At 40.4% G+C, this 576,716-nt stretch overlaps 4 protein-coding genes across 7 annotated transcripts; 2 read left to right on the top strand and 2 right to left on the bottom strand.

Annotated features, from left to right (window-relative positions):
* Window positions 1-153,486: 153,486 nt before the first annotated feature.
* Window positions 153,487-316,586, top strand: SNTB1 (syntrophin beta 1). Its single transcript, XM_087825375.1, has 7 exons — window positions 153,487-154,045; window positions 234,726-234,954; window positions 266,664-266,871; window positions 294,746-294,885; window positions 305,382-305,578; window positions 310,364-310,554; window positions 313,409-316,586. The coding sequence occupies exons 1-7, from the start codon at window positions 153,487-153,489 to the stop codon at window positions 313,499-313,501; spliced, it is 1,617 nt and encodes a 538-aa protein (XP_087681501.1). The 3' UTR covers window positions 313,502-316,586.
* Window positions 316,587-320,971: 4,385 nt separating this feature from the next.
* Window positions 320,972-361,647, bottom strand: MTBP (MDM2 binding protein). Its single transcript, XM_016207709.2, has 22 exons — window positions 361,530-361,647; window positions 360,644-360,724; window positions 358,940-359,013; window positions 358,692-358,843; window positions 357,071-357,129; window positions 355,202-355,346; window positions 353,883-354,000; window positions 351,943-352,077; window positions 350,074-350,168; window positions 348,968-349,040; window positions 347,187-347,304; window positions 342,389-342,562; window positions 340,890-340,997; window positions 336,217-336,378; window positions 334,487-334,604; window positions 332,054-332,209; window positions 329,185-329,280; window positions 324,883-325,149; window positions 323,777-324,026; window positions 323,095-323,208; window positions 321,882-321,947; window positions 320,972-321,312 (listed from the first exon to the last, which is right to left on the bottom strand). The coding sequence occupies exons 1-22, from the start codon at window positions 361,645-361,647 to the stop codon at window positions 321,274-321,276; spliced, it is 2,718 nt and encodes a 905-aa protein (XP_016063195.2). The 3' UTR covers window positions 320,972-321,273.
* Window positions 361,648-361,975: 328 nt separating this feature from the next.
* MRPL13 (mitochondrial ribosomal protein L13) lies at window positions 361,976-380,470 on the top strand. Of its 2 annotated transcripts, none has more exons than XM_016207751.2 (7): window positions 361,976-362,047; window positions 362,722-362,845; window positions 366,583-366,676; window positions 369,139-369,199; window positions 371,975-372,061; window positions 375,103-375,224; window positions 380,195-380,470. In XM_016207751.2, the coding sequence occupies exons 1-7, from the start codon at window positions 362,021-362,023 to the stop codon at window positions 380,214-380,216; spliced, it is 537 nt and encodes a 178-aa protein (XP_016063237.2). In that variant the 5' UTR covers window positions 361,976-362,020; the 3' UTR covers window positions 380,217-380,470. The 2 variants fall into 2 exon arrangements, with proteins under 2 accessions (XP_016063237.2, XP_016063238.2); XM_016207752.2 differs by lacking the exon at window positions 361,976-362,047 and adding an exon at window positions 362,068-362,265.
* Window positions 380,471-393,505: 13,035 nt separating this feature from the next.
* COL14A1 (collagen type XIV alpha 1 chain) lies at window positions 393,506-552,329 on the bottom strand. 3 transcript variants are annotated; one of them, XM_016207753.2, is made up of 48 exons: window positions 552,232-552,329; window positions 543,865-543,990; window positions 537,942-538,058; window positions 535,054-535,197; window positions 531,440-531,523; window positions 520,495-520,650; window positions 519,504-519,623; window positions 518,300-518,464; window positions 515,597-515,758; window positions 513,076-513,227; window positions 511,864-511,993; window positions 510,166-510,311; window positions 507,548-507,677; window positions 504,451-504,590; window positions 498,168-498,294; window positions 495,985-496,124; window positions 495,373-495,505; window positions 493,973-494,032; window positions 491,996-492,147; window positions 486,825-486,954; window positions 483,251-483,373; window positions 482,509-482,658; window positions 479,412-479,528; window positions 473,163-473,309; window positions 469,497-469,553; window positions 466,420-466,559; window positions 464,060-464,183; window positions 463,060-463,203; window positions 462,065-462,229; window positions 461,415-461,453; window positions 461,111-461,249; window positions 459,969-460,111; window positions 458,313-458,422; window positions 456,616-456,774; window positions 448,037-448,114; window positions 445,480-445,566; window positions 438,861-438,914; window positions 435,226-435,321; window positions 434,034-434,087; window positions 433,620-433,673; window positions 425,137-425,190; window positions 424,578-424,649; window positions 418,605-418,640; window positions 417,544-417,610; window positions 414,572-414,760; window positions 398,942-399,019; window positions 397,202-397,357; window positions 393,506-395,587 (listed from the first exon to the last, which is right to left on the bottom strand). In XM_016207753.2, the coding sequence occupies exons 2-48, from the start codon at window positions 543,950-543,952 to the stop codon at window positions 395,508-395,510; spliced, it is 5,388 nt and encodes a 1,795-aa protein (XP_016063239.1). In that variant the 5' UTR covers window positions 543,953-543,990; window positions 552,232-552,329; the 3' UTR covers window positions 393,506-395,507. The 3 variants fall into 3 exon arrangements, with proteins under 3 accessions (XP_016063239.1, XP_016063241.1, XP_016063242.1); XM_016207755.2 differs by having other exon boundaries at window positions 492,005-492,147; XM_016207756.2 differs by lacking the exon at window positions 393,506-395,587 and adding an exon at window positions 395,844-396,418.
* Between the last annotated feature and the right edge of the window lie 24,387 nt (window positions 552,330-576,716).

Raw genomic sequence — 576,716 nt, 5'->3', positions numbered from 1 at the left:
AGCTGAATCAGAAAGCATCACAGGCTCTCAGGGAAAATAAATGGAACAGATACATAGGTTATAGCTATCATGACTAAGCATGAAGTCTGGGCTCTGAGCTTCTTGGAACCCAAGGAAAAAGGTTTTCAGAGTCTGAATAATGAAAGATGTTAGTTCATTAAAAGAGAAAAACAATTTCCTGGGAAGGAATTTATCATATTTTCATTTAAAAGAGAATAAAATAAAGAATAATCTCCAAATGGAAGCATTCTATATATAAAAATATTTTCCTGTAACCTATACGTTAAACAATCAGAATCTAACAAGGCTGCATTTATATAAGGCATCTCTTAGAAGAGTAAGATATTGTTTTCATGTGTGTATCTCCTTGGACTATAATGTTATATTCACCTCCTACACATAGCTAACTTCCACTCATCCATTTACATTGATTGTGATAGTCATTATCTCCAAGAAGCTCATCATCTTGGAAGAAAGACATACTGTAAATATTACTACAACCCCTTTGTATTAAGAACTACGATAGAGGTAAGCATGAGGTGCAAAGAAGGCACAGATGGGTGCGAGCGACCCAAACCAACAGTCCGTCAACCAGAGAAAGGATCCCAGGATGCTGACATCCAATGTTCATGATTCTCTCTACTTCAGTGTTAAGCTTTAACCAAAAACACACACACACATATAAAAAAACTTTGACCTAACAACAGCCTAAAGCATTAGACCCATAGCACTAACTAATTTTAGAGTTAGTGGACTTCCAAGTAATTTTTTACTCTTAAAAATTGTATATATTTTAAACAGTCCAGATGTCCAGGTATAATTTTTCTGTCACTTCAGTTTTCCAAAAGGAACTGTTTACTTGAATCAGGAAAGGCTTCTGAATTCTCTAAACACAGGAGTAAAGGCAACAGGTATTAATACCTCCCCAATCTTTGTATAGACCATCAGGCCCTAACACAAATTTGTCGGAAACTCTCTTCTAAGTCTAAGAAGTTTTGTAATGTCCAGTTAGGGGCATGAAGTAGCTGGATTCCCTTATGCAGGGATGTTTGGGGTAACTGAATCATTGCTGTCACTGCTCCAAGAAGCCTTACCCAACATTAAACTGCTGATGGCCCTACCAGGATTATCACACCAGCAGCAGATCTACAGTTTCAGCACCAAAGTGAAATGTTATTGGTTTTAGAGATTGAAACCTTCTTGGAGATTGTGGACAATGAGCCACTCTCCTTCCAATATATCTAATCTGGGAATTTTTAAGTGTTCCAAAAAGATTTACCTCTTTTAATTTTTTGCATGTGTATGTTTTATCAGTATAAAATGGGAAGCATCTTTCCAGAAACATTGTGAAGTCCAAAGGTAGGTGGAGTACTACTGTCACCAAATAAGTCAATTTCTGTCTTTCGTTATCATGAGGTCTATTTTAAATGTCTTGACTAGGTTTAAGCTTCAGGGTTGCCATTGAACTAGTTACCTAAACTTTAAAAATCTTGTTAAATTATTTGAATCTGTTCTCCTATCTTTTAAATTGGAATCATAACCTCTGCCTTATAAGATTTTTGTAAAGATTAAATGACATATATTGAATGAATGAATGAATGAATGAATGAAAATATTTTTTAAGAGTCTGGAAATGGTATTTCATAAACTAGAGAACACAATGTAAATATAATGTATTATTTTCATTAATATCATCATTAGTGCTAATAAGTGGTAATTGTTTACATATCAATTCATAAAAATGTTTCATACAGTTATAAATTAAACTAGGATGTTGATATAAAACTCAGAAAAATTAAAAGATTGGCAGCCTTTACATTATAAAAATTTTAAGTAAAATTTTTAAAAAATCATAAATGGAGCCAAGAGATAAATAACTGCAATATATAAAAAACCAGGATATGTAGTATGCAGTATACACAGAAAAAAAATAATTTTACATATAGACATATAGTTCAATATATAATATATAGAAATAAAAATTGTTAATATGCAAAAATATTCAAGTTCGTTCATAAGCATAGAAATGATGCGACAGTGAAATATGGAGTTTAAAAATCATTTTGGCAAAGGTTTAAAAACTGATAATACACTAGGCAGCAGGTGTGGGGAAGAAAGATACTCTCAAAGCCTATTCATAGGAGCAAATTAGTACAGCTTTTCTCGAGGGGAATTTGGTAAAATGTATAGCAAAATGTAAATGTGCATATACTAGGACACATTATAGTACTTGTGACATCACAAAATCAGTACTATCCTGAGTTAAGGTCATAAAGACCCCAACAGGGCAATCCCTAGATATAAAGTACTTTCTTCTAAACCAGTTTATGGCAGAAGACAAAAAGAAAGTGGAGGGAAAGATGGATAATTAAAGGGAAAAAAACGTAAAGCTGTTTGTACGAAAACTGATGTTATGCTATCTCATCTCATGGATCAAAATGGCCTGTAGTGTGGGTGGACTTGTCAACACATTCATGTGCCCCCATGTAATATATACTTGTATCTTAAAGAAAAGCTCATTTGGAAAACAAAACAATTTTCCAGAAATGAGAGCATCCTATCAGTCACCAGTTTGGGGCTCCCCTGCAGAAAGTTTTTGCTTTAGGAGCACACGTAGGATTGATACATAACAGGTAACTTAAGTGGTCCATTAAGATAGAAGAGAGGCGAATGTTTTCATTCACACACTAAGCAGAGAAAGAACGTGGTGGAAGGGAAGGTGTGAGCTCATTCTAGATGCTCTCGTTGATGCGTTCTAGAAACCCACTTTCAGCCTTCTTTTCTCCACTATACCCTCTCCCCTGAGTATTTCACTTTCTCTTGTTGCTTCAGTTCTCATCTCAGTTCTTGGCAATAACAAAATGAACCCACTTCAATGACTGTAACAAGAACAAAGGAGTGCAAAGGAGAAAGGTTGCGTCTGATGGTGGAACCCAAGAAGGAGCATTGCTGCTGAGCACTTAGAAATGGGAAGGATTTCCTAGACCTGGTCAGAAATGGGGAGGAAATTACAAATGTGTGAGGGGCAGAGCATATGGAGAGATAAGAAAACAAAACCAAAAAAAATTGAAAAAAACAAAATCCAATAAATTAGTTTCAAGTTAAAAACCATATGTTATGAAATAGAAGGAGATGATGCCAGAAAGACAAACGCAGGCTGGATTAATGAGAGCACTGAATGCCAAATTAGAATCTGAGACAATATAAACATAAATCATTAGAATCACAATATCATGTTGGTATTTTTCTGCCTGTTCTCTGATTGCATTTTTCCTTGATTTAATCATGCAATTGTTTCTGCTATCGTTCTAGTATAAGATGGTGGTTATTATATTTTTTGAAAAGTGAAAAATTAAAACCCATAATTAATTCAACAAGAAAGGTGCTGTCACTTTTAATCTCCTTAATTACACAGGTTGAAAGGCATTACTAGTAGATTTGGCAACATTTGGAAAAATGGCCATTCAGAGTTAGAGAAATTAGTCCAAAGGATACACAAATTTCAGGGGAATTTCTCAAATCTTTCCAATAAGAATGGACATGGCCCATTCTTCATCCAGGCATGTTGACTATTAATGTCACAATCCATTTGCAAAGGGAGTAAACTTTCAGGGCTAGAACAGATTGCTAGTGAAGGCTTAATGACCAAAAGCCTCAGAAAACTTGGCAACAAAATGCTGAGTACTCTTATTTAGTCTAGAGAAGAAAAGCTTTAATTAGTGGCTATCAAAGCACAAAGGAAAAGGCTGAGCTTACGAACTAAGCCAATGTCTCTTTGAAGTAAAACTATTATTGGACTCCTGATCCCCACACATCCCTGCAGACAGGTGACTATGCTTCCAATGCTGCTCTGCATGGCTTTTCCCCTTCTGTGTGGGATGAACGTTCTGCCAAATGGAAAGAGACCTGCCAGGATCCTGAAATGGATCGTGGACACACGGCCCTCACAACTTACCTGGCTTAAAGCACCCACCACAACAGTATGCTGATCCTAAGCCAATCTGACTCTGTGTTGAAATGGACCAAAACTGTTCCTACACCCTTCTATATTGTTGCCATTCTTTTGAGGCTCAAATAATTTTTTTTCACTTAATCTGACTTCTGGCCCAAGCAGACTTGACTGTTCTCCCTCCAGATAAGTTATTCCTTGCCAGACGGGTAACCCTGGAGGGTCATTGGAATGGAAGAGCAAAAGTGTACCTAGGGAGAACGGATTGTCTACACGCTAAACCAGTAGGGTTGGCTAATTCTCCTTGTTCCAAACATTCTTCTTCAACTTTAAATCTCATCATTAGAAATTAATTTACTAGAGCCAAAGTCTTTCATTCTTTGGGACACTTCTTCTATGATGCAAATACTTCTGAAAACACTAGCATCTCAGGCTTGATCACCTGGCCTCGTCAGGGGGTGGGTAACCCTCTGGATAACTGGTTTGGAACAGGGAGAAAAGAGTAGAAAAGACAGAGCTATTAAAAGGAGTAGTGAAATAACAAAGGCACTACTTTCCTCCTCACAATTTTGCCTGAGAATGTGAGGAATATACTATTGTTTCTAATTTAATCTTCTTAATAATGTAGACTCTGAGCATTCCTTGAAGTCTAACCATCCAGCCTCACCTGAAGAGAACCCTACTAAAAGCAACAAAAACACCCCTTGATGGGAAGAAAATCAGGACATATTTGAAGCACATTTAGTTTAGAATCAAATAATTTCAAACTTTTTTGTAACTTTCTTGGTGTTAAGTTGGGGCAGGGAGGCAAGAGATGCCATGTGCAATCACAATGTGCCTTAGTTTTTCTGGAGACAAAGGTTTTTGTTTTTCTTGAATAAATGCCCAGGATTTCAATTAAGGAGTCCTATGGTAAGAGTATAGGATTCTTTTATTTTTAAGAAACCACATTATTTTCTTGGATGCTTCTACCACTTGAAGTTCCCACTAGAAACATAAGAGAGAGCCAGTTTCTCCATGTCCTACGCTGAACTTGGTATTGTCACTATTTTAATTTTAGCTGCTCTACCTGGTACTTAATGACTTTACAGCATCATGATATTAAATCCCATTTCCCTAATGGCTAGTGATGATGAATGTCTTTCATGTGCTTATTGCCGACTCTATATCCACTTTAGTGAAATGTCTCTCTATATCTCTTGTCCATTCTCCAATTAGGTTTTGGTTATTTTTTTAATGTTGAGTTTCGAGAGTTCTTTATATATTCTAGAGATGTCCTTTGTCAGATATGTAGTTTGCAAATATTTTCTTTAGGCCTATTGCTTGTCTTTGCATCCTGTTAATAAGGTCTTTCTCAGAGCAGAAATAATAATAATTTTGATAAAGCCAATTTATTCTTTTTTTATTTATAGATCAAAATTTAGATGTTTAATAATTCTTCACACCAAACTGTAGATCACAAATATTTTCCTAGATTATCCTCTAAAAATTTCTATCTTTCCATTTAAATTTAATCCATTTCAAATACTTTAGGCTGCAAAGCATAAATATAATATTTAATTTTTAAACCACATGTTGAAGCTGACACTTCTGACAGGCAAGCAGTCCTAACATGTTCATCTGCCTCACAACAGGAGCAGGAATCCCCTTCCCTGAATCTCTCTCTGAGCCTTTCCTGGGTAGGGGTATCTCTTCTGCAGGTCTTCCAACTTGCCTTAGACTTTGAGCTAAGTATATCCCCTAGGGCTTATCATCTAAGACTAACCCCAGCAAACATAGCATCATGAAGACTTCCTCAGATCCTGGCAATGTTTTAGCCATATTTTTCTCACTACTAATGCTGAATCATCTTCTCCATCATGAAAATCAAGAAAGAAAATAAAATCACAGCTATGATGGAAATATTAGAAAAAAATCCAACATTTAGATGGCTAACCCTAGTGAAAAAAAAAATTCATCCCTGATCCACTGACTAGAAAAATTATTGGGAACCCATTTTGTATCCTTCTTTTGAATTACATAATCACAGAGGCTGGCATATAAAAGAAGCTGAAAAATACTCATTTCCTTCAAAGTATTTTTCCAAATATAGCTTTTGGAACCTGTAATTTTTCATCTCAACATATCCTGGAATATCTTCTATACCTTAATTTTACTGTGAACCAACTATATTTTAAAAGAACGAAAACAAAATTCTCAAAGGCAATGTTAAGAATTCATGCAGCAATCACTTTAAAAAGTTATGTGAGAGAGAAATATTTTCCTATAAAAATATGAATTTGAAAATGGTCTTATTACTGCATAGAGTCTTTTCAAACAAACGAATGTTGAGTTATTGAACCAATTTCTGGACAGTCTTATAGACATATGATTTCCTTCTCAGCAAATTTGAGCTCTGAACATAAAATAGAAATCAAATTTTCAGAATTTCACAAAGGAACAATGCCAAGTTTATGTCCTTCTGATGTGAAAGAGAAATCTCTCATTTTCGAGATCTAAAACGAGGGCAAGCCCTAAAAAACAAGTGAATATAAAGTAAAAACATAGGTCCCTCTGTCTCCCACCCCATATCACATGCAAAACATGCCACTGCTAGACAGGGCCCTGCGACAGGATGGGACTGAGAGACGCCAAGGAGGATAACACCCTCCTACCAGCAGAGAGCATGAGCCATGAGAGAAGAGGAAGGGCTGAATGGCAATACTATCAACAACTACTACCAAATATTAGACATATATTTGCCAGCTAAGGCAAAATGGTAATACAGAAAACAATTTTTTATGTCATGTAATTAACTTACCTTTCCTATGTCTTCCACTGGATGTCCATAATTTGATTTACCCCCAGGGAATTTACAGTTGTCAATCAATTCCTAGAAATTATTGAGGGTAATATGTGGCATATAAGCCAACACTCATCCCTCTAGAGACCACGTTTGTCATCACAGGTTTTTTTCCACAGAGCCCAGCCACAGCCTCAGAATCTTGCACAACAATACTCAAGATACAATCTATTGGTTGCTCTGGGTTGACACAAGCACCCTATTTTCCATATCTGCTCTAAGGTATGAATTTAACTGTATCGAAGTATTTGTACTTCTAGCCTATGTCTCCTTAGCTACTCATAATCAAATGCTCCATTACTATCTCTCACTCCCCTCGCCCCCTTATCTCAAGATGTTTTTTTTTTTATCAGCTTCTTCTGACCAACTGCAGTTGAAAACCTATTATCCATACAGAGACTTCCTAGATATTCTATTCAAAGAAATCCAGTATCCTGGATTTGTTATAACTGAAGCCCAAGTTTGTGAAAATTGGCCTTTTAATGTTATACTCAAACGTGTGCATCCGCATCAACCAAATGGAGATGACAGCATGGATCCAATGGATAAGTGCATATAAATGTATGAAAAACATGAGTATCTAACACATGCTTTCAAAAACAGATGGGCCAAACATTGAATCACAATGTTGCATTTATGAAACTACTGTAATGTTGCATGCCAACATGGAGCATTCTGTGCAAGTACAGTGAAGTCTTTGGATTATTTGACTGCTTACCTGTACAGTCCCAGCGCCGGTGCAATGGTAGACTGTTGAAGTAACATACACGAAAATAATAAGCATGATAGATCCTAAAAAAAAAGGAACAAAGACAGCACTTATGTGAATCAAAACTTAAAATACTTACAAAAATAGTAATAAAATATGTGGAGCCCATAATAAGCATGTCTTTCAAATTTTATTGAGGCCATAAAAGAACAAAAGAAATGGAAAGACATTCCATGTTTGTTGATACAAATATTGTCCTAAAGATGTTATCTCTTCTAATATTAGTTTGTGATCTTAATGTAATTCTGAACAAACTACCAAAGGACTTTTTCTTCAGTGAGGGTAAGTAATTTGTCGAAATATTTCTCAAGTTAAGCTGGAAGAATAAATTGATGTGACTAAGAAAAATTTGAAAAGAGTAATTAATATAACATTTAATTATAAAAAAGAAATTGCTTCTGTTATTATTTAGTAACCTTTAAAAATAGATTACTTCTCTCTGTTAGGTTACTATTACTAAGTGATCTATAGGTTACTTCTTTTTATTACATTGAAGTAATAACAATGGTTACTGAGGGACAATTATTTGACATGTTTTGGAATAAACATTTTACATGTTTAAGTCCCACACAATCCTATATTAAAGACAATACTATGCTTGTTTTACAAATGGCCAGGTTAACTTATTGGCCAGAGTTTACATGTGGAGGTAGACCAGCCTATTGGATAGATGCATAGGTTCTGGAGTCAAGGAGCTCTGTGTTCCAATCCCAAATGCATCCCTTGCTAGTTTTGGGACTTTGAGCTTGTGATTTAAGTTGTTGAAGATTCAATTTCTTATCTGCAATCTGAGAATAATAGCTATCTTATGAGCCCAACATACTCGCAAAACAGTGTAAATATGCTTAACAGAGTCCCCATCACATATTGATGCTCAAAAAATGCAAACTTAAAAATGCTAAAAAACTATACCATGACGGACAAATATTAAAAGGTGATAACAATAGCTAACATATGTAATTAGCATTCATGATGTTCTGGGTACTGTTTATAGTGTTTCCCATGTATAAATTCATGTCAATTATCCTAACAACATTAGAGGTGGTCACTGCTATTGCCCAGTTTTACACATTATGAAACAGAGGCACAGAGAGATTGAGTAATTTGCTAAGATCATTCAACTGAACTGAGGCAGAGCTGGTATTAAGCACAACCTACAGCACTTTCTCACATACAGTCACACTGATAGGAAACATAGAAGGACAGGGATGGAGTGGGAAAACCTGAATACAGGCTATGGTTAGGATACCATTAAATAGCTTACACTTGAGCAATGCAGACTTAGGCAAGAACAAAAACAAAGGAGTTAAAGGGAGGAAACTAGTATGGCACTGGTACTTCAGAGAGAAAAAAATAATAACAAGATTTAAAAAGCAACCAGATGGAGATGAAAGAAGAGTCCAATTTCCAAGTCTGAGAAATGGAAGAGAGATGATGATGTACTTGGTCAAGATAGGGAAGTAAAAGAAACAAACAGCCTTAAAAGAGCCTTTCCCAGGTTGGCCAAACTGGACTCTCTACAAAAAGTCACAGCAATGTTTTCCTTAACATTTACTATGGGCCATGGACAGTTTAACAGCAATAAATCCCTTCAATTAACATTTGACAAAAAAGGGAAATTTCACATAAAGACAAGTTGATAAATATGGACAATAAAACAATATATTATGGGGAATTCTTGGTTTGGCTTATTCAAGCCAAAGTCTTATTTTGCAATAATCTCCATGCAGACAAGTTTTTAAGTCTTTGGGGAAATTAGGGAAAATCCAAATATGATTGCTTAAAATTTTGAAGTACCAATTCTCAAGAAATAACTCTCAGAGTTTTGTCAAACCTAGGCTATTTAAGAGACTTTAAAATTCTCAAAAATCCAGAATTCTTTTATTAATTAACACACCCTATAAAAAGTCTGGGAATATTATAGGATGACAGCATTCCCAGGTATGTTATATTAACTAGGAAGTATAGGCATTGTTATCAAAGTCAACCTTAAAAGCCCAAATCACCTATTTTCCAATCCTTCTCACCTCAGCTCCTACTTCTAGGTGAACACATGGGTACACATTGACTAATTCTCCACAAGATAGGGGAATAAGTTATCTAAAATGTGTCATTGGCATATGCTTTTTTATTCTGATGGGGAAAATGATTTCTCCTTCCTTCTCATGGAATCTTTCCTCAGCATTAGCATGGTGGCCTTAGAGTCCCAACTCTAAGTTCTCCAAGAAGAGATCATGATTTATAAAGACATTCCAATATTCCAGGAGGAAGAGGCAGTGTTGATTACCAACTACCAGCTGGTGCTTAAGGGAAGAAAAAAAAAAAAATCACAACACAATAAAACTCAAAATCAAGTGTATTCCCTTCACTACCACCATCATCAAGTCACTGCCCCACAGAGCCATCAGGCTATCTCGAGAATTCTCTAGCTCTTTTCACCTGCAAAATTGTCTTTAAGAGACAACACTGGGGAAAAATCTCATAGTATGAGAACAAATGACCTATCGTACTCAATTTCTGAGCTCTGGTTTATCCAACCAAGTCAACTAAACTCTTCAAGCTTCAGTTACTTCATCTATAAAACAGAGGGCCAAGTGGAGAGGCCCTAAAAACTAAGCACAACGGTAATGTGGTTATTTGACTGCTGTTCCACCTCAGTGTAGATTAAAATGTTCTCAGTGGGAGGAGAACCCAGAAGGAAAGCTCTGTCTGGTCCCTCTGAAGTGGACCCCAGACCTCATGATCTTTTCTCTTGGAGTGATTCACCCTCAGCCTAAGTTGTAATAAAAACTGTAGTCACTGTAGCTCATCTCTACGTTGCTGCTGTAACATTTCTGAAAGACTTTAAGATTCTGAATTTTTTCTTTCCTCTCCTCTCCTCTCCTCTCCTCTCCTCTCCTCTCCTCTCCTCTCCTCTCCTCTCCTCTCCTCTCCTCTCCTCTCCTCTCCTCTCCTCTCCTCTCCTCTCCTCTCCTCTCCTCTCCTCTCCTCTCCTCTCCTCTCCTCTCCTCTCTTTTCCTCTCCTCTTCTTCCTTTCCTTTCCTTACCCTTCCCTTCCCCTTCTCTCTCTTTCTTTCTAACCCCTCCTTCATTCCCTCTCTCTCTCTTTCTTGAACATCCTGTATGAACAGTGTCAAATAGTAGCCACTAATGACACCGTAATACATAAACTGGACATGGAAGTAGCATACATGGAAACAGGGTCTATGACTGGTTAGCTCCTCCAAGCACAGTGTAAAGTCATCCTACCATAACAGAGCTGATGTTCAAGTATGCAGATTTGAAGGGGACTCTCACTAAAATGTATGCATTCACAGATGCGTAGAGACTGGGAGGGATTCCTACACTTTAATTATTCTAACCTCATATGAAAACATTGGAATCCCTGAGAGATGCTTACTCAGCCTCTCTTTGAGCACTTCCAGTGATATGGCACTTATTCCCTCACCAAACAGTACATTCCGCATCTTCAGCACCATATAATACATAACATATGACACCTCTTTTCTTCAAGGGATACAGGAAAATCCCTTTGAAAAGATCCAACATGCCCTTGGCAGGACATTGTGTAATGCCTCCCCAAGCGATTAATTTGGGAGGTCATTTAATAATCCTGATAATTAAAGACACATAGTTTAAAATGATAAATATCTTATATTGGCACAATAAATATTTCAAGTATAACAAGCATTTTAAGAGATAATTTCCTTTGAGGTTATGCATCAGTTCAGGTTTGAAGTTTGTTGTATGAAGAGAGAGAAGGCAGATGGGATTAAAATGTTTTGTTTAAATTGTACTGATTGAAAAAGAGTGCATTTAAAATACGTACATATGGTGAGCTCCTAGGAAAAGAAGAAAATTAAATATACTTATCTACTCTTGCTCTCTTCCAAAACCCCATAAAATGACAGTAAAAGGTTTTTAACATACAGATCCACAGCAATGAGGAGAAGTAGAAGAGAAATGATAAAATACCGGAAGCTGGAAAATAGATGGATTAGCAGCAAATGCCTTAGTGAATCCAAGAAAACGAAATATTAATATAGAACTGAGAGAAGCCGCAGGACAGCTTGAATTGGCCTGAATTCCATAAAGACTAGGAACTAACAGTTCTGAAAGTGGGGCTGCAGAGGTAGGTATAACAAGAAGGTTGATAGAAAGTCAGTTGAAGAACAGATATCCAAATTTCAGTCCTAATTGCCAACAGCTAGGACTGGCCAGACACTGGAGGTTTATTCTCAGGAAAAGAGAGAGTCTTTCCTTGAGGAGCATGGGGTACATTTGTGAGCAGAGATATCATTCCCCAAGGTAGGAGATTAAATTAAGTGACACCCACCAAACAAGTCTCAGGGGAATCCAGAGATCCACCCGATAAACAATAGCTTTTCTAACCTTGGAGTCAACCCTATGAGCCTGAGATTTGGGTCAGAGACACCTCCCTGGAGTGATCAGTTTAGGGATAAAGAATTACTCAGGGACAAAGACCACTACAGTCAAAGCAGGCCCAACATAGGAAGGAGATGAGGGACAGTGCAGGTGCGGAGAGCTGTAACTCGGACTGGGCGACAACCAGTTCCGACTGAGGCAGGGAGGATACTCCAGGAGAAATTGCACCAGGGGTGGAAATTGGCGGAACACCCAGAGTTTCATCTGAGTTTGCTTTGTGCTGAGTACATAGAAAAGAAACACAAAAACAAACGAAGAACTTCAGGAAAATAAAACTGTGATCAAGGAGGAGAAAACATTGCCGTGGAATATAATGCACAAAATTATGCCTAATTTCTCACTTCCTAAATTTGTGTACATATGATGGAACACACAGAGGATATGAAACCTAAACCCAGTGTGAATATTATTTTCATGTCCAAACATGGAAACATTAACTATTGAATTGACTAAAATAAAACATAAGTATATTGAGAGGCAGGTAGATGAAAAGGCAGAAAAAGTGCATGTATAAGAAACACAGAGAAAGGAAATAAAGCTAAATTCTCATTTTCCATGGTAAGAAAGCAGTTGATCATTTCTAAAACTAAAATATAAAAAAGTAACATAAGCAAATTAATTAGAGATACAAAGGTAAATACAAAAGAAACAGTCAAATTACTTGAAGTGGGGAGAGGGGCAGAAAGGGGATATCAATGTCCTTTTCTATGGGTACCCTTTTTCAGGACCAATTTGACTTTTTAAACTGTACATATAAATGAGATATTAAAACAATAAAAGTTAATGGGTTCCACAAAGCTTCAGGGCATCTGTGAACAGCCAAAAAACCAAAAAGGAAAGTGCTTCCCCCAGACCAAAACTTGGAACCAATTCAATCAATTGCATTCTAGCTCGGCTGGCAGAGCTCATTCTCACCAAGCTGTCAACGGACAACCAGACATCTGGGTCCCAAACATTGAATCCATGTTTCACCTCCTTCCTACCTGCTCTGTCAAATATTTAGAGGCTATAAATGCACTTTGCTGTGGGTTGAATTTGATTGCCTGTTTTTATTTCTAGCACATGTAGGCAGAAACCAGGATTTAACCCAAAGAAGAAATGTGTCTCAATATTTTGCTTTGGAAATCCCTAAAATACTCTAGAGGCTATGGTTATGTCAGAGTCAAGCCAAATGCTGACAGAGGGAATTAAATTAAGGCTACTGATGTCCATCCAAATAAACTAAGTAGCCCCAGAGACCAGCTATCAATCTATGTCTTCAAAATGTCATGGAATTCTGTCTCTCAAACATACACACACACAAACACACACACAGGTAGCTGAGATTGACTACAGATTTTTTTTCTTAATAAAATTTAGCTAGCTTTTGTCTGATCTCACTGACTCTATGGCTCCTAATCAAAAGGAAACAGTATGAAGTTTCCTCAAAAATATAAAAATAGAACTACCATATGAACCAGCAACCCCACTTCTGGACATGTATTCAAAGGAAAAAAATCACTATCTTGAAGAGATACCTGCAGTCCCCCATTCCATTGATAGATGAGGGAATTCTAAAAATGTAAAATATACACATATTATTCAGACTTAAAAAAGAAGGAAATTCTGCCAGTAGCAACAATATGGAAGAAACTGGTAGACAATATGCTAAGTAAAATAAGCTAGACAAAGACAAGTACTATATGGCATTGCTTACATGTGAAATTAAAAAAAAAAAAAAAAAGTCAAACTCACAGAAACAGAGTAGAAAGGTGGTTGCTGGGGGTTGGGTGGTAGTGGAAATGAGGAGAGGGTGGTCAAAGGATACAAACTTCTAGTTATAAGGTGAATGCGTTCTGAGAATTCAATGTACAATTTAGTGACTATAGGTGATAACACTACATTGTATTACTTGAAAGTTGCTAAGAGAGTAAATTTTAAACATCCCCATCAACTCCCTCAAAAAAAGGTAACTATTTGCATTGATAGATGTGTTAACTGGATTGTGGGAATCATTTCACAATGTGCATATATCAAATCATCACTTTGTATACTTTAAAAATACACAATTTTGTTGTCCAGTTATATCTCAATACAGTTGGGTGGCAGGGGGGAATCGTCACCAATTCCTTCCCTCCCAGGCTCACACAGAGTTCCAGGTCCATATGCCTGGATTTACAGGCAAATAATATCAATCATAACCGAGCTTATAAGGAAATGTGACTGACTTCAGCAGAGTAGCCAACTAAGAAATAATAACGAAGGCTGACAAAGCTTGTTCGTAGGCCTCTCTAAGATTGCTTCCTGTCTCTTGAATTCTCCTATTTTGGGTCTCAGGATCAGGTAACTTAGAGGAAGCTAAGTCCTTCCTGGAGGCATTTCTCCTTGGCTTTGAACAGATATTAAATAGAGTCCCTAGGATCCCATCTTCTACTGAATCACCATAATAAGCCTGAGTGTTATAGATACAAATGATTCTACAAAAGCATCTGTATGCAAAATGATTCACTCATCTTCTGCCAATACTGGCTCACTAAGTTTCAATTTGAGCAAAGCAGGAGTCCCAGACCACTGCCAAATGTTCCCTGTGCGTTTCTCCACAGCAGAGAGCATTTGGTGTGAGAGTGTAGCTATGGTTCTGAGACCATCCTATTTTCAACCTGCAGTGCCTCCCAGGACTAGGCAGAATTTTCATGTTTGGTTCTATGTATGGATGATCTTTCTTTTTTCTTTTTTAAAATATATCTAAATTGTTTCAGAGAGAGGAAGGGAGAGGGAGAGAGAGAGATGGAAACATCAATGATGAGTCATTGATCGGCTGCCTCCTGCACGCCCCCGACTGGGGATCCAGCCTGCAACCCGGGCATGTGCCCTGACCGGGAATTGAACCACAATCTCCTGGATCCTAAGTTGATGCTCAACCTCTAAGCCACACCCAGCTGGGCTGGATGATCATTTTAAAGTAAGGCCTGAAGACTTATTTTAATGTTTGCCTCTCTACTTTCAGTCCCTGGCTTACCGGGAATATAGGAGTTTCAGCTATTAGCATGGGTCCAGAAGTTCCCCATCAGATGAGTTACACCCTAACCAAGCAGAACCCATCATTAACCACTTAATTTCATATCATTTTTAAATTTAGATTTAAAATGTATTATAAAATAAGGACACATATATACAACGTGTATATCCAAATTCAATGATTAGAAAATGGTCTCTTAAGCCAATAGAACTGAGTTCATATCTTTGTTCTTCACCTCCTAGCTGTATAACATTGGTTAAACTTTAGTTTCCTCATTTAAAATAAAGTTGAGATGAAATTAAAGGCAGTATCTAGAACCATAAACACTCAAGAGATACGAGCTATTATAATTACATTATTTTTACTATTAATAAATGTCTATGTAGTTTCCACTTGGAGTAACTCATTTTTCAAATGACACTGTATGTCTTAAAAATGTTTGACATTGCTTGTTGATCAATCCCTTCTGAATGATTTTTATAAGGCTTGTGAAAATCACACTGAATAGGCAATTGCTATAGAAGCATGACTCCTATATTTTCCCCTTCCCTAATGGAACTGCCCTGTCTGTCTTTACATGTAGCCCACAAAAATGGGACAAAAATATTTTTGTTCATGGGTCTCAAAGAGATTCACATCAAAAACCCAAGGTACAGATTATCACAATATACAGATTAGGCCAGGTGATTGGATACAAACTTGGGTATTCCTTACAGACAAGGTCAGTGTTTTTTAAGTAAGGCTTGGAACAACGATTTGAGATGATGAAGGAAGATTGAAATAGTATATTATTACTGCCAATTATTTACTGTCCTTTCTATAAGAACACTATATTTTCCTACCCAGATGGTATAAGGCTTAATAAGTACACTATATATATATTTTTTTGACCAATGAAATTAGCAGTGATGTGTGCCAAATCCAAGCAAAAGCTTCTAGAGAGACTATATAATTCTGTTTTTATTCTCTCTCTCTCCCTCTCCTCTCTTCCATGGAAACAGGGTGTCCAAAGTACTAGCAGCCCTTTAGTCTGGACTAAACAATGGAGAAAACGTGTCAAGTATAATCAGTCATCTCAAAGTGAACAGTAATAGAATTACAGATGACCCACAAAGATTATGTAACATGAGTAAGAAAGAAAACTTGGTCATTTTAAGACCCTGAAATTTGAGGGGGTCATTTTTTATCACAGCCTAACCTAACAAAATTTGACTAGTACTATATAGGAGAGATGTTGCATTTAATAAGATATGCATAAAGAAGCCACTTAGATTTTTCCAAAAGTAAAAGAGAGCATTGCCTAGCAATGATAAATTCTGGTGTGTGTAATATGTATATTTCACTTGTGAATTACAGATATATAACAATATTGTGCTTATGGACCACTAATAGGTAATAGTATTATGTATTTTGAATGGCCTCCCCATGTTTTAATCATTTCCTACATTCTACCTCTTCTGGGGTAGAATTCAGAAAAACATCCTTCCAATCAGATACAACCGTATGAGACTTGAATGAAATGAAGCAATTATCTACAGAAGAGTCATTCAGGGAAACTGCTCTTTAGCAAACTTGGAGCAGAAATACTGAGTTCTTCAGAAAAGGCAGCTGGTGGGATGTCTTGCATTCTGCCTTGGGTGAAAGGGGCTGGGTAGCAGGGACCTTGAGAAGACCCAGCCACAGGGCTCTGCGCTATGCCTGGTTTCATCGTTTCAGAGCCCACATCTCTGTAACCTTCTCAAAAATTACTTACTTAAAAAATTACTTCTTAAAAAATTAAACTAGCCAGAGATAACTTTGTTATTTGCAAGTACATATCCCAACCAACACATATGTGAGCAGAAAAATACTGTGTCATGCTATAATTTGTACATGAGGAGAGAATGATCCATATTCCAGTGTAAACCAAGGTCTCCTGGAACATGACACCCTCCACACCATCACAGGTGGAGATTTAAGGAAAGGAGCTCCTTCTCAGAACTGGATAGCCTAAACTTTTTACTATTTCTGGAAAACATGGCTTTACATCACATATTTATACTCCATTGGTTCACAGACTTCTCTTCTCACTTTCATTTACCCTCCATAATTAAAACCCTCATCACCTCTTCCAAGGACTAACACCACGGTTTTCTTGCCTCTAGTTCACACAATCTAATTTAACTTGCAGGTTGCTGCCAGGGCAAATGCTTTTTCTTCAGTGCTCGGGAACCATCCATGGACTACAAGAAAAACCCATCACAGTGTGGCCCCAATCTGCCTTGCTAGCCTCAGCCCCAACTAAGCCCTCTCCTGCTTCCTGCACTTCAGCCACCTGTGACTTCTGAAAAATGTCCTCAGGAACTTCTTGCATCTGAAAACTTTAGTTCAACCCACCACCGGAAATGTTTTCCACCTGGTCAATGTCTTCCACACCTGTGTATACACAAAACTGGAGAGAATAAAAAAGAAACTCTACCATCCTTCAAAAGAAATTCAAATACTACCCTGTTATCCCTTTGGGGAAATTCATCACTCTCAGATCACTGTGTACTTTCCGTTCTAGTGTATTGTTTTATTGTTTGCAGATCTCCAACACACATTACATTGTGAAGTCTTATAGAGTAGCAGTCATGATTGAATCATCTCTGTAAATCCAGAGCAGGGTTAATATCTCTGTCTCTAATTAGTATACGAAGAGGGTGTACAGATAGAAAAAGAGAAACAGCTCTGTATAGAGTAGAACAGAAGACAGAAAACAGGGTTTGCATTTCTTCAAAGTTTAAATTTCTCTGCCTGGGCCACAACCTCAGCAACAAATTTTGTTCCCACATGGCAGGGAACTCTATAGAAAATGATGAATGAAAAAAGTTCTCAGGAAAGATCAGATTACCAAGATGCCTGGAGGGGAGAAAGACTCAATTTTGATGTGCATGTTTAGACTGCAGACCATTAAATGGCCTTGGATGTTTGGAAACAGGAAAGGAGTGAAATCCAGCTTCCTTTTTAAATGTGGCTCCATCGATGTTTGATTATGTATTTAACTATTGGCATCATTTTAAAATAATAAATTATTCTACACAATGTCACCTCACAGGGGCTATCCAGCAAGAATGTGCTGGATAGAGGTGATGTAAGGAAGAGTTGATGTAATGAGCGCTAGTTGCTCGGGGAATAGGGGTCATGTGAGGACAGTCATGAGTCCAGATGGAATCAAGTGGATGTTAGGGTGACTCCATACTTGACGTCTTTGTCCCAGGTGATAGAATTCCCTGCTCTCTTAAAAAAAAATCAATTTGTTTGAAACTTAAAATTCAATCATAAATCATATATTTGATTTAAACATTATTTAACTCCAGTGATGAGCAAAGGGTGTAGAACACAATGGGGGCTTAATAAAAAATTTGTTGAATTGTATTGAATTGCAAATATCTCTTCTTCCTCCCATTGAACCACAAAAGAAAAAAATATATATATATCTATACACACACACACACACACACACACATACCTGGGGCTGCTCTGGTTATTCTATGAATATAATCATCTTGAACTCTCTCCATATATCCCACATTAAACTTTACATTTTTATGATGCCAAAAATATTTATTTTAGTTAATCAGTCAATCATCTGGCTTGACTCAAAGTATTGATAAAATTGACAGTATTTTATTGACATATAGACATGGTCCGTGTTCCCTTTTGTTAACCTTATCACTTTTTAAAATTTCTTCAACTTTGGGCTTCCTAGTCAAGGACAAATATATATCCTTAATATGTCTTAAACTCTGTCCTTTCCAAGTCAATCAGCTTACAAGTTCTTGATTTCTGTAGTGATGAAACATAAGGATTAGACCACTCATAATTTAAACTGAAAAGCCAACTATCTAGAACCAAGAACAAGTTGAAGAAACCTTCAGAGTCTTATAATGCAAGCCATTATTCCTTATATTAAAATTAAATGCAATGGAGAAGAAGCAATGAGTTCTTAGACTCCCACAAGGGGAAATGGAATATTAATTGGTGTGTCTCAATCTGAAATAAAGTAATATTCACCCGGGGCAATACAATTTTTGTGAACTTCATTTGTAATTCATTAACTTAGCCAAATAAAATGTAGCATAAGGGAACATTCAAATAAGAAGGTTATATGCTTTTGGAACATAAAAGGAGATATTGAAAGAGTCATGATTAATATAGTAAATCATTGAAAAGAAAGTAATTTAATGAAACAGCTGTTCCATCTTTTTTGCCTATTTGGATATAAATATTAAAATGTATCCTCCTGCAAAACAGAATAATTCTTGCTTTCCTTAGAGTAAAACAGAATCTTTCTATGTTTGTAGCTATACAAACATAACAAGTAGCAATTCATGTGTCCCACTCTGCATTTTTAGATCTTGAGATCATCATGGAAAGTTTCTTCCCTTAGCAGTGCTATAAAAAATAGGCCCAGATATAACGGAAATGGAAAAAACCCTCTAACTACCTTTCATAAATATTTATAAATATTAATTTTTCCAGTCTGCATAAATTAGGATTCTACATTAGTGAGTAGTGTTGTGACTATCCATGTGACCCAAAAAAAAAAAAAAGTGATTTGATGGAAACAACCACCAACAAGTTGAAAAAAACTAGGCTTGTTGTCCTCCAATCCTCACCTGTTTGCTAAAAACCTTCATTGAATTTTGTTGATAATTACTAAGCAACATAGTGTTTAGGAAAGGTATCCATCACTGTGCTTGATACTATATACCTTCACATTGAATAATTTTAAAAAGATGAATCTGTTGGAAAGACCTGAATCACTGAATCTTGAGTCAAAGGCTAATTCTGATGATTTTTATAAATTAACTTAGACACCAAATCTCTCTTCAGTATAACAAATTACAATGCCTTTTTATTTAAGAGGTGGTGGTCAGAGGAATGGGAGAAAGGAAATTAACTTTTGTGCTAGATACTGTGCTTGGTGCTTCTCATATATTATCTGTCTATTCCTTACAAGGTTGACATTAGTAGCCCAAAATTATAGATGAGGAATCCGAGAAAAGATTACTAACATATAAAATACTTCATAGGTAACATAACAATAATATCATCAAGGTTTCAATGGAGACAAAATAAACAGACACAGAATTCCAAAGTGCTAGACCAAAATGGAGTTTCAGGATAAGTGTTCTGGACTCGTTTCTTAAACTGCAGCCCCAGCCAATAACAGCTGTTCCAAATTGAGTATACAAAAGGTCAAGAGAGTGGAGAGAAAGAAGATTTAAATAGAGTTGCTGCCATCTCTGAATCACATGGGGCCACCATTTCCCCTTTGGCCTAGCAAGAGAACCCTTGCCAGGTCTCCTTTTAGAGCTTCAGATGAGTTTGATAGGCAGGATTGGTGAGCGGGTAGGATCCACAGCCAGCTAACCTTTGTTCAGGTGCATCTGGAAAGAAATCGTACTTCCATTTGAGAGGCAGAACAAAAAGTTGTGAATGCTTCCCATGGACCAGTTTTGTGGCCTTGAAGGAGAGAAAACTAGCCTAGAGCCTTTTCTAAGTTCAGCCTGAAAGGATCTTTTAGAAGGAATATTGGATTTGCAAACATGAAGTACCTGTGCAGATGTTCTCGGGAGAACCGAGAACTGAAAAGAAGCAGCACCAAGAAAAGGGCATTGCCCTCAGGATGGAGGAGCTGCAGCCAGGAGCCTTCGTAAGGAGTGACACTTGATGAGCCCACAAAGGCAGAAAGAGAGAGAGAGAGAGAGAGAGAGAGAGAGAGAACGTCATACATCTATAAGGCCATAGAGGGCAAAGTCATATCCTGACTGTGTCGATTCAAAAATTAATTTTGTTCCCTTTCCCCCCTCTTATCTCCATATATTTCTCATATATTCCTTAGTTAGATGGGCAGGAGTAGGAGCTAATTAGTGGATGAAGGTAGAAAAGAGCACGTGACAACACCCTAAGACCCAATTCAAGCGACCAGACACAGTGGGCTCCAGGTGGGAGGAGGAGGAAAATTAACATCAAGTCAAGCTTCATATTTTAATTATTTTCTAGGTTTAAAATAGCATCTTTATAAATTGAACTGTGTTTACAATTTCAAGTCACAGGAGGATATGCAGGTGACTTGTAAGATGTGAATTTTGTCTTTCCCTCACTCTAGATTCTAGATTCTGGATTCTGATGTCTTTCTTCTCTGTTTCCCACAATGCTAATAACACATGGACTGATAGAAACCCTAGCCACAAATACCAAGATGTCCTGGAGAACCTGGGGCCACCTAAACAAACCTTAATACATCCTGGCCCCCATCAACTGCCAATGACTTGATGTAGTGTGGAGAGATGTGGAGGGGCTGAAGAATAAAGCCCTTAGTGCCTAAGGGAAGCAGGGGGGCAATGCAAGATAAAGGAGCATGAGGAGGAAAAACGTTTCCCAAGAACCAGGAAAGGGAATAAAATAACATGTCATCACCAGCCAAGCACAAAAATGCCCCATGCTGGAGCCAGCCCAAGATGCCTCTCTGCTGAGAGGAAAGAAGAAACCGTGAGATGCCCAAGTGCATGGAAAACGTTTTCGTAGCTAAATTGCTTAGGTATTGACATATATTTGAAAATATATATCCTCATATACGTTCTCTTACCTCACTGAAGTCTATTACTTTGATATTTCTCCAAACCAGCAGGCTACAGGGACACCTGGAGTAACTTGAGAGCCCTCGTGTGTGTGTGTGTGTGTGTGTGTACTATGTGCATCATGCAGGGTAGAAATTTGATATTTGTTGAATGAACGAATGAACTTAAATCTGTCAATGACCGTAATAACATCACCTTTCATTACAATATAAAGATAACCTCCGGATTTATGTTTGAGTGTTTGCTGTTGTTTTGTTGTTGCTTTATTGTGCTTGTTCTTGTTTTTCATAGCTTAAAAGACAAAAGCACAAACTTAACCTGGCCTTAAAATCCTCAGGCTTGAAACGAAAGAAGCCAATACAATGCCATCAATCGCCTGGGAAATAAGGAAAGAGTTGCACTTGGGAAAATAAACTGCCAGAATCCCAATCAAACTTTCCCTACAAACAGTAGGTAGTGGGAAGACGAGAGTAACTGAAGGTATGGGGGCTATGAGAATACCCCTCTCAGACCCCTGACAGAGGGGAGCTAAGCTCAGAAACCCCTCAGAGGCCTCTCACAGCTTTTCCCAGCCTTGGCTGACTGCAGGGAAACCAAAGAAGACCCTTTACGGGAAGTAGTGGAACTTGGGGGCAGGCAAATTTCTAAGACTTCCCATCAGCATCGCTGAGCTTTCTTACAGTGACATTTTGTCTTAGGCTCTTCCTAGTCTAACCAACCTTCCTTCCTTCCCTCCTTCCTTCAAAGTGTCAGATCGGTGTTGTGATCACTTTCTCAACTTCCCGAAGCTCCCCTTCCCTTTCCTCTCACTGGGCTCTCGCTAATCCAACTTGAATTAACAACTGCAGCTCTGAGGAGCCAAAGCAATATGTGGGAGTGTGTGTCCAGGCTACCGTCCAGTGGTCCAGCGGAAGCTCACGATCTCCCTGCAAGACCCAGTTTTGCTAAATATTTCCGGAGGAACTGAAAATCCATGTCTTTTATGTCAAATTTAAGATTTCTAAATATTGATTCAAAACTTTCTTTAAAAAATCACATTCAAGCAAAATAATACATCTACCATCTAGATTGACCCACAGTCGGCCAGTTTATAGCCTCCCCTTCATAGTATTAATTATTTGTGAATATAATTTTGAACCACTTCTACTAGGACTTGCTTTCTTTTCCTTTTTGCTATTCCATTTTCCACATCAAAGATAGAGGACAACTGCAGTTCTTACGAAGCCTGGAGCTGAGGATGGATAGAGGCTTCTGGGTGCTTAGAGAACATTTGAGACGTGGAGATGGTTGGAGGGACCAGTTGCCTTGAAAGCAACAAAAACAGAGTCAACACCCATTTCTTTCCCTGAGTTCAAAGACAATGCTTAATGCTTCCACAGCCCTGCCTCCATCAGGGGCTGCTTCGGACCTGCCACTGAAATGTGCTTTCAATTGGCGTTTGAAATTTGAGAAGGCTGTGTAGTGCCCTGGCTATAAAGTCTCTCTTAGCCTGGAAAGCATGTCTTTAATGGCAGCCTAATATCCTTGGGACTGCTACTGTAAGCCCTCTCAGTAAATCACTACTGTGTATGGGTGTAAATTCTATCACAGTCCAGTTAGGCTTCATCAGTATGAGGAAGTCTGATTTATTTGGTTTTCAAACTCAAAGTTCCTGTCTTGTTAGAAACCAAATCTATATTTCATTTGCCCTCTGCACAATGTCAGTAATTGGAGGTCTCCAAATACACATTCATTTTCATTGTGCAGAGACAGTTACGGAATATAATTAAAAGGGATTCATTGACCACATTTGTGGTGAGATTTCTACGACAGACCTGAGTTAAGGAAATTTCCTTTAGCTCTCCAGGCTCTGAGACATCCTGGGGCTTCCCTTGTGTGCTACTCAGAAAGGATCGAGCCTTAGGGAATATGAACACAGGCCAGGTTATTTTAATCAGCAAGTGAGCCTCCCATTACCTGGCTCTCTCCTGCTTTATTTGCAGTGCTGTTGGACGTCATTTGAATTTGCAACTCTAAATTTCAGGAGGCCTAAAGTTTAAGTTTCGGTATCTTCATGGCAAATCCATTTCTGTCTAAGACCTTCCTAATTCCAACAATGATTCTGAGAAATTAAAGTAGCTCAAACTCAACCCAATACGTCTGGCTTAGCAAAGAAAATGAGGAAGACCAAAAAGAAGTGAAGGACAGGAGTAGTAAATGCACAGGCTTATGGTACAAGTTATTTTGAGATTATACATTGATTTCAACTGCTTTTAGCCTGTTTTACTACAAACAAACAAGAGTTGGCTGTTAAGTCTTTTTGTTGATTAAAGTAGGTAAGTGTATGATGAATCTTCAATTACTTAAGAACGAAGTTGACCCTGTTCTGAATATAGGGTGGACATAGTTCACATTTAGGAATTTAGTGTTATTCACTAAAATTACTGCCTTCAAGTCAGATACAAGATTCCATTTAAAAACAGGCATCAGTCTGGCAAAAAGGGGTCAGGGATTTTTCCTTATTATTTGTTTGTTTGAGTTTTTTCATTATTATTGAAACTTACAATACCACAAGCTTTGTTGTAATCTCTGAATTGATCCTATGTCCAAAAAACACAATCAGAAGGTGAAACACCTATCTTCAAGGATATTTTATCAGTTAATGGGGAAAGCCCTGGACTCTTTGTTTATCAATTCATTCAACAAACTTTTCTGAATTCTAAGTCATATGTGGCAGGCACTGTGCTTGGAAGAAACATGCATATAATTTGTAACTCTGGCCATCTTTCCCCCATTCTCTGGGCATGTCACTTTCAGTCTTGCCTCTCTGCAAGTTCTGTGTATATTGGTGACAATAAATAAATATCTAAAACAAAGATGTTTCCTACTGCCATGTGATCATCCTTCCATTGAATTATTGCAGATACAAAATTCTGCAACCAGGAGTCAAATCTATCTTCAAGTGCCTACATTGCTCCCTACTACTTCTGAATTATGCTGGTGGTATTTGAAATGTTTTATTTACATTGTCCCTAAAATGCAGAAAGTTTAGGTGGGTATCTCAATATTTTGAAACCAAGAATTTAAACAGGTACAATGTCTGTGATTTTTGGTATATTGCAAGTATTGAGGTTTTAAAATAATATGGTTATATCACACTTTCAAATGTATTCACTAAATAAAATAATATAGGCATTTGCTTTCATAATCAAAAAAATAGATGAACAAATGTACCTTAACAGTTAGGAAATTTATTGCATTTCTTTCTCCTTGAACCTTTTTTCTATTCCAATTCTCTTTCTCTCTCTCCCTCTCTCCCTCTCCCCTTTCCTCTCTCATACACACACACACACACAGAATCCTAGCATAATATATGTTTATATTTAAAAGATCACCTTGTCACATTTACCACACTCTACAACAAAAATGTTTATATAAACTTCAAAAGAAGATTTTAGCCTCTAAGTATTAAGACATTTCATAAGGATTCTGTCATAATTATAATTATTATTACTCCACAATTAAACAGAAGAACAAATATATTAAAATATTGAACCTCATCAAATAAAACATTAATTTTGGGGTGTTTATCTCATAAACAGATTATTTCCTTTTTGGAATTAACTCATGTGTCCATAGATGAGTATAACTTGTCACTAGAATGACACAGTTTTCAGGATCATGTCTATTTCAATTTTTCATTTTTACAGATGCAAACTGAGGAAAACTGTCTTACAATTTCTCTATTACAATAGCACCCATTTCTTTGAACTTTCTCCGAGTTATATGCCAACTTTCATACAGTGATCTATCATCTAAAATTATTTTTAATAGTCTCTCAACTGACAACTTAGTTATTTCCTCCTTCGGTTTTGTTGAAAGCCAAGAACTGAAACTACCTGACCTGTTAAGTGGTGTGTTATCCAGTAATGAAAGTCATTCACTTTCTCAGATTCTGGGAAATAGACCAAGAGGTTTACCAAGGCTTCTTAAATGACACTTGGTCTTTTACACAGCGGCACCATGTTTAAACCAATATCCTCAGAAAAGTTTGAGAAAATAAAATATTGCTATTTTCAATATACTTTGGACAATACTAATTTTTAACAAAATAATTTTGTCTTATCATGTGGCTTAAATATATTTTTCTCAAGACCTTGGCACTACAATTGAACCCATTCAGTTTATGGAAACTATCTACTACATAACCTAACTGGCAAAGTCAGCCTAACCAATTTATTAATCCCAGACTTACTTTCTGTAAAAAGAAAAAAGTTCACTTTAGTTATCAATTCAAATAAATTTATTACTTTGCAGCCATATGACCATCAGCTAACTTCTAAATTATATTTCTAAGATAAATACATACATAAACCATGGCACTTTGCCATGCTTTTCCTTTTTAATAACATTTTGCTTTATGGTCATGAAACTCTCCCTAAAGAACAATGAATTTTTGACAATAGCCAGACATAGAGTAGACTAACAGAAATTAGAAACTAACTAATGCCAAGGCATGGTGGGGCTATAACGTCCTTGAGTCCTGCTGATGTAAGTGAAAGACTAGTACAGCCATCCTGGATGAAAGCTGGCTCAACTTAGTCAAAGCACACAGACACTTACCCTGTGACTTGCAATTTTCACTATCAAATCTAAATCCCAAAGACTTTGTCACCTAAATGGGCACACATATGAGGATGATTATTGTAGAAGTAGGGAGTTAGAGGCTATCAGATTATCTGTCATTGGGCAAATAGATAAATATAATGTGGGAAAGGGTCACCATTCAATGCATACATCTTTTTAAAATATATATATTTTTATTGATTTCAGAGAGGAAAGGAGAGGGAGAGAGAGAGAAACATCAATGAGGAGTCATTAATGGGCCCCCTCCTGTACACCCCCTGCTGGGGATCGAGCCCAAAACTTGGGTATGTGCGCTGACCAGGAATCGAACCACTATCTCCTGGATCATAGGTCAATACTCAACTGCTGAGCCACTCTAGCCAAGCAATGCATACATCTTAATAATACTGTGCTGGTAAAAAATTTTAATTATAAAAATAACGATAAGACAACAAAAATTCCAGTATTTAGTTTTTTTAAATAGCCTGTGATACAAGTAGACTGAAACACATAGAGCTAGCATTTCAATATTATAGTTCTTAGTGACTTAAAGTATATATGCTTCAATAAATTGTATAAGACCAGGGTGACGTGTGTGTGTGTGTGTGTGTGTGTGTGTGTGTGTTTGCTTAATTGCTTTCCCTTCATTCATCCAGCCCCCCTTACTCTCCTTCGACAGCTGTCAGTCTGTTCTGTGCATCCATGCCTCTGTTCCTATTTTGTTCATCACTTTATTTAGTGAGATCATATGGAATTTGTCTTTCTATGACTGGCTTATTTCACCGATAGCCAGAGGGAAAGGGGGGTGGAGGTGGAGGTGGGCCAAGGGTCAGGGATGGGATGGAGGGGACATTGCTTTGGGCAGTGGTCACACAATGCAGTGTGCAGATGACATTTCGTTGAGTTGTATATTTGAAATCTGTTTGTTTTTGTGGACCAATGTCACCTCAATAAATTCAATTAAAAATAAATAATTTTTTTTAAAAAACAAAATGGGAAAAGTATAAATATAACAATTTTTGAGTGAACTAGACTTTTATTCCCAATTATTCACTTCCTCCTTCACTGTCAAAGGATTACATCATTGCCCTTTATCATGTGACTTCATCTGGCCAATGGCATGACCTATGCCCTGGGGAAAACTATAAAAGTGTTGTGGGATAATTGTTCCCCTAAAAATTTATATGTGGAAGCCCTAACCCCTAGTACCTCAGAATGTGACTATATTAGGAGATTAGAACTTTAAAGAGGTGATTAAGTTAAAATGAGGCTGTTAAGACAGGCTCTAATTCAATCTGACTGATGTCTTTATAAGAAGAGGACATTTGAAGGCACAAAGAGAAACTCTTTGTGGATATGTGCTCACAGAGAGGAGACAGTGTGAAAACACAGTGAGAAGGTGGTTGTCTGCAAGAAAAGGAAAGAGACCTCAGAAGATACCAACCCACCAACACCTTGATCTTGAACTGTAGTGTTCAGGATTATAAGGACAAGACCAAGAAGCTACACATCCCACATCACAGCTACTCCTTCAGCCTGGCTCCCAGAACTGAAAGTTAGGTGAAGCCAAAGCTACATCCCTTGAACTTATCATTGCCAGCATGTACCATGAGATAAATGCTCATTGTTGCAAACCACACACACACACACACACACACACACACACACAGCAGAAGTGTGTGGAATATACTTTTTGGCTGAGTATCAAAGGCCAAAGAGTTAAAATCAATATTGGACTTCAGCCTAATAGAGCTGAATCACCATTGTGGGCAGGAAACTCTGGAACCCAGAAATTAATCTGAAATTTTATTTAAATTAATCATTGTCATTATTATTATTATTTGATCATTTAAAATCGTAGGGGTGGCCAAATTTTATGGATGTGACACAGTACAGGAACAATGATTTCTCAGCCTTGTCATCTGCCTGGTTGCACACATGGTTACTGAATTGCACTTTGACAAAACAAAATAGAAGTTTACTTTCAGTTGGTAGGGGAGCAATTTGGCTGCCTTTGGCTGCCTTTGGCTGACTGCAATACAGAGTACTGCTAATGGTAAGTCACCACAAAGTTATTAAGCTTTTTTTCCTCTCCCTCATAACCAAAATAAAGCCTCCATAGACTCAAACAATAAGAATTTTCTTCTAAAAGCATTCTTGTAAAGCCTGTTGTTTTGAGTTGAATGAACAAAACACATTTAATATGTGTTTTTTTCTAACCCTTTTGCTCTAACTCTTCTAGGTTTTACCTTTACAATAATGAATATACATTTATATTTCAACGGACTTTTAGAATTTTAAGAAATAAAGAACTTTTTCTTCCTGTCCTTGAAGTTTTTATTATGTCTGGAATAAAGATATCTATGTAGATATCTATATATTCTGGATGTCTTAGAATTAAGTTTGAGATCTTTCCAACTCTTGAAATTTTGAGATAGCTAAGTTGATATTCTATTGTTATTTGTGAATAATTTCCAAATATTTTTTCATTAAAAAAATCCATACATGAAGTGAAATAACTAAAAATTAAATGTTCTCAGCAGTTATGTGTTTAACATTAAGGACACTAATATATTTGGTAATTTTTTAAAGTTTGGATTAAGTTATATTACTTAGATTTGCATTATTTAAATTTTACATATATCTTTGACTCAAAAATATGTTTTTTTAAAAGTTATCCAGCCAAAATACTCTCAATGTTCATATTAAATGCCAATTTTTCTATTTTAAAAAAATTACTTTAAAGTTCTTAAAATTACTTTTTAACATAAGATTAACATATTTCAAAATTATTATGGTTTATTCACAGCATTCTAGTTTTAATAATGAATATATATTTATATTTCAGTAGACTTAAATTTTCAACACATAGAGCACTTAAGATTTTTTTCACTACAAGTTATATCTAGCTTGACTAATTCTTATTTGACATTGAAACATTATATACTTAGATATTAATATTCAGGATATTCAGATATTGACAATAAGTTCAGACATCAGTGTTGGTACCACACCCAATACCATAAACACTCACACTCCAGGGAAAGCCAACTGGAAATTTTCCAAACAGGAGCCCTGGGATCTTCCTCTGAAGGCTTTCTGTAATCCCAGAAACCCACTTAGCCCGTGCAAAATGTAGACCAGAAGTACTGAGGAGGTAGGCTACCCTCCCACCCAAGAAGCCCTCTATTAATAATGGATGGAATTTGGTGAATAAATACCTACCTGAGCTACCATCTCTCAGCTTTGATTACACTGAGGTATGGTCTACTCTATCCACCAGGGTTCTGCAGTAGAACTGAGACCTAGTTGTGCAGTAAGAACAGGCTCAATAATATACTATTATTCATTGCCTTCCCTTCCCTGTAATTTCTCACTCACCTACTAATGTGTGGTGGACTCACCTTCCAAATAAACAGCTCACAAGCACATTCTTTTCTCAAGGTTGAGCTCTGGGGGAAACCAACCGAACACATACACAATCACATGGCTGAACCCACGTCAGGAATTCTGGGAATAACACTGAAATGGGTGTTTGGCTCTTTAGCCTTCAAATTCTGAGGAAAAGACAATTTCAATATCATATTTTTTTTACTGAATTATCAAGACAAAAGTTTAAAGAAAAAATAACATGCTCATATGCTACTCACAAGAGAATTCCAAATATGGCTTGGCCCAGAAATATTGAAAGTAAATGTATTGAAAAGATTTTCTAATAAAATTTGATGAGAAAGAAAATAGGCATATTAATAGTAAATTAAAAACCTTCAAATTAGGCAAAAAGGATATGTTTAAATGTATGAAAGCTACAATCCCTAAAGATGATAAAGATATTGTATGACATGAAGTTATATGTACTTTGTCCTAGAGTATCTAGATATATTTAAAGTAATGTTAAAATGTAAGTTTAAGATGTTTCAAATCTATATTCAAACAAAGAAACTTTAACATTACCCTTACAGGAATCAATAAACAAAGAATAAAAAATAATGATACATTAATAAGCATAATTTAATGGATATATAATTTTGTTTTTTTTTTTAACTCAACTAAGTATAGATTTGTTTTAACCCTGACTTGGTCACAAAAAATTAAATGTGAACTAGGTCACAAAAGGTTTTCACCAAATTTCAAAAGGCATAAGTCTTGCAAGTTATATTGTCTGATTATAGTATAATAAAATTAGAAATTCAAAATAAAAGAGAAATAAAAAGAATTTACTCAAATTTTAAAACACCTGTCTAAATTATTCTTCATTAAAGAGAAAATAAACTGTGAAATCAAAAACTGTTCAGATACAACCAAAATTCAGGTAGCTCTTAAATTAAAAGTGTTGTTACACATGAAAGTTTATAGCCTTTAATTATTTCATTAGAAAACAATAAATTTTGAAATGAATTATTTCAATTCATGAAGCCATAAAAAATATTTTTTTTGAATCTAAAAATGTAGCAGAAAATATAACAAATAGTAATAAAACAAGTAGAAAATAATGGGCATAAAAGGAAAAAATATTTTTAAACGGAATCTATTCCAGCATAGCAAAGATTGAAATGTCTTCCCGGGCCAAGAAATGCTATCTTCATTATTCAAGTTTTTCTAATTCATACTTCTGAATTGTAAGCCAGGAACAATTTGTGAATTTGGTGAATTGCTATTTGGAATTCCTTATTTCCCTTGTTAACACCATATCACCATCATCACCACCACCATTCCTCCTCCAGGATTCCAGCCAATGCCACATTCCCATTAAGCCTTGCTCAGCTTAGCAGTAGGATTTTAAAAGCCCTGACAAACTCACCCCTTTATAAGCCACTAGCTATAGGTTTACAAAGGTAGACTCTTCCATTTCAGTGTGAAAATTTTCAAACCTGTATCAGTTACCTATTTCTGCATAACAATCACCCCAAACTCAATGTCTTGAAATGACAAGAATTTATGACTTATCACAATTCTATTCACTGGCTGTGCAATTCTTCTCTTCCTTTCACCTGACTCACTCATGCAGCTGCCTTCATGAGGAGAGTGTTTTGGGCGCCAGGTCCAAGTAGGCCTCACTCATGTATAATGACTGATGCTTGTTGGAGTGACTTAATTTTGGCCAGAGTGACTTAATTTTCCTACTTGTAGCCTCTCATCCAGGAGATTAGAACTAGCTTCCTTACATGGAAGTTCCAAGACAGCATTCCAAGAAGACAAAGACAAGTTTTAAAGCCTCTAGAAAGTGAGGTTTTGCAACTGGCAAATGCCACTTCAACCACATTGTATCAGTGAAAGCAATATATCAAGGCTAGCCTGAGGGTAGCATTATAACCTTCCTCTCTTAATGAAAGAGCTGGAAAATATAATGACCATCTTCTCAATCTACAGTAAACTCGACTGTCTTTGTGGTAGAAACCAACCAGATGCTAACCAATCATACTTCCAATATCTGGACACGAAACAGGACTCCCTGTAGGTAGGTTGAATCCAAGTGCTTGGATTCATGGCACGTCCAGGTGCAGCATGGACTCTAGTCTGTCTCCCTTGCCCCAGCAATAGCATGTGCTGAAGATGGCAATGTCACAAGACGGAAGAATCATGAACCCCTTAGACGGTTTTTGAAGGAGAACCACCTGATTTTCATTGAATGTTGACATGAATGAGAAATAAACTTGTATTACATTAAGTCACTGACACTCAAACACACTAGAATGAATCTAGCATACCCTAACTAAGGAAGCTTTGAGGACAAAAATTAATCTCAAATAATGGAATGTAGGATAGGGCATGGGTCTGGTGATAGAGATTTTTGTTGTTATTGCATTTGTTAGGGATTGAGGAGAAAATTCCTCCTCATATTATCTCACTTGGCCATCTTCTGTCTACTTACCGGACATTTCCCCCAGTGATATCTATTAGTCTCTTGAGCTCTGTTAGTTCCCGGGAAAATACAGATGAAGAGACTTCCTATTGTGACAGACACTCACTTGTACTGTATATATTTCTTACACTTCAATCTCACAATTAAATTACTGTTCTTTATAGAGGAGAGATGGCTGCTAGGAGCTTGTGCAAACATCTGGGGAGGTGAGCTCATGACTAGCTTAGAAAGACACTATCTTTGATGATAGTTAAAAAAAATTTTTTTTGAATTCTTGCCCTCTCGCTGTCTCTCATCTCACCCCTTAGATATAGTCCTTTCTACTGGAACAGCATTTATAGAATTTCACTCTGAAAGACCTTGGCAGCTCCCTAAGAGGCTAGTTATTCCTTTGGTTCGTAGCTGAGGCAACTCATTCAAATGATAAAGAATCAAATGGGTCACTGAGAAATTTTTATCCACTTTTGGGAGTAAAAACTCATTCAAGTGTTTTAAAGATGTAAACCTGTGCCTTTTTTATGTCTGGCAATGATGCTGATGATGAGAAAAACCGTTCCCAGACCAGGATGATCTATCCAAGATCTATTTATTTTTCCATAATCCCTCTGTTTATGTGTTCTCAAATGACTAATGAGGCCAATCTGGAACTGGCAGATTTTGCCACAATTTAGACAGATGGTTTCAGTGCGTGTGCATAAAGAAAGCAATGTTGGAAATGGGAAAATAAGGATATGTTTCGTACCATTCTGAGTTTTTCTAAGAGAACAAAGATAAAATGACATGGAGGCATGGAAAGGTTTCAGTGTTACTAAACCATACAATGTGATCCTCTTACCTTCGAAGCCTCTGGAATCACTACTGGGAATCACTGTACTAACATATAGATGGTTTCTTTAGCCCAAACACTTGGGAAAGTCTAAACATATGCTCTAGTCATTTCTTTAGAAAGCTTGTATAAGCAATATTAAGTGAACTGTTGCTGATAAAACTGTGACCTCACTCCAAACCTGAGCCCTTCCTAGAAGTGAAGCAAACCCAAATATTTCTGGGCAATTTGAAAGATAAACAGGACTGACCATTTTTCAGGTCTTTGCGCAGATGACACATTTCTGAACCTTTTACTCTAATCCAGTTATCCAAACTTTAGTGTGGTGTCTCTTAGATGAAAACCCTAGAAGTCTTGGAACATTTCCATTTTATGGTATAGAGCTTAGCAATATGAAGACACATTCATTCATGCATGCATTTATTTATTCATTTGGGTATTGTCAGTTAATACTCACCGAACACTTACTCTGTGCATTATGGGATAACTGATAGTGCAAAATTTTCACATGAATATGCCCATCAGCGCTGTCCTTAAGAAACTCATAGATTTTACAGATGTGTGAATGAATTGTCATGCTCTAGTATGATGAATGTATACAGCTCCTTGAAGAACGAATGTCCTTTTTTTTTGGCTGATGATGGTTGTAATGGTTAACATCAACACGGAAGAGTAGAGTGGAGGAGGGAAGGAGAAAAAACTCAAGTAAAATAGGTGGCTCTGGACATTACCCAGAAATCTGTGCCACACTGGTACCATTAATGTTAATTTTCTGAGCATTTAAGCTGTTGGTGGTGGTGGAAGAGACAAGGGTTGTGGGTGGATCATGCCTATAAGCAGAATACCTACATGTGTTTACAAGGTTCTTTGATGCAGGATAGAAATAAGACTGGGAAGAGAAAGGAGATGTGTAGTGGGCCATGGATTGGCTATCCACGTTCTGTTGCAGGAAAATGCCAAGTGAGTTTCAGGATTCTAAATACTAACTTGGTCATTATGAAGATCTGTTTTTCAAGGTAGAAGGTCAGAAAAAATGTTATTTAATATTTTGTTAACTAGAGTAATACTTTTAAATGGCACGCATTATAAGGACTTTTATTCCTTCACTAGACCCAATTCAACCCACAGATCACATATGTTTGGGAGCCTTGTTATCAAAGAGTTACAGGGTTTTGGAGACAGTCTTCTGGTTTCTTTGGTAGTAATATTCTCCATAATCTTTTTAGGCATTTCACCTATTTGCTTTGTATACAGTAACCTCAGCCAAAATTTCCTTCCCATTCTTCTTTCTCTCAATTTAATTGCATCTACCTTGAGATAATTTGAAACAGTGGGTTTAGGTGGGTAGATAACACTGTTTATCTGATCTCTGGCATTAAGCTGTCTCCCAGTTTCTGAATAACATGTAATGGGAGGGCTCAGGCCCCACCCCTGTAAAAATGGTTTCAACACAATTCCTAATAACAAGCCTGACTTCAACTCTCTAGTGCAGAATTTTGCTAAATGGAGCAAAAATAATCCATCACACATCAACAATCTGACTTTTTTCCAAGTTTGGTTAGATACAGACTCTATTGTCATATAATCTGTTTTCCAAGGTATTGTGGTGAAAGGTTTTAATTTTTTTTAAATATGTTTTTATTGAGTTTAGAGAGAGAGGAAGGGAGAGGGGCAGAGAGAAACATTGATGAGAGAGAGAAACATCGATCAGCTGCTTCCTGCAAGCCCCCAACTGGGGATTGAGCCCTCAACCTGGGCATATGTCCTACAGGGAATCACACCAGCAACCTCTTGGTGCATGGGACGACCCTCAGCCACCAGAGCCAGGGCTCAGATGAGAGTTTTATCAGAGGTTTTACTAAGGCATGACATGATCATTAGCTTTCCAGCCTATCATATATGTGCCCCTTTAGATCAAGAGTTAAGATAATGGTATATATTTTCCATATCTATTAGGACAGTGGCCCAATTCTAAGTATGAATTTCTGTATTAATTGTAGAAAATAGACTCAATTGAATGAAGCCCAAAATATGGTGCTTAAGCAAGAGTCAAGTTCGTATCTCTCTTAATAGCCATCCAGGGGACTGAAAGGCAGCATTGACATTTTCAATGTGGACTTTCTACTCCAGGTCTGAAAGTGGTGGTTCCACTTCTAACCGCCTCCTAAGTGATAGAAGGAAGGAAAGGGGCAAAAGCCTCATAGACTCATTCATATTTAAAGATAAAACACAAAGACAGCACATATGCCTTCTGTTTCCATCCAACTGAACAGGACTTATCCACATGGCTACACCAGGCTGCAAGGATAACTAGAAAATGTAGTCCCCAGGTGTGTAGCCATGTGTTTAGTTAAAACTGGGACTCTCTTTTACTAACAAGGAAGAGGGAATGTGTAGCGATAGAGAATCCACAGTGTCTACTCCAGTCACCCCTCAAGTCAGAAGAGGAGCCAGGAGAGAAAGAGGGAAAAAGGACTCAGAGGCAATCGGTGTAAGTCTTCGGGTAGATGCCTTATCCTGAGCTGATTTTAACTCAGAAGCTGTCAGTTCGGGAAATAAATAATTAACATAATCTGGAACTGTTTTACAGAAGAGGCAGGACTTGAGGTGAGTACAAAAGGTCTAAAGAAGGGCAGGTAAATGGAGTCGGGCTCCTGTGAGGATGGATCCGAAGGGCTGTCACTGACACTCAGACTTTGCAGGTCTGCACAACCTCAGAGAGTGTGACTCAGAGCCAGTTGGATTAGGACTGGTGTCCACCATAAAGAAAAAACAAACAGGTTGAACTTGAACTAGTAACTTAACCTCTCTGTTCTATAAAACGTGGATATCATTTACCTCTTGAGGTTATTTTGAGGATTTCAATGAGAAGGTATACATAAACTGCTACATGACCTGTATAATGTCCACACTGTGCCTGGCACATGGTGAACATTTAATCAATATTACCTAACGCATGTATCTTGGTGCTCTTATTTAAATCATAGTAAAGGACAGAAAATACATTTCTATTCACAGTAATATTTTTCACTGCTTCTAACACTGTGCCTGGAACACAACAGTTATTTAATAAATAAATGAATGGATAAATGAAAACATTTTGAAACCTATTAAAGTAACCCACCTACATAAGGTTTCCCTGGCTTCTCAAGTTTCTTACTGGTTCTTAAATAGTGGCTCAAAAATGAAGAATTTATGTTAGAAATGTGAGCCAATGTACATAATTCTATCTGAACAAAGAAAGTCAAAACTGCTTATTAATTTATGGTGAAGTCATAATGTCAGTCTGGGAAAACCAAACATACAGCAGCACAGAATTTTTCCAGAACACACACAAAAGAATCCTTGAAGTTCTTTAGGAAGATAGAGCCACCTACAGGCCAAATCAATTATCAAACAAAACTCATTCCTTGAACTGCAGTCATCATAGGACAGGAAAGTTTTTTCCTTAATTTGTTATTATTCTTATTTTTCATTTCTTGTCACTCTCATTCCTCTTCTTCCAACTACAAAGCTCTAGTTCCAAACACATTCAGAACAATCAGTCCTGACGGCTTCCACCACTGGCCTGTGCCACCATTTTTCCTGCACCTCACTGAAATTATGGAACTTGTCCCCTGCTTCTGTATTTGACCCATGACGGTTCATGCACAATAGAGTCAGAAGCATCCTTTCAAAGTAAATCACTTACATGTATGTCCACTAAATTAAATAATTAATGAGTGCTCACCATAAGTCATACACAATCCCAAGTATTGTTGATAAAGTGATAACAAAGCCCTTGTGTTTGTGTTTGTGAAGAGAATAGAAAAGCTAATGGAAAAATCATTATATCCAGAATAATAAAGGTGATACATCTAACTCTGTTAAAAATGAGAGAGTATTTCAGCTGGGTCTTGAAGGATAAATAGATATCTTATCTTTGGTCTTACCAGCCGAATAAGAATACTCTGATGAACACAATAGCTGCCGTTCATGCAGGATTGACTGCCTACCAGACACAAGGCCAAGTGCTTAAATGCATGATCTCACTTAACCCTTACAGCCACTCAAATAGGTAGACATGTTATCCATTTTGCAGAGGCAGAAACTGAAAGTTCCAGAGCTTAGATAATTGCCTAGGGATATGCACCTAATCCTCAGTGGATCTGAGAACCAAATCCAGCCTATTAAGGGAGCCTGTGCTCTTAAGGACTAGGCAATACTCTCTCTATGACAAGCAAAGGCAATGATCCTGTTGAGAAAGCTGCTGCAATGTCAAGGGGATTCTCAGTATCTGTTCTGCTGTCTTTTCACTACCCAGCATCCTGGAGCTTTAAAGTGACTGATTATTCAAGTGAATCTTGCAAATCCCTGCCTCAACATAAACATTTGACTTTGCAAACACACGTATACACACACAGATATACAGATGCTGCATGAGACTATGAAATGAAGAGCCCCATATGGGCAGGCACTAGGTCTTGTCACCACTGTGTCCCCTGTGCACCACACTTGGCATACAATGGATGCTGAATAAATGAACAGATTAACTGAGACTCTGGCTGCATTTTAACTATCCAGTTACAAACTGAAAGGTAACAAAGTGCCATTGGAGGAAAACATTGCACAACAGATTGTGTGATGCCCAACAATTGACTGCTTTTATTTTTAAGGATTTGAGCCTGAAACAGGCAACTGAGCAAAGATTTGGAATTGGCTATAGTAAGTTATAATTTGGGTAAGTCTTGTTTATTGTAAATCTAAATTTATAACCATCTCTATCACCAACTTCAGTCAGACATGCATAATAAATGCATGTTTTGGTGATAATCACTCAGGCAGAGCTTTTTCACCCATGGAGCCAGTGACAACCACTCCAGGGGGCACAAGAGAATGACACCAGCAGTCATGGAGTTCCTACAGGTTATGGTCAAGAGAACAAGGGACCTGATATAAAAGGAAATAGAAAGTCACAGTGTTCATGAAGATCAGCTCACTGGATCAGAGTCCCAAGAACTCAGTTAGTTTCAAGTAACAGAAATCTTTCTCAAACTGAATGAAACAATGATCACTTCCCGTAACTGATACGTTCAAGAGATTGCCCAACTTTAGGACCCCATGCCACAAAATTGTCATCAAGACATTGCGTGTCTCTCTCCAGCTCTTGCTTCAGCATCCCTCTGCATTTGGCCACACACTCAGATAGGGTCTCATTTGGAACCAGCAAAGTAGTTTCTGGCAGCTTCAAACTTAATTTTATTTGCTTAGCAAGCCTGGTGGGAAATGGGGCCTCTTTTCCAATCATTCTAAACTAACAAATCCTTGGATTCCTTCTGATTGGCTCCACCTGTGTCACTTATCCATCCCTGAACCAATCACTGTAGCCCAGATCATGCAACCAGCTCTCTGATTGGTCAGGATTGAGGCATATACCTGTGGCTAGAGTCCAAGGTATCATGGAGCTCAGGATGTCATCTCTACCCAAATGATATAGACTGAGAGAGTCAACAGAAACATTTTCTAAAGAAAACTTGAGGTTTCTTTTATCATAACAACAGATTATCTGTTGTTGTTGTTGTCCTTTTAAAGCAATAATAGAAAAATAGATATGAACAGTAGAAGCTGAAAATATGGGAAAGTATGTTGAATGTGACCTGACTATGCTGACTCCTGACTGAACTGGTTTGGGGGTGGGGAATGGAGGGACATTTAAACCTGTTAAGCCACAAAGCTATCACTAAGCATCGCATTAAGGAGGAAGTATGACCAACTTGTAGCTGGATGGTAATGCTGTAAAGGGAATCATTCATTCATTTGTTTGTTCATTCATTCATTCATTGAAGGTGATTGAATGAATGCATATGTGCGTGACAGAAGGACTAAAAGAATAAACAAATACAGAGCACCTTTTCAAGGTAGACATTATTTATCCCATTTACAAAGAAAAATGAGATATTACTTCATCTCTCTTAGCCTCCTGTTTCCCCGTCTGTAAAATACTGATAATTACACAGCCTTTACTATGGCAATTAAATGAAATAACCTATGTGAAAGCATCTAGACAGAATATATAAATTTAAATAAATAAAATTTTAACACTAATTAAATATATGTGAGGTTATTTTTTAAAATAAAATAGAAACCATGGCCCAAGCTTTAAAATAAAACAAATAAGACACACACACACACACACACACACACACACACACACACTTATTTTTGCTTTCACCCAATCACAATTCTAAATCATCCCCCTACTGTTACCAAAGTTAATATAATTATATACAAGGAAATAAAGAGGCATTTACTAAGCATATAATGCATAAAAACACGGCCTCAGCTAACTCATTGGATCCTGAAAGCAATTTAGGTTTGGTTTTACACCATCTGCAACCTCTCAGACCTCAGAAGCTATACATTAACACTGTACCACCTTGCCATAGATTGGGCACAAGTATAAAAAACAGAGAGAGAAATCAAACTGGAACTCTGGACTCCATCCAGGGTCCTGCCTTCTAGTTAAAGTCTCATAAAATGCATCTCCTCTGCAAAATAAAGGAGTAATCATACCCTTGCCCACGTCATACCTCTACAGTCTTTGCAATGATTTCTCATTCTAATGTAAACTCCCAGACCCCAAGTCATGACCCCTTTGGTCTTTGTGAGGTTCTTCCTCTATGGCTTAAAAAATGTGTCCTCACTTTTCCCCATTTAATCAAACCCTTTCATCACCCATCAGCAGCCATAGCTGTTTTGCAAGTGTCTACCGTTCGACATACAATACAGGACAACTGAACTCTATCATAAAAGGAAATATTGGTGAGTTGAAGTTTAGTAAAATCGAGAAATTTTGTTGTTCAAAACTCAGCACTACATGAGTGAAAAAGCTGCCAGAAAGTATTTGCAATACATAAATACTTAAATCTTATGAAGAACTTGTATTCAGAACTTTTTTTAAAGCTAATTTACGCTAAAAAGAAAGGACAACCAAGTTTTTTAAAAGACTTCCATCAATAGTTCACAAAAGAGGAAATCTAAATGGTACCGAGCACATGAAACAATGCTCAACATCATGAGGCCTTAGAGATTTCAACCACACTGAAAAAATTCTACCAATTCATAAAAATGCCTAAAATTTAAAAAATAATAACCAGGTAGATCAGTGTTCAAGAATATGTGGAACTGGAACTCTTATATCTTGCTGGTGGGAGTAAAAATTGGTACCACTACTTTAGAAACAATCTGATGATATCTACTAAACCTGAATGGATACATGTCCTATGACATAGCAATTCCTCTCCTGGGTATATTCCTAACAGAAATGAACATGTGTCCGAATGAGAGAAAAGGTTATATTTAAGAATGTTCAAAGCAACATTATTGCAGTAGTCCAAAATGGAAAACAATGCAGAAGTCCATAAGCACTGGAAAATAAAATCATGGTGGTAGATTCGCATAACAGAATATCAGACAACAATAAAAAGGAATGAACTACTGCTTTACACAATGGTACGAATGAATTTCAGAAGCATAACCCTGAGCAAAAATACATGTTCAATGATTCCTTTCATATAAAGTTCAAGGAAGGGGAAAGCTAATCTAGGGTAACAGAAGCCAGCCTGTGGCTACCTTCAGTGAAGGAAGGGGTGACTGAGAGTATCAAGAGGGGAGTGTGTAGTCCTGGCTTTGTTCTCTATGTTGATCTGGAGCATCATCTGGGTGTTACACAAGTGTGTGCACTTAGGTTCATCAAGTTGTAACTTAAGATATGTTCAGTTTACCAAATGTAGAATATACATCCATTAAAAAGTACACAGAGAAATCCACATCTGTCTTCATACCTCCAATTAAGACTCCACACAACCAATCGTGTGACTTGGGAATAAACTTATAAAGATGATTGGAATTCACATATCCACGAGAACATTTTCATACTCCATACCCACAAGACCAGCTTTCCTCCCCCCCTCCCCCCCCCCACCAAAAAAGCCTTGTATTTTATTCTCTGCAATTCTGCTATCTCTGGGCAATGGTTTGTGGAAATTAACACGTACAAAAATGGGAAGCAAGAGGTCAAGAGTTTCTGAAACAGCACAAGAGTAGCAAATATGTATGGATTACTTACTACACATTAAGCAATGTGATAAGTACTTTATGGGTATTGCTTTATTTAATCCTCACAATAAACATTTGAAATAAGTACCATTAGTATTCCCATTTTAGATGTTAAGGGAACTAAGAGCCAGAAATATTAAGTCTAGGTCCACACAGCTGTCAAGAAGCGAGAATCAGGATTTAAACCCAAATCTGTCAACTTACCATGTCACCTCCCTGGATATATTAGCCTATCCTGCCCTCCTCTATGGGCGGCAAAGAGACAGAGTAAGTGAGACATATATTATTTCCATCTTCTCAACCCTGCTCTTCACCATTAGGGGTTAGGTAGAAAACAGTGTAGACGTTTTATTTTTTGGCCAGGAGAGTGTGGTCTGTGACTGGGGGTGTCCTCCATCCTGCTTGACGGAATGAATGGAGAGAGAACATGCAGGCTGTGGAGTCAGAGATCCCACAGCTCTCGCTCTCCTATGCCCTTGAGCTAGCATGTCTTAAACCATTGCAGTTTGGGGAGCTGCTTGCTTGTTTGCTTGCTTGCTTGTTTTACTAGCGGAGAACATTTCTAATCCTCACAACAGTCCTGGGATGTACTCAGAAAGGCGATTAACTTACAGATCACATGGTTTTTAAGTTAAGGTCCCTTGGACCTTTATCCACTATACAAACTGCTCCACATTCCTATTCTCACCCTTTCTTATGTGATCTCGTCTGGACAGTCTGCAGGAACACTCGAATATCTTTATTTTTCTCCTTCTAAACTTGGGACCAATGCTAAGATGCTAAATTTCTGCTTCATTCCTTCTAGATCTTATCCTGACACTTCACAGCAATTGAAAATCAAGCCATTATAGCTACCACTTCACCAGCACCTTCTTTGTGCCCTGTCTCAACCTTGAATCATTTTTGCCCAAAACCTGGTTCCCTTTTCCATTCTGTTTCCATAGATCATTGCCATTATCTACCCCATTTCCCCAAATTAGTATCTTCAGAGTAAGTTTTGGCTCTCTTCTCCCCTTTAATCGACAAGCTCATTGTTTCACGGTAGAGTTTCCAGACAGAGTGAGTTTATCTCACTTTATTACCATTAGTAGCTTGGGACAGCCGGGTCTTTTCACCTTTTAATTGTATCTAACGTCTCCCCTCTGCTTCCACCTCTCCTGTCCTTGTTTAGTGATGTCTCGTCTGCACTCCCTGAAGAATAAACGTCGAACTCCTTAAATGACAGACAGGCCTGGCACCCTTTAGACCTTCCTTCCCACGCATCTAGCTCACTTCTCCTACCATATCCTGTACTTCTGCTTTCCTGACACCATCAGCCTTCTGCTCGTGACCCTTTGTGCAGAATGCTCTTTTGTCCTGCCCTCAACCCACCCCTCTGGCAACCTCTTACCTCCTTCAAAGTGATGCTAAGTGTCACTTCCTCTGAGAGCTGTTTTCCCACTACCCCCAGCAGCCTAATTGATTCAGTTCTACTCTGATCTCAATAACACTTAAAATATTGAATTGTGGTGTCTGTTTTCTAATTCCTGCTGTTTCCCAGGAGTAAAGTTGTGTCGTTCTTATCTTTGTAGCCCCACTGCTTAGCACTATACCTGGCACATACAGCTGTCCTGACGATTAGAAAACCCATCAGAAAGTATATACAGCATAAATGAATTAACAAATGAATAGCACTTTTACAAATCCAAGCCAAAATATCCATTTGAAGAGATAAATTACAATATTCTCATTCTGCAGAGGAGAATAAGAATCTGATTTGGAGGAAGAGCACTAGACAAACAATCCATACGCCTGCGATATTATCCCATCTACACTAATCACTACACATGTGGCTATAAATGTGTAATTTCACCACTCAGCACTCTAAGCCTCAGTGATGTCTGACATCCCTTCCTACTCTAAAATACCAAAGGCTTGAAAAGGTCAAGCTATCCAATGACCTAAGATTTGTTCTTCAAGTCGCAAGAGTTAATTCACATGCTAATGAAGTTCTGTCCTACAGAAGTCCCTTTCCTAACTGAGGCCAAGAGGAAAAAGCCACAGCATTTCTAATCAACAGTTTTAAAGAGCCCAGAAAAGGGAATGTTGCCTCAGAAGCAGAATATAAAGGACATTCTGGATGTGGGACAAACCACATGAAGTAAGAGGAAATGCTCTTTTTATGAGAAGATTTGGGCCAACCCCTCAAAACAAAACAAAACAAAACAAAACACCCAGACAAAGTAAAAGTCCCTTCCAATGCAACGCAGTTTCTTTTAGGGGAAGTCACCAAATGGTGCAAAGGACTTGCTGAGTTGAACCCAGAAGCTCCACACTCAAAATAGACAGGAATTTTAACTTTGTATGCATGGCTTTGCTATTACCAAATACCAGTATTCTTAATTAGCCTTCATTGTTCTTTTTGGCCTGGTTTAGAAGTATTTTTTGTTTCAAAAATAGGGATTCACTCATTTTAAATTTTGGAATGGGGAGGGGTGTCATTGAAAGAATTCATAAAAGACTGATGAGGATCTTATCTGCACTACTACCACTGGGGAGAACAAGGGGCAGTGAATGGCCTTGCACAAAAGTTGCTTAGCCCTACTTTTATTTTTACCCATATATCTACCCCAAAAGTACATTTAAAAATGTATGTGCTTATTAAAGAAAATAATAAATATCTTTATGGTTAGCAGGCCAGCTTAAGAAATAGAACTGAGCAGTATTCCCCAAGTTTCCAGAACTTCCCCCATACTTACCCTCCCTCCCTCCCCAGTGGTAACTCCAAGCCTCTCTTAACCACCCCTTTTCTTTTGTCTATAATCTCCCACCTGTATATGCACCTCTAAATATGTTTATATTCTGCTTCCCTGTTCTGAACTTGAGAATTGTTACATGTGTGTCTTCTGTACCTTATTCCAATTATTCCACATGTCTGGGTCAATTCATACTGAAGAATGTGTCCAGAGATCATTTATCTTCACTACTATACTGCAAGACACTGATTGCCCATAAAATAATAAATGCACCCATTCGACTTTGATGGCCACTTGAGATACTTGGTATTATAAGAAATAGTAAAAGACGCCATTTCTGTAAAATTCCCCCTGGTGTATCATTGGCAGCTTTTCTAGAGCAGGAGTCAGCAAGCTATAGCCCAAGGGCGAAATCCAGGCTGCCATCAGTTTTTGCAAATAAAGTTTTATTGGGAAATAGCCACATCCACCTGTTTACATATTGCCTATGGCAGCTTTCCAGCTACCACAACACAAGATCCGATTTCCTTTCCTGAATGGCTCCTCCTTCCCGCAGGGCTCAGCACAAAAACTATCCCTCCATTGAAAAAGGCCTTGTTTTCTCTTTCTCTGCTTTTAAATATATATACCTTTATAGTCATTTAAAGAAACAGCCTAAAGATTAGCAACTGCTTTTGAAAAATAATTTCCTTTCCTTGAAGGCAAGAATGTTTCATTTCAAACATACTGAACGGCCAAGAGAAATCACTGTGCTCATCTGGGGATAGTAGTTTAGGCGGGACTGACAGGAACATGACTAAAGAATGCTGTTTGGAAATAAAAGAGTCGTTCTTTTTACAGCTTTCTACCTCCAGCTTCCTATACTTGTTCTCACTTAAAGGCAACCCTTCCTGGCAGCGATCTCTTCCTTCTCTCTAGGGCAACTTGCTTCCAGGTTTCTAGATGATTCCTAAAGAAACCAAATGTGTGGGCTAGTCTGGCCAAATGTGTGGCCACCACAAGAAGAATGCCAAGAATCTCACATCCTGGGAGCTTTTGGAAGGGAACTCGCTGCCTGCCACACATCTTTACCAGATTCCAACCCCATGCCTCAGAGCTCCCCTGGGCAGTCCCCGGAGGCAGCTTCATCCTGAAGTCTGTTATTTGCTTCTGGTAGAAATATGTCATTTCCCAATAAGTAGTAAGTGTGGTTTGTGGAAAATCCTTGGAACTTCATACCATAGAGACTAGACCTTGGGAAATCTTGTATCCATTGATACCCAGGTTCTCTGATAGCTTCCAATCCTGTTTTCTGCCGTGACATGTTTTAATTCAGCAAGTCGCTTGGCTATGAATTTCCATTCTTTCCCAGCAAGCATTTTTAAACAGCCAGCCACTATGTAACAAGCACAGTGCTGCTGTAGGTAAAGATGCACCTGAAATAGCCCCTGTGCTAAAGGAGAGCACCATCTATAATGTCCGTAGGACTCATGCAGAATGAAAATTCAGGGCTACTTGTTTGAAAGTTCTTAAGGTTTTCTAGATGGTGACGGGTGAAAGCATAACATTCCAGCCAGCGTGAGGTCCTCCTAAGCATGGGGTACCTTGCAACTCACGTCTGTGAGGCCAGCCCTCATATCTAGCAGATGAGGTAGACATGAAAGTAGGTATCTTATAAAGCAAGAAATAAAAACAATTATGTTCAATGTCCTAAAGTGTTATAGGCATGCAATTCTAAAGGAGAAGCAGAGTAGGCAACCCACAGCAGGAGGTATTTATAGTGGACCCTAAGTGAGTGGACCCTATAGATAGAGATTGTGACCAAATGCTTTCGTGGCTGGGAAACAGCACAAGAAAAATTTTGTGCTGTGGCAATGTTGGCTTTATAGAAAAGAGGCAGGTAGGCCACCCGGGTCAGAATGTAGAGTGCTGTGAGTGACGTAGCGAGGGACCGAGAAAGGTCTCTTGAGGTCAATCACTGAGTGTTTCCGGGACCTTGAGTTCTTTAAATTTGGACTTCCAATTTGGAATCTGAATGGGTATACTGAGCCTTCCAAGGTGTTTAAGTGGGAGGATGACATGATCAGTTCTAGAATTTCAGGAAAATAAAATAACTTCAGTTGTAACATAGCAAAAGGATCAGAGGAGAAAGAGACAGAGACCGGGACGATGAGGCCCAGGCTGTAGAGAGAAAGGAGGCAGACAGAAGACACACTGAAGTGAATTGCTAGGAATTTACATTTCTTTCGTTCTTTCTTAATGTTTTTTAAACCACTTTATTGGGTATGATTGACATATAAAGAGCTGTACGTGCTTAATGTATATAACTCCCTGAGATTGGGTCTAAGTATACACTTATGAAACCATCATCAACATCAAGGCCATAGACACACCCATCACCCTTCAAAGTTCCCTCCCACTCCCCTTTGTAAGTATTGTGTGTGTGTGTGTGTTAAGGACATCAACCATAAATTTACCCTGTTAGGAAATTTTAAGCATACAATAGAGTATTGTTAGCTCTGGGCACTATGCTGTGTAGTAGATGTCCAGGACTTACCTTGTATAAATAAAACTTTGTACCCTTTGACCATCGCCCCTCATTTCCCCCTCCCCCCAGCCCCTAGCAGTCATCATTTTACTCTCTGCTTCTATGAGTTTATTTTATATTCCACATAAAAGTGAGGAGTGGATGGGTTAAAATATTCATGTAGCCCTCCTGGAGAACTCAATGCCAAGCTTGGGAAGGTTGTTCTTGAACCTTGCCAAGCAATGGACAAGGACAACCCCCAGGAGTATGTTCTAGGCAGGGGAGCTACAGGCAAGGTAAACTCATAGATGTCATGTTCAAGAATGGAAAGACCTATCTGAGCTGCCCATAGTATTATATGTTTGCTCCAACCAAACTGCTGAGCTGTTGAGATGCAGATGGGTCAAAACATCTAACCCTACCAGAACTGGGCAGTCTCAGGTAAACTCACCCAGAAATATCCTTCCACATATTTACATAAAAGACTCAGAAAGCATCCATTTTAAATTGATAGATGGGTAGGAACCAGAAGAATAATTGTTTAAAGTGCCCTTGCATGATCTGTCTAAATACCCAAAGCATCACTTCATCTGGGAGAAATTTTTAACAAAATGCAAAATTTTGATACAAAAATAGATGATAAATATTAAAATATTGGCTTCCTGCTGTAACTCAAAGCAAGGTAGCTGCAGCATACTAGAGTTGGAACAGTTTATAGAAAGAGATGGTTCAACTAATGGTCGTGCAACTGACTACTGATCTGACCTAAGATAAGTACTTTAGCTTCTCTGAAACTCTGTGTCCTCCATCTTAATAAATAACATAACGTTATTTGCTTTGCAAACTTCCCAAGATTATTATATTGGGCAAAAGGTGAATAGGTGCCCAACAAGCCTTGCAGCTCCCCAAAGTGCTCTAGAAATTTAAGGTCTTATCAGAAGTACTACTGAACTTAGGGGTCTGTAATTTTTTATTCTACAGCTTTAATTTACTTTTTTAGTAAATCAGATATAGCCCAAGACATGTGGAAGAGAAACAACTTGAATTGTTGCGTGTGTATTTTTTTTATTATTTAGACAAACTTACAATAAATATTAGCAGAAACTCTAAGAGGCTGCACCATCTGAGGAGTGCATGGAAGCTCTGTCAGGCCCTTCAGTGTGTAGCCAAGGAGACACATTCCAGTTACGTTGTCTCTGAAGCACATGGGAAATGTTAAAACAAGTGAACCCAACAAATACTTGTAAATCACATTTCTCTCGCTTCCCTGCCCCCCAATGGAAAACACTCATAAATCATCCATTTTACTTATAAGCACAGTTGCTACCTCCTACTTGGCTGCTTCTGAGTGTGAAAACTGCCTGTGCTGACCCCCTGCATAAAGAATTCAGCTGGCTCTTGCTCTGGTATGTCCTAGGTCCACTAAGTTTACATGTCTCCCTCTCCCACTAGAAAGAAAAGGCCTTGAGGACAGGGACTGATTGCTTCTTTGTTGTATCCTGTCTCCTAGTTCAGTGCCTGGCACACAGTAGGTGCTCAGTCAATGGGGAAGAAATGAATGAGGATTACAGAGTTCCCCTAACAGCACGCACAGCTAGACTTTCTTTTCCATATGATTATCAAATTTTGTGGGTAGATTTTTTTTTCCTCCTGCTATGAGTATTTTTCTTAAGAGAACAAAGAGTAGCTAAAGCATCTTTTCGTGTTTTTAATAACACAATTTCACCAATATACAATTTCAATCTTTACACGGTTGTAGTATTAAATGGGTTCGTCCATGTAAAGAGTTCAGTGTTTACCTGATACACTTTCAATAAGCTAAAGTCTACATGATTCATTTATTCATGAAAGGCAGAATAGTGGCTCTGAAGCCAGATTACCTTGAATCATATCCCAATTCTGCTACTATTGCTATGTGACCCCATAAATACCTGTGTATCTTTAGCCTTCTCCAGACAAAAAAGTAAGTGTCAAAGTCAAGATTCCAACCCAGGTCTGTCTCCAAAGTCCATGTTCTAAACACTGGTAATTAGAAGGGCCACCTATGGGCCCCATATTGCCCCTAAATGTTATACATGTTACAAATAATTTCATCATCAAAACAACACTATGAAGTGAGTTTGTAACACAGTTCTTTTGTGACAATTAGGCAATAGAGTATGTGTTTGATCAGGGCCTGTACCGCCCCAAACCCTGACCTTGACAACTTCCCAGTAATATTTCAGCTCTGTGTGCAGCCCTAAAGCCACTTGCTGAGCTCAACCTTGAAGACTATCTCCTACCCATTACCCCAAGAGCAGAACTGAGCTCTCTCCCCCAGGAGGCCACCAAAGGCCCCAAGGCATTCGATGGGCTGTTATTTTGGCCTGTATGATGCCATCACTAGATTATCCAGGAATTCCACAATAAAACACCCCACTGAGAGAAAAAGGTTTTGGCTTTTGACACAAAGATTAAATGTACTTATAACTTTTAGATCACAATATTTCTCCCAAAACGCTCACCATAAAATGGTGACATTTGTCAAGACTAAAAAGCTATAATTCTATTCATATACTACTTTGAAGTTGAAAACTAAAATTGCATTTACCGGACATAGATTTAAAAACCTCTATTTTCAAAGTAACCACAGAGCAATTTTTTACAGTGGAGTCTCATAGTGGCTGCTTCTTCTGAAAGGATTTCATGGGATTTAATAGTATTGTGCTTATGATCTCTGGCTGTGGAGCCAGGTTGCAAGTCTTTAAATCCCAGCTCTGTCACTTCTTCTAACTATGTGGCCAGTGCAAAGGTACATACTTGATTTCTCTAAACCAGTATTTCCCAGTCTGTAAACTGGAGGTAAATCCAGTGCCTACTGTAGTGTTTTTGTGAAGACTAAAGAACTTAAAGTTTCTGATGAATCACTTGTCATACGCTTGGTCCTTGGGAAGCATTCACCAGATTGTGGAAGGTAATAAGGCATTTGGTTCTCTCACTTATTTTTTTAGATTTAGATCCTCTCATAATGTATCAGGCAGAAATTCCTTTTTCTAATATCCCCAACCCATCAATTGATACAGTGATGATGTTTAACCCACGAGGGGTAGGGGGGCATCTGCATTCTGTGTGGCCTTGGGCAAGTCACTTCTTTCCACCCCACAGCATTCTTTATCTTTAAATGGGCTTTCTTATAATACTATTTGCATAGGTTTCCTAGGGAGATTAAGTCTGATGTGACTGCCACTGTACTGAACACTTCGTAAAGACATACTAGGTCTTAGATGAGTCCAGAAATCCTTGAAACCTTGCAGTGCATGCTCATTTTTTTCTTTAAATAAAGACATTGTAAATGTAAAGGTAAAATGGTTCCATCACTATGGAAAACAGTTTGGCGGTTCCTCAAAAAGTTAAATATAGGATTATTATGTGATCCAGCCATTCACCTCTTTGGTATATACTTTAAAAAACTGAAAACATATGTTCATGCAAAAACGTGAACACAAATGTTTATAGCAGCTTGAGTCATAATATCTAAATGTGAAAGCCACCCAAACACCCATCAACTGACGAATGGATAAACACTCTCAAATAGTATTCAGCAATTAAAAGAAACAAAGTACTAGTACATCCTATAGCATGGGTGGACCTCAAAAACTTTATGCTAAGTGAAAGAAGCCAGACACAGAAGACCACGTGTTGTAAGACTGCGTTTGCGTGGAATATTCAGAGACTGAAAGTAGGTTACTGGTTGCCAAGAGCTGGGGGCAGGAGGGGAAAAGATGCTAACTGGCATGGGATTTCTTTTGGACGTGATGAAAATATTTTAAATTCAAGTGTGATGATGAAAAACAGGTGAAATTTATAGTGTGTAAATTATATCTCAATAAAGCTGTTTTCAAAGAATATGTGTAATGGTAACTATACCTACTATAGGTTCTTAGCTGGAATGTCCAACATATTGCTTTGTGTGATATAAACATCCAAAATGTAGCTATCAAATGAAGAGCAAAAGGGAGAAGCCTAACTTTCCCTCTGAGATTTCCTGCCATTGATAGAGACTCTTCCCTCTCCTCCAGGCACCGAGCTTATTCAAGTCTCAAAGCAAACCTCAAGGAGTTGACAGCGAGGGACTCTCTTCCTGCAGCTAAGTGTTGATGTAAAAACTAGACCCTGTGCTGCCTTGTTCTTTTGTCTAAAAGAGCAATAATTTCTCACCTGCAAATGCTTTCTCTTTCATATCCAACCAAACAATTTGAAGATAAGAACTTTTTTTTTAACAAGGTCACCAGATTAAAAGATTTAATTTTTTTTTCCTTTTTATTGAATTTATTGGGGTGACGCTGGTTAACAAAATTTTACAGGTTTCAGGTGCATAATTCTACAACAATCACCTGTACACAGTATTGTGTGTTCACTACCCCATCTCAAGTCTTCTTCCAACACCATTTATCCCCCTTATGCCCCCTCCACCTCCCTCCCCACTCCCCCCAGCAATCGCCACACTGTTGTCTGTGTCCATGAGTTTTTTTCCCTTTTTTGTTTCTCTTTTGCTCAATCCCTCCACCAGAGTTTGAATTTTTCCTCTGTGTTTATGGATTGTTGGAGGAAACTAACCTAACTCATTCATTTATTTAAGTAATATTTATAGCTCACCTACTCGGTGCCAAGAACTAGCCCAGGTGTTAGATATTCTCAAATTATTGGTCTATTTGGGTATTATCAAACAGAAGCACTTCATTTCCTTGAGATGACTTAGGCGTGTTCATAAAATTGTAAACTTAGCCCGGCTGGGCGTGGCTCAGCAGTTGAGCATTGACCTAGGATCCAGGAGATGGGGGTTCGATTCCTGCTCAGGGCACATGCCTGGGTTGGGGGCTTGATCCCCAGTTGGGGGCATGCAGGAGGCAGCCGATCAATGACTCTCTCACCATTGATGTTTCTGTCTCTCTCTCCCTCTCCCTTCTTCTCTCTGAAATCATTAAAGATACTTTTTTTTTAATATAAATTTAATTAACATCTGGTCAGCCATCCAGAAAAAGTAAAAAGGATACTTTAGTCAACTAAGATTTGATGACACTCTACTGTCCTTTGAGAAACCATTTCTAATTGCTCTGGTCCTATGCCTTCTATGTACACTAACGGCATTATTGATCCAAAGAGGTTGAAAGGAATGCATTTTCCAGTGAATAATCTGATTCTCCAAACACAAATTCCAACTACAGTTTCTAACGCAGTGAAAAAGGAGAGATGGCAGTGATGAAGAGAGCATGGCCCACCAAGGCACCAAACAAGCCCAGCAGCCTCCTCCGTGCTCCAGGCTTTACTTTGGCCATTTCCTTCGGCTTTCAACTGGCTTCAATTACCTCTAGATTTAACTTCAGCAAACAACACAGTATTGAAAACTCAATTTTCCATTCTTCAAAGTGCATTACTAGAAAAAGTGAAATGCAAGGCAACAAAAGAGCATTTAATCATTAGGATCTTGCCCCTTGCTGTGGTGAAACCACACAGCTTGGCCTACTTCCAAGGCTAGAATTAATGAATGAGCAAGATTCTCAGGGAAAGCCTTTAACTACAGCCTGCTCAGGCCACAGAGCCTGCCCCTTTATTGCTCTTGGCATGTCTGCCTCTGTTTCTAATGGATCACCTTCCCCCAGGAATAGGCACAGGGAGAGAGGTACAGCCTTATGAATTCATGTTTTCATTTCTTCTGGTCTCTTTAGAAACGGGCTTAAGGAGATTTAATTATGCTGAAGCAGAAAAGTCTTGAATCTTAAGACTCAGACAGGAATCAATTGTGTTTCTCAGCTCTGGGGAATGTGGTGTTTGCCTGTGGCTATGGTCCTGGACTATGGTGTCTCAATACCAAGTCTTCTCTAAGCTTGGATCTCAAGGGCCCCAACAGCATCAGCATCACGGATGCCTTTTCCCAACATCACTCTACTTTCTTGAATAGGTGGGTTGTTGTTGGGTTAGGATCAAGGGCAAAGCTGGTTATAACCCAGGGGCTGGACCTTTGTTAGACAACCAAAGTTAAGAGCCCTTTGTCTTTTTTCCTAGAAGTCCTCTTTGGACTGCTTCTCTCCATAAAGCTAGAGCAGGACAACAGGCCTGATGATGCTTTGTGACATTTGTTATATGTTGACCATCCAATAGTCATATCTTCTTCTTATACAAACGTCACCCAATTTCCTTTTGGAGAGTTTCCTCCCCTTTCCCTGGAAACAACCTCACAACTGTCAATGAATCACCCTCCTCATCTCTAACCAACAGGAGGGCACATCACACAAGCTGGGGCCACATATGTTCCCTCCCCCAAATTTTAATCTTCAGCAGAAGGACTAAAGAAAACACTGAATAAAGATTTTTTTCCTTGGGGAAGAGAAGTTAAAGATTTCTCTTTAGGGGGAAATATTTTATCAGTTGCTGCTATAAAGAATCCACGTGGAGTCTCCACCTTGCACTGCCCCCAACACACACAGACAGCTGCAGTAGCCCTGTGTTCCCCCCCTCCCTTCTGGTCCATGAGGAGCTCCATATCCTTCCAATAAATTCCCTCTTTGCATAAGTTAACTAGAGTCAGTTTCTGTTATTTGAAACCAAGCAGCTGCATAATAGGTTCAATTTTTCTCAGTTTAATAAAGCCAACTCAAGGATATAACTAAAGACCTGGTCCCTAAAGATGGTCTATGCTTCCAATCTTCAAGGAAATCTTAATGTGTGTACCTTATATTTGCATAGTGCTTTATAAGCCTTTAGAGTACTTTTTCTCTACATCTACACATACGTGTGTACCTATATATAAGTACACACTCACAGATACACAAGCACACATGTGGGGTGGAGGGAGAGATGGAGTGAGGGAGAATCATTCTCAGTTGAGACTAAAATAAAACCAGTAACTCTGCGACGTGAGTAGCTATTGAACACAGGAATAGGTGAAGTGAGTTGTTCAGAAAAAGGGTAGGGTTGTAAGAGTCCTCAGATGCTCTGTCTCCAATGCAGATATCTTTCAAGTAAATAATACACAGAAGCACAAAACTATATCTTTTAACACTTTCTAATGAGGTACTAGAGATGCCTTATCTCATTTAATTCTCTTCATAACCCTCTAGGATGCTATTAGTCTTATTTAAAACTATGAAATCAATGAGATTTTTAAGTCAATTGTCCTAGTACTCAGCCAGCAAACTAGAGGATGGGGTGACACATGCCCAGGTGGCTCTTACTGTAAAGTCTATGAACTGTCTATTCTCTCTGATGGGGGAAAAGAAATATGAATGGATTTAAATCAGGATCAATTTTTAATAAATGCTATTTGGTAATTGGTTTAACTATGGAGGAGAGGAGATTCCTACCACTGTACATAAAAATCAACACTAATTTAGGGTTAAGAGTCTAATGTTTAAAAATGAAACAAGAGACAAAGTAGAATAAAATATAAGCAAGATTTTTCTGATCTCAGGGTGAGGAAAGCCTTTCTAAGCAGAAAAACAAAGAAAGCATCTTAAATTATTGATATATTTGACTGTATACCAATTAAAAACATCTGTAGTGCAAAAATACTAGGAATTGAATTCAAAGGCAAGCAGAAAAAATAGTTCCAAAATACATTACAAAAGGCAAATAGTCTTAGTGTATGTATATATAAGTGTGTTTGTGTGTGTATCTTCTAAAACAAAAAAGAAATAAACATTTCCATTTTTAAAAAGATTCAACAGTCATAAAGAATCACATCACAGCCTAGCCAGTGTGGCTCAGTTGGCTGAACTTTGTCCCATACACCAAGAGGTCACCCGTTTGACTCCTGGTCAGGGCACAGCCTGGGTTGCGGGCTCTGTGGGTGGCCTGCAGGAGGCAGATCATCAATGTTTCTCTCTCTCTCTTCCCCTCCCTCTCTCCTTTTTCATTCCTCTCTCTCTAAAATCAATAAAAACATATTTCAAAAAATGAAAAGAATCAGATCACAGAAAAAGTAATATATATGGGAAGAACACATAATAAAAAATACAAATTCTCTCATAATAGAAGATACAAATTAAATAAATTATAAACTTCTATTTTTCACTTACCACATTGACAAAAGCTTTTGTAGGAGTATTAATACTATTGTAGCACTGAATGCAGTCAAGGGTACAGGAACGGTGTAAATTGGTACAACTTCCCTACGGAAACTTGAGTAATTTTTACCAAATGCCTTAAATGATTGATGTCTATACAATGTATCTCAATGAAGAAGAGTTTTAAATATATTTTCTGTGATAAAATGCAATGCAGTTATATATACACACACTGCTACATATACATGTATGTATATATACATACATATAAATAACATTATTAAAAATTATGCACACTTACATGTATATGTATTTAAGAACATGTATGTGTTTGTTGAGAAGTTTAAACTCAATGGGGTATAAACCAGAAGTCATTTCATTCTAACCCCACTCGGTGAAATCTCCCTGGTCCTTCCTATGTTGACACCCAGGCATACTCCTCAATGTCTAGAAACTTTCAGTTATTTGAAAACTCAGTTATTTCATTTTAAAACAGGACTTCTTCTCTGATTTGATGTTTTTCCCTGCTCCGGCACCATGTAGTGTCCTAGCTTGGGGTCCTAAGGTGGAGAGGGGGCCGTGGTCTGCACTTTCCCTATGTTGGGATGGGGACAGATCTTGGCCGGCTCCTGGAGCACCACCTGCTCTCTCTTCTGGATCATGTTCTCCCTCCTTAGGGGACAAAGATGATATGATGATAGATAGCCAGATAGGTAGATGATGATAGATAGACAGACAGATAGATGATAGACAGATGATGATGATGATAGATTAGATGATAGATAGATAGATGATAGATAGATGAGAGATGAGAGATAGATGATGATAGATGATAGATGATAGATAGATAGATAGATGATAGATAGATAGATAGATAGATAGATAGATAGATAGATAGATAGATAGATGATGATAGATAGATAGATAGATAGATAGATAGATAGATAGATAGATAGATAGATGATAGATGATAGATAGATGATAGATGATAGATAGATGATAGATAGATAGATAGATAGATAGATAGATAGATAGATAGATAGATGATAGAAAGAAAGAAAGAAAGAAAGAAAGAAAGAAAGAAAGAAAGAAAGAAAGAAAGAAAGAAAGAAAGAAAGGAAGGAAGGAAGGAAGGAAGGAAGAAAGAAAGAAAGAAAGAAAGAAAGAAAGAAAGAAAGAAAGAAAGAAAGAAAGAAAGAAAGAAAGAAAGAAAGAAAGAAAGAAAGAAAGAAAGAAAGAAAGAAAGAAAGAAAGAAAGAAAGAAAGAATGATATAAGTACTGGGACTAGCGGGTCCAAGTCTCACTTTGTTGGCTGACCCTGCTTTTTGGGGACACGAAGATCAGGGAGCACGTCCCGCACTAAGGCACGAAGGGGAAGGGGAGGGAGCCTCAGTCAGGACCTCCTCAGAGGCGGGCTGTGCAGAGGGTGCCTGAGCCGGGGCAAAGCAAACGGGAGCCTGCAGTTCAGGAGGGCGTCAGGGAGTAAGCACCCCACCGCCCTCTCCTGCCCACTCCTGCTGGTGTCCTCCATGGCCTGAGCCATCCAAAATCCCAGGGCAACGAGGCAGTCACACGGCCCATGGAGACCAGGCTTGGGAGGGCTGGAGAGTGGATTCGGAGGACACGCAGCGCAGGCAGAGGCAGGCCCCGGCTCTGCCCCTGTTCGCGCCCCCTCAGTGCCCGGCCATACACGGCGGGAAACGGGGCAGCTCAGCTGAACGGACTGAGACAGGGCGGAGCTGAAGCGCTTTGACTGAATGGAAGCAACCAGGCTGCTGAGCGGTTCCCAAGCCAGGAGCTGCCTCATCTTCACGTCAGAAGCATGGATACTGCACCCCGAGTCCCCACACCCCACCCGCAGCCTCCTGGCCTAGCAGAGCCCGGAATGCGAACAGCGCATGAGCCAGGCAAGGCCAACGAACCCTGCAGCTCACTGTTACACGACATTTTACAGGCCTCGATGTTTTATTTTTAATTACCGGGTCTCCCTCCCTGCTAAGTTTGTGAGGCATAATAATTTGGGCAAAGAAATATTGTTTCTATTTGGGGTTTTAATCCCTAAGAGGTAGTAAACTGTTAAAGGTTTATATACGCGTATTTTTTTAAATAATAAAAAAAGAAAAAGAAAGAAAGGAAAGTGCAGCTTTTACGCTGGGTTTCCAACGTTTTGCCGCCAGTCCATACGGGCCTCCAGGTGCTGATGTTGGCCTGGGCTCAGCAGCACCTTGTGAACCTGCAGCTGGTGGTTCACCCAGAGCAGCTCCTCGGAGCACAGGGCGGCTGCAACGGCCCTCACCCCGGGGGGGGGGGCAAGGGCAAGTCACTGGCTTCCCATTAGGAGGGCTTTTCACAGAGTCCTGCAGTCAGAAGGCTCAGGCCAAGTCAGGCTGACTCTGTAAGGGCCTATCCAAAAAAGCACTCACTTTAGTGGAAAGAATTGCCCAAGTTTTCATTTCAAGTAACAAACCAAATGATTGGATTGTCCCCGTGCTTAACCAGCCCTGTTATTTTAGCATAGGCCCGCTTTTAGGAAAAGCATCATTTAAACCCAGTAATTAAGCTTGAACGCAATGCAAACTGCTAGAGGGCATGACTCCAGTCTTGGAAACAGAACCCAAACTATCTGTTATAGGAGATCTACTCCTTGTCAGACTTTTGGTATAATACTGAAAATTACAATAAGGGTTTCACTCACAGTTAAAACAATCTGGATAATAGTGGCTATACAGAGGCTCAAAAAACACCTATCTTGAAGCCAAGGCTGTGCTGATAGGACAAAATACCCCACAAAACCCCCACAAAATTAGTGTTTTACACAGTCAACTATATAATAGCACAGTGATTGGATTAGTTGTGTAATATGAAAACTCAGAAAATTACACCGTTCACTAAAACCCACCTGGTGTGTTCATTCTGACAGAGAAGCAATTTTTAAATTAGGTTCAAATAGCACAAAGTGAGGTGGAGACCTGAAAATGATAGGGAGACCTTTCAAGCCAAAAAGCATAGATTGGCTATTGGGAAATCGAAGCTATTGGAAAATTATTGAGCCCTTGGGAAGTCCTGAAACAGATACTGGAACCAAAAGAACAAAGGCAAGAGGAGAGAACCAGTTATTAATCCACTGGAAAATCCTGACATAGGTGTTAGAACCGAAAGAACAGAGACAAGAGAGAAGCAGCAGCTTGAAAGGAGTCGGGCCATTCGTTGCTCACCTTAAGGGCGTCTCAGCGCCCGCCCGGGAAGGTCAGGCAAACACAGCACCAAACACCCCCGGCGCGTGCCTCAGTGGCCCAATTCACTTCCCGGTTCCTCCCAGAAGCTGTACAACTGGGGCAAATCACTTCATATCCCCAAGCCTTAAAACTCCTAAAAAAATCTTACAAAATTAACCTGACAGGGGTAAAAAGTAGTCAGCCAACAGCCGCAGGAGAGACTTCCACAACAATTTTGAAACTCCAACCCTCACAACTCTTAAACACCTTACAAAATTAACCTAACAAGGGGAAAAAACAATCAGTGGCCACCTGAGTGACCTCGAAAGTAACTCAATTAGGTATTCGGCTTTCTTTAGAGGTATAAAATCTACAGTCTAGATTACTGTGCATCCATTGGGTTTTAAAGGTAAACTCAAAAACGCAAACCTCACCTGACTTTGTTAAACAATAGAGATGCTCTGTCTAAGAAACTGCTCAGGTAAAGCTACAGATAGAAGGAAAAGAGAGAACGGTAGAGAGATGGAAACAGAAAACAGAAATCCCAAGAAAAAGGCAGAGGCAGAGGCAAGTACAATCTAAAAGGCAAACCAAGAAAAACAGGTCACAGAAACGAGCCGGGTTGCACAAGCAGCTAACTTCCATGGGCTCGGAGCGCCATCTAGCGGGATTAGGGGGCAATGCAGCGAGGACTTCTGGCGCCCCACTCCCTTTTCTCAACTACACAGCAATTGCAAACACTAGCATCTCTTTCTCGGTGCTTTTGCAAAGAACTGAGTGAAATTAAATAGAGGGAAAGGCCCAGCGTACGCAATGAGGTTTTTAATTCTTCTTAGGAGAATCAATGGCTCATAGGGCATTTCAAACATGAAATATTAAGATGAGATACACATAAAAAACATTCAGGACAAACCTTAAAATAATGAAACCTGTAGGAAAGTTGTCTTAAGTTTTCTATGGCTTACTTCTTTTTTATTTACCCCAGTTCATTAATTTAATCATGAATATTTATTGAGCACATAATATGTGCCTGTTATAAAGCAGAAGTCAACCAAGTAAGTTGGATGATCGGGCCCATTGGGTTTATTAAGCGATTTATGAATCTGAATTGGGCAGCATTGCATCTAGCAACCAGGAGGGCACTCTGAAGGGCTGTGCAAAATGGAAGGGTTTTATAGGGAGAAGGGGAGTAAGGGAGCTATTAACAGAAGTAAAGAAAGGGTTTTTTTTTAGGCCAAGCCATCTTATTTTGGGGGGAAAGGAACTGCAGGGTTTTGATTGTGTAGACTGCCTTTTCTTTCTATAGGACAGATTACTTTGCTGGTGGTGGACCACAAAATTCCAGACTGGTTGATTAAGATTATATATCTAGGAACAGTTGAAGCAACAATCAGGTCAGAGGTCAGACTTAGGTTTGGGATCACGAGCTTTGGCACAGGCCACACCCTTTGGGGCCTGTGTTTTCTCTGTAATGTGCCCAGATACCACTGTGGGTACTGGGGATACAGCAGTGGACACCAAAGCCCTGCCTTTGGAGCTTTTGTCCAGTGGGAAGTAGAGAATCAGGAAACGAGCAAGCAAATATAAAGTGTCCAAGAGTATTAGGTGCTATGATGCTAACTAAAGCAGGCTGTGGCAGACAAGAGGTGGGGGTGAGAGAGGGAACTGCTGTTTCACCTGTACTGGGTAAAGTGAAAACTGATCAGAGAAATGAAATAAGTGAGGGAGTGAGTCATGTGGCAATTGGGGAGAAATAGAGCCAACGGTGATTAACAAACAGAAATGCTCAGGCTCCAGAGTTACTAACTCTGTTACTTGAGCTCCCTTAGCTTCCATTTCTTCACCTGCAAAACAGGAATAATAATGCTTTCTTAATTACACTGTTGGAAGAGCAAGCAGGGATTAAATGTTGTAAAAGTTAAATGCATATAAAGTGCTTTGCACAGTGCCAGGTACATGGCAAGGATACAGTAAGCACCAGCTAATACCTGTCAGTTTTGACCATGTGAATTTAGAGACATGGGTATTTGAAAACACCTTCCTGATTCTGACATTTTTTATGGGACTTTTCTATAATAACAGCTAATTTTTATTGAGTGCTTACTCTATTCACCTTATATTAAACCTTCACAATATGTCAAAAAGGGGCATTATTAAAATAAAATTCCCATTTTTCAGATGAGAAAACTGAGACTCAAAGAAGTTAAGTAGGATGCCCATCCGCACAGCCAGCCAGAGCCAGAATTCAGACCCAAGCAGTCTTACTACAGAATCCGTTCCCTTAGCCATGATGGGTAAACTAGCCCTCAGCAAGCTGTGCATGCAAGGCAAGTGTCTGCAGCCAAAGCCCAAACGCAGGCTTCTCATTCCTTCCCACTCGGTGTGACTCTCAGTCAGCATCACCTGATGTAATCACACTGTGATTCCAACTTGGAGGTCACACCCAAACGGCACCTAATATGCCTCCAAAGCAACTGGTCAGTGGAAAAGATGCTCTCAAATCCCCTAGTCCAGTTGTTTCTCAATTAGGGAAAATAGATAGCAACCCATTAGGGAGTTGTAAAATTAACTGAGTCCCTTATCACCAGCTTCTTTTAAATAGGATAAATAAAATGTAGAATACCACACACAGTCACACAGGAAGGATGGGCGTTTTTAAATAAAGTTTTGTTTCAGGTGTGCGTGTGTGTACATACACAAGTACTTAGTACTCCCTGTATTGTGATGTTAAATGATTGGTTGCCCAATTACACTCTTTGCTTGCAGTTGAAGTCAGGTGTGTATATTACATCAGAAGAAAAATCACCCAGATGACTACATTTATTCTATGTTCAGACACATTGCCTTCCATGGACCAACCTGTAAAGTTAAGTCTTTACCTGTATGTTGTCAGGAAATCAGGAGCAAGAACAAATTGTTTATTCTTTTAATAGTTACTATTCCCCCCAAAGACCTGTCAGATTTTTTTTTTATTGGAGACAAGTCATTTTAGCATCAAACACATACTGCCTTATTTTGTTAATTATGAAATTTGTGTCGCACACTGGAAAAGACCCAAATTACAGACCTTAAAGAGACGGGCTGGGTTTTCAACATGCAGGTGAGTTTATAGACCATATGTTCACTGTCCTCGGGCATTTTTCAAAGCTGGAAATGTCAGGCATTTATATAGTTTATTTGTAAAGCACTAACAATAATTGGAACATTATGGTCTGATTATTTGCTAAAGTAATTTATTTAAGCAATTCAAGTAGTTGAAATTAAAGGGTGCAAAAAATATCATGTGACACCAAATAAAATTTTATTACTGTTTTTTCACTTACATAAGTTAGAAACACCTATTAAATATAAAAAAAAAATAGCTTCCTCCCTTATAACAAAAGTTTGATCTTAATTTATACTTTTAGAGACATGACAGAGAACCAATGATGCTTGGATCACTTTAGACTTTTCCGTTCTGGTTGTATGGACATCTGAGGCAACTAAACAAGCAAAAAATCCCTGAAAAGCTTAAATGTGTCTGATATTTTAGTCCCATGGTTGGCCTTCCTTGGTGTCCTTCAGTCAGTGTTAAAGAAATTTCTGGAACAAACGAACAAAGATGACCAGAGCTCCTCCGCCCACCCCTCCCACACTGCCATATTTAATTTTACCCCCTGCGGGCACCAACACACAGTCCGTGAGTAAAGCAGCGAGGCCTCTAGGGCCACCGGCAGCTCGTCAGCCTTATGTGGGCCTGGCATACACTCCCCTGCGCTCCTTGTGTCTCCACAATTGTACTCACGAAGCATGAAAAATTGATGTCCTAGGAAATACGTACCATTTCTATGACTCTGCTTTCCCTGGTCACCTCTGATTTCAGATTCTTTGCCCTCTCATCCTCAGAATCAGGGCTAAAGCTGCCACGCCACCACCAGGCGGCCCTGTGACACGGAACAGTCCGCAGTCTTTCCTGCTGATTCCAGGCACAGCTTCAGAAACCTCAACACCGCAGGCCCGGTGGCCGCTACTAGCTGGATGGAGTCAACACGAAGTGGAATGCATTTGCCCTTCTTGTCACTAACCATCATCGTGTCTAAAACCAGCATCTGGGTGTCTGAACTCTCGTCTCGGGCTGTCCCTGGCACTTGAATGAACGAGCGAATCAGCACATCCCAATTTGGTGAAAACGGCTTTGACTTTTTCTGCCTCCCAAAGAATTCAGATCTAACCACAAGTCCGTCCTGGGCCTCTCTGCTTACAACAGCTTACATATGGGGTGTCAGAGACGTCATAGTCGATGGTTCCGTAACTTTGGCTAAGTTTTGTATGATTTAGCAAAATGACCTGCTGAAATTCTCTGCCAACACCCACCGACTGCTCTCTGTATCCCGCTGCACTGCAGGATGTATGAGGACTTGTAGACCCTGCACAGCGGTCAAAAGAGAATAAATTCCAGGAGTAATCTGGGAGCTTCTTTCTTCTTAATGCCAACAAAAACATCACCCTTTGATTACTTCCTTTCTTGCAATAAAATATTAAATCCTTCCTGCCTTCCTCCACCCCTCCCACGCCACTTCCCCACAGCCTCAGGAGCCCAGATCTCATGAATCAGCCATTGAAGTGCATTAGATTCCTTTCCAGGTGTATAGCAAGGTGACTTATATTTCTAAACCGATGACCTGTATTTGCATTATTTCCTCTTATGTCATGACCTGTTCGCACACAGCTCTAACCATTGCACCATCCATCCTTAATGTTCCCTTGAGTCTTCTTTAATGCTCTTTTGCCCCATAACCATTTCTTGATGCAAAGAACCATAACTTAGTGCAAAGTACTCATGGCCCATTCACTTCCCCCAACACTATTCCATGGGAAAGAGGGCCCAGCAATTCTCTCTGGGCCAAAAAAGGACTGTCATTGTCCTAGTGGTAATTATGGTCTTTTAATATGAGATGAAACCACATTTCTGGAGGATATGACAAAGGAATTCCTGTGATGAGGCTTAAGCTAGTCATGCGGGGTTATAAAGCTAGCTCCACATATTCGAAGCCGCCTCAATATACATGCAGTAGTTTAGCTGAAATTGCCAAGAAAATGCCTCTATGCTTGTTACTGGCCAGATTCTGCAGTGACCGCCTGTGGTAATTCCTACTGACCCTAGTAAGAACTATGCATAGACAGCTAGTCTGGGTGCATTTACAGACACTGGGTTCTAATGGCGTACCTGGCCCAAGTCCACTCTGGGAAGAAAATAACGTGGCCTCAGCAACCAGAGGGTAGGTTTCAGAAATGCACCACTTAGACCTCAAGGAGATGGTTGGTAATTATGGTTCAATCCAAGACATGTGAGAATCACCCCCAGGTTCAGGAAATTACTCCAACACGAGAATCTGAAGAGCTTCTCGAGAGAAAAGTTTTAAAAGATGAAAGCAAACAGAAAAAAGAAGAGCCACAGTAATAAGAAAAAATAGAGGACACAGAGAGTTGTGGGAAAAGGAATTTGGGAAACAGCCGAGAACCAGCACAGGGCAAAGGGAAAGGACAGGGTCAAGGTTAATAATCATTTCTACTTCTCCTCTTGCTATCATTAAATAGAACCTTCATTGAGCATTAAACATCTATTATGCACTTTCCCATAGTCTCTACCCATATTGAATCCTTTACTGATCGAAGGAGAAATGTTAGTATGCCCATTATATAGATGAAAAGGAGGCAAAGAGAGGCTAATTTGCCCAAGGTTACCTAGGTTGTTCTGAAACAGTCAGGCCCAACGCTTTATCCTGATGAAGGGCAGAGATCTGACCATTTCTAAATCTTCTCCTATAAGGAGAAGGAAACCCACAGCTTTGGTTCAGAATCAGGCAGCTAGAATACCGGTGCTCTCTCTGACTTGTTAGCTACATGTCTTGGGCATCACAGTATCTTTTAGACCCAGTTTTGCTGTTTGTGAAATGGAAATAATCACTCCTGGTTTCCAGTTCCCCAGGTAAGGATCTTGAAAGTCGCTCTTTAGTCCTAACACAAGTAAAAAGCTAAACGGAATGAAAAATGGAAGAGAGAGGGGACACAAGACAAGCCCGCTGCCCCCAAGGCTAGAGAGACAGGCGAGCTGCACACAGGGAGCCCTGGCTTCAAGCAGAGGTTTACCAGTGGGAACCTCACTGGGACCAGTGCTGAGACAGGAGTGTCACTGATGAACAGCTGGAGGCTCAGGGCGACCACTCTGCGAGTTAAAATCTCCAGGGGCCCCGATCATAGAGGGCCCGCCATTCTGTAAGATTGACCTCCAGGAGCTCACAGTAAATATCAGAGAAAAGTCCTGTGGGGCATCTGGCAGGGGGAGGAAAAATAACCATTTTGAAATACACCAAACACTCTTTTCTTCTCAAAAAGAAGGCTTGCCCTCAGGGAATTTAAAGTCCAGCTGAGACCACATAAAGAATTAGTTTTGAGTGATAAACAAGAACATGTCTTAGCAAATTTTGTTAGCAAAATTTAGAGGAAGGGAATATGGAAGAATGCTTTAACTACTCTATTTAAGAGAGCAAATTTTTTCAGATAATTTAGAATCTATTTGAACATAAGATGTTTCTTATTTGCACATATGGAGTGAAAGTACTGATTAAAGAGTTCAGCAAAAGAACCCCCCCAAAATGGTTAATGGTTCTAATGTTTTCATAAATTCTTGGCAAACACCACATATAAATAATGAAATACGTAAGGGAAAGTGACTGTAAGATAGAACAGATTGACTATTGTATTTGCATATACATCCCAACATTTTAATCTTGGGCAATTTTTTTTCTTGTTAACCAGGACTTCTTACTCCTTTCTTCCTCCTAGAAAAGCCAAGGGGAGGCAAAATTATTTTTATAACAAGCCAAAGAAAATAATTAAGAAATGAAATAGTTCCCCTGTGCAAATCATATAATCTATTCCAAAAGCAATTATCAAAGATCTGGGTATTGTCTGTTATTTTCACTTAAATGCCGCATTACTTTCCACCACTGCCATGATTACCGAGGCTGGGTGGCTGCACACTAATCTAGAACTGTTCACGTCGCACAGTGCCCCAGCCAGCCATTGTCACTTGTGCTCTCAGGAATGCAACTCACTGACATTTTTACAGATGGGAACAACTTGCATGATTAATGATACTGCTGCTTGTAATCTTGCTCGAGATCCCCCGAAAAGGCACAGAATAACCTCCCAACAAAATATCTGCTTTGCCCCATCATCAGCATTATAGTGAGAACATGATGTGAGTTTCCTTTAGAAGAAGAAACAGGTTTAATTTAAGGAGTATATGTTGTGGTTATGGTTTTTTAAAGGGGTTGGGGTATGGAGGTAATTGGATTTCCCCCAATTAATGACACTAAATGCAGGAACCTGACAGTCCTCTAGCACAATAAACATACTTGAGTTAAATAACAGCTCTTCAACCTACACTCTCTGTTGCGTGTTCTTGAGCAATGTCTTTAACCTGAGTTTCAGTGTTTCCGTATTAAAATGGGATAGAAGTTGTTTTGAAGATTAGAGACGATGTCTGCAATATCCCTAGCACATAGTAGGTGCTCATAAAATGGTAGCTTAGCCAAACCATCATTGACTAATCATACAGGCTCTTCTATTCTTAGGTGAACATATGTGGGACAAGAGGGAAGAAACTTTCCTCCTCTACTGCACTTCTGGAGTTCCTCAGAATATCTTTGACACTCTGAGTTCCTAGAGATGAGTATTGGTGAATTGAAGCAGCTTATACTGCAAGGTCTTTTCCCAAACTTTTTCACACTGTAGGCACACAAACTCAGAATCGTGGAATTTGCTCCTCTAAACCTCAAGGATGGCACATCTACCCTGCCCTTTGCCCTAGCAAAAGACCTTGTAACCAGGGTGATATCCCTGGCTCAGCCTTAAATGTAGTGAGGAAAGGTCTCAGTAGAAGAGTTAAGGAACATGGATACATTATTCTTCAAGCCCCTTGGCCAATACCTGCAACCTTAGCTCTCTCTTGCCAACCAAGGCTGCAATATCAGTAGCTGACCCCAAACTTCTTGATGACCTCCAAAACCCCACCAGAAGCTGCTTGATGACTTCCTTTTTATTGCTGGTATTTTTGAGGAAATGACTGCAAGACTTTCCTTGCCCAATGAATAAAAAAAAAAAGACAAAGGTCATTTTAGTTGTTAATTCCTAATTCTACAACTGACCTACTCAAAGAAATGCATAATCCATATGTCCCCTCACCAGAAGAGCGCCCACAGCTGACGACTCTGCCACTGGCCAGTGCTTGGATGCCTTGGATAGCAACTGTGCGGAGGCCTCAGAGGAGGGCCTGCCCGGGGAGGCTCTGAGGCTGCTGATTAGCCACTGGCGACTTACCTGTCACAGGGAGCACACCAACTATCCCAAGTCTCCTTTAAGCTAAAAGCAATAACTCTCCCCATGATACTACCATTTTCAGCACATGCATGTGGCATCAAGGGAAAGAGAATGTGGAAAATACGAAATCTAGAATCTGATTACTCAGCACCTGGGTACGAGTTAAGACGACGGATGCCACGCTTTTGAATAGAAACCATTCTATGGATTCCCAAAGGAATAACCCATGTCAACCCACAGTTTCTCAGAGTAACCACAACTGTATCCCTGTTTATAATTTAAAGCCATCCAAAGTTCCTAGAATAGACCCAGTGGCATACTGGTGATTTCATAAGTATTTGCTATAGTTATTAAAATGGCAGGCAGAAGAAAGAAATTTAGTTCTGTTATTAAGATTGCTCCAAAAAAAAAGAGCTAAATCACGTATCTGAGTAAAGTTTCTAGAATGATTCAGCTATTTCAACATCATAGCTAAAATATTCTTCAAGTAAAATATGCCATGTGGATGTTCCACAATAAGCCACAAGGAAAGTATGCAAAATTCATAACTTCTTTTTGAAGCATAAAATTGGTTCTTTATTATAATTAACCATGGTGATAAACAGTCTTTAATCTAATTACTGTTTAATCTAATTTTTTTGTCTCTCACTCCTACCAGGAAATCCTTAACTAGACAAGATTTTTTCCCTTTACACCTGAGCTCAGAGCAGCCTCTACAACCGCCCCTCATATCCCATCTACCCCCTGTTGTCGTATCTAAGTTTCCCCCCCCATATAGCCTCCTACAAAGAGCAAGACAACGGTCATTATCCACTTTTAATCTCCCATAAGTCAAGTTGCCTCAAAGGGTGTCTTTAAAAATAGAAAGACGAGTGCACAAGAGAAGTCCTGAGTTCTGGTGGCTTTATTGTTACTAGCTGTAATAATAATCATAACTAAGCGCGTGTCTATCACTTTTAAGAATGAGAATGTGTGACTGGTTGCTCTGCTGGATAAATTCTGATGGTGGTGGGGACGGAGCAGAGAAGAAACAAAAGAAGAACAGTGTAGGACCATGGCAGCATTGATACCTGGGAAGGTGAGCACGGATTACCTAGGCCCAGGGCTCTGGGAACTGGGGAAAAAGTTGTCACTCAGAACAGAACAAAATATGGTATTTCCTGGAACAGCGGCCCATTAAAAAGTAAGTGTGAGAATCATCAAGGAATAACTTCCCTCCTAGCTCTATTTCCACAAGACATATTTCTCTAATTCCCTTTTTTTTATCAGTTCTTTTTTATTACAGTCCCCTTTTCTTATATGGGAACTATTCAGCTATTCCCCTTTCTTACTAACCCAAGTCTTTGTGTCTAGAACCAAGATCTGAAACTAGTCTTGACAATGTCTAGAAAGGTTCCAAGGACATAGCTCCCTGAGTAACACACACATGGTCCATAATTTCCAGCTGACCCTGTCACGTAAACTTTATCAAAGTTTAAGGAAGTGTCAACCACTTTGAATGGGTGTCGGTATTGTTTCTTTTTTTAAAATACATTTTTATTGATTTTAGAGAGAGAGGAAGTGAGATGGAGAGAGAGACATCAATAAGAGAGAAATATCCATCGGCTGCCTCCTGCACACCCCACACTGGGGATCAAGCCCGCAACCCGGGCATGTGCCCCGGTCAGGAACCACACCGGAGACCTCTTGGCGAATGGGACGTCGCTCAATCAACTGAGCCACACGGGCCAGGACCTCAGTATTTTTTAACAACAAAACCAATCAGCTCTGATAGCCATTTCAGGTAAAAGTATATTATATTTAAACCAATTTGTTTAGCCATAGATTCAGTCCAGGGTCTGTGGTTATTAGCAAGTAATAAATGCACACAAACACACAGAGAAACTACCTCCTATCTTACTCTGTGGGATCTCTTTAGTCAGTAAGGTATATGAATCCTGCCTCACTAATCACTCCCAAGGACGTAATAAAGGAGTAAATGGAATGTTTGCAGCAAATAAGGAAACAGAAAGGAAAAATATTTTGGTGACACAAGGGACTGCTCAAGTTGTTTCTTTGGGAATCGACAGGTATCGATTCCACCCCAGTGCCCACCACTAAAGAAACTTACTCCCTTCCCCTTTCTGAGCACCTAGTGGGTATCCTGGAAAAGCACTGACATGAGGGTTGTCCCTCCACAAGAGAATGGGCTCCAAATGCAGAGCTAAGGAATAAAAGCCCAATGCAGACCTTTCAATCACCAATAAGAGGGTACACGTGGCATTGGAGGGACCATCCATATCGCCTATCACCCTTAAAATCACATCACATGATCAATCACCTCCTTTTAAGGTAGGTCTAGTTAGTCTACCTGTAAAGGAAAGAAAGCCACCCAAGGTTTTCGCCCTGTCCCATCTTACCCCTGGACACCATTAGGTGGCAGCAACGGCAAATACCTGGGCCTCCAGCCTGGGATTTCTTTTAGGCCGGACAGGGGCAAGCGCCCCTGGAGAAGGGGGAGTCAGTAGAACCCTGAAATAGTCTTTCACCAGGCTTAGCTTTTCATTTTCCTCCATTGCTCCCCATCTCACAGCCTGCTTGGGAAAAAACACCTCTGGGTATTCAACGTGTGAGGGTCCCCAAGAAGAGAGCCATGTCCCCTGAAGAACTGAATGCTGTGAAAGCGTCCTTCCATTGCTCTATCCCAAGCTTTGGGCTAGCCAAAGAATAAGTGGAGGTACAAAAAATATATACCAAATGTGGTCTTGAAGCGGATTTGATTTAAAATGAGGCAAGTAATGGTTTTAGATAAACCACTGATGCGTCAGTAAAACTGGGGCGTCACTAGCTTCACAGACCAGGACTTAACTGTGCCCCTTGCATTGAGCCAAGGACGATCTCACAGTAGGAGAAGGGAGGTATTTTCAAAAGTAAAACTTGAACTAGATAAAATAAGGCCCCCTGGGAAAAGGAAAATGGCCAATGTTTAAAAAAAAAAAAAGATTTATCTGAAAGAGCATAATTGGTGACTGCTGCTTCCCTTCTGCTTCCCTTCTGCTGACCTGCGCTATTTCTCCAGCCAACATTCTGCTGGCACTTACCACAGCCGTCCCTCTGCGAGAGGAAGGAGCACATGAGGCCCCTTGGAAGCCACCCGCAACCCCGGCTTCTGCTCTGCCTGTGGCTGGCCTTGAGGAAAGCTCCTCCAGGCGTTTGATGTGCTCAGCACTTGCCTTACATCTTCTTACCTGGTACCTCCAAGAATCCTCCGTTACTGTCCCCATTCCATAGAAGAAGGAACTGAGGGTCAGAGAGATTAAATAACATGCCCAGGGCCCCACAAGTACTAAGGGGTGAAGCACTGCAGGTTCCAAAGCCAAGACTCTTTGCTCCTCTGCAGATACAGACAAAGTGAGAAGAGACTAAAAAGGCCACAGGCTGAGGGCTCTGAATTTAGCCCAGGCCCCTGCCCCTGCCCTTGATGGGTGACCCCCCACCCTATTCAGCTAATAGAAAGTATCATGAGAGTGAAGGGGGTGGGAAAATGTGGGTCTCGACAGAAGTCCACAGCTAGTCTGTCTCCACCCACAGCAAATAGTCAGGCTTCTGTTGGCGTTCACAGTGGAGACACTGCTGATAGCTGCCTAGATTCATTATTTCATTAGTTATCAGAATTGAGGTCCCCACATACAAAGCTTTACTGAGATACAACTGACTCATAATTTTGTAACTTTAAAGTGTACACTATATTGATTTGATACATTTATATGTTGCAAAATGATTATCACCAAAAATGGAGATATTTTTTATTTTTTTATTTTTTTAAAATATATCTTTATTGATTTCAGAGAGAGGAAAGGAGAGGGAGAGAGAGAGATAGAAACATCAATGTTGAGAGAGTCATTGATTGGCTGCCTCCTACACGCCCCCGACTAGGGATCGAGCCCGCAAACTGGGCATGTGCCCTGATTGGGAATCGAACCCCTATCGCCTGGATCCTAGGTTGACGATCAACAGCTGAGCCACGCCCGGCCAGGCTGGAGATTTTTTTTTTAAATGTTATCATTCACCTGCACTTTAGTCAATAAAGAATTTTCCATCATCAACTGTTCAATTACCTAAAACAAACAAACAAACAAAAGGCAGGATAAATGCTTGATTCTTTCCTTTTACTTACCTATTTTCAGAATAGTGAGCTGGTATCCCAGGAACTTCCAAATGAACTTGTGAATTTTATATATTTGATGTGTTTCAATATAATGTCCTCACTATTTACTTTCATATTCTTCCCAAATTTTGGCCAGTGGGAGCTGCTTCAAGTTGGTTCCTATATTCTTGCTTTGGGGCAGAACAGTGTGTCTCAGACTCATCTCAAAACTTCTTGCCCCACATCTAGACCTGGTTATCTATTCCTTTAGGGTGGAAATGGTAACTAGATATTGTATTCTGGCTACCCAGAGTGATCATTGCTACTGAGTTGGTCACACTTCTAGTGGACAGACTTAGGAAATTTGTAGGTTTGGGAAAGAGAAAATCATAAATGTATACTGATATTTCAAATTCAAGTAAAAGGTAGCAGCATTTTTACTTCAATTCCTGTATTTTCCTACTCGGAAAATCTTATCTTCTAAGGATATTAATTTAATTACTTGGTTGCTTTATTCTACTCTCTATATAATAGTATTTAAAACAAGGATGTAACTATCATCACTAATAATTATCCAAAAGAATTCAACTTAAGATTTCTTTGTCCTCAGGATATCTCTCCCCAGGGATGTGCAATCCAAATATGTGGCTTAAAGTCATTTGAAATAAGTTTTGAGATGGTTATGCCACGGAATTGACATAAAGTTACATTCACTTTTTTTTCCAGCTTGATTTAAAATTTTTAAGACTTATGTTTTGGTTTGTGTTTCTCTTTGATTGAACTTAGTTCTTAATTATGTAAAACATTTACGTGATTCCAAAGTGAAAAACTAAAATAAGGTGTACAGGGAAGTTTATGCCCCCCTCCCTGTCTCCCACCTCCATCCCATTTTTAATTCGTTTTTGGTTTATCCTGCTATTGATACTATAAACAAATGGGTATTTTCCATCTCTCCTCTTTTCTTAATTGTAGATATTATAAACACTACACCACATTTTGTTGTTTTTACATAACAGCAAACCCTGGTCATTCCCCGTTCCTGTCCCCAGCTACACAGCATGGCAATGTGGGAATATTCCCGAGTTTGCACAGCTAGTCTCCCTCGGACAGACATCGGAACTGTTCCTGGCCTTTTGCTCACGGGCGCACTCACTGCATGGGTCTTATTGAGCCCCCCCAGAGTCCGCTCGGTTGGGCTGATTCTCCAGATTTTATAGAGGAGGAAACTGCTGCGTAAGCATTAAGGACTCCACAAAAGTCAGAGTTGGGTAGGGAGGAGGGGCATACAGATTCCCCTGCTTCCGTATGTCTGCTCTTTGCCCAAGTCTATATAATGCATCCTGCGCTAAATATCTGTAAACACCTTTATTTTAGAGTTGGGGGAGGAAGAGGGAAGCACGTGCCTTGGGGTAGAAGCTGGAGGGAAATGCAGCCTTCAGTTCAAGGCTGGACTTTCAGGTCCCGGCCAGCCTGTAGGAAGAGCATCTGAGGGAACAGCTGGCCTTTCTGGCACGGTCCCCAGTCTGGGAAATGCCAGACATCCACAAGCAGGTGGGTCTATTTTTGGCAAAAAGACCTTCTCGGTGCCTGCTGAAATCATATCGTGTCCCCTCCTATCTCGGTGTACTTTGCTCCCTTGGTCAATCCACTGAGACTCCCTTGGAAGGATTTAGAACAATCCATTCTCCAGCCTCTGCCCACCAGGGACGACCGCTGCTTCCCTCTCGCCCCGCAGACCAGCGCAGTCACACGCACGAACCCAGACAGAGCAGGCACAGCTCTGATGAAGTAAAACCTACTTTACAGTCTGTTTTGGAGGAGAACATGACGCTCAGACTTGAAGGAAACCTTATGACTTTGACCTGATTCTTTCATTCATTTCCTCTTTTTCCATCACTGCGTTTTTAAGAGCAAATGAGGAAAAATAAGTCCATATCACTGTTATTTTTAAATAACAGAGGGCCTCGCCTCAGAATACTTTTAGCCCAGTCTCCTCCCACATTCTCTTCTCCAGAATAACCGTGTTGAGATTAAAGATCAAAATCACCGTGAGATATGAGGATCAGTAGCTTTTCAATTTCATGTCACTGCACAGGCCTTAACTGAGGCAAAAGAGATGGCCACCACATTTATAGAGATTTTCCAAAAGGGTTTAAACCAAAGAGCTTCATTTTCAGCCCAGTGGCTGGAATGCGCCACGCCCTGAGTAGCCCTGTTAATGAAAGTTTCCTGTGCCATTGCTGAGCTTCTGCAAGCGATCAGCACAAGCAAATCAGCCCAAAAGCATCGCCCCGTGAACTGGGAGGTAGTGGTTGAGCACGTGGGGATCTGAGCTCATCGTGAAGCTGACCCACTTCCCAAGAGGGCTGGCTGAGGTCACTCCAAGTTCAGCCGTGTGGACCTGCCCAAAGGAAGACTGTACACCAAAACTCCAACCTCCGTCTTATCAAGATACAAACTTTGACAGGTGAGTCAAAACTCAAAATTATTGTAGTCAGTGCCCAAAGGTTCACTCAGTCAGCCTAAAGAATTACTTTCTGCAACGTGTCAGGGGGGAGGCAGAAAGTTGTGAGCTAGACACGCACACTCCCCGTAGCCTGAGAGCAATAGAGAGAAAGAAGAATATAGAAAAACAATCCTATCAAGTTAAGTGTTGCATTATTACTTTGCGTATATGTTTAAGCTCTCTGTACCTCTGATCATTCACTTGTAAAGGATAACAAAAGTAACTAATCACAAGGCTGTTACAAAGAGTACAACACCTCGAATCCTTCTGGGACATGACACGTGCTCTAGAAATATTATATACAATTAATTATTAAATATCACTCCCCTGACCTTAAAGCTAGATCTTCTTATCCTTTCTAAAGTATGTCTATCTCTCCTCATGTTTCATCTAATTAACCCAACAAACCTGTAATATAGATGTTACCCACATTTAAAGAAGTTGAGGCCACAGAGTTGCACAGACTAACCCAAGTTTTACATTTCACATGAAGTAGAGGTGAGACTCACATCAACTCCTATCAATTCTGCCCTCAAATTTTTTATGCTTTTAACTTAAATCTTAAACTACCTTCCCTGTAAGAGTCAAAACCATCAGGCCACATATAAACCGAGGACAGAGAGATTAATTCCATCAGGAAGTATCTAGATGATGTCCTTGTCTCAATATTTTTAATTATACATCTACAAATACATTTTTTCTAAATAAGGTAACATTCACAGATTCTGGGGATTAGGACATGGATATACCTTCTTGGGGGGGGGCAGCATTCAAGCCCACTATGGGAAGCAAAGGAGAGGGATTGCTGTGATCATTTTTAAGAGAAGGGTTATTTATCCAAAGGTTAGAAGCTTTACGAATGGAGTGAATCAAAGATTTGTACCACCAATGAAAACAAACCACTCTTTTCCAAAGGTGGTCTTAAACTCATTCACAAATTTTGAAAAGATCCAAATGGTCCCTAGTACATTCTCTGAAAGGATGCCCTGCCATCATCAGCTCTGTCAGCTAGCTGTGGGTCATTGGTTAGAGGGTGAAAATGTACCCAACAAGTAGTGACTGGCTGGCATGCTTGGGCATATGCCCTGTTTATGTGATACCCTCTGCCAGAGTCAGCTTCCTGCCAAGAGGCAAACTTGAAAAGCCACTGTTGAAACAAGAGCTGCTGTTTATCTCTGACGAGCATAGCAAGTCCTCTGCATCACTCACTCTCTTAGACAGTCAGCCACTAAGCCAGCTGGGCTTCTCCCACCACCCATTAAATAAAAATTGTTATGCATCCATTTCCAGACCCAGAGCGATGTCTGTGATGCGTCACAACCCATACAACTCACATATAAGACACAGTCTTTCGAGACGAGTGACAGCTCCTATTCTTCCATGGAAGAGACACCCTTTTGCCCGTGCTATTGGAAAGGGGAAAGGGAGGTGGGAAACAGCATTTACTGAGCATCATGGATGTTCCATTGGCCCCCAGATCCACTCTCCACCCTTCTCCACCTCTGCTCCACTGCTCACCCTCTATGACCTTAATGGACCGTGTTACCAAATGGCTTCAAGTTGGGATTGGCCAACACAGGACCCTGGAGGAAAGAAGAGAGGGAAGGAGGCTGCATCGTTCATTTCCCAACCCCGTGGTAGTTGCCAAGGGCTGGCCACATCTCTTCACAGAAGGCCTCGGCCCCTCTCTAGGAGCTCTCTCTACACAGCCTTCTCTGTCTCCAGGTCCCAGGAAACACTCCCTCTCCTTGGATCTTCAGGCCTGAAGTTGGTAACCCCAGAGTACCGTACTATCTTTAGTGGTGTTTCTCCACAATACTTATACAGTTTTTTAAAAATATTCCTGTTGTTACGCTTTCTCAAATTTTCCTAATTTTAACTGGCCATCTGTTTCCAGGATCTTCTGCTAGATGGTCCTTTATTCTGTAATTACAACAGCCCTACAGGGTAGGTCCTCTTGATGCCACATTATAGATGAGGAGACTGATGCTTTTAGGGGTGACATGACCTGCCCTAGGAGACATAGCCAGCAAGTGAGGAGTTAGGGTTTGAAACCAGGTTTGTCTAACTTCAAAACTCTTGGATGTTCAGCTACGTCTTCCCAACACTGAAGAAATACTCAAAGGATGCCTAGATAAACAGAGAGTTTTAAGGAACAAAAATGCCATAATGGCTTAAATGCTTTATTCAAAGTTATATTTTATAAAGCCATTCTGAAGCCTGACCATTCCTTAGTACTGTGTGGGGGGAAAAACTGAGAAAGAAAAAAAAAAACCACCCAGAAGCAGCCACAATACTTGGAATGTAATTGACATTTTTACTGTATTCTCATACAAGAAGGGGCCAGGAGTAAATGCAGAGCCATACTTCTTAAAAAGCCTCTTTTTTTCCTTCATTTTTCTCTCTATGTATCTCAGATATGGCAGCTACCCACAAAATCTTTTTTCCTACCCTCCTCCAAACTCTTAAGATCTCTCCCAACAGGCTCTCTCTACCTCCTGGTTCCTTTACGTTTCTGGATTTTTGCACCCCCAGCCAATAACTCTGCCTTTACCAATGAAAACCCGTCTTGTCTCTTACAGACTTTTCCAGATTTCCTTTTGGCCCCTTATCCAAACAACTAAAGAGTTTGATCGATAGCTACCAGAGCAATGCAAGCATTGTCTGTAGAGTGTGAATTTTGTTAATATTTTAAAATATTTTTGCCAAATAATATAGATTTATTCAGTTTTCAAGGAGCCAAGATTTTGGTATCTCACACGAAGTCTATACTAAGGATGAAATATTAATTATAGTACCTGTAGCAAGGGAAGGGTAGTGAGAGAAGGTGAAGGAATGTTCAGTTCACATCATATCACTCTCAACTTCCAAATGAGCTGTATGTCATACATATATTTGTTTCAAACAAATTGTTTGGAACTCCAGACATACGTTATTTGAGAAACTTCATTATAGATTATATTTTTTATCCATCATAGTGTTTGCATATAAAATTGTAGTTATTAATAATGATATTTATTTCCCCATCAATAAATTCACCATCTCTTCTATATCCAATTCCCTAACAAGGCAACCACACAGTCATCCTAACAGAGCCCTAGAACAACTTCTATCACCTGGGAGGCAGTTATAAGAATCACCACTCTTGGCCCTGGCCGGGTAGTTTAGTTGGTTAGAGCATCATCACGATACACCAAGGTTGAGAGTTTGATCTCCAATCAGGGCATATACAGGATACAACCAATGAATGCATAAATAAGTGGAAAACAAATTGATGTTTTCCTCCTCTCTCTCTCTCAAAAAAACCAATTAAAAAAAAAAGAACCACCACTCTTCACTGCTTTTCTTTTAAATACCTTAATGAGTGGGAACTCAGTAAAAGGTAGACTACAACTACAGTCAAGAAAAACTCTTTGCAGTAGGCTTTAAAAAAAAAAAAATTATGGATTGAAAGTAGTTCATCGAGTAGTATCCTCTTTGGAAAGACAAAATGGAGAGAAAAAGAGGTTGTTTAGCTCTAGGACTTAAAAGGTAGACCCTGTCAGGAACATTAGACAACAAGCCAACTCATCCCGAATTTACCTACCATTCATAGGGATGACAAGGACCTCCACTTGTGTGGCCCAAAGAAAGGCATCAACTAAACCTGAGAAGAAACCAGGTTGTTCTTTTTCTAGGGTCTTCTAAGGAAGGCAAGAAAACTATCATTTGCTGAGTCTTGCTGTGTGGGATGCACTATTAAGCTAATAAGCTATTGGAGCACAAAAACAGAAAATACAGAGGCCAGGATTTGAAGAATAACCATATGTTTATTGTCTAGCCCTCTACCTCCGCAGTCCTACTCAGCTGTAATGACAGTGGGACCAAGCAGCTTGTCAGTCTGTTAATATATCCCCAGAGTCCTACCTAAAAAGAGCTCAATGAAAATATGCTGAATAAATGAGCAAATGAATAAGTTCTTTCTGACTTCAAAGCTAGGGGTTATTCTACTCCACCTTATTTGTGGCTAGAAAAATAAAACTTAAACAGCAATTGCTCTTAGATTTTGAGATACCTCCTCTGGAGTGTATTGACATCAGGATAGAATTTCTTCCCTTGCAAACCAAACCTTCTCTCTCCATATAAGTTACGCAAACTTCAAAGTGCCATCAAAATGGAAATGAAAACCACAATTTCTGTTAGCAAACAAACCCATTACTCTTAATGATGATGCGACCACTTAACTTTGACCCCCCACCGTTAACTTGGGAGCAAACTGGAAACCATAAAGAAGTTTAGCAGGCACAATTATATTACAATGAAAATTACCATGAACACATCAAGCTGTTTTAGGTTTGCTTTGGCAGTGTTTGCAGACAAAACCCAATCAATCCACCAATTGTTCACTCTACACCAAAAGAGTGGTTTGTCTGATTTTTTTTTTTTTTTTTTTTGTCATTGAATTGATGAATTGCTTTGGCATCAGGTAGTCAGCTTTTATCTTGGGAAATAATCATCTTCTACTGGGAGAGCTATTCAGCTGTGTGGTAGTGCTTTATCACCAGCCGTGCATAAATGGTGCTGTTTGCAATTTGATAAACGTGCACAGAGGCTCAGAGGTCCCCAAACACAAGTCTGATGTGTAAACAATCAAATCACGCTATTAACCAAGGGACAGAATTGCGATTGCTCATCCGTCTCTGTCATTTTCAACTCCTTGGTAAAAACTCCTCAGACCTCATCCCACACAGGCAAAGCGATGGGCACTTTTTTCAGTCTTGGGTGGCATGAGAATGAATGTCAAATATTATTCATCTGTGATAAACTGAATTTTTGATTGGGGAAAACCACATCAAACAAAGAATTTTTCAAAAAACTGAAGCACTTTCAAAGGCTTTAAGTCCATTTCAAAATAACTGAGGCATACCCAAGGAACAGAGAGGAATAGCTTATTCTTTCAACTTTTCTCTACCTAAGCCTTTGGAATCATAGAACTTCAGGTGAGGAGGAATCAGGAATCTCACACACGCGCACACACACATGCACACACACCCTCTCTAGACAATTAAGGACTGAAGTTAATTATTTAATTTAACCCTTGCTGACAGTTATACAGTGTACATCATTATCTCCATTTTAAAGATTATAAAAATGAAGCAGAAAAATGGAGCAGCTTACTATATTCCCTATATTTGGTAAGTGCTAAAATTAAAACACAATCCTATCTCTAAGTCTTAATTACTATACTGTACTGACTCGTCTCTATATTCCTGCCAACCTGTGCTCGAATTCCTTATTTGACCATGGACCCAGCCCATCCAATCTTCAGACAATTCAACTTGAGTTGTCTGCTCTATGCAGTGAATTAAATGTTGTCTTTCTCTGACTCCTACTTACTGATCCTAGGTCTAATCATCTGGCCTGAGGCCTCACTGAATTAAGTGCAATCCCTCTTCCAAGCAACAAGCTTTTGAATATTTAATATTCAACCATGTCACCTGAAACCTTCTTTCTTAGGGGTGAACATATACAGATCCTTCAGCTATTTCATATAACACTGTTTCACTTATTTTTTTCTTTGATTTCACTTATCTTGATTTCATTCTATTTGATATGCGTTCCTCTTAAAATGTGACCCGAAAGGTTTTAATTGTCCTCTGGCCTTACCAAGAGGACCAGAAATTTCACCATCTTCAATATACTAATGCAGCAAACATCAAATTGAAAATTTTCTGTTCTGCACCAATCTTATGTTTTTAAACCAACACCTTAAGGGCACTTAGCAGTGCTTCAAAGGGCCCCAACACACACACCAGTGCCAAATCTCGAACAATGCTCTCCAAAAATTGTTAAGCAAATTCTTTATGAAATTAACAAGAGCACCCAATGGGACTCTGTATTATGAAATTTTTTTTTTAATTTATTGACACAAGAGAGAGAGAGACATCAATTTGTTGTTCCACTCATTCATGCATTTACCGGCTGCTTCATTGTATGTTTTCTGACCAGAGACTGAACCCGCAACCTCGGCATACTGAGATGGTGCTCTAACCAACTGAGCTACCCGGCTAGGACTGTATTATGAAACTTAATCCACTTATATGTCCTGCCTCTTTCCCCAAAGCCTCATGCCCAAGGATACCCTATCTCTAAAGAGTCCATAAATCCTTAAGGGCCTGCCACAAACCCAGTCACTCCTCCAGGAAAGTGGTCCCAAGTGGCCTTCCTTGCCAGAGCTGTCATTAAGGTTAATAAGGTACAGTCACCCATCACCCTTGCCATGGCTGATGAGACCAGTCAGGGAGGAATGCGTGAGCTTAAGTGGTTGTACATGGTCTGGTTACCCCAGGAGTGGCTATTGTGAACTACAGCAGAAAAGACAGGTTCCTTATCAAATGGTGCCAAAACAACCCCATTACATATTCTCTTTAGAAAATATATGAGTCTCCAAATTTAGATGTATAACAAATACATGTGTTTTAATTTCTGAACTTTATATCTATTGCAAGTTCCCATATTACTAGAGGTTTAATCAGGCAAGTGAGGGGTCCCTCTCCTTTGGAAGGGATTACATCTAATTTGGGGGGGAAGTTATGGAGTGCTAAGTCATTGTTGGGGTGAAGGCATCTGATTTGGGTTATTTAACCTCACGTGCATCTATTGAGCTGTCTCCCTCCTTAGATCTCCCTCCTGGTCCTCAATCATTGATTCACTTGTATTTGGGGTATGTCATCTCTGTTCTTGAGCATAGGATTTCTCCTGGCTAATTTCCTAAGCACTTGAGAATCATTCTTTGTACTCATGCCACACAGAACTACAGGAAACTCAGTAGGGCTATTTATATCCATTTCTTTATTTGCATTCTCTCCAAAACCTGGTTGGTCTGTTCACACACACCCTCTCAGATTCCCTGTGAACCGGTAGACTTCTGAAATCAAGAAAAGACTCTTTTTTCTCCTTCTGATAGGCCATCATTTTCTTGAGATCATGATCTCAGCCCCTCCTTTCTGTTACCCACATAGCAGGAAGAAATACTAGGAATAAAAAATAAATTGATATTGCAAAAATCATTAGTCTTCTGCAAGTATAAATTGAGTGCACACAAAAAGATGGGAAGCTCACTCAAACTCAATGGCTGCACCAAGTGAGAATGAAGGAAGTATTTTGGTTAGTTACTATAATTATTTCATAGGTGACCACACTAACGCTGAGAGAGGTTAAGTAACAGGCTCAAAGACACATACCTAGTAAATAGTAGAACCAGGATTTGAACCCAAGAAATCTGACCCCAGAGAAATGCTTTGAACCACTTTTGTGCCAAGGAAAGGATGCAGAAAGAAAAACTGTAATGAAGGGTCATAGAGAACTAATTGTTATGAAGAAACAGGAAATATATCATGCCACAAGAGTGGCAGAGAGGGGAGATGGCGGGACTCTGATCTAATTTAAAGCATAATAATTAGTGTCTCTGAAGAAAGTAACATTTGAGCTGAGATCTGAACGATTGCATAGGAGCTAAAATAGTCACCAGGCAGTGGGAATAGCACTTGCCAAGGTCCTGAGGCAGTACTGATGATAGCCTCTTGTAGATCAGAAAGAAAGCAAGCCAGAATTCTCAGAGTAGAGAGAGTGTGGGAGAGAATGGTGAGTGATGAGGCTAGAAAAGGAACCAGAAGGCTCCTCTGGCTGGGCCTTGTAGCCTATGTTAATGAATTTTATGGTAAATGCCCATCCGATAGAAGAGCCTCAAGTCCTAGGCATACATCCCCTCTTCAAGAATTCATCATGGATGAACTCACATGGTTTCAAACTCACAAAGTAAAGAACCTGATAGGCTCAACTTAGCCAAAGTATCCCATACTTATCCAATCAGCAAGTAGGGCAGGGTCACATGGCCATGGGGAGCCCATCAATGTGATGAACAATGGGTGGTCTACTACCAAAAAAATGTATGTATCAGACCCAAATACCTACATCAACCAACATCTCTGGAATCACAAGATTCCCTGGCATACTCAGGTTTACCTTGGTCAATTGCAAAAATAAAATGGGATATCAAGAAATACCTGACATTCATTCAGAAAACATTAGCTCCAGCAAGCTACCATACACAGCGAAAGTGTGAGCTATTCAGTCACAAGCTTCTCAACAGCAGGCATCCAATTTGAATGCTCTGCCATCGAGGTTTCTTGAGTATGGGCCCTGCTTCTCCTATTGTTATGACTTAACTCTTTCTGTGTCTCTGTTCCAATTTCCCAAAGGTGAGAGCCTGACTGAGCTGAACAGTCACCTTCCGGTCTAGTCTTCCCTGTTGAAAAGGACACATCCAACAGTCACTTCATTTCCAGGGATAACCTAAAGAGGGCTTCCATCACTCCAGTGGCATTTCCTCTCCAACCAGCTGAAGACACACAGTGGGCCTGTGGATAAAGTCCTAAACCTTCATGTAAGGTGATAATGGCAACAAGGGGGCCAGAACCAGCCACAGCTATATGTTTGGTTTGATTTGCACAGTATTGGTTCACACAGTATTTTTTTTTTAATTTAACATCCAACCAATATTTTTAAATAGGAAGATTTCATGTGAAAATCCAGATTTTCAGTTTCCCTTGAAAAATTGGAATATGAGAAAATATTAGCCACAGTCAACAGATACTGAGTAGTGACTGACCACTTTAAGAGGCCCCTGAGCTCTCCAGTTCAACATAGTCCCTGAACCTCCCTGCTGTCAACAAGCACCACTCATTCACTTACATGCCTGACCCCTGTAGGCATTTGAGATGGCAAATGCTCAAGTAAGTAGTTATATGCAGTCACTTTTCTCAAAAGAAAGTTCATGGTGAGGCAGGTACTTAAAGAGTCACTGAGTACAGCACTGTCACAATTTCAAGTTCAGAAACTATACGTAGTTTTAATTCATTGCTGCAGGCACTCCTGAAACAGAGACTGAAACAGTTTCTGAACAGTTAGCCAGTGTCCTTTAGGCAAGTGATCCTTTACTCTACCATGACAGCCTAACTAGACTTGGTCTGAGTATTTTTTTAAAAGAATGGGATAGAGAAATAGCTCCTAGATATTGGACTAACCCCATTCCACAACTTAGGTCATCCCCTCTGCCCTAATCTGCCTGTTACAAAACACAGTAATAATAAGATCTCCTTGCCAAGCTACATGCTCCTTCTGGTTATCAGATTGCCCAGAGGGGTGGATACCTCATGCTGGTAAATTGGCCTCTCACACTCTTTTTAAACTAACATGTTCATGCTTTGGTCTTGAGAAGAGATTCTACAGATTGTGGTGAAAGCACATTTTACAGGCCAAACTGATGTCCACATATCTGCCAACCATATGGCCTTGGGCAAGTCACTTCAAGCCCAGCTATTTTAATATTTAAATTCAGTTAACCTCTTTAGCGCCTGCCCTCACCTTGTCATCATAAGAAGTTTCTTCTTGCCCTGGCTGGGTAGCTCATTTGGTTAGAGCATCATCCCAATAGGCCAACGTTGCAGCTTCGATCCCGGTCAGGGCACATTCAAGCAGCAACCAATGAATTCATAAATAAGTGGAACAACAGATTGATGTCTCTCTCTCCCTTTCTGTCTCTAATCAATAAATTAAAATAAATTTTTAAAAAAGAAGAAAAAGTTTCTTCTTGCCTCTTCCAGACTCCCACTCCTCTGTGGGGCTTTCCTCAATAGACATATTTAGCTCTGGTTTTACAGAAAGAAGAGCGGCTCAGTCCTACAGGTGGCTGGATAATTTAAATGTGGCTGCAGCTGTCACTGTTTCAGGGTGAATGCCATCTGGCCTTCTTGGCAAAATCACTACCAAAGCATCTCACTGTGCTGTCACATGCCGCTGATCACCAAACCCATGAGGTCAAAGAGGGGCCCAATTCAATGCAGCTGCTGTGGTCAGCAGGCATGTGTCATAGGTGCAGAAAGGACCTCTGCAAAGACGGGAGAAGCCTCACCCCCCAGCAGTTATATATGCTATGTAAGCTTCATCTGCCTATCCCACCACTTGAGTCAGTTCCCATATTTCAGATTTTTAGGTTACCCAACTGCTTTTGCTGACACAGTCTTAACCACATTCCCAAAGCACACCCGCAATCTAGCATGGCTGAGTTTGGAAGTGTTTCCAACTCAACACATGCTGTTACCGAGCTGTTTTCTCTCATTACATCTTTTTTTTTTTTTGAGAGTATGTTTATTAAAGCTGGGGACTGTGAAACAAGGAAGGGCTTAGGATGGGAGAAGCAACAGGAGAGAGACTAGCTAGGCAGAACTGCTCTGGCTCACTGGAAAGTCAGAAAAAAGGGGGCTTTGGAGACAGGATCGGGAGTTTAGCCCAGGATGAGCTGCTACTGCCCATTGCCCCCCTGGTTGCAAGTCTCATGGGGACCCTTAGAATTTAGGGAAGAAAGACATGGGCATGCTCCCAGAAGGGAGAGTGTGCCCTCATTATTTATTAAGCCCCCAGATCCCTGAAGGTAGAGAAAGACCCTCCCTCTCATACTCTCAACCCCATCCCCTTCTCCTACAACTGGATGAGTTTGTTTCATCCATGGAAAAACCACACAAACATGGAAAGGCCCTGACCAGCACCTTGTTCACCTTTCCTTGTGATCACAACCACCCCGAGCCCCTTTTAGTGCCACACACATTTTGAACCACCAAGTGACTTAGAGATGTACCAACATGAGGCTCTTTGACCACTTAAGTTCATATGTCATGGCAATGAGTTAGGAGAGGGGCTGCAATGGTATCCTGCTCTGAGAAGGATGGTGAAATAGGTGAGATGGGTTTAGCAGAGGAGAAGCAAAGAATGTAGTGGTCAAGAGCAAGGACACCAGTGACAGATCAACCAAGGCTACATCCCAGTTGTCCATTCCCTTGACTCTGTGGCCATGGGGGAGCCACTTAATCTCCTGATGCTTCCATTTCCTCCTCTGTAGAATGAGACTGTCATGAGGATCATATGAGTTAATACATGTAAGGCCCTTAGAACAGTCCCTGACACATAAAAATACTAAATATGTTAGGGTTTATTTTTTGTTGTTGTTGCTTTTTTGGAGGACTCTTGCCATACCAAGCCTTTGCTCCCATTTAAGTGTAGAAATTTCCATGGAGAAATACTACTATGGTACCTTTGGAAACTAGGAGGGCAACCAGCAGAGAAGACACGGCTTCCCAAATTATATTCATGTGGTCCTCATTTTTACTCTCCACCAAAGATATAAATTAGTTGTCCATTTTGAGATCTGTCCATATTTCAGAAATATGTTTTTTGTTGCTTTTGAATAGAAGGGAACGTTTTTTGACTATTGAAGTAGAAGAGGCCCCAATCGTATCACACTTCTTTCTCACCCAAGGTGATAATCTACTGAGTCAGAGGAGAGTCAGGTAAGTGAAGAAAAAAATGTTAGATTTAATACTGAAAAAGCTTACACAGAAATGCAGCTGAGAACGCAGCTACATTGGGTTACCTTTTACTAAACCCCAGAATTGGACAAACCCAGTCACAATTAGCTCCAGTACTAAGATAGGGCCTGACACATAGTACACATCCAAGAAAGAAAGAATGGAGGGAGGTGATTGACAGACTGGGTTCAGTAAAGAAGGGAAGGAGGGTGGGGGAAGGAAGGAAGGAAGGAAGGAAGGAAGGAAGGAAGGAAGGAAGGAAGGAAGGAAGGAAGGAAGGAAGGAAGGAAGGAGAGATTAAAAAAGGAACAAAAAATTTGAAAAGCATTGTCTTCACTGGTAATGAAATGAATATTTATGATAAACATGTAAGATATTTAGTTATGGTTCCAATATGTAATAGCTTTATGAACTTGAAACAGTTCCTTAAGCTTTCTGAACTTCTATTTTCTCATCTAGAAAAATGAGCTTATTCAATACATTATAATTTCAATGAATTGGTTTGAGAAGTAGCTTGAGCTAAAGTCTGTGAACATACCTAGTCCATGTAATAAACAGTCAATAAATGTTAGTTAAATGTAAGTGTAAGGTATGCATTTTAAAGCATCAATGTTCTGCCAACTGCTGAATTTTTTTAAAGGCTTCATTGGACTTCACCCCAGTCTTGAAAACCCTGAAATTAACTAAGGTACGTGGATTAGGGCCATAACAGCCACCATACAGAAGTATTTCACTTGGGGCTCTTCCTACTAAACCACATCAAATACAGGAGCGTGGGCAGGATTCAATCTCTCGTTACGTGGGTGGGGCACCCATACACTTATTGCTACAACCACAGGGTCAGTTGTGTAGTGGAGGTGTTCAGTGCTTATCTGAAATCTTGATAATTATAAAAGGAGACATACAGTCATAAATAGCTTCTGAAAATCCTGCGGCACTACAGAGAGCGGTAGAGTTTGCCTCAAAATAGCTACCAAAACAGTCTCCCTTTCATGATTGAAAAAAGAATGTAACATCCTGCCCTGAATTCTTCATTAAAATTCTCTGCAATTGAATGACTTCCAGAATCTCTCTCATTACTATGAGTCTTGGCTGTCAGGGCTGGAGTTTGGGTTGGAGAGAGGGAAGGAAACAACCAGGAATGGGGCACCCGGACTCCTGTGTTGGTTTCTTGATCTGGGAACTGGCTTGGTGGGGAGCAAGAGGCCCCAAGTATTGTGTAACCTCAGAGTGTAACCCCCAGCAACCTTCTTAGAGAAGATATTGTGTATTCCTACAGGACAAGATTTTCTTACTATCTTTGAATCCTCACTCAGTGTGTACTCATAGCTCCTGACACATCCTAGACATAGGTGGCTGCTGTCTGATAAAAGCATGAAAGATCAAGTAAAGGAAGATCTGAGGAAATAACTGAATGAACAGCTCACTGAATAAATGAATGATGAATAAATGAGACAATTTGAAAAACTGCTCAGTAGAGGTTTTCAAAATGCCTAAAGACTTAAAAAAGTTTCTGGGCCTTGGGTTTACAAATTCAGGAACTAGTAGGTTTTACCTGGAACAATGAGATGATGAGATTCTTAGGGTCTTCACGCATTTAACTTGCTTCATAAATCAATGATTAATCATTGTCAAATTGCTAATTTTCTATGAGAAATCTTCATTGTTAGCATATAAAAGTGCTTAGCCTGATTCCTGACTCACAGTAGGCATGCAATATTATTTATAAATAATTTACTATTTATAAATATTTACTATATACGTATTTCCTGCATATGATATTCAGCCAATTCATCAAACACTTAATGAGTACACACTGTGAGCCAGGCTCTGAACTTAGTGTGGGGGATACAGTGGTGAGCAAATCTATCATCCAGTGCCACCATTCAAGCCTGTCTAATGGGAAAGTCTATATGGGAAACTTCATTAAAACAGAAAAGGCTGTTTGTTTCATAGAGAATCAGAGAAAATACAATCTGATGATCTCCACAGATAATTTTCCCGAACTTGGATAGGTTGATATTTGCATCATGATCAAGGCCGTTGCTTTAAGAAGAGCTGGCATCAGGTACTTAGATCATGAATATAGTATTTCATCCTGGGTGTTCTCTTCTTGGGATTTCTTTGGATTCAAGCCGAGTGCTGCACATTATGTCCTTATTTTACTGATCTCTGCATTCCCCAAGTCATCGTGCAGTGCTCAGCACCTCCTGGCCATCAGCAGTTTATGAAAAACTACCAAATAGTTGCCATATACCCAGAGCCAGAGATTCATATGCTCCTAAGTGTGGAAGGATTTATAAGGATAACTATATTGTTGAAACCTCAACGTTCATTATACTGGGAGAAATATCAGGCATAGAGGTACTGAAACAAGAAAAATGCAAAGAGGGACCAGAATGAGTTGTGATTCACAAAGAAATGAAATGATAAATGAGGCAATATTATGTGTATGTATATATACACCTATAGCTACGTCGATCTCAATTTTCAAATATATTTGTTTGCTAGCGCTGAGAATATACTATAAACTGGTGACTTACCCACAGAAGTTTATGGTCTCACACTTCCAGAGACTACAAAACCAACCTCAAGGCATTGACAGTGTTGGTTCCTTCTGAAAAATATAAGGGAAAATCTGTTCCATGCCTCTCTCTTACCTTCTGGTGGTTAACTGGCAATCTTTGGCATTCCTTGGCTTGTGGGAGCATCACCCCAATCTCTGCCTTTGTCCTTACATGGTATTCTCCCTATGTGTGTCTATCTCTGGGTTCAGATTTCCCCCTTTTATAACACTAGTTATATTGGATTAGGGCCCAGGCTAATGACTTTAACTTGCTTATCTCTGTAAAAAAACAAAATAAGGCTACATCCTGAAATATTGGACTTTAGGGCTTCAAAATATATTTTCCAAGAGGGATACAATGCAACCCATTACAATGTGCTTGCTGTTCATAGATTTCTGTACAAGTATTCAAGGAAATGTTAACAGTGCTAGCGTCTAAGGAGCTGGACTATGAGATCAGCGGGTTTTTACTTTTTGTTTTCTACCTTTCAGTGCTATTTGAAAAACTTGAGCATATACTATTTTCTTCACTAAAAATTACTATCATTCCAAGAGGGAAGATGGCAGCACTGTGAGAAGCAGCAGAGAGCCCCCGCTCCCAGCCACGGACTCGATTTCCTCCTAAAATCCTACGTAACCAGCTTTAAAAAACCAGAGAAACATACCTGAGTGGACGGAGTGTGAGTGGGGAGCACTGAAGAGACATCACGGAGTCCGGTAAGAGACGGGGGCCGTAGGAAGGGGGATCCCCCCTGAAGCCTGTGCTGGGCTCCGAGGCTGGGGGCCTGGAGGCTGCAAAGCTCCCTCCCCTCGGGAGTGCTGGCGGCGTCCAAAAGCGGGGATCCCACACCCGGAGCGATGAGAGAGGAAAGAGCGCCCCGTGCACAGGGCAGAGGGGCCCAGGGAAGCGGAGTCCCGGAGGGAACGGCGCCTTCCTAGGAAACAAAGCCTCTAGTGGCGGCTGCGACCAGCGTCTAGAGCTCAGGGTGCCGACCATAGGGAAGGCTGTCCCAAAGTCTGTGGCACCCAAGTGATGAGGGACGAGAGGACTGTGCTTGGCAGCCGCACATGGGGACCCTCTGCCTCCCTGTGGGGCACTGTGTTGAGCCCCAGAAAGCGCTGAAGCTGCGTGGCGCGGGGGAGGGGAGGAGCCCTCCTGCCCTGAGCTCCCGGTGCCGAGGGGCTGGGATCGGTGACCAGCCCTGAGGGGCGCCGTGGTGGTGGGTGAAGCCGCCCCAGCTTTGCTGAGTCCGGTTGTGCGGGGAGCTACGGGGAGCTGACTTTGGGTCCCCTCCCGCAGGCTGGCTTGGTGCTCCGGCGGCAGGACCTTGCAGGGCGGACTCTCTGCCTGCGTGTTGCTTTGTGCGTTGGCGAGTTTGATCGCGGAACTGGCCCCCACCTTCCCGGCGTGCACTGGGGGACAGACCAGCAGAGGCTGGGATTGGCCTCTGCACAGTAGACGGTCTGAGGGGCGGTCCTGGAGCGACCAGCCAACCAGAGCTGAGCAGGGAGGGGCGGAGCCCACCGGCCTCTCCTGCAGCCGGGAGCCCAGCCCCCAACAGGAAAGGGGCGGGTCCCGCTCACTGAGCCCCAGACACCCCCGCAGGGCACAGTCCTGAGGGGAAGGGAGAGCAGCTCACAGGAGGACTTTACAAGAATAAGACTCTCAGGGACTGTTGTCTGGGAACTGGAGGAAACGCTGAAAACCCCTGCTGGGGGCGGGGCAGGCAAAAGGCCCACCAGAATGTGTTCTTAATTGAGCCCACTGAGCCCAAGCTGCTGAAAAGGCCCAAACAGAAAAAGCAACAGGCTGAAGCTGCAGCAGGCCAGAGCCTGAGGAACTAGAATCAGAGGACAGGGTAGGGACTAAGGAGCTGGCGGTGCAGCAGAGACTAACTCCCGCAGAGTGAGCGCCTGACAGTGACACCGCTAAGGGGAGTGACACCCTGGGCTACACTAGCCGCCCTGCACCCTAAAGACTCTACAGAAGACTGGAGTAAAACCAGGCAAAGACAAGGTTGCAAAATAGCTGACAAGAGGAGGTGGTCCACGGAGAGACTCAGATTAACCATCTACCTGAGGACACCAGAGCCAAACCTAGAAGGCTCCTCACATTCGCTGATACACAAGCACCTCCCAGGAGAATGGAAATCAGCCCACAAAACAGTGATCCTCAGACAATGTAAGTTGCCCAGAAGAAACTCACCTGATTGACTACCTTTTTTTCTTCCCCTTTTTTGTTTTGTTTGGTTTTGGGTTTTTTGGTTTTTGGGGGTTTTTTGTTTTTTGTTTGTGGGTTTGTTTATTTTTTCTCTTTTTTCCTTAGGAAGAAGAGAAAGGGGAGAAAATTTGTTTTTTCTTCTTTTTTAAATTTTATAATAATTTTTTTAAACATTTTTTAAACTAAATCCTCCCCCCTTTTTTATAAAAGAATTTTGTCTTGTTTAGCTTGTTTTTAGTTTTGTTTTGGTTATTTGCTTTGTTTTGTTTTATCCTTGCTTCTAATATCAAGACTTTCTTGATATCCCTGCTTAACGACTGGAACTTTATCGTTATAACCAAGTTTACTGCTTTCCTCTATAGTTCCCCCCAAATCTCTTACCAGACTCCCTCCCTGCCTGGGCTTTATCTCTCTCTCTCCTCTCGATCCATTGGCATAACTTTTTTTTCTTTTTTCTTTAACTACTTTTCTTTCATTCTTTCATTATCCTTCCTTCTGTCTTCCTGTCTTTTTGTTCTATTGTTAGTTTCTCTTATTCTCTTTATTGTATTTTTGTTTTCTCATTTTCAACTATTATCCTATTCCAATTCTCTCCCTTAATTTTTTGCTGGCCCTCCTTTCAGAACCTTTTTTCTGCTTCTGTTATCTCCCAGTAGCTTCTCTATTTTTTACATTTTAGTTTATTATTATTTTCTAAATTTTCACCAGTATTAACAACAATATACATCTCTCTAAGCGTTACTTTTCTTTCTCTCTTTCTTTTTTTTAAAGCATTTTTATGCGTGTGTGTGCTCCCTTCACTCTCCCAGTTCTATTTTCACTTGGGTTGTTTTCATTGTGACTGTCAAGATGTTTTGTAAGATACCTCTTGTTTCCTGGAAGTTGTGTATTGTCCTGCTTTGCCAGCACCCGTACAACAGCTTACACAATGAGGTTGGGGCTGAGACACAGTTAGCCAACCTGAGAGGAGGGTCCTCCCAAAGACTGATCAACAATAATCCAGACCCAACCACAACAGAACAAAAAGAAACCACAAAAAGGACACACACAAAAGGGACACACCTAGAGCAAAGAGCTCAGAAGTGTAAGGAAAACACACCTCTGGGCTCCACTGGTCCCACAAGACAAAAATCCCATCCCACAAGACTGGGAGACAGCAAATATAGCTAATATATAGAAACAAACACTAAGACCTACCAAAATGGGGAGACAAAGAAACAACCCCCAAATTAAAGAAAAGGAAACATCGCCAGAAAAATACTTTGATGAGATGAAGTTAAGCTAGTTATCAGAAATGGAGTTCAGAGTATGGATGATGAAGATGTTCAAGGAACTTAAGAATACACTAGATGATAAGATCGAGAACCTTAGTGAAAACATGAAAAAAGAGATACATACCATAAATAAAACTCAGGCAGGGATAAAGAATGCTGTATCTGATATCAAGAATGCACTGGAAGGAATTAAAAGCAGGCTCAATGAAGCAGAGGATAGAATAAGTGACTTAGAAGGCAAGGTAGAAAAAAATCACACAATCAGAGCAGCAAAAAGAAAAGCACTCAAAAAGCATGAGGACAGTCGGAGCTTTGGGACAACATGAAGCGAAACAACATTTGCATTATAGAAGTACCAGAGGGGGAGGAAAGAGAGCAAGGGATAGAGAACTTGGTGGAGGAAATAATGATAGAAAACTTCCCTAGGCTGGTGAAGGAGAAAGCCACACAAGTTCAGGAAGCACAGAGGGTTCCAAACAAGAGGGACCCAAGGAGACCCACTCCAAGACACATCATAATTAAAATGGCAAATGTCAAGGACAAAGAGAAAATATTAAGGGCTGCAAGAGAGAGACAAGCAGTTACCTACAAGGGAACCCCCATAAGGCTGACAGCTGATTTCTCAACAGAGACTCTTCAGGCCAGAAGGGAGTGGCATGAAGTTCTCCAAGTAATGAAAAGCAAGAACATGCAACCAAGATTGCTTTATCCAGCAAGGCTATTATTTAAATTTGAAGGTGAAATAAAAAGCTTCCCAGACAAAAAAAAAGGCTAAAGGAGTTGAGTACCATCAAACCAGCATTGCAAGAAATGCTAAAAGGACTGCTTTAAGAAAAAGAAGGAATAGTGAGAGAAAGGTACATCAGCATAAAGGGGAGAAATGGCATTAAATAAGTTGATATCAATAGTAACCTTAAATGTAAGTGGAATAAATGGTCCAATCAAAAGACAAAGGGTAGCTGAATGGATAAGAAAACAGGACCCAAATATATGCTGTCTACAAGAGACCCACCTGAGAGCAAAATACTCACACAGGCTAAAAGTGAAGGGATTGAGTAAAATATTCCATGCAAATCGAAAGGAAAAGAAAGCTGGAGTAGCAATTCTTATTTCTGACAAAACAGACTTCAAAATAAAGACCATAACAAGAGACAAAGATGGTCACTACATATTACTAAAGGGATCAATCCAACAGGAGGAAATAACCCTTATAAACATTTATGCACCCAATACAGGAGCACCTAAATATATAAAAAATTTCTTGGGGGACTTTAAAGGGGAGATTGACAGCAACACAATCATAGTGGGGGACTTTAACACCCCACTGTCAGCATTGGACAGATCATCAAGACAAAAAATCAACAGGGAAATGCAGACCTTAAATGAATCACTAGACCTAATGGATTTAATTGACATTTACAGAACATTTCACCCCAAAGCAGCAAAATACACATTCTTCTCAAGTGCACATGGAACATTCTCAAAAAGAGACCACATGTTAGGGCACAAGGCAAGTCTCTACAAATATAAGAAGATTGAAATCATATCAAGCATCTTCTCGGATCACAATGCCGTGAAACTAGAAATCAACCACTATAAAAAAACTCAAAAATATTCAAACACATGGAGGCTAAATAGCATGTTATTAAACAATGAATGGGTTACCAATGAGATCAAGGAAGAAATCAAACACTTCATAGAAAGTAACAAAAATGAACAGACAACAACCAAAAACCTATGGGACACAGCGAAAGCAGCCCTGAGAGGAAAATTCATAGCATTACAGGCCTATCTCAAGAAACAAGAAAAAGATCTAATGAACCATCTAACACAACAACTAAAAGAACTAGAACGAGAACAGCAAGAAAAGCCCCGAGGAAGTAGATGGAAGGAAATAATAAAAATCAGAGCAGAGATTAATGACATAGACACTAAAAAACCAATACAAAAAATTCAATGAATCCAAGAGCTGGTTCTTTGAAAAGGTAAATAAGATTTATGCACCTTTAGCCAGACTAAGAAACAAAGAGAGAGGACACAAATAAATAAAATCAGAAATGAAAGAGGCGATATAACAACTGACCCAACAGAAATACAAAGGATTGTAAGAAAGTATTATGAGCAAAACTATATGCCAACAAATTGGACAACATGGGAGAAATGGACAAATTCCTAGAAGCATACAACCTTCCAAAGCTGACTCAAGAAGAGGCAGAAAACCTGAATAGGCCAATAATGAAATTGAAGCAGTAATCAAAAAACTCCCAGCAAACAAAAGTCCTGGACCAGATGGATTTACAGGCAAGTTTTACCAAACATTCAAAAAAGAATTAACACCTATTCTATTCAAACTATTCCAGAAAATTCAAGAGGAGGGAAAACTCCCAAGCTCTTTTTATGAGGCCAGCATCATCCTAATCCCAAAACCAGATAAAGATACTGCAAAGAAAGAAAATCACAGGCCAATATCCCTGATGAACATAGATGCAAAAATCCTCACTAAAATACTAGCAAACTGGATCCAGCAATACATTAAAAAGATCCATACATCATGACCAAGTGGGATTTATTCCGGGGATGCAAGGCTGGTACAACATCCGCAAATCAATAAATGTGATACATCACATAAACAAAATGAAGGACAAAAATCATATGATCATATCAATAGACGCATAAAAAGCATTCAACAAAATCCAGCACCCATTTCTGATAAAAACTCTCAGCAAAGTGGGAATAAAGGGATCATACCTCAACATAATAAAGGCCATATATGACAGACCTACAGCCACCATCATACTCAATGGGCAAAAACTAAAACCATTTCCATTAAAAACCAGAACAAGACAGGGATGTCCACTTTCACCACTTTTATTCAACATAGTACTGGAAGTCCTCGCCATAGCCATCAGACAGGAAGAAAACATAAAAGGTATCCAAATTGGAAAGGAGGAAGTAAAACTCATTATTTGCAGATGACATGATACTGTACATTGAAAACCCTAAAGACTCCATCAAAGTACTACTAGATTTGATAAACAAATTTGGCAAGGTAGCTGGATACAAAATCAACATCCGGAAATCAATGGCATTCTTATACACCAACAATGAACTTTCAGAGAGAGAAACTAAAAAAGCAATACCATTGCAACTAAAAAAATAAGATACCTAGGAATAAACTTAACCAAGGATGTAAAAGACCTGTACTCAGAAAACTACGTGACACTGAAAAAAGAAATAGAGGAAGATTTAAACAAGTGGAAGAATATACCATGCTCATGGATTGGAAGAATTAATATCATTAAAATGTCCATACTACCCAAAGCAATTTATAAATTCAATGCAATTCCTATTAAAATACCAAGAGCATATTTCACAGACCTAGAACAAACATTTCGAAAATTTATGTGAAACCAAAAAAGACCCCAGATAGCTGCCATCTTGAGAAAAAAGAGCAGAGTGGGAGGGATCACATTACCAGACTTCAAACTATATTACAAAGCCACTGTAATCAAAACGGCCTGGTATTGGTACAACAACAGGCACGTAGATCAATGGAACAGAACAAAGACCCCAGAAATAGACCCACGCCATTATGGTCAGTTAATATTTGACAAAGGAGGCAAGAGTATCCAATGGAGTGAAGACAGCCTCTTCAATAAGTGGTGCTGGGAAAATTGGACAGATACATGCAAAAGAATGAAACTAGACCACCAACTTTCACCATACACAAAAATAAACTCAAAATGGATAAAAGACTTAAATGTAAGTCACAAAACCATAAAAATCCTGGAAGAAAACATAGGCAGTAAAGTCACAGACATCCCACGTACACTGATTTCACTGATACATCTCCTAGGGCAAGAGAAACAAAAGAAAAAATAAACAAATGGGACTACATCAAACTAAAAAGCTTCTGCACAGCAAAAGAAAACAGCCTCAAAATACAAAGGAACCCCACTGTCTGGGAAAACATATTTGCCAAGGATGTATCTGATAAGGGGCTAATTTCCAAAGTGTACAAAGAACTCATATTACTCAGCAAGAGGAAGACAAACAACCCAATTATGAAATGGGCAAAAGGCTTGAATAGACACTTCTCCAAAGAGGACATACGGATGGCCAAGAGACACATGAGAAAATGCTCAACGTCGCTAATCATCAGAAAGATGCAAATTAAAACCACAATGAGGTATCACTTCTCACCTGTCAGATGGCTCCATCAACAAATCAACAAAGACATGTGCTGGTGAGGGTGTGGAGAAAGGGGAACCCTAGTACACTGCTGGTGGGAATGCAGACTGGTGCAGCCACTATGGAAAACAGTATGGAGGTTCCTCAAAAAATTAGAAATGGAGCTGCCATTTGACCCAGTGATTCCACTCCTAGGAATGTGTCCTAAGAATCCTGAAACATTCATCAGAAAGAATATATGCACCCCGATGTTCATAGCAGCACAGTTTACAGTAGCCAAGATCTGGAAACAGCCCAAGTGCCCATCAGTAGATGAGTGGATAAAAAAGCTGTGGGACATTTACACCATGGAATGCTACGCAGCTGTAAAGAAGAAGAATCTCATACCCTTTGAGACAGTATGGATGGACCTGGAGAATATTATGCTAAGTAAGGTAAGCCAGGCAGCAAGAGAGAAACATCACATGATTTCGCTTATACGTGGAATCTAAAGAACTTAATAAACTGATGAACAGAATAGATTCAATGACATGGAAACATAGATGAGACTGATGAATGTCAGAGGAATGGAGGAGGGCGGGTGGGTGGAAGGGGAGAGAGTAACCAAAGAATTTATATGCATATATGCACAACCCAAGGACATAGACAATGGTGGGGAGAGGGACTGGGGAGAGGGAAGGGATGGGGTAGAATGGGTCATTGGGGGAGAAAAAGGGACATCTGTAATATTTTAAACAAAAATAAAATTTAAAAAAAATTACTATCATTAATGCATAGTTGAGGCTTTCTTTATAATGTGATTGGAAATACACAACAGAGCACTTAAGATGAAATATATAGCTCTCCCAAGCATTTGTGTCTGAGACAAACTCCTCAGGATTTGCATAAGTAGGAGAAAATCTAGACCCTATTTCCACTGAACACAGTGCTTTACTAAGCCAATGTAGCCAAGGTTGCAAGCTGTCTAGTGCTGGACTAGTTTAATCCCATTTTGGACACAATGCCCAGTATGCTTTTGGCCTTCTACCTAGGCAAAAGGCGATACCCGTGACCCATTTTTGAGTCACTACTGCTTATTGGCTAATATCACACAACATCTCTTCTGTTCATAAAGAGTGGATTAATGTGGAATTTGCTGTCTCTGCTATGATCCCTTAAAAGGGCTGCAATTACAGAGCCAAGCAAGGCCATCTGACACTGAGGCTCATTCTTGCTGCATGTCCCTGGGCAGTTTTCTCTGTGTGGCTCCCTCTAAGGCCACAAGTGTGCACCCCATGGGGCCCAGCCAAGGAACTTCAGTACATGCCTTTCATCAGCACATTCAAGGCCAACGCAGCACAAAATTTATTTCTGCTCTCTTTCAGCTCAGTTTTCACTTCTAGCGAGACGGATCAACTAATGGAAACCTTTGATTTCAGTGTCAGTGTGAGGTTGTGTTGAAAGAGGAGACTTAGTAAGGTAAAAATAGAGAAAACTTATTTATTCATCAGTCAATTAGCAACTTTTATTTTCTTTAAGGTTTTGCTACGTACCTGGCCCTGGGGCAGCATGTGAGTACAGTGAAACAGAAAGACTTGGGTTTGAGTACTGACTGTGAAATATCTAAGGTTGACCTACATGATATTTCCTGCATCGACATTTCTGAAATGTAACTCAAGGCAGTGAGCTGGCACAATCTCACTTAGCATAGCTAAACCAGGTGGTTTGTTTATAAGAAATGGGTTTGATGTTATGGTAATAGGAAGAAAACTAATTTCTCTTGTATGATGATACAAGTTCTGAATGAAAGTTTGTGCCTGCCCAGTATCTTTGAACATCTATTCCATTATACTGTTGGGAACCAGGCTTTTTGTATCCTCTTGTTCCACAGTCCTTATCACATGAGTTTCATACTCATGGTGGCAGGAAATCCGCTGTGGCTCCAGCCATCACATCTACTTCCCAAGCAGGAAGAAGGTACCAGAGCCAAAGGCCTTCTACCTAACAGAAGCTCTTTCTATCAGACTTAAACTTAAATGTCATTGGTCAGAACAGAGTCACATTACCATAGCTAGCTAGGTTGCAGCTAGAAAAATTGAATATGTAGTTCTCTAGTCTCTATGTGAAAGAAAAGCAAAGAAGAATCAGTGTTGAGTAAGCCAATTCTTTTTTAAAATATGTTTTTATTGACTTAGAGAGAGAGAGATCCATCAGCTGCCTCCTGCACGCCCCTTCTAGGGATGGAGCCTGCAACCCAGGCATGTGCCCTGACCAGGAATCAAACTGGTGACATTTTGGCGCATGGGACAATGCTCAACCAACTGAGCAACACTGGCCAGGGCAAGTAAGCCAATTCTTCACCAAGGCAGGGCCAGTGAGGGTTGGGGATGGAGGGTAGAAGATATCAGTTAGTTAATGAGCTATTTATTTATACATTATTTTTCTTTTTACATTAGGATAAGGAACTAGAGTTCAGGGAAGTTATAATAATTGTCCCAAATGTAGAGGTAAAATTCAAGCCCCAGTTATTTCAACTCCAAAGTTTTAGCTCTTAAAATGAACTTTGCTTACTTTGAACAAGAATCTAGACTTTCCCTTTAAACACCTTTGGCAGAGTAATGTTCTGTATTATGATGTTGAAATAGCAATCATGTCTGCAGTTGGTAAGATACCTCCTTTATTGGCTTTAGGACACAGTGGGGTTGACAATTTAGTTGACTACTGAAGGTAGATGCTTGTAAACCCTACCAGGCCATCACAGCTACTGACCTCTCAGTTCAGTAGGCAAAAAGACATCTATTTTATGGGCAAAGAGAAAGCCTCCAACTTGGTTTAAGTCCTAGTAATTGTCTCCATCTCTTGTAATGGTTTAAATTGACAAGCTAATATGCCTTTTACACTCATTTTCTTTTAAGCTACAAGCAGAAGGATGTTTAAATCATTTCCTCAAAAAGTAAGAAACAGAATAATACAGTTCTCAGAACCTCTACATCAAGGTGATCAACAAGGCACTTATAACCTGTGGCTGCTAAAGAGATGGGTGATGAGTGGGGTTAGAAGGACTGAGTTGTCCTCCTGATACTGTCAACTATGAATAAACTGGAACAAAAGAGTACGTGGAGCAGAATGTTAGATAAAAAATAAACCACAAGTGCAAGAGTCTGCATGTCATTCAAGAGACAAGGTCTTCTGCATCCTCCTATGCCTGGTTACTTAGATGGAAGGTTTGTCATCACAGTGTGTTGCCTAATGGTTAGGAGTGGGCCATGTAGAGACAAGTTGTTTTCACAAAATACCTACTTTCAGAAGTCTCTGTGTCATAACACAGAGTGAGCCATGGACAAAAAACAGAGCATTCATGTCCTTGAAAATGGAAACTAAACTGCGTGGCACCTAGAATACACTGCCGTGCAGGGAATGTAAGTGAGAGAATCAGAGAACCAGCTTTGGAAACTGGCTCATGTAAATGACTCATTCACTCATTCCACAAACCTTTATTGATCAATTGCTGAGCTAATCACTGTGACCCTACCTTGAATAACTTGATCACAGACTAAGGGAGATGGTGACGGCCCAGTTAAATCAGTCACCATCTCACTTATGGAGAGCTACCTTGAGGACAAATCTACCTTACTACCCTTCCCACGAACAAGGGAAAAATGAGACCACAAGGACTGAGAGCATGAAAAAATGAATTCTTACTATGATTTGAAAAGGTTTTGAAGTCTAACAGGCAAGGACCTCTTGTTAAATAATCAAACAATTAAGAGATTTCTGAGAATCACACAGGCTTATCCCAAAATAAGCAAAAAGCTATTAGTCATCTGCTGGGTTATCCAACTGTTTATTCAACATGGCCTCTAAAGTAACCTAATGTGTACAAGTTGAACTTTTAGAAATATTGATGGTCAAGGGACATGAACTGGTGACCAATTTTCTTTAGCACTTTTCTGAATTGAACAGTTGAACCAGGCACCAAATTCATGACTTCTTGTGCCCCAGCACTCATCTCACCTAATAGCAAATTTTGTATTGTATTTCAGTAGTCTCTGACACTATGTCATGTGTTTTCTAAGGACTGGGATGTTCCTTATTTATCTGGGTTTACTAAGCAGTTAACACAAAGCTTGCCCGGCTGATGTGGCTCGGTGGTTGAGCATCAACCTATGATCCAGGAGATGGTGGTACAATTCCTGGTCAGGGCACATGCCTGAGTTGAGGGCTCAATCCCCAGCAGGGGGCGTGCAGGGGGCAGTCGATCAATGACTCATTATTGATGTTTCTCTCCCTCTCCCTTCCTCTCTCTGAAATCAATAAAGACATATTTTAAAAAAACAAAAAATAAAACAAAAAAACACAAAGCTTGCCATATAGTAGATTCACAATTCACTTTTAAATATATGAATACATAAGTTCATTTTCCCCTCAAAAGTAAAATTTATAACTGGTTAGAAAAATCACTTATGTTAGAGGTATATAAATATTCTTAAATTACTTTAATAAAAAGGCAAAACTGGTGGGTAAATAATTTTATTTGAAGCCTTCTGCTATATATATTCTTCTCAGAAAGAAAGAACAACAAAATCCTCCCATGTATTTACATGAAGAGGAAAGAGTGTCTTACAGTCAGTTTGTGTCACTATGACAAAATACCATACTGGGTGCCTTAAACAACAGACATTTATTCCTCACAGTCCTGGAGGTTGGGAAATCCAAGATCAAGGCCCTGCAAATCCAGTGCCTTCTGTAGGCACTTCCTGGTTTGCAGACAGGCACCTTTTCATTGTATCTTCTCATGGCAGAGAGCAGAGAGAAGGGAGGCAAGCTCTCTCACGTCTCTTCTTATACGGGCACTAGATCCACTCATGAGGTCTTCATTCTCATGACCTAATTACCTCCCAATGTCTCCACCTCCTAATACCATCACATTGGGGGTTAGAATTTCAATCTATGAATTTTGGGTGGACACAGTCAGTGCATTGCAAACAGTTTTCTAAGGTGAAGTCTTTTTTTTTTTTTTTTTTTTAAATATATTTTTGTTGATTAAGAGAGAGGAAGGGAAAGGGAGAGAGAGATATAAACATCAATGATGAGAGAGTCATCATTGATCAGATGCCTCCTACATGCCCCTGACTGGGGACTGAGCCCACAACCCGGGCACGTTCCCTGACCAGGAACTGAACTGCGATCTCCTGGATCCTGGGTGAATGCTCAACTGCTGAGCCACGCTGGGCCGGGCTAAGGTGAATTCTTAAGTGATGTTTTGTTCCTAAGTACCTGGGGCATGATTTACAACTCACGCAATGTATAAGACCAACTCCTTGTTCTGTCATTTCACTGCCTCCCTGTTAGAAATTTATGCAGGCTCACACCAAGACAAGCAGGCACTCTCAGGAGCTAATAATGTGCTGTTATGTCAAACAAATGTTCCGTATTCATTTAGTTGGTCAGGAAGAAACAGGTTTTTGTCTAAATAAAATTTATCCTGAAATAGATTCATTTACTAATTCAAATTCACTTCCCAAGTACTAAAATAATTGGGCAGAATCATTTTCTTTTCTCTGCAATTCTTGTTTCTCTTTTATTGTCTTGTGGTACTTAATAAACAAGACACCTTCTTGGAAGGGATATCAATGTGCAAAATTTAGGTTATAAGGCAAACACTAAGACATAGCACTATATCTATGCATCATTCATTTCTAAAATTTCAACAGACTTTCAGCTATGCCTGGACATGTGAGTCACAACACTCAACAGAGATAGGTGGGTGATAAGAAGGAGGGCCCTTCTGTTTTCCACTTGAGGAAGCTCTCTATTTTGACAGGAGCAGGACTAACTAAACCTCATCAATTATATGTGGTAGAAACCTGAGATACCATCATTCTGATTTATTTTAAGGATGTTTTGCCCTTTCTGACCCCCAACCTTTGACTGGACTCCAAGGTGCTGATTTTGGAGTATGCTCCTTGAAATTCATTATGACCTCAGAAAGATCTAAGGCAACCCTATCAGGCAAAACAATAGGGATTCAAAGAAATTTAAGAGTATTTTCCCCCAGTGGTCTCTGCAGCAGCCTAAAGGAAAGAAGATGTTATTGCAAAAATAGCTGTAGAGACGGCTTTGGTCTAATGAAGTAAACCCCAGTAAGATTCCCAGGAGGTTCACAAAGTGTTTAAGGAAAATGAATTGGTAGAAATACCATCCACTTAGATTGAAAGGAAGAAATACAAACAAAAGGGAAAAAAATCTTTAGAAACTCCGAGAAAGCTACAAACCTGAAAACATGGCTTTATTTTATAATAAATAAATATAAATAACTCAGAGGATGGAAACAGCCCAGAAGGAGGAGTTAAGAGTCATTAGTAATTATTCCCAAGTCTAGTCCTACTCAAGGAACTACCAACCTGTGCCCTGTCAAATTTCAGAATTGCTATGGATTTATGACTTCCATCTATCTCTCATTTCTCCTTTTTTTGAACAGGATTATCTATAGCAACTATTCTATGTGGTCCCCATGATTGTTTGATGGGTGTGTGTGGAGAAGATAACCTGGCTTTTTACTTCATAGATCTCCAACTTGAGGGAAACTGTACTCAAAGAAATGTACTTAAGGAATACCCTAGAAGCACCATTCACACCTGGACCACTTAACTGAGAAGGAAATTTGGGACTTTCAGCTAATGCTGTAACAGAATGAGACTTTGGGGGCTTTGGATGGAGGTGATTGTATATTGCTTCTGTGAGGGCTGTGAATCACTAGGAACCAGAGCAAAGACTATGGTTGTCAGGCTTTAACAAATGATTGTAACCCCTGGCATTCATGTATTTATGCCATCCTTCTCATACTGAGCAAGGCTGGCTGCATAAACAATAGAATATTGCTAAAGTGATGAAACATAACTTTCGAGACTAGGTCACAAAAGACACTGTGACTTTCAACCTACTCTTTCTGAATTCACTCATTCTTCTTAAGTGCACATGGAACATTCACCAGGATACACTATTTGTTAGACAAAAAAACAAGTATCAATAAACTTTAAAAAGCTGAAATAGTATGAAATATTAGAAATAACAGATGGAAATTCATAAATATGTGGAAATGAAACCACATATTCTTAAGCAATCAAAGGGTCAAAGAAGAAATCAAATGTAAATTAGAAAACACTTTGAGATATAAGAAAATGAAAACACAACATACCAAAACTTATGGGATGGAGTGAAAGTAGTACTTAGAGGAAAATTTATAGCTATAAATGACTTTATTTTAAAAAAAGATCTAAAAATCGATAACCTAACCTTCTATCTTAGGAAATTAAAAAAGAATGGCAAAGTAAAGCCAAAGCAAACAGAGGAAGAAAATAATAGAGATTAGATATAAACAAAATAAAGAATTAATAAAACCAAAACCTGTTCCTGTCAAAAGTCAATAAAACTGACCAATCTTTACCTAGACTGACCAAGAAAAAAAAAGAGATAATACTCAAATTTCTAAAATCAAGAATGAATGTGGGACGTTATAACTGATCTTACAGAAATGAAAGAAAACAACACTTTAGATGACCTAAATAATATGGACAGACCTTAGAAACATACAAATGGCCAAAACAGACTCAAAGAGAATAGAAAACCTGAATAGATCTACAACAAATGAAAAGCTTGAGTCACCTTTTCACAAAGAAAATCCCAGAACCAGATGCCTTTACTGGTGGATTTTACCAAACATTTAAAAAATAATTGATATCATCCCTTCACAAACTCTTCCAAAAACTAGAAATGGAAGAAACACTTTCTCACTGATTAAATGAGGCTACTGCTAACCTGATACCAAAGCCAGACAAAAACACAAGGAAACTCCAGGCTAATACTATCTGTGACTATCCACTCAACATTTTACTGGAAGTTTGACCAAAGCAGTTAGGGGACAATAAAAAGAAAGGAACTTAAGGGAGAGAGGGAGAGGGGGGAGAAGAGACGGAGGGAGGGAGGGAGAATATCCATCACTGAGGCTGCTGAAAATAAAAGCTTTCTCATGGTCCTCATTTTTTTTCAGGTCACTAACTCATTGGAAGTCTGCAGAGAACGCATATGATCAGAGAAGACTAAGTTTATGCCCACTCACCTCTTAGCTGCAGAAAGGCTGGGGACATGATTCTGTAGTATCCATCTGAGTCTTGAGTGGGGAATTCACACAGAGGATGGCCTTCTAAAGCTGGGCAGATCAAAAGAACAATAGCAGGTATTCACTAGACATATCAAACCAAGGAATTTGAGGATTGTCTCTGAAAATGACTGTGAAGGACTTAGCAAGTTTTAGGCTATACTTGCTAAGCATCAACTAATTGCCTAGCAGGATGCCAAGTCATGTGTTGGGTTAAAAGAAGTCAGGGTTCCTGAGCTCCAAGAAATCACAATCAATCAACCTCCACAATGGTCAAGATTTGACCTTCCTATGAGGTCAATCCCTTCAGTGCTGTCCAGTGTTTCGGGAGAGCAAACTCTGCCTTTTGGTTTCAGAAGACCTCATCACTGTTATTGAAAAGAACATTTTGGTCAGAGATAAACAATGGAATGTTTCCACTTTCTTATTTGGAAAGCTATTTAGAGAAGAGGGAAGGGAGTGAGCGAGGGTTTAGGGCAATATGATGGATGACAAAAGGCTTCTCTCCATGCTGCAATGGCCCAGAAAAGGCAACAGTGACACACGTACTGCTCGTTACTGCTAATGCGAGTTGGGTCTGGCATCCAGAGAAGAGCCGCCCTTGGAGCTGTGCCTCCCTCTGTGGACAAATTGGCATTGAGAGGACCTTTGTCATAAATAATCCCTGCCATTCAAGAGAACATTTAGCCCATTGCGGCAGAGGGAAGACAAAAGGGGTCACCGAAGTTTCTCAGACTCTGGAGCTCTTTTCAGAAAGATTAACAAAGGCACAACAGGCTGCAGAACTGCAAAGATGGATAAAAGAAATAAAGACCGGAGTCCAAGTTGCTGGGACTTGTGATAGCTGTAGCATGTACATAATGCCAAATATCCAGGTACAAAATGAAAAATTCAGTGACTGTTCCCCGAAACTCTAGTCTACTCCTTCGTGTAGCATTTTTTTAATAGAAAAAAAATTTTTAAATAAAATATAAAACAAAACACTGTCACAGTTCATTCAACCAAGGATGCTGTCTCTGACGTGTATTTAAAGATATTTTGAAAGTATAGCACAGGAAATACAGTCAATAATATTGTAATAACTATGTATGGTGTCAGATGGGTACTAGACTTATTGAGGGGGTCACTTCATAAGGTATATAAATGTCTGATCACTATTTGTACACCTGAAACTAATTTAATATGTCAACTGTAATTGAAAAATAAATTTTAAAAATAAACTAAAAATAAAATTAAATAAAAATTTTAAAACTTTACACGGGCCCTGGTGAAGGGCCCGTGTAAATGAATAAATAAGTAAATGAAGGAAGGTAAACAAACAAACAATAGCCAGCTTCATTGAAAGTATTTGCCTGTCACCCATCTCCAACAATCTTTCAGGGAGTTCATTTTAAAGTCTTCTAAAGGATTTGAAGACCAATGACCTAAACTCTCTTCAAACCTAACTATTCAGTTTTGAGGATAAATCACTTGAAATTGCTAAGTACATACAGAGTTCTTTCACCTCTTAGCTGCAGAAAGGCTAGGGATATGATTATGTAGTATCCATCTGAGCCTTATGAGTGGGGAATTCACACATAGGATGGCCTTCTAAAGCTGGGCAGATCAAAAGAACAATAGCAGGTATTCACTAGACATATCAAACCAAGGAATTTGAGGATTGTCTCTGAAAATGACTGTGAAGGACTTAGCAAGTTTTAGGCTATACTTGCTAAGCATCAACTAATTGCCTAGCAGGATGCCAAGTCATGTGTTGGGTTAAAAGAAGTCAGGGTTCCTGAGCTCCAAGAAATCACAATCAATCAACCTCCACAATGGTCAAGATTTGACCTTCCTATGAGGTCAATCCCTTCAGTGCTGTCCAGTGTTTCGGGAGAGCAAACTCTGCCTTTTGGTTTCAGAAGACCTCATCACTGTTATTGAAAAATTTGTCTCTGGGACTACTTTTCTTCCTAATTCAAACATCTTTACTATTGGGAGTTTCCTTTACAAAAAGAGAAGCTGGAAAGGGGGAGGATTCTTACAGAGTTAATGTCCTCATTCAGGTGCTTGACAGTGGAATTAGAAAAAGTATTTAATTGTACCAATCAGGGTCCATTCGTAAAAACAGGAACCACTCCAAGTATTTTAAACAGAGGGAACTTAATGCAGAGAACTGGCTACATGTGATATAAGAGCTGAGAAGTATAACAGGGGACAGTGAGGCAAATCAGAAATTAACATCGGGAAGCTGTCACCACCCTCAGGGTTGGTGCAAAAGTGGGAAGAAGGGTATTACTGGATTTTAGGATCCGAGGCTACCCCTTAGGAGCTAGACACAAGAGAGCCTGCCCGGACATAGAGTCTGTTTATCAGAACCTGGAGCCGCACAACAGCTCTATCTGCTGCTGGAGAGAGAGCAAAAGGCAGAAAGCACCATGGCCTCGCCCTCCTCCAATCTCTTGCTAGTGGTTTGTTCCTTTGGCTGAACCTGAACAAGAGGCACCTGGCAAGGTATCTTGAAAAATATAGTTCCCTGCAAGTGAAAACAAAAAAAGAGGTTGGGGATGAATATGAGAATTAATAGGCAAAGGTCCAACAAATAAAGAAAAGAGAAGAGGAACTGCAACTCTATGACTAGTAGGCTACAAAGGGTAAAGAAATAAAAGTGCCCAGTTATATGCTTTAGTCCTGCCATTGAAAGAAAATAAAGACATCAGGAGAAAAGGTTTACAAGGGAGGGCATCTGTAATAGATTTCTCCAGAGAAAGGAAACCAAAAGGGTGTGTGTGTATGTGTGTGTCCAGAGAGAGATTATAAGAAATTGGCTCTTGTGATTATAGAGGATGGCAAGTCCCAAGATCTGCAGGATGAGCTGACAAGATAGAGACTGAGAAAATTTGATGGTGTAATTCTAGTAGGCCAGCAGGCTCAAACTCCAAGAAGAATCTGGTTTTGTTTCAGTTTGATGGCAGGAGAAAGGTGATGTCCCAGTTCAAAGGCAGTCTGGTGGGAGGAATTCACAAACAGAATTACTTGGGGGAGGGTCAATCCTTTTTTTCTATTTAGGTTTTCAACTGATTAAACAAGTACCACTCATGTTAGGGAGAGCAATCTGCTTCATTCACTCCACTGACTTAAATGTTTACCTCATCCAATAATACAAAAACACTCACAATTATGTTTTTCAGGATAATGCAGTCATTCATGGGCCCAGGCTCTTTCCATTTATTCGGATGGTCTACATCCAGTCAGTAGACAAAGGAAGAGAATGAATGTGGTTGACTGAGTAGAAAGTCTTAGAAGAAATTCTCCTCTCTTCGTTTTTTCTAACTCACAGTTCTGTCTTATCTGAACAAACTATGGCGACTGCTATGAACAGAGAGGTTCAAACTGTGTGCTGAATGCTGGCAAAAAGAATTACCAAGTGAAATCACAGTGACTTGCATCGTGAGGGATGCCTTTCCAACTTGGCCTCAGAATGTTTTCAAAAAAGTCTACCTCCTGCTGTGTCTTTATGCAATTATACACAGCATGATCAGATGGAAAAAAGATTCCCTAAATACCATAAAAAGCTAAAACAAAGTTCTAATCAATTCACTTGATTTTAAATTGTTTCAAAATAGACCCTGGGTATTGACACGATCATCCTCTGCTTTTCTTATTTTAGTAGAAATTAAGTTCTGTTTTTCTTGACCTATAAACTTCTGCTCAAGATAAAATGTTATGATCCTTAAAATCCTCATCAGAAAATGCAAACTAAAATGAGGTACTACCTTTTGCCTATCAGGTTGGTGATTAGTAAGAATGAAAGTATCTAGTTAGGCAAGAATGTGGGGAAAGGGGCAATCTTATATATTTCTAGGGCAAGTGGAATCACACCTCCAGGACAAGAGTAATCACTAGGCTTCTAAGGCAAGCGGAGGCACTACACTCCATCTATAGGCCGACTTGGCAATGTGTATTTAGAACCATTAAAAAATATTCTTGCCCTTTAATTCTGTAATTTCACTTTGAGTAATTTGCCCTAAGGAAACTACAAAATATGCACAAAATTGACTGCCCCAAAAATGCTCATTACAATATTATGTGTCATGGGGGGGAAAAAGAATACCACTAAACATAAAAAAAGAAGGCATAGTTAAATAAATCAGTAATGGCACATATAATAGAATATTTTGCAACCTAAATGACCAAGAATAAAAGATTGGCAAATAAACTTGAGCATATCGGTATGACAAAATACTAGGTTGCTATATTTTAAAGGCAGAAAAATGTTACAATAGTATAATCCAACTCTTGTAAACTTTGTATAACATGTGATTATATTAGCTGTACACACACACACACAAACACTCAGATAAATACAAATACTTTGCAAGTGTATGCACCAAAAATATCAGTAGAGGTTAGCTCTGCTTGGAGATAATATCTATTTCAAAATGTTGCTATTTGGATTTATATATATATTGTATATATAGTAAATATAATAAATAAATATAAATCAAATAAAGCCAAGCCTTTCATCTTCCAAATTCCAATAGCATTTGTAGTTTCTATTCCTCATTTTCATTCACTCAATAAGAATTCCTCTTGTGACAGTGACGAGTCCAAGCTAAATGCTGCTATATATCACAGGGCCTGGGGAATAGAAGGCCTTCAGAGAACCCTAGTTACCATCTTGCCTTTGCAATGTTTTCATATGTGACACCCACCCCACACTATTTTGCATCTATCGTGAACTGGCTCTAAGAACACCATCAGGTATGGAGAAATATCTGGGGAAGACGGCTAAGGCAGGCAAAACCCAATAAGCCTCCGGAACTTTGTGCAGTGTCTCTGGACATATCCTGTCAAAGCCGAAGCCTTAAGCCGACGTCGGCTTTCAAAGGGATGCAGGATGACAGGCCTTCATCTCCTGGTGCGTGATCTTAGTCCACCTTACCGGTGAACAGAGACTAAGGATAACCTACTTCCAGAAATCATTCTCTCATCACCTTTTAAAAGCATGAATCAGACCCTGAAAAGGCTTAGTTGCATTACTTTAAAATAACCATGTGAAGGTACCCAGGGCCACATGTCCAGGCCTAATGGATTCTGTCCCCTGGAAGAGGCATAATTTTATACTCTCCTTCCAGTTACCTGTTGGGTTTCCATGGGAACAAATGTCTGGGGGTGAACTCTACTCATCTTGGGGTGGGGGAGCCATATGAATGTGTAAAAAGAGATAAAGCCTGTCCCTTTTGGGAGTTGATTGGCTCTATCAAGGGGGATATATTTGGCCATAACTGAGAAGTGGAAGAGTCTGAGGTGACATGGGATTTTAATGCCAGAGCAGTAAAAACTTCACAGAGTATGAAACAATCTTTAGCCCCTCCAAATTGCTACCTGGCAAGCTGTTCCCTGACCACCTTTAGTTCACTTTCCCTTTTGTTCAAAGAAAGGATAGATGGTGTCTTTTCAGGCTACTGAACACAAAGGGAGAAAGGACTCTCAAACAGCAATCTGATTTCATGAAAATAAAAGTCAAACTGAATGGAATATCGAGGTGTTCCTTCACTGCGGAACAAATTAAACCTCAAAATACACAATGACCCCAAATACTGGTTAAACTCAACTGTTGCAAATGCATGCTCTATGATGACCTCCATTCTGCCTTCAAGCAACTGCATTAGAATATTAGAGGGGGTTTTACCACAATGAGTAGGGAATGAAGACTCCAAAGTAATTCTTTTGGTCAAAGTAGGAGAGGTCTTACCCATCCACTAAACTCAGGGAAGTGCCTAGAATATAATTGGAGATGCCAGATAAAGGTAAGAGAGAATTTCTAGATAGGCCAAGTTCTTCCTAGAACTTCCTGGTGAACATGCCAGTGAACAGTTTATCTGAATCAAGTTATACTAACTACTTACCGTTGCCATATGGCTGCTCTTGTTATACTGACCAGATCTTTATCAACTCTTATTATCACCATGACATATAACTAACTTCTTAGGAAGGAGGTGTTTGGAGAAGTACAGCTTTCCTCCTACAATTTAATCTATGAGAAGGGCTTTGGAGTCTATCGTCAATGTTCCTAATATCAACTTTAGCACTCACATATGTCCATCAGTAGTGATAAGTATATCAAGGTTATAAAGTCTCCAAAAATGAGGAAAGTCATCCTCAGTGGGCCACTTGCATTTTAGGGAAAAAAAGAGAGGAAGGGTTTGATAAGTTAAGCTGCACCCTTAAAGACATAAAAAAGTGATTGGGGAGATTGTCGCAGTCAATGTAGCCAAGCCTTTCATCTTCCAAATTCCGATGGCATTTATAGTTTCTGTTCCTCATTTTCATTCATTCAAAAAGAAGTCATTGTACAACTGTGATGGGTCAAAGTTTAACTGACTGGTGACATCTCTAGCCCTGTCATATAATTGTATATCTGGTATATCTTCTCTCTCAACAATGGTTTCTGTTTCTTGAGGGCTGGAATCCTGGCGTACTTTTGCCTAGAGAACAAAGATCTAACTCTTATCCCTTCCATGATGGGGCAACAACCCATCTTCACAATGCTATTGCCACCTTTCCTTTCATCTACCCTGTATGCCAAACAACCCAGGATATTTCCCAAATGAATTCTGTGTATCCCTGTAGGAATGTGCTCACTCAGGTTGATCTTTCCACATGAATGCCCTTCTCTTTTATTTTAAAAGGTATTTTTTACTGAATAGAGAATTCTAGGTTAATAGCTTTTGTTCCTTCAGCATTTTGAAGCTCTCATTCTATTGTCTTCTGGCCTTAATTGTTTCTGATTAGAAGTACACAGACTTACTTTCACTCTGCATAGAATGTGTACTCTGCTTTTAAGATTTACTGTTAATTACAGGTTTTCAAAAATTGTATTGTAGTATGTTAGGTTTTCTTTGCTTATCCTGCTTGGGGTGCCGTTGAGCACCCTGAATATGTAGATTCATAGTTTTCATCAAATTTGCAAAAAAATTTTGCCAGTGTTTCTTCAAGTAATTTTTTTGTTTTCTTCTCTCCCCTTTTGATAAAATTCTAATTGATATTGTCCCCTGGCCACTAAGACTCTGTTGATTTTGCCTTTTTGCCCTCTGTGCTTCAGTTTGATAGTTTCCATTGCTTTGCTTCCAAATTCAGTGATTTTTTTTCCTTCTTAGTGTCTAATCAGTAGTTAATCCCTTCCAATGAAATTTTTCATTTCAGGTATTGTTTCATTTCTAAAAATTTATTTTTTAAAAATCCTTCATTCCTTTCCTCATTAGATTTATGTTTCCCATTAAATCCTTGAAGGTATTTATATTAGCTGTTTTAATATCCTTGTGTTCTAATCCCATTACCTTTATCATTTTTTATTTTGTTTATAATGATTGATGCTTCTCTTTCTAGAAAGTTGTAATTTTTTCTACTTCTTCACACATCTAGTATTTTTATTAGGTCCTGGGTATTTTGCATTTTACAATGTTGAGTGTTAGATTTTCCTTTTTAAAATACATTCCTATAAAAGTTATTGGACTTTATTTGGGCAGACACTTCAATCACTTGTTATACAGCTTGAGCTTTCAAAGTTTTCTTATTAGCTTTTTAGGGCAGGTTTTGAGTATCCTTGATCTTAGGGCTAGTTTATTCTCTCTCATAAGGCATGACCCTCAAGTGTCTCTACTGAATACCTCAGGGCTTCAACAAGAACTCTTTACTACGGTTGATCAAAACTCAAACATCTCCCCGCCCTGTGTTTGTTCTAAGAACTCTTCAGTTTACAGTCCCTTGGTTGTTTTTGCCCAGCCTCATGGAGTCTCAACATAATACTCAAGGGGGCCTTATGCAGGTTTTGGAGCTCTTTCCTCCCTCCTCTCCAGTAGTCTGACCCTCAAATTGCAGACACTTCACTCTTCCAAAATTCCAAACTTTGTCTCCTTCTACGCTCTGCTGAAGATTCTCCTCCCTTCACTGTAGTCTGGAAAGTGCTTCTGGACAGAAAGCCCAGATGAACATGAAGTTCACATTGTTTACTTAGCTTTTCTCATGAATCACAGTCCTGCACTGCCTATTGTCTAATGTCCAGAAACAGTGACCCCATATCTTATCCAGTTTTCTCATTGTTTTCCATGAGGGGCTGTGTTCCATCACAGCCAGAGGCCAAAGTGAGCCTGTGCACCCTGGTCAGTTGGCTCAGTTGGTAAACATCATCCTGATGTGGGTTTGATCCTGGTCAGGGCATCTACAAGAAGCAACCAATGAATGCATAAGAAGTAAGTGAAATAACAAGTTGATGCTTCATTCTCTCTCTCTCTCTCTCTCAAATCAATTTTAAAAAATAAGCCTGTGTGAAAATCAGCAATTTATAAAAATAAAAATGTTGTCTTTTTAAAAAGTAAATGGATTCCAAGGGCATCCCATCATAAGGAACATCTAATCTAGTACAGTGACTTTCAACTTGGTTGCACATTAGAATAACCTGAAGTATCGCTCCCAGAGTTTCTGATTTAAGTGGTCTGGATGTCACTTGGACATCAGAAATTTTTAAGGACCTCTTGGTGATTCTACTATGCAGCCAAGCTTTTTCCAATAATGTTTGAGAACCACTGATTTGGTACACTGAAGTATTTAGTGATAGACATTACACTACAAAGGGGTGAATGCAGTGTGTCTGTGTGCTTGTAAGCTCACACAGCTGAGTATATATGTGTGTGTGTGTGTGTGTGTACATATATATATAGTATACCCTTCACCTAGATCAGTTGTTCTCAAACATTATTGGAAAAACACTGCTCAAGGGAAACTCCTAGCAAAAAAAAAATATTTTTGCAGCTCAGGTTGTGCCTAGTCAGCCATAAGAAAAGAGTGGAAAACGTGGTTCAAGTGGTTGAAGGAGCAGCTGTTTGTAAATGGGTAAAGGCCTATATTTCATGGATTAGCTATTTGATCACCTGCTCATTGATGTGAGTCAGAGTGGCTACACTGAATCCTAGCAGGGGAGGCATCTGTTTGGACACCAGGGCTCAGAGTAGAGCTTATAACCCTCTCCTCCACTCTCCAGTTGCTACAGTTTTTCATACCATGGCTACTTAAGGAATTATTGAAGGTTAATCTGTCTCTACTGAATCAGGGATTTAACTAAAAAAAATTTCACAGCCTAACTTGGATTTTCTTCTCTGGATATACTAAAAAAGAAAAAATACATTTATTTACAGTCAGGTATTTTATATGTGCAATCTCAATAATAGCACCAATTACCTTATGGGATAAGATAGCCTCAATTTAAAGAACCAAGGAAAACATTAAGATCATCTCTCTCGTGATTTTATCAATGAGCACAGAGGGGGGAAAAAGAAACAAATGATGATACTGATTAAAGTATATCAGCTTTCAATGAAGCAGATAAAGTGGTCTAAGGCTAGCCTGACTGATATCCCTTTTGCTCCTCATGGATGCCTCTGTGTGGAACTGTTGGAGTTCCACTGAGTACAGTGAGAACACTGGGAGAAAAGAAAAGAAAAACTTTCAAAATGTACCTTTATAATACATCAAGTTGCCCTGGCCAGTGTGGCTCAGTTGGTCGGGCATCATCCTATGCACTGAAAGGCTGCTGGTTCGATTCCCAGTCAGGGCACATGCCCGTGTTGTGGGGTCGATCCCCAGTAGGGGACGTGCAGGAGGCTGCTGATCGATGTTAAGCTCTCACATTGATGTTTCTTCTCCATTCCTCTCTTTCTAAAAATCAATAAACTGTTCTTAAAAAAAAAAAAATACACAAGTCAGCCCCACCAGACAGGGATTCATTTGAAAACCCAGTATTGGAAGACTGCTATTTTTACTAGGGCATTCCTAGCATTTTGAAAGGTTTCTGGCCCATATTAGTCACTCAATAAGTATTTGGGTACTGGAGATTCAAAGACAACTGTGATGGGTCCCTGCTATCTAAAGGTCTTTGGAAAGCTATGAGAAAGCCTTTGTTTGGATTTGCAGAGTCCTGAATATCTCCTCTCTCTCTGTGTGCAAGGCCACTAAGCATGGAGCCAAATGCACTAAGACCCTCATGTTGGGAAATTTTCCTGAGGGCACTGGGACCCACATCCAAAGGAGGACAGGGGCCAAGAGACTGAAGACAGAGGCTGACAACTCCAGAATTAAACAAAGAGTTTATTAAGAACTTATGAACAGAAGCAAAGTAGATCTCCACACCCAAAAGGGAATGGGGTTTTGATATATATATATACAGGGGTGGGTAAAAGTAGGTTTACAGCTGTGAGTACAGAAAATACAGTTTATTCTTGTATTATTGTTTATTAATTACTGTATTATTTATTTGTATTAAACTGTAAACCTCCTTGTGTCCACCCCTGAATATCCTGCAGGAACACCAGTGGTTTGTAGCCAAGTGGCTTGTGCTTGTTAAGAGCTGTATATTCCAAGGCCTACTGGGCCTACTTATCTATGGAAGAACATCCCTTGCAGGTGATATAGGTCCTGGGTGCATTAGCAGTCACTGAGTGTCACCTGCTTCTCAAAATGGCATCGGTTACATCAAACTCTAGAAACCATTTTGACTAATACCTAGTGAGAGGTCATTAGGAGGCTTGGTTGTTTATCAGGATAATCCCTGGGTTTATGTCTTCTCGTTGGTAAGCCTGGTTTATTCTAATAGTATGTGATAAGCACTTTCTATCAGCCACTTCCTATTATATAAGATGTATGATCATAGTCAAACCTCATGAAATAAATTATGCCCTAATATTATTCCTATTTTATAGATTCAGAAAACTAAGGCTCAGAAGGTTAAATAATTTTTCAGAAGAATCACATGACTAGAAATAATGGAACAAAGGTTCCAACCAAAACATCCACCTTTCAGATATTCTAATGTTCTTATCACAAGCACAACAGAACAAACCACCTTCCCAGAGAACCTTTGGGCTTGGGGTCCAGGCATGACCCTTAGGATTTAGACCAGGCCTCCAAGATCTCTTCAGCTTGTGCTTGTCTAGATGCCCACAAGGTGACTAAGACGGTTGTGGTCAGGGCAGAGCTTATGAGAATATTTGCAACCAATCAAATTCCAAGGGTGGAAGGCTGATGTCATGGAAACAACAGTCTGTGAAGTTCAGACATCTGGTTTTTAGACCCAACTGTATCAATTAATGTGAAATAATGGTACAACTACTATTATGATATTTGTTAGGAAGCTCACATGAGATAATGTAGGACGAATTACAATAACCACATAGTTAATTTCTTTATAAACAAAAGAAGAAAAGAGAGAGAAGTTTAAAGAAGGTGCTCTTTAGTCTTTTAGGGGAAGGTTTGATAGAAGAATTTCAGACCATTGATTACAATGAGAGTTTTCATCTATCTTCAGTTTTGATTTATTCTGGCCCTTCCCCCCCTCCCATCTCCATGAACGTGAATTGTTAAGGTCTAGTTCAAGGTCTTGCACGAACTTGTATATTCAGTATGATTAAAACTATGTTAAAAAAATAAATGATTCATTAAAGAGAAAGGAACTGTAAGGAAATACACTCAAATCTAGGGCTGATTATCACTGAGTGATGAAGATATAGCTGATTTGTTTTCATAAGAGCATTCTTTTTATAATGAGAACATATTATTTTCTGAGTGAAAAAAATAATACCTGCTCATGTTAAGTCCTGTTACACTCACCCAAATGTGTACCTTGAAATAAACAACAAAGTAATCAAACAAGTAAAGAGTGTCTCAAAAAGTTCTTATCCGTAAACATATGATCTACTTAAGGAAAAATTTAAAAATGAAGGGAACAAGACTATTATGCATAATGTAACAATAATTTTTATAACTGTGACTATATTTATGCAAGCAATATAATTGGGGGATGGTACTGACCCTTGAATGTGAAGGCAGAGACTTCTCCGTAAGACACTTCGACATTATAACAAACTACTGCCCACAGAGAACTGTGGCCACAGAACAGAATAACCCATAAACAGCACAAGTTATGAACTACTCGGCGGAAACCTGTGAACATCTAACCTAGCCTGGGTTTTCCTGTGGGTACTCACTGAGCTGGGCAATATCAAGTTGGAAGAGCACATGTTTGAGAGCTCCAAGTACATATTTCATTTTCCTGGAATACAGGGAAGTATGCAACATCCAATCATGTGGACTAAGTTCAAAGTGCCCGCCCCTGCACACACACACCATTGCTTTAAATACGTCCAATCTTGTTGAAGGCCAGCGGAGGTTCTTCATCTACTCACCACTCCTTTATCAACGTCAAATATTTATTCAGCTGCTACCTTTCAGCTTAAGCCATTTTTCCAGGAAAAAAAAAAAAAAAAAGTACTTGGATTTAAACCTAATTGTCAAATGTTCTGGACACTGTAGTGGCCTAAAGAAAATAAACCCCAAAGACAGGTAGTCACAGGCGACTGGGAATGTGCTTATTGATGCCACTGTATTTGTAGATTGTTTACTTTTCAGCTGGAAATTTAGTGTCAACTCATCATTACTTTATGAGACATAAAGGGGTGTCATAATCACTTGTCATTTTTGCCATTTAGCAGTTGGTTTATTACTGTCCCTCTGACTCTGTTGTGTTCTTCCTGATGGAGTATCTTTTCTGAGCAACTGTTTTGAACAAAGCACTGTCATCTGCTGTGGTAAAGAGAATGCATGCTAATCCGTTGGTGCTTCTTTCTTTGCTTCAGCCTCGTAAGAGAATGTGAAGTATGTATGATTCCTCTTTTAGAAGGTTTCTTTACTTGTTATTGCCACAGTCCACTCCTATCATTCCTTAATGATGGCAGTGATATAAAAGATTTTTAAATGCTTCCCATAATTTTCTCATGTAATACCCATAGGATTATTTAAGCTTATGTTTTATGATGTAGAGATTTAGATGCCCAGATCAGGCCTATATTTTTCATTCATTCTACAAACATATGAAATATTGGAGAGTCAGAGACCTAGAAGGTGAGCCTTGACCAATAAAAGGCAGCAAACGAGAAGGAACCTTGTCTAAATTTATTCCATGTGTGTAAAGTGAGCACCTAATACATTCCAGGCACTGTACCTGCTTCATGATATTAAATGGACCTTTGACATAGGCCATATAGTCTTGTTTCTTTTTATAGTAAAAAGAAAGTTATTTTTCTCCTTTAACCTGGAAGCTACTTGAAAACTGTAGTGAACAGGACCAAAATAAAAAGCCATGTATGTACAATGTCTTTCGAAAGTAGTCATTTCTCTTAATGGTAGCAAGTCTTGGAAATCTTGCTGAAAACTACATGACTTTTAAAGTAAACAAGATCTCATTTTCCCACAAAGACAATATCAGGTGAAAAAGAAATATTAGAGATTAAGTGGATTACAAGGGCTGGGGACATTTCCAAAAATTATGAATCAACATAAAGATGCCAAATTTCCAATTTTTTGTTTCTAATCAGAGCATTCAAAAGTAAACTCCAGCCACCATTTCCATAATTTCATAACAAAGAACATTTTGACCTCAGTAGGAAGGAATTGTTTTCAGAATATTCTAACAGTCTGTTATAAACTTGACTTTATGAAAAGTTCATTAAATATTCTTACTTTTCTCATTTCACTCCCACTCTAGCTGCCCTGACACTAGACTTTCCAGTAAGGCCTTAACATAAGAGCTTTGTCATAGACTGTTTTCTAAGAAACTTGTGCTTAGACAATGCTGTTCTTTTATCCTGACTTTAGAGACTAAGATAAATGAGACTTAAGCAAGCTTGTCTAAGCCAGTAAACTGCATAATTGGGATGCAACTCCAACTTCTCCAAAATGACTGATCATTACGCTATTTCTCAATGCCTCAATTTATTGGTTCTAATAATACAGAACTATGGCTTATACATATTTCTTTCTTTGTTGAGTAATTGTGAATTTTAAGAGAGAGCCCAGAAAGAGGGCCAAAATCCAATGTGTTAAAATAAAAAGGGAAATTATGGCAGACACCACTAGGTATCTAGCCAAATTTAGTTTCCCTTTCTTCTTCAGTAAAATTTCGATGATTTGGTTTAGAGTAGTGGGCAGTCTTCCGCTTCCTTTGTGGCTAGGGGCAGCTATGCGATGCAGCTGTGACTGAAGGGATGTAACTGAAAATCACTAGGAAGGGTTCTGGAAAAGCTCTTTAAAAGGAGTCTCATTCAGCTAAAATATGCTTTTTTGCCCTTTACCTTTCTCCTTCATTCCATTTAGATTGTTAACTTGAAGCTGGAAAAGGAGCATTCCTCTTGCAACCACACAACATTTCTGAAAATGAAAGCTACGTGCCACGTAAGTCTTTGTGGAAACACAGAAGAAATGGGTGTTGCTAATAGTATCACTTGGCTACCAAATTAGGTCTGGACTGCCCACATCAGGTCTTCTTGTTAGGTGAAAAAAAGAAATCCTCTCATTGTTAAAGAACCATTTTTTTCAGATTCTTATTACATCTAGCAAAACTTAATCTCTAACTAATCAATAATACAGACAAGCCTTTTTTAAAAAAAAAATAAAAAGATTGAAAATGTGGCTGTACATTAAGGAATTATAAAGCTATCAAGAATTCTGATGCTCCAGTGCAGGCACTGGAAATTATCAAGAGATGTTAGTAGAATGCCTTCCAAGGTAGAATCATGGAACAGGAGGGAGAAAATAAAAGAATGCATTTGAGTGGAAAAAAGGTCAAGAGGTGGACCAGATGGTAGATATTAAAAGCTGAAAACACAGAACCTCAGGCATCAATGCATAAGTTCAATGAACATGGGCTTCTGAGTTCAAGGGCAGATGGAGGCTACACACCCAAGCTAAACCTACAGTGAACTCAACTGATTGTACTCTTAACTGTGTATGGCATTCCCAACCTCTGCTCTCACAGATGTAAAGGTTAAGCCTGAACAAAACCTTCTGCACAGCTGGTGTGAAATGCAAAGACTGGGTCTGAAGTTAGCGATAAAGATGTTAGAGAGTGGGCGGGATTGAAAGCTGGCAGGACTCAGGGTTCCTTCAGCCTTCCTTGAGTAGTTAGTGCCTTCGTTTATTTTCCACACATTTATTCAACAAACCTATGGTGAGTGTCTAGTATGTCCTAGGGACTGCTAGCAAAAAATGGAGGTCTCAACAGTCAAAGTATGATTTTTCAAAAACTGAAGAACATGACTCACATGATCAATTTAACTAATTTAGTAGAGAATGATCATTAACTAATATAGAATGAACAACTTATTTACTAATTTAAGAGGGATCAGCAGAATCATAAAACACTACCAAAGAACATTTGAGGAGCTGATCATTTATAGGGGTTAAAGAAAGAATATGTGAGGAAGATTGCTAGGTTAGATATACAACGAAGAAACTGTCCTCTGCTGTTAAATTTTCTGCTAGGCAGAAATTATTTGCAACTCTGGACAGAAATCTGCAAGTTGAAATGTAACATCACAGAGTCAGGCTCTGGTCCTAGGCATTTTCTCCTTGACTATTAAGGAGTCCTTGGGTAGATCTACTAGACAACCCTCCAGAATGACACTGGAATGACATGCAGTCCTCTTTGCCTTGTTTCTCAGTACCAGATAATTCTGAAAATAAGGAGATTCTCTGGGCTGGTCTATGACAACTATACTTCCCCAAATTCAGGAAGGAAAAAAAAGTGGATTAAAGAGAATTCAGTCCTTTCTCTGGGTATATTCTAGATCTATAACCTGGAACATACAGGAACACTTCATTTCATTCTCACCCAACTGAGCAAAGTGGTTATTATTAAGCCACTTGAAAAAACTGAGGCTGAAAACACTGCCATCACACAGTAGGAGAAGCAGCAGGTCTGAAAGCCGCACGAGTCTGTTTCTAACCTTCCCTCTCTTTTCACTAGGCCATGTGGGCACTTGTGAAATTCACAGATTTGTTGAGCCATCCACTCACTCATTGCTTAATTTGATAATAACTATTGATCACGTCCTACACACTCAGCACTCTTTGAGGCCAGGGCCCTGCAGTAGTGAGCTAAATAGGTTCTATCTTCATTTAGTATCTGTTTCAAGTTGCTCTCATTCTAAGGAGCCCTACACCTTCATTTTAGCCAGTTGTCACCATAAGCATTTTCCTCTGACATATTAAAAAAAAAAATCCCCAGTAATTTGAAGTAGGTGCTTTTTCTTTTTAGAAGTGTGTTCCTGTTCTGCTCTCAGCCCTCAGATGCCGGCCCCTTTTTACCCAGAGGCCTGGACCATTTCTTGCTCCCGTTCATTTTTCCCTCCCAAAGCCATTGGTTCTGTGTTATAGCTGCAGAGCTTCCCTTGTAAGCCAGACAGACATCTCACACACCCCACTCAAAGCTTTCAGATGCCTCAGTGAGTAGCAGCTGTTCTTGGGAAACCTGACCTAGAAGACTTCTCAAGCCCTAGGCTCCATGAATGTCCCTCCCCTCTGCTGGGCCTGGGATGGACAGAAACTCAGCCCAGGCTAGAGCTCAACTTTCACTTGGGACATATGTCTGAAGAAGCTGTCCCTTATTTCAAAATGTCACAGCTCTCTGTGTGTCTGGTATGAGCGGCTCTCTTGGTAATCATTCACAGTGGATTAGGTCACTGGTAACACAGAGCCCAAAGCCCTCCCTCCCCGAGGGGTTCAGGCAACGAAGGGCCCATCTGACTGGCATTCAGCAAGAAAGCGACACAGCAAGAGAGTGCACTTACCTTTCCAGCTCCACGGACCCTCTCCTCGCTTCCTTGGGACCTGCGGTAAAGGAAGCCCCTTTCCTGACTTTGAGCTGTAGGAAAGAGGGGCAGAGGCCCCGACCTTCTCCCTCTGCTGACCATCCCGGTGTTGGAGGATACTCCACAGCCAAACACTTGTTTCCTGGCGCAGAAATGCCATCCCTCAAACTAGAGCTTAATAGTTTCTCCTTCCTCTTCTTCTGTATTTGGGGAGATGGCATGGGACTGGTCAGTACCCACTGATGCTTAACCCACTGCGACACTTAAACACAACCTTCTCGAAACGCTCTCCATCCCCAAATGCCTGGAGTTCCGTGGCTGTTGAAGAGCCAGAAGTGGAACTGAATGCAGTGCACCTGTGTCAGCGGGGCCCCTGCAGGGCTGAAGCAGGAGCCTCTAACTCACCTGCGGGAAAGGCATTTCCACGGGGCCAGGCCACTCCTGTTATTCCCAGACCAAAGGCTGGGAGACACCAGGAGGCCCACATAATATCTATCAATATATTTAGAAGATATAAACCAAACTAACAAACTGCTCGTTAAAATAGGTTCTCTCTTATTTCCTTGAAAAGTATCCCTTCCTAATGATAAAATTGAATAGTATTTCTAATACTGTTTATTTTAAGTAGTTTGAGTCAGCATAATATCAAAGATAATTTAATTCAAGTTGGGGTGTTCTTTTGGTAATCTGCCAATAGCAAAATGAGTTCTAAAGGCAAGACATGCAATTCATAAATTATTCTATTTTTTTCATAAAAAAATATTTTCTTGCCTTGATTTCAGCACATCACTAATTACATTGTTAAAGATTTTTCACATGCTTTTGGTTCTACTGACAGCAAATCTAAATTAGATAAATTTTCTTGAGTCATTGTAGTTCTTGGTTTTTTAAATTAATTTCAATTTAGACAATTGTTCCTCTTCTGAGGCAACAGCAGTTGGAATTGCCAGCAAATTCTTTAAGGAATATTTAGATTATGACAATAACCATAATTTTACATATCATGTGAAAACATTTTAATGTGGTCACATATATTATCATCACCAAAAATGTCATAAAATATTTTAATTTTATCACCTAATGCACACTTGCATTGTAATTTTATCATCTGTTTATGAAGTATTCATATTCATAAGATCTGTGATTCATTTACCTCTTCTTGTGATCTCATATATTATCTAAATTTAATTTAGTTGCTTCAACAGCATTTAGTCATTTTTCTCAGCATGTGTCTGAGAGTAGTTAGGACATCAGACTTGATAGGTGTTTTATCAAGATGTCCTTCTTGACTAGATCTAAAAAAACATTATATATAATCTCTGAATTGTTCCCAATGTGATTGCTATGATCATTGTTAAAACCATTCTCTTAGTAAGAAATTCAAAATATGTACTTTACATGGCACACAAAATGTTTCTCTATTCAGCAAACATTCTACCTTGTACACCCTTTTCCTTACCCACAAATCTTCTGTACCATTTTTCTAGGCCTTTCCTCAGTAACCTTTTAATTACTTAAATAAATTGAATAGTTTTGGAGAATTTGTTAAATTATGTTAAATATTTCTATAAAAGTAAAACTATTTGCAATCCTAGCTTTAGTACTGATCTAACTGCAACTATAAGGAATCAGTATCATGCTCCATGTCGGTGACATCTGGGCCAGTGCTATCCAACAGAATTTTCTGCAATGATGAAAATGTTCTATATCTGAACTGTCCAATATGGTTCCACATTCCATGTGTGGTTATTGAGCACTTGAAATGTGGTGAGTATGACCCAGGACCTGGATTTTTAATTGTGTTTAATTTCAGTTTATTTAAATTTAAATAGTCATATGAGACTGGTGACCACCATACAGAACAGCATAGATTTTTACCTACATATAAATAATTTTAGCCTGGCCAGTGTGGCTCAGTGGTTGAGTGTGAACCCATGAACCAAGAGGTCACTGGTTCGATTCTCAGTCAGGGCACATGCCTGGGTTTTGGGCTCCATCCCCAGTAGGGGGCGTGCAGGAGGCAGCCGAATGATCATTCTCTTTCATCATTGATGTTTCTATCTCTCCTTCTCCCTTCCTCTTTCTCTAAAAAAAAAAAATCAATAAAAGTACATCTTTTTTAAAAGTAATATGAATTTGTCACATTGCAAAATGTGTCTCAGTTGCCAATATCATGCTAATTATTGTCCCTCCTTGGAAACCATATTTTCAACAAGCAAAATCTATTGACTTCATGCTATCTGAAAGAAAGGATTTAAGTTAATTAACTTATCTCTTTTACTTCAGAGTTTTCTGCCACTCAGATTGTTCCCAAGCTCTGATGTAGTGGTCATCTCCACTACATTGTCCCACCCAGGACTGAGGTGTGGAGAAGAGTTTTGCTGGGGCCTGAACTGTTTTTTTGTTTTCGTGTGTGTGTGTGTTATGTGAGAACTTCTGAAACAGAGTCCTAGATCAAGGGCTCCTCTTGCCCAAATCTAGGGTGAGGCAAGTGGGTGAAAAGGAAGATCCTGAGTTGAAAAAGGTGAGGAGAAGAGGAAAAGGGGTAGGGCACAGAGGCTGGTTCATCCCGTCCCCCAGCCCTTGCTTTCTCCACCCGAAAGCCTAAATGTAGAGATAGGTGGTAGCTGGCAGCTTCTGACCACAACTTTCTTTCCATTAAGTTGTTCCTTATTTTGAGGGAGGAGGCCAGGACTTTGTAAATCAACATTCAATAAGTAATAGTTGATTAAATAAATGAACAAAGTCCGCTTATATCCAACATCCCCATCAACACTAGGACGGTCTTTGCCATCAGCCACTCTTTGGGGTACAATAATTGGACACATTTAGCTGTCGTCCCAAGAGGACCAGGGCAAACTATATCAGCTTCCTGGGATTTACTTTTCTATCTAAATCAAGACATTTGCATATTTGGAAAAACAACCCATTTCTTGATCTTCACCAAGATGCTGTCATGTTCATTGTCTGAACGTCTAACAGAATTGTTGGATCTGTTACATGAGATGATTGCAAAAAAAAAAAAATGGTACACCTAGGCATTCCTTGTTACAGGCATGCCATTTCCGGGGCATTGCTAGGGCTGCCTTGATAAAGTGTCATAAACTGAATGGCTTAAGCAAAAGAAATGTATTGTCTTACAGCTCCAGAAGCTGGAAATCCAAGACCGAAGTGTTGATAGGACTATGCTCCCTCTGAAGGCACTAGGGAAGGATCTGCTACAGGTCTCCCTCCTAGTTTCTGGTAGTTTCTTGGCTTGCGGCAACATAACTCCAATCCTCACTTGGTGGTGTGTGTGTGTGTGTGTGTGTGTGTGTGTGTGTGTGTGTTTACACTTGCAGTGACCCTATTTTCAAACAAGGTTATATTTTTAGGTTCTGAGGGTTAGGACTTCAACAGAGAAATTTGGGAGGGACACAATGAAACCCACAGCACACACATTCCAGATTCATCTATTTTTAGATACATTGGTATGTTGCATTCAACACAGTATGTTTTTCTTTTCTAAAAACTTCATATATTTTCCAAGCAGATTATGTATCACTCCCATTTTATAGAGATGAGGTAAGAGGAGAATAAAGAAGGTAGTTGACCTTCCTAAATTTACACAATTATTCCCCACACTAGTTTCCAAATATCCTGATTTCCACTCAAGTGATTTACTCTAAGATTAGATAACGTTGCCTCTTCTTACATAATTTATTTTTCTAAAGCCACCTTTATTGCTATTGCTCTAATTACCATCTGAACTGAATGTTTAAAGGCCACTTAATCTTGCCTGTTTTCTGCACCTATAAAAATTCTAACTTGATCCTTTGTTTTTGTGTTTGGTCTGAAGAACAAAATACACTTTTCATGGAGATTGGGTTCTGAGTCTTCCTGGAAGCATATCAGATGGCTCATGACCTGAACCTCAAGGCAAGCCTTGGTTCCTCGGAGTGAGAGGAGTGTGTCCCTGGGCATGTGGCTGATAGAATCCCTCTAGTCTCCCTGACGCAAACTATGGAGGTGGTGGAAAAAGCCAAAGATGAGAAATCAGGCACCATGACACACAACAGCTGTAAGTAACAGCCCAGACTTAATAATCTCAGTAATACAATGGGACTCTCTTTCTTAATGACTCACTCATTCATTTACAAAATATTTTTAGAGTGCTTTCTTGACAGGATACAAAAAAGCATTCCGCATTCAACATTCAGTCGTTCAAAGAACAGGTAGGGGGTATATACTGTGTATCAGGCACTGTTTTAGGCACTTGAGATCCAGACAAAATCCAGAAAGATCCTATCCTTCATGAGGTGCTGGGGGAAAGAAGGAGGTGGACTATGATGAAAAATAAATCAGGGGTGGGGAACAGCAAATGGAGTGGGCGGTAGGGTGCAAGTTTTGATAGGAACAGGCTCACTGAAGATACAAGAGCTATTGGGGAAAGCCCCAAAAGTCTAAATTCAGGATCATTTCCTAAGAACTGACCTGTAGCCTTTATTCAAATTCCTAAGAGCTTTAATAGAAGAAAGTTAACATACAGGGGCAAAGCAGCTGCTCTCAGTGGTGGCTGGACGGGAAGAATCCATACCCCACCCAGGACAGGATCCCTCTCTACAGGGGGTTCATAGTGGTGAGTAGTCACCTAGACCACCAGGAAGAACAAAGAATTCCTAAATGAACAGATAACAGCAGGCAGCTATCACACTGTATACATTCATTAACCTTCCCAGGGGCATGGCATTTGTCTTTGAGCTGCATTCAGGTTTTCCGTGTAGTTGACCAAGCCTGAGGCTACAGAGAGCTAAACAGTCACAGAGAATTAAATGGAGTCCGGCCTTGTTCCCAGATGCCTTTGCTGCTGGCGCAATACTGCATTTGAAGTGAGTTTCAGGAGAAAAGCCCTGAGGACGCCTAGGACAAGAACCTTGGGCATTTACTTAAAGAACTTTCCCAGCAAAGACAGCACAGCGGCAAGAGCTGATGGTCACATTTTCCCAATAAATCTAGAGAATTAACTATCCCCAGAACTTGAAGAATTAATGTATTCTACTTTGCCCTATTTCAAAATCATTTGGAAATGGAAGATTTGAGAATCTGTTTAACTGTAGTAAAGCCTGATTGTGGGGAATATGGCTTTGGGGAAGACTTGGTTCTATCAATAAAACCCTTCTTTACCCTTTTTAGCAATAAAGAGAGTTAGAGGAAACTTTTCAGGCAAATACTCCAAAAGCAAAAGTTGACTCATTGTGGGACTTCAGACTCCAAAGGGCAAACTTCTTGACAAGAAGCTCAAGGGAGAAACAGTGACCAGGCAGCAGAAGCTGATCAGCTCCATGCTGATTTTCTGCACTGTGATGTGATCCCCCTTTTATCATTTTTGGACCAGTCCCCTTTCCAATTAGGGATCACAGCTGCTAAGAATAAAGCGGTGTCTGTTTAACTGGCAGAAGGCACAATGGCCTACTCAGGCCATCAATAGGAGTCATTGTTCCGAAAATATTGCCATTGAGTTTTTAAAATGCTAATGGAATTAATTGCTCTTTCAATGCTGATTGTCACCCAGCCCCCCCCCCCTTTTTTTTTTAAATGCAGGAGGACTTTTTTCAGTTGTAATGTATTGAAAACATTTCTCATGAAAATACAAATACAAATAATTTAGAAATGTTGAGGAACCATTGATATTATTTATTTAATCAACTCATTTATAGAGCAGGATGCAGCCCAGAAAGGCTGCGTAACTTAGGTTGGTTAAAGCAACACTGCTCCTGAATGGCACACTTGGAACTAGGAACCAGTCTCCACTCCCCATCCAACATCATTTCACTCTGCGGGCTGTGCCATCAGAAATATTTTTATTCGAGATGTATAATTCACTGTCAAATTTTCTTTGCCGTGAATAAGTACCAAATAAGCATCTTCTCCTAGCATTTTTTACTTACTACTCAAATATTAAGTCCAGTCAAATTTCTCATGGCTTTCCTGGTGCATCAATGCTGTCTCGTCCACTCAAGAAAAAAAAGTCTTTGTACAATGTACCACCTGGGGAGCCAAAGGAATGTGTTACCTTCTGTGACTTGTGTGGACTTTAGATTTCAAGGGTTCGTCCCCTTTGGGTGACCTGATCAGCGGGTTGTTGTTGGTAAATCACTCTTTCCAGAGAGCTGAGTGCTTCAGCCATCTGCATGCAGTCCCCTGAAGACTGTGCACTCAATGAGCCTCCTTTAAAAAGGGGATCCCTCTAACATTCTGAAAAATACAAAGGTGACTCAGTTCACACTTATACTAAAAGAGCTCCACTTGTCATTAGCAAAAAACAGGACCTTGGTTAAAGGACTTTTGCTTCAGGTACTTCTTTCAATCATTTATTCAACAAAAATGTTATTAAGACCTACTAAAAGTCAAGCTATTTACTAAGTGTTGAATTATTCATGACCTTTGTTAAAGGTAGAAGGCTGACTTCATTCAAAGGGGGAGTAGGGAGACAGACATAGGGACCAGTGTAGTAGGGTCTTTTAGTGGGAGAGAGATTAGGCTCAACTTGGAATACAGCCTGAGCAAGTGGGAATTTAAAGGAGGGGGTGGTAGATGGTGTGGAGATTAATGGACAGAAACCTCATTTAAATCAAAGTTGGGAGGGGCCTATAAAGGGAGCTCTCACACCCTATGCTGATCCGGGAACCCAACAGGAAGAATTCTTTGTCTATAATCATTCTCCCAACTTCCTCTTCTCTATGAAAGAGCAGCCTCTCCTCTGTTTCCCAGAAAGTGTGTGTAGTTTACCACTAGACCACATGTCATGAATTGCAAGTTTCATTACTCCTTTATAAACCTATTTTTGCTGAAGGACTATCTGACTATTTGTTTAAGGTCAACAATGAAAAATTACTAAGAAGAAACACCACGGAAAGGGGAAATTCTTGCTCAACCACCCTGAAGGCAGGCCAGGGAGATAAGACATCTCTTGAGAGATGGTAGAAGATAATAAACCTGGGAAGATATGATGGATGACCAGATATTGAGGATGGAGGATTCTGGCTAAGCAGACCTAGTAGGAGTCTTGCTAAAACTGAATAATGCAGAAGTAAACATGGAAATGCAAAAGTTGAGGCCTAGCTGAAAAGGAGTTCAGGAGCTCCTGAGGAGAGTTCGGTGAAGGGGATCATTGTTAGAGGCAATAAGGTGTAACTCTGAAGTAAGGCAAGTTTCCTGATCTGCTATGATTTGCAGTGTGACCTTTGAAAAATCCATTTTACATCTCTCAGCCTCAGTTTTCTTATCTTTAAAATCGGAAGCTTCAATGCTTGCCTTGAGATCTTCCCACACAAAATATCAATTTAGTAAACTGTGAATCACGTTTCAAATGCAAATAAAGATTTTAAATACGGTCCTTCTGGGGGATGCTGCTTAATAACAATAATGTGCCAAGCACTGTACTAGTAACAATCATTGCAACATCTTTCCAGATACATAGCATTACTTCCTTACAACCAGTAGTAACAGGGGCACAGTGAGGTGAAGTGTCTGCCCACGTCCCCACGGCCGGGAGGGTCCAGGATTCAAACCCTGTCTGCAACTCGACAGGCTCTGAAGCGAAGGCCATGCATATGTGACTTCTACAAAACAGGCCTGACTTCAATTTAGCAAGAAAAAAACTTAAAGGCTGTAAAACTCTTAGAGTAAACTAACCAAACTGGTTTGCAAAATTTCATGCACTTATAATGACATATATCCCCTGCCCCGAGCAATAGAAATTACCTCCTAGAGCCAAACATCTTATCTCCCAATACAAATTCCAGAACCATCCGAGGCAATAATTGAAATCATATTTCCAGGACAATCAGTCTACAAATTTGACAGCTTAATCAAGAGATGTGTGGTCTCTCCACTGTCAAAAAAGGTGTTTTTTGTTTTGTTTTGTTTTGTTTTGTTTTGTTTGTTTTGTTTTGTTTTATCTAGACCTAGACAATTTCAATATGATAAACTCAGACAAATAAAGTTTACCTAGGGCTCATACAAAAAAACATTCAAGAACTGACCGTTGCAAGCCTGCACCCTTTCTTTTTAAAACCACAAGCAAAAACTCAAAAGTCCTAACCCGTGGCAACCTTGAAATGTTAGTTCCAGTACCTCTTCTATAGAAGAGGTGTGTTAAGGGAGAGAATTCAATTCATCAAACCATATTATCTGGCAACTGTTTTCCTCTGGGTGCTTGAAACATGTCTTAAATTTAGGAACACACCAAATGAAAAGAAAAAATAGCAAACAGAGACCAATGCTGAGGGCCAAGGCCTCAGAGCAATAGCTGAACTTGGTTCCAAATAACTGTCCCAAACCAATGCTAACATCACTTTCTCAACTCAGAAAGTGGCTTTTATTTACGTCACTAAAATAGTCCAGTTGCACTATTTTTTAAATTCTTATTTTTAGGATTTTTTTCTGTGCTTTGTGTAGTCCTGCCAAACTGCAGAGAGAGTGCTCACTTAGGCGCAAATCCTTACTTGGCACATACATATGCCTCATGTGTGTTAAATTTATCATACCACATAGTCCAAAGTTGGGTATAAATGCAATAATGGCTGTACTGTGAAATGTATAAAGACATATGTATTGCTTTCGCTTATAGCAAACCCCTGAAGTGTCTCATCTCTTTCTGTTCAGCCTTAAAACAATCCTGCAAAGTAACCCAAAAAGTTTCCGCCATCCCTATTTTACAAATAAAAAAACTAAGACTCCAACAGTTTAAGGAATTCACCTGATAAAGCCTATAGAGCCAGTGTCATGTTGTAGGAAGAACATGGACCTACAACCTGTGCTTACCACCTGCTTTTCCTTCCTCTCTTCATCCATCCCTCCCTTCTCTCCTTTCTCCCAGTTGTCAGTAACTATTCAATCCCTGAGTTCAGACAGACAGACAGACAGACACTGGGTTAAGGTATCGATTGGCAAATGTGTGGTCATATTCTCATTCCAATATTCCCAAAGGGTTAACCTCAAATCTAATCTATGCCAAACATGAAACATTAACTGTATCACATCTTCCAAACCCTACCCTTCCCTTATATCTTAGCTATTATAGGCATTTTGTAGGTTAATGTGGATAAACATACACACTGTCCAATGGGGCACATAATTTTCACAACCGTGTCTGTTGTGATCCCATAACTAGTCTTTTGTCTCCACATATCCTTGAGAACAATGACTTAAGGCAACAACGTTCGGGGTAATAAAAAACTAAGCAGGTTTCCATACATGAGAACGACTCGCTGGAGGCTTAAGGAAGGAAGAGAGTTTTTATGCCCTTGTCTTCATTCCTTTAAACACCCTCACAAGGCTGGTGCTATTTTTTTGTTTTCAGCAATACTGCAGAGTCATTATCTTTGTCCTTAATCACATGACCTCGGGCAAGCTTCTGACCCCTCCACCCTTTATTCATGAAGACACAAAGCAATTGCTTCATTGTTCGGTGTGAATGAGACTGTCTGAAGGCAATCAGCATTTTTATGATTAATGTCATTAGGAGAGGTCGCTGGGCTGTGGAAATGGTACAGGGAGAGGGAAAGGAAATAGGCGAAGGAGAAGAGTTCTCATGGGAAAACCACAAAAGTCTAGTTGGAAGTCAAATACCCATTTCCCCATTTTGTTCCTCCTTGAAGGGAGAAAAATTAGTCTTTCCCAGGGCATGTGTAAAGATATGATGTTAACAAGCTTCACTACACACACACACACACTCATGTGCACACGTGTGCACACACAAGGATGGGTGGGAGGTCTTACAGGCAATACCGGGATAACTAAAATTTGAAATTTTCTATATTTGTAACCTTTAGCATGGATGGGAATTGTGAGACAAGATAAGTACAGAATGTGTTGGATCTACCAAGTTTATGTAATTGTGGAAAGAGCCTCTCACTGTCTCTGTCACAGAATGTTCTATGGAACACACTGGTCAGTAGTACCTGTAAAAAATTGAAAGAGAGAAAGAGAGATAAAAACTCCAGATAAAATAGAGTTGAATTTCTCACATTCACATAGTAACTTACAGTTTATCAAACACTTAACTGACATAATATCAACATATGATGTTTCGATTTCATCACCCCCTTGAATTTTACCTAATTCCATATGGCCCCCAATTAAGGCAGCTAGTGACCCACATTAACAACTACAGAATTTTTTTCTCGGTCTCCCTCCAATGTCTTCCATCATTTTCATTCCTGCGTTCCCTCGTTTTTCTCTAAATACTAAATATTTAGAGAAATATTTAGAGAAAGTCACCTCCTTCCTCCTGGCCCCAGGTCCAGCCCTTTCTTCTCTGCCAGTAGGATCCTAACTAAAGGGGGGTGGGGTGCTAGGAGTGCACCTAGTTATTAGTTCAACCTTTGCTAAGTAGGTACCATGTTACCATGTTATTAGTGATTAGTTGGTGATTTCAAAGATGTACCATTCTCCCAGCACTTGGAAAAGCTGGGGGAAAATAAAAACAAATCAGGACTATGTATAAAGGTCAATTCAAATTAGATTAATATCTCAGCTTCACTGCTACTTTTGGACAAGAAAAGGCAAAAAAAGAGAAGTTGCTTTCTGTAACTTTATATTATATGCATCGCTTGTCCCTGGTTTCCCTGATTAAAGGTAAAGCAAGTAAAAATAATTATCTGGTAGCCTCTGCATTAGTTTTACTAACATGGCAACTGCAAGAACTAGTTGGTATGTTTTACTTATTTATTATTTATTTATTTTGCTTCTCACAGCGTCTCTTTCTTTTATAGAATCATGCCTTCTCCCAACTCTTGGTCCGCATGGATGAATAGAGGACGAATTCCATCCCTCTGATTCAGAGGAGACATATGGCCAGACACCCATGTCCTTTGCCAGAAGGATACACTGAGGGATGGGCACATGATGTCAGCAGGCCAATTAGTGTTAACCCTCAGGACTTTTGCTGAAACTCTCGGGAAAGAGAAGTCCTTTGTTCTCTATGATTGCTGGCCATGGGATGATGTAAGCCCGGAAATTCTGGTGGCCACGCTCCCCACCGCATGAGAAGAGCTTCATGAGAATGAGGCCCTTCTATGAGGAAGGCAGGGCCGAGAGGGCAAGAAAGAGGCAACTGACCGAGGGCGTCATTTCAGCTGCTGGATGCGGCCCCGGAAGCTAGAATGCTTCTGAAGTTCTAGTCCAAGGAGCCAAGAAATCCCTTTTTACCTAGAGAAGCTTGATTTGAGATTTCAACTAAATACAATCTCAAATTTAGATTCTCTATATAAGAAACTGGTAAATTGGTGTAGATAGATAGATGATGATAGATGATAGATGATAGATAGATAGATGATAGATAGATGATAGATAGATAGATAGATAGATAGATAGATAGATAGATAGATGATTGATAGATAGATAGATAGATAGATAGATAGATAGATAGATGATAGATAGATAGATAGATAGATGATAGATAGATAGATGATAGATATAGATAGATAGATAGATGATAGATATAGATAGATAGATGATAGATGATAGATAGATAGATGATAGATATAGATTGATAGATGATAGATAGATAGATGATAGATATAGATAGATAGATAGATGATAGATATAGATAGATAGATGATAGATGATAGATAGATAGATAGATGATAGATATAGATTGATAGATGATAGATAGATAGATGATAGATATAGATAGATAGATGATAGATGCTAGATAGATAGATAGATAGATAGCTGGATAGATAGATATAGATAGATAGATGATGATAGATAGATAGATAGATAGATAGATAGATAGATAGATAGATAGATAGATAGATAGATGATAGATATAGATTGATAGATGATAGATGATAGATAGATAGATAGATAGATAGATAGATAGATAGATAGATAGATGATAGATATAGATAGATAGATGATGATAGATAGATGATAGATATAGATTGATAGATGATAGATAGATAGATAGATGATAGATATAGATTGATAGATGATAGATGATGATAGATAGATAGATAGATAGATAGATAGATGATAGATATAGATTGATAGATGATGATAGATAGATAGATAGATAATTTTATCTTTTGTTTTTTCTTATTTATTGATAATCCAAGCTTTGCATTCAAAAGGGTGTTGTCTATATTTTAACTGACATTTTGAGGTGTTTTTGTTAGTTTTGGGTTATCTATTCCACCATATTTTCAGATATAAAAGTGTGACGATTATTTTAAAATGTTTCCCATAGTAAAATGTAGGCTGTCTTCATTCTGACATAAACAGTTGTAAAAAAAAAAAAAAAAAAAAAGAAGCTGTATTGCAACCAGCATTACAGCTGGCAAAGGAGAAATGTGATTTTCCTATTCATCATTCTTTCTTTCCCAAAGTGCTCCTGTTGAACTAAAAGCCTAAGAGCACAGAACGTATTTTTGTTTCAGTCTTCTGAGTTACATTAATTAGTCTATGTTTTCAAAGTGCTTTTTGAGATGAAACCACTATTCATCAGCAAACCCAAGTTTTTTGTTATAATGATGGCTCCTTTTAAAGATGCTAATTAGCCCACCTGCCATGAAAGAACTATTTCACCTTTGCATTAATGACTGGGAACAACATACCTAGACACCCTGTTCGTAAGTGAGGACTTCATAGGCAAATATATTATTATTTGTATTATTGTACTGTTACAATAGCAATGAAAATTCACTGCAATGGAAGTGAACATTTTGGCAATTCTCTGCTTCTCCTGAAAATAGAATGTTGCTTGTATTGGAGCCATAAGATAAAACCTATTATTCTTACTGTTTCCATATCACTGTTTCTATATATGAGAAATATTTCCATATTTCTTAGCAACTAGACCTTATTGAAGTAGTCCTTTCTCAACACCTGGCCTGTGAATATTATTTTATGTTATTTCTATCCTGTTTCTGTAGAGGGGGAAGAATTACTAAATGATATATTCAGTATTAAAATGAAAATAACAGTAATGAGTAACAGCAGTAACAAAAAGATATTTCTTTGGTTCTTTTCTAAAATGCAAAGAGAGAATATTATGCCCTTTGTAATATTGTCCAAGTATTCCTTGGCTTTTTTCCCCCAAAATTATATTTTTATCCACACTGTATTTTATTGGATGGCAAATGTTTGATATGGCATTTGAACTGACTTAATTTTTTCCCCAAAAGCTAAAATAATTTTTTATAAACCTTCCCTAGGGAATCAAAACTATTTGGAAAGCAACATAAATAGCCCTCTCATCTGAAAAAGTGAGAGGCCTATAAAAATCTAGCATAGAGAGCCAAGTACACTACAGCTCTTATAAACCTTACATCTAAAAATAAACCTTTTCATGACACTTGTTTGAAAAAAAGAGTTATTCTAAGAGAATATTCTAGAAATAAATTTAATCCAAATGTCTTCTTTTTTAAAAATTAGTTTTAAAGCTTTTGTTACATAATAAAAAAGCCTAACATATGAGCAATTTGCTAGTTGTAAAGTAGACATGTGGGGATGTTGGGTTAACTCTTTCATTGACCCAGTGCCTTCTAATGGACTGAAGTAGCCATTTATTAAAATGTTACTCCAGGGTCAGAAGAGCTAAGGGAGCAATGAAAAGCAGCAAAATTATTGTCAGTAACCAGATTCTATCCTGAGATCATCAGTCTGGTTCATATATAAAGTAAATACAATTAAAGTTTTTAAAAGTCTGATGATATGTAATGTTAAGAATCTGTTTTCTAAACAAAAGCCTTAATTTCAAAAATTGATCAGGTTGGTTTATGAATTTTCATACTAGAAAAGCTTCACTGTGTCTAAATAAGGAATTTAAAATAGCTGGGCAAAGAAACTACCATCAAGCAAGTTAATGAAATGAATTTTAGGGGGCTGCAGGTGTGACTGTAATTTAAAATTTGGAAGTGTACCTTTACATTTTGTACTAGGCGTTGGATACGGAAGAGATGAATCTAACACAGCCTTTGCTCTCGGTAGCCCTGAGTCCTGAGAGGAGACAGACACATAAATCTGCAGTTATAAAACAATGTAATAAGCACAATGACTGAACACACTTCTAAGGGCCTTGATGGCAGAAAGGAAGGAGTGATCGATTCCACCTGGGAAGCTCAGAGAAGACTTCTAGAGGCAGCATTTGCACTAAGATTGAAAGCTAAGGAGGCGTTCTCTAGGTAGGCTAGGGGAATAAGAGTCATCTCAGCAGAGGTGTGAAATATGATGACAGGTTTGGGGAACTGTATAAGTTCAGTGTGATTCATACATTAAGCACACCAGGAGAACAGTGGGAGCCGAGGTTCTGAGGACGCACACACAACATATATTTACACTTTAATATTTCAGCCATTTTTAAAAGGTGCCCAAAGATCAGGTTATGTTACGGAGGGTGTATTTTGTAACAAATTACTGAAAATTTAGTGGCTTAAAACAACACATTATTATATTATCTCACAGTTTGCCTGGGTCAGGAGTCTGGACATGGCTTAGCTGGGACCTCTGCTCAAGGTCTCAGAAGGATACCATCAAGATGTCTATTGGTTGTGTTTTCACCTGGAGGCTTATCTGGGGAAGAATCTACTTCCCAGCTCACTCAGGTTGTTGGAAGAATTAATTTCCTTTGGTTGTACAAGGAAAGGTGCCTACTCTTCGCTGGCTGGTAGCTAGAGGTCACCCTCATATTCTAGACGCTGACCACACTTCTCCACCATGTGGCCCTCTCCTGCAGCAGTTCACAATATGGCAGTTTGCTTCTTTAAGGTCAATAAGAAAGTCTCTCTCTGGCTTTATATAATGTAGCCTAATCAAGGGTGTGATATCTCATTACCATTACCATGTTCTATTGGTTATAAGGAAACCACTGGTTTTTCCTACAGTCAAGGGGAGGGAATTAAATGAGAGTATAACTCATTGAGGGGTCATCATAGGGTGTATACACCTCAGAGGGTTTGCTGGCATCTTTCATTGAAACCAAATAGAAACTGAGGATCTAAACTGTTTTGATTATCACTTTCAGTTCCTAATTTTTCAATAACTCCTGCTGCAAAATTGAAGGTCACTTCCTTGGGGAAATGATTGGCCCAGAGATACAACATGACACAGAAAAAGCACAGCAAACATTCTCAAATCAAAACAACAGAGAGAAGATAAGGACTGGATGAAATAATAATTGTGCCCAAAATGGCTCAGAAAAATCCACGCACTGCAAATAGTATTAATTCTGTGTTTGATAGAACAAACTAAATGCCTAAAGGAAAGCAAAAGTGACTGTGCCACATTAAATTCCTTCATCACAGCCCCGCCTCCCACGGTCCACAGCAGAGTACCAGGTGCTGAGAGCTATCCAGCACTTTTTGGAAACTATTTGGCTTGTGGGAATGGTCACAATTGAGTATGGAATGAAATAAAGCAAGAGAAGTGACAATTCCAAATGCAACAAGTAATTATACAGAGTCACCTATTTACTCAAATTAGAGGGAAGAGGAACTTGAAAATGCCATTTATTCATTCAACAAATATTGACACCTCTACATGTTGGACACTCTAAAAGGCACTGGGGACGTAATGACAATGGAGGCAGACTCAGCCTATGTCTGCAAGGATTTCTTGACCTTCTAATGTGCAAGTATAAAGTGAGCACCTCCCGACTTGCTCTGTCCACTGTGGCAGCCACTGACCACATGTGGCTGCTGAATGCTTAAAGTGTCACTAGTCAGAAGAAAGATGTGTTACAAGTATAAGATATACACTGGATGTCATACATTTACATAGATATAGATATACTATCTCAGTAATTTTATATCAATTACAAGTTGAAATAATATTTCTGATGCATTGAGTTAAATAAATATGTAAACTATATTATTAAAATTAATTTCATCTGTTTCTTCTCATGCGGCTCATATTTGTGGCTTGCATTATATTTTTATACATATTTTATTGGACAATGCTCTTGACTACAGGCTTCTCATTTCTGTATCCTTTGTGCCTAAGACAGTGCCTGTCACATGCTTTCTACCACACCCACCAGGAAGCAGTGTAAGGAAACAGGAGGACCACCTGGGACTATGGATACAGTAAAGGACAGTTGTTGTCAAACTATTTCTCTCTAAACACTGGTGTTATTAGAAGTACACAGCAGCGATCCACCACTTAAATATGTAATAATGGTTTCTTCAGTTTTCTGGGGTGGGGGTCAAATGAAAAAATTTCCCTAAACTAGTCTTTTTTGTTCATGAATTTTCTGAAATCTTTGTTACCAGTTGCTGTTTCAGTGCTGTAAAATAAATAAATAAGAAGTTAGTGTGCTCCACAGAAGAACTGGAAACAGCCCCCATCCACCACACACGGGAGCTTCCCTGGAAAACAGTATGCCAGGTCCTTCCTGTAACTTATTTCCAAACTTCCTCCATTTCAGTCCAATTTGCTCTTGGCCTGTGACCTTTGGTTTCATGTCTAGCTTGGGGTCCTCCTCTGCCCTTTGGACAGAGGTCAATATTTGGCTTTGCCAGCTTTAATGTTTGATGCTATGACAAATGTTGGTTTTGTCTTCCTCCCCTGGCCTTGGGCAGAGGGAATCATATCTTAGTTCTGGCCTCTTAGCTTTCTCGGCTAATTCTAGATTGTGCTCACAGAAACATGGGTGTTAGACCGAGAACACACTATTGCCTTGAGCCCTTTGCCCTTGGAAATTTGAATAATTCCTAACAGTAAGAACGTTAGCTCCCAACGTCCATTTGATACCACAGGTGACACTGTCAAACCCCCTATAAGAAGAGGGGAATGCTTCTGCCGGGAAATCCATGGTGGTTATGAGCTCTGGGAAGTTATTAAGGATCTAAAAAGTAATCTATTTTTGAGATTACTTGTAAGGAGAATGGGATGCTGAGGGGGGAAAAACTGCATGATGTGGAATGCATAAACCGAGAACTAGAAGAAATACCATTCCCCTTGTTTTCTTTAATTCAACTTAATTCCGATTCTCTGCTTCATCCTACCGGCTGACAGACTATTCAGTCTCAGTCATTACTATGGTCCCCCTCTGTCCAGGTTTGAATCACAATTTGGGATCTGTAAGTCATTTCTAAAAAAAATATAGGGAAAGTCTTCTAATCTCCAGTCTATATAAGGGCCACTGATATCTTAAAGTTCAAGGCCACAGTAGCCCCTGGCCTCTGATGTACCTCTCATAGCATCTGGGAACTCTTTATAAAGCAAAGAACCTTCCCAGTATAGGTCCCACCTCTCTAGGCATTCATCAAATCTTAACTTCTAAGTTCTTGTCTCCTCTTCTGGGGCAGCTACAGAGAAGCATATAAAATATAGACCCCTACTGGTCTGAGGACACACAAATCTCTCTCCTTTTCCCCATTCAGAACAACCTCTCTCCATCTCCTTGCCCTCAAACACCTTCACTCTCTCACCTCTTTCTCTGGGACACAATATTTTTAAATACCTCTAGGATTTTATAAGAGACAGAAAGAGCTATTGACTTCAAGTTGCTTTGACTAAGGCCCAGGCTTCTATGTGGTACAAGTGACAAGATGAAGTACAATTAGGAATAATGAAAAATACAAGAAGAAAAAGCCATAAATGATTGTTTTAACCAATTAACATGGGACAGACACATAGTGTGGAAAACATAGATTTAGACAATGGTTTCTTTGTGGGGTTTTTTGTAATCTGTCTCCAGTAACTAGGACAGCACTTGGCTCAATAAATACAGATTATGTGAAAGAATGAATGAATAAATGCATGCAGAGTATTCAGTAAGATTTATATTCGCCCCCACTTTGTTCGGGTCTCCCAAATGTAAGCTATCTCCATCACTTTCTCAGGCGGCCCACATAAATTGGTATATTGATATGGCAACTATCTCAAGAGCAAAGAAATAGATCTTGAAGTCATCATAGTCTAATTTTTCAATGGTGCATCCATCAGATAAGCAGAATGCAATCCAGGACATTTCCAACATCTTTTTATCAAGCAAAAAGTTCATGGGCCTATTTTCTTTCTCCTTCTGTATAAGGATCTTTGATGGCAAGACTGCTAAGACCTGACAATTCTGATGTGGAAAGAGTGTGAAAATTACAGCTAGGCCAACAAACCCTTCAAAGTCAGCATTCCATTTAGAAGACAATAAATTCAAAGATGAGACAGAGTGTGGATGAGACTATGGTGCTCTCAACATGTCTCCAAGTGGACAGAACTCTGTTTCACCCACTAAAAAAATGATCTGTATCCATTGCTGTATCCTCTACTGATGGTCTTCAGTATGAAACATGTTCCCTGCCTCTTTTTAAAAGCAAGTCTCCCTGACTATGCTTGGGATATGTATGAGTTGGCTTTGCTGTAATAACCAAGCCCAAGATCTCAGAGCCTTTCATCAAAGGTGTACTTCCCAGTCACATTATGTGTTATCAGTGGACCAACGATGGCTCGCTCTAGGTGACAGCTCTTATTCTACAAGTCTTCTAACTCCAGAATGCAGGCTGGGAGAGCAGAACTCATAGAATACCTCACTGTCATGGTCAAAGGGAGAATTAAGAGACTTAATGACATGTCAAGTCCACTCACATCCTACTGACCAAAGCGTGTCAGGTGTCCGAGCCCAGTCAGGAGCATAGGGATGTATAATTATCTTCCAGGGAAGGGGGACAACAATGCAAATTGAATCATGATACAATTTATCATAGGATCCCTCTGGCTTCCTCATTAAACTTCCCCCATCGATGATCCCCTTTCTCTCCCATATCTTCAAACTTTCTCTCCATTCACCCTTTTCTCTGTATGTAAGTAAACTTAAGTTTTTTCCATTAAAATAAACAGCAAATCATCCTACAAATCCAATTCCTTCTATCTACTACCTAATCACTCTTCCTTTCCCCAGGATTCTTATAGGAGGAATCCAACTCTGCTGTTCTTTTTACTGTTCAACCCACTGTGTGATGATATTTCCAACTTTACCCATAAAACATTGATGTGGCTGTTGCCAAGGTTACTGATACCCTCCTAGTTGCTAATATCAATGAGTACATTTCCAGTCTTTATCTTACTTGACCTCTTGGCCAAGATAGAGCACTGCTGACCACTGTTGAGGTTCTCACCCCACTTAAGTCATTCTGGTTTTCTTTCTATCCTCTGGCCATTAACTCTAAGTATCTTTTGAGAACTCCTCTTCTTGTAGGCCCAATAAATAGTTTTCCCTTTTCCTCCATCCTTTTGGAGTCAACTGGGAGATAGGCAGGGAAGTCAGGCAGGTAGAGATAAAAAGGAAAGCTACATTTATTGATAAAAGCTGTACTAGTGATGTGGTTTAGATGTACAGCAATAATGAGCTTCCTGAAACTGAAACTCAGGGGTAGACAGACTTACCCACTCAGTCCCAGACAGTGATGGACACTCAGAGGCCTACCCCCAGAGGCAGATTTTTTTTATTGCTTTTCAGAGGGCTGTCTGCAGGGAGGCAGATACCAAAGCAGAAGGAGAAGAAATTACTGAGACCTAGCCTCCCCTGCTCAGTTCTTCCTTTAAAGTTGGCAAGTGGATAAGTCACTCCTCTACCCTCTAATTGGCAGGGAAGTGAGGGGTCAAGCCAGTTACTCTAATTGAAGTCTCTCAATATAGAAACATGAGCCAAGAGCAAGGAGGTTCTCTCACTCTACCAGTTGTCCAATAGCATCCATCTCTTTAACATTAGTATTCCCCAATATGTTATCCACTGTTTTCTTCTTAATCAAGCTCTTGCTCTATCTACTCTACTCAACTGCTTTCAACTCTCACCCACACACTTGTAATTCTAACAACATAAAATGGTTCCCTTTGGGAGTCAGAGGTGTTTAAGAAAGAAGAATGTGAGAAGGTACTTATAGGGGGGGAAAAGGCAATAGAGGGAAGAGTGGATGGACCATCTTACATCCTATTAAACACCATGCACTTGGCCTGAGCCCTAAGAATTTGAATCCTGTTTTCAAGAACTTGTGCAGAGCACTGTGTTGTGAAACAAGTGTGTATAACACCTTCCAGAGGCCTCTTAAACTGGTCTTCATCACCCCTAGGAAAAGGCATGGTGCAACCCACTCTTCCTTAGTCCTGGGAGCCTCTTCCTCTTCTCTCATGGATGTTGCAAAATCTTGTTTTTCACCCACTCCAGGGAGTCCCTGAACTCGGGAAGCTAGGGCACTTGGCATAAGCAACAAATTGCCCTTCAGAACAAAGAGGCAGTTATAAATCCAGCTCCAAGAACGCGGCGTGCTAGCAGTAGCTCTCCAGCTAGGTAAACCATCTGAACTCTGAGAGTGACTTTGCATCATACGGCTCGAGCCAATCACCCATCCACTGCTCACGCTTTATCAGCCCCCCGGTGCCCTCCTCACCACCACCAGCTCTGCACCAATCCATGCTCACCATTTCTTTCAAGTTCTAACTCAGCACTCCCTTGTTTGGGTCTGCCCTTTTCTGAGCATGCCCACCTTTCACATTTCTCTGAACACTGAAGTTCAGTTCCCAACACAATGGGCTCCTGTGTGTGTCCAGGGAGTCAGACTAGGAAGGTGAAACTCTCCAGGACTTTGACATCTGGTAGAAGTGAGGAAGGATCCCAGCTCTGGCTTTAGCCAGCTATGACCTTGGTGCAAGTTACTTAATAGTTTCCTCCACTGTCAGATGGATAATCACAGTTGCCTTGGAGAGTTGTTTCAAGGATTAAATCAAATAATATGTGTAAAGTGCTTAGCTCTGTGGTTGACTCATGCTAGGAGACCTATTATTCTTAGTTTTATTTCTCTTTTCTGGTAGTTTTACATAATTCCTTTCTTTAAAATCCAACTTGTCCATCCCTTGAGATCAGAAACCAAGTCTTATGTTTTTTAATGCTATAAAAGTGTCTAGAATAGGCTGTCTATGGATTAGTCAATAATTGTTTCTGAATTTATTGGAATTCTTACATAATATTGAGGTGAAAGGTGAGAGGGACATGTGAATCAGACTTAAAAGTTGATGGCCTCAATGGAATTGGCACAGTAACGTATAGAGTAGTGGTTTTTCCAGATTCCAAAGAAAAAAAACACTCAAGTATGACTCAAAATGTGAGGCATGTTCACCTTGGTAAAGTAACACACATCGCTAAGTTTTTGTGTCCTTGTCAATAAATGATGCTTAATGATATCTGACCTGCCTACCTTTCTAGGACATTTTGAGGCTCAATATAAAACCATTTTCAAACAGTAATATAAAATAAAAATGAAGGACCTGAGGATGGTTGGGTAAAGTGAACTTCTTATGACTACCTGGGAAAGGAAGGAGGCAGGCTGTTTCTCCTGGAAGCCACCAGATCCCTGACCATGGTTAGAATTTGCAGCCTTGAAATGTGTACATCAGTTGACCCTCCTCTGGATGACAGAGGGGCAGGCTACACTTCCCAAGGCTGCTCAGAGCCAGATCTGCTAGCTCCTTAAACTCTGTCCCTGCCCCTGCGTTAAGCCTGTGGTAGCTAAAGCTAAATTCTAAAATAATTAGAGCATTTATGAAGAGCAAAGGCCAGGTACTTACCCCAAAACATTCCCTGGGCTACTGTTACAGAGAACACAAGGTGCAGAGAATTCTGAATCTCCTATAGATTCAAACAAACTCAGACTTCATTTCTATACAAGTCCTAATTTTAGCACTTTTTAGATAATCATTTGGGTTTCTTTTCATTTGTTTTTGCTGCAAGTTTGTGGAAGTATTTGCCTCTTGATAACTGGGAGTTTAGAAAGAGATGGCAAATCACTATCTGATAGCTATTCTATGCCCTTTTTTTTGCAAGAACCCAATATAAAAGCATCTAGTCTGGTGTAGAGCCATGCAGTGGAAAACAGAATGTCTAACCCTTATTTCTGTCCACTGCTTGGGCACTGGTATAGATGGACGGGATATACCACGATGTGGAAGAAAGGCCAGCAGGCTAGTTGCCAAAAACACCCTATCTTGTAACATTACACTGATTGCAAGAACAGGAATGGGTAGTCCTTGGAGCTCAGAGATCTGATTCTCTGAGAACACGACATTGCATCAGAGTACTAAGGACAGACTTGCCATAAGCAAACTTCCCAGAGACTCCTAAAGAGACCCACACGTCTCACTTCAGTTACTTGCATTGGGAAGCATAAAGTTATGACCTGAAAACCAAGTCCAGCCTGCATGAGTCTTTCATTTGCTCGTCTTTTATTCTATTGATGGAGCCAAATGATATTTTCTATGAACACGAGTCCATTGTTTTTCAGCTTCACTGAGATATAATTGACATATAACATTGTGTAAGTTTAAGATGTACAACAACATTGATATAGCTATATGTTGCAAAATGATTATCACATCCATCGCCCTACATAGCTATCTTTTGTTTATGCTGAGAATTTTAAGACCTACTCTCTTAGTAACTTTTGAAAAAAATATATAGCACAGCTAACTACTACAGTCACCATGCTACATATTAGATCCTCAGAACTTGTTCATCTTATATGTGAACGTTTGTACTCTTGGCCACCTTCACCCATTCCCCACTCCCAACACCGGCAATCACCAATCTACTCTGTTTCTATGAGTTTGGCTTGTTTTAGATTCTGTGTATGAGAGGGATCATGCAGTATTTGTCTCTTTCTGACTTGTTTCACTTAGCACAATGCCCTCATGGTGTCCCACGTGGCGGAATTTCTTTCTTTTTTACGACTGAATAGTATTACATTGTATTTTTATATACCACAATTTTTTAATCCTTTCATCCATCAACACTTGTTTTCATATCTTAGCTACTGTGAATAATGCAGTTGTGAAAATGGGAGTACAGGTATCTCAGACACCTCTTAAAAATCCTGATTTCGCCCTGCCAGTTTGGTTCAGTGGTTGAGCATCGATCTATGATCCAGGAAATTGCAGTTCCATTCCCTGTCAGGGCACATGCCCTGGGTTTTGGGCTCCATCCCCGGTAGGGGGCCTGCAGGAGGCAGCTGATCAATGACCACTCTCTCATTGTTGATGTTTCTATCTCTCTCTCTCCCTCTCCCTTCCTCTCTCTGAAATCAATAAAGATATATTTAAAAATATATATCCTGATTTCATTTTCTTTAGCTAAATACCCAGAATCAAGATTGCTGATTCGAATGGTAGTTCTACTGCTAATTATTTCGGGAACCCCTAAGCTATTCAGTAGCTGTAGCGAGTTTACATTCCCACCAACAGTGCACAAGGATTCCCTTTCTCCACATCTTCACCAGCATTTGCTAGCTCTTGTCTTCTTGATGATAGCAATTCTAATAGGCTAAGCCAAATTCTAAATGTCATTTGCAAGTATATTCCTTGATTATCTCTGAAAACAGGAAGATCTGGCCCGTATCCTTTCCTAAATGCCAACTAGCACTGGCCCTTTATAGGAAGTCTGTGTCCCCTAGGTTCCGGTGTTTCTCATCACTCATTGTTACCCAGCACTGGGGCCATTTATCATGGTATTTGTGTTCTTTTTTTGTAATTGAGAAAGATCTCTTCTATATTTATGTCTCTATCACAAGTTGGAAAACTGAATAGAATACTAGATGCCAGAGAATTTCAAGAAAATTGATATTTCATCATCACCTATATCATCATTCGCCTGTCAAAACTACTCTCTTCTCCAAAGGAGAAACACAATAACATTAGCTTTGAAAAAATTTCAGAACTCTCTGATTATAATGGACTTTTTATGACACAATCTAAGTTCACTCCAAGTAGATTCTATTGGGCAAAACAAAATGCTCTCTTAAAGAAAAAGGAAGGAAGGAAGGAAGGAAGGAAGGAAGGAAGGAAGGAAGGAAGGAAGGAAGGAAGGAAGGAAGGAAGGAAGGAAGGGAGAAATGCCAACAATCCCAAAAGAAATGTTTCAGCTGTTTGACTTTCTAGAAAGAAAATAAATGGCAATTAAGTGTTTTGCATTCGTGCAAAAATAGGCCACTCAGCCCCTCTGACTATAGTCTAAAGCCCCTTTTTACTTGAGGCCATTGGTATTGGTGACACTGAGAGGAACAACCACAGTTTTTTAACCTTTCAGAAAGCCTGTGGGACAGAGTTTAAAACATAGCAATGCTAGGGCTGCCAAAGATCACTTTTTGGAAGACAGCCTGATCCTCCTGGGGACTTCCCTTTACAAATAATTTTAAAAGCCTTCACTCAGAGGACCACAGATGCAATAAAATCTGAGTTTCAATCAACTGAAGCCTAAAACGTGGCAAAGGTGGCAGGGTGACCCAGAGCAAAGGGACATGGTGAGGAGTTTGTCAAACCTAAGTCTGAATTCCGATCCCTCCACCCCAAATCCCTGTGTCCTTGGGCGGGTTTCTTGATTTCTCTGTGTTCCAAGTTTCTGTTCATGAAACTTGGATGACCTGCTTCACACAGTGAGTATCGCATGAGGGAACATAAGCTGGCCCTTTGTAAGCACTTCTCAGGGTTGGCTCTGACTGTTTTCATTTGTTTCCTTTACCTATAATGATGAGAGCTTCCACGAACTGGAACGCTTACTACTTGCCAGGCCAGTGCCCCTTAACCTGACTCCAGTGTTCATGTTTTTAAGATCCAGCCAACACTTCTCCCAGCATTTTAATATACTAGACCAGGAATTATCCTTTTTCTGTAAAGGGCCAGGTTAGAAGCATTTTTACATTTTTGACCATCGCTATAATCAAAGGGCTCAAAGGTCAAAGGGTTCTACAGTCTCTGTCACGATTACTCAACTCTGCTTACCAATGTAGTATAAAAGCTGCCATAGGCAGTATGTAGCCAAATGTGTATGTGGTTGTGTTCCAATAAAACTTTATTTACAAAAACAAACAGCTGGACCAGGGGCCATAGTTTGCGAACCCTTGCACTTGACTATGAATCTTTGGCCTCCTATACATAGATCTGGTCATCCTAAGGCATAGTTAAAATTCCAATTTGTTTTAGGAATGAGGGAGAGAGGCAAAGAGGAAAGGAGGAAAGAAACAGCAAAAGAATGCAAAGTGAATTTATATGCTGTATCCTGTTATATTTAACTAAATACAGAGAAGGTTCTTTCTCTTCTTGTCTTAGGCTACACGTCTTAACTAGACTGTTTAGCACTTACTAGCTCCGTCATTGTCTGTCACGACTAGTTAATGTTTATCGATTACTTTTTTTACTCAATGTGGGCTTTATGTCAAGTGCCTTACATGCACTATTTTATTTAATCCTTGCAATAATGCTCTGAGATAAAATAATTTTTAAACATATTTTACAAGGGGTTAAACTGAAGCTTAAAAATGTTAAATACTTTCCCTGGTGTCACAGAGCCAGTCAATTAGCTGGGATTTAAATCTAGGCATTTTGACCTTATAATTGCTTACCCTATTAGCCTTAGTTTCTTTATACATAAAAATAAAAAAATAAAAAGGATTATCCATCTATCTACACTTTGCTTTCTTGGAAAGATTACAACAGTGAAAGTGTCTGGAAGTGCCTGGGTCAGAATCAGAGAGCACTAAATCAGTTCCCTTTTCTTTCTCTACCCTACCATTCGAGGTTACCCAGCAATTATTAAATATTTATTGAGTACCCACTATTTTCTCAGCTTGACTGGTCTAGAACCACCAGTTCCTAGGAAAAGGAACTTCTAGTCCTGGCTTTGCCCCCAAGGATATGAGACCTTAGGAAGTCTTTGGCCTTGGGTTTCCTCATCTATAAAATGTCAAGCCCCTGCTCAGTCTTTCTTAAAGTGGGCTTTATCTCTATCAGAACCCCTTCCATACAATGTATACTCCCAGAACTTTCCCAAGACCAAAAATTCTCAAAATCTTTTGGGGCAAGGCTTGGGTTTCTGTATTATTATCCCCAATTCTATTTTGGAAAAAAGGTATTAAACCTTTCAAAATGTTGAAATAATCATACAACAAATTGACCATCTACCATTCACTAGACTAACATGACTTTTTTCCATAATTGCTTCATAGGTCTCTCTCTCTCTCCTTTTCTCTCTATATTTTGAAAGTCACTTCATAGTTTACCACATTTTTTTTCATCATTCCTCTCTTTCTCCATTTGAAGGTCATTTACAGACATCATTTCATCCCTAAACACATCAGCATATATGTTCTAAGAACAAGGATATTCTACAGCCACATGCCGTTATCACACCCAAGAAATGTAATTGACACTGATGCAGTTATATTATCAAATATACAGTCTACACTTAAGTGTCTTTAATTGCCACCAAAAAATGTCCTTGTAGTTTTTTCTTGATGATCCAATCCAAGAGCTTGCATTTTATTTTGTTTTCATGCCTCTTTAGCTTTCTTTCCTTTAGAAAATTCCACCCTGTTTTTTGTTCTACATGACTTGATATTTTGAGGAGCACAGGCCACTTCCTTTGTAGAATGCCCCGCCATCTGGACCTGCCAGCTTTCCCACATCTAGATGTTTACATGGCAGATTGGATCAGGCATCTACACAGTACTCGGTGCACCTTAACTGGAACACAAACTAAGGACAAAACTAACTGCAAAGACATTTTTTGTTGTTATTAATCTTCACCTGAGGATATTTTTTCCATTGATTTTCAGAGAGAGTGGAAGGGACAGAGCAAGGGAGGAGAGGGAGAGGGAGAGAAATATTGATGTGAGAGAGACACATCAATTGGTTGCCTCCCACATGACCCTCATCAGGGCCGGGGATCGAACCTGCAAGCCAGGCACATGCCCTCCACCGGGAATCGAACTTGAGACTCAGCGGTGTGCAGGCCGACGCTCTAACCACTGAGCAACACTGACCAGGGCAGCATTTCGAACTTAGTAAGTAGGCTTGTTATTGGTATTGCTATTGCAATAGTAAAAGTAACTCTGAAACAATTTCTCTCTGTATTGTAGGACACAGCAAAATGAATAAATATATTGACATTTTTGAAAATGAGATTTCTCACATATTGAGAGACAAATATGGACTAAGGAAAAGAAATGAAGTGCTTTATGGTGTTGGATTTGAATTGGGGATATGAATATGAACTCCACCTTTTATAATAATAGAAATAAACACATTTAGTCTCCAGAACTTGGTTTTTAAATAACACTTCACACTAAAGAGAACCAGGGCCCCTTAAGGAATGCTTGATCCCAGGGCTAGGCAGCTAAAATACAAGTTGATCCTGGAATAACTTGTTACGCCAGGAAACAAGAGCAAAAAGAGAAATGTGCTTAAAGACAATAGGGACCTGCTGGAAGCAACAGACAAGCTTGAAGAGGCTCATGCTGTCCAAATTTGGTATATCTGAGCAGAACACAGAATAATGATACTAAGGGATTGTAGCATCTTAAGTAAGAATTTATATTATAGTGAAATTAAAAAGAACAGCAACAAAATAATTATATATAGGACAAAGTTTCTTTAGAAGGATTTCTGCTGATAAATGTAGAAGGAATTATTGAATTCAATACCTGTCTTTTTAACATGCTCCCTAGATGGTTCTAATTCCCTCCCTAGTTTGGGAACAACTTACTGTTAGATGTTACCTTGAAACTCTTTAAGTCTGTGTTAGCTACAAAATCTTAAACATAGTTTAGGAAAAACTAATACTGAGCAGAGATATATGAAAAATAAAATTCTAGCGAGCCTGTGACGATTTGTTTTCTCCTTTAAAATACTTCAGAAGGTATATCTCCTCACCATTTTCTGCACCAGCCACTCAGGCTACTCCAGAAACTTGCCGTTCTATTCCAGGGTGCTCCTGGGTGAGCTCCTTCCCCCTCGTCGCTGCCACCATGCCCTGCTCCTGCAGTGCGGAGCATGTACACCCCGGGAGATGGGCACAGGAGGCAGCTGCCTGGGATTGTTTCCAGGCTCTGCCTTTTGCTTGCTCTAGCTTCTTTGTTCCTTCACCAGGCAGCCCAGAGCTTTGAGGCATCAATTGTCTCCTTGGAGTTTAGTCCAGTGGACACTGTATGTAAACACAGTGTCTTGTGATGCCTCGGAGGGCTTGGTTTTTCATTTCAGAAGTAGGGCACTAGCCCTTTGACTTTAAATGTGTGTACTGCCTCTGGGCTTCCAAGTTTTGCAGTTAATTGGGGCTATTTTTATATAGTTCTAGTTTAATTATGCAAAGAAGCAATCCAAAAGTTAGCATGGTTATGAATTCCTCTCTCCATAATCAAGCTGGCCTTTGCTCCCCACATCCAAATCTATTGTTGGGCCTTGTCAATTCTACTTTCAACATTTTACAAGCATCGTTCTTTGACTTCTCACTTTCTTGCTTTCATTACCAAGGAGCCAAGACTGTTTTCTCCCTAGTTTCTCCTTTGATCACATTAGACTCTAAGCAAATGACACCAGAATGTCTTTATTCAGGCCCTAGATTTCAATGCTTTAGGGTGCTACCTGTTGCTTGCTCTATGATTCCCTTAAACTGAACAAATCTAAAAGGAGCCCATGCCACCTCAGGATGAGTTCTGTCACCTTCTTCCTGGCCACCTAGTTAATTGTAACAATTGAAAAACATGAGTTTCAGAGTCAAACAGAAGTAAGTTATTACCAGGCTTGAATTCCAACTCAAACACTTAACAGCAGTGAGACCTCATTGGACTCAACATTCTCATCTGTAATATGGGGATAATCCTACCCATGTCAAATGGCTGCACTATGTAACCAATTACATATGTTATGTACATACAGGGCCTAACATTGTGCAGATTTAATATAAGCTAATTATTAATTCATTGGCTTCTCCTCTTCTTCCTAGTTCTTGCTCCAGTAAATTATCACAATCTGTTCAATCTTTCTTTAAACCATCTCTTTTATTTCCACACAAATACAGATTTTTCATTATCCTTGCCTAGGCTATTGAACAATTTTTCTAAGTTATTTTCCTGTCTTCAGTACCCCCAAAGGCTTGTGTTCTTATGTATGCAATAAATCATGCTAAGGTACCTCAATCCTTCCCAACTAACCCATTCCTCATTCTGTCAAAAGACTTATCTTCCCCAAGATCTTTTTTTCATTATAGCTCTCCTTTGATTAGGAAGAATCCATGGCTTCCCAGTACCTTTAGGATAAATTCCACAGACAGAGTAGATAGGTTCCAACCTATCTATAGTGGAGAGCTATCACTTGGTCTGGCCCAGCCACCTTCCCTGCCTCCTTCTAGTAATTTTATTCCTTTATTTTGGTGAATTCTTAATCATCCCCATTCCAGCCACGGGGCTCTACTGGGGACTGTCAATTGTGGTATCTACCTGTGGCCACCAGGGTAGATATGTGACCTAAGCTGAGTGCTTTCTTCCTTTGGCTACTTTTCTAACTGAAATGAGGAGGAAAGAGCCCTTTCCTCCCTCGAAGCCGCGCTGCCAGTGGCCATGGTTTGACCTTGTGCAACGGACAGGATACGGTGAGCTAGAATCAATTCCAGCCTTTCTCTCGCCCTTGGTGGATTGGCAACGTGAGCCTGTGCATTCTCTCCTTAGTGCTTAATGTGGTTTGGGATTCTATCGTTTGGAGCCAAATACTCTAACAATACTACCTTTTCACCCGATCCGTGTCTTAATTCTTTCCCATACACATCTAAGCTGATCAACCCACTGATCAATAAAGATAATCGGTACCTTGCTTTCTTCCTGCTTTGACCAAGCTGTTTCTCCTGCTGGCAGCGTTTGTTCATTCTTACCTCATTACACAAAGTCTGCACTTCCTTAGAACTCAGCTTACAACCTTCCTCTTCCATGAAGCTCAGTCTGTCCACCACAAACAAGCCCCTTTGGTTTCACATTTAAACTCTAGATTCTAATACCCAAAGTCATCTGATATTTCTTTCCTAACTGGGTCATTAATCCTTGCTCTTTCCGACCAATCTACCAAAAACAGAATAAAAGTTTCAGGCTCAGCTGAGGTCTAGAAGTGAAGGGACTAGTTCCAAATCACACACCCAATTAGAAGCAGAATACATCCAAGTGTCCTTTAAAATACTCATGCCTGACTGATGATATCAGAGGAGTACATTGAAAATGGAAAACAAGAGTCAGGAGCTTAAATCACTCCAACATTTCTAGATTTCTAGAGGTTTGGAGGAAGATAGAACATAATTTGAAGAAAGTGCTAGAGTGTGCTAAATGATGAAAAATACAAGACCATACCCATTTCGTGATCTGGAAGTCTTACTAGGTATCAAAAATGTTGGTGTGACCTAACAAGACTTCCAGGGCTGTCAAAGAAGATACAGCTCTTGTCAGAGAAGGCAGTAGGGTGGGAGGTGCGGCATCTGGGAACAGGCGGAGTTAGGCATAGAAGGAATAGATGAGAATTCAGTTCAGGAGAAAAGATGATCTACATGTGGCCATATTGAGGGACTAAGGGTTTAGGACAAAGGGTTAATGGAGAGATTATCTGGGGGAATTCTGCAGCAGTGGGAGGGAATAGATTGGGTGATAAAAAATAATGGGCTCTTGGGTTGTGAGGCAGAATACAGGAAGTAGTTTCTCGTGGATCGAGGGGAGCACACAGGCAGGAGCCCATAAAGGAGGCGGAGGGGTGTGGGAAAGTTACACAGTTTCCCACATATAGGCCTCTGCGTGTGAAGGTTCCAAAAGTAAGTTAATAATCCACCTCCTTTGGCATCTGAAGGGTAACCTCGCAAGCTCCTGACTATGTATTGAAATTTCATTTCATATTTTTGTAAAGATGTGTATGGAAGAAATTCAATTTCCTATTCACCTTTGTCCCAGGACATCTTATATGCCTTTTTAGGCCAAGTTGCTAAAACGTTCCTAGAATGCATTCAATGTCTTCAATGTGGGACCTAACCTAGCATTCTACAGTTTTTAAAAAAATGATCGAATGTATAAACCCTTAGGAAAAGTGACTTAAATTTATATTACAGATATTAAAAGACTGGTAGGAGGATTGCTTCAAGAGCAGGTTGTTGTGAAGGGAAGTAAAGGGAATGGAACTCAACAAGCGAAGGTGGGAGGTAAACATCGAATTTGAAAACATTCAAATTCAGCCTTGGCCTAGTCTGAGGCTGGAGAAGTCCCCTCTGCAACATTCTAAACACAGTGAGCAATCAAATAACTCTCACCTGAATGACTGGCTGGGTGATAGTATGGGTGGTGGTCTATCTGGTTTACCAAGGATCCACCCAGGTAAATGACAGGTACGTGCAATATAGGGTGTTTGCCAACCTATTTAATATTGATGATGTACCTGTTAGCACACCAGAGAGGAAAGAACCTGCTCAGCTTTCTGTTCCTGGGCCACCCTCCCGGTCTCAATGCTTCATCTTTAAAATAAGAATCACTAACCTAGCATTATGATTTTACGAGAGTCGGTAGTCAACAAGCACTTATTCAACATGTATTTACATAGGTGGGACTCACTTAAAATTTTATATTTCTAGCACCCCTCTCTCATTCTGTTCTCCACTTACCCCTAGATATCCAGGAGTTCTCCACTTCTGTTTCACTATTTACCTTGTGTCCACTGTCCACCCTGTATATTGGATAATTGCCCTAAAGATGCTCAACCTACTATTTAGGAAACAGTACCAAAAATAAAATAATCACATTTTCCAAACCTAAATATTGGACCATGTGCTCTAACCAGTAGAAGTTTACTCAGTAGGTAATAGGAAGTAATATTTAAAATCAAAACTCTCCCAGACAATACAAAAAGTATGGTTGTTGAATGAAGACAAGAAGGCTGGTCTGTGTCACAATCCTTCGGGGCCTTACCTGGGATCTGGTCCAGCCTATCTCTCTGATCTCCACTTCTGCCTCCCTCTTCCTCCCATGGGCTGCCCGAGCCACCCTGACCTGCTTTTGGTCCCTTGATCCAGACAAGCTTGGTTCTGTCTCAGGTGCTTTGCTCTCCCTTCTTCCTGGGGCCCTCTTCCCTAGATCTCTGCAAGGTTCCCTCTTCTTATCATTCCTGTCTCAGCCTCAAAGTCACCTTCTCACAAGGGCTTTCCTTAACTGCCATCGCCCCAGGTGTCCCTTGCCCCTAGCCATTCTTGATTCTATTTCTCTGTTTTATTTTCTGGAGCAGCTAGAGCAGTGCTCCAGAAAATGGACACTGTAGCTAACAGGCTCTTAATATTTTCAAGAGTGTAGGACGATGGTTGAATCCAGACTCTTCATGGCGGGCCTCACATCCTGGCTATCATTTACTAGCTACCTGACCAGCATTATATAAGGCAAGTTCTTAAGCAAGTATGTCCACTTTCTTACTGTTTGATGGGAGTGATGATAATAGTATTGCCCAAAATTTCTGGAAGGATTAAGTGAATATGTGTAAAGCACTTAGAATAGGGGCTGTTATTTCAATTCCATTAGCAAAGCCATGTCTGGCTATCATGCACGCCTCAGGCCTAATGATATTAAATGTCTGTCTTCCCTCCTTCTGATGCCACTTTCAACAAACAACCTACTCCTTCCCATGTAGGTTTGCTTACACAGAAAAAAAGTGCTTATCACAGAAATTCTGAGAAATTTCCATTGCAGAACCTGCAATATCTTATGGCAGACGGATACATTAGCTTTAGTTATGCCTGGGCCTCCCAACTTGCCAGCAAGGCAAAAGGTACAGGTGTGATGCGAATGGAGGGTTTGGGTCCAGAGGCAGATCTGTTTTGATTTCTAAATCATCATTGGCATTCTGGTACCTAGCTCCACCTTAGTTTCTTGGGATTAGGATGCTGACACTCAGGCTCTGATTTCCCTGGAGAGTGATACACATGAGTCCTCAGTCCCTAAGGCAGACAGTAGCCTTAGCTGGTTTTCCCACCCAGCAGTGGTTTCACCTGTATCAGCTCCCTGTCTGATCCTGTGAACAGAAGCTGTGATCCCTGCCTTGGGAACCTTTGTATGAAAGAATAAAAAGGGTTTTGGGAAACCGGTGGGTGAAAAATATAGAAAAGGAGAAGCATTAATCCAAGCGTTCCCACTGACCTGTCTGCAGTGACTTTCCCTCCTCTCCAAAAAAAAAAGTCCCAATGTTTTCATTTCCTTCTGTGACCCCTCCTGGAATACCAGCCACCCTTTAGGGATTTGTCTGAGTTTTTAAGCATCCCCAATTAAAAGTGTGAGTCATTCTGGAAGGGTTCGAGAACTCTCAGTGATGATACACATCAGTGGAAATGTGTTCAATATTTCTTCCCTGCTGACATCTTGCTGGGTTGGGTTTACCTTTAGGAATTTGCAGATTTTTTAGTTTTGTTTATGGAGAGAGGGGAGAGAAAGGTGAGAAGGGGAGGTAAGTGAGGCGGTGAAATACTTGGAGAGGCCCAGGAGATGTGCTCAGTGTGGGGATAAGAATCGAGAGGCTCAAGGACCAGGAGAGCTCTGGGAGGTAGAGCTATGACATGAGTAATGCTGGCATTTCCGGATTGACCTGGGAAGGTAACCAATAATTATAATATGGTTCCCCTGGAAAATGCAGCTTGAGCTCTAAATAAGCAACTTCTAAAGGAACTTTTGAGATACAATCCACTGCAACTGAGTAAATAAATGGTGGGCTTCCCAGTGTAAACCTTGGGGAGAAAGTTCCAGGAAGCATATGGTGTGATGTTGGGGGGGAGAGTGTAAGTGAGAGGCACAGAGCGTGTAATGTGTTCGAGCTGGAAGAACATGTGTCCCTGGGGTCTGGGGCAGGCAGTGACCTGCTGAACAGCCCAGCCAGCGGAGACACGGCTCCAGAGACCCGGCCGAAAATGCCCTGCGTCTAAAGCGAGGAAGCTGGGGGAGCGGGGTTATGCTGACGTTTCATTCTGGGCTCTCGGGACAGCCTGCCCTCTCCACTCTCCGGGGACTCTGAGCCTCGGCCGAGTCCGCCTGGGAGTCCCTGCGAAAGGAGTGACAGGTAAGAGCCCAGCCTTGGCTCGAGGAGCCGGAGCGACCCGGCTTGGAGGGACAGACATTGCGGGCTAGGACTGAGGGACCCCTCGCGGCAGCGTGTGAAAGGGAGGGGGGCTCGGGAACACCCAGGGAGGGGACCACGGCCGGACACGCAGACCCCGCGAAAGCGCGGGGCGGGAGCCCGCGGGGAAGGGGGAGCCCAGCGGAGGGGCCGGGCGCGGCGCGGGGACGGCGCTCGGGCAGCTGTCCCCGCGGCCACGCGCGCCCGGAGCGGGGCGGGGGGCCTGAGCCCCGGGCGCGGGCGGCCGCCGAGGCTGCGGCGCCGGGAACAGGTGAGCGGTGGGTCCCCGCCCCCTTCCCCGAGCGTGCCTCCTGCCGGCCGCCCGCGGCGCTCCCTCCCCGCGCTGCCCCGGCTTTGGGGTTTTGCAACCGGCAGCTGGCTTTCTCTCCCCTCCCCTGTTTCTGTGTCTCCTGCTTTTAGGTTGCTCCACCCCGCCCAGGATCCGGCGCGGGGGGAACCGGCTGCCGCCGAGCGCCGAGCGCCGAGTCCCGCGTGCCGCCCGCTCCCCGCCGGGCGCCCTCTCCGCGCGCCCCGGGCCCCCGCGGCCCCCACGCGCAACCCTTCCCCACTCTCCCCGGTTTTGCAATCGCGTGGCATTTTAAGAATGCCGGAAAGATGGCGGTAGCGGCGGCGGCGGCGGGGCCGGCGGGCGGGGGCGGCGGCCGGGCGCAGCGGAGCGGGCTGCTGGAAGTTTTGGTGCGGGATCGCTGGCACAAAGTTCTGGTGAACTTGAGCGAGGACGCGCTGGTCCTGAGCTGCGAGGAGGGCGCTGCGGCGTACAACGGCGTGGGGACCGCCACCAATGGCTCGTTCTGCAGGGGCCCCGGGCACCCGGGCGCGGGCGGCGCGCAGCCCCCGGACTCGCCGGCCGGGGTGCGCACCGCCTTCACCGACCTGCCCGAGCAGGTGCCCGAGTCCATCTCCAACCAGAAGCGCGGCGTGAAGGTGCTGAAGCAGGAGCTGGGCGGGCTGGGCATCAGCATCAAGGGGGGCAAGGAGAACAAGATGCCCATCCTCATCAGCAAGATCTTCAAGGGGCTGGCGGCCGACCAGACCCAAGCCCTGTACGTGGGCGACGCCATCCTGTCGGTGAACGGAGCCGACCTGCGGGACGCCACCCACGACGAGGCGGTGCAGGCGCTGAAGCGAGCTGGCAAGGAGGTGCTGCTGGAAGGTAAGGGGTTAACGCCGCGCGGCCGCACCCCGCGCGCGCCCGCCCGCCGGCCCGCCTCCCGGGGCGCCCGCGCCCGCGCCACCTGCTGCTGTCACCCCAGGGGGCCGGGGTCTTGCGGGTCACCTGGAGTTTTCACAACTTTTACCCACCTGGGGGCAACTTGTCCCCGCCCTGGAACTGTTACGGGCTCTGCCCCAGCAGGGGTGCGCGAAATGCTAGCTAGGCCAGCAGTGTTTCGTGAGCCCCTACTATGTGCAAGCCCAGGGTCCGATGCGCAGTGCGCACTGTCTCAGCTTTTATTTGCGGATAAGCCACGTGGAGGGAGTGCAGGGACCGGGAAGTGGAGCTGGCGAGGGAGGGTGGGCGCCGAGAGGCCCGTCCACGGGGGAAGCCAGCTCGCCGAGAGTTTTCCTCGGTGCACGGTCGCCTCCTCAGAAGCCTGGACAACCCTGCGATAAGGGTTCACTCCTCAAGGGGCCGGAGGAGGGTGGCAGTGTCTGAATGCGAAGCTCCCCCTCCCTCCCCGCTCCCCTGCTCTCCAGGAGGAAACGGGGTGCTGGCCGGGACCCGGGCCCGGCGCCGGGAAGCGCTGCGCTTTCTGCAGAAGCCCGCCTCTGCCGCCAGGTGCCCGGCCGCCCGTCCGGGCTCGGGTTGCTCTGGGTGGGGGGCTGGGGAAGTGCTTTTTCTGCCTGCATTTTCCAGGGGCGTTTTCCAGAGGGGTGTGGAAACAACTTCGAATTTGTAAACAGTTTCCCCTGCCCCTGAGGCATCTTATAAACTACTCTCTTGAGATATGATGTCCCCAGTCCCCTCATCATTGAATGTGAATGGAATCGGTAGGTGTTTTGTGCCCATCTGTGGTCCGGGGTGGCTGGGGGGGAGAAGGGCAATAGGGTAGTAAGCAGATGATGTGCCTTCTTTCCCACCACAGCTGCATTTCTCCCGGATACCCGCCTCTGCCACTTAGCTGGCTTTGTCCAAATGCCTCTGTCAGCACTAGCACTGTGTAATTATTTTATGTTTTTACCCAGCTTCTCTCTAACTGTAGATTGGGTTGTCTGGGGTCTTTTCTTAGTCATGGACAAAATAAATACATTTAGTTATGGACTTAAGTAAATATTCTGTTCACCCACTGTGGCGCTGGTGTGTGAAACTGAGAAAGCTCCCAGTTGGGAAACCAACTTCCTTACGTGTGACAGCCGATGTCACTCCCGGCCCGTCTCCTGGCCTTGAATACAGAGGGTTTTTCCCCCGTCTTATTTGTCTAGAGGACTCGTGATGTCTTCATATTTAATTGCTGCCCTGGATCCAGAAAGTGGAAGGCTGTTTGTTTTGGCTTGATGATTAACATAAGTAAACAGAGAAAAGTTTTCTCCAGTGTGTGCTGGTTTGTGTGACAAGAGGCAGGTGGGACCCAGGGCAAGTGTAGTTTGGACTATAAACTGCTGGACACCTGCTCAGCTCACAACATTTTCGGTAAAATATCAGGGGGACAAAGACAGGTCATTTTTATTTCGCTGTCCTTGGTTGTGTCCCTTCTTTTCTTCTTCTTGGTTTCCATTTAATGAATAATGACTTAGCAAAGAGATAAAAACCTCTCTCTCACCCCAAAAGGGGAAGGAAAGGTGACTTCCTGAAGTTGAAAATCAAGTTAAACAAAGAAAAAAAATCAAGCAGTTATGTGACTTTACTGATGCAGCATCTGAAAAGTGAGTTTTGTAAAAACCTCTAATATGACACTTTTACAACAGTCATGTGTTGCAGGCAAGACCTCTGGGGAAGACCTCTGGGCCTTCTAGACAAGAACCACCTGGGCTCAGGGCAACGGTCCTATTTCCAGCCTGAGTTTTCAGAAATTGACTCCCATTAAGAGAACAAGTAGAGGCCCCACTCAAGAGTGTCTCTTATTCTGAGGCGAAGTGTTTGTCCTAGATGCCGTGGGAGTGATCACATACCATCAAGTCAGATAGCACACTTCCCCTCTTTTGTAGCTGGGCCTAGTACAGAAATTCCCAGCTGAAGGGCTTATCAGAACCCCTGGGAGGGCTTTTTAAGACATATCTACTTGCTATGTTGACTGCAGAACTTGAACATAGGAAAGGCTTTGCAGATGTAACCTCAATGGACGAGAGGGCTAAGGGAGATAATTTAAAGATATATTCATATGGCAAATACACTTTTTAATTAATTTTTTTTTTTTTTTTGCTTTGTTTGTTGGGGGAGCTGATGGAAATTAGGGTGGTAGTCCCTCAGTGCCTGCCAGTACTCTCCCCAGTGCATGACATGCGCCCCCTAGTGGAGAGTCACTGCCTCTAGTAGTGGAACACCCTGTGAAATGAAATGCCGAACGGCAAGTTTCAATGCCTGCCTTTCTAGTTGGAGATTCTGCCACAGAATCATCTTAACCCCCTTGAGCCTCAGTGTCTTTGGAAGAGTGGGAATAAAAATACCAGCTAGACATGCTTACTTTACAGGCCTGCTGTATGGAAGAGCACTAGAAAATAAAAAACATATCAAATGCCTGCTGTGATTAGTTATCTTAACAATTCAAATAAAATGAAGATGGAATAGAATAGCCTTTTCTAAGGGATAATCCTTCCTTTTTTCTTTACTAGAGTTTATATTTCTTATTTTTATTTTACTTTATTTGTATGAACTTATAGTGTGCAGAAGACCACTCTTCTAGGGAAGGAGTCGTTACAGTACTAATATTTTTAAGCACTTACTTTGTGTCAAGCTTTACTTGCATTTGTTCATGTCACCTTCTAGTAACTCCATGAGGCTCAGACTACTGTTCATTTTACTGATGAGGAAACTAAAGCTTACAGACAGGTTATTTGTTTAAAGTAACATAGCTAAGAGAGTTTCAGGTCTTGACTTAAAAGCTCATACTTGTAACCTCTAGGCGAAACTGATACTCAGAGCTTCTGGGTGGAGTATACTTGCGTACTTGGGTCAGTGGGAGCTTCATCAGTTTTTGGGTCAGGGAGTCTTCCCCACTTACCAAATATATTGAAGTGCTTGGAACAACCCTGAACAGGAAACTGCGGTTGTGTGGGCTACTCAGAAGGGAGGGACAGGAAAGAGAATTGAGCCTTAAAACCCTAATGCCCCAAGTCTCTCTAGCTCTGAAAATGAAGCTGTTTCTGTGTGACCCTGCTTTACAATGGGACAGGGCCTCCATCACTGAACACATGGCCAGCAAGGAGACTAAACTATGATTCAAACTTAAAATAGTGAATAAACTGTACCAGGTAAGTCAGTGTTTAACTGACTAGTCAACAAAGTTAGTATCAAAAATCTTCACACGATGGACTTGTTTCCCACTTTAGGGCGTGGGAGTGGGCACCCTGCCTAGAGCCATGCAGATATTGGACCCCTTAACTCCAGGGGGCACCATTCACACAGGCCACCATGGAAATGGCACCCTCTGGGTCGAGCAGGGCGCACCTACATAAACAGCCTTGGCAGCTCTGGGTAGGGAAGGTGGGAGGGTTTTTTGCCCTTAGATTATTAGTAAAATGGTAATTTGAAACATGTCAACCTTTTTGTAACTGAAGTTACAACAAAATTACTTTCTCCATAACTTTGTCAAGATGAGGAGTACAGAGTGTTCTGGAAGACTCATTGGGATGCGGAGGTTGGGGGTGGACAGAATCATCCCTGAGTCCAAAAGGTCTCCTTTGGAACTGAACCAGAAAAAGTGGAAAGTCAAAGGAGAAAGTCAGAGATAATCGTTGATGTTAACCCTGTCCATTAAAGCTTTTCCCTCAGACTATTCCCAGAAATGCTTGGCTGTTGAGATTATCCAACATGTGACTTTCACAATCATTTTCTCCAGTGGTGGACGTGGGGATAGTGGGGCAGGGACATGGGGTGCAAGGAAGGGGCAGTGGGTTTGCTGGCATAAAACCCCAGGATTGGATGAGAATTCGATTTTTAAAGAATCTTATTTTTATGGAATGTACAGATTCTTTTTTTTGTTTTTGTAGACTGTAACAGATTCTTAAAGAATACCCAAGAACTCTGGAATTAGAATCTTGAAACTTAGGTTATTTATCTTTTAACTAACAGTTACTCTTTTTACAAGATGCTTTATGTCTTTAGACCTTGATTTTCTTCATTGGAAAGCTAGGTGGCTGGGTTAAGTCACATCTAAACCTTATTTGACCTCAGATCCTATCAATTCAGACCCAGCATTTTTTTTTTTCCATTTTAGAATTTAATCTCAGTAACTTTTACATTCATACATTTGTGGCAAGTTTAAAAAATAATAATGCTCATATTATTTTCATCTTGTTAGAAATTCAGTATAAAAATGGAACATTAATGTTTTTATTATGAGTAAAATCACTGGAAAAATTTTCCTCATTTCATCTGTTTTTAGTGCCATGTGTGGTATTGCCTTCCATGTAAATATACCAATGAATAAATGTTTAGAAAACAATGTTCTCTGTATCTGTGAGTCTGTTTCTGTTCTGCTTGTTCATTTATTTATTTATTTTTTTAGGTTCAATTGTTGATAGATATGTATTTATTGCCATTTTATTGTTCACATTTTTATCTTTTTTTATCTTTTTCTTTTTAAGAAAGACCCTTTAACATTTCATGTAATACTGGTTTGGTGATAATGAACTCCTTTAGCTTTTTCTTGTCTGGAAAGCTCTTTGTATGTCCTTCGATTCTAAATGATAGCTTTGATGGGTAGAGTAATCTTGGTTGTAGGTCCTTGCTTCTCATCACTTTGAATATTTCTTGCCATTCCTTTCTGGCCTGCAAAGTTTCTGTTGAGAAATCAGCTGACAGTCTTATGGGATCTCCCTTGTGGACAACTAACTGATTTTCTCTTGCTGTTTTTAAGATTTTCTCTTTGTCTTTAACCTTTTCATTTTAATTATGATGTTTCTTGGTGTGGACCTGTATGCAGACCCAGCATTTTTCTAATGCCCCTTTTATTATCATAAAATGAATTTCATAAATCATAAACTAACTAATTTAAATTTAAAAATCAAAATAATGCCCTATTATAATAATATTTTTAACATTAACATGATGGAGAAATGAAGTAAATTATTTTTTGAAAAGCTTCAGTGAATAAATGCATGACACAACTACACCAGAGGTCATAATGACAGAGACAGATGCTAGTACTTGTTTGTAAAATCACCACCAATGCACAGCTACAGATGATGAGTAGGACTTTGTGCTGTCATTTGGGATTTAGTAAAAGCTTGTACTCTAAGTGACTGCCCCTGATGTTGCAAGATGTCTAGAATTCCTGGTTCCTATCACTAAATGCTAGTAGTATGCCACCTCCCCTCCCCTTGACCTCTAAAGTGCCTCCATAAATTTATGAACCGCTATTGGGGAGGGTTGTATTGACCCTCCACCTTCCTGAGAACCAGTGTTCTATAAGAATGCTAATACCACTTTACCAGTTTATAATGCCTAACTTTTTGCAAACTTTTTTACATACTTAATAATACCTATCACTTACTTACCTAATACTTATATTGTGCCAAATGCTGTTCCAAACACTTTACATGGACTAAATCATTGATTCTTACAGTGACCTAATACTATTAGTATGCCTATTTTACAGATGACAAAACCGAGGCACTGATTGGTTAAGTCACTTGCCAAAGAAACACAATGAAGAAGTGCTGAGGCTGAGTCAAGCAAAGCCCTTGTAGCTTTTGGTCCTCATAAACAGCCTTATAAGATAAGCAGATTAGGGATGCTTATCCTCAGCGTGTGGATTAGGAGAGTGAAGCTCCAAGAGGTGCAATGATTTGTCTCAATTAGGTGTTCTGCTTTCTTGTCTGGAATATTAGTTTGCGATTGCTGTTATAACGAATTACAGTAGTCCACCCTTATCTATAGTTTCACTTTCCATGGTTTCAGTTACCGATAGTCAACCATGGTTCGAAAGTATTAAATGGAAAATTCCAGAAATAACTATTCATGAGTTTTAAATTTCATGCCGTTCTGAGTAGCATAAATGACAACTACTAACAGCAGGATTGACAAGTCACTTTTGCAATTATGATCTCATTTGATGCCCTGGTAACCCTGTGAAGGTTATTATTGCCACCTTCATTATTATAATCATCACTTTTATCATCATCATCACTCCTATTTTATAAGGGATAAAGAAGCTCAGGGCTCATAGATATTAAGTGACCTATTTCTGGTCAGTGTATGTATGAGTCAGGACTTTTAGTTGTATTTTACAATAACCCAACTCAAAACGGGGAACATAGAAAAATTCAAGGATCCCCAGTGCCAGGGACAACTGGATTCAGATCTCTCACTACCTCTGCTTTCCTCCCCTCTTGATGGAAGATGGCCATCAACAGGTCCATGGTAATGTCTGACCCCTCAGTATAGATGATGGGAAACCAGTGGTTCACCTGATCTGCAGTTTCTCATTCCACAGTTTCAGTTACCCACAGTCAACCATGGTCCAAAAATATTAAATGGAAAACACCAGATATAAACAATTCATAAATTTTAAATTGTGCGTCATTCTAAGTGGTAGGATGAAATCTCTGCTCTGTCCATCCCAGGATGTGAATCATCCCTTGGTCCAGCGTCCCCACGCTATAGATGCTCCTGCCCATTAGTCACTTAGTAGCTGCCTTGGCTATCAGATTCACTGTCACAGTATCACAGTGCTTGTGTTCAAGTCACCCTTATTTTTATTAATGCCCCAAAGTGCAAGACTAGTGATGCAGGCCATTTGGATATGCCAACAAGAAGCCATAAAGTGCCTCCTTTAAGTGAAAAGGTGAAAGCATTGTTGACCTAATAGTGAAAGAAAAAAAATCGCATGCCAAGGTGAGTAAGAACGAATCTTCTGTCCATGAAATTGTGAAGGAAAAAGAAATCAATGCTAGTTTTGCTCTCACACCTCAAACTGCAAAGGTTACGGCCACAGTGTAAGATAAATGCTTAGTTAAGATGGAAAAGGCATTAAATTTGTGGGTGGAAGACATGTCATCAACAGGTCCATAGCTCTATAATCCTCCTTCTGACATCACAATGCCACTTAGGGTAGTACGCTTATCACGCACTGTGGCCGCAACTTAGAGTGGCGATGTGGGCACAATGTGACCTCAGACCTTGCTGAGGGGCAAGGCTGTTAGGAAATGACTCGGCTCCCTGTGCCCACCCAGCTGCCCTGGTACTCGGCCACTTAACCCCGAATTATACTTAGGAGCACCTTCCTGAGCAAGGCTTAGGCTTGTAAAGTGGCTTCACTCACACCATGACTTTTGACACCAGGTCCCCCCCCTGTGGATGGTTGGGCTGATGTTGAAATGAAAGTGTCAGAGGTTAGGGGATTTATCTGAGGTCACCTTGTGGATGAGGGAGCTGGACATCAGGTTATCTAACAGCCCATCAAGCTTTTCCCGCCACACTACACAAATTCAAGAATCATGCAGCGGACAGAAAGAAGTCTAGGAGGTATCAGGCTGGCCTCTGCTTTCGGGGAGTAAGTCACAAGGCATCTGAGGCTGATTGTGAATTACTTAAGGTTAGTAATACAAACAGTGTGATTTTTACCCCAGCATACGTAGCATAGTATCTGGGACATGTTAGGCTGTTAAAATATGTTAAAGGGCAGGGGGGAGGAAGGAAGGAAGGAAGGAAGGAAGGAAGGAAGGGAGGGAGGGAGGGAGGGAGGGAGGGAGGGAGGGAGGGAGGGAGGGAGGGAGGGAGGGAGGGAGGGAGGGAGGGAGGAAAGGAGGGAGGAAAGGAGGGAGGAAAGGAGGGAGGAAAGGAGGGAGGAAAGGAGGGAGGGAATTGTAGGATTTAATGACCCTTTTTTATGACTTCCACCCTCCACCACTCATGCTGTTGGCCAGTGGTGATAAACATTTGGCACTAATAATGAAAACGATACCTTGCTCCAGAGAGGAGAGGAGACTTTATAGACCTAGGAAGCACTTACTTGACATAGACCAGTCTTGAAAGACAATTGACAGAAGAGGAGCCAGACATGAATTTAAAAGTTATGGGAAAATGTAATTATCCCTTTAATGGCGTGTTTGTAACCACCTTTCCTCTGCCCCCCTGTGGCTCTGGGACCTACAAGTCAGAACATGTAAGAACACTTTCTACCCGAGGAGATGAAAACTGTCTGCTTAGATATTTTAATTGTTTCTTTTTCGAGCTTATGTATCGGCCTGAGAATTCAGACGATATTCCTTAAGTGAAGCTGATTGAACGGTTGGTCAATTCCGTTGCCGCTGTGGTGGGTAATAAGCTCCCCATTCAGTGGTGCATTTTAGCTGCCACCCCACGGAGTGCGCATTAAAAATAACTCGCTGCACGAGCTCCGCATTTATGAAAGGCGTCCAGCGACCAGTGGTCTGTTAGGGGAAGGGAAATTATTCTTTAGTAGCTAGTGGCCTACTAAGAATTCTATTTCAAGTGATGCATTTCCAAGCAGTTAATGTTAAAGAAAAGACAGAATTTCCTCTGCATTTATACCAAGTGTTTTATACACCAAACCTCATTACCTGCTTCACTGGCTTTGATCTATAATAAGGCTTGCCTTCAGCTCTGGCCTGCAGAGTAAGACTTAAGAGAAAATATGGAATGCACACCATGAAGTGCGTGTCCTAACAGACCCATGCAAATGAGCCCCGCTCCCAAAGTGGGACAGACAAGACAGAAAAGTTAACGATTCGTGGTGATTATAATGGAAATTAAAATGACACCCCCACTTTTGCTTGGGTACTGTTTAAAACTACCTCTCCCTGTGGTTTGAAGCGTCTTTCTTAGCATGTGGATAAATGTGCGAAGATCTGTCTCAGCTTTGACGGGTTGCTGAGCATTAATGCAGTGGACACATCTAGTTTGTTTGCACGGCTGCTAAAACTGCCATTGTTTCTTCCCATGGCAATTTTTTCCCTTCTCAAAGCAGTATCGTGCAGTGGTTTAGAGGGTGGGTCTTACAGTTACTCTGCCTGGGCTTAAATTCTTGTTCTAGCTCTTTCTAGCTGTGTGATCTGTGCAAGTTCCTTAAACTACAAGCCTCAATTTCTTAATCAGTAGGTTCATTGTGAGGAGTAGTGATTATGTATATAAAGTGGTTAGCTTATTGCCTGGAACATAGTAAGCACTCAATAATTACTATATAATATGTCACATCTCATGCTAAGTATTATTTTCCGAGACAGGGTTCAGTCATATGTGATAGGAAGTCTTTTGGGGGTACAAGGGATGGTTTGGGAATTGCCATATTAGGGAACCTAGTGATGATAACTGATGGCCTAGTTCGTCTGCCTTGTAAGGGTGAATTATGATCTTACAAGGGTGTATTTCATTGATGATTTTTAGGAGCATCAGATGTTTTCCATCCACCCAACCACAGTGTAGGCTGCTGTGGTTTTTGGTGGGCAAATGTGAACTGTGTCTTAAAATACTGATATGCAGGGACATACAGAAAAGTGTTTTGTAAAGGGAAAGCCAGTGAGTCAGGACTTAACCTACACAGGAAAATTCAAAATTCTCTGAAACACTTTGTAGTAATTATAGGAATGTGGATATCTTATTAGCCAAAAGAAGTCCAATGTTTCTTTTATTAAAAATATAAAATATTTACATAACTGTTACTAAGCCAGCATTATGTTTTAGTTTTTTATTCTATTATTTAGTATTGTATTTCATGGAATCCTAGAGGCCATCCAGTGGAAGATATTGTTTATGTATCCTTAAGAAAGAGAAAAATGTCTAAGATGGAGAGTCAAATAGGATACCTGCTTACATTCTGGAGACCAAGAGGCTGTCCCTTCTATGCAGGAATAAATGAAAAATAAACTTATAAACCTATCACACAGAGAGAGACAGCAAAGAAACTCACACCTTTCAAATTTGCTACTGGTAGAAGGAAGAAAAAATGATATTGCCTAAGATTTTGAATTGCAAGTCAGTTCTAATAAATATTTAGGTCTGAATTTCCAATGTCAGTGTGAGTTTAAAAAAATACTTAGGCAGGTAATTCAATCTAAAGTGGTCTCAGGTTGGGAGGGCCTGAAATGGAAAGGAATGCTCTACAGAAGAGGTGACTTTTATAGTAGCGTTACATAGGCAAAGTGGAATTTAAAATATAGGGAGTTATTTGGCTATTTCAGGGCCTTCATTTCAAATGCTTTCATCTGAAACATCCTTTCTTTGGCAATGAAAATCAAGGTTAATGGTTTCTCATTTTGCTTGTAATATTCATATATTGTCCTTTTTTCTACTTCTAAATAATGTCTACACTGTTATCTTGATATATCAATGTCAGCCATTATTGACTAAATCAGCCTATGTTGATAAAATTATGGCTAAGTCACTATCATTCCATTGTTCAGTGAAGTAATATTCTACATCAGGTTTCTTGCAGTTACTAACAGCTTCCCTTTGTTTTTATTTGCTTAATTTTCTTATACCTATCTCAAATTTGTTTTTTCAAAATGCAGCACCAGTATATCAAATATCCAGCAATATGTTTTTTTAAATGCTCATGTATCACAAATAATCTACTCATTCTGTTTATTTTTTCCCCGGAGCCCTGCCACTCTGGACAGGTTCTCGCATGGCCTGGTGCATGACCATCTTCCTCAGGTTGTCCTTGGCTTTCTCTTGGGTTTGTTTTCCTGGACTCACTGTCACCTTTACTTTTGGTTTACTCCCTAGTTTTGCTGGAGCATGTATATGTATATGTATATGATGTATATGTATATGTATATATATTTTATTTTATTTTTCTTAATCCTCACAAGAGGATATTTTTTCCCATTGCTTTTCAGAGAGAGTGGAAGGAAGAGAGAGAGAGAGAGAGAGAGAGAGAGAGAGAGAGAGAGAGAGAGAGAGAGAGAGAGAGAGAGAAACATCGACGTGAGAGAGACACATCGATTGGTTGCCTCCCACATCTCCCCAACTGGGGCCAAGCCTACAACCAAGGTACATGCCCTTGCCTGGAATCGAACCTGGGACCCTTCAGTCCCTAGCCCACACTAACCACTGAGCCAAACCGACAAGGGTGGAGCATGAGTTTCCTGAGAAAGAGTATTTGGGAGGTAAGTGTATGAAGCTACCTATTCTCTCACTGGGTTGATACTTTGGGTGTGATGGTCTAAGTTAGCTGTCATTTCCCCTCGGCAGTTTTCAGAGTCCCCGGGGCCATGGTGTACTGGAGTGATCAGAGATTATCTAAGGTGGGCAACTGAAGTTCTTGTTGCCATATGGAAGAGGTCTCTTTTCTGTTTTGCCTGGAGTCTCTGGGTCTTGTGGATTGATTTTCCTTCATTTGTGTTTTGGTGCACATAGAACACATTAATAGCACACCTCCCTTTTCACAACACCATTTCTGTTATGGCAACAAAGAAACTATTGAGTCACAAAGTGACAGTCCAGAGCTTGGACTGGGCATGAGCAAACTAGACAAACTAGCTTTGTGACCTTGGGCAAGAGCCTTACTGGTCTAGAATTCAGTTCTCTCACTGATAATATGAGGGTAACAATAGTCCTGCTTTTATAGGGTTGATGTGAGAATTAAAAGAGTTGATACAGAACCTAATACAGTGTCTAGCACAAGGAGTTTAAAGCATACTGGTTATTATTGATACACTTGTCTTCCTGCTCTAGACAAGGCGATCCTAAGAGGTGGACTCAGGTCTTGCTCATCTTAAAATCTTCAGTAAACTGAACAGAATTGACTCATTAGCAGTTGCTTATTGATTACTAGCCAGGGACCAAATGCAGAAACAGGGCACTTCAGTTGGTAAGATTTACTGGCTGTAAAATAATATACATGGCATGGGGTCAGCAAACACTTAAGAATGTCTCTAGACTATAGGCCTTTATTATTTCAATCCCTGGCTGGAACAGGGCCTAAATTAACAACACCAACTGTGCAATCCTGATCCTTCTAACCTTGGAAAACAGAATTTTGAAATGGATTTACTGGGTTTCAAATATTTTACACACTTTAAAATTTTTATATGGGTACATTCTATTTTAAATTATAACGTGTCCCAGAATCATTATTCTTCACTTTGCCAGAAAATATACTCTCCCAAAATTTCTCTTTGACTCAATAATTATAAAATGCCAGAAGACCATGCTCCCAGTATGGTAGGTTTATCATCTGTATTTACCAGGGGAAAAATGAGTATAACTTTATAACTCTTCCAAGTACTGAATAAGTTTTGTATTCTCTGAAAATGCCCATAAGGCCTGGGAGAATTATCTGATAGAAGAAACTTTTTTTTTAAAGAATGAATCTCAGACACTGATTTTTAAAATTCCATTCTCAGCTACTTAATTTTTAGGTGTGTTTATGTTTATATATTTGTGTTCACGTAATGTAAAACATGCACATAAAATATATTTTGGGAATATTGAAAGTTTACCTGATACAGTGGTAGAGACAGAACATACATGGAAAACACCTACATGGAAAATGCACATGACACTATCTGACAGCTTTGCTGAATGAATGTTACAGGTAGTTTGTGCTGCGCATAAAATGAGGGAGGAATCCTGAAAGCCGGGGACCGTGAGGAACGCTTTTGCAGAGCCAGGGCCTGAACTGTACCCAGAGTAACTTATCTGTGCCTCCCACTGCCTTCTTCCACACTGTGTAGAAACAGCCGGCTTTAGTCTGTCTCCTCATGAGCCCTTTCCCACCAGGGTGGAACAGTCAGATTCTTGGGGGCAGGTCCCAGGTCCTTGGAGCCTCCCACTTCACATGTTTTCCTGCCAGTTTTCATATTTAGAGCTGTTCTATTGATTTTTTTTCTTTTTGGCTGTCCTCTCCAGTCTTTTTAACAGATTTCACCCCTTGTTTTAAGTTGAATATGTCCCCTCCCAATTCACATGCTGAAGTTCTGACTTCCAATAGTTCAGAATGTGACATTTGGAAATAGGATTGTTGCAGATGTAGTTAGTTACGATGAGGTCGAACTAGAGTAGGGTGAGCCCCCTATCCCAGTATGACCTGAATCCTTAAGGGGAAATTTGCACACACACACACACACACACACACGCACACGGAGAACACCATTTGCACATGGAGGCAGAGATCTGGGTGATGCCTCAGCAAACCAAGAAACTCCAAAGATTGCCAGCAAACCACCAGAAGTTGGAGAGAGGCATGGAACAGATCGTCCCGCACAGTTCTCAGAAGGAGCCAACCCTGCTGACACCTTGATTTCAGGCTTCTGGCCTCCAGAACTGAGAGAGAATACCTTTTTGTTGTTTCAGCCGCCCAGCGTGTGGTGCTTTGTTCTGGCAGCCCTAGAAAATGAATATACCTTCCATAGGAGGTTTTAGAATAAACTTTGTTGAACTTGAGCAAGGAGTTTAAGGAGTGAGTGCATAGTAATAGAATTCTAGCACATTTTTCTCTCTTTGTCAAATGTCTAATGACACCATTTGACTTTTACTAAGTGTTAAAATAAATTCCTCATCACCTCTGGGTGTGTGAGTCAGCACCAAGAGGGCTGGGCCATGACCAAGGTTATTGCAGGTTGATCTGTGTACATGAAAAAGGTGGGGACAAGGTGTCTGTTATGTTACATAGAGCACTGCCAAATTTTGATTTCATGCATATTAGCCTTGCTATGAAGACTGTTGCTTGGGAGCAATTTCTCTACTTTCTGGATGAGTCAAAACCTAATATCCATGCTACGGAAATCATTGTAGTTCCCCCAAATTTTCATATGTAGTATTGTTGGATGAATTATAGTTTTTTTGATACTAATAATTTTTCTCAGTGGAAGTATGCCCCACATATTTCATGGGACATACTTATGCTAAAAAATAGCTGCTGCTAATCTGAAAGTCAAGTTTAACTGAGCACCCGGTGTTTTTATTGCCAAAACTGACAGGCTAATTTACGTGGCTTTCGAAATTGTAGCCCGAAGTCAGCCAGTGACAGAACCACCAGTCACTAGAGATAGACTAATCAGAGGGTGAATCATTGGAAAACGGTTTTGTAAAGGTAAAAATCAATCCAGAGGCGGCCCTGGCTGGGTAGCCCAGTTGGTTAGAGCAATGTCCCAATATACTAAGGTTGTAGGCTTGACCCCCAGTCAGAGCACACACAAGAATCAACCAATGATGCATAAATAAGTAGAACAACAAATCAGTGTCTCTCTTCCCCCCTTTCTCTCTCTTCCCCTCTTCCCCCCTTCCTCTCTCTCTAAAATCAACCAATAAATAAAAATTTAAAAATAAATAAATCCAGAAGCTGCTCAGAAGGGGTGGCTGTGGCTGTGGCCCTTCTCAGGAGAAGACAAGAGCAGCGGGTAGAAGGTGTGATTCCTTCTCTGAAACTTGTGCTCCTCACCCCCAGTTTTGGAGGGACCAGAGTTTGAAGCAGCAACTAAGAAATGGGGGTAAGGGGCATTGGATAAGATGACTGTCAGTCTAGAATCAGCACTGACTAAAGTACTAATAAAAACTAGTATTACCAACGTGGCCTGGAGTAGTTATCATCTGCAAATTGAAGAACTGGTATCTTGACACTGTAGCTGTAAAGCTGATAAACGAGATTGTTATTGATAACAGCTCCCCCTGTATATCTGTACCCTGCTTTCTAGCACATCATAATACATATTTATTATTTTCTCTCATATACTGGGTGGGCAAAAGGAGGTTTACAGTTGTTAGTACGTAAAACATAGAGTTTATTCTTGTATTATTACCTATTAACTTGTATTTTTCCATATGAACAACTGTAAACCTCCTTTTGCCCACCCCTGTATATATAGTGCATACACTATACATTATTTATTGGTTTCTTATGTTTCCCTGTGTTTGAAACTATATGCTCCATGCCTAGAGGATTACCTGCAATATAGTGGGTGCCTGGAATTTAATGGGCACTTGGTAAATGCTAGCTGAATGAATGAATGGCTAACTTTCTGTAAGTAACCTAAGGCTTTACAGATGACCTTCTAGTTAGTCAATTTGAAACTAAAGCCTTACCGTCTGAGCTTTCTATGTGAAGTTTTGGGAAATGTCTGCTGTTGTCCATTAACTTGGGCTGATGGGACTGAGTGCAGTGGTGGGAGAAGTTTAGAGAGGGGAAAAACCTTTTCTCGAAAACTTCCAGCATTCTAAGTGATTGGAGAAGGTCTAAAGAACTTCTCGAAGACTCTAGTTCCTTGCTTGCTGGTAGTGATGTTTGCTTTCTTCTTTTAAAAATTTAGCTTTATTGTTGAAAGTATTACAAATGTCCCCCTTTTTCCACCCATTGATCCCTACCACACTGCCTTCTTAATACTGAATTCACCAGCTGTTTGCTCATTTCTCCACTTTGATTCATGAAGAGGAATGAAGAACATGGGAAGAAAGCTTTGTGTCCTGGATATTACCCTACTATTGTCATAACTAAACTAGGTGCAGGATTTTTTCTCATCCGCAGCACCAAAAGAATTTATCATGCTTGACCTATATGAAAAATAAATTGAAGCCTGTATTTATCATTGCAAAAGACACTGTGAGCTAGTCACGCTTACAGAAGTTTTCATGTGCTTCAAACAACAAATATATGATGAAAAAAACCCTAATACATTTTTTGTTCTTCGGCAGCAGCATTAAAATTCAGATTAAATCTTTGTTAGTATGTTCTAGAATCTTGTAATTAGGATGTTTTTATTCACCTTAGAAAAATCTGTATTTGACTCGTTAAAACAATGCGGGGTTTGAAGTTAAATAGGCTGATTCTCAGTTGCACAACCCTTTGGACGTGAACTGCCCAAATCTTCATAATTCCGTTTCTCAGAAGCCCAGACTCCGGAAGGAAAATAGTTTTTGAACTGCAGTTGGTCCCTTGAGTGAAACACTTGCTAGATTGTACTCTGATAGATGACATTTGGGAGCAGCTTTTCTTCATGGGCAGCCTGCGTCCCCTTAGCAGCGGGACTGGAAGTGGTGGCTGCAGTAGCTGTGGAAAATTTACCAGGAGGTTATCATATTTAATGTGTTTCAGAAAACTTCCTTTGGAAGGTGATAACAGTATTTCTCAATCGCTGTGCCGTTGGGCAAGCACAGGTGTGTTGCATACCGTTAAATCACCCTGTCCTTAGGACATAATGTTGCTCTTTGAAAGTATTTGGCTCTCATTTCATCTCTTTTACCGCCCACCCCCTCTTTATGCCAAAGGAGGCACATTTCCCAGACTTACTCTCCACACCCAGCACGGTACTCTTTCACAAACCTTGAGTGAGTGTTTTTTTAACTCATTTCATCCCAGTTGCATCTCCAAGCTCATGACGTATGTTTCCCATTCGGTTCTGACCCACACATTTTGTACATTTCCTCTGTGCTGGGAGTTACAGCAGGATCCAGAGATAGAAGCACATTAGCAAAGCAGCAGTTCTCAAAGTGCTTACAATCCACTGGGGGAAAAGACCTACAGAGTGGCCTCTTCTCTTTTCTTCTGTTAGAGTTCGTTTTGCATTGAGTCAGGGAGAACCATGGTTTAATAGACCGTTCAATCCTAGTAATAAAAACAGTGGACTGGAATTGTATTTTAGTCAATTCTGGTTACAGTCAAAGTATGAGTCTTGGAACGCACATGAAGGAGAAGCAGAGGGCTTCTCGATGTGAATCAGTTAAGAAACATTTTATAAAACCAGCTGCCTTTTCATTTTATCTGTGGGATAGGACCTCAGATCATTGGCTGGCCATTCAAACCTGCTACAATTTTAGCCTCCACCTACTTTTCTTCTTCCCATGTGAACACTATGCTTCAGCTAAATTATTCTAATAGTTACCTCCTGAAAATACTGCACAGTATAGGACCTGCCATGTAGTTGGCTAGCAGAAGGCAATGAGGAAGTACTTGGTGAATGAATGAATGAATGAATGAATGAATGAGTGAATGAGTATGAATGTATTTCCTCTTCCATGCTATTTTAACACCATTTTTCACAGCCTTCTACATCAAGCATCTCAAATTCCAAAATCCCGAGAGAGAGGGAATCTGGCTGGTGTGACTTGGGTCAGGAGTGTCTCCCATGTTCAGACAGCCCTGTTTAGGAAATCAGACCAGATGGCCTGGTGCTCACTCAGCGGGGTCCTGAGCATACTCTCTGGGAAGGGTGTCATGAGTATGACCTGCCACATCTCTGAATAGCTTAAGGAACACAATTCTTTGAAAGATTGTAGGGGATCAAGTACCTGGAAGGGGCAGCAGGGAACAAGGAGTTTGCTGATTTTTCTTCTTTGCCCCTGAAGTTGGATAGAGGTTGAAGGAGTGGCCAGAATTGGAAAGAGTTACGAAGGAAGTGGTATTTTCAGGGGAAAGCCAGGTTCCGTCAGGGCAAGTAGGAGGAAGAAGGAGTGTTTGAGAAAAGATTAAAGATAAGAAGGAAGAATTTTTAAAAAGTAAACATAATTCATTGTATTTTATGCTTTAATTGGGGGTATTGAAATAATTTTTTTCTCATTATTAGATAAGCATGTATTGAACACACAGACCAAGTCTACATGGGTAACATTGCTTTTATTTTAAAGGGCGCATTCTAGTTCCAAACAGTGTTGTTATAAATTAAAGGAAAGCAACTCCCTTATAAGTTGGGATTTAACCGTGATTGTTGAATGACTCAGTGAAGAGTGAATGAGTGAGTTGGTGAAAACAGATAAACTGAGAATGAGAAGGTGGTGTATTTGGAAAACCATCAGCTTTATATAACTCACTTTCATGAGAAATATTTGCTACTCTCTATTAATTTGCTGCCAGAACTTGTTTGCAAAATTAAGCCAGGATAGTTGTCTCAAGTTAGAGAGACACATTTGCAAAATGTTTTAGGCAAATATACAATTGCATATTATTGGAGAACTTGGATTAGATAGACCTAATAAGAGGAAGTCCCCCTCCCGCCCCACACTTAAACTGCCTGTGAAGTGTCCTTGCTGTAAAAACCTGTGCAAGAAAGGTTGACTGGAAACCAAAGGGAAACCTGTTATCTTTGTTTTTCTTTTTAAGTTAAAAGCAAAAGGTAAATATTATGGTCCAGTGGAAAAGTAAATTGGATTTAAAATTTTTATGTGTGTTTTCCAGTTTGAGGTGCTCAGACTTCATCCAACTGTACAGTTGTAATGGACAAGACCCCTTAAAATGTGACATAGCCTCTTGAGGGTTGAACCTTTGAATGTAGCTATTGGGTGAATACTTTTACATTGCTGGATGATTACTTTGTTGTATAACATTTGCTCTGTTTATAACATTTTATGTGTGTGTGTGTAAATTGTTATTACTTTCTTTGATCCTGAAGCATCCTAGAGTACACATGCCTTTAGTGGAGATAATGTTATGGTTAGCATTTTGTATTTTATTTGGTAGAGAATTTAAAAATAGTTAAGTATAAAGTGAATTTCTAACCAACAAATATTGTTTTCCAAATGATTTAAACTTTTAATGGGATACATTCCCGGGGTGGTGGGGGCGAGGGGACTTCTATAAACACTGTAAATGTTTGCGGGAAGGATATAAGGCTCTGATCGCCTTCTGGTGGTATAGGTTGAATTGTACCCCCATCCCCAACTCATATGTTGAAGTCGTAACCCCAGTATTTCAGAAGGTGACCTTTTTTGGAAATTGTTGCTGATATGTAATTAAGATGAGATCATACTGGAGTCAGGTGAGCCTGTAATCCAGTATCACTGCTGTCCTTATAGAGAGGGGAAATCTGGCCATACATAGAAGGAAGACCTTGTGAGAGACACAGGGAGACAGTTATCTACCAGGGAGAGAGGTCCAGAATGGATCCTTCCCTTACAGCCTTCAAAGGGAACCAACCCTGCCAGCACCTTGATTTTGGACTTCTGGTTTCCAGAACTGAGAGACAATACATTTTTGTTGCTTAAGCTGCCCAGCTTATGATATTTTGTTATGGCAGCTCTCGCTAACTGATACACCTGGCTGTGAAATCACATCAACAGTGGTGGTTATACAGGATGCCGTGTCCCACCTTCCCTAGAGGCTGACTTTTGTTTTGGAAATTCCAATTCCATACCTCAGCTCCTGGTACTTTCCTGCTTTTCTTTAACATGAGATGTTTATAATGATTTATAATGTCTAATGAGGCTGAGCTGTGATATAATTTTCCAGGAGGGCCTATAGTGAAGTCTGAAAAGTCCTGAATAAGAATGAATCCATTCCCTGTATTGTGAAATTCATAAAACGAAAGAGCTTAGGAGTACATGGATAAAGTGAAGACCTACTAGAGAAGCCAATTTGGCTCTAAGTTCTGTGGTCTGGGGCAGCTCACTTAACTTATCTGAATTTCACTCTTATTTTGCAAAATAGAAGGTATTCTCTGTGTTTCTTTGACTTTGTGAATGTAAATTCAGAAATCTATATTACATAAGTCAAAGTGGCATTCATGTCATAATAACATTTAATTGCTTTTTTCCACTTTCATCTTATCCAAATAAAAATGCCATTGGTTAAGATAAATTGCAAAGCACAGAACTCGTTAATGAAAAGCACAATCTCCTGCCTCAGCCATCCCCCACCCTCCTCAATCCCCGGTTTACTTCTCGGAGGAAACCACGTTGAACAGTTTCCATATTTAGCTCTTTTAGTGGTTACCGCCCTAACTTTAATATGTTTATGCTACATTGCCTTGATGATCAACTCTAGACCTTATCTCTTCACTCCTCACCATTTAAACATTTAAAGTGAAGAATTACTGATTCAGCAGACATTCCTGATAGCCTGTAGGTCAACTGGCTTCTTTAGGCATCTCACTCTCTATGGATCTAATTTGAGAAAAGAGCTTTGGCTTCAGTCAAAAGGAGACGGAAATTAGATGATTTCCACGGGGCACAGCACAAGACAACGAGAAAAGTTTGGTTTAATTACTCAAACTGAAATTGGGCCAGAGTATTATGTTTTTACTCTTTTTTATTTTTCTGTCACTGTATATTTATTTTAAATAAAATAAAACAAAAACTGAACTTAAAATATTGTGTGCTCCTGTTTTAAAAAGGAAAAATATTATTCTGTTAGCTTATAACTTTTAAAAAAAGAGAGATGCTTAACAGGTAAGATGCTTTATTCTTTGATCTCAGATACTAACCCAACTGCTGTGAGAGTGTCAATGGATGCTCATTTCTGGCCTAGCTTGTCTTGGTTTTGCAGCTTTCTCCTTCTAGAAAATTAAAACTGGTTATCCAAAGAGTAAGAGACAGAGTTGAAGAAACCATTACTGTTTCTTGGAAACAGAATTTCTGCAATTCAGATTTTTCTGGAAATGCTATTAAGTAAATGACTTTGACTTATGATTTAGAAAACCTCTTTATCATCCATGATGGCAATAAAACATACTTGACAAAGATCTTCATGTTGACCACATAGGGTTCCTTTGAGCCCATTCCAATAACCTGACACACATCTGCTGCTCATTTTTGACTCTTGATCACATTGAATATCTCACCAAAGTGGAGACAGAAAACCCTGATGTTAATGGAGTTTTGGATTTAACTATTATATATACCATAGCCACAGATAGATATGAAGGCATGGCTTAAGAGGAGATATTAAAGGATGTGTCTGCTAATGGAACAAATTAATGGTGGCATGAAAAGAACTGCAGAAGGGGTTATGTTTCAGTGCTTTTTTGCTACTTACCAGCCCTCTTTCTGGAAACTCTCTCATGCCTTGTTGGCTTCATAGTAGCACCTTTTCCTATTCTTTTCTGCCTCATATCTTTTTTCACTAGATCATTAGCCCACCTATGTGTCTAGCAGGCATTGGTAAGGTCTTATCTGTAATCTACTTCTTTTCTACTTCCATTGTTTCAGCTGTCACTTATTTGCACAAAATTCAAATCCCTTTCTCTAGCCATTGCCTCTCTCCTGAATGTTAGGCATGCCCACTGCACATTTCTGCATGAATGACCCAGAAATTTCTCAAACTTGACATCCCTCAAACCAAAATCATCATCTTTCACTCTTCTGCTCCAACTTACCTCCTCCCAGTGCCCTTCAATTGGGTTGAAGACTCACGTTCTATCCACTTACCTGAGCCAGAAAACTGAGGCTTGGTTTCTGTACCTGCCCAGCTCTCAGAGTTCTATTCATTCTGCTCATACAGTTTGCAAATCCTTATGCTTCTCTCTGTGCCCGGGGCTCTTGTCCTAGTCAGGTCTTACCTTCCTGTTTCTAGACTGTAGCAGTGTCTTCATAGTTGAACTGTCAGTCATCAGCTTCTCTAATCCTCCAATTTTAAATTTCATTTTGGGCCAGAACTATTTTACTTAATAGAAGTTGTGATCTTGTCATTTGCCTGCTCAGAAATCCTTGGTGAGATCCCTAGTGACTAATCAGGATACAGCTGAAACTTCATATCCTGACATCTGCCACTTTTCATCTGTCCCCACTGAGCTTGCTCAGTATAATCTACCCAGGGTCCGTGTGGAGCCTGGCACATGGTAGAGCCTGATGAATAAATTAGTAATGAATAAAGGAATGATTGAATGAAAAAATGACTTGACGAATATTGAGCCTGCTAAACATATGCATGTCTCATGCTGCCAGGAAATTATTTTCCTCCTTCTAAAATGGGTGAAATTCCTATTTAATATGTCATTTTGGGAAGTTTTTCATAACTATCCAGTCTCAATCAGTTTACTCTCAATTTGTGATTTTGAGACATTTTGTTCACGCCATAGGGATAACAGTTAATATAACTCATGGTTATTGACATGTGTTCTAGCTGTTCACAGAGACTGGGACCCTTTATAACAATGAAGACTCGGCCCCTAACACAAATCTTAACACGAATAGGAAATCAGTTAGCTTCTGAATTCTCACCACCACTAATTTCTTTTGTTCTCATTGTATTTCTCCTGAAGTTCTGCAATAGCTTCATAAGTGCTTTCCCCACCTCCATTCTCTCATCCTAAAATCCACTCTTTACAGCCCTCTAGGTTGATCCTTTTGTCCTGAAAATGAAAAGTTTACAGAAATGCCAAAACATTGATGAGATTAGGGGTCAGGCCTCTTGATTTAGAAGTTGTTGCCTTCTTTAAATTCCGAACTTTTCCCTTTTTTGGTGCCTCTGATCATTTTAGAGTTTTAGGCACCCTAGGTTGCAAAATAAATACAGGTGGGGCAAAAGTAGGTTTACAGTTCATCTGGAAAATACTACAATCATTGATAAATAATAATACAAGAATAAACTGAGTTTTGTGTACTCACAACTGTAAACCTACATTTTCCCCACCCTGTAGAGAATATAATTCAGTGGGGTACAGGAGATTTTTCAGTAAATTTTAGCTTAACCATTGCGTGGTATTTGTTCTTTGAGAGTAAATATAGAGTCAGAAAGAAATGTTCAGGAGCAGGAAGGAGACATGTATAAGCCTAACATTAGCTTATAACTCTGTACTTTCCCTGCTAACAGGAGTCTTGGAAACTACCTGAGTTGTATCAAGCACGTACAGTTATTACGGTTTGGCTAGGATTTGTTCGTGTGCACATAAAGTCTGGATGTGGAGGAAGCCAAAGCCCAGACATTGTTAGCAGAGTTGTGGTTGCTAAACAGCTAAATAAGTTTGAGACTTGAGAAAAAGGAAGAGTGGAGAGAAACACCAGCCTAACCAAAGTGTTTCGGCTGCTGCTGCAAATGCCACTGCTAATTGGAATTGCTTATTACTTCCCTCGCTTTCAATAGTGCTTTGGGGGATACCGTTGCCTTCCTAGTTCCTAAATCTGTCCCTGCCACCGGCGACTGGACAGCACAGGGCATTCGAACAGGCAGCCTATTACCTGAGAGCAGGCATCTAGTTTCCTGTGTTAAAAGTAGACATTTCTCCTGGGATTTAACCTTCTGTTCCAAGCTTAGGCCACTTCGGGAGGACAAATGTGGTCCTTATACTGCGTGCCAGTCACCTGTGGCTTGCAAAGTACTTAATGCTTATTAATTCATTAATCCTCTCCATGAACCCAGTGAGGAAGGTAGACGTCAAGTCACCTGTTTTGTGTTGTTTTCCTTCCAAGGGCTGTGAATTTGAGGCGCAGATTTGCACAGGCTGCTAGGGCACATCCATGGCAAATCCTGGGAAGTGACCCAAAGATGATGTGGTGTACAGACCAACATTTAGCAGCCGATTCCTTTTTTTGGTCTGTAATTCCAGAATGGCTCTCCACTCTACAGCCACCTATCAGAAGCCCTCATTGGGTAGATTTAACAGGAAACAGTGGCTGAAAAGAAAACTTTCAGAGCAGCTAATATATGTGTGGTTGGATGGGGAATAGATGCTTGTAACATCAAGACATGACGCGTGATCTTGGGGTTTTTCCAAACTCAACATGTTTGTCCGTTTTTTGAGTCTCCTATTTATCCGTGGAATAAGGGTTTGCTTAACCAACTGTTTTCTCCTAATTCCTTCAAAAACACTTATGAATAAAACCATGGCAGGTGCTCTTTCAAGGGAGACAGTATCTGGCTTCTGGAAAGTTCTGTCCTTCCTCATTCTGAACCTGAGTGGTAGGAAGGTATCCTAGTTGAAGGTTGGTATTGGATGCTTATAGCTGAATTATAGTTTATAGCTGCTCTTATTAGTCCTACTTATAGTTAAGAGTCTCATTTTTGTCCCTTAGTTCTATAGATTAAGGGTGATTTCTGAGGAACTGCCCAGTCACAGGACCTGACTTTAACCGACGTGCCTCTCAGGAACCAAATTGCCACCTTATTTTCCTAATGAAGTGTGCGGGGTCCAAGGACGGGCAGACTGTTTACCCACCCATGTGTGCATTTATTCACTTAGCGGGTGCTTCTGTATCACCCACCACATGACAGCAGTGCTCTAAGCTCCTGGGAGTCTGAAATGGCCAGGCTGGGAGGGAAAGCCCTGGGTTTCATATCCTAAAAGGCCTCATCGAGACTGTTGACTTTGTTCCCCAAAGGAAGTTTCATTTTGGTTGTAAATACAAGCACTTTGTGAAATACATGCACTTAAAAATATACTAGAGTTCTGGTAATCCTGCTTTAGTAGTTCTTAATTTCATAACATAGTGGGAGTTTCAAATGTGGAGGTGACATGGGCCCCATATGCCTCTGAGAGTTTGTAGAAAGGGCTAAGATACCCTCCCCGAGTCTCCTTACCCCACAGGAGATCAGGCACCCTTCCCCCTAAGAAAGAAGGGGGCATGCCTGGATAAAAGGGCATCTCCATGGAATATAAATGTTGGAAAGGGCCAGAGACAGCCTCTACTTACCCCCTCATGTGTCAGTCAGGGCAACAGACCTGAAAAGGTGCAGCGCATCCTAAAGTTCTACAGGTGTTTAGTTTATGGCGCAATGGGACGAGGTTGGAGGTTTCTTAATCCAGTGTTCTATGTCCTTGCTTCCGTAGAGTGGACCCTCAACTGACTTGACTTGGCTCTAACCTTTCAGCAGCATCACTCCTTTGGACATAGGCTGACTTTAGCTTCTGTCCCTCCCTCCCTCCTTCCCTCCCTGCCCCACCCCCATCTCTTATATATATTTTTTTGATTGAGTACATCCTGGTTTATACTTACTGCCCCTGTCTTCTTCACACACTGCCGCATTGTTCCTACCAACAATAGAGGCTGACCCACATCAAAAGCAGAACATTTGGTTTTCATCAGAACAATATTTGTGCTGTGAGCTTTGATCTTGACTCTCCTGCCTGGGGCAGAGCAGGATTTCAGCGCAACAGTGAACTTAAGGCCGAGCGTTTGCTCCGGAGCTGGGATCACCAGGATGCAGTTAGCCTGTTGCAGGACGGGTATCACTTGGACTAAAATCTGCAACCAGTTTTTCTAAGTAAATCCCACTATATGAGGAAGAGAGAGAGGGGGAAAATCCAAACAAGCAAGCCCTTATCCCCCTGAAAACGGAAAAAGACAAACTAAGCTAGAGTGACTGTTTACCTGCCTCATCCTGTCCTTAGTGTTTCTTTTTCTTTGAGTTTTAGATAAATGCAATAAGACTAAAGTTAACTCCATGTTGTCCCCGGAGTTCCAGGATTATCTCTGAGCTGCCTCGTGGATGGCACCACTCAATGTGCCAAAGGCTTTTCAAACTCAACCTGCCAAGACTGAATGTACCATTTCTGCCTCACAACCAGCTCTTCCTCTTCAATTTTCATAATCAGCCACCCAGGCTCCTGAACTAGAAACCTTGGATTCATCCTACACGCCTATCACTCAGGTGTTCTGTCAATTCTACTGCGTAGATGTCTGTGAATCCAATTACTCCCTCCCCTCCCCTCCCCTCCCCTCCCCTCCCCTCCCCTCCCCTCCCCTCCCCTCCCCTCCCCTCCCCTCCCCTCCCGGCTCCACATGGCTGCCAGGGAGATCTGTCTAAAATGCAGACCTGATTGTGCCATTCTCCTTCCTCAAAAGCCCTGAGCACCCCCTGACTCAGGATTACACCCACACCCTTAAACATGGCCCTGCACATCCCGGCTGCAGCCCTGTGACAGCCCCCTACAGCCACACCGGCTGTCTGACCACACCTGCATGCTTGTCTGTCTTGGTTCCAGTGAGACCACCTCCTGGAATATCAGTTTACAACTGGTCACATCTTGCTCTTCTAGACTCAACACTGTCCCCTTCTATCGATTCTTCTGAGAACTCCGAATTAGTCGGTGGTTTCACCCTTTTACCTGGAGTATGGCCTACTAGAAAGGGAATGGGCGTTGGAGTCAGGTCAGACAGATCTCGAGGACCTGTTCCACTCTGACTCTCACGTGCCTCATCTATAACATCAACACAGGGCCAACTTTGTCCGTAGAATCATTGAGAGGATTAAACAAAATAGCACAGTTTCCAGGAAAGGTTACTTTCCTTCCTCCAGCAAATTGTAGAGATAAACATAGGGGTTAAAAGAGCATGGGCCTGGACCCAAAACATGCGTCTTTAAAGCCCAGCCCCACCACTTACTCATATCAGTGACCTTAAACACGGACATTTGCTTGAGCAAATCACTCTCCTTTCATTGTCCTCATTGGTATGATCATACCACCTACTTCATAGGGTTCCTTGGAATATTAAGTGAGATGAATGTAAAGTTAGCGTGTTTGGCACACAGTAGTCCTGCAGTGGATGTTGGCTGTAATCATCTCCCCATCCCTGCACTTGCCGTTCTCTAGCATAGATATTGGCCACATGGTTTTCCCCTATTACCCCGAGGATTGCTAAAGGACCAGACAGCTTTACTCACACTTGTGTCCTCAGCTACCATGGAACACAGAACAAGCAATCAGAAGTCATTTCTACAGATGCATAGAGCCAGGAGCATTTCCTCTGAAGCTTTAGGTCTGTACCACAGTTAACAACATGGTCTGGGCTTCTTCCAGGACACCGCCCTCTTCTCGTATCCATGCCAGTCACTTTTTAGGACCCATTCAAAACAGGCTCCTTTAAGACACTTCCACGCAGATTACCCCGTTTCCATTCAGATATCTCCTTTAGATCTCAGCTTCCTTAGATCTCAGTTCCTGTTGCCTGATTAGTTTTTAAAGAAATCATTATTATTTTGCATGAGTGTCCTCTGTGGGATTGTGGAGATGGGGGCCGCCCTCGTCCCTAGCCTAGGAGTGATGTTGCTACCAGAAAGAGTGGCACCCATGAGGCGCTTCTAATGAAAGCTGTTACTCTCAGGCTGCCTCTGGTGGCAGCATCTTTTATTCCAGTTCCCCTCCTCCTACTCTTCCCATTCCCTCCAAGGGCCCCTCCAGCCTTGAATGAATGCTGTTGGTAGCTGCTTTAGACCAGAGAACTTCCATTTCTGCTCTGGACCCAAGTCCACACGCTTAAGGCCTGTTCTCTCCTCTGTCCTGTCTGTGGCAGGCACACACAATTTTGGGTGCTCCTCACCCTTCCCATTTCCTTATTGTTGACCCCAGTGGTACTGGATGCCAGGAGACATTTATATGCCTTCTTTGTTGTGCTATACATTAAATTTAAAAAGTGTGCCCCTCGCTTCATATCTGAGAGGATTCTTGACAGAACAGGTACAGGACAGAGATAAAACATGTATTGTTACCCAAAAGAACTCATGAGAGCAGCATATTTTGAAAGATTTCTGCTCAAAGGGCGCAGTTCTGTTATAAACTTGTTTAGAGAGCTTGATGAAAGCTCTATGTTTGGGGTTAAGTTTCAAAGAAAAGGTGGTTTGGTTTTATTTTGTTTTAAGCATGTTTTCCCATTGTTTTCAACTGTGGAGTTGAAAATTATTCTTGACTAGGAAGAAAACAGAAACCAATTAAGGGCTTCTCCAGTCAAAACAGACCGACTACTAGAAAGAACTGTAGGCATATTCCACTGGCATTTACATGATTTTAATTGTATGCACTTTCTTAGCAACAAAATTTAAACACTTGTGAGCCAAGAGAAAAGAAATTACTTAGACATCTCCCCCTAAATCTGTCTATTTCTTATTTTCATACAGATGCAGAAAGTTTTCAGGTGCATTTTCCTGGAGAATAAGTTGTTCCTCCACCCTTCGGGTAACAGAAATAATAGAGACTAAAAGAGAACATCACCCAGGGTTTTCTTTAATTCCATGAATTCTGATCTTCTTTTATCTCGTTCTCTGGATTCTGAGATTCTAATTTTTGACTGGGTCCCTGGGCCTTTCTCTTTTCCCAAAACCTTGTTCACCTCCCTCTGGGACAGAGCAGTTTCCTTTCTTGGGGCTGCTAGGCTGCCGGCCCCATTCTATTCCAGACACAGATCCGACGTTGCTGAGCTGTCCAATCTGCCTGACCTCCTCACTTGACTTCTGCCACCCTTCCACCGAATGAACAACCTGAAAATAGTAGATCCAAAGTGACTCTTTCTGTTAACATTCTAAGATCATTACTCCATACCTCTGCCTGTCTTTCCCATTCCCCAGATAAACTTAAGTGTAGAAAAAGATTAGTGCCAGAAATAAACTACTTAAGAAAATAAATATGGTCCATTGAAGTTAGAGATTTCATAGTTAAGAGTCTGTATTTTAAGAGGTATTTCTTGCACGTAGGACTTATACTGTCCATTTTAATACTGAAGGCTAAACTGTTGCAAGGTCCAGTTTTTCAGTAAGCACCCAAAATAGGGCAAAAAAATACATTATTGTTATTATTATTATATGTTTTTATCAATTTTAGGAGAGAAAGGGAGAGAGAGAAAGAGAGACATTGATGTGAGAGAGTAGCATCGATTGGTTGCCTCCCATATGCACCCTTCCTTGGGATGGAACACACACCCTGGGTATGTGCCCTGACCAGGAATCAAACCCGAGACCAAACCCATGACCCTTTGGTGCACAGGACAACACTCCAACCAACTGAGCCACACTGGCCAGGGTGAAATATTTATTATTAAGCATGGCTCATATCATGAAGACAGGATGGATATAGGGAATGAGGTGAGGGAAATTAAGGAAAGGGTTCACACTGACCTCACTTTCTACAAAGTGAATGGTGGTTGTTTCTCTTGCCTCTTTGTGTCCCTCCCTCCACCAGCATCAATGTTTGTTGGGAGGAAAAGCTCCCTGCCAATGTGTGATTAATAGGAAGGGCATCATAAGAATGATTACTCTAGAGTTAGATGTTGAAATGATAGAAAGACAGCTAGGGTGCATAGAAGCGTTTCCCATAACATGCAGTGGCTCGTTATAACCAACTGCCCACTCACTAATGAGAACAGCTTTGTGTAGTAGAGAGAGCACCTGGCTAGGAGTGCAGACCTACCTTTATTCTAGGTCCTGTCCAGTAGCAAATTTCCTATGTGAGTTTGGGCAGATCACATAATAATAATAACATCAGATATTAGGAATATATTGAGCATTCTTTTAGGCATTTTATATGTGCTGGTTATCTGCTATGCTACAAACCATCCAAAGCTTAGTACTTTAAAAAAAAAAAAGTACTATTCTGTCTCACAATTGAGGGGTTGGTGTACTCAGCTGAGCAGTCATTGTTTAGAATCCTTCCATATAGTTGCAGTCCAATCATAAAGCATCTAAAGACTTTAATCACATGTCTGCAGCGAGGGCTGAGATGGCTGGATCAGATGAGCATTCTTTGAGCAGCTCTCTCTCTGCAGCCTCTCCTTGTGGCTAGCTTGGGCTTCCTCACAGCATGGCAGGCTCAGAGAGTCAGTCTTCTTACAGGGAGGCTGGTATCGCCCAGAGTGAGCTTTCCAAGAGGCAGGAAGCGGAAGCTGCTAGTTTCTTAGGCCTGAGCCCAGAAACTGGCACCGCACATCATTTCTGCCACATGCTGTATATGTCAGAATAGTCCCCGAGCCCATCCAGATTAAAGAGGAAGACAAATTGACCCTACCTCATCATGGGAGAGGGTCAAAGAATGTGGTGGGATGCCATGTGTCAATCACTGTTGGCTTCAGGGCACTGGCACATGGCCAAGGGGCTAGTGGTTGGTGCTGTTTTGCCCAAACTTGAGCAGCATGAGGACAGTGTGCTCCATGGGAGACTGTGCTGTGATATGAACAAGTATGGTTGTGTCAGTCCCAGGTTAATAGGTCCTGGCTTGGCTGTCCTTTGCTGTGCAAGTGTCACAGACAGGAACATCTGCCTTTCTTTCTAGCAGTGTACTTAGAACATCAAAACGATTGGTGCTTGGGAATGATCAACGAACTATCAGAATGCAGTTGCGGTTAAATAATTCAGGCCCCAGGAAAGGAGCTCTGCCTGGCTCGGTTGTGACCATCTTCCCTGAGTGATCCCAGCAGGACTTCTGGGGAAGGAAAAAAGTAGTATCTTTCCTTTCATTCATCTGAGTCCTCATTTATAATTTATCAAGAGTGAGAGAGGTTAGCGTTGGGAATTGCAAAAAGATAAAAACTGCAGTGACAAGTATATTAATAATAATGCCACTGTGCTTAAGAAACAGCAAAGCCTGAGAAAAGACTAGTAATAAAAGAGACTTTTTATTGAGGCACTCTTGTAAGGGCTTTTTATGTGTTTTGTCATGTTGAAGGCTCAGAATAAGCTTCTGAGGAACTATCATCCCCATTTCACAGACGAGCAGGCTGAGGCAGGATATGCTCAGTGTTTTGCCTGAGATCACCCAGTAACATGTCAGAGGCCAGATTTCACCCAAGATAATGTAGCTGCACAGCCTGTGTTCTAAACAACTGTACCACTTGATCTTTCTACTGCCTTTTAGTTTGTTGTTGTTGGCATTCCCAAGGTCTACAGAGTAGATAGGCAAGCCAAGTAATACACCTAACATGCAAGCCGTTTGTGTCATGGAAATATGTAAGCCCGATGTATGTATGAGCAGTTATAAACATGGTGTAGTTACAGAGTGCAACGGAGTGGGAAGGGACTTCAGAAGCACTTTCTTCCAACTTCCCACCCAATGCAGGGATCCCCAGAGAACCATCATCCCTCTTGGCTTGAACTCTGAGGTCAGGTGAATGAAAATACTAACGGCCAATGTAAGAGCTGATGCTAATGATTGCTGTAACTATGGAAACCAGCTAGAACACCAAGGACAAGATAGGTTCTTAAAAGAGAATTTTTTTAAGAAGTACAAGGTAGTAACTAGGGCTGAAAAGGCAGATGAACTAATAAAGTCTGGATACTGGAGGTGAGTGGAGGTGAGAGATGTACAAGCACTGAATTTCTGTTCATCTTTAAAACATTGTCAAGTGCTGCTTTGTTCAGATTAAATAAGATTTTTTGTGTTGGTGAAAAAACTCTGTGATAGCCATTTGCATAATTAAAAATAGGATGTCTGTCTTCTAAGTGACTGTAGGCTATAAAACACAGCCTGTGCAGAAAAAAAAATGTGGAAAAGAAAAAACAAGGAGAAAAGGAACAAAAGTAGACCACGAAGGGTATGCGTTATGGCAAATACCTAGGTTTAGGTTCTTCTACTAAAGCATGAAACATGTTAAAGTTGATGATGAAGCAATATGCAGTAATTTGCATTTATTACCCAGTGAATAAAAATTATCTAGTCAATTATTGCACTGTACAGTATTTTATCAGTTAATATCTTATATAATTAATTGCCTTGAAGACAAACTTTATGTCTTATTCACTTTGGTATTGACAGCGTAGAGTTGGTGCTCAAATATGTGTTAAATGATTTAATAATAAAAAGAAAAATAAGTGTATAACAATGTGAGGAAATAGTATTTAATCAAGAGACTGGGTGGTTTCACATTGGTAAATGTTATAATCAATGGTGAAGACATAATAGATTAGGAACTTTATGTGCCCGAGAGCATCACTATAAAACATAGGAAACAGCCCTGCCAGTGTGGCTCATCGGTTGAGCATCGGCCTAGGATCCAGGAGATCCAGGTTCAGTTCCCTTTCAGTGCACATGCCCGGGTTGCGGGCTCGATCCCCAGTGAGGGGTGAGCAGGAGGCAGCCGATCAATGACTCTCATCATGGATATTTCTCTCTCTCCCTTTCCCTTCCTCTTTCTGAAATCAATAAAAACATATTTTTTAAAAGCAAGCAAACAAACAAAAACACAGGAAACAAAAACTTAGAAATACAGAGATAAGTTGGTGTTGAGAGTATGAGCTTTGTAATCAGTCATACCTGGATTTAAATTGTGGCTTTGCTATTTATTAGCTTGGACCAATTATTTATCCTTCCGGAGCCTCAATTTCATCATGTACAAAAATGAGAATAATCTCATTGTTGTAAGGATTAAGCGAGGGAATGTAGGTAAAATACTAGCCCACTGCAATCAGCTTTCCTTCCCAAAAGGTCCTTTAACTTTCAAAAGAGGAAGGAAGAAAGAAAGGTGGGGGAGAGGAGCCCTGTTCTTGGTAATTTGGCACTTTGTTAATAAATATCCTGGGGTTAGCACCATGTCCTTGTCATTTTCACAGTCCCCCAGTGCTACTATAAAGCCTTATTAAAGTAGATATTAAGATTTCTGCTGAATACTGAATAATTTTTAAAAGGAGTATATCACTTAAGCTTAGTGATATACTAAGTGCCTGCTTAGTAACAGAGATCTGACTCAATAGCTTTAAAAATTAAGGGTTTCTTTTTTCACATAAAGTCCAGACCTAGGTGATCCAGGGATGGTAGCTCCATGAAGTTATCAAGGACTCAAGCTTCTTTTCTCCCTAAGCTCTACCAACCTTAGCATTTTCCTTTCATGCGCAAGGTCACAGAATGGCTGCTGAAGTTGTAGCCGTTATATCCACAACCCAAGTCACAGGGAGGGGAGGGACAGCAGTGAAAGACACCTCTTCCACTAAGTTCTCTCTCTTTAAAAGCTCTCTTAGAATCCCTGCCCATAAATTCTGCTCCTGTCTTATCGCACTCACCACTCCCTATATGGAAGGCAGGAAAATGTGGTTTTCTTTTATGGTGGCATTTAGCCACCCCAAGTCAAACAGAAGCTCCAATGTTCATGAAGAAAGGGAGAATTGATAACCAGGAGGCCACAGACTATCTGTCCAAATGACTGAGGGTTTTCTTGGATGGGTACTTCATGCTTCACATACGAAACTCTACACTTATATTTATTGGCGCGCCTTCAAGTAGCTTTACTCCAACTGGGCAGGGCCTGGACTGAGCCCCAAGTGACCACGGTGCTTTCTTTGGTGGGTTCTACCATATATATATATTCTCAGAGTGACTTGAGAAGTCACAGGGTAATTAAGGGTGGCTAGGGATTTCTGAAGGGTATTTTTGACCTTATAAATTATATGTGAAAAAATTCAACAGGTACAAAATAAGTACAAGTGAAAAGTAATTTCCCTCCTACTCTGGGCTCCCAGTCATTGAGCTCCTTTCCAAGAAGCAACCACTTTTGCCAACCACTCTTAGGATTTTGTATAGATTTCTGGATACAGTCTCTGCATTTACCTACATATGGGTTTGCATTCTAGTTTTTTGTTTGTTTGTTTTTAAATATATCTTCATTGATTTCAGAGAGAGGGAGAGAAACATCAATGATGAGAGTCATTGATCAGCTGCCTCCTACCCGCCCCCTACTGGAGATGGAGCCCGCAACCCGGGCATGTGCACTGACTGGAATTGAACCCCGATCTCCTGGATCCTAGGTCAGTGCTCAACCACTGAGCCACGCCTGGCTGGGCTAGTTTATTTTTAAAAAAACAAGTGAGACCATACCAGATACACTCCCCAGCACACTGATTATTTCACTTAACAATAAGTGAATCTTTCCAAGTCCTACTGAAGAAGCTGCCTCATTCCTTTTAACAGCTGCCTAATAAATCACCGCGTGGAAGTGCCATTAGTCATCCTCTTGATGAGTTCGTTTGTACCATAATTTATATAACCACACCTTTTTGGATAAACACTAGGTTGTTTCTAATATTTTACTATCATAAGCAAGACTGTAATGACTATTCTTAGAAATATGCCATTTTGTGTATGTGTAGAAGTACTCCAAGAATTAGAATTTCTCCTGACTCAAAAGGTATGTGTTTTCAGGACGTTGAGAACATCACAAGATTACTCTCTGGAAGTATTGTGACAGGCTACAATGCACTAGCAAAGCTCTGAGAATGTATTTTCCCTCCTACCTTTGCCCATTGTGTTATCAAATTTTTTGATCTTTGCTCGTCTAATCAATGACAAAAAAACATTGTAGCTTTGATTTGTATTTTACTTATTTTGAGTGAGTTTGAGTATCATTTTATAGACTGAAGAGCCTTTTGATGTCTTTTCCTATTTATATTCTTTGCCCATTTTTGTTAGGTTGATTAACTCTTGTAGGTGTTCTTTATAGTTTAAAGAAATTAGCCTCTCCTTAGTTGCAGATATATTTCCCATTTGTCTTTTGACTTTGTTTAATGGTATTTTTATGCAGAAGTTTAAAAAATGTTTACGTAGTCAAATTTATTAATCTTTTTTATAAATGAAATTCAGGTTTATGTCATATATAGAAAGGCCTACCTTACCTCACTATTATTTTTAAAGGTCATTTTTTCCTCTGATATTTTTGGTTCCATTATATAAGTTTACATCGTGATCTATCTGTGATTTATGTTGTTGAAGGTGCATTGTTTTAAAATGTCCTATACATTTATGTACTAAAAACAAGCTGTACTAATAATATGCTTTTTGGTGTCTAAAAAATAAATTTAGAAAGACCAGGAACTAGCTCCAGATATCAGCCTGATGGTTGTGGAAAAGAAGTATGTCATTTCTGATAGGACAAAAAAGCCAGCCAAACTACATGTTACAAGGAAGCCAATTTCCGCTCATCCAGGAAGAAAGAACATCTTAACAATTAGAGTCCAACAATGGAATAGGCTCCCTATTGCAGGGTTGTTGTATTTTTGTGGCTTACTAACCATTTTTCTGAGTATTCCAAGAAGCCTGCATTCCTTATTTCTGTAGTCTTCTGTTGCTTTTCAAGAAGAGCTTTGCACTTTACAATAGGGTCATTGCCAAGCAGTTCTGGAAAATTAGCACATAGAGTAATGGGATATGTAGGATGCTTACAGTCTAAATAGGAAAAGACTTCCATGGAAGTCATGTGCTTTGTGCTAGAGGTAGCAGTTTCTAAGATGGTTCAGTGTAGTGCTAAGAGTGTGAGCTTCAGAGTCAGTGGAGCTATTTCAGTCCCAGCTGTGTGCCTGGCTACATACCTCTGAGCCTCTGAGCTTCAGTTTCCTCATCTATAAAATGGGGATACTACCAATACTACCGACCACAAGGGATCATTGACGGGCACTCTTGAAAGTTGAATGCTCAGTCAATATTAGCTATTTTTAATATTATCCTGTTTAGGAAAAATTCCATTGCCAAGCATTTTTTTTTTCTAGCATTTATTGAGTGCCCACTGTGTACTAAACATTATACTGGACCCTGGGGCATAAACAAAGAAGATTAAACAGGTACCTGTTCCCAAAGACCACAGCCTTGGGTTGTACTTCTATATGGGGGCAAAGTAACAATAAGATCCACTATTAGATCAATAGGTCACAAGTACTGTACAAACTCAAGATTATAATCTAAACTAGAGAATGAATGGCACATATGGCAAAGTAATTTATGTTGGCAACAAGCCTGGGAATGAACAGCAGCTGGATTGGAAAATTGAGTAGAGGCTCCCCCCGACCCCCAAACCCAAACAATCGCCTTCTTTCATGCAGGTAACAAGAGATGACAGCAAGGGATCAGGTCCTAATGCACAGCCTTTCATGACCCAGCCCCCCTTTCCATCCTGATTAGGGGATAAAGGAAATGGGTTTCCTGGCTGGACTCATCCGGGTAAACATTTTGCCTGCTTTGCAGAACCGCCACCTTCGTAAAGTGCCATTTGCTGGACCCGTAGTTGACAGAAAACAGCAGGGCCTTTGTCAGTGACTAGAGCTGTAGTGACAGGAAGGACATTTATAAAAATGCTGGTGTGTCTCATGCCCGGTGCCAGCGGGTGCTAATAGCACCCTTTTATGTGACTCTTGAAATTCACTAAAATCAATCCTGAAAGTAAAGCCAGGCCATAATGAGGAATCAGATTCAGTTTTCAGGAATCCATTGTGGTGGTGGCTTCTCAATATGGGTGTTGTCCCACCGAAAGTGGAAAACTTTTGAGAAGTTGAGAAAAACAGGTTGTATTTGAAAACATATCACATTGTTGTAAAGAATTGTTCGGGCTCTTTTTCAATAGTTTTATTTTTTCATAAAGCAGCAGCTATCCATGAGTTGAAGGACATGTGTCTTAGTCTGTTCCAGTTACTATAATAAAATATCACAGACTGGATACCTTGTAAACAACAGAAATATATTTCTCCCAGGCCTGGAAGCTGGAAGTCCAAGATCAGGGTGGCAGCATGGTCAGGTGAGGGCCCTCTTCCAGGCTGAAAACTTCTCATTGTATCCTCACATAGTAGGAGGGGCAAGGAATTTCTCTGGGGAATCTTTTATAAGAGGGCTAATTTCATTCATGAGGGCTCTGCCCTCATTACCTAAAGACCTCCCAGAGGCCCCGCCGCCTCTTAATACATTATATTGGGCTTTATCATTTCAACAATATGAACCTAGGGGGACATATTCAGACCATAACAACATAGGTAGCTGGAGCCCAGCCTTTATGTGAATCCTGCATCATGGTCTTAGTTACCATTTTGATAAAAAGAAACACTTCCTTTTAAAGCCTCTGCTGCTTCACAAGGTGTCCTGTACCTATTCAAAATTATAATAATACGTATTGTACAGCAGCACGGAAGAATGTCTGGGACGTGATGACAAAAAACATCCACTCAAGCTGCTTCTACTTTATGAGCACATCTCTATGTTTGTGGACAACGTCTGGAAGAGATCTCTTCCATTAACAATATTATTATGTTTGGGTAATGGAATGCATCCAGAGTTTTCTCTTTTTCTTTCTAAATTTTATGTGCTATAGAAAATAATTTAAAATGACTAAAACTAAAAGAACTGTGGTTGGGTAAGTCTACAGGGCACCCATCATTTTCCCTTGTGGGCAAGGTCTTGGCCAGTTTTACCATATGGGCCTGAGCTTCCAACCGGTACTACTGAGAGAGGTGTTTAGCTGCTGGGGGGGGGGGGAGTGCAGCCAGTGTAAGGGTACTGAAACCAACTTAGAGTTAGGCATAGGGGTGGGTTAACTATGGCCCATGGGCCAGATCCGACCATCACCTTTCTTGGGGTTTATCTTTCTAGGTGCCAGGCTGTGTTTATTGTTTGCTATACTATACTGTCATTCTAAATTTCCTATGTCCTTGTTTTTGTCTTTCCTGTTGTCTTGGGTTTCCCTAGAGACTCCTTTATAAATAGGATCTGAGCCTTGCAGTTCTTTTCAGCTGTAATCCCCTGTTATTATATAGGAGCCCTGTTGATGTGGTTGGTGGCAAGGTGTGGGGGAAGGAGAAGCACTCTCTTATCCCATGAAAAAAGGTCAAGGGATTGAGAAGTACAGATTGTTAGTTACAAAGCAGTCATGGGGATGTAAAGTATAGCATAGGGAATGTAAAGTACAGCATAGGGACTATAGTCAATAATATTGCAATAACTATGTATGGTGCCAGGTAGGTACTGGAAATAGCAGTGGGAATACTTTGTAAAGTATATGATTGTCTAACCACTGTGCTGTACACCTGAAACTAATACAAAATAATATTGAATGTAAACTGTAAGTGAAAAAAAAAAGAATTAGGCCAAATTAATTAACTTATTCTTAATCTTTCTTAAAAAAAAAAAGAAAAAAAATCAATTCTTTCTTCTCTGTGACCTTTCAAATATTTAAACACAGTTTCTATGTCTGGTCACTTGGCCTATTATAGCAATCTTCTGGCCTGGGTCTCCTATCTCTGAGTTACCTTTCACTCCCATTGGAGCCTATTCCATCTGTCCTTAATCACCCTGCCATTCCACCCCACCCTGATCCAGTCCTCTGAGTTCCTCTTAATGGTTGCTCAGCTGGCCTTGGCAGCTGCAGGACCTATTACTCAGTATCATGTAGGAATGCAGTCCTTTCAGTAGAAAACAGGTTTGGGAACCTGATAGATCTGTTTTGATCCCATCTCTCCCACTGAGTAAAAGTGTGACATTGAGAAATTGACTGAGTCTTCGGCAGTGTTTTTGTAAGGATAACTGATTAATACCTAGCACCTAGACTCTAGCCAAGGGCGCATGGGTAGGTGCTCCATAAACGATAGCTATGGTTGTTGTCGTCATTACTATCTCAATTCCTGACATCCCCCAGCTGAGGGTTGTGGTTAGCAACCTATCGTGCCCATGGAGAAAAAGATGAGATTCCTCCTACCCTGGAAAAGATAACTTGAAGATGTGGCCTGACTGACTGGCCAGGCAATAATGAGGCCTTGGGACTACAGATTCTTTCTCCCTGAAGGCCTTAGGTTTCAATCTCAGCACCTTGGCTGCTGGGAAAGTAGCAGTTGATTTTCTCTTGTTTTCTACCTCAGGTCAATTGTCCTTTGGGAAATAAAAGCCCCATTATCCCAAGCTAGGAAATTGGACAGAATGTGAATAACATCTAGGTCAGCAACTAGAGACCCTAAAGGTACAGATGATTCTTCTCTGGGACTTGCCTGGGAGTGCCAGCTCAACTCGTTCAACCCAATTGGAGAAAGGTGGTTTTCATACTCTTAATCTGGCAAAATGTCTTGGCATTTGAGGCTGTCCAAATTTTGATTCTAGCCTACTTTTCCTGCCTTCATTTCTTTTACTCTCTTATACTACCTTTTACACATTCACATGAGATCAATATACTGTCTGAAAGCTCACCCTGTGAATAAGCACCTCTGAATTTTTTTAATATCATTATCCAAGTGGGTGTCCTACACCAAACTAAATCCATCCTTACTGCCTTATTCATCCATCCATCCATCCACCCACCCACCCACCCACCCATCCACATCCATCCATCCATCCATCCATCCATCCATCGAACAAATTAACATTTGTTCTATCCTATTATTATTCTTCTGTTGCAGGCACTAGGGACACAGATGTGAACACCCTGCTTCTGGGTTGGGGTTTCCTATGTAGCAGAGCAGCTCCCTCTCTGCCGTCTATTGATGTGAACTTACGCGAACACCACCAAGCTCCTGGTCTCATGGAGTTCACATTCCAGTGAAAGAAACAGAAAAAAACACCCACATAAATAAATACTTTTATGCAGGTGTGTTAAGTATTGTGTTAAAAATTAAAGCAAAGTAAAGAAATGGAAAATAATGCTGGGGGTGGTCAGTGTAGGGAGTGACAGTGTTAGATAAGCTCAAGATGGACCCTAAAATCTTAATGATTTGGAGGATCGGGTAATAGAAAGTCATCTAGTGCAGAGTACCACTTAATTTAGGAATCTCTTGGACAACATCTCTGCAAAATAACTAACCATAGAGACAGTACACCATTGTTTGCAAGAGCATGGGCCTTAGAGTTGGATTAACCTGGGTTTGAATTCCAGCTCAACCACCTTGTTACCACTTACTACCACTTCAGATCCACGATCTCTAAAATTATATATGTTTTATATTAATCAATCATATGTTTATTTTAAGTTATATATAATACATATATAGTTGACCCTTGAACTACGCCAGGGTTAGAGGTGCTGACCCTGTCTGAGTATAATTAAGCAGCCCTTCACATATGTGGGTTCCTAACTGTGGATCAAAAATATATACAGGGTGGGGCAAAAGTAGGTTTCCAGTTGTGAATATGCGAAACACAGAATTTATTCTTGTATTATTTATTAATTACAGTATTATTTTCTATATGAATAACTGTAAACCCACTGTTGCCCTCCCCTGGACATAATACATATTTTTTGTATATATTTTTATATATATATATTTTAAATGTTATTTTTATTTGTTTTTCGCTAACCCCAGTGTTTCTAGGAACTTGAACCTAGCCAAGTTGCCTAACCTGATGTCAAATTGGATTTTTCATCACCTTTTTGTCTAATGAACCAAGTAAACCTGCCCTTCTATTAGGCTTGGCTTTGCTAATTATCTCTTTCAATTTAACGTTCTTCTTTTCTCACTGTGTATATCATTTTTAAATGAGACAGATACATGAAGCAGTATCATGGGGAGGTTTGTACGCAAGAAAAAAACAAGACCATCACCAACAACGGGTAGCAGGTTATAATGCCAGGAATCCCTAAAACATTTTAAATGACGTGCTGTGCTGTGTGCTGAGTGGCACCATTCGTGGTGAACTGCTTTAAGCTAGAGCACGGTGACCAAATGAGAATGGGTTGGAACAGCTACCTGGCCATAATGCTGATATTTATTGGGCACCCACTGTGTGCAGACACTCTACTCAGCACTTACATGTTGGTCTTTTAATACTCATACTATTATTATCTCCATGTTACAGAAAATAAAATGGAAGCTTGTAGAGTTTAAGGAGGTAGCTCAAGATGATATAACTGATGGAGCTGCTGAGTCGAGAACTTTTTAAAAAAATAAAATTGTTCATTGGCCTACGAGGGAAGAAAGCTTTAATCATGAGCCAAACGCATCAGGGAAAAGAACCAGGCAGGCTGTGAGGCCAGACGTTTCCTTCCAGCGCCAATAACAATATTGCTACCTCTGCAGGTAGAGGCACGATCATGGGGACAGACTTCTTGCACATAAAATCTAGTTTTTAAGATTTAATTGGTATGGGGATAAGAAGGGGCTGTATTTTAAAAAGAAGTAGAAATAAACACATATAAGTAGAAATAAACACATACAAAACCTTCATCTTCTAAATTATCTCCTCTATCCAGTTTTCATGTCTCAGATTCCTTCATTAGTGACGAACATCCCTGCATAGTTTTTCTAGGAGTCATCTTTACGTGGGCAACACGTTTATAGCTTATCTGAGTTCATTGAAATTCAGAGTTTATCTTTTCACATTCATTCCCTCTATTTCCTGAGATAACTTAGTGTCCTCATTTGACCTTTTGCTTGTACACTAAGTCTCATTTCATTGTCTTGTTCCCATCAGAACTTCTCCATTCTGTGGCTCTGCCCCTCACTCCTTTGTTCTCTGAAGCTGACAGTGGGTGATCGTGGGCCAGTTATTAGATGGAATCCCTTAGCCATAGATAATATGATTTCTCTCCTTAGAAAACAGTGCCACAGTAGTTAGGCAGCAGCCTGATTCTGCGAGTTTTCAACATTTGGATTGTAGTCTATTAGGCTGGGAGAATGGTTGAAGGAAGGAAGCAGGCTTCTAAATTTGCCAGGAGACTTTCACATTCTTAAATTACAATTCCCTGTGCTCATGCATAAAGCTGGTTTTGCTTGTAAAACAGAAGCCAGCCCTTCATTTTCCACCTGGCACCTTATGGCAGATGAAAATGTCCCTTCTGTTTCTCAGCCTTATCTTCCAGTGTCCTTCTCTGGACAAATGAGCATTCGTGACCTTTAGTGAGTCAATTCCATTGACACAGAAGGCCAGGCACACCCCAGTGTATTCAGTTAGTGTATAACCAATTACCTTTTCTGGAGCATCTTTTTTCCCAAGGGTCAGAGAGCACTTTACAAACTCTATTGGCAACATTATCACAAGTTGGAGCACAGTGGCTGGCATCTTTGGATAGTGATTTAGGAGAGAGTGAATATGAAAAGATGGATTTGATTTTGATCAATGAATAATAAGCACTTTGTGTGTTACCTACATAAGGTGACATCTGAAGAAACAAGCTCAACAATTAAATCACTAATGAAGGAATTTCAGACAAGCCATTGATGGTGGGGGAGGTTAGGAGCTCGGCAAGTCATTTCACACTTAGGAAATCTCTGTTGGAATCATTAGGCATATAAATGCATTAATTCAAAATATTTGTTGAGCTCCTGCTATGTGTCAGACCCTGGGCCCAGCCTGGGGATGCTGCCATAGTATGTGGTAATGATTGAATGGACCACAGTGCTCGCCTTCAAGAAGGTTACATGAAGACACACAAGGCAAATGAACATGATACAAATGATTAGGGTGACACAAGAGAACAAATAAGCACAGTAAAGATGAAATCTATACATCAGAGGTTATTAACTGGCATATTTATAATGGTGTGCCCAGAGGTTAAAAAGTAAATGTTGTTTGGAGTCAATATTAGGAAACTGGGGGATTATGCACACTCATGCACACACAGACGCATGCATGCACGCATGTACTCACACACACATCTCTCTGATTTTGAGCTTCTTTTGAGGAGCTCGAATCTGGTAACATTAGCCCCTATTTGCATTGTACAAACTAGTTGAAGTGAGTAGCCTTTTTGATAGGGTTGTCTACCTTGGAACAGCCACAGCTTCCCCCTTCCCCCATGCCGTGCACAATACAGGCACATTCCCTTACACACAAGGGACCCTCCTTTACAGATATGCCTCCTTGCCACTTTAGGCATTGAAGTTTGAAAATGCTGCTGTAGGGTGCAGTGGGGAATGAAGAAAGGGGGTGTCAGTCCTATTTTGAGAGGTGTCAGAGAGAAAGTGACTCTTGAGTGTTGTTAAAAACTGAAAAGTTTAATTAGGTGGCAAATGGTGAATGGAGATTCCATGCAGAGGGGACAGAAAAGGGAAGACTATCAAACGCATGAACTGTTAGGGGAACTGCGAGCTTTTGCCTGAAGCATGGTGGTGGGGAAGGGATTAGAGAGAGGCAAAGGCCAGATCTTGGGCAACCTTGCTTGCCAAGCTAAGCAATTTATATACATTTACATGCCCCCTCTCTCTCTGCAGCACCCTCTACCTAATAAGACATTGAATTAAAATTCTAAAAATGAGCTAAACAGAAAGCCATTTAGTAACTAAGGCCAGAATCCTGAGCCCATCCTTGATTCTTTTGACTCTACCCTTTATCATCAAGCCCTGCCAGTTCCTCGTTCTAAATATTCATCAATTTTCTCTCCTTTGCATCTTGATCTTGCGCCACTCTTTCTCCTGTTCGCTGGGTTCCTTGCAAGCCCTTCTGCAGCCCCTCGGTGTGTTTCTTATCTCATGGCTTCCTGCATGCTGTCTCCCTGCCTAGACCTTCATTGCCCTATGGTTAGCTCTTCCGCCCTACAGGTCTCAGCTTAATTTTCACTGACTCGGGGTACCCTGCCCTACTCCCTGTTTCTTCCTGCACATTATTAGATTTCCCTATATATGTTCTCCAGTCTTTATTCTTCGTCACTCTAGAACATACGAGGATAATCTGATTGCTTGGGTAATTACCTGCTCAATGGGTCTCACCGTCACTCAACTGTAAGGTCCAAGGGAGCAGGGGTAGGTTTTTTCTGTCTTTCCTGTGCCATTACCTGCCCCAACTCCAAGCAGGTAGCACAGTGACTGCCACATTGTAGTAGTCGCCTTAATCACTGTGGAGTAATACTTATAAAAATAATTCTTTTTAAAAGTCAGTGCTTTACGTAGTAATGATACTGTGGAGTAAAAATTACTGCCACATTATTACTGAGGAGTAATAACAAAATGGCTGGCTATATGAGCAAAGGGACCTTATTTATTCATTCATTTCAACAGCGTATATTAGAGGCTCCTTATGTGTCTAGTATTATTTTAGGAGCTAGGAATAAAGCAGTCTTTGATTTTGTGGAGTGCAAGTGGATGAATGTGTAAATGAAGGAGGTGGAAAGGGTGGGAAGGAAGGGAGGGAGGCAGGAAGGGAGGCAGGGAAGGCAGGAAGATGGAAAGAAGGAAGAATTATTAGCCTAAGTAATGGAATAATTTGTCTCCAGTAGAGACGGCTGGCCTGGAAAGATCAAATGAGCTTTCTTAATACTTCTTACTGATGAAAATAATTATGTATACGATTGATTCAATTGAAAAACTGAAAGCAGAAATTTCTGTTCACATCCCACAATTGCTAGAGATTTATAAAGTGAAAACTTTAAAACTTGGAAAGAATCCGGTAATGACTTTGATACAAAGACTTGAACAGTCTGTTTATCCAAAGAAGAAACAGAATCCAGACTCATGAGGCCCAAGGTAAATTCACAAAAGAGCACTTGAGCAGACAGGGATTCCAAGACCAGCGCAGACCTTTCCATACTAGTGTTTCAATCCAGCCCAAGGGTTTCAGCTGCTGAGCCACACCCAGCTGGGCTTCCAGCGGAAATATGAAGTCTGTTTCAGTTTTCTTTTTCCGCAAACCCTTATCAACACTTTTTCTCACACTTTCATAATAAGCAAAGAACTCAACAGGCAACCACAAGAGAAGGCCTCTTCACAGCCTACAAGCAGCCACAGGATACTACTCGAGAAGTAGAATAAAAAGCACTGGGTAGATACATAGAGGGACTGCAGTGGTTTATGTAGAGTATATTGATCCATCTCCTACACATGGAAAAATCAATACATTCAAGTAGCCTTCAAAAAAGAAAAGAAAAAAAAGAGTTGGCTTCTCAGTAAGCTGTCTGATCAGCTGCCAGCACACAATGAAAGGAGTAATCGAAGACTTAGCCTCAGTCACAAGATTCTGCCAACATGTAGAGGAGAAAGAATGCCTTTTCTTTCTCTTTCACTTCCTTCTGCAACCAGACTGTTTGCACTAGCAGTTAATTTAAAACGTGGAGGAAAAGCAGGTTGTTGGAAGAACTACCTAAACGCAGGCTCGGCCCCAGGCCTCCCACTGAATCCCCGAAAGGCTGCCCTCTAAATTATTCTCAGACCTTCCTCTAATTCAGAGCTTGGGAAACCAGGCTAACTAGATTATTTTTAGTATCACCAGTGTTTGAAATAATGGTGTCTTTTTTTATTATTTATATTTATATCATTAGTAAAATAATTAGTCTTTATTATTTCCTTTCTAGTAGCCAGGCACTGTACCACCCATTACATATATATAATTAACAACAACAACAAAATTACTACATGGTTGGTAGTATGATTTCTGTTATTTTTAGAAAAGGAAATTGAGGCCCCAAGAAATGCAAATGACTTCGCCCAAGTCCCCGAAGCTGTGAAGCTACATGGCTGGAGGCTTAAATGCTTGAGTCCGTCCGGCTCCAAAGCTGGGCTGTTTCCGCCGCACATCAGGCTTAATGGAGCCAGAACACCGGCCCTCGCCGTGAAACAAGATGTCATTAACGCCACTCTCGTCTTTTGCTGGGCACTGAAGTACTAACGTAACCCCTGGAAGAACGTTTCAGAGTTTTATTTTCCTTTCACGTTCCATAGTATATTCAAGATCTTACTTGTTTCCCCTTCTCTAGGCAGCTCCAAAGTGGTCCTGTGGCCCCTTTGCAGGAATTTGACCTTCCCCGAGAGCAGGTCTTCACCAGCCCCCTGCTCTCTAGTCTGTGCAATTCTTGCATGTGCCAGATGCTTCAGAAAACAGATCCTTTGTATTGAATTTCCAGGCCACAGTTCCCAGACCACGGAAGGATGACGGCCAGATTTTTTGTATTCCGTCATCTCTATTTTTGTGGGTTGATATATTTTTAGAGTAAGTTAGAAGGGGGGGGGGGCCCACTCCCAAGCAAACAACTGCCTGGTCTAATACGGAGAATGTAAGAGCCCTCACAGTTCAAGAGGATGGACAGGATGTCAACTGTTGCTACAACAGAGCTTGTTTGAATCGAGTCAGAGTGTAATTTCTCTGAGAGGATGCCTGATTGCAGAGAAAGGGGAGCGAGAGGTTTGGGTTAATTAGAGAAGCCAACGGTTACTCTTCCGCAGGCATCCAACGGTGAAGCTCTGGCAAACAAGCCTGTTCAAAATCTCATCAAACAGAGAATGCCTAGTAACGTGTAAACTGCATTTCTCGTGGGGGAAAAATAGAAGAGGGGGGAAATCACTTTTTATCTCTCCACCCAGAGACAACCATGTTTAAAAATTAGTATCTTGTTCTGGATTATTTTGTTTGTATATGCACATATGTGTGCACACATGTACACATTATATACATAGATAATATATATACAAAAAGTATATATATACAAAAATAAGAACATAATCCGTATTATTTATTTTCTCCTGTTCTTTTTACTTAAAAATACACCATGGACACCTTTCTTTGGTTAAAACAAAAAAGAGAGAAAAAAGTTTTACATGATTATTTTTCATTCCTTAAATGAATATGCAACAGTTCTTGGCTATATATTTTGCTTTCTACTTATTATTACGAACCACCCATGTGAACATCCTTGTAGCTGAATCCTTATTACTACCTATTCATTCCTTTAGGATTAATTAGTAAGTGGCATTAATCAGCTAGAAGCTCTGCATATATTCAAGATTAAACTCCCCCAGAAAGGTGTACAGTCTGAATATAGGAAATACCACTTCTCTTAACTTTCATTAACACTGGGAATTCCTGATACTGAGTAATACAATGAAAATCATCACTTTAAAAAAACAGCTAACTATTCATTTCGGTTGGCATCCTGACAAATGGCAAAATGATGTATTATAAAGCTGTACAACTGAAATTTATATAATGCTATTAACCAATATTCCCCCAATAAATTTAATTTAAAAATTCATCTTAAGACTGTGACTTTTCTTTAGGAAAATACCTGCTTGACTTTTTTAGTTGAGAAAAGGTAGGCCAAGGGTTGGCAAACTTTTTCTGTAAAGTGCCAGATAGTAAATATTTTAGGCTTTGTGGTCTATGAGGTCTCTCAACTACTCACCTCTCTAGTAGCCCCTAAGAGGCCATAGGTGATGGGTGTGGCTGTTCCAGCAAAACTTGATTTATAAATACAGGAAGATTTGACCCACGGGCTGTGGTTTACCAACCCTTGGGCTAGACCCTTGCCATGTTCTGTAGGGATAAGACTGAAGCAAAGTTAGAGCAATAGTACCTTGCAGGATGCAGTAACCAGTACTTAGGAAACTCTTGGATATGAGGAAGAAAAGGTTTGGAAGAGCTAGGAGAGGACTCTAGGGCAGGAGGAAAAAGTCCAGTGTCATGGCAGCGAGCACGGTTTAAGAAGCCTGCCAGAGAGATTCCCTATGATGTGGGTGGCTGAATAAATTTGAATAAATTTGGCTGAGGAAATTCATCGTGTCTTAGATTAATTTTAACTTGTTTCCTGTTTTGCTCCAAATAGGAGTCCTCCTGCATCTATCTCAAGCCTTCAGTAAGATCTTATTACATTTGCTACATTGTGGTTGTGTGCATCTCAGGATCGAGGGAAATGGGAATAGTTCCACGGGTGGAGTAGGTGGAAAGAAGTGAGCGTGGAAGATGGCAGGGGACACCACAGTGGATGGAGTGTTTGAGAATTAATCTGGAAGGAGGAATAAGACCAGTTGTGGCAGGAGAATGTCATCTTGCTTCTGCAGTGGAATCTTCTGAAGTCCTGGAGGAATGTTGACTTCTCTCAGTGTTTGGTTTGGGGCTGTATCAGGAAGGGTCCTGGAAGAAAAGAGATGGAATGCCAGAGCAGAGGTGTGCGCTAGGTCAAGGGACCCCACTGAGATGGGGGTGGGTGCAGGGGCTACAACAGCGGGGAGCCATGAGCATTCCTAGGCTTGAGGAGGTGGGGAAGAGTCATGTCACCAAGGGTGATGAGATGTGGAGCCATGGAAGAGCCCCCGGCGTGCTAGCATTTGTAGATGTGTGCAGCCAAGATCAGAGTGGACATCTAGGTGGACACGGCTGTTAAAGTAAGCACTCTCAGGCCTCTTCCCATCTTTGTTCTTCTGCCTCTGCTCCCAGTAGCTGGACCAAGTGGAAGTCAGAGGGCAGCCAGACTGGGCACTGGAATCCACAGAGGGCCGTCTCCCAGGACACCAAAAAGGGCAGAGTGGACTTGGGGGCAAGGAGATGTAATGGAAAATAACCAGCCATTTTATTTGGATAACAAAAGAAAGGATATCATTGGAAAACTGGAGAGTTTGGGATGTCTGGGTTTTAAAAATATCTGCCAAATTATTTAACGAAAACATATATTATTTTTAATTCTAGGTTTGTTTGTTTTTTAAATATGGCAACAGAACTAGGTGCTTTGGGCAGTGAGAGAAAGGGGGGACAACATATACATATGTGACTTGCATTTTCTGCTTGCTCTTGTTTTGGTTTTAGGAAGCTGAAGTATGCCCCAAATTAATCTGTAGGTGGCACCTATTCACAGGTTCTTTTGTCCTGGAAAACTCTACCAACATTTAAAAACTAATAATAAAATATTGAAATTAAAAAAAAAAAAGTTATGCCCATTGACTCCTCTGCCATCATAGATAGCACTATGTTGTAGTTACCGGTAAAAAAATGAATTAATGCCACATCAAGCATATTAAGGGTAATTGGAAAGTTCAGTTTTGCATTCTGAGGGAGTGCGAATGCTCCATCTTCTCCAAAAGGGTCAGCCTCCAGGCCTGACAGAGGTGCCAAGACAAATGACAGTTCATAATCGTTGTCCTGTGCAGCCCAAGGAATCTGTACATCTTCCTGTAGCAGGGAATTGCGTTGTTAGCATTGATCTTCGCTTAAATAGATCCGTCAGCTTTTAGAGGGAAGTGAGAGGTACTAGTTAATTTTTAGTGTAAGAGATGTAGACACACCTTCTTTTAAGGGTTGGTTTAATTGGCTTCTCTTCTAATGAACCAGAAATAAATGGAGGCAAAGACATGAATTTGCCCAGCCCATCAGCGTCTTGTAGGAGGGATTCATTGGCAAAAAAAAAAGGGCACAGCATTTTCTTCTCTATACCCTGTGGTACAACAATAGTGTGCTCTCTACATTCGTCTGAGACACACAAGTTTAGCAACAGAGAGATGACTTCATCGCCACCTGTCAACATAATAAGGATGACAACCCACAAAAGCCGCACCCTTTACAAGCACCTCAGTCACTAGCTAGGCTACCTGCTGTTTATTTAATGGTTTAGTCATAGATTACAAGGGGGTCTTACTTTACCAGGAGATGGGGAACTACCTTAAAGCAAATCACACTCCATCGTTTTCCAGCTTCCTTCCTGATGCACAGCCTGAAACACAGCCTTTGCGGGCCCCTTCGCCCAGCCTGCTGTCCACAGGGTCTGAGTACTCTGCCTGCGTTACAGGCAGCAGTTAACAGAGTGATGCCCGCCAGGCATCAGGAACGTGGGTCAAGAAGCCAAGGAAAGGGTGCCGAGCGCATTTTTGTAATCACCTCGGTGTTATGTTCTATTTCCAGACTCCAAGTAAAAATGACACACAGACAGACACTTGGTGTCATTTTTTTAAAATATATTTTTATTGATTCAGAGAGAGAAGGGAGAAGGAGAGAGAGATAGAAACATCAATGATGAGAGAGTTTTCATTGATCCGCTGCCTCCTGCATGCCCCCAACTGGGGATCGAGCCTGCAACCCGGGCATGTGCCCCGACTGGGAATCGAACCAGGATCTCCTGGATCCTAGGTCGATGCTCAACTGCTGAGCCATGACCGGCCGGGCCACTCAGTGTCATTTTAAGATTAAGCTTCATGGGGATGGCCCTCACATACTTCAACCCTACTACTCAGAGGTTTCCCTGTAGTACAGTTGAGCAGAAAGACCTGTAAAAAAGAATTTCTGCTTCCTTAGTCCAGCCACTGACTTAGAACCCAAAGGTATCCAAGCAAGTTGCCAACCTCAGACCTTCTTTATTCTGCCCAAGAGAAAAGCCAGTCTATTCATCTGTATTAGGGCTCTATTCATGGGATGACCAGCATCCTGGCATATGATTATGTGAGGATCATGCCTCACCCAAAAGGAGATGGATCCACTGAACACCAAGAAGATACATCCTGCGTACAAACTCACTGCCTGATGTTAGGATGTGGACAGAAGGCTCATGTGATGTTATTGTGCCTAGTGATTAACAGCATGGGTGTGGGTTCAAATCCTTTTCTAGCTGTGATGTAACCAGTCTTGGACTCTCTGGGCCTCAATTTACACATCTGTAAAATGGCTGTTATCCTTGTAACTACTTCATAGTGCTGCTGTGAAGGTTAAACGAGTAATTAGATTTAAAGTGCTTTGTGTCACATGGCAAATGCTCTATGACTGTTACATATTATTATTGTGACCATGTTATTGTTTGACTGTAAAATCCCATGAAGGAAATGGATGATGCTTTCTTGAGAGATCACTCCCTAGAAGGATGTGCAGGTGATGGGGGACCTGAATTTGGTTGCTGAATTCTGTGTAAAATATAGCACATGCCAAGTTCTTGACCTTGACAGCTTCATAGCTGAGAAGGTAGAGAAAGTGATCAGCGCAGCAGCCACTGTGAACTTCATCTTGTCCTTGGCGCTATTTATAAATGGTGTATCACTTCCTGTTCTTCTCATGTCACTGCAATTAAAGAATCAAAAAAAAAGAGAAAAGAATCCAGAATCTTGCCTGTGGCAACCACAGATCACAGACTTTTTTTGTTTTTAATAGAAAAGAAGCAGACAATTGCTTTCTTGTAGAACTTCTTTTAGGACTGTTGACTGATTTCCCCTGGGTCTGGACTGGGTACTCCAGGAATATGGGCCCATGCATGACTGTATCATTTTCACTCATGCCGGCCCCAGCTCTTCCGTTAACTTAGCAATTTTGTGTAAGGCACTTCCTCACCAATAGAGCAGGAGTAATAGGAACACTTCCCCATCTGGACAGAAGGCAAAAACCTGAAGAAGAATTAGAAAGCACTCTCCAAGCCCAAATGCTTTGTAAATATTTAATACTTAGTAGTTGAGGTAAATGTCAGTAGAGTGCGGAACCAAACATTAATCTTTTTGTTATGACAGCTCTTTAGTTGTGTTTAATTCCTCAATCCAAACACTGGGGTCCCTGAACTTTCCTGACCCTTTCTCCTTTGCTTGTTTGTCTTCTCCCACTGTGCCCAAATATTTCCCACTCAGCATCAAACAACAGTCCGTGCGAGTTCCTCCGCAAAGGTAGTTGGAGCTCATTGAGAGTCCCCATGTGCTGCTCTTCATCTCGAGTTCCTAAATGTTGGTACAAAAAAGTATAGGCTTCATTGGGAAATTCTTTTTTTGACAGACGTACCCCTTTGTGTTAGAATCTGACTCTATACCTTTGTCCCCGAACAGCCCCCATGGTTGCAGTCCCTCTTTTCATTGGGCGACCTTATTTCCATGGGTAGGAAGGAAAGTAAATACCCTTAAATTTTACAACCCTCCTGGGTCCTGGAAACTAGGAAGGCCCTGCACCTGCCACTGTCAGCAAGTTCATTGATTAAGGACAGAAGGGGTTTATGTAAGTTGGAGAGGGGGAATATTATTTTTTTAAATACTTTTAATAATGCATGGAGCCCTCTCCAGATTAACTCTGTTCTTTCTCTTGAAATTATAAGAGCTTTTCAGTGAACGCTTGTCTGGACACAGTTTCACAAGGGAAATTTTTCACACTCTGAGAATAGCTTTTGCTTCTACTATTCATTGCCATGCCCATATCACACCCACCTCGGCTGCCAAAAAACAGAAGAACAGTTCTTATGAAGAATGATTTGCTTTGCAGTTTTAGTTTGTTCCTAAATTGCAGAAATAGTTGATGAGTGAAGTCTTCTGCTAACTTTATATTGGAACAAAATGGAGCAAAGATTTGGGAATTCTTAAGGCTGGCATGTGTTTGTTGAAAAACAACACAAAACACTCAAAACCTTGTCACTTTTTGCTTTAAAAAAACCCATACCTTAATGATGATGCATGAATTAACTGAGTCTAGATAGCTTACTTATGTTTGTATTGAGCTTTGCAATTTGCATGGAACTTTCATGGGCATCATCTTCTCAACCTTAAAATATTGTTTTTGAGGCTTTTGGTTGATGAGGTTTGGTGGCAGGTTTAGGACAGAGCTAGGCTGAATGTTTGGGAGTTGTAATGGGGAGTATTATTCCCAAGGATCTCAGCCTCTTCATCTATAAAGTGGTGTAACAAGACTGCCTACTTCTTAGCATTGCTGTCAGGAATCAAATAAGGTAGTAGAAAACCTGGTAGGTGCTGAACACTAAATAAATATTAGCTTTCATGATGATGCAAATAAAACTTAAACTTGAACTTAAATTATAAGCTTCCTTCCTCCTCTTTGTGCTCCTCTATTATTTTTATTCAACAAAATATTTATTGACTATCTGGTATATTCTAAGCACTGTGCTAAGGTCTTTACATTCCTTGATCTTATTTAATTCTTCATGATAAGTCTTAAGGTTGTTATTACTAACAGAACCGTAAAATCCTGAGGCTATAGCCTTGAACAAGGCAGATAGTGTACCTTTCTGCCAGAATTTACAGTAGAGTGGGAAAGTCAGATGTTAAACTAGTAATTACAATAAAATAATCACACCAGCCTACTCCTCCTTGAGGCAATGCCTGCTTCTCTGTTGTGATTACCGGATCCTGGAGTTTAAATAGAGTTTGCCTTGTGATTGCTAAGTGCTGCACAGTGTGAAATTGTATCACCAACTTCTTGAATCCCTTCCGAGTCTTATCAATAAAAATCTTGAAAGCTTAGACATGGAAGAGAATGGAAAGACTAGGGTTGTTTGTATCTGTTAGGTTGGAGCTGATTAGTTGACATTACCTAGGAAACAAGAGACACGGAGTACGGGTCTGTGCCTTCTTTTAGAAGGGACCAAAGAGTTTGGAATTCCTAGTCACCACCCTTGCAGAAAGCAGTTAATGAAAGAGAAACTTTACTTGGTTGGGTAACTGGAAATTTGGAACAGACCTATTGCTTTGAGATCCAGAGTCACTCATTGAGCTTGGGCCCTACAACTCCACGGAGCTATATACAGAACACATATTAATTTTTTAGTGAGAAATATGATAAAGACACCTATGCACACATTACCAACTTCAACCTTCTCTAGCCTTCAATTAAAAACCACAGCCAGATTTTTAACACATATAGGCATTCTTATCCATGCAAAATGATCCCTTAGGCACAATGACTCACTTCAGGAAGAGGAAGGACCAGGCCACCAAATGATTCTGAAATAAATCACCATTTCCCCCCCACGTTTTACTTTTCAAAGACAGTATTTGTCTATCTCAACCTCATTCTTTGCATACATATACTTTTACTCCCAATCAGGGCCTATTGGGCAAAGTTAGTTTTCTCTGTCACTCCTGTGATGTTTGTCACATGGACTAACATTCTTCATAATGCCTAATACCCGTAGTTTTTTACATTTTTGAGAGAGAGAGAGGAAGGAAGAAAGAGAGAGACATAAATTTGTTCCACTTATTTCTGCACTCATTGGTTGGTTCTTGTATGTGCCCTGACCAGGGATCAAACCCACAAACTTGGAGTATCAGGACAATACTCTAACCAACTGAGCTACCCGGACAGGACCATAGCTGTAGCTCTGATTGCAACCCTTGCAATGTGTTTTACCCCAAATATAAACTTCTGAAAACACAGACAGACAGAGTGGACTTATACCCGTTTTGAAAGCAGCTATACCCTATTTGTCAGCCTGCAAGTGTCTCAAAGAAATGTTGCATGTGCTCCCTATTTGGAGAATATTTCTTTGTTCCAAATAGAAATGATCAGCTCTGAACTGAAGCACATGGTGTAATGATCTGAAAGCAAAACAAAACTTTTCAGTCTGAAGAACACAGAACCCACATCCTCAGAGTGAAGTTTTTGCTTTTCTGGTTAAACTGGGGAGTAACAGGAAAAGTATAAAGTATGAGTTCCACAAGAGACAGCAAACATCACTTTGGGTGTCTTTGCCTTTTTTTTTTAATTCATCAGCTGCAATGCTCTCCTCCTCTCAGTGGTTCCAGGTTGCAGAAACGAGCAGTTAACATACAAGTTGTAGGAAAGAATTTGATAGCCCAAGGAGACTTAAAAAAAGTAGCTGTTTTACCAACATGTCGTTGTTTTACCATCAGCGCTTTGAAGAAAAGAACACAGCTGCCGTGTCCTAATAAAAGTCACAGTAATACAAACTCTTTACAAAGGTTTTGAGCTTTCCAACTTTTAATTTTCATACCCTCATGGAGAGATAAGCATCTTGAAAGGAGCCAAATTGCTTCATAGGGCTGTCAAAGGAAGCCCCAGTTTTGAAAGCCTGCTCACTGCTAACACAGTCTCCCCATTTTCATGAAATAAAATCGCCATAGTCGTCGCCTTTGCAGAAATTATACAGCATTTGGGGATGCTGAGTGTTTTCAGTTGGAGTTCGTTTTAGGGGTAGTGAAAAATTTAACAAGTCATAATCATTACCCAGAATTAAGCCCATGGTACCTAGTAACAGCTGGGGTGCCGAATGATAGACTGGAAAGTTCTGCTGGGGACATCTGCAGGTTTGGCTTTGGGTTCTGAGTTTGCTACTTGTTGCTGAGTGACTCAGGGCAAGTCTCCTCTCAGTGGGCCCCAGAGTCCTCCCTGGGGACACTGAGCCTGCTCATTGAGGTCCTTTCCTGCACCGATATTCTATGACTCCAGGAAGGGCAAGGGACCTCGCTTTTTCTAATGAAATATTAAGCAGTCTAAGCAGTCTGAGACGTCCTGTCTTCCAAACCTGCTTCATCCAGGGTTTCATAAACGCCCAGAGCGGTGCTATTGATTATATTGATTCACTTCTAATGCTCAGCCATTGACTATATTTCATTCTCTCTGGGTCTGAAAAGAAGGAACTGCTCCCTAGTTTTGTGGGACATGTGTGGTTCCCTGATATTGTGGTTGTGTAGTTTTTCTAACTGGTGAAAGGTAAAAAAGGGAGAGCTAAGCATTCTTTATTTATTTTCCTTGAGCAAACTAAAATTGACAGTATAATTTGACTTAGATTTATAAGACTGCGGTTCATTCATTTAATTGAAAACACCTGTACTTTGTCTTCTTCGCTGTTATTTATTAAACCACCCCATGGCTGGCACTGTGCTAAGCTCTATCTCTAGATATATTCTGTTTAACACCTTTAAATCACCATGAAAGATGGGTATCATTATGCCCATTTTACAGAAGATGACACTGAAGTGCAAAGATACTAACTTGACTCGGAGTCAACTCAACTTGCGATGGAACTGAGATTCCCATTCATCCCAGTGATGTTCCATATATATGGTATATGTATAAAGTATGTGTGCACGAAATATATTGAAGAGACATAAGTAGGAGTAATTTTTCCATTTGTAAAGAGTTTGTTGCGGAATGAAGCTCTCATTTTGAGGTCCCTTTTAAGCCCATCATTTGAATATTAACAATTCGTTACAACAGTCCCTGGCATATAGTAGCTTCTCAGTTTGGTTGAGCAGATACGTGGGTTTATAAAAACGGGCGCATGTATGGAACATCACTGTGAGGTTGGTGATAGAATTGGCCGTGCATTTGTTGTATGTTGAGTTGAGATGATTGCTTTTGCTCTCTCCGTGCTTGCACTTTGACCTGGTCATTAGCATAGTGGCTCCCAGAAGCTCTAGCCTCTTCCAGAATATTCTAGACATATACAAGTACTTACATATTTATGTATTTGTATTTCCCCCCACAAAAAGTAACACCTTTCACCCAATTCTGCATCTTGGAAAATAGAATGAAAAAAGCATTTTTTTAATTGTTGAGCCCATAGGGGTCAGTTAAAAAATATTTTGTTTAACCAATTCAGAAAAGCAACAGGCAAGAGGAAGGGGGTGGGAGAAAGAATATTTACATGGTCATGCCACCCCGTAGTAAAGCTCAGAAAGATTTGCCCAGTAAGCTGGCTTTTAATCTCCTCTCTGTCCTCTGTGCCACAGTAGGGCTGTGAGGCGAAGCGAAAAGACCACAGGGCGTGGAATCAGACTCACACAGTTTGCCACTTATTTATTCACCCAGTGATCAGCAAATGGAGACTCTCATGACACCACACAGGAATCCAGTAGATTTTACACAGGAACGCAGAAATGCCTGCTCTGCCATGACGCTCCTCTACAATATTTTGGTTCTACTTCCACCTGGGTCTTGTTGCAATATTCTGCATACTGTGAAAAAAACCCTGAAAGTTTCCTCATCTCTGAAAGCAGTGGCCAGCATTTGTTGAGCATTACTGTTCCAGGCCCTGTATGAAGCACTCTGCACACATGATCACATTCGAGGCTCAAGGCAACCCTACGAGGTTATTACCATTACTTTTCAGACTGGAAAGTGAGCCAAAAAATAAAATAATTTTTGCATGGTCACCCTTCAGATAGCTGGCCTCTACAGGACTTGAACCCTAGTCTGCCTGACACCAAGGCGCACGCTCCTAACACACACTCCTGCCTCTTGTCTGCATCAGGAGGCTCTGCAGACACAGCCCTTGGCCGTTGGGGAGAAGAAACGAGCTTATTAAGCACCGCAGCCCCGCTCTCCGCTCACACCCCTGCAGTCTCACACATGCTTTAATTTGTTGCAAACACAAGACGAGGCACCCTGACCCCACATGCCAGAGATCCCACATTCTTCCTCACCGCTGGGTCAGCAGGTAAGGGCCTGTAGACGGTGTTTTCTGCTCTACCCCCCCCAGGAGAACCTCCCTGCGCTTCAGCTGGTGATCGCAGCCGGTTCCGCGCGATCCCTGCAGCGCTGCAAAAAGAAAGGCAGGGACGCGTGGACTGCAAGGCCCGGCGAACGTTATTTAAGCCGGAGAGCGGCCGTTGGACTCTTAGTGCCCGTGCTGCAGGGCGTCTTCTTGCCCGTATGCCAACTTCAGATTTTTCTGCTGTTCACTTGCCACCGCTGTCCCTCATCGCCACGATGCGCATCTTCAAGACCATCGCCAGCGGCCACACGCGCTGAGGGCGGCAGGTCTCAGGGAGCTTTCTCCTTTCTGCAGCTCTCGCTGTCCCAAACGGTCCAGATAACGGCTCTCACTTTCCCTCTGTGAACTCGTAATTTTTTTCTTGCATGTCCCATGGAAAAAACACACACCTGTTTTCTTTCTTCTGAAGAGTGGTTTTCCTTGTAATGATTATTTCAACAGGACACTCTTTCAAAATGTCCACACTCGTCTCATGTGTTATCTGAAATCTGTTTAAAACTTGACTTCACCGTTTGAATACTTCTGGGAATTCTGTGTTTTATATCGGTGTTGAAAGAGGAGTTTAATCCACAGAAGGTGACTGTATCAAGAAAATAGCTTTGCTGCGGAAATATATGGTTCTTTTCTTTGACAGGGCAACAAACGAATCCTTATCAAATAAAATGTATGCTCACTGGCCAACAATGTCCCTGAGAATGTCTTAAGAAACTAGAGAAGTGATCATTTGAGGGCTAACATCATATTCAGGTTTTTAAGTGATAAAATCTAATGATTTTTAAAGAAATGTTAAGTGTTAGAAGCTAGACTTTCAAAACTGAATGAACACCGAGTGTTTAAAGGAGAGTAAACAAAACAGTTTGCTTATCCTGCACCAGTGAACTGGGAAAACTCGAGATCCTGTTAAACAGTGTATGTGCTAAAAACAAAAGCCCTTAAGGGTTGTGGGTTCGATTCCTGGCCAATGGCAGCACCTGGGTAGAAGGTTTGATCCCCAGCTCTATTTGGGGCACGTCAAGAGGCAACCAATCAATGTGTCTCTCTCACATTGATGTTTCTTTCTCTCTCTCTCGGTCTCCCCCTCCCTCCCTTTCTCCCATTCTCTCCAAAAAAATCCATGGAAAAAATACCTGTGGGAGAGTATTAACAATAACAACAAGCCCTTATTGAGGTGGGAAGGAAGCAAAGTAGTAGTTTTGGTAGAATGCGCAAATAGTTCAGACGCTGACCTTCCACATATCATTGATCAGATTGATCAGATTGGTTTATAACAAATCAACAGCAATATCCTATTTTAGGCTTTTGGTATAGAGGTCTAATTCATTGTCAGTGTTAATGATAATGATTAGCTTTATTGATTGTCTTAATGATACTGGGGAATTTTTACATAGCAGCTTCTAAGAGAGTCTCCCCTGCCCGGGATGATGAAGTAGCTGCTTTAAGGTGAGAAAGCAGACAACCTCACCCCGCCTCTGCCTCCTCTCCTTACCTCCCCTCTCCCTGACCCTCATTGACTCCTCTGCACTTGGCTGAGAAGATTCGGCAGCTTTGGAGAAAGTTCTGAGGCAGAGGAGCTGAGAAGCCTAAAGATGGGAGGTTTTCAGTGTCTGAAGGAACTGTCCGCAGCTGGCGCTGAAGTCAGATGTGGGTCAAGTCACAGGTGGCTGAAGGGCTGAGGCATGGAACCCCACTGGCAGCTGTGAACTCCTGCTCTAAGTCCTTTCAGTCGTCACCTCCCGGCCTGCTTCACCACCGTTCACTCGCTGCCTTGGACTCCATCCCACTGGCTTCACTGGTCGCCGTCTCCTGGCTTTTCGGCTCACCCCCACCTCTTTCTGCCTCCTGTATCATTAATTCAGCTGTGAGACCCTGCCGCCCCGGCTTTTCTCCCTCTCTAACAGACATCATCCTTGCTGGGGGGCCTTATGTTTCTTATATGCTTCCCATTTCATCAAAACAGTAAAGGACCAAAAAGGAAGAAAAAAAAAAAAGTGATCTCTAGAGCTCAATTCTTACTTTGGGTGGGAGATTATACAAGATCCTGGGAGGTAATTTGCATCTGTATCTTTAAAATCTAGTGCCTCCTCTCTATCATATTATTCAAACCGTATCCCTTCTCTCTGTTCCCTTGAAGGGAACAGCTACTGAAAATAGCTTTCAGAGTCTGAAAGCTGGAATGTGGTGTGGGCTGCGGAGTTCAGCTTGTTGGGGAGAGAACTTCATTCTGAGTTGCAGGAGACGCCCCCCCCCTGCTTAGCAAGTGACACGAAATGACGGAACGCCGTGTTCCATAGTGGCAGTGAAGGTGCACGCCAGCCAGAACTAACAAGGGCAGGCAGGCCTGGGCCAGTGGATGTCACTCCTGGGGTGCCCAAGAGCTCTGACCGGCCGTACTGCCCATGTGCATGTTCAGTGTCCCATGAATCAGGGCACTCAGGTGGAACCTGCAGCAGAGAGGCTGACGGATCTCCAAAGTTCTGCTCTCGGCTGTCTCCCGCGGGTTTCCTCTCCAGCCCAGGGATCCCAAATCTCTTGGCCAAGCCTGGAGTAATCTCTTTCCTTTGTGGTGAATGAGCAAGAGTTTCAGACTCCCTGGCTCTCACTGAATCAAACACATCTCCTTTAAGTCCTAAAACACATTGTCCGTGCTTCTGTGGCAGTGACGATTGGCTGTCGTAATTTATCTGTCCACGTGTCTGCTGCCCTCCTCACTAGACTGGACACACCTTGTGGGAGGAATCATGTCGTAGCAACAACAGCAGCCACTTTTGGACATTCAGTGTGAGTTAGGCATGGTACCAGGGCTCCAAGCATATTTAATTTTCTTTACCACGGTCCTACGGGCTGGGTATTATTATCTTCATTTTGTAGATGAGAAAACTTGAGGTTGAGAGGGGTCAAGTATGCTCAAGGTTATACAGCTTTTAAGGGACAGAACGGGAACTTGACCCAGTTGCCTATATGTCTAAGCCAGTGCACATGACCAGCAAGCTATATGACCACCTCACTGCTTTTGTATGTGTCTCTTCGCGAAGCAGCCAACTAGGAGTGAATGAAAAATATACACAGAGTGGACTCAGTAAACCCCAGGCTCATCCACACATTTATTTTTCTGCATTTGGAAGTAATGCCAATCACACCCATCCTTCTACACTGAGACATGTCATGCTTCACTGCTTTGCTCTATAAAAATAGTTTTAATTGGCTTTTTATATAGTTCGTAACATTGACGTATACATTTTAGTCTCTTCTAAGCATATGTAATATGTAGTGTGTGTGCAGTTAACCCTTGAGCAACATGGGTTTGAGTTGCGCTGGTCCACTTATATGTGGGTGGTTTTTTTCAATAAATACTGTAAATGTATTTTCTCTTTCTTATGGTTTTCTTAATAACATTTTATTTTCTCTAGCTTACTTTATTATAAGAAAACAGTATGTAATACTTATACAAAAGATGAGTTAATTTACTATTTATGTTATTGGTCAATAGTAGGTTATTAATAGTTAAGTTTTGGAGTAGTCAAAAGTTACATGTGGATTTTCAACTGTGCAGGGAGAGGGTTGGTGCCCTAACCCCCACATTGTCCAAGGGTCAACTGTCTATATATAAAATATTGTGTTGTGTATAGCTCATTTGAACCTGTTTTTGGTTTTTTTTTTCATTTAATAACATAATGCCATAAATATTCTTTCATATTAAACTACCATTTCTCTGATATAGTTGGAACCAGAATTGTGATAAAGTAATCAGATTGGACGTTTTGAAGTTACCACCTACCTTTATCTAAACCAGTGGTCTCCAACTTATTTTTAATCATAACTTCTCTTCCCCAAATAAATCCATATAGAACACCAACAAATAGCATAAATAAAATGGCATTAGAGTTACATTTGTTTGAATTTATTTCATAAGAGCAGCTTTATCACATTCACTTATTAAAAAGCCAGTCCATTAAAGTAATGAAGCTGTTTTGATGGGACAGCACTTTTAAATTGGAAATTAGGGATGACAGTTGCAAATTGACGTCTGCCTCAGCTTCTTGTTCAGATTGTGTGATGGGCTAATGATAGCCCGTGCAGGTAAGTCTTTGTAAGTGGTCATCATTATTTAATAGATACCACTGCAATAAGCTGGGTTTGTGTTGACAGAGAAGCTAGGTTTCAAGGTCTGTACAAAAATGAATTAACCTTGTAGCAGGACTCCAAACAAATAATCTAAAAATTTATATGGAACCACAAAAGACCCCAAATAGCCACAGAAATCTTGAGAAAAAATAACAAATTTGGAGGAATCATACTACCTGATATCAAACTATAGTACAAGGCCATAGTAATCAAAACGACATGGTACTGGCATAAAAACAGACATATAGGTCAATGGAATGGAACAGAGAGCCTAGAAATAAACCCATGCCTATTTGGTCAATTGATATTTTACAAAGGAGGCAAGAACATTCAATGGGGTAAAGACAGTTTATTCAATAAATGGTATGGGGAAAATTGAACAAATACATGCAAAAAATATGAAACTAGACAACCTTCTTACACCACATAGAAAAATAAAGTAAAAATAGATTAAAGACTTAAATGTAAGACTCAAAACCATGAAACTCCTAGAAGAAAACACAGGCAATAAAACCTCAGACATTTCTCTTGGTAATATTTTTTCTGATATATCTCTTTGGGCAAGGAAACAAAAGAAAAAATAAACAAGTGGGACTACATCAAACTAAAAAGCTTTTGCACAGCAAAGGAAATTATCAACAAAATGAAAAGACAACCTTGAGTGGGAGAACATATTCCCCAGTGATACATCTGATAAGGGGTTAATACCCAAAATTTATAAAGAACTCATACAACTCAACACCAAAAACACCCAAAGAATCCAATTAAAAAATGGACAAAGGAAGGACTGAATAGACACTTATCCAAAGAGGACATACAGATGGCCAATAGACATATGAAAAGATGCTCAACATCACTAATCATCAGAAAAATTCAAATTAAAGCCACAACGAGATATTACCTCATACCTGTTTAGTTATCATCAATAAATCAACAAACAACAAGTGTTGGTGAAGATGTGGAGAAAAGGGAACCCTCGTGCACTGTTGGTGCAGCACCTATGGAAAACAGTATGGAGTTTCCTCAAAAGACTAAAAATGGAACTGTCTTATTACCTAGCTATTCCACTTCTGGGAATATATCTGAAGAAACCCAAAATACTAATTCAAAAAGATATGCACCCCTATGTTCACTGCAGTATTATTTATAATGGTCAAGTTATGGAAGCAGCCCAAGTACCCACCAGTAGAGGACTGGATTAAAAAGTAATGGTAATACATACAATGGAATATTACTCAGCCATATAGAAGAAGGAAATCTTACCATTTGCGACAGCAGGGATGGATCTATAGGGTACTCTGCTCAGTGAAGTAAGTCAGAGAAAGACAAATACCACATGATTTCAATTATATGTGGAATCTAAAGAATAATATAAACTAACAAGCAAAACAGAAACAAACTCATAAATACAGAGAACAGACTGATGGTTGTCAGAGGGGAGGGGGTTGAGAGATTGGGTGAAAGAGGTGAAGGGATTAAGAAGTACAGATTGGTGGTTTCAAATAGTCATGAAGATCTAAAGTACAGCATAGGGATTAGAGTCCATAATATTGTAATAACTAAGTATGGTGCCAGGTGGGTACTGAAAATACCAGAGGAATCACTTTGTAAAGTATGTGATTGTCTGGCCACAATGCTTTACACCTGAAACTAATACAAAATAATATTGAATGTCAACTGTCATTGAAAATAAATAAGAAAATTTGCAGCTACCTTCTAATCTTGATAGTGAGTATAAAAGTTTGTTGAAATATGTGGATAGTTTGAAATTATTTTACAACAGGACAAGAAGAGCTTTTGGCTTTCTGAGCCTTGGCCACTACTCATGTAATTGAATTCTTGCATGAGAGAGAGAAAAAAGGTCAGACATCCCATGGCATAAGGAATGGTGTGAGCAAGGTGAAATCTGGGTGAATTAGTACATTGAGATACCAGTGCACCGTACTGGTTTTTTTCCCTTCCCTGTCTTTCCTCCCACATCCTTGTTTGTGCTTATAGAATCACTTCCCAAATAAGCCACCTGCATCCAAGTCTTGTCTGGGGCTCTTCTTTGGGCAAAAGCCAAACTAAGAGAGCAAGTTCAACAATGAGACCATATTTTTCCATTGGTTGTGCCACAGCTTCGGGAGAGCGTTACATGGGGTGATGACGGAAGGCACAGACTTCAGCCAGATCAGCCATCTCCTCCTGAGCAAACCAGAGAGAGACTTGGCCCAGCCAGTTATCTCTGTGTCCAAGAAAGTAGGGCTGTGCCTGGAGCAGGGAACTTATGCAGGGTGTAGAGAGGGAGGGCTGGGAATGTCACTTGGAACCTAATTGTGGAAAACTTGTATTACTAGGTTAATGAGTTGCTTCTCTATTCAAGTCCTCTGCTGTTGGACAAGGCTTTCTTTTACCCAATTGTTTTCTTCTGAGACAGTGAGAGAGATGGGGTTTGAAGCAAATCCTGATCCATACCCTTCATTGAACTTTGCTACTCATGGTATCAAAGGGGTTCTGGAATCACAAAAGCCAAGACAGAAGAGAGTATGCTTTCTTCTTTTCTTGTGAAAAATTGACACTTTTTTTTAAAATCTGAGTTCTTGTAATATTTTGAGTTTACAGGAAACCACAGGGGGAAAAAAGTGCTCTATTTTTATTTCTTCCTGGTGGTTTTAATTTTCTTTAACTTTTTAAATGGTTCTAGTGGCTCCAAAGTACCTCCTACCCAGTCCCCCAATACCTTCACTTCCCACCTCCCGAATAATGCTTAGTCTTTCTTTCCCTTTCATTCCTGGAAGCAGTTAGTGGGCAGGGTGTGTGTGTGTCAGAACCTGGCCTTCTCCTAATATTTTCAGAGCCCTGGGCATGAATACAAATGCAGGTTCACCTACTAAAGTTCTAATGATTTTAATGTTATCAATCAAACTTATCAACATTAAATAAAATCTATTCAGCCACCTTCTTTGCTGGGTTATGCCTAGAATTCTCAGATATCTTGGAGTGCCACTCCAGGAACTAGTAGAGGGAGAGCTGGTGAGAGAACGGGGGAGGTGTAGCCCTGGCCTAAGGCCTGCACCCTCTTCATTTTCCACTCCAAGTCCCACAGGTGCCACAACACAATTTTTGCTCACGAGTGAACACTCCAACCCACACAAGCTCTGTCCTCTCCCTGCCTCTGCAAACATGTGTCCCTGTTGTCCATCTTGAGCCTAAAACCTTAGAGCCTTGAGCATACTGTGGCTTAGTGATCCTTAAGAAGGAGATGCCCACATGCCCAGGAGCCAGACATGGGGTCATTTAGACAGGAAATTACAGGGACCTGAAGGGGTACACAGGCTCTAACTGGAATCACAGAAGCCAAGGCAGAGAAAATATTTTTTCCCTTTCTTGTGTAGAAATGTCATTCTTTTGCCGGAGCACTTGTAACATTCGGAGTTTCTAGGAACCATGGGGAGGTGTATAGCTGGAAGGAGAAGGGCCAGAGCAGAACCCTCTAAGAGTGGAGCTCTGGGCAACAGCCTCTCTTAGCTGGCTCAAAGAATAGTACCTCTTTTCCTCCACCTTGGGCCTGTCTGCTGGCACCACTCAAGTAGTCTCTTCTTTGAGCCACTTGAGGAAAGAGAGCTGTTTTCTATTTCATTTTTGTTTTCTCTAAAAACACCCTGAAGATCCTCTCTCTAAAAGTGTGGGGACTGAATAAGCAGCTTCTGACCCTGGCTCTGTTTCTGTATCTGGAGTACAATATATACTAGACAGTCCATCTTGACCCTCCCTGGCTCCCTTCCACCCTACACATTATTCTTGGCCTTTAGCATCTGCATAGGGGGATGGACCCATCAAATAATGCAAGCCAACTGTGTAGACTCCTGCCCAGTCTCTCCAGCAAAGCTAGAAACTTCTCCATGTTGGAGAAAGGCAAACGTCAGTGCTCTGGAGGCTTAGCTTATTTGCTAGCTGGAAATCTACACCAGTAAAACTGAAATCAGAGACAGACTGTGTTGTTGGAACAAAAAAATCAACTGATGAGCAGGAGTTTTAATCGCATTCCATGAGCCACTCGAGTCACCCAAGCATTCCTCTGGCTTGGCTGCCTTCCTGCAAGGGCTCAGTGTATTAGCTCTTGAGTCGTGCAGTGGGAGAACAGTCTTAATATAGAGCGGGCTGGTTTGAGTGGAGTTCAATAGGCTGCATCCCAGGCTCTGTGATAGCAGGTGATATTTCATATCATCTAGGCAGAACTAAAAGGAACATTAAACTGCATTTCCATTACCAGTGAGTCCTTAGTGGCCTGAGGATCAGAATCAAAGCATTCTAATCAGTCTGCCTAATGTTTTCCTGGGCAGCCAATGATTAGTTTGCATAGCAAGGTTGAACCACCTTTCCTAGGGGAAAAAATGATCTACAAGAATGCCTGAAGGGTGTTGAGCCAGGGGAAGATTCAATGACAAGTTAAAGGGCCTTGAACTATGAACAGATGGTCACTTCTGGGGAAACCTAAGGATTCCTGCAGAGAGGATCAGCTCCCTTGACTAGAATATTAAAATCCATGAAAACTACTGTAAAGGGATCAGGGATCAGGAAAGAAATTGCTGTTCAGAGAAACCAAGGCTCTGGTCCTCTTAGACTTTGCCCTCATGGGAATTATTTACCAATCCCCAAAACTACGTCATAGAATTTAGCAAAATTTTCTATTTCCAGAGCTGAATCATGAAATTTTTAGAATTCTGGGTGGAAGAGAAGGTCAGGGGCATCTAAAATCAAATGTGACGCTTGATTCCTCTCCAAGGTGCTGCCCGGCTAACTTCCAGCCTCCGAGAGAAACCTCCAGTGAGAAGGAACTCATTGCTTGTAGCTGTGGGCATTTCTGGTTGTTAAAAGTTCTTCTTATTGCCTATCAAAATCCTGAGCATCTACTGTCCAGAAATAGAGACCTATTTATCCTCTAGCATCCTCCCCAAAGGCGGGAGGACATATATCGGAAAAGTCAGCTGCTGGAATAGATGATTAACTACAAGTTCTGACCTTCACAGAATAGAATAATGTGCCTTGTATCTCAGCTAAAGATCAGTTTTGTGCTGTATGGATGTGTGAAGAAAGTAGCATAGTATAATGTAATAGCTTCAATAGGGCCCAAAATTTAAGGTTACTCATATGTGAAAACACTTTGAAGTATATTTTGAGTGAAAGTTGTCAGTAATAATAATGATGGAATTCTGCACAGATTATATTCTTTAACCTCATGTAGCCAGTCAGTCTGTGGCAGATGTGTTGAGGTAGGAAAATTTATTCCTTTATTATACATACATTCAAGAAACATTTATTGGGCACCAACTGTGAGCTCAGCCCTAAAACAACAGGGCTGAGGGACCTGAGTCTCTTCCCCTGAGAAGGAGGCCAGAGTCTAGTGGGATAGATGATGATTTAAACCATTCATGACGACTCACCCAGAAGAGGATTCCCAGGGTTCTACCAGGACGGAGAGACTGTACCTGGATTAAATCCGAAGGAACTTCCCAAGATAAATGGGACCATCACAGGCAGATATCAGCTGGTTCTTGCCATTGCTTTCTCCAGAAACTCTAGTGCCTTGAGACTTAGCTTTTTGATTAGTCCAGACTCTCATTAGTTTCTCAGAACATTTCTCCCAGTGCTGTGCAAGCCAGGGCAGTGTCCTGAACACAGGCAGGGCTTAATAAATATGAAGTGAGGAGGAAGAGAAAGCAGGGAGGGGAATGCCACCTCGCTGTCATTTCAGCTACCTCTGAGAACGGGGTCCTTCTGTCCATACCAAGTCATTCCCTTTCAGTACGTGATGTCGCATTGAAATCTTGCATAGAAATTTAATCAGATCCTACCCACCCTCTTTGGCGAACCTCCTGGGCATCGTCTGTTGCTTATCACTCCTTGAGAGGGAACATCTTTAAATTGTAAAATCCAAGTCTGTCTTTTTTAACTACTTTTCTCCCGCCGATGCACAACTCATGTGATGCAGGTGAAATTGCTGTTGTTTTCTGGGCGCTGTTGAGGAACTGCCAGCCTCACTGTTTTGATGAGAACCCAGAAACTTGAGTATTGGCTAAAAATAAAATATAAACACTTAAGTGTAAGCAATTTATCCTTCATTAACAGTTAGGATAATGAACTAAATTCCCTATTTCTGTCATGTGGATATTGTGAGCTTACGAGACCGTGCTTTGCCTTTCGTGCATTTAAGCAAAACTTGTTTTGGAGACATGAATGAGTTAAGTTGAGACTAACTGACCCTGAATGTACCTTAAGGACAGGATATGGAGCTAGGCATGTAGAGGAAAACGAAAAGAAGAGAGAGTTCTAAGGTAAAGATTGGATTTTTTTTTTTAACAACTTCTGTGTGGTTGTGTACTGAAAGAGAATTTGACTGCAATGGGGATTTGTGTCTTTTGGGTACATGAAATTTCTCCAATTTGTGCTATTATATAGCTCTTCTTTTCCTAGAAACCCAAGACTGCTGACAGATCAAGAGGTTTAACTGTTCAGATCCTTTCGGCGTTCAGAAAATGCAGTAAATATCAGAGGTGGCATGTGTTGAATGTAAGAACAGATGTTTCTACCTGAAGCAGCATAGAAACTCACACCCACAGGCTTGCAGTAACTTTGAGATTTTCTTCTATACCTTTCTTTTAATGTGACTTGGTATTTTAATCAACTCTGTATATATTGATCTTTCCTTGTAGGGCATCATTCTTGCCCAAGTTGCCACCTGAACAAGGGGTGATTTCCAAAGTTCATCGGTTAGTCCAGTTAACAGAGGTTTCTGAACTTTTTACTCGAGAGTTTGGAAGTCCTATTACTTCTACCTCTCTCTGTAAGACTGACCCTCGGGAAAAGTCTTTGGAAATGGTACTTGTTTCCCATTTCGATTTGAAGACTGTGCTTTTAGTGGAGAATGCCTCTGGGCAGAAGGAAAGAACTTAAGATAGGCATGTCAGTGATTCGGATTTCTTCTAAAGTATAGATTTACTTACTGTGGACAAATCTCCTTCTGCAAAATGCTATATTGCTGTTATATTTGTGAGGGCTTAGATCCAGTTTCCTTGGAAAAACTGAATTAGAATTGACAGCATAAGTTTTGCTCCAGCTGAAGGCTTGCGTTATGGATGGATCTTTATATGCAGGCCTCTCAAATGTAATCTCCTGACATAGGTGCGCTGCTATCTCTGTGGTGGGCAAGGGAATGTTTCAGAAATACCCTGGGAAGGCACTCTATCAAAATTGTCTCTGCACAGCAAAAAATTAATTTCTCGTTTGGAAGGCTAAGTTCAACACAGTTCCCAGCCACATGCCAGATATACATTTTTCTGGCATTGATGTCCTTAAGCATATAAAAAAATGTGATACTAGGGATACTAATAATGAACCCCTTTCTCCAAATATAGCCCAACCTGTGATAGATTTAGATATTCCTCCTCTTGACTCTAGCACTCTCCAGTTCTTGCGTCTTATCTTTTGAATAATAATAATAACACTTTTTGGTATAACTTCAATAGGTAATAACATAGATTATCTCTTTTAATGCTTATATCAAATTGTTATTGGGAATGAACTATTATTACACACTACCATGTAGGTGAATCTCAGAAATGATTATGCTGAGTAAAAGAAGCCAGAGACACACAAAAAACAATAGTGTATGATTTTCTATAATGGGATGGGATGGGGGTGGGAGTATTGACTGAAAAGGAGCATGGGGGAAATATCTAGGCCAATGGAAATGTTCTGTGTTCTCAATATTCATTCATCCAAACTGACTGAATGATACACTTAAATCCAAGCACTTCACTCTATTTGTAAATTATGCCCAAGTTTTTAAAAGTATGCTTTTATTAATATATAGATGAGGAGCCAGAACTTTAGGAAGATTAAATGAATTGTCCAGCCCTGGCCAGTGTGGCTCAGTTGGTTGGACTGTTGTATCCTGCACCAAAGGGTCCTGTGTTCGGTTGCCAATCAGGGCACATACCCAGGTTTCTGGTCGTTGGATCTCTGGTCGGGGCGCATACAGGAGGCAACTGATTGATGTTTCTTTCTCACATCGATGTTTCCCTCTTTCTCTCTCCCTCTCCCCTCCTCTTTCTAAAATCAATAAAAACATATCCTTGGGTGAGGATTAAAAAAAAAAAAAAAAGAATTGTCCATCATGATGCAGTTGAAGGAGAGAGCTGTGCCTCTAACCCAGATGATCCTAACTCTTTAAGTCCAGGTAGGGTCACTTTAAAACAATTTATATTACTCCATTAATAGCATTTATATTACTCCACCAGGGAGTTAGTGCATCTTAAGATGTTTTTATTCCTGGGAATAGAGATGGGTTTCTGAAAGCATATGATTGGGTACCAGGAAGAGCCTTTTCTCTTTAGCAGGGAGCAAGCACCACAGGTCTGCAGCATACAAATGGTTAATGGCTAGTGCTGACATCATCAAGGGGGCTCAGATTCCCACTCTGCAACTTACTATGCACGTGATGTTGGGCATGCCAACCTAGCTGAGCTTCAGTGTCTTCATATGTAAAATGGGTTGTTGGGAGGCATACAGGTCATTATTTGTACACTGTTCATAAGTGTCTATGAATTATTGATGGATGTTTCTTATTTACAGTTTTAGTTAAAGGAGGAATATATGCCCCTGGGGTATTAACATGTTTACTGTGTCATGATACGTCTCACAATGTGAAATCTTTGTCCATATTGTACCTTTCCAAGTAGCTACAGAATTAATTTATCATCATATGTGAGAAATGCGCATAAAGCTAAGATTCAGTTCCAGTACTTCTTTTTCTGACCTTGTTTTGGCAAGAGATATTGTGGAACAGTTTTCAGCTGTATGTATTTATTTCACTATATTAATGTTATGTATCTCTAAGTTCTGGTAGAAAATTCATTCCAAGTGTAATTTACTTATAAATCTATGATTCCATGAATTCTGGGTGTGATTCAGTGAAATATGTCTTAATGTTTGTAAATGATTGTAGAACTAGGAGGAATTATTTCTTGGAAGGAATTATTTCTTGGAAGGAATTAGTGCATAGTTTATTGTGGGTGGACTTACTTAAAGCAGAATATCCATTTAAATAGTGTTTGGGCATCAACCAAGGATGAAAAAGGAAGAAGAGTCTGATTATTAGTTTTGTTTTGTGGGAGGGGGGTTTTGTGTGCGCGGTGGTGGGTTTTTTTTGATACATGACAAACAGAATAAACTGCTTAAGATGGTAAAATTTTGTTTTTCAGGTTCTGCTTCTGTTATTGTAGCATATTATACTATAAATATTTTATTATTATATATCAGAGCCCTCCTGAGCCTGTTCAGGTCACAAATTCTGCATGACTTGTAGGTTTACCCTAAAAGGTAATATAGTGATTTTTCCATTCCATGAACCAGAATATCTTTCCATTTCTTTGTGTCTTTTTTTCAGTCTCTTTTAAGAATGCTTTATAGTTTTCAGTATACAGGCCCTTCACATCCTTTGTTAAGAATATTCCTAGGTATTTTGTTCTTTTTGTTGCACTTGCAAAAGGAATCGTTTTTTCCATTTCTTTTTCTGAAATTTCATTGTTAGTTTATAGGAATGCAATGGATTTTTGTACTTTGAATTTGTATCTTACAATGTTATTTGTTCATTGTTTCTAATAGTGTTTGGTGGAGTGTTTAGGGTTTTCTGCATAAAGAATCATGTCACCTGCAAAAAAAGTGACACTTTTACTTCTTCATTCCCAATTTGGATGCCTTTTATTTCTTTCTCTTGCCTTATTGCTCTGGCTAGGGCTTGCAGTACTATGCTGAATAAGAGTGATGAGAGTAGACATCCTTGTCTTGTTTCTGATCTTAGAGGAAAAGCTTTCAGTTTTTCACCATTAAGCATGATATTAGCTGAGGTTTTGTCATATATGGCCTTTATTATGTTGAGGCACTTTCCTTCTGTACCCATTTTATTGAGTGTTTTAAGCATAAATGGATGTTGTGTTTTTTCAAGTGTTTTTTCTGCATCTATTGTTATGATCCTATGATATTTATCCTTTATTTTGTCAATGTGATGTGCTACACTGGTCAGTTCATGTATGTTGAACCATCCTGTGCCCCTGGAATGAATAGTTAAAATGTTCATATTACCCACAGCAACACACATTTAATGCAATCCCCATCAAAATCCCAATGACTTTTTTTTAAAGAAATAGAACAAAAAAATCATCAGATTTGTATGGAATCACAAAAGTCCCAAAATAGCCAAAGCAGTCTTGAGGAAGGGGGGCAGGGAGGGTGACAAATATGAAGGTATTATACTCCCTGACTTCAAATTATATGACAAAGTGACAGTAATCAAAACAGCATGGCATTGGCAGAAAAACAGACATGATCCAATCAAACAGAATTGAAAGCCCAAAAATAAAGCCTCATGTATATGGGCAAATAATTTTTTTCCTTTTTATCCTCACCTGAAGATATGTTTATTGATTTTAGAGAGAGAGAGAGTAACATCCATGTGAGAGAGAAACATCGATCAATTGCCTCTCCTATGTGTGCTGACCAGGAATCGAACCCACAACCTAGGTATGTTCCCTGACCAGGGATCAAACCTGTAACCTTTTGGTGTACAGGATGACACTCCAACCAACTAAGCCACCTGACCAGGACTGAGCCAATAATTTTTGACAAAGAAGCCAGAAACATACCGTGGAGGAAAAAAAGCCTCTTTAATGGTGCTGGGGAAATTGGAGAGCCACATGCAAAAGAATGAAACTAGACTATTCTTTGTCCCCATATACAAAGCATAATTTAAAATGGATCAAAGACTTAAACATAAGACCTGAAACAATAAATTACATAGAAGAAATCATAGGTACTGAACATATGGAACTTGGTCTTAGAAAGGATTTTATGAATTTGACCCCAAAAATCAATGAATGGGACTATATCAGACTAAAAAGCTTCTGCACAGCAAAAGAAACCACCAACAAAACAAAAAAAGGCAACCAACCAAATGGAAGAAGATATTTGCAAATAACAGCTCTGAAAAGGGGTTAACACCCAAAATATATAAAGAACTCATACAAATCAACACCAAACAAACAAATAATCCAGTTTAAAAATGGGCAGAGGACCTGAATAGACACTTCTTCCAAGAAGACATATAAATGGCCAACAGATATATGAAAAGATTATCAACTTCACTATTAGGGAAATACAAATCAAAACTACAATGAGATACCACCTCATACCTGTTAGAATGGCTGTGATCAACAAGACAGGTAATAACAAGTGTTGGAGAAGTTGCTGGTGGGAATATAGACTGGTACAGCCACTATGGAAAACAGTATGGAGGTGCCTCAAAAAATTAAGAATAGAGTTACCGTACGACCCAGCAATCCCTCTTCTGGATATCTACTGAAAAATTTAAATATATTTATTTGTAAAGATATATGCACCACTATGTTCATTGCAGCATTATTCATGGTGGCCAAGACGTGGAAACAACCGAGTGTCCTTAGCTAGAGGACTGGATAAAGAAGATGTGGTACATACATACAATGGAATATCACTCAGCATAAGAAAAAAGATGAAACTGCCATTTGCAACAACATGGATGGAACTTGAGCGTATCATGCTAAGCGAAATATGGGATATAAAACTGAAAGCAACAAATTAACAAACAAGAAAAACAAAGAGTCATAGACACAGACAACAGTGTGTTACCAGAAGAAGGGGTGGTGAGGAGATAGTAAAGGGTAAAGGGGGTCAAATATATGGTGACGGAAGGAGATTTGACTTTGGGTTAGGCACACAATGCAATATACAGATGATGTATCATAGAATTGTACACCTAAAAACTACATAATTTTATTAACCAATGTCACCCCAATGAATTTAATTTTGAAAAGGTAATATATTTTAGATAAGCATTATCTGTTGAACAAAAAAGAAACAGGAGTGAATACTTGGAGTCTAATGGAAAGTAAACCACTTATACTTTTCCATTTAGAAATACCTTGAATTCTTGGGTTCTAGAGACCTGTCTACATCTGCAGCATCTGTTTCCATGGCACATTTGCATAGAAGGAAGCCTGGACATCCAGGACGATGGACAATGAGAGTGTTAAGTCTGTAATTCACAGCCGGGCTTTCCCATTTTTGTGATGCTAATCTCATGGGGTTGTTACGAGTATTAAATCAAATAATATATGTATAGTGTCTGGTATTAAAAAAAAAAGTGTACCAAAAATGGTAGCTCCCTCTGTCCTTTCCAACCAAAACAAACAGGCACAGAAGGACAGACGGAGCTGGAGGGGTGTCTAAAACCTTAGAACCATTTATTTAATGGCTTCCAACCTTGGTTATATTTTCTTATGTTCCAAGTTATTCATGTTTCCACCATGGCCCCACCTTCTTTGCAGCACGCCCAGGGCCAAGCAAAGGGCAAAAGGTAAAGATCAAAGCTCCAAAGGGAAGCAGCTGTTGAACAGAACAGATGACTTAACCTTCCTCCTGTTCTAAAGCGCTGTCTGTGTTCCCTGATCTAATCTGGGAGCAGGAAGAAGAGGGAGGTGGTGGGTGTTGTGAAGGGAAAGCTCAAACTAAACACGAAGCTCATTGGGTTATTCAAGAACCGATATAGTTAAACGTTTTCAAGTCAGGCCACTCTGGCTTTTATACTCCTTGTTTTTTGACAAATGCCTCCATGGAACTTCCTGACCCCCTAAGCCTCAGTATCTGCAACTGTTAATAGGGCTAATGACATGTAACTCACGTACAGCAGGCCCTCGAATATTGTCCTTTCGTTCAGTGTTGTTTCATTATAATGTTGATGAGGAAAACAAAATTGATTCTCAGCCTGGGCCCTGTCAGTGTGGAGTGGGCATGTTCTCCATGTCTATGTGTGTTTTATCGCAGGACTTCGGTTTCCTCCCACATCCCATAGATGTGTCCCTGAAGCGAATTGGCACATGTACATGGTCCCAGTTTGAGTGAGGGTGAGCCCTGGGATGGAAGGGCATCCTGCACAGGGTGGTGCCTGCCGTGTGCCCTGTGCCCTGAGCTGTCAGGATAGGCTGGGGCCACCCATGACCCTGAACTGGAATAAGTGGGTCGGAAAATCACTATTCTGCTTGTTTTTATTCATCTTTCTTAAATATATGTGTAGCTCACATTAATTTCAGTATTTAATATTAGAAGTGTTTGGGGGTCTTTATTTTTATTTATTATTTTTTTAAAGAATAGTTTCTTGATTTTTAGAGAGAGAGAGGAATGGAGAGGGAGAGAGAGAAACATCGATTCCTGAGCATAGCATCACCCCTCGTCCCCCACCGGGAATTGAGCCGCAACCCAATCAGGAATCCAACCGGCAACCTTTCGGTGCGCTGGACAGTGCTCAACCAACTGAGCCACACAGGCCAGGGCTGTTCTGGGTCTTTATTTAGAAGTTTGGTGATGTTTTCTGACCAGAAATAGGCTGTAGGAACTCAACTCTTGTTTATGTCAATTAGCCTACGATCAAATTGCTTTTGTTATACGTCATTTTGATTAAAGTCCAAGTTTCCAAGAGCCCACTGGCAAAGTCAAGTGAGGACTTACTGTAATTGCTATAAATATTCAATTGCATAATATTTAGCACACATTTAGAAATATTCTAAAAGGTAGTTTTTGCCTAGGTACCAATATGACTCTCAAAACGATCAACAGAAAATATTTTAAGGCATATCTGCCCGAAAGAATTTAACGAAAGAATCTAAATCAAAAATTTTGTTTGACTTGTGTGAAGGACAAACTATTGTTTGTGGTAGAACATTGGAACCCAGGTATTTATTGTCAGAGACTAAACCAGAGTTTTAACAAGCCTGGGACAAGCAGCCTGAAAAATATTTCCGATCAATTTTGTGATTCATGATGTTGTGTAGATAAGAGTGATATAGTTTACTAACTCTAGGTATAAAACAACATTTTTCTGTAGGCTGAAAGAGTTCTTGACATGTATCAAAGTAAATAACACTTTACATATTGCATGATTTTAAGAAATTACTTTAAAAATCTTTATATACTTTAAATTTTGTCACCGTAAGTCAGAGTCTACTCAAACCCCCTTAAGCAAGGTCCCCTAGGTCCCCCAGACCAAAGCTGCACTGTCTTCTCTATATATTATTGCATTTGCTTTGCTAGTATTTTGCTTAGAATTTTTACACTTATATTTATAAATAAAATGGGTTGGCAACTTTCCTGTCTGAAATTTTTCTTATCTGGTTTTGTTATTAATGTTATATTGGCTTCATAGAATAACTTGGGGAGGCCTTTTTTTGTCTATTTTTTAAAATAGTTTAAGATTTGAATGATCTATTCTTTGAAAATTTGGTAGTATTCAGTAATAGACTCTGGTTCTTGTCTTTTCTTTGTAGGAAGAATATTAACCAGTGTTTCCATTTCTTTGCAAGTTATAGGACTAGCCACGCTTCCCATTTCTACTTAGGTCAGTTTATTTTTTTCTAGGAATTTGTGCATTTCATCTAAGTCTTCAAATTTATTATCATAAATCCGTCATAATAAAGTATTGTTTTATTATCTTTTAAATCTCTTACGTGTCTGTTAATTCCTCTTCTATGTAGATTATTGATTTTCTGTTCCCTTATTTTATTTCATCAAACACTCCAGAGGTTGTCTATTTTTTTAAACAACCTATCCCTACCTTTAGATATTTCCCTTATGATAGATGTAGAATATTTTGAAAATTCAAATCCTGATATAATCATTACAGAGTATGTTTATTAATTTAATCCCTCCTAATATCTGTAGATTTTCCCAATATCAATAGCTGCTCATTACTCATTAGCCACAATAATCTAGCCTATGTCTCCATGTCACTTGAACCAGTTGTATAGTGACAGCTGTGATGATTAGATTTACTAGATTAGCTACTAGATTTAGAACATGAGAGATCAAATTCCAGGTCTGCTTCTTACTTAAGGTAAGATATTTAAACTCTCTGAACTTCAATTTGCCACCCTTTTTATTATTAAATTTTCTTATGGGTTTATTATAAGAAGTTGTATCTGCATCTGATGCTCACCAGCATCCCCTCCTTACCTCTTTAAAAAGCAAAACAGACAACAAAAACTAGCCCCTCTCTCAACTGTTCAGACTCAGCTGAAGCCTCTGGAGGTTTAGAGGAAAATCTTGTGAAGTGTTATTCTCCTGGCTCTGAGAGTCGGATCCAAAAAGTTCCTTGGGCTTCTCCTCTGTCATCCTGACCTCTTTCTCCTAGTTCTTGGCAGTGACTCTCCCCAAAGAGTTGTAGGCAAGGCCATGATAAGTTTGGCCTTTAGGAGAAAATCCAGTACATCTGGCGAGTCCAGTAGGCATAGTTCTGTCCAGCAAGATGTGGTTGTGTGTGCATGTGTGTGGAGGGAGGGAGGAGAATTTGAGGGGGGAAGTTGTTAGGCTGTTACCCTGGGTCATGGAAGTCACAGCAGATAAATGCGACACTCCTACAGAACTTTCAGCTCGTGGGTAGTTCAGAGGGGATGGCAATAAGCAGGAAATGAGATCGTGCACATGGAAGTGTTTCCAACTATAAAGCATTTTCAGAATAGCAGGTATTCATAACATTGTTGAGCTTGATGGTCTCTTGTGTTGCAAAGTTCCCTTTACCATCTCCTGTACCTTCAGATGCCTCTATGATAGCTTTGGGTCTGCAGCATATCTGGTCTGGGGTGGGGGTGGGGGGAATCAAGGTCTCAGACAGACCTGCCCTTGGTAATGATATTTTGTTGACTTAATGTGGTATCCTTTAAAGAAGCTTCATGTCTCAGGGCTTCTGCCACTGAAAAGTAACTGCAAATTTACGGAGCCCCAAGTTTGATTTGCAGGATGTTATTATCAAGCTACACCTGGAAGAACAGGTTTATTTTACAGAGATACCTGTGAGGAGGAAGTTGGAGCAGCACGTCCTGCCTTTGACCTGAAATCCTACTCACAATGGTCTTCTGTCTGGGAAGGAGGGTGTGAGAATTCAGACGTCCTTTCTGCCCGTTACTCACTTCCTGTCTTCAGATGTTAGGGTATAGCTGTTAAAATAGTTACTGTATTTTCCCAAGGAAGAGAAATTATGATTCTTTGTGCTGAGGAGGAGCCTGCTGGCAAATTGTTGAGGGATGGAGTCCGAAAACATCACCAGTCCATGCCCTCTCAGCACTTACTATTATCCGATGAATACTTTGGACTGTGTGTGTGTGTGTGTGTGTGTGTGTGTGTATGTATTGGATTATGTTCTATGGCAACTCCCTTTTTTCCCTGGCAGGTTAGAAAACCTGCAGAAGCAGGAAACTGAGTGTCCAATTGATTATTCCCCCTGTGACGTCCAGTTCCACAAAGTACACGGAGTGTGGCTTAATTTATGTGCAGTGAATGAATGAGTGGAGGGATACTTTTAAGCACGTATGATTTTGATAGAGTCAGAAAAGAGATCGGTATCATTGCAATCCATTTTCCTCATTTACATTTCATAACAATAACAGCAACAACATAACAGTAATGGTGAAATCTGAGCATCAAGTATATGCCAGGAACTGTTCTAAGGGGCTTTGTATTATTTTTAAAGATTGTTTAATCCTCATAACAATTCTATGAGATAGGACTTGCTTATCATCTGAGGAAACAGATACAGAGAGGTTCCACAGCTTGTAAGTGGAAGATTTGCCATTTGTTTATTTTTATTTTTTATTTTTCAATTACTGTTGGCATGCATTATTATATTAGTTTCCGGTGCACAACATAGTGTAAGTGGAAGAGTTGGGATTCAAACCCATATCCTCTGACTCTGGAGCTCATTTACTAAATGAATCCATTGTATTACCTCTCTCAAGAAGGCACTGTTTGCCTCATTTTATAGATGAGCATTCTAAGACTCAGCTTAACAAACTGCCCCATTGTCACCTAATAAGTAGCTAATAAACATATAGCAATAAAGAAATGTACAGCGTGCTTCGCTGTGGTATGCCACCGTGACCTGCTCACTGTGTTGGAGTCTGGGTTAGGCATCTTCAGCAACCATATTCCAGAGGGAACATAGAATTCAACAGCTTGGAGGGTATTTAAAAACAATCTGTTCTTTCACAGAGTAGAAGAGTCCTTTCTGCAGCATGGCTGGGAGATATCTCATCCAGTCTCTGCTTGAATGTCATAGCAATAGCGAACTCACTGCCTCACAGCGTTTTCTTTTATTGAACTCAAATATTCCCCAACAATTTGACAGCTCTTCCAAAGAAAGGACAAGTAACTTGAGTACATCTTCTCAACTGGTAGGCTTACTTTCATATTTGTCAGGTGTCTCTAGAGTTTGGGAAAAAGTCAGAAGACCCATCTGCCTAAGGCCTAAGAATTCAGCACACATTTTGACAGGGCTATTTGTTGGTGGTGACACAACCAGTAAGATGAGATAAGAAATATTCTTTTTTTAAAAAAATGTTGTCAGAAGAGGCGGCTTCCCAAAGAAGCACAGTGTTTGAAAGGTAGGGACCTTATTTCCCTCTCTTGACAGGTGAGGAAAGTGAGGTCTGGGTGGTGAAGTGACTTGCCCAGGGCTGGAGAGCTAGTTAGCAGCAGGCTGGAGCTGTGAGCCAGGTCCCCACCTCCCAGGGCCAACTCTCTTTCCACCTCCCCACTCAGCCTCCTGAAGGATTAGCTGTAGCTTCTGAGAAGCTGATATTACCACTTTCATCATTTCTTGGTCTTTTTGGAAATACCAATGATCTCCCTCTGCATCTTTCCTTTCCAAGATGACGTAGGAAATTTGGTCACCGAGCTGTCTCCCCAGCTTGAAAGTTTCACCAAAGGTCCAAATACTCAGGCGTCTTGCCTCCAGCTTTTCCCTTAATCACATTAGGAAATATACATTTTGTGTTCACATCCCGTACAGTAACGAAATATTTCTTTTCCTTCCTGTGATCTGGAAATCCCCTTTCTTGTTATTTTTAAGAAGAGACCTTGCATATATCAGAGGGACTTGCTGGCTCCTCAGAAACCAGACTGGTAGGAGGGTTGATTGGATTTGCCTAACGCATTTCCTCATTAGTAGCTTGTGTGTGCTTTTCCTTTCAAATGTCACCTGGCTGCCCCTACAAAGATCTGATTGCTGTCACGTGGGGGTCTCTGCAAACTTGGGCCTCACTGAATGTTCTTTTGAAGACTTCCCAACTGCCTGTCCTTGGGATGAGATACTGGAAACACACTGAAAGTGGCTTGGTGTATTATTGGTCTGAAGACCACTTCTTACTGCTCTCCTCCCCTTTCTTTTACAACTGAAGACTGGAATTTTAATTGCTCAACCACAGTTTTTAATTCATGATGCCCAGAAAGGGCATGGGTTATTAATTAGTTCGGATTATGAGGCGCCTTGAACTCGGGCCTGGCTGCTTCTTGATCGGTTTCAGCCACTCTTTGCCTGGCATGGCTGTGTATGCACATGGAGGTGTAATTATGCAGACACTAGTTGTTCAGTTCTGCCAGGTTAAGCCCTCTATTATGAATACATATTACAGTGTCTTAAAAGGAATTTATTGAAATGCCATAGTTTAATAGTTCAAGCTTACAAAATCAGGCTCTCTTATATGACTGGCAATAGCCTCTTAATTGGATGTTTCCTCCCAGTACATAAAACATAAAAACATTGGCTTAAATACACACAGACACACACAAATAATTTTTTTTAAGTGTGAGAAAGTTTTTCTTCATGGTTAAAAGTAGGACTCTGGAGCCAGGTTGACTGGATTTGACTCATGTGTCTGCTACTTTCTGGCTCTGTGACTTGGACCCTTTCTTATTGCAGTATTTTTGGTAAAATGCGGATGATTGCAGCGTCTCTATCCTGGGGTGGTTCCGAGGTTCAAGTGAGTAAACAAAGTTCATGGAACCCAGTCACTGTGCTTTTTACTGATTGCTCCAATGTATTTACTTGTATTCATGTGTTATAAAATCTACTGTGTTAAGCTGAAGGAATTAGGGATGTCTCCCTGTGGCAAAAACTGAGAGTTGTCCCCTAATATCTATTCTCTTCTTTTACAGTAATAATGTCCCTTCCCCACCAGTTTTAAACCAGTTTGGCAGAGGGTTGTCCAGAGTTTAGAGTAAACTTATTTTCCACCTAGAAGTAGCCATGTGACTACATTCTGGCCAGTGGGTTAGAAGCAGATACAGTGTACCAACTTCTGTAAAATGGGCTTACGGAAGAAGGATTGTATGTCCTTCATTTCTTCCTTCCGTCTACTGATGAGAGTTTGGTCGTGATGGCTGGAACTCAAGCAGCCCTGTTGGATCATCAGATGGCATGCTAGGGTGCAGAACATGAAGGGAGCAGAAATCTGAGGCCCTGACAACTTCAGAGAGTAGAGCAGCCCTTTTCTTTTACTGTAGGCTTTTGGTAAAAGAAACAAAAACCTCTAGATTATTTAATACAGTAATTCAGGGAACCTATTGCAATCAAATCTAGTCTTAGGTAACGCTTTACCCTCCTTGAATTAGATCACACTCTTAGTATTTTGATATTCTATTTGATTATTTTACCAATCTGTGAGGTAACTTTAAAAAACACTCTTGCCCAGCCGGGCATGGCTCAGAGGTTGAGTGTTGACCTAGGATCCAGGCGTTCGATTCCCGGTCAGGGCACATGCCTGGGCTGTGGGCTCGATCAATGACTCTCTCATCATTGATGTTTCTGTCTCTCTCTTCCTCTCTCTGAAATCAATAAAGATATAAAAAAAAAAAAAAAAAATCTCTAGGAGATTCTCTCAAGCTCCCATTTGTTTCTTCACACATAATAAATATATTTGTCACCCTGTAGTCTGTGTGGGACTGCCACTGCTCTCAGTTATTTTCACTAATTCTCATTCATGGAACCTTGTTTCCTTGTGTGCAATATTTTCTTCGATTTTATGCCGCTCATTGCCCTTGAAAATGATTCATAGGGACTCTTTGAAGCTAGGATGAAATTGCCTTCCCCCAGAAGGGGTTTGCATTTGATTCTGCTAGGCCCGTAGACTTGTCCATCATGGCACCTCCTAAGATCAAGTTCAAGATTTAATGCAAGAAGTCATATCAGCTCCTCTCTTCCCTTCCGCCTTGTCTAGGCTCAAGCTTCTTTTAATCTGAGACCATTTATTATCATGTCTCATGCTATTAGAGGATTTTTGCCATTACAAAATAAGTGTTCTGTGTATTTCTATGGATAAATGTTCTTAGCACTATTAACTTGAAAAGCCTGTTGTTGTTTCTCCACAGAAAAATGATAACATGGACGGTGACTGTAGCTACCAGAGTCCCTGTGCTATATTTAATAACTGTGTGTCTTGTAGCCTAAGTTATGTATGCTTTATAATTCTCTGCCCACTTGTTTTTCAGCCTCTTAACCAGAATGCAACCTGTAGTCAGAATAGATAGAAGTTGTTCTAGTTGAAAAAAGCTGAAAGTAATTCTCACGTTCAGGTCATCATACTAGCAAGTTCTAAACACCACGATGGTATATAATTTAAATAACAGGGTGACTACTATGAGAGGAACAGAAGTTCTGAATGTCGTTCAAAGTTTAAGAGGTTCAGTATTAAGAGCTTGTCTATTGCAAGTTTCAAAACTGCAATCATTTCCTAGACATTCAGCCCCGATGTACTTAAAAGAGCTTCTTGTCTTTTTTTTTTGCTTGCAGTGAAGTACATGAGAGAAGCCACACCCTATGTGAAGAAAGGTTCCCCAGTGTCCGAGATTGGGTGGGAAACGCCGCCGCCCGAGTCCCCTCGCTTGGGGAGTGGCTCCTCGGACCCCCTGGCCTCGGCTTCGCCCTCGCAGCCCTTCTCCTTCCACAGAGATCGGAAGAGCATCCCCCTGAGGATGTGCTACGTCACTCGGAGCATGGCCCTGGCTGACCCTGAGAACAGGTAAGGGGAACCGGAGCTCTCCGTCCCAGTGGCTTTTCGGCCTCTGAGTTTTCGTGGGGCTCTTGCCGGGGCTGCGCTCGTGTTCTGAAACCGCTCAGTGGGCTCCAAAGAGCACCCCAAAAAGGCAGTGCTGATGCCATGTGTGTGTCCAGCCAGGTCTCCCCCCCATCGTCCGCCCTTCCTCCTTCATTCTTTCATCCTCATGAAGACCTGGCCCCTGAGTTCTGGTTCTGGAAAGAGGTGGAGAGCTGGAGTCGGATTCCTAAGTGTCTTCCCTGGGTCTGCCACAGTCAGTTTATGGAACTGTGGGCAAGTTTCCCAAACCACTAAATCCCCATTTGTCACCTATAAAATGGGAATGACTGAGATGCACACCTCATGGGGCTGTGGGGATTAGAGGAGGGAATCTCCGGGAAGTGCTTAGCTCGGGAAAGCCTTCCATGAATATAAGCTATAATAATATTGGTTACTGATGCTAGGTGGTAAGAAGCAAACCAGCCTCCCTGGGCCTCCCTGCGTATTTGGAGACCCAGGCAGACAATACGTAAAGCTATTTTTTTACTCGAAACCTCTTTTTGTGCTCGAGAGAGAAAGGAGCGGCTCCCGTCCAAGCCCAGGGTGCTTTTTCCAAAGTCTGTACGTGACTTTTCAGGCCACAGGACAGATATGTCACCCAGTCCCTGGCAATTATAAGGAGTCCAGCCAAGATCAGCAAATATTTGGTGTCCCTGTTCCCTCAAAAGTCTTCTTTTAACTCATCTGAACGGAAAACATGTATCTTGGAGGAAAATAAGAGATACGTAGAAGAGAGAGAAGGGAAGTGAGCCAGCCAGTGGGGAAACTTGGTGACCTCTGCATCCACATTCAGATGCTAAAAATAGGGACAGCCAGTGGCCCTTCTTTCTAACATGTGCTGAACAGCTGTGGCCCACCCGAGCCGGGGGTATTCGGCGAGGCGCAGGGCTGGTGGGGAAGAGCCAAAGGAAACAGGGGCAGGGCTGAGGCTGCCTCCTTGGCTCCTGCCAGAGCTGGTTCTGTTCTCAGCTAATAAGCTGGCTCCAAGGAAGCTGCAAGCCTTTCTGACTGCAGCCAGCCGCAGGGCTCCCCGGCGGTCCCCACCAGTCCTATGTCAGTTACATCTCCGCAGGGGTCAGAGGTCAGCGCTTGTGTGAGAGCCAGCGGGTATCAGCAAAAGATGAGTCAGGCCCGCAGGCTGGGAAGGAGGCAGAGTTCTTAGATAACCCCCCTCTATCTGTCCTCTGGTCTGTATCCCCTCAGTTTCTGCCACTTTCCTGAGCAGAGGGGTCCTGTCCTGGTTCCTCTTGAGTTTCCTCCTCCCTGGCCTCTTACCCACCCGATCAAGCATGTCCTTTCCCCAAGAGCCTGATGTCTAAGGTTTCAGATCTGATGAATTCATAATTTATCGAGTGCCTATCTTGTGCTGGGCATTATGCTAATTACTTCAGATCAGAGACGGCAAAGTGGCAGCCTACAGGTGTACCCAGCCCACAGGTATGTTTTTTTAATGATCTATCTAGTGTTTTAAAGAAATTTGAATTAATGCCCACGTTGAATAGTTGATTAAGAAGCCAGGTTTCTGCTTTTCTAGAAAAATCAGAAAATCTGGTAGGATTACGCCCACGTGCCTGCAGGTAGGGCTGCAATCACACACGTCCCGTAAAGGCTTCTCCTTTGGCAAGGAAATGAACTCTCTTCTTCACTCCTATTGCCTTATCCTTAGGTGACTTGCCTGGTCCTGTACATTTCCTGCCTACTCCTTGAATTTGTAACCTTGCTTAGTCTTCTTAACAGCCCTCTGAGTTTCTATCATTGTCCCCATTCTATAGATAAAAAACTGAGACTCAGTGCTTATATACATTTCAAACATCCTGTAGCTAACATATGGGATAGCTGGGCTTCAAACTGCCTCTGGAATGGGTAACAGTATCAGTTTACCATTACCAGAAAAACGCAGAGACTAGAAAACTTGGGGTATTGTGGAAGTGATTAATGAATGCACTGGGCAGAGAGTTCAAGTAAATGATTTCTAGGGTTCCTTCCCGCTGCAGACTTATATAACATTTTCCCCAAGGCATTTAATTATATTTTAAAGAATATTTTGGGATCCATCATGTCATGTCTTAGTTCAAATACTGGAAACTTTATTCTGTCAAGCCAGTGGAGGGAATACATTTTTAAACTTTTCTATCGGTGCTCATCAAGTCCACCAGTAATGAGGGCACATAGGGCCTCCCGGGTGGTGAGGGGGAGCCTGTCCTGCTACGGGGTGAGAACCATCAGGGCAGGACTGAAATGACAATGCCACTAAGCTAGAGGGTCCAGGACGGGACTTCAGTCCAGACAGAGCCGAAAACTTCTGATAATAAAATTAACCTTTTCCAAAATATACGTATATCAAATTACCACGATGTACACTTTAAATATCTTACAGTTTTGTCAATTATACCTAATGAAACAGAAAAAAAAAAACATATTAGAGACTTAGGTGAGCCTTGACTCCAGTTGAGGGAGAGAAGAAAAACAGAAAACAAAAATTTTATGGAACTCCAGCTACACACTGGGCAGCGTATAACGGACCAGTCAGAAATGTGGATTCTGCTGCATACAAGACACACCTAACCCAAGGCGACTTTAAAAGGCAAAAAATATAGGGATGGACAAAGCATCCAAGGAAAATGCAAACAGCAACAACAGACAGCATCAGTTCTCACCTTGGTATATGACAGGGTAAAATGCAGATTGAAACGCATAAAACAAGACAGAGAAGGACTCACCTATGCTAAAGGCCAGAGTTCCAAGGAGCATTCAGCAGTTACGAATGCACATCAGATGACACAGCAGCGACCTTGAGGGCAGGACCTGCAGGTGATTCGAGAAGAAATAGAAACATACTAATATTAGGCAATTTCACATACCACCCTCAGTCCAAGGACAGGGCAAGTGGACAAAAGGTAAATAAAAATATAAAGGACCCACCCTGGCCAGGTGGCTCATTGGTTGGAGCATAGTCCTGTACACCAGGGGGTTGCAGGTTCACTTCCCCATCAGGGCACATGCTAGGTTGTGGGTGCAATCCCCAGTCGGGGTAATCCCCAGTCGGGGTGCATACAGGAGGCAGCTGATCGATGTTTCTGTCTCATATCAGTGTTTCTCTCTCCCTCTTTCTCTCTCTCTCCACCCTGCCCTCCTTCCTCTCTAAGATCAATAGAGGGCATATTCTCAAGTGAAGGTTTAAAAAAAAAAGATATAAAAGACCCAAACCACATAATTAATAAGGGAGATCTAGATACATTGCAAACTTTGTACCCTGATAATGAAGAATCAACTTTCTTTTCAAATTCACAAAGAACATTCACAAAATTAACCATTGATTAGGCCACAAAACATGCAGTAAATTCCATGAGGTGGAAAGAATACAAACAAGGTCCTCTGATGAGAGTGCAATAAAACTAGAAAATCCGTAACAAAACCAAAGCACAGAAGGCTTTTCTTCATGGTTTTGCAAAAGCTCTCTATGAAATAACTCTTGGGTCAAAGGGGAAATAGAAACTGAAATTGTAGCATTTCTAAATAAAATAATCATGAAAATAATGCACATATTAAATATAAAAGAGAAAGAAGGGGAAGGGAGAGTGTGGACTGTGGTGTCAGCTCGGTCCACGATGGAATCTTAGTTCTACCACTCGTGTGTGAGTTTAAGCAAGTATCTTGTTTATCCAAATAACAACCCCAGGAAGTCGGTACTCTAATCTCTATTTCATAGACAATGAAACTTAGTTCAGAAATGAGAGTTGAAGCAAACCGTAGACCTGGGATTCAAACCCACGCCTGGCTGACCCCAAGCCCAGTTCCTTGATCATGACACCCATTGCCTCCAACTTGAGCACCTGGCAGAACAGCTCACCTGAACTGTGCACACCATGGCCAGGACTTAATGGTCCCTTGGCTGCTAAAACCTGAGACCCCATGACAAATGCCACACCATTGTGGGACTAATCCCCTTGGTTGGTGACACACGGCTACTTACAGTTAACATTAAAATCTCTAATGTTCAGTCCCTTGAAGAGAAACAGCCATAGAACAGCAGGCAGGATTGCTGCTGTTTCCATGAAAAAGGCCACCCAGCAGGCACTGAATCCACAGGAAGATGTCACTGCTAGTGACTATCAATGGTTACAAGGTGTTTTTTCTTTATCCTACCTCTTAAATACCTCACTTTTCCTATTCAGCTCTTCGTCTTCACAGCCACTGCCTAGGCCAGGCTACACCCTCCCTCCACCAGGCCAGTTGGACATCTTTCCTGCCAGGTGCTTTGGTTTTAGTTGGCTTCTTCCCCAAACCTACCGTCTACCCTGCGCCCAGCTAGCCAAGGGAGTGTGAAACCCTCCAAACCCACCCATTTGGTCAAAATGACACCCCTCCCCTTTCAGTGATGTTGGAACGCCTTGGCATTGCCTACGAAGCTCGTGCGCTTCTGGGTTTTCCCCAAGTCTCCAGGCTCTCCCCGTCTGATCCTTCATGCTCCAGCGACCTTTAAACAATTCATGAACATCCTTCCCTTGCCATCCAGACATCTTTCTCATTACCCTTGACGCCTCAGCCCAGGTGGGGCCCAGGTCCCACTCTACCTCGTGGGTAGATCTGTCCATGATGGCACCTTTTATGTCTGGAAGAATTTTTTTTTCTTTTCCCCATGACTATCCAGTTCTTAGAGCCATAAGACCCTTGAGTTCTGGGGCATCCCATGTTTTCATTTTAATATCCCAGCTTTCTAGAATATTGCTTGGGCACATTATGCCCCCCACCCCACCCACACACCCCATATGTAGAGTTCTCAATTGTACTCTTTAAACTTGGAACACTATTGAAAAATTCCTTTTTAGTGCATTCAGAATGAAGATTCATGCAGTTCTTATATCCATCTTTCCTCAACAGCAAGCCGTCGTGAAAAGAGCTTCTTTTGTTAAGGGGCTCACAAAAAAATGTGCTTTCCTAGGTCTGTTGTCTTCACTCTTGGACACATTGTGGTGGCCTCATAACTGAAACTATTGCCTGCAGACCATGATTGATTGACATTTATGCTTCAGAAACAGAGAAAAATGTAAAATCAATGTATAACGGTGCTAGAGGAAGTGGACATAGTTTTTAAATATCTAAAATAGAGATCCAAATTAACTATATGCTAATATTACCCAGGAAAATTCTAGAGTTGAAGTTAGAAAATATGGCTTCATATCTCAATCCCGTCACTTATTGCCTTTAACTTTAGATAAGTTATCTAATCTCTCTGATTCCTTATCTATAAAATGTGCTTAATAATGCCATATATAATTGTTGTGGTGATTAGATGACTTAATATAGATATCCTCTAATTCCTGGCAACAAACCATGGCATAAATACAGCTTTCAATAAAAAATATCTTCATATCTGGGTGCAAGGGGAGGGGAAAGTTTTCATGAGTTTTTTCCCCCAGCAGAGAGAAGTTTCCAGGCCATCTCCCCAAGCTATTAGGCAGGGATTATTTTGTAAGACATTTCTTTCACAGAGGTTCATAGCCTTTGACATTTCTGGCGCTCTGCAGAAACCTTAGTTCCAGTTTCCCAACTCAGGGGGTTGCAAATACTGTCATCCACGTATCAAACTTCAAGTCCTCAGCCCACCCATCATTACCCAACCCACTACCTGCCATGATCCCACCCCCACCCAACTTTCCCAGGATGCCTTATGATCAGCTCAAATGCTCACCACCCTTGTTTTCATTGCCCTCCCACCCTTTTTTGAAACCTGAGAGTTTCCTTTCCTGCAAGCTCACTGTTACACTAAAATACAAGCAAGCAACCTTTTCTTATTATATCTTACCTAGCATATCCAGGAGTTCCTAGCAGAAGGGTTTCTGAATTTGGATAGAGCACCATTTTGCTGGAATTGGAAGCCACATCACATGGCCATGGAATTGCTTGTAATTGACCATGAACAAAAGTCAGTGGTTTTATTCTATCAACTGTAATTTTAAAAAATAAGTTAATCTTTTACTACCATGTTTAAGACTGAAAACAAACAAGCAACACAAAAACATGAGTATTATCTTTTGGACAATCTAGCACTTTCATTCGAAAGTGTGGACTTGGCTCTACCAACCACCAGGGGCACCATTTTGGTTATGCTTATTCATCTGTGTCTGTCTGTCTGTCTGTCTACCTATCATCTATCACCCCTACCTACCTACCTACTACCTGTTTATCCTTGCTTCTTCCTTAACCCCTAGTGGAATATTTGCTACTATAAAAAGGGTATGCATAAAAAGAAGGATGACCTTGGTGTTTGAGTCTACCGTGCTCACATTCTGCATTTGAGAAATATAGGATGTGAAATATATAACAGCATTTCGGCAAGTTGCTTAAAGGCGGTTGGGAAGGGGAGAAGCTCAGGGCTGAATTAGTCAGAAACCCAAAACAGAAAATAAAGTCCTAAACAGTTGGATTATTTTTCAATGTACATAGTGAGACGAAGCAAGGAGGTATGCCTTGCAGTATTCATAACAGACCTAAGAAAATAGGTAACATGCCCCCCTTTCAAAGTTATTTTAAATGAAGTTTAAATGTCAAAATAATGCAGGTGGGTTGTTTAAAAATCAAATGCATCTAAAAGATTTATATTTTTTTAAAAGCAATGGGTGTTTAGCTTTCATTTTGCAGCCCATCTGTAAACCAATCCACAGACTCATGTCTCAGGTCTGGAAAATTTTCTTTCATTTATTTGATAATGTCTTCCTCCGTTTTCTTTTCTCTCTCTTGTCATCCCCTTTTCGAAGGATGTCAGCAGACCTCCTGGATGGGTTTTCTAAGTCTGTTTCTTTCTCTATTACTTTCATCACATTTTGAAACATTTTTTTACCTTTCCTATGAATATAGTCTATTTAAATTTCAGTGATTATATTTAGCTTTTTATGTTCTCTGTTTCTTTTTAATAGAATTGTATTCTTGTTTTATGGATGCCATATTTTCTCTTAATTGTTGGAGACCATTAGTTTTGTTAATTTTTCTGTGTTTGTGCTCCTTGTTTCTGTTTGTTTGTTTGGATCTTCATCTCCCTGGGGGGACTCTGGAAAAGTTGGCCAATGAATGTCCTCCCACCCTCTCTCCACTTCCCACACTCAAGGAGAGAGACTAGATGGTTCTCCCCTAAGCAACTCAGCGGACCCAGAGAAAACTTCCAAACACTGACATTTGCAGATCAGAAGGGGTCTCTTAGTAAGGCTCCCTCGCCAAGCTATAACTGTACAGGAATTCTCACCAACTGATCAGCCTCCCTCTCTATACACAGGCTTCTTAGTCTCTCAGTGTAAACAGTGAGTTAGCAAAGGGTCGCCAAAACCTCCAGCAAGGAAGATGAAGATCCAAACAAACAAACAGAACAAAATTAACTGTAGAAACAGAGCAAAAACACAGAAAAATTAACAAATTAATCTCCAACAATGGCATCCATAAAACAAGAACACAATTCTATTAAAAATGGAGATGGGCAGGGACTTGACTTGGGGTGGTGAACATACAAGACAATATGCAGGTGATGTATTATGGAATTGCATACCTAAAACCTATACAGTTTTATTAACCAATGTCACCCCAATAAATTCAATTTTTAAAAAGACCTTTGTTTTCAGCCCTGCATCACCCCTAGCCCTGTCTCTGCAGGTTCCAAGCCCCTGCAGGTTGTACAGAGCCAAGGGGCTCTGCAGCCCTCTAGGTTGTAACTTCCTTGGCTCTCCCTCCACTCTGCACTCAGTTACCTGCCTCTACCTGACTCCATTGCTGTTTGTCCTTCAAACACGTATTGAACTCTTGCCTCTCTTATTTTCTTGTGGGTTTATACCTAATTTACTGATTTTTTTACTGTGATCTTTTAAGGGAGAGGAGATGAACTAGAATGACCAAGCCAATCTTGTTTTTCCCCAATAAGTAGCCTTGCATAATTTGCATCTTTGTATACAACAGAGTGCACAAAAGGTTCATTTTAATGAGCTTAAAAAGCATATTTAGAGCCTTGTTATTTTTAAGAAATGTTTTCTCCAAAGATAAACTTCAAGATTCATCCTAATTATCATACATTTTTAATCAGCGAGAGATAAATTAGTAAGGTTTCCCTGGCAATGGTAAGCTAGTTTTAAAAAAGGAATTTAACTATCTTTGGTTAGCCTTGGGAAAAAGAGGAGAGGAGAGAGCTTGTGAAGACTGGCCCCGTGATTTCATTAATGCATAATAAAATCAGTTCATTTTAGCCCATGCCCGTGCCTCTAAGGATCATTTCAGGAAAATCTCAGTTTCCCCTCTTCCAAGAGTACTTTCAGAGGTTGAACTCAGCCATCAGGGTGTTGAGAGATTTTTGCTAATGCTGACTCTCAGTATTTAGGTCTTGATCCTTTGCTCTTGATACATTAATTGAACTCTATTTGGTTTGCAAAAAGCTGTCCCAGGATTTTCCAGCTGAGATAATGAAGCTTCTGAAGATAACCCCAATGCTATCATGCAGGCATTCTCTATTCAAGCAGGTATCACCTACAATGGAATGGAGAGAATGGAGAGAGAGGGAGGTTCACAGAGAGGCCTCTGCCCTCCCTTTCACACGTGCGTGGAATTTTATTTTCCTTCGTGGAGGATGGGTTTGGGGCATAGAGAGCTGCACATACAGTTAATTGGACATATAAGGCCTGTGTCTGTTGACAGAAACTCCCTTTGTTCCTAAATAATACTAGAAGAGGAATTTTGACTTTGCTAGTCCATTAAACCTGGTTGAAATTTCTTTCCTTTTTTAAAAAAAAATTATTGTCAAAAGTATTACAATGTCTGCCCTTTTTCCCCCATTGACCCTCTCCACCTCGCTCCTGCCTCCTCCCCAGGCCTTCACCACACTATTGTCTGTGTCCATGGGTTATGCATATATGTATATAAGTTCCCTGGTTAATCACCACCCCCTCCTTCTGAAATATGTCAGTCTGTTGCATTTTTCAGTGTCTCTGGTTCTGTTTTGTTCGTCAGTTTATTTTGTTCATTTGATTCCAAGTATAAATGAGATCATGTGATACTTGTCTTTCTCTGACTGGCTTATTTCACTTAGCATAACACTCTCCAGATCCCTCCATTCTGTCCCAAAGGGTACGAGATTCTTCTTCTTTACAACTGCATAGTATTCCATGGTTTAAATGTCCCACAGCTTTTTTATCCACTCATCTACTGATGGGCACTTGGGCTGTCTCCAGATCTTGGCTATTGTTAAATAACACTGCTGTGAACATAGGGGTGCATATATTCTTTCTGACTGGTGTTTCAGGCTTCTTAGGATATATTTCTAGAAGAGGGATCACCCGGACAAATGGCAGTTCCATTTTTAATTTTTAGAGGAAACTCCAGTTTCCATAGTGGTTGTACCAGTCTGCATTCCCACCAACAGTGTACTAGGGTCCCTTTCTTAAATTTCAAGCTTTAAACAGTTTCGACCACTCAGGTTTTTTTACGAGGTCCTGAGGCTGCAGCAGTGAGAGCCCTTGCCCTGGCACGGCTTACTGTCCGTGGGGAACGTGTACTAGTAGCCTGGCAGTCACTGAACAGGACTGCGGGAAGGCGATGAGGGAAGTTAAGGGGGCTGTGGCAGCTCCCTCACAGGACAGCTACCTAATCCGAAGTCCTGGTTTTGGAGGGGGTGGGGGGGAGTGGAGGGGGAATGTCCGAGGAAGTGATATCTACGCTGATACTTGAGTAGTAAAATAGAAGTTAGCTAGGGCAAAGGTTGGGGGAAGACAAGGGCAAAGGAAATAGTATGAGTTTTGGCACCAAGGTAAGAAAAACACGTGGTTCTTAATAACTGGAGGAAACTCAGTCTCTTTGGAACAATCTGTACATATCAGAAAAGCGTCCAGCGTCTGGAGAGGTTGTCACGATCAGAGCTAAGCCAGCTCATGGCTGAGGGGCCTGAGCAGTGGGAATGAGGTGACACGGGTCCCTCCGGCTTCACGGTGAAGCACAGGCTGGCAGGAGGCCAGACTGGAGGCCGGGGGAGCTGTTAGCAGGTCACTGCAGGCACTGAGGTGGGAAACAGTCCTGGCTTCTACCGGACAGGACAGGAACGCTGGAGAGAAGCTGGGTGAATTTCCGAGATTTTAAGAGATGGAATGTGCAGAAGTTCCGGATAAAACGGGCCTGGGGGAAGATGGAAAGGGAGCCCAGAGCCAGTTTTGCTCTGTCAGCCATGGACGTAGAGCCATGGTCAGCCCCACACCTGGCCCTGAGCGGAGGGGACTGAGGACAGGTGTGTTTGGGCGGAGGGTCAGGGTAGGTAGAGCCCGAGGAAAGTCCAGGCCTTTGGAGATACTGCCTGGATTGGGAGTCAGAGTGTGACTTGCCTTTGAGCGTTTTATGTCCCTAGCTGAATTTTCAAGCGTGGGGAGGACAGCAGTGTGGCTTCTCCTTTGTGTTTGCCACAGTTCTTAGAAGAGCACACAGAAGTCACTCCCTAAATACAGTGATGTCCTTCGGGGTCCTGCCAGTTGGCCCTCGTGAAGGGGTGACTGAGGAGTGCTTGATGAAGGCCCTGTTTACAGAAGAGCGGGAGCCAGCAGAGGATGAAGAAGCACCCAGGGCTTCGCAGAGGCAGGACGCTGTTCCCAGCCCAGGGGCTGAGGAGCGACAGGAGCAATTCCCCCCAGCCTGGGAGGACTGGAGCCCCGGGAGGAGCAGTGGTCCCGCCTGGACCTCCTGCCTGTGCTGCTAACTGGCTGCACATGACCAGAAGCAAGAGACCCAGGAGCCCGAGGGATGCTGACTAGTACATAGAGTTTGACATCTTGGAGCACAAAGCAAGGCACAGAAGGCAGAGAACCAACCTGCAGGCAGAAATAGAAAACAAAAAAATCACAAAAGTATACTTATATTCTTCCTCTTTGAAAATAGGCCTGACATGTATATGACACCTGATAACTAGCTATAAGAAAAATGGGGTTAACCCAAACACTTTATTCCCTGATTTTGTTGGAGAGAAACATCTTGGACAGTCCCAAATCAATATGTATAGGTTTCTGCTTAATAAAAGGTGTCGTGACCCATCTAGAGTTTGGATCAAGAAGTCCCTTAGCCATGGTGATGCCAACTGGATAGAGAGGTGACCATTGAAAGGCTCAGAGAAAAAAAGTTTATTTCACTGAAGGGCAATGCATCAGGGAGTAGACAGGGTAACGTAGCTAAGAAATGGACTTGATGGATTTTTGTCTCCTCCAAAAGTGACAGAGGTCTAGAGGGAGTGTCTTCTTCCTTCATGACAAAGCATTTTGACAGAGAAATATTCATAAAGAGGCAACAGATAGCCCTGGCCGGTGTGGCTCAGTTGGGTCAGCATCGTTCCCTGCACAGAAAGGTTGCTGGTTTAATTCCTGGTCAGGGCACATGCCCAGGTTGCGGTTCGAGCTCTGGTCTGGGTGCATGCGGGATGCAATTGATGGATGTTTCTCTCTCCTCCTTTCCTCTCTTTCTAAAAAATTAATAAAAACTGGAAAAAAAAAAGGCAACAGATAGACAGGAAAGAGTACATTTGAGAAGTAACCCCTTGATCATGGGAATCAAAACTCTAGGCTGCACAGTCTTTTTAATGTCAATTTGCTCTCATCTGAAATGCCAGATCGCTTACCCTTGTAGACACACTTTCATTTGTGATGTGCTACTTTTTTCAGTAAAATCCTCTCCTCCACTTCTGTTATGAAACACACAGTGAAGGCCAAGTGCTGCAATTTGTTTTCATTTCCTGTATTATTAAATATTCAGGCAATCGGAAAATGTTTTCTCATGTTACCTGGAAACAAAACACTAGCTCCAGAAGTTAGAATTCTTGCAGCTATGTTCTCAAGCTCTCTGGCAGTATTATTTAATAGCTGTGTTGTGCCGTATTGAAAAGATGGTTGACTGTCAGGCCAAGTGAACCTGGGTTTTATTTCTAGCTTTTCTACTTATTATCTGGGTGACTTTATTTAATTTGCTTAACTTCTTTAAATTAAAAAAAAATTGTTAAATTTATTGGGGTGATATTGGTTAATAAGATTATATAAGTTTGAAGTGTACAGTATTATATCATTTTATATTGCATTGTATGTTCATCACCCAAAATTTAATCTCTTTCTCTCACCATATATTTTATCTAAATTTTAAAAATATATATTTTTATTGACTATTTTTTTTTTTTAGAGAGAGAGGAAGGGAGAGGGAGAGAAAGAAACATTGGTCGGCTGCCTCCTGCACACCCCCTACCTGGATTTGAGCCAGCAACCCCAGCGTATGCCCTGACCACGAACTGAACTGGCAGCCTTTCTGATGCAGGACAACACTCAACCAACTAAGCCACACCACCAGGGCTTACCTAAATTTTTTAAATACATAAAATGAGGCTGATAGTATCTCTATCTATGTACTGTTTTAAGAATTAAATAAGTTGAGATGTGCCTAATACCTGGGACATAGTAGGCATTTAGCAAATGTAATCTCTTTCCATTCATTCATTTTTTAGTAATGTCTATCTCTAATAAGATTATCAAAGGATTTTTTCAGTGTTGAAAATTTTTTAGATAGTTTTATTAACTGCTGGGAAAGCCTTGGGTAACATTTTAAGCTATTTGGATAGATGAAAACCACACCATGGCTTGACACATTTCAATACTGCATCAGTAGTAGCTGAGAGTTTGCAGAACTGGGTCAATTTGCAAATACTATCTTTAGATTAATTTCTCCAGGAAAGACAGACAGGACTTGAATCCCTAAGAAGTGGTAGCCTCCTACCAAAGTCATATACCACTGCATAGAAATATCCCAGTAAGTCTTGATGGCAGAATTCTCTAGCCGGCTGTCACTTATGTAGAGAAGGAGAGTGACAGATTAAAACTGTACGCATGAGCAAGAGTAGGAATTCGAACCACAATATTTCTGCTGATACCAGAGTAATCCCAGGATTCTACTGACATCAATTTGCATCAATTTCCAGGTTTCACAAATCTATATATCTGTATACAAAGTTATAATAGTGTTATTCATGTGCAACCAGCAGTATAGAACATGTGTTTCGGCCATTTATTTTTAGCCTGCAGATTTTTCAGTTGTGTTCCATTCATCTTTCCTTTCTAAATCCATCATAAGGTGAGAAGTACATCATATTGAGGCAGATGTTCATAGCTTTTTATGTCTGTGGAGGAGAGACAAACTAACTAGTACATATCTGCATTGAGCTAAATGAACTAACCAACCTTCATTGCAAACCAAAGTTCAGAGCAACTGAGAACTAATGAATTGTTCTTTTAGAAGTCTGCATGTGGTAGTGGAAAGAGTTTGTGGCTTTAAAAATGGAAGGACCTAAGTTTAAATCCTAGCTCTTTGTGGTCTTGGACATGTTATTTACCCAGTTAACCCATCTATAAAATGAGAATAATATGACCTACTTTTCAGAGTTGTTATGCAGATTTAATGCCTCTCAAAATGAAGTGTGTATAACATGAATTTTGCAGAGAAAATAATTTATTATAGAATTCATTTACATAAATTTTAAGAGAAAAGAAGAGATTTTTAAACAAATTTATGCTTGTAGTTATTTTATCTCAAACCTAGACTCAGTCATTTCAATAATTAAGAGTTTTCAGAGAGAAAGTTATTAGAAAAACTTAAATATATAACAGTATTTAACAAATGTTATTAGTCATGTTACAGTGAAAGAAACAGAAACCAGTCTAGGTAACTTAAACAGATAGGGATTCAATTCAGGCATACTTCAGAGATATTACGGGCTCAGTTCCAGACCATCTTACTAAAGTGGGTATTGCAATTAGCAAGTCATAATCTTTTTGCTGGTGGAGGGTATTGCCTTTAACTTGTAAACAAACAAAACAAAAAAAGGCACCATCTGTGGAGTGCAGTAAAGCCAAATGCAATGAAATGAGGTATGCCTATATAAGGAATTAGTTGCTTACAAAAAAAAATTGGAAGACTATAGATTGGGTCTCCATTAATAATCCTCAGAACCCTATAAAACTGATATAATCACAAAGTGGGGAACCAGGAAGTTGCCATTGGACCTCTTGAAATTATACAGCACCAGAGCCGTGAACCCAGGAAACTGGGATGAGGGTGCAGGTACCTTACATCTGCCTCTTGACACTTGGAAAGCTGGTGACTGGACACTGGTGCTCTGAGCCAGCTGCCATTGCCTCTTTTTATTTATTTTTTTACAGAAGAGCCTTGCTTGCCAGCAGTGGCAGTGAGAACATCAGGAGTGTGCCCTCTTCCCTCCACCTTCCAAATCATATGGGAAATTGATAGATGTACAGGGTGTCCCCAAAAATGCGCACACACTTTAATAGATGAGAACCCAATTTTGAAAATGAAATGTATTTTAATAAACACTGCCTTTATAATTATTCAAAGTGTGTGCATACATTTTTGGGACTATATATATGTATCTGTGTATATGTATGTGTGTGTGTGCATACACACACACATATATCTGGCAGAACCTAACATGTCTCAGAAACATAGCTGCAAGGGAATCTGGAAAGATGGATATATTTTTCCTTAGCATTCACATCACAGAGAGAGTGTAGTGAGGCTGAGTAAGTAAATTCACAATATCCATCATGCAGAGGGTTGCCTACATGGTAGGAGCTCAAGAAATGCTTGTTACCCTCCCTTCCCCTGTAAAGACTCAAAATAAGAGGACAAAGGAAACTCTGTGCCTTGGCGTGGTTGGACATTTGTGGCAACAATAGTACCTCTCCTACTAGATCAGTTTTGTAGAGTTCTGGAAATAGGTTTTAGTGGCAAAGGTGGTAGTGCTCACCAGTTCCCCTGATTTTCCAGGCCTTCTTTAGTAATGTTGAGTCTTATGACTAATTCTGGCCATTGAAATATGAGCAGGAATGATATGTGCACTTCTGGGCTCAGGCAGTAATGGACACACATGTTTTTGGAGGTAAACTACAAAATATAGAGTTTCCTTAGACCTGGCTCCCTGAGTGACCTAATGGAACAGATTCCACACCCCACCTACCTTAGATCCTTTTTGGACATATAGCATATGTCCACTTTATTTTTGTAAAGTTTAGTTATGTTAGATGAATGAGATTTCAGATTAATTTGATACCACAGTGTAAACCTATCTTTTGATTAATATGATCATTATGTAAATATACTGACCATTCAGTCAAGCTGATTAATATTTACTGGGAATTACCAGTAATTCTCATGAAGCTAGGAGTACTTAGTAAGTGAAATGTCTCCTCTCTCCTTCCCACTTTGTATAGTTTTTTAATAGAGAGCCTAAAAACATCCATATTGTTTCCTCTTTTCTTGAAGCCATTCAAGTAAATAAGCAAGGTCTGAAGATATCAGATGAAAGGACCATTAAGCCTTTTCACACTCAGAACATGTGAAAAGCATCCTCTGTCATTGCAATTACAGCTGTGGCTTTTGGAGACTGTTATTGGTGGCTAAGGCTCTTTCTCTGGGTCTAGAGGACACCTTTGTTCCAAAGATAGCTTTGCCTCTGTTTGCCTCAGCAAAACTAAATGTAGCTATAGTATAACCAAATCCCGCCACAGCTTAAGTGCTAGAATTTGTGTGTATTTTCATGGCATTACTTCTGCCTTTCCAGATTATAATCATATAAATGAAGAACACAGACTTGAAAACACTCTCTTATTTACAACCCTCACTGCTTTATCTTTTCTTTATATTTTCATCTGCAATAACTTCCATTAAAATAATTCTCAAGCTTTTTTTTTTAATCTTGTCATTGTAGCATTGGTGTGTAAATAAAATAAGGTAATGTATGTTAAAGGATTGCATAAGTTATGAAGCTCTCAGAATGTAAGAAAAAAATCATACCACATTGAGGATGTCTACACCTCATCGCCCCTTCACTGGGACCTACGAGAAACACAAAGCTTTTCCAGCTTGAGTCTCCATGTGTCAGCCCTTTGTAGCTTTTACCAGGTGGTGCTTTTATATTTGGTTGTGCCTTTATGTGACTAATATCTAACTATCTAGTTCCATGAATACAGTGACCTTGTTTGCTCTTGCTCTTCAAATCCCCATCATCTAGCCCAGTGACTGGCTCAGGGTAGGCATTGAATAAATGTTCATTGACTGAATATATGTATGGATGAATGGAGTGATAAGTGAATGAGGGAAAGAGACCAGTGGATACCTCAGAGATAGAGAAGAGCTTCTGGCTTTTCCATAGTTTGCATGTTACTATTGGCAGAGCCAAACAGATGTTTAGAATTTCTTCAGCTATGACCCTTGTGATGCCTCGGAAATTCCCCAAGATACTCCTGGTCCCCAGATAGAAAAATTCTTTACAATGATTGCCTCAGTCAGTATATTAGGTTTCAAAAGCTGTGAGGCACCATTTATGAGGAAAAAAATATTCCCTTTGCCTATGACCACATCGCAGCATATTCGTTTGTTTCAGGGGAACCAGAACTATGACCTCTGTTGGCCTATTTGTAAGAGCTGGAAAGTTTAATATTGTGATGAGTGCCAAGTACCTTCCCTGCTTCCACATGGCCAGTGTTACTGTTGTTACAGTCCCTCAGTTTAGAATTTCTAGTCCTAAAGAGCTGTGAACTCAAGTGCAGAGGGGCTGGTGGGGGGAGGGCTGACTTTGGGGTTGACCTTGGGAAGGTCAGTGGCTTTCCCCTTCCAGGAGGCCCTGGAGCTATAGTTATACTGGAGCTAGAGCATGCCAACTCCGGGCACTCCTGGGAATCTGACAGAGCCCATGCTACTCCAGATTGTCCAGCTGTCCCTGCACTACCCTGCATAGCCCAAGCAGAGAGGAAGATTTACAACCAAAGGACATTCAAATCCAGCCTGCAGAAGCACTTCCAGGGTTCAGCCAGGAAAACAGACTACTCTGACATTTTAGACAGAGGGAATTGAATATAGGGGATTGGTTAGAATGGTGAAGTGAGAGCTGAGAAGCCACCAGGGGATTTTCCTTTCTCCTGCCCTCCAGGCTGCTCCAGTACAGAAACCATATGACACAGGGGATTTCTCTTCCTCCGCCTTTCCTATGGGCAGAAACCATATGACACAGAGGTAGCAAGTAGTAACACCCTGTCATATTGAGCAAAGTCAGGGAAAGTATAAGGAATGGATTTGAGTGTCAACAGGCCGAGGGAGGCACACACCTCCTACCTGCCATCCAAAACACAGATTGTCAGACATCTGTGGACTCCTAACAACCATTGTTAAGCAGCTTTATAGCATGCATGATTTGTTATCATTGCCTGATATTTTCTCTGATTGATACCATACTGCAGGGGCTTGATCTAGTGCATACTTAATTAGCCAGTACTATTCAATGTCTGACCCATAATAGTAGCTAGTCAAAAAGTCTGCCAATAGAGTGCATTCACTAGTACAAGGAAGTTAGACCTATACCTTCAAGAATATGATGCATTTTTAAGAGCTGGAAGGAACATGAGAGAACATTTCATACTAGAGTTAAACTGAAGCCCAACTGAGAAGGTTCTCAGGTTACACCAGGGACTTAGTGGCAAAATGAGACATCAATGATGTCTTGACATCTTCCAGCTCCTTGCTACTCAGATTGGTGTGCTACAGGGACACCAAGAGCAGCACATCGCCTGCGGGTTTCTGAGAAATGTGGAATCTCAGGCCCCACTCCAGGTTTGTTGAACCAGAATCTGCATTTTAATATGATTCATTCCATTATAGTTGGAGAGGCATTTTCATTTTGACCAGATCACTGGGATTTCAACAAGCTAATCTCTCACCCTTTTGTTGATTTTCCTTTTTTTGTTGTTTTTTTTGGAGATGAAATTCAATTTCCTAGTGAATCCACATGTGTGAGGAATTTATTAAGGAGGGGATGGTGGTGGTGAAATTAATTAAATTCACTCAGTGCCTTGGAAATAAAAGCTTTAACAAATAATCAGGAAAAGTTCCTTCAGTGCAGATGGGATAACTGGTTTCTCATTTAGAATAGCACCAGTCCTGGCTCAGGTCCAGATAAAATGCCAGCTGCTCCACCTCATGAAAGGTCAACATATTGCTTCCAATAACTTTTATTAAATGCTCATATCAAGTGGGAAGTGCCATGGAGATGGTTATGTGTACATAACCCAACCCCCGGTGTCATCAACCTTGTACCCTTACTCCAGCCTGCTTCATTCCCTCAGGTTCTCAGGCAGAGCCATGTGAGGCTTCATTTTCTCCAAGTTGAAGTAGAGCCAACTTTCTATTATAGTTATGAGAGTAAAATAAGAGCAAGAATGAGAGAAGTCGACAGTTCATCAGCATACAGTATTTCCCTCTAGGGTTTCAACTTTGGCCCCTAAGTCTAAGCCTAAGGGCTGCTTACAATTAGTAAAATCATGGGACTTGCATTGCTTATTTCCTCCAGCTGTCCTTGATGCAAAATTAGTGACAGTGTTGGCAGGGACCTGAAAAAGGAGGGAATATTAAAGGCATGGATGAATATTCAAGCCCCATATTGGTTCCTTCCAAATTTGTGTGCCGTATGTGTAAACTGATGTCAGGAAGGCAGACACCTTTGGAGGTTGGTTCATTTTTGTAAACAGTGCTGTAAACAGGGCATATAACATAGTAGCTGCCCAATAAATGCCTTTGAATTGACTCGAAGTGAATACAATCTAATCTGATGTCACTTAATACATCAGTGATAGGAAAGACCATAATGCCTTCATATTAAAGACTACCATGTGACTAGCAAGGCACAAGACTTTCACTCTGACCGAGATGAGTAACAGGAACTAGATTTACACTCCCACCTGAAATAGCCAAAAACCAGGTAAAATATCTGCTCAAGACCTTGGTCATCAGGCAGCTATTCCTAAGAAGGGGGAAACAAACAAGGCAATCAATCCTTAAGATGCCTTGAGAGAATTTTCTGGCCATGGCACAAGGAGAGGGAACCCAAGTGGAGCCTTAAAGCCTCCCTGAATGGGGAAGACAGAGTCCAGAAAGACCAAAACAGCCAGCATCCAGAAGGCATATAGCAGAGGAGAATGCTATAGAGAGAGAATTCTGGAGCTTTGAAGAGAACCTCAAGTTCAGCCGAGTACTCATGAGCACGTGTGTGTGAGGACACTAAGAAAAGCCAAGGGGAAAATGACCTGAAGATTAGAGGTAACATTACTCAGCACTCACAGAAGTCTAGGAATAATGCCTATTCTGCCAGTGGGACCAAAAATGTCATAACTTACTGGATATTGGGTAGAGTACACTGAGGCCTGTCCTCGGCAGAGAGACAGAATTCACCCCAGATGCAGCACCACCCAGTCCTGACTAACAAACCTGCAAAGCAACACCTGGAAAGAGCAAATGTCTTTCAAGTAACTTAACTATGCTAAAAACAAGCAAACAAACAAACAAACAAACAAACATATTAAGGATATAAAACTATCCAATACTCAACAAGGTAAAATTCACAATGTCTGGAATCTACTAAGAAATTATCAGGCACGCAAAGAACTAGGAAAATTGAATCCCTCAACAAGAGGAAAACTTATCAATTGAAACCGACCCAGAACTGACACGATGTTAGAATTAGGCAACAAGAACATTAAAAAAATTAACTGTATTCCATATATTCAAAAGGTTAAACACAAGAAAGATATAAAAAGATCAAAATCAAACTCCCAGAGATGAAAACTACAATGTGCGAAATGAAAATCACACTGGATGGGGTTGATAGCAAATAAGATCTAGTAATAGGGGAAAGAGGACTGGATGGGAGAAGGTGAAGGGATTAGCCAGAGAACATATGTGCATAACCCACAGACACAGACAATGGTGTGGTAATGGCCAGAGGGAAGTGTGGAGGGTGGGCAAAGGGGGCAGGGGATATGGTGACATCTGTAATAGTGTCAACAATAAAAATAAAGTTTAAAAAATCAGTTACTATAATGCTGATTATATAACAGATAAGGGAAAAAAGACTACCCACAATGGAAACAGAGAGAAAAGATAATTTTTTAAAGAAATCAACATAGAATCAGTGAGCTGTGGTCCAAAGGCAATTCAATGGCGAAAAGCTAATCTTCTTAACACTTTGTACTATACAAATGGGATCGCCAATTGCAAAAAATGAACTTAAATCTATAACTTACACCATATTCAAAAATTAGTTCAAATGTATCATCAACTTCAATGTAAAACCTAAAAGTATAAAACTTCTAGAAGAAAATACAGGACAAAACTTTTGCGAATTTGTATTAGGCAGATGTCCTAGGTATGGCATCAAAAACACAATCCATGAAGAAAAAAATTGGTAAATTGGATTTCATTAAAATTGAAAACTTTTTTTTTTTTTTAATTAAAAACTTATTCTTAAGCGAATGAAAATACAAGCCACAGGCTGGGAGAAAATATTTGCAAACCATATATCTGATAAAGAACTTGTATTCAAAATACATATATTCAAAACTCTCTAAATTCAATAATACTATTTTTCAAAGGAGCAAAAATATATACAGACACTTAACCATAGAAGATAGATGGAGAGGAAATAAGCACATGAAAAAATGTTCTACATCATTAGTCATTAGAGACATGCAAAATAAAACCACAATGAGCTACCACGACATCTCTGCAGAAGTGCCCTGGTCTCCTTGCCGCCTGTCTATCACCCCGCCATTCCCATCTCCCCAGCATGAGCTCACTAAAGTACAAGCCTGATCATGTCCCTTGCTTTAACTGAATTGTCAGTGGGTCCCTTTCAGGCTCTCTCCGTCTGTGCCTTCACTTCCTGGCCTCCCTTTCTGGGGACTTCCTTTCAGCCATAAAAAAACCACATGCAGTTTCCATAGTGTGCCATGTGGTCGACCACGTCTGTCTTTTGTTCAGGCTGTTGCTCTCCTTGGGATCCTCTCCTCTCAGCTTCCACTCCTTTTTGATTTAGCCAGTTTAGCCTCTTGCTCCAAAGGTAAGTGTTTAGGTTCATCACTGTCTCAGGCATTGTATTTGTTATAACTCTGTCCACCCATTTGTAGATGAAGAAACTGAAATGCAGAGGTTGAGTTCCCTGTTCAAGGCTGCTCAGCTCATAGCCAGTGGTCGGACCAAGGCCGACTGACTGCATTAAGGACACACTAACCACTGAGCTGTGTGCCCTCTCCTGGATGACAGTGATCGGTTCTTTCTTTGCCATTGCTCCCCTTCAGCCCCGTGGACAATAAGCTCCTTGAAGGTCACGGCCATGTTCTTGGACTCTGTCCCTAGCACCGAGCAGACTGCCTGGCAGAGAGCAGGCATTCAGTAAATATTTTAGACAAACCATTCAAACTTGATTAAGGTTATCTGTACTTGCCCCACCCCGCCCCACCCCAAATCTGGCTACTTTTAGTTTCCTTTTTTGGAGAAGGTATATTGAAGTCTTAGTAAAACAGCATGGGCTAATCATGCAGATTGCCCGAGTATGCAAAGTAGGATATAAAGTTTAATCAGCGGGCTGGCACTTTTGGAGGGAACAAATGCTTGTAATGCTATGAGGCAGAGGCAGGCCTCTGACCAGCCCAGGAGCTCAGGGCTCCCTGGCAACAACCACAGGAGTCCCTCTCCCACCCCTCAGCCCCCTCCCCTCCTGCACCTCCCTGTCATGAGGTAGAAAGCTTTGAGTAAATTTCCTTCCTTTGTAGCAATTTTCCGGTTCCCCAATTTTAATGCATATTTTCTTTCTTTTTTATTTTTTTTTAAAGAGAGAACTAATGAAGTCAAGACAAAATTAAACACACCTCACCCACAGCTTTGCCACTTCCTGGAGAGATCGACTGTCCCCCCCGCGTTAGGCCCCTTGGCATTTACTATAAGAGTGAGGATTGAATTTCATGTAGCGTGACCTTTCCAAAGTTGGGGTGAACATTTGCATTAGTCTGATTTTCACCCTCTCTTGGAACCAGTACAGAATTGCATGACAATTTAAAACTTGTCTAGATCGTTCAGATACAGATTTTTTTTAAAAATAGCAATTTTGTGGGGAGCTGATTTGTTTGTGCTTGTTTAAATCCTTCAAGTAATGAAAATGATTATTGCTATCTACAAAAGAGGTGAGAGTGTCTTTGAGCAAAGGCTTCACAGAGAAAATAATTATGAAGCTGTCATTGCCATAATAACTTGACTGAAATATCTACCAAGTTCTACAGTTGAGTGTTTCAAATACAGAAGAGCTACTAGCCCCCCATTCAGGACCAGCCCTCTGAAAAGTTATAAAGTTAAGCTGGCTTCCAACATACCATAATTTTCCACTCTGTCCCCATTCTCTGAACTTGGATAAACATGGCTGTTAAGAAGCCTGGATTCTACAACCTTGGCTCAATCACTTCTCTCCAGAAGTTAGATTTTTCACCTTCGAAACAAGTGGTTGGAGGAAATGACCTCTAAACTCCTTCTAGATTGCTAATCCTTTGATGGTTCATTTGTTCATATATTTAACTAGGATAATTTTGGTTTCTGCTTTTCTTCTGTCTAGTTCTTCCATGCTGACTAAAGTGGACTGTGGTCTTTTCTATTTTCTGCACCCAAGTTCCCTGGCTACTCTGGGCCTTTCATGTGGTAGAGCCTCTTCAAATTTTTCTTGTCCCATCCAGTGCATGCCTCCTCTTCGGGGCCCTCTTCTCTACCGGATGGTGGCTATTAATAATCCTTGCTGAAGGATATTAGTGGCTTAATGTGCTGTCTCCCACAGGTAACACATCTAATTTATATAGGGGCCTCAGAGATTTAATGCTTTTGCCCTTATCTTCTCCCTGAAAAGAAAGACATAGTAGAAATTAAAACTGAATGAATGAGCGGTATTTTGGCACTGGTATAGCACTATTACTATGAGTAAGCAACTGCCAACTTCACATGGTAAATGATTACTTCAGTAACTTATTGAGAATTTAATTAAAGATTCTCTGCCCCTAAAACAGATACAAATTATTCTCTCCTGTTAGGAATTTCTCATGTGATTTGAATACTTAAGAAAGTCCAAAATTGCTAGACTATAGTCTCAGAGATGACAGGAACCACATCTGTGTTGCGTTTCCCTCCTCCTCATGTGCCTAATGCCACCGCTAGCAGGGACTAGGCCCTTGAAAAATATTTGATAACTTAACAAATGAGAAGGCATCTTTCAATTCTGGAAATGAGACAAATAAATCTTAGGATTTTACATGAAACTGATATAAAAGTTAGATGGAACCCACTACTATTCTTACCTCTCAGATATCAGTACTTCAAATTAATGTTCTCAGTTGCTTTAAATCTGTTATCTGTTTTACACATTGTCAAGGCTGCCTTTTTTTTTTTTTTTTTTTTTAATCCTCACCTAAGGATATTTTTTCCATTGCTTTTCAGAGAGAATGGAAGGGAGAGAGAGAGAGAGAAACACTGCCGTGAGGGAGACACATCAATTGATTGCCTCTCCCAGGTGCCCCAAGAGGGGCCGAGCCTGCCACCGAGGTACATGCCCTTGGCAGGAATTGAACCTGGGACCCTTCAGTCCAAGGGCTGATGCTCTAACTACTGAGCCAAACCGGTTAGGGCAAGGCTGCCTGCTTTTATGTCTAGTCTGGATAAAGCTTACAAGATCACAAATTAACTATTTTAGCCCAAGGAAATTGTGTAGCCCAAGTTATCTAAAATAAAATAAAATGAGCATTTCTGAGTTGACCACTATTGCACCTTAACCATGGAAACTAGCCTTCTCATAGGATATTAAAACATGTTTGACTTATTTAATATACCAAGCTTATCCTTTAGAACTGTTGTACTGTGTACCATAGAATTAAATGCATTATTCAAGGCTGAAAGGGTTAACCTCTTGTAAAGGAAAAACAAAAATGTAAAGGGAAGCAGTTATAGAACTTTGACTAGAAAGGGGCCACCGTAAAGACGGACCAAGACTTTAATAGTAGACAGAGCCATCCGTTTTCTAAGCCCAGCACATACATACAAGTACCTCCCTCCCTTCAGGTGTCAGGCAGTGAGAGTGAAACTAAGATAATTCTCGTATATATCACACACTCAAAGGAGTTCACAATATAGTGGGGGAGATAAACTATAAAAGGGTACGCCTTATAAGGGAAATTATCAGATGACCAAAAGCCAGGACTCTCTCCAAGTGTGGGACAATTAGGAGAGGTACAGGTGGCCTGTTCTCAGGAGAGCTATAAGTCAAAATGCTATCTAGAAAGGTCAAGAAGATATCATGAGTGCTACAGTCCCCACTTCCACACTCATGGCAGACATCAATACCTGATGATGACACTTTCCCTAGCTAAGCCTAGGATGAGACCTCAGCTCCTTTTCAAGACATCATTTCAGGCAACGACTGCCAATCAACGTTGGCCAACAAAATAAAAACTTATATTCCATCCTAGATAAGTGTCCCAGTTCCACTGAGAAAACTTGGTAATTTACAGTCTTGCTGGCTCTTCTGAATGGGAGATACTCCCAAGATAGTACTGGAAAAACTTGGAGGCTGAATGGGATCTGGGAGAAAAGGACAGGGACATCAAGGATGACTGAGTCATCCAACCCATATTAATAGGAGGCTATCAATGCCGTTAAGACGTAATAGCCATAGAACATAGAGGCCATTGAGGAGTAGCTGGCATATGTCTGCACTACAGGTTTGAGGCCATAACAAGACACCTAAATGAAGGTGGAGATATTTATCCAAACTCATAGTGTTTCCCGACAACTCTGAACCATTTTCAGTTTTTTGTCTTAGTAATCAGCACTGTCATTCATTCAGTTGTCTAAGCCGGGAACCTAGACAATATCCTTGACACATTTCTCTTCCCCACCCCTCAGCTAATCCACCCATCCTGAAGTCATATCAGTTTTATTTTCTATACATTTTTCTAATGCATGTACAGTACTTTATACCATTTCTACCACCAGATATTGCACGAGACATACTACACTAGAGACATTATTCATAATTTATCTAAAGTCATATTTTACTGGGCATCCTATGTTTTTATTTGCTAAATCTGGCAACCCTAGACCCAAATAATCTCATTCAAAAGAAGCCAAAATAGGGCTTCAGATTGGATTGCACTGTGGGTGGATTTTTTATTTTTTCAGTGTATGGTACCAGCGTCCTAGAGACAAATGTACATTTATTTCACCTGCATAGCACCTTGTATATTTAAATGACTTCAAAAAAAATTAATTGAGCTAGGTCAAACCACAGGATAGTTTGTGAGGTAGAGATAAAGTGTGCAGTGGAAAGACAAAATGTTTTCTCTAGTTTGACTATGCTGACTCTTCTTCTAAAAGTTTGATAACAATATTATTCCCCTAGGAAAGGCCGACGTGCTGAAATTCTTCACATATTTTGTAAATTTATGTGTTACTGAAAAACTGAAACCTAGCCAACATGAGAGATATTGTCAGGTTCCCTTGGAGCTTAGTGGAGTACTATATCATGCATGACCTGTTTTTGAAATGAGATTTTGAGAAAAACAGCAGAACACCTTCCCTGGCTTCTTTTCCACCAACTTCTCACACTTGATACATTCCTTAGATGACCCCATGAGCTCCCACCATGGCAACCGGATTCCCAAATCTGCATTCCTAGCTGGGGAGTGTAGTTTCAGGTAATTGAATAAACTGTGGCTAAGGACACTAGGGTGCTCACGTATTCTCCAAAGAGTTCAGAGAGCCAGGCTAAGAAGTTCAACTCCCAGCCATAGCTGCCACCATCTAACCATCCCAGAGCCCACACAGCTGCCTCAGTTTGCACCAGTGACAATTTAGGACCGGCCAAGCTCTGCCCCTGTGGCCGTTAAGAGCTGGATGCCTCCACCGCTATACTTAACGAGAGATGGAGTCCAGACAAACACTGATTTCCTCACATTGCCTCCAGCAGGACTGCTGCTTCCAGCGAGCGGCTCTGTGCCCTAGCAGCAAGGAGGCCAGGAACGTGGATTCTGGATTCTGCCTTGGGGAGGCTCAACTTGTAATTTGGAAAACTTTCCAAGTACACAGGAAGGGTGTTGAAAGACATTAAGCAGCAATTAACATGAACGACATTCCTAGTCTTGAACACACCACACCTTACAAACATCCTACCAAGTAGAACACGATTAAGACACAGGCTTTGGAGGCAGATGGACTTGGCTTTCAGTCCCAGCTTTGTCTCTTATTGACTAGAACACTGATTTTCCACCAGCATGCTGCTGCACACTGGTGTGAGGCAAGAATTTTTAAAATGTGCAATACCTGACTATTTAGTCAGGGTCACTGACCTCTATTCCCTTAGATTGTCAAATAAAAAAATGACAGCAGCCAACACAATTGCTGTCCTGGTGTGAATGCCGAGTCTCAAATCATAAAAACAGAGGTCATATAATAGTGTCGCATCTTATTGGTCACATTGCGTGATAAGGTTGCATCTGATTGGTTAATTTTCCAGAAATCCTTATATACAAGTAGAGGCGTCTGATTTTTTACAAAGTCATTTGGGAGCAAAAAGGGTACATAATTACTATTATTTTTTTTGTCAATCAATCAAAATTATATCTATTTTTCTGTCATATTGGCAAAAAAATATTACATTACAACTTGGGATGGGCCAAGCTCTGCCCCTGGCTGTCAGAAGTTTGGTGTGTCGCACCAAGTTTGGTAATTAGTTTGTGCAAGCCATGAGATGGAAAGGGGTTGAAAATCGCTGGACTGGAAGAGTGGACAAGCTAGACCCTCCTAGCGTCGTCTTCTCATCTGTGAAGTGGGCTCATTAATACCATTCACCTCATAGGATGGTTGTAAGAATATATTGAGAAAAGCGAACACGTTTGGGGGTGGCGTTGAGATCCACACAGGGCAAGAACTCATCCTCATGAATATTGTTACTCCCTTCTCTTTCTTTTAAAGTCTTTCAGTTGCAACCAATTTGGGCATTTTAAAAAAGAATCTATTTTTTTTTTTTTTTTTTAGTGTTGTCTTTTTCACATAAGAATCTTTTTTCTTAGTGAGTTGTTTCACTAATGACATTGTTACAAAAGGTGTACACACATTCATTTTCTTAAGGAAACTTTTTCTAATAGCTTTGATTACATTGCAAGAAAATTGGAAATTACAGAAACGTGGAAAGGTAGAAACAAAAATACCTCAAAATTCCATTATCTAGACATGGCCACTGCTAACGGCATGCCATATCTTTGTTGGGAGGGTTTTTTTGTTTTTTTTTTTCAATCAACCATTGGAGTCACAGGTTTATGGAAATGGAAGCAATCATCATGACCGTGGGGTCTCAATTCCTTTGACTCCCGGGGGTTACTGGAAGCCCACAGGCCGGGTCCTCCTGACTACCTTCCTCGGTGTTTTCTCTGCCTTCACCTCGGAGGGGAAAGGTCACTTGAAACCATTGCTGCCAGGTTACAAGTCTTGTTGTATTTATTAATTTGGGGGTAGGAGGCTCCCAGTTGTGTGTGTCAGCCCCGTGTATCTAAACAGGGGGAGCGGAGAAGGCTGGCAAATATTACTTGGCTCAGTGGGAGCCTTAGAGACAGTGAGGGGGGCAGAAAGTTACTTTCCTATTGTGAGGCTTGCCAAATGGTCTCTGAGAAGCTGTGATATCATTCCCGCGCTGTGCCAAGCTGCATGGAAACGGCTCATCTTGGCAGACATCTAGAGCGAGCGTGGCTAGGATGGGCCTTTATCAGAAATAGTTCCATAGGCAGAGTTTGCATAACCGTGGCGGAGTGTGAGAATAAACACAGCTGTGGCGTTGCCCTAAATATTTCTATTCAGCGGGGAATTAAAAGAGAACTTTATCGCTGAACTACAGATAAACACAATTCATCAAGCAGTGGTCAGTTCAACTGGGGAACAAAATAGGAGTTATAAAAGACTGGCCTGCTGAAAATAGCTCCAATCAGCCAGCCTGACTTTATTGCTCCGTTAGTCCCTCCTTCCCTCCCTCCTTTCTCTCTGTTCCAGAAATACAGGACTCATCAGCCATCAAGCAAGTTGTCTAGGGTTTTGGGGTTTTTTTATGCCATGAAGGTAGCAGAAGGCACTCTGATTACTGAGCATAGGCCTGCCGTGGGCCAGCGTGCTTCCAGGCGCTTTACGTATGTCCCTCGTTTCAGAAGGCTTCCCTTTTCTTTCTGGGTTATAAAATTGAATGTGGGTGACAGATTTTTTTTCTTTGCCAAGGAAAAGCCATTTTAACTACAATGTGTGTTGAAATGAAAGCACGATCACCACAGTTCTAAGTGATCCGCATCCTAGGAGTTACCTGTAGCATCCTGATATTTTAAATATTAGTGCATTCCCTCTCAGACGTGCACAGGAACAGCGATTTTCAACCGGTGAGAATTTCTAAAACACGCAATACCTGCCTCTTCAGCCAGGGGCGCTGACCTCTTTTCCCTTCGATGGTCAAAGAGAAAGTGACAATGGCCAATAAACCAATAGCCGTCTGGTGTAAATGAATCAAAATTATACCTTTCTTGTGTGTGTCAGATTCGCGAAAAGTATACTTTTTGGTGTCCCGCAGAATTTTAGTAATTGGTTGAGGGGTGGAAAAGGTTGAAGATTGCTGCACAAGAAGAGTTACATGGTGCAGTAATTTTCTAGGATTTCCATATCAAAGTGGGGCCAACTGGAAAGCTCAAAACCATGGGAATTTATTCTCTTTTAGTTCTGGAGGCCGGGAGTATGAGATCAAGGCGTTGGCTGGTTCTTTCTGGAGCCTGAGAGAGGAACCATCCCTCCCCTCCGTCCCGGCTGCTGGGGGTCGGCGCATCCTTGGCATTCGGGGGCCTAGGGAGGCGTCGCCCCAGTCTCTGCCTCCACCTTCACATCGCCTTCCATCGGATTTGGGGCCCACCCTAAGCCAGCGGGTAGATGAATGAGAAAGGGATCTCGCCACCGTCCTGGCTTTAATTACTTCTGTGCACATTCTGTGTCTGCATCGGGCGCGTCCTGAGGTTCTGGGTAGACTTGAATTGGGGGAGGAGTGGGGAGACTACTGAACCTGTTACACACGGGAGGCTCCTTGGGGACAGGGACCATGGAGCCTACTTGCCTCTGTGGCACCCAGCACACGCACAGCACCTGCGAGTGTCCCGGGATATTTGCAAATACAGCCTATCTTTGTGCGAATGTGCAAAGAAATTGCTGCATGTTTCCAACTTTAATCTGCGCCTTCTCTTCACTAGCCTGTACCTCTCTTTACAAGTTGGCTCTCCCCTGGGGCTACGCTGGCAACCCAACAAAGAAAATATTTTTTCTTTTTTGCTGACATGAGTTGTTTGTGTGTATGTGTGAGAGATACCTGGGGAGCGGCTGCTTCCCAAGCTGTCTTTTTTTTTTTTAATACCTCACTCAAGGACATACTTAGAAGAAGGGAGAGAGGGAGATGAGGGGAGAGAGAGAAAGGGAGAAACACCGATGTAAGAGAAACATCGATCAGTTGCCTTCGTACATGACCCAACCGGGGCTCAAATCCTCAGCCCAGGTATGTGTCCTGACCGGGAATCAAACCGGCAACCCTTTGGCGCACAGTACAACCCTCAGCCAACGGAGCCACTCCACCCAGGCCCAAGCTGTCATTTCTTTAAAAACAAATCTAGGCATTCAAAAGAAAATATTGTAAAAGAAATATTTGCCTGCCTTAAATTCCTAGAGTAATAAATATCGATCGAATACTTTGAAAAGCAAGTTGAACTCTCATTAATGCTTTTCAAAAATCCCAGTTAGTGTTTGGCCATGCAGCTTGACTGACAAGTAAGAACTTCAGGAGTGAAAGAAAACTCACCCCAGACTGATGGCCCATTTCTTTGAAAAGTACTGAAGAGGCATGACATTTTTTCTTCTGGATGAAGAGCAACGTCACCTAAAGAATTCCCTGTTTCATCACATTAAGCCTTTGGAGTCTCAGTGAGGAGATTGTTTTATAAATTTCTTACCAAAAAAAAAAAAGTTAATTATTGCTAAAACTCCTCCAGACACATTTCACTTTCTACATCTTTCCTTTCTTACAACTTAAGTTTATGAGTAAAAAGGCCTCCTCACTCTAAAAGGTTGTTTTCGACTGTAAATGAGGCCAGGTTACTTGGGACTCCTGATTTGCAGGTCATCTGCAAAATGGTTGTTTTGGAACTCAGGAGCTAAGTAGGACACTTTGGGGCATGCTTGCCGGTGATGACTTCACACAGCTGTGGGGGACAGTGGGGGCTACTGGAAGTTCTCTGGTCTAAAGGAGAGACACTGTGATACAGTATTCAGTCCAGGGGCTTTTGACCCTAACCAGTATCACCGACTTTGTGGCCTTGGGTACACAACTTCTTTCTCTCCCTCCAAATTTCAGTTTTTCCTTCTGTTAAATGGGACTAATAATATCAGTAGAGGGCTACCAGGAAAATTACATAAAATAAAAATATTTAAACTTTGCCTGGCATGTAGTAAATACTCAATGAAGGGTAGCCTGATTATTAGGGATGAAAAGAAATTAATGAGTGGATTATTTCATTCAGTGTTGAATTCCCTAATCCCTGTATCTTTCTAACGCAAACATGAATGAATGAATGGTATTTCTATATATACATGGATGAATAAAATGTGGGGTTTTTCTCTGCAATAAAAATTATCTAAAAATTATAGACATGGAGAACAGGTTCATGGTTGCCAGGGGTTTGGGATGGTGGGAGGGAGGAGAGCACTTGTTGCTGGGGGGAGAACTTTGTAGCGATGGACTTGTCTTGTACCTTGACCACAGTGATGGTTACAAGACTCTGCACATGACAGAATAGCATAGAACCAATCAAGGTCAGTTTCCTGGGTCTGTTATTGTATTATAGTTACATAAAATATAGCTATTATCCAGAGAAACTGGGTGAAAGGGTACACCCAGACCTGTGTACTGTTTTTGCAAGCCATGTTAATCTTTAAGTACTTCAAAATAACAAGTTACACACAAAAAGTATCTGTCTTTTGCAGCAATTACAGTGTTCAGGTCTTTCACTGTATCTCAGGTGATCCAGTTGGAGTTCTGGTTTAAACTTTGGTGTTTGACTTTAAACGTAACATTCTTAGTGCATATGTCTTCCCATTGTCACCAGGCCATTTCACTCATTCGTTATACAAATCTGAGGATTAAGTGGTAGGGGGATGTGCCCCAGGCAGGATTCCTAAAGAATACAGCTTAATCATCTTTGATTCAAAAATATTCACAATTAACACTGAGCAGTAGATTAACTATGTGGCTAGGTATTTCAATCTGTTTTCTGCCAGCAGCAACAAGGATATGAGTATCTGATTAAAATATGCTGTGGATTGAGAGGTAAGGCAAATTAATATCGGCTCACAGTTTAGAAGTCTTGATATGAAACTACGAATCAGCCAGTCAGCTCAATAACAGGAAAACCAGACAGCCTTAATTCAGGTGATATGGTGGTTGCATAGCTATGCCCTCGGTATCTGCACGAATGCCTGGGCCCTCAATAAACATTTGTGGATGAATGAGTGAGTAAATGAATGACAGGACCATTAAGATAAACCATGCAAAACTGACCAAGTCTAAAAGTAAGAGTAAAGAATTAGTTTGCCTTTGTGGCCCAGGACTGGAGGGAGATGATCTGCCAGAAAACCTTCTAACCCTTCTATTTTTGCTTCCCTAGGCAGCTTGAAATCCACTCGCCAGATGCTAAGCACACGGTGATCCTAAGGAGCAAGGACTCAGCCACTGCCCAGGCCTGGTTCAGTGCCATCCATTCCAACGTTAGTGACCTGCTGACCCGAGTCATTGCTGAGGTCAGAGAGCAGCTGGGGAAAACAGGCATTGCTGGGAGCCGAGAGATCAAGCATCTTGGCTGGCTTGCAGAAAAGGTAAGGAAAGTGTGTGTGTGTGTGTGTGTGTGTGTGTGTGTGTGTGTGTGTGTGTGGTGTGTGTGTGTGTGTGTGTGTGTGTGTCTCCTAAGGTTTGTCCAGCACTTATGGCAACCACTGAAGTCAGTTACCTCATTCCATAGGCTGATTCAATCACAGTCTCTTTAGATTTATTTTCCATATCCAACAGGTTAGCATTTGCGTTTTACGGGGGCTCTGGCTTAATCAACTTTGATTTCCCCACATATACTCCAGTATGTGGCAGTTGTTTGTTGAAGGGATGCATGAGTGAGCAAATGGAAGGAGGGTTTGATTCTCACATCTACACATGAAGGGGAGGGAAAGGAACTCAGACTCACAACAGAGTGGTTGCCTTGGGAGGAAAGGAAGTTGAAACTGTTGCTTAAAAGGGTTTGTGTGGGTTTGCTGAACCTGCTTGTCAGTAATGCAGGTACATTTACAAGTAATAGCAATGATAATGTCAGCAAGAATGACTTTGAGCAACCACTGCATGCTCACTTTTTTCATATATTATCTCATATTTGATCTGTATTCTTAAGCCAGCAGACCCTGCATGTCATCATTTATGAGCACCTGTTTTGTGCAAGGCATGGTGTTGGGCAGGAGCGGGGAGCGGATGTATAAACAAAGGCTTAGTCTCTGTTCTTGGGGAGTAAAGCTGCTGTGGAAAGGACCTGGTCATGTTAACACTCACTCTGATTTCTTTTCCCAAGCTATGTGATACGTTGAGGATAGTAAAACTCACTTTACAGTGATCTCCTGGGAGTTAACCCTTCTGTTCATTTCAAAGGATTGAGCCTTTGCCATTGTCCCTACACCTGATTGCTGTCCCTTGAACTTGACCTTGAGTGCTCAGGAACAACTGGGCTTTTGGGACAGCCTGACCTCCCAGTGACTCCCATTCTAATAGGCGGTAAATGGGAATAATGATTGTCACAATAACAGCTTTCCTGCCAGTGAACCCTGTCATCTGAGAAGGCCCAGTCAAATGGCACTTGAAAATAATACATGTACACAGCGTTCGGCTGTCTTCCACCATTGTTCTTTGTTTGTACCAACTCATGCGTGGGGCTCAGCCACAAAGCTCAACACTGAGAGAGCTGTTTGGTTTGGTATTGTCCCATCTCTCACAGATTTCAGAGGACTAAAGGGACAGCGCAGGTGGTGGTAGCTCCGAAATCATAATAAACAGAAACTACGGGTATCCTCTCGTGACCTTATATGTCAGGGTTCTTGACGAAGACAACACTGCCAATCTGGATGATGTCATTTTAGAAGCCACAGCCTATAACACTCTCCACTTTATAGTCTATCCAAATATATGCGTTTTCACTAGGAGAAGGCCTATTAGGGATCTTTTATTAGCAAATGACAGAAAGCTCGACCCAGCTTGAGCAAAAAAGGGGATGTAACACTTCTTATAATTACAGTGTTGATGGGCAAACTTCAGGCATGGCTGGATCCAGGGATTCAAATAACGATAGGCCTGCCTCTCCATCTTTTTGCAGCCTTTTCTGCTTTGTTGGTTTATACTCAGCATGCCCTCTTCCTTGGCCGGGCTGTTCTAGGCTTGTGTTTTTCCTTACAGTTGTCTACCTCAGGTAAATAGAGGCCTCTTTGCCCCCAAAGTTCCAACAGAAATCCTAATATTAAGCCTAAAAGGACTGCCTTAGATCATATGATCAGACCTGAGTTGGAGCTGAGATCAGCCTCATCCAAGCCATGTGCATGGAGAGATGAGGAGAGGTGATTCTCTGATGGAAAATTAGGCTGCTGTGCAAGGAAAGAACTGAAGGGATCCTGGGGAAGCAAAAGCAACATTCACTATAGAAGGAAAAGGCGAGGAGTTGATTGGGAAGAAAAATGTTCTCAGTTGGTTAGGGTCCTGAGTGGACTTGGAGATGTACCATATGTTGCAGGCTCTGGCAGAAGTTGGACGACAAACTCAAAAGGGATGCTTGGGAAGGACTTATTGCAGGAATACCTTATAAGGTGTGGCCAAGGTAAGGGGAACCAGTAAGAGATGGAGAAGTGCCCCAGAGCTAACAGTCGCAAGAGGCCACTACCATGCCTTAACCTGAAATGGCCAGGAAAAGGAGCAGTTGCCTGAAACCAGCAAGACTTGTAGCTGTAGGAAAGGACCACCCACTAAGAGCTGTGGTCTTTGGGAGAGAAACACTACCCCTGCCAGCCCCTGCCCACTGATCTTTTGCTGGGGTCTCCCATTGGCTGAAGCTGACTGGCAGCCAGAGGCAAGGGGGCCCCACGGATGCACTCTGTTAAGGTCAGATCCCAGGCCACAGAGCAGGATGGAAAGGGGTAGAGCCTGGATCCCGGGGCAAAGAAAGGCTGTCTAGAGCACACATTTCTCCACCTTCTAAGTAACTGAGATGGTTTCAACTCTCAAAGGTCCTTCTCTTTCATCTCTTTTAATATAAACTACATTTAAAGTCCTTATCATTGGGAAGTTTGAAAATTGTATTGGGTCAATATTAATGATATTAAAAATTTTCCCATAGGTTCCATCTTCTCACTTATAAATTGTCTACTTATGCCTTTGCTTATACCAGATTATCAGCAGACATATTATTAGGCATTTCCATGGAGCAGTAATAAAGATGCAGAAAATCCCCGGCTGGTATTGCTAAGTGGTTTAGAGCATTGGCTCAGCACTGAAGGGCTGTGGGTTCAATTCCCAGTCAAGGGCACATACCTAGGTTGCAGGTTCAATCCCCAGCCCCAGTTGGGGCACATGCTGGAGGCAGCCAGTTGATGTCTCTCTCACATCAATGCCTCTCTCTCTCTCTCTCTCTCCTCTCTCTATCCCACCCCTTCCTCCCCTCTATGCTTTCTTAAAAAAAAATGCATAAGAAGCTCTTCCTGTTTTTAGAATAATATTTTTGATATAATTTCAGATAATCATTACTAGATGTTTCTTTAAATTGTATTGTGCATTGTATCCATAAGAGAAATAATAACTTATCATGGACAGTTATCAGAGGCAAGATTCTTTTCTTGCCTTCATCTTTAAAACTTCTCAAACAGTTACCACAGATCTCGTCTATGGGAACCAATTCAAACCAGAATCTTTTTTGAATAAACATTTAATGATGAATCCTAGTGTGGAGACATACAAACGGTTTTTAGCAAAATGTTACAATGAATGGCAAATCCTTAATACTGTGGCTTTCTTATATTATCACAAATATCAGCAAATTTGCTTGGTATTTGGAAAGATAAGAGGTATAATCCTATATATATTCAACTGCAATTTACTTAAATTGATATCCTTTGTCTTTTCCTATACTGTTAATCTTTGATTTTGTAGATTAATAACAGTAGCTCTGGAACAAGATCTGTACATATTATATTTAATGTCAAGATTTTAGAACTGGCATTTACATGAACTAAAACAATATGAAACAACCACCTCTCCTTTGAAACCCCGTTCAGTACAAATCCTAAAACCTCCTCTGTACTACACAGGAGGACAACTTGATTTTAACATTCTTCCTCTCTATGAGACGGCCTCGGGGCTGGAAGAGTGGCTCCCGCAAAATGGCTAGTTCTTGAGTCAACAGAGAGAGAGTTCAGTGCACCCCAAGAGAGGCAAGTGAGCATGAGGAGGCAAACAGGAAAGTAATGGATTAGTACGGCTTGTGGGGAAGACAGGCCCGAGACTTGTCTGAAGGGGGATGATGGTTCCTTCTGGAGGAAGGTGATAAGCAGATCTGGTATCTTGGGTGACGTCCAGTTATGGAAGATTTTGGAAGCTGGACAGATGGCTTGATTTTGACTTGGTGGCCAGTAGGGAGCCTTCATATGCAAAATCAGAGAGAAGGAAACTTGGGGCTGATTGCTATGGACTGGATGTTCATGTCCCCCAAGATCCATATGTTGAAGCCCTAATCCTTAATCTGGTAGTATTTAGAGGTAGAGTCTTTGAGAGGTAATTAGGTTTAGATGAGGTCATGAGAGTAGAGCGCCCATAATGGAATTGGTGCCCTTCTAGGGGATGAAGAGACCAGAGCTCGCTCTCGCTCTCTCTCTCTCTCTCTCTCCAATATGTAAGGATACAGAAGATGGTAGCTTTCTACAAGCCAGGAAGGGGGCCCTCTAGAACCCATGATATTAGACTTCTAGCCTCCAAAGCTGTGAGAAATAAATGTTGTTTAAGCCACCCAATCTATGGTAATCTGTTACAACCTGAACTAAGACAGTGATGTAACCCAACCTCTTCTCTCTAAAAATGAGGAATCTCAGGCCCAGAGAATGGGGGTGTTTTATCTAAAGTTATACTCTAAATAAAAATACAGAAATAATTAGAGAGTGGGACAGTGCTCTGATACCATTATTCCTTTTATTTAACTTCTAAAAGAATTCACTGCAATGTTTTATTCTTTCCCTGAACTCTAGTAGCCGTTCTGTGCACTCCCCACAATATCAAGGTCAGCACTGGGCCGGTGGCCTTTGAACTGGGGCCATATGCCTGTTCCCTTGACCTCCTGGTTCTGTTGGTTACACATAGTGACAGGTCCTGTACTGCTTTCTCCTATGAGTGCCCTCACCTGTAGATGGGCCAGACGTGCAATGTGAAGTTGTTCCCACAAGCATCTTAGACTCAAAAATGTTAATTCCTTGCAGAAATTAAAACCCCCAATCTGTCCCAAAAGGGCCTGTAAGTGTGAATCCCTACCTGAATTACTAAATGCATCATGCCTGAAACACAATTTTTCAATCATTGTTCTTAAATTAATCTTTTTACAGTTACCATGAAGGTGCCTGGTTACAGAAAAGGGAAAGAGAAGCAAAGTCCTTACTCTCTTGCTACCTAGAAAAATAATAATAAACAGACATGGCAGAATTGCTGAACTGTGTTTTGCTCAGTTCATCTGGCGTTGCCTTTGCTTAACCCTGGTTATCTCAGTTTATCTCAATTTGCAAACTATTTCTTGTCAGAGTCGAAACACAAAAAACACAACATAACAAACAATAAGATCTAGTTGGAAGCTCTGAGGTGCAAGTTCAGTTCTCAGCTACCCTCACATCCACTTCAGATTCTTTCAAACAAGAGCACTTATATCACTGTGCCTCCCGGGGTGTTAACTGGAGGAAAGGCAGCTGGTAATTAGTATTTATGATGTGCCTAGTCTGTTTCAGGCCATGTGCTTTAAATCATCTCTATCCTATGAAGTAAGCTTGGAGAAATTGAGTAACTTTTCTAACATCACTCCTCTACTAAGGGCCAGAGCCAGAGGTTGAGCCCTTCTTACGAACTCCCAAGCCCAGAATGTTCACTAAGCTGAGGATCCCAGGGAATGTGTGTCCATAGGAGTGAGGCATCCCAGAATCCAGCATCAGAGCAGTATCACTTTCAGAGATAAGAGACATCAAAAACATTCAAAATCCTTTATTTCCCTTTATGGAAATAAGGGGTGTCTTCATCAGTTTGGGCTGCTATAACACCATTGCTTGGGTGGCTTCAATGGAAATTTATTTCTCACAGGTCTGGAGGCTGGATGTCTGAGATCAAGGTGCCAGCATGGTCAAGTTCTGGGGGAAGCCCTCTTCCTGATTTACAAAGAGCCTCTTCTCGCTGTGTCCTTCCATGGCCAGCTCTCTTCCACTTCCTATAGGGACACTAACCCCATTAGGGGAGCTCTACCTTTATGGCCTAATTACCTCCCAAAGGTCCCACTTCCAAATACCATCACATTGGGGCTTCAACATACGAATTTTGGAGGGGACACAAACATTTAGTCCACCGTGGGTGGAATTCACATACCAAGACTAAAATTGTCTAAAATCTTTTACTAAAATATTTCCTCTTCTAGCCACATCCATTACAATCTTCAACTGCTTTTCTTCATCCCATGACATAAATCAAGAAGAGATCCTCTCCTCTGCTCTCCCTGTCTATTATTGACTGTGTCAGTCAAATTGGCTAGATCCTTTTATATTCCACACAATAATCCTCCACATTTGTTTTGTATTGTGAAGGCCAAAGAACGGGTCCTACAAAGACTGCAGTCATCTTTGAAAACATTGGTTAGGGCAAGACTAGATTATAAAATACACACACACCCCTCACATACAGTTGGGGCTTAATTTTGTTTTACACATTCCCGTGGCTAAATTAGATAACACCAGTCTCTCAACAACGTGGTTCAAATTACATTTACTGTAATATATTAACTGTGACTAAATTTCATGAAGTAAAAACTTTGCTGTGAGCCCCTCAATCTACAAATCACTGTGTAAACAACAGATGTGCATTCTGACCAGTGACCAGTCATGTCACTTCTTTCCAAGCCTGTCCACGGTTGGTCACTGTGCATCTGTCAGTCAGTTTGCAGGCAGATAGCAGAGTGAGTGGTTGCATTTCCTCCTGTCTCCACTGGATCAACCTCTATGGCATTGTACAAGAATGGATAATAGGGATGGGGACTGTCCAAAGAAGATAAAATGCAACAAAGTGGAAAGTGATAGAACTCAAAGTGAAGCTCAAATCCAGTGTACCTGGAATTATAGAACAGCTGACTGTGGGGATGTAGACACTGATACTCTTTCAAGAGCCTCCTGATATACAGCCCGAAGAGCGTAGTGAAGGGAAACTTCTAAACATAGATAAAGAGAGAAGCATGGAGATGCCCCAGGAGCAGTGCCCATGGAAAATGTCACATGGGATGACCTCTTGGAGATATTTCACATCATTGAAAGTACAGGGCAGAAGCTGTCGCTTGCTGGTGCAGACTTAGAAAGGAGGAGAGCTTGCCCAGGCCTAGAAAAGATGTTCGCTCTGCATTGTAAGTTATTATGAAGATGAGGTGACAAGTGCTATTCAGACTACATTTGAGAAGTTTTTGACAAGGAAATAAGGCACTTTAATTCTCAATCTTTTTAATGTTTTAAATTATAGATTATAGTACTAAATAAGCATTAGTGTTACTTTTTCATGTTCCTATGCATTGATAACAGTAAAACAATTTTTAATGTTTTAATAAACATTTTCAAAGGCCATAGAACAATATTAATTTCTCCAACTGATTGTTAAGATTACTTAGTATGGTTTCAGCTTGCACCATCATTTTTATGGTCCAGCACTACTGTGCAAAGGCAAGACTGCTTCCCCCTACCTTTCTCTCTCTCATCTCTCTAGTCTCTCTCTCCCTCTTCCTCTCCCTCTCCCATGGATATATCTATGTATCCATCTCTTCCTATATCTATCTATCCATCCATCCATCTATGCATATCTATATTTATCTCTATTCGCCCATCTCTATCAACATATATATCTATCAACATATCTATATCCATGTATCTAGATTCTCAGATAATTCATTAGACCATCATTAATTTCAGACCCAGCAATAGCAATTTATTTATCAAAAAAATTTCCAGGTAAATATAACCAACCCAGTAATTCCATTCTCTAGCTACATTGCCCACCTGTATCAGAACAATCCTAAGTGTACAGGTAAAATAACACTGGTCTGAGTAAAACAGGCTGCTGGTAATCAAGACCTTGGCAGTGTAATTAATGGAATGATATTTCTGGAGCCTCTAAATATATCAGCTCCACCGTCTGCCTAGAAGTCACCTAAGTAGGAATTCCCCACCACTTCTTCCAGGGAGAAAATAGCCTCTGATCTGAGGGAACTCCCATCTGATAAATGGAAATAGAACCACTGTGCAGGCTGCCCTGACTTGAATCATCCCTAAATCAAGACTCTTTGTATTAACAGCCTGTTTCTCAGCATAGCAACTCAGTGCTAATAGGCCTGTTGTGTGGCTTTAAAAGGCAGGCATCTGGTTCCTGAGTGCATCCCTCTGAGATGGGGCAAGACCCAGGAAAACCTGGCAACAGTTCCCTTATCTTACTGCTAGTCTTTTACTACAAGTGTTTAAAGTAAATGTGCCAATGTGAATATAATTCAGATTTCCCATCTTCCAGTCTCTCCAATAAAAATAGGGATTTAAATTGTGATGGATGGGTGGGTAGGTGGCAGAGATAGCCATAATGAAAACACAAAACTATGCCCATTTTTCTACACAACTTCACAGTGCAATGTAGTTATGTGAGTCGTTCTCACAAAGGTGGAAACGTCGGAGCAGCCCATGGAGGAGGGATGGGGGCATGAACATTTTGTTCCCGGAGGCAGATTGCCACAAATACATATGGGCCTGATTCGATCTCTTTGGAGAAGACTATAGGACTTGAGATAAACAGCTCTCTGTGCCTGGTTATATGGCTAGCAGACTATGCTAAATTTTGTTTTATCTTATTGGTCATTATATTGTCCTTCCTTTGTTAAATAGATAACCTACTGATTAACGTCTTAGAATTCTTTAGAGGCCGATCTGAGATGGGGCTTCTCAGGGAGTGATTACTGAGGGAGGAATCTGTTAACAGATAAACTGAGGCATATTGAAAATCTTAAGAGTTTGGGCAAAAACTGATTCCAATTGGGCAGCACCAAACAGGAAGTTAGCACCGAAAGGAGCTCAAATACAGAAAGTGCAGAAGCAAAGTTAGGAAATTATTGATTGGCTATAGTTTAAAGCCTAGTCGGTTGTTTGTGGTGGGTTGCCCTTGGTTTTGATTTTGTAACCTTGAGGCATTTACAGGCTGCCATGGCCTCGTGGTTTAATTAATTCAACTACTCTTAGTAGAAACCTGTGAGAGAAGCAGCATAGACAGGGAGGATGCTGAGCACAGAGGTGATAATCAGCTAAAATCTAGCCTCACTCCAATCCCTCAGGGAGCTCAGGCTGGGAATGGCAATGCAGAGCTCTCCAACCTCAAGCCAAGGGCGTCAGGATTTGGTACCCCCATAAACCAGGCATTAGCTGTGGACCACTCCCGTCAGCCAAGGGCAATTCTTTAGAGAAGGTGAAGGGTTAATCTGTGAGCAGTCAATAGCCACATGAGGTGAGGGTTGGACGCACCCACCTAGTACAGGGAATTTTGGCAAAGGACCAACAATATCTACTAAAATCACTGGTGTGTTCACATGGGGGGGGGGGAATTCCAGCAGATGTACATGGGACCTTTAAGTGGCAGAGAGACAAAGATAGTCCTGTGACATGCTGATGGTGACAGCCACTACCTAGAAGTTTACTTTTATTTACAACTGTATTCAAATTTTAGTACCTCACCCTGGTACTTACACCATGTGGTACATTTGGTACTTACACCAAAGTATTTTTGAAGGCTTTAAAATTCTCTCTGCAGTCTTACATTTTTGGCTTGGGCTTTTTATTCTAACAGGACTAGGCTGTCATGTTACAAATGCCATGCAAATTGAAACATTTCATTTTCCACCTTGAAACTCCTTCGAGTTGGCATTTTCAGGCCTTGTAAGCTGAAGCTGAATCAGTACCCTGGTTCATCAAGTGAGTAAATCTGAAGTTCTTTATATTGACTTGTTAGAGAATTAGGGATAGAAATGTAAGTGTATCTAGAGTTCTAGAATCTGATTTAAGAACATCCATATTTATATATGGTCTGTGTCAAGATGAAAATGAGGGTCTTCACAGAGCCTTAGAGATCGAGCAGGACTCTCAGAATTACCCCTCTCACTTCCCTTTCATAATGAGTCAGGGAGAGGCCCCAAAATATTCCTTGAGCTGTTTTTGCCGTACAGGTTGTAACCTTTCAGAAAAAAGAGACGATTTCTTATTTAACTCTATAACTCCAGTGCCTAGGCAGAGTCTGGGAAATAGTAGTGGGCAATCTAAGTTTGTCAAATGAATGGCTCAGTGGGCCAGTGGTATTGGCCAGAACATGTATTACGTGTTGCCAGTAGACACTGCAACACATTTTCTGGGAGCAGATTACAGTTTTACATTGTGTTCAGAGTGGTCAGGTCCAGGCACCTGAGCCTTATTTCTATGGTCTAAGCAATCATCTTTTCACATAGGAACTCTCAGACCATGAACTTGGTGTAACTTAGGGATTTCCTTACTTGAAAATGTCAAGCATCTCGATCCTGAGTGAGATGCAGGTCTGATGGCCTTTGAGGGGCTGTTCTTTATTTTTTTTAAATTTATCATTCTTCTTAACGAAAAGAACAGTAGATTAGAAGTCAGAAAACATGGTCTCTATGCTCAGGTTGCTAGTTGCTCTGTTGCCCCAGTAACACAACTCAGATACATGCCTTACTTATTCCAGGAGCTTTCCATAGATTCTTATAAGAGCTTTAGAGCTAAAATATACAGAAAAAATAATAGAGTATAAATGGGCAATTTTATGTTTCTTGACCATAATCATGCAGCTAGTTTACATTAGGTATGAGACTAACACTCATGTGCCTGTGATTTTCAGCCCAGGGCATAATTCACTGTACCTAGGTGCACGTGACAGTGCATGCAAAGCACTGTAAGAACTATTCAGAGTGATGCATATGTGAGCCTTTCACTGCTGCTACACCACTGGGAAATGTGTTGGTCCTGGTCTAGAACTTTGGTGAGATCAACAGCAGGGATAGAGATTGAGGGTACTTTGTGGGGAGGGAGAGTCGAAGGGTGGAAGAGGTCTGTAGGAAAATGAGAAGAGAGAATTAAAGAGAGAAACCTTGGGGAGCATCAGGAGGGAGGAAGAAGTTGGGATCAGAGTCGTTTTCTGGTCATAATGATCCATTGGCTAAGGCCCCTGTTGCTCTCAGTAGTATTGACATTTTCCCCCTGTCCTGACAGACTTCTAAAATAGCACTGGCAATACTTATCAAAGCCCTTATTTCCCAAACAACTTAATTGTGGCTCCACAACGTGTGGCTGTATATTTCACCTTCCTGTCTTACCTCTCCCTCCCCACTCCTCACTGCTTGTTCTCTCATTCTCAGTTCTGCATACAGACAGACTAAATCTTATATAAACTATGATTTGTCTGATTCTTCTTAGATGGGTTTCGTAGACTCTTTACTGTATCTCCTTTCCCTAGTTAGTTGTCTACTGGTAGGACTGCTTTCTGCTCAATTGCACCTCCACTAATGGGTATGAAAGACGGAGGAATCTAAATCACCCAATTTAGATTCTTGTCAGAGACACTGGGAAAAACTGTGTCCGGGCACTCCGTAAGTGAAGATGGAGCGGGTAGGCATGTCTGCATTTCCCAGGAACTTCAGATGAACATTTACTTTTGTATACCCAGATCTCCCAACACAGGCACACACCACACACTAAGACGACCTGCAGTCAACAGTGTCAGTCAGCGATTTTCAACTGATACGCTGCAAGAGTTTTTAAAACATGCAATACCCAAGTGCTAGAAAGGAAATGAGCAATGCGAATGTAAGGGACTAGGGAAGTGATTTTAGAGAATTATTTAAAATGGGCAAGGCAGTGGCCTGGAAATACCAAGATGTCCTCAAGGAACTCACAAACAAGGAAGACAGACAGGGAAACTAAGAATTTCAAATAGAAATCCATCCATGCTATAATTTCTGTATTAAATCCTGTAAAGGCTCATAGGAAGGAATCAGCTAATTTGGCCAATGAGGAAAAGGAAGGAAAGGTATTAAGCTGAGTCTTAAAGATCAGGTAGAGAAAGACTTTTCCAGTATCAGGAATTCCATGTGCAAAGAAAGGCTTAAAGCCACCAAATGCGTGGCCTCATTTAAGAAAAGCCATTCATCTTGGGTGGCTGGAGCACAGAATATATATATTCAGGTGATGCTACCTTTCTTAGCAACCCCTTTAGGCAGCTGTACCTTCACTCAGATGCTGCTGTATTGCATTTTTAGAATTCTTTGGAATTGCCGTCCAAGACCACTTCTAAGCAATGTATGGAAATTAACTTTAGAGTCCCATGGGCATCCCCCTTGGTCCAAATGTATTCTATTTTTCACTTTCACCCTGATTCGCTCAGCTCAGCACCCTCCACCCCTGTAGACAGTAGTTCCAGCCTCTCAGACGTAGGTACCTGGACTGGAGGTGAGCTTTGAGCCTTGGAGTGTTGGGCATGCTGTTGTGCCAACTAAGCCTGACCACTAGGGGCACCACATCCAAACTGCAAAAGCTAAATGCCCTAAATTTTGTTTTAATACCCTAAATTCTTAATGGAAAATAATTCAACAACATTTTTGAGTGCTTAACACTGAGCAAGGCGCTCGATTTCGCTTTACTATTAGCTCTAGTGAGTTTTACATATTAATTCTACCTTCACCCAGTATTTATCACTCTGTGAGCTCAGGACTATCTTCTTTTAGTTAGAGAACTGAAGCATAATGCTTTTTATGAAATATAGTCTAGGACTTTATGTACTGCACCAAAATAGATTTAGAAGTGAACAATCTAATGTCTCTCCTACAAAAATGTTCTTCCTTGATATCCCAACTTGAAGAACTACACAAGTTATAATAAACAATTGTCTTGATCAGTTTGGGCTGCTATAACAAAATACCATAGATTTGTATTAAAAACAGAAATGTATTTCTCACCGTTCTGGAGGCTGGAGTCCAAGATCGGCGTGCCAGCATGTTCGGGCGAGGGCTGTCTTCCAGACCGCGGCCCTCTCGCTGTGTCCTCAGGCCGCGGAGGCGGAGAGGGGCCTGTACGGGATCTCCTTCCTAAGGGCACTGATTACCTTCATGTGGGTCCTGCCCTCACTTCTAATCACCTCCCAAAGGCTCTGCCTCCTAATATCATCACTTTGGGCATTAGATTTTCAACATATGAGTTGAGGGGGGATAACCATTCAGACCATACCAACAATTAAATACTTGCTTAGTGCTTTATAGAGTGCTTTCATATTCATTATGTCCTTGAACACTCCTGAGAACACTGATTCTGCACCAGCGAACTATCAGAGCACAGGTGGGTTCTGTTCTCTTGATGAGGGAGCACATGCCTGGGCACAAGGTTGTGTGCCCAATTTAGTGGTGAGGCCCACCTGTTCTGCAAGAGCCACATTCCCCTTCAGGGAGAACACAGGCACCATTAGAGGTGTCATGCCTGCCTCAGGGTTGTCATGGTGCAAAGTGCTCATTGGGATTTTGCCCAAAAAGTTCCCATCATTAAGAATAAAAGCTATTCTTTGAATTCTGCTGACAAGAAAGCCAATCCTCAGTGTTGGAATGATTAGTTTGACCTTTTATTTTTTAAGTGGTTTTATGAAAACGTGAACACTGCATGCTCTGTAATTTTAAACATGGAGGGTTTGGGGGTGATTTTTTTTCTTTTTCAAACCTGGCCTACAAAAATCAAGCAAATTTTAGGCGCCTGTGATGGGTCAGGTAATCATCTCTAAAATCACTGACAGCTGGTAGCCTCTTACCTCACTGTTCCACCCGTAAGTAAAAGAGAAACTGTTAGTCATAGCAAGGTAGTCCTACCCATAATGTCCTATTAAATAATTACGTTGAAACAGGACAGACCTGGAGATCTGAGGAAGCCTTTCTTTCCTAATACACTTTTCCCGCTCCCACTAGGGTTTGTTGTCCTCCAAGAAAAAGAGATAGGAGGTATGTGAGCAGTGCTTGTGTGCCAAATAACGCACTGCAGGGGAGGGCTGGAGAGCCTCTGCCCTGGGATGAACTGTTCCTTTTTAAGGGCTATTTATTCCTACATCCAGTTATGGAAGAAACTAGTAGGAAGAAGAAAGGAAGGAAGGAGGGAGTGAGGGAGGAGAGAGAAATATATACTATGATCTTTTTACCTTCATTAGATTTAAATCCACTCACAGTATTAGAGGGTAAAAAGAGCATTGGAATTTAACAGACACGCTTACGCTTTTGCTTGGCTCCCTGCTGCACGGTCCTGTTTGGTTCCTGGAAATATGATAATGTCACCTGAATATTCAGCCCTCTCTCATTTTGGTGATAAACCCAATACATTCCTTACGTGAGTAGAAAGGCAAGTCGATAACCACGAAGCCCTGGGGGTCCTGCCATGGGATTTCTCCTCCCCTCAATTTTTAATGAGGTCCCATATTTGTCATCTTCCCCAGGGGCCCCTTGGAGCGTGATGTGCTCCGCAAGTGCCGTAGAGCTGACTCCGGGCTGCTGACCTCTGCATCTGATGAGACTCAGCTGAGACTCTGCCCCAAGCTCCAGCATATTGTTGGATCCATCACGTTGACTCTTGGCTCTCATACTAATGTGCAGCTAATGAGTCGCATGGTGTACATATTAACCCGGGCTCTGGCAGTGCTAGTGCCAGACACACAGTGCGATGGAGTTAGAGCAGGGCCGTGAGACCCCCCGTGCACTGGCAGCTTAGCAGAACGGAGCAATTAGAAAAGCTGTGCTGGAGAATTACCACGCCATAGCTTAGGGGAGGCCATGAGCAATCGAGAGGTGGAAAAAACATGCTGTCTTATATCTGCTCTTAAATAAAAAATCCCTCCACATCAGAGAGGTGCTTTATGAACTGTGAAATAGGGAGGAAAGTCAAAATGTTTAAAGAGTCAGGTAATAGCTTTCATTACCAAAGAGAAGCTGAGCTCCGGCTCTGCTCATGAGTAACTGTAGACTTAAGGCCTTAAGATAGGGCCATGTGACACTGACCACGATGACCCTGGCGACTTTCAAGGCAGTGCTGTCCCGCCTTTGTTTTGCTGTTGTTGTTGTTTTCAGGAGACAGCACCCAGAGCCATGGTACAAAAGGGCACGCTGCTCTGGCCTTGGGAGCAGTTTTTCAAAAGATAGTTGTACACAAAAGTTCTACCAGCACATTCCCAGTGACACAGTGTGCCAGAGAAGGAACTGTACCTAACATTTCATGGCACCCAGACTGCCTAGCCCTGTGACTGGCTCCTAGTTCAAGGCAGATTGGCTGAACTGGTTAAGGAATTACGAAAAATGACTGTGAACTCACATGCGCTGCTAAAGATAGCTATTTCACATCCAGTGAGGTACCTCTCCTACATTGGTTGCAAATGCCTCATTTTAGAGATGAGCAAACTGAGACCAAGAAAGGATAAATGGCTTTGCACTATGTTGCACTGCTTTCTCCAAGCATTAAGCTTATCTGGGAAAGAAGAGTACCCTTGGAAAGTGTGGATAAACAGTGGACGCCAAGCCCAAAGGACTCCGTTCTGACCCTCACTCTGCTCTCCTGAGCTCTTTCTTCTGTGAACTCGAGAGTCTCTGAGCTCCTGCATCCACCCCTGGAGGTGATAATAATGATGCATGTGAAAGCACTTGGCAAACTATAGAGCCCCATATAAATGGAAGCTGCTATTATTAATTTATTTGGCAAGACACTGCTTTCCAGACTCTGTTACTGCAGTTTAAAAAGGGTTATATATAAGAGAAAAAGAAGGAATGGAACCCATGATCAAATGACTTTGAAAAGGCTCTAAGATATCTGGGTATAAAGAAGCCCATTTGAATTTGTTTAACATAGTGGTTCCTTAATCAATCTCACCATTGTAACTCTCTATCTTTACCCTTGTAGAGACAGGCACAAAGAATGTCGTGGGCTATTATACATTCATTCATTTCGTATAAATGTTAATAAATGTTATATCCAGTGATTCACCATCAATGAATGGGCATGTAGTCAGCAAGCAGCAGTATTGTAGGGTTTCACAAGAGTGTTGTATGGAACTCCATCAGAATTGCCTGGAGGTGGGTGGTACTAGTTAAAAATGCATATATTGGGGCCTTACCCCAAATCTACTGAATCAGAATCACGCCAGTGGCAGGGCCTGGACATTTTCAGCAGGCTCCCAGGAGATTCTGATGCGCACTCAAGTTTAATCACCACCACTGCACACTGTGGTAAAGAAGAGCATGACTATGGAGGTAGTCTGGTTTTATGAATTACTAGCAGTGTGACCTGAGCAAGCTACTCTAATTTAATTTCTCAGCTCATTTTCTTATCTATGAAAGGGGTATAGAGACTACTTTGCAAAGGTTTTATAAAGATTAACTGACAATGTATGCAGAGTGCTGATCACAACATCTGTCTTAGTCCACTCAGGCTGCTATAGCAGACACACTGGATGGCTTATAAACAATAGAAATGTATTTCTCACAGTTCTAGAAGCTGGAAGTCCAAGGTTAGGGTGCCAGGGTAGTCAGGTGAGGGCCGTCTTCCAGGAGGGAACTTCTCCTTGTACCCTCACATGGGAGAAAGAGCCACGGATCTTTGTGGGGTCTCTTTTATAAAAAGCATTAATCCTATTCATGAGGGGACGTGAACATTCAGACCACAGCAACATCTGACATAAGCTGATCTCATTACTAGTAACAATTGCTGCTATTATTATTGTTTTGATTCGAACCACTATGTACAGTGGGAACATAAAATAAACATGCTCACTTTTCTCAAGTGCTCACTGGAGTTAAATGTGAGCAGCTAACTGCAGGCACCATGACATGTGCTAAGGGGATAGATGAGTGAAATCAAATGGGAACTCAAGTGTTTCACTTTGTTTGGAGAGACTCATGGAAAGCTCCACAGATACTGGAATTAACCTTAAGGTAGACGTCTTCTAGGTAAGAACAGACCCGACTAATAAACAGAAAAAATAAAATCCCAATGATACCCTCAGCAAACCCAAAGGAAAGTTGCTGCCTATCTGGCACTCCCGTCTTAGTGGCTATGTGAGTTGGCTTCCTATCTATCACTTTGTGTCTCAGAGGTAATTATTCTTTCTTTGATTTAATTTTCTTAAGACTACTTATTATGGGGAACATGGAAAAACACTCTACACATATTAAAAAATAATTTGAAATAATAGTTCCAGTTTCTTTCTTGATCGCTCTTGTGTCCCTAGAGCCTCCAGCTGCTATTTGATAACTTGCTACTTTTCTCTTTTCGCGACCCCCTGGTGCCTGGCCAACAGGTGGCTGAAAGTGCTATGAACAAAGGCCTAATTCATCCCAAGCCTAGTGGCGGGTTAGATGAACAGCCACCACCATTCGTTTCATAAGTTGTGGACTGACTGGGTTTCCCTGGAAAGCACTTCTGCTCCATGTGCCAGCAGCTGGGGCTGCAGTCGCTGGAGGCTCCACTGGGCGCCCCCCAACCCCACCCACCTGCACACACATGTGGCTGGAGATGGGTCTGGGGGAGCTCAGCTGGGATTGCCAGCCTTGAGTCTCTGTGTGGGTTGGACTTCTTATAGCATGGCGGCTGATTCTCATGAGGTATCACACTATCATATAGCTTTTCTTTTTTTTTAACAAATTATTTACATAGAATTTTGATTAACTTTTAATGTGCATTTATATTTTGAAATGGGCAATGCTGAAGAACCACGGACTAAGGCTTGTTCCCTGGCCACCTTATTTAGAGGCTACACCCCTTCTTCCCCCCTTGTTTGCTATCTGTATAGCCCCTGTAGTGGCCTCAGTAATGACCCCCAAAGACATGTAGGTGTTAAGCCCTGGAACCTGTGAATGTTGTATGGAAAAAAGGCTCTTTGACTGTGTGATTAAGTTAATGATCTTGTGGTAAGGACATAATCCTGGATTATCCTGGTGGGCCCTACACGTAATCACAGGTCTCTTTATAAGAGGGAGTCAGAAGGGAACTTCACACAGAAGAGTAAAGGGCAGGCAGTGGACAGAAGGGAGCAGTCAGAGAGGGAGGATGGCTTTGAAGATGGAGGAAAGGGCCCTTGAGCCAAGAAATGCAAAGAACGCAGCTCCAGATGTTAGAAAGGCAAAGTGAAGGGTCTTCTCTAGAGCCTCTCGAGGGAGTGCGGATATGCAGATGCCTTGACGTTAGCCTAGTGTCCCTAGTTTTGGACTTCTAGCCTCCAGAAGCATAAGAGAATGAATTTCTATTGTTTTAAGCCACCGAATTTGTGGTCACTTGTTACCGTAGCTACAGGAAGCTAATGCTGTACCCATCACAACTTGGAGTGTTTGCTTACCTTTTTTTATTTTTTATGTTCCTCACTGGACACTCGGCTCCTGTGAGTGGGGATCTTGTTTGCCATCACTGCTGCATCCACTGTATCTGGTTGGATGCTTGGCACAGAGTAAATGTACATTAAGTGATTCTGCAGCTAATGCCACTTTGGAGCTTTTTGGAGGAAATTCATGGAAGAGAAAGGATGGCATAAAGTAGGGTAGAGCCTTTTAGAGAAGGGGTACTGTTATGAGCAAGCATGCTAAGGTGAAAATGAAGGATTAACATGGTGTTTGGGGCAACCAATGGGAAAAAAATGGCCAGATAAGCCCTGAGATCCCATTGAGAATCAGGGAGACTCTCCCTGGTGGGATGACATGAAGCCAGATTGGGGAGGACTTTGAAAACCATGAGGAGAGGCAGGTAGGAGTGGGAAGGGATGTAGTGAAAGTTGGATGGCATTAGAATGGTGTGCAGATGGGTCACCCATTGGGTAGTTATAAGCACCGGCAAAGTAACACCCCTTCAAAACGGAAAGGTTTAGCTTTGGGGAACTAATGAAGAATTTTGCAGTTGGAAACTTTTAATTTCAGCATACAGTGTATTTTCTGTTTGAAAGTTAAGTCTTGATTTTAGTTTGAATTATATAATAATAATTAATAATAATAAATAGAACCACAACTTTTTCACAACTTTTTAGGGTTCTGCTGGTCTTCAGTTTTGGGGTCCTGCCCGATGGGCACACAGATTCATTCCTGGTGGGGGCTTATGCCCTGCTGCCGTGGCTGTAGTTCAGCAAGAGACAGGCCTTTGCCAGACTGCAGAGATCAGCACATTAGCGGGCACTGCCTCCTCCGAGGTGCTGCTCCCAGGCTCTTGCTTTGTATAATTAGCTGATGACTTATGTCCTCATTAAGAGAGCTTACCAGTCAAAATGGTGATCAATCAGCAAGCTCATTATTTAGGATCCTTCTCTGTGGTTCTGTTGTGAAAGATGTTCATTTTTTCACTGGTTTGCCTGAAAATTGCCATCTAGTAAAAATGCTCATTTGGCAAGAACCCTGGCTATTAAACAAGCATGTGCACATCACACATGTTTATGAAAATCTGTCACACTACTTGTGAGAGGCAGATTAATGCTCCCCCGCCCAGGTTGTACTACTTTCCTATAGCTGCTATAACAAATTACCACAAACTTCAAATTCAAAGTTTGAAATCATTCAGAAATGTCAAAATCATTTAGGGTTGATACATTAAGACATGAACTCTTTAGAAGAGACCTGCCCCCACTTTGTAAGTGGCAAAATAGTAAAGGCTCATTAAAGGCTCAACAATAGAGCATTGGGTAAAATAAACAGTGAAAGTCCTCCCTCCCTCCCTGCTGGTCCCATCCTAAGAAGGAACCCCCTTGAACAGTTCGGTAGTTCCCCCTTCTAGACCAGGACTTTTTTATATTTGTGAATTTGGGCCAGCTTTAAAAATGCACTCTCCAGATGGCTCCCGAGATGGGATGATTTATGGGATTAGGGAAAAAACCCCGTCCAATGTGCCATCTCTCCAAATAATTTCCTCATTATGCCATTTTATGGCTGAAATTCCATCATTAACAATTCATTTCTTTGACTTAGTGGTTTGTCCCTTCTTAAGATGCAAATACCTCCTACAAGACTAACCCTGTAAGCCTTAATAATCCTTATAAGAATGAGTTTACTTAAATTGTCACCCCCTCCCCCTGCACCTTTATCTCATCACTTGCTCTGTTTATCATTATAATTTTGTAATCCTTTGTTTCCTTGCTGTTTTGGTCTGTCACCACTATAGACTCTAAGTTCCACGAGGACAGGGACTACTTGCACCCCTTTTCACTATCCAGTCCCTGGGATACAATGACAAAGAATATGCGCAATAAATATTAGATTGGATGGAAGATTTTGAAATGGAATCAGACGTAAGACCTAAAGGGGCTGGAACATAATTGAAGGCAAAAGAAATGTGGTGTGTGAGGCTGAGGCTGCCTCCCGGGCCTGCTCTTCAGCTGGTGCACGGGGCTTAGGATCTGGGGCTCGCGTCTTGATGGCTTCCACTCCGTGGGCAGCTGAGCTGGTTGTTAAATATTTTACGTATCACTCCTGGCTTCCACAGTGAAGTTTTACTGACCTCACAGTTATCTTAATTATCCTGCCTGTGAATCAAAACTCTGTAGAACTGATTTTGATTTTTAAAGTCTGAGAAGATAGAAAATCCAAGCAAGAGAGGAGGATCTATTTTGGACAGGGGTGTGTGTGTGTGTGTGTCCCAAAAGTTGTCCCCCCCCCCTTTTTTGTTTTAACAGCTGTATAAACATTTACCCAAAAAAAATCGTGGGAACAGGGTGTGGGCAAAGGATCCTATGCAAAGGAATCTGCTGTTTGCAGAAATATTTAGAGAAAGCCAGCAATATCCATGCACCTGTTATTCCAGGTGTGTGCATCAAATTCACTGACCATGTTAACACTTGCCTTTGATGGCATTTAGTGCAAAGGGAATTTCAGAGTCTAGAAGAGTGAAGTCTCCAGAGTAGGAGAAAACGGACTTGACTCGGTAGATTCCCGTGTAAGCCTCATGATGAATGGCAGAGGTTACCGCAGTTCATAATTGAATATTTAATTGTTTGTTGATGATTTATGTAACATCTGTCCCCTTTTCCAGCCTATAAGTTCCATCTGGTTCTGCTTCTCACAGCATGTCCAGCTCCTAGAGCAGTGCTTGGCATATAGCACATACTCAAAACGTATTTGTCACAGGAGTGAATACATATGACCTCATTTAGCTGGGATGGCCTGGTCTAGTGGTGTGAATTTTTTAAAATTGCTCAGCTTCTTAGTTTAACATACGTCTATTTGTATATATCTGAGTAGCTTTCTAGCAAAACTTTCAGCCTTAAAAAAATCTATGTTCATGGATAACTTAGCTTTTCTCATGAATGGGGTCAACTGTAGATAATCAGTGACTATTAGGAAAAGATTGTTTCTTAATATTCTCTTTATGAGAGGGCAGTAAAATTAAACTCAAGTAGTATGCTTTTTTTTACTTGTTTCACCATCATCTTCTTCAATTAAACAATCTCTTTTTCAATTTAATCTAATGAGAATGGATCTTTGCAGCCATCGAGACCAAAATGCTTGCATATTAAGGAAATCATTTCCTTTAACCTGAGTCACACCCCTTTGCACACAATGAGGACAGAAGAAGAGCTGAGTTTTTATGTGGGTGGGAAAGAAAACGGCGCAGACAGGACTGTGTAGGACACTCAGGGAGATGAGGCTGGAAAGGACCTCAAACTTTGTTGGAGGTGAGATTAGCCTGAGGCAGAAGAAGAGGCCGGAAGGAATGCCTTTATGGACTCCTAAAGCAGGGCAGTTTGACACCAGCCACAGTACCTCTGCACCCCCCTGTGCTGTCCTGGTTAATGTGTTTTCTATCCAAAACCTTCCCCTCCTCACATGGTGAGTCTAAAGCCAGAGTTATTCTTACACACTCCTTCCTGGCAGAGAGTGAGGACACCCCGGGATTGCCGTGCATCTCTGGCAAGTCTATCGAGAAGAGCACTTACGCCTTTGATCCTCAGGTCTTAAGATGGATTAGAAAGAAAGAAACTATAATGAAAAGGGTCAGCAGTTCTCTAAGGGTCAAAAGGCGGCAATGAAGTCAACTCAATCTAACGGAGTTTGGCAAATGAAAAGCAGGTAAGACGATGCTGTAGGAAGAAGCGAATTGTTGGAAGCACAGGGTGAAAAGACAGGAAGCCTGTTTTTGAGGAGTTTGGAATGGCTAATTTTCAGGGCTTACCAATGATCCAGGAGCGAGGAAAATCCACGGTGCTCAGTGTTGGGCAGGGTGTAGTGTGTGTTTGTGTGTTACCACTTCTGCAGGGGCTCCCTTTAGGGAGGTATAGTGCCCTGCAGACAGCCCAGCCATAGAATCAAAGGCGCTGTCGATATGTTCAGTTGAAACCGGTGACTAGCACAGGAGTAGCAGGGGTCAGACTTGGTTGAAGATGTGCTGATAGGACAGTGGATGTCATTTCATATCTGATGAGCTCTGCAAGGCAAGAGGCAGTGTGAGGATTTCATGAACCATGGCTAATACAGAACCTACCTTTACAACATGTGCTCCTATTAACATCCTGTACAAAGCTTCCTACTTTTCTTATGTTACCTCATTTGATTCTCAGTTACCCTGTGAATTAGATACTGTTATCTACCTAACTGAGGCCATTGTGAGGCACTGGTAGAAACTGGAGGACAGGAGCAGGGAGAAGCCAGGTATTTCCTCCCCATCTCTACAGTTAGATTCTTTTTTTTTTTTTTTGGTTAATCTTCATTCGAGAATATTTTTTCTATTGATTTTCAGAGAGCGAGGGAGGAAGGGAGTGGGGGAGAGAGAGAAACATGGATTGGTTGCCTCCTGCATGTGGCCCTACCAGGGCCGGGGATCAAACCTGCAACCCAGGTATGTGCCCTTGACCAGGAATCAAACCCATGGCCCTTCAGTGCACAGGCTGGTGGTCTAACCAGTGAGCAACACTGGCCAGGGCTGCAGTCAGATTCTTAATAGTTAGTGTACAACATTACCAGTTATATAAATCTGAAGTAAGATCTTCTTAATTAAAATGGGGGTAACTTTATATGAAACCTGTTATTAAAAGCCCTCGCTTAAGTCCAAGATCATCCAGAAAACACTCGTATTTGGAAAGACTCCAAGTCTGGTACCTCACTGGGAACAGCGCCTCCTAGGTCTCATTAAATTCTGCTGAGCTTTCATAGACTGTTCAAACGTCCTTGGAATTTTCCTCATGATTCTTTTAAGGATCATGAAAAGAGCTTGTTGGCTGCAAATATGTTCACTGCGTAAGGAAAATCTGAGGAAGAAACCATAAAGTTAAAGAGAGGAGAAAAAAAACACATCATCCTGTGTTTTCCCAGTTACTTTTCTATTTAGAAACAACATTTCGAGTGTTCCCTGCGTGCTTGCTATAAAGAGCGCCCCAGCAGACACGCAGGAGACCTCTGTTCAGCGTCAGAGGGGCCTGTGCATCTGATCCGACCAGTGAGTGTGAACGTGGATCTCTAAAGGGGCCTCATGGGGTGCAGGCGGGAGACACCTCTGTGTTGGAGTTGTGGGAGGAGGGTGGGTATGAAAGATAAGCTGGAGCTCAGAAATAGACTTTTTAACTGGACATATTGTCACTCCTAAGGATTTGGGAGTTCTTTTAGTAAAAAGGAGAGCTAGGTATTGGGTGGGCAGCTAGCAGTTATTCTCAAAATAGTACAAAGTGGATACAACAAAAATTATGAAAATAGTACATTAATGACTAGAGTTCGGAAAAACTACTATGCAGCAATCAAACTTCCATGGATATAACATTAGCAAGAAATGAGGGCAGGGAAATCTCCGAGGAAGCTTGTAGGTTTACTTGGGCAGATACACCTTTATTCAGCTCAGCTCATTCCACCAACAAATGTCTATCATAGTATTATAGACACTGAGTAAATGGTTAAAAAATAGAGGGCTATGATCCAGTGTCAGAATGAGTTATGTGGGCCAGGGGATCCCAAAGCAGGCTGTGCATCAGTCTCCAGAAGTCACAAAAATAGAGATGTGTATTCTCAATGCTTAGATGTCATAATTCAGTCCGTTTGGGATTCAAGAATCTGTGGGGGGTTTTGGGGTCTCACCCGAGGATATTTCATTGATTTTTAGAGAGAAGGGTAGCGGGAGAGAGGGAGAGAGACAGAGAGAGATAAATATGTATGGGAGATAGAAACATCGATCAGTTGCCTCCCACACGCACTCTGACTGGGGCTGGGGATTAAACCCGAATGTGCCCTGACCGGGAATCGAACCTGGGACCTTTCTTTATAGGGACAATGCTCCAAGCAACAGAGCCACACTGGCCAGGGCCAAGAATCTGTGTTTTTAATTAGTGCCTAGTGATACTGAGGCAGGAAATCCAAGGGGGCTCATCTTTGGGAATCACTGGTTGGAAATGAGGGCTATGTATGTTCTGATTGTGGTAATTAACACTTACTGCAGATATTCTCAGATAGTATGCACCAGACTTACCCAGGGCCCTTGCTATAAATGCAGATTCCTGGTGCCACCTCCAGCACTTTTGAATCCATGGGTTCTAGGAGAGAAAGACATCTGAATTTGTAACCAGCAGCCCAGCTGATTCTGAAGCAGACCAAATTGCAGAATCTGTGATGTGTCCATCAAACTTGGAGAAACACTGATTTTTGAGAACTTCCTCTCTGCCGGGCACTAGGCTATAATCCATTTATGTGCATTGTCTGACTCCATTCTCCTGATAGTCACAGGGGAGAGGGACTCTTATCACCCCGTTATACAGATGAGGGAAGCGAAGCCTGGAGGAGATAAGTAACTGGTTCAAGATCACATTGTCAGTAGCTGAGCTGACTTGCAGGCTACAACTGTCTGACAACAAGATTTATGTTCTTAATACCAGATTGCCTTCTTGCTTCCAGGAGGTCAGAGGGAAAAAAAAAAGAATCTTCCCAGTTGGGGCAGGTTTTAGGAAGGCATTCAAACTAAAGTAAGATAAGTGAACTTTGGAATTTGTCACTCGGTTTCTTGGACACACAAATGTTGAGATTTCTCTAAAATGAATTCTTGTTTTGCTTTTGTTTGTTTGGTTATAAAACTTGAATATCTCCAAATGAAAGCAAAGATGTTATTTCTTTCACATTGTAAATAGTGTTACGATGTCTGACATAATTGAATAGCTGGTAGACTTTAGAAAACAGTGATGTGGGGTTGAAGCCAGACACTCCAGCAACTTCATCCTTCAAAGAACTCTTGGCTTTCTCCTTTGGAAAGTAAACAAAATAAGGAAATCAACAAGGAAACCACAGACGCACCCAATGAAAACAAAAACAGGACACTGAAGCAGAGACTTTATTTAAAGAACTCGCTCCCTTTGGAGTTAGTGATAATGTCAATCTTTCAAAAGATAGCTGTTTACAAAATTATGAATTTCTGCTGCACATCAGCATCCTTTTAAAAGGCATGTTTCCTGGGCGTTAGAGAAGTAAAGCCTGTAAGTCAAAGATAACTTGTTTACCAAACTGGGACTGTAATTGAAATGACCCTTTGCAGTTAATGAAAAGTATATAAAATAGCTTTTTCCGCCAGACTGAGAGGCGCCTAATTTAATTATTTGTGGATGTAACAGATTAGAAGCAGCCTTTCATTTATTTCTAGAAGCTGAGTATGGACAACTCACACCTAGTGAAGGGGACAGGAAGTTGGAGCCATGGGTGGGTAAAGAGTGTCCACAAAGAGAGCACATAGATCATAGTCTCTGGGCTCTTTATTTTTTACAGCTTTCCTGGTAATGATAGGGTGATGATAAACTAATGCTGAAAAGAAGCTACCTCAGTGTGGAACTGTCTTATACCTGGTCCTCTGAATTTGTGAGCTTCTTATCTAGAAGATTCTGTGGTTAATATAGCCACTATAACACTGCTGAAAGTGTGCGTTTCAAATCTAGTGGTTTCAAGCCATGAGCTGAAATGGTCAGGAGCCACTTAACTGCCGAGTGACGCAAATATCTAGAAAAGTTTACTAGTTATAAACGCCCACACTTTCATACCTATATATGCCACCTGACATGGGGCGAGTTTGTGCTTCTACCATTAGAAAGGTCTGCATTGTACTATTGGTGTTGACTGTTGAGGTTTCTTTTGCAAACATAATATTGTTTTTGAAGAATGATGCTTATTTGTGTTGACATTGAAATGACTGGTTCTCGTCAAAGTTAATGGATCAGATCTGACTAGGTAAGTAAGATAGGCACTTTGGGAGGATCATTTGTAACTTATTTAATGAGCTGGAAAAGTAATTTACTAGGTTTTAATGTACAGCCTGGAAAAATGTACTCCAAACCTCGCCAACACTTTATGCCGTGAGACCATAGCTTAGTCACCTTGAAGGGTCTGGCACAGTGCCTCCTCTGACACTTCATTCGGATCTCTTGAAGATGCTGTTGTTTTGTTGGGAAGTGAAATAGGCTTAAATATTCATAAAATGCATAAAGGGAGAAATAAACCAGGCAGCCACTCACATTCTAGTATAAATAGCTTCACAGGAGATTTCTTCCTTCTAGAAAAGGCAGTTTTATTTGGACTTGTTGAAGGAGGGGCATTAAACAATAAAGGTGAGCACTGTGCAGCACATTCTTCTTGGGAGAACTTTGGAAAGGATCCAAAGAGAATGAATTGAGGTTCTCAGCAACAAAGATATTCTGGGCTTGCCTGAGAATTTTTCCTAAGGAAAATTGTTACTTTGTCATATTGTTGCCATTTCTAAAGAACACCTTATTTGACAAGTTTAGAAATTAGTGAGTCTGACACAGTTTTCCCACCCTATGTTTCACTGAGGACCTTACCATCTGCCAGGTACTATGCTAAGCACATTACACGCTCCGTCTCATTTCACCTCCACTGTAGCATTATGAGGCATGTGCTACTTAACCTGCTCTAAATGGTGCTTATTCTGCGCTGTGCTAAGCATTTTAGACATTTTAACTAAATCCTCACAACAACCCTCTGATCTAAGTGCTATTATTCCCCCATTTTACAGATACAGAAATTGAGATACAGAGATTGGCTGACTGGCCCCAGATCCCACAGCTAGCACATCGTGGAGCTATGATTTATGTCCAGGCATTCTAGCTCCAGAGTCAGCACCCCTAGCCACTGTTGTAGAAGATGTTATCCTTATCAGTGAGGAAATAGAAACACAGAGAAGAATAACTCGCCCAAAGCAACACAGGCAATAAACAATGGAGCAGGGACTCAGACCCAGGTGCCTATGAAGCTACATAACCTACAGAGCGCACCCCTTATATCACCCTGCACATCTCTGCTTTGATCACTCATTCCTGAAGCCACATATGCTTGCTTCTACCTCAATATAAGAGAAAGGGAAGGCGTTAGCGTTATTATTTATTTAGCTGTCTAGTTTCATTCTGAATAGATTTTGCATAGTGGTGTGTTGCCAGAGGGTTGGATTTTCACTGAATTAGTTGCCAATGTCAAAGACAATCTCAACCTCATCTAGAGCAGCGCTTCTTAAGCATTAATGAGAATATGAATAAGCTCAAGATCTTGTTAAAATGCAAATTCTGATTCACTAGGTCTGGGATGGGCCTGAGCCTCTGCAAGCTCCCAGGTCATGCTGATCCTCCTGGAACATGATCCTGCTTTGAGTTGCAAGGCTAGAGCGTTGAGTTTTCCCAAACTAAGCATCAAGATGTACCCCAGAGTTCATACTGGAAGCAGGGCACTTTGACAGATGGAAGAACATCTAGGGAGTTTGGGGGGATCAACACTGTGCAGAGATCTGAGCTACGCAGACTCCCAAGGTTGGAAGGGCCTTTCAGGATCATCTGGTCCAAACATCCAAGTGATGTTCGAATCCTCTCAAATTCCCTGCCAGGTTATCTCAGCCCTTAAATTAAAGAATTATCTGTGATGAATAGAACTAAACATTCCAGAACAAGAGAATTCCAAGAGGATGCCTGACTCACAAAAACAAGCTAAGAGTGAAAGACGGGGGAGGGGTCTGTGATGTCTCACACTGTTTCAGACAGACCTTTGCCTTTAGATATTTTTTCCAAAGCTTTCAAGCCTCACCATTTTATAAGAAAAGCAATGTGCTCTACCAGAGAACCAGCTGGGAGCGCTTAGTCTCCCAGGCATCTGTGCCCCACAATGAAATACAGTTTTCAGTGCTGGCTGGCAGGTGAGAAGCAGTGGGCTGCTTCTTGGTGGCATTGGCCATACGTCCCAGGGCCTTGAGAAAACCTATTTTCAAAGATTGAGATCATGAAACCATGAAATGGTTTCTTCTCATTTTAATTTTGCAGCCTGAGTGAAAGACGTTCCCATTGTGTGTCTTCTGATTCAGGGGATGCCAGCTTCTCCTTTCCAGCCACTCTTTCTGAGGCTGTTGTTGGCCAGCTCTCCGCTTTCTGTTTCAGGTGCCTGGAGAAAATGAGAAGCAGTGGAAGCCGGCGCTGGTTGTACTGACCGAGAAGGACCTTTTAATCTATGACAGCATGCCCCGGAGGAAGGAAGCCTGGTTCAGCCCGGTTCACACGTACCCTCTTCTTGCCACCAGGTAGCCACGGCTTTGCGGCTGGGTGTGATGTGTTTGCAGCTTCAAACTGTTTTAATCAAGTGCAGTTATTTCAATACCCAGTATTACTGCTTACTGTTGCAACAGGAGCTGAGAGCTCCTCCAGAATCTAGCCACCTGTTGTTAGTCAGATTAATGACCAGTGGTGGCCAAACATGAGCAACACAGAGACAAAGAACAAACTATTCACCCATCGTGAAGGAGCAGGTCCCGATCTAGTCCCCTTCCTGAATCTCCATCCCATCCCCTTTGACGTGAACTATGGACATGTATTTACAATCTTGAAATTCAGGTAGAAAGAATTACCAAGTCTCTTTCCTTGGTAACACAAAGAATGTCATGTGTGAATGTCCCACTGTGCTTTTAAAGCTCGCTTAGCGCAAGACTCTGTAAGGAGCCCTTCCTCAGTTGTGTGATGCTTCCTGTGGAAATGGGCCTTTTCATTCACGCACGCATGCACTCATTCAGCCAGGAATGCAAAACTTCAGGTCAGCCTGGCCGGGGTGGCTCAGTGGTTGAGCATCAACCAGGAGGTCACGGTTCGATTCCCAGTCAGGGCACACGCCCGGGTTTCAGGTTCAGTCCTCAGTTGGGGGCGCACAGGAGGGAGCAGGTCAATGACTCTCATCATTGATGTTTCTATCTCTCTCCCCATCTCCCTCCCTTCCTCTGAAGTCAATAAAAACACATTTTAAAAAACAAACAAAAAAAGCCTTCAGTTCATCTGTCAGAGCAGCCGCATTTCAGGTACTCGGCAGCTGTGGCTAGAGGCTGCCGTTGCGAACAGCACAGATCAGAACATTTCCGTCACCACAGAAAGTTCTCTTGGACAGCGCTGCCCCAGAGCAGAAACGAGGACCTTCGAATTTGTCCCAGTTCCTGCAAGGGGCTGGGCTGGGCCCGCACAGCAGGCCATCAAAGGCCAGGCTGCCTGGCGAGGTGTCATCTCGGAGGCTCACTGGGGTGTGGGCACAAGCAGGGCTCCAGTGGTGAAGGGCAGTCCTGAAGAAGGTCGCTGTCACCAATGGAACTCTTCAAAGCAAAGTTTCCTGAAAGGGGGGTGGGAGCAGACACAGTAAATGACATATGAGGAGGTTTGCCGGGGGTCGGGGGGCACGAAATGTCTCTCTTCCAGGCTCCGTGCTGCAGGGATGCCAGGTGTGGACTGTGAACAAAGCACATGAATAGCCTGGAACCGTAAATCTGCATCCGATGTGGAAATAGAAAATGGAAACCTCTTCTGTGCAAACTGTGCTCATTTAGAAAAATCGGTGCAGCATAAACAATCGGTTCCCCACTGTCCCAGGAGTGGGGAACCTTTTTTTTCTGCCAAGGCCCATTTGGATATTTATAACATCATTCGTGGGCCATACAGAATTATTAACTTAAAAATTAGCCTGCTATATTTGGTCAAAGATTTAATTAACTCACCCCTAATGTGACGGCTGGAACTGCAGCTGCCTTGGCAGATCCAGACCAAATGATTTCGAGGGCTGGATACTGCCCGCGGGCCGGACGTTCCCCATCCACGCGAGATACGAAGGTGACACTTCACCTTCCAACTTACTGCCCTTTCCCTAATGACCTGGCCTGACCTCTGACCTGCAAAAGAAGAAAGTGTTATTAGATGTATATAGTAGCCTTATGAGAGGGGATAAAATTAGGCCCGTGACCATGACCCTGATCTCCAGCTGTAGCCTGTGAGGCAGAGTCTGTCCGAGGTGTTAGGGCGGCTCTGGCTGTCCTCACTTCATCCCCTCAAGCTAGTAGGTCATTGCTGCCTGGTCCCGAGCAGTAGCCTGGAAAAGAAAGAGCTGGAGTTTCCATCTCAGTTTCTCTCCCACTAGGATGGTGCTTCACCCCAGGCTGACCACTGCACCTCCGTCTTCAGAGTGCCCATCGGTCAAATGCACTCTGCGGATGCCTCTGTCTCCCAAGCCCAGGGGGAGATATACTTCGTGGAAACAGGTTTATTGACCTTTTGGCTTATGCATCAGCCACCCTGGTTTACACATGCATTGGTCATGGTCCATTTTTTCCCACGGCTCTGGGGATGTGCCTAGGAAAAGACTTTGGAAAAGCAAACGAGCAGCAAGGACAAGAACCCCTTCCTTTCCCCAGTAGTCATGCAGGGAAGATGTGCCTTCTGGTAGCCTCGGGCTGGGCGTGTGAATGAGATGCCGGGGAGCAGGGCTCGCCCCATCTGAGTGAAACTATTCTATCCTTGCAGTAAGGCCAGCTCTATACGGTGGGAGGTTGGGCTGAAGCTGTTCATTTCTGCCAGAAGTGGTAGAAATTAAAGGAAAACTCTGGATTCTTCCATTACTGAGGTTACCCTAATCCTTCCATTGACTGCTTCCCTAGCCACATATTTAAGTTCATCAAGTGACCCCTTCCTTTACTTCCTGAGTTTTCTGTACAGTCCCACGTGAAACTGTGTCCTTTATATTTGAGCATTTGGGCTCACAGCCTATCTAGTAACATTATTTGTCTTCGAGTGCATCTTTCTAAAGAAGGGGAGTTCTGTCTTTTTAAAATTTCTTTGAAAAATCTTTTATTGAGGTATAATTTATAAATAGCAATATACACACATCTTAAATGTACAGCTTGATTTTTACTTATGGTTATAGAGTGATGTCTTCTAAAATTATATAGAGGGTGTCTACTAATTCATCATCCTGGTGACATTACTGTGCCATCTGCAAATATAGTTAAGTCCTCACTTAATGTAGTCGATAGGTTCTTAGAGACTGCGGCTTAAGCCAATTTTACTACAGGCTAATTGATTTAAACAAGAGTAAGTTACCGCAGCATATTTCTGTATGTCAATTAGGCTATGCTAAGACTGGTTTTCCTTATTACATCGTTTCCTAGAACCTGTTGACAATGTTAAGTGAGGACTTACTATAGACCAGGCGGTAATGAACCAGTGGCTGACCTTTGTAAAGGGAGACTGGGTCAAGGCCAAGTGCTTTACATGGATTCTATCTCAGTTTGCAAAACTTGTTCAGTTTAAGAATGATCTGGCTGTTTATTAGATTCCTGTCCTGGGGACCCGTCCTTGAAGATTCTGGCTCAGCAGGCCAGGCTGGGAGTCAGGAATACATGTTTTCAACAAGCACTGGACAAATGCAGTCCTCAGGGTTCCTACATCTAACCCTCACAACCCTATGAGTTTTAGGTTTTGTTCCTATTTCACAGACAAGCAAACCAAGGAACTAAGAGGGGAAGTAACTTCCCTACAGTTATACAGCTGGGAAGAGAGGCCTGAGATTCTGACTCTGAGCCCACCTTCTTAACCACTGCTGTCTGGGGCCTCCCAAGAGCATGGTCTCATTCCCTAGAGTTTTAGTGGCTCTCTGAATATCCTGAGTGTATCATATAAACATTTCCTTAGCTCTCCTGACTACTTAATCATCACATCTACTGCAGAGTGATCCTGAAAATTAAAATATGGGGACTGCATTAGCCAGCTCTGGCTGCCACAACAAAATACCCTAGATTGGGTGGCTTAAGCAACAGATAATTATTTTCTCACAATTCTGGAAGCTGGAAGGCGAAGGCCAGGTGCCTGCATGTTCAGTTTCTGGTGAGAGCTCTCATCTCAGTTTGTAAAGATGGTGGCCCATCGTGCTGTGTGTTCACATGACTTCTCTGTGCATATTGGGGGGGAGATCTCTCTGGTGTCTACTAATCCCATCAGAGCAGGGACCCTCTCCTATGATGTCATTATTGACCCTATCTCTAAATATAGTTTCATTGAAGGTTAAGGCTTCGACTTAGAATTGACAGGGTGGTGATAGGTAGAATTCAATCCATAGCAATGATAGTAAATGCAGCCTTATTTAGCATAATGCCTGGCACATAGCAGGACTGGGCAACTGGTCAGTCTCTGGCCTTCGGCTTCACAGTGCTGGGAAGCATTGTTCAGAATGTTAGAGACAGTTTTTTCCCTGCCCAAGAGGAACTGGCTGGACTACCGCCAGTAAGAAACAGGTTTCTTCTAAAATTGAGTTTCTCCCTCAGACAGTTCAGAATTGATTTGTATAATTGTTCAGGTTTGGGGTTTTTTAGGCCCAGGCACATCTAATTTATATTTTTCTGGAAAATGAAAATTTGATTGTGTTTCATAGCAGTGGCCCCAGGCATGCTCGCATGTTCTTGGTATTGACCATCACGCATAGACACTGACAAGCAGTTGCCTCTCCCCCAGGCAAACGTCGATGGTGCCTCTGTGCATTATTGGTGCGATTTATAGCAGTGCACTCAGGACGGTTGCAAAGATGTGGCAATTTTAGTCATTGTCATCCCTCAGCTTTTTATGAGTCCTTGGGAAAGCATTTTTTGCTTAGCCAAAGCTTATTTGATGTTGTTGAACATTAAAAAGTAAAACAAAAGGCTCTTGCCCATATGGAGTTAGTATGTTGGGTTTTTGTCACTGTTGTCATAATTGGCAAGTGAGATAGGCCCACGGAGAGTGAGGATTAAGGTTACGATGTTTCTGGAACTCTAGAGGAGGTCTAGCCCAGCAATTCTGCACATCTGATTCTTCGCCAAAAGGTTCAGATATACAGAGCTTGCAAAAAGAGTGATGTTGGTCTGAGCCCCGTTATCTGACCTGTGGGCCTGAGAGGGTTTGGAGTAGTTAAGGTGAACTGATGAATGTGTACTTCTCTCCTTTGATACCACTTGGGACCCAAAGACACTGAGTGTTTCTGCTAAACTTGTAGCACAGTGATTTTCAACCAGTGCACCGCAAGAATTTTTAAAACATGCAATACCTGATTATTGAGTCAGGGGCACTGACCTCTTTTCCTGTAGATTGTCAAATTAAAAAGTGACAACAGCCAACACAACAATAGCCATCGGTGTGTATGAATCAAAATTATACCTATGTTTTTTGTTGGGTTGGCAAAAAATATACTTTGGTGTGCTGCAGAATTTTAGTAATTAGTTCATGAGATGCAAAAGGTTGAAAATCGCTGTTGTAGCGTAATCGTTGGCGCCTACGAAACTAACCTGTTTCTAAGTACTAAAAGTAGTTGCTGCCTCAGGCCAGCCTCAGAAATTTCAGGAATGCTTTCCACAGGGAAAGTGTGGCCAATTGCATTTGCCAAACATAATCCGTCTGTGGCTTGCACACTAAGCCTGGGAGGCCTCCTCACTCTTAGGGAATGTGGGCATTTCCCATGGACATTCTCTAGGTTAGTGCAAAAGGATCTACACTCTGTCGAACTGAAAAGTGTGGGGTTTGTCTACACAACCCATCCATCCCATGTGTCCCCGTATACCTGGTGATCCCCCTTACGAATTTGGGAGCTCCTCAGAGTTGGTGGAAATTAGCAGAGTGGGGAGATCCATGGACTTTGGCATCAGACAAACCAGGAGTTGAATCCTTAGACTTCTACTTACAATGTGATGTTGCGCAAAATATCAGTCTCTCTAACTTCAAGCCTCATCACGAGGGGGCAGTGGTATCTTCTACTTCATACAGTTATTGATAGGATCAATTGAGACACTGAATGTAAATGTTTAGCACATGACTAAGACATAATATGTGATTGATAGATGTCAGCAATTGTTAAGGTTGGAGAAAATTGAAATTGGTATATGAATGACTGATAAGTAATTGGACATATTTGATCCTACGTGTAATACTGCATTTCTCAGAGACTCATAGTGCCTTAAAGACATTGAGATATAAGGACTGGGCTTATGGAGGGGTAGTTGGTTTGTTTGTTGTTGGAGAGAAGGGTGAGACAGAAATGGGGAGACTGGAACCCCTCAGTCACAAAGCTAGTTCTGAATCTACTTGTAACAACATTGCAGGCAGGTGACCTAATGATGGCTGTCTTCTTGGGGCAAGACTATTCTGTTTAAGAAACATTTAAAAGGCTGTTGTTAGGGGCCAACATTGTACTAGGGGCTGATGGTAAGGGAATTTAAAAAAAGGCAAAATGTAAGAGATAAAAGCCAAGTGTTATAAGAGCTAAGGTTATTCACTCATGGTTTCATTTTCCCAGTAAAATAGGACCAATTTTAATTGTCATTGTCTTACATAGAGAAGTTCTTGAAGACCTTCTTATAACCCATATTCTATATACAATGTGATCTATGTCAGATTCATTAAAGCATAGATGGGATAAGGGAGTATGTAAGAGATAACCTGAAAATTCAAAGAATACATTTAGAAATTAGAGCTCTAAGACTGCTAAGTAATAAAAAGACTATTAAAAGGGAAAATTTCCCAAGATGTTGGACTATTATGTGAGGATATCCATCAGATAGTGAGTCTTGTTGACCTTAGAGAAGGGAAGTGCATGGATTATTTAAACCCATGGATGACATGAAGTCTTCATTATATTGACTCACTTCTCTTTCCTTCCTACCTGTAGTTGACAAGCTGGAATGTGGCCCCTTTTCCTGGTATGATGGAAAGACTTTGTAATCATGTGGACCTGAGTTCAAATTCTGAACACTCACTATGTAATCCTGGGCAGCTTCTTAACCACACAGAACCATGGATTTCTTGTTTCTAAAGTGGAGCTCACGATACCCCTTTCAAAGAGTCAACGTAAATGATAGTGTATCTATGCAACCTTCCACCTGGTAGGCATCAACTTTCCTCCCTCTGCATTCCTGCTGGTACCTGGCCATGAATGGTCATGACACCATGGAGAATGTATGGAGGACAATCACTTATCTCTGGAAATCCACCCAGATAATCCCACTAAGTAGTCAACTTGGCTTCCATCTCCTTTGCTGTTCGTTCTTCTACATTAAGTTGGTCTTTGCTTATAATCAATATCCCTCAATAATAAAAACTTTCCCAGAGATGGGACCTTGCAGAACTCCTTCACCACTACCAGCAAATGAAAGAAGTTGAGAAGACAGAAATGAAGCAATTGTTCAGCTATTCTTGGCTGAGGAGGGTTGGTACCTGGGCGGCCCCTCCTACCTGATGGTTGGGTCCTTATTAGTGATTCTTTCCCCATCACTTCTTGCCCAGAGTCTGTTGACTGCTGGGCCCTGTTGGGTGGCCACTGGATGAGAGTATTAGCACCAGACCAGTTGCTCCCCCCCCCCACCTTTTTTTGGTGGCTTGCATTGTGGCATCTGCTGGGAGATGTTAATTACAGCAATTAAGTGAAATGAGGCTGTAATATGCTTAGCAACCCAGTTACCTAATATGTAATTTTACTAACTTGGCTGGATCTGTGTGCTGCAATTGTTTTTGTTTTAATTAAGGATATTAATGGTAATGTTTTCGTGTGGAACATTTTAGGCAACATTCTGTAACACCTATCCAGAATTAAATTAGTGCATCAGCATACCTGGTGAGGCAGGTGTTTTCATTTTTGTTTTTATCAAAACCAGTCAGACAAAGGAGCATATCTGAAGATCCAGAAACAATGTGTGGCCCAGTACCAGTTATTGATAGAGAAACATTTGGCCTGGCCTTCTGCAGGAATAAGTATCTCTACTGCCCAGTTCTCCCAAGTCTTGGACAAAGAATTTGACCTGAAAGTGTGCTTATCACAGAGCCATGCTGAGCCTCACGAATCCACCACTTTGGGCATTTGAAGTAGTGTTAAGACATTTCACCCTTTCTTTGTATCTGGGTTAGAGATCCACTTCATTTATATACAAGTCTTTAAATATATAATGGAACCATGAATTTGAAATCTTAATGACTTTCACTTTTTTTGATAAAATGGCCGCCTTCTACTCTCAGACCAAAAAAAGTAACTGTGACTCCCTAAATAACCAAGTCACTACTAAAAATACCAGTTGCAAAAGATGGAAAGAAGAAACAGCTTGAAAGGAGAAAGGGGAAATGGATATTATAAGGCTAATCTCCTAGAACATGTCATCCCAGGTACCTTTCAAAATCACTTTTTGCAGAACTGAATTAATTTGGAAGCTAGAATTTAGTGGACATAAACCCAAGCTCTTTGGATTTAGCATCAGCTATCGTTTTGTGGGAGGGACTGAGGGTGGGAGAGAAGTCATAATCTTGCAGAGTAGTTGGTCATCAATCCCAGATTCCTTGGAAAATAGCCCTTTGTAATCTAGCTATTCATCTGGTCATTCATTTAACAAATATTTACTGAGTGCCTGCCATGCACCTGGAATTATTCTAGGTGAGGCATACAGCAGGGAATGATGGAATAAAAAGTCCTGCCCTGATTGAACCAATGATAATAATGGCTATTGCTATATATTCTGCACCAGGCTCCACTTTCTAATATTACATGGTCCTATTCATTTGCTCACTTATGCACACTCCTAGCTAAGAGGAATTGTCAAATCTTGCTGGAGTTCTTGGCTTTGCTTCCAACCACTGCTTTAACCATGGGAATGTGTATCTGAATTTTGCAACCAGGGAATGAAGCATGTCCTTGGGCTTCTCAAGCAGCTTCAGATAAAACTTAGAAAATGGGTGTGAATTGTAGCATGAAAGTCTGTCCCAGAGTGCTGGTATTTTTTTTCTGGCTGGGTAAGAAAGTTATCTTCTCTTGGGAGACAGCATTTTCGTAGTTGCTGTAGTTTAGTTCCTGCCACAGATAAGAGACAGATGGTCATATTTTTAAGGATACGCAAATAGCTTAAAATGTAAAATAATGGAAAGATAAATAATAGCTATTTCAGAGTCCCTCCTGAGACTGCAGATCAGGCAAGATCTTAGGAGAAGAATCTTGGGAGGAATATAAAGAGGCTGTTCCTGGCCAAATGGGAAAACCTTAGGCAGACGGATTCTGTCTTAGCCCTACCTTTCCAAATGTCCAAGTGATGACTTTTAACATCTTAATGTCCCACTGGTATTTACTTGGTACTTAGTGTCCAGAATCTGGCTACAGTAATATATTCCTAAGTGTGGTCTACAAATGAAGAGTCTACTAGGAGGCCTTTCACTGACCCCACATTTTCAAAGCATTTCAGAATAGGCCAACTGTGTGTGTGTGTTTGTGTACTTTCCTTTGAAACCTTAAACTTACATTTTCTAAATGTTTTAAAAAACTTGCATTCAGGTAGTTAGTGACCAACATGAATTGCATGAATTGAACACCTAACATGTGTCAGGTAGAATGCTAGACACCAGGGAATCAGTGAGAGATGGAACAAGGCTCCTACTCTGAAAGACATCAAGGTCTAGTGAGGGAGATGAGGTGGTAATATTAGAACAGTGGGGGTAAATGTATCAATAACGATATGTGGGCACTTGGGGGGGGGGGGCGCCTGCCTTGAGGAGATCATGCGATCCTTGGCCTTGAGCTCCAGCAGATGGCTGTGCTGTCAACAGCAAGTCTGTTATCTCCAACATCTCCTTACCCAGGGGCTGTCAACTTTGACATATGAGCCACGAACCTTACAGAGTGGGCGCGCTGCTGGCTGCCAGCTTAGGCAGTCTCACCTTAGATCTCAAGAAGCAAATGAAGGGCTCCATGTGTGGTTCTTCCTGAGTGGACCAGGTCTAGGAATGCCTTTGATCAAACTGTGGACTCTCAAAGTGAGAACTGTCTCTTCCATCCCTGGGACATCACTGACCAGCCTAGGCTCGAACACCTCCACAGATATTTCAGACACTTATTCTTGCCCCTTCTTTCTTCTCATTTCTCACACAAAATGAGATGTCTCCAAATTATTGATATGATAGTCCCTCCCAAAAGAAAGTTGAGATATCAAGAAGTAGGTGAGAACTTGAGAGATCCGAGTGTTTGCAGGGGAAAAGTGAGTAGGGCTAGCCAGGGCCTGCTCAGAAGGTAGTACTCTGACACTTTTAAGTCTGGCTTTTCAGAAAGTATTTTCTGTGTTCTGAAGTCAGTATGAACAATGTGTGCAGTAAAAATCACTATTGAAAATCCCTTAACTCTCCCATCAAGTTCAGTTCTCTTCCTTTCCTCAAGAAGTCCAGCATCTCCAGGCCTTGCTCAAGCTTTCTCACAGGTGAGATTCCTGCTTCTTCCATGGAGTCCCATGGCTTTTCGCTTGCATTTGGAGACAAGTGCATGAGATACGCACTCAATGCAGCCAGGTGCTCCAAACTGCAAGAAACAGGGGACCTGAGTCTGACCCAGGAAACAGTGGCTTCCCTTTCCCGTCTCATGCTCACACTGGGCCTGTATATGCCCAGGAATGAAACTGTGGAGGGAATTTTACACACTAAATTGTTGTCTCTCATTTACTTAATTCTTTCTTTTTGGATGAGTGAGTATAGTTGGATTTGTCTAATGATGATTAAAGTCGTATAATCAACTCCTCTGCATATTTAACTTGACGCATAATTGTTGGCACCGTCTTGAAGTCTTGAAGGGAAGGCAGAAAACCATGTGACCACAAGGGTAGTGGACCGTTTCATTTCAGATCAGAAGAATGAAAACAAGTCACCAACATGGGAGTTTTACCAGATGACATGTCAGGTGATTAGTTTCCACCTTGATGATCTTTGATGACCTCCCTCTCTCTCTCTCTTATAGGCTGGTCCATTCAGGTCCAGGGAAAGGATCACCCCAAGCTGGTGTGGATCTCTCCTTTGCAACACGAACGGGTACCAGGCAGGGGATTGAAACACATCTCTTCAGGGCTGAAATCGGCAGGGACCTCTCCCACTGGACCAGGAGCATTGTACAGGGTTGCCACAACTCAGCTGAACTCATTACCGAAGTCACCACAGGTGAGCACTGCTGGCTACGGGCTCCCGATGTCACACACTTACAGGAAGAACGCATCCTTTACTTCACCCTGGCCTCAAAGTAGTTTCCAGTACTGGCCTTTTGGGGTATTTAAAATTCCAGAGGTAAATTTAAATTAAATCTCATCTTCATTCAAGAAGAGTTAGTGATTTGGCAAATCACATGTGATTTTCCTGCCTATAGCCCCAGGTGGTTACAGGAGGCATGAACTTTAAGCCATCAAGTAGTAGGGTTCTTGTTATAAACAACAAAAATTGATTCTGAGTACTTTCTCACAGAATAAAATTATTGAAAATATATTAGGAAGCTCACAGAACTGATCAGAAAACTGGAAAACCAGGCTCTAAAAAGAGCCAGAACTAAAGGCAGCTAGGTGGGGGTAAGCAGAGCAAAGGGTTTATGCTTGGAATGGTCCGCACACCTGCCCCTGGTATGAATGGAGAGGCAGGCAGGATGGAGGACACGCAATTGAGGCACCCACATTCTTATGGCACTCCAGGGTGAGCTAGAAATGGGGCGTGTATGAGGATGAACCCTTCTACACTACACTATTGAGAACTTGCTGTATGCCAAGCAACTTACATGTCTTTTACTGTTGCTCACACTGTGAGAAACAACCCTTTTGGGGTCCCAAAATCAACTAATTGAGACAAGACCAACATTTTAAAAATGAAATAATTTGGAATAGAAACATCAGTGTAAATACTGTTTTGTAATGTGTGTTTGAGTGTGTGTGTGTATGTGTGTCCTAGGTCACAATACATTGCCTCATCTCAACTAATAATCCTCACGATTCCCTTGTCAGTGTAATTTTATAAATTGGGAAGCAAATTCTTAAGTAACTTGCCCAAGATCACACAACTAATAAACAATAGAACTGACTTTCACTCTACGTTGTGTCTTCTAAAGTCCACTCTTCATTCACTACATTGTCTACAGAGACATGGACCTTCTCACTGTTATGCCAGTGTCCCAAAACAACAGTTCTGTTCAGACTGCAGTGATAAGTAATTTTCATGTCACTCTCCAAACCATACAGCTAGGCAGGCAGGCAGGTAGGTAGATGATAGATCATAAAGATAGATGATAGATAGATGATATAGATGATAGATGATGATAGATAGATAGATAGATAGATAGATAGATAGATAGATAGATAGATGATAGATAGATAGATAGATAGATAGATAGATAGATAGATAGATAGATAGATAGATAGATGATAGATAGCTATAGATAGATAGAAACAAAATACATGCTGTAAAATCTTGTATACCTGCTAAGGTGGACTCCATATTTAAGCCAGTGGTTGTCATCAGCCAGCACAACATAGTTAGCAGTGTCCATAATGCTATTGTTCATGATTCTGAGCTCTAAGACAAATCGTTCCTGATTCTGAGATCTAAGACAAATGGTTCCTGGTTTTGAGATCTAAGACCAATGTCTTCCAGGTCTCCTGTGGTCACTCATAAAAAGGGAATTATGTGACATAATATGGAGTATCCTCAACAACAGTCTTCCAGTGAGCCCAGCTTTGAGTGCTTTCGGGTTGCTTCTGATTTCAGTTCACCCTCACACTAGCCACACTGCACATGCTCAACTGCCACTTGTGCCTGGTGGCTCCTGTGTTGGATGGTGGAAATCTGGAGCCCCTCCATCCTACAGTATAGCTCTGCCCCAGAGGAGGATTTCTCATGGGACATCATGGGTACAGTGTTTCTGAACTTTAGTTGTGCTGAAAACAACAAAAAGATTTTTAACTTCTAACCTCAAAAGCCTCAGGCTGCTGACTCCCACCCCCAGAGAGTATGATTCAGCAGTTCTGAGGTGGGGCCTGAGCATTCGTATCTCATACGGGACCAGGTGGCGCTGCTGCTGGCCCACGGGCCTCTGTGAGTGGCCCTGCACTAGGGTGCAGCTTCCTCTGGCACCCAGTATTCTAAAAATGGGACCTATAGCAACGTGTAGCAGGGTTTCTCCACTATGTAAAGCCAGTGATTCTGTAGAATTTTTGCTGTATGTCCAAGCTAATCAGTCTTTTTAAAATTATCCTGAAACAAATATTCTCCAACATTGTTGAAAACCTTTTTGGAGTGTCACTGAATCTTTGATTTTACGTACCTATTCTGCATGGCAAGAAAAACTGGAGATCATGATCCGGAGAGTTGGAAAAGGCCCAAGCCACCAGAAAACTAAGTTGAATGAAGTTTTATGTGTAATATCAGAGAAGTTCAGACTCTTTGCAACAACTTCAGGAGTGCTCTAGGAAAGAATAAAGATGGCCAAAGGGATTTGGTTTAGCTTACATCCCACAGATTTTGTAAAATCTTCTCTCTCGATAAACTGAGCTCTGTTTCAACAGGAAAACAGTGAGGCTGTTGATAGAGATGTTGATAAGAAATTATGCAGACTAAGCTAGCTGGGTGCTGGGAGAAAAGAAATGATAGAAATAAGCAAAGGTGCAACCCAGTTACAAATTGAAAGACGCCTGCAGAGTTGGGGAAAGGGGCTTAGGTTTTAATCAGAGCTTCAATTAACTTGATAATGTGTTCAATTTATCCTGTGTAGGTTGAGAACATCTTCAGGTAACTAATTCCATTATATAAGGGCCATGAATACCATTTGAAGTCAACTAGAATTTAAAATAATCACTACCAGTTCATTCAGAATATCTGATGGCATAGCTTTAAAGTTCAAACATAGAGGATAAAAAAGAAACCCAAAGTTAGAGCCCATTCATGCACGTCTTCTGCAGCTGGTAGAAGTGAACACTGTCAAAAACGAGGATTCCAGATGAGAAGCTGTAACTACTTCTATGCCACTGTCCTTGGTCATCCTTGGACAGGGCGGGTGGCAGAGGTCTAGGGCCCTTCTGAGAAGATAAGGCTTATTGAGGGGCTCTGCCCGGGACTCAAGAGCTAATAGAGAACACGTGCCTTTGGGAACTATCAGCCCTTAGTTACAGGTTGGAAGTTTCCTCGGGTTGGTCGGAGGAAGGGGTATTTGTTTTAACGGAGCTTCAGTGAGAAGCCCCCTCATTCTGAGCACATACAGACCCCTATTCCCTCTGCCACACTCTGCAGGCCTCTGCCACCCCACCGTCGTCATTACTTTGAGATGCCAAGGTCCCTCTCCACATCCCTCCATATCCTGATTCCCAGAGTATGAGAAGCTACATGGCAGAGTGGGAAGAACTTGAATTTTTAAGTTTAAACCACTTGGGTTGTGACAAGCTCGCCTCTCTAATCTTTGCGTTTTGTTTTGTTTTGTTTTGTTTTGTTTTGTTTTAAGGGAGAAGTGACCTTTTTTTTTTTTTCCCACATATCTTTGATTTCAGAGAGAGGGAAAGGCAGAGATAGAAACATCAATGATGAGAGTCATCATTGATCGGCTGCCTCCTGCACGCCCCAGACTGGGGATCGAGCCCGCAACCCGGGCATGTGCCCTGACCGGGAATCGAACCCCGATCTCCTGGATCCTAGGTTGATGCTCAACTGCTGAGCACGCACGGCCAGGCAATCTGCTTTTTTCACCTGTATAATATTCCGCTAAGGTCCTGCTAAGGAAGGGTAAAGTGAAGTTCGGTTCGGTTTATCATGTTGAGCTGAGCTAATGGTGGCACAGAGCGATCAGTAACACCTTTACTTTCCTCTCCCCGAGCCCCTCCCCAGCAAATAAAACGCCCTGGTGCCCCTCACGAGCTTTCACACGCTGTGGAGGCCTGAGCCCAGCTGCTTGCCAGGGTCTGTTCAATGCGGTGGTTTGGGAGACAAAAAAAATATATTATCGATACTTGTGAACCCTTTGCAGAACTGTTTGGTGAAGGGTTTTAAATATTCACAAGTCCCCCTAAACGGGAACTCAGGCTCTGACTCAGGCCATCGCTTCAGCCAGCCCATAAGCTTAAAGCCTAGTCTCCTTTCTGAACGCAATGGGCACAGCGCCACAGAGGAGAGCGGGCACCTCACCTGACCGAGGGGTTTCAGCTTTGTCCCTGTGGATCCGAGGGCACCATGTGGACAGCACCTGAGGTTCCTGGGCGCCACACCGGGTGGAGGGAGGAAACAGCCCTCTTCAAACACTGGGCCATACCTGACGGCCATCGGCTACAACAGCTTTCCCAGCACCAAGGTCATCAGCTCTTTCGGAAAATGTAAAATGCGCTCCTTTCTACTTATAAAATGAGCTTTGTTCAACTTTCTTAGAACAAAAAATTAAATTATTTTTCAACAACTCACTCCTGACTTCTTAGGTGGATCACGTTTGCAAACTTTGGTCATGTAATGGTGGGAACGCTTGCTCTCTCACCTGGTGGTAGACACATTGACTGATCGCACGTGTGCGTGAGTGTGAGCGCGTGTGTTTGCGCACGTGTATGTGATGATGATTCAGAGGTAGCTGACTCTAAATCAGATGTCGGTTTTTCCACGCTGGAGACAAGTACACCTCTACCTACGTGTTGTCAGGTGGTCAGATCAGGGCTGGAGGCCAGATAAAATGCAGTAAATCCCAGCAAATGGGATTTCTTTCAGTTTATTTCCTTTAGTTTCATGGAGCAAGTTAAATTACAAGATCAAGATCAATCCAAGGAAAATATTTAATGAACAGTTACTAATTTTTAACTTCAGAAAGTAATTTGTGGCTGGCCCCTGGGACTGAGGAGGCTTGAAGTTTAAGTGCCTTGGGGAATGGATTGCCTTCCATTGTTTACCCCTCTCTCTCCCTCCCTCCCCCCCCCCCCTCCCCTCTCTCCTTCCCTCCCCCAGCATGCACCTACAGAAACCAGGACTGCCGCTTGACTGTACATTATGACAACGGATTTTCTATCACCACTGAACCGCAGGAGGGTGCCTTTCCCAAGACAATCATGCAGGCTCCATATGAAAAGTTGAAAATGTCTTCAGATGATGGAGTCAGGATGCTGTATTTAGATTTTGGAGGCAAAGATGGAGAGATTGTAAGTGCACTTTTCTTTAGAAAGTGTGAGTTCTGTTTCATGATGCAACACGGCTACGGTGGCTCACAGACGTAATGCTGCCTTGTATTTATTGAGCATCTGACAATATATTCACAAAGTACTTGCAGGTTCATGTCTTACTCAATCCTTGAAAAGCTGATCAAATCCAGTTTTTTCAGTTCTTTTTGTTAGTTTTATTTTCCACTAGACTACTACATAAATATTTGAATCCAAGGAAAGAATCCTTTAAAAGTCAGCATTAAATTCTTCTCAAATAGAGTACCACCAGCTCCAAAATGTACATTCATTTTTAAAAAGTATCAAGCATCTGATCTAACCTCAGCATTGTGCTAGGTGTCAGGGACACAGGGATGTAAAATACGTCCCCCAGCCTGGGAGGTGTCACAGGAGGGCAGAGAGCACTGAGGTGGGATGAGGTGGAGTCAGAGCCGCAGGGGGGAAAGGGCCAGACAAAGGCCCAGAAGTCTGGGGGAAATGTGAACTGTCCAACAAAATTAGCAGGTTTGCCAGTGAAGGTAATATGCGTTTCACATCGATGCAAACAGCCCCCATGTTTAAGTTCACGATTCCCGGACATCATTACTGCCTCCCACAGTGAGGAAGTACATTAATTCAGATCCACTGCAGGGTGAGAACTGCCCTTCTATTTTCTAGCAAGTGTAGTTCTTGACATTTCTCCAGAAGACATGGCGTCTCATTTAAGCTGTGGAATGTCAAATGTCAAAGAGGACCTTGATTTTGTAATAACTAGTCTGTTTGGGTCCTTCCTGGTCACTGGGTTAGTAAGCAAATATTTACTGACTTCCTTTGGTAACAGGGATGGAGAATACATAAAATGCTGAGATAAATCTCAATTTTAAAGATCCAGGAATTTCAATTCAGCTGCTGGCCTTGCACAATCCATCCTTCCCTGCCCCATCTCTCCAGTTATTTCATTGGTAATGCTCCGAATACCATTCAGGGCTGACAAGGGAAGGGCCAGGACCACACTTAAAAGAGCATAGGAGTCTTTAATCCCAAAGTTTCAGCACCACTGTTCTAGAACATGCCATACTGCTAGCCCTGACACAATACCAGGTTTCTCCATATGGGATCCACAGGCAGTCATGATGGAGTAGATGCCATGGCTGACAGGTGATCTAAATTCACTTTCTGAGAACATTTTCCAACCAGTCATTTTTCTGACTTTTCAGATGGATCCACAGTATTTCACAGGGTTGTGTTTTTTTTTTGTTATCATTTATATGTATGTTACAGTCAATAAATTCAGCCTGAAGAAGCAGTTTAGAAATAAATGATTTGAAAGTCTTTTACCAAGAACGTTTCTAGTTCAGTTGCTGTTCTGCCAATCACCCGACTGTGTACTTTTCCTAGAAAAGTCGAAAAGAAACAAGAACCAGTCTCCTGCTTTATCCTTGACTTGAAAATTCAAGGCTATTTTTGCCTGTGAGGGAAACCACTTATGTCTAAATGTCAGCCTTTTCGCCTGTAATTACGACCTGACTTGGAAGGCTTAGGAAGGACTGATTTGCTGCCAGTACATGAGGCTGATAAGCTCAAGTTCAAAGACAGCTCCCCCAGTGTCCGGTTAAGCAGCCCAGGAAGCAGGCAGGCAGGCCTATCCGGTGTGGGGAAGGGAGCAGAGAAGAGTTGTGGGAAATGCAATAAATTGAGGGCCAAGAGACCCGTCTTCTCTAAGTCTGGAACTAATCACCAACTGTCTTGGGCAAGTCCTTTTATTTCTTTGGATCTGAGTCTCCCCATCCATAAAATGCAGGGACTGAAGTAGGTCATCTTTAAGGTGACTTCCAAGTTGCATCCTGTTAGTGAAATAGAATATGGTGGGTAAGCCCTGACTCTGGCATCAGTTAGACTTGTGTTTAAGTCCATGCTTTCTCTATATTGTAAGAGCTATGACCTCAAAGTTTTATAACTTCTCCCATTCTTATTTTCCCACAGAAGTCATAGAGATAGTAACAACAGCTACCTACCTCATCAGGATTTTGTGAAAATTCAATGACAGCATATAGAAAATACTTAGCACAGTACCCGGTTCATAATATGTAAAACCTTAACTTTGTTAGGTATATGAACAGGTTGTCATTTTCCAGAAGTAGTATCATCAGAAGAGAATTGGGGACAACTCCCCCAGTTCTCCTGAATTGGGTCATGATAAAAATTCAGCCTGACCATGTGTTGGCTGCGCAGGACCACACCGAGGATGGTGAGACTTTAGAAGGGGCCTTAACAGACGTGTGAGGTGCTTGCCTACAACAATCGAAGAGTACAGGACAGAGGACAGTAAGGGCACAGTTGCTTAGCAACATGGGTCCTGTGTTTGGAGTGTATAAAGAATTTTCACATATGGTATCTCATTTAATACTCTAATTACCCTGTGGGTTAGGTAGGACCAAGAAAAATTTTAAGTGATGCGTCCAACATTCTACATTTAAAAAGGTTAGAGCCGCGACTCAGATCAAACCTTCCAATGTGAAATTTAGTGCTGCTTCATGCTGTGTCTAATCCAACATAAATAATATCACTATTGTGATACCGGAAATAAATACTCAAGAAGGGCAATGCCAATATTTATGCTATTGGTGTATATAAATTTCACAGAACAAATTTCGGAGAAAAAGACATATGAGATGTAAGGAATAAATTCAGAGAGTTTTTTTTTAATCTCATTAAGGGGCAAAGATTTATAAACAGTAATTGCCCCAGTTAACTCTTAAAAGCAGGAGGTACACAGGTCCCTTTGGTGTGGAAATCGCTCTTCTGTACCAAGCATTAACTTGAAAATCTCTCATGCTCTCTTCTTTTCAAATTTCAGCAACTGGACCTTCATTCCTGCCCCAAGCCAATTGTTTTCATCATTCATTCCTTCCTGTCAGCCAAAATTACAAGACTGGGCTTGGTGGCCTGAACGGAGGGGCGACTTGCCTTGGAGAGGAGGGCTGCGATGCCACCAGAGAGTGTGCCATCAGATGTCGCATGCCAGTCAGCTCTACATCCCAAGAGTCCTGTGTAACTGTCCCAGACTCCTGTCGTCAATTTCACCAACTACAAGGAGGCATCCTAAGAAAACAGCGCAGGGAACATCGAATAAAACTGTCTTTTTAGAGCAGTAAAGTGGTAAAGAGGAGAGGGCGACTGGAAATATACGGCATAGCTTGTGACAATCAAGGGCGCTGCAGTAGAACAGCATGTGCAGATCTTAATCAGACCAGTTTCTAGGCAGCTGGTTCACCCGGGTAACAAGGGCTGAACAGCAAGATGAGAAATGGACTTTCTCACCTCTCCTCCCCAGTAACGACCCCTTGTTTATTGTGATTTATTTCCTACTTCTGAGTTGACTTTCCCTGGAAAGGAGAGAAAAGTACTTTAAATGGAAACCCACCTTTTAAGTGCGAAGCAGCTGTTCATTTTTCTTAATGAATTATCTTTCAGCGATGTTGAATGATTCTGAAGTGTTCCCATTAGCACACACTGAGCAGGAATTAAAGCCTCAGATACTGATCTGAGCTGTAAGCTGGTGGAATCTGAGCCAAAGGAGACTGTTTAATGTGCAAAGCTTTGCCGAAGAGTAGGGTGCATGAAAGATGCTGAGTTCTGGGCTGCACTCACACCAAGGTCTGCTATTGTAGAGCCAAGACTGATAGCTTTATTTATAGAAGGCAAATTATGGATATTTTTTTAAAAGATTGTCATTTGATATATACATATATATATACAACTCATGTGGGGTTAACTAATTACCCCCATTTTGTGGTTTTCAGTGGAAGCACTGAGCAATTTATTGACCCTTGTTTCTGCCTGTGCTTGTATGCATGCATTTTCGAACCAGTAATAGAGCAGCCTCATATCATTCTGGATGATACTGGGCTTTAGATATAGACCCAGTGTTACAATCAAATCTATTAATAGCATCCATCCACAATTCTTTCGGAATTCCAGGGAAATGATATAATGACCTGATATTTTTCTACAAGAATATTTTCAGACACCACATAGCATATTACTGATTAAATGCTTTTATCTTTCAAAACAAATTAATTAAAAATACACCTAATATTTGGTTTAGGAGTCACTTTCCTCAAACCCTGAAAATTAACTCTAGAATTTCTATAAGCATTTGTAACCCTTCTTTCACATACAGTTTACATAGACAAACAGTCTGGGTTAGATTTGTGTGTGTTTTTTCCAGAACCATATTTTGGTAAATACCTATGCAAAGAGCTTTAAAAAGTAGAAACTGTTAAAGGAATGTGATTTTGCTCACTCAGACATAAGTGTTTATTGAGTTGCAAAATTTTATTTTAGATCAGCGTGTCCCCAATATGTATCATGTAACACTAGTTCCAAGGGCCACTGCGTGGTGTTTTGTGGGGGTGGCAATAGAGGTTGATAATCAAAAATATTAAATACCGAGTTAAGAAAAGTTTAACAGATTGCAGGCCTCCTTGGAGACTTGAATGAACATTGCAGTTCTTCAAAGGGGGATCGGTGTACCGTCCCCTACATTTAGAACTCCTTTCTAACAGAGCATCTTGGGAAGCTAGTGTTAAAAGAAAAAACAAAAAAACTTTGGAAAACACAGTTTTAGAACATTGATTTTTTTTTTTCTTCTGGTTTCCTATTTTAAAATGCTGATGAGTGTCAAGTCCCAGGCTAACTATTGTAGGAAAGTTTTGATGCATTTGTAAATTATACCGCACTCTTTCAGTATATATTTTCAAAATCACTGGAATGTTGTTATACAATAGAATCATACTTGTGATTGTAAATAGCATATTAAAATACATATATTAATGCCAATAGTTTAATTCAACAATATGTAATCTAAGGTGCTCAGTAGTACATGAACTATGAGTTAATTACTCATAATTAAGTTGCAAAGATCCTATTATATATTTATAGACAAATTAAAATGATCATAATTACAAATATTATTTCATCACTTAAGTTTTGAACTGATTAATATCTGGGTGGGGAATCAACAGAAACTACATTCTCTGCATTTATAAAAACTTAATTTAAATATTTATATTTTAGAAAGAATATATTTGAATAAAATGAATGCATTTTCTGAATTTAAATGTTATTAGCAAGAAATAGAAAATTTTACTAAGAGAATTGTATATATGAATCATTTTATTTTCTTCTAAGTTAGTATATCATATCAGAATGGCTGTGATAAATCAATTCCAAACACTCATTTTTTTTTCTTTCAACAAGTTACAATGGCTTTACAGTGTAAATCTTAATCTTGTCTTGATGTGTGTCTTGAATGTTGTGAATGATACAAATTCATACGTCTGGATCAAGCCTTGTATAATCAATGAATCAACTGAGTCATTTGGGGGAATTTGTCTCTGCCCAAGTCGCTGTGCTCGGTCTGGTTCTTATGTGAATCAATGAATAATTAAATTCACAATGTTTGTCCCTTTAAGAGCAAACCAACAGAAAAGAGAGATGTTTAACTGTACTTAGTGGGAAGCTACCCATTTGTTAGAGATGTGCTTAGGTGAGCTCTTTGCTGTGGTGACGTATCTTTAAACCATCCCATAGCATAAGAATTTAAAGACCAATAGGAATATAGGTACCAATATTTGTTATTTCTGACTTGAACTAAGTAGGAGAAACAAAACCATACACCTCTTAAAAAATATCCAGGCAGAGGCATTTAATTAATTCTACCGATTGATGGAATTAAAAGGCTGAAAAATGCATGTTCCTTTGTTTAAAAGCTTGTTGACCCTTCTTGGTTGAAGTCAGAAGGAATGATCATAATGGCCAGAAGCGCTCTCCTAAAATAACGTGCAGGGCCTCTCTGGTCCTTGTTTTACAAATATCAGATATGCCACCTTGAGGGGATTGGAGTGGGGCGGGGTGAGGGAGTAAATTTTGAATGTACCTTAAGTTAAAAAAAAATGTGCCTATGTTTATAGCACCATGGATATCATGTAAAATTTATATATGTGTTAAATAAATATTCACGTCTGAATATGGAGGACTGGCTGGTGGTCTCATGATAGCCACAAAGGGGTATGGGCGTGTGCCAACAGCCTGCTAGTCTCTTCCTACACACTGGCCTTTGGAAAGTGCTGGTGGGTAAAGCGGATGCCGGGGGGGGGGGGGGGGGGGGATTTTTTGTTAATGTTTTTTAGTTGTGGATAGTTTCAGGATGAGTCCTTTTCACCTGGGCTTAGGGATCTCATTTTTAACTAAGTTTTCATGGGGTTCCACCAAGCTCCTAATACTTGAATTCTGTAATGCTAGAACTTAAGTGTTTAAATTGCTTGTAATAAGTGAAACAGGCTGGAATTGAGAAGTCATTTTACTATTAGATAATTTAATAATATTGAGATTACATCTAGACCTGTAGAATCTTAGTTTTGAGGAGACTTTGGAGAGGTCATCAAGCATATTATTGTCCAAAGTTTATGTATAATTTTAGCATCTTAGAGTATATGGTTTGCTAGTAATATAGCAACACAGAAAATACATATAAAAGTGAATATAAACCAATTAAAATTTTAAAAGGTTTGTACCACCCAAAGTCATCCCATATACACTCTGGTCCAGGTACTACATTTTCGGAAATGTTAACCTTGTTAGTATTCCAGTAAACTCAGGAATTTCTTCCTGAACATACCTTGTGGTTGTTCATTCCACTGGAAATAAAAAATTTCCAGCTCATCTCTGAGGCAGGCCACTCTAATGGATACAGTTCTTAGAAGTTCTTACATTCTTAAGAGCCAAAATTACATCTGCCTAACTTTCACTCATCGCCCTGTTCTACCCTAGAAAACACTGAAAGTCCAATCTTTCCCACATGAATGTCTTATATATAAGAGACAATTCAAGGCTGGCGACTTCTAGGTGATACAAGATGGCCTGAAAACGGCTTTAAATAGGACATCTTTAATTCCTCATTTTCATCTTTAAAATACCAACTGGCCAAGATTAAAACCAATAATACCTAGTGGTGGGAAGTCATAGTAAAACAAGCAATTATATCCACCATTAGTAGGTATATATAGGGTGTCCCAAAAAAATGTATACATACACTTTGAATAATTATAAAGGCAGTGTTTATTAAAATACATTTCATTTTCAAAATTGAGCTATCAGCTGTTAAAGTGTATACTTGGGGGACATCCTGTATTTAGCAATAATTTGGAGGGCAATGTGGCAATATATATAAAAATTTTAAAATACATGTACCTTAAGGCTTATGGGAATTTATCCTAGAGATACAAGTATACAAGTGCACAAAGACTAATGTGTAAGGGTCATCTTTGCAGCACAGTTTATAAGAAGCTGATGAGGTCAACGTGACCATTAGGAGCTAAATAAATCCTGGCCCATCAATGCATTAGAATATTGTGCAACTGTTACAAAGAATGGTCCATATCTAAGTGCTAAAGTGGATGAAATTTCTAAATGCAAGTTGCACAAACTGCAGATATAAATATACTATAGATAGATATTCTGTGTTTTTTAAAAAGTGGTTCTCAGGAGGAGCGGCATTGCCAGGGCTTATGGAAACCTGTGCTAGTGTTTCTTGTCACAATGATTGGGGGGAAGTGACACTATAGATCTTTAGGGAACAAAAGCCAGAGTTGGCGGACTCCTGTGGTATGATGATAGTCCCCACATCCAATGGAACCACTCCCCACATAATTTTTGTGTCTGCTCTGAGTTACTCATGCAAGTGAAAAGCATGTTTACGACCTGAGCCTAGACCCTGACTACATTTTACATAGGAAAGCATTTTTTATCAGATGCAACATACTCTGATTTTTCTCGACATGCAACTGCCATGTGTATGGAAGACTGTGTTTTGGTTTTGCTCGGGGCATTTTATAAATCATTTCATAAAAGCAAGTCACAAATAGCAAGTGTGCACAGGTACCCGAGTCACCAATACAAGGCCCCTGCCTACTTTATTCTGTGCCTCATTCATGCTGAGCCTAGCTGAACATCAAATATGCCATGACTTCGTCTTTCAGTGTAGTTGCACCCCAGCACCTCCATGTAGAAATGTGTATTATTTTATTATCATACTTTCCTTCTCTAAAATGTCTTTACCTTACAGTCAGGGGGTATCAATCAAAAAATCCCAAGTGCGTGTCGGTTATATGAGGGTACTAGGCATATACTGTGTTCTCCTCAGGCCCCTCAGTGCCATCAGCTAGCCCCCTAGACTCGGAGCTGCTCACTCAAGGTTAGGCGCTCCCAGCTCTGCCCAAACTGACGTTTCTGCCGCTCAGAGCCAACTAACTGCCTGCCTGGAAGCGTGGCCTCCCCGCCTCTCCCCTTGGGCTGCGATGCACACTTGAATTTCTGGGGTCCGTCATCGACTCTGGACTTGGATGGTAGGCTACAGTGTAGGGCTTAAGAACTGGGATCCTGAAGAGCCGCTAAAGGTAATGACCTGAGCAACCCAGAACAGTCGGGGGCTGAAATTTTTGTGAGCCTAACAGGAGTTAACAATAGGAAGGTGCTGAGATAAACCATCCTTTTTCTCCTTCCTCTGTGTGTCTCTGAGACATGGCTTCTCCATGCACCTATATCCTGAGACACTGCTTGTGACTGAGAAGACACCTGCTGGGGACTGGCTGTCTCTGGGCTTCGTGAAGCAGTGGCCAGAGCACCAATGTGTCACCGGCCTTGCTCTCCCGCCTGCCCTGCCTTTTTTGCCCTGTTCTTCCTCACTCTCAGTGCCCTGGAATTGGGCCTCCTGAAGCATCAGCACTTCAGCCCTGCCTCAGCTTTGCTTTTCTAGGAAGCTTGGCCAGAGACCTTTATTTATTAGTTTCACCTCGACAATAAAGAGGACATTAAAAATATTTCTTATAAAAGGGGTGTTAGGTTTGCTCAGTGGGGGAAAAAAGAGACACATAATATATGCTTGTACTTGTATAAAAATGCCTGGAAAGATACATATTTTTTAAAAAGCCCTCTTTTTATCAGTTATTGCTGGAAAATGGGACCAGGACCATGAGTATGACCTTAATACCCTTCCATATTATGTGAACTTCTTAAACGTGCATTTAAAAATTCTGCTTTGAAAAAGGTTTTCTTTTTATGGGAAAATGTCTTTTAAGTTGTTTATAAAATCTTGAATAATAGTACTGTCTGTATATATGACCAGAAGTTAATGATCACGTCACCTGTGGTCTTCTAAGATACACTCTGATTTCATAAGAAGCAAGTCTAATACCTCACCAGCCTGACTGAATCAGGCCCACGCAGGGTATGGAACCCCATTTGTCAAAAAACAGACAAGCAGCAGGAACCTCTGCTTTTGCCTTTTACCCTCTAGTCATTTTTTTCCTGGACATAAACAAGGTCTTTTCTTGGAAGAGTGTGAGACGCGACGCAGAGAACACTGCTCAGTGTTAAAGCAAGACTAAAGCAGAGGTGGAGGATGGTGAGCAGAGACACCCAGGGGCACAGGACACAGGAGTGGGCACTGACACAGAGCCAATCCATTGAGGAGAAAGTGCCCCCTGGACAAGGCCTCTGACCCTGACTCCAGTCTCAGAGGTGGAGCCTACTGGCCTGATGGCTGCAGTTCTGCCCTGGCTTGGACCAGGGCCTTGGAATGTTGGAAAAAACCACACAAAAAGACCTCTGTTCTTCCCGTGAAACAAAGCCAATTATATTTTCAGCAACTTTCAACTATAATCCTTTGGAAGAATAAAGCCTATTTCCTCCCAAGAACTCCAAGGCAACGTCCAAGAAAGACCCTCATTTGATGCATTAGTTGCAGTGTCTCTGCTTTGTAATTCTCACCTGCACAATGGGCGAAGGAACTGCTTCCTCTGCAAGTTTTCTGGGTCTCAAGAAAAAGGCAAATCCAGTCCAAAAAGCTTTCTTTTTTCCGCAAGTAGGGCCTTCAAACTAAGGCCTTAATAAATGAAGTTTTTGCAACTTTTCTTCTTGCACTTGGCCTCTCAGTGAATTCTTCAATGTGAATGGAACCTAGTGTTTATGCAAAACAAACCACTGCACAACCTGGTGGCTTACAACATAGCAACGGGTTATTTCTCACTATTCTGTGGGTAGGTCCTTGCTGGTTTTGCCAGGCTCACTCATGTGGCTGTATTTAGTTGGCGCACTCTGTTGGACTGGAAGGTCCCAGATGCCTCACTCACTGTCCTGCAGCCGGTGCTGGCTGTCGGATGGGGCACCTCAATTCTCTTCTAGCCTCTCATTGTCCAGTAGGCTAATCCAGTCCCTTATGAGGCTCCCTTACAGTCAGGGCCAGATTCTAGAAGAGCAAATCAGAAGTTGCAAGGTCCTTCAGGACTAGCTTCCAGCACACCATGCCATATGCCACCATATATGGCGAAAGCAAGTCACATTTACCAAGAAGTAAAGAAACATCTTTTTCTATTTATTGGAATAATTAAATAACCAAGAGTAAAAATTTCAAAACATATATAAAAATATTAGCTTTAAAAATTAAAATATAATGAAACTATAAAATATGTATATAATTAAAAATACATTAACTGAGCATCCTCAAAACTATATAAATATGGGATTATTTATGAAATTCTTTAGAGATGTAATATCTATTCTTTGAGTAAAGTTTGAAATTTGCTTATAATGTTCAAACTAAGAAAAGAAGAAGTAATAGCTCTGCCCAATTAACAATTGTCCAACGGGAATGATTCTGTGTTACTTCTTGCTTGTCTTTTCTAATACCCATTCAATCACCTAGGGGAGGAAAAAACAGAGTTATGGTTCATCTCTTTTAAAAATGTGATAAAAAAAGATATTGTTAAAACTTCAAAAGAGTACGGTAGAAATTTTAAAGGAAAAAGTAACATGTCAAAATCTCAAAACCTATTTTATCTTAAAAACATGTTTTATTTTCTAACTGGAGAGCACTTTTTGCCTGATATCCACTGCAGAGCATAGTAACTTCCCAATGGACCAAATGATGCTGCTGCTCTATTTTCTCACCTTTATTTAAAAATGTTTCAAATGTTCTCAAAGAGTCACTAGAAAGAAATCAAACCAAACTTTTCAAACAACTAATCAAAATGAAGTAATTTTCCCAGCTCTTTGGATGACTTATTTTTTAATTTTTCTTTCTCAGCATCATAACGGGAACTCTTGTTCACAGAGCAACCTGTTCAATACCACGCAAAACTCTGCTTGCAGACGTCCATTACTAAGCATTTTAAAGAGTGTCCTTACTGCACAGCTAACAGCATCGAAGCTACTCTGAAATAAAAGGGAAAGTTTAACTGAACGTAGCCTAGTGGGAATGACTGATGTACCTGGACAGCATTGTTGTTTGCAGTTTTCTTCATTTCCTCAATTAGACCCCTTGACGTTTTAAGATCCTACACATAACAAAATACAGCATTTTACAACTTGCACATTAACTTACAGAGGCCAGTCGTTAGTAAATAAACTTGAGATTATTCTTTATGTTTTGGCACCTCTTGGTGAGAAGCGTTCCTTTAAAGAATGCTGATCCTTGGCTATCCAGTCAGATTTTAAAAAGACATACTGAAAACCGTACTGGAAGCTCTGTCTGGTGCAGTTTACTCAGTGGTGGCTTTACACAGTCGGGTGATCAGGGGCCAGCTGGGTTTTTTCAATGCGGCCTCTGATTCTTTTTTCTCCAGAGACTATTTCCTGCCCGGTCACGGCAGTGGGGAAGAAAACTATGAGTAACAGACCCGTGGTTAGCACTGTGAGAGAGGGATGTGCCAGCAAGCTGAAGGCTCCCCAGTCCTATGAGAACCTGATGGAATTCCCGGCTTCCCCTGAGGGCTGGGGTGGAGTCCCGAGCAGTTCAGACTGTGGCCGCTGAGCTGGTGTGTTTCTCCCTGGCATTGTACCTGGCGGCATATAGGCTGGAACTTCCTTTGCTTGGCTACACCACACTTTCGTGTGCTTTGGTCAACAATCTAAAACACACGGCTACATTTTCCCCCTCTTTTTTTGTTTTTTGTACTTGAATACTGTCTTTAAGAGATTTTAGAAAGAAGGGGAATTGAATACATGTGGTCAATATGCAGTTTTAACCAGGAACCCACATAAAATTGTGTTTCAAGTCTGAAACTCTGAACACTGTAGATAATCTAACACCATCTAAGTTTCAGAAAACTGTCATCTGAACAAATGGCTGATCTGTCCAATGTCTCACAAGTTGATAATGGATCCAAATTTAGAAACTGGGTCCAGAAGCCTTTCCATTACATACTAAAATTACTAATTAAATATATTTTTGAAGCTTATCAACTCAATCAAAGACTTGTGAGGGAAATACTGAGGAAACCAATTAAAATGTGGTTTTCTATATATGAGGACGAAAAACAAATAAACCAAAATATTTTAGCTCCAATTTTTCTACCAGCATTTTTAAAAGAATCTGGCAACAGTTCAAAGCATTTGTTATAAAAAATAGTCCGTAACCATTATTTCAAATAGGAACATGAGAGCACGACTTCCATTTTGCCGTTGGTAGAGAAGAGCCCGTACCTTTAGGTAGAATTTGGAGATCTCGAAGAGACGCTGGCTGCAGGCAGCGAAGCACTCGTGGGCCTCAGGAATACTGTGCCTCCTCAGGGTCTCAGCAACCACTGCTTTCAGCATCTTGAACAGAACATAAGATATGACTAATGTTTCTTGGAAAAGGTACAAACATTACTTCAGCTTTAGAGCTCAGTTCTATAAACTACACAACCAAGTAGCTATGCTAAAGACAGGTAAGTTCACTAAGACAAGACTGAGAAAGATCTGAGACGTCCACACGGTCCCAAGTGTCGCTGGTAGTATCTGTTACCGAGGTGACTGGAGTATCTTAAGAGAGGAATGAAATCGTGAGTTCTGAATTGAAATCTGAGTGTACACATTATACACAGCAGAGTATTTCTTTTTTATTATGGAAGATTTTAAACATTGAAAAGTAGAGATTTTATAACAAATCTCTATCTCAATACACCTATCAACCACCATCAAGGAAGACCAATTTGTGGCTAATTTTGTTTCATCTATACACCAACTAACCACTTTCCCATTGTCCTTCTTGCACTGGATAACTTTAAAGTAAATTATAGATACCATTTCATTTCATTCATAAAAAGTTTAACCATACATTTGAAATAAGTCAAATAAAGGAATTTCTTGCCATATAGAACTGAGACAGGAAATAACCCTTTACCCGTGTATGTTTCTGTGATCTTGATTCCTTAGTTTGCCTTAGTGCTTTTGATTCATGCCCACTTTTTTGACCTGAATTGGCCTTGGTAGTGACTTTTGGAGTTTTATAGCTATGAACTGGAACAGCTGGACAAGTCATAGATAATGATCTCTCAGCCCGTGGCTCTTTGGATGTCACTGGATGGCAGTGATGACTTGTATTGCCACTCATCTGAGAAAGAAGAGAATCTGAACTTTCAGACTTCACAAGTCTATTGTGGGGAAAAATATCAAAAACATAAGATTAAGTGAATCAACAATGAAGTCCATTTTCTGTTCTAAATGTTTACAGCTATATTCATTGAAATATAAATCCAAGAAAAGCAAACAAAATTTCTTGCTGCTACTGCCTTAAATAAGCAAACTTCATCATATTATACAGCTGCTCCCCTAGTTCTTCAAATGAGTGACGAAATCGCAGAAGGCAATGACTGACAAACTAGAATTTCAGCAATACTACTGTTGTCCTCCCCACACACTCACAATGTCTCTCATAAATCAGCTAGGGGATGCCTGGTGGTGCTATTTATAGACTCAGTGCTTATCTGTTAAATATTTATACATTTTGCCGAAGAAACCATAACCTATACTTACGGTACCTATGCAACTACCTGGCCAGGGCCTGAAACAGGTGGTTTAAAATGGTGCCTCCTGGACCCCTCTGCAAGGGGCCAATGCAAGCAGGAGCAATGAGAGAGGGAACGAAGACCTAAGGGAACTTGCAGCCCCAAACACCCTCTTCCACAGAGCAGCTCAGCTGCTTAATCTATTGTATAAGATCTCCAGTGTTCCGTGGCTTCAAAACTTTACAATCCATTGTGTTAATGGACTGTATATTAGCATCTAAAGCAAGCAACAGTGTGTTTTTTCCAAGCCATTTCTCTTTATAACTTATAAGCAAATCATCAACTGCTCATAATAAAAACTAATTTCGTGGTATGAAGGAATTAATCTAAAATCTTATGCAAAAAGCAACTTAAAAATATAACACTACTATGGGGGAAAAATCACCCTAAGGATTAAAATACTTTCTGTGCAGATACTATTTGTGTGCGGTTAATACAGCACCTCTTTTTGGGATAAAGGCAGTTCAGGTCCTTTGATCTCCTTTTCAGTCGGGACACTTCGGTCCGGAACTCGCTCTGGAAAGCTTCTCCATCAGGGACACTTCCAGGCTCAGACGAAACAGCAGGAGACGGGAGAGGGCTCAGCACAGTCGGTACTGGAAAACTCTCTCTGGTGCAGGTAGTCTGGGTTTCATAACGAATAAGACGAGACTGAAGTTCAGAAAATCCCCCATCTCTTTCTAAAGACCTCTGGTCGTCCAAGCAGTATCTAAAGGAGAGAAGGATCATTAAAATCAAAGCCTTTACGACAGCAATGGGCTTTTTCCTGCCAGTTAGAAAACAACAAAACATTTACTTTAAAAGTTATTTCACTTCCTAATAACTGTTAGAAGGCTGAGCAAATGGCTGACTTCCTTCACAAGTTTTTTCTAGGCTGCTAGGTGACATGGCAAAAGGTTTTGAAACCTGAGGTACAATCTGATTCCTCTTTGACTGTTTCTGGCTCACCAAACAGCTGACAATATTTTGAATTTTCCCTTTGAGACTCACTTCCCACCTCACTGACTGATTGACAGGTCTCCCTTCAAATGCTCCAGCTGTCTCTGTGCATCTGGCTTCTAGCTAAACCTGACTCAAGGAAGCAGTGAGATGTTAGCTCCGTGAATATTCTGGACTTGAAGAAATCCCATGCTGTTAGTACAACAAGCATATCAGGAGCATCGCCTATGAGAGATGTGACCCTAGAAAGCTCTTCACCTCCCCCCACGCTACAGCTGCATCGAGGAAACAGTCATTTCACACACTGATCGTAGGACCACAAAAACTAAAACCTTTCTCCACTGTCTGTCCTCACCTGTAAAATTCCAAGATGCTCCCCAAAATCAGATTTTGTATCCCTAAGCTTTAAGCCCAGCTCCCCAGGAGTGTGTCACTACCCTAACATCTGATGGAGGTTTTAGGGACTTCCTCTCTCCTTCCTGACACTTTCATACTTGATTTCTAGGAGTACAGACTAGGGGGTCAGATTTGCTGGAGTTAAATCTGACTCCCCAACTGACCAGCTGTGTGAACTTGGCCAAATAATTTAACTCTATCTAGGCTTCTTGTTGCCTTGTCTGCAAATGAGATTCATAGCAGTCAACTCAAAAAGCTATTGTGAGGATTTTTTGAATGGGTACAAGTAAGCACTTTGAGTCAGTGCCTGGAACATGCAAGAAAAGCAGTCAATAGATGTAGCTGCTGCTGTCATCATTATCATCGTAATTATTACTATTGTTACTATTATTTCATCATCATTAGGTTTATTTTCTACCACCGCATATCTTGTATCACGCTGATAATACCCAGAACAGCCAGGATTTACACCCAGGTGGATGAGTTCAGAGCCTGACTTGAACCACTGCAATATACTTACTATCTCTTGTGTAAGTGTAAGGATCGTCTTCCTCAGAGCCCAACCTCTGCCTGAACCTGTGAATCATCTGAAGAATTTTAAGAAAAACTGACACCTGGTCTATACGCCCAAAGTTTCTGATTTAATTGGCCTGGGGTGAGACCCAACCATGGACACTTTTTTAAAAGCTGTCTAGGGGATTCTAAAGAAGCTCCCACTTAAGTCTGACTAAGGTAAATTTACTACAAACAAAAAGTTCGATCTGTAATCATTGCACAAAAGGATATGCAGCTAAAAATATGAATACTTTAAATAAAGGGTTTAGCTAAATTCAAGTTTATTTGGAAAACACACTTAACTTTTTGCGGTTAGAGGGAAAACCATAATCCTCTCAAATAAGAAATTCTTTCCTCAAATATCAGAATTGAAAAGCTTGAACAAATGGCATTGCTTATCTTTTTGTTATTCAGTAGTTATCTCTGAGTTGCCTGTGGTTAACAATTTAAAATTCTGAACGATTCAGATTTAAATTAGCATTCTATATGGGACTTCTTTCAGAACGGATTCATTATTGGATGCTGTAGCTCTTATTGCTCATTTTAAAGTCCTCAAATCCAACTGTCTTTTCCACACTTAGAGAAGTTTAGCGTCTTAGTTTAACGTTGCAAGTTCAATTACGTTGTTCCTTGTTATTGCTCAGGAGTTACTGCTTCAATTACGTTGTTCCTTGTTATTGCTTTATTACATACGCCGGTTTATTCCTCCCTTCTCCTGTTGCACACCGAGGCTGTTTCCAGCTGGGGTTATTATGAATTACACTGCTCTGTACATTCTTGTACAAGTCTTTTTGCAAAGTTATGTTTTCATTCCTCTTAGGCAAATACCTAATAACGGAATTTCTGAGACACGGGGTCTGAGTATTTTAGTTTTATAAGAACCTGCCAGATCCTCTTCTGAAGTAGATATATCATTTTATACTCCCACCAACAGTGTATGAGAGTTCTGACTGTGCCATATACTTTCCAGTATTTATCAGTCTTTTTTATTTTAGCCATTCTGGTGGTGACACAGAATTTTATTTTATGGATGTCCTACATTTTATTTTACCAAGTCCCTAAAGTTAGAAATTACTTCTAATATCTCTTATTTTAAATAACACTGGGAATAATACCTTCGCATAATAACTCTCAGTGCATATCACTAATTTTTTTCATTAAGCTAAATCAAGTGATCAGATACATATATATTCTTTAAGTAAAATAAATCTTACTTAAATGTAGTAAGGAGCCTAAACATGCCTAGAATGACCTGTTGGGTGGCGACCATCTGTATTTCCTCAGATTGCACCACTATCCATCCAATGCACTTAAGCTGGAACACTGAAGAAATTCTTACAGCCTCCTTTCTCACCCCCAATATCTAAGTGGTTTCTCGAGTTCTTTACATAGCTCTTAAGTTTGTATTTGCCTTCCTGTTTTCCCTGTCTTGACAGTATTTTAGTCTTTCGACATCTCTGGCTTAAAATACCTGTTTATCAAAGTACAATGAGATTTCTTGCAAACCCAAGCATCTAATTTCATGCTTTGAAATAAAGGTTTTCTACTGCCTCAAAAGTAAAGATCGCTGTCCCCTCCATGTCAACAATGATCTCTGTGACTTCATGATGTGGTCCCATTATCATACAATATACTTATTACTTTTCCTAAAAAACGAAACTGCCATTTCCTCTTCCTAGAATCCGTGCCCCTGTACCTTGCTCATCTCCCAGACAGTCCCTTTTTGCCAGGTAAACACCTAATCATTCTTTCAGACTTCATTCAGGCATCCTCTCTGAAACTCTCAAACCATTCCTGGCGTTAACGGGTTCCAGCCACTGGGCGGGGACCTATCCGCATCTTAACACTATACTCTGCCAGCATCATGTGTTTCAAGTTTGCAAGCCAATAAAAAGAGTATGGTTTGGCTGCTCACTGATAAACTTAAAAGTTGTATCTTAAAGATTAAAGTAAAATCAAGTCCTTTTCTATTTTAATTTATGAAAAATCAATGTAAAATAATGTCTTGCTTTAAGAACGTGAAATATCTTACAAAATGAATCACTAGGGTCTTGAAAATTGATTGCAAAATACATTATCACCATCTTGTTCCTGTGAAAAAGGTAGGTGTGCACATGCCCTCAGAAACTGCCAGCACCTTTAAGCAAGAGAATCCTCTGAAATTTTATTCAAACTGGTCAATTAAAATTCTACAAAAACGCACACCAAATGAATATGTTACAGATGGGAACTCATTTCATCTAACAGTGTCTGAGCAATTGCAGTGTAATTAGTGACCAAGGAATACTAATGCAACCCGAAGTCCTATAAATACATTTATAACATAGGCACTGAAGTAAGTCTGATTAAAATATCTAGTAACTAATAGGATGTTTAAATACTGTAAAACTGGTTAATTATCAAACAACTTTTTTTTTTTTAACCCTCATCAAGGATATTTTTTCCATTGCTTTTCAGAGAGAGCAAAAGGGGGGCAGAGAGAGAGAGAGAGAGAGAGAGAGAAACATCATGTAAAAGAGACGAACTGATTGGTTGCCTCCCACACGTGCCCCGACCGGGGCTGGGGGTCGAGCCTGCAACTGAAGCCCGTGACCTTGCCTGGAATCAAACCTGGAACCCTTCAGTCCACAGGCCAACGCTCCAACCACTGAGCCAAGCCGGCCAGGGCAAGTAACTTGTTTTTTACAATAGAAGACAAATTATTTGTGCACATACTACTTTGTTTTTTGACATACTTTCTCTTTGGCTCTATATCTCAACTTACATCATTTTATTACACTTACTCTTAAAACTCACATAAGATAAGCTACATCGACAACACACAGAAGAGTTAAGGGTAAATAAAAAAACTTACTCAATTCCATGATAATGACATTCGGAGGCTTTTTCAAAAGGTAAAACTCGAAGTTTCCGAGGACTAAGTTCTGGGGTCAGAACAAAAGTCTTTTCCCTAAAACAAAAAGGTTTTCATTTGTATTTAAAGTTTACTTAGTGACAGAGAGAAAATTCTAGAAAGTGTCTAAATAAAGAAATCTGACTTCCCTCAATACAAATGAATCTTACATAGGATAAAAATGAAGGTATCAGAAAGGGTAATAAGAAAATGATGGAGGAATAGGCCTGTGGATTTCTCTCTTACATTTTCTGTGCCTCAAGGTTCTGAAATTGTAATGTCACTTATTTTATGAAACTATTCTGAGACATGGACAAATCGAGAATGAAAAAATGATCTGTACTGGAAATTCAAGAAGCAGCATTACTCTGGATTTTTTTTTCTTGATATAGTGAACTAATGTTTATGTATTTAGTTAAATTCTTTCTTGCAGAGGAATAATTAAAGTCAGCTCAAATCCCTGGTAACAAAGGATGTATTCACTTCCTACTGTAACACAGGAAGGACCCACATCTTTCTTTACCTGGGAATGCAGTCATCCTGACACCTACTTTAAGAGTCAGCAACCTTTTAAATGTTAGAGGGTATTAGGGACTAAATGCTGATTCCAGTTCTTCTGAGGTAGGTTTTCAATCAGCAGGCATGTTAAAACTAATCCTACAGGGAGCTTACATAAAGTGTTCACGCTTAACTCTTCCATACCGAGACCTGTAGGGGCACGTCAAGATCTCGGGAGAAGGTCACTGCAATTAGGTTAAGCTCCTCTGGCCATTCGAATGGGTGGCTGCCTCCTCTACGTAAGTTGGAGTCACTGTTCTAAGGTACTGGGTCATGTTCCTGAAGCTCAGACAGGTTGGGTGGGAATGAGAGAATTATGCACCAGTGGTCTTGACATAGTAATAATAATAAAATATCAGGGGATTGGATTCAGAAGACTTGGAAATAGTATATAGAAAGGCAAGTAGATAGTAGAACACAAATAAATTTCCTATCTCATTTTTCCCCGTGGCATTAGTAATTACACTGCCATTGGCCACTGAAAATTACCGAAGGTACTATGATAAGCATTTGAAATTAATGTAAGACATACATTCATCATAAATTCTAAAAACCAGAATTTATATTCTAATGCATCTACTTAAAGTATTCTACAAATTGCAATAACTCCAGTCTTTTTTTTCTTTATGAAACAGTCTTAATTGAAGGCAAAACAATGACCCCAGTATTTTGATGAGGGACTATAAAAGTGAACATTTTGTAGGATAGAACTCTTTAAGTACCTGGCATTTTACTTCTTTCCTTTACCATGTTGTACTCCATTTCTTATTTCAAGCCCTCTAAGCAACTTTATCTATTTTTGTTTAATTTTACTCAGACCTTGTTCTTTCTAAAAGAAACATTTTAATAAGTATTCTTTTGTCAATGTTTAATATTTCTTTGGTACATACATAGGAGTTACGCCTGAACTTTGTTTAATACAGCATTTTGAATGGATCTTTGCTTAGGTAGACATTTAATAAGAGTCCACTGGTTCCTGATTCACTGCGATGAAAGCTCATCCTTCAACCTTAACCTTAATAGAAAATACACTTGATAATGATGCAGTTCTTTACTCACATCAAGGAACAATATCAAACTTACCTAAGTAAATTACTTATAAGCTACAGGAGGAATCAAATATATCTCCCCTACACCACTGCATCCAGAAAGACATGTGGCCACAAAGAGTAAGGACCTACATAATTCAGTTTGGGCAGACCCATATGACTGCCAGTTCATGCTTCATGATTTAGAAGGGTAATAATCCAAAACTAAATAGAAGAAAGTATGTATATACTTCTTCATTTTCTTGATTCTCACAAAGAAGGGTATCAATCTCTCAAAGCTAGGAGAAAAGGAAAATTACTCTAAAATTACACAATTTTTGCGATTAAGATCATTAAGTCATTAGGGCCCAGAATCAAGAGCTCAAGTTTTCAAAGTTGCGCTCTCTCTCTCCAGTAGTGAACATGCACATGAAGGCAACAAGCTCTATCATTATTTTTGAGACATAACTACCTTCAAATAGATCCTTTCCAAAATGTACCTTTAAAATCAGTATTTGCCAAAATAACCTTTGTAAAAAAAGTGACTGAAATGATCTATAATTTTTAAGGTCCTTTGGAAGGGTTTTCAAAATAATGGATTAACAAAAAGAAATTGGGGTCATGAATAAATTATGCAAATCTCATAAGTTTTTGATGTCATTATTTTACCTGTAATTAGTCAAAATGCAGCAACATCCAGTTTTTATTAACTAGTAACTTAGTAGAAGTTGTCTTGGAAATTAGTTATAATTTATTCATGAAGACACTGACTGCTTACTTAGTAATGTTATAGTTTCAAAAGAATTTTTACTTTTCCTATTTTCTTCAGTTGAAAGATTGTGCTTTTTGCTACTATTGGCATGACTGACAATGTCATGACAAGCACATAACAGCAAAATCAAAACTAGACAGTAACATAGAAAAGAGAATTAAAAATATGTATTTGCAAGTCAAATTATAATTTTTTCTTAAAAAGTAGTATCCTTTGTATACAAAGTCGAAGCTACTGACTTTTACAGGGAGCATGCTGAGGTGGCTTTTGTTACGTGTTCCCCGTGTATTCAATACCACAAAGCACGAGGACATTCGGTAAAACGTCAGGATTAAGGCCAATTGATAAACATTGGGATCAACTTGTGAATTCTGCCTAAGTGACACAGGACATCAATGAATGGGGAAATGAGAGGTATGTGTTTTTTTCCATGTTTTTAAAATTAATTAGAAATTATAAGTTTATAACTTACCCCTTTTGAATTTGTAGAGGCTGAAGGTCTCCAACCGGCAATCCATCTGAGGTAAAGAATTTCAGCAATTCTTTTGCATCCAGTAACGTGATCGAGTCCCGTGCACCCTCTTTGTGGCCCAGCAACTGTTCAGATGAACGAGGAAATGAACCAGCTCTAGGAAAATAATGTTATATAGATATATTAAAAGTGGATTAGAATTCCTCATAGTCAGGAAAAGGTGACGAGCAGAAACCAGAAAAATACACTAAGAAAATTGAAGAACTATACATTTAGGAAGAAAATAAAGTAAAATCTTTGCAAATCATTTAGTAACAAAGTATATTTTTAAAAATCTGTAGATCACAAGGAAACTTGCAGTTACCATATCAACAATGCTACTACTTAACTAAAATAACTACATACTTTATAAATGATGGCATGGTTAATTATTTAGTAGTATGAAGTTATCAAATCCACAAAATTTAAATCAAAACTCTCTTGTATGTTCTGAAACCCCACAATATTGTAAATTCTAAAGGTAGAGTCTGAATGTTCCATTTTCCTATGAACCTGAGATTACTTGAAGCACAACCATGAAATGAGGCAGCAATCAGAAATCTCTCCAAGGTCCCATCTATCCACGATTACAACACTAGGACTAAGCCCTGAATCATTTTATACCTGACATATATGCAGGGCTGTATACTTTTCAAACTATTTTACAAACAATATAGTCTTAATCCTGACAAATTTCCTCAAAAAAGACAGAATAGGTCTTACTTCAAAATCAAGTTAGCACCTGAAAATAAGTACTTTGTAAAGTGAAAACCAGCACACCGAGCCTAAAACACAATCATATCCCTACTTTTCAGATGCAGACACTAATGCACAATAGTTTACATTACAGACCCAGGGTGAGACAGCTATTTGAAATGACAGTCAGAAGTAGACTGACTCAGAATTACGTACTATTTCTACTCCATCACTTTATAAACCTGAAAAGCTCTTAAAAAGTTTTAGAAACTGTAAAGAGAAAAAAACACTTTCGTGTCAGAGAATTTTAAAGGTTATATTAAGTACTGAGTCACAGATCATGCCACAGCCCTGTCACCAAAGCATAAATAAAATCTTCCAATGCTGGCACAGAAAAATAATTTCCTGACTTCATATCAGTTCAACTCTCATGATTATTTTACTACTCAAATCAATTACTTGTATTGATACTTACATGATTAAAATGATGACATTATGGGTTAGACACTTCTATACATTAAAGATCAATAATGAACCAATGGTGCCCCTTTCCCCTTCCCATTCCTTTTATTGTTAAATTGAAAATATAAATCTAATAAAAACAATGAGACAAAGAAATACTCAAATATGTTCTATGAATTTTATACTCGGGAGGGCAAGGACTACATTATGAGTTTAATTTCTATAGTGCTATTCTCTAATAGTAACTCACAAAGGGTTCCTAATGAAAATTACTCTCAATTATTTTACAGGCTGGATGGAATGGGAAAATGTATAATTTGCATTTATATGGAATCCTGGACACAAGGATATCAAAGCAATTTAAAAGCCCATTTGTGATAAATTACATTAACAAGCATGTCTTGGGTTAAAAAAAACAGACAACAAAACACTGACAACACTTTATTTTGTTCAGTGTTTTCAAGCTTGCAAAGTATTCTTTCATATGTTATCTCATTAAATTTCCAAGACTTTGAAGCAGAACTGGTGTTGTCATCCCCATCTTAAAGATGAGGCCACCACGTCACAAACAGGTGACTGAGTTTGTCTAAAACCAAATTCTTCTGACTTCTGAATTTTACCATGTTAAACCTGTTTTAACACAAAACTAATTCTGAAAATATGCAACATAACTTTTGTCCACAACCAAGAGTTCAATGGTATCTCCCATATTTTGAAGTGTCCACAAGTATTTATTGAGCAGACTGTAAATCTCCCTGTGAGGAACTAAAAAAAGTTCACTGATAATTTATGGACTCATAGTCACAGCGCATGACTTAGGATATAGATTGACCTGAAGTAGGGGAAAGGAAGGGATAAACACACCAACATACAACAAGGTAGCAAAGGTGCAGTAAGATACGTTCCTGGAAGAATAACACAGTCCTGGGACACTGAAAGGAGATGGTAACAGTGCAGCATGTAAAAGAGGCAAACGAGGCAGGTGGTATTTGATGTAGGCCTTGAATGGCAAATAAGCTTCTAGTCCAATGGTGGATTAGGCATATACACTAATCTCTCTACTCAAGCTGAAACCAGACGCTAAATTCATAACAGGGTTAAGAAAACAACGGTGGACCAGAGTTCAATGAATTTCTCTCTCTTTCCCCCTCCCTCCCTCTGAAAATCAATGGAAAACATATCCTGGTATGAGGATTAACAAACAAAAAACAAAATGCTGAGCTGTTTAAATATTACCTCATTTTTTGTTTAGCTTTTTCAAATATTTCCAAATTTTGAAGAGCATGCCTTTCTGGCCATTCCAGAGGATTGGTTTCCACTAGACTCGAAGAAATAGGTTCCACTGGACTGGTGTCTAAAGAGAGATACACATAAGCACTGGAAAGTCCTAACATGCAGAATTCTGCTACATGAAAATGTATCCATGCAGACATGGAGGGGGGAAGGGGGGAGTGTGTAGAGAGGCATGTTGGATTCATTGTACACTTACCTGCTACATTCAACAGGGCTATCACTCTGACAGCCTGAACTATGCAAAATACCATAGCAAAGTGTTTTGGAAATAAACAAACCTGTATTAAGCTTTATTTCTTTACTATCACCTCATAATAAAAGTACATCATTCAGGACCTATATCAAGTCTCTTGGCTCCTAATGAAGACTTGTGTAACTGTCCTAGTTATAGTTTTCTCTTCAAAATTCCTATTTACTTAGCCAACAAACATACAGCACTTACTTCATACAAGGCAACTTCCTAAGCCATTTACAAAGAATTAATTTAATCTTCAAAACAACCTATGTCATCCCTAATTTAAAAAGGTAAAGAAGTGAGGCTCAGAGTAGTTAGAAAACTTGCCCAAGGTCACAGAGCAAGCAAGCTGCAGAGCCAGGATTCAAGCTTCTTGCTCTCTCTCCAGAGCCTGTGCCATAACCAAGAAACTATGCTCTCTCTCTCACCGAACACATCCCCCAGTTACAGCTCTTGAACACAGCTCTAGAGAAAATATTTGTATTTTACTTTCCAAATAAATCAGAAGCCCACAGAAAGACTCAAAGTTTTACTTCTTTGTGTACCTCCAAGGAGTCAAACAGACAAAAGGCACTCAACAAGCATTACTGTTAACTTGGTTCTTCAGTCATTTTCTTATTAATCTATGGAATAAAAAAGATTCTCACAGAATAAAAACAAAAGTTGCCCTGTACATTTAAAATGCTAGGCAATCTTCAAATGCTTTCCTGTTACATCTTGAAAAGCTTTACTTATTCCAATTCATCACAACAGGAACCAGGAAAAGAGAGAGATATGCAAGTCAATATAGAAACAATTTCCTGCTCCCTCAGGAAAGTTTGGGGACTATTCCTGCTATCATGAATGGCAAATATGGTGCAAGTTATTATATGTGGTTTTAACTATATTAAATTTCCTATGTAGGTTCTACTTTTCTCATCTTATGAAGACAGAGCTTAACAGAAATCCACCCATTCTAGCAGCTTAGTGAGAGTAGTAAGGATCACTTTAAAGCTTCTCCACTCTGCTCAAAAACAATTGTACTGAACATGCTTTCCAAAAGAATTGGAAAATGTTTAATGTTTAAATGATGAGAAATACAGCTCATTATGTATACACACACCCACACACACATACATATCCAGCAAGTCTTCACTTAACACCATCGATAAGTGCCACAACTTTACGTAAAATTACATAATGAAATCAACTTTCCCACAGGCTAACTCATAGAAACAAGTTTCTACGGCATCTCATCAATGTTCTAACAAAACGTTTGTTGAATGAAACGATGTTACCGGAGGACCTGCTGTACTTGTTTATACAAATACGTCACTATCTAAATTTGTAAGATGCATTTTAATTTGACCAATATATTTTATTAGTTTTAATAATAAGCAGTAACTGTCATAAACGCCACACAAAAGAGAACTAATTATTTAAAGTAACAAAAACTTACCATTTAACAGACTGGAGGTATTAATTTTGCCTGTTTTTCTCAGGACTGTTTTAGGAATAACAGCATCGAAATGATCTAAAAAGCACCGCCTGGTGAGTGTCAGCAGACTTTTAAGTTCATCAACAGAAACGACTTCGGGCCGCTCTGCCAACCTTCTCCTTTCTGTAAGGCAGCAGATCAACAGGGCTAACTATACCACTGTTTTTTAAAATCCTCTCAAAAGAGCATCTACTACTCACTTTATGGGAAACATTTTCAAAACTAAAACAAGTGAGTATATCCAGCAAAGCAACATTCCTGTGTAGGCCTGCTTTCATTTTAATCCCATTTGTAGATAATGGCAGAATGTGGAGTTATGTAAGAGAAACAAAAAAAGGAGTAATTTTTTAGCACTGAAAGGTGATAAACGGTAAAGCAAGTTTACCAAAGTTTTCAAAAACATCTTGCAGAGTCTTATGCTGATGTTTTTGTAAAAATAAAACCTGTAAAACAAGTTACAAGTTAAATGTGCTATCTTGGTTACTGCCACTTATATCTTTTCTTTCCCAAAACCTGAAATCACAGGAAAGCAGTAAGAAAAGACAAAAGAAGAAACGAATGGTAAAGAACAACAGTTTTCAGCACATCTTGGAGAGTAAGACGATGGAGTCGGCAAAGCAGAAAACGTGTCAACTTAGGTTCCCGCAGGGGCTCTACCCCCGAGGCATTCGGAAGGTGCTGGTGAGGTGCAGACAAGGCAGTAACCCGAGGAAAAGGAGATTCCAAAAGGAGAGGAAAGGAGCGGTCCCTAAGATGTCAGGAGGTCTACGGAGCAATCTGTCTACAATAAAGCAAAAGACAAAATACTCTGGGAAAAAATGAAGAGAAATAAAATGGAATTGCTACGTTTGAACATATGATGAATTTAACGATGGGTATGTGGCAGAAATATTGGAGCCTCTGGAAAACATAACAATATTTTCCTGTAAAGAATATGCAAATTAAAAATAAAGTGATTGTCAACCACAAGTAAAACAAAGATTATGCAAGAAAGAAGAGTTCACATATGACGTGGCTCAGCAGTCAACTTCTGCACATGGTTGTAGGAATGTTAAAACCATTGATTTAACCAAAATTAGTGACTTCACTGTAAAAGGTGAGAAGAGAAAGTGAAGCTGATGTGGGAACACTAGTCTTTATCTCAGATGTTAAGATAATGCCTGAAATTGGTAAATCAAGAAATAACCACCTACACATGTTATTTAGAAAGCTGGAAGAAATGTCAGAAAAACTAGCTGGAAGAACTGAGGGTAGCTGCCTGTGAACAGAGACGAGACTGAAAGGTGGGGAGGGGAGGGAAAGGAAGGGCACTGCTGTTTCTCATATTAACTTTTCGAGTTCCATTTGAATTTTTAAGCTATATCCATATATTACTTTTATAAAAATATTTCATTCTTAAAACACTTCTGGACTAATAACATTTTCTTCTACAATAAATGGTAAATTAGAAATTCACAGAGAATCCAATTCAACAAACATTTATTGTGTACTGCCTGCAAAGCACTGTGCTGTGCCCTCAGGCACAGAGGATGAAAGCACATTCTCACTCCAGGTGAGGTCGGTACATAAACACCACAAGGGAACAGGCTGAGCAGGTAGTGGCCAGACTTGTGGTTCTACCTTAGACCATGAGCTTTATGAGAAATGCCTCCGTGAAATCCCACCTCACCAATGTGGATATTGGGAAGGTCATTCCAGTTCTCATCCAACGTAAGTAACACGTGGTTTCTGCACTCAAGAACACTAGTAATGATAACGTAATAGTAGTAATATATGCTGCTTTTATTACATCTTCTTAGTGAGAAAATAAAAAGCTGCCAGGAGCCATTCAAAAACAAAAGTTACCAATGATTTCTTTTCATCTGAAAGATGTACAATAAGTAATATACTTTTAGAAACTAGCCTCACATTTGTATTAACTCTAAAAACATACTTAGATCATGAGCCTGACCTATGCTTATTAAAACTGTCAATTACATATATATATATATATGTATGTGTGTGTGTATATATATGGCAACTGGAGAGCAGGGTAAGACTTCCTGTTAATCTTGATGACTGAGCAATAGAGAAAGAGTACATGGAGTTTAACGGGGTTATGAGCAGGATAATTTACTTGGTGAAAACAATCTCTACATAAATGAGTTTGCAAACAAGTGGCAGATAAAAACTTGGGAGAAAAAAAATGGACTAAAGTTGAAAAATAAATTAGCAAAAGGATGCTATTCCTAAAAATAGCCCCCAACTGGGGATCGAGCCCACAACCCTGCATGTGCCCTCACCGGGAATCGAACCCCGATCGCCTGGATCCTAGGTCGACACTCAACCGCTGAGCCACATAAGGCCAGGTTAAAATTACACATTTTAAATATCATCCTAAAAAATAGTATCAGATATAACTTTTAAAAATAAGAAAAATGAATTAAAATCAAGTATTCTAAAAAAGTAAACCCTAATAAGAATTTTATTTATTTTTGTGTTATCTTAAAAAACAAAGTGCCTCAGTAATGTGAGTACGTTCTCATGCAAACTTATCCAGTTGCTCTTTTTGGTTCAGTACTAGGCAGAGGAAAGAGGAGGGGGAGATCAGGATAAGTTTATTCCATGTCTTAATAATTTTGAAAAGTGTTTTGGAACAACTTTTTGTTTTTCAGCAAAGTCTGCAGTCTTTGCATTGCTTCTGAATCGCTGATTTTCTTTCCAAAGAAAGCTGTGCCCATTACATTACTGAGTTTTCATCATGTATAAATTAATTAACAATATCAATTTAAGAACTTTTACATTCATATTTGACTTTTTTGAGAATCACTGAAATAGACACTCAGGTATTCTTACACTGGAAACTTCGTTTTACAGGCATTTTCCTCTGTCTTTTGAGAGAGAGGAATTTTGAACAGATGCATCTTTGTCCCCAAATTGTTAACCCAGCATTAATTCACTAGGCAGAAAATTGTTTGGTTCGGCAAGCAGTTCTATCATAAATGGGTTAACTTAGTCATTAATCTTAATCAAGAGTTAATGCTTCAGACTGCAAACTGGCCATTTCCTGGATATACCCAGCGCTGGCGTCTCCAGCAGCGCCCAGCTCCAAGGCTTCCTTCGGCTTCAGGCCCCTGCCCGCCTCCGCCCCCTGCCTGGAGCTGGGGCCCCTTACAGCTGCTGCCTGTGCTACAGCTCAGCTGCTGGTGCGCCGACATTCTCAGCATTGGTTTACCACTTAAGCTTCCCCCGGCCCTCCACCGAGCTTCCAGTCACACCTGCAGGCAGCTATATAGTTTTAGCTGTTAGCAGTTCCCTTCCCAACTATGCAGGAGGGACAGTCCTACTGGGGTTACCTCTTCTTACTCAATGGAGAGGTGCACCAGCTTCAAAGAGGTGCCGGTTCTTCCACTGGTAGTGTTTCTGGTCAGAAGGGTAAGGGAGAAAGATGAAGATGAAAGAGAGGGGAGATGTTGAAGGAAATGAATTTAAAAAGCTGCAGAAGGCTTATCATGGCAAGGAGTCAGGGCCTGCAAAGGAATTTAGCAGGGAAAGAACAAAGTAAAGAAGTGAATAATACTGCTGGTTGATGTTTGAAATAAAGGTTTTCCATCCACAAAAATACTAATATATCAGTTTTTGGGTTTTTTTCTTGGATTTAACATGTACTACTTTTTATTGAAACTGATTTGTCTTTTTAATTATATTTTCCTTGAGCTAATAATATCAGTTTCATAGTTTAAAAATCAATGGCTGGAGGAGTTCAAGACTACACAATTACCCCAGATTTGTACAACTGAAAAAGAAGTTAATTCTTAAGTGAATAACTGAGACCAAGTATTCTAAAATTATTTTCTATTGACTAAAACAGCTATTTAATTTAAAGTACTTTTAAAGGGCTCTAAAAAATTACAGTTTTTATTTTACAATGTATCTACTTAATTCTAATATAATTTCTTCTATATGTAACTAGTGAGGTCTCACAATTTGATTTAATTTCTTAGAAATTCTGCCAATTAATTACCTTAAAATAAGTTCATATTAGGTACTAATGAATGCTTATTTATAAAAAAATGTTAAGAATGATAACCAAGTTAACATATAGTAATAGAGAAGAAACCTTAAACTATGACCCTTGAAAAGGTTTTAATTTCTTGAATAAGGAAAAGTCCATAATGCCAACTTCACCCAGTATGTGATATATGCTTAATTATTATTGGTAGTTGTGATTAAAGTATAAGAACCAATGTTCAAATTAACATATTAATTTCTCTGAACTTGTATTTTCTCCTTTTTGCAGTCTCTCTCCTCCTGTGACAGTTAAAAATATATAGAGACATTTTAGAAAGAGCTCTATATTAACCAGAATAAAATTTAGGTACGTTTTCCAGCATATAGTTAAAAATATTAAAATACAAAATTTCCCTGGAGAAATATTTCTATAAATATTAACAGTGATGTACAAATAAATAGGAACATTTTGAATGTGGTAGAAAAAAGGTTGCAGGCTTTTTCTACTCTACATCACCTGCACAAGAAAAAGAATAGTTCTACAAATGAGTGTCATACCTAAGACAAAGTATATAAGAGAAAGTGAGGAAATAACAACAGTCAACATTCTTACAGTAGAAGAAAATGTACAGAGTGTTACTTACTCAGACATTCTTTCAAAGCCAAAGCTTGAACATTAGCTAACTGCTTCTCTCTCTGTATAAGCTGCTCCCCAGAAAAATGTGGAAGTGACAAGAAGTCAAAAGGAAAGCCTGAGGTACAGAAAAAAGTCAGCATTAAAGATATTCCATGACAACAATTAAGATTCAGTTCCCAGTTAAGGTGTTATTATATAATTTAAAAAGTAAACATCAATTACTCATCTCTTGATCTTGCATATTTCAAATTAAATAACAACTAAGCAGCAAAAAGTAAACATACTAAATTACTGTGCATTTTAAACTTTGACCTGCTTCTTAAACTGAGGGAATTTAGGTAGCAGAGTAGAATTCCCGCATCACATTTTCTTCTACAAGCTCAGCTACTGACACACACAAGGGGGTGGGAGAAGATGAAGGTAGTAAAGAGGGTGAAATATATGCTGAAGAAAGGAGACTAGACTCTGGGTGGTGAGCACACGATGGAGTATACAGATATCGTATTATAAAGTTACACACCTGAAACTTACACAATGTTATTAACCAATGTTACCCCCAATAAATTTAATTAAAATTTAAAAATGATAATTAAAAGAATAAACTCCTAGACAAAACACAGATGGAGTTGGGTAAGTCTCTAAAGATGGCCCCCTATGAACCACACGTCCTGCTATTCGCCATTGCGTAGTCCACAATGAGTCCTGGCCCTGCGAAACCAATAAAGTATGGTCAAAGTGACAGTGAATGATCTCTAGGCTAGGTCATAGAAAGCCTTGAGGCTTCTTAGAACAGCTGCTCTAAGAGAAGTTAGTGAGCATATAAAAAATCAGACTACCCTGCGACGATGGTGTTGCAAGATAGCCCAAGTTGGCCATGAGGAAAGGACACATGAAGAGAAGTCAGCTCTCATCAGTTCCAGCCATCCCAACCCAGGTGCTGAACATGTGGGTGAAGAAGCCATATTCTACACAGAGCCCTGTTAAGTCTTCAAATGACAGGAGTCCCAGCTGTGTGTCTGCAATCATATGTGGGACTTTAATACAGAAACATCCAGCTGTGCCCAGTCAACAGGGCTATGAGATATAGTAATAAATAGTCATTTTAAAGCTAAACCTGGGTGGTTTGTCACATAGTAATAGATAACCAAAATCTAGAGCTTGAAGAGAAAAGAAAAGGTGAGCAATAAAACAGAATAAGATGCTTGAGAAAAAGTAAATGAAAATGAGAAATTATAGAAAAATAGTATGTGTTTAAAATGGACTATAACTGAAAATTTCCTATTTGGAATCGAGGGCTAACCTAGTAAATTTTACTGGGTATAATGTAAAAGGGGTTAATTCTCTGTATTCTAAATTGTTCAAACACGTTATACTATGTTTAAAATAAAAGGTAAATTTACTGAAAGTGAAATGGAGTTTGGGGAAAATAAGTTCATTAAAAACCATGTAAGTTAATTACATATACAAACAAATGTAAAAATGTGTTCCACTAAAATTAGCACTTACTCAGTTGGGTTTCTTCTGTCCTTGCCTTCATCTTTCCATGAATGAAACTGAGGGCAAATGAGCCATTGATCTGGTTGGCTGAGTGAATCAGTGTGGCTTTGCATTTTCTACTGTCATCACCTTGTAACAAGAGATAATAGCTAGAACACTCTCCTTTCACTTCAACATCTGGAACTAAGCAAAAACAATGATCTTGTTAAGTATGTGAAAATTCAGCAACATGGCAGAATCATACACTGGACCCATAGAATATAATGACATCTCTGTTATTTTAAAACAAACTGTTACCCAATATATTTGGGGCTAGCAATTGTTCACTGAACTGAGAAAGCTGTTAAAATTAAAGAATCAATAAAATTAAATTAAAATCAGAGAATCATAAAAAAGATACAAAGCATAAACATTTTAATTTAAATTAAAACTATGTGCTCATTTATTAACTTTTGATGTAGCTCATTAAGAGTTCCGTGATACTTTTCTTATATATCCATACCCATAACGTATCAACTACTATTTCCACTTCCATTTCTTTAAAGGGGAATAAACTGACCCCTGCAGGCACCCACAACTCAACTGTTGGGAGCAGAAGTGTACAGATGTACATAAGAGTAGCTTTTTGCTCCTTGCAGTGGGCACCCATAATGTAATTTTTACAGAGGGAATGGAGAACATTCATTAATCTGGCATGCCAGTTACATGAAGGTCAGTTAAGACAGCTTCTAGTATATTTTAAAAACAAATCAACTCATGGTTATAGTGAAGGTCAAAGAAAAACTGTGAAGAGCCTTTGAGAGTAAAAATAGAAGCAGAGTCCTTTCTATTGAAGATGGTGAATTGGACATAAGCATTTATTTTCACTATCTCCTGAAATTCCATGAAATGAGAATAAAGGGAATTTTAAAATAGCATAAATCTCCAAGGACTAATATCTGAGAGAAGAGAACAGTGACTAAACTTTGAAAGCATGAAAGCAGATGAGCGACTGGTAACAGGCCTCGTGCTCTCAATTGCTAAGGAAGCTGAGAAAAACAGAGAAAACCTTAGAGGCAAAACAGTTTATACTACAACCCGGCAAGAGACTCTGGATGGTGGCCCCAGAACGAAGCAAAACGAAGGAGAAATAAAAAGACAGGTTGAAAGTCTGTTTGAGAAGCAATGTGGCTTCCAGATTCCTCCTTACCCTACGCAGGTAAATGACTGTCCCTTCTCTAGCCCAGACGACTAGTGGTTTATTCTCTGGAGAAAGTCTAACAAGATGTCTCTGGCCTAGGAGACGTAATAAACACAGCTTGGGGTCGGAGCTGACTACCAGTGGATTAAGTGAATGCTTCTCTACAGAACACTGAGGCCCTTTTCCCTTCGTCTACATTAACTTCCAGAATTTTGGAAGCCAGATAGCAGAACTGAGACTTCTTTCAGAAATGTGGTCAGTGTAGAGGACAGACTAAAGAATCCGGTATCGTGGGGTCACCTAATGTAGTGTCACAGTGAGATCACCCTAGAACAGGGGAAGGGAAACTTTTTCCTGCCAAGGGCCATTTGGATATTAATAACATCATTAGCAGGCCATACAAATTATCAACTTAAAAATTAGCTATGAGCTCTAGCCAGTTTGGCTCAGTGGTTAGAGTGTCGACCTGCGGATTGAAGGGTACTGGGTTCAATTCTGGACAAGGGCACATACTTTGGTTGCAGGCTGGGTCCCTAGCCCCAGTCCGGGTGCATACGGGAGGCAACCAATGTGTCTCTCTCACATTGATGTTTCTCTCTCCTCCCTCCTCCCTCCCTTCCATTCTCTCTAAAAATCAATGGAAAAAAATATCCTCCAAGGATTAAAAAAAAAAAAAGAAATCAAGAGTGAGAATGGTACTAGAATTCTAAACAGCACCGAAACTGGAAGACAATGGAGCAATGCCTTCAGAATTCTTACGTATACTAAGAAAAAAATACTACTGTAAGCTTATTACAATAGTTTATTTCACAGGTAAGAGTTACTGTGGTTTAAAGCCTAATGCCCAAAACAATTACGCAGTACAAAAAAAATTTGCAATTAGCTTGCAATAGCAACGTTAATCCTATTCATAAACATCAGTCTTAGAAAAGGAATTTAGAGAAAGGTTATTGAAAAGGAAAAACACCTGTTAGCAGTTGTAATTGAAACTAAGGTTTGCTAAGAGTTACAGTGACCTTAATTCATTTACCAATTTAGCACTTTGACAACTCAAATTTTGTATCTCTTCAATCCATGACAATCCTTTTCACATTTATTTAAATCCCATCACCTTTATTAGAACTTTAATCACTGAAGCCTGTAATTACAACAATCTTATTTTCCTTCAAAGAAAAATGTTTATTTTACAGAATTCCCCTAACCATAATGACTATGCAGTCATTTAAAAAACACTGTTCCAGATCTGGCAGGTGTTAATTCAAGAATTATTCAATAACTTTTATGTAAATACAGAGTAACAAATTTATAAAATTAGCATAGTTATTCAATTCTCATAGTTTTTCCTGAAGAAATAAGGGGAAGTGACTATAGCAGAAAATTCCTCTCTATTTTCATGTTATTTTTACACTATCAACTTCTAAGAGATTGATTAGTTTGCATGTCCCCTCTCCACCAAAACCAAGCATCCATTTGGGTCTACTATATAGGCAAGATGGGAAAAGCAGAAATTACAAGTTTCCTTTAGTTGTATCAAATTTTATAATCTATAAACTATCATGAAAGACTGTGTCATTATTAGTTTCATTAACAAACAAGATTTTAGTATAATAAAAACCGAATCATATTTTATATCAATACATTTCTTGGCAGTTCTTAAAACCCTGTAGCAACCCCTTCTTTTTTATAACAGTTCAACAATATAAAAACAAAACCATATTAGTGTAAAGGGGAAATAATATTTCAAATGATATAATGAAAAATATACCAGGGTAATTCGGGAAACAGGATATTCTGGTTAAGTGAATATTCTGACTTACTGAAAAGTAAATAATATACCCAATTATTTTGATAATGATGATAAATACTAAACAATAAAATAAACTATAATCCTCAAGAAAGGCATTTTAGGAGGCTACACACTTTCCAATGATATCATCCTTCAAGCAATTCTAGACCCAGCTTTTGAAATGGCCCTTAGGATCAGCTGAAGAGACACAAGATAAAAAATAAAAAAAATAAAAAATCAATATACTTACTTTACATTCATAAAGTATTTCCAAAAAATGTATTATCTAGCTTCATCCCCCATCTTATTTGTCAGACTAAGCTTCAACAATTTAGTGCAAAACTTAGCTGCCACCACGACTGTCCAAGAAAATTCCCTGCCCCAATTCTACAAAGAATCTAAAATGGTTCAAGAAATGATAGTACTGCTGAACAGGTGTATGAAGCCTCCTACTGTGAAGATTACAAAAATGCAGGATTTATAAATTCCACCATGACTATTTTAAACAAGTAAATAACATTAGAATCCTAAATTGTATACATTCCCTCTTTGTTACAACCTAGTAAAATATGCAATTTGAAAGGTATACAGTGAATAGAGGGGCTACTCAGACTATTACTCCAAGGCCTTACTCATCCTCACAGACAACAATGCTCTCTTTTTGGTTCCACAGACACAGAAGGCATTGAAAACAGAGTAACAAAAAGTGACTGCAGAGTTTACAAAGTATTTACTTTCACTACCAATGTGATTCAAAGGAGTTTGTGAGATACACTAAGCAAGCACTATCCTCATTCTCTAGCCCAGGAATTGGAAGCCTAACAGGGATTCTTAACCCTTTTTCTGCTTCAAGGTGTCTGAAAGGCTCTTCAGCAACAGTGGCTCACTAGCCTCCGGCTAAAGACAGCACACCTGGGACAGAGGTTCTCCAAGCCTGGATGCACACTTGAAACACTTGGGTGCTATTACAAACTGTTGAGGCCCTGGTTCCCCCAGATTTAACTGTTCTCAGGTAGGGCCCAGCTTGACTTTCTTTCTTGTTTTTGTTTTTTTTAATTTTTAATAACTGTCACAGTGATTCTAACCTGGTCTGGTGCTAAAAATCACCTGCATTTAGGTCTAAGGGCCTTCAGGTGATTCTTACCCACCCCCCCAAAAAAGTTTTAATGAGATATAACTTACATATATATGTACACATATACATACATATATCAAAGCCTAAATTAGATTAATTTAAGGGAATCATATAATTGTGCATCCATTTCTATAATCCAGTAATGGAAAACTTCCATTATCTCTGCACAGGCAGTCTCCTCTCCTACTCATGGCCTCAGGCAACAACTGAGCCCCAATTTCCTCACCTGTGAAATGGGTACAAAATAATTCTTTAGGGCTATTATAAAAATTAAATGAATCAATATTTCTAAAGTACTTAGAACACTGCATAGCATATAATGAAGATGTTAAATAAGTTCTACAAACTCCTTCCAAAAATTGTCATTACAACTGTTTTTTCAATATACCATATAATAAATTAAGTACTTCATTTTTACAAATTTTATTCCTAAAATGTGTCTAAAAACACCCATGTTCAATATAATTAGCTATGAATTAACCCAAAGTTCTGCCTTAGATCACTGATATTTTTAGAATGAATAAGGCTGTATATACTTTGTTACAGTAGGTTGTTAGGGATGATAAAAAATTCTTAAAATGATTGGGGTCCTTCTTAATCAGTGGTAATACAATTTTCCCATAGATAAAAATTCTCTCCATTGAAAATTTGATAGATATTGTATCTATGTTGTACCACTAAAACAATGTAAAGATTTCCTACTTACCACTGATTGTCTTGGGCTTTTTAGCTATGCATTCCTTCCATTTTCTCGAACTGAGTTGGTTGGGAGGCGGAATAAGTATGTTACTAACAGTACATGGCAATACGAAAAGTGCACCAACCTATTGAAAACAGAACATACCTTTAATGACTGAACACTGAGACTAATTCTTAAATAGTATCATGTGACAATTTTCCTCTCATATTTCGCCTATATAAAAGGTATTTCATAATGCTCTCTCCCAGTAATTCCACTATAAAAACTAAAAAACTAAAACTATGCTCCACCTCCACCTCATCCCCCAAAAAAGCCAAAGACTAGATAACAAAAACAGAGAAGGATCTTCAGAGCTATAGGCATCCCTTTCCCACTGGGTTATAAATCTCTAAAAACTTTGCTATTCCCGTATTTGCTTCACGTTCAGGTTATGGGTGTAATTTCTTCCTATATCTGCAAACTAATGAGAGGCCAGGAATGCTATCATCAAAAGATTTTGTGATGCTCAGCCGTACTTTTATAACTGTTTGACTGGATGGATTATTGTTCTGGCTTCAAAATTAGAATAATTTGGAAGGCAATTTCAAAACTTCTGTTCCTAGAAATTAGATTTAATACTAATAGGTACAAAATGCAGAAAACCATGAATCACATCCAGGAAACACACAGCTGCTTCTCACTGATTTATAAGCAAACTCAACTTATTCATCTTTGTATCCCCAGGTCTAGGTGTACAGATGTTTATTAAATATTTGTTTCCAAAACCCACCATAATACGTTTAGGTAAATTCTCAGTTTGATTAAGTACTGAATAAACAAATGGCAACTCTGAAAGTGGTATTTTGCCAGTTATTTTAGAATGCAAGCTACAACAGTCGCCACATTCCAATAAATGTTTTTTTAACTCTGGGGAAATTTAGTCTCAAATCTAATGTAAAATCACTTTTAATTGTCTTACGTAGATGGATGGATTACAAAAGATGTGATGCTCAAATAATGTATTAATGTGCTACTTTTATTGCTACTTATTACTTTTCCTTATACATTATTAATTAGCAGACATAAAAATAAGTGTATTAAAAGAAAAATAAGAAAGGTAAATTAAATATGCTTATTTTCCTTTATTATTGTAGTCATGCCCTTTTTTATCTTAAGTCAAATGTATTTTACAGTCAAGAATTTGACATTAAAAATATTTAGCAATGGAAAATAATCATTAAGTGCAATTTTCTAAATACTAAATCCTAGTTCTTCATTCTTGCATAAATAAGACTTCATAGTCCAAAATGCATGTCAAAACTGCATGACCCACAGGGTAGACACAGCTGTGATGTGAGCATGCTAGATCAGGGCCCAGTTATACTTGACAATTACATAATCGTTATAGTTATAGCTTAACAATTTAGAGATGCTAAACGAAGTTCAATGCATAACATATAGCCTGATATAAATGTGTCCGGACCCACCAGCCAAAGAAGAGGCCACGTTTTTGAGACAGCCTATTTTTTTTATTAAACATTTGTTACAAATACAAAAGACATTTCTAAATCCAGCCACGAACCTTATTTTTGAAAATCTCTTCTAAAAAAACAAAATGTCATTTCATGTCTGCAGAGGACTTTGGAGTTATTATGAGAAATTCAAAGTGTCTTAATATAAATTAGGACCAAAATCATGTTACATTAAAGAAACCAAATCACGCAAAAACAGAGTCACAAACTACAGTCCCTTTTCTCACATATCCTTAAATATTGTTAAAAAACAGACAAACAAAACACCTTCTCTACCTTGCCACGCAGAGAAGAAACCTGCTCCAACAATAACATGGAGTTCTTCTTGGTACTGTTTTTTGTTAGCCCTCTATACTAAGGAGTTAAAGAAATGATGGTAACCGTGAAACAATCCTAATACCTAACACAAGTTTGATTCTCTAATTCACAAGGTGCTTGAATTCATTTATTGAAAATTTTAACTGTGGGAATTCACAATTACTCCTTTCCTCAAGAATAATTATTTTTCAGATTATGAAAATATACCCAGAAATAGTGATACTGTGAATTGGATTACTGTAAACTACAGTAACTTCTCAACAAAACTGTAACTTCTCAACAAAAATTCAAGAACACTATGTTAGCGTTCCCTTTTCAGCCAGCAATTTCTTTTTATGCAAAGTTTCCAGTTCTTAGGTGTATTTCTAAAACTTATTACATTTCTTAAGAGAATTTAAAATATGTTGAATATCTGCAGATATAAATGATCACATTCATATTTACTGAAGCATATAAACAGATATAATAGACTGGTGCCTACCCATCCCACCGATGGCAAGAGAAACAACTGAACATTTCAGGAATATGTAAATTACTGTTTTTCTCCACATACTCCTAACATTTCTCCCTCCTCCCAACCCCATAAGCAATAAGTAGCAATTAGGAAGTCTTCTGCCTCTTCGAGAAGTATAAACACAGTACTTGAGGAATGAATTTTCTTGCAAGTTGTAAAACTTCTCTTAAACCAAGGCAGCCCCAGCTGGTTTGGCTCAGTGGTTAGTGTCGGCCCTCCAACTAAAGGGTCCCCAGTTTGACACCAGCCAAGGGTACGTACCTCAGTTGCAGGCTCAATCCCTGGCCCCGGGGTGCATGTAGGAGGCAACCGATCGGTTATGTCTCTCTCACATTGATGTTTCTCTCTGTCTCTCTCTCTCCCTACCACTCTCTCTGAAAAGCAATGGAAAAAATATACTCTGGTGAGGATTAAAAAAACAAACAATGGCAACAAAAAGTATACTGAATATTATTCTTATGTAAACAGCATCCAAATATGGAGTGTTATGAGGAAACACTACCCAACACAGAAAATGTGATCTAAAATGAAGATGTAAATGAAAGGATACAACTCAAATTCAATGTCCGACATATAGCAGGAGGGTAGATCTGATAATTTTATCATCTGCACAAATTCTAAAGCAGGGCCATAATAATGGAAAACCTAGAAAGAAATTAAAATTATACAATATTTTAAACGTTATAAAGTGAAAGTGAACAAATTAGTGATTAAGGTTTAAAACTTTAAAATGAATCTTAAAAAGGAGATATTTACACATAATGCCAAGCACACATTTAACCCTCAAAAGCACACAAGGATTTCTTCCATATAAGAGTAGAAAGAGTAGAAAGAGACATGGAGATTTCTTAGGACGTAGAAAGAGTTTTACCAGGGAGAAAATGAGTATTATAGAAAGAGGCAAGCAACAAAGGACAAGAGTTCTCAATCTTTCCTGTGCATCTTCAGCAAGATAGAGAGACAAATGGCCCAAGAGACTAGGGTATTTAAAAAAAAAAAAAAAAAAATTAAGAGTCTGCAAGGCTGAGAAAGCAAAAGAAAAGATACTCAGGATAAATTCAGGTTGAGTGGTATGCTGAGATTTTTTTAAAAATCCTTGGAGGAAATACCGAAAAAATTAAAATTAAAGTAAGAACTAGTGAAGCCAAAGTGCTAGTTAACAAAGAAGTTCCACTCGAGAAATAAAATTGCAGTATTTCTTTGGGTAGAGCCAACAATTAAATTGAGAGTGAGCTAATGAAGAACAAGTATTTCAAGAGATGGGGCTAGAGTGCTTCACAGGAAGGCAAAGAAAAGCAAACTACCTTGAGGAACTGACACAAAGTTTTAAACTTGCAGAAAGATGAGTAATTTCACCACGTAAGATCATGTGTGAGTGTATCTGTATACATATATAGTGTATATACACATACATACACAGCGTGCACGTGTGTGTATAGACTGAGAGACTTGCTTTTATCAAAGAGGTTGTACCCTAGGACTCTCTTCAATTGCATGCTAAAATCAGATCACTATTCACACGTAAATGGTGCGCTACCAAAGGCGAGAGGTTGAGATCATCAATCTTTAGAAAATAATTTAACATTCCTGTGAAGGATGGCCATGGCAAGCTAATCAATTCTAAACAACTACTGGGAAATGCGTTTCCATCAGAAACAGGCCCTTTTTGTCTTACCCTCTGAACAGAAAAGAATGCCCATGGTCCTGACACCATGATAACTCCATGACTTATATTTTGCACATTCTTGAATTTAGAATTAGTGAACTTCTAAAGTGCTCTACACTTTATTTTTCCAATGTAAAAAAAAGCGAATTAAATCCTCTTTAATTATTATACTTTATTATTATTTGCATTTTAAGAAAAAAATCTACGGACACATGGGACAAGAACTACCTTTTTAAACAGTAAATGAAGCCCACGTCCAGTACCCATCAGAGGCTCTTTTCTCCCTCACTGAAGCCCCACGATAACTGTAAGATAAGTGTGTTATTATTGGCTCCACTTCACAAATGGGTTAATCAATCTACCCAAGGTTATAAGAGCTCATAGGTGACAGAGTTAAGTTTCAAACCCAGGTCTACTAACATCAAAGCCCTTCCTTTCCACTGCATCACACTCTCTCCAAACTTCGTCTTAGAAAGGTCATATAGTAAAGTCTATGCCAAAGGTAGTCTCAGGTCTATAGTGATCTAAAGTCAGGACCATTTTTTTTAATCTAAAACAATGATAGTTTTTCCAACATTTAATATGATAACACAGTATAATTTAATCACTTAATTATAATTATAATAAAAATTAGGCAAGTGAGCACACTGAAGCACACATATTAGTAAATGTGAATTCATGATTCAAACTTATCTCATAAGGACAAAAATAAGCATGAATGGATAATTGCAAAAATGAGTAAACACAGATTACCTTTGGCAAACAAGTCTTATCCTTTGATGGTATTATCTTTTTGTCAAGAAAGCAAGTATTTAAATTAGTCGTACTAAAACTCGTAGGTGTGACTCCCTTTAAACAGAATTCAGGAAAACTAATTCCACATCCAAACTGAAAAGAAACCAAGAGAACACAGTTACAGACATCAAGAATAAAGTTACAAAGATTAATACATCTTAGTGCAATGTAAAAGTTGGGAGGAAAACCCTATGTAAATTTATTTCCCTTTCCTCAGCTCACAGTGTGGTTCTTCCGTTTATGTACACATACCAATTATTTCAACTTGCACATGAATTTTTCATGAAAAGCTCTCCTTGGCCCTTCACCAGCCTGCAAAAGTATATTAAGCTCATTCTATGCAGCCACAGAGCCAAACAACCTTTGCATATACTTGTTCAATATCTGGCTTCCTACCAGTCTGGAAGTTCTGCAAAAATAGAATTTGTTCATTGCAGCAACAGAGGCTGTTGATGAAAAGATCAATTCCTGCAGAAGTAGTTATAGCAGGGGTGCTAATAATAGCAAGGGTAATAACAATGATTGCTAATACTTACGAGTGGTTACTTTGTACTCTAAATAATTCTCATAAAAATCTGTGAGCTAGAAACTATTATTACTACTATCTTACAAATGAAGACAACTATTACACCAAAAGGCTAAATATTACCTAACATGTCACACAAAACTACCAAGAAATAGAGTTGGGATTTGAATGCAGGGACTCTAACTATAGAATCTATGTTCTAATCACTAAAATGCCTCTACACTAAAAGCATTCTCCACCAAAACAACAACAAAAAAGTGATTTCAAGTTTTAAGTGCATCCTGTGGAGAAATGGGCATTTAATAATAAAAAAGAATCAGATGAAAATAACTGGCCATATAAAAACATGCAGTTTCAAAAAATGTATACAAAAGTCATTCTCCTAGCTAACCATATCCTGCACACTTTCAGGTGGCTATATGGTTTGTTTGCATTAAAACCACTGCAGAAAGGTTTGCCTGCAGATTTTACCTTTCCAAGTTTAAGATGAAACAGCATTCAAACCAATAAGAGGGACCCAGCCATATAAATTTCTGTTGTCTTATTAGAGGTTGTATTACACCATTATTAAGGGTGAACTGAAAAGGGGGAAAAAGGCTAGTAATTAGTGCAATAAACCTTTACTGGGACACAAAGCCTACTCATGCTCCCACGTCACCCTGGACAAATATTAAGAAACTTGGTTTTAGTTTTGTCTATATACAAAAATACATGAAATACTAGAAACACTTCAACAGGACACAATTTATAAAAAACACCAAACATATTCATAGTAAGAAATGACAAACAGAATTGGAACCTCAGAAAAATGGAAGATTAGAGCGATCCAACTAATCAAATACGCTCAATTTGTAGTTAAGAAATCTGGGGTTTAGCAAGGTTTAAAAAAATCGCTCAAAATCAGAAAAGTGGTTAGTAGAGGGCAGAGACTACCTAAACTGGTATTATAGGTAAGAGATTATATTCTAAGCAGTTTTCCTATGTATGTGATAAAATAAAGAAGCTTAGGTAAACAACATGAAGTCAACTAATGTCAAACTCTGTATTTTAAAAAAATATTACATTCTAGAACTGTAGTGTCCAAAACATAATCACAGTGATTACTTACATTTAAATTAATTAAAATAAATTTAAAAATTCAGTGCTTGGGTTGAATAGTCACATATAAAGTGCTCCGCAGCAATGAGGCTAGTAGACTACTGCGTAAGCACAGATAGAGGACTTCTCCCTTACTGCAAAGTTCTACTCACAGTGCTATTCTAGAATGTCTTTATAAGGTACACTTCCACTAAGATTCACTTAAACTATCTGTGTTATGAATGAAGTTGAAAGGACTGCTTTGCAATCTATGATCACTGAAAAATCCACTTACCTTTCTTTCCCATATCTGAATCTTTCCCCTCCATAATTCCTTTGAGTCAACAGCACTTCCGAGATCTTCTAAAGACACGACATTAGCAGAAAGGTATTCTGCAATTTTCTGACAATTTCTATAAATGGAAAGTCATGATAATTAAATATTGGGTTTTATATTTTACTAAGATTTAATGGTTATAGTTAAGTACAAACCTAACAGGCAAAAATGCAAATTCATCTCTCTGCTTTTATCTACTTTTTAAAATATAGAACACCCATTAAATGAGCCTCTAAGTGAGTTGCTATCACATGTTCCTTCAATTCTAACATTCCCATGAATTCATTACCTTTATTAATACAGATAAAGAAACAGACTTTACTCTTAGTATGTATTGGCTTAAATATATCAGATGTACACACACACATAGCCTCAATGCTGATTCCTTATCTTAAAAAAAAAAGGCTGATCTCCTAAATTGTTCCCATATCCACTTATCACAGACCATCATGACTACTGCCATTCCTGTTTCTCCCTCACTTCAATGAAAAAGATCTAATCTTACTTTCTTAACTCACCAACATCTATTGCTGTGCTTGGCATAAAGTGCTTAGTAAACACTTGTTAAATGAAAACAATCATGAAGTTAATAAATCTAGTTTGAATCCTTTTTAAGGATCAAACTGTAATAGAAACTGGTGCTGACTAAAAATGGAATAAAACACAACAGTATGCATTTATTTCTACATTGGCACAGAAAGCAAAAAACAAATATGATATTATAAATGCAGTGTATCCACAGTATTTATCACGATGCTCAATGGACAATCCAAGCCTACTTAAAGCACACTGTGTGCCCAGCTGGCATAGCTCATTAACTGAGCATCAACCTAGGATCCAGGAGATCGCAGTTCAATTCCTGGTCAGGACACATGCCCAGGTTTCAGGCTAGATCCCCAGTCAGGGTGGTGCAGGAGGCAGCCAATCAATGACTCTCTCATCTTTGATGTTTCTTATCTCTCTCTCTCTCTCCCTTCCTCTCTCGGAAGTCAATAAAGACATATTAAAACAAAACAAAAAAACACACTGTGTTTGGGAAATTAATGCAAACATGTATATTTGCATTGACAACATTTACTAAAAACTTAAACATCTCAGAAATACAAGTATAAAATAAGAAAAATCTAGATTCTTCTCAATTAATCTCTAAGCACAGTATGGATAAAACTATTTTGTTACATTAAAATTTTTTCAAATGCTGAGTCTATTAAAACAGGATAGCATATCAACTGTAAAAAGACAGCAAAGACAGTAATCAAATGAACAAAGATGCTTACATCTCACAATGATTTCCTGCTATAGTAATTTTTGCTGAATACCATTCTTTCAAATGTTTTAATGCTCCAACAGTAGGCAAACAGTCTTTCAATTTAGGAGGATCTTTGTCAGAGGGCAACAGTATTATATCTATCATTGCTCTACCTAGAAAGGGAAAAAGGCATTTTGGGAATTTAAAAAAATGTTAGGTCTGAACTGTCTCAAAATAGTACCCTGAACAATTGAATATTATGTTTATCCAGAAGATCAAGGAGAATTTTAACTTTAATTTCTGAAATTCTTTAAAACAATATACATCTTTAGGAGCTCAAAATTTTTAAATGTTCATCATTTGATTTAAAGCAACATTATCTTAAAAATAGTTACCATATGCCAGAAAACAATGAATTACATCATAATTACTTTTCAATTATGTACCAGTGGTTAATTATACATATTGCTCTTGAGATCATTAATACTACTGTGCTGAACAGAGAAAAAAAATCCTGTGTAATTTTATTATATTTTTCTATTCTTAACTGTGTTATACAAAAGGGAACGAATTAATATAAAATTGTAATGTTCAAATAAATTCTCTCTTTAAAAAAAGCAAAAACACTCAGAAACCTCAAATATACTGACATCATTGGTCGCTGAGAAAGGATAACTTCAGGAAACTTTAAATTTTATAAAATTATGAACTTACTGAAGAACCTGGACAATCAAAATGAAATAGGAGCTAAATAAAAATTTGATAATGGAAGTATTATAATTTTCCAAAAGAGCAACTCTAGCCCGGCCAGGCATGGCTCAGCGGTTGAGCTTTGACCTAGGATCCAGGCGATCAGGGTTCGATTCCCGGTCAGGGCACATGCCCGGGTTGTGGGCTCGATCAATGACTCTCTCATCATTGATGTTTCTGTCTCTCTCTCTCCCCCTCCTTTCCTCTCTCTGAAATCAATAAAGATTAAAAAAAAAAAAGAATATCAAAAGAGCAACTCTATATTTCAGTATATATTTTGAACTTGATGTATTTCATTTTTTTTTTAATTGATATATTTTTAATATATGTATTCAGTTATTTCCATGTAGGATTTTTTACACTAAAATATGATCTTGAATAGAAAGATCAGACTGTGATCTATAAAATCCATGTACTTGCATAGGCTTTACTCATCACTGTATATTCAGCTCCTAGTACAATGCTTGACATATAATAGACACAACAAAGAGCTTAATAAATGACTTCAATAATGAAAACACTCAAAGAAAGCTCTTTGAAAGTGTCTTTGTGGATGCAAATTATACCAAGCTTTAGATGCCAAGTACTTGCTTAACACAAAGAAAGATGAACTTAAGACAAAAACAATTTAAGACTAGTATGATGCAGTCTTCATAAAATACACTTCCTGTTATAGGAGAAAAAAATAGATTCTGTAAAAAATTGCTGAATAAGGGGCTTCTTTTACTGCATAACTTTATATTTGATAATGTATATAGTGACTTCACAGCATAAAAGAATGTTATCAAATTATCTAGGTGAAATAGCTCTTCCAGGAGTTATGGGACTAGTGTTCTATAGGACATACTCTGTATAACACTGGTATGTAGTGGAAAGACTTCAGTAATAACTAAATAAGGAAACAGATGAGTATTTAATTTTCTAAGTTCCAATTTTTGTCTCACTAAATAAAAACAAGAGAACTGTAATGTCTCCAGAATATTAAAGCAGTGAACTACAGTTTGTGTCAACTCCAATTAAGAATTTATTTTTCACTTTGAATTTCAAAGTTAAAAGTGACAACCCAAAGATAAAGACTAAATTTATCACTCACTCACAGGAAGTGTAAGATAAGATACAAATTATTGAAAGCAGTCATAAACATTACCAGGAGCAGGAAGTTTGTCTGATAACTGATGCAAATTTTCTGCAGATTCTTCGTATAAACTAAAATAAAAGGGTAAGTTAGAAAAAAACAAAAACACATACACATTACAGATCATCATAAAGGTAATCCTAATGGATCTATGTGCCAGACACTGTAAGGTATGTTGGAAGCACTATTTCATTTGATTCTCATGGCAATCCCATGATGTACTACGATAATACTATTGTAGTCCTCAATTTACAGAATTTTCCTAAAGTTACATAATTAATAGGTGTGGGAGACAGGATGCAAATCCTGACTTCAATTTCTCAGCCATAACCCAAAACAAACAATAATATATATAACCTCCTTAAATTATACTTGCATATTAAATATAAATCATAACTAATACACCAAGCATTTTTCTCCTAAAAGTAAGGTATTGCTAAGTGTTAATAAAGAATACTGCTTTTCTCTGAATGGCATAGAATAGCCCTTACTGGGAAATATGATGCTCCCCTTGAATTCTACAGAATCTATTTGTTTTATCCATATGATGAATTTTTTTTCACAAAGCAGTTTATTATAAAGCATAAAGGTACTTAAATCCTTTATTATAAACCCACTGTCTAAAAAACTTACGGCAACTTACAATAAAGTATAGTTTTCAAGCTCCCTCTTGTGGAAATAATTATTAGGTCATTTACTAGAAATATTTACTTTCAGACCTGTCATCGTGTAGTAGTGATGGAAAACATAAGGAATGATAAGTGCTCTAAGGCTGGAAGGATCCTTATAATGCTCTGAAAGGATCTCAACACTTTACAAATAAGAAAACAAAGGACCACAGAAGTTAAGTGACTGTTCCAAAATCATATAACTGGAGACCAATTATAGGGCCCCTGGTTCAATGTTCTTTCCAAGACTCTACAATGTCTCCCTTCATTAATCAGTACAAATATGATCTGAAAATTAAAAAATTGAATTTCTAAAAGTCTGTAACAATTTATAGAAGTATTAGAATATGTGACTACTAAATTAAATAAGTTTTTTTGGTAATGCAATATGGAAGACTAAAATAAAAGGCATTAATTATAAGTCAGGTGGAATATCTCATGAAAAAAAATTATCACCACTTGTATTACCTGAATCAACTTATACACTATATGATTTAAAAAAACCTAAAAGTAAACTCAATTTTCTATTTAATCCTCAAAAACTCTCTGAAATTTTTAAAGGTACTTGAAATACTGAAGATATATATAAACTGAAGAAATAATATTTCAGCCTCAAATAGCAAAATAAAAATGATAGTTTGGTTTGAATGCCAGTTATTAACCTTAAAGTTTCTATTCACTATAAAATATGATATCAGGCATATTAAACAAAATATCATTTTATCGTTCCTGCAACTATGTACACTTAAGAAGCTAACTATTATGATTCCAATTTTTGCATTTTAAAGAATTTTACTCAAATAAAAGGTCCAACTTGCCCAATGTCTTCCAAAATGAAAAGTTGAAAGTGTCATGTAACTAAAATCCCCTACTAGCTGCTAAAATAGCTAACCTTCATTCTATAGCTAAAATACTATTTAATGTGAAATATTTTAAAGATATCATTAAAAGCATATAAAGCATACTCAGCCAAGGATAATGAGTCCCTGCTATTACTATCTTCTTCCTCAAAACACTCAACAGCACTCAGACACTCTTCCATATTTGTTTGCAGAATATCTTCAATTTCATCTTTTTCCATGCCAAAATGTATCTCTTCCCAGTCAGAACTACAAAACTAATATATCAAAAGACGGCATTAAATGATGGGTTCATGATATTATTTATATTAACAAAGACATTCACTATGACTATTTTTCTAAATTTATATTACCTGATAAAATCCACATATGGCTTGCACTGCAAAGAACCACTTCTTGGAACCAGGTATACCGCCCACTGAACATGCTTGAAAAAAAATCACACTTATTAGCAGAAAGGTATACCACAATTAAGCAGATGTTATAGCATATATACTGAGAGAATTACATAATTTTGATACATATTATATAGTTCTCAAAGTTACATATGTAATATATATAAAGTGCACTATATACACCCACATATATGGGATCTTTTTAGAATCTCTACTAAAAATCCAAACAGAGCAATCTGCCTAAAGAGTAAAATAATTCACTCACCATGAATACTCTGGCCTAGTTCATCACAGGTCAAAATCCGTATTATTATTTTAATCATCACTTCAAACACTAAAATCTATAAAAATGTTGAAAAAAATCCCACTGTATTTCTATTGATTCACACAAAACCATGCAAGTCATTTTAGTGAAAACGATTCTCCAAAGACCATGAAGGTCTGGCTAGAAGGGGAGTAAAGAGTAACTATAACCTAAGACAAGGAGCATGCTCATCTTAGAGACTGGAATATTACACGTGGATATGAAATTAAGGGTCTCCCCAGGGTGCATGTCAGAAAATCATGAATTTAGAGCTACGCATAGAAATTAGATTCAATGGAGAGAAAGGAGAAATGTGGTAACTGAAGCTTAACTCATGAAAGCTAGGAAAGATGCTTTATCTCAGTTATAATCATATTTGCAAGTATGATCCTCAGACTTACCATTTTACTGAAAGTAACAATCCTAGCATGGTAAGAAACTCAATTTAGGCAGTTCTCCCTTTGCATAGTTCTGAAATGCACATATTTCAGTTACCATGGTTTAAATAACACCAATTCCCCCTAAAGAGGGTTCACATTCCAGTTACCATGGTTTATTAATGAACTATAATTGCATAAAGTAAAACTTCACTGCTAGCTTCTCAGACCACAAATCACTACATAAATAAAAGATGTGTATCATGATCAGTGACCACTTACTACTTTCAAAGTTCATTGCGAATTGGTCCCTGCATGTTACTCAGTTTGCACATAGATAGCAAAAGGTGTAATTGTGTAGCCTCCTGTCTTCCTGTGATAAATCCATGTGATATTTTACAAAAATGGATACTAGGAAGAGGAAATTGACAAAAGAAAAAGACAAAAGGACAGTAAGAAAACAAAGTGATAAAGCTGAAAGTGATACTCAAATCTAACATAAATGGAATCTAAAAATAGCTGCTGTGATTAAAACAAAACAAAACATTGTGACATAAAGGAAGAAGATGTCCCAGAGAAAATGACGCTGGCAAAAACCTTTGCATCAAAGGAACTCAGGTAAGGAAATGGTTGAAAAGAATTAATAATGTACTTGTGCTCAGAACAAAATAATAACCCTCCTTATCATGCCATACTGCCCTATTTTATATGGAGCGACAGATGGACAAGAAAATCTCATAAAGGAATCAAAACTCAAGCTCAGAACCTAAAATAATTTCATAACAATTTTATGACATTCAAGCATCAGGAAGAGAGGGGCAGTATCTTTTCCAGTTTTGTGTTTCCTTAGTTACCTTCTGATTCCAGGGACTTGTACACAGTCAACAAGTATTTCTTGTACACCTACGTGATCTAATTAAGTTTATTTGCAGTACCAACAAATATTGTGCCAGAGGAAAGGGGGATTTATGCTGTACTTACCAGGGAAAGTACTATCTTCTGGGTTAATTGAAGCACTAATGTTTCTTTTCAGGAGGTTATAAACATTTGCTGCTGTCAAGTCTGAAAAGGAAATAGCAGACTAAACAGATTCAAGAGTTACATAATCTAGGCCTATTCTAATTTCAGCATTGGAGACTCTCAAGAAAAATACGTTGAACATAAAAGAACTGTGCTCCGCTCAAGTTTTGTTATAATAAACCTAAAGCAAGTAGAGAAAACAGGAAATGCTTCCTGTTTGTACATGCTAGCCAGGGAGCACGTCTCCGAAATCCCCCCCAAAGAGTAATTCCGCCGAAAAGGAAACCCTGTCACAACAGCCTGCATACAACCACATCCACTACCTCCTCAAAACGCCTGCGTGATCAAAACGAACAAATAAAACGCAGGAGAGTCTAGACGGGAGCACCCAAAAAACCTGCCTTCTCAAAACACGGTTAAAAATGTTTTAAGTGTATCACTTCTTCTTTTAACTTCTGTGTGGGACGTCTCCTCCCATGAGGACGTCACCTCTAGGAGACTAAGGCCCTTTCCACCTCGTTCCTCTCTATATTCCCTGCATTCGCAAACCAAGAGGCAGACATCGCTTTGGAAAGCATGTACTTCCAAAAGGCGGAAATTCTATCACTAAAGCACAGGGAATTTATTCAATTACGTTTTTACTGTTTCCAAGAACTTCTGGGCGCTCAAATCGTGCATCCGCCGAGTCGTCCCTATTTTCCCGGGAAGGTAACGAAGCCCCTCAGCCCTTTAGGTTCGACCCCCGATGGAGTCGCAGCTCCCAGGCGGGTTCCGTGGAGAAGCGACCACCAGCCCAGGCTCCCCTCCCCCCGCAGGCCTTCCCGCTCTTTCTCAGGCCCGCACTCACCCGGCTGCTTCTCGGCACCCCCGGCGGACGGCGACCCGGGCCGGGGCTCGGCCCCCCCGCCCGCCGCCGCCGGGACCTTCCCTTCCCCCCAGATGGCCAGGAGCAGGTACCGATCCATCGGCCCCCGAGCTCAGCCCCCGGTTCGCGGCTCGGATCCCACATCAAAACAGCCGCGCGCTGTGACGCACTTCCGGGTCCCTTCTACGGAGGTCGGCTGGAAATCCTGAGTCCTCCGTTGGTTTTCCGCAACTTTTCTAGCAACGGCTGGATTTCGGGAGTCGTTCTCGCGGCAACCGCATTATTGCCTCCTTCGTGACAAAATCGCGATCGTGGGAAGATGGGACGGGACCCAGAAAAAGAGGAGAAGCAGATAAATGCCGGCCGGCCTAGGAACTGTCCAGCTTGGGTGGACGCGTTTCCCGCCGGGCCAGTGATGTTGCGGACGGCCTGGGACCCCGGAGGAAGGAGGACGGCCCTGCTAGTGGGGAAACATGTCGAGTTTCTCCAGGGCGCCCCAGGTGAGCTCGGGCTGTTGCTTGAAGGGGTTCATTACACTGGCAGAAGGGGGGCAAGGGAGCCGAGTCCATGGGCCAGAAGGTACCTCTCGGAAGCAGACAAGACGGCGTGATCCTGGCCACTACTCGCTCTTCTCTTTGCGCTCGTTCCCTCCTCTTTCAATCGGCCCTTTTCACGTCTTTTGTTCCCGGCTCGAGTTTTAGGAGAGAAGGTCGGAGAGGTAAGATGGCTCACATAGGTCATTGTGGATCATTGTAAGAATTGGATTTTTACTGAGTAAAATGAGCACCTTTTGGAGGTTTCTGAGCCAAGGGGCAGCATGATCTCAGGTGTTAAGGTGAGCGCTCTGGCTGCTGAGTTGGAAATCGACTGTTAAGACTTGGGGAGTGGTGGCGGATAGAAGCAGAGACTCCCTGGAAAGTTTTTAATAAAGCATGATACACATTACTAATAGAAAAGCAGACAGGAAAATTTATCGTGTTAATCTTTGCAGAATAATGAGAAGAGACAACCTGCTTTTCAGAAGTAGAAAAAGAAAACAAAAAATGTTTAGTAATAGGGTCTTTTTTTTTCTTACATAATTATTGACATTAACCATAAAAGACGTGTGATGATGTATAATAATTATTTCTACTTTGATTAGAATTTTATTTGTTTCCTCTTCTGTTTTTTCAAGCAATGGGCTACTTTTGCTCGAGTTTGGTATCTCTTAGATGGGAAAATGCAGCCCCCTGGCAAACTTGCTGCTATGGCATCAATTAAACTTCAAGGATTGCATAAGCCTGTATATCATCAACTGAGTGAGTATCGTTTTGGGCCTGTCATTAATAACCACAATATATATGCCAGAAATTTTTTTTTTTTAATTGATTTCAGAGAGGGGAAGGGAAAAGGAGAGAGAGAGAGAAACATCAATAAGAGAGAATCTTCAATCAGCTGCCTCCTGCACGCCCCCCGCTGGGGATTGAACCCACAACCCAGGCATGTGTCCTGACAGGGTATCCAGCCATGATCTCCTGGATCATAGGTCGATGCTTCACCGCTGAGCCACGCCAGCCAGCAGCAGTGACTTTCTTTAAAGTCACCATGAATGTTGAGTTAGTAAACACAAACCATTGCATCCAGGGGAAATACAAAGTTAGGTTTCTGTGAGCCTCTGGTCACAACATTTTCATCCATTGGTCAACACATAGCCTCTTTTTATGTGTGTTTCTGTTTAAAGACACCTTATTTAATGGATACATTGTTGATTCTTTAACATTGAACTCATGGCCAACAGCACTATAGCCTATGCCTGAACAGAATTTATCTAACACATATATTTTCCCTGTCAGGCACATCACAGCCTCTTGCACTTAGGAACACTAGACAGCATTCCAGCATCAGGCTTGGGAGATATTTTGAACAGTGAAGTCACTAATTAAAATCACCAAACTGCCAAAAAGCCTGGCATTAAATAGGCCATAAAACAACACTGATTAGAAAAAGAGAAGCAGAGCATCACCAGATTCTACCTCTGCTGGAAAGGTGTGCATTAAGTTCCCACTGCTCTTCTCATGTCCGTGAACATCGGGGAAAGCACTGCAAGTACTGATGTGGGGATTACAAATAAATTTGAAGAAGAGTAGGCTAATTTGCAGTATGGAATCTATGAATAGTGAGGGTCAACTGTATTTTGAAAGTAAAACAGTCATCAGCAGACTTATGCTGACTAATTATAAATCTCCTTACTTCGATAGTAATCTTTTGGGGGGGTGGTTCGCAAATCAGGAGAGTGCCATAATCATAGAACACCAATTCATAGGATTGTTTCATTCCTTAGGACTTTACATATTTCGTTTAACAGCCTCATTGATAAATGGGAAAACTAAAATTGGAAGAATGAAATGACTTTCTCACTGTCACTCAGCTATATTGTGGTAAAACTGGGACTAGACCCCAGGCACTTGTCTACTCATGTAGGAAATCGTTCCACTTCAGTATGGTGAATCTTAGCTACTTACACTGTTTTCCTCCTAATTTGCTTTTTCCTTAGCAGTGATATCAACAAGATAATAAACAAGATATCCTAGGTTGTCTTTGTAGAAATGCAAATGATGCAGAATTGGGGGAAAAGTGGAATTAGTGGTAGTTACCTAATTTCCGTCTTAAGGTATAGCACTTACCTGTCCACTGAAAGTTCTGCTTTCTTACAAGCACTCATTGCAAAAGTGTCCCTTAAGCACTGATGAATAAACATTCTGCTAGAACACCAGAACTTTCCTGGCTGCCTGTTAGGCCATCCCTTCCTAGGACTAGAGAATCAATTTCCTATGAAATTAGAAATATTCATTTTAAAGGCTGAATTGTATTTTTGTTTCACACTAAATTTAATATATAATTTATATCAGCAAAACTTGTCCTGTCCACAAGATGTCACTAAAATCAAATCTTAAAGAAAACAGTTTTCAGTTTACAAATGTGCTGTGTATTTAGTTTATTTCTAACATTTATTGGCTTAACCAGTATTTATTAAGCATGTATTATTTGCTCATAATCACTGCAAACATGTTTATTTGAAAACTGACATTCAATTGTCCAGAAAAATAGTATTACAGATGATGGTCATATATCCAGGAGTGGCTGTAAAAGTTAACCAATAATGTGTCTGAGCATAACATATATGATATTTGAACTGCTCCAGTGGACTTCGTGAAGTGTTGTGGAAAACCAACTTTCCATTTATAAGGTTATTTTTTAAGAAAAATGTGGTCTGGGTCAAGATGAAAATTAATGTGGAAGTAGGAAGAGAATTCCTTCCTCCTAATAAGAGCTGTCCTCCTGAGTTTGGGACTTGGGAGCTTTTTGAACATGATTCTTTTTCACTGATAAATGAAAAGAAAGGGTACATGGTGATTTTTGAGTTATGACTTACTCTTCATGGGGACTCCCCACTTCACTGCCCACAAATTAACTAGTTGAGGAGGACTATGTAAGCATCTTTTAAGGACTTGTTAGGAAAAAACATTTATGATGCTCTTCTTAAAGTAACCCAGTTTGCCCATTTTTCTCTTACTATCGGTTGTGTCAATCGATTTCAAATGTAAATTATTGCATTATTTTAATTTTGCTGTCTGATTTTGCAAGTAAATTCAGCTTCAGTGGAAAGTTAAAGCTTCCATTTTTCCTCTAAATAGGTGTCATGGAAAGAGCTTGAATGGGGTTTAAGTAACTCGGTATGTGAGCTTTTGGCAAATTAGTTAATCTTAATGGGCATTAACTTCAACTGTAAATGTCTAGCTGAAAGCTAAGGTGGCTCAGCATTCTTTAAAACTATATAGATATCTTGTCACCCTCTTTTTATTTGTTATTTTGGTTCATTTGCCCCCAACTGCCTTATTAAACCACCATGTGTCACTTTTAGGAACTCTAGTCGCTTAATTCGTCAAATACTGTCAAACTATCCTTTTCAACACACTAACAGCAAGCTTCCCAGGTTTTGCCTTCCCTCTGGATTCCTTCCCTCTAGTGGAGAAAACTCACCTGCTTTATCTTTCTGTTACCCTGGTTCTGTATAGACTCTGAACAGCTCTCAAAAAATTCTGTCATTCAAATTCTAAGCTCTGTATAGAAACACGTAATGTAATTTTTAGTTTTCATGTACTGTTTGTTTATACTTTTTTCTGGTGGTTTTCTTAAATCAATAAACTTCTAGAATCTTTCAAAGTTTATTTATTTTTTCTATTAGTAGAATAAGCATTTAATAAATGTTTACGATGACTTGATCCTGCCACATATAGTAACTCATGTGAAAACTTACATTTACTTTTGTGGGGGTTTTTTTTGTTTTTTTTTAGATGAACAGCTGAACTTAGGGGTACTTTGCACTGGAAAATTAATCCAATACATATATTTTAATTTTCAGGTCATCCTGTCCTGTCTAATATGCATGTTGTCATAGTAGAGAGTGACATTTTAAATATAACTAGTTAAATATGGTTGGAAAAAACATTGGGTTAGTAGTTAAGCATAAGATCATAGTATTCTTTTCTCTAAAATTGAGAAGAGTAAATTGTGATGTTTTACATTTGTTTTCAATTTACCTATTGGCAAAACATATATATATTTTTTTATAACTAGATGCATATTGTTTTCATTTTCTCTTCTGTTTTTAAGAGAAAATTTAAACTAGATATTTAAAAACGCTTAATGTGATCACCTTTGGTGAAGTGTGCTTATTAATAGGAGGCTATGCTAGAAATAGCAGTAGTTTGCCCTTAAAGTTGTATTGTTGTTATTGGCATTTTTATCAAATTCTCTTTTACCCCCCAGTGTCAAGATTTTTCAAATGGCTCGCCAACTCCTTCTATACTTAATATGATATAAAGCAGTAACAGAAACCTGTTCAAGGATTTTGGTGTTGCACTCTGACTTGCTTTATATTTTTAATGTGTTGTTAGACTTTGATAACCTTTATAAATAACCAAGGTCACTTTTTCTTAAAGTCACAATGTTTCACATAAAATCTTTTTTCTTTCTTTTCTCTTTTTCAATCTAGGTGACTGCGGTGATCATGTTGTCATAATGAACACGAGGCACATTGCATTTTCTGGAAACAAATGGGAACAAAAAGTATATTCTTCACATACTGGGTAAGAGGATGCTATTGTCTCGGGAGATAGGCAGTTGAAATGTATTACTTTAATAACACCATTGATCTTATTTAAAAGAAAATTATATTTTCAAAATTTGGCATTTAAGAAAACACTAATTTTACTCATGCTGCACATATAATTTACTCAATTAAAAAAATACAACCCTGGACCAAATCTTAGTTATTAACTGACAGAATTTGTTTTTCCTGGAAACTTATCGCATAAACCTTTCTGATCAAGATTATTCTCATTTTTTAGCCCATCTTCTCACTTCTTTCTTTCTCTTCCTATAATTGGTCTGCTGTTTCCAGAACCATCTTGAACATCTGAAAGTACTTGAGATGTTTCAGTGGTGAGCAAAATCTCAAGTTTGGAAGATAACTAAAGGAGATTTTAACCTTTCAAGTTACAGATCTCTCGACCTGTGTTTGAATAATACCAATCTCATAGCTCATGAGGCAGCCCATTCATTCCACCTTTGAAGTGGTCTAAGTTTTAGTAAGCTCTTTATGCTCTTTAGTCATAGTCGTTTTCTCTCTAGCTTTCACATTGGTCTTACTTCTCTTTGGGACAGTGTAAAATAATTATATCTCTTCTACATAACATTCTTCAGATAATTTTGAGACCATGATCCAAAGGTACCCACTGGTTTGTCTTTTCTCTGGGCTCTAAGCATCTGTGGTTCCTTCAAGGTCCTTCAGACATCCCGACCTTGTCTTGGTCACTCTTTTTTAGATAGAATCATTGCTTTTTCTTTCTCTGTTTCTCTTGACTCTTGACTTACACTTTGGACATACTATTTTTATTATGCTCCTAATGTTTTATTACAATGATATATTCAGCATTTATCTTCCTAGTTGTAAAAGTTTTAATGCATGCTAACATTAGAAAATACAGAGAAGTTTAAAGAAGGAACTAAAAATCATCTTCCTTTGATTCAACATTTTAATATAAAGTTTATATCCTTTTTTACTTAATATAAGTGTTATTTTCAGTCACTGTGTAATGGTGCACAATGATTTACCCTACTTAATCATTGCTCTATTTTTGAAATTAAAATTTTGACTTTTATAAAGAGCTGAAAAGCCATCTGAGTATTGCATTACTCAAGTTGTTCCCCTACTCAGAATTTTACAGTAGCTTTCCAAATTTTTCAATATAAAGTCCAAACTCCTAAAATGTAATTCAAATGGTATTATGCTTTAGAATTCACTATTCTACTGTTAAAAATAGATAATCTTTAGTGTAGAAGGTGTAAAGTATTTTTTCCACGGAGAGAAAGAATACAGGAATAGAGGTCTAGACAGGTATTTCTTTTTTCTGAATCTAAAATTCCATTGTGAAATAAATGAAAGAATTTCAGTTTAAAAATTATCTTTCTCAGCAAACTTTTAAATATGCTTTCTTAAATTTTGTTCCTAAAGATGCTTCTTTAAGTCATCTTAAAATGTTTTTAACTCTTGTTGAAAAGAAACTTATGAAAGGAAACACATTTAGGTAATCTTAAACTTTTCTTGCAGAGCTCACTGATTCTACTTTTGTTTTTCCTTCCCTGAAAATCATTATGGCTTTATACTAATTTATCCAATGTAATAAAAGCTTACATTTGAATATTGTATTTGTTTTAAATTTTCTTAAGCCCTTTCACAAACATTTTCTCATAAAAATCTTGAGAGGTAGATGAGGCAGGTGTCACTTTTCTTATATGAGTAAACTCATATAAAGAGGTAAAATGAGTTGCCTAATACTATGCTGGTAGCCACTAGCAAGACTAGATTCCAGACCTTAAACTGGGGTATCTAAGTTACTAAGCTGCCTCCAATATTATCCCAAATAAACATATATTTTTCAATCTCCAATTTATACATTTTATATATAATTTTGATCTGAACACAATGAAATATTTTATTACTGAGGGCCCACATGTAACTCTTAGTTAATAGGAAACAGGATTATGACCTGTTTAGAGTTTGAACTTAACTTCAGAACTAGATGGTCTACCATGGTTTTTCCCAGACTTAACCATTAGCTTATATAGACATTTAGTCTGATTTGGCAGAGAATGTGAAACCTTTTGCTCATTGCTTTTTCTTTCTTAATTCAAACAGTGATAAACTGCCCCAAAATGAATAAGCGAGTGAGTGAATGAGTGAGGGAGTAAGGGAGCTAATGAGTGAATGATGAATAACTAAATTCCAATAGAAATATAAGTAGTTATGCCAAGAAGTTTTCCAAGATGTGAGAACTTTTTGTGAAATAATGATAGTTCACCACATAAAAGAATAGTATTTCAGATAGCATAGGCTATACTACTTAATTTTTAACACATTAGTGAATAGCATAATCTTCAAAAACAAGTATAATTTTTAATAAAAATAGTTTTTATATTATAAACGAGTACTCAAGAATACTATTCCATAGCCTCCTCCCCGCTTTAATGCCTTTGCTTCTTTTAATAGTTACCCAGGTGGCTTCAGACAAGTAACAGCTGCTCAACTTCACCTGAGGGATCCAGTGGCAGTAAGTCTGTTGTATTTTTTATTATTTTTCATCTCTGGAAAGACTGGTTCAGGCACTGCTTTTTCCTAAAATGGTGAACAAAAATATCTATCGTGAGGACACAACCATTTGTTTGGTGTAGTACTCCCTAAAATTTTCCTGGAGGGCAGGGGGCGGGGCATATTTTCTATTTTACTATAATAAGGCCTGACATAACATTTAGAAGTTCTGTGCTTTACTATTTATTTTTACTTTTTACCATTCATATCTGTTTTACAAAAACGTACTCAGAGATTGCTTCTTAAGAAATATTTAATGTCTATTTCATAACTTATGTGTTGTTAGACTATTACAGGTCAAAGAAAGTATCCTAGTTTGTTAATATGGATTGCATTTAATGGTATTAAAAAGTTGTAAGGGCTGCTGATAATGTTACAACCATAATGTTGTACCATAGCTGTTACAACAAATTATAGTTTTAATAGTAAAATGTTTTTAAAATTAAAGTTTATATATTATTCAGGCATGCTCACTGTACACTAGGAGGCAGTATAGTCCAACTTTTTGATGTTAAGAACTTAGCATTGGGTAACATTGTAGTAATTGTTTCAAATTTTTTTATAAATAAAGAATGAAGTGTATTACAAAATGTTTGATGGAGGCTTGGAAACTACTTCAGAGTTAAATCCATTTGAATTAATACCTCATTAAAAGATCTTAATTTTTAAAAAAATCTTAATTTTGATTCTGTGGTTTGAAAAAGAATGGCACGTTAAGGAAGAGGTCTGTGATTTTACTTCCACTATGTGTTCACTGGAGCAGGGAGTTTCTGCCAGCAGACAATTTGTAAGTCAGTACTTGGTGTATGTGGCTTGTAAGAGAATGTGTCTCATAGTGCATTCTTCTGATTATTAGTATAGCCTTGGAATAGTATTTGTAAAATACATAATTAATACATTTTAATAGGTTATTAAATATTTCAAAGTATTTAAAATTATAGATTATTGATTCTAAACTCAAATAAATAGATTGATTCAGCCCTTCCCTCCTATCCTTTATCCCTGTGATATATTTTAGTTTCTTTAAGAGCCTTTGCGTCCTTACGTTTTCCTTCTAACAGGGCTCCTTTCTTATGTTTCTCCGCCTCCTATAGTTAGTAAAGCTGTTCTCCCTTATCAGCTTGGAACCTTTTCACATTTTCTAGATTTTCTTAATTAGACTGTAATGTTTGCATTTTTTAATAGGGCATATTTTTAAAATACCAACTTGTTAATTCAAGTAAGTACAACTAAATTGTTTCAGAACATGGGAATCAAATGCCATGTAATCCTACGAATAGAATAAAATTACTAAAGGGATAATTTTCCTAGGAAAAGTTGCTGAATAGTCCTAACATTGTCAATTTCTACAGAAGACTTCTTTAAACATTAAACATTTTAAAAGCTAATTCCTAGAGCAGTGCTGTCCAGTAGCACTCTCTGCCTTGACAGAAATGTTCTGTGTCTGCACTGTCAAATGTAGTCACCACTAGCAACGTGTGGCACCTGGCCACTCGGAAAGTGGCTGTGTGACTGAGGAACCAAATTTTCTATGGCTTTTAATTTTAACAGTGTAAGTCTATATTTAAGTAAAGTCTCCAGAACATAGAGTATTGATAGCACTAACCTAGGAAATAGATGAATATACATGAGATGTCATTAGCTTTTATGTGTAGAAAGGTTTTGATGAGAAAATAAAAGGAATAGGAAATCCTTTTGTAGTAAAACCCTGTTCTAACATGTACTCTTTTAGGGCATTTAGCTTTAATACATGTGAAATTATATCCTTGAAATGTGAGTGCAGGTTACGAAAATCTGTACAACACTCCAGATGTCTCTATTAGCAGTTTTACCAAGAGCTCACCGTGTATTTGTGTACACTGTGTGCCGTGGGGTCCCCCAGGAGACTGTGGAGCACAGGGTGACCCTGTGTGGCCTTCTCTTGACAAAACATATATAAAATCACATTCAACAATGAGGGTAACCTTCAAAGGGGAAAGGTTAGTTTGCCATATTGGTAATGGGTTTGGTAGAGGAAAGGGACCTTTTGTCTTCTTGGTGAGTTACGAAGGGAAACACATGGTAAGTGTGATTGCGCATACCCTGTGTCTGTCCTGGGCGTCGGCTGCCGGGTTTGAATTCGAGCTGGACACCTACTCTACACATGGAATTGGGAGCCTTCTGTCATCTCACTGTGTCTGTTTCCTCCTCTGGGAAACAAGATGACAAATGTAATGAACGCACTGACTGCGGTGCACAGCAGGCTCCATGAGCAGTAACCACCCTGTGTGGACCTGCGACCTCTCGAGTCTGCCTCGTAGCTGTGTCATCGGCCTTGGGCTCTGAGCTGGGAGCCGCCTGCCCTCCCACTTGGCAGCAGCAGGCCGAAGGCCTCCCTGGCTCTGCTCTGGTCACTGCGCGGTAGACTGCTTGAGCCCAGGTGTTTGTGAAAGCTCAGCGTTTCTTCTTAGTCCAACTAAAGTCAGCACATACTCAGGGTATTTTTAATTCCCTCCTCTTGTCCTTTTTCCTAATTAAAAATAAATTGAACAAATAGAGGCCTAAAGAAAACAGGAAGGCGTAAAATGATAAGGTTCCTTCTCATTGCTGCCACTTACCTACCCAGGTCCCCGCTTGTTTCCTTCCATAGTTCTGCTGTCTTAGCCCACTGGTTTTCATCACTGTCTCTAATTATATCTGCTTTCTTGATATCACATCATATTTTCATTTTATTGAGTCCTGCATATGTGTTTTCCAGATTGTCAAACTAGCTATCTATGGCATGCTCCCCAAAAACCTCCACAGGAGGACCATGATGCAGAGGTTGCATCTTTTCCCAGATGAGGTAAGTCGGTCATTGGTAATGATGCTTTTCCTCAGTTTGCAATTAAATACTTTCTCTTCTTTTAAAATAATTGCTGTACTTATTTTCAATAATTTCATGCCAACCTCTGAAATATTTTCTGTATTTCATAGTGACCTCACTATAATAACAGTTGTTCTTGTTTTAAATTATAAAGTGAGCTATCATTGGACTAAAGATTGAAAGTCTATAACTTCTGTTTTTTTATTTTGATAACTGTTTTTTTTTTTTTTAACAAGGAACTGTGGTCAGAGCTCCTGTTGAGGGTACTCATTGATTTCATGAACTCTAAAAAACTGCATTTAATTTACATTGTATTTGACCAGTAGTAAAAATTCTATGCATCATGGATTAATAACGTAGGTTTGGTTGCTAATTAGGTCCCATGATTTAACTTTAGGATGCGTGTCCCTACTCAAAAGTATTCCTTTAAATGAAAAAAAGTATAAACATTTTTATTTATTACTGTTATAACATTTTAAGTATCTAGCTTTTTTCTTTAGTCCATATAATGTAATGCTAGGGGTTCTGTAATAAAATAGTTGATTCCAGACTCTGGAATTAGGCTGTCTGGATTAGAATCCATGCCCCACAATTTACTGACTTTATGGCCATGGCCTAGTGACTTATTACCTTTGTTTTCTCATCTGTGGAATGGGTGTAGAAATAGTACCTACTTTATAAGACTGTTGTAAAGGTTAAGTGAGATAACATTTATAAAGCATTTGGATTAGGGCCTGGCACAGTAAGTGCTAGTTGCTTTCATTACCACTGTCATGATCATTGCCCTTATGGTCCCTACCAGAGGAATAATGTAGAAATTAATTCCAAAATATCAAGTCATATCAGCTATTCAAGCCACTGTGTGCTCTGTTGTTAGCATAAAAAACACAAATTATTCATGCTTTTATCAAAATGGTTAATTTATTACCTTTGCTTTGTACGAATGAGTAAAATAATTTTCCACTACTCACTTTACCTGGAGGCACCAAGTACAAGAGCAGTGTTATCATCGAAATACAAATGGCCTTCATGAAATCACAAGAATTTAATAACCCCTCTTTCTGATTATACTGTCACATTCTATATAAACTATAATTCCTAAAAGACACAAAAGTATTATTTATCCCAGTTTTAAGGTAGTCAGGTTTGAGTGGAGATGTTTTAAGTATTCATGTCAGTTTAGTGGAACAGTAAGTTACTTAAATAATTTCAGACTATAAAATAAATCAGCCCATTTTCCCAAGAATGGATTGTTAAGTATTCAAAAACTTGACAACACTTGTTCTTGTCAAGGCTGTTGTGAAACAGGCACAGGTATTGCTGGTGGAAGCACAAAATGGTGCAGCTCACAAGGAATCTGGTAACTAGGTAACATTTCATAAAATACATAAGGAGATTCCTACTTGATCCCGCAATCTCATTGATAGCAATTCAGTCTGAACATATACGAGGTTATTGTTTTTACATTATTTATTATAGTAAAAGAGAAATAAATAAATGCTTATTCATAGAAAATTGGATTAACTGTGATACCCATTCAGTTGAGTACTGTATAGCTGTAAAAATAGAAGGACAAATATTGTTGTGACTTGATAAGTAATTTTTTTCCTAGGATATGCTGGTAAATGAAAAAAAGCAAGGTGACAGAGAATGTGGATAGCATACCACCTTTTGTATGCATATGTTCATATGTCTGTTTACACACTTATATACTGTATCTGCTTTTTATGGAAAGAAATAGAGGAAAAATAAATGAGAAAATGAAGTTGGCCTCCGGCTAGTGAATGGGCACAAAGAGATGAAAGGAACAGGGAAGAGAAGGAGATTGGGAGGTTGGGGGGGGGGGGGGGGCTTTTAGACTATTTTTTTACTTTTAACTTCTTTAAGATTTTATATATTCATAAAGCGACAGCATGAACAGAAGTTAGCACAGCAGTGCCCAGATCTTGTTTTCTAATGCTGTTCCCTGTTAAAAGGAACCTGGTTCTCCTTAGAAAAATGGTTGATTCTGGGTCTGATGCAGGAAAACAACAGTTATTACAGAGTATACTCATGCAATAGTAAAATAGTAAGTAACAGAAAGTAAGGCAGTGCTCTAACACCAACAGAGAAACATCAAAAGAACATAGGAGGCAGCTTGAATTGGTGCCCACTGACTATGTATGGGACGGTGTTGGCCTTAAAATGAATGGTAGTGATTATGGACTGTGTTGAACAGAAAGCAAACATCTGTGAGCCCATGATGATACTCTAAAAGTTTTTTTAACTTGTTATAATTTGTCTTCTTTCTGGAAAAGGAAAAGCTCTTCTCTAGAGAAGAATGCCATCTAAAAAATGTAGGGATAATACTGAATTTAAAAAGCAACCATCAGCATATTCTCTAGCCATCAGGTAAAAGTTTATTGTAGAACAGGATATTTACAGTTTCAAAACGTCATGCCACAGAGTACTTACTACTTGAAGGGGGAAAGATACTTTTACATTAAAGATATCTGGTAGACAGACACCAGCCACAAACAAGAGGTCAGATGTACCATCAATATGGGACAAACTGACATCATGTTTTTTCTGGAGTGTGGATTGCAAGGTTGTAGCACCAGAAGCAGTAGACCCAGTATATGCATTCATCAGACAAAAAATCATGAGAATGAGAAGGCAGTACCTTTTTGCAGTTGAAAGGAGGGGAAAAAAATTCAACTCTACATATATATTAAATACATACATATATATTAAAATATAATAGAACTTAGTGACTTAATAGTTTTCAGAATTGAAGATGTCTAATTTATCATGAGAAATGTGTTTGTCAAGATTAAAATATAAAGTGTATTACTGTATGGAGATTTCTTATACCATTGCTCTAATGTACTTTTCAGGATTTTTCCAAAGTTTTTTGTTGGTTTTTTTTTCCATTTTATAAATACTGCTTTTGCTTACTATTTTTAAATACTAAGTATTAGTAGTTTATTACTAAGAAATATGTTTTAAGAAAACTAATTGTAAATTTTTATTTAATCCAGGATATACCAGAAGATATTCTTAAGAATTTAGTAGAAGAGCTTCCACAACCACGAAAAGTACCCAAACGTCTAGATGAATACACACAAGAAGAAATAGAGGCTTTCCCAAGAGTGTGGCCTCCGTAAGTCTTTCTCTTTCCCGTCTTTGTTTTTAGTTTTTTTGTGTGTGTTTTTTAATTACTTTTTAAAATATGTTGTTATTGATTTAAGAGAGAGGTAGGGAGAGGGAGAGAGAGAGAAACATCAATGATGAGAGAATCATCAACCAGCTTCCTCCTGCACGCCCCCTACTGGGGATCTAGCCCAAGACCCAGGCATGTGCCCTGACAGGGAATTGAATCATGACCTTCAGGTTCATGGCTCAGCATTCAACCACTGACCCACACTGGCCAGCTAGGGGTTTTCTGTTGTTTTTCTTTTAAAGCTGAGTTTAGTATCCCCTTTTTCCTTAAATGATAAGGCCCTTGAGGTGAAAAGAGTGAAATTTTTTACTTCCTTGGATACTCTTTGTAGCTTCTACCTGCAAATAAACTCTAGATGTAGATAGTTGAACCAAAAGTCTCTGCGTCTTAAGACCTTGCTAGGTAAGTGCAAGGGTGTTCATAGGTGCCTATAATTGTCAGATATTTTGTTTGGGGTGACATTACTTAGATTAATTGTAGCCTCTTGGAATGATAAATGAAGTCATTACTTAAAACAAAGTGATTTTCCGTTTTCCAGATTGCTTCACTAAGCCGAGACTATTATCTAATGAAAAGTCATTAATTCTGGATATTTCTAGATTGTCTTGATGGAAATTGAAAAACAGAACACTTTTTCCTCTCCTCTGTACAGTTCCCTCTGCCTCAGGTCTGGAAAGCTGCTCAGGTTTGACATATTGTCTCATCTAATTGTTCCCAGGTTTCTTTGCCTGGCCTGCCACCGCTCCATGACCTGGCTCCTCCCTATCTCTTCAGCATAAATTCTTCCCACTCCACTGTACTGTTCAAGCAGTAGCCGACTGTTTGAGATGGGCAGTCTTTTTACCCAGTTTAACTCTTCCGTGCCCTTCTTCTGCTGTTCCTTCTGCATGAAATTAGTCCTTCACCTTACTGTCTGGGATAGCGCTCTCCGATGTTTTAGACGTTAGTTCAGATGTCATCTCCTTTAAGAACCTCGCCTGAATATCAGGAGCAGACTGAGGGCCCAGCCGTCCTCTGCCTCGCGCCTGCTGTGTAACTGGCGTTACCACTTTTAGCTCTTCAAGAGCAAGGCTTGCGTGTTGTTCACTGTTGCACCCCCAGCACATAGCCCAGTACTTCATGTTCCAGAGCCTCAAATGCTTACAGAACGTGCAGTTTCCAGAGAACCACACATCCTCATTGCTTGACCTACAAAAGACAGCTAGTCTTCAAATAGATACCACCCGCCCTCTGTACTAGAGACCAGATGATCTTTTAGTTCAGGACTATCTAATAGAGCTTTCCACAGTGATGAAAAGGCTCTGTATCAGAGCTGTTTAACGTAGTAGCTCTTGGCCACATGTGTCTCTTGAGTACTTACCCTGAGCTCATATGACTGAGGAACTGAATATTTAATTATGTACAATTTTAATTAATTTAAATTTCAGTAGCCTCATGTGGCTAGTGACTACCTTAATGGACTACGCCATTTTAGCTGTTCGCAGTATTATAAAGTTGTAGTATTAAATATTACGTACATTAGAATTAGAATTAAAATATTTGAGGTACCATGCAATACAATCCATTGAAAGTGGGATTTCTCGTTATTGGTACATTTGCTTTCATAAGAAAAAAAATTTTTCCTCCATTTGGAGAAGGAACTTGCTTAAAATATGCTTTTGTTCCACCCCAAATAGCTAAGCCAAGAATATAATCTTTCTTTCGAATGTAGTAACTGGAATTTATCCAAGATAGATCTAATGGTGAATCTGCAGAGACTTGACTCAAACAGATGTACCTGGATTGCACCATAAATAAATGGACACAAAAATAGCTTGCTTTGGTTTGTGTTTCCCTAGCAATAAAACTTGAAATACGTCTATAATATAAAAATGTACATTTTGTAATTGGAATCATTAGCTTTTGGTCAAATATTAGTTTTTCTATTAGAGACAAAAAGCTTTTGAGCAACAATAACAACTGTCAAACTAAACTTTGAACCCAGTTGACTATTGACAAAATTGCTTTAATCTTAATTAAAAGTTACTATTGTTGGAATTTCATTTAAATTACTTTAAACTACTTATAAAAGTTGTATTCTCTCAGGCCTAACTTCAGCATACATGAGATTTTTTTTTTATGCTAGTTGTTTAGTCATTTTCAAAACAGTGGTAGACAAGAAGGAAAATGATTATTATAACTAAAAGCCATTTTCTCATATGAGCAGTATTGCCTTTATACCTCACTCTTTTATCTTTATTGTTGAAAGTATTACAGATTTCCCTTTTCCCCCCCAATGACCTCTTCTACCCAGCACCCCACCCCCACCCCCCACCCCAGGCCTTCACACTATTGCCTGTGTCCATGGGTTATGCATGTATGCGTATAAGTTCTTTGGTTAATCTCTTCCCACCCACCCCCGCCTTCCCTCTGAGATTAGTGGATACACATGGTATATTAGTACTTTGTACATCTCATGAATGTACTACTAATTGTGTTATCGTATGTTTTGAAGTTATATTAATGGTGCAAAGTAGATGTGTGTTTTCCATGTGTAAGTGGTGATTGTAGAGTGCACATTTAGAGCTCATTTCTCAAAGAAAAAACAATAGCACTATCCTTTTTTCACAGTTCAGTTGCCTGAGATTATAGCTTTCAAATGGTTAGCTTACTTTATTACTATCAATAATTATTTCCATAATCATTGCGGTTTTGCCAACACATTACAAAACCACAATAATCATGGAAATTGTAATGCTGATACTGTAATGGAACTTTTTCATTATGTAGGTTAAAAATAAAACTTGGATCATTTTAAGATCTTTGTTTTCATTTTTTTAAATTCTGTAGGAGAACTTTTCTTAGGAAAAACTAGGTATGTGGAAATGTTCTACTGGAATTGCTTCACATTATCCACACTGATAAAAAAACACAAAAAAGAAATGGATTTTTATTTCTCACCCATTAAATCAGTAATGCTTTATTTTAAGCAAAACCCCCATGTTTTTGGAGAAACTAAATGTGGAAAGTTTCAGCATCAATAAATGTTTGGAAACAGATGTTTATTATGAAAACCCTTGTTCCTAGTGTTTCATTCTCTTTTCAGAATGTGCTATTAGAAGTTGCCCACAAGGGGGAGGAGGGGCGAGGACACCGCAATGGGCCTGGAGTTCCCTTCCCTGGAAGCAGGATTAGGGGTAGGGTGTTTAGTAGGTAATCCTGGCAGCTCTGTGGAAAGAAAAGAGGGCTCCAGATGCGGGAATGTTAGCCCTGGAAAGGGGACGTTGTGAGCATCCTGTCCAGTCTGTAGCTCTAGGAGACACCAAGGATGTAAGCATAGCACTGCCCTCTGATACAAAAGCTATTAATCCTAAAAATTTACAGATTTCCAGTTTTTGTTAAATTCATACCCAGGGGAAAAAAAAACACTATTTTTACCTCTGCCTTTATAAAATGTGCTCCAGATCAGAGACTCAATTACAGACAGTGAAGAAGGATTTTTACTTTTTCAAAACCCATGAGGAGCCAGGATCTAGACATCTTCGAGATTTTCCATAATTTCATCCTAGTCTAGTCATGGAGCATTTTCCTACAAGATTTAACTTAATTTGCTGCTCTTCAGAGTCAGAAGCTATTAGCTGGACCTGGGGAGCAAGATTATATTCCAACTTTCCCTTTCATTCTAACCAGCTCAGCGCTGGCTCAAGCCATACACCTCAGTATTTCCAGTGCTGAATTTTGTTCCAATTAAGCATTCTAAATTGTCCTAAACTGTTCTTTTGGATATGAACAGATTAGAACTATTTGTTAAAATAAAAAGCAATCTCTCTTTAAATGACCAAAACCAAATAATTTATAGTCTGAGCCAACAGAATTTAGGACTTTAATGCAATAATTGAATGTAACAATTCCCGTTAGTTTTAATTGAAGAAACAATAATATGATTTAAACAAATTTAATAGTCTTATGAGTTTAGTGTATTTTTTTTAAGCACTGTTGAACTTTCTCTAATCAGGCTGGTTGTGCAGGGCCAGAAGAAATGAGTCTAAAGGCAGCATTACTCTGCCTCACTGTCACCTGGACAGCCTTTAGTTTAGGAACATGTGACATCACCAGATTTCCTGGAACAGTTGACTCTAAATAATCTCCTCTATACAATGGAAATGGCTTAAAACTCAATCAGACCGACCTCTTACTGTTTTTAAGATTACGCCACTATCCAAATTTTATTCTAGTCTTAAAACATTTTGTTGGAGTAAGCATTATACTGAGAACTATTATTTAGGGATGAAAAGACATAACAGAATAAAATATTTTTGCACTTAAGTTATACCCAATTTAATGGATTTACAACTGAAATTCTGATGCTTTTTTCCCTTAGAAAATAAATTATCTTAGTGGGGCAAATAATATTAAGTGTCTTTAATTAAACTGTATCATAAACTATGTGTTTTATGGCTTTATGTTTCATTTTATTCATAAACCAAATGGGTTTCCCACCATTTCACAATGAAACCTAAAATCTCCCAAGAGATTTTTCCTGAAGATATATTTTTTGTGGAAATACCCATTTTCCAGATAATATGTGTTTGGCCTCTATCATTTCCATGTTCTAATTTGTCTCTGCATTTTTGAGATGTACTTGTTTCATTTTAATGAGTTGCAGTATTTTGCAAATGTCTAGTCCCTTGGCCATGATATTGTGCATGCCCTCCCCCCCCCCAAGCAAATTAACCATTTGCACTTAACCATTATACTTTGTAAGGATTTGGCTTTAGTGTTTTGCACCAAAAATTTAGATATGACGTCTGTAGATATTTCTCGATGAACAGCTACTGTCACGTTAAATCGGAGAAATAATCTTCCTTCATCAGGCAAGTGAAAATGAAATATGATTCACGAAGACATAAATGTTGATGTTTGTCTTTCAGACCTGAAGACTACCGGCTGTAAAGGAGTGAAAATGCGGAAAGTCACAATGAGGTGATTCATGAGTTTCTCCTGACCTGCAGGGCCGAGGGAACCCCTCGCATGGGGCAGGAAGCTTGTTCTGGGCGCTGACAGTTTGTGGAGACAGATCAGGAAGGGATCTTCCTTCAACAGGAAGTTGCAATAAAATACAGTATTTTATAGAATTGCTTTATCATGTAATCGGATTTGAATGTCATCAGTGGCGATAAGAATAAAGTTCCTTATTTGGCTAACTATTCAGTTTTGCATTTATGAAAGAAACAGCCTTGGGTAGCACTGCAGTGAAAGTTGCCAACAAGTGCCCGTGCGAGCACATTTCCTCAAGCTCCCACCTCTCTTCCTGACAACTGGGAAGAGAGCCCGCCTTCACTTTTCCTTTCAGTGACTTATCTAACCTCCCATCCATCTAAATTCACCCCTTCCTCTCAGTGGGGTAAGGTTTGCCCTGAGGTCTTTACAAACTGCTATTAACGACCCTTTTCCCACCTAGCCTCTCGGTCTCCATGGCACCAAAATACCAAAGCAGTGCCTCCCTGCTCCCTAGAAACCGCACTGGCCTGCTCTGGTGCTGTTTGCAGACCGCGGCCGTGTCTCCATGCCCCTCCATACCTCCCTGGGCTCCTCACTTCCATGCTGGGCACTTACGTTGGGCTGCTGGAATAATCTAGCGAAATCTCATCTCTAGAAATTATGATGCTGAGCCACTATATTTGGCTACTTTTATGTTGGTTGGTTTTTTCTGCCTTCTCTGGCCCTAGCCAATCAAGGGGTAGATTTCAGACCACCTTTCCCGTTCATTCAGTAAACGTATTGAATGCCTGCTACATGCCAGGCACAGTGCTAGGCATTGGGAAAACAAATTACACACCTTCCCCAACACGTGCCCCAGCAAAGAGCGTGCAGGCTATTGCAGGGTGGAAGGGAGCTATATAGATAGACCTGTAGATACATGCACCTGGGTGTCGGAGGTGCTGATGTGATAATGTGTGACCTATGACGTATGTTACAGTAGCTGGCATTAAATATGAAGTGTTGCTAGTAACCATCTGCTCGTGTGCTAGACACAACTGCTTTACCTAAATTCACTTAATCCATACATCCACCCTGTAAGATAAATGCTGTCCTCCCCTTTTAAAAATCGGCACACTGAGGCAGCAATAACTGACTTAGGCAAGGTCGCAAAACTGATTTGAACCCAGGCTGATTGGTTCAAAAGCCTGTGGACTTAGCCACTGGCAGATGAGAAAAAGTATATTTATGTTTACATATCACATTCTGTAATAACGCAAGCATAACCTGGTACAGATCAACAGCTGCCATTCACAGTGACGAGCAGTCAGATTTAAATTGTTGGGCCAAAAAGCAGCTCCACCCCTAACGTCTGTTGTGGTCATGTTAGGTGTGAGCCAGTATGAAACAAGTCCCCAGCTCCAGGGCAGCAGCTTTAATCAGGAGGAATTTCTGTCCCGTGCATCCTTAAGCACCTGCAACGATGCCCGGTACATATTTCCTGGTTGAGAAAGGCTCATGGAAGAAAGTCCTTGTTTCCAATCAAACTGCAGGATTTGAAGAGGTGAGATCATAAGAATACAGCCCAGCCATAATATTAAATATTCCATCAGAATATTGAGACTTACCGCCGTCAACCTTGGTTGCTGTGGGTGAGGGCCTGCCTGGCCCTGCAGACCATGTGGACCTAAGCAGGCTGTGTACTGGCCAACTGAATGGCTTCTCCCTGAGGCTTTTGCACCAAATAAGCAGCCCATTTGCCGTTGCCTGAATGTTTAACAGCCTGACCTGCACCCGTCCTAAGAGACCACAACCACGAGTAGCCAAATAAAACGCCAGCTCTGGTGAATGGGACCTGGCCACCGGAGGGCAGAAGACAGCCTGGACCCACAGGATCATAGCTCCTGCTGAGGTAGAGGGAATGGAAGAAACAAGAGAAGTTTAAAACATAAAAATTCTTGCAGGAACCCTGATTGTTTCAAGAACCCTACGGGGAGCAGAAGCAAGCCGACGTATATATTCCGTTACTGTGTGTCTGTGTGAAAATCGGTGCATGTAAAGAAGGGGTGAAGTCACTAAAGGCAAAATGGTCTCTGTTCACAGTGCCCGTGCGCCTGGGTAGCAGGTCAGTGTGACAAGCGCCCTACTGGGTAACACAGGTCAGTGTGACAAGCGCCCTACTGGGTAACAGGTCAGTGTGACAAGCGCCCTACTGGGTAACACAGGTCAGTGTGACAAGCGCCCCACTGGGTAACAGGTCAGTGTGACAAGCGCCCTACTGGGTAACAGGTCAGTGTGACAAGCGCCCTACTGGGTAGCACAGGTCAGTGTGACAAGCGCCCTACTGGGTAACACAGGTCAGTGTGACAAGCGCCCTACTGGGTAATACAGGTCAGTGTGACAAGCGCCCTACTGGGTAACACAGGTCAGTGTGACAAGCGCCCTACTGGGTAACACAGGTCAGTGTGACAAGCGCCCTACTGGGTAACAGGTCAGTGTGACAAGCGCCCTACTGGGTAGCACAGGTCAGTGTGACAAGCACCCTACTGGGTAACAGGTCAGTGTGACAAGCGCCCTACTGGGTAGCACAGGTCAGTGTGACAAGCACCCTACTGGGTAACAGGTCAGTGTGACAAGCGCCCTACTGGGTAGCACAGGTCAGTGTGACAAGCGCCCTACTGGGTAACACAGGTCAGTGTGACAAGCGCCCTACTGGGTAGCAGGTCAGTGTGATAAGCGCCCCACTGGGTAACAGGTCAGTGTGACAAGTGCCCTACTGGGTAACAGGTCAGTGTGACAAGCGCCCCACTGGGTAGCAGGTCAGTGTGATAAGCGCCCCACTGGGTAGCAGGTCAGTGTGACAAGCGCCCCACTGGGTAACAGGTCAGTGTGACAAGCGCCCTACTGGGTAACAGGTCAATGTGACAAGCATCCTACTGGGTAACAGGTCAGTGTGACAAGTACCCAGCTGAGCATAGCGCCCGGTGGCAGAGCACGAAACACCCCATCTCCTCTCCCCGCCAGCGCACAGCCTGCTGCAGCTTCTCAGGAAAACCTGAGGACCTGTCCTGCCTACAAGCAGCAAAGGCCTCGAGGACTGCAAAGCTTCAAAATAAGAAAACGTGACATTGCCATGTCCAGTTGACCTCAAGGAATCACACCGATGAACACAGGCGACAACGCCGAGAACAAAAGCAGCAGAGCTTCACCACAGCTGCCCCGCAATCGCCCGCCGGCGTGGGCTCAGCCAACTGCGGCCCCAGGAAGGTGAGGGTCGCATGTCCTCGGATCTCATCGGGGCGGACAGCAGCTTCCTCAGGAGAGGGGCCATCGACGCTGCAGTGAAACTTGGGTTTCTGCTTTAAGCCAGTTCGGAGGAACGAAAAACAGGACAGTTAGCCACAGTCATCTGCCCCATTTCATTCAGAAAACGACAAGCACCTCGCCAGGCCAACTTCACGTCTTCTCACAATCACATTCTATATTTAATGGAACATGCCTTTTACTAAGAACTTACGATGTTTGAATTAAAATTGTGGTAGTTTTCTTGCATCACGTACATAATGGTTCCAGGTTTGAGTTTCCTGCCCCAACTCCATTGTCCCATAAGCCCTGTTATTCCATCACACGGGGATTATTTTTTTAGGAAGAACACGCCACGCTATAGGACAGATGTACTCACTGGAATTGCTGGTTCATCGCATCCTTCAGCAGAAGTGCCCATAAGCAAGATACTGTGCAAAAGTCTGGTGGCATCTCCCTGTCATGGCTGGGTCACTGCAGGACCTCCCGGGTGGGCAGAGCAACACCACTGCCGTCAGGGCCCGTTCCGCCTCCAGCTGTGGGATGTCTCCCGGGTTCAATCAGGGCCTAGCAGGTGGGCCCACATAAAGCTGGGTTCTAAAGCAGGTCTTTAAAGCCACCCTTTGCCCAGAACGCAATTCCTTCCTTTCTTATCCCAATTTCTACTTTAAATTGACAAAGTAAATACTAAAGACTGTGGCTGGTCAGACTTAAATAACGGCTCTCGGTTTAGACATACGGGGCCATGTGCTGGCCCAGAGACTAGGGCTGGTAGTCACAAAGCAAGGAGAGAAGGGCAGAGTTTTGTTTCACTTGTAAGGTTTAACCCAAATGAAGGAGATTTAAAAACATATGCATACACAAGCAAACAAAACGGAAGCAGACTCACAGATACAGAGAACAGACTAACGTTTGGCAGAAGTAGGGGGCTGGGAGGGCTGGTGAAAATGGTGAAGGGATTAAACGGTACAAATTGGTAATTGCAAAACAGTCATAGGGATGTAAAGTACAGCATAGGGAATATAGCCAATAATATCATAATAACTATGAATGGTGCCAGGTGGGTATTGGAAATATGGGGGGAGATCACTTTGTAAAGCATGATTGTCTTACCACCATGCTGTACACCTGAGACCAATACAAAATGATATTGGATGTAAACTGTAATTGAAAAAAAATTCTCCTGGAAAAAAAGAAAAGCATATAAATTGCAGTTGTTATCAGATTCTTACTACAGTTTCTACTCCTTTCTTGCTAATTCCCTCCAAGCCACATCTAGAGACTGTCTCTCTCCCTGTGGCCCCTTCATTTTTCTGGGCTGCAGTTGACTGATTTGTTTTCCTACCTTCTCCTGGAAAACGGGGTTCGTACCACCTTCAGCCAAGAACAACATTCAATGTCCAGGTCTTTCCTGGCTGAAAATTCCACCGTGGAACAGGTAGCAAATTCTGAGTCTGCGAAGCCTGAAGCCCCAGGAGGGATTCTGCTGCCAATCCCTACAATGCCCCGTTTGAATTGGACAGAACCCTAATTCAGAAGATCCGATCTTTCCAAGACAGACATGAAGGCTCCATTTCAACCTAAATGCAGGTTCTTACAGAGAAATGGTAATTCTCTCTCTGCCCAAAAGTCTAAAATAGGAGTTGAGTACTTTTGTAGCATCACTACTGCTCTGGGCTTTGCCTTCAGAGAATGCAAACCTGAGCTCGGCTGCTGGTAAAACAGAGACGGTCGCTGCACCTGAGGGCCAACCGCTATTAGGCTGGCTGCCAGGAAGCTTTAGGATACGGTTTCCAGATGAAAACAGCATAAACAGCACCTCTGGAGGAGACACACCTTTGTGTCACTGCCATTTGGTCCACGAGAAGCTCTTTGATTTCAAACTAATCATTTCAAGGCTAAACTTCGTGCTTAGGGCCCTCACTTCTTAATTCCAAAGTTAATACCTACTACAGCCTCGTAAACAGTGGCTCTAGAAGACCCTTCTGTTTCTAGTCTAGTGGCGCACCTGTGCTTTATAGGTCGTTGTGGGCTCCAGCTTGTCCACCTGTATTAAATCGTTCAGAATCAACACTGAAATTACAGTGCCACCTGGCATCTTCTTTAGCGATCACAAAACTAAAAAGGGTCTTGAAATGTAGAGAAAATTCTGAGTATAAAGCATCTGTCTTTGACTTTTTTGGCAGAGTCACAAAGGCCAAATCAAATATTTTTATGACTTCTTAGAAAGGTTATTTTATTATTATGCACTGTTACCAGCACGGTGTGTATGCAGAGCCAAACTCATGAAGAAATGTGAATATGTATATTCTTCAGAAAATTTAATCTGGAAGTCTAAACCTTGGAAGCAGTCTTTAATAGCCAGCTCTCCAGTCTGTATTAACAAGGGATCGATCAGTCAACCAATATTTACATTCCAGAAACTATTCTCCGTGCTTGAGATGTACACATGGGAAGAAAAGTTTCCTGCTATCATGGTGTTCCGTTTCTGGCACCGACTTCCTAAAACCCTTGAAATTTCCTAACTGATGAGAGTTATAAATGTCTTTTGTTATGTTAATGAGGTGACTTTTGGAAAGAACAAAAAGATGGAGGCTGGTTGCCAGGTGGCCCAATCATGTAATTAGAGAGAGGATTTGAACTTTCAGTCACACCCCTGACCTCTAGGGAGGAGAGAGAGCTGGAGGTTGGGTCAATCACCAGTGGCCAATGACTTAATCAATCATGCCTATGTAAAAAAGGCCACATAAAAACACAGAAGGATGGGGTTCATGACTTGAGTTGGCTGGAGTTCAGTTGACTCGGGCTGGGCTCTGCTGGGCTTGCCTCCAAGCCATAGCATGGGTCCAGGTCTATTCCACATGTCTCTGGCTGTCCTTGGGCCCGTGGCTACCTGGGGAACGTTTTCTTGGTGAAAGGTAGAAACAAGGGAGCAAGCCTAACTATGCGAGCACATTTCAAACTTCTCCTTGTGTCATGTGCACTAACATCCCATAGGCCAATGAAAATCAGAGTCAAGGGCTTGGGAGATATTTTGCTACCATGGAGAGGAGTGGATATTTTTGTAATTTCCCCATCACCTGGCTTAACCTCCACACACCTTAAGAGGCCTATAAGACCTGCTCAGGTGTTTGTAATTCCACTTCTCCACTCTCATCTCCATCCACTCCTATTGTTGGACTTCACCTTCCAGTTCCTCTTAAACATTGCAAATGCCCAAACCACCATGACCTCATGCCTTCATGTCATGTAATAACTCTCTCCAGTTATCCTGTGTCTGATACATCTCAATTCTTTCCAGGCATGCTTAGGTATTTCTCCTCCCTCGTTATCTGTCCCCTGTACACAACACATTATGAGCACCCCCTTATTGTGTAATAATCGCTTCTCTCTCCATTGCCACGTTGAGCTTGTGTCTTTTCTTTTGTGCATTCCCAGCACCTAGCACAGTGTCTGGCTCTTGGAAACCTCTAAAGGAATGCCTGGCACATAGTAGGTTTATAATCTAGAATAGCTGCTTGTCATATTAGTGACAGCAGCCATATTTGCTATGTAATACTAGCTAATATAACATACATTTTGGGCTCTTACTCAATAAAGTTTATTTCTTGTTCATCTAATAATATAACACAAATGATTATTCACTGGCCTTCCAGAAAGCCATTTTGGTACCCAAACACCTTCCACCTCAGGACTCCACCCTCCTGTAAGGCCTTGGAGTCCTCTGCATTCAGGTGGCAAATGGGAAAGAACCAGGTGCACAGGACATAAATGCTTCTTAGTCCTTTGACTCAGAATTTGCACACATATTTCATTGGTTGAGAACACTTTACGTAGTCCATATTGACAGAATCTGGGCAATGAGCAGCTAATTTGTATTTAAGAAGAACAGAATATAGTTTTGGCTGAAGAAAGCGAATTTTTTCTAACACAGCAGCCAATATGAAATTTTCTGAGACCTCAATAGGAGCGTCTCTTTGGTGATACCGGAGTTAGGGAGATGAGAAATCCAGAGTTTAACCAATTAAGGAGAGAATAGATGGCCAACAACTCCAAGCTAATATACGTCCCTAAGAAGTCACAAAGCAGATGATGGCTTCCAAACATACCTGATATTTCTGCGGTTAGTGGCTACTTTGATAGTCATGAAAAAAATTAAAAAATAAGTCAATGCTAAGGTTTAGAAATGCAGTCCAAGCCACAATCTTTCTGGTAACCATAAATGTCATTGTTCAGTCATCTAGCAACGTGACAGCAAAAACCATCAGCCTGTTTCTTCACTGCCAAGCTTCTGGGTCCTTGGGCTGCTGGGTAAATGGTCACTTTGATCACTCCCATCCTTGAAAGTTATTTTTAGCCATGCAGGTAGAGGTCCAATTCCTTCAGAAACCACCCCAGATAGATATTTCAGGAGGAGGAAAACTTCCCCCAAGCTGTAGAATGTGGACAGAGGGTTACAGCTCCTGCTTGAATCGAACCCAGGTTTCTAGCTTTTCTGTTGCTCCATAATCTCCCGCCTGGTTTGATAAAACATGCTCACACTTGAGAGTGGAATCAGATATAGAACCTGCTGGCGACACTCCAAGAACATGAGCAGGCGGCCAGTGACAAGAGAGATTTAGTTAGCAGGGCTTCCTGAGGCGTCCAAATCTGATAGCTGAAATGTTTATAAAAAGAACTCTTTGTGAAGTTCAACCCTTTCAGCCTCCAAACGTTCCAGTTCACGGGCACAATACAGACACATACACGAGAAAGGACAAGTAAAGTGAAAACACATGAATTTTCTAATAACCCAATTCTCTTCAATCCACCTATTCAATAACTGAGTGCATTCACATACTAGTGATTTCTCATAGTAAGTTGACCTGGTTAACTCTTGTGACATGATTTTTAGGACACGACAGGGGTAGAGTTTCATCAGGATTCACCAAATTTGAACCACATGACAGGACCCTGAAAAATATAAATGTCTGCAGTAATTACACTTCTCTGTTCTGGCTCACTCGGTTAGTTTTGCTTTGTTACCATTCAAGATTCATTTTAGAACTGAAAAATGATAGTTTTACGAATCTGGATTTTGTTATAAAACATCTTTTCATTTAGGGTAATAAAGTTGAACTTCACAACATTAGTCGTAAATATTTTTTAATCAATAAGATAAAATGCAATTAAACAAAGAAACAAGCAAGCAACCAAATATGGTTACTCATGCCAGCATATAATTTTTACTACTTAGCAAGATACAGAGAAGAAAGAAATCACTACTCACACTTATGCAACTATCAATGTTACCAAGACAAGCAAGTCATCTGCCACTCCTGGTAATGCAGTTAACTCACTGTCCCTTTCATTCAGTTTTTAAACTGTCATTGCCTCCCATCTTTCTAAGCATTAGCAACTCTTTCCTTGTCATTTATTCCACATCAGTAATTATGATACTAAAAAGGCAATAGATTATCTTATAAAGTAGAATTTTGCTCTAAATTTTGTGTGTGATTTTACTGTAAAAGATTAAGCTTCTGAGAGAACACTCTTGTTGCAAAATATTTTTCAAACAACATAGAAACGTTAAAGATTAACAGTTAAATGAAATTAACACTTTACTTTAAAAAGCAAAATCTCCCTACAACCTCATATCCAGGAGGTCACCGTGGTTATGTGTCTGGAGTTCATTCATCCCAATTTTTCAATACGGATAAACAGACAGAGCAATAGATAAATAGTGTAACACTATTTTGCCACTTGCTTTTTTCATTTAACAAAGATGTATCCTGTGTCAGCCAAACTCTTAATCAAATTATTCAGTCTGATAATGTAAAACTATTGCAAGTTCACTTTCGTTAATGATAGAGCTATCCTAAAAAGTCTACAATAATGAGGACTTTGTGGGAAAGGAATCCTCTGGACTCTGGGCTTGTCTAGCACAAATGAACCCTTTACATCAGTGTTTCCAACGCCACATCAAATCAGAATGAAAAGTTATGATTTTCTTAAAACCAAATATTTTGGTTCATACCTTGGAAACCTTCATTCTTCATTTGAACAGCCTTCTGGTTGGGGGCAGGCCCAAAGGGATTAAGTCTCGCCTAACTATTCCATCCTAAATTAGTCATCCAAAAGCAGCCCACCCTGTTCCAGCCTTCTGAAGCCCCTATCTGCTACTAGTGTTGCACTAACTCTGGAAAATCAGAAAAACCTCAAACCCAACATGCCACTCTAAAATCATTCTCTCCTCCTCGAGCTTGTCTCGCTTGGCGAAATTACCATTCTTACCCTCTGCGCGTTCCCTTCCCCCCACCTGCCCAACCCATCAGTCATTAAATTCTGCCCACAGTACTTCACATCAGTTCCCAAAGCTGGCTTCTCCTGATTCCTCGCTGCACTGCTGTGGTCCAAACCCTCAGCACCCGAACTTCGGTAACGGGCAGCATCGTATATACAGGGAAGGGGGTTATGAGCTATGGGAGCAAACGAGTCAGGGTTGGAATCCCTTCTTTGCCTCCTGTGTTTGTGTGTATCCTTGGGAACGTTACTTACCTTGCGTGCTTGATCCTTTGTAAAAAAGAAATATTTACCTTAACTTGTAAAAGCCAACTTAATATAAAGTATCTAGAACCGAAGCTAGCAGTACAAGGCTGGTCTTCATTAAATGTCTTTTTCCTTCCTTGATCTCGCCCCACACTAGACTACTGTGTACACGGTAACAAAACTGTGCCTCCAAATAACAAGCCCAATCAGATGGCTCATCTGCGGAAAGACACCCACTGATTTCCTATCGCCTCAGGCTGAAATCTGAACATTTTCACCTAGGATAGCTCTTTCGCAACCTGGTCCAAATGACCTTACCAGCTTCAACTTAGAGCAGGAAGTTAGGAAGCTCCTCTATGCCACGGTGGTCATCTTTTCTCCTCCAGCACCCCAACACATGGCCGAGCCCATGGATATACTCATTAGAAGTGTGCTAGGTGGATGGATGCGCGCACAGAGAGATGGACAAATATGTGAACACATGAATGAATGCATGTATAGGAAGACAAAATTTAAATACCTCCTCCTCATATTCTGAAATACCTAATGAATCTGAATTTGCAAGCTTTCATAAAAGCTGGTCATTTGTTTGGAGGCATCATTCCTGTCTCCCAACGGCTCTGGCTTAAATCTAGAGAAAAATCTTTCCACTGTAGACAGAGTATGTGATTCAACTTAGATTATAAATGAGTCTGTGCTAGGATGGAATGATTCTACAAACATTTACTGAGCAGCTGGCAAGTGCTAAGCACACTGCAGGCAGTCTGAAACCTCTTAAAGAATGCACGCAAGTAATATGGGAGCACAGAGGTTATTAAAGAACTAACTAGAAAAAGGGTGTGTGGTGTCATGATTATCAAGGTTGTCCAGGGGGTTGTGTTGGGGCCCAGGGAAGGCCTCACACAGGAAGAGGAGCCCTAGCTGTTTTGAAGATTGAGTATGAATGTAAGTAGGTCATTTAAACTGGGGTGAAGCAGAAAAGTAGGGTTTTCTAAGTAGAAAAAAAAAAAAGCATGTCAAAGATAAAGAAACGAGAGGGCCTGCAACAAGAGTTTTGCAACTAGTTCATTATAGTTGTAGTTTGGAGAATATGTGGCTAAGAAATATATTTCAAAATAAAGTGGAAAAAGAAATCAGGTTGGAGAATTTGTAGAAACAAAAATGGAAGGATAGTATAAGGCGGGAAACTCTCCAGGTGATCTCATTCATTCCTGTAGCCTAAATACTACCTACATGCACATGACTATTAAACTTCTACCTCCAGTCCTGATACCTCTTCCAAGCTCCAACTCACCTATTTTACACCTCATAGTTATCTCCTAAACTGAACTCTTTATTTTTTAAAATATGTCTTCACTGATTTCAGAGAGGAAGGGAGAGAGGGAGAGAGAAACATCAATGATGAGTCATTGATCGGCTGCCTCCTGCACGCCCCCTACGGGGGATGGAGCCCACAGCCCGGGCATGTGCCCTGACCGGGAATTGAACTGCAATCTCCTGGATCATAGGTCGATGCTCATCCGCTGAGCCACGCTGGCCGGGCTAAACAGAACTCTTTAACCTCTCTACCCAAAGCTGTAATTTCTAGAGGGATCTATGTATCTCCATCCACCTGGTTGGTAGTCTCCATTTCTAGTTAACTGACAAGCCCTGTCAATACCACGAGATTAGACAGTCGTCCACCATCTTTCATTAGACCATAGCAATGTTTTCTCGCCCACTATGATCCCCTCCAATCCATTCTCCACTGTGCAATAATCTCAAAATAGTGGTTCTCAAACTATAGTCCACTGGTCACCTGAGGTGCTTGGTTAAAAAAAAGGAAAGTTCTCAGTCCAGACAACTGAAATAGAATATTTGGGGAAGTCCTCTGAGTCTAGCAGTCAGTGCTTTAATAAGCTCCATTTCCATTGCTTTTTGCCATTAACACTTAAGAATTACCAATATGTGGGGCAGAGGAGCCTAGAGATTAAGAGTAGATACCTTGAGTCAAAATGCCTAGGTCTGAATTCTAGCTGTGTATCCTTGGGCAAATAACTTTTCTGTTCTTCTGTCTCCTCATTTGGACAATAGTGAACTAGCTCTTGGGTTGCTGTGAAAATCAAATGAGTTAAAACATAAGTGGCAGTTTTTATTGCTTCTTACCAATATTTCCGGTTCTCTTCTGTTTCCAAGTACATGGGGATATTGTACTTCTCCACCCCTATGAGATTAAATGTGCTCATGCGATTTACTCAGAGCAATGAAATGTGAATGGAAGTAATGTGTGTCACTTCTGAAGGAAGCTGGAGATGATTCTCCATGTTCTCTCTTCTCTTCTCATGGCAATCATGAAAGTACATGTTGATATGGAAGGGTCCTAGACAGCAGCAGTGTGGAACAGTGAGCCAAGACATAGAGGACAGCTGGCCTGCTCTCTTGTATGAGCAAGAAACAGAGATATCATGTGCTAAGCTCTTGATATGTTAGGGTTTGTTGTTACTGCAGCATAGTGTAGCCCAACCTCACTGGTACAACTTTAAAGCCCTTGGAGTAGGCCCAGCTGATAGAAACTGCTGAAAGACAGGTTCAGAAGAGAAGTTCAACAATGTGGCTCACTGGAAGAGCAATCTTCCCTTCACTAACTTAAAACATACACCAGATCATGTCACTCCTCTGCTGAAAATCTATCAAATGCTTCTCATGAGACTTAAAATCTAAATCACTAACTTGGTGCACACAGCCCTGCTGGCTTGGGTCTCCAGCTTTATCTTGTTCGCTCTCCCATTCACTCTCCTGCCACGTTAACTTCTCTGTTCCTTGAATGTGACAAGCACTTTCCTGATAAAAGGCCTTTGCATGTGACAAGATCTGAGATTGAACTTCTCTCCCACACCTTTTCTCATCTTCATGTGTGAACTTAAATGTCAGGCCCTCAGAGAAGTCTTCCCTGTCTGCCCAATGGAAGCGGATGGTCCTTTGTGCCTCTTCAAAGCCCTGTTTCAGCACCTTTCCTCTGTCTTTCATACTATTCATCACAATTTGAAATTAATTTTGCTTATTTGTTCACTCATTTCCTGTCTTTCTTCAGCTAGAGAGGAAGCTCCATAAAGTCAAGCCACAGCTCTCTTATTCGTGGTTTTATCCTCAGAACTAAAACAGTTCCTGGAATACAGCAAGATTAGTTATGGAAGGTTGGGGTGGGTTGGGTCAGGGGAGGTGGAAAAGAAGGAGGGAGAGTTGCCCTGGAACTAAATGGAAGCCCATCTGAATACACAATACTACCTTAAAATAATGATTCCCCAAATAAATTGAGTTCCTAATAAAAGTGATGAAAGTTCTTAAGATTATTGTCTTTTTTTATGAAATGATACTTTCAGATATGGTATAAACTATAAATTAAGATATAAAAGTATATTTCTGCTAAAATAGGTAAGTCAATAAAAACGCAATTCAAAATCAGATTTTATTACACAGAAATGTACTATAAACACAAAAGTCCTGAATCTGAGTTACACCTTTTATTCTGAACATTTCACTCAATAAAAATCTGATATATTGGGTCCAAGTGATGACACATTCCAAACTAATGAAACTTTCCTGTAGCTTAAATAAACAAACTCAGATCACCAAGTAAAATCAAAGCCAAGTATATCTGCACAACTGAAGAATGATTCGAATGAATTAAAACTTCTAATGGTTTATACTTCATTTATAACAAACTTTGAGGGTCTTTTGAGTGACACCTTATTAGACTGAATTTCCAAGAACCAAATACTAAAACATACAGAATATACTCTCTCTACTCACTTGTTAAAAGACTAAGAAATCTAAGCTACAAAGGTATGAGGTGACTGATGACACACCCCAGTCATTTAAGGAGGAGTTCTCTCACGTGATTCTGGGTCAGGCCATCCTGATGAACCTTGGGCGAGTTTTCCTCTTCACCACTCCTGCTATCTATACTTGGAGTCATAACACCGTAACTAAAAGGGGACAGCAGTTGGTATCTGCTCACTGTCATCTCTCATTCCTGCAAACATGCCAAAAAGCGCTTTGCCTGGACCCCCAAAGGCACACAAGTAGACCCTGGAAGAATCCAGCTTCTGGTGATAACTGACCCCATCTCTACTATTTAAAATAAGCTGTTACTAGACAGATGTTACAGGAAAAAAGAGCATACATTAAGATTATGGTTCTCTTTCACTTCTATTTTCAACAGTAAATAATAGAACCCAAATTTTTCTCATATATCTAGATTTTTCCTTTGTGAACAAAAGATGAATTAGAGTTTAGGGGTTAGAGTCTATTAGTGTCAACCTCATTTCTTCTCTGCCTTCTGGAGTTTTTCAGGCTTTCTTTTTTTAAAAAAAAATACCAGAAGATATATGGCTCTTCAGTCAACCATTCATCAACATTTATTTACCATCGGTCTTGCATTTTCACTGCCATTGCTGTTTGGTGGGTTATAAATGAATGATAAAATTCAAGTCAACTGCTTCTTCTGTTAAGCTTTAGACTACACTTGAATGAATGAATGAATGAATGAATGAATGAATGAATGAATGTTTGAATGCCTGTCTGAAGGAAGCCAGCTCTTGTTTTTCTGGTTAAAACTCAGCTAAGTTTAAGGTGACTTTTAGAAATGCAGTAAAAAGAGTCCACACACATTGTTTTACATTTTTATTTGCTTACAAAAGAGAATGGAAACAGATTTGCAAAAACTTATCTGCATGTACAAAGTAAGCCATGTAGAGAAGGAGGGCAATCCTTGGAGTACCACGGGATAAGTAGTCCATCAAAACTAGATCTGTTTGCATCAGAACTGGTGAAAAGTCATTATTGTACATGTCAAAAACCACTGCAAAACTAAATCTAATTTTAATAGCACCAAATTCAGAAAGGTTCTGTTGTAACGTATGTCCTTGGACAGCAGTGAAACCAGCTACCAAGTAATCTCAGAGTTGGACACATCAATTGAGCAAGAGGTAGTTTCTCCAATAATATCCCTTTTTCTTTTCATCAAGGCCACAGGGGACACAGATAAATGGCATAATCTCAGAATCTCTTTAAATTCCTGTTCTGCTAGGACCCCTTTCCCTTAAAAACAATCATATCTGTCTTGTTGCATTTTAGGACTTGAGATCATCGAACATAGAAAAGTTTCCATAGTTCAATTTTTTTGGGCCAATTTTCCTCTGAGCACTCTTCTGTGGAAAAACCAATAATCTGGCATGTCATTAAAACAGCAAAGAAAAATCAATCCTATGGTATCATAGATTAAGGGGATTTTTTTAATATAATTTTTTGTCAATAATAACAATATCCAAGGAGGAGATTTAGGCTGATGAAACAAGCCCTTAAAAGGTAATATACAAACCACATAATGACATTGTTCTTGAATAAGGTCTCTTAAGAGTTCTTGCAGTTGGTCTTCAATTTCTCGTGAGGCTATCAGATCCCAGAGCCCCACAATTCCATTGCTTCCAGCTCGTCTTGGACAGGAGTGAATTCCGGCTGATCAGGATGGGGAGCTAGAGAGGAAGAGTGGGGTGGGGACTTGATAGGACCCAGAAACCATAAGTTGATATTCTCCCCTCACATGGGTCCACAGAGACATAGATTTGATCATTAAACTACAGAGATATCCTGCTTGGGTAGAAAGCAGTAGCTACCTTTACCCACCACACTGCTTGTTCCTTCCCCAGGAGGTTTCACAGGGTTAGTAAAAGAAGGAAGGGACAGATACATTACAGACATTGTTAGAAAACCAGAGTCACAGCCAACTGATTAAATATTATGTGTTTTATTTACAAACGGAACCCTGAAAACTCAGCAGAATTATGAAAAATAAATTTTAAAAACCGATCACATGTTAAAAGACCATCACCAGGGGGGCGTAAGGGGGGGAGGTGATCAGAGGAAGAATAGAGAGTGGGTGGTCAAGAAGAAAGATGCCCATCAATCTTGTGTGGGGACAGTATAGAGGAGAAGGCACATAGAAGTACTTGTTACTGAGCCTTCACACGGGAGTTTGGGATACATTTTTGGTACACAGTCATATACCTATATCTGAACTGATATGGAACAGTCTGTTTCTATTACATTTGACACATGTGATTTGGTTAAATTCCGGTATTGACATTGTGTGTGTTGGGAGCAAGAAGGGCAAAAGATGTGGCAGTGGGCAGATAGGGAAGCAGGTGAGGCAGGGAAGCAGAGTGCCCACTGTTAGGGGCAGGGGCAGGGGCTGGGTGGTGGTGGTCAACAGGACAGTTCTGTATCCATAGCCAGTTTCCCAGGCCAATGTCATCAGAGTGGAGGAGTTCCACTTCAGTGCTGGTAATCATTGTAAGGGATCAGATCTTAACAAAGGACAGAGAGATTCGAGAAAACAGGGAGGGAAGAGATGAACAGAGAAAAACACATCAGCAAAACTCTGACCACTTCCTCTGGCAAATAAGGTTAAATTTTTCCTAAAGCAGAAAATTTAAATTTATTGACTAATAAGCTCATTGCCTCAAAGCAGTCTCTGAATCTTTCTCTTGATGTTTCCAAGAATGACTATGTTAGAAAATGTCTCATTGCACAATCGGCCAGCATGCAGACTGCAGATGTTTTTAGGGAGCATAGTCTTTTCAGAATCTCAGTCCAGTGGTTAGAAATGAGGCAAGGGACAGCCTGGCCACTTTTGTTTCTTCTTAAAATTATGCATGTGGTGGGCAGGATGCCACCCCAAAGAATCTAGGGGACCCCAGTTATGGGAAAGTTCTAAGTTTGACGTTTCCCCCAAACAGGAGTAAATTTTACAGGACATCATGGCCACACCACAGCAGTAGCATAGAATGAGGGGCCCAAAAGAATATCCGGAACATGTCCCCCAATGACTGCATATGAGATCAGAGGCCAAGTCTGTGAATTGACATTTGGAAGCAAGGAAGACTTAGATGTGCTGTTATTGTGAACTTCCCCTTCCAGTTTTTAAACGGGCAACCTCTAGAGTAATCTGCATTTCATAGAAGATGCCTCTGGAAGTTCAAACCCTGCTTCCCTTGCATATTCCGTCTACTTTTCATAGCACCCCTTCACCGTTATTGTATGAATTATAGTAAAACATTGCTTAAAGCCCACAAGAGGCTGGCACTTACCTCCCACTCCATAGGCAGAACACGAAGAGGGGTCGCAGTATCCAGGCTGGCCAGGAGGACCTTGTGGTCCAGGCACCCCCAGGTGACCTGGTTGACCCCTTGGTCCAGGAGAGCCAGGGGGCCCCGGGCTTCCTGGCCGACTCTCCCCGGCAGGTCCTGAAAAGCAGCCACAATGAAACCAGTAGGTCTTTTACCACCACAGGGTGAGTTTTGAGACCACCAAGTAAACTAACTCTTACAAGAAGCAACCTTACACATCTCGACAATTAGGGCGATCTGCCTCTCCTGACTCATTGATTTCTTCCAAAATTGCATTCACTGGAAAGAGGGTCATACTGGAATCACACGTTTTCCTGGAGGGTAACGCTTTTAATCAGCTCGGAAAACTGGAAAACAACATCTATTCTTTTCTTTCACCTCTTGGCTATTAGAGGAGAAGGAACCATAGCACTCTCAATCTTGTTTTCTTGTATGGAGCCTCAGTTTCCCAGTGTGAATCTAATGTATGGGCGCACAGGTGCGTGCGCGCACGAACACACTCAGTCGCAACCTCATCATCTGTACTGATTTATGGCTCCAGATAATTGAAAAAATTAGTCTGGATCTGAAAAAAATTATCCTGCTTGAGAACAAGAAAAAGTCTAAGATTGTACCCGTCATCCTAATCCAAAAGTTCTTCAGGCTAGTTTATATCAACTGAGAACTTAGATTGTGTGAAAATGGGGATTAAAATTTCTGTGAATTTAAAATGATTGTTAGGCTGTTTTTTTTGTTTTGTTTCTTTATTTTGTTTTTAATGTTTGTTGGTTTTTAGGTGTAGATTCCAAAAGTATTTAAGAGCCATTCTTCAATCAGAAATTAAATTCTTTAACTAGAACTGAAATGTAAATTAGAATCACATTTGAAAAGTGTAGTGGCTCTCAGATATATTCAGTTTCATGTCATCAACATCCACTAAGTGTCCACTCTGGGTAACTCATGAAGCTGGACCAGCAACAGGAGTATTTGCACTCCAAATCAATCTATTGCAGTAGAAATCTCTCCTAAAAAAGTGCTTTCCAAAATAATTATTAGGATGGAAAGAAAAGTCTACAAAGCATTTACTTTGATGTGGCTAAGACTGGAAAATATCCAATAGAATTGCAAACTTAGAATTCTAATAATGTATATGATCATCTGAAGACAATTATAAAAGCACCTAGTAATGGACATAAAACTCAAAACTTTATACAAAACTTACTCAGTGAGACTATCATGGTGGCAGAAACTATCAGTGCCCATCAAATATCCATGTGTTCCTCTAGATCTCAAGCGTCCTCTGCAGGTCAGTTGGAGCTATGCGACTAGTTCCAGCCAGTGAAATACGACAAGTGACTTATGTCATTCCGCATTTAGGAATTTGAGACCTGATCTGCCTCCTCTGTCTTTCTCCTGGAGCCTTTTGTTCCAAATGGGGGGAACCACCTTACATCAAGTTTTGTATAATGAGCATGATATAAATCTCTATGCTGTCAATCCACTAAGCATTTGTTACTGCAGCAACGCCTAGCCTATCCTAACTCAGGCAACCAATAAGATCCCAGAATATGCTGTTAGTTTGGCCTCCTAACAAAATGAATGATACAGTCATTCCAGTTAGGTACAAGGACATAATATGGCCATTTCCTTCACTTTTATATCCAGTGAATATAAAGATTTAAGATTTTCATTTGCAATTTTCTATTAGGTAGGAATATTTACCTGCTGGCCCAGGGGGTCCTCTGGGACCTTGGCTTCCGATGCCTGGATTTCCTTTTTCTCCCTTGATACCAGTTAGACCTGTTTATATTTAAAAAGGAAAAAGAAAGAAAATAAAAAGTTCTCTTTAAAATGAAATCTGGGTAGTCCACTGTATTGGCTTTCAAAAGGACCTCCTAATGAAGACAGTGATGTGGGCTGGCCTGGGCTACAGTTACCATGGGACTTTAAAATTAAATTCTGACACTGGCGACTTTTGCACAACCACAGAGAAGCCTGGTTCTGTTTCTGAGTATGCAGCCTGTATCTGCAACACTGCAAGGTTATCTTCCCCCTTCGTACTGAAGGGGTTCAGCCTGCCAGGAACTGGCCCCTGGCTTCGCACGCACCAGGCCATTTGATGCATGCAGTTGGCACTCCACAAATAACACAATGGAAGTCACAAGTGAACATGTCTAACATTTTCCTTTTGGTCCACCCTGTAATGTATCTGCAAAAGGCATGAATTATAATTAGGCAGCAAAGTTCTGAAGAGCGCGAGTTTCCATTAAAAACTTGGACGCTGCAGGAAAGCCTGTGTTTGATTTGGCTGACTCAGCCCCATAAAAGTCTAAACCTATTCATGTGTCTTTTCCACAGAACAGACTTCTTAGTCCAAATAATTTATAGTGTTATTAACAAACTATACATTTTCACCGGCAAAAAACAAAGGAACATACGCTCTGACACCTCACTGTCTAACAGGTTCTATCACAAGACCGTTGGACAGGTGAGAGCATGCTGCATTCAGGCCCAACCGGTCCAAGAGCATTGCATCAGGCTGGGGTCTGGGCTACCCTGACTCACATCACAGAAGATCCCTAGTGTCTATTTCTCATGTGCAACAATTCTTTGAAATGGCCAACTGTGAAACTACATCTCTATGTAATGACACTTAACAGAGAAATTGTGGGCCAAGAAGGGAACATAAATAAATGAAAATAGCCAATCTGATAGGTGGCAGGCATGCGAGTGATTTAAAATGTTCAGGATTACAAACAACTTTTTTTCCCTTACTAAATGCAGCACATCTTCACTGTAGACAAATTAGAAGACACAATAAGCAAGAGCCCCTGCCCTTGAAAATAATCACTTTTAACAACATCTTGGTTTATAACTTTCAGAAAGAAAGGCATTCATATAGTATTGGCTCTAGAAATAGTTGACCAAAAAAAAAAAAAAAAAGACTCATGAGCCACTAATAGTTTTCTACACTTATGTATAATCATAACCACTACACATGACTGTCCCTTGATTGGAAGCTTTGGTGATTGCTGTGTTCCTTGTGACCAACTCTTGGGACCAAGGCATCCTGGCATCTTTAAAAAAGCCCTCTTCCATGCTATCGGTCCTCAGGGCTACTCCACCCACTGCTCTGCTTCCCCAACACCCATACCTATTGCACGAGGCCTTTGTGGTGTTTTCTGAGCTCAAAAAAGACAGCACAGCAGAAGAGGGCAGGGCACTGAACTCAGAGCTTATGATCTCCTGTTTCTGGCCTAATTCTTCTCTTAGGAACTGATAAGGAAGAGAGTGATTTCTCAAAAGAAAAATACCACTGAATGTGTTTAAAAAGCACTTGACTTACTCAAACTAGTCATCATTTAATGTTCAATTGCTAATCAAATTGTTCAGACAGAAAACCACCCTGAGTATACATCTGCTGGGTATTACCCAATTAACTAAACTAGTAGCTAATCGGTTAATCATTGGAGTGAGCGCTTTTTAGCTAGTGGTGCTCCCTCACTTGTAAACGAGTGTGCCCTGCCTTGCATCTGGGAATTTAGCAGGAACTGCCTCGTCTGTTAGAATCGGAGCCACTTTCCCCACAGGAAACCACGAATTTTTAAAGAATTAGAACACAATAAAACACACCAATGACTAATGCAGGCTGCTCATGATTAACTGCAGGGTGACTCAGAGGCCTGCCATGACCTTCCAGTTCTCAAGGACCAACGTTAACAATGTGGCTTCTCAGTGACTCTCCACAGTAGACGATGCAGGAGCTTGGGCTGAAGAGGACACCCAGGGAAGTACTCTCAGGAGTAACCCCTGACAAGAGTTCCCTGACTTATCCTTTGCTCACCCAAAAAGAAAGCAAAGGGTGGGGAAGATTGAGGAGTAGAAAGTCTAGTTGTTTTAATTTTCTATGGCATGTAGATCTAAAAAAACAAGTGGAATTTGTATTATCTATAATGCAAGAGAGGAAGAGCCTCATGAAAATATTCCAGCCCCTCAAAATGCCCTAAAAATACATTCTAAGGGTACAATTCTATATCATCAGAGAATTTTAGATTTTATTATCCTTGAAGTTATGATCCAACTAGATGTAGACTAATATATAAATATCTGTCCCTTTTTCCCCTTGCGGTTCTGACACTGAAGGAATATCCATATCCATGATCACTGAACTTGGTTATCTTTTTGGGGGATAAAAAAAAACATGTTTAAAATTTAAGTACCTAAGATGAGGACTGAAATTACAGGCTAAGTGCACAGACTGCCGATCTCTAAAAACAGATATGGATATATTTTGATAAGCCTTGTAGGCCTTGATTAAAGGGAGGGAAATCAAATATCCTAAAATGTCAGCTTGTGACTGTCCATGAGGTGATAGAAGACAGTGGAGTCTGGGCACAGTTATTCTTTACAGTCAACATGTAGTCATCACCCATAAGGCCTTCATCTCTTTGTGAGGACCCAAGATGGGGCCACCGGGTGCTGAGATGGGGTCACCAGAGCTAAGTGCCAGCATCCTTTCCACAAGGCACCGGGACTCCCAAGGGCATGGGCGTTCCCTCCTTCTGACATGCCCTTCTCACCTTGGCTGTCTTCGCAACTACTGCTCATGCTTCAAGACCCAACTCAAAGCTTCTCCACAACCATAACAGGCAGGAGCATTAGGAAGTCAAGCAGACAAGAATTATCTGTCTTACTCATGGCTATATCCCCAACACTTCTCTGGAGCCTCCCACATAGTACATAACTAACAAATATATAGTGAGTGAACAAACGGACGGATGACTGAATGAGTTCTTTGCTTCCATATTATCAGCACCTCCTTTGGCACTTATCTCATTGCATTGCTTGTTCTCATGTTCATCTAGTCTGAAATTATGAGCCTGTTGACTGCAGGGATAATCCCCTTTTTATTACTCTAGTGTCAGATCCAAGCAGAGTCTCACGCACAGTAAGGAGATGCCTATAAAACACTGGAAGGCTAACTGAATGACTGAATATTAATATGAGCATGTGGCTGACTGTTAAATGCAAGCATGACCTTGAAGGGTCAACCAACAAAATTCCTTAGGCTGGAGCTTCCTTTTACTTTTACATGCCCAGCTTATGTGAACACTGCTTTTTCTAACGAGTTCCTTGCATGGCAATATGAACTACTAGTGCCTCTTAGAGATGGGTATCATTGACTCCAGTTAAGTTTCACTATCTGCCATTTTTAAAAACGAGCGTAGCTCATATAAAAGATCTTTTTTTTATCAAAATATGATTTAGCTAATATCCTTAGTTTTCTGTGTTTACCAAAAGTATTTAGCATAATCAGAAAGTCTTTTCTATTATGCATCCATTCCTTTTTCCCCCCTTTTTACGACAACTTTTAAGATCTATTTTTTAGATTTCACTCTCATTAAAATCTTAATATCGCATGTACTCTTATTTCTTCTTTTAAAACTTTAAAAAATAGATTTTGCTTTTTTAGAACTTTAGTTCACAGAAATATTAAGTGGAAAGCACAGAGTTCCCATTCGCCCCCTGCCCCTACACTTGCATAGCCTCCCATTATCAACATGTGCCACCAAAGTCGTAAGTTAGCCATGTCCAGTCTTCCTTAAGAGTCTCATTAGAAATGATCACAGGGCTACCTGATTCTCCCTACCCACTAACCTAACACCCGCTAACATTTTCTTCCACTGGTCTACTAAGTGAGAGACCTGTTTGTTTGAGTTCTTCATTGTATTCCCAGTTTCAGGCACATATTAGGCACTCAAATATCTGTCAAACAAGTGGTGAATGAATGAAACATAAAGTCCAAGTGTAGACCTTGACAAACCAAAGATGTGGTTAGTTGGTGTATCAGCTGTGCTTCTAGGTGACCTTATTAAGTGTTGAATGCTAGATGCTGTATATATGAACTTATTTAGTCTTTGCAAAAAGCAAGAAGACAGGCACTAAATTAACCCTAAAAGAAGGCTGTGATACGGAGAGGTTAAGTTGAGCTAGTGAGTAACAGAGCCAAGATTTCAACCCAGCAGGTCAGTGCTGAAGTCTGGGCGCGTAACCACTGCGTTCCCTGCCTCTCTCCACTCTGAGCTGGCTCGCCAGGTGGTGTTTCTAGGCTTGTTGGCTGTAGTGGCTTCCTGAACTGCCTGCTGAAACAGTCTGCACATTTTCTCTGGCCCAAAATCAGCCCTGTGGTCATCACATTTCATCAGCATACTTCCCCGGAATCATACATTTGACCTCTGCTCTGAGCAAGTCTTAGGGCTGATTTTAAAAGGATTTACCCTGCTCACACTGACTACATGTCCAGTGTCTGGTTGGCCCTTGGTTATTGGTTTCCCACTTTTTTTGACCTCTTAGTAGGGAGATTTTTACTAGTATCTTTGCGCTTGGCCACACCAAGCACTCCAGGGTGGACTCTCGTGCTACTCCATGGAGCACAGTCACTCCCACATCAGCCCAGAGATTCTGAGCAACTCCCAGGATTTATGCTCAGACAGATATGCAAGGCCTGGTTAATGCTTCCATTGTAATTCCAAAAAGTCACAGAAACTTTGAGATGAGGCTTCATCTGTGTTATTATATAGTCTGTTGCCTGGGAAATGCTGCTGATAAGTTGCAAGTAGAGTTTGTCTTTCATTCAACGTATGTTTGAATGCCTACTAGGTGGAAGGTACTGAACTGGGTACCTACCTACCAGATGGTAGATTTATTGGACTCAAGTCAACAAGTACTTCTTGCACTTATCCAGGCTCTAATATCTGTCCATGTTTGGCTACAGGATCAGTGCCAGCATGTGAGGCTCCCCGTTTGGGGCTAAGGTGGCCAAGACTGGAAAATACATGGTTGCTGTAAAAGTAAACAAATTTTGCAAACTACCGCTAAGGGTCCCTCTTCCTATTGCCTTTTCATAAGACCACTGGCTATCCAGCACACCTCCATAATGCAGGGCTCAGCCAGGGAAACAGCAACCATTCCAGATTTTTCAGGCAGAGGGAATTTAATATGGGGACTTGGGTACATTAGTAATAGAAAGATGAGTATGAGGAGGCAATCTGTACATTAGCAACAGCAGGAGGCCACTACTGTCACTGGGAGTGCAAGGACAATGGGAAGAGAGAGTGTGAATGGAGCCCAATGCCTATGGCCTTCTGTAGGACCTAGAATGAGAGTGAGACACACAGGGGCTGTAGCTACAACAGGAGTCGCAGAGGAAGCGGGGTGCAACTGAGGGGAGAAATATCCTGACTTCTTCCCTCTTTTCCTCTCCAATCCCCCTAAGTACCTCTCATTGGCTGAGACCGTCCTGGAGCAGAAGGCAAGGAAGTTTGAAAAGAGTGACGCACAGAAAAAACAGAGAGAAGGGCAAACTGCCCAGCCCAGTCCCAGCATCAGGCACTGAGAATCCACGGTCCAAGGCACCCTCCCTGCCTGTGGCAGGTCACCATGTCGCAGGGGAAACAAACAAGTGAGTAGCTGTAATGCAGTGTGAGAATAGCTACAAAATATGAGAGCGCAGAACTGAGCCATCGGTGGGGAGTCACGGATGGCTTTCCAGTATGGCTGACCCTTGACGTGAAGTCCTGAAGAGCAGGCATTAGCCACGTCAGGAAGGGGCAGATAGAACCCACGCACAGAGGTCTGCAGGAGCGAGACCAGGGCCCGCCTGGGGAAGCAGCTGGGCGTGGCTTCGGCAGCTGCAGGCTGGGGTGTGGGAGGGGAAGGGGCCGGGCTAGGCCCCCGTACGACAAGCTCTGTGTATCACACTAAGGAGTTTGGATATGGCCCTCTTTCAATACCTGCTACCTACGTTTTTTTTGTTTCTAACTTCATACACTTTTTCTTAAAGAAGTCCTAACTGTTTAAGCTTCAGGTCCCATTAAGCTTGGATCTGCCCCCGCTGGGTGCAACCAAGCAGTACAATTAGTTAAAAGGGACTGGAATCCTGCAAAGCTTAACGCAACCAATAAACACTGTGTTAGTCCCAAGGAAAAGCCAGAGGAAAAGGCGTTGAACCCAATTTCTACCCCGTGGTCAAAGGAACCTACTAATCAGATCAGAACAAGACAATAGAATATTTTACACATTAGGTTTGTACCATAGTAACGGAGGCAGCATGTCCTTTGGTCTTTTGACCACAGCCAGGTAAAGTGGACACACTGACATGTGGGCAGGGAGGAGGGAAATGAAGGAGGGACAGTGGAGGGTGTAGAGCAGGAGGCAGGGAGGAAAGAAGGCCGTGGGTGCACCGCTCATGCACGCGCACCAAACCCCTGCATCCACTTACAGGTCGCCTGCCCACAACTACAGGTGCACGGCAAACAGGAACAGGGATTAGATGGCGCCCCAGGAATCCTGCCCTTTCACCACTATTTTCGCCCGATACTACGATGTCACGGGGGCATAAGAAGAATGTCAGGCCAAATGCAAATCTATCACTTCCAGTTCCAAAATTACGATTGCCCCTCCTTAAACACCATTATATTATGTCCAGCATTGACTGTTAGGAAAAATATAAATAATTCAAAGTTAGCAGGAAAATGAGCCAATTTCTATGGCTTGAAAAATGATCGTTTCAGGTTCAGAATAAATATTCAACCAGTCGATGATCGTTAACTTAGAGGTTGGCCTGGTGGTCATTTCTTGTAGAATTGAAAAGCGATATGCTCTCTACTTTTGGAAAAGAGAGTTATGTCAGAGCATTGGGATAAGGTCAGGGTCTGCAGAGTTTAAAACAAAATGTGTTATGACCAACAGCCCTTTGTACTAAGCATGAAGAATCCACTATTAAAATAAATACATCTTACATGTAGGATCCTTGTTTTTCCAAATCAGCAGAGAGGATCAGAAAAGTCAAAAGACTTTGCTATACTGACATAGTAATTTAATGTCAAAGTTAAACTGAGAACCAATGAAAATGAAAAGGGTTAATGAAGATACCTTTTCTATGTATGTTTTCACCCAACTATACATACGCATTTTGGTATGTTTATTATATTTGTTGCTTTAGAAGTCATGCCAAAAATCCAATGTTTTATCAAAGCTAATATAAACAGCTTTAGTTTCAGCACATAAACTAGTATGTGTTATCTTGACAATTCACTTGCTTATGTTCAAGGCCAGAAATTTAGAAAATGTCATAGAACATTCCTACATTTAAAAGAAAGGGAGTTTCCACCTCTCTCTCTCTCTGTATACACACACACACAGGCAATATAGGCAGGAAGTCCTCTGATCTTTGACCACAGACATCTAAATTAGTCACATTTAGATTTGGGCACTGAAATGTTCAATGCATTTGCTGTTATACGCATTTCCTAACCAATGTAACCAAAACTCCTATTTAAAAATCTCACCTTACTTTTCTGGCTAAATTTATATAACTTAAAGAAAATGCTGACACTGTCAACATGGCAGTAATTTACAGGATGCCTTAGGATGGACGTGCTATAATTATACAGGTTTACGCTTATATCATACTCAAGGATGAATGAGGAATGAGGAATGGCAGCCAAAAAGCTAGTGGTAATCAACAGCACAAGTCATTTATGGCTCATGAAGTAACTATTATATTTCAGGTATTATCAGGAATAAAAGGAAAAGAGGCCTTAAGTTTGGTCTTTGGGGAGCATGTCCAGCCTCAATGGTAAGACACAATTAACAAAAATGAAATTATTGAAAGGCAATTTGAAAAAGTATACTCTACCTGGGTGCTAAAGGACGTCTCCCACACTAATGAGCTAGGGATTCCTCATCTACTCATTTATCAAGCAAATATTTGTTCAGACTCCTCGTGGGGCGATGTAGAGATGAAAGGCACAGCCCCACCCAGGAACTCACAGTCCAGGGGGAAGGCAAGTACATCAACAATTACAGTGTAATGGGACAATGCTGCGACTGTAGGCATGTGCCTGGGGACAGAGGAGCGCAGGTGAGGAAGATCCTATGCAGTCTAGTCCAGCTGGAATAAAACAACAACAAATACACTGGCCGAACAAATAAACCAAGGTGAGGGAGCAGTGGTCTGGCAGAGGTGACTCTTGAGATGAGCTTTGAAGCTTGACTATGAATGAGCCAGAGGAAGAAAGAGGGTCCCGGGGAGTGGGAAGAGCATGTGACAATCCAGGAAGAGGTACGAGAACAGGGCACAGCAGGGACCAGCACTGAGTGTGGTGGGAAGGAAAAGGCATGTATGAAGAACATGGTAAACGGAACTCATGGTCCAAATTCTTTACTTTGTAATAGAATTATACATCCATTCCCACTCTCTGGATTCATGCATTTCCTACCCCTTGGATTTGGGCTTGGCCGTGTGACTTGCTTTGACTAATGAGATATTAGTGGCAATGACATGAAAAGAGGGGTGAAATATGATGGGGAGGCTGGGTTGCCCTGTTTCATTCCTGCCATTGTCGCAAGGCGAATGGGGAGCTGTCCCCCCTCCAGCCAGGGGCCCAGCAGAGCACAGCTGCTCCCACCTCCCACAGACATGTGACGAGAACTGATATGTATTATTGTATCTACCAAGATTTCTGTGGAGTGTTATTATGCAGCAAAAAGCTGAGCAATAAGGAGAGCACTGAGCAGTTCAGTTTGGCTAGAGCAAAGGGCACGCACTTGAAGTGAAGCTGATTAGAAAATGTGAACCAGGACCACACAGACAGCTTACAGAGATGGCATTAACCTCGAGCAGCATTGCTAGCGCAGCATCCACTACCCCAGACAGTGACTGAAATTCAGTGAGAGGGATCTGCTAAGACCTACTATAACGAACTCCCCAATTGAGGGTTTCAAAAAATTGGTAGGCTACGGAAACAATTGTATTAGCTTTCATGACCAAAAGAAGACAAAAATACCAGTTACAGCTTTTTGCTATTGTAATAGTCATATTCTACCAAGCACTGAAGGTGGGGGCACAATGGGATGGTAATTTTAGTTTGTCGACTACTTTTTAAAAATCATTCTGTGTGTTTATTTGGAAAATGACCTTATCCTGACTACAATTAATTCCAGAAGCAGAAATACAAAAACAGTCTAAAGCATTTTTCCAATTGGTGCTACTCTTTCAAGGTGCTTCAATCTATATCTTCTATTTCCCTCTAAAAAGCTACATCTGGTATTTGAATAATTCAAAGAAGCTGGGAGAGACAAATACCCAACTTAAATAGCGAAAACAGGCAGACACAAGAGTGAGCCAACTCTTCACAAGTGTTCTAGAAGTCAGGCTGCTTGGAGATCATTCTTAGGAATGAAAGCAATTGGCCTGTTCCATTGCAAGGCCAGAGGCCTTGGTTTAATCTAGAAGAGCGTGATTAAATACATATTCACAAATTCTGTGATACTCCTGTCTTCAAAATGTACAGTCTAATTCTCCACTTGAGCGTGGGCCAGGCTTAGTGACTCCCTCCTAATAGAATATGCTGAAAGTACAAGCTTATGACTTCTGGGACCAGTCAAAAAAGGCATTGTGAACTCCTCCCTGCTGTCTCTCCCGGATCCGCTGGCTCTGAGGAAAGCAGCCACCATGCTTTGAGAAGATTCCAGCACCCCTGTGAAGGGACCCACCCTTCTCAGGCTACATGTGAGTGGAGTAGTCAGGGAGGGCCTGAGACTCCGCCAGCAGCACTGAGTGAGCCATCCTGGCAGCCTTCAGATGACTGTAGCCCTGGCTAACATCTTGACCGCAACCTCACGGAAGACCCTGAGCCAGCACCACCCAGCTAAACCACTCCTGAATCCCTGACCCATAAAAACCATCATCACGTATGTTCTCTTGTCTTAAAGTGCAAAGTTTTAGGGTAATTTGTTACATAGTAAGAGATCACTAACACACAGAGCTTCTCTCTGCAGCCGTGAGTATAGAGTCCCTTTGTAATAGGAAAAAAAGCTCTACAAAATAAAAGATGATAAAGAGAAAAAAGAGAACATTCCTTGCCTGAAAGTTACTGTATGTTAGGAAAGCACAATCCATCAAAGCTTCAGGGAAAGGTCTTGTTCCAAAGGACATTCAAAATGGACTTTACCAGATAATTATCTGGCAAGAAAAGAGAAAACTCTTATCTTTGTTTCTCTGGAGTTCATCTCAGGAGATGAGAGACAGGGGACGGGGAAGCGGAGAGGCAGGAGGCAAACATGTATTTCAGCACATTTTTAACATCAATGAGAAGACGACGTCTCATGCAACACAGCATCAACTGTAACACAACATCACAGGGAAGACTTGTAAATATTTAAGCAACAACCAGCAAATTATTATGAGAGCTCCACCAGCCCTCTTTTTTTAATCAAGTTAATCTGTCCCTTAAAGATAATTTTTCCAGAAATTAAACTAGGATACAAGGGTCATTAAGAAGTTTCGCAGATGCTTGCCACTGAGGCATTCCTGGCTCACAACTGCAATGCTCTAATTCTGAACTTGTGACCAAGGTTCTCTGCCAGATGTATCGTCAGTGCCAACAGCCCTCTTCAACCACAGGAATATTGAGCATAAGAACCTCTCTCTCTCTCTCAGCTTTGAATGAATCTGGGCCGCAGGCTTCTATCTAGACTTCTCAGCCTTGTTGACTCAGTAAACTGCGATGTGAGCATGAGGGATGCAGGCTTAGCTTTAGTGTGCATGCAGCATTTCTCTGCCCCAACTGCCATTTCTGTGTCTCTGAAAGGAGCTGTCATTGGCTTAGGTGACCGGCAACCAGCGACCAGACCAGCCTACGGCTCGTTCCTTTTCTACCTGCTGGTGCCTGGGGGAGTTCAGTGGTGACTCATCTCACCCTTCTCCCACCCCCTTTTTCTCATTTACTAAAACAAAGTCTATCTTTTTCAAGTTAACCACAGAACCTTAGGCTTGATAAAAATTGATCCTTAAGTCTTGTCTTTCTTTACTCGATGACTAGATATTTGGTCATCTGTAGCAGAAAAGGCTTGAGGGAAATAATTTCCCAACTTCAAAAGTCTTCAGGGATTTTAACCTCAAAGAACAACAACAAAATTAATCTGCGTAGCAAACAAAATGTGAAATTTTCTCTTGATTAAAGATGGCATTCCAACATGATTATTTTTTCTTTTTATGATTTTATTGGTTTCAGAGAGAGGAAGGGAGAGAGAGAGATAGAAACATCAATGATGAGAGTCATGGATCAGCTGCCTCTTGCAAGCCCCCAACTGGGGATCGAGGTGGAAACCTGGGCATGTGCCCTGACCCGGAATCAAACCGTGACCTCTTGGATCCTAGGTCAATGCTCAACACCTCTGAGTCACGTCGATTATTATTTTTATCCTCAATAATAATAATGGAGTGACTAGCTCTCTTAAGCAGCCAAAATATTTGATTCTACAGATTAAACATAACATGCTAATGAGATTTATAGGAACCAATGAGTTCCAACAGAGAAAGTCTTTGGAATGATATTTCCCAGTCATTTCTACTCAGCTTTTCCAGGCACTAGATGGAGAAAGACCTTGTCACCATCACTTGGTTTTAGGGGATGGTCAGTACTGGAAGGCTTCTCTGGAGAGGCCTTAGTAGGAAAAAGAAATATAATGGAAAACCAAGAGATCTGCTAACCCCAGAACATGTGCCTGAAAAAGTAAGGGAAGGTAATTTACATTTAGTTGCATAATACCAATGATGTTTTTGCCATCTTAGTAGGTTTTCACTGTGAACACAATAGAGACAAATGTAGAAAAACCAAGTAGTTGATAAAGCTCAGTTACATCAGCCTGAATTTGCAGCTGTGGCATTCTCAGTAGTTCTTAAAAATAAGTACATTCCGACTATGACTTCTTCGTTATGTTTCCAGTATAGTCATGCTGAGAATTTGCACACTGGAATAAATTATTAGGCTTCCCTTTTACTGTTTTATATTACACTAGAGGGCATTACAGTTTTTAAAACTATGTGTGAAGATAGGTTATATTTATTATCTATGAATTTCATTTTAGAACAGTAGAAGAGATGTTGCAAGTTATTTGTTACAGAAAGGAAACAATATGTTGGCTAGGTTTGAGGACCATGGCTTGAAAGGTTTCAAACCATTTCCCATCTCAGGACCTTTGCACATGCTATTGCTGTCTCTGCCTAGGATGTTTTTCTCTCTGTTATTTATATACAAGCTCTTAAACTTTCAGATCTCAGCTTAAACATCAACAGACTGTCATAGTGCCCTTTTCTATGCTCATACAGCATCCTGCATTTGTTCACAGCACTTATAACAACTGATATTAAACTATTCATGTATTTTTTTGTTTAATATGTCTCTATGCTAGGCACACAAAAGGCAGGAAATGTATGCCCTGTTTACCATTATTTCCTTAACACCTAGCACCATGCCTGACATGTAGTAGATGCTCAGTAAGTGCTGGTTAGATGAACAAATGAAGATATAGAAAGGTTAAGTTGTAAGATCAAGCAGCCAAAATGACATAGCTAATAAGTGGCAAAGCTTGCATCCTAACCCATAAATGATTGATGCCCCAAATCCCAGTATCACAAATGGTTTCTCTTCTAAGATATCAGAAGTAAAACAAGATTGAATTGCCTTGTTCCAGGTTTCTCCCCTATTTGCCCCCAGGGTGAGATATTAGAACAGAAGTATAACTTCTGTAGGTATACCTGAAATTGCCAGATGCATGCATGACCAGTTTCCCTGTAGGTAATTCCCCTACTTGGACTCTCATATAGCCTAAGCATGTGCTACAACCTTAGAGGAATCGTCAAGTGCCCAAATGTGTAGCCAAAGGAAATGTTTTGATCACATTCATATTTATCCAACAGATCACCTGGCTTCACCTCCAAGCAGGTCATCTGCCAGGTCACAGATGCCCAAGGCTATCCAAATACAGTGCACAAGGAGCTTGCAAACAGCACAACCACAGCCCACTGCGATATTCCGATCAGTTCAGCAGTTCACATGTTTTGAAAGGTGGTTATTAGAAGCCATCATGAAACAGGGCTCGCCAGACGCTGCACAGTTCTGGCCTCTCATCTGTGAAACACCCAATAAGCAATGAATTCAAGGGCAGAACGGAGCAAACACAGATACTCTGGAATCACACAGATCTGGAATTATATTCTGGTCCTCTATTGTTCAGGTAAGTGACCCTGGACAATTGACAATCAGTGGAGCCTCAGTTTCCTCACCTAAAAATGGGCAAATACTGATCTTATTAGATTTTTATGAGCATTAATAATGTGCTAAGCAACCGATAGTTTATTAAGTAGTTGCTTGGTAAATGCTAGCACCCTTTCTTATCAAAGGTCACGTGATGCATTCCTCTAAACTCGGTTAGCATTAATGATCTCCCAGGGTGTACATTCAGCAACACTTCATATTCCCTATCCAAACCACAATATTGGCAGATAGATCTGGTGCCTAAAAGTGAAAGCCATGATTATAGTATTATCTCACACACTGCCAAGCCAAGTCTTGCATAAATGCTGCATTCAATAAATGTTTGCTGATTTATTGCACAAAATAAACCAGCTATGTATACCAGCTGTTATGGATATACAATTTAAACATGAAAACTTTCATATGGATGATCCAATATTTTTGGGGAGTGTTGGCCTATAAACCTCAACCTTAAACCCAAAACCACACTCCTCAGTGGGTAAGCAAATAAAATCACCTTCCCTCATGTGCAAAGGGCATCTCACTTCCTGTCTTACTGTCATCCTCCATTATCTGTGATTTTTAGGATTTTGCTTGTCTACTGTATTCTTTAGGAATCTCTATATCTACATGGGGGTAAGAAAATTACATCATGGAAATTCATATTTCAGGGGTTGTTTGGGTCACTGAGAACTCCTGGGTGATTTTCCCCTGAGCTAAGCATTCAAGTGCTCCTGCAAAACAAGAAAGACAGCCTGGCAAGAACAAGGAGAGGACTTCCAAAAAGAACACAGACAACTTGTGATTTGCTGAGAGTGATTCAGGCACTGGCTCTGTGTTCCCTGAGTCACAGCTGGTCTATCACCAACACCATTAGATGGGGCCCTGCTGACAGAAGTGGCCACCCGCCTGGCTGCCAGATCTTTGGTGCTCCGTGAGGAATTTATGCCCATCTCAATATCTGCTGATTTAGTTCCCTTGCACAGGAAAAACCTCCAGAAAGGAGAATCAGAATTGGGCCATAGTCAAAGCAACAGTTATCTAGTGAGTACCTGTTATGTGCAAAGCAATTCAGACCTGATTCCTGTTCCCAGAAATCTAGTGGTTCACCAGTACCTGACGGGTGCTAAAGTGGGTGAGAGAGAAGGTCAGGGCATTGGGGTTCAGGGGAGGGAGATATTTGTGATCTGGGGCGATTGAACCAACATCACATGAGACGGGTTAGGCTAAGCCGTGAACTCAGAATAAGACATACAGATGACAGAAAATAGAGAAAAATTGCAAAGGAGGAACAATGGGCACAAATGTGCAGCCACAGAAATGCACTTGGCCTGTTGGTATGGATCAAGAATGAATGTGAAATAGTATCTTTGTAATCTGCATTTTACATCCCAGATTTTATAAAAGGAATATCCTAGCCATCTCACAAAAGCAATATGACTCAGAGAAGATAGGTAATTAGCTTTTGCCCAGGTCTACATTCTATAAATTGTCTTGGAAAATACTTTTACCAGTTGCCTCTTTTCCCATCACTTTCTTTGTAGTTAATATCTAGCCCTAATTTCCACATCTCTTTGATCTTATTATACAATACTGTTAATACCTGTAAAGGGTAGAAGAAAAGGCTAAGGAGGATCTCTATTTTAAAGAAACTTCAGTAGAAAACATAAAACATTGGCCCATTAAATTAGTAAATAAAATGCTGCCTCATATTATAAGATGAGCCACAAAGAGTATTGAATTTGAAGTTTAGAGCTGGCATGTTCTTCATAGGTATATGGGAAACATATGACAATTTGACTCATGACTCACTTCAGGGCTGCCACTGAGTGCTGCCCAGTATGGGCACCACACACAAAACGCACCAGACCCAGGCAGTGAGCTCCCTGCTTGCCACGACTTCTATGTGATGCCACTTATGTCCAGAGGGGACATCATTTTCTGATTCTTCCACCTGGAAGGGGCATCTTTTATTTCCTCCACCTAGAGGGGACATCATTCTTTCATTAGCACAAAAGCCTCTTAGAGGTGAGTTGGGGGTTCTGAACCTTTTTCAAACAAGCAGATATGGCTCTTGATAAACACTCTGTAGATAACTCAATTTTCTCAACCTGGGGGGTAAATAAGAAGCTGCAGAATAGATGGGGTAAAATTAATTTAGGTCCATTCTTTCAGACTTTATCATTGTATAAGCGCCACTGTTAGGCTCCGCTTCATTGTGCTCAGTAAGGCGAGTGACCCAACTTACCTCGTTCTCCTGGGGTCCCTGGCACGCCTGCATTTCCTGGGAAGCCTGGGGTACCTGGGGGTCCCTGTTCACCAGGGGTTCCAGGTGAGCCCGGTCTCCCAGGTTCTCCAGGAGGCCCTTGGATGGTCCGGATTGATGAGGAGTGGCTGGGAATCTGGTTGAGAATGGCCGTGTACCTGGCCATGTGACCTGAGACAGGAAGGACAAAGGCAGCTTTCAATCAACTGTCATCCAAACAAAGAGGGGGCTGGAGGTGTCATTTGTCAAGGCTCCAAACAATTCTCTTAGATGCCCACCAAGGGGAAAAGCACACCCCTCTGAAATATGTTGATTTCCAATGTAAAGTGTTTTACATTTTACTTTGGATGATATCAACAGCTGGACTGTATTCAAGCCGCATGTCATATGTTTGGAATTCCACAGTTCATGTCAGCATCTCAGTAAACATCATTTGAACAGAAGTCATATTTTACCTTCACCCCCAGCGTGTATCTGACCCCTTAAATCCTTGCCCAGCTGCCCCTTTTCTCCAGCAATTTCCCCCAAGTTGTCTTTTTTCCAGCCCACAAAGTCTGCTCCACCCTCCTGCTCACAAATCCCCAGACAAGTGCTGTTTCAACTCATCTCTTTATTGCCAAGCATTTTTGCAGGAACCTTTACTTGGGTCCCAGCCGCAGAAACTCCCACTAGCTTTATTTTTTATTTTTTTAAAGCTGGCTTTCTTTCCCATAGTCACTTAACTCAGTTATGCCTGGAAGGATATATTTTAATAATTAGAAGTATACATTAATAAAGTGCTGGATACCATAATGCCTCCTGTATGAGGAGGCAAGCTTTCCCCACATAAATGAATTTCCTAGATAACTGTTACTTATTCCTTCTCAAACATTCAAACCTAAGTAAAGAATAGTAAGCATTTTTAGAAGGATTATTGCTGAAATATATTCAAGCATTCTTACGTACAGGACCGTGACTGTAACTAGGATGGGCTTCCTGATGTCTCGGGCCCATCGGTAGCACACTCAAGAATGTTGGGTGGGGTCAGACATTTCTGCATCTACTTTTTCAGTTTCCTCCTTTGACAAGCAGATGTCCTCTGTCACTTCTCTAGCTGTCATCACATTGTCCTCACAGTTTCCCATACAACCTTTCCTAGCATAATTGTTCTGATCAGCTCTGGACTAAAAGCCTCATAGATGACTGAGAATGTGGGGAATTATATACTAACTGATAAATCAAGTTCTGAGGGATGAAATAAGGAGCCCAGAGAAACCTGAAGCAGCGTGTGAGAAGATGGCTGAGGGGGTCAGAAATAAATACAGCCTCTGGGCAGGTGGGGTCTTGCTCACATAATCTCTTCTATTTCTTTCCCTCACAACTGCATTGACAGGCAGGGCCTCCTTATTTCTCAGACCTATTTCAGTGTTCTTGTTTAACCCTGCTGGCTTCCATTTCCTAGAAATTGTTCACAAGAATCTGAGAATTCCCAAGGGGAAAAAACTCAATTTTAAACTCTCCTTTTTAGTGCATGTTTTAAACAATCATATATTTATACAAGATTTTTATTCTACAGCGAAATAAGACAGACACTATTGTGAAATCTTCCACATACTCTGGTCAGTGAGTCATAGCAGGATTTAACCCTTAGGTTTCCTTAAAATAATTATCTGCTCATTTACATTGAGTAGTTGAAATGAGAAACCTACAAAATAATCCAAGATACAGGTTACCTTTGGACGTGTTCACACTGTTCAATTTCCCTTTTATAATTTATAGAGTTTTTAAAAATCTTATTTTGGCACTGAACTTGAACAGTTTCCTTCAACTGGTAAATTCTCTCTCATACACATATTCAGTTTGGACAATATAATATGAAATTAATTAAAGTTAAAATGTAGGAAGCATTACTACCATACCTGAAGACGGGAGCTTTGTACTCATTTGTCCTGAGATTTTTGTCTTAATGAAACCTCTCCCAAGGGGAGGTCGGTTTTATCTGCTACATTCGAAATTTGGGACTCTCCCATTAGGACCTTCTTGGACACTCCCAGGACTCCCAGACTTCACTGGGTTAAATTAAATATAACCACAAAACTGTTAAGGCAGCCACATAGCTGATGTCAGCCCTGGAGGCAAAGGACACTATGGGGTGGGGCTTGACAGCAGAGGGCCAGAGCTGGCGGGTTTGAGAGGAATATTTTATCTCTACTTGGTCTCAGATCTGCCTGGAACTGAACAAATTATTGGCAAAGAAAAGGGCCCTCCAGTTAGATTATTGAGACAAAATACAGTCAGTGGCCAGGATGGAAATGTGCAAAACGGATGAGTTAGTAAGTGAATGAGCAGGAATCAGTAACTGGAATACTGGACTGTGGAAAAGTTCAGGTTTACAGGGGAAAAATGGGACAGGTGTCATACCACGTGTATTCCAGCATAATTTTTGGCATAAAGCACAAGTGTCATATCAAATGTCTCATGAAGACCGTGTGTGTGTGTGTGTGTGTGTGTGTGTGTGTGTGTGTGTTGGCGTACATCTTAAAGAATAAAGGAGAGGATCCTGGGCTAAGCAAAAGGAATGGGTAAGAAGGAGGCACTGATTTAAACCTGGTGAGTTCATAGAAATCAACACTATGAATCAACTTTTTGAAGATAACTTCTGACACCTCAGCCTGGCAGCTTTTATGTGCTGAACACTTGGAAGAAAATCTATCCATTTGGGGAGATGAAGATGAGGAGAAGATTTGATCTGACAGTCAGCTTCAATCTGTCTGGGCAAAAAGGGTGCTCTTGGGCAGATGACAGAGGACTCTGGCGTCTGTACATCAGTGCAGAAATCTGGGGTAATCTGTAATGAGCTCTTAGACGGCTTGGTGATGGCCGTCTGCAAAGCTTATGTGTCTGCACCAACACATAGCTTTAGAGGTGTTTTCCTCTAGAGTAACAGAAAACATCTGTAACTATAATGCACTTACTCTGGATGAGCTGTTCGCACACCTGGCGTGCCACCGCCCTCACCATGGCCTGAGACTGCAGGTCACCCTGGATGGGAAAGAAGCAGACCCCTGACTCTCAGCCACAATCACAGCCACCTGGCAAGTCTTCCAGGTCGAGATCTGACTCAACCCACTGTTCCCACCCGGGATCGTAGGCTCCAAGCAACAGGCAGGACTGACCACCAGGGCACACACAGAGAAGGTGTAAGCCATTTGACATTCCTGGTGCCGGTTCCTGGGAGCCTTTATCAACTTAAAAAGCTCAAGTAAGCATTTCTGGTCGTAGATTCTAAAAAATTTAACAGTTTTGAAGCAAACCCATATGTATATTTAATGCCTCATTTATAGCTCTTTGGAGCTCATAAAATGCAGCACTTTCTCAAGAAGTGGCTTACTTAACAAGAATAACAACTCAGGGGAAAGGTGTTAAACCCATTTTATAGACAAACAGTTCAACACATTGCCCAAGGTTTCACACATGTAACTGGATGAGCCCAAGGTCACTGCTGTTCCTACTATAGCCATCAGCACAATTACACTATCAGCTGTACAATTTCTCAAAGGAGAGATAAGGCCCCCAAAATAAGCTGATTTGTGTTCTTTGGTTCTATGCCAGCCATTGTCTTTCTGGATGCCAATATCGGAAAAACATGAGTACCATTCCATTGCTTAGCATCTGTGTAGAGCTTTTACTTTTCTGAAGTGTTTTCTCATGTATTACATAATTTCTTTATCAAACCCACTTTCTGAGTTAGATCAGTTTAATTCTATTTTCTTTCTTAAAGAAATGGACCAAAGGTCGTCTAGCTGGATGGTAGCAAATCTGCAACTAGTAACCAGCTCTTCTGACTTCCAGCCCACAAGGTGTTTCCACTTTAAAATGGGTTCATGGTCAAATGAGCTGAGGAGGAAGAAAGGAGAGAAGAAACAGTGTAAGAGCAATGAATGGCCCCGACAGTAAATGGCGACCCTTTGCTAGGCGAATGCAGTGAAAGCTGTGCACTTAGCTGGGCTGCTGAACAGTCAAGTGAGATACTTACTCTTTCTCCTCGCTCCCCCTTTGCTCCCGGGACACCCTGTAAAATTTTAAATGGTCAAGTTACTTGTAACACTGCACTCAGCCACGCGGAAGGATAGTGCACCTTTTCTTATTTTATTTAGACGTTTTCTTAGCTCCCGTAACTCTGCAGCAAAAAATAGACACACAACGACAGGAATAAACAAAGAGCAACCTGTAACCCCGCCAAGCAGAAAAAGTTCTTTCAACACTGGACTCCCGCAGGCTTTCAATGCAGAGACACGGTACGGTTTTATATACATATATATGTATATATTTCAATTACAGCTTACATTCAATATTATCCTATATTAGTTTCAAATGTACAGCAAAGTGGTTAGAAAATCATGTGCTTTATTGAGGGATCCCCCCCCGCCATTGCCTCAAGTGGTCACCTGGCCCCATACATAGTTACCTTGACCTTACTGACTACATTCCCTATGCTGTAATCTACATCTCCGTGGCTACTCTGCCACCACCAATCTGTACCGCTTCATCCCTTCACCTTTCACCCAGCCCCCCAACCTCCCCTCCCCTCTGACAGTGGTCAGTCTGTTCCCTGTATCTATGAGTCTGTCTCTATTTTGTTTATTTGTTTATTTTGTTTATTAAAGCCCACATGTAAGTGAAATCATGTGTTATTTGTCTTTCCCTGACTGGCTTATTTCACTTAGCAAAAATACCCTCGAAACAGTATGTTTTAATACAAAATTGGGACCACGCAGCAACACTGCTTTGTGACATATCATTTCACTGAATAGGTCCTTCATATCTTTCCACACTAAGCACCAGTCTATGAATTTTACTCTATTGATGCTTCAGAATTTATTTCACAAATCTCTGCTGAAGAGCTAAGCTGTTTCAATTTTTTAAAGAATCGCTCTGGCAGGAAGGAAAAGATCTTCCATCCTAAGAGTTCAAGTAAGAGATGAGGTCTGTGAAATCCCACAGCCTCACTTGGCTTTTTGTCCAGAGTAACAGCACACGATTCTTCCTTCCTGGTAATGGGAGTGCCTATTAAGATGAATTCTCAGCTGAATTATTATTTTGTTTTGTGGCTTAGCTACTCTTTGACCCATAAGAAACTACTATAACTGTAAAAATTTTTACTGAAAAACAATGGCGGTTTTTTATGTTTCTCCAATGAAATTACACTTATAATGCAAAACATGTGTCTTCAGGAGGATTTCATCTTTTGTTTCAATTCTGAGACAGTGTAATAAGAGCAATTCATTGGACAACATTTTTATAGTCTCTACTCAAAAGATAGTGAATGGCATTTATAGATGGAATCTGCCACGTTGTCAGACTGCTCCCAGTTGTTACTACAATCTCAACAGGTCCCAAACCAAACTCAGCATCTTCTCTAAAATCTCTATTCAGTTAACAGTATTCAGTTAACAAATCCAGAGTTCTAGGTTCACCCCATAGTGTGCAAGTAAACTGACTCTCAGAAAAATAAAATGTCCTGACTTGTAGTGCTGGATGCTACTGGAAGTGTAAATACTTTTACGACAACTGATCTCAAGCTGAAAATGTGCTGTCACTGAATATGAAGTTAAGAAGAGAAGAGAAGCATGTCATCTACCCTCCTATTAAAATCTTACATCTTACTTTCAATTTTGTGTGTGTTTGAAAATTTTTATACTAATACTTTGGGGGGGGGAAACGTATATGACATGGAATCTGCAACCCACTTAAACTCTCTGAGTTTCCTTGTAAGATGAGGCCATTAAATTAAATGGTCTCACCCGGCCAGTGTGGCTCAGTGGTTGAGAATCGACCTAGGATCCAGGAGATTGAGGTTTGATTCCCGGTCAGGGCACATGCCGGGGTTGTGGGCTCGATCCCCAGTAGGGGCGTGCAGGGGGCAGCCGATCAATGACTCCCTCATCATTGATGTTTCTCTCTCTCTCTTCCTCTCCCTTCCTCAAAAAAAATTAAATGGTCTCTGGGGTCCCTTATAAAGCTAACATGTCAGTGTCTCATAACACAGTCATTACTTGGAATGAGGTAACTCCAGGGACAGAAATTAATGAAAAATACAAAACAGGGCTTGCGGGAAGTATCTCAACCTCTACAAAGAAAGCAGATCCTTACAGTTTGTGACCTCTCTCAGCAGGTAAGTTCCATAAGGTAGTTTATCTAGCTTATGGACTTCAGCATCCCCAGTTCCTAGGACTATGTTTGGGACATGTCAAGTGTTTAAAAGTATGTGTTGAATGAATGAATGAGTCAATGGCTGAATTCCACTTCAAGTCTGGATGACAAGCCAATCTGTACTTCATTTTAATTGCCTTGATCAAAAAAAGAGAAAAATATTTAAGACATACTCAGGCACTGGGCATCTAGATTGTCAGAAAAAGAGTTGTTTCCATTCAAAAGTACCCAATTTTCATCATTAAAACTTTTTGCAAAACTAAGACTTACGAGGCACCTCCCCATTCTTTTGGGAAATAAATGTATTAGCAGTGTCCTCTCCCCCCATATTAGGCTCCACAAATAAACAAGTCCCTCAAGATGCAGTAATGTCCCCTGGTAGGTCTAGCTGGAGAAAAGAACTACTTATGTCACACCAGTAAATTTTTAATGGAACCAGCTTTTCAAGCATTATATGCAAAACTTAAACAAAAACAGGAAACAAAAATAAGTAAATATTCCAAATTTTTAATGTATTAAGAAAGTGTAAATACTAGTAAATACTTAAGCTGCTTTACCACGTCCCAAGCACTGTTCTCCATGTATTAACTTACTCAAACCTCACAACAGCCCTATAAAATTAACTCATTTAATCTTCATAAGACTCCTCTAAGATAAACCCATTTATTCTTTGTAACAGCCCTAAGAGATATTATTTCCATTGTCCATATAAGGAAAGTGATGCATCGAGATGTTAAATAACTTGCCCAAGGTCACACAATAACAAAATGGAAAAGCTGGGGCCAGAACCCAGTCAGGGGGGGCTCCTAACTTCATGCAGGACCCAGTACACACCACTACTGCCTTGCAAAAGAATGCCCTACAAACATTTCAGCCAATATCTCCTATTCCAGTGAAGATCATATTTTTCCTAATGAAATAATAATTTAAAAATCAACCATACATTCCCCCCCACCTAACTCTAGTCATTCAGAATTAGGTTTTAACTTGAGTCATTTTATCTTGAGTATTTTTACTTCTGAACCAACACACTATTTGGCATTTCCATGGCTAGCTATCATTAATTAAATGGTCTTCTTAGAAACTCAGAAACAGAAATTACAGTGCAAACCTAAGTGATAAGATAAATGGGTAGCACCAGCTGTTGGGACCTTTGGTATAAAGGGATGGATGTGTTAAGTCAGGCCTGAAATTCCTCAAACTCAAACTCACCATGCTTGATATTAAGTAGCTACAGGCCACAGCTAGGCAGTCTCAATGGAAGGTCCATTTAGGGAAATATCTGTACAGTGAGAAGTTAGATTTATTCGAACTTCTCTGACATCTTTCCTTTGATTTTTGCAAAGTAAAAGAAAAAACAAAATAAAAATTCCTGAGCAAGTGAAGGCCCATAACTCCACCAAAGTATGCTTTGAGGGAAAACACTTCTTCCCTGCAGGCGTGGGCCAGAAAAAGTGGCACATTTTCCCTTAATTTCAGGAACACTTGAAATATAAAGAAAAGAAAAATACAGTAGCTGCATTCATAGATTCACAGAACTTCAGGGCTGAAGGGAAGAGGAAAATTTCACGGTCCAAGTCCCACATATTAAAGATGTCTGTTCACTAAAATCAAAACATCCTCGCTCAGCCCTCAAGGTCCTCGATGGTCTGACCCCCAACCTGTCAGAATCATCTTCTGAAACACCCTTGAACATCAGCCTACCTGGAACGCAAACATGCCTGCATTCTTTCTTCTGCATACTTATCAAGGACCCTCGATGGCACTGAGCTGCGAATGGACCAGACCAGGGCTAGAGCTTCTTGTGATAATCTTAGTGAGAAATGAGGAGGGCTTGAAATAAAACTTCTCAGTGGCAAAGATGGGAAAGAAAGAGTTGGAAAAAAATTGCAATGTTCAAAAGACAGGGGGTGCCCTGTCCCTGCTTTCTATTTTACTACACGCCGCATCTCCACATGCCATTTTTCTGTTTCTGTAGGTGATAGTCGCAGCATCTTGCAAAATCCCATCAGAATGCTGCCTCCTTCAGGGGCTGCTCTCCTTACCCCTCAGCTCAGAGGCGTGTCTGTCTCTGTCTCTGTCTCTGTCCCTCTCTCTCTCTCTCAGTGGAACTTTTATAGTGACTTCCTTGTCTTTCCCTTAAGGCATTTCTGACTTTCTGCCTTTTACTATACCTACTTATACAAAAAACACCACTCTCTCTAGATTGTCCATGAATATGGAAAAATACCTTGGTCACCTTTTGTGCCCCTCTGAACCCCTCTCTCCATGTGTCTACATATTGGGGCTGCTCAGTCAATACTTTTAAGTGAATGAATTACAAAACTGAGGTCCTGAGAGGCTAGATAAACTGCTTAGTGGCTCACGCAGCTAGTCAAAGTCATGTCAGGGCCACATCTAGAAAGAAGCCAGGTGTCCTGACTTCCCGTGCAGTGTTCCTAGACTGATTTCAAGCTAAACGCACGGCCCCTTCTCCCACGTGCCTCGTCACCATCTGTTCCCCTGCAGGGAGGCACGAGATTTAGCCCACGCTTTAACCTCAGCAGCAGCGCACAGTCTGCCGGGGAAGCCAGCGGCTGAAGACAGAGCACCCTCAAGCAGGCGTTCCTGGCACCGGCCAGGGGAAACGTTGCTATTTTCAGTGGGGCAGTCTGTCTTTCTTGGTCTCTTTCCCTCCTGCCTTCCTAGACAGACATCCATGGGAAAGCAATCAAGGCCTTAGCACCTTGACACAGAGCCCGCGTCACTAGTGAGGCCAGCCTGGCCGGCAGCAGGCCCCAAGCACAGGGAGAAGCCCGGGCTGGCCAGCTCAGGGAGCAGCTGCCTTTCGAGAGGCTACCCAGTGCCTCCTGGAGCATCCCTACCCAGTGGCTACGGAACCAGACGAAATGGCTTCTCTCTGATAAAAATGACACCATCAAGGGCCCTTTTATGTTCATTTGTAACAATCCAAGATAATATTATTAACAAGTGTTTTATTTATGGGGAAAAGTTACTGGTATTTTGTATGCTTCATGTTCTGTATGCTTTCATATCTTGTGTGTGTTTGTACATGTATCATGTAAATGATAGTTTAGAAAATGACTCTGAGGATGAAATAGTTTTATTGAAAGAATTTTCAAGTATAAAGAATAAAGTGGGTAGTTATAGGGAGAGAGGTGTCTTTCTAAATAAGAACCAATGTTGCTGCTATGCCTTGTTCACTGTGGTAGGCAAGAAAAGCCCCCCCCCAAAAAAATGTGTTCATGCTCTAATCCCAGAACCTATGAATATATTACCTTACGTGGCAAAGAGACCTCACAAATGTGATTTAGTTAAGGATCTTGACGTTATAGAAGGAGATTATCTAGAGCTATATAGATATAGCTCTATATATAGATTTGGGTGGTCCAAATGTAGTCACATAGGTCCTTAAAAGCTAAAGAACCTTTCCTTGTATCTCCGCCCCCCCCCCCCCCCCGCCCCGAGACAGGTCTAATCAACACACAGCTATTGTGCCCAATCCCTATAAAGATGGCATTGAATTTACTTAAGCAGATATACAATCACAACGGAAATACACACAAACAGCACAGCTGATTAGTCCCTGTTGGAGCCCTTTGTCTTTAGTCACGACATATGCACAGTTCCATCTGAATCTTTATCCTAGGGGCTCCTCTTTTCCCTTATGGGTCCCCACAGCACCCAGGACTGAATAAGATTTTTGATCAACAGAGATGCTGGTAAATTTACACACATAAATAAGCCAGAAGGACGACTGGGCAGCCATCCTGACTGGCTCCTGCTGCATACTCACAGGGGGTCCCAGGGCACCTTGGGGTCCCACGCTTCCTGTGATCCCGGGGACTCCGGGGGCTCCAGGAATGCCCTAATAGAGAGGCAGGAAAAGCAAGCAAAGTGAGGAAGGACTCCCACATTCTCATCACAGACAGCCAGCTCTCAGGGGCAAGGATCACACACAGCGATAGCTCCCCTCCCCCTCGGCACCAAGGCTTCAGGGTCCATTGCTCATTCCTGGTCCCAGCTCCCAAAGGAGTGGGGAAGAGATTTTTTAAGAAGCCTCCAAACCACCAGTCAGGTGTAGTTCTTTCAAATTCAAGCCACATCTGTGTCTAGTAAAAGCTACGTCAATGCAATTGATCTTATGGAGAAGTGGCTCAGAGACAGAATTATCAAGCCGTATAGTTGTATTATTTTTAAAGGATATTTTAAGGAGAGGTCTATAACCAAACGCTAGTTGTTACACTACAGCAAAGATGGCTGCCAAGGTTTAAGGTCTCGCAAAATTAAATCTCTCAAAAGAAGCAAAACGCTTTAAAGCAGAGTACATTCCAGTAGTTTCTGGAAATACTTACAATTGGCCCTGGCGGTCCTGGAGGGCCAGAGGACCCATCCTTTCCAGGAAAGCCCTGGGGGAAAGAAGCACAGCATGTCAACTACACAGTTGCTTTATATGGCTTTCAGAATAGGTGTAGCTAATTCCATTTAATATTCGGGGGCCAAGTCCTGCCGTTTGCTCTGAACTTCCAGGGATTCACTGCTTTTAAACTCTTCGTGGAAATTGTTCTTGGCAAGACTCATGTGTCTATTGGCCCTATGAAATTGTCCAGTGCAAGAATTTTAGGTGTGAGAAATGCTACCTACAAACTTAAGCAGGAACTTGTTTCCAGAAAGTGTTTTTATTAAATGAAGCGTAACAAAGGAGAAGGGAGGTCAAGTCTCTGTACTTAATGACCAGTTAAAAGGATGAATCAGTGTCTTCTGTGACCTAAGAGAGTTTAGGGGAGGGGATCCCCATCATAGAGATCTAATCAGAAGTACTATAATATCTGAAATTCTGCAGCTCTTCGGGAGCAGTCTAGAGGAGAATTTGGGGGGACTGCTACAATGATAGAGTTTTGACCTCTGGGCAGGTTTGTAGACTGTGTGATCATGGGTTTACAAATGGCACATCTTTGCTTCCCATTACACATTGGAAGAGTTGAAGGCAGAAAACAGATGCTATTCATTATTTTTTTTTAAACTCCCTAAATTTTTGAGCATGTGTATATGTGTGTTATTTTTCTGTGTGTTAAAAAAACTTAACATCTGGAATGACTTACTCTTACGTGGTTATAGTTCTTAGTTGTGGATGCTGGTCCTTCCAATATAGTTAAAAACATGAGAGGGGATCTTCTATCTAATTTTTATAATAGACTCATAAAATTTTGCCTAAAACATCACCTTCTACTAGATAGCAAAATGGACTTTTCATCTTGGGATTTGTGTGCTATTGGAATAATCCATTCCCATTTTGAACCAACCCAAACCAACCTCTCCTAGCTTCCTTGTGGGCCTCTCCCAATTCTCTTTCTAAAATGTGTACCACTTTTCCAGTGAGCTCTTCTTTCTACTGATCTTGCTCATGAAAATCCACCTCCTTAGGGCTCCCCATTCAAGTTCACATTAATCCTACCTACCTCGAGGCATCAACTGAAAGAGAGTAAAGATGACGCTGGAGGAAAGGAAATGGTGTGTGAGTTGGGAGACAGGGTATGAGAGGGTATAAGAAACCCTTAATTAAGCAATAAAGAATGAATATTAGGGAATAGGAGATTAAATGATAAGCATAATGTGGGAATTGACTTGAGTTGACAAATATGTTTTTTAAAGTGCATGAAATGAGCCACCCACAAACAGAGATGTTTTATAATATGAATAGCTCCAAGCATTTTTCTCTTTTGGGATTCCCATCTCAAAATATTAATATGCACCCACAACCCACATTAAAAATAATTTTTGCCATAAAAACTTGAAAGGATTTTTAAATTTGTTTTTGAAAACATTTGGCTATGACCAACTTATTAAGTTATGGTTGGCGATAATTCATCAGTAAAAGGAAATCTAACCTAAAATTTGCTTTCAAAAATCACTAATTACCAAATGAATACTAAATTTAACTATGGCTGAAATTGGAAAACCATATCATTTTATAGACATGTAATTATACATTTATAAATTTCCATTTTTCAGTTTTCTTTTTCATACTTTAGAGCAAATATATATACTTCTCCCAGTCATAAGCATTTTTGTAGGCTCTTAAAATGTTTCTAGTTTCTAGGTAGTATGCCTGTGGTATCTAAAGAATGAAACCAATGTGCCCACAAATAGTATTGTAACTGAAATTAAAGTCAGAAGCTAGAATATTTATGTTTATGTAAATACTAGAAAGAGCACTCAGACCCAGTGACTTATTCACCATCTATGCCATCTTTGAAGCCTACCATAGTGGGCCATGGAAACAAACCTGAAGATTCTGGAACACTGATTGCTAAAGTCCTTCAATTGATGCTACACTCTCAGGTCGAGTGGGGTACATAAGCAGCTGGCATCTGATGAGTTTGTTGAAATAAACCAAACTCAAGCAGTGAGGGCTAGAGAAATACTGGTAGAAAACTCCTGATGCACAATTTCAACCCTGTGGCACGGCTCTGGACTGGCGTGAGCAACAGTAGAGAGACCCGTGTGGCAGTCAGCCATAAGAAATAAGGCTGCTACTTGCAGCAAAGGATTAAGACCAACCACCAGATTAAGAGGCCAAGCAGCAAAAAGCCACAGACTCTGTAAACACCAGTCCAGCTAGGGATCCAAGATCAATCCTTACGTGTGATACCATGCTGAGTCACCCTGGGGAACCTTCAGTGATACACACACCCCCACAAATTTATGTATGTGTGTAAATATGTATATATATTATCTATATAGATTTACATATGTTACCTGTGTTCATATATTTATATATATTATATACACAATACACTATTTTTAATATGTACATATATGTATATATTACATATATAACTTAAATGTATATGTATAAATATAAACATATATTTTTAGTAACCTGCAGTGATTACTTCAGTAAATTACAAGAAACACCAGCAATATTCTACCTAAGAAATAGCTTTAACATATAATAGGCCTAATACAATATACTACCCAGTGATTCCAAAACCTAGCTGATTGTCAGGCTCATTAAGCTTTTTAGAACTATACATTTTATGGTCATGCCTAAGGCATTTTGTATCTGAATTTCTGAGGTTGAAGCCCAGGAATCTGCACATTAAAAAACCACACAACACCAACCCACAAAACAACAACCTGATCGCTTAGGTTGTGAAACTGCTGTTTTACATACAAGTGTCTGGCCCACCCTGAAGGAAGCATCAGAGCCGGAGTGCAGGGCAGATATCATCTGTATCCTGTGCCCCAACAGAAGTACCGCTACAGCCCAGCCCGTAATAACATACAACGAACTTCCTGAGTAATGGTTCTCCCCGCAGATGTGCCCAGGTGCACAGGTGTCCAAGGAAAGCTTTAACATAATCAAAGAAATATATTCTTAGGTGTGAAATATCAACTTCCACTTTACCAAGAAAGTAACCCAAACTGGGTTCCTTCTGCCCAAAAATGCTGGGCGAGATATCTTCAGTGATGGGGTCCTGCTTACTAAACATCTTCCTGGAAGACTTTTCTACATTAACAAAATCCCACAGTGATCTTTGTTAACATAATTCCGTGGAACGGAAGCGCACAGGGCTGGAGCTGAGGAGATGGATTATAATCCTGCCTCTCACACTTCCTGGCTGTGTGGCATTGTTCTAATACTCCCACTTCCTAGGCTCCCAATTCTTTGTCTGTAAAATGGGCTAACAGTGCCTAGCATTTGAGGTTATTCTGAGGAATAGAGAACATACATTTGTAAGGCACTGGGATTTTGTCAGTAATGAATGACAGAGGTTGCTGCTGTTTTCACTCCAATAATCTGCCAAGTCCTGATTGCATTTACTATCATCACTTTGGCTGACTGTGAGGATGTTCTCATGTGGTTTTGTAAAATCCCATCTAGACCCACGGAATAGAAAATCATATCATTTTCTCCACTAGCTTGGTGGCGGTGTCACACTTCCTCTTCTGGAGGAAGACACTCAAGGGGGGGGATTATGAATCCTAGCATTTAACCAAATATTCTTTAGATGGCTCTCTCATCCCTGTTTAACACTTATAATGGGAATTATATCCAGATAGTTGACTCAAGTTCAATTTCGTGAGTCCATTTTAAATCCAGCTGACTTCGATGAAATGAGACATTCATCACAAATATGGCCCTTGTACACATCAAACCCACAGAAAAGGAGAATGTTCCAAGTGTCTTTTCAATATGAAATCCAAGAAAATTAAACACCAACAATAAACGACTTGCTTTTCCTTAAGTCATTTTTTCTTAATAGTTCTTTAAAATCTTTTCAGGCATCCTATATGTGAAGAACGGGCATTAAAAAATATTATCCTGTCCTGACTCATTAGGGCTACATTGAAATGAGTTAGTACTAATATCAGCGAAAATTGAATTTTTATATAGAAATTCTGTATATGAATGAATCCCCACAACGACTCTGCGGAGTCAAATATTATTTTTTCCTTTTCACAGATGAGGAAAGTGAGAGTTGGAAATATTAAGTAACTGGCTCCGTGTCCTATGGTTAGGGTTCAAACCCAGGTCTGGCTAACAGTCCAAGTCTAGGATATTCACCACTGGGCCATCCTGCTTCTCATAACCTCACAAATTTTGCAGAATTCATATGTAGAAGGTGGTTTTTTTTAAAAAAACTCACACAAAAACAGCATTTCATCTTTTATAGATTAGAAAGAAAGACTGTGGTTATGGCAAGCGCCTGGAGATACAGGGAGCAGTAACCTGTGGGAAAGGAAGCAATTTAAATTAAGTTTGCTTGGAATTTGCAAACGAATACCCTCTGTAGCACAGAGAGATTACCATCTTCCATAAACTATATATCTCCTTCTCATTTTTATTTCTTGTCTTTGGGCTTTTTATATAACCGTTAAGAACTGAAAATGAAAATAATTTTTAAAGTTTCTATTGGGGGTGCCTGACAGAGAGCTGGTGGTCTTGGATGTAAGTGAGCCTCAGAACTAGAAAAGAGGCTGCTTTTCTCTTTTCTTTCTCAGCTTTCTCTCGCTTCTTATGCTTAGAATCCATGTCTTGCCTGTTCTTCCCAGTTTCTCTAAGGATCATCAGGATGTCTAGGGTGAAGGCTGAGAAATCCACCCTACAAGAGAGGAGCTAAGGTCACAGGGTGGACCCTGGAATCACAGACACCAAGGAAAGATGAGGCAGGGAAAGAGGGTAGTAGCAAGACTTACAGTGGAAAAGAAATATGAGACGAGAACACTGTGGGTTGGAATGGCCCAGAATGAAAACTGGGTGCCTAACCGTACTCAGCTGTTAACCCTGCATTTGCACTGTTGCTTTATAAAGTGTGGCCCTGCGTTTTGCTCTATTGACTCCACAGCAAGAGGCTGAGACCTGTTCAACGAAGAAGCCCAACTCTGGCTGCACTCGCTCTGTGGCCTCAGGCCCAGGATGGAATATGAGCTGCCTCCTCGAACAAAGATCTCCCTTGGGAAAAGCCAGAATAAGCTAGAAACATTAGAAAACAAGTTCCCTGTTTAAAGGAGAGATGTTTAATCTTCTTTTTATTCTTTGTTAAGCTCTCCCTCCTTCCAGACTAAATTAAGGGGATAACATTGGCACCGGGTCCAGGAAAGAGGTGCTAATCTTTCTCTAAGCTAATGGTAAAAGTGATGGTGCCAGCTTGGGCTGCGGGTTCTTAACAATCAATACGAGAAGGCGAAGATTTAAAGGAAAGAAGAATGTGCAGCAGGGAATCGCCCGCCTCCCCTCCCGCGTGCCTCGCTCACTGACCCCGAGACTCTCTAAGGAGCTAGAAGCACTGACTGGACAGCGTCACACACACTTATTCCAGCCGCCTCCTTCTGTGCCTGCAACAGGCTTTACTCATTCAAGGTCAGAGGAAATGAAGTCACAGTAACTGCAAGTCACCGAAGAACTTAGAGCAATGAAAAAACAAAATATCTCCGCTTCCCAATTTCCTGGACACTCCAGCTGAGCCAGGTAGTTTCCTGGAAGGGGCTTCCCAGACATTTCAGCAGCAAGTCTCGCCGTGCACTGGGTTTGCTGTCTATTCTGTGCTATGGTGGTGGTTACTATTATTATTATTTTCCAATTGCAGGTCTGCCTTTTAGGATGGCCCAAGGAAGAGCAGGAATAATCCTAAGTGTTTGTCCTCAGTACTCTTTCAACAACCCCCTCTCCTGCCTAACCACAGACACCTGGACACTCCTGCTGCCCCAGAAAGACCCGGCCTTCAATGTCCTGGGTCTGTCCCTACAACCACACAAGCCGGTTCTGCACTTCCTACTTTACAATCCCGCTAAATAACTATCTAATTGTTTTAAACCTTTTACTTTTCTTAAGCCCCGAGATATATTTGACTAAACAGATCAGAGCCACCTAAATAACTTTGTTTTCACCTACCTCTCTTCCTTCTCGACTGTCTCTGAGAAAGACCCATTTGGTTTCCTGGCCCAGGGGAAGAGTCATGCCCTTGACACTAGCCCATCCTTCCATCTTCTCCAGGTCTACAAAGTGCCTCCTTTAGATATTTAAAGTCTCTCCTCTTCTGGATCTTTCCCTTCTGGAGGCAGTAATAGACAATGTCTCTTGGCTGAGTATAGTCCCTGGGACATAGTTCGTGCTCAATGAAGATATGTGTTCAATTAATATTTTATTAAATAAGGTATTAGATATTGAAAAATATATACATAATCCTTTCCGCAAGCAGGGCAGTCACATCACATTATTCCAGGGGACACCATTATATTTTGTTCTCTATGAATGGCACCCCCTAGAGTTGTACACTGGAATAGCATTGCCCTCAAATATCTTTTCTGAAACAACTATCCCAGTATTCCCATGATCTTTTTTTTTTAATACAAAGAATGAATATCCTCTGAAAACCAGTTTTAAAAAGCAAGTTCATTCCCATCTAAGAATTTTTCAAAGTAGGAATTGGACATACCCTGAAAGCTTTCCCTCCAAGTTGAGGGAGAGAGGAAAATAAATCCACATACAGATATCTTATCACTTAATTACAGCTCTAAGACTTTTAATCTTATAAAAGAAAACAGGTTTGGAGGAATAGCAAAATATTTACAAGAAGTCTATGTTGGTATATTGGTTTTTTAAAAAAAGAATTCCAAAACCAAGTGATCCCAACACTAATCCAATATGTTTGAATTGGGAGTTCTTTGCCAACACTGAACTCCAGGCATGGATAAATCAAGTCAATTCACTGAACCAAATCAGTAAAATTGCCATTTTCAGAGCTTCAGGAATCATGAAAGAATCTAGGTGGGTAACCACACAGGATCTTAGCCTAAGCCCATTGCCAAAACATATAAATACTTTTAGACACTCCTTCCACATGTACAAGAAACCTACATAAATCTAACTTTCAGAAAATGTCTCCTTTAGATACATTCACCTGGCCATGCTTTGCAGACTGAGTAATTCCATTTGATGGACAGAGACTAAACTGAGTTTTTAAGCAAATGAAAGTTTGGTGGAAAAAGAAAAAAAGAAAAAAACCATGGAAAGAATTTAAGGTCCCACACCTGGCTTCCTATAGAAAAGGCAACCTCCTTATTCTTGAGCGGTATAGGTGCCCTGAGCTAAAGGCAGGCCTTGTTTCAATAGAGGAGTCTTTTCACCAACTGCTTTTTAACCTAATGCTAAGTTATACCAAAGACGCCACTGAATGCCCATATGTTGTCCTTCACTGGACTGGATCTAAGTGGCTGCCACTCCATATAATTCAGTCTTGAGAGAAACTGTGGAGCTGCCTACATGTCTAAATCAGTGACAGTTTAGGGAAGACCGGTCTCTCTCTCCCATGATCAATACTCAGACTTCCTATTGCCTTCCCATCAAGCTCAAAATCCCTGGTGTGAAAGAAAATAGATGATTTAAGTAAATAGCTATTTACCTCTCCAGTTTCATTTCTCGAGAATCTCCCCACTCCTAAGTGTATGTGCACATGTGCATGTACACACACACACACACACACACACACACACACACCCTGCACTCTAATCTGCAGCCATACCGAACTATCTGCAATATTGGAAATGCCCACCGTCTGTTCACCCTCACTCCTGTGTATATGCCATGTCTCTGCTTTCTATAGCTTTCCTTCCTCATACACCTCACCAGTTTCACTCTCTTAGTTGATAATCAGCTTCCTCTGGGAAGCTTTTCCCACCCTCCAAGTCTGGATTAGTTATTTATTCTTTGTGTTCCCATGGGGCTCTATAAATACCCCATCATAGCATTATTATAGCTCCTCCCACTAAGCTACAAAATCTTTGAGGATAAGAACCTCAAACCTGGCTCAGTGAAGGGGTTGACAAAGAAACACTAAATGTCACCCCCTTCCCTCTTCTCGCCACCCTTCTAATTTCTTTGACTGCTGTTGGCTTCAACAAGTTGAAAAATAATCGACATACATTAAATAAATGGAGAATACTGCAGATCATCGTATTTAAATTTTGATTCATAGTTCTTGATTTCCTTCAGGTTTGTGCCTTGAGAATTTAAAAAAATTGGAAAATCTACTCAACTAATACACACGATTCAGTGCAAAGTTTATTCAGGTTATGGGAACCTTCAGAAAGAGGTGTTGCTAATTTGGGAAGGTTTGATGGAAGTTCCCAGGTTTTGATGAAAGTCACAGACATAGAAGATGTAAGTGAAGGGAAATAGGTGCAGGATAGATAGACTATAAATAGACAGGAGGGAAAAGAAGAGAAAACCATCTGGTTTGATTGGCTTCTTTGCATAGAAACCTGCTGGAAGCAAAAGGTGACTTGGTGAGGAACCTACTGTGCTGCCAACCAACCTTGGTCCAGTCCTTACCCTCTGGCCTGGGGAGCCATCCCGTCCTGGTGAACCAACGCCTCCTGGGACGCCCTGTGTAGAGCAAGGACAAGATAAGAGTCCGAGCCACGGAAATGAGTTACCCTCTCCCAGCCTCGCTGAAGTAGATCAAGGCCTCCCACCAAACCTAAGCATAAAGGCGAGGCGACTGACAATTCAGAACCCACAATTTATTCACGAGAAAGGAATGTCCCCCACCAGGGCTCACCTGAGACCGTCAGTACGACCCTTAGGGGGGCATAAGGTAAATGAATGCAGACCAGTCATCTTTAAAATAGGAGCCACTTATCGCCAAGATTCCAGTTGACTTCAGAACTACTGTCTTTCTTTGTCCCCCTTAGTGTAGCTCTAGTCTAGAACTGGGAGCAATAGGCTAAAAAACAGAAATAATACCTGTGGGCCAGGCAGGCCAGTCTCCCCTTTCTCTCCTTTTTCGCCTGGCATTCCCTGGATGTTCAAAAGCACACGGGGTTAGGTTCACATAGTCTGATCCTTAGGCTTTCCTTCTTCTCCACGGACTGTTCCAGTATTTTCAACATGAAATTGCTTTCACGCTAACGTCCAAATACAGCATGTTTCACTTCTCACATACGCTATACTACTTATGTAAGCATTCCTATTAAGCTGAGCGTTTATATAGCAGAGCAGTTTAAACACAGAGCATACAGTCTGATATGGCTAAGCCCATACAGTAAATATGTGGAGGGGAGTCTTGAACATTTCCATATTGTTTCTAGTTTAGATTTTAAAACCAGTATCCATATAGATTTTTGTTTTGCTTTGGCTAGAAATTTATAAGAATGGAAAGGCAAACACAGAAACTGGCAGGTAGCAAGACCGCAACAAATGCTTATCATTAGCAGCAGTAATTCCACTCGTTGGCATGTCAGTGCTTTCTAAAATGTGAAAATAACTCTGGAAAAGAAAACTTAGCCAGGCAGGCATATCATATGCACAGAAAGACTGCTAAAAATGGCTTCAAAGGATTTGTTTGCTTCAAATATTAATTACAGAGATTGGTTTTTATTTTATAAATCTAGATCTCTATGGTAAGTTTAATGAAAATCAATGAGTGGAATTAAATTTGTTTTCGGTAGTCCAAAGAGCTTTTAAAAAAAAATGAGGCTGTAAAAAGTTCACTGTTTATCACCTAAAACTCATACTTAGTGTACTGCACTTTGATGCTTACTGAGATAAAGATGGCAAGGAAAAGACTTTCATAAATCTTTATCCATAATCACTACAAATACATAATGAATAACTTAAATTTGCATAACATTTGTTAACGGTAAGGATTTAGTCAAACGAGAAAATGGGCAATACCTGTCAGGCCCTGTTTTTATTCTATAGACCAACTGCTCGTGAATATTCTTACTCCCTAGCTGTGTATGTGTTTGTAAAAGACCCCACCATTGAACAAAATTGGCTAGTGAATGTCATTACTTTTATTTCTCAGTTCTCACTTGTAGGAGTCGATAGGGGCCGAGGCTCATTATTAAGGCACAGAAGATAAAAGTTCATTCCTTATAACTCATGGAGAAATGATAATAATAAAAACCTATTCAAATGTTTACACACAACTCACAGGTATTCCTTGAATGGACAGACCGCTTGGTCCTTGGGGTCCAGGGGGACCCTGAGGTCCTGGAGGGCCTGTTTCACCCCGAGGGCCATCTGGTCCCTGTAAGGCAAGAGAGGAAAGTCATCCCAGAGGTAAGTTAGACCCTCTGGTACCCAGAAGGTATTTCTGCCTAGGGCACTTATAATGTATTTCCTTAAATAATTTTTCTTTAGACATAAAATATTCATGGGATAACAAGACACTAAGCCTCAGATGATCCACCTCCCAGGCAAAATGTCATCAGTAAACCAAAAGAGTAAACACACAGGGGCTGCTGCAACTTAATGGGTTTTTTTGCTTCCATAAATAAGAACGCTATGCCAATTAGGTGAGGTACTAGACCTCCCACACTCCATAACAAATCCAAAAGATAGAAATGCTTCAAGACCACCCTCCTGGCCTGTAAAGACTGATACCATCCAGCTGAACTGCATTCCCCCCACCTTCACTGCTGTCAGGTCCCCACCGCATGGCCCTTTCCGGGCACTCATCGAAGGCTTTGCGCCCGCCCTCTGCTCCTTCATCGTCATAGTCCAGCCACCACCCTTGCCTCTTCCGTGGTCACTGAATGACCTTCCCTAGCCTCAACATTATTCGATTTCCTTTCTTCCCAGACATTCCTCTCATTTTAGCAACTCTTAATTCTACAGTTTGGAACTTGTTATGGTTTGGCTAAAACTACATACCTCTGTATTCGCAGACCCAGAAAACCTACTTATCCTCAACCTCGTTTCCTTCCCCTTCTCTCATTCTGTGGCTCCAACAAAAGCCAATCTTCCATAAACTAAGACTTCTAGCACCTGGGTATCATCTTAAACATGAGACTGACGAATCCATTACTCAGGACAAGCAAAACAGAAGAAAAAGCAAAATGGTGTAAAGTGGGAATAAATAATGAGTGCTGGAAATTGGTAAGTTTTAGGTGTATGAGGATAACCATGTGGAAACGCCTAGTTATTTGGGGGTCAACAGAACTCTGAGCTGAGGTGGATATTGGATTAGTTGAAGATGTGTTTATGAAGGAGGTTATTAAGGAGACTGGTGATAGAGTGAAAGAGGAAACTGATGGAGTTAGATGACTATCAGGCAGAGGGAGGGGAAGAGAAGCCTCGGAAAGAAATCGGAAATGTAAAACCCTATGTGTTAGGAAGAAAATGAAAACAGAGAGGTGGAATGGTATGGAAAGGCCAAAAGAAGAGAAAATTTCCAATAGAGAGGTGACAGTCATGTCAAATGCTGTGGAGATCTCAAATAAGGTAAGACTTAAACCACAGTCCATGGATTCGGTACAAGGAGATAACTGGTGACTAACAAGCAATTTTACAGGACTCCTAGAGGAACAGAAATCATCTATAGGTTAAAAATGATTTGGGTTGTATATAAGTGGAATTGTACACTGTGTGCTCCTGTGATTTTGCTTTTTTCATGTGGCAGAGTATTTGGAGGTTCACCCACAGCCCGGCATGTTTCAGTAGTATGTTCCTTTTAATTGCTGAGTATATTCCATTGCATAAATAGACAGAAAATTGTTCCTTTACTTGTTGAGAGACATTTGGATTGTTTCCAGTTTTTTTAAAATTGTGGATAAAGATGCTATGAATATTTATATATCCCCCAAAAGAATTGTTTTTGAGGTGAGGATGTAGAAGCACTGAATGAAAACTATTCTTATAAGAAACATTGTATAAGAGAAGGCGAAGAGAGGTAGCTAGATTTTTGAAAATATGATAGAGAAGACGTGGAGGAGATTTAAAAATATTACTTAATATTTATAATAGTTTAATAATATATTGTTTGCATATTATTGAGGAATTGGGAATGGAGTAGAAGGGCAGGAAGTAGGTGGTCCCATTTTATTCTATAAAGTATATAATAAAAATGACGAGGAGAGACCAGAGACAGAGCTGTTTTGAGTTTCTAAATTATTATTAACTATTTACTACAACTGAAATTCAAAGCCACAAAAATAAAAAAAAATACAAATTGGGGCTTTTCATTTGGAAAGTAAAGTTTATCTGCTCCCACACTGTCCACCTTGATGGACATGTGGGCATCCTTTCTCCAGTAAGACTTTTTCCTAAAACCACTACATACCTGCATCTGTGATTCATCAAAATCATCACACAGAAATAACCACATCAGTAGTGGTCCTAGGGGAACAGATTATTAAAAGAAAGAGGTAAATCTTGAGATCATCAAACACCGATGAATTCCTACCATGTCTTCAGTGAGAATGTTAAACAACAGGGTCATGGTGTTAGAGGTGATGGGAGGAGGGAGCCAGCATCTACAGGAGCACGTGGGCACTGCCCTTGGGTGAAACCAAGCAAGACCCAGTGTATCATTTTCTGAGAAGGAGCTTTCAAACCACTGGCCTTCTTGTAGCAAATAAGAGGTGAAGCCAAGTAAGATATATCATGTCTGTGCCTGAGAAAGTGTGTCACAATCTCAGAAAACAAAACAAAAAAGGAGATATCTTCTGGTCTGTTTTGAGTTGGCTAGTACCTGATAATTATCTTCAGCCTCCTTTCATTTATTACTCCCCCTCACACATTCTGTCCTGCCTTGCTTCACTTGTTTCCAATTTTATAGTAAGAAACCTTGCAACGTTCTCTTCTCCAAGAATAAACACTATGCAAGTTCAATAAGGAACCACATTGAGGCAGCAAGTCAAGCAAGATGGATGGAGGGCAGATCATGTGAAATAACACGGTGAAAAGGAGACAGGGAGTCAAATTATAAAGGGCCTTGAATCCCATGCCAAGGAGGCTGAATTGCATTTTCAAGGCAAACAGCCTATGACTGCAGGTTTTAAGAGTGTGATATGACCCAGTATAACTTTAAAGGAACGAATCTGGGGGAAGATGTGAAAAATCAATCAGAAAATCATGCCCCTGGAGCCAGGAGACTAGTTAGAAGTTTTGCCAAAAGCCAGAGAGAAAATGGTGAAGCCTGAACTCAGTTAGTGGCTGGGCTTCTGCCATCCCTCGCGGTGCTTTCGTGCAAAGTAGGAAAACATGTGCCTTGACATAGCTTTGCATGGCTGGGTCCTCTTGGTTGCCTTTGTACAGTGTACAACCTGAGCAGTGAGAATGGAAAACAGAGTCGTGTCTGATTATGCACAGTGGGGGGATTATGCATCGTGGAAAGAAAGGAGGAGACATTTACAACCTGAGTAATTACCTGGGAGGGACTGCTGCCTGGTTGTGATTCAGTGTTCCCCCAAACAACTTTGTGGTAGATAAAAGAAAGAAAGAATGGATGAGAGAGAGGACTAATATTTATAAGAGTTTAATATATATTGTTTGTATATTATTGAGGAATTAGGAACAGAGTAGAAGGGCAGAAAGTAGGTGGTTCCATTTCTGACCCAGAAACCCTTCCTTTCACTAAGTTATTAAATGTTCTTATTGATAAAAGAAAACAAAAAAACCCCACAAGTCCAAGAATAAGGGGAAAGACTTAGGCGCAACTTTGAAAAAAATGTAAGGACCTTTAGATTGCAAAGGGTAGACAGTACTGAACACCAAAATTATTATGGCTTGTTAGGAGAGAGGAAGGAGAGAGAGGTATTGAGATACTGAGATTGACAACGTTACCTTTGGACCCTGCTCTCCTCGTTGGCCTTTCGGTCCTCTGAGTCCTGGACCACCCTGGCAAACAGAAGTTAAGTATTAGCAAAAAGACACATCTTAAAGCTGTCTGTTTCATCCATTTTCCTTAATAATATGGATTATGTAATTTTTATTTTGTATCAAGGCCAACACAATGTGTAATGATATATGTTCAACAGGATCCTTAACTAGAAATTTGTCATGCAGACCCAACTTCCCTGCTAATCATTTCATAGTTTGAGCCAACTTTCTATGCCAAATCTTTTAATTTTTTAAAATTTATCTTTATTGTCAAAAGTATTACAGATGTCCCTTTTTTAAACTATAGGATTTTTTAAAATTTAGTGATATAAAACTACTACTATTAATGGATGCAAATAATAAAATACACCACTAACCTAAAATTGTATGTCTTATACCACAACTTTGAGATTACCTTATTTAGTAGCATTTTTCTTTATATGGTACATGTCAACACATAATATATATGTATTCTTTGCAAACATATATTCCTTGTATATATGTATGAAAATATATGTGTGCATAATAACCTTTGAATATTTTTAATTGACTATTTCACTTAAATCAATTTTAAAATCAAATATTGTAGCACTACAGTGAATGGAAAAAAGTATTACTTGCCCGGCCAGGTGTGGCTCAGCGGTTGAGCGTCAACCTAGGGTCCAGGCGATTGGGGTTTGATTCCCGGTCAGGGCACATGCCCGGGTTGCGGGCTCGATCAATGACTCTCTCATCATTGATGTTTCTCTCTCTCTCCCTCTCCCTTCCTCTCTCTGAAATCAATAAAAATATATTTAAAAAAAAAAAAAGTATTACTTGCTAAGAATAGAAGGTGACCTTAAAGATAAATTGTAAGTAATGTTATTTGGTTAAGCTAGATTTTGTTTCTATTGAAATTTCTGAGTTGAAAGTTTGCTCTTGATAAAAAGGAATAGGCCTGGGGAGGGAGCAGCAGCAGGGTGGAAGGGGTCGGGGGGGGGGGGGGGGGAGGGACATCTGTAATACTTTCAACAATAAAGATAAGTTTTGAAAGAAGGAATAATAAGTACTAGAATGGTCATATTGGCACCAAACTGAGAATATCACTTTTACCTGAACAGAAGGATTAAAAGACCATTGAAAATGCACTATCTTTCTCACTATGTGATTCCAATTTATTTTCTGATATGTCCATGACTACTGAAAATCAGGCGGGTACCATCGTCTTACATCACTTGGAAAAGACTAGATCAGATGATCTTTAAGGTTTCTTCCAGCTTCCTTTTTAAGCACTTTAGTTCGCTCCCCTTCCCAATATCAGTCGATTGCTTACCTTCCAGACTTTTAAATATAATTATATAATTCATTTTATGCACATGTATATATCTATCTTTATAGATTATTACCTATAGTATTTTTGTGGTATTATTTGATGTATATAGATTGCATATGTGACCTCAAACTTTTTGAGTTTTTTAACTTAATGTTTTAGAGATTTTTCCATAATATAACAGTTGGATCTAACTTATTCTTGGTGAGTTGCATAGTTGTCCAAAACCATGGATGGATACATAATAGTTTAACCATTCTTCCACTATTGGAAATATAGGAGGTTCCCCAACAATTTTTTGCTGTTTAAACATAATGCAATTAATAACCTTAAAATCCTTTAAATATACACATTAATATTTAAGTTAAAATGTTAACATTTAAGGTAGCAACAATTAGGACTATAAATGAAAGTTAACAAATCTGCAAATACATTCTCAAATTGTGCTCCTAAAAAGCTATGCCATCTAATAAGAGTTTAAGAGGACCCTTATTTCACTAACCCTTCATATTTGATGTCAAACTACAATTTACCAACCTGATTGGTAAAAGTAATACCTTATTCTTATTTTAATTTTATTTCTCTTAAAGCTACTATGATTGAGCATCTTTTCATGTTTGTCCATTTTATCTCAATGCATATACATACAGACAGAGAGAGAGAGAGAGTTTTCTATTGGGTTGCATGCCTTTTTCTCTTTAATGTGCAGATATTCTTTATAATTTGGACATCTTTAACTGTTCTAGATGATGCAAATATTTTCCTGCAGTGTGGATGACATTGTTGGTTGGCTACCAAAGAGTCTTTCCCCGACTTCTTTCCATTTTATTTCTTCTACTATAAAAGGCTAAAAAAGACAGAGATTTACTTTCCCAGCTTCCTCTGCAACTAGAAATGGGCATGCTATTCAGTTTCAGCCCATTTGATCAAAAAGCAACAAGCCAAAGAAAAGCAAACTGGAAAACTGGAACAATCTGGGTCCTTAATGCAGTTGGTGAGCAGCCTCTAAATCTTTTGAGGAGCAAACAACAAATGTCCTAATGGGTTTCACCACTGTGTTAGTCAAATTTTCTGTTTCTTGCAGCAAGTCCAATGCATCCCAAGTAATATACCTTGTCTGGCCAACTCTTTAATTTTGTTTACACACCTTAAAGGATTGTGACTAGTTGCCTCACAGGCATTCATGCCAGAGGCACCATGTCTAAAAGCCAGGGATCATTTTACATTTCTAAACTTATTTTCCATCTTAACCCTGACCCTCATCACTAAGCACATGACAAGAATTCAACAAATATTTGCGGATATAAAATTCCATCTTTTAATAAAGGATTAGTCCAGGCAAAGAGAATATGGTGCTTTTGCCCATGTCTCCCTACAGCTCTTTATAGTTTTACTGGCACATAATACTACTGTATAAATTCTTGAGAAGATAATCACAACTATGTTAACCATTGGACAGGGTTTATTACATACTGTTTGGGATACTATTTCTTAAATAGTTTATGATGCTTTAAATATTTAAAAATTTCAATAGCCTTTCTCCATTTTACATGTTTTGGTGTGTTTTTTCTCAGCAAGTCAGAGCTCAACCCTTTTGTTTTACTTCTCTGCTGCTTCCCTCTCATTACAAAGTTGGACTCTTAGGTCATATGTAAATATTTTATAACTTGTTCCAGCAGTATTGCAAATGAAAAACTTGAAAAGCCTCCAGCTAAAAAAAGCTTATTGATGCCGTTTAAAATAAAATAAACATTATTGTAATTAAGAACTGAGTCTTTAAGTACCGAGAGTGGAGAAGAAACCAAAAAAACCAGAGCAGCAGGCATGTGGGCTGAAACTGCCCTGGAGAGAGATTGGGAAGATGGTTGAGGTTGACTGCAAAGCTTGGATTTAATAGCCCCCGCAAGGCAATTAAATATGAACTTGGGTCTATGCTAGGTGGGGGGAGGTAGGATATGAAACGTTCATTAAAGTTGAAGAGCTTGAAAGGCTGTGCTCCAAATGAGCTAGGAGAGAAAATAGCCCCCTAGCAGGTGGGTGGCCACAACGCTGTTTTCCCTCTAGCTGTGCGAGGGGCAGGCACTATCTCCCTTTCGAGCTGTGTTACCCAGGAGCTGATTCTTCGACAATCTAGGGACTAGAATCCACACTGCTTGTGAGGATCAAACAAAACTCCAAGGTTAAACCTGAGGCGGTTTTCAGTTGGTTGTGTACTCAGGAGCTGGGCAGAAGCAGGCACAGATGATCTCTCGAGGAACACGTGTGAAACATAGGCTCAAAGTAGGGTAGAAATCTTGGTTCTTTTTACTTTGTCAAGTTAAATAAGCCTATTAAAGGTTCTAGGTAAGCTATTAAAAGAACAGGTAGAGAGAGTATAATCTCTAAATTAGTGAAGGGGAAAGGAAAGAATGGGAATAAAAGCAAAAAGCAAAAAATTGCAAATAAATAAATAAAACCTCAATCAACCAAGAAAGCCACACACACACACACTAAAGGACAACTAGAAGACAAAAATTAAGGTGATGGATACAGGAATATAAACCCAAACAGGTCAGCACAAACAATACATTGGACTAAACTCTAAAAAGAAAGATTGTAAAACCAGATTAAAAACAAAATCCAGGCATATGCTATTTAAAGAGACACGTGTAAAATATAAAGACATGAAAAGGTTAAAACAAAAAGAATGAAGAAAATATATATCAGAAAAATAATACAAAAGAGAAATGCTGACATAGCAAGTCACTGGGAAGACAGTTATTCTAATTTTTTTGCATATTACTACACAGTATCAGGATATATAATGGAGAATTACAAACAGATTTTGACAATTTGACAATTAGAGTGGAAGATTTTAAATATCCATCTCATAATTGAAAGATTAAAAAAATGCAGATAAAGAAGATTCTAACAATGCAATTTACAATTTCACTTACTGGACTTCATATCTAAAATTCCGAACTTCACAATTAGGGAACACATTCTTCTAAAACCTACATGGAAATCTATAAAAGTTGACAGAAGGCCCCAGAGCGCATATCAAACAATCAACAAATATCAAAGAATTGGTACTCTACAGACTATCTTCCATGATAAAGTATAATAAAATTAATAATGTCAAGAAGAAAAAGATAAAAACTGCACACATAATTGAAAATTTAAAAAGGCTCTTCTATGTAAATCAAGGCTAAAAGAAGTGATAAATAAAAATATGAAAGACGATCGCTCAAAGAAATATTAAATTTCACTACTTTAAAATTCAAATTTCTAGGCAATATAAATTCCTGTAAACAACAACAAACAATCCAGGGACCAGGAAAAGATATTTGCAAACCATATTGTTAATAAAGGGTTAGTGTTCAGAATACATAACACCACTTACAAATCAATGAGGAAAAAAGTCTGTATAACAAAGACACAGCAAAGTTTATAAACAGGAATTTACAAAGAAAAAAATCTAAATGGCTAAGAGACAAAGGAAAAACTGCTCCATCTCACTAGCAGGGAGGGATAGTCCTCTTTAAAATAACAATGACACAGCGTTTTACAGTCATCAAATAAAGGAGGGAGCTCACATTTGGCAACATCAAAGGGTCTTGGTGAAATGGGAACTGACTCTCATACAGATTTTGAGGAAGAAGATATCAGGACAGTCACCTAGAGGAGCAACTTGGGGTTTCTTCATGAAGTTGAGGATGCACCTTCCTTAATCTCCAACAAATCTAAGTGCTATTACAAGAGCGCTCATTCATGTTTGCAAAGAGACATACAAAGAATGTTCACTGTAATAATATTGTCATAGGGAAACAGTCCACAGTAATGGGTCAATAAACTGTAGTTTATATAACGGAATTCCTTGCAGCTGATACAACAAATAAACCAAACAATGTGTGTTAGCCTTGATCAAGTTCAAAGACATACTTTTGGGGTAAAAAAAAAAAAGCAATCTGCACACAGTTGAAAACAAATCTTTTTTTTCAATTCCCAGATTAAACTAAAGACAACTCTGTACATTTGATTAAAGTTTTATAATGCACAGAATCCTTACATACATATTATCTTGGATATTCCTCCCAGAACCAGTTAAAGAAGTGGGTGCTATTTTCTATATAAGAAAATGGAGGTTCACACTAGAGTTCAATGACTGGCCTAATCTTATGATTTAAACGTAATGCTTTTACCATTACTCCACATTTGCTTCTTGGGGGTAAAGGAACTTTTTTTTTGGATTCCGCATCCATAGCTTGAAGGAATGGTCTATGTGCCAAAGATAAAGGAGAAATTGCTGGGATATATTTCAGATGCATTCAGCAGGTTCTCTTCCTTTTTGCCCAGTTCAGGAAACACGGTCCACAAATAAAGGAAAATTAGGTTGGTGGCGGTGCCAACCTGGGGTGAAATTTCCCGCTGCCAGGCAGCTGTAGGTGTGGGTTACCTACTGCGGACATGTCACCTGGGCCGGGCTGCCTCTGGGAAGCCAACGTACAGAGACTGATGGGTATCAGAATATTCCTCCTGCAAGGTCTGGGTTTCCGTACCTGCTAATGCACCTTCTCTTTGTTTTCTTTGCCTTCTGCCCTGATATAATTGCCATTTCCTAACCAAACACCAACTATAGCATACTTATCTCAAAGAAATATGGATAACCCAGTTTAGCATGTTAGACATAGAATGAACACTTAAACATACCACAAAAGATCTATCATGGCAAATGCGAAGACCCAAATAGTGAAATTTTATACACTATATATTTTACAAAAATATGTTTTCTTTTTCTTTCCTCCCGCCTCCCCCTCCTTCTCCCTCTCCTCTCTCTCTTTTTCTATCTCTCCCCTTCTCTGTAGAAAGTTCAAGTCATGCTCAGATGAGCTTCTTTTCCTGATAAATTCAGAACCTTCCTTCACATATAAATTTTGATAACAGAATGGGCAAGAAAAGGGCATGCAAATAGTACAAGTAGAGGGCCGATACTTGAAACATTCACACTGAGAATAAACCACAGGAGTTTCAAGGGCAGATTTTGAATGTACAGCATTATGAGAGGTTATCTTGCACAGTGATCAAGAGCATTATCTCTAGGAGTCAAGGAGGCCTGGATTTGAAGAGCAGCTCCTCCAAGCTGCGTTCTTTAGGCAAGTTATTTAACATCTCTGTGTTTCTGTTTGCTCATGGGATTAACTGTTTAGCTCAATGGACAGCACATATTAGACACACAACAAGTGATAGCTATAAATATTATTAAAGAACATTTAAGCCCAACTAGGTGAGACTTACCGGCGGGCCTGCTGGTCCCAGAGTCCCTTTACTGGTTTCAGAACAGGAGCAAGAATGTGGAAGGTCTGGGCAAGTCTCCTCATCCCTCTGAGAAGAAAAAAAACCAGCATAGCTGTTAGCAAGATATTCTATACAAATCATTTTGTGAACTCTAAGAAAAAACTTTGACTTAAGACACTTTAAAGTGAGCATTAGTCTAGGAAGACAGAAATATTTTCTCCTGACCACAAAAATATTTTCTTCAAAGAAAAATGAATGGGTGTCTAGTGAGTCATTGACAATCATCATTATTAAAAAACACTGTTAAAAACCAGTTTGGGAATCCAGGGGAAGAAGGAAAGGCAGAAGTGGGTGTGAGAAAATAGCCCCCAAAGCAGCTTCCTACTTAATTCAGCTGGAGTAGTAGTACTCTAAGAACTAAAGGTCTTGCAAACTTTCTTTTTGTTACAACATATTTTTCATTTGAAAGAATAAAAGAAAACTTGTTGGAATAGTTAACCAAAACAACCGCATCTGTACTAACAAACAAAACAAAATAAAAACAGTACTTAAACACATCATCAATTCCCTGTAACAATTTTAACTACTGCTTGCATTCTGCGGCTGAAAATTTTTTAAAAAATCACGGCATCAACCTAAAGCTTGAGATAGGAGGTCATATTTCTTCTCTTGGAAAACTTTGTTGCCATGTCACATTGCAAGGGACATTATGAATGTCAGGCTAAATATATCTGAATGAGTTCCTGGAGTGTAGAAAAGATGGAGCAACCTGCAAATAGTGACTGAATAATTTGTGAGTATCCATTTGGAAAGGCAGCCAAAAAGAAGCCTACACCGGGATAAGCAGCTGTACAGCTTCATGGGGTTCATCAGTCCCTTCGGAGAGAGAGAAAACTTCATTATTTAGGACTCTGGGGAAAAGCAAAGTTAGAGCTGAAGAGAGCGCAGATGATAATTAAATAAATGATCAAGTTGAAAGTAATCTCCGGCGCTGAAATACAACAAAATCCCCAAAATATTGAGCAAAGGACCGGTGTGTGCTATATATACGTTTCCCTAATGTTGGTCAATAGTCAAAGCTTTCAGCTCATTACAGGAAAGCCCCCTGCTAACACATCTGGCCAGCTTGAGTATCCTGAAAGATTCCCAAAATAAGGCTAACAGCAGGTCCCCTGTGACCAGAGACTCAGTAATGGTTTTGTCATTGCTGTTGACTGCCTCCATCCGTGTCTTCCTACCATGGAATGAAAGGAAAAGTTCTGAGAAGGCCTGGGTCCTTCCTAGGAGAAGTGGTGATCACATTTTGCTTGACACCATAGGATTCAGAGCATTTGCTCTTCCAATTTCCAATCTACCTGCGCTTATGTAAGACATCACAGTGTCTCCGGTTTAAGTCCACCCCAGAATCTACTTAGAAACTTAAAATTCTGATAAAGGAAGCGTAAGTTATTTCCTTCTCAAACAGAGTTGGCATGAATGTACTGCCTGTAAGAGATAATGTTATAAGTTGTAAGATCTTAAGAAGGCAAATCGCTCAGACTTCATGATGGCTTCTCCACGCCCATTTCTCCACATTTAAATATATGAAGACATGACTACTGTCCAACCACGACAGTGTCATCCATTTCAGCTCAGGATCTAAGGACCTTAAGATATGAGTCTACTTTTACACATACAGGTATACCCTTGTGAATTATACACGGCATTAATAATGAGAAAAAGTTTGTTTTTTCTAGTACCATCACATAAGTTATATAGTTTACGGCTAAAATTCCAAAACTGTGTACCAAGGAGGCCCGGGGTACCGTAATAAGCTCACGGGGGCACTGTGAACATTTTACAAACTCAAGAGAAACAGCAATATCAGGCACCCATTGGACTCTGTGTGAACAACTATCTCAAAGTATTTCACAGTTTCAACAATAGATTTTGAACTACTTTTGTTTTACATAATTGTAAATCTGGTTTTTCAGCAATTGCTCTGATGAAAAGCAAGTATACCATGAGAAAAGTCAGTATGGAAAAACAAAGTGAGGGTGGAGATGTCCAATCAGATTCCAAGATACCAGAAACTGTACACTCCCAATAGGTACACCCATCCCAGTGAGTAAGTAATTGTGGCTACTTATGAATAACATAAGTCTATCACTTTTTTCTTTCAATTTTTTCATATGGCTACTGAGTTATTAGGACATACACACTTAGTAAGATGTTTGGACCTAATTATTTCAGAAATGGAACTGTTAGGTATTTCTCTTGGCTTAGGGATGCCATAAAGTATTCCAACTCTAAAGATTTCATGAACCAGGAAATCTGAGACTATCTGGGCTGTGTAAATGGTAACCCCGAAGCTGTGAAGACCCACCATGTATGGCAATATGTCCTGCTAATTTCAGACACACCTCCTTCTAATATCTTTTTCATTTCCTTTGCCATCACCGTGAATGACCTCTGATATGAGTTTTGCAAAACAGTGTTTCATTTTCAGAGAAAATCTGACATAACTTTGGGAAAGTTTAATGAAGAGCGAACCAAATAATGAAGGAAGGTTTCTTACCAGGCCTGGTAGTTCACAGCATTTGTCTCTATTGGCCCAGGATGTGGAACAAACAATATCAAACATCTGTAACTGGAACTGCAATTTAAAGTGAGATTGTCATTCGATGAAAGATAGATGCTTTGTTTATAGCTATGATGACTCCATACTACATATCAATGATAGAACACCAAGCCATTGATAACACAACATTACTGAAAATAAGTTAAAAAGTCATTCCAACAATATCAAATAATTAGCTGCTCAAAGACATAATGGCCTAAGATTTTGTCTGTAGTTACTCCATCTACCATCCAAACTCCCTTATTTATCACAACTTCCCGTCCCATCTCCACCTGAAGAATCTTAGTGTCTCTGCTGAAGCCTTCCCAGTACTGCCCATCACAGTGACTCCAAGTGCGTCTGTAATCCCGCAGCACTGCACAGGTCTCTTTCATAGCATATCTGCCACCACAAATACAATGATTTATATTATCTCCTCCTTAGACTGGGAGCTCTTCAAAGGACAGAGGACCAGTTATTCATCTTTATGTCCTCTATCACAATATATAGCACGTAGTAGGTATTCAGTGAAGGCTTGTTGAATTAATTCCGACTTTCATCATTCAGGCATACACTCAGAAAATTTCTCTTAGTAGTACATAAGCTAGATACTGTGTAGACCTTTAGGATGCAAAAATGAACAAAACCACGGTATAAAGTATTCTGCCCTCAATGAATTTCCAGGGAGTGAGAAGCAGGCACATAAACACTGTTTTCAACATGTTAAGTGTCATGACAGTCACATATGGTATTGTGAGAACATGGGCTAAGTGTCTTTTTATTTAAGCCATGGATCATGCCATAAATATTTAGACAGTCTTGTTCTATTCGTGTATGTTGGCAACAGCACAAATGTGTGTTGAAATATACAGAAACAAAGTTAGAATATCATTAGGGGCTAACACTAATGTAATGACCCAACCACTTCGAATATTATATTTCTCCCTACATTATTTTCACATATTAAAAGTGTCATCAGTTACAGAGCTGGGAGAAGGTAAAGTTCTTTTTATTATAAATCTTCAACCTTCTTTCAGCAAATGGTGTTTTTAGCAAGAGTTGGAAACTCCTGGTCCCTCATTTTCCCCCAAGCAATACTATTTCTCCCTGTCAATACTATTTCACCCCGGGATGAAAATGAGAATGCCCAATAGATAGGACTACTGAAACAGGTTGGCAACAATGCACACAGTATCACAGAAGAGCCTGTCCTATCTGATAGTAAAGAGAACAAATCAGGCTTTCTCTCAATATGCCCAAGAAAAACTGTCTCTTGCTGCAAACATTCTTCCCCAAGTGAGTTTTGCAAAATTAATGACATAGCCCTTTAATTTTGAAAGCAGATCCGTGAATCAAGGCATCATGTTTTCTTGCGTCTATATACAAAAACTGTGCTGTTTGAAGAAATATGTGTGTGGCTCACTGATCTTTTTTTTTTCACACTAATTTTTTCTATTTTTTACCAAAGGGTCTCTGTAGGGCAACCATACAACAAAATTATGATCATTAAAAAATTAGGTTTTTAAAATTAGAACATTTTTAAAGAACATGGCTGTTGATTTTCGTGAACAAGAGCAGTAAAGATACTTCAAGAAACATAGTGGTTAGGAGGCTAGGGAGCTGGACTATCTGAGTGTGATTCTTAAATCCTTCCCTCACAAGCCAATTCATTTTGAACAAATTATTTAATGTCTTGGAGTCTCAAGTTTTTTTATCTCTAAAATTAATATAATAATAGTAGCTACTGAATAATAGCTATTCATTAGTATAATAATAGTAGTCATAACAATAAAATGAGTTAATACAGGAAATTATGTAGAACAGTGCCTGGAATATAGTTATTATAAGTAATAAATATTTTAATGTCATATGTACAGCCCTTGCATAATGTAATTCTTCATGGCACAGGAGTATATAATACGAAGGCCAAAAGTATACAACCAAAATGAAAGTGATACACTATTGAGGACAGAAATATCATGGTAGTTTGTTTCCAAAATAATCACATCTATTTAATGTTCTGAGTAAAAACTTAGCAAATAAAGCAACAACAGCAGCGAACATTTAGTGAAAACCTACTATGTACCAGGCACAATCCTAAGGACTGTGCCTACATCACTGAATCCTCGGATCGCCACTAAGAGGCATAATATAATTATGTATGAGCAACCCGATTCCATAGATTAATCCCTGGGGTAAAAAAACCTAAGCAATTTAAGCGCATGCTGAAAGCTGAGTTCTGGTTGGGATGTGAACAGCCTACCTCATTTTCATATGGTTCATTTTGCAGTGAATAAATTTTTGGTCTAATATTTAAAATACACATTCCCGAGCCTAACGTCACAATGCCATTTGTCTGGGGACATTTATTAAATGGGCCCCATTATGACAGCATTAGATAGAATCAGCTAAATCTGTAAGTCATTCATCCATTAAGAAATTTTCCATTTCTGAACAGAGCTCTCAGTGTAAAACCATTTTGGTGACTGAGAGGATTTATATAAAGCAAAGGCCTTTCACCAGCCCCAAGTTGGCACCAGGCTTTGTGGAAGTTTTTCAAATAAACATTCACCATCTATCACCTGTAACAGTATAATGTCTGCATATACACCTTTGGGTAAACTTCTACCCTCCCGAGTGATTAGAATTCTTATGAGCTCGCTTTATTTATTCACCAGGTCGAGAGCCTACTAAGTGCGGAATGAAATCAATACTGTCACTGGAGGAATGTTTGTGGGCTGTCTTCTTTTTCCGTTTAGATGAAGTCAGCAGCCTTTTTTGTGTGTGAGCACAAGAAATTTATTCATAATTGTTTTGCGTTCATAATACTTTAGATTCCTCAGCCTTTACTTAGGGACCTCTTTTCCAAGGCACAATTCTGGATATTGATTAAAAGAACCGTCTGGCTTTTATTCCAAAAGCAATGACACACATATTTGTACCAATTATGTAGGAAACAGTACAGAAATGGTATATCGAGAGATCTCATATCCGAGTGCCTTTAAATGCAAGACAATACAGTTAAACATAAATCATACTTCAAGCAACTAATGCCAAGGCCGCCCCTTTTTAATTCTGCAGCTTTCTCCCTTTTTAACTAACTGAACATTATAGAAAAATGTATCTGTGCAAAAAAGGAGAAATATGCAGAACCTCCCACTTTTACTTTTTATAATCTCTTTCAGGAGGATACTGAGCTGATTACAAATGCTCGTTTTCCATTATTGGACATTTCTGTCTGGGTGCAGCACAGAAGGCAAGTCATTCGGGGTCAAATGTTAACATGAAAATTAGATTAAAATCTTTCCCCGCAGTTGTCACTGTGATCTGCGAAGGGAGATCAACACGCACCCCCAGCTCCACTTTCCACTCAGTACCAGACTTTACCCTTCTTTTCTGGCAACACATTACTAAGCTCATAATCTGAAGTCAAGCTGTACCTGAACTCCTACTAATACTTAGCGAGCTGGACATTACACAAAAATACTGGGAAAGGTATACTGGGGACCTAACCCATCTTCTGCCTTGATTTGGTGTTCAACTTCTACTGACTCTGTTTCAAAACTAGGATTTATTAAGCATATACCATTTGTGAGCTATTTAACATACTGTTTTAACTTGTTTTTGTTTTACTGAATTTAAGGAAAACCATCATGGCACTAATTAAATTAGGAGATGAAAAGGACAGCTGTTATCCTTGTTGGGAGTGATTAGAATACTTAGGTGGAGACACACTTTGAGAGGGACATTTTGATCATATCTCCTTTCAAGGTTGCAATTCAAATAATGTAAGTCTTTGAACTTGTCAGTGAACAGACAGGGCATGTGGCGACTGGTGTAGACCAGACTCTCTCCTCTGCCTAAGTTCTGTAATAGTCAGTCTGACCCAGTGGAAGAGAGCTTAGAATGGAAGGCTTTAGTAACCTTATGCAAGTCAGAAATAATCACATCTCCTTTTCCTCACCTTTGGAAAGGGGATCCTCCCCTAACTTCTTCAAGGCTCAGTTTCTGCATTTATACAGTGGAGCTTATTTAAGTATCTCTTCCGAGGGTTATTGGAAGATTGAATGAGATAATCACAGAAAAGTAGACACTGCCTAATCCATAGTCGGCATGCAATAATGTTAGCTACTATTATTATATTGAGGATTAAAAGATATTATTTTTGTGAAAACAATCATTTTATTGTAACTTAATAATACTTGTTTCTATAGGATCATTCACTAGTCTGCTGTTGATTGCTACATAAAAAGCTTTAACTCAGTAAACACATTTATTAAAAAACTGCATAAAAATTTGTATTTGTCTTTAACAGCAGAGGGCTAAACAAATGTCAATTGGATACATGTTATATTTTATTTATTTATTTATTTTTATTCAGTTATTGGGATTACAATGGTCAATATGAACATACAGGTTTCAGGTGTGGGTTTCTATGTTACAAGATCTGTATATTGCTTTGTGTGCCCACCACTCAAAGCCATATCTTCTCCTGTCACCATGTATTAAGACCCCCTTCATCCCCCCCACCCCCGTCCCTCTGGCAACCACCACACTGCTGTTTGTGCCCATGAGTTTTAGTTTTATATCCCACGTATGAGTGAATTCATATGGTTCTTAGCTTTTTCTGACTGACTTATTTCACTTAGCATAATATTCTAAGGTCCATCCATGTTGTTGCAAATGGCAGTATTTCAAGGTGTTATATTTTAAAAAGTGGAAGAAACACACTAAGAAACATGATTCTGCCCAGCCAGTGTTGCTCAGTGGTTGAAATTCGATCCATGAACCAAGAAGTCACTGGTTCGATTCCTGGTCAGGGCATATGCCCGGGTTGCGGGCTCGATCCCCAGTGTAGGGCATGCAGGAGGCAGCCGATCAATGTTTTTATCTCTCTGTCCCTCTCCCTTCCTCTCTCTCTAAAATCAGTAAAAACATATTATTTTTAAAAAGAAACAGGATCCTATGCCAAATGAAAATTTTTCTAGAATCTTCTCTGATTGGCAGCATTATCATTTCATTGCATATCAGAAAAGGTAGAAGGCACTTCTTAGGAGAAAGATGGGAAAAAAGAACAGCTGTTAAGTTTCTTTCCACATGTGTTTTGACGGCTAAGTTAGGCCTGCTTATTAGTTTAGTCCCACCAGGGACTTTTGCTGCCTATAAAATCTTTCATTGCAGAACACAAGTTGTCTTTATTATAAATGTGAGTAATTTAACTTAGTAGTACTGTATCCCTAAATCCATTAATCTCTTCTCCACTCAACTTGGGTTTAAGAAGAATATATTTGGTTTAAAGACTGAATATTTAGAGTTTTTCCATCATCTGGCATTTTTTGAATCATCGCTGAATTTGCCCAGAGAATGCTGACCTATAAACTACTAATCTCAATGATATGATGACTACTCCCCCTGGACTAATACAAAACTTACACATTATACATTCCCAGTTGCTAAGATAGTGGAATACAAGTGTACACCAAGATTTTTTTTTTAGCAATCTGTGATTTCTAAATTGAAAACTGAGGACTAAAGCTTGCCTCTTGCCCTGAACTGAAACAGTCAAGCAATAACCCCCCAAAACAAGTGAGCTTCCAATCACATTCTTGAGAGCTAATCTAATATCATCTATTTCGACATAATCAAATTCTTCAATAAGTGGGCAGACTGAAAATCTACTTGGTAATCCTTTGTAGAATTCTAGATTCTAACAAAAGCTACAACTTTTTTCCTACCAGCCTTACAAAGAACTCTTTAATTACTGACTTCCATAAATTCCCCATTGTCTGCCACTGGTTGGAAGTTACCACAGAGGGTTCTCTGTTTAATTGCTTTTCTTTTATGGACAGAGTTAAAGATTTATTGCCGGTAGGCCTGACACCTATAGGAACTTTTGCTTTCAGAAATAAATTCTTTGATGTTTAATTGGCCATCTATTTAGAGGGCCATTATTACAAAGAGTGTACTTCGAAATAATTGTAATTATAAAACTGTAATTTTAAAACACAAATTAGGAGAGGGTATGATATATATTACTGGATGGTCATCAATACCATACATGAATAGAATATATGCAAAACAATATTTTAACAAAAGGCATGATACAATTCAAATAGATGGCATTCTATTTAATTTCTATCAAGTATTTCCTGAGAGCTCAGTTTGTTCATATAAGATTAATTAGGTACTGTGATGGAAGATAGGAGGGCGTGGTTATAAATGAAGACCGTGACATGGTTTCTATTTTTAGAGATTTATATTATAAAGGGGTGAATATAGACATCTGAAAGAAGAAAATACTATATGATTACAAATAATCAAGTGTTAAACAAGCAGTAGAGGTACAGAAAAGGTGAGATGAAGAAGGTATTATTGACATCCTTCAATAATAATAGCTGCTCTTCATTGAATGCCTATTAAGTATCAGGGATTTTATATGTATTATTTATAAAATTAAAAAAATAATTTAGTAAGTAATTTGGGCTTAGAATCTTATACACCTAGAATAATTTCTCTTTCTTAAATTAGATTCTATTCACTTATCCATCCAAGCATCCATCTATATACATCCATTTACCCATATAGGATGTCTTTAGTTTGCTAATTCTGGATATTTATAAATTCTGGAGTGTGCTATCATCAAAGTATCTTCCATGAAGCAGAAGATAGTGTTTCTTAATCAGTATAAAGTACCACAGATCTTAAGAGGAGACAACTCATCAATATCATGTAAACATTCTTAAAAGCCTCTTACTATAACTGTAAACAACACAGTCTTCCATAGCTTTTACGTTCTCTCTTTCTAAACATCTAATCCATAGTTTTCCAAAGCAAAGTAGAACAAAAGCACTTTTAAAGATACCTCAAAACTCATACTAAGTGAAATAAAACAGAAAAAGTCAAGAACCATATGATTTCACTCATATGTGGATGTAAAACTGAAGGCAACCAGTGAACAAACAAGACAAACAACAAAAAGACCCTCATAGACACAGATAACAGTACAGTGCTTACCAGAGGGAAGGGGCGTGGGCAGATAGTAAAGGGCAAAGGGGGCCAAATATATGCTGATGAAAAAATATTTGACTTTGGGTTGTGGGCACACAATGCAATATACAGATGATGTGTCATAGAACTGTACACTTCAGGGGGTCAATGGGAGGAAAAGAGGGACATCTGTAATACTTTCAATAATAAAGATACATTTTTTAAAAAGAATTAAATCTCAAAAAAATAACTGTATGCTTGAAACTTACATAATTTCATTAATCAATGTCACCCCAATAAATTACATATATATTAGCATCAATGCACACAAGGATTTCATTTCTATTGAGAGAGATACCACAAAAATAGCAAAGAGTCCCAAAGTGAAATTTACTTTACCACTCCGAGACTCTTTGCTGGTGTGAAGTGGATGGGTTATACTAGAGCAGTGCAGTTAGAACTGTGCTTCCTTGGGACCCACTGGAGATGGGGACATCTACTGCCCCAGGTCCTCACTCCACTCAATCAGCATGGATCTGTTTTAATATTATTTATTTATTTATTTATTTATTTATTTATTTGACAAACTAGAAGACTTCATTTGTACAAAGTGATCTTCAGCTTACACAGACTTTGAGAACCACCAAGTTTTTCTAAAGTTTCATGTAACGGACTACTTCTACCGATCTATGGAAGTACAAGACAATAATAGTAATTCATAATTAATTCTGTACTTCTGTGACATATAAGAGAAATGTAGATTTGAATAGTTAGAGTTGTTTAAGAGAATAAAATATTCTCCAGGCTAATTGGTTCTAATTATAAAATGACTCAAATTAGAGAACGTTGGTAATTAGCTATGACTCCATGGTATTAAAACAAAAGCTTGTGTACACTATAGTGAGTGAAAAAAATGTGATTTCTTTGCCGAGTGGAAGTCTCCTGGCTTAAACTGCATGCTGTATGATGAAAAATATGCTATTTTAGAATGACCTGTCATCTAGATAACTATATGATTAAAGCGTAAACTTCACATGAGCAATAGCAAAAATCTAGTTGCAAAATGCCCAAATCTAACCCACATGAGAGGCTTACGTCAATTTCCTGTGTATAATAATTGCGTATTTTGTATGAAACTAAATTTGCTTATACAAATGTTCATTTACAGTTTTGATTCTCGCATTAACCATTTATACCACAAACCATATGATATTTTACTATCTGAATTTTTAAATGCCTTTAGGAAATAAACTAGCTTAATTCTTGCAGTATAATATAGCAGTTTACTGCCAAGAGCTTTAACTATGCAGATTTTAGCTCATTTAAAAAGGCCATTATCTATTTAGCGAACCATCCATCCATCCATCCATCCATCCATCCATCCACCCATCCACCCATCCACCCACCCATCCACCCATCCACCCATCCACCCATCCACCCATCCACCCATCTATCCCTTTACCAAACTTTCGCCCTCGGTAATAAATAGTTGTCCTTTTAAAAGATCTTTTTCTATAAAACAACAGTGCTTCACTTGTGTATACACTTACTGGAGCAGAGTTTCCGTTCGGCCCTCTCGATCTAACCATTCTCCCCAGGACCTCGACACCATCCGCCGTGATATTAGCCGATGCATTGATCGCCTTCTCTCCCACTTGCTTGCAGTCAATAACCACTTTGGCCAAAGTCTTGTTGACAACAACGTGTAGCTGGGTAAAAGTCAAGATGTCTTAGCAGGTAAGAAGGAACAGGAATATCAACCAAATTTACATAATTGCATGACTCATCGCTAAACAGTGTGAAATAGAAGAGCTGGAGTCCAGTCACTCTGCATTTTGCTAGAGGAGAAAGGCTCTGCTTTTACCACCTCCATGACTGTCCCACAGTCGGGTCTCATCTCTGCTCTTATTTAATTAATACTTTTCTTTAAAGTAACTTTGAAGTGATTCGCTTTTTAAAACTCTAGCCTTCCTCTAAAGCAGCAATATTCTGAAAGCACAGGGTTATGGCATGAGTTATGCCTTTTCTGAAAGCACATTAAACTAAATATGGCAGTGCTAAAACGTAAAAACTGCTGGTTGAATTACCAGCAAAAGTTACCTGCGGTACTACTGGCAGCTAGCAAACCACACTTTAATAATATTTTATTTAATTTAAGGTGAGGAGAAAAGATCTAGAGTCTAAAGGGGAAGGAGGAATGCTTTCTAGTGACTTCAGGCCCAAATGGAATAAAGCTCTTTGGCTTCATGTACGATTCAATTTTCTGAAACTGGAATCTCTAGAATCTGAAGGCCCACGGTAACATACTCAGGGCTCTACACATTCTTTGTTAGGAGTTGTTAAAATATCCATTATCATGTAGGCACAACAGAGTCAGAATTTCGTTATATAATTGTTCATATGCAGTGACGCTATTCAAAACCCCAGAATGTGGCCAAGCTGTGTGTCTGACCACGTCTTATGTCAAGAGGCAGGACCAAGATGAAGACTGCTGTGCTAGAGCCCTTTTCTCACTCTAACAGGGCAGGAAGGGCTGGGTTAAGAGGCTTTTGCCAGCACCACCTAGTAAATGCTCTGCTCTCCCTGCAGTCTTGGGGTTGCATGCCTAACAGCCCAGAGATCAGTGGGTTGTTTGCCAAACACAAAAGAAACAGTACATCTTGGAAGGAAGCATGTCTACTCCACTGATGACCAAAGCTAAATGTTTCCGAGATGTAAAATGTTAAGGAACAGAGCTCTTATCACAAGTGCCAAACTAAAGAGAAAGTAAAGTCAGGTTTTACGAAATTTGTCCTCAGGGTAACTTTTATGATGGCAGTGATGGGTTGTCTGTATATATGTAAAAAAAAACAGTGCAATCAGTTATATCTATCTTTACGTTTTAACATGATTCAGCTGATTGTGCCTTTCCTCTGCACTGGTGGCCAGGTAGACCAGCAATTGTTTCTATGTCACACATAATGCCCACTTAATAATATGGTACCCTCTATTAAATTGTTCCTCATGGTGGGAACCTGGACCACTTCTATCATATCTCCTGGGTTACCTGCTAAAAAATGCACATTTCAGGGTCCCATCTCAGAACCTCCAGAGCAGAATCTCCAGGCATTGTTAACAAGCCCCACAGGTAATTCTTTCTCCAGTTGAAATTTGAAATCCAAAGCTCTGTGAAATATTTTCACCTCTACCTGTTGCTTTGGTCACAGTGAACAGAATAAAGAATATGTGTACATGAAGCATTACTCACCTTGTGAAAGCTTCCATGGAAAATTTTCCTAATTTCAGGTCCTTCAAAAGTCACAGTTTGAAAGTCGCCACCGTAGTCATAGTTGAAATAGGTTAGGGTTTTCCCACCATCTAATCGAAGAAAAAAGAAAAACATTTTAGAAAAAATTAAAATGAGTAAATGATTTTCTACAGTTCAACTCAAGACTGAAAATAATGCATCCACTGTTTTGAAGCTCTGTTTCGAACAATGTGATGAGGAAGGAAGGAAGGATCACAGTCCTTGGGCTGTCCAGGTTTTTAGCTGGCCGGACTGACTTAACAATGGCGAGGGAAGGGCTCCTACACATATTCTTCCTCTCTACACCCCTGCCTACACTCCCAACTCCATCACCCTCCTGAAAGAGGGTTGCCTGAAGCTAGGACTAGAGGCAGGCAAAGAGGGAGAACCAAGTGAATTCAATCTTAAGAAACAGAAACCAGGCTCTTTGCCTAATTAACCTACTACAGCCACCAACTTTCCCAGGACATGCAACTTACACCACCCCAAAAGAATGATATTCCAATATATCTTTTATTATGGACAGAGGAAAGCCTTCTTAATCTTGAGTATTTCATGTTACAGGGGATATTTTCTTACACGGAAATAGGAATATTTTTCTCACAAATTCATTCCCAGGTTACAATTTGATTCTTCCCTCCACTATCAAAGGAAAGTCTGAACCACTGAGAAACTTCATTGTTTTCAAGTCCTGGGTATATATGGAGTTAGTGGCTTACCCCTTTTTAATCTATAACTTTCCCTTAGTTTTAATATCAGTGCAAAATGCTTTCACAATATCATATTTAGTTGTTGATTCATTTCCATGTACTGAAAAGTCCTTTCACAAGCACTAGTTGAAAACAAGCTTAAAATACTTTCTTTATCCAAATGTTTGAGTTAGCACCTAAGAGTAGCCACACAATCTTGATTCCTAGCTTCATTGCAATTCTAAACTAAAAATCTATTCAGAAAACTCATTGACATTAACCAAACACTTGATGATCTTCTTAAGTGATCATTATGTGCGTGACATCCAACAACGTGAGGTTAAGAAGCTTCTTTCATTGGTTCCTTCTCAACTTTTCAAAACCCAAACAATGGTGTTCCCTAGTTTTCAGATCTGTTCTCTTTCTAGACTCACTAGCTAGATGACCTCACCCACAATGAGGTCACAATGGCTTATATATCACACAGACACAACTTCAAAGTTCACTTCTCCATCTCAGAATTCTTCCCAAATATACTGCTGGCAATCTGACAGGTTTTTTTGGATTATGAAATAGGCATCTTACAACTATCATATCCATGTCCAGAAAATGAACTTCTGGTCTCACCCCTCTGACTGGCTCCCCCTTCTCCCATCAACCTCGCTCTTCCTGTAGTCTTCAGTGTCTCAGTAACTGTCCCTTTCACCTGCTCACTACTGGATCCCAGAGCCCAGTGCTGACACACAGTAGGAACTCAGCGAATATTTGTTGAGAGAACGAGTGAATAAATGAATGAGTCAACTGTTACATAATTCATTGTTAATACTTACTGACACAGTTTAAGTGAGTTATACACAGGCCAGGCAAGATGGCATGCCACATACATCATTCATACATGTGTGTGCAAATGTTATATAAATATACTTACTATCTAAAATAACTCCAACCAATGGGTCCGAATTTTTATTTAAAATCTCCCAAAGAGCAAATGGCTCCTCTGGAGTGTCAGGAAGAATCCGGAATAGGAAACTGATCGTATAATCAGAAGGCAATCCTTCTGGATGCAAGTACCTGAAAATGGAAAGAAAAAAATATTTTATTGTATCCCTCCTCAAAAGGTTACTTGTCTGATTATAAAAGCATAAATAAAAATCTTAAGGAATCCACCTTAAAATGTTGAATAAGCAAGACTGTGTTTATAAAACTTCAGTCGATGGCTTTGAAGAGATTCAAAAATCACACACTGCAGTCATCCAACAGTGAAATAAAAACATTGTCAGCTAACCCCTCTCCCCCCAAACACAAAAAAATGTGGACACTGAAAATGTTTCACATTAAAACACTGAAGGCATTTTGAGACAAACGTTGACTTGGAATGTGCAGTGGCAGATCTTGAGAGATGACCCCTTAAGCCAGGAAGTCTCAACTGTAATCTCAAGTACCTCCAGAGCCTGCAGAATGACTGCAAAGGACCCCAGGAATCCCTAGGTGTAGCACAGACTGTAAAGCAAGGAGGTAATGTGATTTTTATGTAAATCCAATACTACTCTTCAGCTATATGGGGCTGCTGTTATGATTTTTCAAAAATATAAAAACCATCTGAATTCATGGCACTAACATGAAATGGCTCAAAGAAGGATGTGGGCCTGATGGTCAGGTGCAATTCCCAACATTGTCACTTAACAAAGTATGTGATCTCATTCAAGTCGTTCCTTGTGCTTCAGTTTCATTATCTGTAAAACTGAGAAAATAATTGAATCTTCCTTGTAGAGCGGTGTGGAGGTTTGAGTGAGTTAATATACACAAGCATGTAGAACAATGTCTGAATTATGAAAGTGCTATATATCAGCTATCTTCATATATTTTTTTTAGATCAACAGATATTAAAGTTCAACCAGCATTATATATGAGTCTAATGTTTTTAAACAAAGAAATCTAAACATCATCTGCTCTAAATATTATAGAAAATCCTACTGGGGACTATTACAGCCTATCATAAGTGGGCATAATTTTCACATTGAGATGTAATAAACAAATGATTGGTTTTAGTATCTTGCAATGGAAACATACTTGGTTGGCTGGGAAACCAGGGCATCTTTATGAAGTCGGTAACAAGGATACACATTGAAGGTACCAGGTTCCATAGAAACTCCATCCACGGATGAAAAATCCTTTTCAACCAAACCAAACATTTCCATCATCTTAAATCCTAAAAACAAATAAACAAACAAAAACAAACAAACAGAGAAAAAGAATAAACAGGGATTTTAGACTTTTAAATTTCAAAATTAGCCTATTAAAATTTAAAAGAAAAATATGGACCCCAAATGGGAGTTAATATATTTCTATTTGGAAAAATTGTGATAATGCATACCTGCAAGATCAATGCCATCCTTTTGCACCAGTGGGCAGGCTGGAAAACAAAACAAAACAAACAGTATAAAAACCCTAATTTAGATATTTTCCAAAACATATTCTTTCCCTGCCCTGAGAACAGGAAGCTAACAATCTTTCCGGAAGTCAGTGGTGAAAGGAATCCAAACCATATGTGGCTACAGTTTTCTGTGGATTCCTAAATATGGAAATGCTCTCACTTCTTCTATTAACACCAAAGGGGCATCTCCTTCTCCTCTCCTGGGTCCATGAAAACCTACAGTGGTCACTCAGGAGCATGTGTTGGGATAGTCTCACTTCTAATGCATTACCCTGATGTATTAATGTCTTAATACATTTTTTAAAACTATTTGCTACAATGTCATCCCAATAAATTTAATTTTAAAAAAGAGTTGCATTTAAACACAGGCTCTCATCTTGATTAGGATGGTCTTGATCAACCTAAAACTCTACACCTGGGAGAGGGTAGGTTTACTTCCAAATGCTCTAAAACATAAAACAATGTCTGCATAACAAACAGCTCTGCGAGACAATATTCTTTCCTTAGATTAAGATGGGACCCATTATTTAACTGGTATGAAACATCTCAGCCTTGAAGCAACATGAGTAAGCACGTTTCAAAGAACTCACTTGCGGAAGCGGTTTCGCAGACAAAAGTAATCAACTCATCTTCAATCTTCTTAAAGGCGTCGAAGTCATCCACAAAGAAGACGTGGCGCGCGCTGGGCTTGCTGCCAATGCTCACCAGCTCCGAGTAATCTGCATCGGCCACACCGATTGCAAAAATGCTGTAGCCTGTGGCAGAACGCAAACAGATTTCTGATTACTTTAAATTGCACAAGATACAAGTATTGCAATATAAGACATCCACATGTTTAAAATATGTTTGTGAAGGAGGGCTAGTGGGGTGGATAATTCATTCTTTATAGTTCATCAGAATTCTGCCTGCTCGTATTTCATTATATGAAAATTATTCCATCGTCCCCTACAGAAATTTTCCATTTTAAAGAAACTCAAGAAGGCCTATGCCCCCTTTAGTACTTGAGACAAAACAGTTACCGTTTGAGTAACATTGTTATGTCTGCATGTTTTTAATAATTATTTTAAAATTTATACGATGCAGTGTAGTTGAAACAGAGAAATTTTATCTCAGCTTTTATTTCAGATATAGAAACTGAGATGTTAATAGGCTTAGCAGCCTGAGGTGGGTCATGGGTCAATGCTTGGCAAATAAACAGTAAATTACTATTTGCCGGGCATATCTTACATAATGTAATCTTCATGACACTGTTATGAGAATCCCCATTTTACAGATGATGAGGCTGAGGCGCTTCTATGCAGGTTCCCTCCCTGGCCCTTTGAAACTAGGTCTTTTGCATAGTATTGCACTTAATTGCTGGCATTTCTTATATAGGGAATCTTGCGTGTAGCAAAAAGTATTGGAGGAAATACAGCAAATAACAGATTTGTAACCTGGAAAGTATCTTTAAAATCACAGTGTCCAGGTATATGAAGAAAGACTTAGAAATATTTAAGCCATACAGATATAGCTTACGAACGTGTATTCAGAAAACAGCAGTGCTACCATATTGGTAGCCACTATTGCTCATCTGTGTAAAACTCACCATCTGATTGCATCTCCCTGGAGATTTTGTTCACGTCATCTTGTGATCGCCCATCAGTTATGACCACGATGACCCTCGGGATGCCTTTTCTGGTCCCTGAATCTGAATTAAACAAGGTATCTCGGACATGCTTAATTGCTTTTCCTGAAACAAAGGAAGGCAACAGTTCAATTTCATGACCTCTTATTTTTGTTCTGCTGGGGAGGGAAAGGTAAAAACAAAGCTCTTAAATCAGTGAAAAATTTTTTAAAAATAAATCTATATTATTATGCCTAAAAAAAAGGTGACTTTGGATGATTAGATAATGAAGATGTGGTGTGTGTATATATATATAAATAATATTCAGCCATAAAAAGATGAAATATTGCCACTTTTGACAACATGTACAGATCTTGGGAATATTATGCTAAGTAAAATAAATCAGACCAAGCCCGGCCAGGCATGGCTCAGCGGTTGAGCATCAACCTAGGATCCAGGAGATCGGGGTTCAATTCCCGGTCAGGGCACATGCCTGGGGTGCGGGCTAGGCAGCCGATCAATGACTCTCTCATCATTGATGTTTCTGTCTCTCTCTCTCTCCCCCCTCCTTTTCTCTCTCTGAAATCAATAAAGATATGTTTAAAAAAAAAAAAAAAAAATCAGACCCCAAAAAAAGAAAAGAACCATGTGATTTCACTTATATGTGGGATATAAAGCAAAAAAGCAACACATGAACAAACAAGATAAACTCATAGACAAGACAACAGAATCACTGGGAAGGGCACTGGTGGGGGGCGGAAAAGGCGACGGGAGTCAAATACATGGTGGCGGAAGGAGACTAGGGTTCGGGTGGTAAGCAAACAATAGCGTATACAGATGTCATATCATGAAGTTGTACACCTGAAATTTACATGATGTCATTAACCAATGTTATCCAATAAATATAATTTTTCAAAGGTAATTTCACTAATTACTAATAGTTAGTTACTTTAGGTCTTAACTGGACTTTCTTTGGTCTTACCTGTTTTTGTATTTCCTCCTTTGTATGAAATACGTTTAATTGCATCAAGAAGAGTCTCTTTGGTTTTGTAAGTGTTTAGCTTAAATTCTGTTCTGGGGTCATCAGTAAACTGAACCATTGCAACCTGGAGAGAGAAGGTGTACTTGGTTTTACATATACATAGATTTCTCCTGGGCCAGAGAGCACACACAAGATATCCACAATTTAATTTCTTACTTAACCCAGTCCACAGTTTCCTCGGTTTAAAATTCCATACAAGTTACGTACCAAATCTGATGACACATTAAATAGAATTTTTTCTCTGAGTACCTTTCAGAAACTATTTTTAAAATCTCTAATGGTTGTGGGTTTTCAACAGATGGAAAAATGGCAGCATAAGCCTTGTAACTTGACCAAGGTCAGAGAATCAGAGTTGGATTCTTTACAAGGATTTATTATTATTATTATTATTATTTTAATCCTCACCAAAGGATATTTTTTCCATTGCTTCTCAGAGAGAGTGGAAGGGAGAGAGAGAGAAAGAGATCAATGCGAGAGACACACATCGATTGGTTGCCTCCCCAGGGCAGGAGATTGAGCCTACAACCGAGGTACATGCCCTTGGCTGGATTCAAACCCAGGGCCCTTCAGTCTGCGGGCCAATGTTCTAACCACTGAGCCAAACCGGCTAGGGCATTACAAGGATTTCTTTACAGAGCAAACCTGTGAAGGACTTACTACTGTCCTACCATTTTACAGATGTTGAAACTGAGGCGCTCAAAGTCAAGTAACTTGCACAAATCACAAGAGTAGTCACTGGCAGAACCAACAGTTGAAGCCAGGTATATTCTACTTCAAAATCTGTTCTTAACTACTGCAATATAAGCCTTCCTGGCTCCATTTCCTACAATTTACTTTCATTTTCGTGGAACTTTGGGGCCATTTTTAACTCACCGTTTTGTTTGTTTTTCAGAACTACAACGAGGGTAGTAAACACAGTATCTTCAGGTTGCTTTCTCTGATTTCACAGGCCTTCAACTGCTACCAGTTTATCAAGGTCTACTGCAGATATCACCGCCTTTAGGAAACCTCCTCTAATTCCTCTATTCAAAACAAATTCCTGCCTCCCTGAAATGCCTCGGCAACATGATGTATCCTGCTCATACATTCAACTGCTCTTCCAAAACAAAGGCGTTCATTTCAGTGCATCCCTTGCTACCATCCTTGCCAAGACCTCCATCATCTCTCTGATGGACGATGAAAGCAGCAACTTAACTGGTTCTCTGCTCCATTCCTACCCTTATTAATATTCACACTCCATAAAGCTGCTATTAATCTTTTTGAAAAAGCACATCAGATCTTTCTGCTGGCTTCCACTGCATTTATGATGACCTCCAACTCCTTCAATAGTCCATTAGACTCAAGATAACCTGGCTTTTGTCTACTTCTCCCACCTCTTCTGCACTCCACATGCTCACCCACCATATTCCAGCTATAAGTTTTAGTGTCTGAAGTCTCAAATTCCATCCTTATCTTAGATCCTTTGCACTCACTATTTTTCTTGTCTGGAAAGTCTACTCTCAGATCCCTTTGTTATCATTTACATCTCAGTTCAAAAACCACCTCCTCAAAGAGGCCTTCGTTGACCACAAAATTTAAAATACCCCTCCTACACACACAGACACACACAGACACACACAGACACACACAGACACACACACACACACACAGACACACACACACACACACACACACACACTTGTAAGTAATAACCCTCAGGGAATTTAAATCCTATCACTGTTTTCAGAGCTCACCTCCCTACCTCAGGAATCTATTTATTTGCCTATTTCTATCTGTCTCTCGCCCTCCTCCTCTCTATGCCTTTAAGAGTATGATCACCAAGACATTAAGGACACTGTTTGTCATATCCATTATGACAGCACTGTGTCTGGCCATAATAAATTCTCAATAAATATTTTTGGAATGAATAAGTTAGTTTTATGTTCTACTTGATCTATACTAGTGTGACCACAACCCCCGTCTTTCAAGACTTTAATGTCCTTGAGAGCAGGGGAAATACTGGGTGTACCCATAGAGGAGATGCTCTACCCTAGTATATATAAAAGGAGCATCTGCTGGCATGGCCATTCTAACCGGCCTTAGTTTGCTGAACTCAGTAGCTTTTAAGGACTAGCATCTTCCCAATCTCCATCAGGCATCAGTAAGCTGCTTCCAAACCCAGACCTGTGTATCCTCTCGTTTAGGGATAGATTTGATCATTAAAGTTCTTTATCCAGATTCCCTGACTAATAGCCATAATAATACATTAGAATAACTTCTTAATGCATATAATGAATTAATAATTGACCTATTAGCCTTACTTGAGTTCCATCTGCGCCGATCTTGTTCAGGGCTCCGACAGTGTTATACAGAAAGTCAGTGATCTTGTTGAAATTTTCATCTCCAATACTCCAGGATCCATCCACCATAAATACCAGGTCTGCCTTGGCAGCTTTACATACTGAAGACCAAGAATACAAATTTTTAATCAGACATAAGAGGAAAACATAGCTGTTATTAAACCAACAAAGCAGATAGTGATTTCCCTCCGGTATCTCGAGCTTTTTCCTGGAGAAAAGGTATCATTCCTCTAAGGTTTATATCCCAAACTCTTCCTCCTTATGCTTTCTGACCATCATTTCTCTTCCGCACTCAAGGTTCCTATTCACAACTGGGAAGCTTCTAGTAAACATGTGGAATTTGAAAGGAAAAAAATCCACCAACCTTAGTCCCAAAGAACAAAAATGAGAGAAGAGAAAAATGTGGAACTGAAGAGATTCACAGACAGAAGACTCAGTAAACATTTTTAGTGCCTATGATCAGCAGGAAGGTCAAGCCATGCACCGAGTACCCTGTCCTCTGCCTGTTGAGTTAGTCATTCAGAGTGAGTCAACTTCAGGAGGACAGATATGACACCTACAGCTGGGTATGCATTTGTGCTGAGGTCACAAGCAAACTTTAATTACAGCCTCATTCAAACATTCTGTCTGTGACTTTCTGCCACCCGTTGATATGTGCCAAAAAGGTATGTTAATGAAAAAACAGGATCAGTAGGTATTACTGATGCCAATGCTAACAAACAAGCAAAAAATATACCAACAAAGGCCTCCTCCACTGAAAGCATTTTTATTGTCATTTTTTGGTATGTACACTTTCAAACAATCTATGCCTCTTTCTCTTTCATTAGTGTAGATCACTGTGGCTGAGTCTGTTTTACAGCGAAACAATTTTCTCTTCAATAATAATCTGAATCTGCTAAGGTTAGGTTAGTTACATACAAATATTCTTTGAGATAATGTGCCTTTCTCCTGTCTTTAGGGGAAAATATACCCTTCATTTGGTTTTTATTTTTATTCCCTTTAAGCTATTTATTAAGTAAAATAAACCATCTCCAAGTGAGGTATTACTCCAGGAACAATAAGGATCTGGCAAAGCTGTTCTCATGAGTTCTATGATTCACAAAATTGCACAACTTTATGATTTGAATTTAGAGCTGAAAGGGACACAAGACCTGCTAATTATAAGCTTATAAAGGAAAGCCTGGTCCTCTCTTTCCAAGGAAAGATGAAATCTAGATTAGGTTTCACCTATCAAAATGAAAAATTAATAAATCAAAGAAAATACACCAAAATACACGAAGAAATTACCTCTGGGATAGAAAATTGTGTTTTTAGTTTCTTCTGTGTACTCTTTTGTACTTATTAACATTTGTTTAATAAATACTCAATATCACTTTAACAATAAACATTTACAGGCTTTTTAATTAAACACACTCAATACAAACAGAGCCTAAGATGCATAATGCCTTCGAGGTGGAAAAGCCATCTAAAACCATCCTGATGAAAACTTCAGGAGCAAGGTCTCTGCGTTGGCAATCCTCACTCTCACAGACCCTTCACACAACTTCCACGAGCACTCATGAACGATATAGCTGAATGATATCCACATTCAGCTATAAATAAAAACATTCTGACCTCAGAGAGCTCTGTGATATCTGCGCACCGGAAATGTCTAACTAGTAAATTTATCAATCAGGATTCTGCTTTCAGTTCCAACAGTGAAAATAATCATAGCTATCGAGACTAAAGAAGGCTACGTCTAAGCCAGAAGAAGCAAGATTCCGGCACTCCAGCTGGAGCAAGTAGCCCCAAATGATGCCGGGCAGCAGGGGACATGTGCGGGAACCCCAAGCTGTACAATGCTGCTGGGACCTGACGTGACCTGGGAAATGAGCTCACCAAGGAGGCTGCTCATTGCGGACTGTGCGTGCTGTGCTAGGAAGGAGGCTGGCCCTCATTAGAGCTTCCCATTGCCTCTTTGTTTCCGTGACGCTTACACTCTCCGGCACCTGACCCCACTGACTTGAAGCTGCTGCAAGACAGGAAGGACTTCGTTTTCATCGCATCCCCGATGCACAGCAGGTACTTTAAAAGGCATGATGAAAGGAAGATCTCTTCCGAAACAACCTTCCACTCCCTTCTCCCCCGAGCCCTCCTGTCCCCTGCACCGAGGTTAACTTTCTCAAACACGGGTGTCCTCAGAGCAGCGTCCCTTCTTAAACTCCTCCCGCACACCATGTCCCACAGCACCAAGCTCAAACTCCTCACTGCAGCAAAACCGCCCTGCACCTGACTCCGCCCTTCTCCAAGGGCCGCTTCTTGTTCCCCAGACACACTGTGCGCTTAGATCATTCCACGACTTGGAGTGCTCTTCTCCCATTTACTTCCCTGTAAAACTCATTTTTCAAAATGCAGATCAAATTTCTCCTCCCCCTTTACAAGTAATTAACCTGCAGTAGCATTAACTGCTCTCATTTCTGCACCGCCACCGAAGGATCTCCATTTTCAGACTCACATCCTTGACTCGTCATGATCTAGGCAAACCTGCTCTCTTTCAATACCGACCATAAGCACACGGCAGCAATCACACGTTATTACTGTATTTCAGGTGCATTTACGACTCTGATATTTTCAATGAAAAAAACATGAAGCAAAATTCTGTTAGAAAATCTACCCTGTGTCAGAATCCATAATTACAGGGATTTTTATCTATTTTTTTCATTCAATATATTTGATATATGATATTGTATAAATTTAAGGTGCACAACATGTTAATTTGATACATTTATACACTGTCATATGGGTGCCACTGTAGGGATATTTAGTGCCTCTGTCACATTACGTAATTATTGAACAGTGTTGTCCTCAGTGTTCATTATATTGAGCATTAGCTCTGTATGTCTTATTTACTACTGGCTGCAAGTTTGTACCTTATCAGTATTTGATAAGCATTTATATTAAGGAGAAAAAATTTTTTATTAATACCTTGGTTTTTAAATAAACAAACAAAACCAACAAAATCTTCCACCTAAAATCACATCATTATTGTATTCTTTTACCTTCTTTCGCTGGTGGAATGGTTGGAGGAAACGTAGGGGGCTGAGTCGGAAGGGATTCTGGAAAGGAGGGAGAAAGAACATCAATTAGCCATCTCATCCATGGCAAAGAGAAGCAGGTCATGGAGAAGTAATTCTTCAGGGGACTCGATGAGTGGCAGAGCTCTCTTCTTAGAGAGTTTAGTGACTGCTACAAATCAGCCACAGCCTGTGAACACTGGCTCCACCATCCCCTCAACCTTAGAAGGAAGGCTTGAAATGTCACTTCACCAGAGGTCCATTTACCCAGCAGGAGCTGATACAATCAGACTGTCAACTACAAAGTGGTTCTCATGTTGATTTAAGGCAGGAGTCCTGCCAACGGATTTCACACTAGTCTGGCTGCTTTCACACATGCAAACTTCATTTCCATTCTGCCTAAGTAAGGACTGACCATCAATCCTTGTTCAACAGCGCTCCCCCCTTCGCACCCTGCATCCCCAGGATGTGGTCCCCAGTGGAACCTGATTCCCTCTCTATTCTACCCAGACTGTTTCTGGAAAACTTTCAGTTCTGAGGACCAAATGGTGACAGTGCACCAGCGCAGTGACTATCACACCAGTACAAATTCCTGTGGCAAATCAGCAGGAAGTTACGGCATCAATAGGAAAGTATCCTAAATATTATTTTTCACATGTTCTTTTCTATTCTTATTTGACACTAAAAAATTAAGAAAAACTGAGAAAATTCTTATCCCAGTTTAACATGTGGTAAGATCTTCAGTAAACCACAGCCATTCGCACAGGGGGATGTTCAGCTTCTGGACACAGAAAGCGCCAAGTAACTGGAAGGATCTGAGCTCAGGCAGAAGGGTTATTTGCCAGGGATGTTGTAAAGGGAATTCCTTCACTGGCAGGAAGGTTGGAAGAGATGAATTTTAAGGTCTCTTCCAAATCTAAGAGCCAATAAAATAAAATTGAGTAAAATTTTTCAATATTTAAAAGAATGAGGTCATTGTATATTACTGATATGAAAAAGTGTTAGACATTAATTATTATGTGAAATGAAGCGAGTCACTGAATACTATGGAATGATCCCATTCGTGAGACACACAAAAAATTCTATCTTTGTGATATATGCATCTGTCAGATATATATCTACATATTTATACTGATATATGTCTCTCTCTATACATGTGTCAGGTAGATTTTCTTGGAGGAGACCAAGCTGGCAGCAATGGGTATTTCTGGGCAGGAAGGATGGAGAAACCGGGAGGCTGACAATGTACTTTATACCTTCTGTTGCATTAGTATGAATATGTGTCAGTATATATATATATATGAAGTTGTCTTTTAAAGGCAACTTTTGAAGCTAAAAAGTTTCAAAAGTAAAAAAAAAAAAGAGAAAGAGAGAAATTTTAATACTAAAACTAGGATTGCAAAACTTTCTTTAAAGCACCAAAAAATGCTATGAAAGCCAGATTTATTTATCTTCAAATCCAAGGAAGCAAGATTTGTGCATTTTCTTTCATGTGGAAAAGTGATGCATATCCAAAGTTCAGTCAATAAATCAAGAACAAATCAATGGGAGGCTACAGCAGATAGATCAATACGTCTGGGTAGAACATCTGGCCAAAGAATCCCTTGGGTAGCGAGAACAAAAAACTGATGACACGTGTTTATATCCTCTGTGTGGCATGCAGATGGCCCCTGTCTTCAAGCATGTGAGGGGCTGTCACATAGAAGAAGGAAAGGTCCTGATCTGCGTGGGTTCAGAAGGTTGCACTAGAGCCAGTGCGTGGAAGCTGCAAAAAGACAGATGTCCCCAACATAAGGAAAACATTTACATCAACCTATGCGATTTAACCCTTAGTTGGCAGTTAGTTGGGGTCACAAACTCAGATGTTTTCTGAGGCCAGGCAAGTAATGAATGTGAGCAAAGAACTAGCCCAAACATTAAACAGGAGCAGCCTGAGAGCACAGACACTGTCTAAGGGAGACAGCAGTCACTTGGTTCCAGCAGACTGGCACCGTCAGGGTATGTGTGCCCTGTGCTGTCAAAGCTTTCGAATTTTCAAAACATTTAAAACTTAAAAAGTGTATTATATATATCTCCCAAGAAAACATGCGACCCCATGACCATTACTTTGTGACTTCCAAATGATGACAAAAAAGTATTTGTTCAGTAAGATAAAAATTGAAAAGCTGCTCAACACATTCTCTTTTACTGGATCTTGACCACCACCACTGGGCTGAGAGAGTAGGTATTTCATTTCACTGATGAGCAAAAAGAAGCTCAGAGATGTTGAACTGCCTAAGGCCACAATGCTAGAAAGGGACCCTGCTGAGCCTGTTTGAGGCTAGATCTTGTGTACTACCAGGGCTCTAATAACTTTTAAATGATGTGATCCCCTATCCATAAATAGAATTCTAATCAGCAATAAAAAGAAACAAAATGCTGATACATTCTACAACATGAGTAAACCTCAAAAACACCTGCTAAGTGAAAGATGCCACATGCAAAAGGTTACATATTATATATTTCCATTTATATGAAATGTCTAGAAAAGGCCAACATATAAGTAAAGAAAGTAAATTGCCTGGGGCTGAAGATGGGACTGGGGATTGACTGAATAGACATGAAAGATGTCTTCGGGTTGATGAAAATGTTTCAAAGTTGGACTGTAGTGATGGCTGTACAACTCTTCAGATTAAATAGTATTGAATTGTGCATTTTAAATGGGTGAGTTTTACAGTATAGAACTTATACCTCAAATACACGTATAATATAAATGTTGAATATTTCAGTTATGAAATAAAGTCTTAATATTAGGAAAAAATTAGATGATTCAGTTTATTAAACTTGGGCTTTCTGTTTTTGAAGGTCACACACTGATGATTTCTTTCTGTATGTCCCAGATCAAGTGAGAGACTGACACTTGGGCAGCAGAACTTTCCAAATGTCACACAGATGATAGGGGGGCTTCCCAGAAAGCCCACTGCCCACCGCCTCTTCTGGCACAAATCCTCAGGGATTTGAGTTTAAGTTCAAGATTCTGAGTTAAGCACACAAATGTCCCCCAGAATTCACTGCAGTTCAAATCATTTTGATGCTTGTGGCCTCTAGGTCAGGAATCCTTGATTAAAAGCCATTCCAAGACGTTGACACCCTCCTTGCTCTTTAGAACATGTAAAAAGTGCTTTGTTTTAATTTTATACTTTGCCTTTCCCTTCAGTGCATCAGATCTGCAGCCAACTTGGAAAAAGTACAAGAGCCTCTTAAGTAGGCAATAACTCTAGGGTCAGCCAGTTGGAACATGCTGGCTCCATGCCCACCCGCAGGGCTGTGGTAATATGCCATTGTTTTAATGTCAGGACCCGGTCCTTAAACTTCATTTCACACTCCACATACCACAAATGTTCCTTATGGATACAGATCACAATAGAGGTCATTGTTTCAAGCACTTCGCCTTGTGGAGCATATGGAAGATGGGGAAAAATATACAGATGCTTCAATGGGCCCCTGCAGTGAATGCTGGGACTGGACAGGAGGAACAAATCTTATAGTACAGATATCCCTGGGCAGCAAGAGCTAATATTTTTCTAAATGGAATAAAGTTTTTGAACCCAAACAGGATGCCTAAAAACTATTCATGGAGATGGGGATCAGGAGAGAAGGCACTACACTTACGTGTTTTTTCCGTTACGCTCACACTGGGTCCTTCAATCTCCTGAACTTTTGTGTAAACACTGATTTTATATTGTGAATCAGGCTGAAGTCCGTAGAAGCAATGCCTGCTTGTCCCTCCACCCACAGTAGATTCTTGCTTTTGTGTATCTATAATAAAAACAAAACAAAACACATACACATGAAATTTTTAAAAATAGTCAACAGTGGGTGATTTGCTTCTAAAATGCTTAATATGCCTGGTTTAATCAGATAACTCCAGAATGAATTATACTTGTTTGAGGTATTGTGCTGTATAATTGGTTTAAAAAAGAATCACTGTGCTACGCAAATTTCCATTTATGCAATTTTCCCTCTAGAACAATTGTGCAAATTTACGTCTAGATTGATTTTTATCTGATTCATAAGTTGCATCCATCTAGCCAAAGCCTTACACAGCTTTATTTCTAGAAATTCAAAAACCAGTGTCAAAAAACTGCATTGATTAAATACATCACACATATTATTTAGTGGTTAAAAAACTGTCCTTCAAAATGTTATCTGCAGTTAATGAAATATAAACAAAATAGAGAAAACATGAAAAAAGACTAGTTGCTTTTTTAAATGCAAAATGCAAAAATGTTAAATATTTATTTTTGACTATTTTGAAAATATAATGACTATTAAATTTCAATCTATATTTTAATATATAGGAACAAAACATATATATATATATACACACACATATGTCAGAACAAGCATAACATATGTCATTTAAATTTTTGTCAATGAGCAAATCCTGATTTTTAAAAATATAAGCTAAAGTCATTTGTTCAGTGAAATTTAAAATTTATTTTTATAACTGTGGATATTAAAGAGTGTCAAAAGTGAACTTTATAATATAATCTTTAGTGATATATTTGTTCAGAATGAATTAAGGTCTAACTCAATAATTTCTCTATCACATATTTTGCAAAATGATGAAATGAAAACATTGTTAAGGTGTTTGTAAGATTACATACTGCTGTGAAAGGAGTTTGATAGTAAGGAAATGTTAGTAACCCTGTGCTCTGCTTTGCTGATGTCCAAGTTCAATCTGGCTCAGAACCCCACAAAAGCTGCTTCTTGCTAACCCTTAACCACAACTTTGGAGCCTCTTGCAAGTTTCTGTGAGCCACCTGTAATGCAAACATTTCCTAAATCCTATGCATGAATCACATTTATCTATCTCCATAAAACTTTCCAGGGACTCTCCTGGAATCAATTCTAGAAATGTGCTTTTCTGTCTGTCATCTCTATTTCTTGTGGATACCCATATACTTTACAGACCCTTGACAATAAGAATATAAATGGGTTTTACTTCTAAAAAAAAATCTACAAACCTTTGGAAAACTGGAACAGTCACTGTAAAATTAATGGGAAACAGTATGGTTTGATTCCCAATACTAACAAAGAGGGGTTACATGAATGGGGGTGTATCCATGTTGCTTTTGGCATGTGTGATTCAGGTCTAATGGCTTTGCCCTAAAGGAAAACATTTAAACTGATCAAATGATGACTAATTTCCTCAATCCTTTGTGCCAAAAGCAGCGAGTTAATTTATTTTTTGGAACAGGGAGAAAAAAATTGTCTTTGTGCATTCATTCCTATGAATCAAGGCAAAATACATGCTCTCGGTTGTTAGCATGCTGATAGTGATGCCACCAATTTCACTCACCAAAATATCCTAAGAATAGTTACTGAGATTCCCAACCAAAGAATATACAGAATCCAGGATACTCTGCTGGGACTTTATTATATAAATGCTTCCATTCCCCAAGTGTCTCAAATACCCTGACCCCCAATCATAACGTCACAGCTTCAAAAGTTTAATCATGATCCGGAAACAGCCCAAGTGCCCATCAGCAGATAAGTGGATATGAAAGCTGTGGGACATTTACACCATGGAATACTATGCAGCTGTAAAAAAGATCTCTTACCCTTGGAGACAGCATGGATGGACTCGGCTAATATTATGCTAAGCAAAATAAGCCAGTTAGGCAAAGACAAATATTGCATGATCTCACTTATAAGTGGGGTCTAAAGAACAAAATAAACTGACCAACAAAAAGGTCCAGAGACATGGATGCATGAAACAGACTAATAGATCTCCGTGGGGGGATGTTGAGGGGGAGGGGGCAGGAAGAGATTAACCAAAGAACACTTATACATATATGCATAATCCATGGACACAGACAAAAACATGGGGAAGGCCTGGCCTGGGGCGGGGCAGGGGGGGCAAAAAGGGAGAAAATGGGAGACATCTGTAATAATGTCAACAATAAGATAAAATTTAAAAACACACACAAAAGTTTAATCTTGAGAATAGATTATGTTTCATAACCCTTTTTTAAAGGTAGGCTCTCCACTATGCTGCAATTCTCTCTCTTTGTTAATGGATGATACTGTAAAATTGACATTTTCAACACCTATAGGTAGAAGACAAGTTGAGCATCCTTTGAAACCTATTTTTCAAGCAGGCTGAAAAGAAATCCAACCAAGTTATGGAGATGAGGAAGGGAATACAGTATTGGGCCCATGTGGTGTATAAACACATGAACCCAACCTCAGACGCCAAGTCAACTCGAAAACAGCTGGAGGAGACAGAACTCCAGAGCATCCACACAACTAATGGAGGCTCTCACGGGGTTCTGATTTACCCGAGACCAACCAAAAGTCTCTGACTTTGGTCTGTCCTACTATTAACCAAAAGCCTACAATTTAATTTGGCAAGTGAAGGACTGACTCAAAATCAGATTTTATTTCAATCTCTCCTGAGAGGAGCTTATCCTTCTGGTGATCTTCTTTTTGGAGGCAGTCTTGGCGATGAAAAAAGTCATAATATTTACATGGGTACAGGACATCTGCTGTTTTTGCATGTCTGGTATCTAATCCCTATCTCTCTGAACCCATTCTTCCCCACTCTTGGTCTTTATGATTTGGGAAGGACAGAAAAACAACCCCTCTCCCCCTGCAGATATAGCGGTGGAAGGCAACCAGGTCTGATCAGTCAATTTATTTCATGCCCTTGAGTCCAATGATAGGTTTAGGGGCATCTGACACAAACCGAGCCAATATGACTCAGTTCCTAGACTTTTGTTACAGTTATTGAGAAAGAGAAGCTCTTTTTTTTTATTTTTTTATTTTTTTAACAAAGACTGTTAAGCTGGAAGCCGGAGGATGCAATTCTGGATCTGACTGGGGATGACTCACAGAACCTGGTTGAGAATGAAGGCAGAGGAGAGAGGGCAGAGGATGAAGCAAGACACTGTTTGAACACCTAGATCCAGATGTGCCTGAAGCCAGACAGGACTGAACTTTCCAGTATATTAGCCAAGAAATCAGTCCTCTTGCTTAAGTCCCTTTTACCTGCCTTTTTGCCATTTACAAACCATCAAACCTGAATGATACAGCCTCCCTACCTTTGCTCACAAAAAAACTTGGAAATGTGTAGGTATTACCGCAAGTAGAAACCTCAAAAGAAGTAATTTTAAAGAAACTGAAGCCCAAAGAAGAAAACTGACCAGCAATTATGGTTAGAACAGAGGACTCTCCCCTGACTTTATCTCAAAACACAAGTGCACATGACCAGACCATAGGGAATATATTTTTTTTAAAAAAAGAAAGGGGGGGGGGAGGGAGGGAGGGAGGGAGGGAGGGAGGGAGGGAGGGAGGGAGGGAGGGAGGGAGGGAGGGAGGGAGGAAGGAAAATCCTGGAAAAAATTACCTGTCAAAATTACCTAGGAATTTGCCAGAGGCATTTAGAAATAGGTCAGCCTGGGATTAAGTTTCTCCACCACATGGAGGAATTAAGTTCCATTTCTCTTTAGTATTTGGGGTGCAAATACTAAAGTTTCTGCAAAAGCAATCAATGTAGCCAATGGGAGCTACTGCAGAATTAAAACAGAAGGGGCTCCGGGACTCATCAGCCCGTGGAAGAATGGGCATCTGACCACAAGTCCTTCGATGCAGTGGTTGGGATGATGGTGATCACATTTCTCTCTGAGATAAAGAAACTCACCCTAAACTAAGCTCACACAGAGAAGAGATCAGTGGCTGCCAGAGGCAGGAGGTGGCAGGTGGGAGAAATGGGTGGAGGTAAAAGGTAAAAAGAAACAGACAACCTAATTTGTTCCCCACTCCAAAGTAGAAAGACTATTCCTTCGCCTAAACTGTATAAGTTAAAATATTTAAACATATTCTTCACTGCTATCTTCCACATTCACTCCTCGCCCCCAATACTCTTTTAGAGGCTGTCAGTTAGAGTCTATTGATGTCCAGTAGGTTAATACTATTCAGTTAGACAACTGGGTAAATGAGCTGTAGGCTAATTGAGCCCATAAATCTCTCAGCTATAAATGTTGATGAAAAATAAATACTTTTGTTCATTCGTGTTTAAATGAGTCTATTGAGTCTCTGTTAAAGAGGTTTCTGGCAGCCTGAAAATTACACTGAAGGAGTACAAGTTAATTTAACTTCAAGATAAGATGGAAATGTGGACTCATGATTTTTTTGCCAGTAAAGATCTTGGTTTTGGAAAGAGCTTACTGAGGTTTTGGATTACCAGATCAGTGTTCCCAGATACACCAATCATATCCTCTGATAAGAATCCTAATGATAGTTTGCAAATATGCTAAACTAAAAGCATTTAGCTAAAATACTTATGGATTTCACTAATTCCACTGATAAGTCAGTTTTCATACAATTTTATATCAATCTACATAATTATAATTTTTATGGAAAACAATAAACATATCCACAGGAGCCTATGTCCCTTCATGTCAACCTCTTAAATTTATAAAAAGATAAAGGCATGATGGGGTAATTTGGGAGTGTGATTTTTATGTTTAGTATTTTTTAAAGCTTAACAAATACCACTGAACATCAACCCTCCCCTATTAAAGTGTGAATTAGCTAGTTGCTTAAAGATATATGATACATAACTCAAGATTTTATAGTTGCTTCATGAATAGTTGCATATCTTTCATCTACTCCTGCTTAAGCATCCCATTAATCATGTTAAATACAATCTCCACAAAACCTCCGTGATTTGTCCTGACTTTCCCTTACTCAGTGTTCATTCTGGATTAAAGCCACTCCCTTATGCTTAGCTGGTGTCAGGCTAAAGGAATTCCTACAGGATCACACACAGGAACGAAGGGCTTCTCATGGTGCTCTTACTCTATTCTCACATTCTCAGCATATTTCCAAATGCTGGCAGCACTCTGTGCTCACAAACTGTGCTTTCCACTTTCAGGATTGGATCGAAAGTGGGATTTCTACATTGTGGATGTAGGTATAGCCAGGGATATAGGCTACTAACCCCATTCTTATCCAGACCCTCAAAATTAGCTCCTTCTGCTTCTTTCAAATGAGAAACCATAATCATTTGTCCAGAAAGAAAACATAAATGAGCAGTTTTATTAGCTTAAAAGATTTAAAAAAATCACTGGGGATTCTCTAGTTCTTCTATCATCCCCCTAGCGTAACAAGACAAATCTTTTCTACTGATAATACAAATCTGATTAAAGTAATTTTCATTATTTGAGCTCATCTTCTGAATATTATCCATGCTGATAATGTGGAAAGGGAATTAACGGTCCCTAGAAACTCACTTTTTGGGAATCAGCCTTTTGTTGTTGTTCTTGACATTTTAATGAAAATAAGCAGACATTTTTAGTCTTTCAACTTCAAAACAAAGTCCCAAATTGCAGATGAACTTGAGAACTGTAATACAGTATACCATTTCCTGAATGAGAGTTTGCTGCTCACCAATTACCTCCCAAAGTAAAAAGAATCACTAAGAAAAACATTCAAGTCAAACTTAGAGCCCCACTAGGTGCCGAAATAATAGTGCCATCTAATTTTCATGTATGTTAACCCCGGCTATTCGGTTCCTACTACCAATAGCAGCTACCATTTCTCATGTACTAAATGTGTGCAAAGCACTGTTGCAAGTTCTTTACACAGATTTATCTCAGCTTAATCCTCACAGGATGCCACCAGATCTGCACTATGGTTCCACCTATTCACAGAGAGAAAGTGGAGGTTGGAGAGGTTCAATGATTGGCTTAACCAGCCACGTTGACTCCATATCCAGCATGATCCATAACACAATATTGCCTCCTCGGCGAGAGGGTTCTGGACTAATGTTATGTGCATGTTGTCCATAGTGGCTTGCACAGACTAGGTACTCAATCCTTGACCAAAACAGATGTGATGAATTCCACTTACCCTGGACGGATTCTATAACTATCCTGTAGGCAGTGGCATGACGCTGCACCTGCCACTGAGCACACAAGCTGGTCATTTGAATCTGGTCTGCTTGAAGATTGGTCACACCCAGAAACACTGTAAGGAAATAGAAACGTAGCTGCGTCACATTGCAGACAATGCCACGAAAGTCTCCAAGTCCGAAATTAACTTTACCACAATAAAATTCTAATTCAGCGTGCCTCAGCGAGAGGTGGGAAGAAACCTATCAACTCACAATAAATTCTTGCACACAAAAAAGAACTATTTTATGACATGAAAAGGCAGTTGCAAAACATTATGTATTTTTTAGTCTGCCATATTAGTAAACAAGAAAGGAAATATATATTCAGAGGAAAAAGACCAGATGCAATGGATGGTGAAATTATGGGAGACGTTTAATCTTCCCTCCTTATTTATTTGTGTTTTCTAACTATTCAAAAGTTAATATATAAAACCTGTATAGTAAAAGTGAAATACAATGTGTACTTATCAACCAGTGAAAGACAGCGATGGTTTAAACAAAAGGAAAGAGCAAAGCGCACAGAATGAAAGTCTTACTCAAAGGAGAGCAGTCTCCCAAGGACTGGCCTTCAAAACACCGCCGAGGGAGGGTGAACACATTTTTGAAAATTTTAAAATGAAAGGTTTAACACGGATAACAAGAAATTATTTTTAAAAAACCCCAGGACAGCCCGGCCAGCGTGGCTCAGCGGTTGAGCGTTGACCTAGCATCCAGGAGATCACGGTTCGATTCCCGGTCAGGGCACTTGCCCGGGTTGCGGGCTCGATCCCCAGCCAGGGGCGTGCAGGAGGCGGCCGATCAATGACTCTCTCACCATTGATGTTTCTCTCTCTCTCTCCCTCTCTCTTCCTCTCTCTGAGATCAATAAAAAATATATATTAAAAAAAATTAAAAACCCAGGACATAGATTGCTGTTAATCTTGGGACACTGGTATTCAAAAATGATTCAGCAAAAAGTTAACTTGGGTAGCAGTAAAAATATTGTTTCTCCAAGACAATAAAGGAGTAAGCGTATGATGTTTATCATTTAACCCAAGAAGGAAAAGCCAAACATTAACGATATTTGCTTCCTCCAATGACCTCTGATTCCCATTGGTCTCAAGTTTTCTTATTTCTTCCTTTCTCTTAGCTACCTCATAAAAATTTTTTAAAAGCTCAAAAATATTTTTCAAGATGGTAAAAATAATCTTGTCTAATCACAACTGACATCTTTACAGCATTCCTTTTTATCAGAGAAGGAAGACCTATCTTCCTACGACCCCATTAAACGCCTCCTCTAACCCCACGAAATCAATCGTGACCCACAAAACCACACTAAATTTAAAAAACAACTGAAATTAACTTAGTTGCCACTGTATGGAGTTTTATTTTGCTTCAGAGAAAGGGAGAAAACACATAAGGAGCTGATCTAATTTTTCACTTTGAGGACACAATATAAAATAATTCAGTACTCTCACTCTTTTAGCATCTATTTGGAATACTCAGTGTATTTATTAAAGGGGAGAAGAGGAATGGAACAAAGGTGGATAGAAAGAAACAAAAAGATTAAGGAGAAGAGAGATAGATAAGAGAATCACAGAGGCAGGAAAATGGCACAGACGGAAAGGGTAACTTAGGAAGGAAATGGAGATAAACTGGAGGAGGAGAGAGGAGGTGGAGGTGGGAGAATGCACAGGGAATACTAAGGCACTTCTAAGGAAGGCTGCGGGTTGCTCTACTAGCACAACAGGAAATTACTTGGAAGTTAAGGTAGTGTCCAGAAAAATAGCGCTTGCACAGCCAACTACAAGGTCAGGACCACAGTCCAAAGGCTTCCTGGATCTGTTGGAGACAGAGACTATTTCTTTTGAGGTTAAATTGATTCTGTATTAGCCTATAAGATTTGAAGATACTCCATGAAAGAGCTGTCTCTAGGTAAAACATGGGTGGCCAAATATAGGTGGCTTGGGGTCTGGTAAAATAGGTATCCCATTCTTGCACAGCACCATTCATCAGTTTAATGGATTAGAGATGGGCGTGAGCTAGGCGCCAAGTGCATAAAGCACAATTACTTCAATAGTAATACTTGTTAACTGAGCACTTGCCACATCGTGGACACGTTTCATATATTATCTGTTTAATCCTCACAATCAGCCTGTATACGGCTATGATGACCTTCACTTTAGCGTGGAGAAAACTTGGGTTAGGACAAGCTAAGTAATTTGCTCAAGGCCGTAGCTAACAAGTAGCAGATTTAAGGCTCTTACTTTTGATTGCACCATGACTATCACTCTCAAGGGTGGGGCATGCACTCAGGATGAATTTCATTAACATGCAGCCAAACCATTTTTATTTGGGGCTTTTCTGTATTATCGTTCATGTGTATTCAAAATATCAGTCTTCTGTTTAGGGTGATTATGTGGGTTTTGGAAAGTATTTAAGTAAAAAAAACCAACAAAACTGTAAGTCGACTTAAAGAAATATATTAGGCAGATGGTGTGGACGTAAACCAAGCACGCTGGAGTTTGGAAACACTGCATTATGCCACGGGTGTCTGGGAGTCGCAGATGCCAATGAGAAGTACCAGATGGCGTGCAGATAGCACGAAAAACCTTAAAGGGTAGAGAAGAAAGTCCTTAGACTGGTGCATATGTCATTTCAGCATGGCATGCGTGTGTGTGTGTGTATGTGTGTGTGTGTAAGGGGGGAGGGGTGAACGTTCTGAGAAAAGGCCCAACTTTGACTGGCTCGGCTGCATGAGGCTACACGCTAGTTGGAAAATTTCACCTAACTCGAAAAATGCCAACAGAGACTTTCCAGAAGGAAACCCTATCCGCCACCATCAAGGACAGTTGGACGCCAGGCTATGACATTGCGCCTGCCAACCAGGACTCTGAACTACAGCCCCCAGTTAGGAACACACCTTTCTTTCCATGAACCACCATCCAGACAGGGCAACGCTGAGGAGAAAAAAACAAAAACCAACCGCCAAGTTGAAGGAGGAGTTGAGTTACAGTAAAAACAGAGCAGCAAAACCACATGTGGGGGCTGAGGCAACGGGGACATCGGTCTTACGTGTTTTCACCACGCCTGTCAGGGCATCGCTGAAGCCAGAGGCCTGGGAGGCAAATATCTTCACATTGTAGTCCATTCCACTGAGGAGGTTTGTGATAAGAATGGTGTTAATGTTAGCTCCCACAAAAGTTTCTAGGGTTGGGCCAGCAACTAAAAGGAGAGAGAGTATATTGCCGTTATAACAGAATATGAAAAAAGTGGAAACACCCCTGAAGTGAACTGTACTTGAATTCAACTCTTTCCCGGTTGCCCAGGTTATACAACAGGGCTGGGGTTTGAATCTAGCTCCATGGACCTCGAAGATGTGCACCCTTGACTGCCACGCTAGGGCTTTTTCCAGGGATCTCGTCCTTTCCTCAAGTACAATTCTTTCCTTAGGGCTCACTCAAAGAAGCTGGCCCACCTCAGTCCACCATCCTCCGTATTGTGAGGCCTTGACAGTGGAGCTATGATGCGGCCATAGGCTCTGGGACACTTGCCAAACTGAAGAAGTCGTCCTCAATTGCCCCTGCTCAGACACCCAGTCATTTCTCAGGTACGGTAATAACTTCATCATTCTGATGATATCTGCTCTAACAAGCCATCCTAGAAATGATGTTTTATCCTCAAAAAATGGTAGGAGACTCTTCCACCCTCTTAAAACCAAAGATAAAGCCAAAGATAGAAAGTCAAAACAAAAATAGCTTATCTTAAAAGACATTTGAGATGCCTAATTGCGCTATTTTTTTAAAAGCATACTTACCACTAACAGGTTTATAGACGATCCTATAGCCCTTTACAGGGGAAGATGGGGGATCCCATGTAATACGCAACCTGTTGTACCATTCTTCTGAGACCCGTAAGTTTTGGGGACCAGATGGTGGCACTGAGCAGGAAAGAAAGGGAAAAACAGGGTTGAGTGAGGTTTCCATCTTTACAACCTACAGCGTTGTTAACAAAACCTGAGATATCTTCCCACAGTGTTAAAAATATTTACAGGTGAAAATGCAAACACATGGGGAGGAACCTTTGAGAGTCCAGGGCTGTTTTAAGTATTAAATATACAGAAAATAATTGTGCTTGTGGTGAAATGCTTTTATCTGAAGATCAGCAGCACATTCAATGTCATTTTGGTTTCTTCAATTAATTTTAAGTAAAACTCAATTAAGTAGTGTTTATTAACATTTCTGTATACACGCCACCCTGTTCCACTAGCAAAATATGTTTGTTTAGCAATATCAAGGGTGATCACACAATAGTAATGAAGTAGTTCTCGGAGGTAAGATTCTGATGATTTTTTTTTTGCTTTCATCTTTGTATTGCCTATATTGTTTAACATTTTACCTTATTGTTTATCAACTTTTTATCAAACCATGAAAGCCATTTATGTGGAGGGCCTTTATAAACTGTTGTGCATACTGATGGGTAATAGCCTTATGATTTTGTTGTTGATGGAATTTAGTTGTGTTGATCACTGCTTAAAATAAGTGGGCCAGGCACTAACACTTTGAAACAATTGTACTATGTAGCTATTGCTATATGTGATGGTATTTCTTTAATGAGATTTAAGTCGTATTTCTACAGCAATAGTCTTTAAATAGTTTTTATTTATATGAGTATATATATGTGTTTAACATAAAACCCTTTTGCAAATTATGCTAATTTTTAACATATGAAAGCTAAAAATAGATCTTTGAACCCAGGTCGTTGGCAGTTAGAGGGAAACCCTTTGCCTTCCCATATCCTTCCTCCCCCCTGTCTCCCCTCAGTGAAGGGGTTTATGGTTACTTTATGAAACATTAGAGTGCTAAATAACACAGTTCAAAACCATCTCAGAACAGCAGAATTTACTAAGCTTATTTTAAAATAATCCTTACATACATTTTTTAACAACGTGGATATAAGACAGACAAGGATGATGTATTTAAAACACATAGTAGGGCCCAGCCAGTGTGGTTTAGCATTTGAGCATTGACCTATGATCCAGGAGATCGCAGTTCAATTCCCAGTCAGGGCACATGCCTGGGTTGCAGGCTCAATCTCCAGCAGGGTGCGTGCAGGAGGCAGCCGATTAATGACTCTCTCATCATTGATGTTTCTATCTCTCCCTCCCTCTCCCTTCCTTTCTCTGAAATCAATAAAAATATAATCAATCAATCAATCACATAGTAGGTGCTCCATAAATGTTAGGTGAATACTATTCAATTTTCTTCCTTAATTACTGTTTAAGCCTGTGGTTTCCAAACATTGATTTCGCAGCAAAATACCAAAATATGCTAGAAATTCCAGTGTGTGATCAAAGCCAACATCAAGTCAAGAAGCCCATGTACAGGTGAAGTGGAAGAAGAGCTTGGAGCTCTCCCACTGCTCTGCCCTTCCCCTGCCTTCTCTCCTTCCACATAGCCCCTGAAGAGGTAACTGTAGCAACTCTTAGAATTCACAGTACCCTAGGTGATCTTTAGCAAAATGTGCAGCTTGGTGGGGGTCTGGGTGGAAGAATTCATAGAGGTGCCAGCGCTGTCAAATAAGGAGGTAACACCCATTTGCTCAGCAGAGCAGAGTCAGGACTTTGGGCTGCAGCTACAGAATTTTAATGACTTGCACACTTACTTGAAAACTCCATACTTAGATGCCCAGGTACAGAATTCAGGCCTTGCCACCATTCTGCACCAGTCATGCTTAACCACTGGGTAACTGTGATAGATTCAAGATGGGTGCAATTTTTCTGATTTTCCTCCCATTAGATGGTGGAGGCTATAACCCTCTCTTTGAATCTGGGTGGATTCTATGACCACCTTGACCTATAGACTACAGCAGAAGTGACACTGTACAAGTTCCAGGCATAGACCGTAACTGTTCTGGTAGTTCCCACTTTCTGCCTCTCGGAACCCTTGCTCTTATAGTCCTGAATCACCATCTAAGAACTATGACTATCATGCTGGATACACCGCATGGAGAAGCTCTCAGACTACATGGAGACAGAGGGACTCCGCTGAGTCCAGACTTCCAGGCATCCGCATCGAGATGCCAGGCATGTGGGTGAACTTGTCCTGAACACTCCACACCAACCCAGCTACCAGGTGGCCATAATCAATACTATGTGAAATGGAAGGATTTCCCAGCAAGCCTTGTCTAATTTCCTGACCCACAAAGTCACACAATATAATAAAACGGTTGCTATTTGAGGCCACTAGGTTCTGGGGCAGTCTTCACGCAAGTACAGACCAGGACACAGAAATGAAGACAACTGAGACTTTGCAGTGCTTTGACCACGGGTTTTCAAGCAAGCGTCTCACTTGATCACCACGGCCAGTTCACCTAAAACAAGAGCTTCGTGAGGACCGCTCTGCACTGCAGGAGTTTGGCATGCAGAGGCGAACAGATGAGGTCCTGGGCTCCCATGACGCTGCTCTCCGGGCATGGGAGACAGACACTGAACAAATACAGGAGTAAACAAGAAAACATCAGACAGCAGATCATGCCGTGACATGAGCAAAACAAAACCAAACTCAGTGGGATGACATCCTAGCAAGTGGGAGCTACTTCGCGTGGATGGTCAGAAAATTCGGAGGAGATGACATTCAGATGACATCAAAATAGCAAGGAACAGTCGGAAATGCAAACATCTGGGGAAGGGGATTCCACATGGAAGGAATAGTTAGCTCATAAGCCCTATGGCAGGAACAATCTTCAAATGTCCAATGAAGAGCAGAAAGGAGGTATGGCTGGGGCAGCTGTCAGGAGGTGAGGCGAAAGGGGTCACCAGGGTGGAAGACACACAGGGCCTGGCAGCCTCCGGAAGAAAGTGCGATTTTAATCTGAGAACAATGGAAAGCCATTAGGAGGCTCCAAACAGAGGCAGGAGAGATCCTTTCTATTTTGAAAAGCCCCTCGGGCTGTTGTGAGGAGAACAAAGGATCCAAACAGAGAAGCAGAAAGATTCCTAGGCTCTGAGGTGCTCATTTCAGTGAGAGAGACTGGGGCTTGGGTTAGGGGGAGCAGTTAGAGGAAGACAGAGCGAGCGGACAGGCACCTAGAATGCATATTGGACAATCCACAGAGCTTGTGATGAATTTGATGCTGAAGGAGTAAGATGCAGTTGTTTTTAAGTCTTAGCTTTTACAGACAAGAAAACTGAAGCCCAGAGAAGTGAAGCAACTTGCCCAAAGTCACACAGCTTGAATGTGTGAAGACAGAATTCAAACCCAGATTGTCTGTCTCCAAATCTCTTTTGCTCTTTTCACCACAGTATTTTCTGCTATTTGGGGTGAATTACAGGGTAGGAGCATTTTTATGAATTAGTCAGCCAGTATCCACAGAGAGAAAGCTTCACTCACAGGTCTTTCCAGGGGCAGAGACGCTGACGCCTTCTCCGTCATCGTAGATGGGAGTCACCGTGACCTTGTACTCGGTGTCGGAAAGCAGAGGCTTCAGAAGGAGGTTGTTCTGGCTTCCAGGCACCATGACCTGCACAGAAAAACAAAGGGTGTGGTCTTAGTGAGACCTCTGTTCCCACTGGTCTAATGGAGCAGGACCATAGGCATTTTCAAATTATCAGAAGCGAGATGTGTTTGGAGAATGAGATAAAAAGCATCCATGCAAAGCATTTCTCTCTGAAATCTCCCTCCCAGTAACCCGTAGTTTATAATCACTAATGCAGAAGGTTTAAATGGGAAGCCCTTTTGCCCTGAGGAATGGTCTTCTCTCAACACCCTTTCAGCATTTGTAAAGTATCCGGAACAGACAGTCATCATCTATTTGGAAAGCAAGTGTTCATAGCTTCAGAGGGTTCATTCTAGAACCCAGCCTGCTTATCCTGTCTGATTCTACTTAAGTATCCTCTTGAAAATTCAGCCTTCTATTCTTTACCCTTTCAGAGATAACCTAGTGTCAGTGTTTTGGAAAAGAATGGGTGCTGGCCAAGAACAACAGAACCAAGCATTCGATCCAAGTTTTCCGGATCAAAACACATTGACCGGTAACACTAAAAACTGTTGCAGCTTTTTCACTCCTAAAAGAAGTTGTTTTCCTCATTCTGAAATCACCATCACTCTGTCCCAAAGGCTACAAGAAATGAAAGGCAGCCATGGGGTCGACCCCACACAAGCATCGCTGCACAGCGCCATGGGGCTCAGCAGTGCAAATTCTGGCATCCCCAGAAGAGTACGTGGACCAGAAAAGCCACATGTTCTCAATGCAAAAACCACAAACCTTCCTGCCTGCACTCCAGCAGTGAGATGCTGACACATCTTGGGCCGTTTAAGGAACTTAATCACGGCTGGAAAAATGCTGGGGTGTAAGAACTGACCCAAACACATTTAAGGCAGTCACAAGACCCGGACAGCTGGAGATGCTTTTCGGTGCAAATGCCAGCAGGCAAAGGGCTGCGCTGTCTACTTCTGGATGACAGAAGGAACCTATAAATCATGGAATAAGCCCTAGAAAGCCTCCAGTTGAACCTAGAAGCAGCTGTTGCTAGGATATTGCTCAGCTCTAAAAACAATGGTTTTTATATATATGAAAAAAGGAAGTCTGAATTAAGACAATTTTCTATTGGATTAATATGATTTTTATTCCTCATAGGAAAGGGATATTGAAATATACAGGGTTGCACTGATGCGGTCCTGGGAGGGAGATTTTTTAAACAGGAGCTTTGCTTCATTCTAGAATGAGTAAGATAACCCTGGCATTAAGTAACATGTAAAGGAAGAATTGTGGTTGCCCTGACTTGTATTATTAGCCCATCAATGTAGCTTCCTTCAGGGTATTTCTTTTAAATAGAACTCCTCTGGACCACAGAGCCTGGGCTTTCATTCTAAGTGGTTTATTTAGCAAACCACCCATGTTGCTGGTGCTTAAATAAGGTCCTTTCTCATGCCCTTGGAACCAATCATATTTCATCAGCATCAACAGATGCTGTTGAAATACTGAAAAGCAGTGGAGCCAGTTTGGAGGATACGTTTAGCTTGCCAGGACGTAGTTGCTGTGGTTTATAATAATAGCCATCATTTACTCATCAATTATTATGTTCCAGGTGCTACTCTAAGCAGTCTAATATAGTCATTCACATCATCTTCAACACAACCCTTTGAGTCAAATATAACATGACACTCATTTTACAGATGGGGAAACTGAGGTCCACACAGTTATTGAGTGAAGGAGCCAAGTTGAAATGCTGGACATGTGGCCTGAGCCCCGCTTTAACCACTGCCCCCTACTCCACACTGCACTGCTTGGGCCTTTCTCCCTTAATGACAGTCATTCACAGGAATGAAATGTAAATCTCCTCTGGGGCATGCAGAGTTCCTCTCCTTGGCCTCTGCTTGTTTGCACAAAGCAAGGTAAAGATGGGCCTTTACCAAAAACAGATGCTGGAGATCATAGCAGATGCTGGTTCTGTTTATAAAACAATTCTATACAAGATGCTCATGGTTAAGTGAGATGCAAATCTAACCAGCACACTTCATGTTTTTAATTTTTGTCACAAATGCAACTTCACATCTGGTTCCATCATCACCCAAAGCTCTTCAGAGCAGCCTGAATCCATCCGGGAAGCTGTTCCCTCAGCAGAAAGAGGATTTCCCACATCTCACTGTGCTACCGTCTTACAAAGTTCTCTTTCTGGACAGTGGGTTCTTATGCTATCTGTGGTGTTGATGCTGTTGTTTTAATTCCAATCCAGTGAAGACCAATATTTTTATGAAATACACTGAAACAAAACTGCTCTGTAAACGATCATGTTCTTGGATGTTGCAGCAACGTCAAGTTGCTATAACTGTTTCTAAAGCTTCATCTTAATCTCAGTTTATCTTGTAGGAGATTGAGCCACACTCTGAGCATCCCTGCTCTAGAAAGTTTCTTGCAAGTCAGAATTCAGGTCACAGTTATGAATTTTGAAACCTGGGCTCTAGGAAAGTCTGGAATCCTGATTAGCCTTTCACAAATAAATAAGTGTGAAACCTCCCTACCCTGACAACAAAATCCAGGAAAATGTCATTGCCACTCCTCTGGATTTCAGAGCAGAGGTGAAAGTCAATCCTTATGAAACATCTGAGAGGTAGCTTTACTTTCTAAGAGTTCAAAAGCTTTTTATTGGAAATATTGAGTAGATTTTATTATGCTTAGAAAATACATAAATACATCACTTCAACTGGCAAAGTCAAATCCATTCCCTTTTTTAATATATACAGGGTGTCCCCCAAAAATGTATACACACTTAACAGCTGATAGCTCCATTGATGTTTCTTTCTTTTCAAATTTAACCCATTGGAATTAATAATTACTCAAAGTGTGTATACATTTTTGGGACACCCTAGATATATTAAAGCTTGACTTTGGTTTATAATCTTCTATACATACACTGTTCTCCAACTTCAATACTCTATCTTGTCATTTCCTCAAGTAAATGTAATCAGCTTTTACAGTTAGGGAAAATTTAGAGAGATGGTAAGAGGCATTTCTCAATCCACACACATTTCCTTTATCATTTGTAATATATTTCAGCCATCTGTCATTCCGTCATGTATCATTATTTTAGGATATTTCTTTGGTGTATGGGAGTTCAATGCCCTTGGATTTTGACATAGCTCTGCAACAGTCTGTCCTGCCCTGGTTCATAATCTAAATCTAGATGCACCCATTTTCTGTCTCCAATAACAATGCGTTACATTTATATAGCAGTAACACTTCATAAAACACTGAGACATCAACTCCCAATTAATCCTCAGGTCCTAACAATATGCCTATAAAGTAAGTGTGCACAATTTAATTAGAATTCACTAAAGGTGTTTGATATTCAGAGAATTCTAGAGTATAGTACTTTGTTCTACATAGTGAAAACACTTCTGCACAGTAATCACCACCAAATTTACTGATATTTTTCATATTTACTAAGGGTTTGTTTAATTGGGGCACATGTGCTTGAAGACTTTTGATCTTTTCCCCCTTCATTTAAGTTGTCCAAGTATTTCGAAATAAACAGTGTAAAATGAAAGAAACTACCAAAGGGAAAATTATCTAGGGACAACCCAAAGAAAATGTTATTATTTTACCTTGCATAGCTTACAAGTTCATGCATGTGATTAAATTGTTACTCTTTCCAAATTAGTAAGAATAATTTAGCAAGAAGCTTAATGTGTTTCTTGGAAAGAGTAGAAACAAAAACCAAAAAACAAAACTCCCATTCGGGGGAAGTTTTTATGGGTCTCATTTTTAGGAACTAAATTAAATATGAGGACAATAACAGAGGGAAGTAAAACATCCAAATTATATCTTTAGTTACCCTTGCTAAGCACAGTTTTCTTTTTTTTTTGTAATTGTCAATCATGGATCATTTGAAATCTATGGCCCGAGTTAATTTATAATTCAACCTGTTTTGTTTAAGCGTTCATTAACTTTCCAAAAGTACTCCCAGACCAACTTCCAGGACCTTCTGGATGTTCACAGTAGATGTGGCTATTCTAGGGTTGTCATTGGGTTCTGTGATGATTCTTCTACCAGCCTGAAATAAAGTACATTCCTGACAGTATTTTAGGCTCAAATAAGCACATGAATAAAAATAGTTTTCTATGAAAGGCTCTATAAGTAAAGAGGAGGGAGAAAGGATAATGATGCTGTTCTTGAGCAATAATGAACTTGGAGATTTCTTCCCTAGAATGGCCCGAATACAATGCACTGACAAGAAATGCAAGTCATGAGGTTAAAGAAAGCATGTTCCAGGCCAGAAAAAAAAGGAAAACTATCTTCTGGATGCAAACTGGAGTTATCTGGTTTGATAAGAAGCATACCTAGGAAACAATTTTCAGGTTCTAGATTAAAAGGAATGACGCAGTATAAATTAAGAAAACATGGGAAGGCCATGATAAAGAATGTGTCCAGGTTTCCAATATAGAAAAACAAACATAGATGACACAACTTAAAGAAAATGCAACACATAAAAATCTAAATCCTCTAAGGGAGACACTCTTGATTAAGAATAAATTAAAAATGACTATAGATCTGTTCAAAAATAGTTGATGTTAATGAAAAATATAACTATTTGTTAATGGGTGGCATTTTATTACGAACACTTCAACTACATAAAGAAGACCTTTCATGTATGTTTTGCTTAAAAAGTAATCAGATTCCCAAGATAAGAATATATATATAAAGTTTATATGTTAAATGCATATATAGAGAGAGATTGAGACAAATGTCTGATGGACTGTTTGTGACCCAACTTTGCTTTGGTGCTCTAAGAAGTTGTCAAGGCAGCAGAAGCAACGTGAGAAACAAGGTTCAGAGCCTTTATCAATTTGAAGCAGGTCATATGTGGAGCAAGGTTTGGAGGTAGAAAGGTCATCAGGAAGCCAGTACTTAAGTTTGGATTAAATGAAAACATTAGTTCTGGAGACGGTAGAGTCACAAGAAAGTAGCAGTAGAAAGAGCTTTCATCAGTCTCTGGAGATAGCCTTGTTAGCTCTGTTAGTCAGGAAACCTCAGAGTTTCTATGAGCTGTATTTATACAGACCGTTCCTACCACTTCTTCCGCAGGGTCCCCTTGAGCAGTCAGGTAGGTGACCCTGAACTGCTGCACACTGCTGTCTGAAATGTCCCATTTTACCCGCAGGCTAGAAGTGGTCTCATCATCTACAACCAGGTTTCTGATTCCTGTCCGGAAAACTGGAATAAACACAACCAAGGATTAACAAATTCTTAACCCATCATGTCCCAAAATAAGCTACAGAGACCGTTTGCGGACATGGCAACAGGTATCATTTCGTATATTTCTCAAACATAGACCCAACATGAAGAACAACTTAGCTTTAGTGGTTAACGGGGAGTCATGGTACCTACTGGCAGCAAATAAAAATGGTTTTAAGAGATGCTGACAAGGTGAGACCATGGACACCTCAAAACTACCAGTTCTGCATATACACTAGTAAGAGGAACTGGGGAGAAGCCCCTGGACTAGGAAACCCAAAGGGGAGCCCACTGGGGAGCGTGCTCATGAAAACCTCACTCTCGTGCTCTGCTGGAGAAGCAGACGCGGTGGACCAGGTGAGGTCAGCCTCGGTGTGAGATCCATCCAGCATCCAACACGCGCCTCAGTCGCCTGCTCCCCGTTTCTGCTTTGACACTTGTCCCTTAAGCACAAATCTCTCGCCATGGCTGCCTCTACCCACTCAGCCATACGGAGAACATCCCTTCCCTGCTACCTGTCCAAACGCCTTCACCTATATCCTCTGACCTATTCCTCCTGGTCTCCCAAGGTGCCGGCTCCCTAATTTGTCCCGTTTTCCCTTCTCCTTTGTGTGCTGACTTCCTGTTATTCTGTCCATCCCTACTAAGTCTTTCTTTTCTTCATTCATTTCCTCAGTTATCCGGCCAACATTCACCAAGCTTTTTCTGGTGTGTCAGACTGTGTTAGGCCTTTCAGATAGACAGTGATTAACACTTGACAAAAATAATGAAAGTGTCACAGAGGACGCAGGAGAGTGACATTTACAGGAATACTGGGGAAGGTGCCAGGACTAGATCTAGATGGCAAGGGGAAACCAGAAAGAGAAGCAGAACACAGTCTGAATCTTGGACGTTATGATAAAGAGATTTGGGGGAACAAAGAGCGAATCAACAAAGATTAACTGAAGAATGGATCAGTGAATGAATGAATCAATCAATAAATCAGTCAATCAATGATGGAAAATCCAGACACCCACAGAAGGGCTTTAGGTAGGGAAATAAATGATATCCTTAACACTGTGTTTTACCTAGTTGACTCTGACAGCTGGTTGAGAGGTGTATTATAATGGAGGGAGAGCTTAAGATGAGATTAAAGCGCCCGGCTGGGCATGGCTCAGCAGTTGGGCATCGACCTAGGACCCAGGAGATCAAGGTTCAATTCCCTGTCAGGGCACATGCCCGGGTTGTGGGCTCGATCCCTTGTCGGGGGCATGCAGGAGGCAGCCGATCAATGACGACTCCCTCATCATTGATGTTTCTCTCTCTCTCTCTCTCTCCCCCTCTCCCTTCCTGTCTCTGAAATCAATAAAGATATATATATTTTTTTAATTTGGAAAAAAAAAAAAATGAGATCGGAGACAGCTGATATAGGAAGACCAACAGACCAGCCAGATCTTAGTTACCCACAAAATGCAAGGAAACCATGACGTGAATAATTGTGAACAGAGAGCAATAGGAGAAGTCACTGAGATCAAGAGGAGGACAAGGACTCCAGGGCTTGCTCTGCTAACATCCCCTGAAAGATTACACGGAAATGCAAACCAAAGATGGAAAAGGTAGAGAGATGTAACAGTGAGAGGGGTAGACTAGAGGACCTATTGGCATTTAGGGGTAAAAAGAGGTTGAGAGGTCCTGAGAGGCGTGAAATTTGAGCTGGCATGCCCTGTTCCTAATTAATAATACAAAGTAAATAAAACTGGGATAACATAACTTTGGTTTAAATCAAACTTTTCTTATAGGTAAATACACTTTGATTTGTCCTTACCTGATGTCACAGGCTTGGTAGGTTCTACAGTTGTAGCTGGTTCAGTCCAAACACTGTCAACTAAAAAAATATGTATCTCTTTAAAATTCTGTAGTAGTAATAACTCTATATATTTGTGCATAGCATTTTATAGTTTTCAAAGAAAATTTCACCTATATTATTTCACCTGCTTCGCACAACAATCTTGGCTGTGGTTGCAAGAATGAAGAAATGAGTTGTAAGTAAGGCAGACATTGTTATCTATTCCACAGATAAGAAAACTGAAGCCCAAAGAAGTTAAAGTTCCTAATCACAGATACCAACCTTCCTATAAATATTTGACTTATACCTATAGAACTGTGAAACCTCCCAGTTACTTTGAAATGAGGCATAACCATGGTAATTCAAGGAACTTAAACAGTGCTGTAGATCAAGTTGTGAAAGGGCTGCCAAACAAGGCCACCAAGGTGGACAATAGAAGCTCACCTTCTATTTCTTGTATCCCCTCTGGGTAACTAGTAGATGGAGCAGCTGTGTGGTGCTCCAACAAGATTCCCTTTTCGGGGTCAACGTACTCATCCACCAGTTTCTGAAATACTGGCTGCGGTGGCTTTGCACTCTGGGAACTGCCTTGCCTGAGATCATATACTCTGTCAGGGGATGGCCTATCTCCAATGACAGGGGATGCAGGGATACAAAGGCCCAGCCCCTTTGACTCAATTTGAGATAACTCAGAAGAGTCATCCTAGGTCTAGATCTCCTAACAGAATTAGCTGAAGACTCAGTTTTAGCTCCTTTTTATGCCCTGTCCGGCCAGCCTTACTTCCTTACAAATGTATCTCCCAATTACTCTCTTAAATAAACCTTCTGGATGCAATTTCTGTTTCAGAATCTGATTCCAGGGAACCCAATCAAAGAAAATTTAATATGTGCTTAATACTTCATATTTCAAAAATGAAGGGATGAATGAATCAGCGAGTGAGTTTTGTACATGATTCTTGGAACCAAGATCAACTTGGGAAATTCCATAAACTCTTGATGGACACGTTTTCCTTAGGTTTGTTTGCTCATTTATTCATTTATAAATTATTTCATCCATCTATCCATCCATCCATCCATCCATGCAGCAAGTATTTATTGCACAGTTAAAATATGCCAAGTACTGTGCTAAGCGCTGGAGATACTATGGTGAACAAGATAGATACAGTCCCAGCCTTTATAGTGGTAACAGCCTAAGATGCAAAGGTGCTGCACATATTGGTTTCATTACAGGTGAAGATACATGAAGCATTCTGGGGACAAAGAGAAATGGAAGCCTCTGTAGCCCAGGATAAGGCTGATGGACAGGGAACCTGGTGGGGTGAAGAGGGTGTCAGATGGTGGGAGTTGGTGATGTCCATCTTGGCCAGACCAAGACTTACGTGTGGTCCCGACAGCAGTCACCACTTCACTCTCGCTTCCATCATCCAGTACAGCCAACAGGGAAACTTCGTATTCAGTGCCAGGCTCCAGGCCTTTAATAACATGTGAGTCTTGGTCTTCTTTTAGGACAACCTGAAAAGCATTTAGTGTTTAGTAACTGCGTTTACTTGAATAACAGAGGAGAAAGTTAAGAAAAAAATAATAAAATGGAAAAATGTTGCCCCAAGGGTAAGCAAGAAACAACTAAGCCTAAAGAACGCTAGGGCCATGGGATTCAATTTTAAGGTCAAACCAGAGACTTTCTTCCTTTCACTTTCCTCAGCAAATAAACTATGGATATCTCAAGGGTGGAATTTTGAAGTTTTATTTAAATGTCACTTAGGAAAGGGAAAGAATTTGAAAAGATATAAAATACTAACTGAAACACTAGCAAAAACGCATTTCAAATCACATGATTTGACAATTATAAAACTCCATGCTGTGCAAAACATTAATTACTCCTGGGATTCTCAATCTGTTTTCAAGGGAAGATCAACTCAGATGTCATGCTGGGTGCTCACTTCCAGACAAAATGCTCCGGATTAATTTTCAGGCTGTTTCACGCGACTCACCTCTTCAGTCTTCCCGCCGTAGACTGGGATCCACATCAGCTTGTGCTGCCCTTCATCTGCCGAGAGGGGATGCCAGGTCACCCTGAAGCTCTCTGTCGTCACCTCATCAATTTCCAAGTATTGCTGGGCTGGAACTTCCTCTGTGAGCCAAGGAAAGAGATCTCGTGAGGAAACTGAGAAGGTGAGAAAGCCATCACTCCCGGGGGCCGCAGGAAGAGACGGCTCCCCCTGCGAACCCCCTGCTCCAGGAAGGGAAGCCGGGGAGCAGCACCCACCCGTCCACCCGCCCACGGTGGCCTTCCTGCCCTGCCACGTCCAGCATCTACCCCCAGCATAAAACAGGAAGACCTTGGACACAACAGATTTGACAAGTTTCCCAGTAATTTCCAGAACTCTTAGGTTCTCTAGCTGACTCTTTTCACTAACTATAAAAAATAAGAATGTCACATTCATTATTTTACAAAGATGATATTTTCCCAGTACTTGAGGAAATTAACAGAATGGTGCCCTAGAGGTCTGAGACGTCCCTTTTAGCTTTTATGCACTGTCTTTTTAAAAAATTTTTCTATTACAGTCTTCCTTCAACAGTATTTTGTATCGGCTGCAGGTGTGCAGCACAGCAGTTAGACAATCATATGCTTTACAGCGTCCCCCGGACACCTGCAGCATCCACGGCACCACGCAGTCATCACAGCATCACTGACTATATTCCCCGGGGCCTTACTCACTAACATACTCTCTAGGAGCAAGGTAAGCCCTGGAGAACCTTCACCCTTTCCATCTTGTACATACGGCTGCCATCAGAAGTGAAATATAGCCCCAGACAATTTAGCTCGGTGGTTAGAGAGTTGGCCAGAAGACTGAAGGGTCTCGGGTTCGATTCTGGTCAAGGGCACGTACCTTGGTCGCAGGCTCAATCGGGGCTTGAGCGGGAGGCAACCAATCGATGTGTCTCTCTCACGTCTCTCTCCCTCTCTCCCTTCCACTCTCTCTGGAAAGCAATGGAAAATATATCCTCGTGTGAGGCTTAAAAAAAAAAAGTGAAATATAACTTATCAGACCTTTCACTATTTCACTGCTTACACGTGTCTGAGATGTACAACAGAGGATACAACATTCAACTACACCCCAAATGAACTGTCTGTCGAGCACTGATTTTTATTATTTGAAATCAGAGATTTTTAAAGCTCTTTGACAGGACACCATGGGGATTCCAACTGGGTTTTGCCTTTGGGAGGTTTTGTGAAATGGCTGAACATTTTTTGGTGAATATTATTTCTCAGTCCAGCTTAATTCTCATCTCTCTCTGAATTACCTTCTCACCTCCTCGAATTTGTTTCCAGTGCAATCTGAATAGTTTCAGAAAGCAAACAAGAGGATTGTGGCCACAAGGAGCCAAAAAGTTTGCACATTTACTGACTACAGAGTGTAGGAAAGAAAAATAATCCATTCATGCCTTATTTTTTTATTTTAGTACTTAAAATATCCCATATTGTTGTATTAATATTTTAGGCTGCATTTCAATTATTGGCTATAAATTGATGTATTAGGTTAAATAGAATAAAACTGTCATTTTGTAAAATTGTGGATTTCAGCATTTTGGAAGTTCAACATAATATACACACATAGGAATGCAAGAAAGTTGTGAAAAGTTTGCATCGACAGAACCAAAGAAACAATGTGAGATTAGGAAGAAAGCAATGTTCACTCTCATTTAGCGGAGACCTTTCGGATTTCGATGGTCTTTCCTCTCTTTCCCTTGCTCTAATAGAAAATGATAGGCCAGTATGCATTCTAGTCACCTGTTGGTTTGTTAATAACAACAGAAAATAAACAAAAATGAAAATGCAATCTCTTTCAAATCACAATTGAAAAAGCTGCTCCATTTTGTGGTTTCTACAGAGTTACTCTTGGAAACTTTTTTTTTAATATATCTTTATTGATTTCAGAGAGAGGAAGGGAGAGGGAGAGAGAGAGAGAGAGAAACATCAATGATGAGCAAGAGTCATTGATCAACTGCCTCCTGCATGCCCCCTGCTGCGGATCGAGCCCCCAACCGGGGCATGTGCCCTGACAGGGAATTGAACCACAATCTCCTGGATCCTAGGTCGATGCTCAGCCGCTGAGCCATGCCCAGCCGGGCACTCTCGGGAACTTTTCAAACCATAACAAGGCTCACTTACCCGTGGTAAAAACTCCAGTCAGAGGCTCTGACTGCCCTTCATCGTACATGGAGGAGATGGCAATAGTGTACTCCGTGAGGGGAGTCAGGCCCTTCAGAGGGAAGGTAGTAATAGGATCGACTTCGACCTGCAAAGGAGAGAAGGCATAATAGCTATATCAGACACTCGCAACTGCTGGAAACGGAAATCATTTTATTATTGTCTTTAGTTCACCTGGCTGCCAGTAGAGCTATAAATACTGCAAAAATATTACTGAATTATAAAACCAGTCCATTTATATATACACATTTCTAAGCTTACACCCTTAAGTAGATTACCTATCAGTGAATTTGCAGGGCATCTTTGCAACCAATATTATTTCCATCCATTAACAATATAGAAAGTAAAGCGCACACAGTTTACTATGCTAATATAAATAGAATGTTCTCAGACTGGCCTGCTAGGAGCAGCCAGTTTTGGGCTGCATTGCCTGGACTCTGCTAACTCCACGACTAAGTAATGCATAGTAACTCCCATAAGAGATGCGTAGATTAGTCACCATGTAGGGCAGAATCAAGGAATAGTCATGTTAAAAATAATAGTAAATACTTGAAATTTTCCTTTATCTTCCACAGAGGTATAGGAAACATATGTATCCATAGCTTTAGGGCACACAAGGGATGAAGCCCTGAGGGTAAGGACCAAGGGTGTAAAGAAAGAGAACTGGAAAAGGGAAGAACAGAGCTTGAAGAAAAAAACATACAGTAGGAGGCGATGAGGGCAGGATCCAGAAGACAGAGACCTGAGCAAAGTCATTCTCAGACTCAGACAAAGAACAGACACAGCTTTATCTTTGAGAGGCTGGGTCTTGGGCTGCAAGGGACATATCATAGAGCAAGGAAATGGAGCCTCCCACCTGAGCGCTTGACATGCATTGACTCAGCCGATACTCACCAAACCCCTTTAAGGTAGGTACTCAGAGTAAGGCACCCTTGCTCTACTGAAGAAATGAACCTGTTTCCCTGAGAGCAGACTCTGCCAAGAAGTATCTCACTTAAAATGTTTTCAAGAGACATTCTGGAGAAACATCACCAAGATCTGGTGTTTACAATACTATCAATAACTAATCTTGATGTTACCTGAGGTTAAGGGGAAGGTGACATAACTCACTGTATTTGTTCATGGCAGTCAACGTGATTTTTACCAAAATATAAAACATGTCACATTCCCATGTAAAACCTTCATCGGCTACCTATTGCCTTCCAAATCAAACCAGGCACCCTGCGAGGACCTCTTGGCCTTGCATAATCTGGAGTGCTGCTGATTTTTTCTACCACACTCTCCATTGCCCTCTGGGCTCCGGTCACACTGACTTTCTATCAGGTCCCAGTTTTTCTCACCTCAGGGCCTTTGCACACGCAATTCATTTTGTCTGGGACCCTATTTCCCCAGGTCTTTCAAAATTAGGCCTTCCTCATCTGTCAAGACTGAGCTTAAATTTCACCTCCTCAGAGGGGGTTTCTCTTTGCACCTCTCTCAGGAGGGTTATTCTCTAACAACGCCCTTGTTTGTTTCCTTCCTAGCACCAATCACAGCCTGAAATTATTGGATTTCCTTACATACACGTTTATTGTTTACCTCCTGCATAGAGTGTAAGCTCCTTGAGGGCAATATGCTGTTCAGCTTTTTCACTACTGTATGTTGAACTGTATTTTTTTTGAGTGAATAGCATTAAGTAAATGAAAATTAAGATGGAGGCAAAAAAGAGCCTTTTCAAAAGAGATAATAAAGGGCTCATCTAACCTAAGGGCCAATCCAGAAACCACATGCATCTCTAAAAAATCAATTATAGTTCAATAACAGAGTGCCAACCCCAGAGGAGCTTCCATTTTCATCCTTCTGAAACCCAACCAATCTGTTAGAGAGGGGAGCGACAAGCCTTTTCAGCCATCCCCGCTGAGATGTCAGACATGGAAGTGAAGTCATCTTGGAAGTTCTGGCCCAGTCAAGGTCCCAGATGAGTACAGGAGTCACCCCAGCTGACACTACGTGGAGCAGAGGCAAGCTGTCCCTGCTGAACCCTACCCAAGTTGCATAATCATGGGTTGTTATTTAAGCCAGGGTATTAGTTACATAGCAATAGTTAACTGAAAAAAAAGATGTAATTACTTTTTCTGAATCTGAGCTTGATAATATTATAGGTCATGCTTAGCGTTTACTGTTTACTCTGGTCTGGATACTGTCTGCAAACTTTGCGTGTATCTGTCCACTTAATCCTTAGGCAACCTTGTAGAGTAGCTAATGATTACCCGTAATTTGAAGATGGCAAAATGAGACTCCAGAAAGTTAAGGAACTTGCCCAAGGGAAAAGCAGCTAGTACACAGGTCTTAGATACAAGGGCTTCCGACTCTAAACCTTATGCTCATAAACACTATTTACAATAGGGATTCATTATTTAAACTCATAGAAAAGACAAACCCATATTTATTTATTTTGCTTGTTTGTTTGACAAATCCATATTTAAAGCATGAGTTCTAGACATGTTCTTGTAAACTGCACTTGGATATTGCTTTCTGTTGTTTTAAATTGTAATAGCTAAGATTTACTGAGCCCTTAACAACTCCTCAGGAACTTTGCATTCATTGTCTTACTTAGCTCCTTCTCCTCCCGCCACCAAACCCGTGTTATTTATAGTAACTATTTTACTAACAAGGAATCTGAGGCCCAAAGAGCTTAACTAACTTTCCTGGAGCCATGAGACTATTAACTGATATATAATTAGGCCATGACCTCTAAACTCCTAAGTCTCAAATATGCACTCAGTTTTCTGTGTGCATGTCTGTATGTACATATACATACTTAAAAGTACATATATAAATATATATCTTTTCAACAGATATGTTTATTTACTTATTTAATAAATTAGATACTGAACAGGCCATACTTTATGCATTAATTATTTTATTTCATCAAATAAAAACTTTTAGGTATCATTTATATTTATTAATTGTCATAGTTGTGTTTTAGACTAAGTTCTGAAACTGGTTTTATTGGTAACACTTTTAAGATGTAGGCTGATTTGGAAAAATGGTAACAAATGACCAGAATCTCATTTTTATGCAAGTATTTTTGAGAATAAATTTTCAAACAGTCTAGCTAAAAGCTTAACGTCAGCCTAACTCTGGGCCGGATGAAGACACAGCCCTTGATGAGGAACCAGGGACTTGAGCTCCGCTCTGGGCTCTCATGTTGAGTCACTGCTGTCGGAAACTGGACTTGCTTCTGAGAGTCTAAAAACTGTGACCCTTCATTTATAAAACTCAAATGGCAGCACTTCAGGTCTCCATCCTGTTTGCACACTTCCCCCAGTCCTTTCACAGCACATGCTATCTGAGATGGCTTCTGTCCTTGGTTTGACATGGCATGTGTTAGCAGCATTTTCCTATAAGGACTGAACTAGGTGCTCTTGGTAGAGCTCTCGGGACAGTGGCTGGCTCAGGGTAAGCGCCCAACATGTGTTAGCTGTTATCATCATCATCATCATCATCATCATCATCAACATTTAAGTGCTCTGCTTTATTTTTCTTCTTTAGTTGACAAAAAGTTGAGGAAAAGGGTAATGCAGAAAAGACAGAGGGAGGACCAGGAGGGGAATATAAATTAAGTCAAAAGGAAAGCTTTTACAATCATGCTACATATTAATATTTTAATTGGGACATTTTAAAGTTCATTCCAGAATGTTTTGGAAATTTCTTAAAAACCCAATTGTAAAATTGTCTGTAAATAAAAGCTTAATAGACATTAAAGCAAAATATGATAGGAAGATTCACAATGAACTCATGTATCCTAAAATTAGATAAAATAATATTTCATTTAAACAAGAGACACCTATTGAGCAACCTCTAGTCTCAACTGCATGGTAAAAAATTAAAAAATAAGAACACACATGCACACATACACATACACACATACCAGTCAAAATGAAAATATTACAAAATCTACACATTGTTTATGCATTTACTCAAATAAAATTTCCTCAAGTTTTCACTCCAAGTCCATTTAACCAAACATATTTTTCTAATTTCCAAGTGCAATAAAAATTAGAAATAGCCAAGTGCCAAAGCATCTTCAAGATTGAAAAACACTACAAAAAAAACAAATGTATTTCTGAACAAATGTATTAGTCTGGGGCCATTCTTTATAAAGGCAAATAATGTAAAATACCATAAGAGGCTACAACTATAATTTTTAAATGAATGTTAACTGGATTTATTGTGGTGATCATTTTGCAATTATACAAATATCAAATCATTACATTGTACACCTGAAACTAATAATATGTTGTATGTAGATTATACCTCAATAAAACATTTTATGATTTAATTATATTTACACATATAACTCACATATACATCTACATCACATTTTATTTTTGTTTTATGAAAAATTATTACCAAAGAAGGATGCTCTACAGTGAACAAGTATTTACTGGTGAATATGGCTGTTGTGTTATTTTGGTGGTTCAATGAGTCAACATTTTTAAGTTGGTAAGCTTCACCTAAAAATAGAAATCCCTGGACACAAGATCAAGGGTCACAAGATCTGGCAGCCCCTGCCTGAATTTCTACGCAGTAGCAACCTGCAGGAGCTGCCCCTGGCTGAGTCCTGGATGGACACATATGCACTCCCAAGCACATCAGTCCCCACCACAACCTAGCATCCCTGTCACTGTGCCCCACTATCCATGGTCACTTATCATAAGTCTTGAATTACTTTCTTCCTTTCAATGGAGAGTTTTTTCTACATCCATGTCCCAAAAATGGGAATATAAAATATATGAAATATAGCCCCCAAGTCAGCCTCATGTTTCAAGAAAAACAGGAGAAAGTATATTTCTTTGCAGGCGTGACTGTTTCTGCACCTTTAATGGCAGGCAGGTTTCGGTCATTTATATTATCTGCCTGATCTTCCTACACAGTAGAATTTGTAAACCTTGAGAGTGTAGCTTATCACTGATAACAAAGAGACACTGATAGCTCAGTGTTTTCTATTTCAACCCTTTTACTATTTCAGTGGAAAGTCTTCAAAAGCAAAGCAGCTAATCCAAATGATCCCAGCTTTGTTGGAATTATTTGCTGGGGCTTTATAAAAAGACTGAATGACAGATGTTGAACTGCATTTCCTTATTGTTAGCAAATGTGTAGTTATTGCCTGTTCACTACCCAATGTCCTGTATGAGGGTGCATGCTGAAAAATACTAATTGGATTTAATTACAGGAAAAAGTTTGTCTCTGCATATGAAAATACTTGCTTTATTTGGTCAGAAAGCAGAAATGATGTAATCCAACATGTTTCCCTCTTTGTCTTAGCTTCTTGGACCAAGATAAGGAAAATAATAAAAATAACTTCGCTAACTATTCTGCTAAAGCCTATTGCCAGGAAAAGAATTTCTAAGGAGTATTAATCACTGAGTACAAGATACTGTATCTTCATGGGTTTTAGTGAGGTCTTGTATGTGAAAGTGCCTTCCTGCACAAAATGTGCATTATTCAGGGCTCAATTTAAGTTCATCTAACCAGGGTCTCTCAGTTGTCACTTACTCAAAAGCAGAGGCATAAACTGGGTAACACTGACATCGTTTCTAGTTTGCTATTTCTCTGAAGATACATACTTCCCCACCCTAGTCCAATGGGAAGACGGTATTCTCCAAAGATGGCCACATCAATTTATCTCTCCCATCCCACACGCCTCCCACCCTAGATGGGACCTGGTGTCCTCCCCGTCTTGAATCCATCAGGGAACTGCCACATCTCCGGCCAAAGGACTGTGGCGGAGGTGATATTCTGTGACTTCTGATGCGAGGCAACTCAAGGTGACACAGCTTGCATGTAACTGTTGCTCTGCCTTTGCCTCTTTGAACACGTGTCTGGGGACTACTGAGCCAACACAAAAAGTGAGCTCCCCTAAAGCTGCCACCGAGAGGGATCATGGGAAGAGTCTACTTAGAAACACAGAGGGCTGCTCCAACGCCCAGCTGACCCAGTGTCCCCAGACCAGGCGCCAGATATGTGAATTAGGAAGCCACTGTGACGACACCAGCTTCAGCCACTATCTGGCTACAGTCTCATGAGTGACCCCAAACCAGAACTACACACTCAAGCCCCAATTCCCGACCCACAGAAACTGGGAAAGAAAGTAATTAGTATTGTTTTAAGCTACTATGTTTTGGAATGGTGGGTTATGCAGCCATAAAAAACTGATACACAACCAGTGGAAAAACAGACATCATGTTCCACAGCTTACCTCATTGATTTCAGTCCCATCTGCATTGTTATATACAATTCGATAACCAGTGACCGTTCTAGAAGTCGGGTCCCAGGCTAGCCGAGCACTGTTAGAGCCAACATTGGAGATTCTCAGGTTCCTTGGTGGACTTAAGGGCACTTTGCAGGAAATGGAATAGAAAATAATTAAAGTTTTAAATAACATACGTGTAAAAAAGACAAAAAACAGTGTCTTTGACTTCTAAGCTACCTACAAATGGAAATTTTCACCCAGTAATAACTTATAACAAAAAATTAACAAGTAAAAAGTTTTTCCAGTATGAAATGAATAATAGTAATAAATTACACAAGAAATTAATAAGATTTAGGTAAGTTTTCTGTGCCTTTCTTCTCAGTCAATGATATTATACCCTGGTGTAAATAAGCAACCTAACAGATCAACCAGGACACCTAAAATTAAATCTTAGCTATTCCACTCACTTATATGATTCTGGCAAAGTCACTCAACTTGTCCATTCCATAATCTCCCATTTCTAAAATGAGGGTGATGCCTATCTACCATCTCCACTTGGGTCTATTAGGCATTTCCAAACATGCCCAAAACTAAGCCACTGACTCCTGCCACCTCTCTCAATCTTCTCTCTCAGTTTCTCTATCTGAGCAAATAGAAACTCCATTCTTTCCCATTGCTCAGGCCCAAAACCTTGGAGTCAGCCAAGATTCGGGTTTCTGAATATGTGTTGCCTTCTCAGTGAGGCTTCCCATGATCACCTTATGTAAAATAATCCATCCATGCTCCCTGATTTTTTTTATTGCACATTTATTGGCCTATTGTCTCTCTTCCCCACTATATTATAATCTCAGAGGGTTAGGGAATTTGGTTTAATTTTGTTCTGGGTTTTAACCCTAATACAGCAAGTACTCAATAAATATTTGTTGAATCAATGAGCAGCATTCCTGCCTGAATAAGTCTCAGTGACTTTGTGAGACTAGATAAAAATAAACACTTTGTTGTTGCTTTAAAAAATATTTAAAGAGGTGTTGGTATTTCTGCAGATTCCTATCAATCTCATAACATAGCTTTGAGGGTTTTGTGAGCTTTTACAGGTTTATAGTAAAAACAATAGTTAAGATTTACTGCATGTTTTCCATGAGTCTGAGATATAACATATCCCATTAAATCCTTAAGTTAGACTGCAAGGATAGAGTTACAGTTACCCCTGTTATATAGATCATATAACTAACGTAATTTGGCCAAGGTCACAGTTAGTAGGAGTAGAAGAGCAGCTAGGGTTTAACCCAGGCAACTGATCAACTGATTTAAGGACTTGTGATATAGTACTGATAGAACCAACAGAGCAAAAATTTAGAAGATAAATAATGACGACTATCAGCCATAGTACAAAGTATAATGTTTCCTCACTCTGAGAGGCCAATTCTTTCATGAATTCTATATATATAGGATTGGCGATAAAGAGCTTATGAGGCTTACTGACTCTCAAACTTACCCTTAAGTAATGAGAGAGAAATTGTAGGAGAGAGAAAAGCAATATAATTTTATTAAGTGTTGTACACACTTAGCTCTAAATTTTCATGGAGTTCAGTTAAATCTGGCAGTATGAGGGAGCAATGTCTAGTTTCCTTAGTTCATAAATGGTGATGGCAGGAGACTCGTCTTTGGGTGGTAAACACCCAATACAATATACAGATGATGTATTATAGAACTGTACACTTGAAACCTATATAATTTATTAGCCAATGTAACCCCAATAAGTTCAATAAAAATATTTAAAATTTAAATAAAAAGTAGACTAATTTTTAAAATGCCAGTCTCAGGAACAAGTACCCAGGATATCAGTTTTTAGGACTATTACTCAACTGCTAATGGTGGAAAAGAGTAATGTACATTTTTCTTTAATATAAAGAATTGAGTATTCTGAGGGAAAGATAGATGGGCAGTTGGGAAAAGTTCACTTAAGTCAACTGATACATCAGATGCTGCCTGGAGTAATTAACTTCTTTTCTTCTGTGTTGAGCTGTCCCAGTTGCTTTTTGTTTGCTTCTTTGCTGTTTTAATTACATCTGTCTTTCTTCGAAGAGCAAGAACAAGTCATTCTTGATTAACAAAGAATGAATGTGGAGAAAACTTCTTTCCTTACATTAAGCGTCTATGTACGTTTCCCAAATAGAATCTTAAAGACAAAAGCGCTGTAGGAACCGTGCTATTCACCTCCTCCCAAGGCTCAGAGGGGTGGGCGAGACCCTGACCCTCTCTATGCTTTCTTATATTTACCTTTTCTAAAAATATTATAAACTCCCTACATTGAACCAAAAGTAGACTTGCCAACAAAATTATTACTCCATTAAAATACGAATTATAATAGACTTGAGATAGAGGACTGCAAATGTTATATGAAAAAATGTGTTAATTCTGATAACAGTAGGGAAAAAAAGAAATATTGAGTAAATGTGTGTTAAGTGCTTTCACCTATACTACTGTATTTCACCTGTACTGCTATTGTTCCTCCTTTTACAGACTCAAAAATGTGGCATTACTTGCCCATTGTCACCCAGTTAAAATGTGACTTGAGCTAGGATTCCCATCTCAGCTGTTCTGATTCCAAAGTCCATGTTCTTTCCCCGGTATTCGGATCTAGCCTTTGGATTTAGACAAAGACGTTGGTGGCTAGAGGATGCTCAATTTCAGTTCTAGCATCCATATGACTCATAATAATAAGACTAAATGAAATATATTCCTTTCCCCTAAATAAAATAAACATTTTCTGTTTTATTTTAAAAAAACTTTTTTCAATTACAGTTGAAATTCAATGTTATTTTATATTAGTTTCAGGTGTATAGCACAGTGGTTAGACATTTATATAACTTCAGACGTGACCCTCCTGACAAGTCTAGTACCCACCTGGCACCATACATAGTTATTACGATATTATTGACTATCTTCCCTGTGCTGTACTTTAAATCCCAAAATACACATTTTCTCAAGTTACGATTAGCTCTGAAGAGATTGCAGCCTAAACCAGTATTTCCAATTGAGGATCCCAGTGTTGATCTGGGCTTTCATTACAGCATTTCATCTGAATGACGGAACTGCTCACATGTTGTTTCTTGTCCTGAAACGGGATCGCTGGCCTCTTCTCCAAACATAGCATACACTGTAACTGTGTATTCCGTGTTGGGCAACAACCCACTCAGTTCAATATCGGTGTGGGTCTCTCCAAGTTTCATCTGAAAAGAACACACGTTGTCAGATGGTGTGCCAACGTGTACTGTTCACGCTGATCAGAGTGGACCTGGATAAAGGTGAGACTCCACAGAATAAGCCTGTTTCCTCACAACCCCTTCATCAAACAGGCTGCAGTCATAACTTGTTCATTGTCACATCATTTTATATTAGGAACAGATGCTATGGAATCACATAAAACTAAACCCGTGTGTGCTGTTTTAGGAGAACTCTTTACATCTGGACAAGCGGCAACTGCAGCAAGAAGAACAGTGTTGAATATTTGGTCCCCAGAAGAGCGTGGTGGCAGCTGAATCAGAAGTGTTCTCTAGAAAGAGTGTAAGCTCCAGGCCAGCGTGCTGGGGGCAGTGCCAAGTGGGCATCTTTCAGCACTTGGCTAATTCTAATTCTAACCAGTCACCTGGCTGGAGGCCCAGACTTTACTTCAAACCCAACTGAGCTGGGCCAGTTTTGTCGCCCAGTTCAACAAAGGGGCCTGTCCACCTGGACTGCAAGTCTTTTCCAGGATTCAGAAGAGATCAACCCCCTCGATGCCCAAGTTGGCCACTTCCTTTTTGATTCTGGGATGATTTTTATGACCCTAGGAATCAAGCAAGCCAACATTCTCAGTTGTGTAACAACTGAGTACAGCTGCGTAACAGGATGGTTTTATTTTTGGTTTGGAAGGAAGAAAAATTATCTCCATAGACAAGTGTCCAGTCACAAAACTTCCTGTTATTATCAAATTAAAAATTTTAATTTTGAGACATCTCAACATAGATAATAGAAATGTAGAGGAAATACTATAATACACCCTGATGTAGCCACCACTCAAATTTAATAAATATCAACAGTTTGTCATACTGACTTCAGGTCTTATTCTGAAAAGAACTAATATATACAGATAAAATAAAAGCCCTCTCTCATTCTTTCTGTTCACCATCTCTACCTTCATGTTGAGGTATATCTTATTGACCCTTTTTTTTTTTTACACACATATGTATCTATCTGTAAAGAATATACAGAAATGGAACTATAACAACATAATATTTTTACAATTTTTTTCTCTGTCAATATTATTGTTCAAGATTTATCCATGTTGATACACAGGGACAGAGCTGACATTATTTAATTCTTTTATGATATTCTTTTGTATAAATATGCCGCTATTTTCCATTCCTCTATTGATGAACATGTCATTTGTTTGTAATATTTTGTTCTGACCGAGTCTCTCCATTGAAAAATCCTTGCAGGATGTTTCCCTATGATAAATACCTCGAAAACTATATCTATCTTTAACTTGATGAAACATTTCAAATTATTCTCCAAGGCAACTGTACCAATTTATATGAGTGATTCTGTTTCCCCACATGCTCACTAATATGTAATATTTCAGATCAGACTTTAAAAATTGTTTACTAACCTATTGGGTATGAACTAGTATCCCCTTCTTTTTTAATTTGTCTCTTTCTTTGTGAAACTGAACATCTTTCCAACATCATTTTTAAGTTTCCCTTCTGCCAAAAGGGAATTACAATCAACATTAAATCCAAATGGGCAAAAGCTGTCTAAACTTTGCAAATAAAAGAACACGTCACCAATGCTATGTTCTTGACACTCAGATTCGCCATATTTTTGACCCTAAAAATTTCTGTCCCCAGAGGCAGATTTTAGACAATGTTAAAGAATCAAGTTCTGAACTCTCTCTTGTCCACCTGCCTGTCAGGACACTCCCAAGTGTCACAGACACTCCCTCTTTATTCCTTGAGCATCTGTATTATAGTAACTGCTTCCTATAAATTGAAACTGAGGACTAAAATAAATCATTCAAAAGTCAAAGATTCATTATTTAAACTGGAATAAATACAAAAAACTCCACATCAATGAGATACATTTGCCTACCTTGCAAATTAATTTTTTAAAAAATTTCCAAAGTCAGTATACATAGGGAAAATAGTCATTTGTGAACTGCATATAGAAATGTAAATTATGTAAAATTTCTCTCGAGTCATTTGGTAATACTTAGTGCAATAACTGGCATACCCTTAGAAAAAAGAAACCCCATTTCTAGCACTTTATCCTAAGGAAATAATCAGACGACCAAACAAAGTTATATGTTAAAAATGGTCACGAGGCATATATATACAGAAAATTATCTAAATGTCCAATAATATGAGATTGAACAACAATGGAAAAGTTTAAAGATGTTTAGAGTGACTATATAAAGTATTATTTAATGGTATGGAAACATATGGTCACAACCACCAAAATGAAAAAAGAAGGGTACAAAACCTTTCCCATTTGCTGTGTTCAAAATGCATCGAAAAAGACTTTAAATGTGAACAACTTATTACCTCGAGGTGGTGCGATTACAAGTGATTTTTCCCCCTCCTGCTTAATGTGAATTTTCTAAATTATATACACTAAATTTTCATGCCAAAAGTCTATTTTAAGAAAGGCAAAGATTCTAGGACGCTAGTGGGCAGCAGTTACCTCTTTTTCGTCGCCAGCCAGGCCCTCGGTGAGGGGAGCATAGAGGATGAGGTACCCCGAGGCCCCGGCCACCGCTTTCCACTTGGCCCGCAGGCTGTTCTCAGTCACGTCGTACAGTTCAAGGTCGGAGGCCATGGGCAAGGCAACTGCAAGAGGAGATTGCGTTTTGTGATGCTCAGCCATTACCAGGGTGGCTGCTTATTTCAAAGTATCCACATGCTACTGAAGGAAACATAGCTTATTTTTCAGATAATTTTCATCCTTAAATCTGTTCACATAGCCCTCTGGGAGGGTAAACAGTGAACGTTTAAAGCAGGAATGACATATTTTCTGGTTTCTTATATCCCACTGCAGTGATGGGCACCTGTCTCTGGGAGCCATTCAAGAGCAAGAAGACCATTCTGACCGTTTTATGTCCATCACCCATGTCTGACATGCAGCAGACATTAAAAACAGTTGTTGGGTCACTTACTAAAGTGACAGAATAGGTGGCTGGATGGACAAATACACAAATGAATCAATTCTCATTGCCCCATTCAAATGAGTTTGAGAAAAATGGAACCACCAAGAAATAAGACTGGCCATCTTTGAGAGGTAGGGAGAAAGAGATTAAGGACAAATGACAAGTTTCTGGCTTTAACAATGCCAATGAAAACTACGAAATGTTGTTTTCAGAGATAAATCTAGGCCCTCCATACTCTGGCCCTGCCCCCTTTTCCAACCACAATGTCAAGTTCAGGGCTTTGTTTACATGTGCAGCTCCCTGTCACACTTGGACAGGAGGGCCTGCAGCAGCTCATCCCTGTCACACTTGAGTGCCTGTAGCAGCTCATCCCCGTCACACTTGAGTGCCTGTAGCAGCTCATTGTACTAATTTGTTTGCACATCCTTGGTTTGCATTTCCTCACTTTAGACAAAAGCTTCCTTAAGGGCAGGGACGGTTACTAAAATATTTCTGCAAAGTGAGAATATTGATACCCGCCTTAGGAATCATTGTCAGGGATAAATCCGACAGTGCATCGGGCTGGCGTGTCATCATCGAGCCTGCCACATTGTTACTGGTGCTCTTTATGTTGTTATTATTGTTCCATCAAAGGTAGAGTTTTTAGACCAACTCTGCATAGTGCCAAGCATGTAATAGGACTTCAATTCAAGTCTGCAATAGCTGAGTGGGTAGTTGTGTTTTTTAAGGTTATCTTTTCCCAGGATTGTGTGTGTGTGTGTGTGTGTGTGTTATCATGATCATGCTCAGGTAAGGAATTACTAGTATTCAGACGCTTGTTTTAACTGCAATGATATAAAAAAAAAAAATGAAAGTAGATGTAACCTAATTCCCTTGTAATCTACTGGGCAGGAGAGCTACAGAGCTCCTTCTCTACTTCTACTGACAAATTCAAGCTCAGGGCTTAGTTCCTAATAGGCATTCACTAACTGTTTGCTTATTAAATGTATTTTGCACCCTTCACCACTAAGGCTGCTTCTCCTAAACACACCAGAGTCTTACAATGTCCCTCCCAATATGTAGCCCCTGCACAACCCAACAAAAGCATGGTCTAGGACAGCACTCAGCAGGACAGCTGCTTCCTAGGAATGTGGCTCAGGATGTCCATCAGCACAACCGGAGCCGACGTCCATTTCAGGAAAGGCCACCTAGCAGTGCCACACAGGGTCAGGAGCGGGGCGGGATCCAGTACGCACGAGTGGTCTCGGTGCCCCGCAGGCCTTCACTGGCGGTGTGAGAATAAACTGCGAACACTGCGACCTGATATTCAGTGAAGGACATCAAGTTTTTCAGCACCGTGGAAGCTACGCTCCCGTCCACCACCACCTGTTTAAACCACACGCAGAGTTAAAATTAAAAAGCCAAAATATCTCTAGCAAGAACTTTTCATTAAATGTTTTATTTGTGCCGCATCTTCTTTCCACTGTGCAGTCGATTCTTCTTGAATTCCTATCTGAGGTGACACACCTTTAATGGAACGTGTCCAAGACTCCCTTACTAATTCCTACCTAATGGGAACGGTGCCGTTTTTAGCCTAATCACACCCACTTAATAACAGTTAACATGTGGTATTTTTCCATGGAGCTTTGGGAAGCATTTAAAAGGTTTATTAGTCATGAAAAAGATAGAGCCATTGGAAACATTCTGATTTATTTTTTTTTTGTCCAGGTGATTTAAACCTCTGTGATCTACTTCTCTAACACTTATAACAATTATAACTCCTGCCATAATCCAGAGGAAAACTGTGTAACATGCTGAGGTTAGGGGTTAGAACAATAAAAGGTTAGCACTTAAAAAAAAAACACAAAAAACAGAGAGATTTCATCACATGTGAACATATTCCCTGTGAATTGATGTATCAAAGGTAGGAACTGGGAAGAATCCAATCATTTGGCAACACGAATCCTCCGGTGATGGCCAGCCCATGAGAAAGGCCAGCCACACATGCTTTCTATGGCTTCTCCATTGCACTAATCTCCCCACAACCGTCCAGGAAACCCCAAGCCCCGGAGGAACACGTGCTCACATAATTTGGAACACACAGGCATCTTTAAGGCAGAAAGTTCAGACTGCTCCCGAAGTAGAAAGAATACATGAATAGCAAAAGGGATCTCTGGCCAGATAGCCAACTACCGACTTCTTTGGCCTTAGGCCTCATTAATTTTTAAAAAAAGAAGAAGTCAAAATAAGTTGTGCTAGAAATGGATACATGACCTGTTCTGAGGGTTACTGATGGAGGTGAGAAGAAAAGATGGAAGTAAACTACATGGACACGTGGAAATGTACTTAAGTCAAATAATGTTAAATGCCTGTGACAGAATAATCTCCTTATGTATCCATTTCTGTCTCCACTGTAGATGACTTGGGAAAATGAAAATAATGGTTTAAAAATATTATCTCCTCGTTACCTCGTCTGGTTTTCCACCCCTGGTAGGATAATACACGACTCTGTATTTTTCCACCTTTCCTGGGGCATGAGTCCAGTTAACCATAAAGCTTCTGGCAGTGACTTCAGAAGTGATCAACTCCGTAGGCGGCCCAATGGTGGCAAGGGCCAAGGCTAAATTAAAAAAACACATAAAATGAACCTCTTCCCCAAAGTTATTTCTTATTAGTCAGAAATGACTATTAATTTTATGCTACCTCTAAGATTCTCATCTCTAGATAAGTTGATTCACTTATTCATTCCTACATTTGTTCATCAAAACATTTAAGCGTCTATTAAGTACCAATCCCTACACGAGGTTCTGAGGACACAAACTTAAATAACACATAGTCCTCAACTCTAAGGAACTTGCTTAAAGAAACTGTTACGGAATAGTAAAAAACAAAAACATAGCATTAATTGAGCCTGTGTGCATCTACAGGCACTCTTCTAAGCTCTTTAGAGTATTATTTTATTTAATTCTCAGTTGTTACTATTAGTCTTCCCATTTCATAGGTGAGAAAACCAAGGCACGATGAACTTAAATAACTCGCCCAAGCCTCACAATTAGTAAGTATCAGAGCCGAGGTTGCTACACAAGCTTCGTGAAACACAAGAGTCTGTGTTTTTAAACATCAGAAGGTACAGTAGCGATGCTGAAGATTTCAAGTCAACAAATGGCCAATATCTAACAGTGAAAAGAGAAGACAAAGCAGCCAACCTACTGAATACCGACTATGAGCTAAACAACATAAAAACACTGTGTGTTATATACACGTTAAAGCAGATGATTCCACAAAAGACTTGGGACATGTAGAGTTCAGGGTCCTTGAATTCTAGGATTTCCTACCCTCTAGGGGCACTTACTCAAGGGACTTCAGTAACCATTACACTGTGGGGTGCGGGGGCATAGTTATTGAACACTAACTGTGACCAGGAACTATATTACATGCTTTATCAGCATCCACATGTAGAGATTGTTTTTGTGGGAAAATCTGGGTTCTAAAGTACTCTCAGAGAATTTTGTTCAGGAAACTATTGCTTGGCTGCCCAACCTAGTCCCTCACCAAAATTAAAAATAATTGTCCTACAAAAGACCTTGTTAAAAAGATGATAAGACAAGCTACAGATCAGAAGAAAATATTAACAAACCACATATCCAAAAAAAGGATTAGTATCTAGAATATAAGTAAAGAATTCTCAAAACTCAACTGTTAAAACTAAACATAAGAAAAAAAAAACTAAAAGAAGTCCAATTAGAAAATGGGTAAAAGAAATGAACTGACATTTCACCAAAGAGCACACCACAGATGTGAAATGAGCACATGAAAAGATGTTAAACTTCACTGGGCATCTGGGAAGTGTAAATTAAAACCACAAAGAGCTATCACTACACACTGATCAGAATGGCTAAATAAAAAATAGTAGCAATAATAAATGTTGGTGACAATGCATAGAAACTGGATCACTCATACAGGGTGTCCCCAAAAATGTATACACACTTTAACAGCTGATAGCTCAATTTTGAAAATGAAATGTATTTTTAATAAGCAGTGCCTTCAGAATTATTCAAAGTGTGTGTATACATTCTTGGGGATACCCTACACATTGCTGGTGGGAATGTTGAATGCTTTGGTCACCCTGGAAAATAGCTTGGCAATTTCTTAACTAAAACTAAACTACACATAAAACTACAATATGATATAGCAATTGCACTCCTGGACTTTATCCCAAGAGAAATTAAAACGTATGTTCACAGAAGAACCTATACATGAGTGTTCACAGCCAAAGAATGGAAACAACTCAGATGTCTTTCAATGTGGGAATGGTTAAACAAACTGTGGTACATCCATACCATGGAATACGACACAGCAATGAAAAGGAAAGAGCTATCAATATACATCAACAACTTGAATGCATCTCCAGGGAATTACTCTGAGTAAAGATAGCCAATCCCAAAAGGTTACATACTACATGATTCCATTTATGTAATATTTTCAAAATGAAAACTATATAGAGATGGAGAACCTATTAGTGGTTGTCAGGGGTTTGGGAGAGGTTGGGGGAGAGATCGAAGTGAATAAGGCTATGAAAGGACAAGAGGAATGATCCTGGTGGTGATGGAAATGTTCTGTATTGTGACTGTATCAGTGCCAACCCCGGGCCTGGGATACTGTACTGCAGTTTTGCAATATGTTACCAGTGAGGGAAACTGGAAAAGTATACATGATCTCTCTATATACTATTTCTTATAACTATGTAAATGGGCAATTATCTCAAAATCCGAAGTTGAATTAAAAGAAACAAACGTGATGGTCTAAAGGAGGAAATTATCAAGTGGTTAAAGTATTCCTCCCTCACCCACTCTGAGCCACCAGTATAACCCGTTTCTACTGATGATTCGCTTCTCAGGAGAGTAAAGGGCTCTGTTTAGAAAGTCAAGATGAAAGGCGGTAAGAATCTCCCTAAGAGCCCGTGCGCAGGCCGCGGCTGTCCCGCGTTACCTTTGATCTCCCTGTCCTGCTCTTCCACGCGCAGGCAGACGGTCCTGGTCAGGCTCTCCACCACCGTGTGCATCAGGTCGAACTCGGCCACGTTGTACACGTGCGTGCTGTCCGGCTCGGAGGCGATCTCCTGCAGCTCGTTCTCGTCCGCGTTTTTCACCCCTTGCGTTGAGGACGACAGGGACGGTTGTGACATCATGTCCCATTGGAAAAGGCAATGGGCAGCGTGCCCTACCTGAGCCCCTCGGCCTCACTGCAAGCAGAGCGTCTGCTACTTTAAAGGGGCGCATCTCTCCCATGTGATGTTTTTTAAAAGTCACCTTCGCAATCATTAAGTGGTTTATCTTCATGCTCCTCAGCATGAAGATACTGAGGATGTATCAACGAAACTCATTTCTGTCTTGCACGAGTATTGCAGAAGCAATAGTAATTAAACCAGTATTCTAAACTATCCAAAGTTCAGGTTTGAATTTCTAAAAAAAGTTTACTTAAATTGAGAGATACTGCTAGAATAAAAATAATATATAATGATTATCATGAATATTATTATAACATAGTGTTAAGAGACAGCTTGGGAAAAAGATTTTTACACAAACACAATGGGCTGTCTAGTAACCACTGCAAATAGGGAAGCTCTGGTTCTTCCATAATATTTATTGAATTCCCTTGCTACGGGTCAAGCACAAGGCTGGGTGTTTAGAATACAGCAGGCACTAGAGTAATAGGGAAAACCCTGGGCCCTCACGCAACTCCTCCAGCCTCTGTCTTAGCAGTGGATGTTAACACTTAGAGTGTGCTTACTATGCCCCAAGTACTTCAGTGTTTTACGTATATTAACGCATTTAATCCTCACAACCAACCCTATGAGTTTGGCATAATCGTTTCTCCCATTATACAGATGAGTAAACTGATGCACAGAGAGATTAATTAACTTGCTGAAAGAAACACAGCCAGGAAGTGTACACCTGGGCTTCCGCTCAGCAGTCTAGATCCAAAGTCATATGCTCTTAACCACTCTATGATGCTGCCTCTCAGAAGGCTGCACCTTAAAATGAGTAAATATTTACCAATGAAATGACAAACAGAAAAAGGGAGGCACAGGATTGGGTTTCATGGGTGTAAAGGTAGATTTCTCTTCCCCAGGCTTCAATAAACAAGGAGCATTTCTTATAAACCCCCAACACTGCAATGATCTAAGGGTGTTAAAACAGGTACTACGAAGACAGGAAAAGAGATTACCTGGGGCAACATGAATTACTTCTTAGATGCCAGGCTGTGCTATTGAATTCATTTTCCGACCTCAACACACTGAGTAACAAAGAATTGGTTGTCTCTCAACTATTTGCCTTAGGGGGTCACAGCAGGATAATAAATACTACTAGTTTTCAGGTAATTTCCAAAAAAAAACACACAAAAAAGGTCCAAATCACATCTGAATTCACTTAAAGCTTTGTTTAAAAGCTCATCCATTCATTATGAACACGACCACAAAATGGAGAGTAAACACATGAATGAATCCCCCATTAGTTTATGTCTTCTGAAGGGATTTCCTTTGTTGGAGAAAAAGATTGCAAAATAAAAAATGAAAATTAAATCAATCTCTCTGATGTTTCTTGCCCGAAGGACTTCTACAATAGCTTCTAAAATGCACAGTTGGATCTGGGTCCACAATAACAAAATCACATTAGTGCATGCTGAAGCAATGAGCTTAATATCAGCGATGTTTTTCGTGGCATTTAGTTAAAACCAACAAGTTCGAATTTATATATATAGAAACCTATTCTAGGGAAGATACTCCCAAATCTATATCTATTTCTCCCTCTCTTTCTCTCTCTCTCTCCAAACAAAATATCAAAATAGTTTGTTGCAAACAGTACAGGAAGAGGAGATGGTGATCATGGCTTGGAAGGGACTTGTCCTGTAAGGATTTGGCTCTCTTCATGTCTGTGCCCAAGCACCCACCGCAATGCCTGGCACACAGCAGATAAGCAAATACTTCTTGAATGAAACATTCTATAAACCACATTTTGATAGCAAATCTAGGAATAGCCCAAAAGAACGGCATCTTGATTTAGGGTTTGTTTTTGTTTTGTCGGTCTCTACTAAATAGAAGGCCTTCCTACTGCCAAAGAAAACGTAAACATTTTAATCAAGAGCACAGCTGCATCATTAAATTTTTGCAGTTATTCTGCATTACACACACACACACGCACACACACACACACACTTTTCCACAAGAAATACCTTTCAAAGAGTTCCAGAGAAATAATACTGCATACCTGGAACTTTGTGCTTTCTTTAAGTAACTGCAGGACCTTAATTACTTAAAAATGACAAATTGGTTTCTCCATAGACTACCAGAAAAGAAACAGCCTACAGACAGATACTAAAGAGAAAAGTCCTGACTGGTAAAAGGTAACAAGTATGAACCTAACCATTGCATGTTATGCTTTTCACAAAGTTTTTATGCAGAAAACTTTGCACCTAGAGGCCTTCACACTACAGGTACATGACAGTAGCCATCACTTCCATTGTAAATGTAAAGATGTAGGGCTCAGATCACATGACTCATTGTGATGAGAGTCAAGACTAGAAAATGTGCAGGTCTCCTGGCTTCCCATGAAGTGTGTTTTGCATCTTAAATTATTTTAAGTGGTTGTGTGTCTGTCCCCATTTTTGAAACAGGACATACATAACACATACCTATGGCAAACAGCTCCACACCAGATTCACGAAGGTTTCTGGATGGTGGAATAATATCATCCTGGGACTTCCCGTCTGTGATTAAAATGCCAATTTTGGATACTCCAGTCCTTGCTCCTGCTTCTGGCTTAAAGCTATTTTCAAAAATGTAGTTCAAAGCAAGACCTGGCAGAAAACAAGGAAAAATAAACACAAACCAACCACCTCTAATAAAAATCCTTCCAATCCTGCAAATGTAACCACAAGATGAGTAACTTATTGAACTAAAGGGATTTTTATTAGATGCAAACTTTCATCTTCATTTTTACAACAACCTCTTCACTGACAGATCGGATGAAAAACTAAAATCCACCAGAAGAGAGGCAATACAAATAACTGAATACTGCATCGTTTCGGAAGTTAACATTTACAAAGAACATTGAATTCATGGCCAGCTAGACATTACAGATCTGTGTACAGAAAAATCTAAACCTTTATAAGTAAAGATAAAGCAAGAATGCCCAAATAATAGAGTCTGTTGCAAACATTATCACTACACCTTGTTTTGATAATTATGGCCCATAGAATCAAAAATTTCTATCTCTCTTTTTTAGAGGTAGTGGGGGAAGACCTCAAAGAGTAACTGAATTTCTGCCTTTTGAGTGTGACACTTTTCAGCAAGAAAAAATAAGAAATGCTGTAATATTGTTATAAGATTTGTGTTAAATATTTTGTTGTTGTTGTATTTAAAAAATACCCATTAGATTATTCCCTCAAATTGGCAAAGCAATTGTCAGGATTTCTGTGGTTTCCTTAAAAGTCAATGACAACATCTATATATTTTAATTGAGCATCTATATTATATGCCTGTGAAGGGAAATAGCATGCAGTAAGGGTAAAAACCTGTGACAACCCCTTATGGCTAGGATAATTATCACCTAAATATTCTTACATTCTCCGTTTATCAAAAATATCAGTGAGCCAAAGATCCACAGATATTTTCATGATAACGACTGATTGCAGAATAAGTGCCAAGAAAATACCTTCCTTGAATATAAGGTAGGAATTTGTTTTTATTTCATTGACAGGGTGGCTGGAGGAGAAAACAGGTGAAAAGAGAGGGAAGGAAAAAGACTCACAAAGGTTAATACAGCTACTGAACACTGGAGAAATAAAACTATTCTTAGGTAAAATATGTTGCTCAAAATGTGGACCAAAAACATACCCGTTAGCGTATTTCCTCCCTTGTATGGCAGATTTCGGACAGCTTCGATCACCTCCTCTTTTGTGCTAAAGGCATTCAAGTGCCATTCTATTCTGGGGTCACCACTATACTGTGCAAGACCTGGAAAAGAAAAGAAAGCCCACCCAGAAATGATGGGTTAATCAAAGTTCTAGTGGACTAGTCAAGAAGCGACAATGATGTACGACCTAATCCTTGCAACATTTTTTTCCCTACATTGCTATGTGCTTTCAAGAAGGATTCCTGTGGGAGGTGGGGGGAGGAGGGGAGATTCCTGGCATTAATTTAAGGAATTAATCAGGAGAATTAATTATCTGGGGGCTGAGGGAATGTATCTGCTTTCTAGCCATTTAGAAGTGATCACCTAACTGGGTACTTAGTGTGTGTTTTTAAAAGTCTGATTATGTTTGTAGATAAAAGGTCTAGCTTTATATGTATGTTTTTATTCTCAAAAGAAGGAGTTTCCTTAATGGCCATTTAAAAGCAAAATTAGGGGACTTTTTGTAATAAAGTGAACATGTTGCTCAAAGATTTTAAGTTTTTTTAGTTGCTTTTTATCTCAGCTAGATTTAATGTGGCAAAGATTATCTTGTACTATAAAACTCTTTCCAATTTCCACTTGTTTTAGTTTAATGTTTCACTAGACTGAGCTGTTTCCTTTAAAAAGAAAACTTTTACCTGATAAACTCATAAGCCAACTCTAACTTTTAAAATATTATTATTATTATTATTAGACAGAGAAGATTTTGACTTCCACAAAATTAAAACGTGTTCAATAATTAATTGAATGACAATATCATAGCAAAATTAGTAGGAATAAATATTTACTGATCCTAACTCGCACTTTGGGGAACACCACCATGGTTGATCCTGCAATTCTGAAAGCCACTTGGTAGAGTTTTTGAAATTTCTTAAGAAGCTTCCCCAAAGTATTACACTGACAGCTGACTGCTGTTAATAGCAGAATGTGTACCGATTCGTGTCTTCTCTGAGCCCACATCGAATGCTGTAACCAGGTTTTCCAAGAAAAGCCGAACTAGCCTGAAGTTGAATCTTCCAATACTCCACGAGCCATCAACCAGGATTACAATATCAGCAATAGCTGGAGTTTGACAGAAAAATTTCACTTCTGCAAAGTACAAACCAGAAAAGCGCCCGTGTTACCGTTGGAACTTTTAAAAGAGCGAGTCTCTTTTAATGTCTTTCAAATAACTTAGTACTAAGAATACAATAAAGTTCCCATTAAGGCAACCAGATTTTTACAACCCTTCCCTTAAATGCATTTTCAGTGGGAAAAACTCATGGTAATAGCTGGCCGTAGAGCCAGGGTTCTGGAAATAGTGAAGCACTGGCAGGTTCACACCATCCTGGCAACTCAAGCCTTCTGCATATTTGAGAAAGTAATGTCTGTGCAAAATCATCCAGCTTCGGTTTCAGCCTGCAGAGTCCTTCCAGGAAAGGTCTCAGCAACACCAGGGTGAGAGAGTAAGCAGAGATGGGGAGGGTGGCCAGGGGGCAGAGGCAGCTCTCCTGTTCTGATAAGCAAGCTAGAGGGAGTGACAGAAGAGAAATAAGGGCTTCCCGAATTCAAGGACAAGTCAGGGCCATGCACTCAGTCTAGGAAAGGCACACAGGCCTTTGCTAAAGTAGGAAGGGTTTGTGGAAGAAGAAAACTGGAAAGGGCCCAAGAGTTTGTCCAGATTCAAATTCTTGTGTCCATAGCAGTCCCCCCTTCTCCGGGAGGGATACATTCCAAGACCCACCAGTAGATTCCTGAAACCACGATAATATCGATCCACATATATGCACCCATATATGTTTCTTTCTATACACGCAAACCTATGAGAAAGCTTTGACTTCTCTTTGGCATATCCTAACTGCTGGCATCACTATTCTTGCACTTTGGGGCCATTATTAAGTCAAAGGTGACCTGAACACAAGCACTGCGATACCTCGCCAGTTTATCTGATCACCTAGGTGACTAAGCGACCAACAGGTGGGAAGCAGAGACAGTGTGGATACGCTGGACAAAGGGATGATTCACGACCTGAGCGGGGTGGATCAAGATGGTGCAGGATGGTGGGATATTTCTTCACATTACTCAGAATGGCGCACAATTTAAAACTTACCAATTGTTTATTTCTGGAATTTCCCATTTAATATGTTCGGGCCACAGTTGACCACGGGTAACTGAAACCACACAAAGCCAGACAGCCTATAAGGGGGGGGCTACTGTATTGTGTCCTTGTGGCTATAAGATTTTGTCCCTTAAAAGCATCTCAGTAACTGATTTTTTAAATGGCTCAAGTAGGTCTCAGAATAAGGCTGTAGAACAGGATGCCCAGGGGCTGGAAAGTCCCAGCCTGCAGCGATCATGGGCAAGGTGCCAAGGGCAGACAGCTGTCCCTGCAACACAGGAGGAGGCTGTGATACGCAGGGTAGGTCTGCGCTTGACTAGGTGAAAACTGCCACTTTCATGCACGCAGAACCAAGATGCTAAAATATTCTCAATGTGCTTAAGAACCCTTGAAAATTACACGGTATTGTTAGTACCTTTAGTAGCATTCCTTCTCACTGTAATTTGTGCTCCCCAAAAAACTGTTTAACTTTGCTGAATTTTCATATTGGGACTGGAAATCATGAAGAGAGAGAGAGAGAGAGAGAGAGAGAGAGAGAGAGAGAGAGAGAGAGAGAGAGAGAGAGAGAGTGTGTGTGTGTGTGTGTGTGTGTGTGTGTTTTTCTTTGTGTCTTGCTCTCAACTTCTTGAAACTGCCCAAAAAATCCTCAGGATTTTTTTCTAACACTAAATGACAATAAGACAATATTTGAAATATAATTTATGCAATAAAACCCAAAATAAAAGTATTCATAAATAAATTGTTTTTCCTGGGAGAAAAACAGTTGAATTGCTATGGTTGGGCTAGGCAGTTTAATATATATCTCTGCCCCTAGCAAGCCACACTTTGCTAAAAGGATCTTGTTTTTTTCCCCCAGACACAAATATGCATGGAATATCTAGATCCTTTTACCAGATGGGGAAAAAATGTATTTGCCAATGAAATACTCAGATATTCATATGGAAACTATACAGTACAGCTCAATCCAAAGTTGATATATTACATTTTAAGGTAGCAAATTTCCCTTCTTTAATAACGAAATACAAAGCCACCACCAACTTGGGGTATGATCCTACTGTATCAGACTGAAATATTCTAAAACAGAATACTGCAAGCAATCATGGGATAGAAATTTATTTTTTTTAAATAATCAAGAAAATTGAAGTCTGATGAAGCATTACGAATCTATTTCTCTCATTTTTAATGGGGAAACTTGCCTCAAACTGAGAGTAGTTTTCTTTCTTTTCCAAAACTATTGGGAATATTATTTCACTTTTTTGTTTGGGTACATTGAAAATATGGTCTTAGAAAGGGAACAACTCTCTGTTTATGTAGAAGAGGAGACTATGAAAACAGTATTTTCTATTTCAAAATTTTTCCAATAAAATGTTCTGTCTTTTGAGCTCAGTCAAGTCATTTTGACTTGGAGATATAAATTCTATATAGTTCCAAAGTAAGATATAAAATTAATTGACTATAAATCAGAAGATAATTAAATATTTAAGTATATGGTTAAAACATCTGCAGGATCGGTGTGCTGAAAATTACACTTGATAGAAGAAATCAAAAAAGACGTAACTAACTAACTAACTAACTAACTAAATAAATAAATAAATAAATAAATGGAGAGGTTTACCATGTTCATGGATTGGAAGACTGAACACAGTAAAGATGCAATTATATCCAAATTTACCTATAGGTTTAATATGATTCCTACCAAACCTCAAAAAAGCTTTTTTTAGATATAGCCAGGATTATTCTAAAATTTATAAGATACAAACCCTAGACAAAGAAGATATTTAGCCTACTAACTATACAGATTTAGTAATCAGTCTAGTCTGGTATCTCAGAGGAATAGGCACATATATTAATGGAAAAGAATAGAAAAGCCAAAAAGAGACCCATACAAATATGCTCAACTATATGACTTAAAATCTAATTTTAGACAAATGTGCAAAAATACTTCAACAGATGGTGCTGGAACAATTGGGTATTCATGCAAACAAACAAACAATTTGATCAAAACCTCATACCTTATACCAAAATTAATTCAAAGTGAATCATCAACTTAAATGTAATTAATTCTATCTTTCCCTCTTCCTTCCTCTCTCTAAAATCAATATATATATATATATATATATTTTTTTTTTAATGTAATTAAGTAAAACTATGAAATTTTTAGGAAAAAATAGAAGAAAATATTTGGAATGTAGAGCTAGACAAAGAGTTCTTAAAGCTAGCACCAAAGTACAAACCCATAAAAAGAAAAGTTGATAAATTAGACTTCATCAAAATAAAATACTGTGCTCTATAAAAACTCATATGAAGAAAATGGAAAGATAAGCTACAAATTGGGAAAAATATTTCCAAACCACACACTCAACAAAGGATTATTAGTACATAGAATACATAAAGAACTCTCAAACTCACTAGTAAATAAAACCAAACAATGCAATTAGAAAATGGGTAAAAGACTTGAACAGCTCTTTCACCAGAGGATATACAGATGGCAAGTAAGCACATGAAAAGATGTTCACCATTGTTAACCATCAGGAAAGTGCAAATTAAAACCACAATGAGTTTTCACGGTACACACCAATACAAAACAGCTAAAAATAAAACAGGGATAACAAATGCTGGAAAGTAAGTGTAGAAACTGGATCACTCACACATTGCTCAGGGGACTATAGAATGGTATAACCACTCTGAAAACAGTTCGGCAGTTTCTTTAAAAAGTACACATAAAATTACCATACACACCAAACAATTGCACTCATGGGCATGGATTCCAGAAAAATAGAAATTTACATTCACACAAAAAACTGTACACAAATATTCATAGCAGTTTTAGTCATAATAGCCAAAAACTTAACTTAGCCCAGGTGCCCTTCAAAGGTTAATGGTTAAACAAACTGTGGGACATCCATACCATGTACTATTTACTACTCAGTAATAAAAAGAAAATAACTACCATACACACAACCTGGATGAATCTTCAGGGAATTGTCCTGAATATTTACCTATCTTGCTGTCTAAGAATTCTACTCTCATCTCTATATCCAGGAGAAATTCTTGCACCTATACAACAGGAAGCAAGTAGAAGTTGGATAATAGCACTTTTAACAATAGCAAAAAGCTGGAAATACCTCATATGCCCATCAGTGGGAGAGTGGGTCAGTAACTGTGGCATATAATGAAGTATTACATAAGAACAAAAGTAAATGAGCTGCACTGAAAATAAGTCCCGAAAGATTGCTATTAGCATGATCTCTTTTTATAAAGGTAAAAATAACTGATACAAAAATATTCTCTTTTTAGAAATATATATGAATACAGTAGATCTATATAAAATGAAAAGTAAGGGGCTGATAAAGACAGTGTTCAACATGGTGATTGCCTTGTGTATGGGGAACCAAGGAGTTGGGATGGTGATATGGGGTTGTGGTCAAAGGCTTAGTTTATTTTGGGTGGGGGGGGGGTTTGTGTGCATAAGACATTAAAATAACTAAATAATTGATTTGAAAAGTAATCCTCTCTGGCATGCAGAAAATATTAAGTAAAAAATTAATTGTAGTGTTTATATCACACAACATAAGCATCCAACTTTAAAAACAAGCTGCAATTCCAGACATTTCATTTGAAATGAAGACCTGTGCCCTGTTTTCTAGTTCAAGTCCAGTCTCTTTTAGATCAGCAGGAAGATGTTGTTTTTAAGGATTTCAGGAGTCAAAATCTGTAATTGAATCTGCATTCCAAAGTGTGATTTTTTTCTTCAAGATTAGTGTACACTCACTTGGGAATGTAAAAACGTATTTTTATTCAAATGCCCTAAACCCTGGTTATTAGCAGCCAGATAAATCTAATACAATGATCTGAAGGGCTATTTCCCACTCTAGCAGGCATAAATGCAGTGTACCCAGCTCTGGTCAGCTTTAGAGTAGGTAGAACTCTCTCTATGGCATGTACTATGCTTACCCTATCAGCAGGTTTGTCTGCACCAGAGGCAGACAAATGTCCACATACTTGGGGCAAGACGTGGTTTGAAAGCCGCCACGTTCAAGTACAATAATCCCACATCTCAAGCATAACTCTAGCTGCTATAGTGAATCTTTTAAGAAACACTTTCAAATTTTTATTAAAGTCTGAGTATATTCAAATGTTATTCAAAAATAAGAGCTCAGATTTATCACTGATGACAAATAATATCTCCTTCCACTGGCAAATACATTACTCATTTCAGCATCCTTCAATGGAGAGAGACCAATCAGAAAGAAAGCATTAAGCATCTTAATGTGCTAGGGACTTCAGTGGTGAAAAAACAGACACACCTGGGAGCCCAGGTGACTGCTTTGCAAAGCTCCGCAGCCAAATATAATTTAAAACTGCATTTCAAAGGGATAATAAGTCCATACGCTATTACTGTTAAAACTATATTTCATAACCAATTATTTTAAATAAAATAAATTTTTTAACCTCAATATTGCATTGAAAGTTAAAGCAAAGAAGCAAAGAAAATGACCTTAAACTGTATTTTAATTCAGCTCTTGGTTTAACATCGTCTTTACCTAAAATACAATTCTGAAAATAAAGGTAGTGTTAAAAACAAGAAAAAAAGGAAAAAAAATGCTAAGCAGCTGACTGCAGTCAAAGGAAAGCACCCATCACAGACATAGTAACATTCTGATGTCACAGATAAAACTGGAAGGAACTATTCCCATTATATTCTACACTTTCTGGAGGTGCATAAGGAGGGGGCTTGGGAAAGCTAACAATTTGCCAACACGCTGTATCTGAAAGTTGTGTACATGAAGCCTCACCTGCCTCTCTTTACTGCTTCTGCATTTTACCTGGCTTGTTGTACAATCACTGGAATATTACGATTTGTTTCCACTTCTATCTCCTGGCCTAGACTGAATGCTTGAGAGGTAAGAATTTGTGCTTTATCTTCTCCCTTTTTTCTGGCTCAGCTCTTGGCATATAGCTCATCAGTGAATGTGAACTACATTGAATTTTGCTGTTGAGAAAAATTCCTCTTTTCACATAATTCATCTGTCCACAGGGCACTAGAAAAATGAACCACAACGGCTGAATTAAATGTGGCCTCTCCTCCTGCCCTGCTCCACGACCACACTGGGAAAGCGATTACAGTTATTTAGGGATCAGGGAGATTGTATCAGCTTTGCCTGTCTTCCTTGATACTTTTCCAGTGCTGGAGGCAAAGCTGAATGAAAGGCGAGTGTGCACTATTTTTACTCACATTATTTTAACACGCAATCAGAAAAATCTCACGATAATTTTCCCCAGCATTAGTCTGATTCATTTAGTGGCTTTGAATTATTTTTTCTATGCCACTAGCAAAATACCTAGGTACACCACTCCTAAACCAAGACATACGAAGGAAAGCTGTGGTCATAGAACAATTTTTTCACTTCAGGTCAAGTTTTCAAACTAAGAGGTCGCTCTCATGATTGGCTTCAGCTGCATCGCTGGATTAAAAAAAAAAAAGAGTTAATATCGTTTTACATTGTTAAGAGTTCAATGGTTCTGAAACGGTTTGTTCAATACATTGGCACATCTAATACAACATCCTTGTGGAGAGCCACTAATTGTTCTCATTTTTCGGAAAATGAAATTGAGGTTCAGACAGACAAGTGAATGGCTTGGTGGTTCTAAATATTTGGTCCAATATGCCGTTCCCATCACACCATGTTGCTACCACCACAGACGATGTCCTCACATGATGGATGGCCACTAGTTAGTTACCTGTCGGATTAACGTTACAATCTGTCCATCAGCAGATGGGGAGCAGGAGGCTGATTTCAGTTGTACTTGGGGTTCACATTAATCAAAGTGAACTTAGTCCAGTCTTGGAGTAGACTTGCCTTTCAAAGCATCCCTGACAGATGACTACACCCTACAACGGCACCTCCCATCCCTGTCTTCTCTTATTCTGTTTTATGTTTCTTTGCAGAACTTCCTGCTTCCTAGAAATATACTACATAGTGGTAGTTAATTTTATGTGTCAACTTGACTAGTCCATGAGGTGCCCAGACATCTGAGCGGTCTGTGTTTCTGGGTGAGACGAACACTCGAATCTGCAGGCTGAGGAAAGCGGATGGCCCTCCCTAGTGTGGGTGGCCCTCATCCAACTGACTGAAGACCTGAACGGAACAAAGAGGCTGAGTAAAAGGTAAGTGCTCCTGCCTGGCTGCCTGAGTCGGAACATTGGGCTCAAACCGAAACACACGCTCTTCTTGGATATGGAGCCTGCCAGTTTTCAGGCTGGAACTTACACAATGGGCTCTCCTGGGTGTCCAGCTTGCCAACTGCAAATTTTGGGATTCTAGCCTCCAAAATCACATGAGACAATTCCTTACAAGAAATCTCTCTCTCTATGTATATATATGTCCTTGATTAATCATATAGTCATTTATTTATTGACTATGGCAGACACTTTTCATTGCTTTCTACCATTTAATGACTGCTTTCATCAGATGCTTTGCATATGTCTTTTCCATTTAAGCCTGATATTAATTCTGTAAGATAGATGTTCTTCTCACTCCACTAAAAAAGAAAGGTTAAGTAATTTGAAAGGTTAAATAACTTGCCCATCATCACACTGGGCAGGTAGAAAAGCTGGAATTCAAATCCAGAACTGACTCCATAGCCTAAATCACTTAGCTATTGGAGTATTCAACTCTTATCACAGAAGTATTTGAAAGGAAAGAAGGGAGAAAGTGGGGGTGGGGGGCAGAGGAGAAGAGAGGGAAAGGGAGGGATGGGAGGGAGGAAAGGAGGGAGGAGGAGGGAAGGAGAGAGGAAAGGAGGGAGGGGGAGGGAGGAAAGGAGGGAAGAGGGGAGGGAGGGAGGAAACATTGCCAAGCCTTGCAATCAAACATAGCCTGAAATCAAAGGCATACTCATTTCTGCAATATCTAACCTGGAATAAATAACACCATGACAACTTGCAGGCATGAGATGCCAAGTCCCTGAACCACAGCCAAAAGAACATTTCTGTCACTCACGGCCCTGCATCTCAACAGTAACTGGCAATCCTGTAAACATCACATTTCTCCTTTGCTCATAAACCACAAGAGACTTGGAGAGAGCATGACAGCTGTCTTCAAATATTAAAAGGGCTGTCATACAGAAGGGCAATTAGGAGTGTTCTGTATGCCCACAAAGAGACAGATTTCAACTCAATTCAAGAAAGAACTTTCTAACAGTTGAGATTTCCACAGACCACTGCCTCGGAAAACAGTGAGATCTTTGTCAATAAAAGCAGATGTCAGACAATCCTTGATGGCATGGCTGAAGAGCCTCAACCATCTTCCCAAATGCCTGAACTACATGACTCTCAAAGTACCTTCCAGCTCTAAATTTTAAGATTATTTCTTCCCTCCCCCACCTACCAAGTTAAGCCTAAACTATTCACTGTGCTCTTCAAAGCTCTCCGTAACTCAGCTCCACTTGACCTGTCCATAATTATTTCTCACTTCATCATAATGCAATTCCTCTTCTTCCTCCAAACAACATTCTCATCTCTGAGACTTCTGACTCCATTCTTAGCCCCACCCCCTTTACCATCTCTTCCTATCTATCCACTCCAAACTCTACCTACCACAATGGAAGATACCCAAAACGGGTTTTACTTCCTTTGAAAAGATATGGTCCTTTTAAAATACTTTTATATAAAGCTTGCTCTAAAATTTTATTTGTACAATTCTCTGGTTATTTCCTGTTTATCATAAATTAATACTAACCCAAGAGAGGGTACTTGGCCTAACCATCACTACTTAAAACTAAAACACCCTCTCCCCAGGAGCCAGTGTATTACATTCACAATTATTTTCAGCTCTGTATGAAGTACTACATGATTTGCCTATATGTTTACCTTGGTTGTTCAAGGTGATTTTCTGAAAAATACAACCACTCAATCATCCCTGTTACTTCAATTTATTAACAACAAACAGATCCTGACATTGCGCCATTTCGAAGGCTGAAACACCTGCTCAATTTGACACCAACAGCCCTGCAGGTATAGAAACAAGATGTTTAACAGAAAATTCTTAGACAAGAAAAAAGGTATCCGTCAGACAAGCCCAAGCATACCTAAGGGGGACAGACTCTGCCAAAATCTATAGCAATGTTCATAGCTGAGAAGTGTCTGATTAAAAAGAAAAAAAGATATCTACAAGTTCTTTTAAAAATGAAAACGTCTGTAAGGCAGAGCTATGATTTCTTACCACCAGAGAAGCCACAGGTTAAGAATAATAAAATTAGCTGGAGGCCAACAGAAAAAAGGTGTCAAAATCTTTGAAAACTGTCTTATCAAGAGAGATGGGGTTGGGGGGCAAGAGAAAATTGGAGGTCTATTGCTAAGAGAATCCCATCCCCTTGCCCTCAGGGAAATCTCAGAATTTTACTCACAGGTAAAATGCACTTTGCAAGTGTTCCAGTGATTATTTTCTGAATGACTAATTCTGTCTCAGGTTTTGTTTGAATTCCTAAAAATATAAATTATAATGCCTCACATCAAGGCTATGCTCTTAGTAAAATGATCTTAGGAAAATACCTGCTTTCTAGCAAGAGGGACAACAAAGGAAGTATTTGTATTATACTAAGTTCCATATGGGAGAAAATTGTCTCTCCTATGAATTTGTTACTATGGACCAGCTCTGAATGTCCCAAGACAAAAAAATTAACACAAAATGATTCTAATTTGGTACCAACCAAAGCCCACCTCTCTAGAGAGGCACACTCCTAAACCACGCTTTAAAGAATTCCACAAATGAGCTCACAAACCAAAGTGACACATCAAACAAGGAAACAAGCACCACAAATGAAAACCAAGCTTAAAAGTAGGAAAGGCAGGCTTTTGAATTTGGGCGGGCAAATGCAATGCTCATGCAGTTTACAACTAGGCTATGGTGTCTCCTCTGTGCAATAACATAGAAAGTTCTGAAAATGACGAAGTGATGCACAGAACAAGAAATGCAATACAGCAGACTGTACCTATGTTTGTATATTCATAGAAGAGTTAGTTGTTGTATGAGGGCCTGTAATAGGGGAGAAAGGTTAGGAAATATTTAGGAAAAAATAATGACTGAACTGAGCTTTGAAAGGGAAAAACTGTATTTAAGCAGAGTGGTGATGTGGGGGGTGTTCCATGCAGAAGGTATGGCAGGTGCTATGACTTGTATGGGAGAGACCATGGTCTTTAAAGAATTTGAGAGACGGCCAGTGGGTAAAAAGCATTGAGTTGTTAGATGACGAAGGAGAGGAAGGCAGGTTTGTTAGCAGACATCGCAGGGCCTTGGAGGTCTTGCTAAGGATACCGCCTCTATTCTAAGAGCAGTAGGAAGCTATTGAAGGGGTTTTAAGATGTGTATAGGGAGAAAATAAGGTCAGATTTATTTTTAAAAGATTGCTCTAATTTCTAAGTAGAGAACCCATTGAGATTTTGCTTATATATGTATATATATATATATATAGTATCCAAGAAAGAAATGGAACCTTAGCTGAGTACTGGCAATAGACACAGAAAGAAATGAACAGATTGTGTCAGTATTTCAACAGAAAATAAATTCACTAGAACTTGGTGGTGTGTTGAATACGGGAAAGTAAGGGAAGTGTTGACAGTTACGATGTGTGAGGAAGGAAGGAGGGGTGAAACAGGGCTGAGGAAGATTTTCACATTAGATCCCATCTTCTGATGGGATCAACAGCCACATATGTGTGCATTGCCTGTGTTACTAAAACAACTCAACCCCCAAAATAAGCAAATAAAAAAAAACTGACCTTCTGGTACAGATGGTTTATTCCCATTTACTTTGTCCACCTTGACTCTGGGTTTTGGATCCTTTCTTTTTTCCAAATCTTTAACTGGAAGAAAAGTAGAAGTACAGCAGCATGTTATGTTAAAGTCTAAAAAAAATAATCAGTGAGTTTTTCTAAAACCCTTGCAAGTACTGAGAGTACTAAGTAGAAATTAGCTCCGTGATAGAATCTCAGTCCCAAAGGCTGGAAGTGCTATTCTTTGCACCCATGTCATGAGAAGGTGTAGAAAACACTTAAGAAATTACTTTGATCAGATACCCAGATGTGGAACTGCTGGGTCATATGGAACACCCCCTTCATTAAATTCTCTTTTTCCTCAGGTTTTACAAAGACATTATCCTGGGTTTCTTGTATTCCTGTGACCCCTCCTTAACAGTCTCATTCTTTGGGTCCTTTTTCTGCTTCCATTCCTAAAGCATGATATACTAAATCTGCCTTGCATCTCTGTATGCCCCACCTATAATTTTATTATCTCACAAGTTTAATTCTCACCCTTCCTTGGGTAATTTCCAAATCTACATCTTCAATCCCACCCACATATAGGCCATGGCCTCAGATTGCTTACATGTGTGGGGGAAAAAAAAAAAGTCAACAACTTTAATATAAGAAAATTATGCTGAGCAGTGCTAAAAGTAGAAATAGATCTGAGAAAGAATAATTGCAGGGACTTGGGAAACATCACCGGGAAAATGACATTTGAGGCAGACTTTGAAAGATGAGCCAATTCTGCAGGGAGAGCTAAGCAAAATGTCATTCCGAAGAGGCAAATGGTGGCTGAAAAGAAAGTTTGCTAAAATAGGGCCATCGCCCGGCCGGGCGTGGCTCAGCAGTTGAGCATCGACCTAGGATCTAGGCGATCAGGGTTTGATTCCCGGTCAGGGCACATGCCCAGGTTGAGGGCTTGATCAATGACTCTCTCATCATTGATGTTTCTCTCTCTCTTTCTCTCCTTTCCTCTCTCTGAAATCAATAAAGATATATTATAAATAAATAAATAAATAAATAAATAAATAAATAAATAAATAGAATAGGGCCATCAACCAGTCAACAAATGAAGGAGAAAAAATAACAGTCATCTTGAATCGGGCCACTAGGTCACATATAAGATGTAACACGTATGTCACAGGAAACTGCATTCTCCCTCACACAGGGGGAGAATCAGTAGAAGACACACTGTCAAAGCAAAGTGGCATTAATCCTAACACTAGCTACCGTGCCCCTTCCTATGTGCTGAAACGAGCTAATCCACACAATAATACGTACAAGTCATCACCCCCATTTGCAGATGAGGTCACTGAGGCTAGACAAGGTTGAGTTGCTTGGTCAAATGCACGCACCAGACACGGCTTTTGTCTTCAAAACACAAAGACTGTTTCTTGGGCTTCCCTGTCTCATAAGATGGACTTCTGAAGAATTAAATTCCCTACACAATTCCAAATCTGTATTTACAGGAGTTGTCTGGATCATATTTTCCTGGATCCACCCATGAAAATTTTCCAGGGAAGGGAGACCAGGCTTTAGCTCCATTTCAGAGGGAGCAAAAATGTAACTGAAATGCAAAATGGGGAAAAAGCCATCCAAACAAAGTTACTGTAATCTCATTCTTACAAACTGTTCTTGGGGTAGAGCTAATCTCTCTACCCTGCCAATAAAAACAGCATAGCTAAAAAATATAAGCTTACATATAATTTACCCAACTAACCAGTTAGATTGTTTCACTAAGATAATTTCAGCAGAGCTACAGGAGCTGAAAACAAAGGCAAGTTCTCTTAAGTGTTTAGAGTAAATAGCTACTGGGAAACCTTCTAAAGGCCACCTGTGTTTCTTAAGCTGCCCGGTCAGTGGAATATGCGAAATCAGTAATCACAATACCTTCAGACTATTGTAAAATGATCATTTCCCCTTGTCCCTTTTACTGCGTCTCACAAACTAAAGTTATTTTGCTTGTTCATGTAGGAATGTCAGAGGCCAGCAACTGAAGCACAGTGCCAATAAACTGAGACAGAAAGCTGTTTTATATTGAAAATAACATTAAAAACCTTTCCCTGGGTTTCCAGACAATGCAAATCTCAAAAGAATGCAACATTTAAAACATTTGTATGTCCTGCTGACAGATTTACCAAACATCTTTGTTCACAAATTTCAAGAGGTAGCAGGTTAACAAAGTTGTGGAGTTTTTTTTAATTTTTAAAAAAGTCACAAAATAGGTCTCATAAAACATTACTTAGAAGAGGAAGAAAAAAAGAGAGGGAGAGATTGGAAATCCAGATAAACCCTGCTGCACACACAGTTCTAGAACCCACAGCCTCCCATTTGTGGATTTAATCCCAGTGGCAAGATTTAAAAAGCTACTGTTACGTGAAATGATGTCTAGGATTTGCTTCAAAATAGTATGGGGGGTGGGGTAAGAGATGAAACAAGACTAGCCACGAATGGCTAATTGTTGAAGTCAGTGATGGATACTTAGGGGTTCATTGTACTATTCTGCTCATTTTTTATTATGTTTAAAATTGTCCTTAATTATAAGGCGGATGCTTTGAAGAGTCTATCTTAACAATGAAGGAACACAAAAAGTTAAGCAGGAAGGGCCTCTCCCGTTTGCATTCATGATACACAGAGCTGTGCCCTCCACATTTGAAAGGCCACCTCCAAGAAGAAGTTGATATAGTCTCTAGTGACTAGAATATAAGGTCCATGGGGACAGGGATTTATCATGTCCCAATGCCCAGAATAGGGCCTGACACTTAGTAGACAAGCAATATCTTTTTTTATTTAAAAAAATGAATGAATGAATGAATGAATGAATGAATGAATATCTCCTGAAAGGCAGAAGAATCAGGGCCCATGTGAACAAGTTTTAAACTCAATTTCTAATGAAATGGTGCAGACACGGATTGGGCTGCCTGAGCGCTTTCTGCCCTGCTTAGAATTTCTCTGCACGCCCCACCCTTTCTTTGTTTGCACAACTGACTACTTGAGAAGTAGTTCAAATACGAAGCCATTCCCTATCCACTCTCTTCCCAGCCCATTACTGGGGCAGAGAGAGAACATCCCCTCACAGAGTCCTAAGTTTGTCTCTTTCTCTAATATTTACCATGTTGCATTTGTTCACAAATCTGTTGATCATGGGACCTAGCCAACATAAATGTCAACTGATTCGCTATTGGAAAGAGTTAAACTCCTTGTTGTATAGGTTGGTTTTATACAGGCTGGACTGGCACTTACTAGGAATACCATAGAGGAGGCAGAGGCACCATCCATTCAGTCATTCGTTAAGTATGTATTGAGCACCTATTACATGCTGGATAGATAAGATGTCTGGGGAAGGTTCAGCAGTGTCAGGAATAGCATTTGAAAACTAAAACTTAAAGGGTAGTGAAACAGGTGGAGCAAGAGGCAGAAGAAGAGTATTAATGATAGAAGGAGCTCATGGAGCATTATACTAAATGTCTTTTAAGATCTCTTCAAACCTAAACAATTTAGAATTTTAGCCTGTTCCAATATTTACCACAGACTCAAACTCATACAGCTGGGACAGGTCCCATGGCAGCACCTTAAGACCTGTAAATACGTACTTCTGAATTGACCTTGGGCTGGCTTGCTTTCTTTGTCTTTATTATAAGCAATAAGTTGAACGGTGTAATTCTGGTCTGGCATAAGACCTTGAATAATTGCTTTTGTCGCAGTGTTCTGGAGATTCAATTGATTGGTTTTTCCACCTATAATAAAACAGAAAGATAAATCAGTTCTAAAAAGTAGGTGAACTGTGTACATTAAGAGATTTTACTAACCAGCAATCAAGATTTTAAAAGGGGAAAACATTTAAAATTATATATTATGGTATGTATGTGCATAGCACTTAATTTTAATATACTTTTCATGTTCAGTTGTACTCTTTGCATTAGAAAACTTAAAGTTGTTGGTTGTCTAAATTAGATAAAAACACATTCACAAAAATCTTTCATCATAACACTCGATTACATTTTTACCATAGGAAAAACAATAGTACCAGATCAGAGGACAGGAAGCCGTCAACATCAGATATACTCCTCAAGGAAAGAATTTCATTTAAAAGTGAAAGGAAAGACATGGGCAGGCTGAATGCAATTATCTATGCTGGAACTTTTTCTGTGGCCTTTCTAAAGCGGGTCAAAGCATCCTTGAAGCTCTAGCAATTTAATTATCTTAAATCTGAGCATCACTGGCTCAGGATGTTGAAGGAACCACTCATTACCTGGCTACTTAAAAGTTAGCCTGGTTCATGAAAAGATTCCAAACCCTCATTATCTCTCCATCAAATTAGATTGACATCTAAGGCTTTCCTTTAAAATGCTATGGATTAAATACTCAGTCTTCTATACAAAATCTCAAATATACCTTTCTTCTCTAATTTCTGGAGTGTTTACTATGTCTGAGAAAAGGGAAATTGATTTAAAGCATGTGCACTTCTAAAAGTAACAGCACAAAGGGCCTGAAATTCTCTGGTTTAATAAAACATAACACAGATTATAATACATTTTAATCACATTGTAATAAAAATTAATGACATTAAGTCTGAAATGTGATGCTATCATCATCCATGCCTCCTGCTATAAGAAGGCAGAATGGAGTGTTTCTCTTGCCAAAATCCATTTCCTTAAATGCATTTGTGTCCAAGATGTTAAATCTGGCTTCACGAACTTCTATCAATTAAAACCCATCTAGGACAAAAAAATTATCTTAGAAAACTTCATAGAAGAATCCCTCTCTGAGAGGCATGCGGTGTATTATTTTAAAGGCTTTGTGAATCCTGCAATAAATAAGCTTTAAACTCTGTTTAAAATAGCACTTCTCAAATTTATTTGACCATTAAACTATTTGGTTGTATAATAGCTATTAGCCTCCTACAGGATACCATGAAATATGCTTTACAAAAAATTGATATAAACAATACTTGAAACATATCTTGTAGTGCTAAACATCTACAAAACCCATTAATGACTAGATATACTTACTACTCTTTTTATTTACTCAATTTATTTTATGTTTGATGAAGCAGATACCAGAGTGTCAAGACTGTCTTATTCGATTGGGCCGCTGCATGAAGGACATTAGGTCACTGAGGAAAATAAACCCAGTATTTATGAAGGAATAATTTGCTTTAGCCCTCAATTATTATTTTGTTACTGGAGGTGTGTGAACAAGAGTTGGAAATGTCTGACTCCTCAATGGCACCTGCATGGGGGCACTTCATAGTTTGGTATTATCAGCAATTAATGAGGAAAAGTTGACACATTCATCACCTGGAAGAAAAATTCACCTTTCGAGATCTGACATGGGAAGTTCTCAGCTGTACCACATATTAGCAATTTATATTTTGACCTTTAGAATCATACTAATGTTCAAGAATCTCTTAAACTGAAATTTCCCAGAATGGCTTATTTTAGAAAACAAACTATATTTTTAAAAGTCAGAGTTATTTCAAAATTGGGCCATGTTCCAAAATGAAAACTCTGAACCAAACAAAGTTTGAGAATAAAATATTGCTTTCTACAAGTGAGTCACTTCTGTCAGCCAACACAGGGAAAGCTGGCATCTGGTAGCACTAAACCAGAAGTCATTCCAAGAAACCTATGTATAATATTTGCTAATAAAAGAAGGTTCCTTTTTAGTGACAGAGCAAGAAGCCAGGTGTTCTATCCGCTTGTTGTGTTTGAGATTTTAAATCTGTTATTAGGTAAGAGGTCCTCACTTAGAACAATAGACCATCTGTCTGCCTGACTTAATGAGTTGGGGAAAGGTCTCCAACGGAAAAGGAGTCCACCTCCATACAACCATCTTTATCATCAGTAAAGAAAAAAAGTATTTATATAAATATACATGTATATTATACAAATGTGTTATTATTAAGTACATATTATGTACTATGTGAAAATGGATCCTAGAAGAAATGAGAGCTAATGGTACTAGAGATACTAACGAGCAACTTTTTTTACATAACTACTTTATCTTCCTGATCAATAAATTTGTTTAACTTTGCTTCTCCTGCTTTAATTTATCACTTATTTTTACAATATCTACTAGGCTTATATAATTTTAATTTATAATTGCTGAATAATATTCTATCAGGTTAATGAATCATAATGTATTCAGCCAGTCACCACTGTTGGCCATCCAGATGTATGGTATTTTTTTAAGTGTCCTTAGACCAAAAGTACTCACCCTATGTTGAAACATATGTAGTAAGAATTTTTGATAGCCTGGAAATTTTGCCTGAGGAGAATTACGGTGAACTCAATGGCCATTCTTTATACTTTGGGAACATTATTTCCTTAATTAGAATGTAAGATATCAAGTTCAAATATTACATTAATAAAAAAAAAAACTTCCAGATGATTTTAAAGCAACATTTAGCACTACACATTTTTAGTTACCTATGTGTAAACATTGCTATACTCTAGAAAATACAGTTAATGGTTTTTACCTGAAGCTGGAGACACAAGAAGTTTGTATCCACCAAATTTCCCTCTTGGAGCCTTCCATGAAATCTGTATACTATCATGAGATAACACATTATATCTTAACCGTGTGGGTGGAGCCACTGAAAAGGAAAAACAAAAAACGGCTAAAACATTTAACCTACCATTTACGCTAAATAAAAAAATCAACATAATGTATTCAAAATACCCAAGATTTCTTCAGCCTCAAAATGTGCTCTTTCGACAATCCAATTAATGAATTAATCAGTTTGCAAAATAACATAAACCTAAGAGATTTGTTTCTTCATCTTGAGATAAGCATTTCTCAAACAGTACAGGCCTTATGACAAAGAACTATGACTTAGGGTTAGAATTTAATACTCTAATCTAGTTTAAAAATTAGAAGCCAATCTTGCAAAATGCTTTCATTATGTTACAAGGATGAATTTTTCTTCTTGGAACATGTGACCTGTGACAGTCAACTCTAGTAGGACCTGTTTTATGCCTTTAGGTTTTTCACTACAGTAATCCAATATTCATTATAATAAGATCATTTAAGAAGACTATTATGGACATATTATAGTTAAAAGATCTTTGTTTAAAAACACTTAAGAAAAAGATTGTAAAGAACCAAAATTAAAAAGGCCAAATACAAAATAATTACATTTTATAAACTTCTATTTATTCTTCAAGTGTAGCTTATTTCTACCTTTCAGAACGATACATAGCACATGGTCATGAAGCATCCCCGTATATTTCATTTGTTCTGAGAGTTCAGAAAATGGGTAAATCTGTTATTACTCTTTGTGTAACTCATTCAAACTTCAAAACATATTTTTGAAACTCTATATCAATGTTACAGACTTTCAAAAGAAATTATATAATATCTAAATTAGTTTGTCCAAAAAAAAGGCTAATGCCCTAATTACCCACTTTTATGCCCAGCCTTTCTTTCTCACCTTAGGAAACAGAGTGTGGGGAAAGGAAGCAAACGCTCTTCTTTTTTATTGAATTTATTGGGGTGACATTGGTTAATAAAATTATATAGGTTTCAGGTGTACAATTCTATATTACAACATCCGTATATTGTATTGTGTGTTCACCACCCCAAGTCAAACCAAGTCTCCTTCCATCACCATTCATCCCCCCTGTACCTTCTTCTACCTCCCCCACCCCCTTTCCCTCTGATGATCACCACACTGTTGTCTGTGTTTATGAATTTTGGGGGGTTCTGCTTAATCCCTTCACCTTTTCCACCCAGCCCCCTACCCACTCCCCTCTGATAGCACGTATGCAGTTTGAATATTGGTTTGATTTCCAGTCTGTCACTCATTAGATAAATGACCTTGAGCAAGTGACTGTTTCTCCCAAAGCCTTGTTTCTTTTTAAGGCGACAGCAATACTTTCTGCCCATGATAGATGACATTAAACAGCGTAATGGATATAACACATTAGAATAGATGATCAATACATGTTGGCTCCCCTTCCCTCTTATCTCATCTGATGGGTAATCTCAGAAGTTTGTTTAATTTTCACAAAAATACATTGCTATCTCAATTTTATGTATAAAGAAACCAAGGAGAAGCTAAGAGACTTGCCCAGGTTCACATACTGGTGAATGATCATCTCTGACCACAGACAAAATGCTGCTTCTTTGGGAGGAGATCCGTATTAAGAAGTCATCCTTCACTGAACTAGATTAAGGAGTAATTTACTCCCCTACAAACGATCCACTCATCTGAAAGCAGTAAGCACTGAAGCGCACAACCTTAAGAGGAGCTTTCTCTTTCTCATTGCCCTTTATGACCTGTCAGGAGAGAATGCTGGCCATGCAAAACAAAAACATTAGCTACCCATTCTCAATTTGACACGAATGGAAGAGTTTACACTTCTCTGGATTATGGGAAAACATAGATTCATCATAAGGACAATGACTTTGAAATAGAAGAGGAAGGTGGCTAACTCACACATTTGGATGAACGGGGAAACCATTATTATTTTGCTTAGTCTGAAACTTGGGGAGAGAAATCTACTTATAGATAGGTTTTATTACTTATGGAAGAAAATTAAAAGTAAGAATTTTAAAAATTTAACCGACATATCCAGTTTCTGAGCCAAATCTCAGTGGGCCGACAGACATCATTGGCCAAGCTTATTGCAAAGTTTTGCATGAATGCACTGATGAAAGAAAGCTGGTGTGCCTGGGAACCGTCAAGTGGGAAAGGACAAGCAGCAGAATGGAGGCTTCAGTCCAGGCAGTTCCAAGAGGGTCAACCAATTCTGTCAGCACCCCAGGTGTGTTGACATCCCAAGGAGGGCAAAGAAGTTAACACCATTCAGGATTCCTAGGTTAAAGATTAGAAACCTTTAGAGCATTTTCTACCGAGGCTGCTGTTCTTTAAATGTGCTCTGAGCTTACAGCCTGCAGTTTAGAGTCTATAGCTCACCTTCTGAACCTATGAGGGCTTAATGCGGATAACACCGGCCATGCCCTGACACCAGGGGCACGCTCAGACCACGCGGACGGCGCTCCGGACCCCAGAGTGGCACTGGCTTCCACTGAGCTACTCCAGGGAATGGATTAGGAAGCAAGTGCTTCATCAGTATCCAAACACATCAATATTCAACTCTTTAAACAATTTACAAATGATTCGTGTGCCTACAGTCCCATTACAACTGCTAGCAAATAGCAATACACCATTTTCTCTTATCAATGGGCCACATCGATTGCCTATATAAGCATAAATGCTCTCACGATCATTAAAAGAAAATCTTAGACAAAAAGTTCACATTTCCTTTAGGTTTTTGCCTTTAGGGGGAAAGCACTGGAAAGAAGAAATGCTAGTTAAGAAAGAAAGAGGCATAAGGTCACAGTTATGAACTTCACAGTTAGCTCCTTTTTCTCTATACGGGGGGCACCGGGGCCTGTGCCAAAGCCGGGGCAGCAAGACTGGCAGAAACACTGTAAGTGCACTGGAGAAATCATTGTTCTTATCTCATGGAACAAAAACTTGTGAATATTTAATACCAGACCCATGGTTTTTCTTTTTGTGAGCACAAAGCTCCTATACAGATACTTAATTCCAGTAATAATTGTGAATGCTTGCATGAACTTGACTCAAAAGTTGATTTGTGTCAGTTAAACGCCTAAGCTTTTTAAAAAGACAAAAATCAAGTGTAAAGCTCGATGTCTGACCCACACCAAGAACCAAGAGCAAGCTAACAAACTCATTCTTTGTATGGTGAAGCCAGACTTCCTATGTGGGATTGGGCCAAATACAACATTTGTGAATATGTGCACTTCATCCCAAAGGGGATTGAGGAGGAAGACCAAGGAGGGCCCACTGGGCATCTCCTTCTCTAGAAGTAGGCTTGTTACTGTAAAATATGGGGTATTTTTGTTCCATTGTGTTGTATTTTTAAGAGGGAAGGTTTTCTTTAAACCCCAAGAATTTCACTGCAATAATTCTCATAGAAATCAAATCCTGTGGGCAGAAAAGGAACATTTATGCGATTCCATTGCAGTTTCACTGTTATCAGGTACTTTGGAAATTTTATTTCATAATATGTCTGTTCATTAAAAGGCTAATTTTCTCTACCCTTCCCTCCTTCCTTCCTTCTTATCTCCCTTTCCTCTTTCCTTCCTTCTTCCTTCCTTTCTTTAACGTTAACTAAACTCAACTGAAATCTTGCTCTTTTGACAAGTGACAACCTATGCAAAGGTTTGCTTCCAATGAAATATTCTCATTGTTTCTTGAAACACCACTTTTCACACAGGAACACTGAAATGGAAATCCTCTGTTCTCCACTCCCCACACCCACCTCCCCTCTTCTTTCTCTAGCAGCACCTTGGTTTTCTTCCAAAAAACAACACTCCCTTTCACTGCACGGGGCCTTGGCTGTGCTATCAATCAACCATCCTCCCCTGGCTCAGGGGTAGGAGGTCCGGCTGACTCTCCCAAGAATCTGTCCAATGATGGCAGGATGGAAAATCGGTCCAGTCATTTCATTCCAAAGACATGCCCTAAAAAAAAAAGGTCACTACTTCTAGAAACTACATCCAGGATGTTCCCAAAATCCTACCCTTTTCAAAGCTTAATTATTTAACTTTAATTTTATGAGCTACTTCATTACCTACAGTAAATACATGTTTTGCTTAAATTGGCCAGAATGAGTTTCTTTTATTTGGCACCAAAAATCTCTGACTGATAGAGATGGAGCAGTATGGGCACTGAGAGTGTTTTCCCCTTCAAAACATAGTGTAGGGTGCTGTGTCGATGGAACAACATTATATTTATTAAGTAAAAGACCTTTAAGCAGCAGAGAATTATTTGGCTAACTTTTCCAAGTGATCTAAAAACAACCTCAAACAAACAACAACAACAAACACCTTAGTTTTTTTTAAAATCTCAGTCATTTTTCAATTACATGCATTGCCCAAACGCTCTATAAATAGAAGAAATTAAAATTTGAGGGAAATTTACTGTGGGATATGCTAGAGGGTTCTTTTTATCTTGCTGAGAGCCTAATATGTTATAATTTCATGATCCATTATAAAGATGCCGAACACAGAAGTAAGGAAAATATTCTCAACTTCCAAACATGTTTGACTACTAATAACAGCAAATAACATGTGTAAATATGTTAACACAGAGGTCTTTATAAAGTTAAATCTAGCCCTGATGCAAAGTCTCCAACTTTATATGCTTTGAGGTTTTTAAATGACAGTTACTTTACCTTCAGTGGTTCCTTCTTGTAACCACCCAAAACAAACATTGCTGGGACCAAGTACAGGTTTACTGTGAAATTCTGAGAAAGTCCTGGTGCCACCACTCTGTCATACTATACACATTCTGACCCTGCAGCCAACACATTACTTTTTCTGTGTTCCAGCTCATTTAACAACTTGTCTTGAAAAGAAGATGCTGAACTAAGCCAGGTGTAAACAGTTATTTGAGCCAATGTGGGCTCACACTCTGTGGAGAGAGAAAGTAATTCATAAAGACTCACCTGGACACACTAGTGGGAAAGCATTATCTGTTCACTAGCGATTTAAGAGGGGAGTGTTAATTTCCCATATGCCTTTAACACTGACTGTATTAGTTCCCTATTGCTGCTGTAACAAATTACCGCAAAGTAGCTGAAAACAACAAAAATGTATTATCTTACAGTCCTGGGGGACAAAAGCCTGAAATGGGTCTCACTGGGCTAAAATCAAGCGTCCCGGGTTCGACTCCAGCCAAAGGCACGTACCTTGGTTGCAGGCTTGATCCCTGGCTCTGGCTGGAGCTTGTGTAGGAGACAACCAATCGACGTGTCTCTCTCACATTAATGTTCCTCTCTCGTTCCCTCTCCCCCCCCCCTTTCTCTTTCTCCCTTCCACTCTCTCTGAAAAGCAATGGAAATATCCTCGGTGAGGATTTTTTTTAAATGGCCTATCAGCAGCCTCTGTTAGGCCCTTAGTAACTTTTAGACTATGTGCTCAGTTTTTTAAAAAGGAGCAAAATTCAGGACCAGGTATGAAGTGGTAGGAATATTTTGTAGACACTCTAAGAAACAAATGCACGATTGGGATACACACACATTACAGCCCCTTGTTAACAGAATTGATTTTATAACATGCAAATTTGTGTTACTCATTAAATTTGCACAGACTGAAAAGAAACAAGTTAAGAATGAGCTGTTTAACCAACTGCCACAAAATTACTATGCTCAGTCACTGGTGAGGTCGTCACCCTCATCAAAGTTGCGGCACATTTCTACAATGTAAATAATTGGTAATATTGAGTAAAAACCAACATATAACCCTGCCTACAAACACAGTTGAAGCACTATTCAGGTAAATAAAATAAATAAGTAAAACACTAATCAGAACCAAGACTACTAGAGCCGCAGACCCTAATGAAATATCTTTAAGTTTTTCATTACCTTGACCCTGGACAATGACACTAAAGTAACCAATTGCCAAAAAAACTGGTAACATCCAGTACTGCATCTTGCACCGAAAAATCTTCATTTGGTTTCTTGATTTTCACATGGGATGAAGCACCAGTCCTAGAAACAGAGAGCATAGGGATATTTTAAGAAGACTGAAAATAAAGTAGCTATATGTCATCATCTAGGACATGCAAACAAGAGAAAATGGATTAGGAAGTAATTCATTCACTAGGGCATCATATAGTTCACTCAAAAGTATAAACTGATAAAAGAAAGGTATTTGAAAAGATGCTGTAAGTGGAGAGAATGACCTGAAATATTTGGGAGAGAAGTTCAGAAGGGATTCTGCGACTCTTTTAGATAGCTGCCCAGGACACCCAAAGAAATCTACAGCAGCAGTCAGTTCCTCAACTCAAACAAAATGTTCTTCCCAAGGTTTTGTTCTGGAAACATCATAACCAAAGGGTTCAATCAGAACAAGACAAAGAGGAGGAGAGGGGGAAAAGACGGGCATCTGTGTTTTTGTCATGCACGTCAAGGCAGAGGACTTTTATCAGGGATCACATGGTAGACTGTTGACGTTGGAGAAAAGGTTTATAATCCAATAGCCTTTCCCTTTCTCATCCGAGCACCACAGTTCCTGTATCCAAGTGTTTAGAGCAACACTTAACACGCTGCCGTGGAAGTTAACCTCCATCTCACATGATTTAAATAAATAAATAAGTAAATAAATAAGTGCTATACGAGTCTTGGCAACTTTTTTTTTTTTTTTAAATGAGTATTATGTCTTGTAGCCATAGCTTATCTTTAAATTCTTCCCCTTCTTTGTTGTTTATTTTAAATTAAGATGAGTAATACCATATTGGGAGAAGTAGATTTGAGTTTTCCCAAGGTTTTCTGCCAAGTTTCCAAATTTTTGGACAGTGAAATAGGGGCAAGAAAAATCCCAATTCCTATAAAAGTGCCCTGACATAGTCTAACATGGACCAAAATGTCAGTCTAATTTGTTGAAACTTTGCCCAAAAGCCTGCACAAAACAAATGCCTTTTTTTTTTTTTTTTTTTTTTTTTTGGTTTAAAACATTATGAGAGAAATGGCTACTTAGCTCTGAGTTCAGAAGGTATAAACCAATTTGGGTAAAGTTGATATTGTTTAGTACGAGTTTTCTCAAAACACTGTCGCCATTCTATAATCAGTAATTTAAAACTATCCTCATTAGGGCGAATTCACCCTTCCTCTACTTCATATGTTTGTTTTATTTAATCTCATTTGTACAGTTGAATTTAACAAGAAGCCCTGAGTGCAGCTCATTTTATCAAAATTCCTTAAAATATTTATTCTAAAGTTTCGTAAACCATTCATACACATGCGCGAGCACACATATGCGTAGACTTACACACATATACACACCCAAACCTTGGATAATGTTCTATTCAATCAGCGCTGACTTACAAAAAAACTATAAACTTAAACAAAACTGAAGCTAGCCATCTGGCATACCAGGCACTGAGAGAGATTATTTATAGTATTACATTCTCACTCCAACAATCACTTATTGAGAGCCTTACTATATAACCAAAGCTCTCTACTTGGTACTAAAGAAGATACAAAAGTTCATACTATCTGATCCCTGTCCCCAGTCAGCTCACTTTCAATTTTATTGAAAAGGAAGAACGTTAAGTAAATACGTGGCAAAGCTAAATGAAGTTACGTATGAAACAGAAAAGAGAGCTCGAGGTGGCAATATATAAATAGAAACGTGGGAGTTAGGAAGACAGTCCCTCCAATAATTTGCTAGAGGTCCTTGACTAACTGGGTTAACCATTCTATGACTTGGTTTCTCTTTCAATAAAATGTGCAAATTAACATGTACCTTATAGAATTATTGTGATCATATTAATGTACTTAGAACACAGCTCTCAAAATGTACTAAGTAGCACGTTAGCAATGGGTTGAAAGAATGCAAAGGAAAAGGGAATGATCATCACCAATGGATTTGCTACTTGAGTAGCTAGTAAAGGAGGAAGGAATAAAAAGTTCTTATCTCTCCCATCTTGTTAAGGCTTTGGGACTAACTTGGCATAAAGGTTTAGGCAAAAAACGAAGACCCAGGTAATGACAGAGGCACAGGATTTGCATGGGTGGATGACAACTTTTCTAAATACATTCCTTTCCATTTTTATCACTTTCCAGATGACAGCTTCATTGGTTCAAAATAATCAACCAGAGGAAGATATGGGAGATTTGACTTAAGAGCAATTCATAGATTTAGAAAAAGACTTAGCAGGTCTAGTTGACAAGTTCATGCAAAGATCTGGAAAAAAAAAAGAGAATGTTTTAAGCACATTTTAATTAAGCCTAAGGAAAATAAGGCATATAATAGAGGTCTTCAAATATTTGAAGAGCTTTCATGTGGAAGGTAACACAAGATTATTTTGTCAGGTGCTGTAAATAGAACTTGGATCACTGGACTAATCCACAGAAACATGGGTTTGAATATAAAAATTCTCTAACACTTAGAATAGGTGCTTCTCTTTTACTAGAAGTTCCCAGGCAGGAGCAGGTTAAGTTATATCCATGTAAGATATGTTATCAAGGGATTCCTGAATTTGTGGGCAGAGGAACTGGACAAAATGACGTCTTCCCCAACTCTACATTGTTAAAACTTTAAAATCCACTTTATAGAAGGAGAATTTTATAGTCAGTTGATGATCTAGGTCATACAGATTTGCTGATAAGAAAGCAAAGACTAAAAACAGGTCTAATGAATCAGCCCAGAATGTCTCTTCTTTAATGAAAACTATCACCCTCATGTCCCAAATAATCAAAAGGGTTTTCAGGATTAGCTAATGCGGTTGACCTAAAAACAAGCGCTAGAGGGTTAGTGGCTATTACCTTATCTGTTAACATCATGACATAGTACAAAACATATCTAAGTTAGGAATTATGACCTAGTTTTGTTGCTGTTAGCTTGGTGATTAGCCTTCTTTCCCCTGAGCGAACTCCCCACTGCACACGGGTCTAGGGTTTAATTCCCGGTCAAGGGCACGTACCTGGGGTGCAGGTTCAATCCCCAGCCCTGGTCAGGGCACATGTGGGAGGCAATCGGTCCATGTGTCTCTCTCACATCGATGTTTCTCTCTCTCTCCTCCCTTTCACTTTCTCTACAAATCACTGGAAAAAATATCCTTTGGTGAAGATTAACAAAGTAAACAAATAAATAAAGGTTCAAAGTCCATAACAGGCAAATAAATATCGGGGGGTTTAATGACTGGAAATTGAATGTTTGGGGTGATGTGTACAGTCCACAGTTGCACTGCACAATCTGCACCTGGCCTAGGGTGAGTGATGCTGGAAACTGGCAGATATTATGCTCTCGAAGTTGTATGTAAAGCTGTGTTATCCGGAGGAAGGGGTGCTGTTTTCTTTTTAACATGTTTTCGTTGATTTCAGAGAGAGGAAGGGAGAGGGAGAGAGAGAGAAACATCAATGATGAGAGAGTCATTGATTGGCTGCCTCCTGCATGCCCCTGACTGGGGACCAAGCCCGCAACCCAAGCATGTGACCCGACCAGAATGAACCTCGATCTCCTGGATCCTAGGTCAATGCTCAACCACTGAGCCATGCCGGCCTGGCCAAGGGGTGCTGTTTTCTTCTCCCAATGGCATAGGCCTCCCAAGAGGAACCACCTTTCTCTAATTCACAGAAAGACCTATGGAGGTTAAGCACAGCCCTATGAATTTTTCAAATAGAAGGGATTTGACTGCAAATGAGCCTCAGAAATGCAGCTGCTCAGTCTTAAACTAGATGCTCTAAGTCCTGCACCAGAGAAGGCTAAACCATCCCCAAAGGATGGCAAATTGAAGTGATAGCTCCTTAACTCAGGGATGTTCCCTCGCCTGGCTTTTTTTTTTTTTTTTCTTTCTCTCTTCTTTTAAGGACTGACATAGCTCCTAGGTCAAAGACATGGGGAATGGCTTTTACCTATACAAATCTCTACATCTTTAATCAGCACAAAGGGTAGCCACACATCTCATCCTTTGCACAGGCTTCTCTGATCTTCCAAGTCTGGGCCAGAAGCTCCTCCTGTGTTTCCGTCAGCAGCAACCTTTATGTTCCACTCTGAAGCACTAAACACTGCATTGTGACTGGCTGTTTGCATTTCTACCTACCGAGGTGCGTTACTCGCCACTGCATTCGGAGCGCTTAGCACGGTTTAGTACATGGCAGGAGGCAAGACTGGGAAGCGGAGGAAGAATGGAAGCAAAAACCAACCCGCAGGAGAACATCATTTTTAGATATCAGTTCAGTGAGATCCTCTCTACAAAATCAGGCATAAAACCACCCAGGAGCAGATCTTTTTCCAATACAGGGTCCCCCGAGTAGCCCTAGTTATAGACACATCTTGAGATACTCGGACCAACTCAGCAAAGCCCAGCCTTCTTCTGGATCAGTTTTCATAAATAACTCCGATAATTTCTGGAAGGAAAGAGACCAAGCACCGATCCCTAAAATCCAGAGTCAGGGACACCTGCGAGGCTAGCTCCACTGACAAATGCCCAACTGGCAGAAAAGTTCACCAAGAACATTGGTAAAGAATTGCCTTGAAGAAACAGGGAGTCTAGACTCTGAGCCCTGATTTAAATAGACACTCAGATCTCAGAACTTCCCATCTCCTTTCTTGTCATAATCCCTGCAAAAAAAAAGAGAGAGAGAGAGGGAAAGAGGGAAGAGAGAAAAAAAAAAGTGGAAAGGAAAAAGAGGCAGGAGACAAGCGTGAGCATTTTTGTGTTCCAGGCTCTGCTCTAGATGATCTTAGATCTTAAAACAACCCTATAACGTGGCTACCATTCTCCCCATTTTCTGGATGAGGCGACATTAAGGAACATGGGTAGAGCACAGGAGGAGCCGGTTTTAGCTTTCACCCATATCTGTCTGCCTCCCATCCTGCTTCACCTACTAGATTGTGTGGCCTCAGGGGACATCATCCATTTCCAGTCACACACCCCTCCCCCACGGTCCTCCAAGAAGCTGATGGAGACTGTGTCCAACGGGATGAGTTCAAATCTCATTAGACTTTTCTTAATCAGGTAGCCGTTGCTTGCTGGTTTTGTGATTCTAGGCAAAGCAGTTTATGTCCCTGAAGCTTAGTGATCTCTTAAGTGGGAAACACGTGTGCTTCTGAAGAGGCAAGGGCAGATACTCAATAGGCTCTAAAAAAAAAAAGCCAGCAATTCCGCCCCCACACACACACTGGAACTCCACTGGAACAGGATGAGGTCTGATGTTCATTCAAGGCTTATTTTATATAGAAGAGTAACTGGATCCCTGCCACTTATTTAGTTACAGAAGAAGCAAGAAGAGATTGTTTTCCTGACATGCAGCACTAATGAAGTTTGTTTTTGTCACTTTCCTCTTACCTACCCCCTCCTCCCACCTGGCTGGCCTCTCTGTTCCCCCCAGGAAAAATCCAGTGCATTTACCAACGACCTTGTTCTATACAAACTGTCCTAATCCCAGATAATTTGTTAGCTCAGTGATGCTCAAACAGCACCACCTCAGCCTGCAGCAATTCAGGCAGGACCTTGTCCTTGAAAGGAATTTTACGTTACACTCAAAGGGCCAGGAAACAGCAGTTCATTTGGCTGCGTTTGGATTAAATGACAGCAAATGTGCCTCCAGAGTCATGTAACTGCAGAGACTGTCAGCTGAAAATAGGTTTTGTGTTTCACTTTGTGTGCATGTGTTTGTGTTTTACTTAGTGGCATGAGGAAGTATTTAAAAGCCAGAGGGAACACACCTCTAAAGGGCCTCTTTGGTGGACGGGGCTGCCCCAGTGCCACTCAAACAACACCAGCTTGCTCAGCCCATTCTTAAGGCCAGCCCTGGCTGGTTCTGAAAACCAAGTCATGCACAGAAGGCCCAAAAGTTCTCTGAAATCCTCAGCTGGACCCCTAGCAGCAGGACAAGTGCCAAAGGGCTCCTCCCATCAACCCAGAAGCTTGGGACCCACCCAAAACTGCTCCAGGAATTCCAATGGGTTCCAATTAATCCTACCTAGGGAATTACTGTGAAGCATCACCAGTGTCACTCCTATCCTTCCAACGGGACCCTCAGGAGGTCAGGGCTGCAGTGGAGACTCAGGTCCCGGCTCAGGGCTCCCCAGGCATGAGGAGATGCCTGCCCAGTGTTTCCCTAGAGAGTATCCTGAACATTATGGGTAAACCTTGAAAGCATTTTGCTAGGTTAAAGAAGCCAGTCACAAAGGACCACACACATATTGCATGCTTCCATTCATATGAAATGTCAACAGAAAGTAGATTAGTGGTTGCCAGGGGCTGGGTGGGGTGGGGGAGAGCAGGTGGAGAAGAAATGGGGAGTTACTGCTAACAGGTACAGGTTTTCTTTTTGAAGCGATAAAAATGTTCTCAAATTGATGGTGGTGATAGTTGTACAACTCTGTGAACTAAAAAACACAGAATGGTACACCTATATGGATATTAATTATATCTCAACAAAGCTATTTAAAAAAATACTACTCTTGTCCTAGCTGTTTTTGTTCAGTGGTTAGAGCACTGACCTGCGGACTGAACCGTCCTGGGTTCAATTCCAGCCACAGGCAAGTAACTCAGTTTCAGGCTTGGCCCTGTAGGGGCATGTTCGGGAGGCATCAATGTTTTTTTTATCTTTCTCTCCCTCTTCCTCCCACTCTCTCTGAAAAGCAATGGAAAAATGTCCTCAGGTATGGATTAAAAAATAATAATAAAATAAAAAAATACCACCCTAAAGCTTGTCTTACAGTAACCACATATTGGGGCCATGTTCAGAGGAAATCCCTCCAAGTTGCTCTTTCAGAATCAAAAATCCAAATGCTACCCACTCATTCACTCATTTATTCACTCACTCATCTAAATTTATCAGCAAGTTCTCTGTGTGTAGAAGTGGGCCACCGGTCAGAAACCATTTCTCCTCTCTGCACCCAGCTTAAGCCCCTGTGCTGAATTTCAGCCAGGCCTTTATCACATGCTGCTGCTGCTCGGAGGTGCTCCCATCCGCCCCCCGGAGCTGAGGAGCCCCAGAGCCTTTAATAGGGGAACTTCGGGAAAATTCCTTTCCATTTCTGCTCCCTACAGAGCCACCAAAGTCTTATACCCATATTTCTTTGTTCCTGTTCCCTCCCATCTCTTTCAGCTGCTGCCAGCAGCAGACTCAGAAACTTCCAGAAGGGAGTCCAAAACTTCCAAAGGGAGTGGGGCTCTGGGTAGCAGTTCCAGAAGCAACTCTCAGGGGGAAATACAGGCCTCCGTGAGAAATGCACACAAGCCCCATTTGGGCACTTTCCCCAAGCACAAGTCTAAGCAGAAGGGGCGACCCCAGGTCAACCCTGAGCTCACACGCCAGAGGGCGCGCTTCGCACAGAGGACCCAAGAACCCAGCTCCTAAAGCTGAGCGCCCGTGGTCTGGACACTCGGGCTGTGCCCAGCCTGACCCAGGATGGAGCCACTCCAGGGGCCCCACGCGGGCTCCTCTGCGCCGGGCCCTGACCTGTCATGCTTGTGGACACTGCGCACTAGGAGGCTTGAGGCAGGAGGGGTCCCGTGGGCTGAAATGGGGGGAGGTGAGGGGTGGAGGAGCCGGGGCAGAGAGGACCTTCCAACAACACAGCCTAGTGGAGCATCTCAAAGCTGCACCCGAAGCAAAACGCGCGAAACATCTGTCTTTCCCGAGGCTCAGAGTCGCAGCGCAGCCACCGCCAGCATCCGACGTCAAAGCGCTCCGTCTGGAGGTCCTCTTTGCCTCCGTGCCTGGTCCCCAGCGCTAATCTGAGGCGGTACCAAGGAGTGCCTGGGTGAGCTGTCCCCCATGACCTCCATCGACTGCTCTCCCAAGCGATCCCCAATACAACCTAAATAAAAACAGTGTGCTTTCTATTTACGTACAGCTCCCCAAGACAAGTCCCTAAGCCCCTTTTCACCAGATTGCTGCCTTTACTAATAAGCCTCTTCTGCTTGGAAATGCTGGTGTCGCCGCCGTCTCCAAGCTAGACCCTCTTCTTCCCGCCGCAGGGTCACAGCACCCAAGCGCAGAGAAACGCTCCCGGGAGCAGGGCAAGGCATCGCCACTGGCTTTGCATTCGCTTCACGCAGCGCGTCCAATCTCCCCGCGCAGTGACCCCGCGAGGAGGCTTCGGGGTGCACGGTCTCACCCCGCCCAAAGGTCTCGGGCCATCCAGGGCGCGCGCAGCGAAGGTCCGTCTGCACTGCGTCCGCAGGGCGCTCGCCCCGTCCCCACCCCCTACCTCACCAAGAGCGTTTTCAAAGCCAACCGGAGGAAGGGCAGAGAAAGGCTGGAACTGACCTGTGCAGGGCAAGGTTCCAGCCCAGGTTGGGGACCTCTTGGTGCCTAGGGGAGATCCGAGTTCCGCCGCGAGCTGCTTCGTGGAAGCGCACGGCTCTCTCCCGCCTGGCGCCCCTTTTAATTAGCCTCTCCCCCTCTCTCACACCCTCTCCCTCCCCGGCTCCCACTCGCGCGCCCCGAGCCGCCGCCTCCTCTCCAGCGCTTCCCTCCACCAGGCGCCCTGGATCAGATAAGAGGAAAGGAAGGCAGCGGGCGGCCAATTACAGGGCGGAAGGTGGCCGCGGGGCGGGGGTTGGGGTGGTGGGAGGCAGGCCTAAGTTCCAGACACCCCACCCCCACTTTATTTCCTCCTCCCCTTCCCACCCCAGCCCCAGAAAGCTGCTCGGAGGAGCCCGCCCCGCCCCGCGCACGCCCGGCGCACGCGCTCCCGCAGACCTGGGGGCTCCCCAGGTGCGTTGCGGAGTGTCGCGGGCAGGAAAAGGCGCTTTTTCCCCACCACTGCGACCTAAGCCCGGCGTGCCGCCGCTGGGGAGGGTCAGGAGCCCCCCGGTACTCAGGTGCGGTGCGCCCGCTTTCCCAGTGCCAAAGCCAGCCTCGCCTTCCCGCGCCCAGGACGCTGCGCTCGCGGCGCGCCCGCCGCCGGAGGACCCCTCCTCCCCTCCTCGCCGCCTTTCCCGAACATCCGACAGGAGCAACGCAACAGGGGCAGCGAGGCCAAACGCCAGTGCGCGCGAGAATGACCCGGGGTGTTGAAATTGACATTTTTGTGGATTTAAAGGAAAAATGTCTGCAGTTTCCTGTGGTTGGACTTCCCAACCTGCAGGTCCCCACTCACGGAGAGCCTCATGAACAGGTCGGGGCCGAGGCCAGGGACGCCGCACTTACCCAACACCCCGGCGGTTCTGATCCCTGCAGGTCCCACTGGAAGCGCACCAGCGCCCCGCGCGCACCGCGTCTCTAGGGACTGGCCCTGCCCTGCCACCCCTGGGCGCCCTCAGGAAGTCATCATCGTTACCCATTTTTAAACCGTGCAACCACCGCCACCCCACACACCCGTGGCGTCACGTACAGGCGAGCTTGGCACGTGCGCACAAATGTTGGAGAGGGAGGCATAGAAACAGTGTTTCTCAAGAACCCATTTTTGTGAGACAACATTTCTCGCCCGGAAAACTGGAAAGAGGGGTATTTCTCCACCGCTAAAGGGTGGTGATGGAGAGAGGCGAAGGGCCAGGCGTGGTGCCCTCGAGAGGCACCCTCGTGCGTCGTGCCCAGCTTTCCCAGATTCGCGTGGCGATTGCACCCTCATGCCCATGCTCTGAACTCCCGCGCGGGTCCTGCGGTGAGCGTGGACAAGATCCACGCCAGCCCCACGGTCGCCCTGCCTCCGCTGGGCCCTTTCCCAGCTGGCCTCGGCTGAGGCCGCGGGGAGGGGTCCCAGCCAGGCGCCGTTTTGCGGCCGCGCGTCACTGAACGCAATTCTCTGGGGCCCCGCAGCCGACGCGGCTTTTTGGGAGGGAGACGGGGAGAGTCCGCCGGCTCCGGACACGGTGCTACTAGGGTGTGAGCGCCACCTGGCGTCCGCACTGGGAGTTCGGGACAGGGCGGGAACTGGAAAGCGCCCCTTCCACCCTAGACGGACACCCAGGGACCAGAATTCCTGAAACGTAGAGTTTATTCCTGCAGACAGCTACCACTTTGGCAAGCTCTCCGTTCCTCTGCCTCCCCCCCTCCATGCAAGTGTCTACTACCTTCATACTCTGTTCCCCCTTTGCACCAATAATATCTCTTAGGAGATTTGACTAAGCCACCCAGGCAGTGGTATTTTGCTAATTTTGTTACAGGAGCCCAAACAGACTAAGACACCCTGTATCAGCGGAGGGCCTCTAGGTTCCTGCTCAAGTGACCACCCCCCCGCATCCCTTCCAGTTAGGCTGTGCCTGTGCCATCTTATTGTTCAATCTTTGGATTATCCGCCCTGTCCGGAGCTCCAGAACATCTCTGGATCTTGTCCTTCCTGGAATTTTCTCTCAGTTCTCTGAGCTACCCCGTTTTTGCCAAATCCGATTTCTTTCCCTGTTAACCGAAGAACCCCAGCTGAATCAATATGCTTTCACCCATCCTGAAGCTAAGATTAAGAACACGGGAGAGCTTGTCCAAGCTTCCCCGGGGCATTACTAGTGCAGTCAACACAAGAATGTAAACGTCTTAACTCCCAGGCCAGAATTTTTCCCACTAGTGTGCACTGGCCCCTTCCCAAACAATGCTATCCATACCTCCTAGGCTCGTACAGGGTTTTCACTTTACGAAGTGAGTTCAAGTACATCACCCTATTTTAACGCACCAGCTCTGCAAAGTAAGAATCACTCCAGAGGTTAACATCCTCTTGTCTGATTCTGTCTTTTGCGGCTGCTGGAGTGCCCTCCTCTCACAGTCACCCTTCATGCTCTGGAATCAGTGATGAAGACATTCCCCGTCTTCTCTGCTCCATGGCCCAGATCAAAGTCGGGACGTTAAAAGCAGCCAAGTTCTGCATGTGTGACAGCGCCCTGTCAGTGTCTGCGAGTGGCATAAAAGGGTCTATTCATAGCATAATAGGTCTGGAGCAGGCCTACGAGGTTATATACATGTGCTTTATAAATGAAGAAACTGGGGTCCAGTGAATTAAATCCCCTGTCCAAATCCCCAGAGTCAGTGGCAGGTATCATTAGATTCAATGTCGCCTGACAACAAGCCAAGACTCTTTCCAATAATAATGATAATAATAATACCATGAAAAGAAGGTTTATTGAGAGTCTTTTGGATACCAAACATTTTGGGAAAACTCAGAGGGTCAACTTTAACATCTTAAATGATTATTTTATTAAAGTAATTCATACATGTTATTTTAAAAGTCAAATAATACTAAAAGCTTATTTAAAAAATTTGTCTTGCTCGTCAGAAGTAACCACTTTTAACTCTTTTAGCAGGTCTCTTCTGACATTTTCAAATCTCTATATTTCTAAATAAAACCCATGTATTCTATGTGTTTATGCATCAGTTTTAAACATTGTATATTTTCTGTTGTGGTTTAAAAGGATGTGGCTTTTTTAGGCTTCCATCCCCTCGTCTGCCATCCCCATATTATCAGATCACAATTTTTGGTTAAATCCATGTTCAGTGTTTCCATTCATATGTTATACAAATATTATTCATATAAAAAGCATCATAATGTATTACGATGATTTTCCCTACTTTTAGTTTTTCCAAAAGTTATGAATTACCTTGCTTTATCGTTTGCACTTTTTTTTTCTTTGTGCTAATCTTTCCAACTTTCCAACTACCACGTTCAATAACATCTCAGTACAATGTTTCACAAGGTCACTTACATCAGGTAAAAGAATTTTAAGCATTCTTCCTTCTTGGGGCAGGTTTCCCTTTAGGCCCACTGCTCTTGTACCATAGCTGGAATGCCCTCTGCCTTTTTCCTTCAAAATTTTGAGGGCATTGTCACCTATCTCTTGCTTCTAGCATTGTTGTTGTGATGTAGAAACCATTCTGACTTTTGATCAATTCCATCCAAGCAGAACCTGCCTCTCCCTCCTTTGAACCCTTACAGTAATTATTGACTATTTTTGCAAATAAAATAAAAATTAAAAAATCACATATTATGTTGAAAGAGCTCTTCTATTGCTGTCAACTCTGGTTGGTATTTAACATATTTCTTTCTTACCTGCCCAGGTAGAATGGGTGCTTCCTGGGAAGTAATATAATCGTGGGCAAGAGCATGGATTCTGCACAGAGTTCTGGGACCACTACTAACCTTGGGTAAGTTACTGCACCTCTTTGTGCCTGTTTCCTGATTTTTAAAATGGGAGTGGTAAGAGTACCTACCTCATGGGTAGGTTGTGACTATTAAATGAATTCACCCACTGAATCTAGTTAATCCATTAAAGCCCTTAGAAAAGAGTCAGGCACCTAGCAAGGTCTCACGGTTGGCTGACATAACCATGTCAGGTACTATTTGGTATCCTCTACTTCTTTTATTACATCATTTTTTATAACAAGGCCCTAATATGTATGCATGCATTGAAATTTTCTCTTTGAAATTATATAGATAAAATACACCAGAAATGAACTATATAAATATTTTCACAAAAAATATAAATATTCCATCAATGTTCAGGCAATAATGAGGGAAAATACGTTTTTTGACCAGTCTGTAATAAGCACCTTTTTCTTGTCTTAGTCAAAAACCCACATTAATGAGCAGAGTGAGTACATGACTCTAATAGAATTCTAGTAGCTTTAATATTTGCACTTCTAGGAGTATTCGGGTTATACAGCTCTGCAAAAGTCTATAATCTTATGCTGTATTGCTATACCAAATTCTTTTTTCCAAGTACCCGATTTGCCATTATTTACACCTGAAAGATTGGTGCCATTGTGAAGCACGTCAATGGGTTGACCAGTAGCCTAGCACCTTGCTTGTAGTAGGGATGCAACAAAAGCTGCTTAAATTAAATTTACTTCCACAGGAATCAGAAGAGGAAGTGTGGTTGAAGAAGTCTTTCTGCTTTGGCTCTTGCTGTGTAAAAACTATCAATTATAAGGCTTCTTCAGAGAAGATGTGCTAATATCAACTCCAAAGGGCCCTGTTCATAATAGGGGCTTGGTAAATGTTTGCTGCATTAAATTGAATGAAATTAATCAGCTATGCCTCCTCAGTTCTTCTCACGGGCTGTCATCAGTTTTAAGTCATCCACCTAAACCCACATGTGGCTATCTGACAAACAAGGCAGGTGACAGAAGCCTCAGGAGCTGTCCACATATTTACATATAGATTCAATCAATGAATACTTATTCATCACCTCTGACCTTCCAGGTGATATTCTGGGTATTGGGGATACATGGTAAAGAGAAGAAGTGCCTACTTCTTGGAGCTTACTCATGGGGAGGGAGAGATGGACAACACAAAAACCAATATATTTTTAACATGATGTCATTGGTAAGTGCTGGAAAGGAGACAGGGTGGAAATGGACAAAAGCTGCTCTAGGAGATGGGCAGGTCAGGGAGGAGTCCCAGGAGAGGGCCTTGGAGCAGAGATTGAAAGACTGCGGGGAGCCAGCTATGAGGCGAACTGGATGAAGGGCAGAGAGAACCCAAACTGGGAAGTCTCCAAGGATGGAGAAGCTGCAGGGAGGCCTGTGAGGCGTAACGACAGAGCCCAAGATGGGCACGGTTGAGGGATGAGCTCAGAGAGGTGGCTGGGTCCAGATCGAGGAAAGCCAGTAGGCCAAGGCTTTGGATTTTACTCTGCACAAGAAGGGGCGTTCCAAACACAAGGGATGTGGTCCGATTTAGCTACCAGGGGGATGACTCAAGCATCCAGATCTGTCTTTCTAATTTGCTTCCCTTCTCTGAAAGTCTTGTTTTTGAGAGCGATAAAAAGAATTTTTATGGCATAGCCATTTTGTTTTCAAACCTTCCTGAAATAAACCATCCCGCATGATCCTCACCACAAACCTGTGATTATAGACAGCGCACATAGAATCATCCATGCAGAAAAACAAACGGACGCATAAAGAAATTAAATAAGAAAAAGGTTTCTGTAGGCAGATTCCCAGGAAGTACTAACCTCTTCAGAAAGGGGTTCAACTTGCTACTTGATTAACTTGCTAGATTTCTCAAACACCACAAAACCCAGAGGAGGACCCAGGACCATAAAGGGTGAGATGCTTTCCTTGCCTCGAGGTAGCCTGCATGGGGACCGGCCTTGAACTGGGGGAGAAATGCCAACAAACTGCAGCTCATTCCAAGCCTCTCTGCCAGGTCTGATCTGTCAGCACTTGAGATAATGAAGTAATTTATGACGACCTGTGATGATAGAACTGAACAAAGCTTCAAAACCTTTTCTTACAACACAGGACAAAAATGCATTTTCATCTAAGAGGTTTCAAATCCATGATCAAAATAAATGTATCCCTCTGATCTTCGAAATAAATAGATGTCGCCTGTTTGACTTACTGCTGGGATGCAATTATATTGCTTTATAACACTGTAAGAGCTTTTAGCGATTTTACTTAGTATTTAAACCCAACCACATCTAGAGGCAGCAAAAATTCTCTTGGTGAGGGTGTGAAATTCTGATAACTCTGGAGCAGGTCTTAGAAAGTAGTTCCTTTTAAAAAGTATGAATGTAACTTTAAATAAAGAAACAAAACAGAAATAGACTCATCGATACAGAGAACAGGTTGATGGCTGCCAGAGGGGAGGGTAGTTGGGGGACTGGATGAAAAAGGTGGAGAAACTGAAAAATACAGTTTGGTAGTTACCAAATAGTCATGGGATGTAAAGTACAGCATAGGGAATGTAGTCAATATTGTAATAACTATTTATGGTGCCAGGTGGGTACTGGGACTATCAGGGGAGAACACTTTGCAAAGCATATGATTGTCTAACCACTATGCTGTATACCTGAAACTCATATAAAATAATATTGAATGGAAACTGTAATTGAAAAAATTTAAAATAACTGAAAAAATTACAAATATAGTTTATACATTTGAACTTCATAATTTAACTGACTGTTAGTCCTAACCAAGGTTATGGAGCTATCTGAGCAAAAAGAATGGACTTGGATGGACTTACACAGTCTTTCCTTTTTATCTAATTTTATGATGCATGCAAGTGGAATGTTCCTGGAGTCTCAAGTAGATTCTTCTTGTGTTCCCAAACTTTTTCATCATATTACAGAAGCTGCTTTTATGTATAGTTGATCTTGTTGGGGTGGCATGTTCCTGCACATTTGCCCAGAGAAGGGTCTGTTACCGTGTCCTCAGAGCTCCTGGTGTGATTTCCATACTAAATTTCTGTCCATATACTTCTCTAACCAATTCTAGAAAGACCCATTAGTAAGATAGACTCTGAAAGAGTTGAAAGCTATAAGATTCTTCATCTGGAGTTACTTAAATGTGGTAGTGGGGGGGAGAAATCATTCCAACCAGTAAACACTTGTACAAAGTAATGGAATCATCGCTGGAAAGCATTTGGGAGTTATATCTTTTAGTTTCTGCGTCCAGGGAAGACATCAGCTCCGTCATTTCAACTCCTCCAAATACCCTCAAACTTCTGGAAGACTCCACGGAGGGAGAACCGCCCTCATCTGCTCCCTTTCCACTGACAGCCACATTTGGGGGAGTCTTTCATTCCTAGAAACCAAATAGCTCTACAGAAGACAGAAGCCTACACCCAGTGCTTTTGCCCAAAGGGCCAAAAAAAATGTGTGTGCATGGGTGTGTGTGTGTGTGTGTGTGTGTGTGTGTGCGCGCGCGCGCGCAAGCCTGAGAGCCGTGAGGGCACTTTTATAAATTTATGTCCTGCTTTTAGACAAATAGGGGGCGGGAGAGAGGTTTGTTTGTTTGTTTTATCTGCTTCTTTTCTCAGTTGCCTTCAGCTCAAAATAATCCTTATACCGAGGTGGCATATTTTGGGGTGGTATATTCTGCCACCCTTCAGGAGAATGACCAGATGCTGCCTTTTATCAAATAATTCCTCAGCCAAAGGGGGTATAATAGATTATAGCAGAACAGCAGTCACGCTGGGAGTCTTGACACCTGCCCAGGTTAGGCAGGAAGGTCAGAGCAGAGAGGAAGGCCTAGGAGTGTGTAGAGCGTGGCTTGGTTGGTTAGGTGCCGCCTGGTGCACAGAAAGGTTGCCGGTTCCATTCCTGGTCAGGGCACGTGCTCTCACATCGATGTTTCTCCCTATCTAAATATCAACTTTAATTTTTTTTTTTAAGTAAAAGGACCTTTAAGATGCGTGTGCTGTTTGACCCAGGAAATACAGTAATTGCTCTTGCAGGAGTCCTCCTAAGGAATTATCCTGGCTCTGGGTGAGCTTAAATGACAAGAATAACCCTAACACCATGACAAACAAGTTGTGTCTTATATGATCAAGCAGGTCTGGAAGACTCGGTACCACGGTGTAAACCGTGCCAGGGGGTGGGATAATACATACATTTTCTTCTTTTTGTTTCTCTCTATTGCCAATGTCCTCTATAATTAGTATGCCTCGCTTTTATAATGTTTGCTGAGGTTATTTCTATTTTTTAATATTTTTGTGCAGGTCTTTTGTGAGTTTTAAAGCATTTAAAAGTGTTCTCTGCTTCAAGGGTATCAGTTAAAGCACCAGGGAAGAGGGATCTAGCTGCAAACGGAGGGGCCGGGCGGGAAACCTTAGGAAGCGGAGTCTGGGCCGCGTCCTGAGACCGGCCGGGAGCCAGGCCTCCAGCCCACGCGTCTTTGGCGAGCGGCCCGGGAGACACCGCGAGAGGCGGACCGGACCCGCGTCCGGGAAGCGAGTCTGGGAAACCGGCGGCAGCGCCGAAAGGGAATCCCGCTTCTTCGGGAGGTTACCCGTGTTCCACCCACCGCGACCAGGCGGCCCCTGCGGAGGGTGAGGCTGCGGGGCGGGGGCTGCGGGGCTGCGGGGAGGGGGGGGGCTGCGGGGCGGCGGGGGGGCGGCGGGGGGGGCGCGGGGGGCGGGGCTGCGGGCAGCTCACCGCGCACAGGCGCCTGCGGGCAGGGATGTTTGCTCGGCGCTACAGAGACCCGGGCTTCTTGCGAAAAGAAAGGTTTGGGGGCCTCTCTAAACCTCGCCCAAAGACTCTCCGGTTGGAGAGCAGCAGGTGGACGAGCGGCTGGACTTAGGTTCTTACAGAAATTACAGCGGGGCAAATACCTGACCCGCCATGCCTCTCACTCCAAAAACATGTGTTTTTAGAGATGCCACGCTGTCGCCAGTCATACCCGTGTTTTCAAAACCTTCTCACCACGATAGGAAAGTGTCCACCCTGATTCCCCGCTCACGCCCTCACACGCGCACTTGCGAAGAGCAGCTTCGCAGAGCAAGACGCTTTCCCTCTGCAAAGAGATCACTTCTAGTCTAGTCTTTTTTTTTTTTTGGTGCTGGTTTTCACGCACTCAATATAGTTTCACAACCCAGTTATGGGTGAAACCCTACCTACATCACTTACATAAGCTATTTCAAGCAATTTTATTTTCTGAAAATTATCTTTTAAATGTTCATGGGTTTATTTTCTCCAGAAAAATTATCTGTTGCCCAATACTTCCCAATACTAGAGCATTAATACAAAAAAGACAAGTTTGCTCTGTTTGTCCACATTTTAAAAAGAAAAGAAAAAAAGCTCATTCAGATAAAAGCTTCTAGTCTGAACTGCTACAGGCTGGGGGAGATGAAGGAAAAACAATCATTAAATGTAATGTGGGATCTGGGAACAGAAAAAGACAGTCCTTGAAAAACTGATGAAACTGAATAAAGTGTGCATTTTAGTTAACAATGTATTAATCAGTGCAATCTGGCTATGAAAATGTATTGATCTCTAGTTATTGCACTGATTTTAATTTCTTCACTGATAATTTTACCATGGTTATATAAGGTGTTAACAACGTAAAAGGAAGAATATTTGGGGCCATCTCTACCATCAAAAACAACTAGAAAAGCTGCAATGAATTACTGAGATATAATTTGCATGTAGCAAAGTGCACAAATCTTAAGTATAGAGCTCAACATATTTTTGTATATGTAATATATCCCTATGACATCTCCCTACACAACCCAGGTCAGGACATAAAATCCTTCCCTCACCTTTAACTCATGAATCTATGGTATTGGAAGTCAAGAGAAGGGTTACATTTGGGGAAAAAGAAATGAGTAGAGATTAGGAAGGGGGACCTTAGAGAGACTTCTGGGGCCTTGACAATGTCCCTTTCCCTGACTCGAGTCTTGGTTATAGAATTGGGTTTATTTTTTAATAATTTACTGAGATGTACACTTACGATTTGTGTATTTTTTCTATATATGTTATAGTTCTATTAAAACATTTATATAAAAACTGATTCACACTGAGTCTCACTGAAGGAACTGAACATTGGGAACCACTTTGAAGCCCTTAAGTGCTCTAGGCCCTGGAATTCGTGTTTGGACTGTATTTTGCACAATTCCCCAAGGACAAGGTGTCCCCAAGTGACATACAGGCTATAACAGGAGAGTTCATCTAAGTGGCTTCAGCATTCCAAAGAAAAGGATGGCCACTTTAATGGAATGGTGTTGGTCTTTAGAAGGGGACTTGATTTTTTACATGCAAAGTATTAGGAACATTTGATCTAATGGTAGCTGAGCATAAGAGATCAACTTTTAAAGTAACAATTTTTAATAAATTTTAATCAATTTAAAATTAAGGATTTAAAATATTTTATAAAATAGGTGAATCCTGAGAAACCACAAGGAGGCAGCATTTCATAACATTGTAAATGAAGAATGCATTACCAAGCATTTTTTAAAAAGAACGGATCTCAACTAAAACCCAAAGAGATGATTATTGAGTTCCTTGAAGCTTCCTTAAACTGCAGAGGTCACGAGCGGCAAAACAAGGACCACAGCTTATGCTTCCTAGCTGTGAGCTGAGTGATTTTTTCACCACATACTGTCTCAAGTGGTCTTGCTGGATTCAAGAACACTTACTTTGCCAAAAGACCCATGGATCAATCTGCCTTTACTGTGGACACAGAGTAGGGCATAGGTGCCTGGCACCTGTTACTAAAGATGATTGATTCAATTTGAGTAAATCACGAATCAACTTCCAGAGCAGAAATATGCTCCCAATTTAATTGTGTGCTAATCTCCAACAAAAAGGAGGCCTTGGATTGGGACAGTTTAAAAAAGATGGTTTGCAAATGTGGAAGCTGTGCATTTTAATTTCACTCTTGAATCGTGTTTTATTGCATGCTCAGGGTGGTAGATGGACTGTACTTGCCCTGTTAAAATACAATAAACTCAGGTTTTGTGGGGAAAGGTGATGAGGGTTAGGGATGGCAATTATTGGCAGAATGGCTTCTGCTTGCTAAAAGAGAAAATTTAAATAACTAGAGATCAATACATTTTCATAGCCAGATTGCACTGATTAATACAAAATCATCCTTAATTGATATTTACTGGTATAGATTCTAAACCCTAACCTACTAAATAGCCATGCCTGGATAGAATTAATATAATTCCCTTTACCCTTGTCTCCAAAAAGAACTATTTCCATATTCTTGGGTAAGCTGCCTGAGCAAGACTGTCCTTATGAGCAAGGCTGAGGTGGCAAGCAGAAGGGACATTGAATGGCAGGACCGTGACCTTCAGAAGACTTGGAGGCCCGGCACTTGCAGCTTCTGACACTCAGTCAGGGATGAGAAACGTGTGCTGCCGGCAGCACTGGGCCTGCAGAGGTGTTTTGTTTTGTTAGCACAGTGAATTTGCTCTATTTTGCTCTAAAACAAGCAATGATATGAACTAATGAGTTAGGTGGAGCACGCATTCTGCACTAACCATGCCCCACCACTCACTCTTGTCTCGGTCCCTGCCTCTCCACACATTTCCAATGTCCCCCTGTCTGTCGTCTAGGCATTTTAGGCTATCCTCTCTTCAAAATACAGAAGGTGTCCATGGACCAGGACCCACCTGAATTTCTGCCACCCGTCTTCTCAGTGAGGAAAGACGGCCATGCAGAATCCTCTCCTGCAGACGCAGAATCCAGACACAGCTTGCACCCGGCCGCAGACCTGCCCTTCTCCATGCTCCTCGCAGCTGACCTTCACCTCTCCGCTCTGCAGGGCTGCGTTCAGTGAAAGGGAGGCAGCTCCAATCTTGTCAATGTTTCTCACCTTTTCAACAGGCCAGACAATTGCTTGCTACTTTTCACGTGTTTTAAATGATGTGGCTCTTGGCTCGGACTTGTCCGCAGTAAACAGCAAGGCAACAGGCAGACCCAAGTCTTCAGGGGTCTTCTGACCCACTGGGAAGCTGGAAGTGCAGACAACCCCAAGCTTCAGGCTGGGTGGGCGCAGCTTCAGGATTTTAGACTCCTTTTTTGCTTCCTGGGGTTTTTCACATGCAGAAGAGCTCTTGGAGACACCGTTTTTAATTCCTGTACTCGGGTTTATCCTAAGTCAGCCCAGGTTCCCTGAAACTGAACTGTTATGCTGAGAATTTAGACATTTCTCCTACCTTTAGACACCTACGTTCAACCACATATTCCCAGTTTACGAATTCCAATGATTGCACGGTCTCAAAGATTGTCATTTGTTTTATTGTGGGGTTTTTTTTATTTGGGTCATTTGGTTGGTTGCTTTTGCCCTTCAGTCAGGAGAATTAAAATGTCTTCAGAGCAGACAGGAGCAGACAGAAGAGGACTGGCGTAAATCACTGGGATGGCTTTGTCTCTCAGCTGTGACACATTGGTGGTGTCCCTACCACATTTTGCAAAGCCTCATTTTCTTCATATGAAAGTAGAATCAACTAATATTTTTGAGTTTATCGCCTTGTGCTAAGAGTTTGGGTTGCCTGGTAGATCCAAACGGAAAAGGCCCTACAGAGCACATTCTATATGGGAGACTGCTTCCCTGGCCAAGGCCACCATGCGACACAACTCTAGGGGGTGCCATTCCTCGAAGTTTGTGTGAATGTGTCCTGTACAGTTGTGCAGTATGCAGGCGGCACGGCCTGTAGGCACTGGCCATGCGAAGTGTGATTTTACCTACTCTGTACCTGAATGTGTCTATTTTAAATAGGTAAAGCTTGTCCAGTCCATATATCTATTTATAATAATTTCTAGAGACTCTAACTCAGGACTATATGAAACAACAATAGGTTTTGCTGGGACAGACTGACACAAACTAATGATTTTCAGCAGTTCCTTGGTGAGGAGCAATTGGTATCTCTGGCAGAATACGACTGCACAGTAAATGGAGTTTGACTATATAATTCCGTGTAAATAATTCTCATTCTAGAGTGTGGGTTCAGTCTGTCCCCACAAGTTCTATTATTGTTTCCTCAAGTCTGGGGATTTCCTAACAATTCAACCCATAGCATCCATTGTCCTACGGATGGCTTTTCTTTGTTTGTTAAATATTGAAATCTGACTCTGGACATCTGCTCACTTCAGTCACTGGGGGTTTGCACCTGTCCCGCCAGATCAATAACCTGCTCCTGCCATATCAGTGAATGTGCTGAGTGGCTTCCTTGGATGAGAAGAGGGCCTTGCTAATTATGCTAAAATACAGCAGGGAACATTTTGTTTTGTTTTCTCTTTGAGCAGAAACATGGACACTATAACATTTTCTATGTAAAACCAGTAAAATAATCTCTAATTGGCTAAAATTAACTAGTTCACTTACAGTTGGATATAAGCGAGCATTTTTTAAGTTTATGATTGCAATCAATGGGTGAATTGATTGATTGGATGTGACTAGGATTTTTTTTTAATGAAATAGAATAGGGTATGATAGAACTCAACTGAACTTAAAAAAAAAACAAAAAACATCAGAACGTATTCTATATAGTATGGGGGTATATATCAGTCAGAGTCCTCCAGAGTAACAGAACCAATGGGCCATATATATGGAGAGAGAGAAAGAGAGGGGGGGGAGTTATTTTAAGGAAATGGCTCGTATCATTTGGAGGCTGGCAAATCTAATGTCTGCAGGATGGGCCAGCAGGCTGGAGACCAAGGAAGAGCCAATGTTGCATTTCAAGTCCAAAGGCTGTCTGTTGGCTGAATTCTCTCTTGCTCAGGGGATGGTCAGCCTTTTGTTCTATTCAGATCTTCATCTGGTTAGATGAGGCCCACCCCATTATGGAGAGCAATCTGCCATACTCAAAGTCCTCTGATTTAAATATAAATCTCATTTTTAAAAAAACCCTCACAGAAACATCTGGAATAATGTTTGACCAAATATCTGGGCACTGTGGCCCAGCCAAGTTGACACATAAAATTAACCATCACAGTATGTATTTGTGAAAGTCATTCACACTGTTCACCACATATTTTTGGTTCTTTCTCACAGGCATATGGTAAAATTGCATTTCCCCATCCCCTTTTAGATGTGGCCAACTGGGTTGGCCAAAGAAATGTGAGCAGAAGTGAGATTGTGGCACTTCAGGTGGAAGTTTTAAATGCCATGCTCTCTTTTCCTCTGTCAATCAGACTGGTGACCTTTGAGCTGGAGGCTGCTCCATCAGCCTGAGTTCTGGAGTGAGAACAAAGTAGAACAGCATCCCCAGCCACCTCATGATGAACATGACATGAGCCAGAACAAAATCTCTGTTGCTTTAAGATTTGAGGAGTGTTTACAGCCTGGCTGGCGTCGTTCAGTGGTTGAACGTTGACCTATGAACCAGGAGGTCACGGTTCAATTCCCAGTCGGGGCATATGCCTGGGTTGCGGCTCAATCCCCAGTCGGGGGCGTGCAGGAGGCAGCCGATCAACGACTCTCTCATCATTGATGTTTCTCTCTCTCCCTCTCTCTTCCTCTCTCTGAAATAAATAAAAACATTTTTTAGGGGGAAGATGGAGGCAGATGCTGGATGGAGGGGATCAATGGGGGGGAAAGGGGACATCTGTAATACTTTCAACAATAAAGATAAATTTAAAAAAATAATAAAAGAATAAATAAAAACATTTAAAAAAAGATTTGAGGAGTATTTATTACTGTAATATAGCCTATTGGATCTGATCACTTCAATATGCTCTGTAAAACCTGTATTTCCATCATGTGTGGGTTTGAGTCATGATGCAAAATGAATATTTTATAATTAAAATCTTGATAGGGATATAGATTGCAGTTTTAACTTATATATATTTTTTATATTTAAAAAGATCAGAACTGGAAAAGCCCTGAGAAAACATCTAGTTCAATGCTCTTGTTTTAAACATGAAGATGCTGAGGCTGAAAAAGTTCAAGTAATTCATCTGAGGTCACAGTGCGAGGACCAGAACTCAAACACACATTAGACTTCAAGCCAGTGCTTTACCATAAACCTATGCTTTGGGGCCGATATTGTGAAAATAGCTTTGAAAACTACAAAACCTCATAAAAATGCAAGGCAATGGCATTAGCACAACCAATGCTGCATGAAGATATTCTGTCTCGTTCCCTGCTGTGTCTCCAGGGTGCCCACCACCACGCCCATAGCAGATGCACAGTAGAAACATCACTGAGTGAATAAATGAAAGTAACTCTTTCTGCAGTCCCTACCTACTAACTAACAGGCACAAGGGGCCTGCAGGATCCATAGGCTAGACTAGGTTTGTGGAGAGTTCCTCCTCTCTCCACCTTGGCCCATCTCTAAAATGAAAGATGCCCTTAAGACAGCCTATTCTTGCAAAACAGTAAGGAGGCCTTCTCCTGAGCACCTGAGGAGGGCTGATTTTGTAGACAGGCAGCAAGAGGTTGCAGTCAGGGAAGGTCTGACTTGGGCCACAACCCTCCCCTCCTGTGAGGCTGTGGGCTGCTGCCCAGGAAGGCCACTGCCTGGGCAGTGATGTTGTGTGTTCTAGGTCACTCTGTCCTTGTCACTTCTCACATGTGGTGGTTGAATGAACTGTAACAAGACTGCACACTCTGTCCTGCTCTAAACCATGCTATCCGCTTAATGATCTCTGCCTGGATACACATGACTAACAGCAACCATTCTGTTTCATTGTAACCTCTTTTTGGGTGCTACCCAGGAAACTGCCTTTCCTTACTTTTCGGGCAATAAGAAAAACATTTCTCTTGTATGCAGAGTCTCATAGTTCAGTGGATTCTTGCAACTCTTGCTGGCGCCCCCTCAAAGCCACCACTTTGGCTTTCTTGAATCCAACAGCTGGACCCCTTCTGTGTCCCTGGTTTCCTCGACCCCGCCTCAGTTTACCTCCCCCCCACCCCCACCCCATGAGCCTATGATGGGTCTCGTTTCTACTTCCCTTTTCCAGCAGCTCTGAAGCTCATGCTAATCATCTCCTACATACTTTGCATGCTTTCTTCACCTGTCCCTTACTTTTTCCTTGGACAAAATACTATTCCTCTTTCCTTCTCTGCAAAAGGTGATCTGTAGGGTCTCCCAACACTAAAGAAAGGATTTTCTGGATAACCCAACAGAAAATGGGCGAAGACTTGAACAGACATTCTCATAGGAGAATATCCAAATGGCCAATAAACACTTGAAAATGTGCTCAGCTGTCTTGGCCTCCAGGGAAATAGAAATTAAAACCACAAATTACTATCAGCACATGCTCACCACAGTGGCAAAGAGTGAACATCCAGTGTTGGCCTGAGTGCTCATGCGCCGCACGTGGCAATATAATTTGGTACAACCACTTTGAAATACTGTTGGGCAGTATCTTCTAAAACTAAATCTATGCCGTTCCCTACGGTCATGAGTGCTTAAGCCCATCAAAAAACATACTCTAGAATGTTCATTGCAGTGTCCTTAAACTGGAACCACCCATCAACCAGAGCAGAAAAATAAACTGTGTCCTGTTTTCACAATGGAATACTATACAGCAGTGGCAACGATGGGGCACAACCCCATGTGACAACGTGAATGAATCCCACAAAATGTTAGCAACAGAGACAGAGACAAAAGAGTAGACACCATTTATTTTAACGCTTTTCTATTTCCTGTTTCTATGAGTTGACTTGGTGTGTATTTAGGTTCCACATATGAGTGATGCCAAGGAGTAGCTGTGTCCGTTGGGCTTATTACTTAGCGTAACGCGTGCCGGTTTCTTCTATCTCGTGGCAAGTGGCAGAACTGGCTCCTTTTTTAAAGGCTGAGTGAGTTTCCATTTTATGTACATGCCACAGTTCCTGGATCCATTCACTTACTGAAGGCCGCTGGCTGTCTGCAGACCCTGGCCATTGCGAACGGCGCTGGGCAGCTCTCTGGCGGAGGGCTTGTGCTGGGCAGAGGCTCCGCTGGGAGCTACGGGCCACAGCACTTCCAGCAGCCATGCAAATGAGAGCAAGCACAGCAGCCACCACACACTGGAATTAAAAGTTAAAAAAGAAATAGTCTGTCCTGAGCAATGAAAGAGGAAAAATTTGAAAGAGCAAATGAATGAAATGAGACAGGCACTATGTACACCGACCACCGCCCAGTGTGAAATGACTGGATTAGCTCCTAGTCATTAGTTTCATCGCCCTGAACCCTGGGCCAAGGTGGGCTCTGACATAGTTCATTAGCTACTTATCCTGAACCAGATGTGAATACTTGTTTATTCACAGACCGTTTAGTCCCACAAAGTATTTCCTGTGACTTGCCCAGATTTACAGCCCAGCGCCAGAGAATGTACCTATTAATAGCCCGTTGCGGAGTCTCCCATTTGTAAGGTGGAGCTCCGAGGAGTGCCCAGAGCTTCAGGGTGTTCGGCCCTGCTGGCTGTTTCTGCAGGGAGGGCTTACAGGCATTCCTGCCGCGCAGCAGTGGCCAGGACAGCCCTATCTGCTCCAGCAGGGCTTGGGCTGAGCTGGTTGTTATTTATTAGAGTTAAGGCTGCCGTTTTCTGAGAGGCACAGATGACTCTGAGGTTAGAGCTCTCTGCAGTAAACACTATGTTCCCTGTAGTGGCAAGGGGCGCATTTCGAAATCGCCTTCTGCTGGGCCCCCCCTCTCCAGAGCACTGCTGGGCCCCCACTCTCCAAAGCGCTGCTGGGCTGAGTGGCTTCTTTGGGTGGGAGCCCACAGTCACCCAGTCAGCTCTCCACACATTTATCCACCTTCTTTTCTCCTGGGGAAGGGCTGGGCTGGGGATAAGCAGACTGCCGGTGGGCCTTAGCCACCAAGAGTTTTACCACGTGGAGAGGGTCATCCCAGGCCGGCAGAAGGTAGTGTCTGTCTCTTCCAAGTTTCTTCGTAAATGTTGTGCTTTCCAACAACAGGGCTGAAACAGGAGCCGGAGGCGGCAGAACTAGGAGCCTGGCCAAGCTGGGATGGAAGGAAAGTCCCCCTCCAGCATCCTCTCTGGCGACCCTTTGCTATAGAGTCTTCACTTCCCTTTCTGTCCCCTCAGTCCCCATTTCACACTCCAGTGCCCTCATGACTCTACCAATGGCCTTTTGGGGTAAGTTCACTTATTTGTGAAGTGCTAGAGGCTATAGGAACACTGAGCCCTGGGCTTCCCATGTCTCTAATGGACTAATAGACACTACACTATAAAGGGATGGAGCAATCCAGTCTGTTAAAGCGGATTGCACAGGGTTTCCAGGGTTTCAGAGTTCATGGTTTAACCCACTTCCCAGCATCTGACTCCTGTGTTTTATGTTTCCATACTGCAGCGGAATTGGCAGCAGGCGCTCCATAAAAGGCTGTTGCCGTGGGTATGTATGGTTTTGTCTCCCAGAATAGCTCTTCTCTTTGGGGAAATGCTGCTTTAAACTATTGCGACTATTGGTTCGTAGTGTTCCTATGTCCTCAACACAGGAAGGGCATATGACCCAAGATAAACCAATGGCAGGACTCATTGCTTTGTTCACAAAGATCCCGTCAGGGATGGTCATGTGACAGAGCCCAGACTACTTGGGATTCTGGGGCAGGAAAGTTCCCTGTGGGTGGAAGAGTGTCCTTTCCTGTCTAATTCTTGAGTTGTAAGAATTGAGCCTGAACCTTCTGGCAGCTGTGTCCCTTCCCTGCTCCCTAAGCTTATGGGAAGAAAGCCCACACAAAAGAAGGAGATTGTAGAGAAAATGCATCCTGATTTCCTAACACTGGGATGAGCAGACATCCCAGCTTGCCTAAGGCAGTCCCACCTGCTGTCCCAGCTTCATCATTAACAGCTCCCTCTTTCAGGCTCAGAAGTATTCCAGGTGGGTGATAAATTGTATAATTATTGCAGTGTGGTCAAATCAAGCAATATAGTCTTCTCCTCCCCCTAAAGTTAGTTCAAGCTGGGGTTTTTTGTCATTTGCAACCAAAAAATCACTCTGGCCCTGGCCACTGTGGCTCAGGTGGTTGGAGCAGTCTTACTCTAATGTATTTTTTGCCTTGTGTAGATTATGACTTCGGGCTCCATCTCCTATTTCAGATCCTACAACAGCAATGCGTCGTCTTTCCGCTGCTTGGGTGCTGGCCCAGGGCTCTATTTCCTGTGGGTCCATCTTCGTGGACTCGCCAGCAGATACAGCCTCCCCACATGAATTCCTCTGCGCTCCTTCAGTTACAGTTTCGCACCCACACTCATGTTTACACTTGCCCCATCCATCCCAGCCAGCATTCCAGAGATAGAGGTCAGCCTTCAGTAAGAGCTGGAGGGGGCTGCTAGAAGCTGATAAGGAGGAATAACAGATTTTAAGTCAAAATGGGGAAGGAAAGAAAGAGGGAAAGTCCGTTGGTGGTTAAGGGAACGAAAGGCAAAGGGGACCAAAGGGGATTAACCTTGCACTCTAGCTCCCAATCAGCACACATTCTTAAAAAGGAAGCTGGACTTGAACTTAGTCCAGAGACTAGACATTAACCGTAAAGAAACGCTGCACCAAGAAAGGAGAGCATTTACCAAGACGCTGAGCGAGCACTGTTTTTGTTTTGCAGTAGAATTCCCTTTGGGGTGGCAGGGGTTAGGGGCGGGGAGACTCCAGCAGGCAAATGAGAGGCAGTCTCTGTTCTTCAGGCAAGGGATGGCCTCAGCCCTTGCAGAACCCTCCCATTGTCTGACCCCGCCAGACTTGCCAGGCACACCAATGCATGCTTTGTTTCTGGACTTGCTTTCTTTCGCATTAAGAGGTTGACAACATCCAAAGGCATGCACGGTGTCATTGATGTGAACAGAAGCTACTTCCAAGGAGTAAGAAGAGGGTACTTCAGCTTGTGCTTGACCATGCATGGCTGAAGGGGGATGTATGCTTCTGCTCCTGCTTCACGCGGCTGGGAGCTGGAGCCCGGAAGCCCCTATTGTGTGCGCTGTGTTAAGCAACTGTAAATATGCATAGCCATTGAGTTTTCCTTGTTCTGGGCACTGATAATCTTGGGTTGTTAAACAGCCACATTCTCTCCTGAGAGAGCTCTGCCATGGTCAGCAATTTAGCTAGAATGTCGAGATAGCCCTAGAGAGCCAGATAATATATTCACAGTTCTAAGTGAAAACTCTAACACACTCCTCTTGACTTCTGATTCAGGTAAGAACAGCACTGTACATGCAAGAATGAAGAATTTGTCAGGAATTAAAAGATACCAGCAACTCTCACATCCTGCATTTCGATGAAAGCTTCTTTTCCTGGGTGTGTGTGTGTGTGTGTGTGTGTACACTCGTGTGCACAAGTGCAAAGTCCAGCATGTAGGTCAAAAGTTAAATGGAGTTGATGAAACATTATGAGATTCATTCCAAAGTGCTTACTTGGTGGGGGGGAACACCTGCAATAATGGCAACATTAAAATTTTTAATAAAAAAAAGTGCCTACCTGCATTCAAAAATGATTACTCGGGATACTGTGCATAAAGTAAACACTTAGCAATGTATATAAAACATGTAGCATGTGTGTGGCCCAAAATGGGCATTTAATAACTATTGTGACTATTACTTCCAGAAGCCGGGAGTCCCGGGGACTTGCCTGATTCCTGTTAGGGTGGGTCTGTGTCCTTCTATAGAAGGAGGACCCTTTGCCGTCCTGTCCTTGCCATAGTCCACTTTCTTCCCTCTTCGCTCCAAGGAAGATGCCAGAATGCAGGTCTCCTGTGCTCCAGCAGATGTCAGCCTGGCCTCACTGGAGCACCTGGAGAAACCTAAGACACAGGCCTTGCTTCCCGGGTTCCTGAGGGTGGCGTGTCTTCTTCACAGGCCATCTAGGAAGGCAGGCAGGAGAGAGGCGTCATCAGCAAGGCCTCTATTCTAGGCTCACTTCCATCTCAGTAAAGTACACGGTGAAGCTGAAGAGATGTGTACAAACATGCTTCTAGGTAACAAGCGTTCCTCGAGAGGTTATTGTGAGCCGGGAACTGGATCGGCTCCTGGAGATACAGGACTCGCTGATGTCTTATCCTTTGAGCTTCCAGATGGGCAGGTTACATTGTGGTTGACCACCCGTAGCGATTAGCACTTAGTACAGCAATAGGAAGCGTCGATGTCACGTGTTGAATGAATGAAACGAAACGCATACGTGAAAGCAAAGGTGTCTGGGTGTTTGCTTGCAGAAGGGTATCTAAGAAGGAAGCTGGGGAACTAGGCACTCCGGACCCAGTTTGGGAGCAAGAGAAACCCTAGGAATGAGCCAAGCGATAGGTAGGGATATGGGGATTGAGGAAAGCAGGGGGAATCCCTGATGTCTGTGGACGTAATAGCAGCCACCAGGGAAGGAGAATGAGTCCCAGGTCACTGCTGCTCAGGGGGAGGCCGGGTGTGATCTCCTGCAGCAACATCAAGAAAGTGGAGTGCTCTTGTCCTGCCGAAGAGGCTCAGCAGTTGAGCATCGACCTGGGATCCAGGAGATCGCGGTTCAATTCCCGCTCAGGGTACATGCCCCAGTTGCGGGCTAGGCCGTCGATCAATGACTCTCTCATCATTGATGCTTCTCTCTCTCTCTCCCCCTCTCCCTTCCTCTCTGAAATCAATAAAGACATATTTTTTTAAAAGGAGAAAAAGAAAGTGGAGAGCCCTCAGGGAGCACATTCTGGCTCGAGGTGGTTCTCAGCCACCACCTGCGTGTGATCTTGTGCTCCCGGGCAAACTGGGTGGCCGTGAGAGGCAGACACCGTTAGCAGTCAGAGCAACTGGGTTCCCATTCTGGCTCCACTGCTTGGCCCTGTGTGTGACCTTGTGCCACCAACTTAACCTCCCTAGAGAGCTGAGTTCCTTGCCTATAAAATGAGCATTTTACTAGAACCTACCTCATGAAACTGTGTAAGGATTAAATGAGATCATCCACCAGAAACATTTGTTAGAGTAGCTGGCATATATTTAGACTGCAATAAATATTACCTATTATTATTAGTTTTTCTAAGACTCTTTCTCCATCTATAAAATGACAAAGTGAACCAGCAAATGTACAAAGTCTCTTACAGACCAAAAAAAAAAGGCACTGATTTCATGCTTCTGTTTCCATTTATGCAATAAGGTGGGAGCGTGTGGAGTCTGGGTGAGCCAGTTCTCTGAGGAAGCAGGAAAGCAAAGGTGGACTTGAGTGTGTAGAGAAATCAGTGAGTGGATTATCGTCGCCTGTGATGAGAAACAATGTCTACTTAAAAGTAAGAGGGTCTATATACTACCTTCTCCGGTTCTACCTCAAGCAAAGCCCTAGGAGCAGTTTCTCGCATCTGCTGGAGCTCAGCCTGGCCGAATGAAAGTCTGAAAAACCAGGGGTTCTTTGTCTAACAGATGGGCTGGGCTGACATTCGTGGATCCCAGTCTTCCTTGTAGCTCACAGCACTTGTTTCCCTCCCTTTCTGCTGATAACACCAGACCTGCAGTCTCCCTGCTTAATAATTAACTAACCTTCACATTCCCATGTCACATGGTCCTCGCCACACTTTGTGGCCTTTCCCAGCGGCAGAAACATCCAGATCGTTTAAAATCTGGGCTCGTCGCACAGTTTTGGCTACACTTACGTACACGTTTTCAAAGCTGAGGTAACAGAACAGAGGCCCTTCCTCTCTCTTCCTTTCTCTCCCCACTGTCCTGTCAGCCCACGTCCCATCCACTCGGATTGGACCTGGGGAAGTGTCACCAGCCACCTTCCTAGAGTTGCTATTCTGAGTTATCCTTTGTAGACCCAGGCATTCCAGACTTCAGGAGGAAACAAGTTTAATATTTAACCCCGAGGGAGCAAAGGGTATTTAAAATAAGATCCGGAGTCCCAGGAGGCAAAGAGAGAAAGTCACACAGGCAGAGAGGCAAAGGAAGAGCCATCGTCCGGATGTGAGAGCATGAGAGGCCGCAGCCAAGCTCCTCACAGAGCGCTGAGACCCTGCTCAGGACACTCATCAGGTGTACAAGGCAAGCGGCGGCCTGTGCCTCCGAGCTCTGCCTGCAGAAAGCTGGCGCTAACAGAAGCCAGGGCGGTGGTTTTGCTTACGTAACTCCAGCAAGAATCTCCTAAACCTCTCGACTTAGGGAGCTTCCCACAAAAGACAAATGGAATCATGTCTCCGTTAAAGTGGACTCAGGAAAGAGACTCCTTTATTACCAAGACTAAGTCTCCAATAGACCCTGAGAACTACAATTTGCCATGGGATGGGAAGCACAGCAATTGATTACTTTAAAAAAAAATTATTTACTTATTTTTATTTATCTTTATTGTTGAAAGTATTACAGATATCCCCCCTTTTTCTCCCCATTGATCCCCTCCACCCTGCATCCAAGCCCCTCTCCTCTGGCAAACAACTGTCTGCTCTCTGTATCTATGAGTCTGTTTTTATTTTGTTTATTTTGTTCTTTAGATTCCACATACATGTGAAATCATATAGTATTTGTTTTTCACTGTCTGACTTATTTCACTTAGCAAAATACCCTGTAGCTCCATCCATGCAGCCACAAAAGGTAAGATTTCATTCTTTTTTATGGCCAAGTAGTATTTAATTTTGCGCATGTAACATACTTTTTTTATCCACTCCTCTTTTGATGGGCACTTAAGTTGCTTCCATAGCTTGGCTATTGTAAATAATACTGCAATGAACGTGGGGGTGCATATACCCTTTCAAATTAGTGTTTTGGGTTTCTTCAGATATATGCAGTCTATCTCAATTAAAACAATGAAAGTGTATATTGTCGGTGATGAAAATATGTAGAGTCAATACATAGAGGTAATCTTATGGATTAGTGTGGGTCTTACAAGGTGACAGAATTTTGCATGTATGGTGGTTATAATAATAATAGCTATCAATAGTAATTTTTGGAGGTCTACTGACCTTTAAATATATAAACTCATTAATCTTTATAATACCTGTATAAGATTATTATACCATTTAAAAGTAAGAAAACCAAGGCGCGGAAAGATATGCTGCAAAAAATCATCAGACTGAACACTTCTGGGACCTGGGTTCCAGTTTGGGGTATACATTGGTTGGTGTGAGTTTTGGGGCAAGACATAACTTCCCAGAGTGCTTTTTTTTTTTGGTTTAGTGGGCATAAAAACAAGAGAAACACTCTATTATTATTTACTATGGGTCAGGCACAGGAATAAGCATTTTACATGCATTACCTCATTTAATCCTCACAGTAGGCAAATGGGGTAGGTACTATTGGCCTCGTTTTACAGATAAGGAAACTGGTGTCTAGAGAGGCTGAGTAACAACTGGATGTTCTCTTATGTGCTAGAGCTGGGATCTGAATCCAGGTCCGTATGTCTGTAGAGCCCATGCTCTTAACCCCTATGACTTCTCCTGCCTCAGTGCCTTTAGACTTGCTATTCCCTTTGTCTGTAATACTTTCAGATTTCTCTAAGGCTGGCTCATTCCCATCTGTTACGCATTAACTCCTAGCATCAGGTTAGCAGAGGGTTGTTCGGTTTTTGCTCAGGGCTGCTGCATTGTGTAACTCCAGGGGGTGCGGTTCACATAGAATGTAATGGGGTTGGAGTGGAGTAATGTGGCAACTCCAATTTCTATCATCCCATCTGGTTTTATTTTACTTCTTAGCACTTACCCCTATCTAAAATACACTGTTTTATTTATATAAATTATTTACTGTCTGTGTCCC

Source organism: Miniopterus natalensis, chromosome 16, assembly GCF_054644295.1.
Source record: "Miniopterus natalensis isolate mMinNat1 chromosome 16, mMinNat1.hap1, whole genome shotgun sequence".
Lineage (NCBI taxonomy): Eukaryota > Metazoa > Chordata > Mammalia > Chiroptera > Miniopteridae > Miniopterus > Miniopterus natalensis.
This window is presented reverse-complemented; position numbering and strand designations above follow the sequence as displayed.

Bases quoted from the DNA above. Each gene is read 5' to 3' on its own strand.
- MTBP (XM_016207709.2), bottom strand. From the start codon at position 361,647: ATGGATCGGTACCTGCTCCTGGCCATCTGGGGGGAAGGGAAGGTCCCG. The intron at 359,014-360,643 runs GTAAGTACAGCA...TTTTTTTTCAAG, and splicing joins AGAAGATAGTACTTTCCCTG to CATGTTCAGTGGGCGGTATA. The intron at 349,041-350,073 runs GTATCCTTTCAT...TCCTTAGTATAG, and splicing joins TCGGACATTGAATTTGAGTT to AGGGCTAACAAAAAACAGTA.
- MRPL13 (XM_016207751.2), top strand. From the start codon at position 362,021: ATGTCGAGTTTCTCCAGGGCGCCCCAG. The intron at 372,062-375,102 runs GTAAGTCGGTCA...TATTTAATCCAG, and splicing joins TGCATCTTTTCCCAGATGAG to GATATACCAGAAGATATTCT. The intron at 375,225-380,194 runs GTAAGTCTTTCT...TTTGTCTTTCAG, and splicing joins TTCCCAAGAGTGTGGCCTCC to ACCTGAAGACTACCGGCTGT.
- SNTB1 (XM_087825375.1), top strand. From the start codon at position 153,487: ATGGCGGTAGCGGCGGCGGCGGCGGGGCCGGCGGGCGGGGGCGGCGGC. The intron at 154,046-234,725 runs GTAAGGGGTTAA...TTTTGCTTGCAG, and splicing joins CAAGGAGGTGCTGCTGGAAG to TGAAGTACATGAGAGAAGCC. The intron at 234,955-266,663 runs GTAAGGGGAACC...TTGCTTCCCTAG, and splicing joins CTGGCTGACCCTGAGAACAG to GCAGCTTGAAATCCACTCGC.
- COL14A1 (XM_016207753.2), bottom strand. From the start codon at position 543,952: ATGAAGATTTTTCGGTGCAAGATGCAGTACTGGATGTTACCAGTTTTT. The intron at 538,059-543,864 runs GTAATGAAAAAC...TTTCCTTTTCAG, and splicing joins TGTCATTGTCCAGGGTCAAG to TGGCTCCACCCACACGGTTA. The intron at 507,678-510,165 runs GTAACTGCTGCC...TGTTCTTTTCAG, and splicing joins TGGCTGGCGACGAAAAAGAG to ATGAAACTTGGAGAGACCCA.